Source organism: Oryctolagus cuniculus, chromosome 5, assembly GCF_964237555.1.
Source record: "Oryctolagus cuniculus chromosome 5, mOryCun1.1, whole genome shotgun sequence".
Classification (NCBI taxonomy): Eukaryota; Metazoa; Chordata; class Mammalia; order Lagomorpha; family Leporidae; genus Oryctolagus; species Oryctolagus cuniculus.
Genome location: NC_091436.1, coordinates 126,809,942 through 127,239,393, shown reverse-complemented (window position 1 = coordinate 127,239,393; position 429,452 = coordinate 126,809,942). Strand labels below are relative to the sequence as shown.

Genomic DNA, 429,452 nt, shown 5'->3' with positions numbered 1-429,452 from the left:
TTCTTTTTTTTTTTTTTTTTTTTTTTTTTTTTTTTTTTTTTGACAGGCAGAATTAGACAGTGAGAGCGAGAGACAGAGAGAAAGGTCTTCCTTTCATTGGTTCATTGGTTCACCCCCAAAATGGCTGCTACAGCCGGCACGCTGCGCCCATCCGAAGCCAGGAGCCAGGTGCTTCCTCCTGGTCTCCAGTGCGGGTGCAGGGCCCAAGCACTTGGGCCAACCTCCACTGCACTCCCGGGCCACAGCAGAGAGCTGGACTGGAAGAGGAGCAACCGGGACAGAATCCGGCGCCCCAACCGGGACTAGAACCCGGGGTGCCAGCGCCGCAGGCGGAGGATTAGCCTAGTGAGCCGCGTTGCCAGCTGTCACTCTTCCTTTAAAATAAATAAATACATTTTAAAAAGAGAGGAAGACTAAACTCATAACTTTTCAAAATAATCCAAGGACCATAGCCCTGCAGGAAACGGAATGTGGATGACTGATGCTGTCCCAGAGACCCTGTTGGGAGCACACAGGTGAACAGGAGAAAAGTAACCGGGAGGAGAGGAAGACTTGACGGAGAACCAGCAAGAAACCTAAAAATAGTTCTACAAAGATAACCCTATTAGCGCCTCAGAGCCTTCCCCTCAAATGGCCCTGGGTCTGGGTGTGCCAGGAGGGGCCGAGCTGGGCCGTCTGCTGGCTGTGGGCGCCGCCTGGTGGCCACACACAGAATGACCCTCAGTGAATGGAAAAGGGGGCTTTGACATCGGTTGATTACCCTGCGTGTAAAAGGAAAACGACAAACACGTGAAAAGGAAAACGACAAACACCTGGGACGGGGCCTGGACAAGCCTTTCTAAGGGGAAACGAGGCGGGATGTGGTTATGAAAGTAAAGGAAAGCGGGCTCCGGAGGACGGGGTGGTGAATCTTCGGGAGGATGAGCGGCTGCCTCCCGCTCTGGGCCGATGGATGTGACCTAGGGGCTGTGAATCTGTGAGAGAACGGAATGGGTGCCAGGATCAAGGGCGATCCCTCGGCTGCTGTAGATTCCTGGGGCCGGCGGGTATGGCCGCCGGCTGCACCAGCCTCCCATGTGGACACAGGTTCCAGCTGCTCCACTTCTGATCCAGCTCCCTGCTAATGTTTCTGGGAAAGCAGTGGAAGATGGTGCAAGTGCTTGGGCCCCTGCACCCACATGGGAGACGTGGACGAAGCTCCTGGCTCCTGCCTTCAGATTGGCTCAGGTCCGGCAGTTGTGGCCATCTGGGGAGTGAACCAGCAGATGGAAGACCTCTCTGTCTCTCCCTCTCCCTGTCTGTAACTCTGTCAAATATATAAATAAATCTTTATAAAAAAAAAAAAAAAAAAAAGAAGAAGAAGAAGAAGAACAGAGCATCAGGGACTCAAACTGGTGCTCATATAGGATGCTGATGTCACAGGCAGCAGCTTAACCCACCGTGCCACAACGCCAGCCCCTGCTGTTTTTCTGTTGATCAAACTAGCTGAAGATGTTTGTTTCATTAGCCTTTAAAAAAAAATCAGTTTTGGGGCTGGTATTCGGTCTAGCTTGAGATGCCCATATCCTGTATCAAAGTGCCCGGGCTCAAGTCCGAGCTCTGCTCCTGATTGCAGCTTCCTGTTAATGCAGACCTGGGAAGCAGTGGTGACGGCTCAAGTCGTTGAGTCCCCGCCATCCAGGCAGGAGACCCAGATGGTGCCCTTGGCTCCTGGTTCCAGCCTGGGCAGACTGTTAGACTGTTTCGGACGTTCATGGAATGAGCCAGCAGACAGGAGCAAGCTCTGTACTTTCTTCCTCTCCAGCCCTCTGCCTCTCAAATAGATTTAAGACTTGGTTTTTTATTTTTTAAAAAAGGTTTATTTATTTATTTATTTATTTGAAAGTCAAAGTTACAGACAGGGAGAGACAGAGAGAGGTCTTCCATCTGCTGGTTTACTCCCCAGAGAGCCACAACGGCCAGAGCTGGGCCAACAAGAAACCAGGAGCCAGGAGCTTCTTCCGGGTCTCCCACGGGGGTACAGGAGCCCAAGGACTTGGGCATTCTGCTGCTGCTTTCCCAGGCCACAGCAGGGAGCCAGACTGGAAGTGGAGCAGCCGGGACTCGAACTGGTGACCATATGGGATGCCAGCACTGCAGGCGGAGGCTTAGCCCACTATGCCACAGCGCTGGCCCCGAAAAAAATTTTATTTTTCAATTTAATGTTCTTGGGAAATGTCTGTAAGTATTTCCATCACTCAAGAACTTTGGAAGTCATTCAACATTCCAGTCCTTTTTTTTTTTTAATCTCTCAGATTTACTTATTTATTTGAAAGGCAGAGAAAGGCAGAGAGAGAGAAGACTGAAAAGAGACTCCCCACATGGCTGCAACAGGGTGGGGGGGTGCAGGTGGAAGTCAGGAGCCTGGAACTCTGTCCTGGTCTCCCACATGGGTGGCTGGCACCCAAGTACTTGGGCCACGTTCTGCTGCTATCCCAGGTGCAATAGTGGGAGCTGGATCAGAGTGGAGCAGCAGGGACTCGAACCAGCTTTACAGGCCACTGCTTAACCCACTGTGCCACAGCGCCATTCCCCAGTCCTGTGTCTTGGAAATTTCCATTACAGCTGAGATGTGCGGGGCGCCCCTCCCCCAGATTTCCTTCTTTCTTTCTTTTTTTTTTTTTTTTTTTTTTTTTTTTTTGACAGGCAGAGTGGACAGTGAGAGAGAGAGAGACAGAGAAAGGTCTTCCTTCCATTGGTTCACCCCCAAAATGGTCGCTACGGCTGGCGCGCTGCATCGATCCGAAGCCAGGAGCCAGGTGCTTCCTCCTGGTCTCCAGTGCGGGTGCAGGGCCCAAGCACTTGGGCCATCCTCCACTGCACTCCCGGGCCACAGCAGAGAGCTGGACTGGAAGAGGGACAACCGGGACAGAATCCAGTGCCCCAACCAGGACTAGAACCCGGTGTGCCGGCGCCACAGGCGGAGGATTAGCCTAGTGAGCCGCAGCGCCTGCCCAGCTTATTTTTTCTTAAACATTTCCAAAGCAACAATGACTTTGCTGAAATCATTGCCTGCCTTGGAGGCGTCCTGGATTCTGTCTGATCACACTGCCATGCATTCTGAAGTTTTGCCATCGTGTGAATGTTGACTGCACCGGCACATGCCCTTCACATCCTATTCTTTCCCTCAAAAAATTTTGCCTACCAGAGATTGCAACAACTTGACCCCAGAGATTAGTCCATTCATTTTTCTTTCTTGCTGTTATTGTTTTAAAAAAAAAATCATGCTTCATTTTCAGAGACTGGAGGAAATCCCAGAAGACTTCCCAGAAGGGGTGACATCTGTCAAGCATAACATTTTGGCAAATGCATGTGGACCCAATCTGTGTGGTTCCTGCTTGCAGAGGCCAGGGAGCACGGCAGAGGGTGTTTGCATTGAATGTCTCCCATCGGCTCAGCCAGACCCATTCTGCAACCTCCTCCACCCTGCCCTGTGTCCTGGCAGCTGACGCACATGGACTGCACCCACAGCTTCCTTGTCCTGACGTTTCCGGCTGGGTTCAGCCACTGGAAGGCACGGATGGAAGACAGCGGCATTCTTTAATCCCCCCGGCTGTTCTCTGCCAAGCCAGGATGGACTGACAGCGTCCTGCCACTAGAAGCTGCAACACGAGTGTGTGCGTGTGTGTGTGTGTTGCGGGGAGGGTAAAGGCGGGGGGAGAGGGAGAGAGAGATCAGGGACAGTTCTGTCCCTTCAGCTCTAGGGATGAGGGCAGGTACTGCACCTTCTCTTACTGCTTTTCCTAAACCCTGCCCACAGCTGTGTAAATAGCTCTGCCCTAAGCTCTTCTCAAATGATCCACTTTGAATGTGGCAGCTGCTTCCTGCAGGGTTGATGCGGCGTGTTTGACTAATGGGCTTCAGATGAGACTGGCTGAGGACAGATGGGGGGAGAGGGGGCTTCGGGGCCAGGAAGTCCACCAGAGGATGGGAAACTGGGGTGTCAGGCCGAGAGGGACATCCTTGAAGGGAAGTATCTCGTAGCCACATGCAGAATGGCTTAGAGGCTGGAGACAGGAAGTTAGGAGACACTAATTACTGAGACAGAAAGATAATGTTTTGCAGCTATCAGATTGGCAAACCTCCTGTATTCTACTAGCACACTGTGTGGACAAGGACACGGAGAAGCAGCACCCTCAGACAGGGTGAGTGTGGGTATAGACGGATGAACTTCTGTTGGCCGATGTGACACTCTTTCAATACTGTAAGAGTTCACAACCCACCCACCCCATCATTTCATACCTAGGTACTTAGCCCTTGGACATAATCACATGCATACTAAATAATTTGTGCACAAGGATATTCACTGTAGCCTCTCTCTCTCTTTCTTTCTTTCTTTCTTTTTTTTTTTTTCCTTTTTTTTTTTTTTTTTTTTTTTTACAGTTAAAATTGAAAACAGAACCAGGCGCTGTGGTGTGGCAGGTGAAGTCGCTGCCTGTGATGCCGCTTCCCATATGGGCACCGGTTCCCGTCCTGGCTGCTCCACTTCTGATCCAGCTCCCTGCTAACAGCCTGGGAAAAGCAGCAAAAGATGGTCCAAGTGTTTGGGCCACTGCCACTCCTGTGGGAGACCTGGAGGAAGCTCCTGGCGCCTGGCTTCAGGCTGGCCCAGCCCACGCTGTCGCAGCCATCTCGGGAGTGAACCAGCATATGGAAGATCTGTGTGTGTGTGTGTGTCTCCCTCTAACTCTTTCAAATAAGTAAATAAATCTTTTGTTGTTGTTGTTGTTGTTGTTGTTCGTTATTTAATGAGCTTCCCCTCCGAAATCAGAACACCAGTTTGTGAGGGTAAACTCCGTTCGTTAGAGCAAAGACAGACCGCAGGTATCCCTGGAGCTGCGGCACAGCCTTGATCTTCGGCAGTATTTGCGAATCCACAGCTTTCTGATCAACCTTGCGCTGCTCTGTTATCTCGTATTTCTCCTTCTCGGTGTCGAAGATCTCGCCTTCCTGGTGTCTGGGCTTCCGCAGCTTCTTCTTCTTGAAATAAGCATCGGTGAGATGCTTCGGGATTTTCACACCGCTGATGTCAATTTTTGTGGAGGTGGCGATGACAAATTTCTGGTGTGTTCTACGCAGGGGAACCCGATTCAGGGAAAGAGGCCCAGTCACAAGCAGCAAACCACTGCTCAACTGCTTCAGGAAAACCACCCTCTTGCCCCTGTGGCGCCCCGTGAGGATGATGAGGATGGTCCCAGGGGTGATGCTGGCCCGCAGCTTCCTCACGTGCTGACTGAAGGGCTTTTTGCCGTGGCTCAACAGCTTCCGAGGGACATCTTCGGTGGGATAGTACCGCGGCATTTTGCGAAGCTTGACCACCCTGGTGCCACCATTCTTGTCACCACCAACTGGTTTCGTGACGGTAGCCAGCACCTTCTCCCTCTTCTTCTTCCTTTCAATCCTGGACTTGGGAGCCGCGTACTTCCTCTTGTACAGGGCCTTCCTGGAGTACATGGCGGAGCGGGAGTATCTGCCAATCCCTCTCACCAGGACGGGGTTTCAGCTGCAGTGGGGCTTCCCCTTCTTGGGCTTCTTCTCCGCGAGGGTCTTCTTCTTCGCCTTGCCGCGGGCATGATCGGCTTTCTTGGCTGGAGATTTCTTGGTAGCGTCCGGCTTTGCAGCGGGAGCTTTTTCACCCACCATCTTGCAAGACGGGAAAGAGAACTAAGCAGTAAATAAATCTTAAAAAAAAAAAAAAAAAAAAAAAAAAAAAAAAAAAAGATTGACAGCAACCTTAATGCCCATCAGTTGGAGACTGGTTAGATGGACCAGAACACTAAGTGGCAGGTGAACAGGCTCAGTGATTCTGTATACACACACAGGGAGGTCCCCACGCACAGCGCCACTGACAAAGGCAACACGCGGGACAGGATACGCAGCAAGTGTCTGCAGGCGCGGGGAATAGATGCAGCACACGCGTTTATAAATGCAGAGGCTAAAAGGGGCAGAGTGAGCGCTCCCCAGAGATCTGAAGGGTAGGGGACCAAGGAGGGAGGGAATTTCACTGTTTTCCAATCTGTTTCTACCTTTGTATATGAACTACCTATGTTTATAAAAACAATTACACTGTCATAACCAAATCTCTATATGATGTCAGTTTGAAAAATTGGCTTATGTGTAATTTTTTTTAAGATTTTTTATTTAGGCCGGCGCCTCGGCTCACTAGGCTAATCCTCCGCCTTGCGGCGCCGGCACACCGGGTTCTAGTCCCAGTCGGGGCGCCGGATTCTGTCCTGGTTGCCCCTCTTCCAGGCCAGCTCTCTGCTGTGGCCCGGGAGTGCAGTGGAGGATGGCCCAGGTGCTTGGGCCCTGCACCCCATGGGAGACCAGGAGAAGCACCTGGCTCCTGCCATCGGATCAGCGCGGTGCGCCGGCCACAGCGCGCCGGCCGCGGCGGCCATTGGAGGGTGAACCAACAGCAAAGGAAGACCTTTCTCTCTGTCTCTCTCTCTCACTGTTCACTCTGCCTGTCAAAAAAAAAAAAAAGATTTTTCATTTATTTACTTGAGAGGTAGAGTTATAGACGGTGAGAAGGAGAGAGAGAGAGGTCTTCCATCTGCTGGTTCTCTTCCCAAATGACTGCCACAGCCGGAGCTGCGCCGATCTGAAGCCAGGAGCCAGCAGCTTCTTCCGGGTCTCCCACCTGGTGCGCGGGCCCAAGTGCTTGGGCCATCTGCTGCTGCTTTCTCAGGCCGGAGCAGAGAGCTGGATCGGAAGAGGAGCAGCCGGGACTAGAACTGCTGCCCATATGGGATGCCGGCGCTGCAGGTGGAGGATTAACCTACTGAGCCACAGCGCCAGCCCCTACATGTAATTTTCTCGGTGAGATAAGCACAACCAAGATGTACTCAAATTAAAAAAAATTATTTATTCGCATGCATTTCATAGATGCAACTTTAGGAACATAGTAATTCTTCCCACGGTACTTGCCATCCTACCTACACGCCCACCCCTAAAACAGAAAGTCTTGAAAAAAGGATCTGAGGGGCAGTGGGCTAAGCTGCCATGTGGGATAACTGCATCTCATATGGGAGTGCTGGTTCGAGTCCTGGCTGCTTCCGATGCAGCCTCCTGCTAATGCATCCTGGATCCCCTGTCACTTGGGTGGTGGATCCAGATGGAGCCCCAGGCTCCTGGCTGCCTTGGCCCAGTCCTGGCTCGGGGAGGCATTTGGGAAGTGAACAAGTGAATGGAAAATTTCTCTCTCATTCTCTTTCCCACTCTGTCACTCTACCTTTCAAGTAAATGAAAATAACTTTAAAAATTAAGTATTTGGATCTCTGAAGAGAATGCTCAGCTTGGTTACCGGCTGAATAAATGACCTTGCACTCTCGTGATCAGCACTCTAGCCTGAATATTTGTGTCCCTCCCACACAACATGCTGGGGCTGCGAGGTGGGCCTCTGGTAGACAACTGGTTGTGAGCACAGAGAACCCGTGAACCGGAGGAGTGCCCATATACAAGACTCACGGGGCCCACACTGTGGCCTAGCGGGTAAAGCTGCCACCTGCTATCCCATATGGGCACCAGTTCAAGTCCTGGCTGCTCCACTTCTGATCCAGCTCTCTGCCATAGCCTGGGAAAGCAGTAGAAGATGGCCCAGGTGCTTAGGTGTGGGAGACCTGGAAGCAGCTCCTGGCTCCTGACTTCAGATCAGCCCAGCTCTGGCCATTGTGGCCATTTGGGGAGTCAACCAGCAGATGAAGACCTCTCTCTCTCTCTGCCTCTCTGTAACCCTTTCAAATAAATATATTAAAATCTTTAAAAACAAAAGACTCATCCCATTCCTCACATCAACGACACAGGGAGAACACTGTAGCTTATGAGCCAGAAGCAGGCCCTCACCTGGAACTGAAATCTGTGTTTGGATTTGACTTTGGACTTCACAGCCTCCAGAACAGTGGGAAATAAATCCGCTGCCCTGAGGCAGCACAGTCCATGCAACTATGATAGCAGCCAGAAGAGCCGAAAGCAAACGGTCTTAGAGTTTCTGCGGTGCAGGGCGAGGTCAACATATGACATGAGGGAAGGCAGGCCTTTTAACAGTACCTGCTTCCTTCTGTGGCTGCTGCAGATCTGAGTTGGTTTGGGGTAGAGATTTCATCTACACAGTTCAAACTCTGGCTTGGGGTCGATAGAAATGATCCCGAAATGTTGAAAATGTGTGCCACGGGGTCAGCGCTGTGGCACAGCAGGTTAATGCCCTGGCCTGAAGCGCCAGCATCCCATGTGGGAGCCAGTTCAAGACCCGGCTGCTCCACTTCCAATCCAGCTCTCTGCTATGGCCTGGGAAAGCAGTGGAAGATGGCCCAAGTCCTTGGACCCATGCACCTGCGTGGGAGACCCAGAAGAAGCTCCTGGCTCCTGGCTTCAGATCAGCGCAGCTCCAGCCATTGTGGCCAATTAGGGAGTGAACCAGCGGAGGGAAGACCCCGCTCTCTCTCTGCCTCTCCTCTGTGTAACTCTTTCAAGTAAATAAATCTTTATTTAAAAAAATGTGTGTGGCATGAGCACAAGTCAAGAGGGAGTTTTGTGGAAGAGGAAACAGCTCTCGAAAGGAGCAAGAATGGAACTTTTTTAATTTTTCCAAATATTTTTTAAAGAGTTGATTGACAGAGGGAGAGAAAGGAGGATCTCCCATTCACCAGTTCATTCTCCAGATGGCTGCAATGGCGAGGGTTGGACCAGCCTGAAGCCAGGAGCCAGGACTTTCTTCTGGGTCTCCCATGTGGGTGCAGGGGCCCAAGAAGTTGGGTCACCCTCTGCTGCTTTTCCCAGCCCATTGGCAGAGAGCTGGATTGGAGGTGGAGCAGCTGAGACATGAGCCTGTGCCCATAGAGGATGCTGGCATTGCATGCAGTGGCTCCACCCACAGTGCCACAACACTGGCCCCAATTATCCAAATATGGGGGGGTTAAGGGTGTGCTAGTTGAATGGCTTTTGTTGAGTGAGGCTGGCAGAATTTGGACAGAACATCATAAGCTTCCGTCAAGGGGGAAAGGTCTGGAGTGGGTGGCGTGAAGAACGTGGAGCAAGCATTCCAGAGGTGCAATGGGCTTGCCGGGCAGCACCTAAAGCTCAGCCGAGAGGAGCTGGCGTCGGTTAGGGTTCAAGCTGTCACGATGATGACTGTATTCGCTACTGCAAACCTCAGGTTTGCAAAAGATCTAAGGAATTGTGTTAACTCTCCTACAAAAATGATCAGCCCAGAGGAGCGGCTGATGTGGGCGAGTTAAGCCACTGCTCAGAGGCCTGGGATAAGTCCTGCCTCCACTTCCCACTGCTAATGCATACCCAGGGAAGAGGCAGAGGATGGCCTAAAGTATTTGGGCTCCTGCCACCCATGTGGGGGACCTGGATGGAGTTCCCAGCTCCCAGAGTTGGCTTGGCACAGCCCTGGCTGTTCTGTGCATTTAGGCAACCAGTGGATGGAGGATCACTCCATTTTCTGTTCTCCCTCTTTCAAATTCCTAAAACTTAAAAAGAGTAAGTTAAACTCAGTTCACAAATATGAACTGCAAACCATGAGGACACTGGTCACAGCTGCTCATGTGCAGATTACGTCTGAGAATCGCGTTAGTGTTTGTGTTTTTTTTTTTTTTTTTTTGACAGGCAGAGTGGACAGTGAGAGAGAGAGAGAGAGAAAGGTCTTCCTTTGCCGTCGGTTCACGCCCCAGTGGCCGCTACGGTCTGCCGGTGCACCACACCAATCCGAAGCCAGGAGCGAGGTGCTTCTCCTGGTCTCCCATGGGGTGCAGGGTCCAAGCACTTGGGCCATCCTCCACTGCACTCCCTGGCCACAGCAGAGCTGGCCTGGAAGAGGGGCAACCGGGACAGAATCCGGCGCCCCGACCAGGACTAGAACCTGGTGTGCCGGCACCGCAGGCGGAGGATTGGCCTAGTGAGCTATGGCGGTGCCGGTACATTAGTCTCTTCATTCTCAGGATTTCTTCTCAGCAACTGACTTTTCCTCTTCGTAGATGTTGCAAATTGGAAAACGGTGATGATCCTTTTTCAAGATAGGTAGTAGCTGGGGTTGTAGAGCAGTGCGTTAGGCCGCCACCTGCAACACCAGCATCCCTTATGAGCACCGGTTCGAGTCCCAGCTGCCCCACTTTCAATCTGGACCCCAGTAATCTCCTGGGAAGGCAGGGGAGGACGGTCCACGTGCTTGGGCCCCTGCCACATCGTGGGAGACCCCATGGAGTTCTAGGCTCCTGGCTTCAGCCTGGCCCAGCCCTCGCCTTTGCAGCCATTTGGGGAGGGAATCAGTAGATGGAAGGGCTTGCTCTCTCTCTGGCTTTCAAATAAAAATACGTCATTAAAAAAAGAGGGAGGAATGTGGATTCACTTTCTGCTAAGGAAGAGAGCTTGACCTAACTTCTGCCTCCAATGTGCGACTCTACCCTTGTCATCTGGTTTCATTTTACATCCTAGAAACCACCTGGAATCCTGAGAATAAAACAGTACCAGATAACACACGTAAATATTCAAGGTATGCCATGGAGCGTCACACTTGTAAGGAGAAAGCACGTCTACAGCTACAAAACTGAGACTCAAAAAACTTTTTTTGTTTGTTTTGTTTTGACAGGCAGAGTGGACAGTGAGAGAGAGAGAGACAGAGAGAAAGGTCTTCCTTTATCGTTGGTTCATCCTCCAATGGCTGCTGCGGCCGGCGCACTGCGCTGATCCGATGGCAGGAGCCAGGAGCCAGGTGCTTTTCCTGGTCTCCCATGGGGTGCAGGGCCCAAGCACTTGGGCCATCCTCCACTGCACTCCCGGGCCACAGCAGAGAGCTGGCCTGGAAGAGGGGCAACCGGGACAGAATCCGGCGCCCCGACCGGGACTAGAACCCGGTGTGCCGGCGTCGCTAGGCAGAGGATTAGCCTAGTGAGCCACGGCGTCGGCCTCAAAAAACTTTTCTAAAAAAGTATCTCCCACCTTTCTTTTAGGAAAATCGATTTGTGACAGTAGAGATGACAGCAGCAGGAGTGGAAGAAACACAGCTGCATGTTTGCCTCAAGTTTCTTTTTCTACGGGATAACTGGCAGCATAATTATGCCTGTGAACTTAAGAAAAGCAATTTGCCTTCCCCGTCGTGGAAGCTCTTTTCCTTCCTATCACAGCCAGCACGTGAGCTGTGTGGCCTCCGGCAAGTTACTCACCTGTGTCCTAACTTGAAAAGTGATCCTTGGGTCCACCACCTGTGACAGCTGCCAGCATCCCAGCTACTCCCACCTCCCATCCAGCCCCCTGCTGAAGTGCCCCGGGGAAAGCAGCGGGCAAGATGGCCCAGTGGGACACCCACATGGAGTGCCAGGCTCCTGGCTTCAGCCTGGCCCAGCCCCTGCCATTGCGACCACCTGGGGAGTGAACCAGCAGATGGAAGATCTCTAACTCTTTCAAATAAATCTTAAAAACAGAAAAGCCAGCGCCACGGCTCACTAGGCTAATCCTCCGCCATGCGGCACCGGCACACAGGGTTCTAGTCCCGGTTGCCCCTCTTCCAGGCCAGCTCTCTGCTGTGGCCAGGGAGTGCAGTGGAGGATGGCCCAAGTGCTTGGGCCCTGCACCCCATGGGAGACCAGGATGAGTACCTGGCTCCTGCCATTGGATCAGCGCGGTGCGCCGGCCGCGGCGGCCATGGGAGGGTGAACCAACGGCAAAAGGAAGCCCTTTCTCTCTGTCTCTCTCTCTCTCCCTGTCCACTCTGCCTGTCAAAAAAAAAAAAAAAAAAAAAAAAAAAAACACACCACACAGAAGAAAAAAACATGGTTTTGACAGCACCACCTTTTAAGGTTTTGGGGGTCTAAGTTATACAGATAAAGCCTCCAGGACAGTGTATTTATTTTAAGTGTAAAAAAAAGCTTGGTGGCTGTAACAATTACTTTGGCATCACTGTTGGTAAGATTCAGAATCCGTGCTCCATGCAAAGAAGTCATTGAGTAGCTGGATTCCAGATGTCCACGCTAATACACAGCTCAAGATTAGACAGGAGTCCTATACCGCGCTGCTGGAAAATCCCCAAGTCAAATCTCCCATTCAAAACACTCCTGCGTGGTGCTGATACCACAGGGCCGCATGGACCGGGTCCCACCAGAACCCTCCCCGACGCCTACGTGAAACAAACATCCACTGGAGGCCCACTGCCTCAAGCACTGTGTAGCTACATACCACCCACCACTGAAGTCAACCCAACCACTCTCTCCTCTCTCACTGCTTCGATCTGCCATGGTCCCAGATGGCACCAAAACAGAAAAAAACACGCTGTTCGGTGTTGGCTCTGTCAAGAATTTAATGGGGATGGCCACGTCGGAGCCTGTCACAGCCTCAACCCTTAAACACCGCAAATAGATGACAGCGGCAGCTGAGCCCTGCGGGCCCCAGGAGGAAGTGCTTGGTGACTGCTCAGTCCCACTGGACTTTTCGCTCCCCTTCGGGAAGGATACTCCAGTTTGGGGAGGCCACATCCCGGGCCAGCCAGTTAAAATCGTCAACGTCATTCCAGTGATTTCTGTTCCGGTCCAGCCCAGAACTCTCGAAGTCCGCGTCGATGCCCGCGTAGCTCCAGGTGTACGGGGCGAACTGGATCCCGTGGCAGTACTCCACGATGGCCCTGCTGGTCACATGCAGGAAGACGCGGGTGTCCGTCGTGGTGTGGACGCGCAGCTGCTGGCAGGCCACGGCCAGCAGGCAGTCGCTGCAGTCCTCCAGGAACACCGAGGTGGACACGGGGCCGCAGAGCACCGTGCAGCCGCGGGCCTTGGTCAGCCGCAGCGTGTTGGGATTGCCGTACAGTCTGACCGTGCAGTGGTTCAGCTCGGTCAAAACGACGTCGCGCTGGTGCAGCTCCTCGGCTCTCTTCTCCAAGACTTGCGATTCCAGGTGGGAGAAGCCGCAGACCCAGCTGGAGCCGAGGCCTGGCCCCTCCTCCGCCAGCGGCCGCGGGGACGCCGCCGGGGCTGCAGGGGCCGCGTCTGTCGTGGCGGCGGCGGCGGCGGCGGCAGCAGCACCGCCATCCTCCTTCCTCCGGGTCCGGAAAGCGAAACGCTTCTTGGGCTGCAGCTCCTGGCGCCGCTCGGCCAGGGCCGCCTGCAGCCGCGCCATGGTTTCTTGCCCCTGCCGCAGGTCGTAGGCGGCTAAGAACAAAACCGAGTCGTTGAGAAGCTTCTGCAGCGTCTGCAGCCGTGAGGCCGCCTCCTCCAGCCGCTCGACCGACTCACCGCCTTCCAGCAGCTCTTCCACGGCCGCTCGCTCCCGAGCGAAGGCGGCGGCGAAGAAGTCGCTCTTCTCCCCTTCCACCTCCTGGTCCTGCCGCTTTTGCTTCCGCCTTCCCACCTCCAGCTGCCGCTCTTGCTCGCGTCTGTGGAGCCGCTCAGGCACCGAGCTCAGGTCCCGCTGGGACCCCATGTCCCCGTCGCCCACGGCGCCGGCGGAGCAACTAGCAGACTCCATGTTAACTTCAAGCTTCCTCTCCGGCCTTCCTGCCTCTGGGCGCGCCCTCCGGGAGGCCTCCCACCAACGCGCCCTGTGATTGGCCGGACACGATGGCGTCAATCCCCCGGCCTTATTTCCTTCGCCTATTGGTTCCAGGGAGCCGAAGGGGGGCGGGGACGAGGGGCGGGGCCGCCGGGCGGGGCGGGCGGGGAGACAAAGGTCCTTGTGGATGGGTGGGGTGGGAGGCAGGCGGGGGAAGCTTTTTTTTCTTCTTAAAGGGACAGGCCTTATATCCGGGATTGTGGGGTGAGTTGCAGCAGCGGCAGCTGCACATGTGGGTTTGTTTATAAGAACAAGGTTAGAAACTCGCAGGCCTCCCCCTCCCCCCAGCTCCTCCCTGCTACCCCCTTGCAGACCGGAGATCCGCCGCTGGGGTGGGAGAGGACTGTGTGCGTGTGGTGGGTGGGGGGACAGGTAGTGGTGGGGAAGACGGAGGGGGGGGGGATGTTGCACCGCCCGGCCCGCGCCGGAGGAAGCGGCAGCCGGGGCAGCTGGCTAGGGAGCCGCTTGCATGCCTCTGGTGTCTTCTTTCTCATTCCCGCCGCCCGAGTCCCCTCGCCCTCCGCCCACCCCGCATCCACTGCAGTTCGCGCGGCCTGGGGGCTCCTGGGCCCCCGCGGGCCACCGCGCCGGGAGGGAGCGTGCTCGGAGCTGCGGCCGCGCTCGGTGGGGCCCGGGCGAGTCTGGAAGCGGCTCCCGGGCGGCGGCCGCAGGGCGGGGGAGCGGAGACCCCGCGCCCCCTCCCCGTGCCTCGCTCCGCGCCTCCCGGAGGGGCCGCAGGGTTTTAGGAAGGCGGCGGGGGAATCGGTACATTATTGCTGGAGGCGGTGGGAGGAGGGATTTGTCACCGGAAGTGACCGAGCCTAGCCCGAATTGGGGACCCAGCGGAGGTGCGGGTGGGCAGCCGGGCGGTGCAGTCCCTGGCCGGCGCCCGAGGCGGCGGGCGCCCTGCCAGCCTCGCTCGTCGGGACGTTTGCTCCCGCTGCCCCGGCCTCCGGCGTCTGTAGTTGACATATTTAATTGCCCAAGAAATTGCCCCCTTGAAATTCAGCCGGGGTGGCCACATCTTGATGCAGAGTGAGATGGGAGGACACGAGCCATCTGAATGGAGCCTGGGCTCCAGCTTACACGCCCACTCTTCTCCCTTTCCATTTTAGAGGAATTTTAAAGCAAAACACACGTACACTCCGGGCTGGACAGAGCACCCCTGGCTGAGCCGGCGCGGGGCCGTCGTGCGGCTTGGGGCGCTTGCTCATCATCGCTTCCTCTAGTTTTGTTTCTAGGGCAAGGTAGGGGAGGCTTTTGTTTTCCCCAGAAAGGCAGGTTTATTTCCCCCGGAGGAGTGTTCTGAAGCAGGAGGATGAAATGGAGCGATTACCTTGTCCAAGTCTTGCAGAGCAATGCACTAGCCCTATGTTTTATGAGCTATTGATTGATGTAACCAAAGAAGGAGTAGAAAAGACCCATTTTGCTGGAAGGGAGGGTTGAGGCCCTCATCTGCGTCTCTTGGGTTTCGCAGCTGTGAACCTGCCCCATCGCGCCTGTACCTGGAGGTTCACTGGACTTGGGGTTGCAGCTGGCGTGATATTCTCAGAGTGAGCCCTGATGAATCTGTGTTGGCTGTATCCAAAGTGGAGCTGGAAGTCATTTGGACTTCCCAGGAGCCTCATGTCTGCCCATCAGCAGGTTTTTGTCGGCCCTGGTAGACTTTGGAAGTCTTTTTTAAGCTGGCTAGTTCCAACTTTCAAGAGGAGGAAGCAGTAAGGGTCGAAAGTGGACGGGCCAGCCAGTTGGCCCAGTGTGTTGGGGACAGTTTCAGAGACTGATGAAGAGGCCCGAGTGGGACTGGACAGGGGTCAGCAATGCGGTCAGGGTGGCGGTCAGTTGGCAGTGTGCAGGCTGAGGTCTGTGGGAAGTCCTGGGTACCAGTTCAAAAGCAGTGGGAAGGCTGCGAAACTACTGGGTGGCCAGACTGCATGTGCTTGCTCTTTCTGACATTTAAGGCAGTGGATTCAGCGTGCTTCCTTGAAATGGACCGCAGCCCCTCGGAGGTAAGTGCCTGTTCTGATGGAAGGGAAAGAGGGAGATTCCCCCTCCCGCAGAACTGTGGCAAAAAGCGGGCAGCCGTGAGGGACACGTCCCGCCGTTCAACTGCCCTCCTGTCCACTTCTTGGAAAATGATAGAATTTTAGGTGCCACGGACTTTCACACTTACTATGGTTCTGTTTGTTAGAATGACTTAAAAAAAATTGATTTGGGGCCGGTGCTGTGGCGTAGCAGGTAAAGCCGCCGCCTGCAGTGCCAGCATCCCATATGGGCACTGGTTCTGGTCTCAGCTGCTCCACTTCCCATCCAGCTCTCTGCTATGGCCTGGGAAAGCAGTAGAGGATGGCCCAACTGCTTGGGCCCTTTCACCCAGGTGGGAGACCTGGAAGAAGCTCCTGGCTCCTGGCTTCGGATCGGCGCAGCTCCGGCTGTTGTGGCCATTTAGGGAGTGAACCAGCGGATGGAAGACCTCTCTCTCTCTGTTTAACTCTGACTTTCAAGTAAAATAAATACATCTTAAAAAAAAAAAAAAAGGTTGATTTGCTGCAAAGTCAGAATTGTAGAGAGAGGGAGAAACAGAGAAGCAGAGATCTTCCATCTGCTGCTCTACCCCCTAAATGGCCACAAGGGCCGGGGCTGGGCCAGGATGAAGCCAGGAGCCTGGAGCTCCATCTGGGACTCCCGTGTGGGTGGCAGAGGCCCAAGCACTCAGGCCATCCTCTTCTGCTTTCCCAGGCACATTAGCGGAGAGCTGGATCAGAAGTCGAGCAGCCAAGATTCAAACCTGGAGTCCCAGGTGACAGCTTAATCCAGTGGACCACGATACTGTTCCCTGGACTCACTTTTTTAGCTTTAAAGAACTTTCCCAACATGTGTAAAATAGTGTTGCCAGAACTCGTGTACTCATCATTCAGCTTCTACAGTTACCTGCTGATGATCTCGCTGCTTCTAAAACCCTGGCCCCCACCCCCACCCCCACCCCAGCTTGGGTTACTCACAGCAGATCTCAGCTAGTGTGTCTTTCATATTGGATGGTCTCTAAAGGCTTCTATGTATAGCTCTAAAAGACTAGGACTTCTCTCTTGATTTTTCCCCCAGTTTTACAGTTCATTTGATGGCAATTGGTAAAATCACAAAATTTCTCGACTTAGGACCCCTTTAGACAGAAGTCTGCAAATTAGCACTGATCATTTGCAAAAGCCATTATACTAACTGTACTGTCATTATACTTAAGGTTGATCAAGGGTAACCTAGAATTAGTCATTATGTGATCATACAAAATCATATAATAAATATTTATTATGTAAATGATGTTATATAGCATAATGAATCACACCTGGTATATCACCCCAATTTATAAAATAAGACCTAGAGAAAGAACTAGATTTGGGGACACATATGACTCCTCTTTGGAAAAAAAAAAACAAAAAAAAAAGGCACAAGAAAGTTCTTAATATCATCAGATGTCCAGTCTCATTTCTCTAATTATCCTAAGATTTCTCTCTCTCTCTCTCTCTTAAAGATTCTATTTACTTATTTATTTGAGAGAGTTATAGAGAGAGGGAGAGACAGAGAGAAAGGTCTTCCATCTGCTGATTCACTCCCCAAATGGCCTCAGCTGCTGGAGCTGGGCCCATTGGAAGCCAGGAGCCAGGAGCTTCTTCTGGGTCTCCCATGCAGGTGGCAGGGAGCTGGACCAGCAATTGAGAAGCAAGGACTCAAACCAGTTCCGATTTGGGATGCCGTTGCCACAGGCTAAGGCTTAGCCTACTACACCACAGCGCAGGCCCTATGATTTCTCTTTTTTGAAGAGTTACTTTATTTATTTGAAGGTGGAGTAAAAGAGAAAGAGAAACAGAGAAAGAGATCTTCCATCCACTGGTTCACTCTCCAAAAGGCCACAACAGCCAGGGCTGGACCAGGCCAAAGCCAGGAGCCTGGAACTCCATCCAGGTCTTCCACGTGGGTGGCAGGGACCCAAGTACTTGGGCCATCCTCTGCTGCTTTCCTAGGTGCATTAGCAGAAGCTGGATTGGAAGTGGAGCAGCCAGGACTCGAACCAGTGCTCTGATATGGGATGCCAGCCTTGCAGGCAGCAGCTTAACCCACTGCTCTACAACTCTAGTCCCCGAGTTCTCTTTCTTTAAAAAGTCTTTTTATTTGAAAAAGAATCCAAACAATTCCACATTGTGTCCCTTAAATCACTTTTTTTAAAAAGATTTATTTTATTTATTTGAAAGACAGAGTTACAGAGCAAGAGAGAGAGAGAGAGAAAGAGGTCTTCCATCTGGTGGTTCACTCCCCAAATGACCGCAACGGCCAGAGCTGAGCTAATCCAAAGCCAGGAGCTTCTTCCAAGTCTCCCACACTGGTGCAGGGGCCCAAGTGCTTGGGCCATCTTCTACTGCTTTCTGAGGCCATAGCAGGGAGCTGGACCAGAAGTGGAGCAGCTGGGACTCGAACTGGCGCCCATATGGGATGCCGCTGCTGTAGGCTGTGGCTTTAATCCGCTGCACCACAGCGCCGGCCCCCCACCCTTAAATCACTGTTAATGTGTGGGTCCCCTCCTTTCTCAATTGTTTTGTTGAAGAAAGGATAATTTGTTCAGTAGAGTTTCCTACAGTCTAGATTTTGATGGTTGTTTTCCTATGTGGTGTTTGCCAGATTTTAAATATTTGTGGTATTGATTGGATCGTTTAATTTCATGAAGTGAATCTCATATTTGTAGTTACGTGTGCCAGGAAATAAATAATAAAATAGCAAAAGTGTTTAAGCAAAACAAAGCAGTCATTGGCTTTGGTTACGCTGCAAAGGAACTAAGCTTTCAGGAGTTCTATGCAGTTTCTCAGAGACCCCGTGTAGGTGGAAGATACCACCACACTCGGGCAAGTAAAACAGGTGCAGCCCCCATTTGCTAGGGGTTTGGTGCGGACGGAGGCATCGCCTCTTCGTGGTTCAGCAGGCCTTGGCTGTTCCTGCAGAGCTGTGTGTGTATCAGATGTTACCTTGCCCATCCTGCCTGGAAGGCTGACTTTGCTGGCACAGAGGCAGTGAAGGGCGACAGCTCTGAAGACCTGTGCTGGTGTTGAAACGGCTCCAGATTTGGCTGGGAAGCGGGGCAGGAGCCGCCTCCTCTTTCTGCTTTTGCCCCAGCTCTCTCCTCCCCCTCAGCCCTTTACCTTCTAGAACGTCTCTCACCATTGCACACTCAGTGTGTAGGGCAGGGGCTGTCACCTGTTTGTTTATCTAATATCTGTTTGTTCAGCCCTGACTGTGCCTCACACTAACCCAGGGAGGCCCTAGGGCTGCCAAAATAAAGACAGAGGTAGTCCCTGTCCGCCTTACGGGACCTAATCTGGGCAAATAATCACTCAGGCCTCCAAAGCTGTTAATGGTGACAGCTGACCGGTAGGTAGAAAACAGGAGCGTGGGGTCCCCCAGTCGTGAGGGGCTGACATTGCGGGGAAGGTCAGTACAGGCTTCGGAGGAGTTGGGGCTGAAGGTGGAGGGAGCAGTGGGAATGACAAGTCCCCTAGATGAACAGGCTTGTGGGAGTCCCTGGCAGCTACGGGGAGCTGAGTCCCACAGGAGCTGCAGGCAGAAGGAAGGGGCAGGATTTGGGTGATGAGCTAAGGACAAACACAGGTGACCCTGTTCTTTTTATAAAAAAGTTATTTTCATTTTATTTGAAGAGTGCAGAGAGAGAGAGAGAGAGAGAGAGAGAGAGACAGAGATCTTCCATCCAATGGTTCACGCCCCAAATTCCTGCCACAGCCAGGGTTGGGCCAGGCTGACGCCAGGACCCTGGAACATCACCCAGGTCTTCTACATGGGTGTGAGGGCCCAACTACTTGAGCCAGGAAGCGTTAGCAGGAAGCTGGATTGGGAGTCCAGTAGCTGGAACCTGAAAATGAACTCTACCCTGCTGTGCCGCACACCTGCCCTGCAGGCGACTGTCTGGAGAGGTTTGCCTGGGAAGGGAGAGTGGGAGTACCTGGGAGGTGGGAGGGAGCCAGTGAGGTGTTTCGGTTTTGTTTTTTCACAGTAAGGCTCGGGCACGTCTGAAGGCCCCTGGCTGCCATTGTGAGCAAAGCTTCGAGAGAGGAGAGAGAAGACGTACAGTGCACAATGTAAGTGTCCTGTAGTGGCTGCAGACGTGGGACCCAAAACACGGGCCCAAGGGGAGGGGCAGCTTCTCCACGGCAGTGTTGCTCTTTGAAACTTTTACTGTGAAAGTTTTCGCGTGTACGCAGATCTTTTGATGTCAACCTATAGTAACAGGTTGACATTATTGTCATAATTGGAATAGATGTTTATTTTATTTTATTTTATTTATTTGAAAGAGAGAGAGAGAGATCTTCCATCCGCTGGTTCCCTGCCCAAATGGCTGCAACAGCAGGACTTGAACTGGCACCCATATGAAATGCTGGTGTTGCAAGTGGCAGTTTAACCTGTTACCCTACAGTACTGGCCCCAACATTGTTCTTTTTTTTATTTATTTGAGGGACAGACAGACCTTCCATCTGCTGGTTCACTCCCCAGATGCCTGCAACCACAGGCCTCTCTGTGCTAGACCAGAGGGTTGAAGCTGGGAGTTGGGACTCAATCCAAGTATCCCAGTTACTTGAGCCGCTGCTGCTGCTTGCCAGGGGTCTGCATTGGCAGGAAACTAGAATCAGGAGTGAAACTGGGTATCAAGTCCAGACACTGATGTGGGATGCAGGTGACCCAACCATTAAGTTAAACATCCACTCAGAAAACAGTAGTTTTTGTTTTGTTTTGTTTTTTGATTATACTTTTTTTTAAAAAAGATTTATTTTATTTGAAAGGCAGAGTTATAGAGAGGCAGAGAGAGAGAGAGGTCTTCCATCCACTGGTTCACTCCCCAATTGGCCACAACAGCTGGAGCTGCGCTGATCCAAAGCCAGGAGCCAGGACCTTCTTCCAGGTCTCCCACACAGGTGCAGGGGCCCAAGGACTGCTTTCCCAGGCCATAGCAGAGAGCTGGATCAGAAGTGGAGCATCCGGGACTTGAACCAGCACCCATATGGGATGCCAGCACTGCAGGCGATGGTTTTACCCACTATGCCATAGCACCAGCCCCTGTTGTTTAAGATTTTATTTATTTGAAAAGCAGAGTTAGAGAGAGAAGAGACACAGAGAGACTCATCCATCTGCTGGTTCACTTCCCACATAGCTACAACACCTGGGGCTGGGCCAGGCTGAAGCCAGGAGCCTGGAACTCTATCCAGGTCTCTGACATGGGTGCAGGGGCCCAAGCACTTGGGCCATCTGCTGCTGCTCTCCCAGGTGCATTAGTGGGGAGCTGGATGGGAAGTGGAGCAGCCACAGTTGAAGATGCTCTCATATGGGCCACCGTGCACCACAATGCTGGCCCCAAAGGAAAACTTAAGAAACAGTAAATACTCTTACTCTGTGTGATAGACAATATATCATATTTATTGCATTTTTTAAAATATTTATTTATTTGAGAGACAGAGTTACAGAGAGAGGGAGAGACAGAAAGAGAGGTCTTTCATCCACTGCTTCACTCCCCAAAGGGCTGCAATGGCCAGAGCTGAGCTGATCCAAAGCCAGGAGTGGGGAGCGTCTTCCTGTCTCCTATGCAGGTGCAGGGTATTGTGGTGTAATGGGTTACAATTGCAGGGTACCGCCTGCAATACTGGTATCCCCTATGGACGCCAGTTCGAGTCCCGGCTGCTCTACTTCCAATCCAGCTCCCTGCTATAGCCTGGGAAAAGCACTAGAAGATGGCCCACATGCTTGGGTCCCTGCACTCACGTGGGAGACCTTAGAGGAAGCTCAGATCCTGGCTTTGGCATGGCCCAGCCCTGGCCGTTGCGGTCCTCTGGGGAGTGAACCAGCAGATGGAATATGTCTGTCTGTCTGTCTCTCTGTAACTCTGACTTTCAAATAAATAATCTTTTAAAAAAGAATTCGGCATTCCTTTGTGTCAGGCCGGGTGGGGCAGCTGCAGGGAGGTGACTTTGGGACTGGGCAGAGTGGGACCGGGCCTGTGTTCTCTGTCCAGTAGGCAGTGAGGTCCCTGCTGGGCGTGGGGGGTCTGAGACGTGTGCAGGGGTGCTGGATGGTGTGGATGCTCAGTGAGTGGTTGGAGAATGAGTGAGGGGCTGGATGGGGACCCCAGGGGCAGGCTCAGGAAGGAGAAGGTTTAGGAGAACAGCTCTTCTTGAGAGCCCCTCCCTGGGAGGTGGGGAATCCCCCTGCCACTCCCTGTCAGCCCTGGACCTCACTGCTCTTCACAGGGACCGCTAGGCGGAGCCTCCCTCACCTGTGCAGGCCAGTACTCTCCACCTGCGTGCTCTGTCCCCTCCCTCTCTGTCCCCTGGGACCGGTCCGCCTCTCTGTTCAGGATCTCCATTCTCTCTTTTCTTTGACTTTTTAACAGACTTATTTATTTATTTAAAAGGCAGAGTGACGCACAGAGAGAGACAGAGACAGAGAAACCAAGATCTTCCATCTGTTGATTCACTCCCCAAAGGCCCACAACAGCCGGGGGTTAGGACAGGCTGAAGCCAGGAGCCAGGAGCTCCATCCAGGCCTCCCAGGTGGGTGGCAGGAATCCAAGCCCTCGGGCCGTCATCCACTGCCTCCCAGCATTTAGCAGGATGCTGGGTGGAAAGGTGCAGTAGTCAGCACTCCACCTGGGATGCAGTCATCCTGAGTGGTGGCTCAGTCCTCTGCGCCACAGTGCCAGCCCTCGGCATGCTTGTGGCACCTCCCTCAGTAAGCAAATCCCTTCGTGTTGAACAGATTTCCTTTTGTCCTACGCTCCACCCAGCGAATGCTGCAGCTTTCTTCCTTCTGCCTACAGCAGACTTTTGAAAGCAGTGATCTCTGTTGTCCACCTGTCGTTCCCTCCCTGGCCCCTCCTCATCCAACTCTGCCCTTGCTGCTTTATTTGAAACTGAAATTGCCCTGTCTCCTCCCCTCCCAATCTTCAACTACTCTTTTTTTTTTTTTTTTGACAGATTTTATTTATTTATTTGAGAGGTAGAGATACAGAGAGACAGAGAGAGAGAGAGAGAGGTCTTCTATCTGCTGGTTCACTCCCCAGATGGCTAAAATGGCCAGAGCTGGGCAGATCTGAAGCCAGGAGCTTCCTCTGGGTCTCCCACACAAATGCAGAGGCCTAAGGACTTGGGCCATCTTCCACTGCTTTCCCAGGCCATAGCAGAGAGCTGGATCAGAAGAGGAGCAACTGGGACTGAAACCTGTGTCCATATGGGTTGCCGGTGCCATAGGCGGAAGCTTAGCCCACTACGCCACAGCGCCCACCCCTTCAGCTGCTCATTGTAGCTGTGAATTACATCTGCTCAAAGTAGGGGTTCAGCTCCCTGTTTTTTTTTTTTTTTTTTTTTTTTTTTTTTTTTTAGATTTTATTTATTTGAGAGAGAGAGTTACAGACAGTGAGATGAAGAGACAGAGAGAAAGGTCTTCCTTCCGTTGGTTCACTCCCCAAATGACCGCAACGGCCGGAGCTGCGCCGATCTGAAGCCAGGAGCCAGGAGTCTCTTCCCGGTCTCCCACACAGGTGCAGGGGCCCAAGCACATGGGCCATCTTCTACTGCTTTCCCAGGCCATAGCAGAGATCAGCTCCCTGGTTCTTTGTTGGTTCTTTGTCTCTGATCACTGCTTGTTCTGTCTTTAACAAACTTCTCTGTCTGTCCCTCAGATATCTGTGGGGCCAGATTTTCATCCTGGAACCTATTTTTTCTTTTATTAAATTTTTAAAATTTAGTTTAATTGAAAGCCAGAGAGAGATCTCCCATCTGCCGGTTCACACCTCAAATGCCTACAACAGCTGGCAGTGCCAGGCCAGGACAAACCCAGGAGCTGGGAACTCAATCCGCGTCTCCCACATGGGTGGCAGGGACCCAACTACCTGAGCAGTCTCCTGGCTGCCTCCCAGAGTGTGCGTTAGCAGGGAGCTGGAACTGGGAGTGCAGGCTGGACACGAACCCAGGCACTCCAGTATGGGATGTAGATGTACCGAGTAGGCAACTTAACCTCTGTGTCGTATGCCTGTCCCCGCGCCTTCCTTCCTTCGTCCTCTCACCTTCCTGTCTGGCAACTTCACCATCTCTACGGGTGCCAAGTCCTGTCCATGGCCAGTGACTCTGCAGTCCCTGCCTCCACCCTGTGCGTCTCTCCCGAGCCCTCACCAGGACTTGAGCTGCTTTCCAGGTGCTGCGTGTAACTATCTAACATCTGAAGCCTTCATATTTAAGGTGGCCTGGAAAGTCCTTCCTGCCCCAGTGACCCCCTTTCTCTTCTGCAGAGTCAGCTACTCACTGTTGTATAACAAATCATCCCGAAACTTACAGCTTAACACAGCGATAGTGCTGCTTCCAGATCTTGGGCTCAGCTGGGGCCAGAGCCTCTCGGATGGCTTCACTCACACGCCTGGGGCCTCGGTGCTGGCTCTTGGCTGGGACGCCTGGCACACCTCTCCCGTCTGTCTCTGCATCTCTTATTACGCATTGTCAAGCTCAACCTTCTTTATATGGTGGCTGGCTTCCAGCCCTCCTAAGACTTGGACTGGAATTGCTACAGTGTCATTTCTAGTGCATTCTTTGGGTAGAAGCAAATCACAAAGCCAGCTCAGGTACAAGGGGAGGGAAAACAGACTCTACTGCTCAGTAGGTGGAGCCACAGGCACTCAGTGGGATGGGAGGAATTGTTGACAGGCGTCTTGGCAGATAGCTACCACACAGCAGGCAGTGTGAATAGTTTTCCAACTCTTTTTTTTTTTTTTCGAAGATGGAGTGACAGAGGGTGAGACACAGAAAGATTTTCTGTTCTCCTGTTCATTCTCTGAATGACTTTAAAACCTGGGACTGGGCCAAGCCAAAGCCAGGAGCCAGGAAATCCATGTGGGTCTCCCATTGCTTTTATTCACTAATCTAGCTCAACCTTCCCTTTTTTAATATTTATTTTATTTATTTGAAAGGCATAGTTACTGATAGAGAGAGAGAGAGAATCTTCCAACTGCTGGTTCACTCCCCAAATGGCTACAATGGTCAGGGCTGGGTCAGACTGAAGCCAGGAGCCAGGCGTTTCTTCCAGATCTCCCAAGTGGGTGCAGGGGCCCAAGGGCCTAAGCCGTCCTCCACTGCTCTCATAGGCACATTAACAGGGAGCTGGATTGTAAGTGCAGCAGCCGGGACTCATTGGCACACATGTGGAATGCAGTGTTGCAGGCAGTGGCTTAACCCACAGGCCCCAGTAAATCTTTTAAGACAGGCAGAGTGAACAGTGAGAGAGAGAGAGAGGTCTTCCTTTACCGTTGGTTCACCCTCCAATGGCCACTGCGGCCAGCCCACCATGCTGATCCGAAGCCAGGAGCCAGGTGCTTCTCCTGGTCTCCCATTCGGGTGCAGGGCCCAAGCACTTGGGCCATCCTCCACTGCACTCCCAGGCCACAGCAGAGAGCTGGCCTGGAAGAGGGGCAACCGGGACAGAATCCGGTGCCCTGACTGGGACTAGAATCCGGTGTGCCGGCGCCGCAGGTGGAGGATTAGCCTAGTGAGCCGCGGCGCCGGCTCCCGGTAAATCTTAAACAAAGCTGCTTGCAGCCTAACATTGTTGAGACTCCTTCATGTGGCTCCAGGCCTTTCAGAGTCTGTCTCATCCCCACCTTGTTCGCTCCAGCCATCCCACGCTCTGCTATTGATCAATACACTGTGTCTGTTCACTTCCATGTATTTGTGTTGCGCTTTTTTTTTTTTTTTTAAAGATTTCTTTTATTTATTTGAAAGGCAAAGTTACAGAGAGAGAGGGAGAGACAGAAAGAGACCATCATCTTTGGTTCACTCCTCAAATGACCACTTTGGTAGAGGCTGAGCTGGGCCAAAGCCAGGAATCTGGACCTCCTGGGTCTCCCCATGGGTGCAGGGACCCAAGCACTTGGGCCATCCTCACTGCCTTCCCAGGTGTATTAGCAGGGAGCTGGATGGGAAGCAGAACAGTCAATACTTGAACTGACATCTGATTTAAGATCCACCTCGCTGGTGGTGGCTTAACCCACAGTGACAGCCCCTCATGCTGCACTTCCCAAATCAGCACTGACTGTGCACTGGACAGTGTGGGGTATTGGTGAATGCACTGGACAGTGTGGGGTATTGGTGAATGCACAGACAGCTCCCTTAGAGGCTGTTGACTAAGGGAGAGATACAGTTCAGTGTGACACATGCTACTCTAGTGGGGCAAATCTTGGCTGATAGGATCACATGCAGTGACTGACCTGGGGGTGTCTTTTGGGCAGTGACCTGTTTCATACCTGGGGACTTGGGGGTGTCATGGGAAATCTGAATAGGACTCGTCCTGAAGAATGAGCAGAGTCTAACCAGGTGAAGGGAGAGGCAGAGTCACTGATTCTTTCTTCAGATATTCGCAGAGCACCCACTATATTCAAAGCACTGTTTTAGGAGTTGGGAAGGCTGCACTGAACAGGACGGAAAAAAAAAAATCCCTGGCTGGGGCTGACGTTGTAGCACAGCAGGTTAAGCCACAGCCCAGGACACTGGCATCCCATATCAGAGTGCCCGTTCAAGTCCAGATCCAGCTCCCTGCTAATGAGCCTGGAAAGGCAGCGGAAGATGGCCCAAGTACGTGGGCTCCTGCCACCCATCCGAAAGACCCGGATGGAATTTCTGGCTCCTGACTTCAGCCTGGCCAAGCTCCAGCTGTTGCAGCTATTTGGAGAGTGAATCAGCAGATAGATGATCTCTCTCTGTCTGTCTCTCCTGCTCTCTGTCACTCTGCCTTTCAAATAAATAAATAAATCTTAAAAAAGAAAGCGGGGCGGGGGGGGAGGGGGGATGCTGAGGCTGGCGGCTGCAGGACAGAGCAGTGGTCAGCCGTGTCAGCTGTGTGAACTGCCCCCTGGATGTCGTTTCAGACCCCTCTCCTGTCCAGAGGAACTCAGGCTCTCGAGCCTGTTCTGCCTCCTCCCATCAGTGCCGCGTGGTGACAGGTAGTGAGTGGACAGGTCTAGGTTTAAATTCTGATGAGTGATGTGACACTCGCTATGTGACATGGGGATGATTCTTAACCCTCTGAGCTTAGTTTGCATCCACTATAAAGTACAGGTAAAGAAAGAAATACTGGATGATGTGAACGGAAGCACTGGGCCAGACCTGCCGTACATCCCCAAGGGCTGCCAGTTTGCTTCCCCCTTCCGGTCACTGGGACCTTCACTCCTAGGTACCCCAGCTTTCCAGGTCGGGGGTGGAGCCAGAATTCACTGTGCCTTCTGTGACTTTCTCAGAAAGGATTCTTTAATGATTCCTCTAGGCCAGGTCTCTGGCCTTTCTGCAATGCTGGGGAATATGCAGGCTGTGTTTATAAGTAAATAATGCCTTGGTGCAGTGGGTTAACGCCCTGGCCTAAAGCGCTGGCATCCCATATGGACACCGGTTTGAGACCCTGCTGCTCCACTTCCAGTCCAGCTCTCTGCTATAGCCTGGGAAAGCAGTAGAAGATGGCCCAGGTCCTTGGGCCCCTGTGCCCGCGTGGGAGACCCGACAGAAGCTCCTGGCTCCTGCCTTTGAATTGGCACAGCTTCAGCCATGGCAGCCATCTGGGGAGTGAACCATTGGATGTAAGACCTCTCTCTCTGCCTCTCCTCTCTCCATGTAACTCTGACTTTCAAATAAATAAATAAATCTTTAAAAAAAAATAATAAACAAGTAAATAATGCCCAAAAGAGAACAGAAGAATCCTAGAAAGACAGAGCTAGGCAAACCCTGAGGGGTCTTTTAATACCAGGACAAAATTTACCTGGCTGGTAATAAAAGGGAAAAAAAAGGATATGTAGTGATTTTTTTAATAACAATGCATTTAAAGAGCTGTATTGTGAGGCCATGTCCTTCTTTTTTTTCCCTTTTTTAATGCATCTTTTTGTTTTGTTTAGGATTTCTTATAGGAAAGTTTTGCTGTCCATGAAAATTTCCATTTTAGTAACTATTGATGCACTCTTACCTCCCTTACAGATAAGGGCCTGGGAAATCCTCTTAAGTTGTGAGATAAAACTGTTCCTTTAACCATTTAAAACTATTTATTTATTTGTTTTATTTCTTTGAAAGGCAGAAACAGATAGACACAGAGAGACAAACAGCCATCATTGGCTCTCTCCTAAGATTCCCTTAACAGCCCAGTCTGGACTGGGCTGAAGCGAGGAGGTGGGACTTAAATCCGGGTCTTCCATGTGGCTGGCAGGGACCCAACTACTTGAGCTTCCACTGCTGCCTCCAGAGAGTGCCTTAGCGGGAAGCTGGATTCGGCAGTGGAGCTGGGACTCAAGCCCAGGCCCTGTTCTGTGGGGTGCAGATGCCCTGAGTGGCACCGCAGCTGCTCCATCAAGTGAGTGCCTGACCCAGGTTATGAAACCTTAGTTTCACAGATGCTAAGCTCTCACTTGACTGTGAGCTCTGAGGGCTGTGTGTATGTGTGTGTGTGTTAAAAATTTATTTTATTTATTTGAAAGGCAGAGTTACAGAGAGAGAGGGAAAGACTGACAGAAAAAGATCCTCCATCTGCTGATTTACTTCCCAAATGGCCACAACAGCCAGGACTGGGCCAGGCCAAAGCCAGGAGCCTGGAACTCTATCTGGGTCTCCCACATGGGTGCAGGAGCCTAGACACTTGGGCCGTCTTCCACTGCTTTCCCTGGCACATTAGCAGGGAGCTGGATCAGAAGTGGAGCAGCTGGGACATGTACCGGTGCCCATAAAGAATGCCAGAGTCACAAGGGAGGGCTTAACCCACTGTGCCACAATGCTGGCCCCTTACTTTCTTTTTTAAAGATTTGTTTATTTTAAAGGCCTAGTTACAGAGAAAGAGGGATATACAAATGGCTGCAATGGCTGGGGCTGGCTGGGCCAGGCTGAAGCCAGGAGCCTGGAACTCCATCTGCATCTCCTGTGTGGGTGGCAGGAGCCCAAGCACTTGGGCCATCTTCCACAGCTTTCCCAGGTGCATTAGCAGGGAGCCTGATCAGAAGTGGACGAGCCGAGGACTTGAACCTGGTGCTCATGTGGGATGCTAGCATTACAGACGGCAGCTTAACCTGCTGTGCCACAGTGCTGGCCTCAAGATGTATTTCTTTTTATGGGGTGTAGCAGAAAAGTTTGGGAAACAGTTTGCGAACGATGCCTTGCACAGTATGGCACTCAGAAGTGTTTGTTGAAACGGACAAAGGGGTTTCTGTGTCTCAGCAACATGTACATGGCTGTGGAGCCCTCCTCTGCAGGAACCGTGGGCTGCCAAGACTTCCCCTTTGTGAGACCACTGAGCATTTGCTTTTAAAAAGTGAAGGGTGCTGAGTAGGGTGAGGGCACAGTGGCACCGCAAGGCCGGGGATGCGGATGGGTGAGGGCTGTGCTCCAAGACACCGACGGCCCTAACATCTGTGAGTTCTGCAGTCCTCGTGTCAATGGCACGTGGTAACGTGAAGTCTGCTGATACAGACTCGGTCATCCTAGGGGCCTGTGGGGAGGGGGACAGTCATGTAGCTAGTGAGCAAGCCACACACACACACACACACACAGCCCTACCTCTGTCTGTAAACCTTGCATGCTACTTTCTCTGTCCTTTGTCTTAAGAGCTTGAATCAATTAAAGTACTACAACTCCATTTCTGTCTGAAGAATGACTGCAAAGGGAAAGGTGATGCATGAGTGAACCGTGGGAGGTGAAGAGAAGCTGAGAAGGTGAGCCCCTGAGAAGGGTGTGATGGCCCAGGACGCTGGAGCCCTGCAGGTGCTGCTGTGTCAGACCAGTGGGCACTTCCTGGCATTGGCTTGTAGCTAGCTCTGGAACCTGCACGACTCTGTGTAGTGTTCTTTGCTACTTTTTTTAAATAAATAAATTTTAATAAATAAATATAATAAATATTTATTTATTTGAGAGGTAGAGTTACAGACAGAGGAAGAGACAGAGAGAGAAGTCTTTCATCCCCAAATGGCTGCAATGGCCAGAGCTGAGCTGATCTGAAGCCAGGAGCCAGGAGCTTCTTCTGGATCTCCCATGTGGGTGCAGGGGCCCATGCACTTGGGCCATCTTCCCCTGCTTTCCCAGGCCATCAGCAAGGAGCTGGATCAGAAAAGGAGCAGTCGGGACTCAAACTGGTACCCATACCTGCTACATCATGGGGGCAGACCCCTTTGCAACTCTTTTAAGCATCAGTTTGAGGCAGCATTTGTTTATTATATAAGAGGCTCTGGAAGGGGTGGTGTTGGGCCCACTGGTTAAGCTGCCAGTTGGAACACCTGTGTCCCATGTCGGAGAGCATGGGTTCGAGTCTCAGCTTCTGCTGCTTACTCCAGCTTCTTACTAGTCCAGGTCCTGGAGGCAGCAGTGAGGGTCCACGTAATTGGGCTTCTGCCACCCATGGGAGAGACCATTGAGTTCCCTGCTTCTGGCTTTGAGTCCTGGTCATTATGGGTATTTGGGGAGTGAGTCAAAGCATGGGAGTGCTATTTGTATTTCTCTCTCTCTACTTCTTAATAATAATAATGTAAAAAAGGATCTGGAATATGAAAACTTAGTGTGTAGAAAAAAGAAGAGGAAATGTGTGTTTGGCTTTGGTTTTGCTTATTAATACCAATTTTTTTTTTAAGATTTATTGCTTTGAAAGGTGGAGCTACGGGGGGGGGGGGAGAGTTAGAGAGAGAGAGAGAGAAAGAGAGAGAGGTCTTCCATCCACTGTTTCACTCCCCAAATGGCCATAACAGCTGGGACTGGGCCAGGCTGAAGCCAGGAGCCAGGAGCTTCTTCCCAGTCTCCCACATGGGTGCAGGGGCCCAAGCACTTGGGCCATCTTCTGCTGCTTTTCCCAGGCACATTAGTAGGGAACTGGATTGGAAGTGGAGCAGCTGGGATTGGAACCAGTGCCCATATGGGATGCTGGCATTGCAGGCAGTAGCTTTGCCCACTACGCCACAGTGCCGGCCCCCACAATGCTTCTTGGTCAATTGCTTTAGGAGTGGCTTTGTAAAATCCTCTGATATTATCTGAGTTATCAAGCTCTTCAGGATTCTGTCTCAGGTTGACCTACAGCTAGGGCCATTTCACAACTCTGGGCACTGAGTATGGAGAGGGAAAGAGCGGGGGATAGGGCCTGGACTATTGATGGACAAATCAGGACAGGATTCTGCTTCCACCTCTGCATGTAGACGCCGGCTCTTTGGGAAGAACTACAGTAAAGTCACTTGTGGGTTGAGCCACGTGCCTTTCTTCTAAAACGTAAATGGGATGCCTGGGCGTTGGGGGTCCACCTCCACCATTCTCCTGTGTTTTGTAGCCTAAGCCTAGCACTCTCTATTATGCCTGCAAATCCTGATTGCAACAGACGGGAGGGAAACAGGAGGTAACTCATTCAGCAGGATCTGAGAAATTAAGCCTCATTTTTTTTTTATTAAAAAGAACAAAGGCTGAGATTAATTTATTGCTGCACCATAAATGCTGCCATGAATCTAATTCCGCCCTCTTGGCTCTGCACACACACAGGCTAAGGTGGGCGTCTCCCCTGAACATCCCTGGCACTAGGGAACCCCTGACTGTGCCTCCATAACCAGCACTAATAAATTCAGTGGCTGCTCAGTGTCTGCTACCTCCGCCAGCAGCCAGGTGCCTGGATAAAGCAAAGATTCAATGCAAGTTAGTTTAACATATTGATGCAAGGTGTGTAGTTGGTCCTGGGGGAGGAGAGGTTTGAAAATGAGCAAAGCTTAGGGGAGAGGCACGAAGACAACTCCATCAGTATGCAAGCCAGCTGCTGGGTGCATTCTCAAGGAAGTTCTGTGCAGTACAGATGAGAGAGGGTGAGGGACAAGTGGGCCCGCAGGGGAGGTGCCCAGAGGAAAGGAATGCCAGGCAAGAGGTAAAACGGGAGGTGTGCTGCACTGCGCAGGCGCCGGCTGTAGCTAAGAAGCGGGATAAGGCCCTGTGCATGAATGGTCAGCAGGAGCTAGGAAGAGGTGTGGCTGAAGATGGGGCTGGAGCCTGCAGTCATTCAGAAGCCCCAGGAGACCATCAGAGGGCTCTGAGCAGGGCGTGAGGCGTCAGCACTGTGTTAGGACAGGAGGGTGAAGTGGATGGATTGGAGTAGGGGCAGTGCCATTGGGAAGCTGTTGCCATGGTTCGTTGGATAAATGACAGGGCTTGACCGAGGGCAATGGCAATGAAGTGGAGTTTACTCAAGAATGATTTGTGCTCAAAAACCCATCTGTGAATTTATAATGGGCATGAACTTACCCAACCACTGGAGTGATGAGGTCAGCTGGCCAGAGCACAACTTTTGAAATGAAGTACATTAATAATCAAAGGATTACTCAGTGAAAACGGAGCCCAGGCGGAAGGAGTTGGATGGTCTGAAAGGAAGTTTCAGTGGCCCCTGGCAGTCCCCGCACAGCCGTGATGGTGAGGCTGGGTCCCCGGTGAGTTGTTACCACCTCTGGGAGGTGCGTGCTCTGCAGGGCGCATCAAGGAGTTGCTCCCCGGCCAGTGCTGGAGAGCAGCTGGCCAGAGGATCTTTGGGTTGCAAGGGGGACTCACTCAGAGATGAGCAGGTAGGCCAAGGAGGACTATAAGGGAAAGAACTTCCAACCCCAAAGCTCAAAAGGTGGGCGGGGGTGGGGAGAGAACTTAGACTATCAGGAGTTCTCTTCCTCTCCCCTCCCTCCACCCTGGGTGGAACTCTGCCTTCTCTGACACCTTGACCCTTCTGTTCCCACATACTTGCATAGGTCCTGTTACACCTGTTCCAAAGTCTTCCTCGTGTTCCGAGTCTTTCTCGCCTTAGTCCACGGCCCGCAGCTACGTGTGTCCCACATGCCCAGAAGAGAGGAGCCCATTGGTCCAGGTTGGGGCAGGTGTGCCTTCCCCTAATCTAGGCTGGCTGATGATGTGATGGGACTGACTCTCTGAGAAAAATGGTAGTACATTGTGGTAACTGTAGTCTAGACCTCATGTTTACTCAGTGTACTAGTTGTCTATTGCTCTATAACAAAGTATCGCCCAAGGCGTAGCAGCTGTGGGTCAGGAATCCAAGCGCAGCTCAGCTGGGAGTTCCTGCCTTGAGCTCTCATGAGGATGTGGCGGAGCTGGTCCCTGTGGTGGTGGTCATGTGATGGGGTGGTCTCTTTCCAAGACCACTCATTGTTGATGTCTAGCTGGTGGTGGGAAGCCAGGGCTCCTCACTGGCTGTTGGCTGGAGACCTAGGTCTCTCACCTTGGTGGTCTCACCACAGACTCAGTGTGCTTTCCCCAGAGTGATCCCAAAACAGCACCAGGGATGGCGGCTGGAGGATTTCTTAACCCAGCCTCAGAGGGAATAGAGCCACAGAGGGGGTGAACCAGGGTGGGAATGCCAGGTCTTGATGATTAGTGAGCCTATGCTGCCAGAAATGTTTATGTAGCGCCTGCTGTGCGCCAGGGACAGGGAAGGGCAAGCTGTGTGATGCAGTCTGGGGAAGCCTCCCCCCAGCACAGCAGGGCCCTCCCCCACTGTCCTGTCACCTTTCACACTGCCACCACCTCAGCTGCCCTCACAAATTCAGGTCTGTTAGCAGCTTTCCCTCATCAGATCTTCTTTGTGTGAAAGTGTAGGTCACGGCCACAGTAAGACACTTTGTATCACAGACCAGTATGTACAGGGGTACCATGAGAAGTCCATGGAAGATGACATTGAAAGCCAAGTCTATTTTGGTGCAAAAACAGTTCATGGAAAATGCATATTATGAAAACCCACATGTGGATTAAAAAGGTTTTGTATAAAATGAACTTTTTTAAAGAATACATTTTATTTTATTTATTCTTTCTTATTTGAAAAGCAAGCAGAATGAGAGAGATGGAGGGAGGGAGAGAGAACGAAAGATCTTCCATCAGCTGTTTCACTCCCCAAATTCCTGCAACAGCTAGGGCTGGGCCAGCCCAAAGCCAGGAGCCAGGAGCCAGTAACTGCATCCTGGTCTCCCTCATGGGTGGCAGGGACTTGAACCATCATTTGCTGCCTCCCCAGGATCCCATTAACAGGAAGCTAGATTGGAAGTAGAGAAGCCCAGCACTCTGATATGGAATGCAGGCATCCCAAGCAGTGATTTAACCTACTGGGCCACAATGCCCACTCCTAACTTATTTTAAAAATACTTTTTTAAAAATTAAAAAAAAATTATGTATTAATTTTATTAGAAAACTGAAGAGAAAGAGAGAGAGAGTGTGAGCTGCCATCTTCTGGTCTACTCCCCAAGTATTCAGAATAGCTAGGGCAGGTGGGGACAGGCTGAAGCAGGAGCCTGGCAGAGGCCCAGGTAACTGAGCCATCCCCTGCTGCTTCCCAGGGTGGAAATCGGCAGGAAGCTGGAATCGGATAATGAAGCCAAGACTCAAACCCAGCGCTCTGAATTGGCATACAGGGGTGGCAAGCAGTGTCTTTTTTTTTTTTAAAGATTTATTTAATATTTGAGAGGTGGAGACAGAGAGAGGTCTTCTATCCCCTGGTTCACTCCCCAGATAGCCACAATGGCCAGAGCTGTGCTGATCCGAAGCCAGGAGCCAGGAGCTTCTTCCCAGTCTCCCACGTGGGGGCAGGGGTCCAAAGGCTTGGACCATCTTCTTACTGCTTTCCCAGGCCATAGCAGAAAACTGTTTAGGAAGTGGAGCAGCTGGGACTCAAACTGGCATTCATATAGGATGATGGTGCTGCAGGGGCCGGCTTTTACCCGCTATGCCACAGCACCGGCCCCCAGGCAGTATCTTAACTGGTGTGCCAAGCACCTGCCCCCAAAATGAACTTCTTTTAATTCCTTTTTACACCAAGTTTTTGAAGTACCCAGGAATATTTGTGGACATGTTTATAACTGAAACAAATTTCCCAAGAGTTGACATCTTCACTCCCTCTTGTGTGTTCCGATATTTCCTAAGCTAGACCATTTCTGTGTTTATAAAAGCTGGTCTCGGCCTCAGGCGTCTCCCCGGCCGGCTGTTGCAGTGTGACGTGCCGTGTGGCAAGTGGGTAGCAAAGCATCACCCATTCTGCCCCCAGGACCCACGGAGCCCCTCCCCAGCCACCTGGCAGTGCTTCCCTGTGTGTCTGTCTATAGACTTCCCAGCGTATCCTCTCTTGGCTTCCTCTACTTGGAGCTCTCTTCTTTTTCCCACGTTGTCTGGAGAACCCTTACTCATCCTTTGACACCCAGTTTTAAGGTATTACCTCCTCCTTCCTTCTACCTGGACAGAAATGCCTGCTCTCTCCTCCGACTCCTAGAGTGTCTCACTGACACCTGGGGACAGCCTGGTGCCTCCTGGGAGCCTGTCCTAGGAGCACGCCCCCCAAGGCCACCCTATATTTTCATTGCATCTCTGTAAGAATGTTTACAAGGCCATTGAACAAATTAGCATCGCACAAATGACGGTGCCGCAAATGAGCAGTGTGCAGGGCTGGGGGTGCAGGTTTCCTGTCGGTGGAACCACGTGCACAGCGAGGCTCCCTCCCCCTGCGGGCCGTCGTCTCCCCGAGCGTTCATCCATCACAGGTACCCTCTGCACCGCGAGCTTGCCGCCACGTTCATGACTGCGGTTCGTCTGAGCTGCTCTGGCTTCTTTAGCTTTTTTCCTACTTTTCTGTATTGATGGAGACTGCGTAGGGAGAAATGGAGCCTTAGGCAGCACGGGGGGGGGGGGGGGGGGGGGGCTGTCTGCGCGCCCGCCCGGTGGGGCTTTCCTGTGTGAAGTGGTGCGGAAGGAGGGTTTTGAGGTTTCTGAATATTTGCTTCTAAGTATCTAAGTAAGAGATTTGTTTACCCACGTTTGCACTATCTTGGCAAGCTGGCAGCCTAACAAAATATTTTCTGGTTGGTTTTGCATGTATGTGGTTTTTGTTTTTGATGGGGAGAAGAATTTACACTTTGGTTAAATTGTATTGAAATACAATGGCTGATTTTAAAAATTGCTGTTAACTTAAGGGTTGAAGCTAATATAATTCCCCAGGCTCAGCCTCTTGGGGACTGCTCATAGACTGTGCTGTGAGATGTAATCAGAGAAGAAGAAGAAAAAAAGATGCAAGCAGAAGCAATTAAAGTATTTCTCCAGTATTCTCATTTCTGCATTTGTCAATAGCCAAGTAACTGCCCAAAGGCGTGTGTGCGTATCTGGGGGAGGTGAAGGGCGGTGAAGATGGACTGAACAGATAATGACTGTGGAGTGTAATGAATGGGCTAGAGACAGGCACGCATCAGATGCAAAGAGACAGGAGTCATTCATTCAGTTCAAGCATTGTTTTTCAAATGAGGGTCATCTCCATTAGTGGATCCCAGAATCCTTTTACAAGTGTCTAACAGCATCTTTAAAAAGAGATAGCTGGGAACGGGCCTTCAGCTTCCCAGCTGGGAAATCACAGGGAGGGAGGTTAAAGGGAGGGGGGAGGGAAAGGGAGGGGAAGAGAGAGAGAAAGGGCAGGGAGCGCACTCCCTTCCACAGGCTCACTTCTCAAACGCCTGCCACAGTCTATCTGGGAGCCGGGAGCTCCATCCGGGTCTGCCAAGTGGGCAACTGGGGCGCTATTACTTGAGCCAGCACCTGCTGCCTCCCAGGGTCTGCATCAGCAGAAGGCTTGGTGTCCAGTGCAGGTACTCTTACAGGCATCTTTTTTTTCCCTCTAAAGATGTATTTATTTATTTGAAAGACAGAATTGAGGTGGGAGGGCGGAGTGGTGCAGCAGGTTAACGCCCTGGCCTGTAGCACCGGCATCCCATATGGAGACCTGGCTGCTCCACTTCCCATCCAGCTCTCTGCTGTGCCCTGGGAACGCAGTAGAAGATGGCCCAAGCACTTGGGCCCCTGCACCCACGTGGGAGACTGGGAAGAAGCTCCTGGTTCCTGGGTTTGGACTAGAGCAGCTCTGGCCATTGCAGCCAATTGGGGAGTGAACCAGGGGATGGAAGACCTCTCTCTCTCTCTCTCTCTCTCTCTCTGCCTCTCCTCTCTCGTGTATAACTTTGACTTTCAAAATAATAAAAATTTTTTAAAAATAGGAAAAAAGAGATAACATCTTAGAGAGAGAGAGGTCTTCCATCTGCTGGTTCACTCCCCAAGCCGGAGCTGGGCCAGTCCGAAGCCAGGAGTTTCTTCCACGTCTTCCTCAGAACACAGGCATCTCAACTGGCATCTTATCTATAGCCATTAGGCCAGATGCCTCACACCCCTGAAATACATATTTTTTCTTTTTAAAATAATTTATTTACTTGTGTATGTGTGTGTTTTAAGATTCATTTTTATTGGTTTGGATGACAGAGAGGCAGAGACAGATCTATCCTCTTGTTCACGCCCCAAAATGGCGGCAATGGGGGAGGGAGGCTGGGCCAGGCTGAAGGTGGGAGCCTGGAGTTCCATCCGGGTCTCCCATGTAGGTAGCAGAGTCCCAAAGACTTGGACCGTCCTCTGCTGCTTTCCCAGCCACACTAACAGGGAGCTGGAGTGGAACAGCCAGGACTGGACGGGCTGATACACTGGTATGGGATGCTGGCATCTGGAACACCTTAACCCACTGCCCTGCACAGGGGCCCCAGGAATTGTATTTCTGAAAGCTCCCCCAGGCGGTGAGGTACTGATGAAGCTTTGGCCTTTCAGAGGGCAGTTTTTACAGTCATTTAGACAGGAGATTGTTGGGACGCCAAGCAAGAGATGAGGCCCTGAACTTAGGTGGTGGCAAATGGTGAAGAGGGGCCAGACTGGAAGATCTGGGGGGGCAGGTTCCATGGTTTGAAGGACAGGAGAGAAGGTGGAGGAATCACAGATGATCCTAAAATAAGCTAGGTGAACAGTGGGTGCTACAATCGCAGACACAAGAGAGAAAGGGCAAATTCAGAGGGAGAGACGAGGCCCTGGGTTTTGCTGGGTGCCTGTGGAGGCACAGAAAGAGCTCCTCAAGTTGTCACCAGGCCCAGAGTGAGCTGCCCCGCAGAGCACCGCGGCCCCCGCTCTGATCCGTCTCTGAACGGCCTCTTGATCGATGCATGCTTAGCTTTATGATTTATTTATTTGAAAGGTAGAGTTACAGAGCGAGAGAAGGAGAGACAGAGGGAGAGAGGTCTTCCATCCGCTGGTTTACTCTCCAAATGGCCACAATGGCTAGGGCTGCCTATGCTTGGCTGGAGCCAGGAGCTTCTTCCCAGTCTCCCACATGGGTAACAGGGACTCGGGCCATCCTCTGCTGCTTTCCCAGGCGCATTAGCAGGGAGCTGGGTTGGAAGTGGAGCAGCCAGGACTCCATATGGATGCTGGTACTGCATTGTAACAGGCATTTAAAAGTTAAGCATATTTATGGGGTGCTGTGTGATGTTTCATTCCATAGATACATTGTGTAATATCCAGTCAGGGCAATTATTTTTATCCTTTCAAGCACTGAACACTTTATCCTGAAAGCATCAACAATCTTGTCTTCCAGGCTTTTTAAAAATAAACATACAGGACATTGTCTATGGTCACTCACTCTACTGTACCATAGGATCCCAGAACTTCTCGTATCTGGTTGTACCCAAGTCTGTATCTCTCAGCCTCTCCCTGTCCCTCCCTCCCTCCCCAGTCATCCTATGCTTGACTTCTCTGAGAGACCTATTTTTTGGACTCCGTGTGTGAGTGAGCTCATGTGATGGTTGGCCCGTTTCACTGTTTAGGATCTCCAGGTCCAGCCATGTTGTTGCAGGTGACAAGATCTCAGCCTTTTGGTGGCTGAGTCATAGTCCCTGATTGTTTCAGTTCTGACTCTTTCTAACCTCACTCTTAAGGCACCCATAAATACATCTCACTGTAGATGACTGGTGTGATTTATCACAAGAGGGATATCTAAATGTTTGGGAGTATGGGAGTACTTGTACTTTTGCTGAGGGTGTCATCTTTACAGTATTAAGGTACCAAAAAAATAGAATGAGTATTTTGAAGATTTAGTAAGGAAAGAATTGTACGGTCTGGGGGTATTCTATGCAGTCTGTAAAGATGCCTGAATAACTCTCCTGTGCTCAGATAAGAATGTGGCTTTTTACTTATCAAAGTACTTGTGGTAACCCAGTGTCCCTACTTCAGTTAAAGATTTCTTAAAATATTACTATTGTTATTTTATTTCATCTGGGAGAGAGAGAGAGAGCAAGCACCCATCCTCTGACTCACTGCCCAAATGCCCATGATGGCCAGGGTTGTGGCAAAGCTGGGAGCCAGGAATTCAATTCAGGTCTCCCACATAAGTGCCAGGGACCCAATTACTTGAGCCATCACCTCCTTCCTACTTTGGTCTGCATTGGCGGGAAGCTGGAGTCAGGTATTGACCCCCATACAGGACGCAGACTATCTAACTGCTGGCCCAAATACCTGTCTCCTTTTTAGCATTTTTATTTGAGGGGAAGAGAGGCAAAAAAGAGAAAGAGAGAAAGAGGGAGAGGGAGATAGAGAGAGAGAGCACATGCGAGCAAACTCTCATTCACTGGTTTATTCTCCAAATAAACTGGGGCTGGGCCAGAGCTGAAGCCAAGAGACCGGAACTCAATGCAGGTCACCTACAATTGGCAGAAACCCAATTGTTTGAGCCATCACCTGCTGCCTCCCCAGGTGCACACTAGCAGGAAGCCAGACTAGGAAGCAGGAAGCAGGGGCATAGCCAGGAATTGAACCCAGGCACTCTCATGCGGGACACCCGTGTCTTAACCACTAGACCAAATATTTGCTCCTCTCAGCTTTTTTTCTATGGATTTTTTTGGTTGTTTATAGTTTATCTTGGTACCTGCTGTGTTATATTCTTTTTATTTTCCATCAGAATCCTATCTCTAGTTATTTTCTCGTCTTGAACGTGTGCTTGCAAGTCATTATAGGGGGAGACACCTTCTTTGGGTGTCTCACCTCTTGGTCATTTAATCTGCAGAAGGGACACTGGCGTGTGTAGAGTGCGCAGGTGGCTTCTCTCAGAGGCTGGATTTTCTCACCAAGTTCCAGTGGCGCTTTACCAGTGGCACCCCAAAGCCTCACTGCATGACCTTCACTCCACATCCTCTGCAAGCTGCTATCCCTCTGGGCAGGGTGGACTGGAAGAAATGCTGTGTTTAGGATCTCCGGGACAGTCCCGGAGGGCCTGGGAGCTGGTGAGTGACGGGTCCAAGCCATGACTCCCAGCAGCCTCTGGTGCCCTCACCTGCTGGCTGGCTCTCCTCCCCCTCACTACTCTGGGGAAACAGGCTAACTATGTAAGACCAGTGGGAGTGCTGAGTGCCTTTTTTTTTTTTTTTTTTAACAGCTCTACTATGCTGTATTAACTCCGTATCCTTGAACTAGAAGCTTGTAGGAGTTAAGCTTTTTTTAAAAGTCTTTCAAGGAAAATAACCAGCTTGAAATATCTTGAAATATGTCATGACTAGAATAGCCTTAGTCCCAACAAAGATGATTTAAAGTGTTTATATCCATATATCGAATAAAATAATGTAGGCAAGGTATCGAAAACATTTGTCATCACTCCAGTAAATTGCTTGTTTATTACTGCCTTACAAATGATCCCACATTACTTGTAGTGATAGTAAGAACCACAACTACAGCAGTACTGTTGAATATTTACTATGTATCGGTCACTAAAGCAACAGTTTTGTATATACCTAGTATCATTTAACTCTCCCCACCAACCTGAGACACTTAAGTGCACTTCATTAAGTTCCTGGGAAATGGAATTAAAAAACCAGTTTGGGAGCAGATCTGCAACCCACATAGTAGTACTTGAGTTTGATTCCTGATCTGGCTCCTGACTCCAGCTTCCTCCTAATGCAGACTGTGAGAGGCAGCAGTAATGGCTCAACTAATCAGTTCCTGCCACTCACAGAGGAGACCTGGATTCCATTCATGGCTCTGGCCTCTGCTCCACCCAGCCCACATAGGCATTTGCGGAGTGATCCAGCAGATGGGAGCTCTCCGTCTCTCTGATTCTCAAATAATAAAAGTACTGTTTTAAAAAGGATAAGTTTATTTTGGTGCAAAAAAACTTGAAATCCAAATATAGTTTGTTTTATAATTCGCATTTTCCACAAAATTTTTGAAGACCCCTTGTATGCTTGGATTTCATTTTCTTTTTCAAGAGGCAGAGAGATAGAAAGCTGGTTCATTCCCCGAAGGCCAAGGCTCTGAGTGGGGTGGAAGCCAAAGCCAGGAGCTGCGAACCCAATCACATGGGCAGCAGGTACCTAATTACCGAAGCCATCATGGTACCTCCCCAGAGCCGCATTAGCAAGAGGCTGGAGACAGGAGCCAGAGCAGGTGTCAAACCCAGGTTCTCTGTCATGGGACACACCGGTGTCTTGACTGTTAGGCCAAATACCTGTCCATTCACAAACTTTTCAAATACCTTTTAGGTATTGTTATCTCCATTTTATCGATGAAGAAACTGAGGTAAGAGAAGTTAAGACAAAGTAGGCCAAGATCATATGTCTTTAAAAGTAGCAAAGATAAAAACTAACTGGAGGGAGAACCCTATGCCTTGAGCTGCACTGCCTGTGGTCACCAGCTAGGCAATAGCTGTATGTGGGCTAGGGAGGCTGACTTTACCCCCTCACTATAAAAGTCTCTAGACAGAGAAACTCATTTCTTGCATTTGTACGGGTCTTGTGGACGGGGCTGTCTTCCCTTTATCCCAAAAGTACTAATTGTAAGCTAACTACACGCCAAGTCTTCTGCAAGGCCCTTGGAGAATATAAAGATGGAGGTAGTGATTTGGTGCCCTTGAGGCTGTCTGGGCCCAGGAGGGAAGATGAGAGAGATTCATTGCTCAGTGTATGTGGTTGTCCTTGGGTCTTCAGATGTGGCTCAACCTGACACCTAATTAAAATAAGGCACTTTAATGTTGACCGAATTAGTGACCCGTCATTATGTATCAGTCATCAAGCTAAATATTTTGCAGGCACTAGTTCCTGATTCCTTAAAATAACTCTCAGAGGTGAGTACTATAATTATCTTCATTTCATCAGTGAGGAAGTTGACGCTCTGATGGGTGAAATGACCTGCCCAAAGCCACAGCCCTGTGAATGACAGAGGTGGAATTTGAACCCAGATCAGTCTGAGTCCACAGTCACTACATGAATGTCTTAGAATATAAGTACCTCTGAAAGGCAGAAATACAGATGTGCACCTGACATATGCACACTGAGAATGTAAGCTTCTTTATCTCACCTACACTGTGAGGAGCACTTGCTCACGGATCTGCTGTGTTGGATATTTCTGTACTCTGCACACATCTGGCTGTGCATATCCTCACTTCGTCTCCACCACTTGCCTTCTCCCCTCTGAGAGTCGCTGACCAATCAAGGGGAACATTTGGAAGGAGAAAAAACATTACCACCTTCCCTTTTAATTGTTATGAGGACATTGGGCCTGTTTATTTGCTGGCCTGAGCCCCATACTAGAACATTTCAGTTCTAATTACATTGTCTTTTTTTTTTTAACCTGTGTCCAGTTGCCCTTCTTAGGGGATCAGAGAAATGACCATTTAATTGTTTGTCAATAAATGTTAATATAATTACAATTACTTGCAGAGAGTAAGGCCATTTTAAGAACTTTACTCTTAAAAAATTTCCTTAACTTACATTCAGATACCAAAACCCTGTGTATATGCACTATAATTGTACATTTTACATATGAAGGGACAGCCCTTACTTCATCACATGGGGGAAAAAAGAAGTCTTTTTGCTTTGCCACATTGTGAATGCCCACAACGGTACCTGGAGAATCTTAAATTCTCCCCTCACTGCTCTTAGTATTTTGCAAACCCCTCCCCCAGATTTAAAATTAGATTTGACAACTGGCATTCTCAAAGTAGGTCTTCACTAATTAGAGGGTTGTCCTCTCTGCCTCTGTCACACCACTGAACTCTTAATCTTGCACTGAGAAGGCAGGACTGCTTGTTCCCAAGATCCTTTTCGTGCATGGCTGAGGGTGAGTTTTGGAATCAACCAGACCTGGGTTCTGCTGTCTGCCCTTGTGACACTGGTGGCCCCGGGCAAAATACTTGTATTCACTGGGAGTGTCATTTGCAAAATCAGGATACTGAAACTTTATTCTACAGGTTTAAGTGTGGTTCCCGTGATAACGTATGTGTCTAACATAAGGCTGGGTGGACGTAGCAGTTCCTCAGAGTCAGTGCGGTTCCACTGGAGTGCTCTGTGGAAGGTCTGCGATGCCTTGGGCTCTTCTTGAGGATGTCAATTCAGCTGCTTTGGGTCACCTTTCAGTGACTTCATGGTTCCTTGGCGTTTTGGGCCGACTTGGGAGGCTTTCTTTCTGAAGTCCATTAATGTTTCATTGGAGCTGTGGAGCAACAGCTGTTAAGCTTGCTTGGTGGGCCCTAATTGCAACGAATAATCCATGGGCTCCTCCAAAATGTACTTCTTCAAGATGGGTGTTATTAAATTCCATCCAATCCAAAGACACTTTAAAACATGTTTAAAATTTTCCCGAACCAATCAGAAAACTGGTTGGTTCAGGGAGTAAATGTAGCAAAATATGCTAATTTATGCAAAGACTACTGTTGGAGGAAGGCCCTGGCTGAATTTGAAGTAAAACATCTTCTGAGAAAACACCTTGATGATACTATGTGATACTAAATGACTGAAGGTGTTTTCAAGTCATGTTTAAATACAAAGCAATTGCTAAAACAAGATAAGGTTTATTTTTAAAAAGATCTTCTATGCTGAATATGACAACATTGTATTCTAGCCTTGACATGCTTATTTTGTGCAATATAGTCTAGTTACAGGAGCCTTCTATAAATAGAAGCAAGGTGCACCACCATTAAGATTTTTACGCTAATAGAATATATAAACCACACAATAATTCCATTTAAATAATTTAAGTCTAGGGATAATTTTATTTAGAACTCCCCATAATTTCTAGGTTTGAGCACTTGTGTTTATCAGCAAGACCACTTACTATATGTGTTACAAACTAATTAATTTTGCAACAACTCTGAATTTTCCTTATGTCCTTCCTTAAACCCAATTTACATTCTTGTTCAGTTCATGTTTTATGTTTCTTTGAGTTTATTTGAAAACAAAAGACAACAACAAACCCCCACCCTGTTTTGGGGGCATCCGCTGTTAAACTGGACTACAGAGGAGCCCACTCCTACTCTGTGCTCTCCTAATTGACATTTATTGAAGCGCTTTGGATATTAGATATTAAGGGAGCGGTCCCAATAATTTGAGATTTGAGATTTAAAACAGGTGGCAATTATACTTGGACTAAAGAGTATTAAAAGGTAGCTCCCCTATTTAAAGAGGGGCGTATTTAACGAAAAATCGTAAGCCTAGAGGTCAGAGGAACCTGTCCAGAGAAAGCAGTGGGAATTGAGTGATTTGTTTAGCTCCTCACCTTCCCTTGGTCTCCAGTTTTGTTTTCCTTTTTAATGTTGACATACAAGGTTCACAGCTAAGGCTGCAAGCATTTGGGGAATGGGGAATGGAAAAAGAGGGTGTTGCAAAGTTTAGTACCTTTAAAAGTTAGGGTGAGCCAGTTAGTCACCAGATAACTAAGTTAAAAGTGGTGTTTTCGTTTTTAAAAAGCACATACAAAAAACTTTATTTACAGTGGCTCGCTTTAATAAGGTTTCAAACAAATGCCGTGTTTTTTCTTTAACCTCCCCCCCACCCCGATTCGAGCTAAAACCGGAGTGTGTGTGTGTGTGTCTGGCTGGCTCCATGTGTAATTCGCCTGCAGAGGATTGGCACGCCGTCTGTGGACCTTTATTTTAAAAGCTCCCCCCCCCCCAAAAAAAAAAAACTGTCTAATAAACCCCCAATACATTTCTGAAGTTCAAAAGAATCCCAAAGGAATCAAGAATTAACAATCTTGGAGCTTGATGTAAAAAAAAATTTTTTTTTTAATTAAATAAATCCTAATCTCCACATTTTTCGCCAGGCGAGAACCGAAGTTCGGAGGTAGAGGAGCAGGCGAGCGGTTTGCCCGGGCGCAGAGCATGAAGGCCGGGCGGGCGCGGGGAGCGGGCGCCCGCCGCCCGGCGCGGGGGTGAGCGAGAGAGAGAGCGGAGCGCGTGTGGCCGGCGCCGCTCGGCCGGGAGCTCCCGCGCCCGCGCCCCGCGCCCCGCGCCCCGCGCCCGCCGCCGCCGCCGCCGCCGCCGCCGCCGCCCCTGGTGCGATGGCGCAGAAACCCCGTTGACAAGGCACTGCTTTTTCATGACGGTGAGTTTCCCTTTGAGTGTATTATAATTTTGTGATAAAAATTTCAAGGAGAAAAAAAAAAAACACACAACCTCCTTCCTCTGCCTCTTTCCTTCGGGGAGGGGAAAAGCGAGGGAGGGGGGGCTGGAGATCTATCTCTAGACAGACAGAGAAGAAAGAGGAGCAAATTAAACACCGAGTTGCCAAAACCAGGATATTAGGTTTCAGCCCAGAGAGCTATTGGCTAAGGCTGTGTTTTTTTTTGGGGGGGGGGGTGGGTTTGTGGGTGGGTGATGGTGGTGGTGGGTGGATGTTTAATGGACACGGAGAAAAGGGGAATCGAGTGTTTATGCCTCTCCCAGCGCCGCCGGGGCCCGGGGAAGACCAAGTTCAGTGTCTCGGGCGCGCAGGGGGCGGCGGGGCCGGGCCGGGGGCGCCTCGGCGGGGTGGGGGCCCTGGCGCCTTTCTTTTTTCTTTCCTCTTTTTTTTTTTTTTTCCTTTTCCGCGGATGCAAATTTCTGGAGCGGGGAGAGGGAGAGCCTGGGAAGGGGGGTGGCGTGGCGGTTGGCGGTGGGGAGGGGAGGGGAGGGAAGCCTTTTAATGACTCATTGATTGAGCCGGTTTAAAATTAGTTGTGTGCGCGAGTGTGAGTGTGTTTTCCGCCCCCCGGAGCCACCGGGAGCCGGGAAGGAGGGAGCGGGGCTCGGCGAGGGGAGGACGGCGCGGCGGGGCCGCGAGCAGGGGGCAGGGAGGGCCTGGAGTGACGGCGGCCGAGGAAGAAAAATAAGCTTTTCCAATCTCCTCCCCTCTGTTTTCCCCCCCTCGTTCCTTTTCTCTCTCGGAAGCTCTTGGGTGTGAATCGCATTTTCTTTCTTCTCGGCAAAATGGACCCCGCGTCTGGGGAGGGGGAGGGGACAGGGTGGGGAGGGCGGCGGCGGCGGCGGCGGCTGGGACGGGGTTTATTTTTCATCCTGGCTTCCTCCTTCCCGCCGCTGCGGCAGGCGGCCGCGGCGGCCGGGAGAGCTCGGGGCCTGCGGCCGCTCCGGCCCCGACCCCGGCCCTCGGCGGCGGCGGCGCGCACCTGCTGGCGGGGCTCCCCTTCCCGGTGGCCGCTGCCTGGTTCCGGAGCGCCGCCGAGGACCCGCGGCCCGACCCGGACGAGCCCCGGGAGCCGCGCCGAGGACTCGAGGCCCAGCCTGGAGCCCCCCGCGAGGCCGGCGTCGGCCGGGAAGAAAAGAGAGACTGCGGCGGTGCTTTTCGTGTGCTGGGAGGGCGCGGGCCCGGCGCGGTTCGCGGCCCCCGAGCCGTCCCGAACGCTGGACCTCGGGTGGGGGGTGGGAGGGCGGCTGGAAGGCGCTAAGATGGCGCTGGGCCTGGCCCGTCGCCAGGGCTGGTGGCGCAGTTGCTCGACGGGCGCCATTTTCCCTCGCGGCGCGGGCGGCGCCTTCCGCGGACGCCGCGCCAGCCGAGGCGCCGCGAAGCCTGGGTCGAGGGGGAGCCGCGAGCGGGCGGCTGCGTTCTGTAGATGGAGTTGGGGCTGCGGGGGTCTTCCCCCTTTCTCGCGGCCCCCAGACTCAAAAAGGCGAGGCCGCCGGCTTGGAGAGGTTGGGAGCTGGGGCCGGCGTCTGGGTCCTCCCGCCATGTCCCTGGGGCAGCAGGTGGGCCGGGGTCGGGCCTCGCGGGCCATGGGGGCCCTCCCTGGCGCCGCACCCCCTGCTACCCGATGGCGGTGAGGCCGTCCTGGCGTCTTCTCTCCTACGACCTGAAGCCGGACGGCTCTGTCCTCCCTGGCTGGGCCGGGGACGGAGCCCTGGGTGTTTTCTTCATCCTCTTCCAGTTGTTGAGAACGGAGTCAAACCAGGATAACAAAAATTGCAGGAAAAGAGTCGAGGACAGTGTCTGCTCGCCCTCCAGTGACGTGGTTCTCCGTGGATCCCATATTTCGTTTGGTTGTATTTGTCCTGGGAAACCCTGGAGAGACATTTATCTGGTTGTCAGGTTGTGGGCGATTACAGTGATTGGAAACTGGGTTGCCTAGTAGTAGGTGATAAGGGTTTTTTAGAACTCTGATCTGCAAAAGTAAACTCTCTTTAAAGCACCCCTTCTTTCCCTTTCTAAAAAGCAGCCCTGCACTGTTTGCATAAAAACATTCGTGTAAGTATCTTTCTGCAGAGTGGCAGCTCTTAGAGACCTGGGGGGGGGGGGGTGTTGTTTAACTTTGTTTTAAGTTGTTACAGGAAAGGGAAGGGGAAGTGGCCTAAGGCTTTGATCTCCCTAGGAGTCCACAGAGATGGAAAGTAACTAGTTAATTTCTGGTGGATTAAGGTAATTTAGTGGTGCCAGTAGGGGGGCCCTTGTGTTTATAAGGGATGACTGTATATGGTGCATGTTTTGGACCCTTGAGTGAAACCTACCATGCTTTGAACAATCATTGCATGCCTGGAACTGTGCTTGGTGCTCTGTATAATTCCTGTCTGTCGTACTAGCCCTGCAGTGTTGATTTTATTGTCTTTACGGTGGAAGGAACTAATGTCCGTAGAAATTTGCTAATAGTTCAAGGTCTCGCAGTTTTATCTGATAAGGTTGGCCTTGGAGCCCAGAAGCCCTGTTCTTTTGCTTGACGCTTACGGTTTCCAAATGTGAGCCTCGGAATCAGCAGGGGAAATGTTTTGAACGTTTAAATAGAGATTTGTGACATCCCCTCTTCCTTCATTATTTTCTGGGGCCTTTTGGGTCATTTCCCAGTATGCGAAGCAAGCTCAGTGTTAAACTTTGACTTCCAACATCTTAAGGCCCTGACTTCCATGACTGAAGTTCTGACTTCCAAGGATAACCAAAATCTGACTATCACGGAGTCCATGCTATTCCAGAGCCTTCCAGGTGGTTCCAGTGTGGATATCCTGTCTTGCACTGTGCACTGTGCTGCTGGCTCTTCTATGAATTGCAAAGTGAGAATTAAGGCCCCTGTCATTTTGAAATCCAGCAGTTTGGTTGCTCGTGTCATTCTCAGTTTTATTTTTTTCCCCAATAACTGCCATTTATCAAATTAGCTGAGATTATTTTCTCACTGAAAGGTCTAGGTATCCTAAGACTTTAAAAAAAAAAAAAACTCATACATTTTAAAAATACATTGTCTCATTGGAGCGAGAAGTTCTTTTACAGGCTTCTTGTTCTAGCCCTGCTGACTCGTTTAAAGACAGCAGCTGTACAACAAAAATAGATTTGAATGCAGGCTTGATAGAGAAATCAGGGTGAGGGTAGAAAGGATCCTGAGATAAGAGAGCTAGAGATAAATCATTATAAGAAAGGATCTTTTCCTGAATTTTGAATTATGAACATACCTTCTGGATGTGAGGAGGTAGAATGGGCAAATTGTATTCAACATGAAAGAACAGATGATAAATAAGAACACAGACGGGAACACCTTGAGCAGATGGCTGAGTGGATGACCTGACAAATGAGAACCAAGGCAGTGATGAGATCATTCACATCTCTGGAGCAGGGATCATGTGTTGTAGTTGTTTGCTGTGCCTTCTTCTCAAGTCATCATCCTGTTTAGTGATTGCTAGGGGGAGTGATTAAAAACAGATTTCCGATGCAGATGTTAGTATTATACTGTCTTTGCATATGTCCACATTGCTCTTGCCTCCACATTGGAAATTTTTTGTAAGGAGTTGCTGTTGAATACCTATGAGCAGTCTGTCCCGTCTAGACCGCTGGGTGGGGTGAGGTGGAATAAGTTCCAGCTTTTGCATGTCTCTTGTGGTTTTTCTCCTCTTGTTTTTCATGGTGAATGCCCGTGTAATTATGATCTTTGACCAAAATCCAGTAAACCTTGAATGGAAGGGAAACCTCAAATATACCTTCTTAGAGGGAAAGAGTAGCTTCTTTATTTTAAATTTTATTTATTTTCATTTTGTTCGAAAGGCAGAGAGACACAGAAAGACAGATTGAGAAGTAGGTTTTAATGGAATTCAAAACAATTATCTACACTCAGAATTTATGGTAGATAGAAAATAAATACAATTATCAGGATAATTACGGATTAAGGAACACTCTGATGTGACTATTGGGTCTAGGAGAATGTGTTAGTTCGCTCATTTGGGCTAGGAAGAAGGGTCGGGGAAGAGGTGGTGTTTGAGCTGAGAATTGAAACGTTGAAACGTGAGCTTGTGCTAACCATGTGAAAAGCTGAGATGTTCCAGCCCTGGGAACAAGTGCATGGGCCTGGAAAGGCAGAGTGTGAGAGTGGTGAAAAGGCTCGTGTGAGCAAGGGGAGGATGGAGTGAGCTGGATCTGGAGAGATTCTGCTGGGCCTCTTGTGGTAGGCCACGAGGTGGGGGTGTGAATTGAAGTCTGGTGGCAATGAGAAGCTGTTGAAGGATTTTAAATAGGGAAAGGTCGCTACTACCTGGAGAAAGATGTAGCAGAAAGGGAGGCAGGAGGTGCTTACAATCATCAGCCCAAGACGGATGGCATTTTAGGTAAGTAGAATGGCAGCGCAGGTGGAAAAAAAGCAGCTGTCAAGTTAGAGATGTATTTTGGAGGTGGAATCAGAAAGATTTGAGTAGTAGATTGGCTGCAGAGGGAGAAGGGAGAATCCAGGATGCCTTCAGGCTTCTGGCCTAAGCTTTGGCTGGCTGCTGGTACCGTTTCCTGGGTGGAAAAGATTGGAAAAAAGAACAGGGAAGGGAGGGTAATGGACTTCCACGTGGAACCTGTTGTTTTTTGAAGTACTTGTGTGACATTGAAGTGAAAAATCGAGTAGGCAGTAAATATTCAAGCTAAGCTAGAGGAGTAGTCTAGACTGCACATAAACTGTGGGAGTCGCTGGCATGCAGATGGTGAGGCAAGAAGCTGGCTGAGATCATTTGCCATCAGAGGTCTTAAGGTCAAGTCCTGAGGCATTTTGAATGGCTAAAGCTTGGGTGGGGGAGACAGAAGGCCCGGCCTAATGGCAGTATTTTATCCTCTTCCAGACTGAGGGAGTGATCCCTTCCATCAAATGCTGCTAAGTTAAACAACTGTCTGTCTGGATCTGGCAACAGGGAGTGTGGCAAGTGGGGTAGACACCAGTTTGGAAAGCATTGGGGGAAAAGAATGGGAGAGGAGGTGAATGTTGTGAGGTGAAGAGAGAAACCACTCAGCAGTGGCTGGGGAAAGGGGTGAAGGAAGAGGGCTTAAGTAACAGGAGTTAGGAGAGCATTTGCAATAGGCCAATGAGAATATCGTGGAAGACTAATGCAGAAGAGAGGTCAGACTCAGAGGAGCAGAATTCATGAGACAGTGAGAAGAAATTGAAAACACAGAAGGTTTGCCTTTGATGGGAGCAAGAATGCTTGCTGTGTGGCAGGAGAGAAGGCCGAGAAGGTGGGCGCAGGTGCAAGGAGGTTTCTGAATCAGAGGTGATTTAGCATTGTCTTGGCTTTTGTTTTCTCAGTGATGTCTGAGGCAGGGCCAGCCACTTAAAGGTGGTGCATGGTTTCAGGAGAGGGGGAGTTAATTCGCCTTGGGTAGCAGGACTAGGAACTCAGTGGGAAACAAGGTAGGACTGCCGGGCATTGAGAGTTGGGATTGTGGTTTCACCTTCAGCTAGCCAGCTGGGCTCATGCGGTTTCCTGGCAGGAACATTCAGGGGACGTGAAAGCAGCAGAGATCAGGCAGGTAATCTGTTCAGCCAGGGTTGGAGTTTTGCCCACGAGTGTGACAGGAGCTAGGGAATTGAGGGTGGTTGCAAGGTGGAACTTGAGTGATGAATACTGGAATGCCAGGTCAGCAAGCAAGAGAAGATAATGGTGGTGGGAACCTTGACTTTAACCAGGAAAATAGTTAAAATGAGTTGGAGGGTACAGAGTTTAAATGTAGAACGATAAACTTGTGATGCTGGACTGTGGTGATGGATGCACAACAGTGTGAATGTATGTAATGCCACTGAAGTGCACGTGTAAAAATGGTTGAGATCAGTGTTCTGGTATATTTTACCATGAGTGGTGTTGAACACTTCACATTTGAACATTTGTGGCATGTACAATGTTATTCACATATTCCCTTGTACTGTTTGCATAGTACTGTAATTTCTGTGGAGAAGAGAGGTGCTTTATTTTTGCTTATTTATCTTTTAAGGTCTGATTTCATAAGTACAACTTTAGGAATATAGTTACTATTCTCACTATACCTGCCCTCCCACCCCTCTTCCTCCTCCTTCCTCTCCACTTCCCAGTCCCATTCTTCGTTAAGATTTATTTTCAGTTAACTTTGTACACAGAATGCCAATTCTATACTAAGTAAATATTTTGACAGTTTGCACACACACTAATAAAACAACTAGTTTTACAGTTAACTCTCATAATGCAACTCATTGAGGACAGAGGTCCTGCATGGGAAAGTTAGTGCATGGTGACTCCTGTTAATTTAACAATTAACACTCTTATGTATGACATCAGTGACCACCCACCCCACTCCCCAAGGCTCTTGAAATGAGCTGCCAAGGAAGCCTTTTGAGTCCACAAACTCCATCAGTATTTAGACAAGGCCATAAACAAAGTGGAAGTTCTCTCCTCCCTTTAGAGAAAAGTACATCCTTCTTTGATGGCCACTTTCCTCTGGGATCTCACTCACAGAGATCCTTCACGTAGAGCATTTTTGATCAATGTCTTGGCTTCCCAGCCAGACTAGGAAGCCTTTAAGGGCTGATTCTGAGGTCAGAGTGCTACTTAAAGCAGTTGTCATTCTGAGTCTGCTGTGTGGACTTCCATACGGGGACACAGAGAGGTGCTTTAGAAGTCACATGAAGCCACTTTGAGTAAAGAAAGCATCCTCCTATTGTCCCAAACCTGAGCGTGGTGAATGTGACCTTTAGACGCAGGTTCTGAGAGGGAGCTAAGTCTTAGGTGATGTGTTTCTGTGTTTCAGGATTTACTCTAAGCCTTTATAGTATGCATTTACAAAAGACTGGGCCCTCAGTAAGAATTTTTTGACTAAAAACCTGAAGAACCTAGGTAGAGTCAAGAGCTGGGAACCAAAAGAAGGCTGATTTTGAGATGGATGGAGGTCCGCAGTGTCACTCACTGGCACTCACTGAGAAAAGAAGAACCAGGAAGCCCAGGAGATGTGGCTGTTCTGATCTTGATGTTGGTGTTCTGATCTTCGCAAGGGATGAAAATAAGTCCCATCCCAGTGCAAGGAGGGAAAGGAGTGAGTGTTGGAAAATAATCTTTTAAAGATTTCAAGCAATGCCAAATGAAGGTATAAAGCACTCCCTTAACTTTGTTTCCTTTTTGAATCTGTGGCCATTCACTGTTCTGTTCCCAAATTGGCTACAGGGTAGGTAACAGGAAAGGAAGATCAGAGGCAAGAGAATAAGGTGGTGTTGGGATTCAGAAATGGCTGCCACAGTGTTCGCTGAGAAGGTAGCAAGGGTTTTGAGTTTAAGGAGAGAGTAGCAAATTTGTGAAATGTATCAGATGTGGGAAAAAACAGGTAAAGGGGGGGGGGGCGCAGAGCTGTGATGTGGCAGTTTAAAGCAAGCAGCGCACCAGCTGCTTCTGTGGGCCTCTGGAGAACTGATGTCCTGTATTAGACGTGGGAAGTGTGAGTGAAGGAGCTGGGAATCGGGGAGCAGGTGAATGAGTGTGGAAAAGTGAGAGCTTCCCTAAAAGGCATGGGATGTGGGCTTCACAGGAAAACCTTTTAAGGGGCGCCTGGCTGTGTGGGGGCTTGGGGGCGGTGTGCCCACTCCCAGTGCGATTCAGGAGACTTGGGCTGTCAGGGTGGCTACACGAGAAAGTGACAGAAGGGCGGAGCAGCTGGGGCCCTGGTCTTGGTTCCCCCTTTACCCCATGTGTCTCCCTGCTGGGGCAAACACCCTGAGACTTCACTGTACCAGATCTGCCAATCCCAGCTTCCCCTTATCCCAATCGGCTTTCATTTATGAAGTTGTGGTTGAATTATATACTTCTTTTTTAAATAAAGCTTCTTTTTAATAAAATTAAACATTACTGATTTTGTGGATTCTTTGGTTCTCTATCTTCCAAACACATTAAACACTTACATTACCTGAAATTAAAGCCCTGAACGTGAAGGCATTGTCTTTTTATGCTTTATTTATCTGAATGCAGAGTAATCAAGAGAAAGGGAGAGACAGAGACAGATCTTTCATCCACTGGTTTACTTCCCAAATACCTGCGAAAGCCAGGGCTTGACCAGACCAAAGTTAGGAGCCTCACACTCCATCTGGGCCTCAGGTGGGTGGCAAGGACCCAAGTATTTTTTGCCATCATTTACTTCCTACCAGCAGTAGCAGGAAGCTGGATTGGAAATGGAGGCAGGACTCAATCCCAGGCACTCTGATAGGGATGCAGACATCCAAGCGGTGGCTCAACCTGTGGGAAAGGTATTGCCTTTCTAGGATTGGCAATTTTGAATTCAGTCAAAATCCATGAGGCTTCCTTGTCTCATCATCAGTTAACCTTTGTGCCCTGGCTTGTTATTGAAACATTTTCACAAGGAGGGAGAAAAGAAATAATATTTTGTAAACCTTTACATTGTTTCACATCCTGATGGGTATTCTTTGAGATTTATTTACTCAAAAGGCAGAGTGACGGGGATTTAATCCCCAAACATGTACAAAAGCCTGGACTGGCCCAGGCTGAAGCCAGGAGCCAAGAACTTGATCCCAGTCCCCTATGTGGGTGGCAGGGTCCCAAATACTTGGGCCATCATCCAGGCACATTAGCAGGAAGCAGAATAGCTGGGACTGATATGGGATGTAGATGTCACAAGCCAGAATGACACGTGGTGGCTTAATCTGCTGTGCCACAATGCCACCCCTCCCCCAGCAGTGGCTGATAAGTATCATTAAATCCTCAAAACAACCCTATAGTGTAGGTTTTAGCTCCATTTAATAAGTTACATTATAGGTTACATTACTAATGAATGGAACTGAGATTTGAATCTATAACAGATTTGTGCACCATGCATTTTGCCATTCATGTATAAATTTAATCTACAAGTGACTGCCTAGAAGCTAATCATTTTGAGGTCTTACCAATTAAATTACCTTTATTTCAATAGGAGGGGTAGGGAAAAGTAGTGTTTTTACTGATAAACAGTCATTATGACTGGAAGACTTGCATCTGTTAAGCTGAACGTCAAAAGAAAACCAGGATCCAAACAGTTATCCTGCCCTGAAGTGGATGCTTCAGCTTTTATTTGCATGGTGACTTTGTGTCTGCTGCCTGTCAGGATTGAGTCATATCTTTCCCTTTAAAAATTCTTTTTTTTTTTTTTTTTTTTTTTAATTTTTGACAGTGGACAGTGAGAGAAAGGTCTTCCTTTTTGCACAGTTGGTTCACCCTCCAATGGCTGCTGTGGCCGGCACATCGCGCTGATCCGAAGCCAGGAGCCAGGTACTTCTCCTGGTCTCCCATGCAGGTACAGGGCCCAAGCACTTGGGCCATCCTCCACTGCACTCCCTGGCCACAGAAGAGAGCTGGCCTGGAAGAGGGGCAACCGGGACAGAATCCGGCGCCCCGACTGGGACTAGAACCTGGTGTGCCGGCGCCGCAAGGTGGAGGATTAGCCTATTGAGCCACGGCACCGGCCTAAAAATTCTTAATTTTTAGGAAAACATCTGAAATCTTTTGAATATGATGTCTTCTACTTCAAGTTGTTCTCTTATTGGTGTCAGTACAGAGCAGTTAAAGATTTTTGAAGGAAGATGTTTAAAATATGTAAGGTGTAATTTGCTTTCAAAAAAGATATTTAAAGGGCCATTCTGTAGGATGAATAAAGGCATACTTACCAGGATGTGGTCACTGAATAACATGTCAAAAGGAATTTTTTCCTTTTTGAGTCTACAAGAAGGCACAACAGATAACAGTAGTACAGGATGGTGGAACGTCTCGCCGTGGGTCTGACTGTGGGTGGTGAGCGCCCTGTGCATGGTAGCCATCAAGAACTGCCTTTGAGTTTTCCTTCTCACTACTCAGGAGAAAGAACTCTGATCTGGCTAGATGGAGAGTTTCAAAGTCTGGTGGCAAGTGTAATATGAGAGCAAATTTCCAAATGTGCAGACAGCCAATGTTTGCAGCACAGCCAAGTAGGATAGAGCCTGCTGGTGCATGTGGGAGAGTCTCACGGTTGCCTGCCGTGCACAGGACTCCTCTTACTGTGATTTTGTGAAAAAGGTAAATCAGCCTGATTATGTGGTTTCTTGGTTAGTGTTTTATTTGAGAGTAGGTATTCAGCACGCCTTAACAGGGGTCGGGTACATCCAGCCCACGGGCTGTATGAAGGCCCGTGAAATCATTTGTTTTGGTTTTGCCAAGGCAGCCACAGGCAGGATTCGAAATTCATCATGTCTACAGCAGGCTAACTTTTAAGTTGATAATTTTGTGTGACCAGCAGATGATGTGCTAAATATCCAAACGACCCTTGGCCGAAAGAAGGTCCCCTGTGCTTGTAGTGTTATGCCATCCCTGTCAGTGGATTTTTAGCAAGAGGTTTATGCCCTAAGCATAGCTCCTGAATTTTTTTCTATTTGAAGCCATGGTTGTTAAATTAGTGCAGTATGCTGGGCCGGCGCCGCGGCTCACTAGGCTAATCCTCTGCCTAGCAGCGCCAGCACACCGGGTTCTAGTCCCGGTCGGGGCGCCGGATTCTGTCCCGGTTGCCCCTCTTCCAGGCCAGCTCTCTGCTGTGGCCAGGGAGTGCAGTGGAGGATGGCCCAGGTGCTTGGACTCTGCACCCCATGGGAGACCAGGAAAAGCACCTGGCTCCTGACTCCTGCCATCGGATCAGCGTGGTACGCCGGCTGCAGTGCGCTGGCCGCAGCGCGCCGGCCGCGGCGGCCATTGGAGGGTGAACCAACAGCAAAGGAAGACCTTTCTCTCTCTCTCTCTCTCTCTCACTGTCCACTCTGCCTGTCAAAAAATAATAAAAAAATTAATAAAAAATAAATAAATAAAATTAGTGCAATATGCTTGCAAATTTTGTGAATGTGAAACAACTTAGAGTCATTTCAATTCTTTTTTTAAGATTTATTTTGTTTATTTGAAAGTCAGAGTTACAGAGAAGCAGAGGCAAAGAGAGAGAGAGGTCTTCCATCTGCTGGTTCACTCCCAGATGGCTGCAATGGCCAGAACTGTGCCAACCAAAGCCAGGAGCTTCTTCCAGTCTCCCACATGGGTGTAGGGACCCAAGGACCCAGGCCATCTTCTACTGCCTTCCCAGGCCATAGCAGAGAGCTGGGTTGGAACTAGAGCAGCCAGACTCAAACCAGCACTCATATGGGATGCAGGTGGTGGCTTTACCTGCTACGCCACAACACTGGCCCCAATTCATTTTTGCAGAAATTTCTCAATAAGTAAGAGAATCCTGGATGCCACTTTGAGATTAAATTTAAAATTTGTATTTGTGCTTGGCAAAGAAAAGTATTCTGTTTACTATGAAGTTAGAATTAATGTCAGAGAAAGTTTTCCAGAGCAGATTCTAGTAGTTTAACCTGGGAAGTAATAGATTTTTTTTTCAAATATGGAGAAATCTCTTAAAATTTAGAAGTACTTTTTTTCCATGTATAGACACTGTAATCCACCCACCAAAAACAAAACAAAACATTTTCTTTCATTTGACTACGGAGAGTAAAGTTTGTTTTTAATTGTGTGGTTTCTATTGGAAGTATTTTTCTTGGATTTCAAATGAAGTGAAGGTGTTAGATTTAGATTTCCTAGAGGTGCAAACAGATATATTTAAGAAATAGATTGGTTCATTCTTGCTTCCTGCTTGTCTGATTCTCCAGATCTGTGACAACGTTAAGCTTGGAGAAATCCCTGAGAGCCCGAGTGTGATCACACTTGAGAGATGGGATTCACGGCTGGAAGGTGGCAGAGCTCCCTCTGTCCAGACCTCAAGATGGAGTTTTTTTAATTTTCAAACTTCTTTCTTTCTTTTTTTTTTTTTTAATAAGATTTTCTTTATTTATTTGAGAGGCAGAGTTGCAGAAACTGGAAGAGACAATAGAGAGATGTCTTCCATCCCTGGTTCATTCCCCAAGTGCCTACAACGTCCGGAGCTGTGCCAGTCTGCAGCCAGGAGTCAGGAGCTTCATCCAGGTTTCCCACGTGGGTGCAGGGTCCCAAGCCATCTTGTACTGCTGTCCCAGGCCAGAAGCAGAAAGCATCCCATATGGGCATCGATTCTAGTTCTGGCTGCTCCTCTTCTGATCCAGCTCTCTGCTTTGGCCTGGGAAAGTAGTAGAAGATGGGCCAAGTGTGTAGGCCTCTGCACTCCCGTGGGCATCACCCCCTGAAATTCTTGTTACATTGTCTAGTAGCATATACAAGGGGTCTTCAGAAAATTCATGGAAAATGCAAACTATGAGAAATATGCATATATTTCAAATTTTTTGTGTCAAAGTAAACTTTTGCCTATTTTCCATGAACTTTTTGAAGTACCCTGGTTGCCCTTTTGGAGGTTTCCTGTATAGCATAGAAAAGATGCTAAGAAATTGAGCAGTAGACACTTGAGGTTACTTTAAAATCTGATTTTTTAAGAAAATTATTTAAGTTTCCAAAAATCAATTTCTTGCTAAACACTATTCTGCAGAATACAGATAAAAGAGTGTGGGCTTTGATTTCATTTGAATATAAAGGCATACTTATAAAAGTATGCTAAAGAAAAGAGTCCAAGAGTGAGTTGTGAGGTTATGAACACAGGTTGGAAGGTGGCTTAAACAATAGGAGTTTATTTTCTCAGAATTCTGCAGTCTGGGACATCCAAGGTCAAGGCGCCAGGCATTCGTTGATGCCTGAGCCTCCACCCTGGCCTGAAGACAGCTGTGCCTTCTTCTTTTTAAAGATTCATTTATTTATTCGAAAGGTAGAGTGATGGAGAGGAGAGACGGGGAGCGGGAGAGAGAGATACGTCTTCCATCTGGTGGTTCACCCCCCAAATGGCCGCCAGAGCCAGGAGCCAGAACTCCATCCTGGTCCCCCACATGGGTGGCAGGGGCCCAAGGACCTGGACTGTCTTCTGCTGCTTTCCCAGACTCATTATTAGCAGAAAGCTGGATCACAAGCAGAGCAGCTGAGGTTCAAACTGGCGTTCCAGTATGGGATGCTGGCTGCACCAGCTTTGACTTAGCCCCCGAGCCACAGCGTTGGCTTCACGGCCGCCTTCGTGATGCATCCTCACGTGGCAGAGAAAGGGAGCGCTGGCGTCTTTTCCTCTTGTGGATACACGAGATCTCTTGGCTTCGGCTCTACCCTTGTGACCCCTTTAACTTTGTTGCCTCCTAAAGGCTCTATCTTCAAATACAGGGACATGAGGGGTTAGGGCTTAGGTTTTGGGGAGGACACAGTTCAGTCCACTGCAGACAACCCTAAGCAGTAGAATCATAAGTAATCTTCATTTTCTTCTTTATACCTTTTTAAACTTTCCAACCTTTCTGTGATTGACAATGTTGGGTGAAAACCACTTCTAGACGTCACCTGCTTATATGTTTATAAGATACCCACGGTAGTCAAATGCATGGAGACAGAGGGTAGAATGGGGATTGCCAGGACTTAAGGAGGGTGTACAAGGGAGTTATTGTTTAATGGGCATAAGGTTTCAGTTTTGCAAATGTAGAGAGTTATGGAGACGGATGGTGGTCAGATTATACTCAGTATGAGCGCACGTAATACCCTTGAACTATACACTTAAGTATGTAGGTAAATATAGGTGGTAGGTACATTCCTTTTTTCTCTCTCTCTCTTTTTTTTTTTTTTTTTATTTGAAAACCAGAGTGACAGTAAGAGAGAGAGACAGAGAGAGAGATTGAGTTAGATCTTCCATCTGCTGGTTCACTCCCCAAATGGGCACAATAGCCAGGAATGGGGCAGGCTGAAGTCAGGGACCAGGAGCTGCATCCAGGTCTCCCATGTAGGTGACAGAGACCTAAGAAATCCTTGAGCTGTCACCTGCTACCTCCCAGGGTGTGCATTAGCAGGAAGCCGAAATCAGGAGGGGAGCCAAGACTCAAACCCTGACCCTACAGTATGGGATGTGGAAGTCACAAGCAGCTTGTTAACTGCAGTGCCAAACACCCATCACTGATTATACTTTTAAGTCCATTTTGTTGGCTTCTGGAAAATATAAGCTCACATACGGGGCTCCCACTTGTGACCCATATTCCTGTTGGACAGCAGCACTGCTCTAGACCTCCTGGGAGGTCATCCTTGTAGGGGTGGGGGTGGAGTTGGGGGACGTCTGGGGCCTTTGTGGTGGCGCAGTGGCTTAAGGAACCACTACAATGTTGACATCCTGTTTCAGAGCGCTGGTTCAAGTCCTGGCTGCTCTGCTTCAGATCCAGCTCCCTGCCAGTGTGCCTGGGAAAGCAGTGGAAGATGGCCCAAGTCCTTGGGGCCTTGCCACCCACATGGGAGACCTAGATGGAGTTCCAGGCTCCTGGCTTCAGCCTGGCCCAGCCCCAGCCATTACAGCCATTTGGGGAGTGAACTAGCAAATGGAAGATTCTCTCTCTCTCTCTCTCTTCCCCTGCTTCTCTCCCCCTCCCTCCGCTCTCCTTCTCTCTCCATCATTCTGCCCTGCCTGACACGCATGTGAATTACCGAGGAAGGGTGATGATATGTAGCGTTCCCAGGTTTATCTCGTCATAAGGACTCTTCCCACTGTCCTCCGTGGGCAGGGACCGTGCCGTGCTCCTCTCAGCCTTGGCGCTCCCAGAGCTCCTTTCCACAAGCCCACGTCAGCAGCCGCCAGCCCCTCCTTAGGCAAACCCTTTTAATAAAGTGACAGATTGGAACCACTGCACTTGGCTTTTCTCGGCAAAGGTACCTTATGTATGAGTTGACTTGAAATTCGTAGAATTTTCATTGACAGAGTAGTGAGTTGTGTTTTGTTTTGTTTTGCCACAGGAGAAAGTGTTTTAGGGTTCTCAGTTTACCATCTTTTGGCATGGGAAACGTTGACAGAAATCAAGCCCTTCCTAAAGCCGTGGTGTTTGTGCCAGAGGTGAATGGCAGCATAGACATGGGAGTGTGAGTTCTTGCTGCTTTCAGACTCTGCGGTGTTGAGCGTGTGTCATATTCTCCCTAAAAACGGGAGTAAAAACACAGGCCTGGCAGGACTCTTAGAAGGGTGAGAAGTGTGTGAAGTGCCTGGCAGGAGGAAGATACTTAGTAAATATGAGCGATTATTAAAATGTTTATCACTTTGTGTACTTTAATAGTGAAAGGGCCTTAATTAATGCTACTATAAATATCCACACTAGTATATGTTTATTTTTGTGCACACTGATAATAACTTCAGATCACAAGTCTTGCCTTTCCATTAAGATTAGCTACTTGAGAGCTGCATGTATTATATACTTGTGTTTATTTTGCGTTTCTTTAATCCTTTATTATCATACAAAGGTTAAGGGCCCAGCACTGTGGTTTAGTAGGTTAAGCATCTGCCTGAGGTGCCGGCATCCCACATGGGAGCCGGTTCAAGTCCCAGCTGCTCCACTTCCGATTCAGCTCCCTGCTGATGGTCTGGGAAAGCAACAGAAGATGGCCCACCCACATGGGGGAACTGGAGGAAGCTCCTGGTTCCTTGCTTTGGGTCAGACCAGTTCTGGCTGTTGCGGCCATTTGGGAAGTGAATCAGCAGATGGTTCTCTCTCTATAACTCTACCTCTCAAGTAAATATATAAATCTTTAAAAAAAAATACAAATGTTATGAGAATAGTTAATAAAAGTTACAAGTTGACTTTGTGACACTACAGGTTAAACTGCTGCCTGTGACACCAGCGTCCCATATGAGTGCTAGTTGCAGTCCTGGCTGCTTCACTTCCAGTCCAAGGGCTTTCTGGATGGAGTTCCAGCCTCCTGACTTTGGCCTGGCCCAGCCCTAGCCATTGTGGTCATCTGCAGAGTGGACCAGCGGATAGAAGGTTCTCTCTCTCTTTTTGCCTTTCAAATAAATAAATACTTAAAAAAAAAAAAAGTCAAAGTACCCAATTGTTTAAAAAAAGGAAAAAGTTTACTAATAACAAACTCTCATAGAAAAATAATTTTACTAAGTAAGGAAAAACATCTAAGGATATGACTATTTAGAGAGGAAAAATTAGGCCTTCTTAAGGCAAGGCTATGGAGACATGATGAAGCAAAAGAAAGTTATTCTAATTTGTGAAAAAAAAAAGGTAAAAATAGAACTACAAGTCTATCCTACTGAATTTACTTATTAAAATGTTTAAAATTGTATTTATTTTTTTGAAAGACAGAGACCTCCCATTTGCTGGTCCATTCCTCAAACTCCCATGAGCAGGGACCTAACTACTTGAGCCATCACCTGCTGCCTCCCAAGTTGCACGATAGCAGGAAGCTGGAACTGGGAGCAGCGCCAGGATTTGAACCCAGGCCCTCTGATAAGTGATTTAGAGTTCCCATTTGGTGTCTTAACTGCTGCACCAAATGCTTGACAGACAAAGAAACAAAGAGACAGAGACAAAACTCCTGTACAGGGGTTTATTCCCTAAATGCCCACAATAGATAGGGCTGGGTGAGGGCCAAAGTCAGAAGCCAGGAACTCAATCCAGGTCTCCCACGTGGGTGGCAGGAACCCAAGTACTTGAGCCCTCAGCTGCCTTCCAGGGTCTTCTAGCAGGAAGCTGGACTCAAGAGCTAGAGGCAGGAATCAAACTCAGGTACTGCAACGTGGGGCCTGGGTGGCCTAGCTGGCAGTTTAAGCCTTAGGCTAGCAACTTGTAACCCTTCTATTTTAAGTGATGTAACTGTTAAAGTACAAAGCTGTGGGGCCAGCACTGCGGCGCAGCAGGTTAATGCCCTGGCCAGAAGCGCCGGCATCCCATATGGGCGCTGGTTCGAGACCCAGCTGCTCCACTTCCAATCCAGCTCTCTGCTATGGCCTGGGAAGGCAGTAGAGGATGGCCCAAGTCCTTGGGCCCCTGCATCCATGTGGGAGACCAGGAAGAAGCTCCTGGCTCCTGCTATTGCATCGGCACAGCTCTGGTCGCTGTGGCCAATTGGGGAGTGAACCATCGGATGGAAGACCCCCCCCCCCCCGCCTCTCCTCTCTCTGTGTGACTCTTTCAAATAAATAAATAAATCTTTAAAAAACGCTTAATTAAAAAAAAATACAAAGCTGTTATCTCTTTCCTAAGAGAAAGCTGTGTAGCATAGGGACAGATCTCTCAGAAGTTGACACTGTGTTGAATCAGTTCTACAATTTCCCCTAACACCATCCTATTTTAGTCCATGTGGCTGCCACCATCAGACTGATGTTAAGTTAGTTTGCCTTAAAGGAAGAAATTTAGTATTCTTACACCATGCTATAATTTCATGATTTGCTTCCCCAGCTCATGCGGACTTCTAAACCCCAAAGTCTCGAGTTAACAATTAGTACACTGACGTTAATGGTTGGCAGGTTAAGGGTGGAGGCTTGATCCAGTTATGGCATACAGGAGGGGGACCTAGGGGAGGCCTCTTGGTCTGGAGGGCTTCCCTTTAGAAGGTAGTTCTTTCGAGAGCTGTCTCAGTCACATAAGCCGAGTTCAGCCTAGTCTGTCTGGCTGGCTTTCCGGCTCGCCGTAGGGTCATCCGTCCGCCATCCCCGGCCTCAGCAGTAACTTTGAGCCAGAATAAACCTCCTTTCCTGAGGACCTCCGCTGGGTGTTTTGTTGTGGTGACAAGAAGCTGACTAGCACAGATTACTTGGAGGCTATTTTCAAATTACTTGACTCTCCTAGGAGGGTTCTACGATCTATAGTGCAATAGCCCCGGAGTGAGTGTAGAAAAAGTTTTTAATTTAGATGCATATTCAGTGTCAGACGTTCATATAAAACCCGGAGGCATATGTGACTTAGGTGGTCCTGGGTATTGGGAGAATGAAGAAGTGAACTTCGCCTGCGCTTTCCAGGAAGAGCTGTGAGATGTTTGTCCCGTCAGGTGAAATCTGCCTTTGTGCACGGCTCTGGCCAAAGGCTGGCATTTCAGTAGGCTTTCCACTGCAGGCTTAGTCTGTGGATTATAACATGTGTCCTTATTGCTCTTACCAAGCTTACTGGAAAATAATTTACTGACCCTTGCACAGGCATGGGATTCTTTTGGTAGCTTTCATTGTTATTGAAGAAAGTCCTTTCCATCCTTTCTACACTGTTGCAATTGACAGCGTACGGCTGCCATCGTGGGCAAACTGGCAGTATCTCAGCACCTTTACATTGCGAGAAAGGGACATCAAAGCAGTGTGTGGCAGTGACCATGGTGTGCTTAGCAAGTATACAAATACCTTGTGAATTATGTCGCATTACTCAGTTTTTCATGGCTGCAAAAAAGTTCCTGAGGCAGGCTAACTTTATAGGAGAAGGAGATTGATTTTGGCTCACAGTTCTGGAGGTGCACAGTCCAAGATCGGCAGGCCCCATCCGTCTGGCCTCTGGGGATGGGCTTCCTGCCAGCAGTCTGGGTGGTGTAGAGTATCACCCCTGTTTGGGCCTGGGTGGTTCCCTCCCCCTCCTTATAGAGCCACAAGGATTCAGCCATGGGGACTCCATCCCAGTGACCTAACTAATGTAATCATTTCCCATCAGGCTCCACCTCTAAACACTATCATCGGATTCAGTTTTCACTCTATTAGTACCATTAATGAGAGAATTTGGTGGCTAAACTCCTGTGTAAGTTCATGTATAAGCCATACATTTAAATGTATATATTTTTTAAATATTTATTTAAGTGGTAGATTTATAGACAGAGGGAGAGACAGAGAGAAAGATCTTCCATCTGCTGGTTCACTCCCCAAATGGCCATAATGGCTGGAGCCAAGCCAGTCCAAAGCCAGGAGCCAGGAGCTTCTTCTGGGTCTCCCACGCAGGTGCAGGGGCCCAAGGACTTGGGCCATCTTCTACTGCTTTCTTAGTCCAGAGGATCAGAAGTGGAGCAGCTGGGACTCAAACTGCTACCTATATGGGATGCCGACACTGCAGGCAGAGGATTAACCTACTGTGCCACAGTGCTGGCCCTGGGGCCAGACTCTTTTTTTTTTTTTTTTTTTTTTTTGACAGGCAGAGTGGACAGTGAGAGAGAGAGACAGATAGAAAGGTCTTCCTTTTGCCGTTGTTTCGCCCTCCAATGGCTGCCGCGGCCGGCACGCTGCGGCCGGCGCACCACACTGATCCGAAGCCAGGAGCCAGGTGCTTCTCCTGGTCTCCCATGGGGTGCAGGGCCCAAGTACTTGGGCCATCCTCCACTGCACTCCCGGGCCACAGCAGAGAGCTGGCCTGGAAGAGGGGCAACCGGGACAGAATCCGGCGCCCCGACCAGGACTAGAACCCAGTGTGCCGGCGCCGCAAGGCGGAGGATTAGCCTATTGAGTCGTGGCGCCAGCCCCATTTTTTTTTTAGAAGATTTATTTATTTATTTGAAAGTCAGAGTTACACAGAGAGAGGAGAGGCAGAGAGAGAGAGGTCTTCCATCCACTGGTTCACTCTCCAATTGGCCACAACGGCCAGAGCTGTGCCGATCAGAAGCCAGGAACCAGGAGCTTCTTCCAGGTCTCCCACACGGTTGCAGGGGCCCAAGGACCTGGGCCATCTTCTACTGCTTTCCAAGGCCATAGCAGAGAGCTGGATTGGAAGTGGAGCAGCGGGGACTTGAACTGACACCCACATGGGATGCCGGCACTGCAGGCAGCAGCTTTACCTGCTAGGCCACAGTGCTGTCCCCCAGGAGCCAGACATTTAAACCGTAGCATCTTGCCTCTGGGCCCCTGAACTTCGTATCCATTTTACATACAATCATTCCATGCCTCATGGTTTCAAAGTCTCAGTCCAGCATCAACTCCAAAGTCCAAAGTCTTGTCTAAAGCTCACAGCAAACTCCTCTAGCTGTGAGCCTATAAAACTGCAAATGGCATACTTCCAAGACACAATGATGGGACAAGCACAAGCTATACGAGTGCATTCCCATTCCAGAAGGGGAGAATAGTTAAGTAGAAAGGAGGAATCCGCCCAAAGCAAGACCAAAACTCAGCAGAACAGTCCCTAAACCCCCAAACCCCAAATCTGGCATCCTATGCTTACTTAGATGGGGGAGATGCCCCCAAGACCTTGGGCAGCTCCAGCCCTATGGCTTCCCTTGGCTTACCCCATGCTTGCTTGCTTGCTTGCTTGCTTGCTTGCTTTTTTTTTTTTTTTTTTTAAGATTTATGTATTTATTTGAAAGGCAGAGTTACAGAGAGACAGAGGCAGAGAGAGAGAGAGGTCTTCCATCCGTTGGTTCACTCCCCAGATGGCCACAACAGCCAAAGCTGTGCTGGTCCGAAGCCAGAAGCGAGGAGCTTCCTCTGGGTCTTCCCGTGCAGGTGCAGGGGCCCAAGGACTTGGGCCATCTTCTACTGCTTCCCCAGACCATCGCAGAGAGCTGGATCAGAAGTGGAGCAGCTGGGACTTGAACCAGTGCCCATATGGGATGTCGGCACTGCAGGTGGCTGCTTTACCCACTGCGCCACAATGCCAGCCCCCTCCCATGCTTCCTTTCACACCAGTTGGAGTTTCGTGTCTGTAGCTCTCCCCGGCTTATGCTGCACGCTGGTACCTTCAGTTGTATGGTCTCAGTGTGGTCCCACCCGTAGCGTTGTTGGCACAGGTGGCTGCTCTTATGTGCCGCATGCTGAAGTCAGAGCTTTCCAAGGCTTGCATAGCACAGTGTTTGCAGCTTTCCCTGGTGGGTGTTTCTCTACCTTTCTGGAGTTTCCACTGCGACATAACTCTACAAGGCATGGCTCCATGGGGTACTCTCTTCAGGGGCTCCAGCCCTGAGGCCTTCCTTTGAAATCTCAGTGGAATCCACCACGACCCTTAACTCTTGCATTTTGTGTGCCTGCACAGTCAGCATCACAGGGACATCAAGGTCTGTCCCCAGCACCAGCTGCACCTGAGTCCGTGGGAGCCCCAGCCAGGACAGCCAGGGAGCAGTGCACTGAAATCCAGAGCGCAGAGTCCCAAGGCAGCTGTGGACAGTGAGCCTTTGGCGGTGCCCAGGCCTGTCCCCTAACCCATTCAGCCTTTCTGGAGCCCTGGGCCTCTGATGGGAGGAGCAGCCTGGAGGACCTCTGAGATGCCTTCTGGGTCTTTCTCCCATTGTCTGCATAATCCCTGCTTTTTCCTTAGCAAACCTCGATGGACTACACCGTTTCCTGTCCTGAAAATCCTTCTTCACTCCACCATGTAGCCACACTGAGAACTTTCCAAACCTTTCCACTCTGTTTCCCCTTTAATGATCGGTTCTGTCTTTCAGCCCCTTCTCTCTCATCTCACTGTAAGCAGTTAGGAACAACCACGCAGCAGCCTCGGTGCCTTGTTGCCGAGTCCCTCCTCCAGATCCCCAGTTCTTAGTCGATGTGGTCTGCCTGGCCCGGACATGATGCAGCCCGGTTCTTTGTCACTGTGTCACAAGGGTGACCTGTGGCCACATTCCAGTAGGCCCCTCGCTTGCACCAGCAGTCTGGTCCCAACCAGTAAATCCAATCTCTAGAACATCCCAGTCCTTCCTAGTCTGTTGTTTCCTGAGCCTTCATCAGCATCTGCCTGCAGCCCGCGCCTCCATACTCTTCCTCCTCTTGCTCTTGCCCAATTCCAGGGTGGCAGTCCCAGCCTTCCCACCAGCTTTTCTGCATTCATCAGCTTTTTGTCACAAAAACCCCGATGCCCGAGGAGGACTAACTTTATAACGGAAGGAGGCCTATGTGGGCTCGAGTTCTGGAGGCACACGGTGCAGGACTGGGCAGCCCTGGTCCAGCCTTGCTGATGGCGTTCTTGCTAGCAGCATCACACAGCAGGAGAGGGGGGTGCCTGTGCGGTCTCTCTCCTTAGAGCCACCAGGATTCAGTCACGGCCACTCTGCCCTGATGACCTAATCCAACCTCGTCGTTTCTCAAAGGCCTGGCTTTTGAACACCATCACTGGGTTAAGTTTTCACCCTCTTGTGCCACTAATGTGAAATCTTGGGAACTAAACTCCTGTATGAGTTGCGGGGAGGAAGAGTAGCAAACATATAACCCATCAGAGATGTTTAGAGTCTGTCATGTGTATTGCCGGCCGGCATCTATTCACTTCATGTGTTGAACAAATGCCCAGGACCCCAACAGCGCAGGGGCTTCAAAACTGACGCCTGAGGGACCTCTGGATAGAATTCAGGGAGAGCAGAGGATCTATGACCATAGATTCACAAAAAAAGGATCTTCGTTTTCACCAGTCTCCAGCTGAAATTTTTCATTTCCTGCACCTGTGAATGCTAGGGAAAACCCAGAGTAACCTAGGAATTTCTTGCTGAGTAGAAACACTGTTCTATCACATTAAATTTGCAGATAACTTGAAAGAGTACTATCTCCCAAATTATTATAGTTATTAGACTCACCACTAAATCTTACATTTTTTTCTTTTTGTAAAGAGCTAGCATTTATTTTATTTGAAAGGCAGTTACAGAGAGAGAGAGAGAGGAGAGACACAGAAAAAGATCTTCTATCCACTGGTTCACTCCCCAAATGGCTGCAATGACCAGGCCAAAGCCAGGAGCCAAAAGCTTCATCCAGGTCTTCCACATGGGTGCAGGGACCCAAGCACTTGGGCCATCTTCCACTGCTTTCCCAGGCCACAGCAGAGAACTGGATTGGAAGTGGAGCAGCCGGGACTTGAACTGGCACCCATAAGGGGTGCTGAGGTTGTAGGCTGCAGCTTTAACCTTCTATACTACAATGCTGGCCCCCCTAAGTCTTATATTTTAATGCACTGATGAAAAAAAAAATCACATTTGTAACTAAATCATAGGTTTGTTTTTTTTTTTTGTTTTTTTGTTTTTTTTTTTTGACAGGCAGAGTGGACAGTGAGAGAGAGAGACAGAGAGAGAAAGGTCTTCCTTTGCTGTTGGTTCACCCTCCAATGGCCGCCGCTGCAGCCGGCGCACCGCGCTGATCCGATGACAGGAGCCAGGATCCAGGTGCTTTTCCTGGTCTCCCATGGGGTGCAGGGCCCAAGCACCTGGGCCATCCTCCACTGCACTCCCTGGCCATAGCAGAGAGCTGGCCTGGAAGAGGGGCAACCGGGACAGAATCCGGTGCCCCGACCGGGACTAGAACCCGGTGTGCCGGCGCCGCAAGGTGGAGGATTAGCCTATTGAGCCACGGCACCGGCCTACTAAATCATAGTTTTAAACACTTTTATATGTGTATTTCAGTATTTCCCATGTATATATTATGCAACTTGAAATACTATTCTGAGAAGGGATCCATAGGCTTTACCAGGTAGCAAAAGGCACAGAAAGAGCAGAGAACCCTTCTTGTGGGCAGGTGTTTGGTACACGGCTGAAGACACTACTTGGGACACCTGTATCCCACATCGGAGAGCTGGGGTACAAGTACCAGCTCTTCCACTTCCAATCCAGTTTCCTGCTAATGTGCACCCTGGGAGGCGGCAGGTGATGACACAAGTACTTGGGACTCTGCTGCCCACATGGGAGACCTGGATGAAGTTATAGGCTCCTGGCATCATCCTGGCCCAGCCCTGGCTGTTGGAGGCATTTGAGAGTGAAGCAGAAGATGGGATTGCTCTCTGTGTCTGTCTTGATCTCTGTATCTCTCTCTGCCTTTAAATAAATAAAAAATAAATCTAAAAATAGTTTTGAGAAGGAACCTGTCTCCCTCATCAGAGTGATTTCTAACCACAGCTGCATATTTTGTGTGTTGGCAGATTGTGGGGTGGTGTGCCTCAAGTTCTTTCCCCGTGTTGTTCACTGGGGTTGATTTTAACTTGTGGGCCACGGGTCCCTCATCTTTTCCTCTTTTTTTTTTTTTTTTAATTTTTAAAAAGATTTATTTATTTTAAAGTCAGAGTTACACAGAGAAGGAGAGGCAGAGTGAGAGAGAAAGGTCTTCCAACCACTGGTTCACTCCCCAGTTGGCCACATTGGCCGAAGCTGCGCCAATCCAAATCCAGGAGCTAGGAGCTTCTTCTGGGTCTCCCACGTGGATGCAGGGACCCAAGGACTTGGGCCATCTGCTACTGCCTCCCCAGGCCATAGCAGAGCTGGATTGGAAGTGGAATAGCCGGGACTCAAACCGGCACCCATATGGGATGCTGGCACTGAAGCGGCGGCTTTACCCACTATGCCAAAGTGCCAGCCCCATCTTTTGCTCTTTGAAAGAGAAGAATACTTTCTCAGAAATAGACTTTAAATTTATTTATTTTCATCTTTTTTAAAATTCAAATAAAGAAACAAGAGGCAGACAAATGTAGAGAAATCTTCCATCTGCTTGTCTGTAACAGCCAGGGCTAGGCCAGGTCGAAACTAGGTCTCTCACATGGGTGGCAGGGACCCAGTTTCTTGAGACATCACCTGCTACCTTCCAGGATACGCATTAGCGGGCAACTGGATCGGGAGTGGAGGAGCCAGGACTTGACCCAGACACTCCAGTATGGGATGCGCTCCCAAGCTATGACTTAACTGCTGTGACGAACGCCTGTCCCCAGATACAGATCTTTTAACAAAGATGCATGATCAGTTATGTAGACGAGTTCCTATGGCCTTTTTTATCTTTAACTAGAATATTCTCAGCAGCTTTGTTCTTGTTTTATTGTGGTAAAATGTACCCAACATAAAATTTACCATTTTTAAGTATGCAGTTCTTTTACAGTAAGTCCATTAAGGTTACTGTGCAACCGTCACCCCCATCCCTTCCAGAACATTTTCATCTTCAACTGAAATTCTGTATCTAATGACAGAAATAAATACAGTTAATGAGTTCCCATTCACATAGCGTATCTTAGTGTTTATGAAAGGCTTCATGGGGCCAGTGTTGGCACAGTGGGTTCAGCATCCATATCAGAATGCTGGTTCAAGTCCTGGCAACTCCACTTCACATCCAGCTCCCTGCTATTGCGCGTGGGAAGGCAGCAAGGACGGTCCAAGTGCTTGGGCCCCTGCCACCCACGTGGGAGACCTAGATGGAGTTGTTGGCTCTGGCTTCAGCCCAGCCAGCCCCAGGAGTTACGGCCATTTGGGCAGTGAACCAACAGATGATCTCTCTGTCCCTCTCTTTTTCCCTCTCTGCCACTCTACATTTCAAATATGTAAAATAAATCTTTTTTTAAAAATATTTCACATTAGATAGAAATGTATGTCTCTTAAAGAGAGTTTGGAGAGATGAGCTTTTAAAAAAAAAAAAAAAGATTTATTTATTTATTTGAAAGTCAGAGTTACACAGAGAGAGAAGGAGAGGCAGAGAGAGAGAGAGGTCTTCCATTCTCTGGGTCACCCCCAAGTCGGCTGCAATGCCCAGAGCTGAGCCAGTCTGAAGCCAGGAGCCAGGAGCCTCCTCCAAGTTCCCCATGCAGGTACAGGGGCCCAAGGAACTGGGCCATCCTCCACCACGCTCCCAGGCCACAGCAGAGAGCTTGACCTGAACCAACACCCACATGGGATGCCAGCACCGCAGGCAACAGCTTCACTCACTACGGCATAGCTCCGGCCCTGAGAGATGAGATTCATTCAGCTTCTTTTTTTTTTTTTTTTTTTTTTTTTGACAGGCAGAGTGGACAGTGAGAGAGAGAGACAGAGAGAGAAAGGTCTTCCTTTGCCGCTGGTTCACCCTCCAATGGCCGCCGCTGCAGCCGGCGCACCGCGCTGATCCTGGCAGGAGCCAGGAGCCAGGTGCTTTTTCCTGGTCTCCCCTGGGGTGCAGGGCCCAAGCACCTGGGCCATCCTCCACTGCACTCCCTGGCCATAGCAGAGAGCTGGCCTGGAAGAGGGGCAACCGGGACAGAATCCGGCGCCCCAACCGGGACTAGAACCCGGTGTGCCGGCGCCGCAAGGTGGAGGATTAGCCTATTGAGCCACGGCGCCGGCTTCATTCAGCTTCTTTAAAATCCGTATAGATACTCATTGTGACATCTTGCTTGGAATAACCTGCTGCATCTGTATTTGTCAGTATTCTTAAATTATTGGAATTTTGTTATGTTTTACTTTTTATTTGAAAGGCAGAGAAAGAGAAAGAAAGATCTTCCATCCACTGGTTTACCCCAAAATGCCCACAGCAGCCAGGACTGGGCCAGGCTGAAACCTGCTGCCCAAAACTCCATCTGTGTCTCCCACATGGGTGGCAGGGACCCAAATACTTGAGCCATCACCTGCTGCCTCCTGGGGTGCACATTAGCAAACTGCTGGATCAGAAGCAGAGGAGCTGGGCCCTCAGATATGGGATGTGGGGGTCCCAGGCAGCAACTCAACTGCTGTAGGAAATGTCTACCCCTTAAATAATTTTTAAAATAAGGACTTGTTTATTTGAAAGTTAGAGTGACAGAAAGAGGGGGAAAGACACAAAGAGAGACATATTCCATCCACTGGTTCACTCCCCAAATGGCCACAACAGCCAGGTCTGGGCCAGGCTGGAGCCAGGAGCCAGGAACTCTATCCTGGTTTTCCACGTGGGTGGCGGGGCCCAAATACTTGAGGTCGTCTTCTGCTGCCTTCCCTGGTGCGTCACCAGGAAGCTGCGTTGAGAGTGGAACAGCCAGGCCTCAAAACTGTCATTCCGATGTGGGATGCCGGCGTTGCAAGTGGTGCCTCAACCCACTGCGCCACGGTGCCAGCCCCCTCTTCAGTCATTTTTAAGCTTAACAATGTTTGTGTGTGTCCCCACATCTTCCTTTCCCATCGGCCTTTCCAAAGGGCATCCTCAGCAGCATCTCCCAGAGTAACGTCACTGACTCTGTCACATGGAATTTTGTTTGTTAACGTGGATGGTTGTTTTCACAGGGCTTGTTTTTCTTGGAATGTGCCAGAAAACCAAAATATTTTGAATGTTAGTCATTGAAAGAAAGCAACAAGAGTTGCATAATAACTTTAACCAGATTGCTAATACTAATGCTTAATGAGAGAAAAACATATTTTTTATAATTACTGCCATTCCAAATTTTTTAAGCAGTTACATACACAGGGACAATAATATATACAAGCTATACTAACACTGAACAACATTGTTCTACTAAGTGTTAAGAGAGATTCGTTTTGATTTTAATAATTTAGCTTTTACCATACTGTATTTTGATGAATTTTGTGACTGTTGTATGGGAATGCAACAGCGGTTTCTTCTCATCTTTATTACTTACTACTGGCATCATACAAAAATGTTTGTTGTTCTAAAAGTAGAAAAAGTCAGGATTATTGCCTTTACTTCATTGAAAATGTTCTCTAAAATAAATCCCCTTTATATAAGAAAAAAACATAAATAACTTAGTGAACTTTCCGTTTCACTTAATAGAAGATACATTTTTCTGAAGCGTCAGAGCAGTCTAACGTCCGGCAGTTTGTTTTCGTGGGGATGACACAAGTCAGACGGACTCCCGAGCCTTCTGGCCTTTCATTCCTGTCCCTGGAGTGCTCGCTGCCGTGCCGTTGGTGATCCGGGGCCGGGCTCTGTGGCACTGCCTGCTTCCCATGCTGATACTGCTTCCCTTTGCCGCCCAAGCCAGCTTGTCACGAAGAGCTGATTCTCTGATTATTTTTAGTGGAAGAAAGTAGTAAGGACCGCAGCACCCTGGGAGGGTAATGCCGGTAGCTCGAGTAGCTGGGCCCCTGCCACCCGTGTGGGAGACCTGGGTGAATCTCCTGGCCTGGCTGGGCACATTGGAGAGTGGGCAGAAGCTCGATATTCCCCCCTCCCCTCCCCTCCCCTCCCCTCCCCTCCCCTCCCCTCCCCTCCCCTCTTCTTCTTTCCCTCTCACTCTCTCTCCCCCTCTCCCTCTCTCCCTCTCTCCCTCTCTCTTTCCCTTTGAAGTAAGTCTTTTTTGAAAAACCACACATGACTGTGCCTGAAATGCCTCAGCTTAGATATTTGCTTCTGAGCCTTTTGATGAACACACTATTATTAATACAGCAACTGCTGTGGAGACCTGCAAGGGTTATTTGATAAATAAGCTCAATATGTAAGTCCTTGTTTCGAGGTGACTTACTACTAAATATTAAATGGATTATGGTGGAAGGATTAATGATTTTTGTCCTGTGGGTCTGAGAAAATGGTCTTCGTGGGGCCAGCGCTGTGATGCAGTGGGGTACGCCGCCGCTAGTAAAGCCAGCAGCCCTTGTGAGCGCTGGTTCAAGTCCCAGCTGCCCCACTTCTGATTGCGCTTCCTGCTGATGAGCCTGGAAAAGCAGCGGAAGATGGCTCAAGTGCTTGGGCCCCTGCCGCCCATATGGGAGACCCAGATGGAGTTCTGGGTTCTTGGCATCAGTCTGGCTCAGCTCTGACCACTGAGGCCATTTGAGGTGTGAACCAATAGATGGAAGCTATCTTTGTCTCTTTTTCATCCTGCTTTTCAAATAAATAAATAAATCCTTTTATAAAAACAACTATTCTTCAATTTTTTAAAAGGCATGTTCCTTTTTTCTTTCTTTTTTTAAAGATTTATCTATATATTTGAGAAGCAGAGTTCCAAAGAGAGGGAGAGACACAGAGAGTTCTTTCATTTGCTGGTTCACTCCTCAAATGCCCCAATAGCCAGAGCAAGACCAATCCAAAACCAGGAGCCAGGAGCCTCTTCTGGGTCTCCCATGTGGGTGCAGAGGCCCAAGGACTTGGGCCATCTTCCACTGCTTTCCCAGGCACATTAGCAGAGAGCTGGATTGGAGGTGGAGCAGCCAGGACTTGAACTGGCACCCATATGGGATGCTGGCATAGCAGGCAGTGGCTTTACCTGCTAGGCCACAGCTCCAGCCCCTATTCTTTGATCTTAAAGTGGGTTTTTTAAAACCTTAAAAATGACTGTAGGGCCATTATGGACTAAAAGGGACTGGATTTATCTTCCTATATTATAAATGTTAAAAATAAGACAAAATAGGCCGGCGCTGCGGCTCACTAGGCTAATCCTCCGCCTAGCGGCGCCCGCACACCAGGCTCTAGTCCTGGTCGGGGCGCCGGATTCTGTCCCAGTTGCCCCTCTTCCAGGCCAGCTCTCTGCTGTGGCCCGGGAGTGCAGTGGAGGATGGCCCAAGTGCTTGGGCCCTGCACCCCATGAGAGACCAGGAGGAAGCACCTGGCTCCTGCCATTGGATCAGTGCGGTGCGCCGGCCGCAGCGCACTGGTCGCTGCGGCCATTGGAGGATGAACCAACGGCAAAGGAAGACCTTTCTCTCTGTCTCTCTCTCTCACTGTCCACTCTGCCTGTCCAAAAAAAAAAAAAAAAAGACAAAATATGTGAAACAATTGTTTCCAGATTTTGAACATCAAGCAGACAGAACAGTACTTCTGAGAGTGGAAAATGAGTGAGAGGACCCTGGATCTGCCCCAGGACACTTTCCAGGTGTGACTCTGGGAGGGTGGAACGGGTGGAGGCTGGTTGTCTTCCTGAGCTGAGGTGATGTGGCCGGGAGATGAACAGAGCTAAAGCACAGGCAGAGTACAGAGGGCGGGGAGCTGCTCAGAGAGAAAACTCTAGACCTCTGCAGAGTGTCTCGTTGAAGTCTTCAGCGGACAGTCGGTCAGTCCTAGGTTCTGGGAGGAGCCGAGAGGTTGGAAGAGACAATGGCGGCTGCCCCACAGCACAGAGCACCGTTTGTGTCCCCACTGCAAGAGTGGAGAAATCCTTGTCATTCCTGGAGTCCCCAGGAGGGCGTTTTCTCAGTCTAGGGCCAAATTAACCCTGAGATTAAAGATTGGTGAAACTTGGGCCAGTGCTGGGGCATAGCCCATAAATCCACTGCAGTGAGGAATCCCATATGGGCGTGGGTTCAAGTCCCAGCTGCTCCACTTCCCAGCCAGCTCTCTGCTTTGGCCTGGGAAAGCAGTGGAAATTGCCCAAGTGGTTGGTCCCCTGCACCTGCATGGGAGACACAGAGGAAGCTCCTGGCTCCTGGCTTTGGATCGGCCCAGCTCTGGTCGTTGCAGCCATCTGGGGAGTGAACCAGAGGATGGAAGATCTCTCTCTCTCTCTCTCTCTCTCTCTTTCTCTCTCTCCCTGCATTGGTCTCTTTGTAACTCTTCCTTTCAAATAAATAAATCTTTAAAAAAAAAAAAGATGGGGGGCCAAGGTGTGGCACAGCGGGTTAAAGCCCCAGCCTGCAGTGCCAGCATTCCGTATGGGTGCCGGTTCAAGTCCCAGGTGCTCCTCTTCCGATCCAGCTCTCTGCTATGGCCTGGGAAAGTAGTAGAAGATGGCCCAAGTTCTTGGACCCCTGCACCACGTGGGAGACCCAGAAGAGGCTCCTGGCTTCTGGCTTCAGATCAGCTCAGAGCTGATCTGCGCTCATTTGGGGAGTGAACCAGTGGAATGGAAGACCTCTCTCTCTCTGGCTCGACCTCTCTCTGTAACTCTGTCTTTCAAATAAATAAAATAAGTCTTTTAAAAAATTGGTGAAACTTAAAATCAACCTATTTACAGTAATTTGTGTCCTAGACAAAGCTCAAAAATACCTATATGAATAAAAAAATACCCAGCACCTGATAATGTAAAATTAGTGTTTAATAATTGTCCAGAGCCCAACATTGTGGCTCCATGGGTTAACACACTGCTTGGGATGCCAGCATCCTATATGAGTGCTGGTTGGAGTCCCAGCTGCTGGACTTCCAATCCAGCTCCCTGCTAATGCACTTTGGAAAGCAGTGGAAGATGGCCCAACTCCTTGGGCCCCTACCACTCATTTGGGAGACCCAGATGAAGCTCCTGGCTTTGGCCTGGCTCAGCCTGGCCATTGCAGCCATTTGGAGAGTGAACCAATGGATGAAAGATCTCTCTCTCTCTCTCTCTCCCTCCCTTCCTTCCTCCCCCTCCTTCCTCCCTCCCTCCCTCTATCCCTCCCTCTCTAACTCTGCCTTTCAAATAAATGAATAAAATCTTAAACGCACACATACAAATGTCTAGCATCTAATAAAAAATGGCCAGGGATGCAAAACAGCAGGAAAATGCCACTCATAATAAAGCAAAGAAAAATCAGTCAGTAGATGACAGACGCAGAAATGGGTAGAGTTAGTGTGGAAAGGCATTAAAAGTTACCACTATTTTGCATAAGTCCAAAGAGGTAGAGGAAAGATTGAGCATATGAAATAAAGACATGAAAGATATTTTTTAAAAAACACCCAAATTGAACTTCTAGGGATGAAAACTGCCAAGTGGAAATATACTGGGTAGAATTAATGGCACATTAGACCCTACAGAAGGAAGGATTAAGGAGCTTGAAGACACAGCAGTAGGAAATATCCCAAATGAAAGGCAAAGAAAGAAAAAGACCAAAACAACAGCAGCATCAAGGAGCCATGGGACGGCTGCAGGCAGCCTAATAATGTAATTGTCATCAGGGTCCTTGAAAGAGAAGGAGCACAAAATATGTGGAAACTTAATGGCTGGAATGTTTCTAAATTGGAGGAAAATTATAAACCTGCAAATTCTATCAGTTTACAGACCCTAAGAGGAAGAAGTACGATGAAAACCATATAAAGAACCATCATAATCACACTGCCTAAGACCAGTACTAAAAAGAAAAAAAAATAAAGCATGTAGAGAAACAAGGACACATGATGAAAGAAACAAAGAATGACAACAGACTTCTCCTTGGAAAGAATGCAAATAAGAAACAGTGTGCAATGTATTTAGAGACCTGAAAGAGAAAAAAGCCTGCCAGTCCTGAACTATATGCCCAGTGAAAACGTATTTCAGAAACAAAGGCGAACTGTATACTTTTTATGGAAAGAATTCATCCCCAGCAACAGAGAACTACAAAAACTATGACAGGAAGTCCTATAGGAGAAGGAAAATGATACCAGATGAGATCTGGACTTATTCAAAGGAATGAAAAACACTGGACGTGGTAAATAGTGGGTGAAAATAAAAAGGACTGCAGTTCGTGTACCTTCCGCAGTTCCCGCAGAGGCAGCAGATTTCTGAAGACTGCAGCCATTTCAGAGTCAGGACCCCTGGACAGTCTCCCGTGACCCTCTGCTCACCTCAGCCCCTTTAGAGGTAATTTGTAAATCACTGGGAAAATACAGCACGTACTGATGCTACCCCAAATTAATACAGCTAAAGCAGATGTCAGCCATTTTCCATTTTTGGTAAGATTGACTCCATCTTTTAAAGTTTCAGCTCATTAGTCATCAGCCTCATGAGGTTGTATTTTTGGAAGAAAAAAGAAAACGGAAGCAGATAAGGGAGAAAGCGAACACTTTTTAGGGGGGATCACATACCAAATTTCAGTTTGTGAAGTAACCGAAGTCCTGTTTCTGACTTTCACAGGGCAAGCTTAGTTGTTGTCTCACTGCCACTAGCTTAGAGTATTGGAAACAGGCAAAGCTGATGTGCACAGCCGACTTCCTAAAACACTTCTTCTTGGGGCAGCTGTTTGGTGCAATGATTTAGATGTCACATGGGACACTCACTTCTTCTGTCACAGTGCCTGGTTCTACTCTCAGCTCTGCTTCCAAAGCCAGCTTCCTGCTAACCCACACTCTGGGAGGCAGCAGGTGATGGCTCAAGTCCCTCCACCCATGTAGGGAAACCAGATGGAGTTCCTGGATCCTGGCTTCAGCCTAGTTCAGCCCCAGCTGTTGCAGGCATTTGGGCAGTGACCTAGTAGATAGAAGACGCTCTCCCTCCCTTCCTCCCTCCCTTTTTTCCTCTCCCTCTCTCTCCATCTCTCCTTTTTCCTCTCCCCCTCCCTTTCTCTCACTCTGCCTTTCAAATAGATGAAAAAAAATTTTTTTAAATAAGTTTCTTCTGATGCCAAAATACTTGAGAGGCAAGCATGTGGATCAGCAGTTGGATTGAAGCTTGGGACAGCTGCATCCAATGTTGGAGTACCTGCTTCAAGTCCCAGCTTCTCTGCTTCCAATCCAGCTTCCTGCTGGTGTGCATTCTGGGAAACAGCAGAAGATAACTCAAATACTTGGGTCCCTGCCACTCATGTGGGAGACCCAAAGAGGGTTCCAAACCCCTAGCTTTGTATTTCTCTTACTATAAGTGAGAGTGATAATTTTATGTGTTTAGGAACTATTTGAGCTTCCTTAATTTTTTTTTTTCATTTTATTTGAAAGGCAGAGATAGAGAGATCTTCCATCCATTGGTTCACCCCCAAAATGCCCACAACAGCAGAGCTGGGTCAGAACAAAGCAAGGGGTCCAGACCTCAATCCAAGTCTTCCACCTGGGTGGCAAGGACATCATATTCTGCTTTGTTGGGTGCTCATTAGCAAGAAACTGGAATCAGAAGTGGAGCCAGGGAGCCAGCATTATGGTATAAAGGATAAAGCCTCTGCCTGTGATGCTGGCATCCCATGTGGGTGCTGGCTCATGTCCTGGCTGCTCCATTTCTGATCCAACTCCCTGCCAATGGCCTGGGAGAAGTAGTGGAAGATGGCCCAAGTGTTTGGGCCTCTGCCACCCACATGGGAGACCTGGGTGAAGCTGCCGGCTCTTGGCTTCAGCTTGGCCCAGCACTGGCCATTGCAGCCATCTGGGAAGTGAACCAGGGGATGGAAAATCTCTCCCTCTTTGTCTCTCTCTCTAACTCTGACTTTCAAAATGAATAAATAAATCTTAAGAAGAAGAGGAGGAGGAGGAGAAGCCAGGTTTTGAACTCAGGTTCTACAATATGGGATGTAAGTGTCCTAAGTGGGTTTTTTTTTTTTTTTTTTAATTTTTTGACAGGCAGAGTGGACAGAGAGAGAGAGACAGAGAGAGAAAGGTCTTCCTTTGCTGTTGGTTCACCCTCCAATGGCCACTGCAGCCGGTGCGCTGCAGCCGGAGCACAGCACTGATCCGATGGCAGGAGCCAGGTGCTTCTCCTGGTCTCCCATGGGGTGCAGGGCCCAAGCACTTGGGCCATCCTCCACTGCACTCCCGGGCCACAGCAGAGAGCTGGCCCGGAAGAGGGGCAACCAGGACAGAATCCGGTGCCCTGACTGGGACTAGAACCCGGTGTGCTGGCACCGCAAGGCGGAGGATTAGCCTAGTGAGCCACGGCGCCGGCCACTAAGTGGGGTCTTAACTGCTGTGCCAGACACCTGCCCCTGTCTTTTTTTAAATTTTTTTTAATGAACTGGTTATTCAGACCCTTTGGTTTTCTTCAAGAACCATGGTTAATTTGTTTCTTTATTTAGAAACTCATATCAGAAAGAAAAGCTCTCTGGTATGAATTGGAAATATTTTTCCCAGTTATTTTTGTTTGCTTTCTTTTTTTTTTAAGTTTTTGGCTTTGTTTATGGTGTGTTTTTTTTTTTCCATCATGTAAAATTTTGAAACTTTTGTTCAGAATTAAAATTATCATTTGTTCATTTGCTTTATTTGAAAAAGAGAGAGGCCAGCGCTGCGGCTTACTAGGCTAATCCTCCACCTGCAGCGCCGGCACCCCGGGTTCTAGTCCCGGTTAGGGCGCCGGATTCTGTCCCAGTTGCTCCTCTTCCAGTCCAGCTGTCTGCTGTGGCCCGGGAGTGCAGTGGAGGATGGCCCAAGTGCTTGGGCCCTGCACCCGCATGGGAGACCAGGAGAAGCACCTGGCTCCCGGCTTTGGATCAGCGCGGTGCGCCGGCCACAGCGGCCATTTGGGGGGCTGAACCAACGGAAGGAAGACCTTTCTCTCTGTCTCTCTCTCTCACTGTCTAACTCTGCTTGTCAAAAAAAAAAAAAGAGAGAGACAGAGATTCTCCATCCACTGGCTCACTCCCCAGATGCCTGCAACAGCTGTGGCTGGGCCAGGCTGAAGCCAGGGGTCTTGAACTCAATTTGGATCTCCCACATGGGTGGCAGAGACCCAGGGACTGGAACCCTCATCTGCTGCCTCCCAGGGTGCACATTAGCAGGAGGCTGTATTGGAAGCAGAGTTGGACCGCAAATTCAGAGCCTCTGCTATGGGAGGCGGACATCCCAAGCTATTACTTTACTGCTGGGTCAAACCCCTACCCCAGAAGTTTGAAATTTTATGCTGCAAAATTTGCCGGTGTTTTCCTATGGGTTGTGATATACTTGGAATTTCCACACTCTATGATTATTGTTTAAAAACTACTCTCCCATATTTTCTTGTACTTTAAGATTCTTCTCCCTTCCCCCTTTTAACTCTTAGCTCCACCTGGAGTTTATTTTTGTTTATGATGCGTGTATGGATCGACCTGCTCTTCTCCCATGGCTGCCGTCTTTCTCCCACTGCTTTGAAATGTTGCCTTACACCACATCTCCCTGGCTAGAAGCTGTTACTCGGGGTGTTTGTTGGCTCAGTTAAGAATAATTTGTAATATTGCCTTTAATTTCTTTTTTTTTGACAGAGTTAGACAGTGAGAGAGAGAGAGAGAGACAGAGAGAAAGGTTTTCCTTCCGTTGGTTCACCCCCCAAATGGCTGCTACGGCCGGAGCTGCGCCGATCCGAAGCCAGGAGCCAGGTGCTTCTCCTGGTCTCCCATGCGGGTACAGGGCCCAAGCACTTGGGCCATCCTCCACTGCCTTCCCGGGTCACAGCAGAGAGCTGGACTGGAAGAGGAGCAACCAGGACTAGAACCCAGTGCCCATATGGGATGCTGGTGCCACAGGCGGAGGATTAACCTAGTGAGCCAAGGTGCCAACCCCCAGCCTTTAATTTCTTAAGACAGCAGTCAAGTGCCTGTCAGAGCTCTGTGAGCACAGGGCCCCTCCCCTCCACCCCTGATCCACTGCACCCCGCTGCTGCCAGGCCCATCCATCTCACTCTGAAGTGTTGGGCCGGGAAACGGTTTCTGACCCCTGGCCTGGGAACGTCCCTTAGAGGACGACTCATCTCGCATGCAGCGTCATTCAGCAGCCCTGGTGCCAGCCACCTGTCTACAGATTCCAGGGTTGGTACTCGAATGAGAAAAGAGGCTTAGTAGGACTCCAAAGAAAATGGGGCCTCTCACCAGCATCTAGTCCTCAGGTTGTCCTCCTATCCAGAATCATAGTTACTTTTTACAATTTCAAAAGTTTTTCTTTATTATTTGAGAGGTAGAAAGAGAGAGAGCGAGCTCCCATGGGCTGGTTCACTTTCCAAGTGTCTGTAATGACCGGGGCTGGACCATGCCAAAGCCGGGAGCCTGGAACTCAACCCAGGCCCCCCACATGGGTGGCAGGAATCCAGATTCTTGATGTAAGACGTGGCCGTCTCAACCCCTGTCCCACAGTCTGACTCTGGCAAGCTTACTTGTGTCCTCCTGAAAGAAGTGGCTGGGTCAGACCAGGTTCTGGCAGTACTTAACGCTGGGGATGCGGGGGTAGAGGTCGGCTCTTGTCACCTGAAACTGTGTAAGGTCAGAGAAGAGTGTGGCCTTTTAAAAGAATTCTCTGAAAGGTTCACGGAGTTCCACATGGGGGTTGGGGTTGCTGGAGGCGGCGGCGTGTGTGGGGTTCCTGGTGCTGCACCCAGGGCCAGGTGTTTGCCCAGCCCGCGTGGCTCAGCGTGGCAGGGGCTGCCGGAGGCTTTCCATCTCATCCAGTCTTATAAAAAAAAAATTTTTTTTTTTAATTTGGACTGCTCAGGGAGTAGTTGTCACTTTCCACTTTGGGATAGTAAATGTTCTCGGTGTTTGAAAGAACTGGTGGCAGTGACACCCCAGTGGAGTGGTGGTGTTGACCTTGGGGCACCCAGGACGGAGCGTAAAGAGGGCAGCGAGGCCGGGAGAGTCAGTTTCTTTGTTGTAAGCTGGTTTTCACCTACATTTTTATTAACTGGTTTTTCCAGACAACTAAGTACTTCAAAAACATAGATTTACAAAGGACACAGTAGAATTCCTTTGAAATGGTCACGCTGAAGTAAAGAAATAATACCCACGTAACAGGCTTCCTTATTCCGAACGGTTGTGATGTCTGGCAGAGCGGCACAGGGCAGAACAACAACGCACTGTGGCCGGTGTGCCCCCGCCTCGCTCGGTGACATTCGGGTCGACAGGAAGCCCTTCCCAGAGATGGCAGCGGATCTCGCCCATGAGAGCTCCCCTGATTGCCCTTCCTGTCCCATTTTTTAGGCCCAAAAGTCGGGTTGTTCTAGTACATTCATGCGTGCCCAGAGTTCCCATGGCTGGCTGCTCCTTGTAGGGTCAGCTGAGGATGCTGCCTTTTGGTGAGCTCCCCCCACCCACTCCTCTCCCACCCATCACCCGTCCTCTGCACCGGGGCCCACTTGGGTGGTAGCCTCCCCCTCCCTACTCCCACCCCATCACTCAGTAGCTGAGCAAACTCAACCACCGACAGGAAGGTCCCATGCTGAGGGGTACTTACCCCTTCCAGACTTCCCCGGGAAGAGCAGGTGACCTTCCACATGGCAGGAGCACGTTCTACGTGGGTTTGGCCTTGTGGCTGCCAGAGTGGGGCGTTTCAGGGAGCGGAGGGGAGATGGCAGTTTTAACAGAAAAAACGTTGCGTGGAGATGATCCCGCCTGGCTGCCTCGGGCGTGTCCCTCTTCTGGGCATCTCTTCAAGATTTCATTCCTCCGTCCAACTGCCGCTCACAACTGCCCTTTCCAACCGCTCCAGAACTCTTGGCCCTGGCATTCCGTGATGTAAATTATTCCACGCATGGCTCGAAATGGGTACGAAGCAGTGTTGCCAGGTGTCGGATCACTAGTGTAAGTTGAGTGGTTCTCGGGGGAGAACCGCTCGTGGAGCGCGTCCGCTTGTTGTTTCCCAGCCAGAGTGCAGACGCTGCGCTCCCCGAGCCTGGGCCTGGAGCGGGAGGGAACTTTTGGTTGTGATTTTCTACTTTAAACATTCCGGGGTCGGGATACAGATTATTTGCAACGGGCCAAGGGCAGCGCTGCTGCAGAGGGAAGAACACAGGCCTGGGGTGGGGGGCCGGGGGCCAGAGCCTGCAGCCAGGCTTCCTGGAGCCAAGTGCCTGCTCTCCCGCCTCAGCATGCGGGGAGAAGCCGCGTTGCCGTCCTGTCCTGAAGACGGCCAGCATGCGGCAGGCGGCCTGGATTGCTCCCCACGCTGAGTGCCCTCCGGTCGGTCGCACAGGGAGAAGAGCTCTGGCTCTCTGAGATCTTTTCTAAAACAGAAAATGTTTCTCCCCGCTGACGCTGACGGGGTGTTGGGAGGAAGTTGCGGGTCGTGGCTGCCGGCCTCTCTGGGGAATCTGCATGTCAGGGAGGTGGCTGGTGGCTCGCTTTGATTTGTCTGGATTCTTTCATGACTTGTAAGTTACAGATTTGTTTTCAATAAAGACAATTCAAAGGGAATACTTTGCCTCTCAAAACCTCATTGATAATGAACAAGCCGAGGAAAACGGTGGCCTGCCAGCAGAGCGCCAGCTGTGTCTCGATGTCGCGTCGGCGCTGCCGGCCTCAGTCTGCTCCTCTGACCCACGTTTCCTCTTCTTCCTCTCCGTAGTTGTCATGGATGATGATGATGACTCGTGTCTCCTTGATCTTATTGGGTAAGATGCTCGCTCCACACCCAGGCTCAGTCGAGTGCGGGAGGTTTGCCAAACTGAAACCCAGAACCAGGGTAAACCTGGTGGGGTTTTTACATAGATGAACTAATCAGCATAGGTGTGGTAGGGAGACAGAGGGCTGACTTGGGAGCCACAATTCAATAACCCCTTGGTAATTTACTTTCTGACAAAGGCCAGGAGGCAGGGAGTGATAATAGGAAAGGGAACGGCATCAAAATAAAAACAAAGCCAAGCACTATTACGTGAAACTGTTTTGAAATACAGAGAGGATTTTACCCAGGCTGTTTTCACTGGAGTAAAACAAAATCCTAAATATAGGTGACATTGCTTCCCCTCTTCTCTTTTCTAGAGACCCACAAGCTTTGAACTATTTTCTACATGGACCGAGTAATAAATCTGTAAGTACGACCCCCAACAGCCCAGCCACGCGTGTTTGCTTCTTCTCTCCGGCTGAAGTAACCACTCTCTTGACTTTGTACCTTGCAGAGCAGCGATGACTTGACTAACGCAGGATACTCTGCAGCCAATTCAAATTCAATATTCGCCAACTCTAGTGTGAGTATTGGAAACCGAATGCCATGACCAGGTGTTTCTGTCTTGTGTCCAGTGCCTTGAACTTGAGGCTTTCCTTGCCTTTGTATCACACTGAGACTCCTTGTCTTGTCTTTTGCAATTTACACAAAGCAAAACTCTGTTGAATTATAGTGACATTTTCTGCTTTGAACTTAGTCGTTATGAGCTTTACTTTGTCATTTTCCTGAGTGTTCAGCTTGCTTTCTTATGACACAGAAATGTTATAACCTGAGAAAGTATATTAGAATGTTTTGAGCCTTGATACTATTGAGCTTTAAAGAAAAAAAAAAAATTAAGCCGGCACTGCGGCTCACTAGGCTAATCCTCCGCCTGTGGTACCAGCACATTAGGCTCTAGTCCCAGTCAGGGCGCCGGATTCTGTCCCGGTTGCTCCTCTTCCAGGCCAGCTCTTTGCTGTGGCCCGGGAGTGCAGTGGAGGATGGCCCAAGTGCTTGGGCCCTGCACCCGCATGGGAGACCAGGAGAAGCACCTGGCTCCTGGCTTCGGATCAGCGCGGTGTGCCGGCCGCAGCGGCCATTGGGGGGTGAACTGACAGAAAAAGGAAGACCTTTCTCTCTGTCTCTCTCTCTCACTGTCAAAAAAAAAAAATTTTTTTAATCTTAGTTACTTACAAATCACTTTCATCTTAAATGAGAAAGATAAGAGCTGACATTGATTATTTACTGTGTGCTTAGCACTAAGGACTTAATATTCATTAACCTCATTTAATTCTAAAGTTAAAAAATTCTGTGAAGTTAGTTCTGTTATTATCCAGAGTTTTTGGATAAGGAAACAAACGCACAGAGAGGTTAAACAGGCCCAGGATTATACAGTCATGAGTTGCAGAGGTAGGATTCTAACCTGGGCTCCTAGGCGCTGGAGCCACATATATTTTTTTTGAAAATCAGAGTTACAGGGAGAGAGGGAGAGACAGAGAGAGAGAGAGAGAGAGAGATCTCCCATCTGCTGATTCACTCCTCAGATGGCCGCAAAAGCCAAGACTGGGCCAGGCGGAAGCCAGGAGCCAGGATTGTCACCCAGGTCTCCCACGTAGGTATCAGAGGCCTAGACACATGGGCCATCATCCTCTGCTGCTTTTTCCAGGCCATCAGCAGGGAGCTGGGTCAGAAGTGGAGGAGCTGGGACTCCAACCAGTGCCCCTACAGCATACTGGTGTCACGGGCAGTGGCTTAACCCACATCGCCAACACCAGGCCTCGGAGCCATGCTCTTAAACTCGAGAGCATCTAGAGGAGAAACCTGGCCCAAGGGATAGGCGAGTCCAGCCTGGAGACTGTGTCAAGATTACTGTTAACAAAACAAAACAAAACAAAACAAAACAAAACAAAGGTTAGTAGACCAGTCTGGAAATCACTTGGCACAGCACACAGTAGCTGTTAGCTTGCCATCATCACTGGGGTCTTTGCTTTCTTTATCTGTAAAGTGGAGCAGTATTCAGAAAGTCCTTGGGAATGCACAATTCTTGCAAGTATTTGAGTGTGTATGAAGTGTGCCAGATGGTATCCTGCAAGACGCTATTGCGAAAGTGGCCTTAAAGTCACAGCACTGATTTCTGGTAAGGTTTGTGAGTCGAGAGCGTTTCTGACTTGCACTTTGAACAAGTAGTAACAGCGCGTGATGCCCCTGAGCCCAGAAGCAGGTACTTAGCCCGTCCCTCAGCAGTCACAATTCTTGCTTATCAGCTCTCCTCCTGCCATGGGAGTGTTAATTCCAACTTTTCAGGCTGCTTTTTTCAATGTGCATTTATTGGGAACTTTTATTGCATCATGTCCAATGTAATGAAAACGTTAAAGTTTCTCTGAAGCCCGTGCACGTGTAAACCCGTGGCCTGTTCATTCATACTTAACCATCATCCCAAGGAGAAATCTGTCATCGCCTTGATTGCTCTCTGCAAAAAGCAAAAACAAACAAAAAATCCTCACTTGCTTTTAGTGGCTCTCTGCACTTCCTTTCAAAGAGTCTTCCACCCTTAACCTGACGCCCTCTGATCCCAGCTGCCCTTGTCTTCCCCACCTAGCTCGCCCCAGCATGTAGCCCCGGGCCTTCGTAGCTTAGGGCTGGCAGTCTGTGATTTTGCATGTGGGAGTACTCATTCTTGATTAATCTGTTTTTAATTTTGTTCTCCACCTTTCTTCTTTTTAGTTGTGGTGAACTACACATAACAAAGTCTCCCATCTTAACTCTTTCTAAGTGCCCACTTCAGTGGGGTTAAGTGTGTGCATGTTGTCTCCATCTTGTTTTAAATGGCTGCTGAGTCCATCTCATTCGCTTTTATAATCTCCATGCGCCCCGTGGGTGACTGCGGGCCCGTGAAGTGTCTCTGATGTCTCATCGGCTTGCTCTGGTCTCTTTTTCTGCCTGTGTTCTTGTCTCCAGTAGGAATACCTGTTCCTCAAGACAGAGACTGACGCGCAAGTGGGTGCTTGCTAAGCCTTGGTTGACTTTCAACTTTCGAATAAGACACTTAAATGGTTCTTTTTAAAAAGATGTTTCTTAAGAATATGTTGTTAAATATTGGAGTGGTTTTGGAAGCATGTTAATAAGCTGGTTGTTTCTAGAAGGCAAATGGCCAATCATGCAGGTTTTGTGGGAGCCGTGTTCATCTGGACCGGCCTTGCCTGGGGGTGGGGGGCGGGGTAGAGCGGATGCCTTCTGCACCTCTAGTAGAACAGCCCCCAGAGCTCCCTGGAGTCACACAGACTCCCGGGCAACAGAGAACTGGCCACAGCCCTCCTGCTACACCCTCTGTGGGCTGAGTTCCACACGAGCCTCAGACCAGGAATAATCCCAAAATCAAGTCTGTGCCAGTATCTCAACAAAACGAAGCGAAGCTCTAGGTAGTCCTCCAAATGTTCGTGTTACTGATCTGACAAGCACAGTGAGTGCGTGTACTCACAAACGTAATGTTAAGCTTCACTGCTAAGGAAATAAAATACCAGAGTAAGGTGAGCAGGTTGCAGAGTCGTGCGGGAGAGGCAGACGCATGCTTCCATCGTGCTCCAAAGTGCGATGAACTTGGCAATGCAGCTCTTCCACAGGTTGGCTCTGCTGTGTAACACGCTGCTGCTTTTTTCAGAATGCTGACCCTAAGTCGTCCCTCAAAGGTGTGAGCAACCAGCTCGGAGAAGGGCCCAGTGATGGACTGCCACTGTCAAGTAGCCTTCAGTTTCTCGAAGATGAACTTGAGTCTTCTCCGCTTCCTGATCTCAGTGAGGACCAACCTTTTGACATTCTGCAGAAGTCCCTGCAGGAGGCCAATATCACTGAACAGACGCTGGCGGAAGAGGCATACTTGGATGCCAGTATAGGCGCAAGCCAGCAGTTTGCACAAGCTCAGCTTCATCCTTCTTCATCAGCATCCTTTACTCAGGCTTCTAATGTTTCTAATTACTCAGGTCAGACGCTGCAGCCTATAGGAGTGACTCACGTGCCTGTTGGAGCATCGTTTGCAAGCAATACAGTGGGTGTGCAACATGGCTTTATGCAACACGTGGGGATCAGTGTTCCCAGCCAGCATTTGTCTAATAGCAGTCAGATTAGCGGTTCTGGTCAAATACAGTTAATCGGGTCGTTTGCTAATCAACCTTCCATGATGACTATTAATAACCTAGATGGATCTCAAATCATATTAAAGGGCAGTGGGCAGCAGGCCCCCTCCAATGTGAGTGGTGGGCTTCTGGTTCATAGACAGACTCCTAATGGCAACTCCTTGTTTGGGAACTCGAGTTCCAGTCCAGTAGCACAGCCTGTTACCGTTCCATTTAACAGCACAAATTTTCAAACATCTTTACCTGTGCATAACATCATCATACAAAGGGGTCTTGCACCAAACTCGAATAAAGTCCCAGTTAACATCCAGCCAAAGCCGATCCAGATGGGCCAGCAAAACACATACAACGTGAACAATCTGGGAATTCAGCAGCACCACGTACAACAGGGCATCTCTTTCGCCTCCGCAAGCTCACCGCAGGGCTCGGGGGTCGGTCCCCACATGGCTGTGAACATCGTCAACCAACAGAACACGAGAAAGCCCGTCACCTCACAGGCCGTGAGCAGCGCGGGGGGCAGCATCGTGATCCATTCCCCCATGGGCCAGCCTCATGCACCCCAAAGTCAGTTCCTCATACCTACAAGCCTTTCCGTCAGTTCCAACTCGGTCCACCACGTCCAGACCATAAATGGGCAGCTTCTTCAGACTCAGCCCTCTCAGCTCGTTTCTGGCCAGGTGGCCTCGGAGCATGTCATGTTGAACAGGGGCTCTTCGAACATGCTCAGGACCAACCAGCCGTACTCTGGACACATGCTCAACAGCCAGAGCACGGCGGTCCAGTTAGTGTCCGGGCAGACGTTCGCTGCCTCTGCAAGTCCAGTCGTGGTCAATCATGCCTCTCCTCAGATCGTCGGGGGACAGATGCCCTTGCAGCAGGCGTCGCCGACTGTGTTGCACCTGTCGCCCGGGCAGAGCAGCGTTTCCCAAGGAAGACCCGCCTTCACCACCATGCCCTCGGCGACAAGCCTGTCGGGACCCAGTCGCTTCCCTGCCGTGAGCTCAGCCAGCACCGCCCATCCTAGTCTTGGGTCTGCGGTTCAGTCTGCGGCATCGGGATCGAACTTTGCGGGTGATCAGCTGAGCCAGCCAAACAGGACTCCGGTAGCGGCCAGTGTGTCTCATCGTCTTCCAGTTTCTTCTTCCAAATCTCCCAGCGCCTTGAGTAACACGCCAGGAGCAGGAGCCCAGCAGCAGTTCTTCTGTCAGGTAATGCTCTTCTTCAGATAAATGTTTGACTGATGGCAGAGGGGGAAATGCAGTGTATATTGACTAGAATATCGTTTTCATCCTCGGCTCCCGGTTTATTAACTTGAATATTTCGGTTTGTGATTAATTGCCTTTTTTCCTTAATTAGAATTAAAAAAAAAAAAATAACCAGCACCGTGCTGTGACTTGGAGGAGCCTGGAGTCGCGCTCCTGGGTCTGGGTCTAAGCTTCGTATCGCAGAGCTGCCGACCTGCTGTTCTGCACTTGGCGCTGCTCGTCAGAATGCCGAATGCCGTGGGCTGATGGGGAGGGCCCGGGGAGGCAGTCTGCACGGAGCACTGAGTGCATTCTCTGCCAGGTAGCGAACGTTCCATCCGAGCCAGTATCAATGTGCATACGAGGGCGTCTTCTGGAAGTTCCTGGAAAAATGCAAACTATGTAACTACTTTGCATGGCTTTCGAATTCTTTTGTGTGCCAAAGTAAACTTACCTTTTAATTCCGTTTTTCCTACAAACTTTTTTGGGTGCTCTCATACACACTTACCTACTTGACAAAGTGTGTTATGAGTGGGGAAAATGAAAACTTCTTTTATGGTTATTCGTTGACATCATGTGCAAGCCACTAGGTCATGTGACCATGGACCACATGGCGATGTCGTGGCTGCTGCTTTGGGGGATTCAGTGTGACTCACAGTGGATAACTGGCCCGCACCAGAAGGAGACATACACAAGGGTACTTTAGAAGGGTGTGGATGGGGCAGCTGGTGTGGTATACAGTAGGCTAAGCTGTCACTTGGGACACCGTGTGCCACAGAGGAGTGCCTGGCTGAAGTCTGGCTACTCTGTGATCCCATCAGCTTCCCACTGATGTGCCTGGAAGGACACATATGGGACACATATGGGACACCCAGATGGGAGAGCCAGATGGAGTTCCTGGCTCCTGGCTTCAAGAAGTTAACCAGTGGATGGAAGATCTCTCTCTCTCTCTCTCTCTCTCTCTCTCTCTCTCTCTCTGTGTCACTCTGCCTTTCAATAAAAAATTTAAAAGGTCATGTGAAAATAGAATTAAAAGATATTTCTTTTGATACAAAACATGTTTGAAATTCATGCACAGTTTTTTTCATAACATATGTTTTCAATGAATTTTCTGAAGGTCTCTCACATGCATAGATTTCACACTTTCGGTACTAGAATAAACTTGTCTTTTAATTTCCTTCCCCATGAACTTTGTGATGTTCCCTGGTAGAGGGGGGATTCAGGGCGCTCTATCTGATCAAGTACCCGAGCTTGCTGTCGCCATGCTGTTGTGCAGGTGGATTGCTGGGTGCGTGGCTAAGACCATGGGCAGATTCCGTTTCTGGAAAGGGTCTCCAGTGATCAACGGCTTCGGCCCTTGACTCCTTCCACTCCGTCTCGTCCCTAGCACATGGCACAGTTCAGCTACTCTTCTTCCCACCCAGGAGGACCCATTGCGCTCCCTACCCCCACCCCACTTCTCCCTGTCCACTGCCTCTGCCTTTCTCCTCCACATCAGAAGCTTCACAAACTCCTCTGTTTTGCATGTGTCAGTGTATTTCAATATAAACCTTTTAAGTCTGTCTGTGTCAATCTCACGAAAACTGTATACTTTTGACTAAGTAATTCTACTAAGTATCCTCTGGAAACAGATGATTAAAAATCGTCCTTTGTCTTTGGTGATCCCAACATGTGTGAGGGCACACGCAATGCCTTTGTGCAGGGTGCCTAGGGTTGGGCTTCCCTGATCTTTCCTCCTGATCAGATTGAGGGCGCACATTTTTGGCAGGGGAAGAGCTGTGTCCTCGGGGCTCAGTGATGCAGCTTTGTCCCTCTGGGGATGTCGCACTGGTGTTGACTGGTGACATCAGCTTGGAGCACTTACTGAAGATGGGGTCTGCCAGAGTTCTCCACTCAGCTTCCTCCTGTTGTTAGTGAGAGTCTTCTGGGAGATACTTGGAGGCTTGTGTTGATAATCCAGTTTGTCATCGGACTTGTACACGCTGCTTTAAGCTTCCACTGATAATCCCTGGCTCAATCAGTTATTATGAAGCTATTACTGTGATGATGTGCGAATAGAGACGTTTTAATTCCATCATGTTTTGTGCACTTATTTTTGGTATTCTACTCTGCGGAAGAGCTTTACCTCTGCTCCCTGTACGTATTCATTTACATCAGTACGTACTCTCAGATTCTTATTTTTCCAGTGGGTTACAGACCGTTTCAGTCACTTATTTGGTGCTCAGATTGACCCAGATTTGGCCAGTTGGCACCCCTCCAAATTGGCCGCTGGCCCCTCTGACTTGTTTCTATCATACTTTAAGCATTTCCTTTAATTTCTGGCAAAACAACATGTTCCATGTTCATCTTTCAAGTTCCCCGCCCCTGCCCCAGAAACAAGATTTTTTTCAAGGAGCCCTTTCCCTTCTACTGGAGAACTATGTGTAGTCATTGCTACTGAGGTCATCCCAGCCAAGAAATACGTATATTTACGTGTACCTAATGTTTGTAGCTATTAAGACATCTCTGAGTTCATGTGGATACTTCTAATTCTGACCTACAGCTGCTGGATCCATCCAAGCCTCCCCCTTTCCCATACTTGTAACTGCGTGTTCAATATGTTGACTGACTTTACTCAGTCCTAGAATATGGAGAAAGTAGTTTCAAAATTGCCAACTCGCAACTATGAAAAACAAACCTACTAATTAGACTTCTGCATTGGTTTATAGTTCCATCCCTCGCCTAAAGATTTACAGTCAAAATACAGTATCGAGGGACTTGGGTTTGTTTAAGTGATTAAGTGATTAAGCCACTGCTTGGGACGTCTGCACCCTGTATGGTTGCAGGCCTGGTTGGAGCCCCAGCTGCTCTACTTCCAGTCCGGCTTCCTGCTAACGCAGACCCTGGGATGGAGCAGGTGATGGTTCAAGTACCTGAGTCCCTGCCACCCATGAGGGAGACCTGGATGGAGTTCCTGGCTCCTGGTGCAGCCTGGCCCAGCCCCTGGCTATGCAGGCCTTTGTGGAGTGAACCAGCAGACAGAACATCTCTCTCTTTCTCTCTCTCTCTCCCTCTCTATCTCTCTCTCCCCCTCTCCTCCTTTCTCTTCCCCTCTCTCTCAACCTCACTCCTTTCTTCTGCCTTTCAAATAAATAAACCTTTAAAAAAAGTTACCTCTTTTTTCTTCCCTTGGTATGGTTGTGCTCTTTGTTGAAGGTGTAGTTTTGTTTATTTTTATTTGTGTTTCAGTGCAGGCTTCTCTCCCCGCCTTTCTGACTGATTGTGTCTTTTTATAACTTCTTTGGGACATTGGAACCATTTGCGGAGCCCACAGTCAGGGTGCATGGGAAATAGACCTGGAGCAGGCCTGCTCCTCCCCAGCCTGCTCCTTGTGCCCCCTGCTCCTTGCTTTGCTGCTACTTCACACCCGTCCCCTATGTCCATCCATCTCTTCAGTTCCTAGTTTATTTTTCCTGTGTTTGTTTTCACACAAATGAACACATGCATACATATTTTTTTATTTCCCATCCTTTCTTACTCAAAACGTAGTGTCCTATAGATACTCTTCTTCACCTTGGTTGAAAAAATTTTCTGAAAACCCAAATGTCTTATATTAGCAAAATGATTATTTATGACAAAGTGCTATATAGGCATTTAAAATTTTTTCATGGGCTGGCATAGCAGGTTAGGCTGCCACCTGCAACACCAGCATCCTACGTGGGTGCTGGTTCATGTCTCTGCTGCTCCACTTCTGATCCAACTCCCTACTAATGGCCTGGGAAAAGCAGTGGAAGATGGCCCCAGTATTTGGGGCCTTGCCATCCATGTGGGAGACCTGAATGAAGCTCCTGGTGCCCGGCTTCAACCTGGTCCAGCACTGGCCATTGCAGCCACTCCCTCTGAAACTCTGACTTTCAAAATAAAGAGACCTTTTTTTTTTTTTAAAGATCTATTTATTTATTTGAAAGACAGAGTTACAGAGAGGCAGAGGCAGAGAGAGAGAAGTTTTCCATCTACTATTTCACTCCCCAGATGGCCGCAACGGCTGGAGCTGTGCTGATCCGAAGCCAGGAGCGAGGAGCTTCTTCTGGGTCTCCCATATGGGCCATCTTCTACTGCTTTCCCAGGCCATAGCAGAGAGCGGGATCGGAAGTGGAGCAGCCTGGTCCCATATAGGATGCCGGCACTGCAGGCGGTGGCTTTCTACACCACAGTGCCAGTCCCAGAAATAAATCTTTTTTTAAATTTTTCAAAAATAATTAAAGATTTAGAGAAAGGTTTACAAAATCATTTTCAGTGATTAAGTACAATGGCTTAATTGTTGTACCAAGCACAAGCTCCTTGAATAGTAGCATTTTGACTCTAAGCCTTCAGGCTAATGACAGAAATGTTTAAGAAATGCTAAACTATTTAATAAACAAATGATTTACACTTTCAGAAAAATCATGGGAGAAACAACATGATGTATTAGATACTGAAAACTGGGCCGGTGCCCCGGCTCACTAGGCTAATCCTCCGCCTTGCGGTGCCGGCACACCGGGTTCTAGTCCCGGTTGGGGCGCCGGATTCTGTCCCAGTTGCCCCTCTTCCAGGCCAGCTCTCTGCTGTGGCCAGGGAGTGCAGTGGAGGATGGCCCAAGTCCTTGGGCCCTGTACCCCATGGGAGACCAGGATAAGTACCTGGCTCCTGCCATCGGATCAGTGCGGTGCACTGGCCGCAGTGTGCTGGCCACGGCGGCCATTGGAGGGTGAACCAACGGCAAAGGAAGACCTTTCTCTCTGTCTCTCTCTCTCACTGTCCACTCTGCCTGTAAAAAAAAAAAAAAAAAAAAAAAAAAAAACTGAAAACTGTCTTGCTTAGGAAGCACTCAGAAACTTGATTAGGAGGGAATGCACTATGGTACTACCCCCTTATCTGTAGCTTCGCTTTCTGCTGTTTCCATTTCCTGCAGTCAACAGTAGTCTAGAAATAGTGAATGAAAATTTCTAGAGGGAATTCATAGGTTTTCAGTGGCACACCATTCTGAGCAGCCTGAGGAAACCTCATCCCGTGTGCACATTGCCCAGTGTGTGACTGATCCTTTTGTCCTTTGTATCCAGTCTGTGCGTGCTGTCCACCTGCTAGTCACTTAGTATCCGTCTTGATTATCAGATCAACTGTTGCTGTGTCACAGTGCTTGTGTTCAAGGAACTCTTAACTCTATAATGGCCTCAAAACACAACAGTGGCAATGCTGGCCGCTTATTATGGTGTATGATTGCCATTATTGTGTTTTATTAGCACCTAGGCCGTCGCTGCTGCCTTCCTGGGTCTTCTGGCAGGAAGCTACAGTAAGGAGCTGAAGATGTGCATCAGGCCCAGACACTCTGGTGTGGGATACAATGTTATGTGTTGTTGATAATCTCTTCCAATAGCAGGGCCTGCGCTGTGGCGTAGCAGGTTAAGCCTCCACCTATGATGCTGACATACCATATGGGAGCCAGTTCAAGACCCGGCTGCTCCACTTCCAATCCAGTTCCCTGCTAATGTGCCTCGGAAAGCAGTGGAAGATGGCTCAAGTGGTTGGGCCCCTGCACCCATGTGGGAGACTCGAAGAAGCTCCAGGTTCCTAGCTTCAGCCTGGCCCAGCCCTGGGCATTGAGGCCATTTGGGGAGTGAACCACCAGATGGAAGATATCTTTGCCTCTCCTACTCTCTCTGTAACTCAGCCTTTCCAACAAATAATAATTTTTTTAAATCTTTCCAAAAAATATTTTAGGAAATCTCTTACTATGCCTAATTTATAAATTAAGCTTTAGCATAGATGTGTCTGTACAAGAAAAAATATAGATTATAAGGTTGGGTACTGTCTGGTTTCAGACATCCACAGGGGTCTGGAACATACCCCTGTGGATAAGGGGGTCTAGTGTGTAACTCTGACAGCAGTTCTCTGGGTGGCAGAATTATTACAGGTTATTCACACCTCCTTCTCACCATTCAGACTTGCCCCTCACAGAAGAGGTGATGCCAGGACAGCGTTTATCAAAGCACATTTATGCATTTCTTAGCAGTAAGTAAGACATGCCACAGGCAAAAATATAAAGCAGTTCCAAAATGGATCAGAGGCAAAAGTCTGCCTCCCAGGCCCCGAGTTTCCTCCCAGAGGCCCCACTGCTGCTAAGTCTTTCTGTCGCCCCAGAGATGATCTCTGCATATGCCAGCATGGAGCACGCGTGCACAGGAGGTCTTCCAAAAGTATGTGGAAAATGCGTGATACAATAAAACCGTGTGTGGAATTTTAAATTTTTTGGCACCAAACTCAACTTACCTTTTAATTCTGTTTTTCCACAAACTTATTTAAAAAAAAAAAAGATTATTTTATTTGTTTGAAAGGCAGAATTACAGAGAAAGGGAGAGAGGGAGAGATGGAGAGAGAGAGATCTTCCATCTGCTAGTTTACTTCCCAAGTGGTCACAACGGCCAGGTCTGGGCCAGTGTGAAGCCAGGAGCCAGGAACTTCCTCCAAGTCTCCCACATCAGTGCAGGAACCCAACCACTTGGGCCATCTTCCACTGCATTCCCAGGCACATTAGCAGTGGGACTTGAACCAGCGCCCACATGGGCCTAACCTGCTACACCAGGATGCTGGCTCCATCCACAAACTTTTTGAAGTCCCCCTGTAAACTTACTTCTGCAACGCACAGACACTCACTGAATTTGATAGCCTGAGGATCATTTTATATCTCTATTTATTGATCTACTTTATTTTAATTAATAATGCACAAATCCTCCGCCTTGCAGCACTGGCACACCAGGTTCTACTCCCAGTCGGGGTGCCGGATTCTGTCCCGGTTGCCCCTCTTCCAGGCCAGCTCTCTGCTGTGGCCCGGGAGTGCAATGGAGGATGGCCCAGGTGCTTGGGCCCTGCACCCGCATGGGAGACCAGGATAGCACCTGGCTCCTGCCTTTGGATCAGCGCAGTGCGCCAGCTGCAGCGCGCCAGCCATGGCGGCCATTGGAGGGTGAACCAACGGCAAAGGAAGACCTTTCTCTCTGTCTCTCTCTCTCACTGTCCACTCTGCCTGTCCAAAAAAAAAAAAAAAAAAAAAGAGAGAGAGAGAGAAATTAATAATGCACAGCTTTTTATTTGATTGCTTCTTTTGACTGTATAATAAACAGTGCTGTGATGTGGAAACAAACAACCCTTCCGTCCCTAAGTTCCGGAGATTCCAAAGTAGCAAGAAGCCTACACTGGCAGCATCAAAGTAATTTTTTATGACTTCCCTGCCCCCCAACCCATTTTTTTGAGTGGGAGATAAAAGGTGAGCATACAGACTCCTATCTGCTGGTTCACTCTGCACATTACCGGCACAGCCTGCTGGACTGGACCAGGCCAAAGCCAGGAACTGGACACTCAATCCAGCTTTCCCACATGGGTGACAAAAAAACAGTTACTTTTTTTTCTAATATGGCAGCTTTCTCAACTTTAACATTTATTTACTTATGTATTTATTTATTTGAGAGGTAGCATTACAGAGAGAGATAAGGAGAGACAGAGAGAGAGATCTTCTGTCTGCCGTTTTATTCTCCAAATGGCCACAGTGATCTGGGCTAAACCAGGGCTGGGCCAGGCCAAAGCAGGAACCAGGAGCTTCTTCCAGGTCTCCCACATGTGTGGCAGGGGCCCAAGTGCTTAGGCCATCTTCCACTGCTTCCCCAGGCCAATAGTAGGGAGCTGCATTGGAAGTAGAGGAGCTGGGACTCAAACTAGTGCCCATATGGGAGGTCAGTAATGAACAAAAATACCTTTATCAGAGAGAGGCCCTTGGCATTTGTCTGTTAGAGAAATATGATTCAGCAAGTCTTGATACAATAAAGGGTTAATATCATGGAAGATTTAAGTTTTTAAATGTACATAGTATTTGTTGTCAGTATACATAATGCATTCACTTGGTTCAGAGAGCCAATGGCATAGAAAGGTTGTACCATGGCCCAAGGGCTCCCTGCTGTCCCCCAGCTGCCCCCTTGCTTACCAGCTTCCTGTGGTGGGGACTGAAGCCGCCACCCCGCCTCTTGTACCGGGGAAACTTCCTCCCTGCAGAGAAGCTGAGGAGTACAGGGAGCCTGTTCCCCGACACCACCAGCCGTCTCTGTGCTGCGTCTTTGCTTTATCTGTGCCAAGTGTCCATGTTTGTGTGCACACATGCTTTTCTCTAACGCACCTGTGAGTACTTTGCCAACATTGTGACTCTTCACCCCTAGAACTTCCGTGGGTGTCTCCTAAGAACAAGAACCTTCTTTGTTCTTCTGCACAACCACAGTGTCCCCATCATCCCCGAGAACAGGAACACGACAGAATTGTGTCACATTCCTTCCCGTTGGCCCACTTGTGTCCTTTACAGCAGTTCTTCACGGTCAACTCCAGTCAGAGGGCACAGCTTTTGTTTACCTGTCATGTCTCTAGTCCACAGCAATCCTGAGGGATGGTCTTGTAGAGTGACCCTTGACCCGGAATTGTTTGTTTCCTCATCATTAATATCAGGCTAAACGCTTCGAGCAAAGCACGTACTATCACATGGTCCCGTTATTGAGCGTGAGTGTGAGCGTGAGCACCGGGTCAGCTGGCCTCGCCAAGTTTGTCCCCAGGGTGCTCACACATTCTTCATTTCCTTAGTGGAGAAGAAATGGTCTCCAGGGGTCTGAGAACTCGGGCCTGGCCTGCGTCTCAGCCTGGCGGTGGTTTGAGAGCCTTTGCTGGCCCTCACTTGAACATCTGAAACTGGCAGTTGCAGAATGGCGACTTTCTAATCGGATTATCCTGTGCACATTTATTGGCAGGGATTTTTTTCATAAAAAAAAGTTTTTTCCTTTTTTTCACCCAACATTTTTTAGCCTATGAACTCATCTTTTTAAGGATTTTTGCATTTATTTTTTATTTTTTAAAGATTTATTATTTATTTTAAAGAGTGAAAGAGGGCCGGCACCGCGGCTCACTAGGCTAATCCTCCGCCTTGTGGTGCTGGCACACCGGGTTCTAGTCCCCGTCGGGGCGCCGGATTCTGTCCCGGTTGCCCCTCTTCCAGGCCAGCTCTCTGCTGTGGCCCGGGAGTGCAGTGGAGGATGGCCCAAGTGCTTGGGCCCTGCACCCCATGGGAGACCAGGAGAAGCACCTGGCTGCTGCCATCGGATCAGCGCAGTGCGCCGGCCGCATTGCGCCAGCCGTGGCGGCCATTGGAGGGTGAACCAATGGCAAAAGGAAGACCTTTCTCTCTGTCTCTCTCTCTCTCTCTCTCTCTCTCTCTCTCACTATCCACTCTGCCTGTAAAAAAAAAAAAAAAAAAAAAAAAAAAACCTTTATTATGATGGGGGATTTTAAGCATGAACAAAGGTAACCAATGAGCGCCCACAACGGCAGCTTCAGTACCTCCCGGCTCAGGGCTCCTTTTTCATCAACTCTTGCCCTGCACAGTTATTTTGAAGCTAATCCAGAGCTATCAGCTCATCTGTAATATTTTCGATGCTCCCACTGTTCCATGTTGGGTCAGCAGAGACCTGTCCGAGCCGGCGTCTCCACCTTCCCGGAGCGCACCTCACTTTGTGCCTCAGGGTGGTGTAGGCTTGCCTGCAGATGGCCCTGCCTCAGACCTAAGATCAGCCGTTCTCCAAAGAACCCCCTGAGCACAGATCTCCTAGTGTAGAAGAACTTAGAGGACTTACGCTTTCTAATAAATGGATTTTTTAAAGATACATTATTTATTCAAAAGGCAGAGTTACAGAGAGAGGGAGAGACAGAGAAATCTTCCATCTGCTGGTTCACTCCCCAAAGGGCCGCAATGACCAGAGCAGGGCCAGACCAAAGCCAGGAGCTTCTTCCGGGTCTCCCATGTAGGTGCAGGGGCCCAAGCACTTGGGCCATCTTGCGCTGCATTTCCCAGGCCATAGCAAAGAGCTGGATCCCTAGAGGAGCAGCTGGGACACAAACCAGTGCCCATATGGGATGCCAGTGCTGCAGGCGAGGCTTAACCTACAATACCACAGTGCCAATCCTATAAATGGATTAAAATCCAAAAGCCAGTGATTTTAGCCTGTCAAACAAGAGTGAACAAATTATTTTAGGTCCAGATGTCCTTAGCTCTCAGAAGATTTAGTAGATTTAGAATCCCTTGGTTGCGGCGGAGCCTGTACGTCTGGAGCACCTCCCGTGCTTAGGGTACACACATGAGTGATCGAAACTGAGTCCCCGCTTCCAGCTTCAGCCCCACCCTGAGACCCCCAGGTCTCATCCCCTCCAGCTCAGCCTGTCTGCCTCACTGTAGAACCGTTGTATTTTCAGCCATCCAGGTTTCAAAACCTGCATTCCCTATTTTCTCCTTCTCCTTCTATACCTTTAATGTTACCAAATCCTCTAAAATCTAATTTGAAAATGTCACATGTTGGGGCCAGCGTTGTGGTGCAGTGGGTTAAGCCCCTGCTTATAACCCCATATGAGTGCCAATTTGAGTCCCTGCTGCTCCACTTCCTAGCCAGCTCTCTGCTAATGTGCCCGGGAAGGCAGCAGAAGGTAGCCTAAGTGCTTGGGCCCCTGCCACCCACATGGGAGACCTGGATGAAGCTCCAGGCTCCTGGCCTCAGCCTGGCCTAGCCCTGGCCGTTGCAACCATTTGGGAAGTGAGCCAGCAGATGAAAGATCTCTCTTTCTGTCCTCTCTCTCTCTGTAACTCTGCCTTTCAAATAAATAGTTTTTAAATATCTCATATTTCTAATAATAAAAAATTGTATTATTAACAACAGGGATGGTGCCGTGGGTTGTACACATGTATACTTTAAGATTTGTTTATTTATTTATTTGAAAGGCAGAGCAACAGCAAGGGGAGAGAGAGAGAGAGAAAGAGAGAGAGATGTTCCATCCACTGTGTCACTCCACAGATGGCTGCAAAAGCCAGGAACCCAGAATTCCATCTGTATCTCCCATGTGGGAGGCAGGGGCCCATCCTCTGCGGCTTTCCCAGGCACATTAGCTGAGAGCTGGATCGGAAGTGGAGCAGCCAGGACTTGAACCAGCTCCAATATGGGATGTCAGTGTGCAAGAGCATCTTAACCTGCCATGTCACAATACTGGCCCTGACAACATTTCTAATCCCTGCCTTTGGGCTATAATAGCATTATTATCCCATTTCTCAGAAGAGGAAGTGGAGGTTCAGAGTGTGGACAAATTGCTTGTAAAGGCAACTTTACGTGCCAGCTCTCTCTGTTCTGTTGCTTCCCACATCTCTCCTTTTCTGCATCCGTGCCCTAAAACAGACTTTTAAGACGGACTGAGTTATAATGGAGATACAAGCAGGATCAGCAGGCAGAGCTGTAGGTGCGTGGTTTCATCTAAGCTCTCTGAGCCCTCTTTCTCGTCTTTAGAATGAGGAACTCTAGCTGTGCAATTAGAACCACCCGGGGAGCTTTTAAAAAATATTGATGCCTAGACCTCACCCCCATAAATTCCGATTTAAACGCTCTGGAGAGAGCGCTGTAGACATCAGCGTTTTTCAAAAGCTCCCCAGGTGACGCTAAAGTGCAGCCAGGATGGAGACTCACTGGGGTGGATGATTTCCGCAGCCCATTCCCACGGAGCGCCTCCTAATTACACGACTGGAGCCATCGCCTCAGTGATTAATCTGCCGGCAGCCTCTCTTAAAGGCAGGTTTCCACCACATTAATCCTCCTAAAACATTTGCTCGGCAACCTAAACCAAATCATCTGCTACTTCCCACGCTTACAGGAGAAAGTACAAAGTCCTGCCGGGGCAGTCAGGCTCCCCCAGGGAGAAGCCCACCCTGACGCTGGGGGGTCCCCGTCTGGCCCTGCGTGGGCTGGATGCGTCATGAGTCCGGGCCTTCTCTAGTGGTGGTCAGTGATGTCCTCTCCCATCCTGTCCAAATGCTTCCCCTCCTTCAGGGCCCGCCCAGCAACCCCAGAACAAAACCTGTGCAGCCCCTCCCCGATCCTTCTCTGCCTGTCCACTCGGTACACAAGAGGACTTCAGTAAGCTCATGGGAAAATGGAAGAGATAAGTCTAGGGGTGGGGATTTGGCCTTATGGTTTGAATACAAGTCGGGGTGCCCACACCCCATATCAGAGTGCCTGACTTCAAGTCCCGGCTCTGCTCCTCGGTTCTAGCTTCCCACCCGTGTGCACCCTGGCGGGCAGCGAGTGATGGCTCCAGCAGCTGGGTCCCTGCTACCCAGGTGGGAAACCTGGATTAAGATCCAGGTGCTGGCTTCATCCTGACCCAGCTTGGGTCTTGGGGATATTTGGGAAATGAACCAATAGATGGGAGGTCTCTCTCTCGGCCTTTCAAATAAATAAATGAATTTTAAAAGAATGAAGAAGATAAGCTTATTTTGGTGCAAATTTGAAAGACATGCATACTTTTTTGTAATATGCATTTTTCATGAACTTTTTGAAGACCCTTTGATCACTTCACTGTGCTGAAGGTTTTCTTCATTGATCCACTCATTCAGTAGCATGGGTACCGACCACATGGCAGTCCCAGGGACATGACTGTCTATCCTTGGGTGGAAGCCTGCAGTCACCAAGGAGGTTTTTTTCCCATATTTATTCATTTTTATTTGTGAAACAGAAAGAGAAAGATCCACTGGTTCACTCCCCAATTGCCTGCAACAGCCAGCGTTGGACTAGGCTAAAGCGAGGAGTGATCCTGGAACTCCAACCTGGTCTCCTACATGGGTGTCAGGAACTCAAGTTCTTGGGCCATCATCTGCGGCCTCCCGGGATGCACATTAGCAGGAAGCTGGATCAGAAGCAGAGTGACTGGGACTCAAACCTGGCACTCTGATGTAGGGTGTGAATGTCTCAAGCTATGGCTTAACTCACTGCACCCCAGGGCTTGCCCCACCACGTGGTATTTTATTTTATTTTCAAAGCCAGGAACCTGAGAGGAACCAGGGTGTTTTGAGAGTACCAGACTGGAAGAAGCAGCTTGTAACCCGGATGGGATGGGCTGGGAAGTTCTCACTGAGCCGTGTCTTCCCAGTTGAGATCTGTTGAGGGAGAGGCAATTATCCTGGCAGAGGGGCTCTGGGTGAAGAACATTCCAGGGAGTGGAAAAAGCAGGCGCAAAGCCCCCGGAGAGGAGACGGTGGTGTTGTCGAGGAAGGAAAGAGTGTTCCGGTGGGCGAGGAAGGTGTTCAGATGCCAGGGTGAGCAGGACGGCATGCCGGGAGCCAGTGCGGTGGCCTCGGCAGGAAGCAGTGCAGGCCCACGCTGGCGTGCTGGGAGCGGAGATGGTGACACGTGCAAGCCTTGAGACGACCGGGTTAGGTAGAACCTGTGGTTGACTGGCCACAGAGGAGGAATAAGGAATAAGCCAGGTTCACAGAGATAGAGACGTGGGGAGGGATTTGTCGCTCCCCCTCTTCGTGGAGGAACGACACTAAACCCTGCCTAGGCTTCATATCCGAGTCACGGCACCATTATGTCGCTCCCCCTCTTCGTGGAGGAACGACACAGGACCCTGCGCTGTTCTTTGGTCTGCTCGGCCCTCCCCGGGTTTGCTGCTGGTTCTTCCCGGGTTGGCTACCGACCCTTCCACCTCCGTGGAAGGGCGGTTCCCCCTAGCCACTTTCCCCACTTCCGCGGGGGAGCGGCACACCGCCGGCCGGCTCTCTTGGAGGCTGCACAGGTGTTCCTTCAGATAGATGTTCCCTGGTGCATGTTGTCTCTCTCCTCCTTTATAGTCCTCTTCCACCAATCCCAACTCTGCTACCCACACGCCGAGTACGCTGCTCTCCTCCAATCAGGAGCAGCTCCTGCAGCTTGTCAAGTTGGTGAGAGGCAGCTATGTAGAAGCTGTTTTCTCCTCTCCCAGCGCCATATTGTGGGAGAGCAGATGTATAGAATAAGTCTTAATTCCAGTAACAGTATAGTCCGAGTTGCTCCCCACAGGGATTCCCATGCGAAGAGAAGCGACTGAGTGTAGCAAAGGATACGTTTGTCAAGGCTGAGTTACTTGTAGACCAACCAAGCTGTTGTATGACAAACAGCAGTACAAGCGTGCGTGGGAAAATTAAAAGATAAGTTTATTTTGGTGCAAAACATGTTTTGAAATCCGCGCATATTTTTCTCTTAATTGTCACTTCTTATGAACTTTTTCAAGACCCCCTTACATATACGGAGACTTAGAAGTAGGGGCTGAAGTGGGATCCACGGATGAGCACTTGCGTTGTAACTGACGCAGAGAGGGCGAATGAAGTGGATCCCGGAGAAGGTAGACCGTGTAAATAGAGAAGACCAGGCAGCTGGGAGAGGCCCCGGTGTCTCAGCAGGTAGGTGGTGGGCCAGGCACAGGAGTCCACGGTGGGCATGTGGAATTAGAGAGGAAGAGTAAGGCCTGCAGGACTCCGCGTCTTAGAGGCGGAGAAAGAGAACGTCGCAGACAGGAGGCGACGGACTGTGGAGGGGAGGGCCGCCGGGCAGGTGATGGAGGGGAGGGCCAGGAGGCCCTGGGAGATGTAGCAAGTAGGAGGCTGCTGGTGACCTTGGCAAGACTGGTGTCTGTGGGATGATGGGTGCAGAAGACACATTGCAATAGACGGGGGAGACCGTGGGAAGCACAACAGTGACCACAGACAGCTTCCAGAAACTGACAGTGACTGGTGTGCTGGTAGCTGTGAGGATCTGCGGGGCCAAGGGAGTGACTGAGACCAGCTTTTTTTGCTTTTTTTTTTTTTTTAAGATTTATTTATTGGGGTCAGAGCTGTGGCACAGCAGGTTAACGCCCTGGCCTGAAGTGCCATTATCCCATATGGGTGCCGGTTCGTATCCTGGCTGCTCCACTTCCAATCCAGCTCTCTGCTATGGCCTGGGAAAGCAGTAGAAGATGGCCCAAGTCCTTGGGCCCCTGCACCCATGTGGAAGACCCAGAGGAAGCTCCTGGCTCCTGGCTTCAGATCAGTGCAGCTCTGGCCATTACAGCCAATTGGGGAATGAACCATCAGATGGAAGACCTCTCTCTTTCTGCCTCTCCTCTCTGTGTGTAACTCTGACTTTCAAATAAATAAATAAATCTTTATTTTAAAAAAGATTTATTTATTTATTTATTTATTTATTTGAAAGTCGGAGTTACACAGGGAGAGGCAGAGAGAGAACAGTCTTCCATCCACTGGTTCACTCCCCAACTGGCTGGAGCTGCGCCTATCCAAAGCCAGGAGCCAGGAGCTTCTTCCCGGTCTCCCATGCAAGTACAGGGCCCCAAGGACTTGGGCCATCTTCTACTGCTTTCCCAGGCCATAGCAGAGAGCTGCATCGGAAGTGGAGCAGCCAGGTCTCGAACCGGTGCCATATAGGATGCCAGCACTGCAGGCGGCGCTTTACCCACTATGCCACAGCGCCGGCCCCTGTCATGTTTCTGTAGGCCTGTGTGTTCTCTGGATGTAAACCTCAGATAAGGACTGTGCTGGGTATCTTTCAGCTCCCTTCTCTGTGGTTCCCATGGTGCTGTGGGTGTGGGAGACACCCATGTGTCTTGTCAGAGTACTTCAGGCTGCTGCGGTCAGGAGCACAGCCTGAGCAGGTTTTGTCATGTATTTTGCAAATGAGCCTAAGTCCTTGGGTGGAGGGCAGCCCCTTAGGAAGGTCAGCAGCCAAGCTCCCTGCTGCTCTCTGGCTTCTTTATAACACGACCTCTCACTTCTCCCTTGTTCTCTCTCACTGTTCTCCTGGACCAGAATGACCACCCCAGATCATCTCTGTATGATTCCAAGTCAAGCATGTAACCATGACTAACAAGTGCAGTGGTTTGCAAATGATCAATTCATCTGAATCAGCTGGATAGCTCTCTCAAACCATAGAGGGGCCAGTGTTGCACAGTGGCTTAAACAGCTGCCTGCATTACCACATCCCATCTGAGTGCCGGTTCAAGTCCCTGCTGCTCTGCTTCCAATCCGGTTCCCTGCTAATGCACCTGGGAGAGCAGCAAAGACAGCCCAGGTGTTTGGGCCACTGCCTGCCGCCTCTCAGGATGTGCATTAGCAGGAAGCTGGATTGGAGGCAGAGCAGCAGGGACTCAAGCCAGCAGCCCAATATAGAGTGCTGGCATTGCAAGCAGCAGGTTAACCTGCTGAGCCATAACACTGACCTTTAGCTCTTCAATTCCCTCTGGAAGATAATACACTTTGCGATTTCTTTATTTTTTATTAAAGTTTATATTTTTTGTTTTGTTTTTATCTTTTAATTCCATTTGTCCATGAATTCTTTTTAAAAAGTTTTATTTATTTTTCATTTTTTTGAAAGGCAGAGATCTTCCAACCATTGGTTCACTCCTCAAATTTCTGCAACAGCTAGGGATGGGCTTGGACAAAGCCAGGAGCCCAGAACTCAATCCAGGTCTCCTATATGATTGGCCAGGACGCAAGTACTTGAGCCATCACCTGCTGCTCCTCAGGGTGTGTGTTAACAGGAAGCTGGAGGCCGGCGCCGCGGCTCACTAGGCTAATCCTCCGCCTAGCGGCGCCGGCACACCGGGTTCTAGTCCCGGTCGGGGCGCCGGATTCTGTCCCGGTTGCCCCTCTTCCAGGCCAGCCCTCTGCTGTGGCCAGGGAGTGCAGTGGAGGATGGCCCAGGTGCTTGGGCCCTGCACCCCATGGGAGACCAGGAAAAGCACCTGGCTCCTGGCTCCTGCCATCGGATCAGCGCGGTGCGCCGGCCGCAGCGCGCCAGCCGCGGCGGCCATTGGAGGGTGAACCAACGGCAAAAGGAAGACCTTTCTCTCTGTCTCTCTCTCTCTCACTGTCCACTCTGTCACAAAAAAAAAAAAAAAAAAAAAAAAAAAAAAACAGGAAGCTGGAATAGGAGCTAAGATAACCAGGCTCACTGATATGGGATGCAGGGGTCCCACTGATGTGCGGTGGTGACTGATCTCTTTTCTTACTGCAATAGCTAAGACTATGTAATGTTGAAATGCAGTAGCAAAAGAGGATGTCCTGTCTTGTTCCTAATCTTAATGGGAGAGCTTCAAGTTTCTCCCAGTTAATTATTATGTTAATTGCTTGTGTGTTTTTTTTTTCCAGTGGATACTGTTTATCAAATTCAGCAAATTCCCCTCCATAGTTAGTCTGCTAAAAGCTTTTTTCATGAATGGTTGTTGTATATTGTAAAATACTTTTCTGTGTAATGTGATTTTTCTTTGTTGATCTGTTGATGTGATAGGGTACATTAATTGATTTTTGAGTGTTGTACCAGCCTTGCATACTTGTCATAAAATCACCTGGTCATGGGAAAGTATATAATTCTTTTTATATACTATCAGGTTTGATTTGCCTGTATTTCATTGGGGGTTTTTGCATCTGTGTCAATGGGAGATATTAGGCTATAGTTTCTGGTAATATCCTTGTGTGGTTTGAATATTGGGGTATTGCCAGCCTCACAGAATGAGTTAGGAATATCCTTTTGCTTCTACCTTCTGGAAGAGATTGTAAAGTGATCTGATTTCTTCTAATTTCTTAGTGGAACTTGCCTGAGACCCCGTCTAAGCCTGATGCTTTCAGTTTGGGAAGGTTATTATTGATTCAATTTGTAATGACTGTAAGACCATTCAGATAGTCTATTTCTTCATTGTATAGATTTTGACAGATTGTATTATTCAAGGACTCAGTCCATTTGATCTAGGTCATCAAATTTGTAGGCAGCATTGTTCATAATTTTCTCTTATTGTTCTCTTACTTTTTTAAAGATTTATTTATTTGAAAGGCAGAGAGAGAGAGAGAGATATCTTCCATCCGTTTATTCACTCTCCAAATCTCCAAATGGCCACAATAGCCAGAGCTGGGCTAGGCTGAAACCAGGAGCCAGGAACTCCATCTGGGTCTCTCATACGGGTGGCAGGGACCCAAGCACTTGAGCCATCATCTGCTGCCTCCCAGGTGCATTAGCAGGAAGCTGGATCCGAAATGGAGCAGCCAAGATTCAAGCCAGGCACTCCAACATGGGCTGCAGGTGTCCCAAGCCGTAGCTTAACTCCCTGAGCCATACTGCCCTTCCCCATTTTTCTTTTCTAATACATGAATTGATTGCTATAAATTCTCCCTCAGCACTGCTTTTTTTTATATCTCACAGATTTTGATGTTATATTTTATTTTTATTTATTTATTTTTTTTTTTTGACAGGCAGAGTGGACAGTGAGAGAGAGAGACAGAGAGAAAGGTCTTCCTTTGCCGTTGATTCACCCTCCAATGGCCGCCGCGGCCGGCGCACTGCGGCCGGCGCACCGCGCTGATCCGATGGCAGGAGCCAGGAGCCAGGTGCTTTTCCTGGTCTCCCATGGGGTGCAGGGCCCAAGCACCTGGGCCATCCTCCACTGCGCTCCCTGGCCACAGCAGAGGGCTGGCCTGGAAGAGGGGCAACCGGGACAGAATCCGGCGCCCCGACCGGGACTAGAACCCGGGGTGCCGGTGCCGCAAGGCGGAGGATTAGCCTAGTGAGCCGCGGCGCCGGCCTATTTTTAAAAATTTCTTATTTAGCCGGCGCCGCGGCTCACTAGGCTAATCCTCCGCCTAGCGGCGCCGGCACACCGGGTTCTAGTCCCGGTCGGGGCACCGGATTCTGTCCCGGTTGCCCCTCTTCCAGGCCAGCCCTCTGCTGTGGCCAGGGAGCGCAGTGGAGGATGGCCCAAGTGCTTGGGCCCTGCACCCCATGGGAGACCAGGAGAAGCACCTGGCTACTGCCTTCGGTTTAGTGTGGTGCGCCGGCTGCAGTGCGCTGGCCGCAGTGGCCATTGGAGGGTGAACCAACGGCAAAAGGAAGGCCTTTCTTCTCTCTGTCTCTCTCTCTCCCTGTCCACTCTGCCTGTAAAAAAAAAAAAAAAAAAAAAAAAAAAAAAAAAAAAAAAAAAAAATTCTTATTTAAAAGGCAGAGAGACAGAAAACAGGGAGATGGTCAGAGAGAAATCTCCCATCTGCTGGATCTGCTGGTTCACTCCGAAATGCATACAACAGCCAGGACTGAGCGAGGCCAATGCTAGGAGCCTGGAACCCTATCCAGTTCTCCCACACGGGTGGCAGGAATACAGCTCCCTGAGCCATCACCTGCTATCTACAGGGTGCACATTAGCAGGAATCTGAAATCCAGTGGGGAGCCAGGACTTGAACCCAAGCACTGTGACATGGGAGGCAGGCGTCTCAGGCAGCGTCTTAACCACGGCACCAACTCCCTGCCCCTGTAAGTTGTGTTTTACTTAGATTTCTCTCAAGATTTCTTCTTTGACTCATGTGTCATTTAGAACCGTGTTGCCTAATCTTTCCATGTTTGGGGTTTTTTAGGCTTTGTTATAAATTTCTATTTTAATTCCTTTGCAGTCCGAGAACAGTGCGTGGTTTCTGTTCTTTTAATTGTGTTCATGTGTGCCTGGTGGCCCAGAATGTGGTCTCCTTTGCTGAATGTTCCATAAGAGCTTCCGAAGGCTGAGCGAGCGGCTCTTGCCGGACACAGCAGCCTACAGATGTCCGTTCCTTCAAGCTGAGTCCAGCTCTAGCCCTGTGGTTTTCCAGCTGCGAGCTCTGCCCATCCTGATAGAGGGTGTCACAGCCCCTGACTAGAATAGTGGACCCAGGGGAGGCCACTTGGCAGAGCAGTCAAGATGCCACCTGAGACAGCCCCATGGGAGTGCCTGGGTTCCAGGGCCGTCCACTTCCAGTTCCAGCTTCCTGCGAGTGTGCACCCAGAGAGGCAGCAGACAGGGGCTCGAGTACCTGGGCCATCTTCGGCCTTCAAGATCCTAACAACCAGACCTCGATTTCAGCACAGTTACTCCTGGTCCTCCTTTCTCCGTCTTTGCTGGGGCCCGTTGCTGAAGCCGTAGAAGAAGCCGGAGACACCAGCTGTCTTGAGTGTTCTCAGCTTTGCAGGCATTTGCGTTTGTGTGGGGAAGTGGGCGGGGCAACTTTAAAGGGGATCCCCGGTCAGGCTTTGCCCTGAAAACCTTGTGCTACTGGGGCTAAGCCGGAGCCTCGGCGTCCAAAAGTTCCTAAAAAGTTAACAGGGTGGTTTCTTAGTTGTTTCCCACAAAATGGGAGTGAATTGATAATTCTTCTCTGAAAAATGGACCCTGGAATTTCTAGTTGCTGGTTAGAAAAAGGCCCAATGTGGTAAGAAGGCTGATATTTGACTCGGTAATGTTGCCGAGTTGCCGAATTCACAAAGCACATGAAATAGGAAGAAGGAGACTCTGGCCTGCGACGCTAGGAAGTCAGCACTGTTGAGTTATAATCAGGGGATTGCTGAGGAGTCTTTTCTGTTAGATTCATGTTTCATCTCCCGGTGAATACTCAGATAGTACTTAGGTATCAAATAGTCAACCAAATATTAAACTCTTATCTCTGGGGAATAAAAGTTTGAAAAATGTGTTCAATATCTCTAGTATTGAAATGGAGAGAGATTTAATGTAGAAATAAAAATTTTAAAGCATATTAATTAGCTGATCAACGTCCCCATGGTGAGAAATACTATATTAAATATGGATAAACCCATTATAAGTTGAAAAAGAAAAAAAAATGAAAATTCGCTGTATTACAAAGTGGTAAGAGCTGAGAGGATTAAAAATTGAGGGTCATTTAAAAGCTCTGTGTCATTGTACTTCAAAAGCACTGTGGAGACAGCAGACTTTTTTCCTTAAACCTAAAAGGAATTTGTTGGTGCTTAGATGCCATCTGGTTTGTCGTTGTCTTCTTTTTTTTTTTTTTTTTAAGATTTATTTATTTATTTGAAAGGCAGAGTTACAGAGAGGCAGAGAGAGAGAGAGAAAGAAAGAGAGAGATCTTCATCTGCTGGTTCACTCCCCAAATGGTTGTAATGGCTGGAGCTGGGCGGATCTGAAGCCAGGAGTCAGGAGCTTCTTCCGGGTCTCCCATGTGGGTGCAGCGCCCAAGCACTTGGGTCATCTGCTGCTGCTTTTCCAGGCCATAGCAGAGACCTGGATCAGAAATGGAGCAGCCAGGTCTTGAACCAGCACCAGTGTGGGATGATGGCACTGCAGTCGGCGGCTTTACCCACTACGCCACAGCGCTGGCCCCTGTCTTCCCCTTTTATAGAAAAGCAAAGCACAAGCGTTTAACCATCAGATTAATTTTTCTAATTATATTCACCCTAGCTAAAATCTAATTGGCTTTACATTTGCCGTTTTGTGGCCACCTCATGCTGACATAACACAAACTAGAGACACACCGGCTGGCAGAGAGGAAACCTACTGTGCTGGCTGAGGACCCTGAGCGGGCACGGTCCACCGGGAGCTGGTAGTTAGGATCCTGCTCCCTGAGGTGTGAGATCTAAGAAGTGGGGGTAGCAACAGTTTGGGCTAGAAGCTGAGTCCCCGCCTTGCATCTGAGCAGCATAGACGCAGCTTTCCCAGAGCAAGGGAGGAGTCAGGTGTCACTGCTGCCCCCTAGCAGAGATCACTTGTGATAAGAGAAGCAGGTGTTTTGTAGTCTAGCCTGCAGGGGATGCCAGGTAGGCATTAAGAGGCGTGGTTGGCGTTTTAAGTGTTAACGCATTCGGTAATGACATTAATTTTTCCGTCTTAGTGATATGTTCCACAGGCTCAGAAAAAAAAGTTTGAATCAGAGTCCCCCCATGTCCGCAGACGGCCTGGTGCGGGCGCAGATGCACCACCAGGTCGGCAGCCTTTGTAGTAACTCTCTTCCGTGGGGCCCTGCCCTCCCAGCACCAGAGGAGCCTCCTCTCACCTCCCTCGCCCTACATGGGATCTTTCTGACCTAATCTCACCTCCACCCTGCTCCTTGGCCTTGTCCGTACCCTTTCCACCTGAATAATACGCCATCTTGCAGTGGCGGGACGAGACCATCCGTTGCGAGATGCTACCACGAAAGGAAAAAGTGCTTCTGGTTAAATTTTGTGACAAAAATATGCTTTTCAGAAACAGTGAAATCCAGAATTGCATGGCCCATGTGACCTGTGATCACCTGCTGTGGCTTTATATACGCCCCCCACCTCGCCCCCAGCCCACCCCCAGTGAAAGGGCAGGGTCCGTGTTCCGGTTCTCCTAAGGCTGTTGAGTCGGCCCGAAAGAGAGACAAAGCTCGAACACTCAGGCAGTGCCCTGAAGTTGCATTTTGGGGTCCATCAGTATTGATAGACGACTGGCTTGAGGTCTCATTCTCAGACTAGGGATAATTTGAAACTATGGCCCTTGCAGCTTCTTTTTATTAGCATTTAATTAGTCAGCTCCTTGGTTCTATTTATTACCCAAAGAGGTTTTAATTACCCTCACCTCGGCCTCCAGGGCTTGTGGAGAAATGTGCTCCCCTGCTCACCTTCCTCACAGCCTTCCTGAGAAAGAAGCCCCTTTCAGAGTGTGCAGGGGGCTGCAGACAGAGGGGCCGTGCCCCGGGCCTGGGTCACTGCCTCTGTTGAGCGTGTCGTATGTATTAATTCTAATAGGACAGGATTCTGGACTGCACAACCACGGCAGGAAAAAGTAGTCGGATCAGCTCCTGGCCCGCCGGCTGTGCAGGTAGGAAGCCTTGCCGTCCTCTCCTCCTGTCCGCAGTCATCGGCTCTGTGCTCACCGTGGGGCCTCGGGAGCACCGTGAGCCTGGGCTCTCTGTGCCCGCGGAAGTGCGGTCACTGAAGACTCAGCCAGTGGGCCTCGCCTTGTTTGGTTTATGCTCCTAGGACGCGTGCCCAGGGTATTTCTGACATATTTACAATGCTCCATTAAGCCGTCACTTCCTCACGGTCGGGTGAATACGGTGCCCGCAGCCAGCACTGGCCAGGCCCTCCAAACACACAGTTCCCTGTGGAATGGTATTGCATGTTGTCATTTCAAGGAGGGATTTGTTCTTCCTGGTTGTGCTGAGAGGTTTGTTTTCCTGTGGTAGCAGCCAGGAACATAAGGAGTAGACAGTCCCTAAGGTCTTTTGACCCAGTTTAGCTTCGGAACCTCAAAGCATATCAAACCACTAATGCAAAGAGGAAGGAGAGGCCGTCCTGGCCAGGAGGTTAAGCCGCCACTTACCCTGCTCCCAGTCCGGCTTCCTGCAAGTGCTCCTGGGAGGTAGCAGGTGATGACTCAGGTGCCTGGTTCCCTGCCATCCACATGGGAGACCTGGATGGAGTTCTGGGCTCCTGGCTTCCACCTAGCCCAGCCCCAGCCCCAGCCCCATCTGTTTCAGGCATGTAGGGGACGAACCAGTGGAAGGAAGATCTCGCTGCCCACTTCTCCCTGTTGCTCTGCCTTTCAAATAAGTAAATAAATCTTTTAAAAAAATAAAATAGAAAGGAAGGAAAATTTTTTTTTCAGTTTACTAATGCCTTTATCTCTTCTCCTTCACACCTGCCAATTAATAGTTTAATGAGGCCTTGCACAGTCTAGACTTTCCTGGCAGACATCATAAAGGATCTGTTTAGTTCTCGGGCTCTGCCCTAAGGCACGTGTGTCACCTCAACACCGTGTAAGATATGCCCTATTGGCCGGCGCCGTGGCTCAATAGGCTAATCCTCCGCCTTGCGGCGCCGGCACACCGGGTTCTAGTCCTGGTCGGGCGCCGGATTCTGTCCCGGTTGCCCCTCTTCCAGGCCAGCTCTCTGCTATGGCCCGGGAGTGCAGTGGAGGATGGCCCAGGTCCTTGGGCCCTGCACCAGCATGGGAGACCAGAAGCACCTGGCTCCTGGCTTCCGATCAGCGCGATATGCTGGCCGCAGCGGCCATTGTGGGGTGAACCAACGGCAAAAGGAAGACCTTTCTGTCTGTCTGTCTCTCTCACTCTCCACTCTGCCTGTCAAAAAAAAAAAAAAAAAAAAAAATATGCCCTATTAGACCACACTTGGACTGTTTGTAACAGGTGCTGATCAATGTTCACGCTCTTATTTACCATTAAGAAAATGGATTCAGTAGTATCTACCTAGCATTCAGATGTTTGTGGAGCTGGAACCCACAGATATATTCCTCCAGAAATACAGTGATGCATTTGTAGGAGTTAAGGATTCAGCCTTGGAGCACAAACTGGGGCCGTCCAAGGAACGGGCAGGACAGCTTTCTGTAGTCTTGACGAGCAGTTTGGCTATGTGGAATCTGCATCCTTGCTTGTATTCTTTTTTAGCAGGCACATTTTACAGTCTTAGAATGTGCCTGTGGGGTGGAGGGGCATCGTGGTGCAGTGAGTTAAGCTGCCTCCTGGGACACCCACGCCCTGTAAGAGAGTGCCTGGATCAAGTCAGTCCTGCCTCCACTCCAATCCAACTTCCTGCTAGCACCCTGGGAGGCAGCAGAAGATGGCCCACATACTTGGGTCCGTGCCATCCACATGGGAGACCTGGAGGGAGGTCTAGGTTCCTGGCTGCCGCCTGGCCCAGCTCCGGCTTGCAGGAGTTTGGGGAGTGAACAGTGGATGGAAGATCTGTCTGTGTCCCTCTTGAGTCTCTGCTACTCTGCATTCCAAATAAATCAAGATAAAACATAAACTTTAAAAAAGGAATATTCTGGGCGAGGTGGTTTGGAACATCTGAAATGCGGTGCGACCACAGATGCGCTCGTGTGAGGTCGTGTTCTGCTTTGTCCGTGAGAGGGGTGCTCAGAGGTGTGCTTTGTCTCCAGGTGGACGGACATTCGGGAGGACAGAAAAGGCCCGCTGCCAAGCAGCTAACGAAAGGAGCCTGGTGAGTTCCCACAGTGACACATGGGCTTCGACTGTCGCTCTAGGTCCCCAGACTGCAGGAAATAACACGGCAGAAGTTGGGTCTCAATCATGCATGTATTAGCCTGCTGTAAAGTGCGCCGTGAGCATTTTTCCTAGAGCTCTTTTTCCTTAGAACCCCACGTACCTCCGCTGTGGCTTGAGCCTCCTGTCTGTGTTCTTGTGAAGAACAGCTCCTTGACTTTCTACAGTCCAGGGGTCTCTGATAAACTCCCATGTTTAGAACAGAAATGTTTGCATGAAATTTACATGGCCAGTGGTCAGCCAGCCAAGTCCATGTGAGCGCCTCGTGGAGATGGATAGAGCACACACTCAGCTCACGACGGTACTCCAAATAGGGGAACAGATCTCCTGTGCTGTGAATTAGGACATTCCTGAATGAGTGTGCATGACTTCAAGAGTTTGTACACCAAAACAAACTGATCTTTTGATTCCACTTCCCACAAACTTTTTTGCAGACCCCTTGTATTTCCTAGCTTCTTTGCGTGTAGATGACCGTCATGATTAGATTTGACACCTGCCATGGCTGGACAGTGACGTTGGCCATTTCTCTTTCAAAGCATTCTCCAGCAGTTACAGAGGGACCAAGCCCACGCTGTGACTCCCGACAAAAGTCAGTTCCGATCGTTAAGCGATGCGGTGCAGAGACTGCTCTCCTACCACGTGTGCCAGGGCTCCATGCCCACGGAGGAAGACCTGACGAAAGGTAAACACGGCTCTGACTTCAGGGGACCCTCTAACGCCAGGCGCCCTCCCTCTGCAAGAGCCGGTAGAGGGGCTGCATCACAGACCCAGCCTGTCCCCAGTGTTCCCAGTGTCCCCGTCTGTGTTTAGGATTGTGGCTTATCCTTCTCGTATTCTGGGAAGGGGACACCTAGATATCAGAATGTTTTGTGGACAGATTGGGGGCACAGGATGCAGTGCACCTTGACATTGAACTGTGCTGCCTGTCCCAGGCAGTTCACGTCCCTGTCCCGGCTGCTGCACGTGGGAGGAGGCGGAGATGGCCTCAGCTCTGTCTGCTGATGGTTGCTGCTGGCCTGTTACATGGTTCTATTTTACAGCTGGTGTTAGCGGCATTACGTTGTTGTTCTGCTTTAAAGTTAAAATGGGCTATGTGGATGGTGGGGGGAAAACAGTGAAGAAGCATGATGTATGAGCAAGGAAAAAGGGAGTCTAAGAAGAGAAAATGGCCACAGATCCACAGGCTTGACTAGTGGAGAAGTAGTGCTTCTCGCTGTGAAGAAGTAGAAGCCTGGGCGTGATTTACACTTTCTTACTGCTTTTCTTCCTGTCTCTCTTCAAAGTGGACAATGAATTCGAAACAGTTGCCACGCAGCTCCTAAAAAGGACCCAAGCAATGCTTAACAAGTACAGATTCCTGCTCCTCGAAGATGCCATGGTAAAGAATTGTGCTGCCAAGAGCTCCCCAGGTCACAGCGACTGTCACAGGGGAAGAGTTCAGGGGATGAGGTTATCAGACATAATTTACAGGGCACAGATGGAGGCCGGCATTGTGGTGTAGCGGGTGGAGCTGCCACCTATGGCACTGGCATCCTATATGGGCTCCTGTTCCCTCCTGGTGCCCTGGGGAAAGCAGCGGAAGATGACCCGAGTGTTTGGGCCCCTGCTGCCCGTGTGGAGACCCAGATGAGGCTCCTGGCCCCTGGCTTTGTCCTGGCCCAGTGCTGGCTGTTGCAGCCAACTCAGGAGTGAACCAGCAAATGAAAGATCTCTCTCTCTGTAACTCTGACTTTCACATGAATAAATAAATCTTTTTTTTAAAGGCACAGGTGTTCAGATTATAGAAATATTTAGACTAGCTGCATGTAACGGCAGCCAGCATCTGCTGTGCCTTCCTTGGTAAATCACATTTCATCAGGACTATTATTTTCTCATTTAACGAATGAGGAAACCAGGACTTTGGTTAAATAACTGCCTACTAAGTTTGCAGGGTTGTTGGCAGAGTTGGGACGCAGCCCAGGACCCTGTGGGCCCCACACTGATGCCGCCCCTGCCTTTTATCCACCCAGAGGTGCAGCAGGTGGACTGGAGGCGCCTGCAGTGAGAATCATTCAGCACAACATAGGCAAGACCAGCTGATGGCAATGTTAAAATCTGTTTTAGGGGATCATGAACATACCATAAAATTCACATTTAATTTTAAATGTATTTATTTTCTCTGAAAGACAGAGAGAGATCGCCCATCCACTGGCTTACTCAAAACAGCACTGGCCAGGCTGAAGCAGAAGCCAGGAACACAATCCAGGTCTCCCATGTCGGTGGCAGGGGCCCAAGTACTCGGGCCTCCCAGGGTGCTGCCTCCCAGGGTGAGCATTACCAGGAAGCTGGAGTCAGGAGCAGAGCCAGGACTTGAACCCAAGCACTCTGGCACTCTGAAGTGGCGTGGTGTCTTCTGTTTTTGTTTTTTGCTTTTTTAAGATTTATTTATTTATTTATTTGAAAGGCTGAATTATAGAGAGAGAAGGTGAGACAGAGAGAAAGAGAGCTCTTCTATCTGCTGGTTCACTCCCCAAATGGCCACCACAACCAGGGTAGAGCCAGGCCAAGCCAGGAGCCTGGAACTCCACCTGGGCCTCCCACATGGGTGCAGGAGCCCATGCATCTGGGCCATCTTCTACTGCCCTCCCAGAGACATTGGCAGGGAGCTGGGTCAGAAGGGAAGCAGGGGCCAGCACTGTGGCCTAGCGGGTAAAGCCACCACCTGCTACGCCAGCATCCAGCTCTCTAATGCACCTAGGAGAGCAGAGGAAGATGGCCCAAGTGCTTGGGCCCCTGACACCCTTGTGGGAGACCCAGATGGAGTTCCAGGTTCCTGGCTTTGGTCTGGCCCAGTCCTGGTCATTGTGGCCATTTGGGAAGTGAACCAGTAGACGGAAGAGCTTCCTCTATCTCTCTGTCTCTCCCTCTCTCTGTAATTGTGCCTTTCAAATAAATAAAATAAATCTTAAAAAAAAAAAAAAAAAAAAAGGCAGCCTGACCCCAACTCAGCACTCTTATGGGCTGCTTGCATCACAAGGTTGACTGCTTAATCCACTGTGCCACAACACTGGGCCCCTGAAATGGCGTCTCAAGTGTACATCTCAAATTCAAGTTTAATTTTTTTAAAATATTTATTTATTTTCATTTTATTTGGAAAGCAGTGAGGGAGAGAGACAGAGTCCACAGAGAGAGAGAGACCTTTCATCTGGTAGTTCATTATTCAAATGCCTGCAGCAGTGGGGCTGGGCTGGACTGAAGTCTTCATCCCAGATCTCAGTCCAGGTCTCCTGTGTGGGTAGCAGGGACCCGGCTAGTTGAGCCATCACCTGCTGCCTCATAGGGAACACGTTAGCAGGAAGCTCAATTCAGAAGAGGAGCCAGGACTTGAACATGTGCATGTTTCAAGTTGCATCCTTAACCACTGTGTTTTGTTTTGTTTTGACAGGCAGAGTGGATAGTGAGAGAGAGAGAGAGACAGAGAGAAAGGTCTTCCTTTTGCCGTTGGTTCACCTTCCAATGGCCACCGCGGCAGGCGCGCTGCAGCTGGCGCACCGCGCTGATCTGAAGGCAGGAGCCAGGTACTTATCCTGGTCTCCCATGGGGTGCAGGGCCCAAGCACTTGGGCCATCCTCCACTGCACTCCCTGGCCACAGCAGAGAGCTGGACTGGAAGAGGGGCAACCGGGACAGAATCCGGCGCCCCGACCGGGACTAGAACCCGGTGTGCCAGCGCCTCAAGGCGAAGGATTAGCCTAGTGAGCCGCGGTGCCAGCCCAGATTTAGTTTTAAAGTGTGCAACTGGATGGTTTTTATTAGACTCAACAATAGATTGTCTCTTTCACAACCATCAGCACTGTCTAATTCCAGAACCTATTCATCACCCAAAGTAGAAACTAAAATTAATCTTGAAACATCAATTAGAGAAAGGAGTAAGATATTTCAGGAAATAACGGAAAGACCAACCTATTCTGTTTTGGAAGTAGTTCTAAATTGCATAAACGTTAACCTATAAATTGGTCTGTTACAAGTCATTTTGAAGTTGAGATCAACTTGGAAAGTGTATCTTGGAAGATTGGTTGAATGACGTGACACACTTATACAATATAGTGTCAGAGTGTGTGTGTACTTAAATACCTGTATCTGGGTTGGGGGTTTGTCTGGATGCCACTTGGGATGCCCTCAGTGCCTATCAGAGTACTTGGGTTCCAGTCCCAGCTCCGATTCTTGTTCCAGATTCCTGCTAATGTGCACCCTGGGAGGCAGCAGGTGATGGCTCAGGTAGTTGGATCCCTGCCGGCTACGATGGAGACTTTGACTGAATTCTGAGCTCCAGGGTTTGGCCTGGCCCAGCTCTGACTTCTTGTGGGCATTTGGGGAGTATTGGGGAGTGAACCAGAGGATGGAAGAATATCTCTCAATCTCTCTTTCTCTCTCTTTCTTTCTTTCTTCCTTTCTTGCTTTCTTTCTCTCTCTCTTATTCTCTCTCTCTCTCTTTCTTTGTGTCTGTCCTGCTTTCCCCCTTTCTCTGCCTTTCAAATAAATTTAAAAATAAATTTTAATGTAAGTTTTTAAAGATTTATTTATTTTATCTGAAAGGCAGAGTTACAGAGAGCGAGAGATCTTCCATCTGCTGGTTCACTCCCCAAATGGCCACAACAGCCCGAGCTGGACCAGACCAAAGCTAGGAGCCAGAAGCTTCTTCCGAGTCTCCCACATGGGTGCAGGGGCCCATCCTCCATTGCTTTCCCAGGTGCATTAGCAAAGAGCTGGAGCAGAAGTGGAGCAGCCGGGAATCGAACCGGCACCCACATGGGATGCCGGCGCTGCAGACATCTGGTTAACCCACTATGTCACAGTGCCAGCCCCTAATGTAATATATATATTTAAGATTGTGCCACCGAAGTGTCTAACAGTTCTCATATGTTCAACCATTTCTGAAACAAAACTCTGAGACATCAAAAAACACCAGCTGTGTCACTGGGGAGGAAAGGGCCAGATCATCTTATAGCTGCTCCAGATTTGATTCTGGACGGCAAAGCTTCAATAACAGGGAGAGCCTTTATAAAAATACACCGTAAAGCTTAGCAGAATAGAAAAGGGAGGTCACCCTACTGGGAGGATTTCTAAGGAGGAAAGCAGGTGTATTGAGCAGTCCGTGGAGCTGCCACCATCGTGTGCAAGCCAAGCGGTCTGTGAACGCGTGCGTGTCCTCCAGGGGAGGCGCTGGGTGCTGGCGGTGTCCAAGGCACGCATGGAAGGGAAGCTTGCGTTTTCATGCCCTGTAGTTACCTTGAGAATTGTGTACCAGCGTAAAAATTACCTCTCCCAAAAAACACATTTTTAAATAATGCATCAGATGTAAGCAGATGAGATGGGACTAGGTGGGCACCCAGAACCTAGACAGCAGAGTGGCATTTCTGATGGCCTCATTCATCCAAAGACGCAGAGAGATGTTTGCTCCTAGGCAAAGGCCCTGAAATGACTGCCGCTCTCGCTTGCAGCGGATCAACCCCTCTGCCGAGATGGTGATGATCGACCGAATGTTCAACCAGGAGGAAAGAGCGTCCCTGTCGCGGGACAAGCGGCTGGCCCTCGTGGACCCTGGTAAGGCGCGTCAGTGAGCGTGGGGACAGGGGCTGCACTGTGGGGCCACAGGGCCGTGGGCTCTGTCATGGCTGACTGTTGGCTGAGACTTGCGGGTAGAACAGGAGTTCTGGGGCCGCGGGGCTGGGGAGGGGGCGGCCCAGAGAGAAGAGTGGTGCGCGCGTACTCGGAGGACATCTCTTCTAGGAAATCCAGACTGGAATTTTAGTTCAGCTAGATGATTTTTTTCCCTACTGTAAGCTTACAGTTCTCCCTCCTCCTGTCATTTCTGAGAACAGAAGGCTGCCCAGAAATGAGCACGGTCAGCATGCTAGCGAGTGCCTGGCTGTGTGCAGGTTACAGCTGGGGGAACAGCAGTGAAACCGGGCCGGACCCCAGCCCGCAAACGGGCCGTCCTCCCCCGGCAGCTGCCTGCCAGCCACAAGTGTCCGCATTTGCCCACATTCTTCTGCCTTTTAACAAGGAATTCCTTTTTTTTTTTTTTTTTTAATTAATTTATTTATTTGAAAGTCAGTTATAGAGAGGCAGAGGCAGAGAGAGAGAAGGAGGTCTTTTTCCATCCACTGGTTCACTCCCCGAATGGTCACAGCAGCCAGTCGCTGGGCCCATCAGAAGCCAGGAACCAGCAGCTTCCTCCAGGTCTCTAACAAGGGTGCTGGGGCCCAAGCACTTGGGCCATCTTCCACTGCTTCCCCAGGCCACAGCAGAGATCTGGATTAGAAGTGGAGTAGCCGGGACTCGAACCAGTGTCCACATGGGATGCTTGTACTGGAGGCGGCAGTTTTGTCCGCCATGCCACAGCACCGGCTGCAACAATGAGTTGTAATTTTTCCTAGCCTCTACAATTTCTTAAATCAAATGATGTTGTGGTAATTCAGAGAATAGGAATCTTACCCACCCTTTCACCATCTTATAAAAGGAATGCCTTCCTCTCCACATTTTTTCCAGCTCTAGATAGGATTTTGTAGTCTAATTTTCTTGCATGCCATGTATCTGAAGTTTTTCATCATGTTGCTGTAGTCTTGGAAATAATATTTCCTATATTTTATTATAGTAGCTTGTTAATTTATTTCATCCCCTTACTATTGGACTATTAATTTTCTGTGGCTTCACTCTCATTTCTCTAATGTCTTTTCTGGCACTAAAGTATAAAAGTTCTATCTTGGCCAGCGCCGCGGCTCACTAGGCTAATCCTCCGCCTAGCAGCGCCGGCACACCGGGTTCTAGTCCCGGTCGGGGTGCTGGATCCTGTCCCGGTTGCCCCTCTTCCAGGCCAGCCCTCTGCTGTGGCCAGGGAGCGCAGTGGATGGCCCAGGTGCTTGGGCCCTGCACCCCATGGGAGACCAGGAAAAGCACCTGGCTCCTGGCTCCTGCCATCGGATCGGCGCGGTGCGCCAGCTGCAGCGCGCCGGCCGCGGTGGCCATTGGAGGGTGAACCAACGGCAAAGGAAGACCTTTCTCTCTGTCTCTCTCACTGTCCACTCTGCCTGTCAAAAAAAAAAAAAGTTCTATCTTGTATTTGATGTGGTTCAAGAAATTGACAAATAGAATATGAGGGGACTTCAAAAAGTTTATGGGAAATACATATTATGAAAAAAACTTCATGGTTTCACACATGTTGCCTCAAAATAACTTTTCAATTTCATTTTTCCATGAGCTTTTTAAAAAAAATACATTTATTGATTTGAAAGAGTGACATAGAGATCTTCCATCCACTGTTTATTCCCCAAATGGCCACAGCGGTCAGAGCCAGGCCAGGCTGAAGCCAGGAGCCAGGAACTCTACCCAGGTCTCCCATGTGGGTGCAGGGGCCCAAGCACCTGGGCCATCACCTGCTGTCTCCCAGGGTGCATTAGCAGGGAGCTGGATCAGAAGTGGAGCAGCCAGGAGCTGACCTGGCACTCGGCTATGGAATGCCAGTGTCTCCAGCAGTGGCTGAACCTGCTGTGCCACAATGCCTTCTATGAACTTTCTGACGTCCCCTCAAACCCGCGGGCCTCACACTCGGTCTGCAGGGAGAGGCAGCAGGATCCTCCAATATTCCCAGAAAAGAAGAGAATAACATAGGGTCGGTTTCAGTCCCTTTTTCTCGGGACCTGAACTCTCTCTCCTATTGCCTTTTTTGGTGACTTGGCTTAGACCAGCCCTCCCTCTTCCTTCCCCCTTCCCCCGCCTCTGTGCCCCGTGTACCTACAGAGCCAGTTGGTTGAATGGAGTCATTTTTTAGAGTACAAGCCTGTATTCCCTAGATCTCCTGTTTTGAATTTGGTCAGCAAATTCCCGTCCACTGCATACATACGCGGTGTGGTTTTTTGAAAGCCGTATTTCGCTTCCTTACTCTGAGTGAATACTCTCTCCGCCCTGCGTGACAGCAGCCTGCCTGCCTCCGTCAGTGCCCGCAGCCCCTGTGCCCACCCCGTGCCCACCCTGTGCCCCGAAGCTGCGCAGGCGCTTCTCTGGCCGCCCAGGGCTCAGGCTCCCCACTGTGCTTCCGCAAATAGCGTTTGGTCTGGGCGCAGCGGTGCTGGGTGCCTGGCACACGGCTGCAGGGGTGCAGGTGCCTTCCGCCCTCCCCACGCTTGCCCCTTCCCAGGGTCCCGTGCTGGAGGAGGAGCCAGGCTGCCACCAGCCCCCAATTTGCGTTTTCAGACCTTCTGAAAGCAGCCATTAACAAAAATGGACAGAAAATAACCTGCCCTGCCCTGCCCACCGGGTGTTCCCACTTGTCATCCGGCAGCTTCCTCCTCAAAGCTGCGGCTCTGTAACCTCGGTCACTCCTGCAGGGTGCTCGGGGTGCCGGTCGGCTGGGGGTGGGGCAGGGTGGCCGCTGAGGCTCGGTCGGGCGGTCCTCCCCTTCGCTCCTTAACGTCCTCTCTGTTCCCATCGCCAGAGGGTTTCCAGGCTGACTTCTGTTGCTCCTTCCAACCCGACAAGGCCGCTGCAGAGCCCCAGTTCTGCAGGAGCGACCAGCACGGCAGCAGGACCCCCAGCTCGCTCCATCTGACGGCCAAGGCCCCGGGCAGGGACCGAGCCAAAGCCGGCGTGGCAGAGCCTGCGAACCATGACCAGTTTCCTCTAGTGCCTAATCACATCGTGGTCTCTGCGGAGGGAAGCATTTCTAAAAAAGCAGAAGGCCTCGGCAGAGCACTGAAGTTGGACAAAGCGGGCTTGGTGCAGTACCGGAGCACCTCGGACGAGAAGGGCAGCCGGAGAGAGCCCCTGAAGGCCCGCGAGTGCTCCCCCGGCCCCGAGGGGCCCCGGAAGCCCTCCTGCAGGCCGGAGCCCGGCGCCGAGGGCCCGCTCGCCAGCATCCTGGGGGAGTCCCCCTCGGAGCTGGCGTGTAACAATTCCTTCCAGGACAGAACCTTGAGGAGTTCCCCAAAGAGCGACGTTTTACACACGGACGTCATGAAGGGGTCCGGAGAGCCCCAGCCGGACCTCCAGCTCACCAAGAGCTTGGAAACGACGTTTAAGAACATCTTGGAACTTAAAAAGGCCGGGCGGCCGCCCCAGAGCGAGCCCGCGGTCAGCGGCTCTGTCGAGTTAGATTTCCCCAACTTCTCGCCAATGGCTTCGCAGGAAAACTGCCTGGAAAAGTTCATCCCGGACCACAGCGAAGGCGTCGTCGAAACTGACTCCATTTTAGAAGCAGCTGTAAATAGTATCCTAGAGTGTTAATAGCAGCAGCGCCCCCTGCCGCCCGCCCCGGACACGTTCCCTTCCTCCCTGGCAAAAGCAAACGGAACCGGCCTCCTGTCTCCAGCGCGCTTGACCGTTCATCACAGGTGGTTCTTTCTAATCTCAGTCCTGTTCCTTGTTTAAGAGCAATACTCGTCGTGGTCACAGGGAGACCCCTGGAGCAAAACGAATCCTTGTTAGCAAGCAGTCTGATAGGCCCGACACATTTCAAGTGTTCTCCAAGTGCTTATGGTCATTTTTTAAATTTATTTTATTTTAGTTTATTTTTTTAAACACTGTAATTCAATGAAACCACAGTATGCCTGGCCCTGGGTAAAATTTTGACAATCATAAGTCATTTGAAAAATACAGACTTATTAAAGAAAATCAAACAGCACTGATAGAAGCTACTTTTTAAAAGAATATCCCACTGCATCTCCAAATTTAGCCTTTGGGGTTTTTCAGTTTTGTTCGGTTTGGTCATCTTGACGGTTTTTTTGTTTGTTTTTTGTTGGGGGAAAGACCACGTGACTCTTCTCCCCAACCCCTCACCCCCACAGCTGGCTCTGAGCAGTTAGTTGCTGGCTGCTGGCGGCCCCTGTGGCCCCTCCCGGGAGGAGCCAGGAGCAGGGAATCCGGGCCCCCCCGTGGGTCATTGCAGTGCTCCCCATGCTTTCCAGCATCTCCGCGCTGACCTCGGGCTAGGGAGTGCTCCCTCCTTTGTTGCCACAGCATGCTGTGAGATCCTTCCACCAGGCTAAGGAAAGGCACAAAAAACGAGTTGAGTGGCGCAGTGTTCGGGGAGGCCGGGAGAGAGCCATGAGGATTCCAATATGTATATATGTACAAGCATACATATATGTGAGCTACCGAGAAAAAAACACGAGTTTTGCATTCTCTAATTGGACGTAGCCAACATCCGATGTCTGTTTCTGTTTGTCGCTGGGTTCTGTTTCATCTGACCTCTCTCCGCACCCTCTCCCACAACAAACAGCAGCGCGTGCGTTTGAACACTATGTTGTAATTTTTCAGTTTAAACTTTAAGCGGACTTTGGCCCTGTTTATGCTTCTTCTTGTCTGCGAGCAGCAGCCGCCCCCGGCAGTAATCATTACCAAAACACAGACAAACCAAAGGTTACCAGCCAGCCCACCACTGAGAGGCAAGATCTGAGACACAGGATTCCCCTGAGAGCCAAAGGATGCGCCCTGGCAGGGTTCATGTTCAAGGGCCCTGTTCCCATCCGTGAACATCCCGGAGAGCTCTATTGTTTGTACTTCTTTTAAGGGAGCTTTCCCAGGTTCCTTCCATCCCATTTCCGTTGCTACTTCCATTCTCCATGTTGTTGTCACCATCACTTACCTCCTGTCACTGGGAAGGCTACCTAACAGTATCTCATGTGCTCCCTCCCCCCTCGAGCGTGGGCGCATGTGTCTGAGCTGCGCGGACCCAGAGGCCACTTGGGACAGCGGTACACACTCACTGGCCCTCTCATCTATTCTGCTTCTCCCCTGGCTTTAGAGCTGTACCCACCGGTCTCCACCTTAGCATGTTGCCAGGATCTGCTCTGGCTGTCCCCAGATTGGGGGCACCCCCCATTGTCATCACGTTGGGCGTTTCTTTTCCAGATTGGCCTACGATGGAAAGGAAGGCTTCTGATGATAGAAAACAAACAGCAGCACAGAGCTGCCCCTCCCTGCCCCTCTGTCCCACCACGCAGAGAGGCTCGGTGAGACAGCCGGACTGCATCGTAGCAACGTCCCTTCCTCCCACCCCTGTGCCCGGCTAATAGATATCGGAAAATCTGGGCCATTTTGAGGTTACCATTTTTTCCTTGTTTGTGCCAATGTCCAAGTTGCAGGTTTCCCCTTTACCCTGTATTGTAACATATTAGAAAGATAAGTTGGTATTGCCAGTTGGAATTTTCTGTTTGGGCAGCCCTGGGGTAACACCCCGCCTGAACCCCGTGATTTCATAGGCTCTTCTCTTAGGGTTCATGCTCCCCTAATTCCTAGCAAGACCTAAAGATGGTCCCTCCTGATCAAATGTTTCTCATTGTGGAATTTGATGCCCAGAAGCCTTCTCAATAGGCTGCTTGTGAAATACATGAATTATTGCGAATCAGTGGAATTCTTAAGAGACAAGATAAGATTGATGTACAGTTGTCACTCATCTTTGTTCCCAGCCCTGCCCTGCCCTGCCCTGCCACCCCAACCCTCGCTTTTCTATACGCCATCTTAACAGAGTTTCTAACCACAAACACTTGTCTAGCAAATGGAGAGCCTAACTTACCAAAATGAAACTTGTAAATTTTTGTGTCCTTGTGTGTCAGTTTACTTTTTATGGAGGAAAGACTTTAGATAATGACAAATGAAGATTACAAAATGTACTTTACTCCTGTGATTAGGTTATGCGCACATGGGTCATGGCTCGCATGTGGAGCGCCCTCTGGTGGAGGGTGAGAGAGCTCAGCCTTGGATGGCCAGCATCCAGTTGTTCAGGTTCATTAGTCAAAGTTAAGTTTAAAACTACTTGTACTCAATAACAAAAATCATTTTATTTCTTTCTCTCTCTCTCTTTTTTTTCTGTTGTTGTTGTGGAAAAGTGTGAATTTGTTTTATTAAGCATTTGATTTTCTGTGTCCTTAAGTACTGCCTAAAGATAAAGCAAATTTTAAACTGGCAATTACGAAAAAGAAATATTTTAGCTCTGAAGAATTTAGTAGACTCTGTTAGATTAGGGAGGCCTTACAGACTGACTTGACTTAAATAAGAGGACGCGTCACTCGCTGTCAGTGTGGTGTGGGCTTTATTTGCTTAAATACCTTCATTTGTATAGTATGTCTCACTTGAAATTGCTTTGTATACATTTTGTAAAAATATTTATAAAATGTTTTGTAAAAAAAAGTATAACAAATTGCAGTTTATTTTGTTATGTTGGATAAATACTGTTAAAAGAAACCAGTCAGTAACTATATTGTTAATCCATGGTTAGGAAATGTTTAGTTGGAGATTACAAAATGAAACAACCATTGCAATACAGCCAAAGATTTGGGAAAATGTGCAACTGTGATTGTCTTGATTTTGCAAGTAGGAGTGGCTGCCTGGCCCGGAAGGAGCAGGTAAGTGTAAATGCCATTGCCAAAAGGCAGCACCGTCAGTGAGGGGCAGGGTTTTAATATCAGCCGTTCCAGCCAGTTACAAATGAAAACCAAGCTGCTTGGGGAGGAGACCCCCACCCCTACTCCTGTGGGCTGGGTCCTGGGCTCATCTGAGAACTTCATTGTTTCAACCAGGACGAGCAGAAAGCTAAGGAAGTAGATAAGAAAACTATTTTGTGTGAGGTTTATTGCAGCGTTAATAGGTTTCCCTTCATGTTAGATATTTGACCAAACTGCATGGAGCAGAACCTTTCTAACCATATCTGTAAAATCAATCCCATGAGTGCCTGCTGTGGTCCTGCCCACCCAGGTGGGCACCCAAATCGTTAGGGAATCTTCCAGAAGGTGAAGTATATTTCTGGGGGCAAATTTTTCTTTGGGGGATAGAATTCATGCTTATACTCTGTTATTTTTTTCTTTTTTTTTTTTTTTTTTTTTTTTTTTTTTTTTTTTTTTGACAGGCAGAGTGGACAGTGAGAGAGAGAGACAGAGAGAAAGGTCTTCCTTTGCCGTTGGTTCACCCTCCAATGGCCGCCGCGGCCGGCGCGCTGCGGCCGGCGCAGCGCGCTGATCCGATGGCAGGAGCCAGGAGCCAGGTGCTTTTCCTGGTCTCCCATGGGGTGCAGGGCCCAAGCACCTGGGCCATCCTCCACTGCACTCCCTGGCCACAGCAGAGGGCTGGCCTGGAAGAGGGGCAACCGGGACAGAATCCGGCGCCCCGACCGGGACTAGAACCCGGTGTGCCGGCGCCGCAAGGCGGAGGATTAGCCTAGTGAGCCGCGGCGCCGGCCTCTGTTATTTTTTTCTAAAGATTTATTTTATTTATTTGAAAGAGTTACACAGAGAAGTAGAGACAGAGAGGTCGGTCTTCCATCCAATGGTTCACTCCCCAATTGGCCACAACAGCTGGAACTGCACTGATCCAGAGCCAGGAGCTTCTTCCGGGTCTCCCACTCAGGTGCAGGAGCCCAAGCACCTGGGCCATCTTCTACTGCTTTCCCAGGCCATAGCAGAGAGCTGGATCAGAAGAGGAGCAGCCAGGATGCGAACTGGCGCCCATATGGGATGCCAGCACTGCAGGTCAGGGCGTTAACCTGCTGCACCACAGCGCCGTCCCCCCCCTCCCCCCCCGCCGCCGCCCCATTATGGTTTAATTGCTCCCAGACCCCAGCACTAGCAGCAGCAGGAAATCAAGGTGTGAGTAGGAAGCTGTTCCCATGTATTGAACGGAAGTCAGAACAACGACATCAGGAGATGGGGCCCTCAGTGTCATCTACAGTGTGGCCCCGAGGTCAAGCCTGTCTCCCTGCCAAGGAGACACCTCCAGGCCCCGCGCGATGGGAGTGTCCCCAGGATGAAGAGGTCAAAGGCAGGGTCATCCTGCTGCTCGGTGGGACCCGCATCCTCCCGCGACCCTGGGCTCAGGAGGCCTCTGAGGCAGGGAGAGTGGCCAGCGGGTGCCTGTGGGACTGGTGGAGGGGGGACATCAGGGAACAGGAGGAAACCTCTGCAGCCTCCAGCTGTGCTGTCCTCGGGGGGCTGGGCCCCACTCCAGGGTCTGGCTCTGCTTTAGCCCCGCGGTGCTCTCTCAGACGGGAGTTCAGCCCCCCTGGGTACCCAGTGAAGGTGGACGGCATTCACCAGCAGCATTTCTGGAGCTCTGGGCTGTGCAGCAGCTAGACCCCAGGATAAGCGAGAGTCAGAGTCTACAAGGAACAAGTGCACAAATCCCTGTCACTAGGGGGCAGCCTGGGGCTCAGGACAGCAGTGGGAGCAGACGTCCCACACTGCCCCTTGGCAGCGAGATGCAGTCTGTCCCTGCACGCCCTGACTCTCGGCATGGCTTTCTGCATGAAGTTCGAGAAAAGTGGGATGCTTCGTGCAGGGATGAGGAGCAAGGGTTTTGTAATTAAATGTGAAGTCCGGGGGGAAAGCTGGCTTTGCACACACGCAGACGTGGGAGCCCAGCCCAGGGTCAGGTGCATTCTGCAACGTGGGCCACCTGGCCACTCTCCTCTGTTGAAAGCCTCGGCTGTATTCCTCTGGGCGGCGGGAGTGGGGCCTCTGACAGCACCTGCAAAAGCAAGAACGTTCTCAGGGGAAAATCACCCCTGGGAAGGCCAAGGAAAGCAATGTCTCAGGCGGGCAGGAAGTAGGAGCAGAACCCGGAAGGTGGCCACCCAGCAGCAGATGCATCTCTGCAAGCTGCTCTCTGCCTCAGTGTCTTGGCCTACGAAGCAGGAAGATTGTCCTGGCCCTGTGCTTCCTAGGGTGGGAAACTGAACAAGTGTGGAGAGTGAAAATGCTAGTGCCAGATCACTTCGGAAATAATTCAGAGGGGCCAATTTTTCGGTTTTGCTTTTGGCCTTACCTACTACATACTGTGTCCTTCCTCTGGCTGTCCTGTGTCTGTCCTCAACCCTCAAGGCTGTGCCCGTCACCTGTTCTCTCCCCATTCCTCCCCACTTCGGCTTGTTCTTCGTCAAGATCAAAAGCGGTTGGCCATGTTGTCTTCTCCAAGTCGTCTGCTCAACTCCCCTTCCTGCTGCCTGGTATCCCATTGTCGCTCTCAGAGGATGCACAGGGCAGAACTCAAAACAATGAAGCTACAAGAGTCATAACCCGAGAACAAGGTTGGGATAGATGGGAGATTACAGATGGAGCTCCGTTGCCGTGTGTTGGGTGAGGTGGTTTTGCCTTACTAGGAAGGCTTTGCTCAATTGTCTCTTAGGTAAAAGAGTAGAATCCCAAATAATCTGAAATTGAAGGCAGTACTGAAATAACTAATTCAAGGATATACTGAGAAAGGGATCCTGGAAGCTGGCGTTGTGGCATAGCAGGTTAAGCCGCTGCCTGCAACATTGGTATCCCATACGGATGCTGGTTTAAGACCTGGCTGCTCCACTTCTGATCCAGTTCCCTGCTAATGCACCTGGGAAAAGCAGCAGACGCTGGTCCAAGTGCTTGGGCCTCGGGTACCCACATGGCAGACCTGGAAGAGGTTCCTCGTTCCTGACTTAGGCCTGGCCCAGCCCCAGCCGTGGCTGCCATCTGGGAGTGAACCAGTGGATGGAAGATTCTCTCTCTCTCTAACTCTAACTTTCAAATAACTCAAGCTTTTAAAAATAATAAAAGAAAAGAAAGGGATCCTGGAGTCAATTCAGACAACCGCAAACTGTTGATCCTAGAAAGAGTCTTATTTGCAGGGCAGGCATTGGGTGCAGTGGCTTAAGCCACCACCTGTGTTGCCTGCAGTCCACAGTGGAGTGCTTGGGATCAAGCCCCACCTCCACTCCCAATCCAGCTTCCTGCTAATGTGCCTGTGAGGCAGCAGATGATGGCTCAACTACTTTGGTTCCTGCCACCCATGGGGAGACTCGGATAGAGCTCCGGTTCCTGGCTTCAGCGTGGCTCAGCCCTGGCTGTTGCAGGTATTTGGAGAATGAACCAGATAATGGAAGAACACTCACTCTCTCCCTCTCTGTTACTCTGCCATTCAAATAAATAATTTAAGTCAAATAAATAAGACTTTTAAAATATATGGCAGGTGTTTGGCCAAGCATTTAAGACACCACGTCCCATACCAGAAGGCCTAGGTTCATGCCTGCCACCAGATCCTGACCCCAGCCTTCCTGCTAATACAGAGCCCAGGAGGCAGCAGAAGGTGGCTCAGGGACTTGAGTCCTTGCCACCCATGTGGAAGACCAGGACATTGAGTTCCTGGCTTCTGGTTTTGATCAGGCCCAACCCCAGCCATTATGGACATTTGAAGAATAAATCAGCAGATGAGAATATACATATTCATTCTCTCTCTCTCTCCTTCTGCCTTTCAAGCTGCTGCTAGCAATGCCAGCCTCTGGCCCCTGCTCCTGATGTGGAAGACCTGACAGGAGCTCCAGGCTCCTGGCTTCAGTCTGGCCCAACCCAGACCATTGCAGCCCTTTGGGGAGTGAACCAGCAGATGAAAGATCCACCCCCCTCTTGCTCTCACTCTCTATCATTCTGCCTTTCATATTTTAACTAACCCTACCAACACCTTCTTGTCCATAAAAATACATCTATAGCCAAAAAAAAAACACCCAAAAACAACGATCTGAGACCATTCTTTTTCTCCTTATCTGTATTTTACTTTTTCTTTTTTATTTGAAAAGGAGAGAGAGAGAGAGAGAGAGAGAGAGAGAGAGAGAGACGGATCTGGTTCACTCCCCAAATGGCCAAAACATCCAGGGCTGGGCCAGATTAGGGTCAGGAGCCTAGAACTCCAGCCAGGTCTCCCATGTGGGTGCAGGGGCCCAAGCACTTGTGCCATTTTCTGCTGCTTTTTCCAGGTGCATTAGCAGGGAGCTGGATTGGAAGTGGAGCAGCCAGGACTTGAACTAGCACTCATATAGAATGGCACCAGCACTTACATAGGTTACCAGCCTTGCAGACAGTGGCTTACCCCACTGTGCCACGACACCCACTCTTGTATTTTACTTTTTCAAATGTAACCAGATGTCTAGTAGTATTACAGACAGGAAGAAGGAGACTCCAGGAAGTCTTAGAAGATGGAAGCTGTCTTGCCCCAGATTAGTTTCTTCTATCATCACTCTGTTCAAGATTCAAAATCCCAGAAAAGTTTCAAGTCTCAGGCCCCCTCCCACTGGGGAGGTGAGAAAGGGTTGGAAATGTCTTCCAAATACTACTTAAGTATTGGGAAGGCAAAGGTTTGTGTTTGATATCCCCCACTGCTTCCAAAGTTGTACATGATGAGGGCGAGCCCAGTTCCTAAGAGGAATGAGATGCTGTTAAGAAATGGGAATGGATGGAGGTGGGCAGGCCAAAAACCAAGAAACTTCCACTGCTGAGACTTCAGGACATGAAAACCAGCTCACTGCATACAATGGCCGTCTTCTAAAATGTATTTAACCAATCGCTACTGGTAGACAACTGAAGTGGCCGAGAAGAGAACAGAGCCTGTGAGAAAAGACTTAAAAAGACTATAAGGTTCTTGGGGCTGGCAATATTTATTTATTTATTTATTTGAGAGGGAGAGAGAGAGAGAGAGAGAGAGAGAGAGAGAACGCACTTCCATCTGCTGGTTCACTCCCCAGGTGGCCGCAATGGCTGGAGCTGGGCCGATCCAAAGCCAGGAGCTTCTTCCAGGTCTCCCATACGGGTGCAGGAGCCCAAGCACCTGGGCCATCTTCCACTGCTTTCCCAGGCCATAGCAGAGAGCTGGATTGGAAGTGGAGCAGCTGGAACTCGCACCAGCGCCCATATGGGATGCCAGCACTGCAGGCAGCAGCTTTACCCACTATGCCACAGCGCCGGCCACAGGACTAAGATTCTTGAGGTATGAATAGCTGTGCCACATTCTCATCAATAACCTCACTTTGAAAAGAAATCTCAGGCCAGCGTTATGGTGTAGTTGATAAGCCGCTGCCTACGATGCTGGCAGCCCATATGGGCACCAATTTGTGTTCCGGCTGCTCCACTTCCAATCCAGCTCCCTATTAATGTGCCTAGGAAAAGCAGTGGAAGAGGGCACAGGTGCTTGGGCCCCTGCACCCCATGGATGGAAGATGTCTGTCTCTCCCTCCCTTTTTCCAAAAAATAAATACTAAAAAAAAAAAAAAAAAAAACTTACAGAGCAAGCATTTGGTGCAGTGGTAAGTCACTGCTTAGGACATCTGCATCTCCTACAAGAGTGCCTGCTTTGAGTCTAGGCCATTCCACATCCTGGGAGGAGGCAGGTGAGGGCCCCAGCTGGTGGGTCCCTGCAACCCACATAGAGACCCAGACTGAATTCCAAGTGCTTTGGCCTGGCCCAGCCTTGGCTGTTGTAGATATCTGAGGAGTGAACGAGCAGATGGAAGATCTTTCTCCATCTGTCTCTCTGCTTCCAAAATAAAATGAAAATAAATAAATTTAAATTTAAAAAAGAAAACCTTGGATCTTCCCCAGTGCTAGGGTACATGATCAGTGCTCAGTAAACACAAACTCAGTGAACAATTTTTTTTTTTTTTTTTTGACAGGCAGAGTTAGACAGTGAGAGAGAGACAGAGAGAAAGGTCTTCCTTCCGTTGGTTCACTCCCCAAATGGCCGCCACGGCCGGGGCTATACCGATCCAAAGCCAGGAGCCAGGTGATTCCTCCTGGTCCCCCATGTGAATGCAGGGCCCAAGCACTTGGGCCATCCTCCACTGCCCTCCCAGGCCACAGCAGAGAGCTGGACTGGAAGAGGAGAAACCGGGACTAGAACCTGGGGTGCTGGTGCCGCAGGCGGAGGATTAGGGAAGTGAGCCGCGGCACTGGCCAATTTTCTTCCTTTTTAGAGGGCTCCCTCCCTTGTTCTCTGGGTCAGTCTGGTGGGGCAATGCCTTTGGCACTGAGAATAAGTACTCTCGTAGCACCATCTACTGGCATCAGAAAACCATTTCCCAAATCCTGACATTCAAAGTCCCATTTGAACATAAGTTATGTAGTCAAAAATAGAAGGATTTTGAACTAATGTTGATCCAAGTTGTGTTGTCTTTAATAAAGATGTTTGTCTCCAGCAAAGAAAAAATAAAAGACCCCACTCAGCTGGGAGTATTGTTCATGACCCTGAAATTCCTTCTCCCTTCAGGATTATAGTACCACAGATACCTGTTATCCATTAGACAGGGGAAGTAGCAAAGTACTGCCATTTCTGTCGTTTGTTTCCTGATTTAATGGATGGCCTACACCTCACGGTTCCTCCTGTTCGGCCTGTTTGTGAGACACATGGTGAGGCGCTGTGCGAATGAGCGTCCAGCGACAGTTCTGTGACTCTGAAGACTGTGCCCTTTGACGTTGATCCATCAGGTAGTGAGGAGCTCTGTCCATGGCCCTAACTGCTTGGACTGCTTACTAGCACCTACGGTATGATGTCTTGAGCAGTGAGCTCAGCCACAGTTCACAAGCCCCTGAAGGTGGTACCCACTGTGTTAACAGGTGTTTTATTAGAATTCAATTCCCCACCCTCCAGCAACACCCAATCTGTGGGCATCGGACCTAGCAGTTACTGTCTAGGTCCCATAGGAGGGTGCCTTGTTTTGATACTCCAGCTTTCTGCTAATGCAGACCCTGGGAGCCAGGGGTGATGACTCAAGTTTGGCTCTCTGCTACCCACGTGAGAAACCCAGTTTGAGTCCCTGGCCACTTGGCTTCAGCCTGTCCCCAACTGTTGTGGGAATCTGGGGAGTGAACCAGCAAATGAGGGCTCGCTCTCTCTGCCTCTCAAATAATCAAGGGGAAAAAAATACCAATCTAGTTAGGGGAACAAGTCAATGATATAGGATGGTGTTGACTTTAAGTGCTGTTAAATTACGACATTGCACTAGACCCATAGGATAAATACCCGGAGCCATCTGCAATTGTCACAATAAGAATAGGGGTTCTGCTGGCATTGCTAACAGAAGCCAGGGATGCAGCTACACATTATGCAATGCATAGGCAGTCCCAAGAACAACTACATTTTTGGCCCAAAACGTCAATTATGCAAAGATTGGAAAACTGGCACTAGAGCCTTAGGACCCAGGATGAGCAAGGCAGGTATGGCTCCCGCCCTGCCAGTAGCATGAAGAAATAATGAAAACCGAACACGGATGCGCTGAGGGAACAAACACATCTATAATTCAAAAACGAAAACACAACACCGCCACCTGGGACCACTCTCTTACACCATGAAAAGCATTCCGGGAGAGCAGAGACCACACCAGAGCCCTGCTAATCTGCCCCTCCCCCAACCCCGGAATCAACACCTGCATCTTAACAGGGTCCTGGCCATGGGAACGCCTGAGCAGCGATGCTCTGGCGCCTTCCAGACGACAGACGTGAGTCGTCTCCAAGGACTTGATGTAGACCCGGAACACGAGCAGCGCACATTCCCGGCGGCGGGTGCTACACGGGGGAAGAGTTCGCAGGGGGCAGTGTGGACTGCTAGTTTCAGCTCAGCCGCTCACTGTCAGACACTGTGCTAAGAGCATTGTAAGCTCCTCGGAACGCTGGGAGGTGAACGCCCCATGGCAGCCATTGCACAGGTAAGGAAACCGAGATACAGCGAGGTTAACCATCTCCCTCAAGGGTCCCGACGGAGCTGAGCGCACGGACTCGGGCAGCCTTATTCTTCACCGTAAGCCGCCTACAAACAACCGCTTCCATCCACACCCACACCAAAGCCGCAGCTCCCGGAGCTCCCAGCCCAGCGAAAAGGAGACCTCGCGCCTGCGCAGAGCGCCCGCCGGAAACGCCGCGTTGACGCGACAGCGGAAGCCCCAGGTGCATTGTGGGAAACGTGTTACTGTTCCCAGCTGATCCGCGGAAATGTAGTTTCAGTGAAAGCAGCTGGGTTTAGAAAATTGTGAAGGAAGCTCTGTGTAACTACTGTCAGGAATCAGGGTTGGCAGGCCCTCTTCGCAGCGGTTCCCGGCTGTAAGTAGGCGCCGGCCGTGCTGGTCCTCCAGAGTGCGGGCAAGTACGCATAGACGTCTCTATGGTCAAGTAAACGTAGAGCGGCTCCTCTCGGCAACAACTGGTGCGGTGCGCATGTGCAGTAGCTGCCGCTGAAGAAAGATGGCGGAAGAAGAGTGAGTGTTGGATGTTTTGGGTTTCTGGAGCGGGGCGTTGAGTATCCGATTCCATCCACGTGTTTATGCCTCGTTGGCGCAAACTAAGGTGGACTGTAGAGCAAGGACAGTTTAAAATGTTCTAGGTTACGGAGTGTGGGGGTGATGAGTGAGGCGCTGTAGGGCTGAGACGGGAAGGGGTCGTTTTGATGTTCGGGTTAGCTCCAGGGGCGAGGATTGACTTTCTGCAGCGGTGTAGACAGTGCGAGATTTCGGATCACCCACTCTTTAAGTAGTCACCCTGTATATGGGTCTACACTTGCCCCAGTCCCGTTGAGTTTCACTAGAGTCTTAATCGCTGCCAGAGTCTATGAAAGGCTTCGGTATTTTCTAAATAGATAAAAAGCCTCACTGATGTATACGAATCCAGCGACCTGGGGATTCCTGAGTTTTTAAGGCTTTGGGGAACGAGTGAACGTTACGAACCCGTTTGGAGATCGAAGGGTTCCCAGGAATTTCAGTCCTTGGGGCTTTTTTTATGGACGTGTTCCCCAAAGCCTAGGATATGGTTTTGGTGGGAACAATCCACTGAGTGTTCGTTTCATACATATTATTGCTGCTAATCTCAAATTTCTGTATCAGGCAAAGAAAAAGGATTCCATTGGTTCCAGAAAATCTCCTGAAAAAGAGGAAGGCTTATCAAGCCCTCAAAGCCACACAGGCAAAGCAGGAGCTTTTGGCCAAGAGGGAGGTAATGCCGGGAAGCCGGGAAAAAGGCGTTGGGATCTGTATTTGGTGAATCTTACTCAGCACGCATTGGTCTAGACTCGCCTTGGACAAGCCCCCACCCGCCCCATTGTTTCAGATGCTAAGTGTCTGGAGATAAGTATTTAGAGAACAAGAAACAGATGGTTGTTTTGTATTTCGTGGCACTTAACATAATGTTAGGTTCCATAAATACTTGTTGGTAAACACTGGCTGAAAGCACATTAGACTATTTATTTCTCAGAAATCTTAAGGATTCGCATTTTCTCATCTTTTCTTGGATTTCTCACTTCTCCCGCATGCTAGGATATTGCAATGAATCCGTGGGAAATGAAATTAAAAGATAACATTCTTTTGGTGCAAAAAATTTTGGAAACATACATATATTGGGTCTTCAGAAAGTTCATGGAGGGGTAGGAGTATAGTCTATCAGCGTTCCACATCGGAGTGCCTGGGTTCATTCAGTTCTTGGCTCCAGATCTGAACACCAGCTTCCTGCTCGGCAGACCCTGGGAAGCAGCAGTGAGGGCTCAGGTGATGTGGGCCCTCCCACCTGGGAGTGAAGACCCGCTTGAATTCCTAGCTCCTCTTGGCTGCTGTCTGCCAGGCACCTGGGGAGTTAACCAGCAGTTTGGGATTGGCTCACTCTCTCTCCCTCTGCCTCTCAAAAAAAATTCATAGGAATATGTACCTTATGTAAAAACTAAGCATCAACTTCAAAATTTTGGGCACCATAAGAAAGAAATCTTTTTTTTTTTTTTTTTTTTTTTGACAGGCAGAGTGGACAGTGAGAGAGAGAGACAGAGAGAGAAAGGTCTTCCTTTGCCGTTGGTTCACCCTCCAATGGCCGCCGCTGCAGCCGGCGCACCGCGCTGATCCTGGCAGGAGCCAGGAGCCAGGTGCTTTTCCTGGTCTCCCATGGGGTGCAGGGCCCAAGCACCTGGGCCATCCTCCACTGCACTCCCTGGCCATAGCAGAGAGCTGGCCTGGAAGAGGGGCAACCGGGACAGAATCCGGCGCCCCAACCGGGACTAGAACCCGGTGTGCCGGCGCCGCAAGGTGGAGGATTAGCCTATTGAGCCACGGCGCCGGCAAGAAAGAAATCTTAACTCCATTAAATACCCTCATAAGAATAGAGGAGGCTTGTTTGCTTGTCCTTGTAGAACACAGGGAGAAATACACTCTGTCAGTATCAGGAATGACAGCTGTAGGCATACAGATGACTGTAGGCAGAACATGCTGAAGATGACCGTCTGTCTTCTCTGACAGAGGAAAAGAAAAGAATTCAGGTTTAAGCGACTGGAGTCCTTCGTGCACGATTCCTGGCGGCAGCGACGGGATGCAGTCCGGCTCCGACGACTGAAAGTGAAACCTCGTGCCTTGGAAATGCCAGACAAGCATTCCTTGGCCTTTGTTGTACGGCTCCAAAGGTAGGGAACTGGTTGAGTTTTGGATTCCTTGAGGCTAGGGCAAACTTGATCCAGCGTTAGGCCCCTGTCTGGGAAGATACAGAGATGCTAGACCCCAAGCCCCTAAGGCAAATCGTGCCTGGAATTTAGAGTTGAGCACAGTGCAGAGTTTCTGTCTGCAGGGTTCAAGTAAGTGCCCTCAACGGGAAGGGCAGGGTAGTGGAGGCGGGGTGTTTGAGGATGCCCTCACTAAGGCAGGAACTTGAACCTGGACCTGAAGCACGTGAGGTTTACCAGGCACATGTGCAGAAGTTGGGGGGGTGGGGGCGGTGAGCCCTCCTTGTAGGAACTGAAACAGTGGAGTGGATAGAGCGTAATCAGCACTGGGGGGCACTTTCCACACTTGCTGGTACCGTCTAGCCGCACGTCCAGCTCTGCCACCTGCTGTGAAATATGTGGGTCTGAATATCTGACCCCGTCCTCTTCACCCCACTTATCACTGCTTATGAGCCCTTTCTCACTGGATTCCCCTGCTGTCCCACTCAGATCTGTGCTAGCCACCGCCCTCGGTGACTGTCGGGAAATCTGACTGTGTCTTTGACTTAAAACCTTGAGTAGCTTCCACTGTGTGTAGAAACAAGTCCAGCTTCCTTAGCCAGTCATGGGTAATCCTACATACCTTCTACCCCACAAATTCAGGGATCCCCTCTACGTTCCCATAGCACCCCAGACATTGCTGCACATCACAGGTAAGTGATGTGTTTACTGAGAGTGTCTCCTGAAACTGAGCTTTTACTATCATTTTTTAAGATGTGTTTTATTTATGTGAAAGGCACGGTTAGATCTTTTTGAAAAAAAAAAAAAAAAATTATTTATTTGAGAGGTAGAGTTACAGACAGTGAGAAGGAGAGACAGAAAGGTCTTCCTTCCACTGGTTCACTCCCCAAACAGTCACAATGACCAGAGCTGAGCTGATCTGAAATCAGGAGCTTCTTCCGGGTGCAGGGGTCCAAGTGCCTGGACCATCTTCTGTTGCTTTCCTGGGCTGTAGCAGAGCTGGATCAGAAGAGGGCAGCCAGGACCCGTGTAGGATGCCGACGCTGCAGACGGCGGCTTTACCCACTATGCCACAGTGCTGACCCGAGGCATAGTCAGATCTTTGATTCACTGGTTCACTCCCCAGATGGCCACAATGGCTCAGGCTGGGCAAGGTTGAAGCCAGGAGCCTGAAACTCTCTTTGGGTCTCTGTTGTGGGTGACAGGGGTCCAAGCACTTGGGCCATCTTCTGCTCTTTCCCAGGCGCATTAGCAGGGAGCTGGATCGGAATCTGGCTTGTCACAGGTGACAGTTTAACCTGCCACACCACAACGTTGCCCAAAGTGAGGTTTTCAAGATGTGGTCTGTGTCTTTCTGTGTGGATGCCCAGGGCAGTAGCCCACATTGCCGAGTACTTGTGGAACTGACCTGAGACAGAGCCTGACTGTTGCCGTTCACTTCAGGATTAACGGGGTGAGTTCACTGGTGGAGAGGACCATTGCAAGACTTCGCCTGAAGAAACTGTTCAGTGGCGTCTTTGTCCAGGTCACCCCCCAAAACCTAAAACTGCTGCGGATAGTGGAACCTTACGTGACCTGGGGGTGAGTAGGATTTCCATGTGAATTCACATCAGCTCGCAGGCGAGTGTGTTAAGTGCTCAGGGTTTCCTCCTCCAGGCTCATTCTGCTGTGACCACAGTCATCAGAAATCCAGAACCCTGGGACATGGGAGGGGTCAGCCATGCGGACAATGGTCTGCAGCAGCAGAGCTGGGCTTGTTTGCTGGCAGGCAGAGGCTCAGGTGGGTGAAGGAGGTTAGTTCTTAACTTCCGGAAGCTGAGCTGGGGCAGTGCTTGTGTGACAGCACTGCTCCTCAAGCACTAGACGCAGCAGAGGCACGGGTTTCATTTCCAGCTCCTCCACACCCTAGCAGACATCACCTGAGGCCGGAGTCGCAGACTTTCAGCCGGGTCGTAGTCTCTGTTCTTGCATGCTTGTTTTTTCCCAGAGAAATTTTTTTGCTCGGTGAGTATTTGTATCCAAAAATTTAATTACATAGTCAGGGCCACTCTAGTTTTTTAATCTCCTCCTTCCTGGATTCCCAAGCTCCTCGGCTGGAATGGAGTGGGGGAGAACTTCCCAAACCTTTCCCCTCGGCCAGGCTGCAGGACTAAGTGACCTGTGTGCTACACGGAGCCCACTGAATGTAACGTGACCGCGGTACTGCAGTGGCTAAGGCTCTACTTTATTCTGCCTTCCATAGATTTCCAAATCTGAAGTCTGTCCGGGAACTCATCCTGAAACGTGGGCAAGCAAGGGTCAACGATAAGAGCATCCCTCTGACAGACAACACCGTGATTGAGGAGCACCTGGGTAAGTGCTGTGGTTAGGGGTCAGTTAAGGCAGAAAGCGGGCGTCTTGATGTTGGACCCACGGTCTGTCTTTGGGGTCCCAGGAACCTGCCATAGCGCCCAGCTCTGCATCTAGAGCTGTTATGCTAGACCAATGTCGAATAAAGGAATTTGTGCCCTTGCATTTCTTAGGGAGATTTGGTGTCATCTGCTTGGAAGACCTCATTCATGAAATTGCCTTCCCGGGGAAGTATTTCCAGAATATTGCGAGGTTCCTGCGCCCTTTCCAGCTGTCAGTGGCCCGTCATGCTAGCAAGAACAGAGTGGGCTTCCTCAAGGAGATGGGCTCACCTGGCTATCGGGGTGAACGCATCAATCAGCTCATCCGCCAGCTGAACTAGACCCAGGTGAGGCAGGGCACGGCTGCCCTTGGCGGACTTGTGATGAACCATTCCTTGCCGTGGAATAGTTGTTTTGTTTTTGTTTTTTACAGGTAGAGTGGACAGTGAGAAAAAGAGACAGAGAGCAAGGTCTTCCTTTGCCGTTGGTTCACCCTCCAATGGCCACCACGGCCGGCGCACTGCAGCCGGTGCACCGCGCTGACCCGATGGCAGGAGCCAGGTGCTTTTCCTGGTCTCCCATGGGGTGCAGGGCCCAAGCACTTGGGCCATCCTCCACTACACTCCCTGGCCACAGCAGAGAGCTGGCCTGAAAGAGGGGCAACCGGGACAGAATCCGGTGCCCCGACCAGGACTAGAACCCGGTGTGCTGGCACGCAAGGCGGAGGATTAACCTATTGAGCCACAGCGCCAGCTGGAATAGTTGTTTTTGCATTTACTCTTTGAGAGTATTTCAGAGTAGCCTTGACTCTGGAGGGGAAGAGGAGGCTGGTCTCATGGATGGAGACCTGCTTGGAACAGTGACTGCCCAATCAGATCATGAGGCTGTGCTTATCCTAAGAGTTACAGGCTAAAAAATGTTCACTAACATGGAACCTTCTATATTGCTTTGGTCATTTAGCCGGAAATGGAGAAGAAATATTATTTTAAAAACTAGGGCCAGTATTGTGGCATAGCAGGTTAAGCCTCCACCTGCAGTGCTGGCACCCCATATGGGTGCCAGTTTGGAGTCCCAGCTGCTCCACTTCCAATCCAGCTCCCTGCTAATGTGCCTGGGAAAGCCTGGGAACATGGCCCAAGTGCTTGGGCCCCTGCACCCGCATGGGAGACCTGGATGAAGTTCTTGGCTCCTGGCTTTGGCCTGACCCAGCGCTGGCTGTTATAGCTATCTGGGGAGTGAACCAGCAGATGGAAGATCTCTGTCTCTTCTCTAACTTTTCCTCTCAAATAAATAAAATCTTTAAAAAGTAATAATTTTTTAAGAAAAAAATAAAAAACTAACTTCAGGGCAGATGTTTAGCCTAACCATTAAGACCCCTGCATCCCACATCTAGGTCTCCATACCTGGCTCTGGCTCCCGACTCCAGCTCTCTGCTGATAACAGAGCCTGTGGGGCAGCAGGTGATGGCTCAAGTACTTGGGTTCCTACCACTCAGTGTGGGAGACCTGGATAGCGTTCTCAGCTCCTGGTTTTGGCTGGCCAAGCCCTGGCTGTTGACATTTGGGGCATGAATTAGCAGATTGGAGTTCTCTATGAATCTCTAATAAATTGATTTTCAAAAATAATTTCCGCCGGCGCCGCGGCTGACTAGGCTAATCCTCCGCCTAGCGGCGCCGGCACACCAGGTTCTAGTCCCGGTCGGGGCGCCGGATTCTGTCCCGGTTGCCCCTCTTCCAGGCCAGCCCTCTGCTGTGGCCAGGGAGTGCAGTGGAGGATGGCCCAGGTGCTTGGGCCCTGCACCCCATGGGAGACCAGGAAAAGCACCTGGCTCCTGGCTCCTGCCATCGGATCAGCGCGGTGCGCTGGCCGCAGCGCGCCGGCCACGGCGGCCATTGGAGGGTGAACCAACGGCAAAGGAAGACCTTTCTCTCTGTCTCTCTCTCTCACTGTCCACTCTGCCTGTCAAAAAAAAAAATAATAATAATTTCCAAAAAGTTGAAGAAATCTGAACTCTCTGAAATTGTTTTTTATGCTGCTGTTACTCTCGTAATACTACAGTTGTGTTTTTCTTCCTCAGGATATCTGGAAAGATTTTTTTTGGAATTATTATCAAGTATCTTCAGAGAAGATTTTCTTCCTTATCCCCGGAAATTGGAAAGGACAGATCAAGGGAAAGATAGTTGTGATCATGGCAGGCACCTCATCCCTACCCCGTTCCAAGGAGAGGTTCCACTGTCTTCCATCTTGGGTGCTGCCTCCTCTGGACTCAGCACCGACCATTGAAGAAGGAGTCTTCCTTTGTCACAGCTTCTGTCCTGGCATTTGATTTTGGTGAATGACTGGCCGGAGCATCTGTCAAGATTTCCCAGGACTTGGGGGCTGCCAGGGCCTTGTTTTGAAGAGACTTGAAATACAGTTAGGAAGCAGAGCACCAAAACAGTGCTGTGTCTGCTGTGGATCCATGTTCCAGCTGCTCAGTGACGACTGCAGGCACTCTCACTTGGCTGGCTTCTCAATGTGTCTGATGGCTTTTCTGTTCTAGCTTGGAGCTGCCGTACTCCTTTTCTTAGCTCAGAATTTTTCAAAGGAAGGATCCCTTCACCGGGCAAACACATACCCAAAATTTTACTTGGAATTTCAGGGAGCTCATAGAACCCCTCTCAGGCAGCTGAGCCCCCGGGGCGAAGAAGTCCGGCTCTTAAGGAGGGTTGGTCTCCCAGGCCTTCATCTTGCTAATCTCTGGTTCCGTATCCTACAGAATACCAGAGTTGACCAAGGTGGCTTTTCCCCATCAAGCCAGTTGGGTGTTTTCCGCTAGCACACTGGCAGCTCTTGTGGCTTCTTGTGCCATCTGTAAGTCTGGAAATGCCCACCCTTTCCCCCTCTGGCTTGGGGGTTGAATTTCCTGGTTTCCCTGATGATTAAGCATCAGATCAGGAAGTGGCGAACCATTTTCTCAGTTTGGTTTGAGTGAAATTAGCACTGGCTTTTTAAGGCCCCAAATAAACAGCTTAGTTGGACCTTTTCCTTTCATATTCTAGACCCCAGAAGTCTTGCTCTTTATCCTGTTGATGACATAATAGGCCAGCAACAAGAGTTATGGGGAAATTAATCCTGGGGAGGGAGGGGTCAGTCAGTCAGTACATCTTTGTCTTTCATCAGCGGTCCAGCCCTAAATTGCCTCAGCTTGTGATCTAAGCAGTTGGTGAGGATGTGCCAGGCCTAAGTTAAACAGGAAAACCTGCTTTAGGGCTGTGTTCCTGGGTCCCTTCAAATCAACTTTGCTTTAATTTTGGCTCATGGAGCCCTTAAACATAGCTGTGAAATGAGTTAGCAGTAAAACAATGCATTAAAACATGCCAGGTTGTGAGGTAATTAATTAGGATGGTTGGCTCCAGAGTTCACCTGGCAGAAGATGTCACTCTTATACTGTAAAACATTGTGAAATCGGATTACTTTAAAATGATGTATTACCAAGTCATGGAAAAACAGTCGTGAGTCTGAAAACACAGGCCTTGTACCTCAGACCTGTCATACTAAATACGAGGACAGGCTGGGGTTGTGGCACAGTGGGTTAAGGTGGCTGCTTGCAATGTGGACATCCCATGTAAGGGCACCAGTCGGATCCAGCCTGCTCCACTTCTGATCTGGCTCCCTGCCACCCCTGAGAGAGACCTGGATGGAGAGTGCTGGGCTGCTGGCTTTCGCCTGGCCCAGCCCAGCTGTTGCAGCCATTTAGGAAACAAACCAATGGGTGGAAGACCTCTCTCTCTCCCCCTCTGAAAAATATTTTTTAAAAAAATAAATATGGGAACAATGTCTCTGCTCTTCTGCACAATGAAGCTGATACCCTCTAGCCAGTCTGGTTATTGAATTATGCCAAATAGAAGTAAGTGTATAGTTCTTCGTGAATAAAAAGTTTTCATAAGAATCGTGCTGTTCTTAATGTACCACGACACAGTTTCCTGGACAAATGGGACTAGATTTATTGCTAGGAAAAGCTAGCCTATGACACAGTCCATGAGGGGGTGTTAGTATGTATTGTTTGCAGTAGTCAACCTACACATCGGGTGTCTTGTAGGCTTTGTAGACGGACAATCCAGTTTAAGGAGCAAGAGTAGATGCAGTGGCATCACAAGACAGCGATGGGAATTTACTCTAATTCTCGAGCCCCTTGTCTGATCACCTGGCTCCAAGACCCCAAGTCAACCAAAGTTAGCTTTTTAAAGATGGTTTGGAATTTCAGTGTCTTTGAACACATTCTGAAAAGGTTAAAAAAAAAAAAAACTTTTATTGACTATCTGGAAAGTAGCCATCTAAGATGCAGATGCCACGTGGCTCCTAGCTTTCCATTACTACCAGAATAAACGGACCCCCGAGTAAAGCACTTCCGATCCCCCACATAACCCCTCCCTGTGGATTGGCCTGGGCAGGGTGTTTGAAATGAAAACGCACCGCGGGCAGTAAAGTATAAGCTTTGCTTCAGTTGCATGTAAAGAATCGAAAAAGGATTTTTTTTCTTAACGGATGGTTACGGTTCAGAAATACAAATACAGCACATCCTGATGATGCTTCCAGGATCAACTCCAGCTGAGAGGCCACGGCTGGTTATCCAGGGTCGCGAGTTCCTGCAGGACGCCGCCACGCGCCCCAGGTCTCAGCGGCAAAGTCCCTCGAACCTCAGGAACCACAGTACTCATTTCCGAAGGTGCCGCTGCTGCCTCGGCGGGGCCGGTCCTCTAGCCAAGAGTGGCCGGGGCCTGGGGCCCCGGGCCGAGGGCGGACGCGCGCGGCGGGTCAGTCGGGCCCGCGGCCTCCCAGGGCTTGGGCTTCCGCGGGAGCACGGACGCCGTGGGCTCGCCATGGGTCGCCGTAATGTGCAGTTTCTCCAGGCCCGGGACCTCCTGGCCCTGCTGAACCACCTGCAAGAGCTGCGCCAGGGTCATCGAGGTCGGGGCTGACCCAGCGGGTGCAGAGCCTCCGCCGGAGGAGCTCAGACTGGGAAGGCCCTCCATGTTGGGCCGCGAAGCATGACGGGAAGGCCGAGAAGCAAACACTTCCTGTGATGTGGGCGCAACCATCGTGAGAAGAGATGAAGGGAGGTCGTAGACCATACCAAGCCCAGACGGGGAAGCACTTGACTGGCCGGCTGCGCGCAGAAACGCCGCAGAGGCAGACACGGCGGGGCCCAGCCCAGAGTTCCCAACGTGGAAGGTGCCTGCCTCAGAACAAAAAGGCATAGACTGCCAAGCTGTGAAGGGCAGGACAGAGCGGAACATGCGTGCAGGCGTGCCGCCGCGGGTAGCACGCATACCTGCTTTCGTGCCACGTCCTGCCGTTCCCCGTTCCTGGTGCTCCCGAAGGCGAGGGCGGGCGGCGAAGGCCGGCTGCTGGGCCGGTCCATGCCAATAATCTTAAGGTTTCTCTCGTTGAAAGCGAGCCTGACCCTTTGACCACCACCTTAACCAAATAATCAAGCTTGATTATTATTAGAAGGACGAACTAGCTTCATTTGTCTCCTGCTGTGATGCTTAAGAAGCATACAACTCTAGTAATCCTCTCAAGAAACGTGGGGCCAGCACTGTGGTGCAGCGGGTTAACGCCCTGGCCTGCAGTGCTAGCATCCCACGCGGGTGCTGGTTCGAGTCCCGGCTGCTCCACTTCCGATCCAGCTCTCTGCTGTGGCCTGGGGAAGCAGTAGAAAATAGCCCAAGTCCTTGGGCCCCTGCACCCACGTGGGAGACCCAGAAGAAGCTCCTGGCTTCGGATCAGCTCAGCTCTGGCTATTGTGGTCATTTTGGGGGGTGAACCAGTGAAATGGAAGACCTCTCTCTCTGACTCTACCTCTCTCTGCAACTCTGTCTTTCAAATAAATAAAATAAATCTTTTTTTTTAAATGCAGACATTTAATGTAATGAATGCAAGACACCTACAGTCCATATGGGAGTGCCTGGGTTCCATTTCCAGCTTCAGCTTCCTGCTAATGCAAGCCCTGGGGGCCAGCAGGTGCTGACTCAAGGACTTGTGCCACCCATGTGGGAGACCTGGATTGTGTTTCCATCTCCCATTCCAACCCAATCTCAGCCCCTGGGGGCATTTGGGGAATGAACCACGGGACGGACACTCTCGCTCTGTCTCCCTGTCTCTCTGCCTCTCGAATAAATAAAATGGTAAAGTCAGTGCTGCCGTGCTGCATCAGGTGGCCATGTGGTGGAGCAGACGGGGGCTCGGAGCCACGCAAGAGCAGAGAGAGCAGACTTAACCCCAGCCCGTGGTTTCATCATGCACGCCTGAGTGATGAGACCCTAATCAAAACTCAGGACACAAAGCCCAGTAGAGCTTCCTGGTTGTGGCCCATGTTGAGTGGCTGGAGGGTGACCCAGTGACACAGCCCGAGTCCACAGGCAGAGGCCATGGCAGCTTGGCACCCAGAGCTCCCCCCGCCCCCATACCTCACCCGATGTGGCTCTGCACTTTGCTGGTCGTGCCGCTTTGACGTGCTGTCATCTCAACAACAGCACTTGCCTGCGTGCTCTTAGTTGTCCAGGTGAATTATCAAATGTGAATGCGAAATGGGAATCTCCCCCAACTTTGTCGCCCATCAGTGGGAAGTAGGGGCGGTGTGGAGACCCCGGAGCTTGCAGCTGACATCGGAAGTGAAAGCAGTCTTGTTGGGGGCTGTGCCCTTCATCGGGCGGGCGTTTGTCCCGACTGGGTGGGGGGCACCCAGAGTAATGAAGGGAGGAAGGAGCTGTGCTGCCCTCTATGGCCTGGCTCAGTCCCCCGGGTCGTCTACAGTTCTTGCTCTAATGATTTCCTCCCGACTCCCCAGCTTCACTTGCTTTCTGATGTCCCTGGCCCAAGTTCCACATCCAGCATCCTCACCGGGGGCTCTGGCTTTTGGCTCCACCATTGCTTTCTTTCCTGCCAGCCAAAGCAAGATGGAAGCCTCTGCGTGAAGTCAGAGCCTGCCTGGGGCGTCCTCCCAGGCACAACAAGGACGAGCAAGCTCAGAATCAGGGTGTGGCGTGCTGTGCACATGTTTGCGAGGAGGAGTCGCTGCAGGGTCATCATTCTCCTCTCTCACAGTGTCACTCTGTCCCCAGCACAAGCCTGTAAGATGGGTAGGACGAGCCTTCAAGTTAGGGACGGCCAAGAGGCCCCTCAGACAACCCCGGAGTCTAACCCCTCCATGCACCACAGCTGAGCCCGCGGAGGGAGTAGCAGAGCCGGGACTGAAACTGAGGCCTGCTGACTCCTGACTCAGTGCTCTGTCCCTAGGCTAGCCGCTTTCCTCTTGTGCCCTCGCTGTGCATGCAGAAGGTGGGGAGGAAGGAGTAGGAATGAGCCCACAGACAGAGGCAAAGACGGTTCTCACCCAGACACATCCAGAGCCTCTGCCAGAGTCAGCCAGCTGCTGTGAGGTTATTCCTGCAACAGGTGGCCAGGGTGGGTATCAACCCCGAATCCTGGAGACGGGCTGCAGGTACCCCGAGCTCATTTATAACTCATACATCTTCCATCCATGATTTAACTTAAAAAACATTCTATCTCAGGACTGGCATTGTGGCATAGCAGGTTAAGCCACTGCCTGTGACACTGGCATCCCACAGGGACACTGGTTTGAGTCCTAGCTGCTCCACTTCCAAATCCAGCTCCCTGCTAATGTCCTGGGAAAAGCAGCAGAGGTGGCCCAAGTCCCTGGGCCCCTGCCACCCACACAGGAAACCTAGATGGAGTTTGGCTGTTTGGGGGGTATTTTAAAAAATGGATTTGTTTTATTTATTTAAAAGGCAGAGTGACAGAGAGAGAGAGAACTTCCACCTGCTGTATCTCTCCCCAAATGGCCACAATAGCCTGGACTTGGCCAGGATGAAGCCAGGAGCCAGGAGCTTCTTCCAGGTCTCCCATGTGGATGCAGGGGGCTCAAGCACTTGGGCCACCCTCTGCTGCTTTCCCAACCCATTAGCAGGGAGTTCAAACAGGCGCCCATATAAAATACCGGCATTGCAGGCAGTGGCTTTACCTGCTACATCACAGCGCCAGCCCCTCCAAAATAAATCTTTTAAAAAATGTTAACTAAAGGCCTGGCTGCTTGGTTTGAATGCCTCCCCGCAAGGCTCATGGGTTGGAAACTTGCTACCAGTGCAGCTGTGCTGAGAAGAGGTGACTGGCTCTTGAGGTCTCAGCTCCCGTGAGTGGATCTACATTGTCATCCTGGGAGTGAGTTTGCTATGCAAGAGTGAGTTTATTATCAAATGAGTTCGGTTCTCTCTCGCTGTCTCCCAGACTCTCACCCCTGAGATGGCTGCCACCAGGTTCCGACCCAGCCTCAGCAGATGCCGGCGCCTCGGTTTTGGTCTTCCCAGTCCCCAGAACTGTGAGCGAATCAAGTTTCTTTATAAGTTACCCAGGCTCTGGTGTTGTTATAGCAGCACAAATTAAACCAAGACAATAACGGACTCAGTCTATTCTTTTTTTTTTTTTTTTTTTTTGGACAGGCAGAGTGGACAGTGAGAGAGAGAGAGACAGGTCTTCCTTCCGTTGGTTCACCCCAAAAATGGCTGCTACAGCCGGCACGCTGTGCCCATTCGAAGCCAGGAGCCAGGTGCTTCCTCCTGGTCTCCCATGGGGTGCAGGGCCCAAGTACTTGGGCCATCCTCCACTGCACTCCCTGGCCACAGCGGAGAGCTGGTCTGGAAGAGGGGCAACTGGGACAGAATCCGGCACCCAACCGGGACTAGAACCCGGTGTGCCGGCGCCGCAGGTGGAGGATTAGCCTAGTGAGCCGCGGTGCCAGCCACTCTGCCTTTCAAATAAACAAATAAATCTTAGAAGGAGGAGAAGGTGAAGGAAGGAAGGAGAAGGGGCAGCCAGGACTCAAACTGGCGATGCCATAGGGGATCCCAGCCCTGCAGGTGGCAGCTTCACCCACTGTGCCACGACACCAGTCCCTGAGGTCCCTTCTGAGTGTACAGGGCTGGCCCGAGCCTGGCTCTGGAACCAGACTGAGCACAGGTCCTAATCCTCCCTCTGGCCTTTGGAGCAAAGCGCTTCACTGTCTCCGCTGCAGGCTTCCTGTCGGGGGAGTGAGGGGTGCGCATGCCAGCACCCCAGGACTGCCCGAGAGGTGAACTGTGGTAACGAAGGGTGCTCAGCCAAGCTGGGCCTGCAGAGCCTTCTCAGGCCCTGTCTCCGCCCCCTCCACCCTGCCTCTGGGGATGCGAGTCCCATGATGCCTCTGGGCCCCCTCCCCTCCGGCTTCTAGGTTTGGCCAGCGGAGTTGGGGAGGGGACGCAGAGAGAGAGAGAGAGGGCAGGGGGAGCCCTGCTCACTGTCTTCCTTTCAGCAGCAGCATGGGTGGCAGCTCTGGCTTTGGAGCCTGAGCCCGGCGCCTCTGCTCACGGCCTCGGGCTTGTGACTGGTGCCGGCCACTGCGCTGCCGCTGGGACTTCCCCTTCACCCTGCCCTCGCCTCTGTGGAGAGACACTTCTTAAAAAAATTTATTTATTTGAAAGTCAGTTACAGAGAGAGAGAGAATCTTCTGTCTGCTCATTCACTCCCCAGGTGGCTGCAACAGCCAGCACTGGGCCAGGCTGAAGCCAGGAGCTGGAACCTTCATCCGGGTCTCCCAGGTGGGTGGCAGGTACCCAAGTGCTTTTCCCACGCACATTAGCAGGGACTTGGATGGAAAATGCAGCAGCTGGAACTCTAACTGGTGCCCCCATGGCAGCAGCTTAACCCATCACACCACGACACCAGCCCTTAAATAGACTCTATTTTTTGTTTTTTGTTTTTTGTTTTTTTGACAGGCAGAGTGGACAGTGAGAGAGAGAGAGAGAGAAAGGTCTTCCTTTGCCGTTGGTTCACCCTCCAATGGCCGCCACGGCTGGCGCGCTGCGGCCGGCGCACCGCGCTGATCCGATGGCAGGAGCCAGGAGCCAGGTGCTTTTCCTGGTCTCCCATGGGGTGCAGGGCCCAAGCACCTGGGCCATCCTCCACTGCACTCCCTGGCCACAGCAGAGGGCTGGCCTGGAAGAGGGGCAACCGGGACAGAATCCGTTGCCCCGACCGGGACTAGAACCCGGTGTGCCGGCGCCGCTAGGCGGAGGATTAGCCTAGTGAGCCGCGGCGCCGGCCAAATAGACTCTATTAAATTCTGCTCAAATTACCCAACTATCAGTAGGTCATCTGCTCCCTGCGCCTGCTCACCAGCATGGGAGCTGACTCTCAGAGCAGCCCGCACAGGGTACGAGGATTGAGCTGGTCCGAAATTCAAGGAGTGCAGGGGTGGCCTCCTCCCGGAAGAGGAGAGGCATCTGGGTAGCCCCATGTGGCCATGTCCTCATTGTGTTTCTTTGGGGGACGGGAGAAGTACACTGTGGTTGCTCGATGCGGTGGCTTCTGCAGGAACCTGCTGGGGGGAATGAGGACCCCAGCATGTGGCCGGGAAAGTGAGTGAGCGGCTCAGAAGCAGCCCTCACCCCTGCAGGCCCAGTGCGCGCCGCTGACCATGCCGTGGTGGAAGTTGCCAAGTTTCAGTGCTAGCTAAATGCTCCTCCCTGCTGAGGTCTCTCCTGCTAAGGTAACGAATGGCATTGGTCCATGCCAAAGCTCGCACAGAGACATCTGGGAGACTTGAACCCCACCTTCCCCCGGAAATTCTCTCGACTGTGGGCATACCCTCCTCTCACATCACTCCCCCTCCCGGGACATCAGCTACGGAACCCTCCCCACCCCCACCCATCCTGGACTCCAGGATGGAGCAGCACAAGGCCCACGCGGAGAGGATGCCCAGACCTTGCCCGTCAGCCTTGGCAGGTGTGCTGGGAGCATGTGTGGGAGTGGGTGCTAAGGGAACTGCACCCACGAGGGCGGATTGCAGGCTCAGCTAGGCCAAACCGTTGGCCATGGAGGCTCATCCAGGATTTGGGATTTAATGTGTTGGCTCAAGCACCTGGGCAGGGCAATAATAGCCTGCTAGGGCTGTTAATTAAGCCCTGGACTTAATGGCAGCCTAATTTAATACCAGTTAATAAGCTTGAAATGCCAGAACCTCCCTGGCATACCAGAGAGGAAGGAATCAGAAAGGCCGGGGAGACGGGAACTCTGGGAGAGTTCTGTGCGTCTTGCTCAGCTCTCCCGAGCTGCGGATTGCAGGAGGACCTGGAAGGGCTGGCGTTGTGGCACAATGGGTTGAGCTCCCCACCTGCTGCTTGCAGCACTGGCATCCCCTATTAGAGTCCAAGTTCAAGTCCCAGATGTTCTGCTTCTGGTCCAGCTTCCTGTGAATGCACCAGAGGAAGCTGGCCCAAGTGCTTGGGTTCCTGCCACCTATGGGGGAGACCCAGATGAAGCTCCTGGCTTCAGCCTGGCCCAAGCCCTGGCTTTTGAGGCCTTCTGGGGAGTAAACCAGGGAATGGAAGATCTGTGTGTGTGTGTGTCTGTCTCTCCCTCTCTCTCTGTCACTCTGCCTTTGAAATAAATCAATATTAACTAAAGAGAGGGTCTGGAACCCCCCCTTTCCTCTGGCATTAGTAAATGCACCATGAGTGGCAACAGTACACTTGACCGCCCTGGCGCCTGTCCTCTGTGGGCCAGAAAAGCAGTGGAACCAGATCCCTGATGTCAGTGAGAGCAGTGGCATCCTGGCGTGCCTGGTGGTGTGGCGGCCAGCTGGTGATGCTAAACAGAAGGCAAGGTGGATACAGTAACTGCGATAGGGCAGACAGGACAGAGGAATCACCAGGTGGACAGGTGACAGCCCTGTGGACGAGGGCCAGCCTCTTTTCCTGCAGCCCCTGTGGCTTGTTCGACGGATCCGTGTAGAAACGGCCACTGCAGCAGGCTTGGAGGCCACAGGTCGGCCAAGTCACGCAGGCATCCCCTTGCCAGGGCTGATCTGGCTGTGGCCAATGCTGAGGCTCTGATCGGGCACCATTCTCACCTGGTTGGGATTGACGCAACTGCTCTCCCGCCCTGCCCACTGTACCCGCCCCCCCCCCCCCCCCCCCCGTGGATGGGCTGGACTTTCTCCTCCTTAGGTGCTCTGTCCACAGCCTCGCCATGCCGTGCCTGTCACCAGGGCACTCCACACAGCAGGGTCTCCAACCAGGAAGCACATGTTACAGCCGGGGAATGTCCAAATGGGCTCTTGGCCAGGGGACTCACCGCCCATACTCCTGCCCCACGGCCCAGAGGCAGCTGCCTGGATAGCAGAGGGGAGGATCAGCCTCAGCTGGTGCCCCGCTGGGACGTTACCCCTCCCTGCAGGGTGGGGGCGCTCTTCCACAGAACCAGAACCACAGGAGGGCTTTTCAGAGAGCTCATGGGGGGGGGGGGGCTTGGTGCAGCAGTAGAGACACCACTTGGGACGCCCACAGTCCTTATGGAAGGGCTTGGGTTCGAGTCCTGGCTCTGCTTCCAATTCCAGCTTCCTGCTAATGCTCACCTTGGGAGGCAGCACGTGATGGTCCAAGTGTTTGGGTCCCTGCCACCCACACGAGAGACCCAGATCCCGTTCCCCAGCTGCCAGTTTTGGCCTGGCTGTTTCGGCATTGGGAATTGAACCAGCAGTTGCGAGATCTCTGTGTATCTGGCTGGCTGTATGTGTGTGTATTTAAAACAAACAAACAAACAAACAAACAAACTGGCCAGTGCCGCGGCTCACTAGGCTAGTCCTCCACCTTGCGGTGCCGGCACACCGGGTTCTAGTCCCAGTCGGGGCGCCGGATTCTGTCCCGGTTGCCCCTCTTCCAGGCCAGCTCTCTGATGTGGCCAGGAAGTGCAGTGGAGGATGGCCCAAGTGCTTGGGCCCTGCACCCCATGGGAGACCAGGATAAGTACCTGGCTCCTGGCTTCAGATCAGCGCGGTGCGCCAGCTGCAGCACGCTGGCCACGGCGGCCATTGGAGGGTGAACCAATGGCAAAGGGAGACCTTTCTCTCTCTGTCTCTCTCTCTCACTGTCCACTCTGCCTGTCAAAAATAAATAAATAAATAAATAAAACTTTCATGGGAAACTGGAATTAAAAGATATGTCATGGGGGAGGCGGCACTGTGCATAGTGTATAAAGCCACCACCTGAAGTGCCAGTTTTCCACATGGGTGCTGGTTCAAGTCCCAGCTGCTGCACTTCCAATCCAGCGCTCTACTATGGCCTGGGAAAGCAGTAGAAGATGGCCCAAGTCCTTGGGCCCCTGCACCCTCGTGGGAGACCCTGAAGAATCTCCTGGCTCCTGGCTTCAGATCAGCGCAGCTCTGGCCGTTGTGGCCAACTGGAGAGTGAATCAGCGGATGGAAGACCTCTCTCTCTCTCTCTGCCTCTCCTCTCTCTGTGTAACTTTGACTTTCAAATAAATAAATAAATCTTTAAAAAAAAAGAAAAGATATGTCATAGGGCCAGTGCTGTGGTGTAGTGGGTAAAGCCACCACCTGCAATGCTGGCATCCCATACGAGTGCCAGTTTGTGCCTCAGCTGCTCCACTTCCAATCCAGTTCTCAGCTGATGACCTGAGAAAAAGCAACGGAAGATGGCTCAAGTGTTTGGGCTCCTGCACTGATGTGGGAGACCCAGATGAAGCTCTTGGCTTCTGGTCTCAGCCTGGCACAGCCCTGGCTGTTGCAGCCATATGGGGAGTAAACCAGCAGATGGAAGATCTCTCTCTCTCTCTCTCTCTGTCTTTCCCTGTCTCTCTCTCTCTCTCCCTCTCTCTCTGTATCTTTGACTTTCAAATAAATAAACAAAATCTTTTAAAAAATGAAGACTTGGTTCAAATATCAGTGTACAAGCACTTTTCCTGATTCCCCACACACTCCATCTCAGCATCTGTTACTGTGGGCCCATTTCCTGACTGCCCCCTCACCTTAACCACTGAGATCTGTTTTCCTCTTGCTCTCCCCAGCCCCAATTCCCAGCATAAAACAGAGACCAATAAATGGTTTTGAATGAAAGGATGAGTGGGTGTTTTAAGGCCTGTGTCATGTTACATCATGCAGAGGCACCATCACTTATGTAGCTATTTCCTTATCATTGAGCATGTAGGTGACGTTTGTTTTTCGTTGTCCATCAGGGGGTATTATTTTCGTTTGACAGACAGAACAGGTGCACCTCCCGGTATTGTGGGCCCCTATTCTCTTTCCTGGCTGGATGTGTAAGATTCACTATCTGGGATTATTTGGCAATACCAGTGATCCTCTCTAGTATGCACTTCCACTTTCTCCTACTTTCCTTTTTCACATTCTGGAGGGTTCGTCTCAGCTTACCAAGGACCTTGGTTTTCTGCCTGTACCTATATGGAAAGGGGAGGGAAGGAAGGCACAGTGCACAGTGAGCACCTGCCTTGATCAGGCACTCAGACAGGTATTCATGTATGATTTCATTCTCCCAAGAACCTCATGGAAAGAGCTACAGAAGAGATCTGGGGCAGGCATTGGCTCAGCGGTTAAGACACGGCTTGGGATGTCCATATCCCATACCAGCTGCCTGATGACAGCTTTCTGCTAACATGCCTCCTGGGAGGCAGCAGGTAATGGCTCAAGTGCTTGGGCCCCTGCCACCCTTGTGGGAGACCTGGATGGAGTTCGGGGCTCCTGGCTGTGGCCTGGCCCAGTCCCAGCTGTTGAAAGCATTTGAAAAGTGATAGATTCTCTCTCTCTCTCTCTCTCTCTCTCTCTCTCTCTCTCTCCTCTCTCTCTCTCTCCTCTGTCTGCCAAGGAAAGAAGGAAGGCAGGGAGGGAGGAAGGATGGATGGATGGATGGATGGATGGATGGATGGATAGATGATCTGCAGTGAACCCTCAGCCCTCAGCTGCTGCTTGCTGATAGACTAACTGCAGGATATAACTCAGGTCCCTGTGCCTCAGGTTGATAGCACCTGTTGGGGTAGTTTTGAGAATTAAATGAGCCGTCTAAGCAGCTGGTCATTAAATGGCAGGTGCTAAGAGTAGGGCAAGGGGGGCGTCCTTTTACCACCACACACACACACACACACACACACACCCCATCTTCAGGGCCCCCAGGCCAGGGTCGGAAAGTCCCCAGGCTCACTGCAGGATCCAGCGACTATGAGAGCGGCGCGCCAGGAAAGCTCCCAGCAGGAGGGCGCCCGGGGACACCTGGGGCCGGAGCCGGGCGCGGGTAGCGCGGGAGCCTGCTGCCTTCCTGACTCTGGGAAGCTCCAGAAACCCGACAAGAGGCCGAGGGCGCTTTCTCCGTCTGTCATGTGGTCGCGGGGTGCCTGCGCTCACACCGCCCCAGGCTGGAGGGCAGGAAAGTCGTTAGGACACCTGCCTCCCCTCCCCCTCCGGGCGGGGACCCCTCGGCCGCCGCGCGCACCTGGGCGCTGGCTGCGCCTGGGAACTCGTGGAGCCCGCCGCCTCCAGGCAGCCCTGGGATGCAGGGGGCTCCCTCCGAACAGGCAGCGCAGTGCAATCAACAGGATTATTAAAGTAATTGAGAAGACGGAAAGGGGGTGAGGCTGGCAGCAGAAGAAAGAAGTTGAGGAGCCAGGAAGAAATAAACCTGCTTATATAAAAGACGCAGGACGTTTGGAAAATAGTGGGGTTAGGAAAGATTGTTTATAACCTCGGGATAATTGCTGAGCGCTTTGGGGGAAAAAAATGTCATTTAGATGCACACCTTGTACCACCCGCCAAAGTTCATTCCCGGCAGAGTTTGGGAATAAACTCTAGGCACAGAAAGCCGAGAGAAGTGAGACTGTATCAGCTGTCTCCTGCGGGGATGTTCTCAACTTAATCGGGGTGAGTAAACCCCCAGATGGGTTGTTGGTTCACACAGAAGCAAACCACAAAATTCGAGGAGAGAATGAAAGTGAGCAGTCTTGAGAAATGGCCCCAGGAGCCTTAGTACACAGAGGGCTGGGTTTGTTCAGTGTCTTAGCAAGAGAGCAGGGAACTGCAGTGAAGGAAACTGAACGGGAAACTGACCAGAGAGGAGAGCCCCTCCCTATCACAGCTGGGGCATGCTTGCAGGATCCCCCCCCCCCCTTGTACCTATTTACTTGAAATGTAGAAAGAGAGACAGAGGGAGACAGGGAAGCTACCTCCCATGTGCTGCTTCACTCCCCAAATGCCTACAGCAGCCAGGGCAGGACAAGGCAGAAGCCGGGAGCCAGGAACTCCTTGCAGGTCTCCCAGGTAGGTGGCAGGGGTCCAGGCACTTGAACCACCACCACCTGCTGCCTCCCAGGGTGTGCTTTATCAGGAAGCTGGAATTGGAAGTGGAGCCAGGACTTGAAGCCAGAAAATCCACCTGGGATGTAGCCATCCAAGCAGCAGCTTTACTGCTGCGACAAACACCCCCTGCTTTTATTTTTATTTATTTATATTTTAGGAAACATTCATTTATTATATTTTAATGTATTTGAAAGGCATAGTGACAGAGGGAGAGACAGAGATTTTTTTAAAAAAAAGATTTATTTATTTATTTGAAAGAGTTACACAGAAAGAGAAGGAGAGGCAGAGAGAGAGAGGTATTCCATCCTCTGGTTCACTCCTCAATTGGCTGCAGTGGCCGGAGCTGATCCAAAAGCTAGGAGCCAGGAGCTTTTTTTTTTTTTTTTTTTTTTTTGACAGGCAGAATGGACAGTGAGAGAGACAGAGAGACAGAGAGAAAGGTCCTTCTTTTGCCGTTGGTTCACCCTCCAATGGCCACCACGGCCGGTGCGCTGCGGCCGGCGCACCGCGCTGATCCGATGGCAGGAGCCAGGTGCTTCTCCTGGTCTCCCATGGGGTGCAGGGCCCAAACACTTGGGCCATCCTCCACTGCACTCCCTGGCCACAGCATAGAGCTGGCCTGGAAGAGGGGCAACCGGGACAGAATCCGGCGCCCCGACCGGGACTAGAACCCGGTGTGCTGGCGCCGCAAGGTGGAGGATTAGCCTATTGAGCCGCGGCACCGGCCATCTTCTGGGTCTTGCCACATGAGTGCAGGGGTCCAATGACTTGGGCCATCTTCTACTGTTTTCCCAGGCCTTAGCAGAGAGCTGGATCAGAAGTGGAGCAGCCGGTGCAAACCAGCTCCCATATGGGATGCTGGCACTGCAGGCGGCGGCTTTACCCATCGCGCTAAGCATCGGCCCAAAGAGAGAGAGATCTTCTATCTGTTAGTTCACTCCCCAGATGGCCACAAACAACCAGACTATGCCAGGCTGAAGCCAGGAACCAGTAATTCCATCCAGGTCTCCCACATGGGTAGCAGAGGCCCAAGCACTTAGCAGGAAGCTGAATTCGAAGTGGAGCAGTGGGGACTTGAACCAGCACTCTAAAATGGGATGCCTGCATCACAAGTGGAGGTGACTCAAGAGATTGGGCTCCTGCCACCCATGTAGAAGACCTGAATCGAGGTCCCAGCTCATGGCTTTAGCCCTGACCCAGCCCCAACTCTGGCCATTGCAGGTATTTGAGAAATGAACCAACAGATGGAATCTCTCTCTCTCTCTCTCTCTCTCTCTCTCTCTCTCTCCCTCTCAAATAATTTCCTGAAAAAAAGCAAAATTTCAGCAACATTTTAAAAAAATAATGTCAAAACAGAATCTCCATTTGATCTAGCAATCTTACTTCTAGGTAGATAGGAATTAAAAGCAAGCTGTTTTGTTTTTAAGAAATGAGTAGAAAATTTATTTTTAAGTTTATTTATTTGAGAGGCAGCGAGAGAGAGACAAACTGAGAAAGAACTCCCATCTGCTGGTTCACTGCCCAAATGCCCGAAACAGTCAGACCTGGACCAGGCCAAAGCCATGAGCAGGGCTCTGGGCATAATCCAAGGCCCTCACTTGGATGGCAGGGACCCAGGACTTGGGCCATCAAGTGCGGCCTCCAAAGGTGCCCAGTAGCAGGAAGCCGGAATAAGGAGTGGAGGCAGGACTTGAACCCAGGCTCTCAGATGGAGGATGCTGACATCCCAACTAGTGGCTTAACTGCTAGACCAAATGTCCATCCCTGAAGGCCAGGTCTTCAAGAAATATCTGTCCACTCGTGTTTCTACCTGCATTGTGCCCAATCACTGAAACGTGGAAGCAGCCCAACGCAGAACACACATATGAGGGGCAGTCTCCAGTCTCAAGAAGAAAGGGAATTTGGACTCCTGTTACAACATGGATGAAGCTGGAGGCCCTTTAACTGGAATACGCCAGTCACACACAGACAACTACTGTCTGATTCCACTTTCATGGAGCTGTCAGATGCATGAAGGCAGCAACTAGGAGCGGGGAGTGCTGGGGGCCTTGGGGAAGGGGAGGAAGAGTGTAGGGGTAGAGTTTCATTTTTGCAAGATGAAAAGAATTCTGGAGCTGGATGGGGGTGAAAAGTACTCAGTACTTCTGCGATAAACACTTAAAAACGGTTGAGATGATAAAGATTTTATTTATTTGAGAGGTAGAGTTATAGAGAGAGGGACAGACAGAGAGAAAGGTCTTCCACCCGCTGGTTCACTCCCCAAATGGCCTCAATGCTCAGAACTGAGCCAATCCGAAGCCAGGAGCTTCTTCCAGATCTCCCACGTGTGTGCAGGGGCCCAAGCATGTGGACCATCCTCTACTGCTTTCCCAAGCCATGGCAGAGAGCTGGATCAGAAGAGGAGCAGCCGGGACTCGAACAGGTGCCCATATAAGATGCCGGCAACACAGCCACTATGCCACAGTGCTGGCCCCGAGATGATAAATTTTACATTAGGCGTATTTTCACCACAATTTAAAAATTTTTTAAAGTTGAGCAACAAACAAAAAATGACAAAAGGGTTTAAGACAATAATTGTAAGGAAATAAGTATAAATTTGGAAATGACTTTATAAACAAAGGTATCCATTACCTCAGATGTTTAACAATAATGATTAAATAAACTGTAGTGCATCCATAATTTTTATTGTTATTACTGTTATTATTTGAAAGAGACTGAGTGGCTGTGATTAACCTGCTGTGCTACAATGCTTGCCTCTAGTCTTTGCTTATTAATAATGTTTATTTTCCTGATTTTCAAAATAATACAGATTTGTTACAGAAAATGTGAGAAATAAGCAATTATAAAGATGAGAACCGGAGTGGGTGCTGTGGCGCCCCAGGGTGAGGGCCGCATGGGACTCCTGCAGCCACCTTGGAGTGCTGCTCCAGGTCCCGGCTGCCGCTTCTAGCCCGGCTTCTGCTGGTGCATCCTGGGAGGCAGCAGGTGACTGCACCCCTGCCACCCCTGTCAGGGAGTGATGGAGTTCCAGGCTCCTGGCTTCAGCCTGGCTCAACCCTGGCTGTTTACAGGCATTTGAGGAGTGAACCAGCAAAGGGAAGATCTCTCTCTCTCTCTCTCTCTCTCTCTCCCTCTCTCTCTTTCTCTCTCTGCTCTGCCTTTCAAGCAGATGAAAATAAACACCGATGGGCTGGTGTTGTGGCGTAGCAGGTAAAGCCGCCACCTGCAGTGCAGCATCCTATATGGGCGCTGGTTTGAGTCCTGACTGATCCACTTCCGATTCAGCTCTCTGCTGTGGCCTGAAAAAGCCATGGAAGATGGTCCAAGTGCTTGGGCCCCTGCACCCTTGTAGGAGACCCAAGAGGAAGCTCCTGGCTCCTGGCTTTGGATCAGCTCATCTTGGGGCGTTGAGGCCATCTGGAGAGTGAACCAGTGGATGGAAGACCTTTCTCCCCTCCCCCCTCCCCCGTAGCTCTGCCTTTCAAATAAATAAATAAATCTTAAAAAAGAAAAGAAAAGAAACAGTGAAAAAAGACAGAAATCACCTATTTAAAAAAGATAAAAATAAATTAAAACTATCCAAAATCCGAAAATGCAGGGATAACCATGGTTAATGTCCAGTATTCATCCTTTCAGGAATATTCATGTATTTTTTTGTTCAAAATTGAGCACATATTTTTTATTTAGATTTGTATCCTTTAAACTTTTTATTATAACAATGTACATGTCTATAAAAAGAGTATTTATTGGCGTCGTACTATGTGCAAAAACCCTTCTCATGAGTCACCCTGTTGAACTCTCACAGGCCCCTTTGAGGTGTTACCCTCCCCATTTACAGACGAGGAAATTGAGGCTTGGGGAAGTCATTTGCTAAAAGCCGCATAACTTCTAAACGATGCGGTCAGGAGTAAATCCAGCCGATCTGGTTTCACAGCCCAGGTTCTAAACCACACTCTTACCTGACATCCCACGCCATTAAACTTCTTTGAAAACCTGATTTGAAAAGCCGCTGCCTAGTAGCCACTGAAATACATATAGCACATCTCATCCATGTAACCGTTCTCCTATCACTGTGCGAGTGACTGCTTTCCAATGCCTCACCTTTTCTTTTCTAAGATTGATTTATTTATTTGGCAGGTAGAATGAGAGAGAGAGAGAGGTGTCTTTGATCTGCTGGTTCACTCCCCAAATGACCACAACAGCCAGGGCTGGTCCAGGCCAAGGCTAGGAGACTGGAGCTCCATCTGGGTCTCCTGCATGGTGGCAGGGGCCCAAGAACTTGGGCCATCTTCCTCCGCCCTCCCAGGACATTAGCAGGGAGCTGGATCAGAAGTGGAGCAGCCAGAACACTGATACAGGATGCTGCAATATGGGACGCTGGCGTATTAGTCTCCAGATCTTTTGGCTGAAGCACAATGCTGATCCCTCCAAATATCTTGCTTTTTAATTAAAATACTGAAGAAGAACATCATGGGGGCCAGCGCTGTGGCATAAAAGGTTAAGCTTCCATCTGCAGCACCAGCATCCCATATGGGCACCGGTTCAAGTGAGACCTGGAAGAAGCTCCTGGCTCCTGGCTTTGGCCTGACAGCTCTGGCCATTGCAGCCATTTGGGGAATGAACCAGTGGATGGAAGACTTTCTCTCTCTCTCTCTCTTCCTCCCTCCCTCCCTCTATCTCTGCCTTTCACATAAATAAAGGAAGAAGAAGACCTTTCGGGGGCAAATATTTGTTCTAGCAGTTGAACCGCTGGTCAGGACGCCTGCATCACCTGTTACAGTGCCTGGGTTCAGGTCTCAGCTCCGCCCCGAATTCCAGCTTCCTGCTCATGCGCATGCGCCCTGGGAGGCAGCAGCGATGGCTCCAGTAGCTGGGTACCTGCCACCCACGTGGGAGGCCCAGAAGAAGCTCCTGGCTCCTGGTTTTGGCCTGGCCCAGCCCTGGCCATTGCAGCCATTTGGGGAGTGAACCGGCAGATAGAGGATGTCTCTGTCTCTCCCTCTCTGTCAACTCTGCTGTGCAAATAAATAAATCAATCTTTTTTAAAAAGCAAGCGTCTTTGTTCACAAATCTTTGTCTTGTGAGGCCTATTTTGTAATTTTATTGGGGTATATGTGCACATGTGAAAATTCATGATCCAAGTGACAGCCATAGCTAAAATGTAATAGAGTCACTGAAAATGACAGTTATAAAAGTTTTTTTTTTTTTTAAAGGAGGTCTGTAACAAGATGGCAAGAGGTCTCCTGGGCACCTCTTTGCCTGTAATAAGCAAAGAACCATCAGAAAGCAGCTCACTCCCTGGCTTTGCCAGCTGCCAGCCAGGCGACCTTGGGGGTCACCCCATCTCTCTGAGCCCAGTTGCCTCACCTGTGAAAGGGGCCTCCCTGTGGTTGGGTGGATCAGACCCAGCGCAGTGTGGTGTACGTGCCAGTGCTCTGTGTCCTGGAGGTGGTAGTTGCCCTCCTGGGAGCCAGGGACTGAGCAGAGGCCTGTCAGACAGGAAGGAGGGTGGGCATCCAGTCCCTAGTAGGAGTGGCACTCTCCGTTCCCCGGCCCGTGAGAAAGAACTGGGTTTGGGGGCCGGGGAGGGCGTGGGAGGGGCTCCGTGGCAGAGCAGCTGAGGTGCAGCTGGGCCTGTGGTGGGGAGGCGGTGTTGTGGGCGCCTGCTCCCCCAGCACGCACCTCAGGTCTGCAGCCTGGTCCTGCTCCTTTCCCATGGGTCATGGCTGGGCCGTGGCTGCTGCTTCTCCTGGCCCTGGGGTGTCCAGCTCTGCCCACAGGTGAGCGCCCTCTTTGTATCCCTCTCTGTCCTCTCCCCCCGTCCCTGGTCATCTGCCCAAGGCCAGCTCCTCGCTCTGGCCTCCCTGGATATAATAGGGAGGCAGGGGGCCAGGACAAGGGCTGCTCAGAGCCGCCTAGGCAGAGTCTTGGCAGAAATCCTTTATCCCCTTCCCACTGTACTATACCCCCAGACCCCTGCCCCAGGACCCACATGCTGCCGCCTGGGCTCCGCAGTGCTGGTGGGGAGGGCAGTCCATCTCGGGGTTCAGAGAAAGAAGGCCAACCTCAATGGGTATCCAAGGACGCCTAGGGGTGAGGCTAGCCAAGGCCGTGTTATGTGACATGGAGTGAGGTCCTGTCCTGTCCTGTCTGCCCTCAGGGTGCCCAAGTCCTACAGGACCCAGGGGGTCCCAAACTCACTTCCAGCTCCCTCTATCAGTGAGCTCAGGAGAGGCCCAAGGCCCCTGAGACTTTCCAGACTCTTTGCCCCCAGCCTTCCGCAATCAAGGATGCAGCCAAAGGAATCCCAGTTCCATCTAGACGCACGTGCGTGTCTGGTGTGCACGGCAGGCCAGAGGTCTGGGTCTTGGAGTCAGGGAGTCTCGTTGCTCTAAAGCTGGTCCCCAACATGTCACGGACACTTCCTCCCTGGAGAGATAAACCACACCTCTGTGGGACAGGGAAAGCCCTTGGCAGGAGGCCTGAGCTCTGGGAAGGAAGCAGCCAAGGAGAAGAGGAACAATCCCCAGAGGCTTCATGGAGGAGGCAGAAGCCGAGCTCAACTTAGGTGGTGGGGTGAGAGGTCCTGACCCAGACTGCAGAGTGTGGGGTTCACTCCCATCGCCTTGGTGTGCAATGCCTTGTGAATAATTCACACCACAGCGAGGCTAATGCTCATCGGCCAGGGCATTCTGAACTCACGGTCTTTATTCTTCATGTTGTTTTTGCCAGACTGGTGCTACAAATCCCATTCTATTGACGGGACCCCTGAGCCTCAGTAAATTAAGTGGCTGAGTCAGGAGCCGATCCCAGCTCTGTCTGAGGCCGTGTCCTAGGCTTGGTCCACTGAGCCCTGTTACAAAATCTGACTTGTCATGCTTTCTGGGGAGGCGCTGCACAGGACTTGGGACCACAGGGATCTGAGTTCAAGTACTGGCTGGCTGGTTTCCCATGCAGGTGTTCCTAGGACAAGAGCTCTTTCCTGAGTGCCCTTCCCCCACCTCCTCACAAGACTCCTTCCTTTTGGGGCATTTCTTCAGCTTGGTTATACTTCACGACTCATGTGTGAATTTATTTGTAGGGTTATTTTTTAAAGATTTTTATTTATTTATTTTTAATTTTTATTTGAAAGAGCTATAGAAAGAGAGCGAGAGAGAGAGAGAGAGAGAGAGATCTTCCATCTGCTGGTTCACTCCCCAAATTGCTGCTATAGTCAAAGCTGGGCCGATCCAAAGCCAGGAGCCTGGAGCTTCTTCCAGGTCTCCCATGTGGGTGCAGGGGTCCAAGGACTTGGGTTGTCCTCCACTGTTTCCCAGGCCATTAGCAGGGAGCTGGATCGGAAGTGAAGTGACTGGGTCTTGAACCAGCACCCATGTGGGATGCCGGCATCCCAGGCAGAGGCTTAGCCTACTATGCCACAACGCTGGCCCCATAGGGTTTTTAAAGAAATATTTATTTATTGGAAAGGCAGAGTGCCTGCAGCAAACAGGCGAGGCTGAAGCCAGGGGCCAGGAACTCCTTTCGAGTCTCCTACGTGGGTGGCAAAAACCCAAGTACTTCGGTCACCTTCCACTGCCGTCCCAGGCCATTAGGAGGGACCTGGATTGGAAGTGGAGCAGCCAGGATTCAAACCAGCACTCCTCCATGGGATGCTAGCATCACAAATGGCAGCCTAGTGCAATGGCAGCCTCTGTAGGTTTTAACATTTGATATTTAATTTATATGAAAAAACTCAAATAGCCAAAAATAACATTGTGACATATACCAAATGAGTCATCTTTACTGAAGAGAATATAACTGGGAAATTAGAAATATCCTGGAAAACACAGGACAAATATTTGCAATAATCACATGACTTTTCTTAGAATTACAAAACAATAGGCCTGTTCTTCAAATGGGTGAACCATATGGTACATGGCTTGTAGCTCAATAAAGTGCATTCCTACAGAAAGTAACTGAGAATAATACAAGCGTACTTCAAAAACTGCATGAAGGGGCCGGCATTGTGCTGTGATGGGCTAACCACTGGTTAAATCGCCATCTACAATGCTGGCATTCCACACGGGCACTGGTTTGCATCCCGGCTGCTCCACTTCCTATCAAGCACCTTGCTAATGCACCCGGGGAAAGCAACAGAAGATGGCCCAAATCCTTGGGCCCCTGTACACACATGGGAGATCCGCATGAAGCTCCTGGCTCCTGGCTTCAGCCTGGTCCAGCTCCGTCCATTGTGGTCATCTGGGTAGTGAACCAGCAGATGAAAGATCGCTCTCTCTCTCTCTGTAAGTCTGCCTTTCAAATAAATAAGTCTTTTTTTTTTTAAAAAAGTCATGAAAATGGAATTAAAAAATAAGATTATTTTGGCACAAAAAATGAAATTCTCACAGTTTTTTCATAATAGGCATTTTCCATGAACTTTTAATTTTTATTTATTTTTAAAATATTTATTTATTTGAAAATCAGAGCTACAGAGGGAGAGGACGAGACAGGTCTTCCATCAGCTGATTTACTCCCCAAATGGCCTCAAAGGCCAGGGCGGGGCCAGGCCGAAACCAGGAGCCAGGAGCTTCATACAGGCCTCTCCCGGGGGTGGCAGGGGTCCAAGGACTCAGGCCATCCTCCGCTCCTTTCCCAGGCGCATAGCAGGGCGCAGGACAAGAAGCAGAGTAGCCAGGCACTTGCATATGGGATGCCGGCAATGTAGTGGCAGATTAACCCACTGCCCTATACCACTGGCCCCTAAACTTATCTTTCAGTTCCACTTTCCATGAACTTTTTGAAGTACCCTCTTCTAACAAACACCCACACAGATTAACAAATGGTCAACGTTTTGCCATATTTGAATTGTATATTTTCCCAGAGAAACAAAAAGTGACAGATATATTCAGAGCCCCGTTGGATCTCATTCTGGTCCCTATTCCTTCCCCTCCTCCCCAGAAGTAACCTCTTTCTTGAGACTGGCACCGCATGGTATTATAAATGCTTATGCATCTGCTGCCTCTCCCACAGCACTGAGTTCCCGGAGGCCAGGAACAGTGTCTTACTCAGTGTTACATCCCCAGGGCCTGGCGCAGAAACATGGAGCTTAAATGTGATTGACAGGTGGGAGTGGAGGATGGATGGATGACAAACACATGAGTGATGGGAGGGCATGGGAGTGATGGGAGGATGCATGAGCAGAGGGGGTGACAGAATGGATAGATGGAGGAGAAAAAGGCTGGCTAGATGGGTGAATACAAGCCGGGAGTGATGGTTAGCCGGCTGGTGACAACGGAGGGACAGGTGGAACGATAATACCGCACAAGCCCAGCCTACAAGGAGATGCCGGCCTGGAAGGGTCTGGGCTGGACACCCGTGCTGTTTTGCAGGTGTGGGCCACACGCCCTTCCCCTCTCTGGCCCCACCAATCACGCTGCTGGTGGACGGAAGGCGGCAGACGCTGGTGGTCTGCATGGTCTTGGATGTTGCACCCCCGGACCCAGCCAGCCCCATCTGGTTCTCAGCTGGCAACGGCAGCGCAGTGGACGCCTTCACCTACGGCCCATCCCTTGCGATGGATGGCACCTGGACTAGTGTGGCCCAGCTTTCGCTGCCCTCGGAGGAGCTGGCATCCTGGGAGCCCTTGGTCTGCCACACGGGGCCCAGGACTGGGGGCCGCAGCCGGAGCACACAGCCCCTCCAGCTATCAGGTGCGGATGGTGCCTGGCCTCCTGTGGCTGCTCCCTGTCCCCTCCTGCACACCCAGGAAGCAGGGTATGGTAGGAGGGAGGGATCCAGGCCACCGAGGCATGAAGGAGGTTCAAGTGCAGAGCATCCAGGGAGGCAGTACCTGGGCTCACGGCAGGGCGGCCTCAGCGTCAAGAATCCTAGGATTTGCAATGTCTAGTTCAACTCCAGGTTCTGCTGCAGACCTTCGAAGAAATAGTAATGCCTTCTCCCTCCTAGGGCTGGTTACACACACACTCACCCTGTATATCCACATTCACGTGGGAGTTCACATTATTGCCCCCTGGTGCAGCTACAGGGAAGTAAAGTCGCATGTCCAAAGTCAGCCATCATTATTACTGACCAGACCATTACTTCCTCTTTCTGGATTACCTCGGTCTTCCCATCTTCCAAATGGGCATGTTTGCTGACCAAATGTCCTGCCCTCCAAAGAGTGCTTCTGACAGTCGGTCCTCGCAGCAAAGTGCTGGGCCACCATGGCCTGCCCCCTACCGCAGGGCATAGGACAGGGCGCGGTGGTGAGTGAGGGGGTCTGGGCCCCTCAGAGGACTTGCAGGAAGTGAGCTCAGGATGTCGCTGCTGGCTCAGTTGTCCATCTACGCAATGCACCCTGGGAGCAGCACTGCCCAGGGCCGGGGCACAGTGCTGAGGTGTGGCCCTGTCCTCTGCTGTGCATGGCCCATCCCTGGGGACCCACTCCCTTCTCCTTTGCTGGCAGGTGAGGCCTCCCCAGCCAGGCGCTGCCCCCAGGAGCCTCCTAGGGGTGAGTACTTGGAAGCTGGGGCTGGGCTGGGAATAAGGGCTGGGGACCAGGACTGGGACTGGAGGACGGGACACAGCTCTGACCTGACATGTCCCGCCCAGCCTCCTAGGGGTGGGGGCTGCCTTGCCAGGTTGGGGGCACTGTCTGCCGTTCGATGAGATGGGGCTGGAGCCTCTGACCCCTGCACAGGTGACAGCTGACACCAGGGTCCTTGAACTGTGGCTTGGGGGGTGGCTCAGGCATCAGAGCCAGTGCCCATGGGATCCTGCCTGAGGGGGTGGGGTGGAAAGAGCGCCACGTGGGCAGTCATGAGGTCAGCTCTGGTGCCACTCTGCTTCCTGACCAAACAGGAAGTTGGGGGCTCTCTGTTCTCACGACATGAGATACGAGCTCCTGCCTGGTCCCCACGCCTCCCTACCCTCAATGTTGGGGAACAAAATAAAATGAAGGCCGGGAAGGGGCACCTCCTTGTCAGCAAGGACTGAGGTTAGACATCAGGAAGGACTAACGTTCTCCAGGTGGCACTCTGGCCTCCTAAGCCGACTTCCTCCGCAGGGATGGCAGCCCAGGCCCTGAGGCTGGGGGCGCTGCGCCTGCTGCTCTTCAAGCTGCTGCTGTTGGACGTGCTCCTGACCTGCCACCGCCTCGTGCCCCCAGGGCCCACCTAGCCCTTCCAGCCAGGGCCAGCGGCCGGACTCACAGGACCTGCCCTTAGTACCCACTCCTCTAGCCTGGGAGCATTTTTTTGCATATGACCTGCCTCCCCTTGAAGCCCAAAGCTTCCTGGGGCTGGGCTCTGCCTCCACTCTCAGACTGTCTCTCCCTTCACACGGGAAGCCCTTCCAGGGTGGCGATCCACCCAGGCCCTGCAGTGTCTCTGGTGCAGAGAGCTGAGCACAAAGAACCTGATGAAAAGTCTCCTTCTCTCTCTCTCCCTCTCTCTCTGTAACTCTGCCTTTTAAATAAATAAATCTTCCAAAAAAAAAAAAAACTTAAATGATGCAAGCAAATTACAAATATTCTAACTCATGTCTTTCCTGGGAGGGGGAAATTGGGCAGATTTCAAAGAAGCAAAAATCTGGGAAGGCTCCCTTGAGGAAGAGGAACCGGGAATTGCAGCGTGGGGCGGGGGCTTGGGGAGGATGCTGTCCCATCCCCCTCTCCTTTCCCCACAGCCAGGCACTGGGCAAGGCCCAACCTCTGGGAAGAGTCAAGGCAGGGAGCCCGGGAGCCCAGGAGCCCAGAGGATGGGTGCTGGGCCTGGGGTGAAGTCTTGTACAGACTCGACAGAAGCGCACAGGGCCAGGATTCCGGGGTAACAGGATCACGTCCAATGTTAAGAGCACAAATGGTAAATTCCAGACTTACATGTTGTTAATCAATTAAGGGTTATTATTCATCTGACAAATATTCTCTGAGCATCAACAATGGGCCAGGCACGAAAGAGCTTTGGCGTTTGGGGTTTCGTTTAGTTTCCTAAATAGGACTCTTGGGCGGACAGAACACGAGGCTCCCACGCCAACTGAGACATGGGTGTGTGCTATTTGCACAGTGCTGGTGGGAAGTGCAGCCTTGTCCAGGGGGTCTTCCCTAGTGGTCACCCTGGGAACCCGGGGTGCTCTCCTGTGAGTACAGATGTCCTCTTTCCTCCAAGGAACAGCCCCTCACAACCACCCACAACCCTGGCTTCCCTGAGCCCCCGTGGTCACTCAGCTGTGGCTCCATGAAGACCCTGTGTCCCCCACTGCTCATCTCTCAGCAGCTTGTGAGGGGACCCTCCCTCCTCTCCTTTGGATTCTTCGGGGGGGTCCCACATTTGACACCCCCCCCCAGGACCTGCTTCTTCTCCGAGACACAGACTGAGGGAGGAGGCTGTGCTGGGTTCAGGGAGGGGTCCAGCCATGCTCAGACTCTCGGCCACTGTCCCAGCTCTCTCCCAGAGAGATCAGAGGCCCTCGTGTCCATTCCAGAAGCTTCCCTCGGCTTCAGCTCCTCTCCCCATGCTGCCCCAACTTCCCCACCCTGCCGTGCCCCTGTCTCTAATCTTCAGAGTGACTAATGTAACGTTTTTTTTCCAGGAGGCCTCTGGACCTCGGTAAAGCAAGGGCTGTGGCCGGCCTTGGAGTCTAGATGACACGGGGACTCGGCCTGACCCTGTATTCTGTTGCAGTTCCACGTGCCCCAGTCCCTGCTTGGCCACATACTTGTTACCCACATACTGTTGGAGTAAGAAGCTCGGGCGAAAAAATGACAAAGTCAAGGGCTTGGGCCTCAGTCTGTTCAAATCTTCATTTTTTTTTTAAGATTCATTTTATTTATTTGAATGGCAGAGTCACAGAGCGGGGTGAGGGAGACAAAGAGAGAGGTTCACTCCCCAAGTGATGCAACAGCCAGGGTCAGGCTGAAGCCAGGAGCTTCTTCCGGGTCTCCCACACGGGTGCAGGGGCCCAAGCATTTGGGTCATCCTCTGCTGCTTTCCCAGGCCATTAGCAGGGAGCGGGACCAGAAGTGGAGCAGCTGGGACTCGAACTGGTGCCCATATGGGATGCTGGTGTCCCAGGTAGAGGCTTAGTCTACTACACCACAGTGCCAGCCACCAGTTCAAGTCTTCATAAAACAGCCTAAGTATCTAACCTCTCGGAAAGACACACAAGGTACTGAACAACAGGGCTTAATGATAAAAATGCAACCTTCAGGCAAATTCCAGAAGCAGCCTTGGTCTGTGTGTCCATAAGACATTGAGCTCAGAGGCAGCCTAAAGCAGTCCCCAGAGACCCAGAGTCCTCTTCCTCCTCCTCCTAATGACGCAGCAGATGGGGGTCTCTGCAGAGGACAGACAACTGCTCTTAGCCACATTCCTGCTCAGGCCCACAGAAACCAGCACCAGGGCAGTAAAAGGGACGGAGAATTGCATACTAAAGTAACACAACCTGTTCCATTAGCTTTCACTTCACCTATCTGACCTTCCTAACCACAGGCAAATCTCACACAGCAATGAGGAAGAGCACTCTGCAATCACACAATCAGAAACTGCATGGGGCCAGCGTTCGTCCCGCTTGGGACAACCACACCCCAGACAGATCAGAGTGCCTGGCTCCAGTCCCCGATACTCTGCTTGCGGCCTGGGAGGCAGCAGATAATGGCTCAAGTGTTTGGGTCCCTTGTGGAAGAGCGGGACGAATTTCTGGGCTCTTAGCTTCAGCCTGATTTGTTGCAGGCATTTAGGGAGTGGATTTCTCTCTCTCTTTCTTCCTTCCTTCCTTCCTTCCTTCCTTCCTTCCTTCCTTCCTTCCTTCCTTTCTTTTACAGGTAGAGTTAGAGAGAAAGGTCTTCCTTCCTTTGGTTCACCCCCACACACACAATGGCCGCTACAGCCGGAACTACACCGATCTGAACCAGGAGCCAGGTGCTTCTTCCTGGTCTCCCATGCAGGTGCAGGGCCCAAGCACTTGGGCCATCCTCCACTGCACTCCCAGGCCACAGCAGAGAGCTGGACTGGAAGAGGAGCAACCGGGACTAGAACCTGGGCCTATATGGGATGCCGGCACCACAGGCGGAGGATTAACCTAGTGAGCCACGGTGCCAGCCCCTCCATCTCTTTCAAATAAAATGAAAATAAATAGGGGCCAGCGCTGCGGCATAGAAGGTTAAGCTTCTACCTGCAGTGCCGACATCTACATGGGTGCCAATTTGAGTCCTGGCTGCTCCACTTCCAATCCAGCTCTCTGCTGTGGCTTGAGACAAGCAGTAGAATATGGTCTAAGTCCTTGGACCCCTGCACTCACGTGGGAGACCCAGAAGAAGCTTCTGGCTCCTGGCTTTGGATGGGCCCTGCTCTGGCCATTGCAGCCATTTGGGGAGTGAACCAGCAGACTGAAGACCTTTCTCTCTCTCTCCCCATTTCTCTTTCTATATCTCTGCCTTTCAAATAAATAAGTAAATATTTAAAAAATAAAAATAGAAACTGAGCCTCAGAGAGGAATTATTAGTTTCAGTTCCCCCTCGGCCAAATCTAGTGTTCTTGGACACCCAGAGAGTTTGAAGGCTGAGACTGAGAACTGTCACTCTCACCGGAAGGGTCAACAATAAAATTCAAACACATGTGCTCAGTAAGGGGTTGCGCATCACGACCTCAGGAGGGAAGTGACGTCAGGGAGGCGGAGGAAGCCGCGAAGATGGCCTTCCACACGGATTCCAGAACCCGCCTGCCCAAGCCGACCCAGCTCCTGCGAGCCCTAGGGTCTGGGGCCCGGTCCTCAGCCCCTCCCAGAGTCTCCGTTAGGGGGTGTGAAAAGATGTTGCTATAGGTCGCTGAGGCCACCATCCGCTATCTCATTGGACGAGATCGAAAAAAGACCGTCCTCCCATTCGCTGGAGGCCAAACCCCGAGAAAGCCCATTGGCTGCGTCGTCCGCGGGCCTTCGCCCGCTTCGAAGGCGGGCTGAGGCCGGGCGAGGAGGGCGCCGGCGAGGGGCTCGCTGTTGCCGTGGTTACGCCTAGGCACGTGTGCAGTCCCGGAAGCGGCTCCGGGAAGCCGCTCGCCGCGCGCGCCGGGGGAGGAAGCGCCGGCCGGTCCGCTCGGCTCGGGTCCGGCTGGGCCATGGAGTCGTCGCCTGAGCCCGCGGCCCGCTGCCTTCTGCCTCTCCCCTTGCTGCTGCTGCTGCTGCTCCTGCTGCCGAGCCCAGAGCTCCGCCCGAGCCACGCCAGGGCCGAGGAGACCGACTGGGTTCGCCTGCCCAGCAAATGCGAAGGTGAGGGGCGGGGCCCGCGGGGCGTTTCCTGCCGGAGGGGCGGGGCTCGCGGAGAGGGGTCGTGGGGCGGGGGCTCGGGCTGTGTGCGCCGCGAGGCTCCGGGGTCGGGGCGCCGCTGGGCGCCGGGACGGGCGAGGGGGAGAGCGAGCCGTGATCATCCAGGCCGTGACGAGGGAGGTGCAGGGCATTGGCGCCCCCAGTCCAGGGTGGGGGTGGCAGGTGCGGGAGAAGGGAGTCAGTCATGAGACTACTTAGGAGGTAGCCAGGTAGAACCAAGTGCAAAGAGAGGGGCCCGCTCAGAGGAAACCACAGATGCCGCGGCCTGCAGGCCAAGAAGGGAAAGAGTTTGAGGAACCGAAAAGGCCCACGTGACTCGGGGCGGGGGGCTGGGAGAGCCTGAGCCGTCCCCTCGTGCCCACCCTGCAGCCTCCTCTGTCACCCCCGCTCCCAGCTCCCTGACGACGGGCTTTTGCCCGGATGTCTGTGCCTACAGTAGGGGGTGGGGACCCCGTTAATGTTTTTGGAATAAACATGGCCATGTGGGAGCTGTGGCTGCGTGTGGAGCAAGCAGGAGAGGCTCCAGGGCCCCTTCAGGGAGAGTGTGGAGCCGGGGGGGGGGGCACCTAGGAGAGGAAGGTGGATTTTAGGATGATGGAGAAGGGCTGAAGACCAGGAGCTGCCCAGTGATCGGGGCTGGGAGGTGCCTGCCTTGGTGCCTCCCCTCCACCTCTCTGGTCACCCACCCCTTCCGTCTCACCTCCCCAGCCTCAGGCCCCTCAGGAAGTTGGCTCTAGGATCCCTAAGCCCTGGGATGTGGGGGCGGGGGCGGGGGACACATAATCCTTTCATGTGAGAGATTAAAAGGGGGATGCTGCAGAGATAAGCTGACCTCACTGGAGGGGACCCCAGATGGCTTCTAGCCCCTGCCTCTGCCTCCCTCTGGAACAGGCAGTAGGGGGGTTAGGATGCTTCACTCTCAGCCTCCTGCAGTCCTGACAGATCCTTTGTCGGTTTCACTTCCTCTTCTCTCTGTTTTCTTTTTCTGATACCAAAGAGCCCCTACTGTTTGTCTTTTTATTCCCCTAGCCTCAGAAGCTCACATTAGTTTTCCATAGGAGGCATTCACAGACTCATGGCTGGGTAGAGCTGGAAAGGATCTTAGGAGACCATCCCCACCTAACCTTTGCTAACTGATGAAGATTCATGTAAAAGGGATTTCCAATCACAGGGTGGCTTGACAAGGCTCTCACCCTTAGGCTCCTCCTGATATTGTATTTCTTAAAGGCTGTGTCTGGCCCACAAAGCCTGGCTCCTGGCTCAGAAGCCCAAGTGGAACAGGCCTCAGCACAGAGGAAGGAGAGCCTGCCCAGAAGAGGAGTAGGCGGGTGTCCATGAGGGTCTGGGGTCTGTGCCATGAGTCTCCTCCAAGTGAGGTTCTGGGTGGGATGCCCCCAGGGTCGGGCGTGGGGGTCTTGAAGATGCTTGGAAGGGTTGGGAAGCAAGGTTGTGGTTGATGGGCCTAAGAGAGGGGGTGTTCCAAACACCCCCTTCGACGCTGCTGGAATACTGCGTGTTGAGGGCGTGGGAGAAAGGGGCAGAGGAGCCAGAAAAATGATGAGTTTGCACAGGACGGAAGAGGGGAAGGAGTCCAGATGTCCCTGGCCAGAGAGCAGGGAGCGGGGGCGTCCTCAGTCCATCGCAGGCTCTGAGATCACCAGCTTACAGTTTGTGGAATTTTCGTGTGTTCCAACTTCCCCAAGCCATCGGTTCGTGTATATGTTGTAACATTTCACCAAACAGGCCCCCAGGACGTGTTTTTATTTCTGTGGTGAATTGGTTTTTGACCAAACTCTGCTGTTAGCAGTGCTGACAGCACTTAAGCTACAGACCATAGTCCCGAAGCGGCTCGGCCACACACACAGTCTCTATCTGCAGTAGTTGTCACGCATCCGTCACAATGCAGGGGGACATCAGAAAGCTCACGGGGTGGGCGTTGTGGGGCAGCGGGTTAAGCCGCTGCCGGGGGCACCAGCATTCCGATCAGAGGGCCTGGATTCAGGCCCGTCTGTATGCTTCCAGTCCAGCTCCCTGCCAGTGTGCACCCTGGAAGGCAGCCGGTAGTGGCTGCAGGACTTGGGTCCCTGGCACTCATGTGAGAGGACCAGGTGGAGTCCTGGCTCCTGGCCTCATTCTGTCCCAGCAGGCATCCAGGAGTGAACCAGCAGATGGAAGATCTACCTCCATCTCACTGTCCTTCTACCTTTCAAATAAAAGAATGGACTTTTTGAAAGTTTTTGGGAAATGCGTATTCTGAAAAAACTATGTGGACTTAAAAAATTTTGCACCAAAATGAGCATATCATTTAATTTCATTTTATCATGTACTTTTTTTTTTAACTTTTATTTAATAAATATAAATTTCCAAAGTACAACTTTTGGATTATGGTGGCTTTTCCTCCCACAACCTCCCTCCTACCTACAACCATCCCATCTTCCACTCCCTCTCCCATCCCATTCTTCATCAAGATTCATTTTCAATTATCTTTATATACAGAAGATCAACTTAGTATATACGAAGTATCAACTTAGTATATACGAAGTAAGGATTTCAACAGTTTGCACCCACATAGATACAAAGTATAAAGTACTGTTTGAGTACTAGTTATACTGTTAATTCCATAGTACAACACATTAAGGACAGAGATCCTACATGGGGAGTAAGTGCACAGTGCCTCCCTTTGTTGATTTAACAATTGACACTCTTATTTCTGACTTCAGTAATCACCCAAGGCTCTTGTCATGAGCTTCCCCTATGGAAGCCTCTTGAGTTCGCCAACTCCGACCTTATTTAGACAAGGTCATAGTCAAAGTGGAAGTTCTCTCCTCCCTTCAGAGAAAGGTACCTCCTTCTTTGATGGTCCGTTCTTTCCGCTGGGATCTCACAGAGATCTTTCATTTAGGTCATTTTTTTTTTCCCCACAGTGTCTTGGCTTTCCATGCCTGAGAAACTTTTTAGCCAGATCTGAATGCCTTAAGAGCTGATTTTGAGGCCAGAGTGCTGTTTAGGACATCTGCCATTCTATGAGTCTGCTGTGTATCCCGCTTCCCATGTTGGATCGTTCTCTCCTTTTTAATTCTATCAGTTAGTATTAGCAGACACTAGTCTTGTTTATGTGATCCCTTTGACACTTAATCCTATCTTTTTGATCAATTATGAACTTAAACTGATCACTTTGACTAGTAAGATGGCATTGGTACATGCCACCTTGATGGGACTGAATTGGAATCCCCTGGCATGTTTCTAGCTTTACCATACCATGTACTTTTTTTTTTTTTTTTTTTTTTTTTTTTTTTTTTGACAGGCAGAGTGGACAGTGAAAGAGAAAGACAGAGAGAAAGGTCTTCCTTTGCCGTTGGTTCACCCTCCAATGGCCACCGTGCCGGCGCACCACGCTGATCCGATGGCAGGAGCCAGGTACTTCTCCTGGTCTCCCATGGGGTGCAGGGCCCAAGGACCTGGGCCATCCTCCACTGCACTCCCTGGCCACAGCAGAGAGCTGGCCTGGAAGAGGGGCAACCGCGACAGAATCCGGTGCCCCGACCGGGACTAGAACCTGGTGTGCCGGCGCCACAAGGTGGAGGATTAGCCTAGTGAGCCGCAGCGCCGGCCACATACCATGTACTTTTAAAAGATTACTATTTGGGTCTGGTATAGTGAGTAAAGCTGCCACTTGCAACACCGGCATCCCAAAGGCACCAGTTTGTGTCCTGGCTGCTCCATTTCTGATCCAGCTGCCTATTAATGACCTGGGAAAAAGCAATGGAAGATAGCCTGAGTGTTTAGGCCCCTGCCACCCATGTGGAAGACCCAAATAAAGCTCCTGGTTTTGACCTGGCCCAGCCCTGGCCATTGGCGACCATCTGGGGAGTAAACTGATCCGAAGCCAGGAGCCAAGAGCTTCTTCTGGGTCTCCCACATGGGTGCAGGGCCCAAGGACTTGGGCCATCTTCTACTGTTTTCCAGGCAGTAGCAGAGAGCTGGATAGGAAATGGAGCAGCCAGGATTCAACCAGCACCCATAGGGGTTGCCAGCACTGCAGGTGGTGGCTTTACTTGCTATGCCACAGTGCCAGTGCCAATAAACAAAATCTTTAAAAAAAATTACTATTTCAGAGAGTTGGACAGACAGAAAGAACTCCCACCCACTGTTCAACTCCCAAAATGCTTGCAATAGCTGGGGCTGAGCCAGGCTGAAGCCGGAGCCAGGAACTCAAAGTGAGTCTCCCATATGGGAGGCAGGGACCCAAGTACTTGCAGCATCGCCTACTGCCTCCCAGGGTCCACACTGGTGGGAAGCTGGGATCAGAAACCAGAGCCAGGAATCAAACCCGGTACTCTGACATGGGATGTGGCCATCTTAACCTGTGGACCAGATGCCTGCTCCACTGGGAGTTTTTTGAAGTGCCCTAGTGGTCTCAGACTGGTGAGAAACAGAAAAATCTAGGCCGGGATGCCCCTCCAAGGACCCTTGTTTCAGTAGAGAACACTTGAGACGATCGAAGGCCCTTGGGAGGGCATGGAGCCCGCAGAGGCCCAGAATGCCCCTCCTGACTCAGTTTCTGACCAGTGCAGACCTGAGAGGCAGCCGTGCTGGGTCATGTGATTGAGCTCCTGCCACCTACAGGAGAGACCTGGATCACGTTCTTGGCTCCTAACTTTGAGCCCAGTCCTGTGCTGGCCATTGTGGAAGTTTGGGGAGTGAACCCAAGGTTGGGAGTTCTTATTCTGTCTCTGCCACTTGAAAAAGAACAGGTGAAATGAGCCCAGAACAGCTTCCTGGGAGAGGAGGCTTTGTGTGTGTGTGTGTGTGTGTTTAAAGAGTTATTTATTTATTTGAAAGGCAGTGTTAGGGAAAGGGAGAGATCTTCCACCTGCTGGGTCACTCCTCAAATGGCTGCAAGGGCTGGAGCTGGGCCAGGCTGACACAGGAGCCTGGAACTCTAGGCCAGATGTCTCTGATGGGTGCAGGGGCCCAAGTGCTCAGACCATCTTCCACTTCTTTCCCATGCATGTTAGCAAGCAGCTGGATTGGAAGCAGAGCAGTCAGGACTTGAACTGGCGCTCCTATGGGATGCCAGCATCGCAGGCAGTGGCTTAACCCGCTGCGCCACAGCGCCAGCCCTGGGAGGAGGCTGGGAGAAGGGGCAGAGAAGCCCCAGAAGGCATTAGCCACTTTCCCAGGGCCTCGGGCCTTCATTTCTGCAGTGGTAATGATGTGTTTGTTCCTCTGTCTCCTCCCCTGGGAGGAGCATCTGGAAGGGAGAGCCCTTATTTTCGTAGCCGTATCCCCAGTCAGTGCCTGACGCACAGGAGTTGCTTAATTACTGTTTGAGGAAGGGTGAGAGGAAAGAAGAAAAGGAATGTGTGAAACTGCAAGAACAAGGTCTCTGGAGGGAATGGAGCAAATTAACTCGGTAGCAGTAGAAAGCTGGGTTGATAAAACAGCCATAAAAGACATTTCAGGGACATTGGGGAAATCTGAATATGGATTATTAGATACTTTGGAATTAGTGTTAATTTTCCAGTATGCATTTATGGTTATTAGAAGGTCCTGGGTAAAGTGATAAGTATAAGTACACAACCGATCAAAAAGATAGGGTAAGTGTCGAAGAGATTTTACAAACTAGACCAATGTAAGCAAATAATGAAGGATAGAATTAAAAGGGAGAGAATGATCCTGCGGGGGAAGCAGGACACACAGCAGACTCATAGAATGGCAAACGCCCAAAACAGCACTCCGGCCTCAGAATCAACCCTTGGGATATTCTGATCTGGCTAAAAGGCCCATGAGAGTCTCACAGGCATGGAAAGCCATGACACGGTGGCAAAAACAACCTAAATGAAAGATCCTGGTGAACAAGACCCCAGCAGAAGGATCAGGCCATCAAGGAGAGAGGCGCCTTTCCCTGAAGGGAGGAAGGAACCTCCACTGTGATACGGCCTTGACTAAACAAGTTCAGAGTTGGTGAACTCAAGGGGCTTCCATAGCCTAGACAGCGCATGGCAAGAGTCTCGGGTGATTGCTGACGTCATAAATAAGAGTGCCAATTGTGAAATCAACAACGGGAGTCACTGGGAACATGCTCCCCACATAGGAGCTCTGTCCTTAATGTGTTTTACTATGAAACTTAAAGACAACACTACTAGTCGAACAATACCCTATACCTTGTGCGGTTGTGTATACTAAGTTGATCTTCTGTATATGAAGGTAATTGAAAATGAAACTCTATGAAGGGCAGGATGGGAGAGGGAGTAGGAGAGGGGAGGGTCGCGGGAGGGAGGGAGGTTGGGGGGCGGGAAGCCACAACAATACAAAAGTTGCACTTTGGGCCGGCGCCACAGCTCAACAGGCTAATCCTCCGCCTTGCGGCGCCGGCACACCAGGTTCTAGTCCTGGTTGGGATGCCGGATTCTGTCCCGGTTGCCCCTCTTCCAGGCCAGCTCTCTGCTGTGGCCTGGGAGTGCAGTGGAGGATGGCCCAAGTGCTTGGGCCCTGCACCCCATGGGAGACCAGAAAAAGCACCTGGCTCCTGGCTTCGGATCAGCGTGGTGCACCGGCTGCAGCGCGCCAGCCGTGGCGGCCATTGGAGGGTGAACCAACGGCAAAAAGGAAGACCTTTCTCTCTGTCTCTCTCTCTCACTATCCACTCTGCCTGTCAATAAATAAATAAATTTTAAAAAAAAAGTTGCACTTTGTAAATTCACATTTATTAAATAAAAAAAAAGAAATCTCACATTAAAAAAAAAAAGAAGGTCCTTGTTCTCAGTTGATGGGTGATGACATATTTAGGGGTGAAAGGTCATATTTGCAACTTACTTTCAAGGTGATGTAACAGAAACAATATATATATTTTTGAGACATATTACCACCTTCTTAGGTTATTATATGTTATATATTGGAGAAAGAATAAATCAACAATTATTGGATATAAATAGGAGGTATATAGTTCATTGTATTCTTTCAGCTTTTCTGTATGTATGAAAAAATTTTTTAAGTTTATTTTTTATTTGCAAGGCAGAGGGGCCGATGCTGTGGTGAGGTGTAGCAGATAAAACCACTGCAGTGTTGGCATCCCATATGGGCACCAGTTCGAGTCCTGGCTGCTCCACTTCAAATCCAGCTCTGTGCTAATGTGCCTGGGGAAGCAGTGGAGGATGGCCCAAGTCCTTGCGACTCTGCACCCACGTGGGAGACCCGGAAGAAGTTCCTGGCTTCTGGCTTCGGATCAGCCCAGCTCCAGCCGTTGCAGCCATTTGGGATATAAACTGGCAGATGTAGGATTTCTCTCTGTGTGTCTCTCCCTCCCTCTCTCTCTCTGCAAAAAAAAAAAAAAAGCACAGTAATAGATAGAGAGCTCTTCCATCCTGTACCTGGCTGGGCCAAGCTGAAGCCAGGAGCCTGGAGCTCCATCAGGGTCTTCTTTTTTTTTTTTTTTTTTTTTGACAGGCAGAGTGGACAGTGAGAGAGAGAGACAGAGAGAAAGGTCTTCCTTTGCCGTTGGTTCACCCTCCAATGGCCGCCGCGGCCAGCGCACTGCGGCCGGCGCACCGCGCTGATCCGATGGCAGGAGCCAGGAGCCAGGTGCTTTTCCTTGTCTCCCATGGGGTGCAGGGCCCAAGCACCTGGGCCATCCTCCACTGCACTCCCAGGCCACAGCAGAGGGCTGGCCTGGAAGAGGGGCAACCGGGACAGAATCCGGCGCCCCGACCGGGACTAGAACCCGGTGTGCCGGCGCCGCAAGGCGGAGGATTAGCCTAGTGAGCCGCGGCGCCGGCCTCCATCAGGGTCTTCTATGTAGGTGGCAGGGACCCAGGTTCTTGAGCCAGCATCCACTGCCTCCAAGGATGCACATTACAAGGAAGCTGGATAGAAAACAGGACCCTGTCCCAGGCATTCCTGTATGGATGTCACGTGGGATGTTGGCATTCCAAACTGCAGCTTGACCTGCTATGCCATGACGCCCAACCTATAAGGGATTTTTAAAAGAGAAATGGAGGAGAAATGAAGTCAGTAGAATGAGGGCCAGAACTGGACGTGGGGCAGTGGGTGTTGGGGCTGGTTTCAGGTAATGAACTCCATCTGGTGGCCTGGTACTCACCCCTTCCCTGCCGTGAGCACTGACATGTCCCCATCTGGGAGGGATCCCCCAACCTGGGCCTGCCTTGCTGGAAAGCCGCCTCTGATGGTTGGCTGGTGTGCGCTCAGCGGGCTCTGCCGTGTCTCCCTCCTCCAGTGTGCAAATACGTCGCCGTGGAGCTGAAGTCAGCCTTCGAGGAAACTGGCAAGACCAAGGAGGTGATTGACACGGGCTACGGCATCCTGGACCGCAAGGCCTCCGGGGTCAAGTACACCAAGTCGTGAGTGACTGGGGCCCCGCGGCCGGGCTGCTTTGTTCCGGAGGCTCCGGAAGCCTGGGCTCCCTTCTTCCTTCCAGCTAGACAGGCTCACCATGAGGGAGTTGACTTTTCCCGAGACCCACGTCTGCCCTGTGGTTCTGCCCACAACTGATCATGTGATCTCCATAAATCCCTCACCTGCCGTGGCCTTGCGGACTGCCGGGACCATCACAGTGATGCCCAGGCTCTGCGTTCTTGCGGGCGGTGCCGTTTTGTAAAGTATTAGTCACCTGGGGTTACTGGCTTTTTATTTTGCCAGGCATACATATTAAAAAATAAAACAACTTTCACCCATCCAAAATGAGATTATATTTTACCATTGAAATTTAATACATATTGCTTTATAAAAAAAATCTGAAGTACTGAATCATTTAGTTTTATACAAACCCTTTCCCTTAGAGCTGTTACAATGTTGTCTCTCTGGTCTGTGTTCCAGCATTTCAGAGCCCCCAGACCAGATGACCTATCTTCCTCCCAGCTCTGACTCCCCGTTGGTGAGCTGTGCAGATGTCGGGCGGCAGGGCTGGAGGGGCGGACGCGAACCCCGCCGGGGCTGGGAGGGGGACTCAGTTGCTGTGCTGCTGCTGTCTCGGCAGGGACTTACGGTTAATCGAAGTCACCGAAACCATTTGCAAGAGGCTCCTGGACTATAGCCTGCACAAGGAGAGGACTGGCAGCAACCGGTTTGCCAAGGTTGGGTTTGTGCTTGCCCCTCGGGCCAGCCTGCGTGGGTCTGAGTGTGTGCCTGCTGCTGTGAGAGTGACTGGGAGATAGTGCCTTGCAAGCCGCCCCCCTTGCCTCTTTCCGTTCTTTTTTTTTTTTTTTTTTTTTTTTTTTTTTTTTTTTTTTTTGACAGAGTGGACAGTGAGAGAGAGAGAGAAAGGTCTTCCTTTTGCCGTTGGTCCACCCTCCAATGGCCGCTGCAGTCGGCGCACCGCGCTGATCTGAAGCCAGAAGCCAGGTGCTTCTCCTGGTCTCCCATGGGGTACAGGGCCCAAGGACCTGGGCCATCCTCCACTGCACTCCTGGGCCACAGCAGAGAGCTGGACTGGAAGAGGGGTAACCGGGACAGAATCCAGTGCCCCGACCAGGACTAGAACCCGGTGTGCCGGCGCCGCTAGGTGGAGGATTAGCCTAGTGAGCCGCGGCGCCGGCCTCTTTCTGTTCTTTAATGGCCGTTTGTACGAGTGGCCCAGCTTTCCCGTGGCAGTTGGCATGTTTATGCTGGCCTGGCCCTGCGCGTCAGGCTCCTGCCTGTTTCAGACACAGGCATAGGTGCACCAAGCCCCATGAAGTCCTGAGATATGGATTAGAGAAAACGCTGCCAGGTGCAGGAGATGCAGAACAAGCAGGAGTAGGGTGGGTGTCAGGGGGCACCTGGGGGCAGCGATTGTCCCCCGGCCCCACTCTGCCCACACCGTCCCTCCCGAGACCCGAGCAGCGTGCCTGTGTAACTGCACTCACTTCTCTCCCTGGAGAATGAGCTGCTTCCAGCGAGCCCCATACTTCTTTGTCTTTAACGTCTTGGTTCCCTGTACATGGCAAAATAGTTGCCACCTGCATTTTTCCACCTAAGTTCCCTCCCAGCCAAGGAGACGAGACTGACTGGTCATAAACGTGAGGGTGTTGTCTCAAGCAACACATGTCCTAGGTTTATCTTTGGAATTTGAATCGTGCGCTCTATTTGGTAATTAGTCCATGTCTGTTGTAATTAAAAGTATTTAAAATGATTTGCCATTGCAAAAAACTGAGAAGCAGCCTACTGTCGGTCGGTCGGGAGCAGTAGAGTACAATGTTGTTGAGGGGTCCTTGCATGGGTTGTCGTGCGGCTGTGAGAGCAGGAAGCAGCTCTTTGTGAACCAAACTGAACCAGTCTCCAAGGTGCATTTTTAAGTAAAAAGGGCGAGGGACAGCATGCATAGTGGGCGTGACGCGCGCCTGCTTCTGCGGAGACAGGGATGGGGAGAGGGCGTGTTTTCCTGCCGGGCTGTGTGGATCATCTCTGGGAAGAGAGCGGAATGGAAGGATGCTTTGTCTCTGGGAGAAAGACCCAGGCAGCCGCCAGAGGTGGTTTTTATAGAATAAAGTGTCCTTCCTGCCCAGGCTGTGCCCTCTCCTGCCAAGGACAGCACAAGCCAGGGAGGAACTGGAGAGGAGCATGGCCAGAGGGGAGTGAGCATGGCCAGCCACAGGGCCGGAAAGAGCCAAGACAAACTGGTTTCCTGGGTCAGAGGGTTCAAAGGGCCTGAGGGCAACAGCGGATCTGTTTGAAGGGGTGAGGTGTGGGGAGGCAAGTCAGGGTGTCAGGGTGCGCATGTGGGCCACGGTGGTGCAACACTGGCCTAAGCGAGGGAAGAAGCGCCCCAGAGGGTCTTGACATCTCTGGGCTGGGTCTGCAGACAGCCCCGGGAGAGGTGGGGGTGCCACTTCCCGCATCTGGTTGCCTCTTGCAGGGCATGTCCGAGACGTTTGAGACGCTACACAACCTCGTGCACAAAGGGGTCAAGGTGGTGATGGACATCCCCTATGAGCTGTGGAACGAGACCTCCGCAGAGGTGGCTGACCTCAAGAAGCAGGTATGGGCCCTTCAGGCCTCACAGACTGGCATGCACAGTGGGGCCGGGCGGGGGCCGGGTCTGCCGAGGGAGGCCCTGGAGCTGAGGGACTTGAGCCAAGCTGTTTCACCTCCTCCGGCTTCAGTTTCCAGCGGCGAGTCCCGCCACCTGCCTGTCTTGCGGTGGGTTGTGAGGCTGAGCCGAGCCGAGCTGAAGTGTTGTGCTTGACAGTGCGACGTGCTGGTGGAAGAGTTTGAGGAGGTGATCGAGGACTGGTACAGGAACCACCAGGAGGAGGACCTGACCGAATTCCTCTGCGCCAACCACGTGCTGAAGGGCAAGGACACCAGTGAGTGGGGAGGCGGCGGCGGGCGGGCTGGCCGCCGGGATGTGTCCTATGCTGCCCCCGCAAGGAGGTGGGTAAGAGAGAACAGAAAAGAGCTCACGGGGCCCAGTGAGGGCACAGGCGCCGAAACAACCCGCAGAGAAGTTCGGTGCCCTCCCAGGGGCCTGGTGGCCGCAGTGAGGCAGCAGTAGGGACAGTGACGTCAGGCACCGCTTGTGGTTGCTGTTCCTGGAGACCCCCCAGTTCGTGCCCCCCCCTCCCCCGCCCTCGCCCCCGCCCCGCAGCCTGGCAGCCGGGTGAGGGTGTCTCTCCTCGCCCCAGGTTGCCTGGCAGAGCAGTGGTCCGGCAAGAAGGGGGACACAGCCGCCCTGGCGGGGAAGAAGTCCAAGAAGAAGAACAGCAGAGCCAAGGCCTCGGGCAGCAGGAGCGGCAGCAAGCAGAGGAAGGAGCTGGGAGGCCTGGGGGAAGACTCGAGCCCCGAGGAGGAGGAGGGCGTCCAGAAGGCGTCCCCTCTCCCGCACAGCCCCCCTGATGAGCTTTGAGCCTAGCCCAGCGTGCCCTGTGCCGAGACCCCAGCCTTGACGCTGAGGAGCCAGGGGCGTGGCTCTGGCGAGCAGAGGTGGCCCGGCTTCAGGCTGCGCCTGAGCTTCTGCTGTGCGCGCTGCCTGCCGAGGAAAGACGCAGCCCCGGGAGGAACTGAGCAGCTGTGGTCGGCCCCGGGCCGGCCTTTCCCCCACCTGAGCGTTAGCTGACACGGGCTTCGGGCAGGCCATGCCCGATGTTTTCAGGACTGTGAGGACTGTGGAGGGCACTCGGGAGGGCAGGCAGCAGAGCGGGGTGCTGGGACTGCAGCCCTCCAGAGCCCGTGAGCACCCCACCCTCCACCCCGCCCTGCAGCACCCCCCGCTCCTCCTGGGGACACCTTGCGATCTGCCCAGCCTTCCTCCCTGGGGCTCAGAGTAAAAACCTTTTGGCCTTTGGGTTCCAGTGTCTGAGTCCTCGTCAGCCTTCAGGTGCATCAGCGCCCCCCGACCCCGCTGCCCTGCCTGCCCTTGTCCTCCCAGCCTCGGGGGCAGAGCATGGCCAGGCCGCCCCCATCTTCCCACTGCCGAGGCAATCTGCCAGCTGGAGAGAATGGCAAGTGGAGGGCAGCCCAGGGTGCTGCGGGGTGGGGCGTGAGTGATGCCCAGCACAGGGTGCTGCCCAGTCCCTCAGCTCACCCTCACGGGCAGCCACAGTAGCTGCCCTCATTCTCCCTGCTCACGCCACTGGCTTGTGTCCTGGGCACCTGGCTGCCCTCCCTCCTGCCTCTCCTGGCTCCCCAAAACCATCCCCTCAGTTGTGTAAAGTGTTTACTGGTTATTCCACCAGCCCCCGCCCCACCCTCCCACCTCAGCCGCCCCACATGTTGGTCTTGAACCTTGTTCCCTGATGACCACACTTGATCTCTGTTCCTCCCGGCCGTCGTGCTTGGAGCCTGGAGTGGAGAACACACGTACACACATTTCCAAGTGACACCTGGATGACACCTGGTTTACACAGAGTTCTCCAGTGCCCAAGGAGGAGCGGGCAGGCTGGCCTCTAGGGAGGACAGTGGGCGGTTCAGGCCCCTCCCAGTCTGTCCTGGGGAGGAGCGAGTGACAACAGCTGCTGTTAGGTGTTATCCTTGGAGCACGCCCGTGAGGTGGGCGCTGCAGAGAACAGGCCCTGGTGGTGGGTGTTCCTGAGCTCCTGCTAGTGACTCCCAGGTCCCTGTCTGGTGGCTGCCAGGGCTCCTTCCCCCAGCACCTGGCACTGACACTGTAGATCAGACTGACCCACCACCACCAGGACTTAAACTGGGGGTGGCTGCCACTGCTGCTTGGAGGGAGTGGCAGGCGGTCCCCCCATCCCTGAGAGCAGCCACCTCACACTTTGCTGCGGAGGCCCAGTGGATAGGCGGGAACACGCCACTGAAGGAGCCTTGAGTGTGCAGAGGCTCAGGGCCCTGAATCCCAACTCCTGGGAGGGGCCCAGGTTTTCTTCCCCTCCCCCAGCTAAGGGCATCCAAGGCCCTGAAGAGAAGACAAAAGTGGGAGCATTCCTTCCTCTGGCTGTTGCTCAGAGCAGGTCCGTGGAGGATGGTACCTCTGTGGTCCAGCCCCACTTTCCCATCTCCTGCTGATGTCCTGGTACAGGGATCCGGGCTGGGGTGGGGGTGGGGTCCACTCCTATCCTGGGCTTTGTTCTCATCACAGGAGATACTTGGGTGTGGGATGTGGGGCTGGGCCCGAGGGCTGGAGATCCATTTGCAGCCCTCTAGACTGTCTGGGATTTGGTGGTCTCATTCTGATTCCCCTGTTCAGTCACTAACCCACAGCACTCCCCCGCCTGGCTCACCTCTGCCCAGAGCTTCATTGATTTATCTTGAAAGAAGGATGAGGCAAACCTTCCTGGGGTGTTGACCCAGTGGCCAATCCCAGCCCAGCCCCAGGCCTGAAGGCAGGCACACTGTGTTCTTCGACCTCCGCTGCGCACGGCCCCCTACCTGCCCCCCACCAGCACAGCTCGGGGAGTTCTGAACTTGGTAATTGCCTCCTACTTCCATCTGAAAGTGAGAGGACTGCCTGAATTCAAAGTAACCTGATTTCAGTCTTCCGATCAGAAATCCTATTGGAACCGGGTTTGTTTCTTTCCTTTTTTTTTTTTTTTTTTTTTTTTTTTGGTGAAGATTTACTTATTTATTTGAAAGGCAGAGTTATAGGAGAGAGATCTTCCATCCACTGGTTTACTCTCCAAATGGTCTCAACATCAGGAGCTGGGCCCATCTGGAGCCAGGAGCCAGGAGCTTCTTCTGGGTCTCCCATGTGGATGCAGGGGCCAAAGCACTTGAACCATCTTCTGCTGCTTTCCCAGGCACGTTAGCAGAGAGCTGGATTGGAAGTGAAGCAGCCAGGACACATACCCGCATGGTGCCCATATGGGATAATGGCGCCGCACACAGAGGCTTAACCTGCTAGGCTACAGGACCAGACCCCCACCTATTTTAAATGAAGTCAAATTGTATATTTAAAAAAAAAAAAAGATTTACTTATTTATTTGAAAAGTCAGTTGCACAAAGAAGGAGAGACAGAGAGTCTCATCTGCCATTTCACTCCCCAATTGGCCACAATGGCCAGAACTGCAGACCTGGAGCCAGGATCTTCTTCCAGATCTCCCACACAGGTGCAGGGGCCCAGGGACTTGGGCCATCTTCTACTGCTTTCCCAGGCCATAGCAGAGAGCTGAATCAGAAGTGGAGCAGCCAGCACCATGGCTCAATAGGCTAATCCTCCACCTGTGGCGCCGGCACACCGGGTTCTAGTCCCGGTTGGGGCGCTGGATTCTGTCCCGGTTGCCCCTCTTCCAGTCCAGCTCTCTGCTGCGGCCCGGGAGTGCAGTGGAGGATGGCCCAAGTCCTTGGGCCCTGCACCCCATGGGAGACCAGGAGAAGCACCTGGCTCCTGGCTTCGGATCAGTGTGGTGTGGTGGCCATTGGAGAGTTAACCAACGGTAAAGGAAGACCTTTCTTCTCTCTCTCTCTCTGTCCACTCTGCCTGTCAAAAAAAAAAAAAAAAAAAAAAAAAAAGTGAAGCAGCCGGGTCTCGAACCGGCACCCACATGGGATGCTGGCACTACAGGCTGCGGCTTTACCTGCCACACCACTGCACTGGCCCCTCAAATTGTACATGGATCTGTACTCTGTAACTTTCTTTTCTATGTCCCAGGGCTTCAGATTTGGTTTATTCGAAGTTTACAAAGACTGTGATAGGATAAAAGGCGGCTGTACCATATTTCAGTAGGCAGAGGTTGTGGGAGAACTGTCTAGAGATGCAGGATTGATATTAATTTGGAAATTTTGTTGGCAATGAAAGATGACAAAAATTAGGGACAATTTGGTACTGAATGCAATATCAGTAAGTAACACCTTCATGTAAAGGACAGCTGGGGCCGGTGCCATGGCGTTGCGGGTGGAGCCGCTGCCTGCAGTGCCGGCTTCCCAAATGGGCACCAGTTCAAGACTCGGGTGCTCCACTTCCGATCCAGCTCTCTGCTGTGGCCTGGGAAAGCAGTAGAAGATGGCCCAAGTCCTTGGACCCCTGCACCCACGTGGGAGACCCGGAAGAAGCTCCTGGCTTCTGGCTCCTGGCTTTGGATCGGCGCAGTTCCAGCAGTTGCAGCCAAATGGGGAGTGAACCAGAGGATGGAAGACTCTGTGCCTCTCCTTCTCTCTGTGTAACTCTGGCTTTCAATTAAATAAATAAATCTTTAAAAAAAAGTGGGGATCAAGCTCATACATGGGCCTTCGGGGGACCCCTAAGTAATTACCCAATCGTATGTTACAGGACAAACTCCCAAAACTGGCTGGAGGAACTGCCCCAGAACCCCCAAAGCTGGGTTCACTCACCTGATGCAGGGGAAGGCAATTGCTGAGACCAGGGTGGTAGGAGAAAGTAGCTTATCTGCAGTGCCCAGAGCCAAGGGCGAGGCAGCTGGACGTCAACTCCTGGCCTTCTCAAGGGATTGATGGCCGTGAATTGTGTAGACTGTGTGTTGAGCAGTGAGTGAGCAGCTCCCAGCCTGTTTTAAAAAATTTTTTTAAGATTTATTTATTTATGGGGCCAGTGCTATGGTGCAGTGGGTTAATGCCCTGGCCTGAAGCGCCGGCATCCGATATGGGTGCCAGTTCGAGACCCGGCTGCTCCACTTCTGATCCAGCTCTCTGCTATGGCCTGGGAAAGCAGCGGGGGATGGCCCAAGTCCCTGGGCTCCTGCACCTGTGTGGGAGACCCAGAGGAAGCTTGTGGCTCCTGGCTTCGGATTGGCACAGCTCTGGCCATTGCAGGCAATTGGGGAGTAAACCATCAAATGGAAGACCTCTCCCTTCCTCCCCCCCCCCCCCCCGCCTCTCTTCTCTCTGTGTAACTCTGACTTTCAAATAAAGAAAAATCTTCTTTAAAAAAAAAAAAGATTATTTCAAAGGCAGAGCAATGGAGAGGGAGGGAGAGAGAGAGAGAGAGAGAATCTTTCCAGTCTTCCCAAATGACCACAATAGCTAGGACTGGGCCAAGCCAAGTCAGAAGCCAGGAACTCCATTTGTGTCATCCACATGGATAGCAGGGACCAAAGTACTTAAGCCATCATCAGCTGCCTTCCCAGTGGCACATTGGCAGGGAGTTGGATCAGAAGCGGAGCAGCCAGGACTCGAATAAGTGCACCGATATGGGATGCCAGCATGGCGAACAATGGTTTAACCCATGTGCCAAAACACCAGTCCCTCCTGGATTGCTCAGTGAAAGGGGCCAACGTGCTTTCTTGTGGTGCCAAAGGCAGGCTTGAGTCTGTCTGGGGTGTCTGAGTAGGACTTGCAAGTTCCAAGGAAGCTCTCAAAATAGGGGTTAGCACTGAGGCGTTAACTAGAGGTATACTCAGGTCTGGGCTCCAGTCCACCCTTGTGCTTTAATGAATTCACCTTTAGCAAGGAGGTAGGTGACTGGCAATCATCAAATGCAAGACAGAGGAACCGCAAGCTGAGGGAGAGGTACCCATGAGGTCCACATCTGAGGCATTAGGGGTAGGGGCTTAGCTTCAATAACAGCATGGGTTTTAAACATTTAAAAAAAATTTTATTCATTTTTATTTCTTTGAAAGGCAGAATGACAAAGACAAAAAGAAATGAAGAGAGAGAGAGAGCTTTCATTTGTTGGTTTAATTCCCCAAATGTCCCCTCCCCCCCAGCCACTAGCTAGGGCTGGGCCAGATTAAATCCAGGAGGCAAGAATGCAATCCGAGTCTCTCATGTGAGTGGGCAGGGACCAAAGTACTTGAGCCAAACCCTGCTGCCTCCCAGGGTACCTATTACCAATAAGCTAGAATTGGGAGTGGAGCCAGGACTCAAACCTAGGTACCCAGATATGAGATGTGGGCATCTTGGGGCTGGCCAGCCTGAGGCTGAGGGCAGGGATAGCCAGGAATTCAGTCCACGTGAGTGGCAGGGACCCAGTCATGTGACCATCACCACTGCCTCCCAGGTTCTGCATTAGCAGGAAGCTGGAGTCTGAAGCTATAGCGGGGAACCAAAAACCAGAATTCCACTGTGGGATGCGGACATCCTAAGTAGTGTCTTAACTGCTGGGCCAAATGCCTGCCCTCCTCCCAGAATATTCTGAGGGAAGAATGACTCTGGGTTCACTTAAATTCCCCAGTACCGTGCCCCTGATGCCAGAGACCTGTTGTCAGCAGGAGGGTGAGCACATGGCTTCATTACTTGGACATGGACAGGCACGGTTGACGCTGTCCTTGTGCTGAAAATAGAAAGTTAAGCATGATTACATAATCTCTGGGTTCCTCCAGCTCTGAGATTCCATAGACAATCAAAGGGTTAGGGAGAGGAGGCTCGTTTGTTCTAGATTCCATAGCTGGCTCTTTATAGGCAGAGGAACAGTGCGGGTGGAGGCGGCATCCACATCATGGTCTCAGTGGCACTTTCCTAAATCCACCTTAGTCAGGGTCTTGTCCTTGGGAGAGAAATTTGGAAAACTTACTGCTCCGGGCAGTAAGGGTAGACATGCACTAAGCAAACCAAATGACTAATTTGTTTATTTCATTTGAAAGGCAGAGAGACAAGAGACAGAGAGACATACAGGCTAACAGAGAGAGCCCCATCCACTGGTTCACTCCCCACATCCCCACAACAGCCAGGGCTGGAGCAGGCCGAATCCAGGAGCCTGGAACTCAGTTCCCATCTCCCACATGGTCACCTGCTGCCTCCTTGGGTCAGCACTGTTAAGAAGCTGGAACAGGAAGTGGAGCCAGGACTTGAATCTCGGCACTTCGATATGGGATGTGGGTGTCCCTGAGTGGAGTCTTAACAGCCAGGCCAGATGCCCACTCTCAAATGCCCAACTTACAAAGAGACAGTGTGAGGGTCTCCCGGGCCCCTCGAAGACCCCAGCAACGGGGTCATGGAACATGTCCTGGCCAGCGACAGTCAGCCCAGGTCTGTGTCCCCAGGTTAGGATCCACATTTGCAGCGGTTGTCAGCTTCCAGCTGGCCTGCGTGGCCCTGGCTCCCTCGCAGTGTATTTTAGTAAATCTAACTCTGCTCACTCTCCGCTCTGGTGAATTCTCGCTGCCTGCCACACAGGCCTCAAATGGTCACTTCCCACGACAGATGGGAACAATAAAATAGCAAGGGCACCGAGCATGCTCACTCCTGCCCCTGTATGTGTGACCCTGTGGGCGCCTGGAGGGAAGCAGATGGTCTTTAGTGCCCAGTGGACCAGATGTTAGAAGCGGGTGGGCGGGGGGTAGGAACCACACTCAGCCTTAGCAGGCTCAGGGGGAATCCTGAAGTGTCTGTCGCCTACACAACAGCGACACACCTGCTCCAGGTGGGCAGGGATGCTTCTTCCTCCAGTCAGGGCTCTGTCCCTGACTGTGGGAAACGGAGCGGCACCATCCCCAGGACGCCTCGTGCCCGGGCTTTCCTGGCTGCCGGGCCTTCCTCCTGTACGCCCATCGCCTCGCCGCGCGGTCCAGTCCTGCCGCTCCCCGCCCCCGCCCCTCACCCCGCTCAGCTCGGTGTGGGTTTTGAAGTGCTCTTCCCTTTTTCCCAACCGGAGCAGGCGTGGAGAGGGCCCTGTGCCTCCCGGGGCCGTCCTGCAGGTGCGGGCCGAGTGGGCAGCAGGTTCCTTCCCACGTGGGCTTGTCCAAAGGGCTGGGTGCTGAACTGCCGGGCAGCGCCTTGCCCGAAGTCCCGGCAGCAGCGGGCTCGCGGCCACGAGTCCAGGAGGGGCGTGTCCCCGCGCTCACCTGCCATTGGCCAGGTGAGGCTGCCGGGTCGACCGCCGCGGCCGAGCTATAAGTGCCGAAGCCGAGGTTGCGGGGCCCAGGCGCGGTCAGGATGGTGGACAGCGTGTACCGGACCCGCTCTCTGGGGGTGGCGGCCGAAGGCCTCCCGGACCAGTACGCGGACGGGGAGGCGGCGCGCGTGTGGCAGCTCTACATCGGGGACACCCGCAGCCGTACCTCCGAGTACAAGACGTGGCTGCTCGGGCTGCTGCGGCAGCACGGCTGCCGGCGGGTGCTCGACGTGGCCTGCGGCACCGGGTGAGCCCGAGCGGGGTAGGGGGGCGACCAGGGGTCGGCTTGGCCCGGCCGCCAAACCACATGGCAGGCAGGAGCCAGGGCCCAGGAGCGCCGCCGCCGCCTCCGGGGGAAGAAGGGGTGCGGCGAGTGTCCGGGCGAGGGCGGAGGGAGAGCGGGGGTGAGGGTGCGCGGGCCTGGGCCTGGGCCGCAATGAGAGCGATCAGGGCGCAGAGCAGGAGCCGGACTTTGGGGCCAGCCCTGATCCTGGCTCCCACCTGGCCCCTCCAGCCCTGACCTTGGGCAGCGTTAACAATTGCTCAGCGTGCGTACATGCCAAGCGCTGCACCAGGAACTTGTGTTCCTGCTGTTTTTCAAACCCTCACAAAACCCCATGGGGGTGAGTAGTGCTAATCCGCACTCACTCCTGGGGAAGTGAGGGCTCAAAGTCAGTCAAGGCCCCACCTGGTGCGGAGGAGACACCACCCCAGGTTGGTTAGGGTCGCGCCACTGCGCTGTCCTGCTTCTGGGGCTATAACTTAACTCCAGGAACTGCAAGTTGTCCCTTTCTCAAAGGCAGCTCACACACCTGCCCCAGAGTCCCTGGGAGGATTAATGCAGTTTGCACATTGCCTGGCTCTGCAAAGGTGCTCGTTAAGAGGCGCCCCCTGGTGATCAGCTGCAGATTTGCCAGGTCATCTGAGGGCAGTGAGAAGGCAGAGGAAGCCTGGGCCTCTGGAGTTGGGACAGAGGGGCTCCACTTGCCAGGGGCCTCCTTGTCTTCCCAGGCCCCTGACTGCCCCTCTCCGACCCTGTGCAGGGTGGACTCCATCATGCTGGTGGAGGAGGGCTTCAGTGTGACGAGTGTGGATGCCAGTGACAAGATGCTGAAGTATGCGCTTAAAGAGCGCTGGAACCGGCGGCACGAGCCTGCCTTCGACAAATGGGGTATGCAGTTCCGGCTGGGCGCAGCCCAGAGACGCCGTCCTCTCTGCCCTGGGTGCCAGGGCTGGGCAGGGGGACAGCTGGTTCTCCTCAAGGGGACAGCAAAACGGTCATCTCTCTGAGGAGGAAGGCTTGGGTACCAGAATGGGGCAGTGAGTGTGAGAGCTTTAACTGGCCCTCCCCCCAAATGAACACACACACACAGCCCCCACCTCTCTTGACCCCTCCATGTCCATCAAGACCCCCTCCTAACTGGATAGGATTGCGCACGCATGCAGGTGGGTGTGCATCTTAAAGAACAAACAGGCAGGACTGCACTTGGTGGAGGGGTGCTAGTCATGCCACGAGGTTACCCTGCTTCCTCTTCTCCCGCCTGGCCCCATAGTCATAGAAGAAGCCAACTGGATGACTCTGGATAAAGACGTACCCCAGCCAGCAGGGGGTGGCTTTGATGCGGTCATCTGCCTTGGAAACAGTTTTGCCCACCTGCCAGACTGCAAAGGTGAGAGGTGTGGTCTCGGGCAGGCAGAGCCTTGCCTTGAACCCCACCCCTTTCCACAGACCCCTGGGAGCCTGCCCTCCTGCCAAAGCACACTCTGCTCTCTGCCCTCCTGTGCCGCAGTGCTGGAGCCCCTGGGGAGGAGACGGATGGGGGGAGGCTGGCGCTAGGGGCCCTGAGCTGACCGAGCCTCTGCCTGGAGCTCAGGGGACCAGAGCGAGCACCGGCAGGCGCTGAAGAACATTGCAAGCATGGTGCGCACCGGGGGCCTGCTGGTCATCGACCACCGCAACTACGACCACATCCTCAGCACGGGCTGTGCGCCCCCCGGGAAGAACATCTACTACAAGGTGAGCCCCCCAGGAGGGAGGGGCCGCAGTGCACGGTGTGAGCCTGGGCTCCAGGGCCCCACGGTGGGTGACAGAGGCTCACACAGCCTGTACCACTGCCCAGAGTGACCTGACCAAGGACGTCACGACGTCAGTGCTGACAGTGAACAACAAAGCCCACATGGTGACCCTGGACTACACGGTGCAGGTGCCGGCGGCTGGCCAGGACGGCCCTCCGAGCTTGAGGTAACACTGGGCTTGGCGGAGGTGAGGTGGCCATGAGGGGAGCCGGGGCCAGCAGGCCTCACGGCTGGCTGGGGCTCTGTTGCAGTAAGTTCCGGCTCTCCTACTACCCACACTGTCTGGCACCCTTCACGGAGTTGCTGCGAGCAGCCTTCGAGGGCAAGTGCCAGCACAGCGTCCTGGGCGACTTCAAGCCTTACCAGCCGGGCCAGGCCTACGTTCCCTGCTACTTCATCCACGTGCTCAAGAGGACAGCCTGAGTGCGGCCGCAGCTCCCACAGCCTCCTGCCCGACCTGGGGAGGGGGGCCCGGCAGCCCCACGCCCAGCCCCTCTGTCCCTGCAGGTGCTGGGGGTGTGGGTTCAGGCCAAAGGTAGAGTAAGCAATACAGCCTGTGCCTTGTCGGATCCTGCAGGCTTTGTGTTTCTATGTTGCTCTTCTCCACACCAAACAGTCCTGCCACAACACCAGCAGGGGGCGGCATACACTTTATTTTCAGCCACTGTGAGGGCCCAATCCCCAGCTCTCCTGAGCAGCTGGCCTGGGGCAGGAGATGCCTGGTGAGCTCTTCCTGGGGCTGCCAACACCGCTCCCTACCCAGGGCATCTCCCCGAGGGAGGTGGTCTTCAGGTGCATCGTGGGCAGCAGCCTGAGCAAGGGCCCTTTCCTCTCAGGTCTCTCTGTGGGGCCACCTGGGTACCTTTAGCCATTCTGGACAGAGTCCCGGTCTGCAGGGGGCTCCTAGCAGGCAGCAAACTTGCGCTGGATGCGTTTGTACCGCAGCAGCTCCTGCTCGCTGACCGAGGGCTGCAGCTGGGCGGCGGCCTGCAGCAGGTCCTCCATGGTGAGCAGCAGTGCCGAGCTGGCCGGCTCCAGCCCTGGGGGGAAAGGGGGGTGGCAGGGGGAGACCAGCGGCCCCATCTCCGCTGAAGGCAGAGGCTGTGACCCAGGGGAGGGCCCTTCCTGCTCAGAGTGCCCGGATGGCCCTCTTCTGAAATGCAGCCCCAGGCCTGGCTCGCACTAGTGTTTTTGGTTGATTTCTGGGGCTGGCAATGGGCTCACCTTCCTCCAGGTCACGAACCCTGCGTTTGAGGGCAGCTGTCATGGCGTCCGAGCAGAGAGAGTACAGGTCTGCGCCTGTTAGCTGGGGCGGGCAGCAGTCCAGCACCTTCACCAGGCTCACCGAGGGCTCAAGCTTGAATCTTGTGGGGGTGGGGAACAGTTACAGCAGTCCTCACATCCTCCCTCTGAAGCCATCACTGCCCAACACACCCCGTGGCCACCCCAAGGCCCAGGCCCTCGGGGAGTGTCTCTGGAACAGGGCATACTTGCGTGTGATGGCGCTCAGAACACGCAGCTGGGAGGCCCGGTCCTCACTTGCACCCACAAACACCAGCTTGTCAAATCTTAGGGAGATGGGGGTGTCTGTGAGAGGAAGCCCAGCCAGGAAGGGGGGGAGGAGACGCAGAGCAGGGGTGAGGGATGAGCCCAGATGGGCCTGGTGGGGGGTGAGCAGGCTGGGGTGCCCACCTGCCAGGTCGCAGAAGGGCAGGGTCCAGGAGGTCTGGTCTGTTGGTGGCTCCAATCACAAACACATCCTGAGTGCTGTGAAGCCCGTCCAGCTCGGCCAGGAGCTGTGACACCACCCTGGAGGGGGGGAAGCGGAGCTGGGAGGGCCCTGGGGACCTGCCCCGCCTGTGCTGCCTCTCCCTGCAGGCTGCTCCTCACCGGGGCCTTGCAACCAGCTCTGCCTGTGCCCTCCACACAGGTCCCTGGGCTCCCTGGCACCACTGAACTGGAAGGGCAGGAAATTCTCTCTTTGGCTCCCACCCAGGACCCCAGACTCCACTCTCACTCAGACCCCCACCTGTCCATCACTCCTCCAGAGTCTCCACTTCGCCCCCGGCTTGGGGCCAGGGAGTCCAGCTCATCAAAGAAGATAATGCATGGCGCCGCAGCCCTGGCCCTGGCGAACACTGAGGGGAGAGAGGGGCAGGCAGCGAGGGGGGCTCGGGGGTCTGAGGCTGGGAGAAGACAGGGAGGCCGCACTCCAGGCAGGGACTGCCTCGTGCAAGGGAGGACGAGGCGTGACCACCAGCAGCCTGGGGGAGGGGCTGAAGCCCAGGGCCTCCCCTCTCACCTTCCCGCACGTTCTCCTCACTCTGGCCCACGTACATGTTGATGAGCTCTGGCCCCTTCACACTGAGGGAGGTCATGGGAGGGAGAGACCCATCAGATGCGTGTGCACACACACAGTCACCCCCCTCTCGGGCTGCCCCCCATCCCTCGCCCACCTGAGGAAGGTGAGGCTGCACTCCGTGGCTACCGCCTTGGCCAGGAGGGTCTTGCCTGTCCCAGGGGGCCCGTGGAGCAGAAGGCCTGAGCGCCTCAGGCCCAGGCTCAGCAGCTCAGGGTGCTCCAGGGGGAGCTGAATGGTCTCCAGGATCTCCCTCTTCACCTCCTGCAGCCCGCCTACGTCATGCCAGGACACCGAGGGGATCTGGAAGATGGGGGGTGGGCGTCTGGCATATGCTGGTGGAGGCAGCTCCTGCCCAGCCTCCACTGGCCAGAGTCTGCACCTTGGGGGCTCCCACGGCCCGGGAGTGAGCCGTCTGCAGCTGCTCCAGCGCCTGCCCGAAGTCCTCAGCCAGAAGGGGAAAGCCGGCCGCACACAGCTCCCCCTCATCCTCCTCGCTCCAGCCGCCCGGCAAACTGCGGGAGGAGCAGAGTCCCCAGGAGGACCTGGCACAAGGCCTCCTTCCCGGCCCCTCCCCATCTCCTCTTGCCACCTGTCCCCTCCTGTGCTGAACTCCCCTTACCCTGAGTTCCTGATCCTGGTGCAGGCTGCCCGGCTGCTGTGGGCCACAAGGGCACAGAGATCCCCGGCCACGAAGCCCTAGCAAAGCGCAGGGGGACACATGAACAGGGCGTGGCAGGCGGGAACCATGGGGGACTGGTGCCCGGCAGAGCGGACTTGGGGGTTCCTCCCCTCACTGGCAGGCAGCAGCCAGCACTGAGCTCCTGTGGCCTCCCGGGGAGGCGCAGTGCCCTGCCTTCATACTCACTGCACACCGCCGTGCCAGCTGTGCCAGGTTCACCTCTTGGCCCAGGGGGAGGTGGGCAGTGAGGGCCCGCAGGATGCTGAGCCGCTGCCCCTCTGACAGCACGGGCACCTCCAGCTCGTGTGGAAATGCTGTCTGTATGTCAGCAGGCAGGTCCTGGGCCCGGCTTGTGGTGGCCACAACCATGAGGGGAGGGCGGCTGCAGGAGGAGGGGTGGGCACTGAGGGCGGGAACGTGGCTGGAGCTCCTAGGCCCTGCCCTGTGCTGAGGTGGCTGCAGGGCAGGGACAGTGGTGGGGCCGGGATGGGGCAGAGATCAGCCCCACCCTAAAGTTCCCGGCTGGGCCAAGGGAATACCTCGGGGGATGGGAGCTGTTCTTCCCAGGAGGTCCCGGGACCACATCCTCCTCCCTCCAGACACCCCAGGACCCTCAGCTCAGGGCTGCCAGTGGCAACCCAGGGAGCAGCGGATGGCTGAGAAGCCACAGGGGCTGTGAGGAAGCACTGAATGGCTCCAGGGGGAGCCCAGGCCTCGCGGGACGCCAGGCCCAGCCCTTCATGAATACCTGCTGAGGGGGTCCTCATTGAGGAGGAGGTGATGCAGCACGGCCACCACCCGGGCATCCTCGCCCAGCCCATCACGGTCGCGGCCTAGCAGGTCCAGGGCCGTCAGCAGCAGGACCACAGGCCGGCAGCGGCGGGCCCGGGAGAAGGTGGCCTGCAGTTTTGTCTCCACAGCCCCACTGCTGTCTGCACAAAGGCTGGAGCAGGGCACCTGGTACAGAGGCAGGCAGAGTGGGGAGGAGCAGTCAGAAGCAGGCATGGGCCCCCTTGCTCCTGAGGGCAGGGCTGGGTACAGGGGGCACACTGGCCAGCTCCCACCTCTTAGCCACCCTACCCCAGGCCCTGGACTGTCCACCCTCCTCCTTCTAGAAAGCACCCACAGTGGCCGAGCATCATGGGAATACGCTGACCTGCGGCCCACTGGACCGAGGTACTGGGGAGGAAGAGGGAGAATCTGGGGAGGCCAAGGGGGCTCTGCTGTCCAGAGAGCCTCACCTTCAGTAAGTGGAGCCCAAGGCGACCACAGGCCGCCGTGACCGCTGTGGTCTTCCCACTGCCTGGGGGGCCCCGCAGGAGGACACAGCTAGTTCCTGTCAGCAAGGCCCCTCTGAAACCAGAGAACAGTCACTTGTACCCTCAATTCTGCCCATATTTAAAGTCCCCACTCACACAGGAACCGTGGGATCTCAAAAGCAGACCCGGGTTTCTCTCTCCTGGGCCTCCCTGCCCACAACCCAGTGTTGTCTCCACAGTGAGGCTGCACCTCCCGCACTTCCCACACCGCCTGTGGTATCTGGTGGGGCCTGGAACACATCCCACATTTCCACCATCACTGTGTCCGCGGCAAGGCCTGCACTGTCACATCCGGTCTGCACTGTATGGAGAGGCACAAGGGTGGGCACTGGCTCTGCACTTGGGCAGCTATGCCCTTCAGGGCCAGTGGGCTCTGCATGGGAAGGGGAGCCCCAGAGAAGCAGCCTCTGGGGCTGGTTCTTCGTCCACAGCCGACTTCGGAGGATGGAGGTTATCTCAGGAGAGAGCCTAGGAACTCGCTTATGGAGGATGGGACCAGGCACACAGGCCTGGGGAAGGTCCTCCCACTCCCACTCCAGCCACAGCAGTAGGAACCGGGCAGCCTGGCAGGTTCTAAAGCAGGCTCTCCTCACCCCAGGACAGCAGCCTCACTCACCCCAGCTGGAGGCGAGGCTTCAGGGCAGCACAGATCTCAGCCACCAAGCCCTCCAGGCCCGGAGGAGACAAGGAACTCCACGGAGCGCCTGCTGAAGGGAGACTGGGAACGCAGCTCAGGGTGGAACCCACCTGGGAAAGGCAGGAAGCAGCTTGTGTTCCTAAATCTTGCTTCCAGCCCCCACCTCCCTCCCTGCCAGGTCTACGCACGACCCTGGGGCCTCACCATGTACAAGGAAGTGTGGGTGGTGTCAGCCAAGTAGGTGCTGGCTGGCCCATCTGCAACCTCCCCGATCGTTCTCTTCACTTTAAAGAACAGCTCTCGCCACCTGCGGGAGAGAGGCCCGATGAACCCCAGACCGCAGGCTTGCAGGCTGCCCACCCCAGGACAAGGTGGCTTTGTGCATGACAAGGGGTGCAGGGAGATAGGAAAGATTTTTCCTTTCTCCCCCACACTGCACCCCACAAATGCGAAGGGCAGGAGCTATCCCTGTCCCTTTGCTCCCCAACGACAATCCTCAGAGGGCCTAGGGGCTGTGTTTCTGCAGGTACTCGGGCTGCCGCAGCCAGCAAGGGATTATCTCATCATTTCCGGTGGCTTCACAACACAGCCTCCACCTCAAATGAGGGGACTTCACAAAGTCCACGGCAAAGTGGAATTAAAAGCTAAGTTTATTTGCATGCAAACATTTTTGAGATCTGTGTACAGTTTCTCATTAACATAACAATTTTTTGAAGACCCCTGGCACATACCCACTCAGGCCCTCAAGCCTCAGAAGGAGGGAGACTCCCTGGCTCTCATTCAAGCCACAAAATCTAATGGCAGGCAGACTCCCTGATAACGATATCTACGAGTACTGAGTCTCTCTTTCCTGGCTGCATGTGGGAATGACCTGTGAAGCTTAAAAAAAAATTAAACATTTTTCACTCATTATATGCTCTCATTTAGGAGACTCAAGGTTGCCAGAGGCCGAGGGGCAGGGGAGGATATGGAGTGGCTGGCAGTGAGTTCCGGGCTTTTCCTAGGGTGACGAAAGTGGTCTGGAATTAGACAGCGGTGTTGGCTGCACGACCGTGTGAATGTAATTAAAACCACTGGGTTGAAAGTATGAGTTTTATGGTGTGTGAATTTATCTTGATTTAAAAATTAACAGTCCTCCCTCCTCTGAGGGAAGAAGAGGATTCTGGTCTGATGGGTCTGGACAAGGCTTTGCTTCTGTTTCAAAAGCTCCCCTCGCCATTCTGACAGGGCTGTGCAGACTCTGGCTAGCGTCCCAGTGAGGGCAGTTCAATCTCCTCAAGGGGATGGGCAGCAGGTAGCAGCTACTAACTTCATCTTTCAAATAAAGACAGGAGGCGAACTCCTCCCCTCTTCAACCTGCAGACAGCAAGGCAAAGACAGAGCCAATCACTCGGGCCCCTTGCTCACACAGCACCACAGCTACAAGGCTGCGCCCTCCGTCCTCCAGCAGTGGGTGGAGGCGGGGATGCCTCAGGGTGATCCGGGGAAGTGCAGCAAGTGAGCATTCAAAATGCCTGCGTTCCAGCTGGCAGTGACTGCGGTCAAAGCAAGCACAAGTGGAGCATATGGCCAGCGCCGGGAGCTCCGCACAGGAGTGTGAGGAGGGTCAGCACTGCTGTGTACAGCGAGAGACCACCTTCCCCCGCGGAGGGCTGCTGCAACGCCCTAGTGAGCAAAAGGGCCAGAGCTCGGGAACCTATCAGGACACTGCAGAGGACATGGGGTATGTTCCAGAGAGCCAGATGGACAGCCGTGGAGCTGGCTCCTGCATGGCCTGGTTCTAGGAAGTGGGGCACAGGAAACACACTGAAGAGGCTACACCAGTAACAAAGGAATTCCCTTCCAGGGAGCAGAGGACATTCCTAACCAAGCCTAGGGAAGCCCAAGGCACTCCTCTCTATCTGTCCTTGGGCCCACCTGCCCACGCACCCCAACCCTGCCTGCCTTGGGACTTGCCGGGGTGGGGGAGAGAACCACGTACGTGCTCAGCACCCAGAGGGAAGGCAGGTTTCTACAGGGTTGGGACGGCAGAGATCCAGGGACAGAACTGGCTTGCTGGTCTGTCTTGATTAGTCCTTGCGCCTGTTTTCCTTTGGGAAGCACAAAGGGTGGGTATGCTATAGCTTTCCTCACAGGTGTTTGCTAAATTTCAGATGGGAGACAAAGGAGGGAACTGCCTGGTAAGTGCCAGCGTGGCATTTTCTGTCAGACCCCAGCCGCAGCCTGGGACACCGCAGAGGTGTCATGAAGCCTAAATGGGGTTACACAGGGCACCACCAGGCTCTCCATATGGGCAGCACCACCCTGAGATTAGAGGCACTGAGCCCCGGCCAGAGCCAAGCTTTGGATGTGGACCAGGGAGAATCAGGTTCTCCAGATAAGGCGTCTCTCTTGGCAGAGGCCCCGGGCTGGCGAGGCCGGAGACCTGGGACAGGACAGCTCTTAAAGCTGGGTTAGTGCATCTCTCAGCTGTGATCTCCTTTTAGTTCTCTGCCGCAGGAAGTCGGTCCAGACTGGAGGCTGCCTGTGGTACATTTTCCTCCCTTCACATTTGGCCAAAGCAGTCCTCACATGGAACCTCTGCGCTCAGAGTCAACAGGAGGAGGAGAAAAGCTGGACCCCTGGTTTTGGGTTCTTGGCTCGGTTATGCTGTTTGTTACTCTCCATTGAGGACAGGAAACAGAGGCGTCCTCTCGAGGACAGCAGCAGACTGTCTCTCCTCTGTTTAAGGCTGAGAGACAGAAGTGAGGAGCAGAAAGGTACATACTCCATCAGCTATGGCAGCAACCAGTGCCTGTGTGGCCTTACGCTGAAGTCGTGGCCGAAGTAGCTCTGTGGCTGACAATGGACAGGAAGGAAGGAATCCTGTCTCGGTCTAGGCCATTCACCTACTCTTATTCCTTTACTCCCCCTGAGCCCACCAATCAGTCTGAAGATGAACACCTCCCAAAGCCGGCAGGTTCAGTGGTTCTTAACCTTTTCTCAGTCGTGCACCTGTTTGGGAATGTGAGGGAGGGGCGGACCTTCTCTCCACGCCTGTGCGTGACAGCCAGAGAACATCTCAGGCACACAACTCAGGCGAAGGGGATCAGAGAATTCCTGCACCAGGTTCCGAAGCCCAGCTGTGAAACAGGAGGCTGCTGCATACCTGGGCAGTTTCTCTGGGCTTCCTTCCAGGATCTCTACTTGCCCCACCGTTGGCACACACAGGACATCCCCTTCTTGGACTACCCTGCAACACAGCAGTGGTCCTGGTCAGCTCACAACAGGAGTTAGGAGTATGCGTCTGACATCTCCCACGCTCCTCCCCAACATGCAGACCACATAGTCCTAGGGCTCTACCGTACACCCAGAGAACCCAAGCAGTTCTCCAGGGTACGAGGCAGAGCTAGAATGAACTGACAGAAGTGCCAGAGAGGATGGAAAGATCAGAGACCAGTGGGGGTCACAGCAGCACCCGGCTTTCTTGGAACTCTCTCTGATCAAGAACCTTCTCGGTTTAGAATGCCCACATTCACTTCAAGGTCCAGAGTTCTCTCCTGCTGCCTGCCTGATACACCAAGAGGATTCTAGCCACAATATTGCCTAAAATGTGGCTTTAAAAAAAAAAAGGATTTATTTGAAAAGCAGAAAGAATCTTCCACTTACTGGTTGACTTCCCCAATGTCTGCAACATCCAGGGCCAGGTCAGACCAAAGCCAAGACCCCAGACTCTATTTGGGCCTCCTGTGTAGGTGGCAGGGATCCAAGTACTTGGGCCATCATTAGCTGCCTTCCAGGAACATTAGCAGGAAGTTGGATCAGAAGTGGGGTAGGGGCTGGCGCTGTGGTGTAGCAGGTAAAGCTGCCACCTAAGTGCCAGCATCCCATCCGGGGACCGGTTTGAGTCCTGGCTGCTCTATTTCCCATCCAGCTCTCTGCTGTGGCCTGGGAAAGCAGTAGAAGATGGCCCAAGTCCTTGGGCCCCTGCACCGCGTGAGACCTGAAAGAAGCTCCTGGCTTCAGATTGGCACAGCTCTGGCTGTTGTCGGCCACGTGGGGAGTGAACCAGCGAATGGAAGACCTCTCTCTCTGTGTGCTTCTTCCTCTATGTAACTCTGCCTTTCAAATAAATATTAAAAAGAAAAAAAAAAAAAGTGGGGCAGCCAGGGCTTGAACCAACATTCCAAAATGGGATACAGGCAGCTTAACTTGCTGTACCACAATGCCTGCCCTTTTTAAGTTTATTTATTTTCAAAGATTTGTTTATTTGAAAGGTAGAGTGACAGAGAAAAGAGACACAGAGACAGAGAATCTTCCATTCACTTCGTTCTCTCTCCAAATGTCCGAAACAGCTGGAACAGAGCAAGGCTGAAACCGGCAGCCCAGAACTCCACCTGGGTCTCCCTCATGGGTAGCAGGGACCCAAATACTTGAGCTATCCTCTGTTGCCTTCCCAGGGACATCAGCAGGAAGCTGGTTCAGAAGTGGAGTAACCGGGACTCCAACCAGGTGCTCAATACCCACCAGATGTGGGCATCCCAAGAGCCGGGACTGGAGCCCGGCACTCCAGTTTGGGATACAGGTATCCCTGGCAGCAGCTAAACCGGCTGCATCACAATGTCCACCCCTAAAATTTGGCTCCTTTGAATCAGAGGCCCCGGGACGCCTACCTCTCAGGCACAGGATGGAAGAGTGACGAGGGAGATACTTCCCGCCCTCCATGGAGCAGGCAGCTAACCTGGGTGTCTGAAAGTGCCGGTAAAGCGCGTGGTCATAGTTCCCGTTAGTGCTGTAGTGGGGAGAGGACACAATCTCGATGTGTAACTCTCTGGCAAACGGAGGTCCGCCGAGCAAGGAGCAGCTTCCCTTGCCTTCAGGGGCAGTGCAGCCTTCCAGGTACCTCTGTGGAGAAGCAACCACTGCCTTACAACCATCTCCCGAGGAATCAGGATTGCCCTTTGTCTTAGCAGCCAACAGATCTGCTTCCACCCCCAGCCTTCCACGGCACAAGGCTTGCTGGAGCAGGGCCTGCGGCAGCAAAGCCGGCTACCTCTATCTTCCCTAATGGGCACCAGCAAAAGACGTCACTTCCTTTTCTGACTCTGGCTCCAAACAGTTCCCCAGTAAAGAGAACCTTCCTGTGGCACCTTTAACTTGGCCCTGAGCCAGTGAAGTGGGAAAGACAATGAGTGACCCCAAGCAGTCACTGGGATGATGAAGCAGGCATTAGTGGGGCCCTGAATTCAGGCTGGAGGAAAAGAACAGGACCTCACCAGCCTGGACAAGGCTGATTCAGCTGATACCACTGGAGTACTCCGGCAGCTTTTTTTCCACTACAAAGGGAATCTACTTTCATGCTTGTTCACGTCTATCTTACCTCTCTTCTTGACAACCCATGGTATTAACTGGCTACTCCAGCACTGTCCAATAAAACTTCCTACAATAGAAATGTTCTATATCTAGTGTGGCTCCTGAGCACTTGAAATGGGGGTAAAGCAACTAAAGAATGGTATTTTGCCCTTTATTTCATTTTAATGAAAGAAGCACTAACTGGTTAGCAGCTTCTGTATTGGACAGCTCTGGCCTAAACCATATATCAGACTGTATTAATAAGCTATCATTAATTATTTTAATTAACTAATCATTAATTGGCCATACATGTAGCCATTATTAATTAAACATCAGACTGTATTTGTCCCCTCAAACTCAGCTGCCATCTTGAGGTGAAGGCAGAAACCAAAAACTTTTCGTGGATGTATTTAATAAAATAGTAAATACCAGGTATCAAATATAATAAAAAGCCTCTTCCTTTAAGAATTAATTTAGAATACATGTTGAGTAACCTTTATCTTAAATACTTGAGACCAGTGTTTCAGATTTTGGATTTTTTCCCTCGATTTTGGAATACCAGCATAGACTTTACAGCTTCAACATCTCTACTTTGAAAATCTGAAATCTAAAATCTGGTACGTTCCAATTCTGAATTTCAGATTAGGGATGCTCAGCCAGTACATGACTAGAGATTAGGCAGATTATGTAATCATAACAGGAAAGTACAAAATAAATGCCCTAAGAAAGGTACAAAATGCTCTTGGAGGAAGAAGTCGTGTTAACTGTGTTGGTGAGATTGCGAAAGGCTTTCCGACAAAGGCAGACTCTTTAGATGGGTCTTGAAGGTTAGGGCAGCAGGATTTCAACAGATGAGTCTAGAAAATGGGGAGGTACTTGAAGTCAGGGTGAGCGAGAGACACATCACTGAGCCATCCTCCTCCTCACTACCTTGCACAGCACTGGGCAGGCTGTCCCGTGTTCAGCAAACAGCCGATTAGAGCGAGCAGACTAACATGCAAACCCCTCCCCCAACCTGACTGTGAACCCCGCTTTTCACCTGAACAGATGAGATGCCTTTCCTGCACCACTTCCACCACCAGGGCTTATGGTATTTTGATTACAGACAATGGCTAAGTAAGGCAGAGGCATTCAGCGAAAAACTCCCAAACAGTAAGGAGAAGGGGACCAGGAGTCTACTGCTCTGGTCTTCCAATCCAGCTAAGACAGAGAAGAGGAGGCACTTCTGACCCCAGTCCTGTTTCATACCTGGATGCTGAGTTCTCCCACTTCCAGGGGGTCACAGCCGAGATTAAAAGCCAGAGAGACAGGCACCAACGCCAGACCGTTGGCGAGCGGCTCTCTCACCTGCCCAGAGCCCGGTCCCAGCCTCTCAGAGAGGTCCCAGCGAGGCTCCAGGACCCGCACCGTGGCCAAGTGCGGCTGGGAAGTGCTCGGTGACTCGCCGGCCCGAGCCACCCACACCCATTCGCCCTGGAAGAGCCCGAGGCCGCGGAGACAGCTCCGGCTCACCCCCAGTGACTCTCCAGTCCCTCCCAGAACTCCTTGGAGTCGTCGGACCGTATTGGAAACGGCGAAGGAGGACACGACGGGCGCGGCTGGGGGCCGGCTGCAGTCCCCCGTCTCCGGGCACAGCCTAGCCCGCCCGCGGAGCTCGGTCACGGCCAGCCGCGTCCCCGGGCCCAGCAGCCCTTGCAGCGCCGGCCGCGTCTCCAGGACCCGCGGCCCGGGCACTGGCAGGGTCTCTCCGCGCCTCACCAGCAGCGGCCCGATTCGCGGCCCGAAGCCCGGCCCCGGCGAGGTGCCAAGAAGCGCCCAGCCTAGTGCCGGGGGCCGCCGCACGGGACGAGCCCGCACCCACGCCCCGGAGCCCAGTGCCAGGAGCCGGAGCAGCGCGCGGCTGACCAGCAGCTGCGGGGGCCCAGGGCCCTGCTCTTCCGTCCCCGCGCCCGGCCCCTCGAGGGCCGCCACAAGCAGAGCCGGCCCCGCCGGGCTCTCGCCTGCAGGTCGCAGAGCCAGCACCAGGCCCAGTCCCGCCGCAGGCCACGGGCCCCCGGGCGGGAGCAGCACAGCCAACGGGGGTGTCTCAGTGGGGAAGGGCTCCAGCACTCGCAACACAGCCAGCGCCATGGTGACAGGAGACCAATGAGGAGCCTGAAGGAGCTCGGCTTCCGGAGCCGGCGACCCTAGGACCAGGAGGCGGGAGAGGCGTTTCCGCTTCCGGCCGGGCAGGCGAGAGGGGAGGGGGGAAATGGGCGGGGCGTCGGGCTTCGCGGGTCCGTGCCTCGATGGCAGTTCCCGCGATGACTGCGGTTGCGCGGTCTTCACGCATGCGCCCTTCGAACCTCTGTTCACCAGGGCTTGCTGTTGCGTTTTAGGGGGAGTACCGTCCTCCCGGCCTCATGCCTGTAGCCCTGTATCGTGCACTTAACAGTGTATTGACTCATCAGTGAACAGTTAGCGGGCCCAGGACTGACTCGGGCCAGTGGAATGTCTAGGAAGGAGTCCATTCCTCTGTGGCACTCCTACAGTTTCCCCAGTGAAACTGAGGCTCGGAGGTTTGGGATGGCGGAGGTTGCGAAGGGAGTGGTAGGGTTATAAAAATGTCTCCGACGTGCTCATGGGTATGTGGTGGTTGCTGGCTGAATTACATGTGATTCATGGAGCCCTGCAGTGCTTGGTGCTGCCACACCTGTTCCGACACATCCTACACAAAACCCACGTTCCCGGGCTTCTTGTCCTGCTCATTGTCCTGTTGATGCTACTCCCACCAAGCTTGAATTAAAGACAAAGCTTTCCTCTCTCATTACCCACCCCCAGCCCGCTTGCCCTCCCCCGCCAATCCTTGCACACCATTCACTGTTTCTAATTCTAGTCTGGGTCAAGCAGCAGAGCAGGCAGGAGGGAGGGGTTCAAGGCTTTTGTCGTGAGCACTGAGCCAACAGCTGGTTCTGACCTGATTCTTAGATCCCATCCTTGCCTGCACCTCCACTGCTCTGTGGGAGACACTGAAAGTGACAGGCCACATTTCCAATGACTCTGTCGTTTTCGCTGAGAATCCAGTGGATCGGATGGTGGCAATCTCCTCCTTGTGGACCTCGCATTCTCTTACAGCTTTCTGCTTTCGTCACAGCTGAGCATCCTGAGGCTGTCTTCTATTTTGTACATTTTGCATTCCTGAAAATCTGAAAAATATCTGAAAACTGTGTTATATGTTACAAGATGTTTTAAAAAGATTTTTTTACTTATTTGAGAAAATTACAGAGAGAGAGAGAGATTCCACTCGCTGTTTCACTCCCCAGATGGCTGCTACAGGGCTGGGTCAGGCTGCAGTCATGAGCCCAGAACTCCATCCAGGTCTCTTTCATGGGTGGCAGGGGCCAAGTACCTCAGCCATTATCTGCTGCTCTTCCACGCACATGATCAAGGAACTGGATTTGAAGAGGAGCAGCCAGGACTCAAACTGGCACTCAGATATTAGATGCCAACATCGCAAGTGGAGGTTTAACCCACTGTTCCACAGTGCTGTCCCAGCCCCCATATTTAACAGAACATTCAGGAAGGTACTTGGTACCTGGATTCACATGGATGAAAGTTCCCATTTAGGGTGTGGGCATTCGGCTTAGTGGCTTAGATGCCCGCACCCCGCCTCACTCAGAGTGCCTGAATTTTTTTTTTTTTTTTTAACAGGCAGAGTGGACAGTGAGAGAGAGAGAGACAGAGAGAAAGGTCTTCCTTTTGCCATTGGTTCACCCTCCAATGGCCGCCGGCGCACTGCGCTGATCCGAAGGCAGGAGCCAGGTGCTTCTCCTGGTCTCCCATGGGGTGCAGGGCCCCAGCACCTGGGCCATCCTCCACTGCACTCCCTGGCCACAGCAGAGAGCTGGCCTGGAAGAGGGGCAACCGGGACAGAATCCGGCACCCCAACCGGGACTAGAACCCGGTGTGCCAGCACCGCAAGGCGGAACATTAGCCTAGTGAGCCGCGGCGCCGGCCTAGAGTGCCTAAATTTGATTCCTGGCTCTGGCTCCCAACAATGCAGATCCTGAAAGGTAGCAGTGATAACTCAAATAATTAGGTTCCTGCCACTCAAATGAGAGAGCTGGATTGTGTTCCAGTTTGGCTTAGCCCTGGATCTTGTCTGGCTCAGCACTGGCTGTTGTGAGCATTTGGAGAGTGAACCAGCAGATGGGAGTGTGCATGTACTCTCTCTGCTACTCAAAGAATAATTAAAAAGAAAATTCCAATTTTGTAGTTGTACTATACGTGACTTTGTCCTCTGCCTCCCAGAGGGACCAATGACAGGATGGATGAGGAGAGGGGCATAAAGGATATGCCTGCGGCCGGCGCTGTGGCTCACTTGGCTAATCCTCCGCCTGCGGTGCCCGTACTCCGGGTTATAGACCCTGTTGGGGCGCCGGGTACTAGTCTCGGTTGCTCCTCTTCCAATCCAGCTCTCTGCTTGGCCCGGGAGGGCAGTGGAAGATGGCCCAAGTGCTTGGGCCCCTGCATCCGCATGGGAGACCGTGAGGAAGCACCTGGCTCCTGGCTTCAGATCGGCGCAGCGCCAGCCGTAGCAGCCATTAGGGGAGTGAACCAACGGAAGGAAGACCTTTCTCTGTCTCTCTCTCTCACTGTCTATAACTCTGTGTCTCTCTCTCTCTCTGTCTAACTCTGCCTGTCAAAAATAAATAAATAAATAAATAGGATATGCCTGCTTTACACACTGGCAGGCATGCTGCTGGCCTCAGGACTGTGGCTTCCCTCCAGGCTTGCGGGGGTGGGTAAATACACCTGGCATCCTGCCAGCACCAACACTTACACAGACACAATACTTCCATCCACTTTCCTCCACTTCCCTCGCAGGCTTTGTGCTACCTTGAAACTGGCATTAATCACTGAAGGCCAATCGCTACTTCTGTAAGGTAGCCAGGATCCCACATTTGCTGTCTTTACTTCCTTACCTCCTCTTCACTCTTCAACCCACTATAAACTTCCACTCCTTTGAAACCGCCTTGGCAAAGATAACCTGCAACTTCCTAACTAGAGAATCACGGTGACTGCCATCCAATCTTCTCCTACTCTTCCTCTGGACTATTCATTTTTTTTTTTTTTTTTTTTACTTCCTTTGCCATTGTAACATCAGTTTTCCTCCAACACCTTCTGGCACACATCCTCAACTCCTTCCTGCTACCATAGCCCCACGGTCCAATGAATCACCAAATCCTGTTGATTCTACACATTTCCATGACCACTGTGTTATAACGTCAATGTCCTGACTTCTTCTTATTATTATTATTTAAGATCTATTTACTTGAAAGGCATAGTGAGAGAGAGAGAGAATCTTCCATTTGTTGGTTCACTCCATAAATAATGGTAACAGCCAGGGCTGGACCAAGCCAAGCCAGGATCCTGGAATTTTATCTAGGTCTCCCCCATTGGATGGCAGGGGTTGAAGCACTTGGGCCACCCTCTGCTGCTTTCTCAGGTGCATTAGCAGAGAGCTAGATGGGGAAGCCGAGTAGCCAGGTTTCAAAACTGGCACTCCAACATGGAATACTGGAGTCTGAAATCCTGGGCTTTGTCTTTTTTTTTTTTTTTTTTTAAGATTTATTGACTTATTTCTTTGAAAGGCAGAGTTACAGAGAGGCAGAGGCAGAGAGAGAGAGAGAGAGAAACCGTCTTCTATCTGCTAGTTCACTCTCCAAATGATAGCAATGGCCGGAGCTGTGCCGGTCCAAAGCCAGGAGCCTGGAGCTTCTTCCGGGTCTTCCACCGGGGTGCAGGGGCCCTTGGGCCATCTTCTACTGCTTTCCCAGGCCATAGCAGAGAGCTGGGTCAGAGAGAAGTGGAGCAGCCAGGACTCGAACCAGCGCCCCTGTGGGATGCTGACACTGAAGGAGCCGCTAAGCCACAGTACCGGCGCCTATATTGTTTCTTAATCTCTGTGATGTTCACCAGACTCCCTGGGGCCAGGGGAACTGAGTCGTATGTACTAGAACATTGACTGGGCAGGCTGGTGGGTAAGGGTTCCGGAGGCACTTAGCAATGAAGATGCTTTTCCAACATTCAGATCTGGCTCCTTAATCCCGGGACACTTGTAGTTAGGAACGGGGACCCTCTTCCTAAAGTTGTACGGAACGACGAATTTTCAAGCCATTTCACGCAGGTCCTGACGCTGCCAGACTTCCCCTCTGCTCTATGCAACTCCCATCTAGGGAGGCGTTTGCTCTAGAGGACCCCTGGGAGCGCTCTCCACCCATTTTGCGCCTGAAATTAAGCGCTACTTTACGCCAATGAAGAATGGCACCCTATGCTTTCGGGCTGCTTTCCTGCAATTCCACCTGGACGGGGTAGCAGAGCTGGGAGTGTGCGAGGACCACTTTGGAAGGGCAGAACAGAGCCGCAAGGGCTGCGAGGAATGGCCGAGGCCGACGCACCCCAGACGCCGAAGTGCAGCAATCCACGGCAAGCTTGGGTTTCCCTTTACCCCCGCCTCCTTCGCTAAGCTCAACCCACTTTAGGGCGGGATCTCCCTCCCCAACCAATTCTGGGAGCCGAACCCTGGCGGTTTGTACTCTTTCTTTCCAATGAGAAAAAAAGGAAGCAGCTCGGCTCCAATGGCCAATCCGAGGAGGCGGCGCCTGGTTGTCAGGCAGGTTTGTAAGAGTTCGGGCCAATTGGAGGCTCAGAGACCGCTCGACCCGGGCGCAGCGCGCAGGCGGTGGCGGAGAGACGCCGAGCGGGCCGAGTGCGGCCGAGCAGAGCCGGAGCCGGAGCGGGGCCGCAGGAGCCGGGCCGGGTCCGGACGGGCCGAGATGCCCTATAAACTGAAGAAGGAGAAGGTGAGCGTGGCCCTTTTTCTCGCGCCTCCGCCTTGGGGCCTGCGCGGAGCTCTGGGAGGGGCCTGAGCCAGGCCCGGGACAGCCCAGGACTGACCCTCCCGCCGGCCTCCGCAGGACTCCCGGGGCCAGCCCTCCGCCTCCGCGGCTCGCTGCAACCCCATCCCGTGCCGCAGCTGGGACAGCTCCCCCACCTTGCCCCGTCAGATTCCCCCCGACGTGCACCTCCCTCCCTTCCTCGCTCCTCCCACCCCCGCCTAGGGTAACCTCCTCCCTCCAAATCTGCCCCACTCCGCGGTCACTCCCCTGCTTTCTCCCTTCCCTGACTCCCCCTCCCCGCCCCCTTCCCCATCCGACCTGGGACAGCCCCTCAGCAGAGACTGCACCTCCCTCCTGCACTGCCCCCTCCCCCCGCCCTGCGCAGCCCCTTCTCTGCTCTCACGCGCCCGGGACGGCCTCTCCACTGGCTCCTACAACCCCGTCTCCCTCCACGCCAAGCCCCCTGACCTAGAACAGTGCAGCTCGCTCTCTCCCCCACCCAGATCTGGCCTAGGCCCCTCCCTCTAGTCTTCCTTCCACACACAAACTTGGAAGCTTGTGCTTCTGTTGATGGAACCTCAGAACGTCAGGGCTGGAAGGGGCCCCGGGCGCGTGCAGTGCAACCCTTTAAGGTACAGATGAGGAGACTGAGGCCCGGGCAGGGAAAGGGACTTGTCCAAGGTCACACAGCCTGCCGGAGGCCCAGCTGCAGTATCAAGGCATCTGACCTAAAGGCCTCTTCTGTCCCAAAGCCCTCCTAGCAGGCATCGACTGGTGCCTAGGTTCAGCCTGCAGCAACATCACTCCTAATCTGAGCAGGCTCCTCCCCTTATTCCTAATCCTAGGATAACCTTTACATCTTCTTTTTTTTTTTTAATTTTTTTTTTTTTTTTAATTTTGCACGAGTGCTGGAATCCTGCCCTTTCTGGGCCATGCTACCTTCAAATCAGGAATGTGTCCACATTGTCAGATTTGCTTTCCTCCTTATCCTGCAGGCTAGCTGGCCCAGGACAGCCATGCCTTTGTGGTGCTGTCCTGACACAGGCCGTTCTTTGCCGTTGGCTTCCTTCACCTTCCCCTCCTACCTGCATGCCACCTTCCCCTGTTCCTCATCTCGGCCTCTTCCTCTCCTTGTTTCCTGCGGCTGCTGAGGTCTGACTCAGAGGTGTGGCTCCTTTGAGGTACAGACTCACACAGAGGATGCTAGGATACCAGTTCTAGCCTCCCCCAGCTTCTCCTCCCCTGGGGCTGGCCCCTGGTGCTGGGGACTGGCTCCGGCCACCCTCTTGATGAGCCCAGAGGTGCGTTGCTCTCGGTTGCCCTCTGATTGGCTTGGATTGCCGTGCTGCCATCCTGTGGCCTTATCAATGCAACCCTTTATCCGGGGCTTGTTAGGTATCTTCCAGGCAGCTTTGGCTCTGGGTTGTGCACACAACCTCTCAGCACCTGCTTGAGAGTCTGAGTAGAGGGTTGGTGATGGTGTGCTGGGCGCTGAGGCTCCTGCGGTGCTAAGTGGGACGGGGTTGTGTGCCCCACCCAGGCCCTGTCTGTAGGGAGTGGGCTTGCCAAGATGCTTTGGGTACTTTGGCTGTAGATGCTGCAGACATAGGTCAGGCACATTAGGGGCTAAGGGGCATGGAGTTCAGGGGAAGCCGGTGAGGTCCCCGCCCATCTGTAGTTTCTAGTCTGATGGACCAGATGTTGTCCATCTGCCGAAAGTCTTTGCCTACTAGGAGTTTGAGAAGAAGAAGAAGAAGAAGAGAAGGTCTTAGACTTGCTGGGACCACAGGTGTTAAGTGTGTGGTGGGGAAAGGGTCCAGGAAGGACTGAGGAGCAAGGAGCCAGATGTAACCTTGAGCCCTGTAACTTTCTCCTTTTGAGTATTGGCAGCGTTTGGCCTGCTTTAGTGGCTGACCATTTCTGGGGGTGACTGGGCTGACGATGTGCCTGAGGTTTGCCTGGATCCCGTGGGGCCACAGAGCGAAGGGAGTTGGGTGGAGGATCTCTATTGCTCAGCTGTCGCCTGTTCTCTTTCTCTTATCCCTGCTGGTCGCGATCCTGGGCATTGCCCCTCCTTGGAGCCCCCCTTCAGGAGTGAGCTCTGCTTCCTCCTGTGGATTCACAGAACACTTGGTAAACCACTTACAGCCCTTCTCTGTTCGCTCCTCAACTGGAATTAATTTTCTTCCCCCTTGAGATAATAACCAAGCTTCGTTGTGTTGTGGTGTCTCCTTTGTACACAGTAGGTACTTAGTGGGCTGATGCTGAGTCAGTCTCTTGGGAGGGCTTCATGGTCCTCCTTCTCTCATGTTCTTACCTGGGACTTAGCTCTTTTATGTTTCTGAATGCTACGCCCCTGCTCCCTCCCAATTTCCTTCTTGATTGTAATAAAAGCGATGATACTGGCTAACATTCATGTACCAGGCATTGCGTTAAGGGAAGAGGGTACTGTGACTGTCATCACTTAATAGATGAGGCTCACCCAGGCCAGTTACCTTCCAGTGGTTGTCAGGCTAGTAAGAGTTGGGCCTAAAACACAGGGCTGGCCCCAAACCTCAGTATCCTGCAGCAGCACGGGGACTGCTGGGCGCGTCTGAGGCACGTGTTGTTCACCTGTTCTGCAGGAGCCAGGGAGCAGGGCTGGTGGGCCCGGTTCTCCCTGCCCACTCACACCCCCACAGCAAGGCAGTGGGATCTGTCTCAGGCATACTCCCTGAGAGCGATGTCTGAGGCATTGTGCTGAGTGCCGTAGGGTGGGTGGAGGGGTGCAGAAGAGAACAGCAGCTGACGATGAAGTAGAGCGAGGAGACCTGTGTGAAGATGGCACAGCTTTGTCCCAAGGGCCTGTGGCTGAGGGGTGTGCAGTCCCCGCAGCCTTGTGTCCTGTCTGCAGCCCCCCTCCTTTTTCTGTCCACCTCACGCCCTGAGCCCCAGATGAGGGGCCGAGTGGCCAGCCTTGGCAGCAGGCGGTTGGGAGAGTGCTCAGCCCAAAGAAGCGACTGCTTCCCTGTTGTGCGCTGCGTGGAGCTGCTGTGCGGAGCTGCTGTGCACCCAGCTTCCTCCCCACCCCCATGAAGCCTTCCCCCGACTCCAGCCCACGCAGAGCTCTCTTCTCCCTGAAATCCTTTTGCCCCCATAGTCACAGTCACTTGATGTTAACACTGCTTGCTGAAGGGGCCTGGCTGCCATGGCGGTGCAGAGTCTCAGAGCTGGAAGTGATTTCCAGGTTCCTCCAGGCCAGTCCGTTCTGCAGGCTGGAATCCCTCCGGCCACACGGCGGAGGGGAGGTGACCCGGCCTCTGCCTGATGGCTTCCCTGGGTGGCCACTTTCTTCGGTGCCTCTTGTTGGGAGCCTCAGCCTGTCTTCCAGAAACTTTAACTCGTTGTTCTCGTGCCCCTGGATCTGCACGGACAAGTCTTGTCATTGGTCCACACGGCAGCCCTTGGTTGGTTTGTTGAACTCCATCTTGCTCCCCCACCCCGCAGGACTCCTCCCTCCCTCCCTCCCATTGTTAACTATCCGGGTTCCTGCAGCTGTTGTACTTGGGAGACTCGCGTTTGAATCCACTCCCAGTCCGGATTGCGTTTTGCCTTAAGAAAGCTAGGATTTGTCAGAGCCCCTCCTAAAGGCTGGCATTCGCAGCTGAACCAGATCCACCAGGACAGCCTTGTGAGGGCCACGCACGCCGCGCGGCCCTGTTGAGTGGATGGATGGTCTCGGGAGCTGTGGGAGTTGCCACTGCACGTGGACAGCCTGTGGTCAGACCGAAATCCCCAGGTCTTTTCTTCTTCTTCTTCTTCTTCTTCTTTTTTTTTTTTTTTTTTTTTTTTTTTTGGCCAGAAGCATAGGAAGAGGTGATGGAGCCAGCTGCCAGGCTCCGGAGGGAGGCTTCAGCCGAGTGCTCACTCTTTGTAACCATTCAGCGCTTTGCCCCGTCCCTGTCCCCCATGCTGCCCACTGAGGTGCTCTTCACATCTGGGGTAGAAAACTCCTATTAGCATCCTGGTCCCTACCGCTTGAACATCAGGATCAACCTCTTGTTGGACGCTATTTGCAGCGTCCAAAAAATGCCTCCCAGTCTTTACAGATGGCCCTGAGGCGACTTCCGCCCCTCCAGTGTGAAAGCCTTTGGCATCTCTTAGACCCCCTTAGCCAGAAGCCCACCTGCACAGCCTGACACTTTTCCCTTGAGCCTCCTCACTTTGGTTCTTCCTGCCCAAAGGCCCTCCCAGGCCTAACTCATGCACCAGCCCGGTGAGGTGGCAGATAAAAGGGCGCAGGGATGCTTGCAGTGTTGTGTCAGGGAGGCCTTCCTACCCGGGTTCTAAACTGCTTGGAGGGACTGAAGAGCTACTTTGTGTTCAGCCCTCCCCCCACCCAGGACCAGATGCAAGGTCACTTCTAACCGGGTGGATTCCGCTGAACTGAGGGTATTTGCAATACAGACCTAAGCGGTCCACACCAGGCTTCTCCTTTCCCCCCGGCAGCTGCTCACCCTTTGCCATCTTCTCTCTTCAGGAGCCCCCTAAGCTTGCCAAAGGCAGCGCCAAGCCCAGCAGCTCGGGCAAGGATGGTGGCGGCGAGAACGCCGAGGAGGTAAGGATGGAGGCACAGCCCTCGTTCTGGCGCAGATGCCAGCCGCAACTCCTTGATGTCTGGTGGGCCCATCCCAGGGAGCCCAAAGTGACTGAGACGGAGGGGAAGGTGCCTTCCGTAGCCTGGGAGCATTCCTTCTGGCTGGTGTGTACCGAGGAAGCTGCCCAGGGATGCCAGTGAAAGTCGTTTCTGTGTCTACCAACTTTTTTTAAAGATTTATTTATTTATTTGAAAGTCAGAGTTACACAGAGAGAGAAGGAGAGGCAGAGAGAGAGAGTCTTCCATCTGCTGGTGCACCCCCAAGTTGGCCGCAATGATCAGAACTGCGCCGATCCAAAGCCAGGAGCCAGGCGCCTCCTCCAGGTTTCCCATGTGGGTACAGGGGCCCAAGCACTTGGTCCATCTTCTACTACTTTCCCAGGCCACAGCAAGGAACTGGATCAGAAGTGGAGCAGCCAGGACTCGAACCAGCGCCTAAATGGGATGTGGGCACTGCAGGGGGCGGCTCTACCTGCTACGCCACAGCACTGGTCCCATCTACCAACTTTGAGTGTTAAGGAGTCAGGGGTCTGGGGCCCTAGGGAGAAGGGAGAAAGTCCATGGGCAAGCGATGTGAAGCGTGGCTCTGGGAGTGGCTGGTGTCTCTGAGTTAGGCAGGGCTGGATCCGCTGGACTTGGTCTCAGTGGAGTGGGAGCATGACTGGAGAGTCCTGACCAGAGGTCGGCACAGCTCAGCAGTCTGGGGCCATAAAGCAATAAACAGTAAGCAGAGCGCTCCCGAGAGGGGAGGAACCGCAGGAAGCCCAGAGTATGTCCGCGGAGTTTGTCTGTGACAGTTCGGGCCAGCACTGCGTGGGATGCTCTGGGTGGTGAAAGGTCCTGTGTACCTGTGTGGGGAGGCCCCCATCTGCCTGGAAGTGGGGGTCAGAGCCGTCTCTGCTTCCTCCTGCTCAAAACTGTTCAGAGGGAGGGAGGAGAGCAGCCAACAGAGCCTTCCCCTTGTGGGCAGGTCTGGAGGGCTTGGGGGAGGAAAGGTTGATGAACACGTGGATCTGGATTTTTCTGGCCACTGGGGTCCCTGTCCTCTCAAAAGAAACCCAAGCACCCTTCTGTCCAGTCTTGAGTCATCAGAAGGCGCAGGATAGATTTTCTCCTCCATTTATAGTCATGGAAGCCGAGGACCAGGGCAGCGAAGCGGCTCCTTCCTCTGCACTGACAGTGTAGTGCGAACGTGGCTCTAAACAGTCCTCGCTCGGCCTGTAACCGGCGGCGCCGACAGCGGCTCTCCCACCAGACTGTGAACTCGGAGGGACAGCTGCGTGTCACTCAGCCTCGCTGTTCCCCACACCTGTCTCCTGCTGCCCTTGGCTCCCAGGAAATGCCCCCGGGGACAAACCCACTGGGCTCATTTCTTCCTTCAAACCCACTGGGAAGGTGGTGGCTGACATTCAAAGCAGCATGAGACAAGCAGAATTTAAAGGGAGAGAAAGGAATATTTAGGGGGCTAATTCCCAACTTTTTTTTTTTTTAGGATTTATTTATTTATTTATTTGAAAGACAGTGTTACAGAAAGATACAGATATCTTCCATCTGCTGGTTCACTTCCAAAACGGCCACAATGGCCAGGGCTGGGCCAGGCCAAAGCCAGGAGCATAGAACTCCATCTGGGTTTCCCACATGAGTGGCAGGACCCCAAGCCCATATCCAGGTGCCTAGGCTCCAGTCTTGGCTCTGATATCCATCTCAGCTTCCTGCTAATGTGTACCTGGGATGTAGCAGGTGATGGCTCCAGTAGCTGGGTCCCTGCTACCCACATGGGAGACCCAGATTGAGTTCCTGGCTCCTGGCTTTGGCCTGGCCCAGTCCTGGCTGTTAGCACCTGGGGAGTGAACCAGCGGATTAGAGATCTCTGTCTGTGTGGCTGTCTCTGTCTCTCTGTGCCTCTCTGCCTTTCAAATAAGTAAATTAGTAATAATAAAAGGAAGTATTCCGAGACCAAATGCTGTGATTTCTCCACTGCCTTCTGGACAGATCTGGTGGGGGGAGGAGGGGTGTTGAAGCCCTCTGGGAAGGGGGAGTTGTACTGAGTTCACCCTGGGCTCTGTTCTGAAGCACTGCCCGGGGCTCCCCTGGTTGAGGCGGCTGCAGGACTTCTGCTCCGTGACTCCCTAGCAGTGCACCCACGCCTGGGCTGGCAGGGGGATGCTGGAAACATCAGGGTGCAGGCTAGGCGGTCTTCAAAAGCTGCTTGGCAGAGTCCAGCCCCTGGCCTTGTTCTAGTCCAGACGTTTGCACTCTGCCAGCCAAGTTCACTCTGTGTCCAGCCGATCCTATTCACAGCTATCACAGCAGCTCACACTGATTTTACTGAGCACTTACTTGGTGTTAGTTTGCTAGGGTGGCCCTAACAAATTAGCCAGGACTGAGTGGCTTAAAACTGCCGAAGTCTATTCTCTCACCGTTCTGGAAGCCAGGTGTCTGCAGGACCATGTCGTTCTGAGGTTCTAGGGAAAGATCTGTTCCTCTCCTGGGTTCTGGTGACTCTCTCGACAGCCCTTGGTGTTCCTTGGCTTATCGATGCACCACCCCAGTCTCTGCCTTTGTCATCACACAGCTCCTCCCCTGCGACTGTCTCTGTCCAAACTTCCCCTGCTATAAGGACGTCACTCTGGGTGGATTTAGGGCTCACCCTAATCTAGTATGACCTCATTTTAACATGGTTGCGTCTGCAAAAGCCCTGTTTCCAAATAAGGTCACGCTCACAGATTGTAGGTGGCCGTGAGTTTTGGGGGGACCCCGTGCAACACTGTACGCTGCGTCCCAGGCACCGTGCGAAGGACTTTGCTTGGCGTGTCTCATGTAACCTTCACAGCGCTCCCCTGGGCTGTTCTATTATTGTCATCTCCATTTCTCAGAGATGTTAGATAGCTTTTCCTCAGCCAGGAAGGGACAGGGTGGAATTCAACCCAGGTGTGTGTGACTCAGGAGCTGGTTCTCCTGTGGTCTTGGTGAAGTGATAATGCTGGCTCTCAGACTCTAGACGAGTCCTAGAATGGAAAGGAGCTTTGGGAGTTCAGGTGAGACTCACTGTGACCTGCCTGTGCAGGTAAAGGGGTTTTAAGATATTTTTTTTAAAAAGATTTATTTTATTTATTTGAAAGACAGAGTTACAGAGAGAGGTAGAGACAGAGAGAGAGGTCTTCCATCCGCTGGTTCACTTCCCAGATGGCTGCAATGACTGGAGCTGGACCCATCCAAAGCCAGGAGCCGCTTCCAAGTCTCCTACGTGGATGCAGGGGCCCAAGGTCTTGGGCCATCTTCTACTGCTTTCCCAGGTCACAGCAGAGAGCTGGATTGGAAGTTGAGCAGCTGGGACTCGAACCAGCTCCCATATGGGATGCTGGTGCTGCAGGCTGGGGCTTTAACTCATTTCGCCATAGCACCGGCCCCTATATGTATGTATATGTATATATATATATATATATATATATACACACACATATATATGTATATGTGTGTGTGTATATATATTTATTTGAGAGGCAGAATTACAGAGAGAGGGAGAGATAGAAGGAGAGATCTTCTACCCACTGGTTCACTCCCCAAATGGCTGCAACAGCTAGGGCTGAAGCCAAGAGCTTTTTCTGGGTCTCCTACGTGGGTGCAGAAGACCAAGTACTTGGGCCATCTTCCACTGCTTTCCCAGGCCATTAGCAGGGAGCCACATTGGAAGTGGAGCAACCAGGACTCAAACTGGTGCCTATATGGGATGCCGGCACCATGGGCAGAGGCTTGACCACAGCGCTGGCCCCAGATAAAGAGGTCTTTCCCGGTGTGTCTGAGGAGGAAACAATTCAGTGCCATGGACTCTTTGATGTGTTGCACCCTGTCCTGAGTTTGGAGAGCAAAGACATGTGGGAGGAATTAGCCCAGTCTTCCCCACTTTAGCCAGGCCTCCCTAAGGCCAGAGTTATTACCCCAAAAACCTTTTTGGCCTTTTCAGTCTTTTTTTTTAATTTATTTTTTATTTTTTGACAGGCAGAGTGGACAGTGAGAGAGAGAGAGAGAAAGGTCTTCCTTTTGCCGTTGGTTCACCCTCCAATGGCTGCCACGGCCGGCGTGCTGCAGCTGGCGCATCGCACTGATCCGAAGGCAGGAGCCAGGTACTTATCCTGGTCTCCCATGGGGTGCAGGGCCCAAGCACTTGGGCCATCCTCCACTGCATTCCCTGGCCACAGCAGAGAGCTGGCCTGGAAGAGGTCAACCGGGACAGAATCCGGTGCCCTGACCGGGACTAGAACCCTGTGTGCTGGCGCTGCTAGGTGGAAGATTAGCCTAGTGAGCCGAGGCACCGGCTGGCCTTTTCAGTCTCTCTGGCCGGGTGGACATTTGGTGCAGTGGTTAAGGCATTGCTTGGGACATGCACTTCTTGTCTTGGAGTGCCTAGGTTCAATTCCCAGCTCCGCTTTGGATTCTAATTTCCTGCTGATTTTGCTCCCTGGGAAGCAGCAGGTGATGGCTCAAGTGCTAGGGGCCCTGCCATCCATGTGGGAGGCCCAGCTTGAATCCCTGGCTTCTGGCTTCAGCCTGGCCCAGCCCCAGCTGTTGCAGGCATTTGAGGAGTGAACCAGCAGATGGAAGATCTCTATCTGCCTTTCAAGTACAGAAACATTAAAAATAACAGAACTCACCTCTCTTGGCCTCACATTGCTTACCAGTTAGCATGTAAACTCATTGGTGTGGCAGCGGCCGCCCTTCTGAGCCGGCCCCGCCTTTCCTGGCACCTCCCTGGCTGCTTGTCCCACTGAGCTTGCCGTCCTCGATTCAGCAAGCCCTTTTATGACTCATGTGTGTGGTTTATTGGCCTGGGCTGCTTTATTTCTCTCCTCTCTTTACTTTTTTATTTGTATTTTTTTGGCTACTAACCTGATTCTTCCAGGCAGAGTTGGTGGCTCTGTCCTCTGTGTTTCCATTATCCTTTGTGGCTCTGCCTCTCTTCCTGTGTTTCCCTCACTATGAGCTGTGTTTGTGTCTATCCTGCCTACCAGACGTGAGTGCTTTGAAGGTAATGTCTTAGTCACATTTTATTCACTTACTTGAGAGGCATAGAGACAGACGGGGATCTCCCATCCACTGGTTCACTCCTCATATGCCCACAGCAGCCGGGGCTGGGCCAGGCTGAAGTCAGGAGCCTAGAATTCAACTCAGGTCTCTCTACATGGGTGGCAGGGACCCAAGCACTTGAGCCATTGCTGGCTGTTTCCCAGGTGTGCACTGGCAGGATGTTGTTGTCAGGAGCTGGAGCTGGGTTTTGAACCCAGATGCTCTAGTATGGAACATGGGCATCCTAACCAGCATCTTAAAAGAAAAAAAAAATATATATATATATATTGATTTATTTATTTGAAAGGGAGAGTTATGGAGAGGCAGAGGCAGAGAGAGAGATCAATCTTCTATCCGCTGGTTTATTCCCCAGATGGCCACAATGGCCAGAACTGGGCCAATCCCAAACCAGGAGCCAGGAGCTTCCTCTTGGTCTCCCACTCGGGTGCAGGGGCCCAAGGACTTGGGCCAAATTCTCCTGCTTCCCCAGGCCATAGCAGAGAGCTGGATCGGAAGTGGAGCAGCTGGAGTCGAGCTGGTGCCCACATGGGATGCCGGCACTGCAGGTGGCGGTTTTACCCACTATGCCACAGCACTGGACCCCCTAACCAGCATCTTAACCTCTAGGCCAAACACTCACTCTTTGTCACATTTCAGTCTTTAATGCTTAGCCTGGTGTTTCGTGAGTAAATGAAGGAAGGAAAGAATTCAGCACAGCTAGATAGAACTCTAGGTGTCGCCATGGGAGAGAATGCCTCTGTGATTTTGGGGGTCTTAAACTTCATTTATTAGGCCACTTAATCCATTGTGCAAAAGGCATGACATTAATCTTTGCTTTCTTTTCCTCTTAAGTTTGTTTCATCTTTCTTACATTTTCTGTAGTGCTTAAATTTCTCTATGTTTAAGTATTTGGGTTGAATTGGTAACTGTTAGAATTAGGTTGGGCTGGATTAGGATTAGGTTAGTTCAGAGTAGGCAGGATTATTGAAGTCTCCTGTGGATAAGCATAGTACATAGACTCTGAGTGCCTCACAATTGTTGGAGGCCCAGATCTAGGAAGGCAGGGGCCCAAGCACTTAGGCCGTCTTCTGCTGCTTTCCTCGGCCATAGTAGAGAGCTAGATCAGAAGTGGAGCAGCCAGATCTCAAACCGGCGCCCATATGGGATGCTGGCACTGAAGGTGGCAGCTTTACCCACCATGCCACAGCGCCTGCCCATGAACTTTTTTTTTTTTAAGAATTATTTATTTGTTCATTTTGAAAGGTAGAGTTACAGAGAGAGAGAGAGAAAGAGGTCTTCCATCTACTGGTTCACTCCCCAAATGGCCGCAACAGTTGGTGCTGGGCTGATCTGAAGCCAGGAGCCAGGGGCATCTTACACGTCTCCCACATGGGCGCAGAGGCCCAAGCACTTAAGCCATCCTCTGCTGCTTTCCCAGGTGCATCAGCAGGGAGCTGGGTCAGAAGTGGAGCAGCTGGGACTTGAACCAGCGCCCATACGGGATGCCAGCACTGCAGGCAGCACTTCATCTGTTATGTCCCATCACTGGCCCTGAGCTCTTTTTTTTTTTTAAACTGTATGTTTTCAGCCATGCAACTGTCTGTTCTCCCAAAACCTTACTTAGACAATGGTTGGGAAACCACTGAGCTAAGTTCAATCCCTTCCTTGTTAGCAGAGAAAATTGAGGCCTTGTGTTTCCTGTTCCGGGAAGAATGCTCCTTTCTCTACAGGTTCCCCAGCACAGTTCATGGGAAGGCAGGGTGTCTCCATCTTACCCGGGAAGATGGAGAGAGATGTGTTCATCCTTGGGGTGGTGTTCATGACACTGGCGTTGAAACCTCATCCAGGCAGCAGTACAGCCTCGCCCTCCTGTTGCCATCCGGTGCTCTGATTGGAGGATTCCTCAGAAAGGGGTGGGAGGGAAGGGCCCGTGGGGGAACTGAGAGCCTTGGCTGCTGTTTGACCGAATAGCCACCGGATGCCTGTTAGGTACCAGCGCTGGGAACGCCCTGAGGGCTGCCAACCAGGGTCCTGGCTTTCCAAAAACTGGCCATCTGGAATAACCCATGAACAGCCTGGGAAAGAGATGTCACTGGGGGTGAATGATCACCGAGCCACTGGGAGAGATAAGCAGTGGCAGTGCTGGGAAGATCTGAGAAGGCTTTTGGAAGAAGGTGGGACTTAAGCTGGATCTTTAAAGATGCAGAAATCTTCTGGGTCCGCTATTTGCAAACTAGGAGGATAATGAGCAAAGGAGCATTTGGGGGGCCAGGTGTGTAGCCAAGTGGTGGAGACACCTCTGTCCCGTATAAGAATACTTGGGATTGCAATACCTGACTCTGGATCCTGACTCCAGCTTCCTGCTAGTGCAGACTTTGGGAGGCAGCGGGGATGGCTCTAGTGATTGGATTCCTGCCAGTCACATGGGAGACTTTTCCCTAGTTCCTGGCTCTGGCCTAGCCTAGTCCCAATCATTGTGGGCAATTTGGGGCAGCGGGGGTGTGTGTGTGAACCAATAGATACGAGTGCTCTCTCAATGAGTAAATAATAATAATAAATTAGGAGCATGTGTGACACAGTGGTTAAGATGCTGCTTAGGGTACCCACATCCCATATTGGAGTGCCTGGGTGGGAATCCTGGCTTTGCTTCTGATTCTGATTCCAGCTTCCTGTTAATGCACATCTTGGGAGGCAGCAGGTGATGGTCCGTGCCACCCACGTGGGAGATCCAGATTGAGTTCTGGGTTCTTGGGTTTGATCTGACCTAGCCGTAGCTGTTTCAGGCATTTAGAGAGTGAATCAACAGGTATAACATCTCTCTCTCTGCCTTTCTGTGATTCAGGTAGGGAGGTAGGTAGATAGATAAAAAAAATTTTTTTTAAGATTTATTTATCTATTTCAAAGGCAGAGTTACACAGAGAGAGAAGGAGAGGCAGAGAGAGAGAGGTCTTCCATCCACTGGTTCACTCCCCAATTGGCCACAATGACCAGAGCTGGGCCGATCTGAAGCGAGGGGCCAGGAGCTTCTCTGGGTCATCTCATGTGGGTGTAGGGGCCCAGGGACTTGGGCCATCTTCTGCTGCTTTCCCAGGCCATAGCAGAGCTAGACTGGAAGTAGAGCAGCCGGGTCTTGAACCAGCGCCCATATGGGATGCTGGCACCGCAGGCAGCAGCTTTACCTGCTCTGCCACAGTGCTGGCCCCAGTAAAATTATTTTTAAAAGATAAAGAAGAAGGTGCTGGTATTGTGTGGTGGGTAAAGCTGTTGCCTGTAACTCCGGCATCCCATATGGGTGCCAGTTCGTGTCCTGGTTGCTCCACTTTAGCTCCTTGCTAATGTACCTGGGAAAAGCAGTGGAAGATGGTCCAAATGTTTGGGTCTCTGCCATCCACATGGGAGACCCTGAAGAAGCTCCTGGCTTTGGCTTGGCCCAGTGCTGGCCATTGTAGCCTTTTGGCAAGTAAACCAGCAGATGGAAGATAGGTCGGTCTCTTTCTCTTTCTCTCTCCCCTGTGCCCATTCTCCTCTCTCTCTCTCTCTCTGTAACACTGACTTTCCAAAATAAATAAATCTTTAAAAAAAATTTAAAGAGAAAGAGAACACTTGAGGTGTGCTAGCATAGGAAGGAATTTCCAGGCTGTATTCCTGAAACCTGGGTGTGGAAATAATAATAATAGAAGATATCTCTTATAAAATCTTTTTTTAAAGACTTATTTTATTTATTTGAAAGGCAGAATGGCAGAGAGAGAGATCTTCCATCTGCTGTTTGATTTCCCAAATGATGGCCTGGCTGGGTGAGGCCGAAGCCAGGAGCCTGAAACTCCATCCAGGTCTCACATACTGGTGGCAGGGGCCCAAGGACTTGGGCCATCTTCTGCTCCTTCTCTGTGTTCTGAAATGGGATTGCCAGCTTTGCAAACAGCAGCTTAACCCATTGTGCCACAACGCTGGCCCCTAAAATACTTCTTTTGTGTTTTATATATATATATATATATATATATATATATATATATATATATATATATATATTTGTTATTTCTACCCTTACTACATTTCTGTAACGTAGGTACTATTGTCAGCCCATTTTACAGATGAGGCAATGGAGACAGAGGCTGTGTAACTCTCTGTAGGTTGCTCAGTTACCAAGTGGCCAGGCCAGAATTTGAGCCCAAGCAGTCTTGAGTGTGTTCTTGAGCACCAAGATCCACAGATAAGAGGTTTTTATTGTTGTTGTTGTTTGTTGTTTCTTTTTTTTTTTTTTTTAAGATTTTGTTTGGGGCCAGCGCTGTGGTGTAGCGGGTAAAGTTGCCGCCTGCAGTGCTGGCATCCCATATGGGCGCTGGTTTGAGACTCGGCTGCTCCACTTCCAATCCAGCTTTCTGCCGTGGCCTGGGAAAGCAGTAGAAGATGGCCCAAGTGCTTGGGCCCCTGCACCTGTGTGGGAGACCCGGAAGAAGCTCCTGGCTCCTGGCTTCGGATTGGCGCAGCTCCAGCCATTGCAGCCAATGGGGGAGTGAACCAGAGGATGGAGGACCTCTCTCAGTCTCTCTCTGCCTCTCTTCTCTCTGTGTAACTCTGACTTTCAAATAATTAATCTTAAAAAAAAAAAAAGATTTTATTTATTTATTAGAGAGGTAGAGTTAGAGAGAGAGGGAAAGAGACAGAAAGGACTGCCATCCTCTGGTTCCCTCCCCACATGGCTGCAACGGCCAGAGCTGGGCCGATCTGAAGCCAGGAGCCAGGAGCCTCTTCGGGTCTCCCACGTGGGTACAGGGGCCCAAGAACTGGGGCCATCTTCTACTGCTTTCCCAGGTGCATTAGCCAGGAGCTGGATTGAAGTAGAGCAGCAGGACTTAAACCACTGTCCATGTGGGATAGCGGCTCCGCAGGCAGAGGCTTTACCTATACCACGGCGCTGGCCCCAGGTTCCCCACCACCACCTTCTGCCTTTCTCTCCCCGGTGTGACTCACCTGCCTGGTGTAGGAAAGGAGACCCCAGACTCTATCTAAAGTCCCCCTGGATGAGTGCGGGTCCCTACGTGAGAGGCGTGTGACAGCTGCTCTTGCCCCTCCTTGTGTTCGTGTTTGGGGCAGTGGTTTCCAGCAGAAGGGAGAGCAAGAAGGCCAAAGGCCATGGTGAAAGAGCCAACTGGACCCACAGGCCTGCCTGGGCTGGACCCTGTGTTCCCCTGTCGTTCTCTGAGCCCCAGATAGGTACAAGCTCCACAGAACTGTTTCCATTAAAAGTTCAGGGTATGCAGGCCGGCGCCGCGGCTCACTAGGCTAATCCTCCGCCTAGCGGCGCCGGCACACCGGGTTCTAGTCCCGGTTGGGGCGCCGGATTCTGTCCCGGTTGCCCCTCTTCCAGGCCAGCTCTCTGCTGTGGCCAGGGAGTGCAGTGGAGGATGGCCCAAGTGCTTGGGCCCTGCACCCCATGGGAGACCAGGAAAAGCACCTGGCTCCTGGCTCCTGCCATCGGATCAGCGCGGTGCGCCGGCCATTGGAGGGTGAACCAATGGCAAAGGAAGACCTTTCTCTCTGTCTCTCTCTCTCACTGTCCACTCTGCCTGTCAAAAAAAAAAAAAAAAAAAAAGTTCGGGGTATGCAAAGCATAACATTTCTGTCTTCCTCCCTTCCCCCACCCAGAGTTTTTCAAATCTCCCATTCTTCTGGTGGGGGCTGGAGAAGAGGGGGAAGGCAGGGATGAAGCCAGGAGGTCAGCATTTCCTACTGTGTTGGGGTTCCCACCTGGATATGGCCCCCTGCCCTGGTCCCTGGTTTGAGCAAGAGTTGTCCTGTGGCTGTGTGTCTCTCCTCTCCCGACAGGGAGCTCTGACATCCAGAAATAGCGTTTCAAAATCAGCTGTATTCGGGTGGACATTGTGCTAGAGCAGGTTAAACTGCTGCTCGAGACACCTGCGTTCCGTCGTGGGGCGCCTCGTGCAGAGGGCCAGCGGCTGCTCCTGCTACAGTTCCCTGCTGGTGCACCTGGGAAGGTAGCTCAAGTCCTTGGGCCCCTGCCGCCCGCGTGGAGGCCGGGATGGAGTTCCTGCCTCCTGTTTTTCAGCCTGGCCCCAGCCCAGTGTATTATAGGCATTTGAGGAGTAAACTAATGGATAGATGATCTGTATCTTCCCCTCTCTCTGTTACTCTGCCATCCAAACAAAGTTAAATTTTTTAAGAAAGTTGACTGTATTTCTCCCATTATAGAAGCAGTGCCAGCTGGTAGCAAATTTAGATATATAGGGGAAAAACATCATCTGTAATTCTGCTGCAGGAGCTCTCACGAACACAAGGTGGACTTGCTCTCGTCCCTCCCTTTCTGAACCTGGCTTTTGGTCTGTGCATGTGTCTTACTGTGGGTGAGCCTCTTTTGCATATGGTTTTGTATTGTCCTTATTTAACTTAGCATAGGAAGCAATTTTCCGTCAACATGTGGTTTTTGTTTTAAATTTTTTTTTCCAGTGTGCTAATAATGTGTGTTGTTCAAAAAGTCAGATGGTACTGGGCTTACGATAAGTGCAGCCCCTGCCCCAGGCTGCTCTCTTCCCACCTTCAACTCCTAGCTCTTTCCTCTCTTATCCAGGTTCTTTCACAACTTTTTTGTTTTGTTTTGTTTTCTTAAAAATAAACTTGTTTAAGGTTTAGATACTATCTTTTGACTTTCTGCTGTGGAAAATTACAGTCTCTGCATTCTTTTTATTTTTTTTTAAAGATTTATTTATTTGAAAGGTAGAGTTACAGAGGCGGGGGGGGGGGGGGGGGCTTCCATCCGCTAGTTTACTCCCCAAATGGCCACAATAGCTGGAGCTGCGCTGATCCGAAGCCAGAATCCTGGAGCTTCTTTTAGGTCCCCCACATGGGTACAAGGGCCCAAAGACTTGGGCCATCTTCTACTGCTACTGCTTTCCCAGGCCATAGCGGAGAGCTGGATTGAAGTCCCGGAGCAGCTGGAATTTGAACTGGCACCCATATGGGATGCTGGCACTGCAGGCAGCTGCTTTACCCACTATGCCACAGCGCTGGCCCTAGTCTCTGCATTCTTATGCCTCCATACAGGTATTTTCCCATCTTACCAAATACTTATCTCTAATTTGGGGTAAATTACTATGACAAGATCAGTATCTTTCAAAGCTGAACCATTGGCCGGCACCGTGGGTCACTAGGCTAATCCTCCGCCTTGCGGCGCCGGCACACCGGGTTCTAGTCCCAGTCGGGGTGCCGGATTCTGTCCTGGTTGCCCCTCTTCCAGGCCAGCTCTCTGCTGTGGCCAGGGAGTGCAGTGGAGGATGGCCCAAGTGCTTGGGCCCTGCACCCCATGGGAGACTAGGATAAGTACCTGGCTCCTGCCATCGGATCAGCGCGGTGCGCCGGCCGCAGCGGCCATTGGAGGGTGAACCAACGGCAAAGGAAGACCTTTCTCTCTGTCTCTCTCTCTCACTGTCCACTCTGCCTGTCAAAAAAAAAAAAAAAAAAAAAAAAACCTGAACCATTTGTGATTACATAAATTACAAAGTACTCATAATAAATAAATAAATAGGTGTGTGTGTATATATAATTTTGAGAGGTGGAAAGATGGGGACAGAGAGCTCTCGTCCACTGTTTCAGTCCTCGGATGCCTGCATCCCAAATGAGCACTGGTTGGAGTCCCAGCTGTTTCAGTTCAGATCCAGCTCTCTGCTGGCGCACCTGGGAAAACAGTGGAAGATGATGGCCCAAGTGCTTGGGCCCCTACCATCCACATGGGAGACTCAGATGGAGTTCCAGACCCTTAGCTTCAGCCTGGCCCAGCCCTGCCCATTGTAGCCATTTGGAGAGTGAACCAGCAGATGGAAGACCTCTTTCTATCTCTTTCAAATAATATATATTTTTTAAATGGAAAAGAAAAAAGCTGTGCACAAAACTTTTTTTTAACATATAGGATTTTTATTCAGCTAAATTTGTAGTACACTGTTGAGACACAGGAATGAATTTCTTTCTTTTACGATGTAATTGAAGGATGTCACACACTCAGGAATGTTAGGTGCAGTGCTTCATGAAGTGTCAGTTCCGGGTACACCACGCACCCTGCAGCTTCCCAGAACAGTCAGGACGCAAAAACTCCCATTCCTCTGAGTCTCTTCTCCATCAGTGCCTGCACCCCCTCCTCCACCGCCAGCCTGTCCTGGAAAGATGGCCACTTGTCTGACTTCTACCACTGCTGGTTCCTCAGTGAGCTTTGCCTGCTCCTGAGCTGAACAAACATTCTGAAGACTCCCCACGCACAGGCAGCGGCACCAGCTTGGCAGACACGATTTCTGGACTGCCAGCGTCCAGGGCCACAGCCCAGTCATGTCTGAGACGTTGGCCTTAGCTCCGTCATGACTGGAGACAGCTGCCTGCTGCCCAGGCCCGCACAGGCCTACATCAGACTGGGGGTCGACGGGAGGCCCAGGCCCCCCAGTGGGAGGTGTCTCCTGGGGAGAGGACTCAAACGGATTACTTGTGTGACCAGGCGCAGCCGCAGCCCCAGCCCCAGCCGCAGCCCCAGCCCCAGTCTCAGCCACCGTCATCCAACAAGCGTCCCAGCAACAGCACACCACCCCCCACGCAGCTCAGCAAGATCAAGTACTCAGGGGGGCCCCAGATTGTGAAGAAGGAGCGACGGCAAAGCTCCTCCCGCTTCAACCTCAGCAAGAACCGGGAGCTGCAGAAGCTTCCTGCCCTGAAAGGTACTTGTGGATGGGCAGGGCGCTGGCAGCTGGGCATCGGCCGGATGGGGATGGAGGTGTTGCGGTGTTTGGGGAGAGGAGGGCGTTCTGGAGAATGTGGGGCAGGGGGTGGGGTCAGGGGAGGCCCTGGAAGGCAAGGAGGGTGTGGCAGAGAAGTGCTGGAGAGGAGACTCTGACTGGGGGGGTTCCCCCAGATTCGCCAACCCAGGAGCGGGAGGAGCTGTTTATCCAGAAGCTCCGCCAGTGCTGCGTGCTCTTCGACTTCGTGTCAGACCCACTCAGTGACCTCAAATTCAAGGAAGTGAAGCGGGCAGGTCTTAATGAGATGGTGGAGTACATCACTCACAGCCGCGATGTGGTCACCGAGGCCATTTACCCCGAGGCTGTCACCATGGTGGGTACGGGGAAAGGGCCCAGGGGCGGGTGGCTGCCCCGAGCAGCCCCGCTGAGCTCTAACCCGGGCCCCACCCCTCAGTTTTCAGTGAACCTCTTCCGGACGCTGCCACCTTCATCAAATCCCACAGGGGCTGAGTTCGACCCGGAGGAAGACGAACCCACCCTGGAAGCTGCCTGGCCGCATCTCCAGGTACTGGGGCAAGGGGCCAGGCCGGCCCTGGCCATGGGGAGCAGGGGCACCCTGAGGCCTGCAGCACGCGGGCCACTCCCATTGCTTGAGGAATGCCTGCTCAGTGAGGCCGCTGCTCCATGTCCACAGCTCGTGTACGAGTTCTTCTTGCGCTTCCTCGAGTCTCCTGACTTCCAGCCAAACATAGCCAAGAAGTACATTGACCAGAAGTTTGTCCTCGCTGTGAGTTCCTGAGCGCCCGTCCTGTCCCTCTCCTTCCGTCCCATGAACTCGAGCCCCTGCTAGAGCCCGCCCCTGGGTCACAGCTGCTCTTTGCCCAATGCAGAGCACGTTGGGTTTCAGCTGTGTCTGCTACAGGGCGTCTGTGGGGGTGGCAGGGTGGGGTGGGGTGGAAAACTCGCCCTGCCCTTCAGAACAAAAAAGCACCGCAGGACTCTCAGTGCAGTTAACATCCTGCCATCCGGGCACTTGCCCCCTGCCCTCTCCCCAAGAACCCTGTCCCCACGGCGCCAGCCTCCCCAGCTGCCGCCTCATTAGTGGCGCTTCCTCCTCCTCCTCCTCCTCTCAGCTCCTAGACCTCTTTGACAGTGAGGATCCCCGAGAGCGAGACTTCCTCAAGACCATTCTGCATCGCATCTATGGCAAGTTTTTGGGTCTCCGGGCTTATATTCGTAGGCAGATCAACCACATCTTCTACAGGTGAGACCAGGAGCGCACTCAGGAGCGGAGCCAGCCCCTGCTGAGGTGGGGCGGGAGCAGGGAGGTAGGGGAGACTCTGCCGGCTGATGGGGAGACCTCAGCGGTTGTGAAGAGCGCGCTTTCTCTCAGGTTCATCTATGAGACGGAGCATCACAATGGGATTGCCGAGCTCCTGGAGATCCTGGGCAGGTGAGAGGCGGTGGGGCACGTTCCTAGAAAGGGTGGGAGACTCATGGTGCCGTGAGCTTGGATCTGGCCTTTTGGCCCTAACAAACCTCGTGCAACTCCTAGCATCATCAATGGCTTTGCCCTGCCCCTTAAGGAAGAACACAAGATGTTTCTCATCCGTGTCCTGCTTCCCCTTCACAAGGTCAAGTCACTGAGTGTCTACCACCCTCAGGTGAGCTACCTGCCTCCGGAGGAATTCCCGTGGGATGGGGGTGGCATAGTGAGCAGGTGGGCTAACTCCTTCACACCTCCCTTTGTATGCTGGGACCTTGAGTCTGTCATCGACCCCTCTGAGCCCTGCACCTCACCGCCTTTCTACCTCTTTTGCAGCTGGCATACTGCGTGGTACAATTCCTGGAGAAGGAGAGTAGTCTGACTGAGCCGGTAATTCCCTTTCCAGCTCCGGGGTCCACCTGCTGCCACCAGCTTCACTTACTATTCTGTTCCTACTGGTCAAGTGCCCTAAGCGGGTGCTCAGGAGGCCTGCGGCCTGACAGATGTCATGATGTCCTGTCCAAAGGAGAAGGGAGGCCTGTATACACCCAGGGAACAGACCTAAGCCAGAGAAACATGAGCAGTCAGCTGAAGTCCCCCTTGCTGTGCCCACCAGGGTAGGGGTGTTGGAGGGCAGGAAGGCTTGCCAGAGAACCACACAGGTATTGAGAATGGTCCGCCTCCTCTTCTCACAGGTGATTGTGGGACTTCTCAAGTTTTGGCCCAAGACTCACAGCCCCAAGGAGGTGATGTTCCTGAATGAGCTGGAGGAGATTCTGGACGTCATTGAGCCTTCGGAGTTCAGCAAAGTGATGGAGCCCCTCTTCCGCCAGCTTGCCAAGTGTGTCTCCAGCCCCCATTTCCAGGTGAGCCTCCGACCCAGCCTGTCCCAGCCCCTGCCTCCCAGAAGCTGAGAAGGGCGGGAGCAGGCAAGCAGCACCCCCACCAAGTCCCGCCTCTCCCCACCAGGTGGCAGAGCGCGCTCTCTATTACTGGAACAACGAGTACATCATGAGCCTGATAAGTGACAATGCTGCCCGTGTTCTCCCCATCATGTTCCCTGCACTCTATAGGAATTCCAAGAGCCATTGGAACAAGTAAGACACAGGCGGGATGGGGTAGGTGGCAGGATCTGATTTTGGAACCTTTGAGGGTGTGGAGAACTAGAGTGCCAGGGGCCTCAGCTGGTCACTCAGCAAGTGGGGCTGACGTCCACTGTGTACTGACAGGACCTGAAATCAGCTATCCCCAGGACACCAAACAGCAAAGCAGGGCCTCTCTAACACCACTCCCTGTGGCCAACTGTTGTGTAGGTCACATCACAGCTTTGGGTAACTCCACTTTCTATGAGAAGCCAACACGATCCCCTTAGAGCGTTATGTGTACAGAATCCCAGAGCAAGCAGTACGTGGTACAGATGCAGTTCATTCTGCTGCTGAAAGGCCATCAGTGTGGGTTACAGTGGGAAATGGTAGGCAAGCTTTAAAGCATGGAGGAGGGGAAGGATGGACAGGTGGGTGGGTGTCTCAGGTCACATGCGTTAGAGCTATTTGCTTAAACTGTACAGAGGTTTGAGAAATAAATGGGAGTAACAAATGAGACAGTGCGAGACAGCAAATTGGAGTGGGGTGCTAAGGGCAGGCGCTGTCTCCTGTATCTCACCTTCGTTCCTGGTGGCAGGACAATCCATGGACTGATCTATAATGCCCTGAAGCTGTTCATGGAAATGAATCAGAAGCTGTTTGATGACTGCACACAACAATACAAGGCGGAGAAGCAGAAGTGAGTGCCTCTCTCCCTTTTTCACCTTCTGCCATCACCTCTCTGCTTCTAAGTCCAACTCTAATCCTCTGTTTGCTACCTCAGGGGCCGGTTCCGAATGAAGGAAAGAGAAGAGATGTGGCAGAAGATTGAGGAACTGGCCCGGCTTAATCCCCAGGTGAGGTTTTCTGCCAGTGTAGAGCCGGGAGCCCCACGTGGAGGAGGAGGAATAAGCAGACAGGTCACAGGCCACTGGAGCGGCACTCACTGCTCGTCCACGCCTGCTCTCCCCCTTAGTACCCCATGTTCCGAGCTCCTCCACCACTGCCCCCCGTGTACTCAATGGAGACGGAGACCCCCACGGCAGAGGACATCCAGCTTCTGAAGAGGACAGTGGAGACCGAGGCCGTGCAGGTGGAAGGCGCTGGGGTGGGGCTGGGCAGTTGGAGCAGAAATTACGGACAGACGGGGAGGGCAGAGACAGAGCAGCAGAGGCCACAGATAAGGGAGAGGAGGGGCCGGCATTGTGGTGCACAGGGTTAAGCCACTGCGCGTGAGACCGGGTGGAGTTCTGGGTACCCGGCCTCAGCCCGGCCCAGCCCCAGCCACTGCAGCCATTTGCAGAGTGAACCAGTGGACGGAAGAGCTCTCTCTCTCTCTCTGGCACTATGCCTTTTGAATAAATAAATCTTGAGAAAAAAAGAACTAAGGGGAGGAAACAGGTCACGCAGAAGTGGTCACCGCTGCTCGCCTGTGCCTGTCGTACACAGATGCTGAAGGACATCAAGAAGGAGAAGGTGCTGTTGCGGAGGAAGTCGGAGCTGCCGCAGGACGTGTACACCATCAAGGCGCTGGAGGCGCACAAGCGGGCGGAAGAGTTCCTAACTGCCAGCCAGGAGGCTCTCTGACCCCTCACCTCCCACCACGGGGCCACAGCCCACTCGGCCCTGGGACGCTGCCCCGGCCCTCCACCCTCGCTCCCTACCAGCTGACTTGGGCAAGGCAGTGCCTCTCTAGCTAGAGAAGGAAGCAGGCGCTTGAAGCAGGGACATCCAGAGTGTTCCCGCCTCTCCCCAGAGTGTTCACGCCTCCCTGTGGCTAGCGCAGACAGGGTGAGCACTGATGCTCAGACAACCTGGGGATGCCTGTCCCCCTCCTGCTCCTAACCCCACAGCTACCTGAGGCTGCTCTGAGACATATACAGGAACACGTACGCTCCTCTCCCCGTCCCTCCATCCTCATTTGAACTCCAGGTATCTCTTCCTCTCTCTCCCCTGCAGAGGCTTATAGGGAGCTGCAGGAGATGATTCTCACCAAAGTTACGTCCAGCTCTGTTGGCCCCTGGAGTAGCTGGAGGGGAGCCAACTCCCAGCAGCACAAATGAGCCCCAGCCCCAGCAGTGTGCAGGCTGATGAGGTGGTATTATTTCCTCTTACCCCCTGCCTGACCAAGACAAGGGAGGTCAGAAGGAGAAATGATGAATTTACGGCCCAGATGGACCAAGATGGGGGGATGAACAAACACCCCACCCTGCGCCCTTTCGGTGAGCAGCAGCCCGGGGATCACGAACACGGAAGGGACCACCCTGGGACTGACTGCTTTCCTGTGCGGCTGCTTCCCAAAGCCACAAAGAAGTGGGGAGCAGTGCCCCAAGGCGCCCCAGACACCTATTTATTTCCTTGTTTGTGCTGATGCTGGGCAGGCTCTCACTTGTCCCTTTTAGGCACCTTGGAGGGGCAAGGGGCTGAGGAGGGCTGGACCCAGGTTCCAGGGGCACAGGCAGCGTGGGTTCTGGCTGTGTACATAGGGTGCTTTATTCTCCACAGAGTAATACATGCCAAGGTCGGTGGGGCTTGGGCCGATGTCCCCATATGTACAGAACTGAATAAAGTGGGTCTCTGAGAAGTCTGATTTGCCTTGATGTGGAAAGGGAGACGGGGAGGGTGGACATTATAACCAGAGGTGTTCAGTCCCGTGCTGCTTCTGGCCTGGAATGTCGGGAGGGAAGGCAGCGCTCACTGTGTTCACTTCCAGGCAGGGGAGGCCTGCCGGGCTTGCAGGGCTTTCTGGACCACGTCCTCCCACTGGGCATCTGAGATCTCCTGAGCCCAGGCAGGAACCCCTGGTGCTGGCAGGCTCACTCCAGCCATCGTCCTTTTCACCAGCTCCACGTGTTCTGAAATCACAGGCAGAGGCCAGTCAGGGAGAAGAAACAACAGGACCAGCTCCCTTCCCCAGTCCTATCCGCCCAGAGCCTGTGGGCCGGTGGGACCCAATGTCACTTCTAGGTAAGCCTGCCCATATAGCAGGAAGACACTTCCCCTGGATTCTGAAGTGTGCAGAATCTGAACTATAAGGAAATACAGTGCTCCGCTGTAACTTCCCTCACTGGACTGGGCCAGTCTGTTTCCTTCATAATGATTCCAGAATGATAGAATGATCTTTTTTTACCTGGATCCATGGGAATAGAGCTGTGATTGCCCAATGCTGTGGCTCCCTCCTCCTCTTCATCCTCACTCTCTAATGGGGGGTCTGGTAAATGAAGCCCCAGGGCCTGCAGAGTCGGGGGGTGGGGTGGGAAACAGTTCCAGTCCAACCCAGGGACTCCGGCTTTGCCTACTCAGGGACGATCCCTCCTCGGCCATACCTGGATCCGATCCTGGATGTCAGCAACTATATCCTCCGCGTCCCCCACCGGTGCCAGCTCCACCTCCTCTTGTTCAGGATCTTGGTTCAGGGGCTGGTAGGAGTAGCCAGCTGGGCCTGCCCCCGTTTCCTCCTGCTCCTCCTCGGGCTCCTCGCTGCTCCAGTCCCCAGTGCCTTCTGTAGGGCCCTGATGCGGTCCCAGTTCTTCCGTTTGATTGGGGAAGATACGCTCAGGGCCCATGGTGTCTGCCCCTAGGACTACTGCTGCCATCCGGGAAGGGGCTGAAAGACAGGGGAGGCCAGAGGGTAGGGACGCGATGAAACCAGGCCCACCTTCACGCTCTCACTCAGCTACTTCTGGGCTCCTTTCGCGTCCACAAAACCAGTTCTCTTTCCCCAAGGTTCCTGCATCCTTCTCCGACCTCTCCTTCCCCTAAGTCGGAGCTCCACCACCCTCGCTAAATGAACAGCCCGAAGCCCTGCCACCTCCTAAAATAACCCCTTCCAGAATGCCCCTCACCACGCCCTCCCCTGGAAACCCTGAGACGCCCCCCTAGAAAGGACGTATCCGCCTCCCTTCTCCCCTCTCCCAGGGCTTCCCTTCGGTACCGCTTTGGCAAAAACCTTTCAGGCCCAAGGGGCTTCCCTCGTATCGCCCAGCAGCGACGCCCCCCACCCGCCCCGACCAACTCTCGGCGCTGGGGTCTCCGCGCGCCTCACCCTCTCAGAAGCCCTCGGCCAAGCCCGCACCTTCACTTCCGGCGGGGAAGGACGTGAGGGAGCGCCCAGTTCTGCAGCCCCGCCTTGTGCTCGTGACTGACGCGCGCGGGGCCCAGGAGCCCGCCCCTTGCCCCGCCTCCCCCATCCCCTGACCGGACCATAAGGACTACATTACCCAGTGAGCGCCACGGTCTTGACACAGTCCAGCACATGCGCAAGAGCTCTCCTCGGGCTCCTGCCCTCCCCACAGCCCTCAGGTCCCCTCAAGGAACTTGTGGACTACAAGTCCCGGAAGGCTTAGGGGACCTAGTCCCGACTGCACGTGCGCGCCCAGCTGCCCGCCGGAAGGACCGAGCCTGGCTGTGTTTATCTCGTTGGGGACTGAGGCGTCGGTTGGCGCGCAACGGGTTCTAGGCTGCAGGCAGCGCGAGGACCCGCGGCCCCGCCCCGGCCCGGCCTGGCAGGTAGCCTGGGATGGGTTCAGGGGCAAGGAGGAATTGGGGGGCTGGGGACGCCCATGCCTAGGGCTGGAGTCGTGGGGGAGGGGCCTGAGAGTGATGGGGTGGGGGGTTGGGAGGGACCTAGGGGGATGATGGGAAAGGAGAGAGTTAATGGGGAGAGAAGGCCTGGAGGAGGGTGGTGGGGAGACCAGTGGGAGAGACCTGATGGCTGGAGGGGGCCCTTGGGGAAACTGGGAGGAAGACTGGGTTAGGAGAACGGGGCCGCTGAGCATAATTGGGGCGGGGAGGGGGAGAGGAAGAGGGAGGCTGTCGTGTGGGGGAGGGGAGGCTGGGATGCCTGCAAGAAGACGGAGACAGAGCTTTTCGGAGAGGAATGCCCGTGGCTGAAGGGGATCAAGGAATCTTAGATTTTCTTCCTTTCGTGGAGATGGATGGAGGGATGGCTGTCGGGTGGCGCTTGGAATTGTGGGAGAAGGAGAAAGGCGAAAATGGTAAAGCCTTCCGGAGATGAAGAAGGGCCAGAAATGGGGGATGAGCATTGGCCAGAGACCAAGGAGAGGAAGTCGGTGCCTTAAGGGAATCGAGGAAGCTTGAACGCGCCACAGTGACGATGGGTGGTGACCCAGAGCTGAAAAGAGCCCCCGCCCCGAGCTCGTTCTGGGGTCTGAGTTGTCCTTAGGGAGGATAGCTTAGCTAACCTTTCTCCACCTTTGGCTGCAATTGCTTGCCTCTTTGCTTTTTTTTTTTTTTTTTTTTTTTTAACTTTACCTGCTAGAACTGAAGGTAGATGAAAACCTTCCATCCCGAAGCCCTGCAGCCTCCTAATTATCCCCACAAGCCTCGATCCAAGGTGTTTTGGATTGGGAATGGAGTAATGAATTGAGGGTAGCTTTCCAGTGGGGCTGTTTCAGATGGGCAGGGTGGCTATTTAAAGCGTGGGGTGTGGGATTGGGGGAGGTTGGGGGGGAGGAGGGGTGATGGGCAGGCCAGCTGGAAGTCATTTCTCTTTCCTGCAAGGGGCCTCCCTTCCATGAGCTTTTTCTGTGCCTGAGGTTCTGCCTGGCTCTTCCCTCTGCCAGGAATTCTTGAACAGGGAGACGATCCACCCAGACTCAGCAGGTGCCTGCCAGCAGAGGCACTGCCAGTGGCGAGAGGATTTGCCTGAAAGAGCCCTCAGATGTCCCCATTATCGCTAGGCTGGCAGCTTGCATTTAAGAAACCATGACCTCTCAGGCCTGGGTCTTTGTCTCATCCTGCCCGAGGGCATTTTTGCTTCCCAGTCCCATCCTCCTTTCCGGGGTCCAAGTGGGGGCCGAGCTGCTGGAAATGGGTTGTTCTCCTGTAACACGATCGGAGGTTTGGGACAGTGGCAAGAAGAGAGAAGGCCTCCTCCCCGTCCTCAGCAAACTTAAACTGTTCGGGCTTAAGTTCCTAGTCTTGGCAGCATGCCAGGCACAGCTGTCAAAGGAACTCCTCGTGCCCGTGGGGGGCCCTGGGTGACCCCAGTGACAACAACAGCTCAGCCTGACAAGAGCTCTCTGCGAGGGGCTAACCAACCACAGTGTCACAGAGGTCCCCGGCCTGGGTTGGGGCACTGTCCCATTCTAAAAGCCTAAAAGCTTTTCTGCTTTAAAGCATCCATGCCAGCTTTCAATGGACCGTCTGGGCTGGCTAGACTATTAATAGCTGTGAGTATTTTGAGATCCCTCTCCCCACCTTTAAGAGCACAGGGATTCTTCGAGAGGTGGCAGTAAGCAGAGCGGAGACGAGAACACACCCGGCCTGGGAAGGGAAGGGGGCTTGCAGCTTGCGCCAAGCCAGGCACCAGGGGGTGCCTCCATGAGTAGGAGGCAACCACAAGCCGCAGATTCTGAGCCAGCAGTCAGGTCGAGGCGGCCCCACCCTTTGCTGTTGAAGAACAGAGGAGTAGGGATAGCTCCCTGACCTCGGCAGCTCCTCTGGGGCAGGGCCAGCCACCTGAGCTGTGCCTGGTGTCCCTGCCGTGGGGTGGTGTGGGAGGGCCCCCAGGGTGACACTTGGAGGCAAGGGCTAGTGCTGGGCAGTCGCGAGGAGCTGGTCAGGAGACGCCTTCCCTGAGGAGCCCTTGTCCCTGACTTGCGTGCAGGTAGCAGAGGCAGCAGGCCGTGCCGGGGGGGCATGTTGCTGTGACCAGTGACCCAGGGGATGTTACGGTGGACAGTGCACCTGGAGGGCGGGCCCCGCAGGGTGAACCATGCTGCAGTGGCTGTCGGGCACCGGGTATACTCCTTCGGGGGTTACTGCTCTGGCGAAGACTATGAGACACTGCGTCAGATAGACGTGCACATTTTCAATGCAGGTAAGCCGAGCTTGCACCATCGTTGGGTGCCCATATCGGGGGCCGGGGGGAATGGGTTGGCTGGGTTAGGTTTGGCCATGTCTCTGTGGCCAAGGGGATTAGGGATGAATGTCTGGGTTGGGGAAGAATGGACAGGCTGAAGGAGATTCCCAGGACTGAGCAGAGCTGTGCCCACAGTATCCTTGCGTTGGACAAAGCTGCCCCCAGTGAGGCCCGCCGTCCGTGGGCAGGCTCCCGTGGTACCCTACATGCGATATGGACACTCAACCGTCCTCATCGACGACACAGTCTTCCTTTGGGGCGGGCGAAATGACACCGAAGGGGCCTGCAATGTGCTCTATGCCTTTGACGTCAGTGAGTATGGGTGTCAGAGAGACTGTTCTGCCAAACGGTGCCTCGGGGGACTGGGGAACAGGGCAGCCCAGAGCTAGGAGGGCGTGTTGGAGGGGCTGCTGACCCGAGCCCTTCTCTCACTTCCTTCAGATACTCACAAGTGGTCCACACCCCGAGTGTCGGGAACAGTTCCTGGGGCTCGGGATGGACATTCGGCTTGCGTCTTGGGCAAGATCATGTACATATTTGGGGGCTACGAGCAGCTGGTATGTCTGGGAAGAAAGAGGGTTAGGCTGGGAAGGAGGAAGAAGGGGACTTTTGGGTGGGTGGTGGAATGAGAGGCCCTGGCTTGTTTGCAGGTTTTGACTGGGGAGGAGGGTTGGAGGATCAGAGAGACCATTGGCCCCCTCTTCCTTTCTCTTCCCACTCAGGCGGACTGCTTTTCCAATGACATTCACAAGCTGGATACCAGCACCATGACATGGACCCTTATCTGTACGAAGGTCTGCCCTTTCTTCTCCTGGATCCCTCCTCCATCAAACGAGTAGTCGGACGCTCAGTGAGAGCAGATCCCTTCCAGCCTCTGTGCTGATCCCCTTCCCCGGTTTCTCTGTTCCTGCCAGGGCAACCCTGCGCGCTGGAGGGACTTCCACTCAGCCACAATGCTGGGCAGTCAAATGTACGTCTTTGGTGGCCGTGCTGACCGCTTTGGGCCATTCCATTCCAACAATGAGATTTACTGCAACCGCATCCGCGTCTTCGACACCAGAACCGAGGCCTGGCTGGACTGTCCCCCGACTCCAGTGTTGCCTGAGGGGCGCCGGAGCCACTCGGCCTGTGAGTGTCTGAAGTCTCCCTGCGGAGCCCCCTCCTGCTGCCCCCCTCACTCACGTGCCGCTCTCCTTCCAGTTGGGTACAACGGCGAGCTGTACATCTTTGGTGGCTATAACGCAAGGCTGAACCGGCACTTCCATGACCTCTGGAAGTTTAACCCCGGTAAACAGCACTACCCTTGGGGAGGGACAAGGAGCAGTTGAAGTGGGAGAAAAAGGAAGGGTGAGGGGACGGGGGATGGAGAAGGTACCTGGGCTGGGCAGATACTGAGCCTCCCATGTACACTTCTCTTTAGTGTCCTTTACTTGGAAGAAGATTGAACCGAAAGGGAAAGGGCCATGTCCCCGCCGACGCCAGTGCTGCTGCATTGTTGGTGACAAGATTGTCCTCTTTGGGGGTACCAGGTTAGAAAGGGAGATGGGAGGGCTCAGGGAAGGGCTGAAGTCCATGGAAGTGGGGAGTGTTTGAGGCAGAGGGCCTGATGGGTAGTTTTCCCCCTACCTTCAAGTCTCTCTTGATACCTACAGTCCATCGCCAGAGGAAGGCCTAGGAGATGAATTTGACCTCATCGATCATTCGGACTTACACATTTTGGACTTTAGTAAGTATAGTTTTGCAGTGCTCCTGTCCCCAGGGTCCCTGTCACTGGGTGACGAACCTCAGGACTGGATCCTCTGCTCAGTTCTGACCATCTCCCTCCTCCGACTCCTCTCTCTTAAAGGCCCTAGTCTGAAGACTTTGTGCAAACTGGCAGTGATTCAGTATAACCTGGACCAGTCGTGTTTGCCCCATGACATCAGGTACAGGGAGTGCTGGAAAGACGGGAGTGGATGAGGCTGAGGGAGCAGCTGGTCTCAGTGTGGAGGACACTCTGCTGGAGATGCTGTATAGGTGTGGGGCACGCAGTGGAGGGAGGGGAAGTTACCGCTCGGACTTGGACCCACAGTCGTTAGCACACTGAGAACAACTGAGTCACTCTTAGAACCTGCTGCAGAGTCAACACCTGTGTAGGAGCCTCTGCACCACATCCGCGCCACAGTTAAGGGGGGGCCTGGCTACTTTGAATTCCATTTTCAGATTCAAATCAGTCACCAAAAGTTACCTTGTATATAAGTCATTCTGAGACACTTCGCTCTCCTTATATCAACTCACTTTCCTTAACTCTCAGTTGCCCAGTCTCCCCACTGAGTATCTGATACAGTGTGCAAGGCTGAACTGGTGGAATGGACTGGCCCGTGTGTCACATGTGCAGGAACCCAATGCCAGGCACACTGTTTAGGATCCTGACTTAAGGAGGCCCTTGGTCAGTCTTTGTCGAATGAAAGCATTGTTGAGAAGAGAGATTTAATTTTAATTGGTGAGGTGGGTGGGGAAGCTCGGGGAAGGATAGGAGAGTTGAGTCATGGCTTTAAAAGGATGGGTGTTGACAGCAAAAATAGGTATTTCTGTTGGGGGTAAGGTGGAGGGTGGCGGGTGGACTGGTTGGATCTGAGCAGAGCAAGAAAGGTAGGTTGGGGCCACAGATCCCAGGTGCCTGGACTCAGAGTGTATATGAACAGGAAGTCCACATGAGCTTGCAGGCCGAGGAGTGTTTGGTACTGGACTTGGTAATGGGTGAGTCTGTTAAACCTATTAGGGCTAAATGACAAGGTGCTGTGGGTGGTTAGCTTTAGGAAGATGGAGGGACTGGTGCGGGCACAGCTTGGGGTGAGGGCTCCCCCATCTGTCCCTTCTGCTCGTCATTGCTGGCTTTCCAGGTGGGAGCTGAATGCCATGACCACCAACAGCAATATCAGCCGCCCCATCGTCTCCTCCCACGGGTAGGAGGAAGTTTGCCGCCTCCCCTCCTGAGCCTGCTGTTGTCTTCACTGCCCCTGCCCCTGCCTTTCACCTGCCTGCTCCTTTGGACCCTGGACTCAGTATACCTCCACGTGGACTTGTTGGACTAGAGGTGTTTCTGTGCTGTGAATTCAGTGGGGAGCTGTGGGGGGAGGGTCCGGTTCCGCTCCCTTCCCCCTTGGGCCGAGGGCCCCTTCCCCGTGGTGCTCTGTCCCCGTCCACCTCTTGATTGCTCCTGGGCCTCTGCTCTGCGCCAGGCCAGCCAGGCTCTGCTGGGAAAGGAAGGGAGTGGGAAGAAAGTGAGCAGTGTCCGAGCCTCAGGAGCGCCCCCTCCCTTCCGCCTGCCCCGTCCCCCTGCTTGAGCCGTGAGCATTGGCTGGGAACTGAGAGGAGTCGCAGCTGTTGGCATGAAACCTCCTTCTCCCCGACCTGGGAGGCGGGGACCAGCAGATAATCCTACCCTTTCCGAGCCTTCGCTGCACCGAGGCTCAGCCAGCTCGGATTTTATAAAAAGGAATTAAAATCTCCAAACGTGTGTGTCTTTGTGGAACGCCGCGGGGATGGCGGGGGTCGGCGGGAGCGGAGAGGGGAGGCCTCCGAGGGTCTGGCTTCGCAGCGAAGACTGTTAGGAAACCAAATGCCACCAAGACTTGCCCAGCTTGCGACCCGGCTAGAAGGTCGCAACGTTCCCCCGAGCAGGCTCTCCTTGGGCCGGGCTCCCGGCACCCCGCTGCGCAGTGTTCTGGTCTTTCATCACCTGCTTCCAACGCGGCCTCCGGGGACGCCGGAAGGGGCGGGGCGCGGGCCGCCGCGAGCGGAAGTGACGCCATTCCTCGTGGGAACGCCATGGCAGCGACGCTGAGAGCCGGGGCTGACGCCCGACATGCCCGTAAAACCCAGGATGCCGGGGCCGGGGAGCCCGGGGCAGCGACCCACAGCCTACCGAGGGGTGAGGACCGGAGGCCCGCGGGGCGGGCCGTGGGGGGCGAGCGCTTCCGGGGTTCGGACGCGCCGAGTCGGGTTTCTACAGAACACGCGGAAGGACCGCGGTTCCTGGGGGTTTGGGTCCGGGTCAGCGAGTTCCTCGGATGCTTACTGAGCATCCGTCAGCAGGCACAGCCCTGGCTGCCGGAGATGCCGCAGCGAGGGACAGCCTGGAGTTTTGCTTTCAGAAAGGGCGGTGAACAATAAAAATAAAAAGGCAAGCAACGCCTCACATCAAAAGGCAGACGCCGAGTTGTGTTACTGGGAGGTAGATGTTGTGGCGTGTGGATTATATCAGCTTCCTGAAAAGGCGGCAAGGGCTGTGAAGAGAAATAAGGCAAGGGAGGGGTAGCAGCTTCTCATGAGGTAGTCAGAGAAGGCCGCGCGGCGGAGGGGGCAGCGACACAGATCTGGGGGAAGCCCCCAGGCAGAGGCGGTGGCCAGTGCCAAGGGGCTGAGGCTGGAAGCTGCCTTCCCAGGACCTGCCAGGAGGCCTGATGCTGGGAGGATTAGTGGGGCATGCGATTGGAAACTTTACATGGGGCCAGGTCGTGTGGGGACCTGGGGCATTGAGAGATGGACGGCTTCATGGAAGCCACTGGGGAGCTCAGTTTGTGGCAGTGATAAGATCAGGATTCTTCTTCGTTGCCTCGGGCTAAAGTGAGGAGCAGAACTTTGAGAGCGACTGGAGGTCCAGTGAGGTCCGTGCACTGAGAGACGCTGAGTCCATGGACGGGACGTTGGCCGTAGTGACCAAGCAAGGGAGCCAGAGAGCCTGTGCGGAAATCTGTGAAGAACCAATTTAATTTTTTAAAGATATTATTTATTTATTTGAAGGGTAGAGTTACAGACAGAGAGAGGGAGAGACAGAGAGAGGTCTTCCATCCACTGGTTACTCCCCAGATGACCATGATGGCCAGAGATAGGCCAATCTAAAACCAGGAGCCGGGAGCTTCTTCCAGGTCTCGTATGTGGGTGCAAGGGCCCAAGCACTTGAGCCGTCATCCACTGCTTTCCCAGGAGCATTAGCAGGGAGCTGGGTTGGAAGTGGAGCAGCCGGGACTCAAACCAGTGTCCATATGGTATACCGACACTGCAGGCAGCAGCTTAACCTGCTACACCACAGCACTGGCCCCTAAATAAGTAATTTTTTTTTTTTAAAGGAACATCTCTTGCTCACTTTGGCAGCACATATGCTAAAATTGGGGTGATACAGAGATTAGCACGGCCCCTGCACAAGGATGACACCCAAATTTGTGAAGCATTCCATATTTTTAAAACAAACAAAAAATAAATAAATAAAAAGGAGCAGCCCAGGACTAGGGCTGTGGTGCAGTGGGTTACAGCCTCGGCTACAGGAGCTGAAGCCCTAGAGCCACCTTTCACTGCTTTCCAGGAGCGTCAGCGGGAACCCGGATCCTGCGTAGATCAGGATGAAATCCCAGGCTCTTGGCTTTGATTCGCCAGCCATTGTGGCCAGTCAGAGAGTAAACCAGCAGATGGAAGATCTCTCTCTGTGTGTCTTTGTCTCTAACTCTGCCTTTCAAATAAGTAAAATCTTAAGGTTTATTTAGTAAATAAATAAGTAAGTAAGTAAATCTTTGAGGCCAGTGTTGTGGCGTACATAATAGGCTAAGCCTCTGCCTGCAGCACTGGCATCCCATATGGGCGTCTATTTGAGACCCAGCTGCTATACTTCCTATACAAATCCCTGCTAATGTGCCTGGGAAAGCATTGGAAGATGTGCCACGTCCTTGGGCCACTGCACCCACTTGGGAGACCTGGAAGAAGTTCCTGGCTTCGGACTGGCCCAGCTCCAGCCACTGGGGTATTTGGGAAGTGAACCAGTAGATGGAAGATCTCTCTGTCTCTGCCTCTCCCTCTCTGTAACTCCACCTTTCAAATAAATAAATACATCTTAAAGGAGTGAACCAGCAGATGGAAGATCTCTCCTCTCTTCCTTTCTCTCTAACCTTGTCTTTCAAATAAACAATCTTTTAAAAAAAGAAAGATCTGCCATTTGCTGGTTTATTTTGCAAATGCCAGCAACAGAGATGGGCATTATGACAGCAGGTTAAGCTGTACTTGGGATGCCCTCATCCCATGTCAGGGTGCCAAACCTTGTTTCTGATTGAGCTTTCTGCTAGTAAATGTGAGAGGCAGTAGATGATGGCTCAAGTGCTTGGGTCCCTGCCATGTATGTGGAAGACTGCATGGACTTCCTGGCTCCTGGCTTCCTCCCGGCCCAGCCACAACTGTTACAGGCATTTGGGGTGCAAACCGATGGATGGAAGGTATCTGTGTTTCTGCCACTCTGCCTTTCAAACAGATAAAAAATAAATGCACATTAAGAAATAAAAAAAGAAGGAACTGTGGCTTGATCTGCTTCTGACCTTAGGCATACTCCTTCCTTAGCAAGTTGAGGCCCCAAGTAGATGAACAGCTAGGGAGTCAGGTGGTGGTGTAGCCCCTTCACAGCCTTGCCATCTGGGAGCTCCAGTAGTTATTGGGGTGCTGGTGTCTCTCAGGAGTGGGAATCGCTGAGCTGAACCATGTCCCTCCTCCCCTGCCACTCCCACAGATATGTCTACCTTGTCATTTGAAGAGCTGTTGGAGTTGCAGAGCCGAGTGGGGACTAAGGCATACAAGCAACTGGTAGTCGCAAACAGCACGAAGAAGCAAGGTTCCAGACCACGCGTGCAAAATGCGTGTGTCGCAGATAAGCACAGGTGAGCAGCAGCGTCTGTCCTAGGGGCTGGAGGGTACCTGGTACCTTAATAGGCATCTGCTTTTTTGGAGGGGGCCGGCAGGTGGAAATCTTCTGACCAAGGCAGGAATCCCCTCGAACTGTCCTTCAATTTCACCATAGGCCTCTGGAAATGTCGGCCAAGGTTCGAGTGCCATTTTTACGTCAAGTTGTTCCCGTCAATAAAAAGGTGAGAGGAGGCAGGAAGCAGTTTCTCAGGAAAGGGAGACCAAACGATGTGTTCTAAATTCTCACTGTTCTCTCCAAAGGTGGCCCGGGACCCCCGCTTTGATGATCTGTCAGGGGAATACAATCCTGAGGTGTTTGATAAAACATACGAATTCTTGGATGGCATCCGAGCTAAGGAGAAAGAGGTATGCGTCGTGAGACTCGTCCTGGGCTCAGCTTAGAGCGTTGGGCAGAGGAGAGCAGTGGGCAGGTGTAACTCTTGAATTTGGTTGGAATAGTCAAATCCTGGCTCATCAGTCGGCTGAGCGACTGTGGCCATCAGCACCCGACCTCTTTGCTTTGGTGTTCTGATCACTAAAAGGGTCGTCATAACCCTGTCTCCCAGTGTTACTGAGTTGCTGTATATGAGCCCCCTAGAATAAAGCTGACAGTCGCTGAGTGCTGTCTGTCGTGTTGCCTTGCGGATGTGCAGCTTGTGAGAAAGCAGTTGAAGAAGCACCGTTCTGGGGAGGAGCGGGAGAAGCTGCAGCAGCTGCTTCAGCGGATGGTGAGCGGCGGATGAGGGCCAGTGGCTGGGAGAGCGCTTCAAGGCAGCGGGCGAGGTCCTCCTGCTCACGCGTCCCTGCCCTCTGTCTTCGCTCCTCAGGAGCAGCAAGAAATGGCCCAGCAGGAACGAAAACGGCAGCAGGAGCTGCGCCTGACCCTGAAGCGCGAGCGGCGGGCTCGGGCCCAGCAGGGCCACCGGCCGTACTTCCTGAAGAAGTGTGAGTGTGGCACAGCTCTTGCAGGCTGCTTACAGGGACCATGGGGGCATCCAGCAGATGCCTTCAGGGAACCCATGGTGGCTCCATTCCAGGGTAACGCGGAGAAAGAGAAATAATAGGAGTTGTGTCTGGGCTGGTATACCTAACTAGATGATGGCGGGAATCGTTGCTTTCTCTGTGTTACACACGCCTCTGGCTCCCCCAAGCTGGGTCAGGTGCGTGGGAGGCGCCCTCGTTGGTTGGGTTGAGTAAGACTGGCATCGTATCAAAAGTCAGCTCGCTCACACACCCTCTGAACTCCAGGGGTTGGTGAATGGCGGGCAGCGTGGTGGCCGGGAGGCGCTGACCTGGAGAAAGGGGAAGGAGGTGGACTTCCTCGTTCACCAGCTGGCTTTCTCTGTGTCTGCAGCGGAGCAGCGCCAGTTGGCCCTGGCTGAGAAGTTCAAGGAGCTGAAACGCAGCAAGAAGCTGGAAAGCTTCTTGAGTCGCAAGAGGCGCCGAAATGCAGGCAAGGACAGGAGACATCTGCCTCTGAGCAAAGAGTAGTCGGGAACTGCCGTCTGCCCTGCTGCTGCCCAGGAGAGATGGCTCTGTGGGGCAGCGTTGGGCTCGGCCTGTTCTGGTTCCTTCCCGTGGACACGCGAGGATCACAGCTGCCCTTGAACTCGCTTGGCTCAGAGGAGTCTGGAGGGCTCTCGGACCGTCCCAGGGCTGGACAAGGAGAGCAGCTCAGCCTTCTAGACTACACTGCCTCTGCTTGGATCTGCTCATCATCACGGCCCCCTGTCCTTGCCGATGGTCGCAGTACAAAACCAGAGGGGCTATGGAATCCATTCAGGCCTTCCAGGCCTGAGACTGTGTAGGAGCCGCTTCATAAACATTTTTGTTACTCGCTTTTTTGTTCTTGTCATCATGCTTATTCGTGAGCTGTGTGAGTGGCCTAGGTGTAGTGGCTGTGTGTGGGAGTAGGCAGCAAAGGGCCTCGTAGGCCGGGAAGTCAGGTCAGCCTCTTCTACTTAATCTGCTTCCTCCAAAGATGACTCAGTCGTGTACAGGGGGACAGTCCCAGGCTTGGGTTTGCATGAACCGGGGAGGCAGAAAGTGTAGACAGAGAGCTTCCACTCAGACCTCAGAAATGTCTTTCTGATGAAACGTCGTGGAACACGAGCTCACAGTTAAACACACAGCATGCTGGGAGAGAAACGGCCATGAGCAAGAGTTGTTGGGAACAACAGGCAATAGAATCAGACCAGGAAAGATGACACGGGGTAGATGACAAAATAGAAAATGTAACACTCAGGTTTAAAGGAGAAGTATGACTAATGAATATCAAAAGGGACCAGGCTGGTTTGATTAAAAAGTGAAACTTTTAGGCTGGCACCGCGGCTCACGTGGCTAATCCTCTGTCTGCGGCGCCGGCACACCAGGTTCTAGTCCCGGTTGGGGCACCAGATTCTGTCCTGGTTGCTCCTCTTCCAGCCCAGCTTTCTGCTGAGGCCCAGGAAGGCAGTGGAGGATGGCCCAAGTGCTTGGGCCTTGCACCCGCATGGGAGACCGAGAGGAAGCACCCAGCTCCTGGCTTCAGATCGGCGCAGCATCAGCCGATCTCCGTCAGCGTCAGCGCAGCAGCCATTTTGGGGGTGAACCAACGGAAGGAAGACCTCACTCACTCTCTGTCTAAACTCTGCCTGTCAAAAGATAAGAAAAAAAAGAAAAAAAAACTTTTAAAAGTGAAAATGCACTAGCTGAAGTCAGAAATGTTATTTTAAGCAGCAGATTAGACTTCTCCCTAAAGGGAAAATGAACTGGAAGTAAATCAGAAGAAATTAGAGATGGAGTACAGAAAGACAGAAATGGAGACTAAGGAAAGATGGTTTTGCAAGGAAGGTGCAGTGAGAAGGTTTGACACATACAGTTCCAGAAGGAGAGACTGAAAGATGCTGAGAATTGGGCCCAGCGTTGGAAGAGGGGCTAAGATACTGCTTGGATGCCCATATTCCATATCAGTGCCCAAATTCAAGGCCCAGCTCTGCTTCTCAGCCTGCTTCCTGCTAATGCTCTCTGAAGACAACAGATGATGTCCCCAATGCTTCAGTCCCTGCCACCCACGTGGGAGAATCAAATTGTTGGCTCCTGGTTTTGGCCTTGCCCAGCCCAAGCTATTGTCAGTATTTGGGGAGTGAATCAGCAGCTGGGAGATCTGTCTACCTCTCTCTTTCTGCCTTTCAAATAAACATTTATTTATTTAAAAAAAAATGGGCTGAGGAGTGGGTGTTTGGAATAGTGGTTAAGTCACTGCTTGTGATGGGTCCCGCCTACACTTCTAATCCAACCTCCTGCTAATGTGCACTCTGGAGATGACAGATGATAGCCCTAATGCTTGGGTCCCTGCCACCCACATGGGAGAGACCCAGATGGGGAACCTGGTGCCTGGTTTCAGCCTGGCTTACCCTGGTTGTGAGCACTGGAAAGTGAACCAGTATATAGGAGCTCTGTCTCACTGCCTTTCAAGTAAATTTTTAAAACTGCTTACAAGCTGAGAATTTTCCAGAACTAGTGAAATTTGTAAGCTTTAATCAGGTGGGTGTTAACAGCACAACAGGTCAATAAACTGCCACCTATGATACCGGCATCCCATATAAGTACCAGTTCAAGTCCTGGCTATTCCACTTCCAATCCAGCTCCATGCTAAAGCGCCTTGGAAAGCCGCAGATGGCCCGAGTGTTTAGGCCCCTGGACCATGTTGGGGACCCGGATGGAGTTCCAGGCTCCTGGCTTCAGCCTGGCCCAGCCCCAGCCGTTACAGGCATTTGGGAGGTGAACCAGCAGATGGAAGACTGACCTCTGTCTTCCTTTCTGTAACTCTGCCTTTCAATTCCTTTAATTTTTTTTTTATTTATTTATTTTGACAGAGTGGACAGTGAGAGAGAGACAGAGAGAAAGGTCTTCCTTTGCCATTGGTTCACCCTCCAATGGCCGCCGTGGCCAGCGCGCTGCGGCCGGTGCACCGCGCTGATCCGATGGCAGGAGCCAGGTACTTATCCTGGTCTCCCATGGGGTGAAGGGCCCAAGCACTTGGGCCATCCTCCACTGCACTCCGGGGCCACAGGAGAGAGCTGGCCTGGAAGAGGGGCAACCGGGACAGAATCCGGTGCCCCGACCGGGACTAGAACCCGGTGTGCCGGCACCACAAGGCAGAGGACTAGCCTAGTGAGCCGTGGCACCGGCCTGTAACTCTGCCTTTCAAATAAATCTTTAAAGAAAAAAAGAATCAAGGGGCCGGTCCTGTGGCACAGCAGGTTAACGCCCTGGCCTGAAATGCTGGCATCCCATATGGGCATTGGTTCAAGACCCGGCTGCTCCACTTCTGATTCAGCTCTCTGCTATGGCCTGGGATAGCAGTAGAAGATGGCCCAAGTCCTTGGGCCCCTGCACCCACACAGGAGACCTGGAAGAGGCTCCTGTCTTCGGATCGGCACAGCTCTGGCCATTGCGGCCAATTGGGGAGTGAACTATCGGATGGAAGACCTCTCTCTCTGTGTGACTCTTTCAAATAAATAAATCTTTAAAAAAAGAACAAAAAGAATCAGGAAGTCTAATTAATCCCAAACAGGATTATTTTAAAAGGCTGGATAAATCACAAACTGTAGGACATTAGAAAACCCATCTTTTTTTTTTTTTTTGGCAGGCAGAGTGGACAGTGAGAGAGAGAGACAGAGAGAAAGGTCTTCCTTTTGCCGTTGGTTCACCCTCCAATGGCCGTCGCAGCCGGTGCGCTGCGGCCGACGCACCGCGCTGATCTGATGGCAGGTACTTCTCCTGGTCTCCCATGGGGTGCAGGGCCCAAGGACTTGGGCCATCCTCCACTGCACTCCGTGGCCACAGCAGAGAGCTGGCCTGGAAGAGGGGCAACCGGGACTAGAACCCGGAGTGCCAGCGCCGCAAGGTGGAGGATTAGCCCAGTGAGCCACAGCGCCGGCCAAAACCCATCATTTTAAAAGCTGCTTTAAGAGTAGAATTCATAGCCAGAAGAGCTAAGTTTGCTCTTTTTCAAAAAGACATTTATTTTACTTGAAAGGCAGAGTTACAGGAGAGGGAGAGACTGAAATATTCCACCTACTGGTCCACACTCCAAATAGCCACAACTGCCAGGGCTTAGAAAAGCAGTAGAAGATGGCCCAAGTGCTTGGGCCCTGCACCTGCGTGGGAGACCCTGAAGAGGCTCCTGGCTTTGGATCAGCACAGCTCCGGCTATTGCAGCCAACTGGGGAGTGAACCAGTGGGTGGAAGACCTCTCTCTCTGTCTTTCAAATAAATAAAATAAATCTTTTAAAAAAAATAAAGTCAAAAAACAGATTCTGACAACTATCCAATTCAGAACCACCGAGAAGGCTGAGGGAAGCTCTGAAAGGGGTGGGTCAAAGTGCAAGGTTCAGATGATGGTGGTTGGAAATCAATGTCCACTTCAAGGTGGTACTGGCCAGGGCTGCTGTGGCGGCGCAGTGGGTGAAGCTACCGTCTGTGATGTCGGCATCCTATATGAGCGCCAGTTGGAGTCCCCGGTACTCTGTTTCTGATCCAGCTCCCTGCTATTGTGCCTGGGAAAGCAGCAGTGGATCCCTAAGACCTTGGGCCCCTGCCCCGACCCTTGGGAAACCTGGATGGAGCTCCCGGCTCCTGGCTTCAACCTGACCTCTCTGGCCATTGAACTCATTTGGGGAGTGAACCAGTGTGGCTTCACCTGCTACACCACAGCGCCAGCCCCCAGAATCCCTTTTTTAAAAAAAGTTTGTTTTTAAAAAAGGTAGTGTTGGTTGCTCTAAGCCTTCAAACTGCTACTCTTCCCCTTCAGTGAGGATCCAGAGATGTTGGAAAAAGCTTGGCGCTTCAGTTATGTTGTTTTTATTCTAAGAGTTTTACTGTGATAGAATTCACATTTTCTATAATATACCCAGTTAAAGTGTGCAGGTTTTTTTTTTTAGCATATTCATAGGATTATGTAAACATTCCCACAATTTGGGAACATTTCTGACACTGCAGAAAGAAGCCACACCTCTGAGAGGCGGAGTTACAGAGGGAGAGACAGACAGAAGGGTCTTCCATCCGGTGGTTCACTCCCCAAGTGGCTGCAACTGCCAGAGCTGAGCCAATCTGAACCCAGGAGGCAGGAGCTTCTTCCAGGTCTCGCACGTGGGTGCAGAGGCCCATGGAGTTGGACAATCTCCCACTGCTTTCCCAGGCCATAGCAAAGAGCTGCATCAAAGTGGAGCAGCCAGGACTGGAACCGGCGCCCATATGGGATGCCAACACTGCAGGCAGAAACTTAATCTACACCACAGCACCGGCCCCCAACTCTGCCTTTTGAATAAGTACTTTTTTTTTTTTAAACTAAGCTTGTGTAAAGTATGTATTATGAAAAAACTAGGCTTAGATTTCAAAGTTTTGTGCTCTAACATAAACTTGTCTTTTGATTCCATCTCTGTGAACTTTTGGAAGGATTCTAATGGTGCAAAGCATGAGCGCCAGGTCCTCCGCAGCCCCGTTTTCTTGCCTCATCCTGAGGGCCTTCTCCCAGGCCTGTTCTCTTTCCTTTACAGACTCGGTTCCAACTCCCAGGCTGGGTGGCACACAGTTCCCTCTGGGTGGCCTCTGTGCCACCTGGCTCTGCTTCACCCTGCTCCCTGTCCTTCATGGCTGTCTCCTTGTCACCTCTGGGCTGCAAGAACCATGGATTCCTTCCCTCCTCCTCCAGGGCCCTGCCAAGCCACAGGGCTTCATCTGAGCCCTGAGTGCCCTCACCCGCCTGCCTCAGCACAGGTGGGGCCAGGGAGCCAGTCATGGCAGCAGGGGAAGGCCTGGCTTGCCAAGGAGGTTAGCTGGGGGTGGGAGTTTGAGGCCAGCATGCACAGCTCTGCACAGAGCAGCGAGGCAGGAAGGAAGAGGGGACGATGGGGTGAAGGTTGAGGGGAAGAAGTGACTACAGCTCCTCCCTATAAAGCTGGAGCTGTGGGGGTGGGTGCACTCAGGTTTCTAGGTGCTTGCAGCACCCCCAGGGGTCTCTCCCCTCAGTTTCACCCCACTCGCCTACCCTGGGGAAGGTACCCGTGAACTACCTTCAGTGCCAGGCTTGGTGGCCAAAATAGGGACTCGATGGCCAAGGCTTTGCTGTATCAAATGCTTCTGCACCTGTTACTCATCAGGGTTCCAGTGACTCTGGCCCAGTGCCACCAAAGAGGAAAACAAAGCCCTGCCTGATAACCACCAGCTGGCCAGGGGCCGAAGTGGGGGTTCAGGGCTCGAGCCTGCGGAGTGTACATGCATCAGAACGAGAAGGGGCTGAGTCCCACCTCAGCCCACGCAACCCGCTGCACCATGGAGCGTAGGGGGCAGTCACGCTGGACTGCTCCTTTCTCGCCACTCTGCCATCCTTACCCTAACAAGAATCCCGTGGTGTCAGTGCCAGAGAGCCCCTCCCCAGCCCCAGCAGCCACCACACACACACACACACACAGGCCACAGAATGAAACTCTTGCATTTTATTTCTGTAGAAAGCCCTGGCCTATATTCTTCAGACCCCGTCTCCAGGGCTACCGGAAGGTGGAAAAGCTCTGGGTGCCAGAGCAGGAGGCGTAGGGCACGCCCCGAGAGCGAATCTGCAGGGTGTGGAAGGTGAGCGGTGGGTTGGGGCCTGAGGAGCCCGGGTTCAGGGACTCCGTGTGAGGCTCCATCACAGTCACGGGGACCGCGTAGGCCAGCGTCTGGGGCCGGTCATCGTGGCGTCTCAGTGTGCCCTTGCTCAGCAGGTGCAGGATGCAGGAGAGGACGTCAGTGCTGCTGCAGGCGGAGCCCTTCCCAAGGCTGCTGAGCAAGCCCCGGGGTGGACACGGGCCCTTCTGCCAGGCCTCCAGCACCTGCAGGCAAAGCACGGGAGCACGGTTGGCAGTGCCCGGTGTACTAGCTGCCAGGTTAGCCACGGCCTAGGGAGGAAGCCGTGGGGGCCGTAGGGCTGCTCCCACCTCTCTCACACTCAGGCTGCACAGTGATCCGGAGGCCTCAACAATGGACCCTCCCCCTCCTCCAAAACCCCTCGGCTGCGCACCAGACAGACGAGCTGGTCGATGTGCAGCCCCTCGTCCCCGTGGGCCTTGAGGATGCGGACGATGAGGCAGTTCAGAAGGTTCCGTCTCTTCTCCAAGTTCCGGCCCCCTTCGTCCTCAGCTCTCAGGTAGGTCTGAGGCGGGATGAGCCACACGCTGCCCCTCCTTGGCCTGGGTTCCTCGCTGGTGTCTCGAACCTTAAGCACCCCTGAAATAAACACTGGCCACTTATGGGGGCCCCCGAGGAGGCTGGCCCTGGCTCAGAGTGGAGGCCCTGTGGCCCTGAAAGCATACCTCCTGGTATGTTCTCTTGCTCGTGGAAGTCCAAGGGGCCTCGAGAAGAGGTAAGAGGCCCGATCGCCTGATTCAGCAGGTCCGCAGAGAGCCCGGAGAGCGCCAGCAGGCTGTCCACGCAGACGGCCTCGAGGGGACAGGCGGAAGTATTCAGGGCTCCCCAGACAATGTGGAGGGGGGGTGGGAGGGGAGAACAGCGAGGCAAGGAGTAGGGGAGAAAGATAAAGGGCTGTGGGGAGAAGGGAAGGGTTGGGTCACCTTCAGATCGTTGAAATACAGCAGCAGCCACATCTGCACGGTGGACACGTGCAGGGTCTGGTCCCCAAACTGCAGCTCAGCCTGGCCCAGCCACGTCCACTGCAGTCGCCTCTGCATTCCGCGACCTAGAACAGGGTGGCTGACCTGAGAAGGTGCCAGGAGCGAGGGGACAGCACCAGGCTGCAGGGAGGGAGTGCTGTGGGCAAGCTGTGTCCCTGCTGATCCCTGCAGTGTGTGGGCTAGCACTGGTGCACACTATGGCTCCCCCCCACCCCCCGCTGACAGTCCCTGGAATCTGGAAGCCACCTGAGACTAGCCCACACCAGGCACCCTCTAGTCACCATCTTTGGGGTGGGGTGGCACATTTTTAAGAAAAACTTATTGGGGCCAGTGCTGTGGCGTAGCAAGTAAAGCCGCCATCTGCAGTGCTGGCATCCCATATGGGCGCCGGTTCAAGTCCCTGCTGCTCCACTTCCTATCCAGCTCTCTGCTATGGCCTGGGAAAGCAGTAGAAGATGGTCCAAGACCCGGAAGAAGCTCCTGGCTCCTGGCTTCGGATCAGCACAGCTCTGCCTATTGTGGCCAACTGGGGGATGAACCAGCAGATGGAAGACCTCTCTCTCTCTGCCTCTCCTTCTTTCCCTGTTTAACTCTTTCAAATAAATAAATAAATCTTTTAAAAAAGAAAAATGTATTTTCATTTATTTGAAAGGCAGAGAGAGACAGAGAGGAAGACCTTCCATCCACTGAGTCACTCCCCAGATGCTGCAATGGCCCTGGGGCGGGGCTATGCTGAAGCCAGGAGCCAGGAACTACCCCATCCACATCTCCCACATGGGCGGCAGGGGCCCAAGGACCTGAGCTGTGATCTGCTGCTTCCCAGGTGCGCATGAGCTGAAAGATGAGCAGGAAAGAGCTGGGACTCCAACCCAGGCACCCTCACTTGGGATGCAGATGTCCCACGGTTAGCTGCTGAGTCAAACACACACCCCCGCTGTTTCTAAGGAGATAACATCAAGAGGTGAGGCAGGACTGGGGCACTCATCAAGCTGGAATACTGAGACAGAGGAGACACTGCCCCCACTGGGCCAGGAGCACCCTGGGAAGGGCCTTCTCTGCTGTGTTGCCGCCTGGCCCAAGATCAGCCCCGCTGGGGTGGAGGGCACTCAGGACCACAGCTGACTGGCCAGGAAGGAGCCACATGTCCCAGTCTGAGAGAAGACGCTTTCTGGTGGCCTCAGGTGCCTCCTGCTGCCGTCATCCTCCCCCTAACCCACAAAGAGATGCCTGGGTCATCTTTAAGGACAGAAGCAGCGACCCGGAGACTAGTGTCTGACTGTGCCACCCCCCATGTAGAAACCTACACTCCAGTTCCTTCCTCACTGCCTAAGGAGTTCTTGTCCCTAAAGAACATCTCTTTCCCCATCAAGGCTCCCAACCCCAAGCTCCAATCCCAGCCCAAGGTCTTCTGGCCAGGCACAGGCCCCTCTGCCTGGTTACTTACTCCTGTTGTAGAAGTTGGAATATCGGTTCAGGGTGCCCCGCAGGTAAGCGGGCAGGCAGATTCTGGGGTCCATTGTGTGGCAGATGGAGGCGACAGGCCAGCAGCGGGGGGACAAGACGAGCACAGACACTTCTGGCATCACCCCTTCATAATAAAGGTCCTCATTCTCTTCTTCCTCCCCCAGATCCAAAGCCGCTACTGCTCCAGCAGCCTCCTTCTTCTTGCTCTCACACTCCTGGCTGCTGGCCTCTTGGCCCACCTGCAGGAGCACAGGGTTCCCAAATGCCGTGGCTTCCTCCAGTTTGCTCCACGCCTTTGTTCTCTGCCCATGTGCCCCCACCCCACTGCCCACCCCAGTCCCCAGCACCCACCTGGATTTTCTTCTCCGCGTCCTCCAGCCTCAGCAGCTCCTGGTCAAGCCGCTGGAGCTGGTACACGTGGAACTGGCGCTGCAGCTCCTCGGAGGTGCTCAGGCTCCGCAACATCTGCTGCGGGAGGCGGTTGGGGAAGCAGGAACCAATCTGCTCCAGCACGGCCCCCTCCAGCCAGCTCGAGCCCACGCCGAGGAGACGGTCTGACATATACTGCCTGCAGCAACACAGCCAGGGCCCAGCCTCATCATGGCCCGCCCGGCCCAGCCTGCCCGCCTGGCCCAGCCTGCCCACCACCATCTCCCACTGGCAGGTCCACACTCACTGGTAGTAATGCTCGAAGGTGGTCGCTATCTCCAGGCCAGAGAAAATGAGGACAGACTCTAGGCATCGCTGCAGCTGTGCCAGCATCTCCATCCCCCGCGTCCCACCGATCCGGCTGCCCTGGATCCGCTGGTCAATGTTCCGGGCAAACTGCTCGCTCACCTGGATGTCAGAAGAGCACAGGTGGAGCCTGAAGCTTCTTCCAACTTATTATGTAGGAAGATTACAATGTTTATTTATTTGAAAGGCAGAGTTACAAAACAAGAGACACACAATGGGGCTGGCGCCATGGCGCAGGTTAATCCTCCACCTGTGGTGCCAGCATCCCATATGGGCGCCGGTTCTAGTTCTGGCTGCTCCTCTTCCAGTCCAGCTCTCTGCTATGGCATGGGAAACCAGTAGAGGATGGCCCAAGTCCTTGGGCCCCTGCACCCACATGAGAGACTGGGAAGAGGCACTCAGCTCCTGGCTTTGGATTGGCACAGCTCCAGCCGTTGCAGCCATTTGGGGAGTGGACCAATGGAAGGAAGACCTTTCTGTCTCTCCCTTTCACTGTCTATAACTCTACCTCTCAAATAAAATCTTTAAAAAAAAAAAAAAAGAGACACACACACACACACACACAGAATATCTTCTGTTTGCTGGTTTACTCCCAGGTAGCCCCAACAGCCAGGGCTGGCCAGGCTGAAGCCAGGAGCCAGGAGCTTCTTCTGGGTCTCCCACGTGGATGTAGGGGCCCAAGCATTTGAGACATCGTCTGCTGCTTTCCCAGGCACATCAGCAGGAATCTGGATCAGAAGTAGAGCAGCTGGGCCTCAAACTGGCACCCATATGAGATGCTGGTATCGCAGGTGGGCTACATAGCAACACTTTATAAAATGAGGAAGTCAGTTCCATGCACAGTCGATGGCCGCAATGTGGTGTTCCTGATGAGATAGAGCCGGAGGACCCTCGGGAGCTTGGCCTCACGCTCCTGCTGTGCCGTGCCCTGCTTACCCAGTGTGCATGCACTTCTGTTATCATTTGCTTCACCGTGTGTCTTCCCTGGGAACACTGTACACCCTGAAGGGAGGACTTCCCCCATCTTCTCACTATTCTCTCTCTACTCTTATCCCAGTGCAGAGACAGATTATGTGCTTATTAAATATGTTCTTTAATTTTTTAAGTTAATGTAAAGAAAATAGAGGGGCGCCAGATTCTGTCCCGGTTACTACTCTTCCAGTCCAGCTCTCCGCTGTGGCCCCGGGAAGACACTGGAGGATGGCCCAAGTGACTGGGCCCTGAACCCGCATGGGAGACCAGGAGGAAGCACCTGGCTCCTGGCTTCAGATTGGTGCAGCGCGCCAGCCATAGCAGCCATTTGGGGGGTGAACCAATGGAAGGAAGACCTTTTTCTCTGTCTCTCTTTCTAACTCTGCCTGTGGGGGGGGAAAAATAAAAACAAAACAAAAGAGCAAAACCTAAGGGGGCCAGCGCTGTGGCGCAGTGGGTTAACGCCCTGGCCTGAAGCAACGGCATCCCATATGGGCGCTGGTTTGAGACCTGGCTGCTCCTCTTTCCATCCAGCTCTCTGCTATGGCCTGGGAAAGCAGTAGAAGATGGCCCAAGTCCTTGGCCCCTGCACCCACGTGGGAGACCCAGAAGAAGCTTCTGGCTCCTGGCTGCGGACTGACACAGTTCCGGCCATTGCAGCCAATTGGGGAGTGAACCATCAGATGGAAGACCTCTCTCTCTCTCTCTCTGCCTCTCCTGTCTCTGCATAATTCTGACTTTCAAATAAATAAATCTTTTAAAAATAATTAAAAAATAGGTCGGCGCCATGGCTCACTAGGCTAATCCTCCACCTTGCGGCGCCGGCACACCAGGTTCTAGTCCCGGTTGGGGCGCCGGATTCTGTCCCGGTTGCCCCTCTTCCAGGCCAGCTCTCTGCTGTGGCCCGGGAAGGCAGTGGAGGATGGCCCAAGTGCTTGGGCCCTGCACTCCATGGGAGACCAGGAGAAGCACCTGGCTCTTGCCTTCGGATCAGCGCAGTGCGCCGGCCACAGCGCGCCAGCTGTGGCGGCCATTGGAGGGTGAACCAACGGCAAAAGGAAGACCTTTCTCTCTGTCTCTCCCACTTCCACTCTGTCAAAAAAAAAAAAAAAAAAAAAAAAAAAAATTAAAAAAGAAAATAGATTTCATGTACTTCACAGGTACTGTTCTTATTAAATATTTGTGGACAGAACAGAGATGGTGGGGTAGGCACTACAGCACAGTGGGTTCACCACTTGGGACATCATCATCCCATATTGAGTGCCAGGTTTAAGTTCTGGCTGTTCTACTTACAATCCAGCTTCTTGATAATGTGCCTGGGAAAGCACCAAATGATGGCCCAAGTGCTTGGGTCCCTAACACCATGTGGGAGACCTAGACAGATTTCCAGGCTCTGGCTTTGGTCTGGCCCAGGCCTGACTACTGCAGGCATCTGGAGAATGAACCAGTGGAAGGAAAAGAATATATAAATAAATCTTTAAAATCTTCAAGGCCGGCGCCGCGGCTCACTAGGCTAATCCTCTGCCTAGCGGCGCCGGCACACCGGGTTCTAGTCCCGGTCGGGGCACCGGATTCTGTCCCGGTTGCCCCTCTTCCAGGCCAGCCCTCTGCTGTGGCCAGGGAGTGCAGTGGAGGACGGCCCAGGTGCTTGGGCCCTGCACCCCATGGGAGACCAGGAAAAGCACCTGGCTCCTGGCTCCTGCCATCGGATCAGCGCGGTGTGCCGGCCGCAGCGCGCCGGCCGCGGCGGCCATTGGAGGGTGAACCAATGGCAAAGGAAGACCTTTCTCTCTCTCTCTCTCTCTCTCACTGTCCACTCTGCCTGTCAAAAAAATAAAAAAAAAAAAATCTTCAAAAAATACTGAAGTAAATTACAGTATATCCATTACATGGTGCTTATGCACAAATAAAAAATGAGAACAAATAGGAACACTGAAAAATCTTCTATTTTAACAGTCAATAGAATATACGAGAGGCGAGCCCTGTGGCACAGGTTAAGCCGCCACTTGGGATGCCTGCAGCCCATGTCAGAGTGCCTGGGGTCAAGTCGGGCAGCAGCAGATGGCCTAAGTACCGTGCCACCCACATGGGAGACCCAGACAGTTCCTAGCTTCAGCCTGGCCCAGCCCCAGTTGTTGGGGGCATCTGGGAGCGATAAAGGAGCGATCTCTCTATCTCTCCCTTTTTATCACTCTTTCAAATAAATTAATTAATTTTTAAAGAAAACTAATCCAGGATGGGCAGGCAATTGGCACGGTGGTTAAGATGCCTGCATCCCACATCAGAGGGCCTGGCTTTGAGTCCTCGCTCTGCTCCTCATTCCAGCTTTCTGGTAATACACACCCTGGTAGGCAGCAAGTGATGGCCCAAGTGTTTGGATCACTGCCACCCACATGGGGAGACCTGGATTGCGTTCCAGACTCCTGGCTTCGGCCTGGCCCTGCCTCAGCTGTTGCAAGTGTTTGTGGAGAGAAGCAGTAGATAGAAGATCTTTGTTCCTGTCTCTCTGCCTTTCAAATAAATAGATTAATTAACTAATTAATTAAAATTTAGAGAACACAGGATACAGCAACACAGTTACTTGAGAAAATCATGCATCCTGGGGCTGGCGCTGTGGTGCAGCAGGCTAACACCCTGGCCTGAAGCGCCAGCATCCCATATGGGCGCCAGTTCGAGACCTGGCTGCTGCATTTCCAATCCAGCTCTCTGCCATGGCCTGGGAAAGTAGTAGAAGATGGCCCAAGTCCTTAGGCCCCTACACCCATGTGGGAGACCCGGAAGAAGCTCTTGGCTCCTGGCTTCGGATTGGCACAGCTCCAGCCATTGTGGCCATTTGGGGAGTGAACCATCGGATGGAAGACCTCTCTTTCTCTCCTTTCTCTGTGTAATTCTGACTTTCAAATAAAGAAATAAATCTTAAAAAAAAAAAAAAAAAGAAAATCATGCATCCTAACAGAAAAATACACATCAAGATATGCATGATAGTATGCTACAGGTCACTACTTTTTTTCTTTTTACTACTTTTCGCATTTTTCAACACCATGATTACATACAAATACACTGAACAGGAACGGAGAAGACCACCGTGCGGCAGGGGAAAGGTGAGGGGCAGTGGGAGACTTACGTGGGCAGCTCTGAGAAAAGGGAGCTTCAGCAAGGCCCCAGCACAGCCGTTCTGCAGTGCCAGCAGGAAGGCGGCCCGTGGCCCGAACAGCTCAGAGCTGGACTTCTGCAGGTTATAGAAGTGCTCACAGTAGCGAGGCACAAAATCGTCGTCCCGCCAGTGTGAGGTCAGAAAGCTGTGCACCTGGAAGGAAGGGGCAGGAGTAGGACGTGCCGGCACGCCGCCACCCCAGTGCCCCCATTCCCCGACGCCTGCTCCTGCCCACCTGCTCCTCCACCACGGCTCGCCAACAGCGCGTCAGATTTCTCATGATGCTGCTGGGAAGGCCCCTGGTGGCCAGGGAGCTCCAGTCGTGGCTTCTGTTTCTGCCCTCTGCGGAGACAGAGGAAAAGAAGACTCAGGAAGGGGTAGCCCTTCGGCTCCTGGATCCCTATCCAAGGGAGCACCCTGGGGCCTTTCCTGCCACACTGCCAGCCAAAATGATGTCCCTGGACATCATCCACAGCCCTGCAGGACGGACAGGCTTGGCACACAGGGAAGGGAAGGGAAGGGCCAGATCCTGTGGCGTGCTAGTGGGAGCCCAGGAAACTGATGCTGCCTGCCAGGATCCCCCACACTTACTGGGCCGAGGAGTGGCCACCACCGGAGGAGGCGCCTGGCAGGGCTCCACGTGCACCAGCAGGTGGGTGAGGCGGCGCACCCTTGAGGAGAAAGCTGCCGCACGGCTCTGGGGATTGTGGGCAGCCTCCCGACACTCCAAGTACTGGTCCAACAGCCAGCCCAGGGGGCTGATGCCATCCTCATCTGGAGGCAGAGAAAAACATGAGGTGCAGCATGTCTGCAAGGCAGCGGGAGAACCTGGCTGCACAGCAGTACAGAGAGAGCAGCCAGAGTGACACAGGGGACTGGGCTGCAAGATCCCCGCACACCTATGGTGTCAGTGGGCACCTGGGAGACGTGGGGAAGGGGACAGCCCCTGGGCTGTGACAGAGGGCACTGGGGTGATGACTTCGGGTACCAAAGGGCCAAGAGCATAACCCAGGTGGTTCTAGCGTACAGCCAGGTGCTGGTCAGTGGGGCTAGGCAATGTAAAGGGGGCCGGTTGGGGGGTGGTTACCGGGGGAGGTGATGTTCTGCACCAGGGGGCTGACCAGGGCCTCCCAGCAGGTCTTGCCCAGTGCTTGGGCAGCCTCATCATCAGGGAGGAAGTAATCAGCAAAATTCTGCTCCTGGCGCAAAGCCCCATTGAGTCTGGGGATGAGGACGGAGAAGGAAGGTGTCAGGGGCTTGAGGAGCAGGTCACCTGGTCAGCGTCCACCCAACCTGAAGTTGCTGGCTGACCCTAGCACCCATCCTAGAGCCCACCGGGTACTTTGGGGCTGCTGTGGGCTAACTGGCAGTCCCATTCCCAGCCCACCCATGAAATCTCATCCCTTTATCCTTTCTTCTCCTCTTACACTCCAAGCCCCATTAAAGCCCCATCCCATGGTCCCCATTGAGCCCTGCATGCCAGCCATTTGCAGTGAGCCCGCCTTGCACACAGACCCACGCGCATGCAAACATGCATGCACACACACGCACACACACGCACCGAGAACTCAGGTGCAGGAGGCTCCTACGGTTCTCTGCTATGTCTTGGCTCCAGGCCTGTGCGCGAACCATGTAGAAGAGGCGTGTGTGACGACACAGTTGCTCCCGGAACACTGGCCAGAATGTGGGCTTGGGCCCCAGCACCTCCACACCCCGAATGCGCGTGTCAATGCCACCCTGCAACACATATAGGCCTGTTTTCACTTACCGTCGTGGCATTGCTGGGGTAAGCCATGCTAACAAGCCTCCCCTCTAGGGCAGCCCCAGGCCCCAGCAGACACCCTGGTTTAAGATCAGCCACACTGACAGGGCTCAGAGCCTCACACCTGGGGGCCACACCCCATAGCCTTGGCCTCACCTGCTGGCAGCGCTTGATGCGGATCTGAATGACGGGCCAAGGGTGGGTGAGGTTCTCCAGGAGGATCACGCGGCTGGCACAAGGCATCACATTCACCTGCAGGGCGAAGACAGGGCCATTCCCGCCATATGCGTGGACAGGAGAGCTGAGTGCACCCGAGTGAGTTCATCCAGTTCCAGACCCTGCAGCCTGTCCCTCCCTTCTGTAGCCCAGGGATGGGTGGGGTCCTTGCTCAGGGTCTGAGGCTGTCACATAGGCACAGGGAGAAAGGACTCACTCTGCTTTCTGTGGGGGCACAAGACAGGAAGGAGTTTAGGAGTTTAGGGTATGAGTACGAAAGTGGATCCCGTGGGGGTGGGCTAATGGCACAGGGGTCCCTACTGAGTTGAGTTCCGTGGTAAGAGAGCTTGCATTGTCGCCCCCGCACACCACCACCCGGGCAGGCATGTAGCTTGAGTCCTCGCCAGCCACCAGCAGAATCAGCTGCCTACAGGTAGGAGAGGAGCCAGTGAGCACCAGCACCTGGCATACCCGAGCCTGGGAACTCTTTGGCCAAATTCAGGGAGTGGGAGGAGGCTTTCAGCAAGACACACAGCGCCATCTCAAGAAAGCATAGGTGTGTGGCTGAGCACGTGTGCACCCGTGCGTGTTACCTGATGAGGACGCCCTGGCGCATGTGCAAGGTGATGAAGTGGGAGCCGGCGCTGCCGCTGGACTCCCAGTAGGTCTTGGGGTTGCGGTCCGTCAGCTTGCTGGCCCGGTGCGGGTTGGAGGACACCTCCACCTTCTCCCAGCACTTGTCCTCGTTCTCGCCCATACTGGAGCCTGGGGGTGAGTAGGGAGTGGTGGAGGGCACAGCCTGGAAGGCGCAGGTGTGGGGATGTGAGGCGAGGTGGGGGATGGGCATTAACCTTGGCACAGATATCTGAGGAACACATCAAAGAAGGGGATGTTGATGGGCCGGTGGGTTCGTCTGTGGTCTTCAATCTGGCCTAGCACCATCTGCAGCCGGAAGGTGGGTGAGAAGGGGGAAGGGAGGAAGGAGAAACATCAGAGATGCATGGAAACACGGTGTGGGAGAGGCCAGGCAGTGGTGGGACTTCCTTCATGGCATGGAGGAACAGGCCCAGGCTCCTGGGAGCCACCTAGTCTCAGGCACGCACCCCTCCCAACCACTGCTCACACAGGGCTGAGCCCACGAACTTCCCTCCTGACCTGGATGCAGCCCCCCAGAATGTTGGTAATGAGTTTCCGGTACAGGTGGGCATGCTTCTCGCACTTGAACACCACGTCCCGTAGCTCCTGCGCCAGCTCCAGCTTCCCCAGATGCTTCTCCAGGGCCTTGGAGATGGCATCTCGGGCTCCCAGCTGGTTCAGCACCACGGCGTAGTCCCGGCTCGCTGAGGTCAGGTGGTGCAGGAAAACGATCAGCTCCTGGAGCACCTGGATGGCACATCAAGGGGCAGGTGACCACAGGGGACAGAGCAGAGCCACAAGGGCATCCGCAGTACAGAGCCACTGTGCGCTATGTGCAGGGGGCGCTGTGGTGAAAACAACAACAGTGAGGAACTAAAAAGACAGGGATGGGAGAGGTGAGAGCCAGGTGGGATTAGAGAACCAAAGACAAACTGAAATGAATGGAAAATGCCAAGAGGTGCCCGGCCTCCCGAGGGATATACACTAATGACGTCAGCAAGAGGAGCAGATAGCAGACTTGGGTTTCTTCAGGTCAGGTCCAGTGGACCCAAGCACCAGCTGCAGGACTGTGTGGAGATGTGCAGGCCCCAGGCACAGATGTGCATGGCTCGGGCAGGGGGACCCAAGGAAGGACAAGGTGTGTGTATGGACACTCAAGGAGTCCACCTCAGAAGCCTAAACCTGGCTACCAGCCAAAGGTGCGGCCTGCAGACACCCACTGCACCACAACCCTCGTTCTCTGACCGCGTCTGTGACCAGGCGCTCTCTGTAGCTCTCACAGGAGATTCTGGTTCCTGATGGTCCCCTCTGCTGCCTCCATCCCCTTTCTCCCACGCCCCGGGCCGACAAGAGCATCGTTAAGGCTTTCATGTAGCATATATAGATTCTCTGGTATAAGCAAGGGGCCGCTAAGTGAGACTGCACACTTGGGTTTATTGATATTTGCACAAGGAAACACAGGAAGGGTACCTAAGTTAACACAAGCAGTTAGCAATAAGGATGGCAGGTGTGAGCAAGAACGCTCAATGTATACCTTGTTACATCGTTTTGATTTGTGAACCGTGTGAGTGTGTTACCTATTTAAAAAAATAAAATTCAATTTTAAAAACACAACTCAATGCAAGAGCACAAAGGCTCCGTCGTGTCCCCCACAGCGCTGCCCGGGGTGTCGGGCTCACCAGCGGCAGCCCCGGGCGTTCTCCCTCCCAGCATATCCCACAGCAGGGTGGGGGTACCTCTCGGTCGGTGTTTGGGGACCGCAGGCAAGCCATGCAGGCACTCATAGCCTCATGCCAGGGCAGTAGCAGTGCGTCGGGGAAGTCCACCAGCTGCTTCAGGATTCTGGGGAATTGAGAGGACACGGATGTGCAGGCAGCCACACGCTGACCCCTCTGCCCAGCCCTGCCTCTCACACCCCCTGACCTCAGAGCAGTCAGGTGCAGGGCTCTGTTGGTGGCTGGCGTGCCGAGGCTCTCCATCAGTGCGAGGAAGGGCTGGGGCTGACGCTGGAGCTGCAGCAGTAAGGGTGGGACCGCATGCTGCCGGCTGCTCTCTGAGCTAAGGGCTTGCTCCAGATCCAGGAGGATTTTCCCAGTGGGGCCGCAATCCTCTGCCAGACGCTGCAGAGGAGACTCGGGGCTCTTACAAGGGGCTTCTTTGGCTGCGGGAGAGGAGGAGCCGCAAGGGTTGGCCACTGTTAGTGACAGCGATCACAAAAGGACTGAGTCACAACTCTCAATCATGTTTTCTCATTTCTCCGAAAAATGTTTTTGATTTGTCTCCCTAAAAGTTAGGCTTGAAGATCTCATCTTACAAGATGTCATTAAAACATGTTATATTCTGTATTCTTAAGGTAGCTAAGCAGCTCTCTGCTTACAATCATCAGACCATGTCCTTAGATTTAAAAGCAAACAGTTTTTCTCTGCCACAAAAAGTTGGAGCTAGGGGCCAGCGCTGTGGTGTAGTGGGTAAAGCTGCCACCTGCAGTGCCAGCATCCCATATAGGCATCGGTTTGAGACCAGCTGCTCTGCTTCCAATCCAGCTCTGTGCTATGGGCTGGGAAAGAAGTAGATGGTCCAAGTGCTTGGGCCCCTGCGCCCATGTGGGAAACACGGAAGAAGCTCCTGGCTCCTGGCTTTGGATCAACCCTGCTCCAGCCATTGTGGCCATTTGAGGAGTGAACCAGCAGACAGAAGATTGATCTCTTTGTACTCTTCTAAATAAATAAACTTTTTCTTTTTTTAAAGTCTGTTTTATTTTTGAAAGGTAGAGTTACACAGAGGTCTTCCATTTGCTGGGTCACTCCCCAAATGACTACAACGACTGGGGCTGGGCCAGCCAAAGCCAGGAGCCAGGAGCTTCTTCCAGGTCTCCCACATGGGTGTAGGAGCCCAAGCACTTGGGTCATCCTCTGCTGCTTTACCAGGTGCATAAGCAGGGAGCTGAATCAGAAGTACAGCCGGGACTCAAACCAGTGCCCGCATGGGATGCTGGCACTGCAGGTCAGAGCTTTAACACACTACACCATAGCACCGGCTCAATAAATAAATCTTTTAAGCCCCTGTATTCATGTGGGAAACCCAGATGAGGCTTTTGGCTACTGCTGGATGGAAGATCTCTCTGTCTCTCCCTCTAACTCTGCTTTTCAAATAAATAAATGTTTTTTTAAAAAATGCAAAAGAACAATTAATTTTTTCTTGATTTTTATCTATTTTCATTTTATCTGAAAAGCAGAGAGACAAAGAGAGAGATCTTCCATTGTTGGTTCACTCCCCAAATGCTTGCCAACAGCTAGGGCAGGCTGCAGCCAGGAGCCTGGAACTCAATCCAGTCTCTCCAGAGGGGTAGCAGGCACCCAGGTACTTCAGCCATCCCTTGTTGCCTCCCAGGGTATGCATTACTATGAAGCTGCATCGGAAATGGAGTAGCTGGAATTCGAACCAGGTGCTTCAACAGGAGATGAAGGAATCCTAAACAGTAACCTAACCTCTGCACCAAATATTCCCACCTGAGGGCTTGTTCAAGGTTGCAAACATCTCTTACAATTTTCTAACTTTCCATCCTCCTTCATTCTTTGATGGGAAGACATCTACTTCATTTGTTATGATCTCCAAGTTTCAAATTCTTCCTAAAGTGCCACTTTTTTCAAAAAAATTAGATTCATCCATTTACTTAATTATCTGAAAGGCAGAGTGATAGGCGGGGTGTGGTGGGGAGGGGTGATGTGGAGACAAAGAGTGACAGTAAGCAACAGCCAGAGCAAGAGAGACAGAGATCTCCTGTCACTCGTACACTTCCCAAATGGGCACAACAGAAGTCAGGAGCCAGGAATTCCATCCAGGTCTCCTCTGTTGGTGGCAGGGACTCAAATACTTGGAGGGACTATCTCCTGCTTCCCAAGCACTTTAGCAAGGAACTGGACTGGAAGTGGAGCAGCCAGGACTTGAACTGGCACTCATGGGATGCAGGCTCCCTAAGCAGCAGCTTAACCTGCTGCACCACAATGCCTGCCCTCTAAGAGGCCATCCTGCCCAGACAGCGCTGCGCAACTATTAGCACAGACAGTTCTCCTGCACCAGTGCCCTCCGAAAGCAAATCTGCACAGCTGCTATCTTTGTCTGCATCTACCTTGAGCTCTAGCTGTGTCTTCTGATTCCTGGGGCGGGGCCCGGGCTTCCAGCAGGACATCTCGCTCAGCTTCTACAGAGGATGCGTAGGCCACTTGCCCTAACAGGGCTTCGGGCCCATACTTCCTGTAGATACGGCAGTTGAGCAGGTCCCTAAGGGCGCTGTCATCAAGTTTCTGTGGCAGAGACAGCAGCAGGTCCTGGGCCAACTCTATGGGGACTACCAGCTCGGCCAGGATCTCGTCATCCAGAATATGCTACCGGGGAGAGAAAGCCGTCATTGCAGGCAGCCCTGAGGACTCCCAGGCTTCAGGGCGACCTGGCAGGGCCAGGGGTCTCTGCATACACACCCCTCCCTCACTGTGAACCTCTCATGGCTGGCAGCTGGCTCCTCCCAGAAAGCTAACCCACTCCTTCCACCTCCCAACATTCCAGACCCCACTGCCCACCCTGCGCCTCCCAAATGCTCTATCACAGTGCAGCACTCGCAGTGCAGCCCTCCAGCCTCCAGGGGTCTCTACCTCTCCATCCAGGTTCTCCTGGAGGAGCTGCAGAACATCCTGGTGGTCAGACTCGCCCAACTTCCTGACGAAGAAGAGGAGCTCCCACCACTCAGCCTGGGTCAGGTGCTCCCTCTCCTCAGCATCCTCATCCTCGGGCGGCACATAAGGCGCAGCATGGAGCTCGGTCATGGGCTTCCAGCGCAAGGAGGGCAGGGCTGTGGAAGTGGGCCACGCGCACAGGATGTCACCCAGCCCAGACTGCCTCTCGGCTCCGGGCTGACCCCTGCTTCCTCCCTGAGCTCACCTCGATCCAGAGCTCCACTGATCATCGCCCTCTGGTACTCATCAGCTTCAACCATGTCCTCCATGTCTTCCTCAAAGCCTAAGATCTCCAGCATGTGCCAGTGCACCCAATAGGTGCGGCCTGTCGACTCCCAGAATACCTGCGAGATGGGGGAAAGTGAGAGGGAGAGGGAAGAGGGCTCACGGATGACCGGGTGTGATCCAGCGATGAGGACTTAAGCCCTTAGGGTGACCGCTTGGTCAGGTTTGGAAAAATCTCCATAGAACAAATACATGCACTCAAAGGACGCCTTTTCCTTTGGGGGATGGGTCTCCTTTCACCTGTTCATTGATGGCCTTTGTCCCGACACTTCCTCCTGGCCTCAAGCACCCCATCTCTCTAATCTTGACCTCTTAGGGAGCCTTGCCGTCTCGTCTCCTAAACACAGACACCACATCCTCCCTCTCCAGTGCGGACGCCTGTCACCACCTTGGTCTTCCTGAGGATTCTCTCCCGGGATAGTCCACTGGAGCTCCCTCATCCCGAGAAGGTCCCCAGCAGTGTCCCATCACTGGGCACCGCACACCCACCTGCGCAGGGGGCACACCGCTGTTGCTCTGCTGGAACTCGCCCTCATCGCCAGCACTGATCTCCTCGAAGTTATCCAGCATCCGCACGCGCATCCCCGGCTCCAGCGTGTCCCGCACATACAAGGCGTAGGTATTGCCGCTTGCAAACTGAGAGCGAGGGCGAAACCGCCTTGACCGCCTGAGGGCGGGCTGAGCCTCGGTGGGTGGGAGCTGAGGGTCCCCATCCGCCACCTGAGGCTGGAAGATGGAACAGGGGGACCGTGGAGAGCTCCCTGGTCTGTTCCAGGCCCGGTCCCAGCGCATGGCCTGCACCAGCTCTGAGATCAGGGTACCCATGGCCATGCTGTACTCCAGCTCCAGCCGAGCCCTGTCCCCACTCAAGTCTTCAGGAGCAGAGTTGTTCTGGGCGCCCGATTCTCCAGCATTGTCGTTCAGCTGATCCAGGAGGGAGGTGACATGCAGATAGTGCTTCACCAGGGAGAAGAGCAGCCTTCCCGGGACCTGCGGGATGCAACTCGTGGTCACACCCGCCTCGTCCCGGCTTTAGTGCCCCTCTCGGTAGCATCCTCTGGAGACAGCTACTGAGGCCCAGGCCCCAGATCTTGCCCACAGCTTCCCCACCTGGCCCTCACATGATACCTGTGGCAGCTGAATGCCCTCGAAAGACATGGGATGTTCGGCGAGCGTGGCCTGTGCAAACAGTGCTAGCAGAGCACAGCGGCTGTCAAAATCCAGCTGCTTCTCAATGGCCTCTTGCTGGCTCAGTGACAGAAGAATCTGGGTCCGGGTCCCTGCAACCCACACTTCAATTGGTGACGACTCCCTAACCTCACCTTTCCCAGGCATCTCGCCTGAGCCCTCTGTGCTCCCACTCCAGTCCTCCTGCCACCACATGATGGCAACATGGTAAGCTTCCAAAGCCAGTTTACTCTCTCATCCCGACACACACATGGCAGAGTCTAAACTCTCTGCACAAAAGACCAAGTCATATAAGGTTCTCCAGGATGCAGTCTTTTCTCTTTCTGCAGAGATACCTTGGCTCAATCCTCCCCCACCCCCTGCCACGCCTCCATTCCCTTTCCCTCCAGCATAACTGTTTCCATTCTAACAAGGCCAGGCTCCTGCCACAGCGTCCCGAGTCCCTGAGCTGACCCAGCCTGTCTCCTGCCTCCTCTCCCTCCCCGACACAGCCCCTCACCAGCATCATGGGAGGACAGGGCTTGTATCATCCGGCCTGCGCTCCAGCGGATCTGATAATCGGGACTATTCAACATACGCATGAGCAAGTCCAGGACCCTGGGGTCTTTGAATATGCCAGTGAGGGGCTCGATGCTGGCGTAGGCGCTGAGCACGTGCACCGTGTGAAGCAGAGGCGCAGGAGGGGTGGCGCCCACACACTCCTCCAGCTGCCGGAGGGCCCTCTGGATCAGAGACTTCACGTCCGTCTCCATCTCGCCCAGCACAGACTTGTCCAGGGCCCCAGTCTCCGCCGCGGACTCCTGCGAGGGCCCGACCACCTGGCCGTCCTCGTCCAGCATCTTGTGGCAGTTGGCGTAGATCTCATCGTTGGACATCCACAGCAGGATGTGCTCAGCTTTGCAGTCCACTTGGCCAGAGCCCGCTTCCCCCTCATCCCCACGCCTGAGGATGAGCCAGCGGATCTGGTACTCGGGGTGGCCGTCGTGGCCCACGCGCTGGCGGATCAACTCATCAGGATAGGCGTGCAAGCCGGGCCCCAGGGGGACCCTGAATTCCCTGTAGCGGAGTTCTCCCACCATCTTGGCACCTTGCACACACAAGGAAGAGAAAACAGGCAAGCTGTGGTTGAGAGGGGCGGTCAGGACACCAAGGCCGTGCAGGAGTTGGAAAAGCAAATGTAACAGCAGCTGCTGGGCCCGGGAGTTGCTATCGCTCGCGGGGTGGGGCAGGCCTCAGCGGCGTACACTGGGGTGTTTGTTAGGAGGGAGCATAAAATTCGGGGGCTCTGCGGCCAGGAGGATTGGTTTGGAATTGTGGAAGAGGGATGGTGGGGGCAGGGCGGCCTTGGAGTTGGGACGGGCGGAGAAGGGGGTGTGTTCGGTAGCGAGCTGGGGCGGGAGATCCCGGGCGTGGGGGGGGGGGCAGGCGCGCCAACTCTAGGGGCTCAGCTCGGGAAGCGGGGTGGCAGAGACCCCGAGAACTGGGCGCCGGCGGCACTTCTGTGGCAGCAAGGCTGGCGGGGAGCCGCGAGGCCCGCGAGGCCCGCGCGGCGGACACAGCCCGGGGCTGAGGGGGCGCGAGGCTCGGCACGTCAGGGCAGCGCGGCCGCGCGGGAGAGGGGTCCAGGCCGGAGAGGGGCAGCCCGCGGCACGGCGCGGGGAGGCGGCCACGAGGGCCGGGGAGCTGGGGGCGGCAGCGGGAACAGGCGGGCGGGCGCCAACCCAGGGCAGGGGCAGGGGGCCGCGGCGGGGCTCTGGCCACCTCAGAATTCCACCGGGTCCTGGCGCGACGCCTGTCCTTCGCAGAGCCAGGGACGCCACACGGACGACGGCGGCGACGGCGGCGGCGCTGGCGGAAGTTTGCGCCCGCCCGGGCTCCCCGAGGGGGTCGCGGCGTGGGGCGGGAGGGGGCGTGTCCCCGCCGGGCGCGCAGGGGGCGTGGCGCGCGGGGGGCCGGCGCCCGGGGCAAGTGCCTGGTCTCGCGGCCGCCGGGTGGGGCGGAGCCTGTTCCCCGCCGGCGGCGCCCGAGCCCAGCCCTGGGGCTCCGCTGCCCGCCCGGAGCTAAGAACTGACTTCCGCCGTCCCCAGCGGAAAACCTGGGGCCCTGAGAGGACGCCGGGGCGGAGCCGCGAGTGCCACCTCGGCGGAGCGCCGCACCTCCTGCTCTGCGCCGCCCTTTCCTCTTCCTTTCTGTCCTCCCGCCAGCCGCCGCCGGAAGTGCCTTCCCCGTTTCCCAAAGCGGGGACTGGGAAGAGCCTTGGAGGTCATTCATTCCTCCCACCTCTTGTTACGCGTAAACGGAGTGGGGGCGGCCCCAAACCGTCCTTTCCTTTCTCCCCCTGCCCCACTGGGTTGTAGCTTTTTTTCATGTCCGGTCTGTACCGCCACTACCCCCTCAAAGCAAAACAACAACACAACACCAGGGCAGTAAAGGATAAAAATGGGGAGGCGTTTTATTAGTCAGGGATGTCAGCTTCGGGCAGCAATGGAAGGCAGCTTCACGTAACTCTTCATGGGCGGCAGCGGGCGAATCTTCCGGCCAGCCCAGCCCCCCTTGCGCTGCCACAGCCCGCTGTTAGGCCTCTTGCCCAGCCAGCGGTTGCGACCGGCCTTGCCGATGACCCGTTTGTTGTGATCAACATTGGACACTCGGCCTACCGTTGCTATGCACGTTTCCAGCACCTGCCAAGAGAAAGCAGATGGAGCCAAACGCTCCGTGGAGGGGCAAGAGCCCGGCAGGGTAGAGGGCCCAAGCTTTGGGAGGCTTCTTCCACTCCATGAGAGGAGAGAGCACGCCACGGTGGAACCTAAGTGTGGATTCTACAGCAGGAACTGGGAGTTGAAAAAGACATTGCTTCCTACTCTATGGTGCCAACCCCACAAGGCGTGCTTGGTCATGTGGCAGCAAAGGACAGACCCCGCTCCGGGCAGTTCCTGGCAGCATAAAACACCTGGGAGCTATCCCCAGGCAGGAGAGGTGCATTCCCCAGGTTTCTCCTCTGCTGACCACCCCCCCCAACTTGTGTCCACACACGTACCTGCATCTGCCGCTTGGAGGGCAGCTGGATGATGGCTGTCCCATTCACCTTCCGCAACAGCACGCCGCACGTTCCTGGGGAGGGGATATGCAGCTTTGCCACCCTCCACTGAGGAGGAGGACGTGGGAGAGTGGGGATTGATGAGGGGCTGTGCCCTTTAGGAGCAGATGGAACAAAGGAGGATGGGTGCCATGTTTGAGGTAGAAACACAAGCACCTCTTCTTCCTCCCATTCCTCATTTTTCCCCTACTGTTTTTCTGTCAACGGACCAGACGTGGGCCCACAGGTGCAGAGAACTGTGATGTTAGATACCCCTGGGGCTTCCAAATTGTAGGACCCAGGCAGCTGCCTTCCCCGTACCTGCAGCTCGGATATACTGGGCTCCCCGGCCTGGCTCACTTTCCACGTTGTTGATGAGGGTCCCCACAGGCAGGGCCCCGAGAGGATGTGCATCCCCTTCCTGGGCAGCAACTAAAAGACAGAATTTCTTCAGCACTCGAACCTTCGTAGCCCTCGGTCCTCACACCCGGCAGCCATCTCTCACCTGCCATTCGACCTATATGGTCCGAGTTCAGGATTGTGTCTCCAGGCTGCATGTTTTCTGTGGCAATGATCCAGCGTTTCCGACTGCCCCCAGCAACCAGAGCTATGTCTGCTGACCTGTTCAGGATGATGGACAGGTGAGCAGGCTACTGGCCAGTTCACATCTTCTGAGAAGCTACACAGCAGTCCTTCAGACCACACCATCACCATCCCATGCCCCCAACTTGCCTACAGGGATCGTAGCGGACTGTGACAACCTTCTCCTTAAAGGGTCCTGGCTTGGTCTCCTCCTCGGGCCGGAAACGCAGAAAGTCAATCATGCGATAACGTTGTTTGTGGCCCCCGCCTATACCGTGCACTCGGATGCGGCCTGCGGTCGGGACAGTTTGGAGACATGATCCAGAGCAGACTTGTTCAAGCCCCCAGCACTGGGAACAGGCTCATCCTGGGCCACAGAGCAGTGCTTCCCAGCATTATGACACAGCAGGAAATTGTAAAAACGTGCAGACAAAAACACTGGGGTAAACAGGGGTGCGGCAACACCTATACAGAGCTTGGTAAAAATATAATCATATGATAACTTAAACTACAGATCTTCCAGATAAACTCTGTTCAAATTACTGAATTCAGTAAGTTTATTGAGGGCCATGTCAATTGCACCTAAGAGTTCAACTGCTATAGTTTTTGAAGGGTATGAAGAAAAAGGTCCTGCGGATTGTCTCTGAGCACAGACCAGCTGTCTGTTGTTTCATAGTCCATTCCCCGGCTCCAAGGCACACATTACTTTTTTTTTGACAGGCAGAGTTAGACAGTGAGAAAGAGAGAAAGGTCTTCCTCCTGTTGGTTCACCCCCCAAATGGCCGGCATGGCCGGCACACTGCGCCGATCCAAAGCCAGGAGCCGGGTGCTTCCTCCTGGTATCCCATGCAGGTATAGGGCTCAAGCACTTGGGCCATCCTCCACTGCCTTCCCGGGCCACAGCAGAGAGCTGGACTGGAAAAGGAGCAACCGGGACAGAATCCGGTACCCCAACCAGGTCTAGAACCCAGGGTGCCGGCGCCGCAGGCAGAGGATTAGCCAAGTGAGCTGCAGCCCAGCCACATATTACCTTTTTTTTTTTTTTTTTTTTTGACAGACAGAGTGGATAGTCAGAGAGAGAGAGAGAGAGAGAGAGAGAAAGGTCTTCCTTTTGCTGTTGGTTCACCCTCCAATGGTCGCCGCGGCCAGCACGCTGCGGCCGGCGCACCGCACTGATCCAAAGGCAGGAGCCAGGTGCTTCTCCTGGTCTCCCATGGGGTGCAGGGCCCAAGCACTTGGGCCATCCTCCACTGCACTCCCTGGCCACAGCAGAGAGCTAGCCTGGAAGAGGGGCAACCGGGACAGAATCCAGCGCCCCAACCGGGACTAGAACCCGGTGTGCCGGCGCAGCCAGGTGGAGGATTAGCCTAGTGAGCCGCGGCGCCAGCCACATATTACTTTTTAATGACATTCCTCTGTCTTACAGGGTACAAGTGTGTTAATGCACAGGGCTAGTGTTCTGGCCCATTTTTCCCATTTACTAGTTAAACCCCCTTGCTCTTGCTCCCACCTGTATGGTCCCGGCCCCCAGTCTTCCGCATCTTCACTGGTTTAACGGTGTACTTGGTAACATTCTTCCAGGAAACAAACTTGGCATTAAGGGTTACAGAGGTAACAACCGGGCGACAGGGGAGCAACGTCAAGGCAGAGGGCAGTTGGAGGAGGGCATTGCTTATCACCTAGGGTTAAACAGAAATCTTCTTCACTTGAAAGTGAATTGGAGGAAAAGCACCATAGAAAACCAAGGGAGGGGGCAGGCACTGCGGTCTAACAGGTTAAGCCATTGCTTGGGACACATTTCACATAAGAGTGTCTGGTTACAGTCCTGGCTACTCTACTTCCTGCTAATGCTGTCCTGACCGGCAGCAGGTGATGGCACAGGTGGTTAGTCCCTGCCACCCAAGTGGGAGGCCTGGATGTTGTTCCAGACTCCGAACTGTTGCAGGCATTTGGGAAGTGCACCAGCAGAAAGATCCTCTTTTTCTCTCCCTCTTCCTGTTCCTCTGCCTTTAAAATAAACTTTGTATTTTTTAGCAAGATCTATTTATTTATTTGAAAGACAGAAAGAGACAGAGAGAGATATCTTCCATCATCTGGTTAACCCCCTAAATAGTCACAATGGCAGGACTGAAGCCAGTAGCCAGGACTTCATCCAGATCTCCCATGTGGGTGGCAGGAGCCCAGATATTTGGGCCATCTCCTACTGCCCTCGCAGATGCATAAGCAGGGAGCTGGACTGGAAGCAGACCAGCCTTAACTCAAACCGATGCTCACGTGGGATGCCTGCGTTGCAGGTGATAGTTCAAACTACTGTGTCACAATGCCAGCCCCTCAAATAAACTTTAAAAGCCAAAAATCCCAGGGGAGAGGGCACAGACCAATTTTAGCCTGTAGCTAAAACTCCAAAACCTCCACCTTTCACAGTTTGCCCAGACCAGAGCAGAACATTTTCCCGGGTGTCCATCACCCAGAAAGCACATCCTTCCCTTCTCCTGCGCTGGTAACTTCCACCCGCCCAAGTACCAACGCACCAACGCCTTATGGCCTCTGCATTACATTCACATATGAATGTCTTGTTCCTCACAGTAATCTCAGCTTTTCACAGAGTAAACTGCTTTGCTTTTGAATTTTAAATATGTTTCTGCCAATCTCTCCCCTAAACGGCCTGGGCAAGACTTAAAACTTTTCTGTGACTCCCAATTTGCTTACCAGGAAGGTCAGGATACCCTCACCAGAAGACATTGTTCGTGGTATCCTGCCCTGCATTGTCTAATTTCAGCTATAGCTCATCCTTTTAAGTATCTCAACGGCTAAGAACACAGGCTCTGAAGCCAGACTGCACAGCAGTAACTCTTGGTGTGTGACCTTGGAAGCCTTATCATTTATCATCTGTACAATGGGAATGATAATAATTACCTTATGGAGCGCTTGAAAAGAGTTCATTTATTTGAAACGTCTATTATTGATGCCTGGTTTATGGCAAGCACTCAATAAACATTAGTTATTACTAGAACCAGTACAACTGATGTGCAAAGCATTTTCACCTCCAGTATTTCGTCTGAGGAATTCCGTTTTACGACATAGCAACACTTACAGACAGCTGAGGCTGACATTGCCTTATCCAAGATCACAGGTCTTATTGTGTTTTCTGACCCGATTCACATCCCTAGACTCCCATCGCCGGCTGACCCCTCTCCGGCGGCCCAAACCCAAACAGCCTCCTTCTTGAGTAAAGCGGATTACCTTGGAGGCGGGGAACAGATTCGGGACGGGGCTGACGACGGCTGGGGACCCCAGTCTCAGGGAGCCCAGAGTGCGGGTCAGGGCACACACGGCCATGGAGGTGGCCAAAGTCTGCTGGGCTCCGCACGCCACCTATGCCTTTAGCCAGGCTGCCTGGCGATTACGGATCACGTTGGCTGCTCCTTGCACCGTCGCTCTCCATTGACGTAAGCGGAGGCGGGCAGAGAACGTCAATTCCAAACCGGCCACACATCGCCTTTCCTCGTGGTCAGAGCCAATCCTCGGGCGGCTCTAAGGTCGCGTGACTAGGGAACAGGCCCCGCCCCTTAGAGCCGTCAAAACAATTGCCTCGAGCGGCAGCCATGATGGATTTAAAGGGGCAGTACTGGCAAGGGCGGCAGGCCGACCGACAGACTGCAGGTGAGTCTTTGCGGGTATCTCTGGATCTGAGATTTGAGGTCTCTACCACCTATCATTCCTGGACTCCGTGACAGATGAGCAGCCCTCCTGCGACTAGCCTCACAAAATTCCGAATTCAAAAACCCCGCCCCCCTCGATTCTTCCCCGCCCCTTGGCATGAAGACGGACAGACGGACGGCCTGCCCCGCCCCCTGCGCGACCAACTGACTCAGTGACCTCGGGATTGTCCCGCCGCCGGCCCCTCGCAGGCTCCTTGGACCTAGGTCGTCCAGCACTCTCCCGCCCCTGCCCACCTCAGTGTGTCCCCCACGCAGGGCCCCAGGGCAGGTCAGCAGGCATGGACGCCCCTCGAAGCGCGTTCCCAGGTCTGGGACACCAGCTCCCAGCGCCGCTCAGGAGACCCCCGTTCTTCCCCCGCATCACCAGGCATTTGGGAGACACCGTACGGTGATTCCTCAGAGCCTGTTAGCAGGTGATGGTGACAGGAAAAGCCACGGAAGCGACGGCGCTGGGAGTGAGCAGGTCTTCCTCTTCGCCCTCTCCCAGACACCCTTGTGGCAGGTCTCTGATGAAGTCTGTCTCCAACTCCCTTCTTGGGAGAAGGGAGCTCCCCAGGCCTGGAGCCTGAGGCTGGCTTGGAAAAGGAGGAGGGACGTTGGTCATCTTCCGAGACCTGTGGGCAGAAGGAGGGAGGGTGTTTGTCCTGGGTGGGGCCTGGTGCCAGGTCCTCTGGGTGGCTGTGAAGTGGCCAGAGAAGGGGTGGGAACAAAGAACTTCTGGACTTTGGGCAGGGCAGATCCTTCCGAATCCCTGGCTGCAGGCAGAGTTCCTTCCCGGCCCAGTCCTGATCCCCAGCGCCGCGGGCTCTGCTCGGTGCTCAGGTAAGAGGACTAGGCAGGCCCTTCTGAGGAAGCGGGAAGGCAGCCTGGGTCCTGAGAAGTGGGGAAGAGGCAGGGCTGGCTAGTTTGGGAGATGCTGGGCTGGCTTCTGTGGGTGACGCAGCCTGAGGACCTTGAGCCCTCTCATGTGACCCTGCAAGGAAAGCTCCTGGTTTCACTTTGAAACCTATTTTTCCCGTTTTTTTTTTTTTTAAACCCAACTTTTTTTATGTTTTGCGTATTTCCTGACTTCTTTAACTGTGTTCCCTTTGCAACTCTCCCAAACACCATTTTTTGGATGCTTTTATTTTTTTTTTATTTGAAAGGCAGAGTTACATTGAGAGAGACAGAGAGAGACGTGTGTGTGTGTGTGTGTGTGTGTGTGTGTCTTTGATCCACTGGTTCACTCTCCAAAGGGCTGCAATGGCCAGGGCTGGGCCAGGCTGAAGGCAGGAGCCTGGAATTTGTAGCTCCACTTGGGTCTCCCATGTGGGTGCAGGGGCCCAAGCACTTGGGCCATCTTTTAGTGCTTTCCCAGGTGCATTAGCAGGGAGCTGGATCAGAAGTAGAACAGCCAAGACTTGAAACTCCAGCCAGCACCATGAGATGCAGCATTGCAGGCAGCTTAACTGGCTATATTATGATGCTGGCCCTTCTTTGAGTACTCTAATGTAGTCTCTCTTCTCTTCATTTCTTTTCCTAACCTAAGCTCTCTCCAACGTCTTTTCTGTTCTGTTCGTAAGTCTTAATCCTTGATAGTTCCAGGCACCTTTGTTCCCTCTACAGTCTGGCTTCATTTCAACTCTTCTCTCTCTTTTTTAAAAACAACATATTTAAGCTTTTTTAAAGACTTTTTAAAAGTTTATTTATTTGAGGCCAGCGCCATGCTCACTAGGCTAATCCTCCACCTACGGCGCCGGCACACTGGGTTCTAGTCCCGGTCGGGGCGCTGGATTCTGTCCCGGTTGCTCCTCTTCCTGCCCAGCTCTCTGCTGTGGCCCGGGAGTGCAGTGGAGGATGGCCCAGGTGCTTGGGCCCTGCACCCGCATGGGAGACCAGGAGAAGCACGAGTGCAGTGGAGGATGGCCCAGGTGCTTGGGCCCTGCACCCGCATGGGAGACCAGGAGAAGCACATGGCTCCTGGCTTCAGATCAGCGCGGTGCGCCAGCCGCAGTGGCCATTGTGGGGTGAACCGATGGAAAAGGAAGACCTTTCTCTGTCTCACTGTCCACTCTGCCCGTAAAAAATTAAAAAAAATTTTTTTTTTAAAAAGTTTATTTATTTGAAAGGCAGAGAGAGAGAAAAAGATAGACGGGGCCAGTGTTGTAGGGCAGCAGTAAGCACTGGTTTGAGTCCCAGGTTCCTGTTAATGTGCCTGGGAAAGTAGCAGAAGATGCCCCATGTCTTTGGGTCCCTGCCACCCATGTGGCAGACTTGGATGAAGTTCCAGGCTCTTGGCTTTGGCCTAGCCTAGCCTCAGCCCTAGCTGTTATATCCATTTGGGGAGTAAACCAGCAGATGAAGAGTTCTCTCTCTCCCTTTCTCCCTCCCCCCCCCCCCCGGTAACTCTGCCTTTCAAATAAATATCAGAAGCAGATCCAGGACTCAAACCCCCAGGCACTCATCCCATGTAGCATCCTAACTCTGTGCCAAATGCCTGTTCCCCTCTCCATCTCTGCCTGGAATCTTAGCTTTCTGTTAAGTGTAGCAGTTTTCCTCCAGCTAAGTCACAGGATCACCCATACTCCTGTCCCTTCACTTGGATCCCTATTACCAAGGTCCTCAGCTTCTCTGTCTTGTGTTTACCACAGCTGAATTCTTGTTTCTGTCTAGCCCAGGCGAGGTTCCCCTGGCCAGGATGTCAGGTCTGGTGTTGGGGCAGCGGGATGAACCTGCAGGGCACCGACTCAGCCAAGAGGAGATCCTGGGAAGCACTCGGCTCGTGAGCCAAGGACTGGAGGCCCTGCACAGTGAACACCAGGCTGTGTTGCAAAGCCTATCCCACACCATCGAGTGTCTGCAGCAGGGAGGCCATGAGGAGGGGCTGGTGCATGAGAAGGCCCGGCAGCTGCGCCGATCCATGGAAAACATAGAGTTGGGGCTGAGCGAGGCCCAGGTGAGCTGGTGCTGAATGAGTCAGAGCGGGTGGCGGAGCAGCTGTCTGGTTGGATGTTTGGGTCACTTGGGATCACCTTGTCTTAGATGCATGCATACATTAATTCAGTAAATATGTTTGAAGCCCTTGGTATGGGCCAGAACTCCTTTGAGCAGAGGAGATACGTCACAAAATCTTTGCCACGTTGGTGTTTGCATTCTAGGTGTTGGGGAGTAGGGGTGGGGACAGGACAGGCAATGCACAACAAATGAGTAAATGATGCAGTGTGCCGAGCAATACTTGCTAAAGATAGAAATGAGTCAGGGAGGGGGACTAGGGAGTGTGGGGAGAGGGTACAGTTTTAGATAATGCTGATCCAACAGGGCCTCACTGTAACGGTGATATCGGAGCAAAGATTTAAAAAGGTGATGGAATGAATCATCCAATCAATAAGAGATCAGCCTCCTAAACAGAACAGCCAGTGCAGAGGCCCTGAACTTGAACTTGAGCCTGCCTGCTGAGTTCATTGAACAGCAAAGAGCAGTGTGGCTGTAGTGCACTCAGTGAAGGAAAGCAAAGAAGAAAAGTCTAATGGACTATGGAGTTGGGGAGAAGCAGAGAGATCATGTGCAATTGACTGCTTTTATTTTATGTTAGTGATATGGAAGCTACTGGGATGTTTTGTTTCTTTAGGTTTTTTTTTTTTTTTTTTGAGAGAGGAAGGAGACAGAAAGAAAGATCCCCCACCTGCTGACACACAGCCCCAATGCTTGCAACAGACAGGACTGGTTCAGGATTGAAGTCAGGAGCCACCAGGTCTCTCATGTGGGTGGCAGGAACCCAACGACATGAGCTGTCACCACTGCCTCCAAGTGTCTGCACCAGCAGGAAGCTGGAGTCAGGAGCCAGAGCTGGGGACCAAATCCAGGCACTTCCATGTGGGACACGGGTGTCCAAACCAGCATCTTAAACATCAGGCCAAGCATCTACCTCTATTGGAATGTTTTGATTTTTTTTTTAAAGATTTATTTATTGGGGCTGGCATTGTGGTGTTACGGGTCAAGCTACCACCTGCAAGGCTGGGTGTCCCATATGAGTGCTGGTTTGAGATTGTGCTGATTCAAGACCTGGCTGCTCCACTTCCTGTCTGGGTAAGCAGCAGATGATGACCCAAGTACTTGGGCCCCTGAGCCAATGAGGGAGATGTGGAAGAAGATCCTGGCTCCTGACTTCTGCCTGTCACAGCCCCAGCCGTTGTACCCATTTGGAGAGTGAATCATCAGATAGAAGATCTCTTTTCCTCTCTCTGTAACTCTGCCTTTCAAATAAAAATTATTTATTTCTTTGAAAGGCAAAGTGACAGGGTGGGGGTGGGGTGGAGGAGATATCTTCCATCTACTGGTTCTGTCACCAAATGGCTGCATCAGCTGGCGCTGGGCCAGGCTGAAGCCAGGGACCAGGAACTTCATGTGGTAGGCAGGAGCCCAAGCACTTGGGCTATACTCCACTGCTTTCCCAGGCACATTAGCAGGGAGCTGGATCAGAAGTGGAGCAGCTGGGACTCATACCAGCACTCTGACATGGAATACCACATTGCAGCCACTGCACCACACAACGCAGCCCCCGTCAGAATGTTTTGAAAAGAATGATGTGATCTAATTTGACATCATCTGGCTGCTAGACTGAGAATAGGCTCCGGGGGAGCAAGGGCAGAAACAGGGAGGCCAGTGAGGAGGCTGCTGTGGTCATCCAGGTGGGAATTAGTGGTGGCTTGGCCTTGCGAAATGGCAATGGCAGTGGTGAGATTCAGGGTGTATTTTGAAGATAGCATCATTGCTAGCCAAAATTCCTGCCTCTGGGCTCCTCTGTGTTCCTGCCAGTCTTGCTGCTTCCCAGTAGGCTCCCCTCCTGCCTATAGGCTCCCTTCTGGAGTCTGGAGCTCACAGGATGTGCCCACCTAGGTGATGCTGGCTCTCGCCAACCACTTGAGCACAGTGGAGTCAGAGAAACAGAAGCTGCGGGCTCAGGTACGGCGGCTGTGCCAGGAGAACCAGTGGCTGCGGGACGAGCTGGCGGGCACCCAGCAGCGACTGCAGCGCAGTGAGCAGGCCGTGGCTCAGCTGGAGGAGGAAAAGAAGCACCTGGAGTTCCTGGGGCAGCTGCGGCAGTATGACGAGGACGGGCACGCTGCGGTGAGCACTCGCAGGTGGGGCTGGCCGGGGGATGGGCAGCTGGGAGACACCACCAGTGGGGCCGTTGTCCCCCCATCCTCAGGGCCTAGCAGCTCCCCAACCTACCCCACCTGGCAGGATTGCTTTTTCAGGTGATGGCTGCGGGGAAAACTCTCTGTTCATTCAATGAACGTTTGGTGAAATGCTTACTGTGTCAGGCACTATGCGTTCCCCTAGTGAACAGGCAGACACACTTGCTGCTGTCACAGTCATGGACTCGTGAGGGGAAACAGACAAGCTCCTGGACAATTCCAGTGCAGAACACTAAGTGCTACAGGTAGGGAAACCCAGTTGCACAAGACCCTCTTAACATTTGCTGTGGAAACGTGTGAAATTTCACTCTCACTCAACGGGCATTCATGTATCGCTGTGCCTCAGGCAGTGCAAGATGTGTGTAGGGAGCTATAAAGACCCGTAGAAGAGACACTCTGCCTTCTTGAGTTTATAATGTGTCTGTAGGGGACAGGGCTCACGCTTGAGAACGCAGGTGTGACAACACATGGCAGCAGATGTTCCGTGCTGGGTGAGTATGGCTCAGTAAGTGCAAGAGGAATTCATAGGAGGTAGGCCCCTGAGGCCGGAATGATTAAAGGATTCCCAGAGGGGGCCGGGGACAGAGATGGGTATGCTTTAGGTTGAATTTCTCATTTGACAAGGGTTTGGGATGATTCTTGAAGGATGACAAGGAAGAGAGACAGGGGAGTCAAGCTAAGGCTCCAGGGCTGCACTACTGGTCTACCCCTGAGAGAGTCAGGAGACGCTTTGCATGGGACACACTGGTACAGGGGGCAGAGGGCAGGGGGCAGGGGAAAGGGCTGGAGGTCGCTGCTTAAAGCTGCCGTTCCTGATGGGAAAAGCAGATTCTCCCAGTGTGGAAGTAGGTTGGACAGTGAGGGGTGCTCACTATGTCCGAAGCAGGCAGTGGCAGATGATGGGTGTGAGGCTGAGCGAGACACCTTGGGCATGTGTCAGTAAGGTCAGAGACACTGTCCGGCCTCAGGAGAGACAGAACAGACATATAATCAGAGTAAACACCAGGCATCAGCACAGGGCTATAATTACAAGAGTGGAGCAGGAGAGAGGGAGGCTGGGGAGTGGAGGTAGTAAGGAAGGGAACTTTCTGGATGTGAAGGAAGGGGAAGTCGTGGGAATTTGTGCCAAGCATCTCTGGCTTTTGCCAACAAAAGAGGCCTGAGTGTGGCTGGGCCGGATGCTGGCCTTCCCAGGGCAGAGGCCCCTCTCAGTGACTTTGTGGCTTAGAGGGGCCCTCACACCGGCGCTATCTTGGCCCTCACATGCTACTGCTTCCCTTCCAGGAGGAAAAACAAGGGGATGCCACCAAGGATTCTCTGGATGACCTCTTCCCCAACGAAGAGGAGGAGGACCCTAGCAACGGCTGTGAGTCTGCCTCAGAGCTGGAGGGGAACGAGGGGCAGCAAGAGGCTGCTCTGGGCCCAGCCCTGTGCTCAGGATGTCACCATCCAGAAACAGGTTCTCCCCTCTCTCTGGAGAGGGGGCAGGGCTGGGCTAGTCCTTTAATTTTCTCAGCCTCCTCCTTATCATCAATGTTTATTAAGCGATATGTGCCGAGCACTAGGAATAGCAAGATGAAAATAACACAGGTCTCACTGGTGATGTGTTCACGGTCTATGGGGGAATGAACCTGAGATGGGAAGAGCATGAGTTCTTCAGGGGAAGGAACCAGCTCTTTCTTATCTTTGTGTTCCTGGGATAGCCCCTGGCTCAGGCTTATTATTTTTTTTAAGATTTTTTTATTTATTTGAAAGGCTATGAGAGAGAGAGGTAGGGAGGGAGGGAGAGAGAGAGGGGAATTTTCCATCTGCTAGTTCACTCCCCAAATGACTGCAACTGTCAAGGCTAGGCCAGGTCAAAGCCAAGAGCCTGGACATCTATCTGGATCTCCCAAGTATTTGGGCTATATTCTGCCACTTTCTCAGGAGCTGGATCAGAAGTGGAGCAGCTGGGACTCAAATTGGCACTCATGTGGGATGCCAGGGTCATAAGTGGTGGCTTAACCCTTTATGTCACAACACTGGCCCCGCTCAGTCTTATTGAGTGAATGCATCACTGGGAACAAATAGAACTGTAGTGGGCACAGGTTCCAGGGAGCAGGTAACAGAATAGCAGTGGAGGCTCTGGTGTCAGTAGAGAGAGTCTGGTAGGGGCAGGTGCAGGTATGGAACAAGACATAGAGGGGAGGTCTGGGGTGGGAGAGGAAGAGTCCTCCAGGAAATCTGCTGTTCGTTTTCCGGGCTGGCTCAGTGTCGCGTGGCCAAGGCGCTGCAGCCGCCCAGCAGGGTGGATATGAGATCCCAGCAAGGTTGCGGACGCTACACAACCTGGTGATTCAGTACGCAGCCCAGGGTCGCTATGAGGTGGCTGTGCCGCTCTGCAAGCAGGCGCTGGAGGACCTGGAGCGCACATCTGGCCGTGGCCACCCTGATGTCGCCACCATGCTCAACATCCTCGCCTTGGTGTATCGGTGAGCACCGCCCCCCCGCCCCCCAGACTCCTCTCCCTCTTTGGCACCCATGCCTCCTCTCCACTGGGTGCCTCTTCTCCCTGCTGGGCTTCCAGGATATTCCCCACTGGGTACCATGCCAAGTCCTTGACCTCAGACGATACTCATCTCGCAGGCTGTTTGCTGCTCTGGTCTCTCCTGGAGGGAGCCTCCACACACACACACACATACACACACACCACACACACCCTAGCTTCCTGTGGCCTCCTCGGAGGACAACAGTGCTCTGCATCCTGGTCTGGATGTATCAGTGGAGCCCTCTCACCATCCACACCAGGCCTCTTGTCCCCATGGGTGTCCCCGATCTCTAAATATACCTCAGTCCTCCCCAGGGGAGGGAGAGTGGGAAGGAGATGACTTGGGAGCAGAGGTCAGGGTAACCGTTGTCACCTTTGGCCTCTTCCAGGGACCAGAATAAGTATAAGGAAGCTGCCCACCTGCTGAACGATGCCCTCAGCATCCGGGAGAGCACTCTGGGCCGGGACCATCCTGCTGTCAGTGCTCCTTGCCCTCTGCCCTCTGCCCTCTGCCCTCTGCCGTTGTTCTCTTAGCTTGTCCGCACGCTGCCCTTGGTTCCCTCACTCGGATGCTCAGGAAGGAGGCACAGGACCTCCTTTCTGCCAGCACCATCCGGTATCTCCGTGGCTCTCAATTCTCTGCAGTTCAGTTACTTGCTTTTTATAATTAATATTCTGAAATTTAATTCATAGACAATGTATCCTACTTACAAGAAAGTTAATATGACACACTAGTTAATATGAAAGAGAAGCAAGGGAAGTAATTTATGAGAACAATAAATTTAACGTAGTATGCTAAGATAAAAATACAACACAAGAATAACTGTGTTGAGTACAACAGTGCTAGAAGACATAATAAAGTAGTGTGATATATGAGGAATAACTCTGGATTTAGAAGTAGACCAGTAGGTGCTTCTGTGTAAGAAGTAAGAGAAAAATGAGACAGAAGTGTGAGTACATACCTGATTAGAAGGCAGTGTTATAATAAGTAATCACAGGCCAGACTGATTTGAATATGAGAAGAAAACAGAGATATAGCCTCATAAGTAGGGCCAGTAGGCCAAAACAAATGATAGATTGTTAAAGTGGAAAAAATGGGAAATAAGCTCCTTTTTTAAGGTATGTGACAGCAGGGATGATGGGTCTCAGAATACACGACTCCCATCTTGATATCCCACCAAAAGTCAAAGTCAAAGCTTGCTGTCTATGTTTGAGTGCCAGGCAGGACGTTCAGAAGTTGGCATAGTCGCCCTGCACATGCAGAACATCTGTTGTGTTCTCACCTCCTCAGGGGTAATAGTACCCTCAGTCTTCATGGCAACCCCAAAACAACACTCCAGAAATTTCTAGAAGTCCCCCTAGAGGGCGGTACAACACCCTCAGAGCCCCGGAGCCTTCCTCCCCTCAGCTTCTGAGTGTGTCAGTGAGAGTCCACCTCTCTTGGTGTTGTGCCACGTGGGGCCCTGCTGTGCGGCGGTGGGGAGGGGACCTCAGGTTCTCCTGGGTCCTGCACGTCTGATGGGCCAGGTCTGTCTTCATAGGTGGCTGCCACACTCAACAATCTGGCTGTGCTCTACGGCAAAAGGGGCAAATACAAGGAGGCAGAACCGCTGTGCCAGCGAGCACTGGAGATCCGAGAGAAGGTACCCGAGCCTCTCTCCATTCGTCCCCATCCATCACTGTGACCCTTCCCCCATGTCAGTCTACCCTTGTCCTTCACTTCTTCCCCTTACCCCCACCCCCACGCCCAGCCCTGTTTCCTCTCCCTCATTCCCTTCCCTCTGCTCCCTGTGTGTGTGAACCATCATTATGGCCTTTTGTCTGCCCCTTTGCTCCCCTCCAGGTCCTTGGCACTGACCACCCAGATGTAGCAAAGCAGCTAAACAACCTGGCCCTTCTGTGCCAGAACCAGGGCAAGTATGAGGCCGTAGAGCGCTATTACCTGCGAGCACTGGCCATCTATGAGGGGCAGCTGGGGCCGGACAACCCGAATGTAGCCCGCACCAAGAACAACCTGGTAAGGGATGAAAGGACACGGGGTGGAAGGAGGGGGCGGGGGAGGCCACCTGGCTCCTGGAATTGGCCAGAAGCACTGGAATTGGCATGCCACTCTCATCCACCGTGTGCCCGTCTCTGGGGCTGCCTTTGGGACTGAAGGAGCTGCTTCAAGCCAGCGGCAGAAGTGCCAGAGCCTCTTGGGAGTGGAGTGGGGATACCTTTGACCCTGCTGCTAGAATAGGAGGCCTTCTGGGGAAAGTCAGAGAGACAGCAAGAAGTGGACGCCCCTGAGCCCGGCAAAGACCTTGTCTCCCTCCATCTCTTGCTCCTGTGCTTTGGCCTTCCTGCCTCCCAGGCTTCCTGTTACCTGAAGCAGGGCAAGTATGCTGAGGCCGAGACGCTGTACAAAGAGATCCTGACCCGAGCCCACGTGCAAGAGTTTGGGTCTGTGGATGGTGAGTGGTGTGGGCCTGGGGAGGGGGCTGCAGGGAAGAAAAGAAATGCCCATGGAAGGTGGGGGGTTAAGATCACGGTGGTTCCGGGGTTGGGGGAGGAGACCCCTTTCGCCCAGCAGTGTCAGCCTGTGGGTCCTGGCTCTCACAGACTGTCTGGCTATGTTCTCTAACCTCCCCACTCCATGTGTCACCCCCAGACGACCACAAGCCCATCTGGATGCATGCAGAGGAGCGGGAGGAAATGAGCAAAGTGAGTGGGGGGCAGAAGGCCAGTCTGGAGAACCAGAGGCCTCTAAGGCCTGTGTCTTGCTCTTTCCGTTAGCCCAGCTGCTCCCTTCCCACCCCTGCAGCAGCCCTAGATGCACGGTGCCTTTCCCAACCCAGCCTGCACCCCAGCCCATGCCAGCCTACACCTCAGCATCTCTGTACTTTCATCACTGGCTCCCATTCCCCATCCCATCTGTCCTGCAGATCCGGCACCATGAGGGCGGCACACCCTACGCTGAGTACGGAGGCTGGTACAAGGCCTGCAAAGTAAGCAGGTAAGCTGTGGTGACAGCCAGCCGGGCCTCTGCCGCCCTCCATCCAGGCCATGACCCCAGCCTCCTGGGCCTTCTCTTCCCTTTGAGCTTGCCTCAGCCTTAGCTCCAGTCCCTCCCTCTCCTGTTTCCTGTCCTGAGCCCGTTGTTGTTTGTTTCCTGGGTCTCATGTCCCACAGCCCCACCGTGAACACGACCCTGAGAAACCTAGGAGCTCTGTACAGGCGCCAGGGGAAGCTGGAGGCAGCTGAGACCCTGGAGGAGTGTGCCCTGCGTTCCCGGAAACAGGTCAGAGGCCAGGAGGGGAAGGAGGTCCCGGAAGGAAGGGTCCTAAGACGAGGGGCAACCCAGGCTTCTTGTGGGTCTCCTAAGAATAGGAGTCTCCTCCGATGAGGACAGGAGGGAGAGGAAGGTGAGGCAGTCTTGTGGCTATTTTTAAGGCTGTTCTTAGCCTCTGCCTGCCCTTTGTGGTCAGGACACCAGACTCAAGATTCCCTGCACTGAACGGAGATGATAGAGGGAGCTCTGCTCTTCCACTGGGGCCGTGTAGGTGCTGGGTGAGAAGGTAACACTGAGGAGAGTCCCAAGTCAGAGCGTCTCAGTTTTGAGTCACAACCCATTAGTAGGTGGGGAAATCAACTCGTTGTAGGCGATGGCTAAAGACATGTATGTGGTTCTATAGAGGAACACATTACAGAGAGAGAGAGAGAGGTGAATACTGTACTGTAGGTGTGTACTGGGGCTTCACAAGGAAGAGTGTTGTCCTTGCAGTGGCTGGTGGTGAAAAAAGGGTTGAAAGTCCCATCCTGAGGAGTGGAGGAGTAGGAAGGCCCATTTCCCTTTTCCTTCCAGGGTACTGACCCTATCAGCCAGACCAAGGTGGCAGAGCTGCTTGGGGATGGTGACAGAAGGACCTCCCAGGAAGGCCCGGGGGACACTGTGAAATTTGAGGGAGGTGAAGACGCTTCGGTGGCTGTGGAGTGGTCAGGGGTAAGTCTGCTCAGTGCCCTTGGCCTCTCCTGCCCTTGCTGGTGGCGGGGCGAGGCCCTGAGCTTCCTTTTCCTCCAAGCTCTGGTAGGATATGAGGGCAATCGTCTTCATTCTAGTGAGCTGGCCTCTTCCAACCTGGCTCTGGGAGCCAACTTTTGACAGGGCTCTTCTTCTTCTTCTTCTTCTTTTTTTTTTTAAGATTTTATTTATTTATTTATTCAAAAGTCAGTCAGTCACACAGAGAGAGGAGAGGCAAAGAGAGAGAGAGGTCTTCCATCCGATGGCTCACTCCCTACTTGGCTGCAATGGCCAGAACTGCGCCAATCCGAAGCCAGGAGCCAGGAGCTTCTTCCAGGTCTCCCAGTGGGTGCAGGGGCCTAAGGACTTGGGCCATCTTCCACTGCTTTCCCAGGCCACAGCAGAGAGCTGGATGGGAAGTGGAGCAGCCGGGACTCATATTGGCGCCCATATGGGATGCCAGTGCTTCAGGCCAGGGTGTTAACCTGCTGCGCCACAGCGCTGGCCCCTCTTCTTTTCTTTTTCTTTTTTTTTTTTTTTTGACAGGCAGAGTGGACAGTGAGAGAGAGAGACAGAGAGAAAGGTCTTCCTTTTGCTGTTGGTTCACCCTCCAGTGGCCGCCGCGGCTGGCGCACTGCGGCCGGCGCACCGCGCTGATCCGATGGCAGGAGCCAGGAGCCAGGTGCTTTTCCTGGTCTCCCATGGGGTGCAGGGCCCAAGTACCTGGGCCATCCTCCACTGCACTCCCGGGCCACAGCAGAGAGCTGGCGTGGAAGAGGGGCAACCGGGACAGAATCCGGCGCCCCGACCGGGACTAGAACCTGGTGTGCCGGCGCCGCTAGGCGGAGGATTAGCCTAGTGAGCCGCGGCGCCGGCCTCTTATTTTCTTTTAAATTTTATTTATTTTTATTTTAAAGATGTACACATGTGAGAAACAGAGGCACACATGGACACACACACAGAGATAGATATTCCACCTGCTGGTTCCATTCTGCAAATGTCTACAACAGCTGTGGCTGGGTCAGGCAGAACACAGTCTGGGTCTCCCACATGGGTGGCGGGGACCTAAGTACTTGAGCCATCACCTGCTGCCTCCTAGGATACACATCAGCAGGAAGGTAGAATAGGAAGTTGAGCTGGGACTTGAACCCAGGGCACTCTGGTATGGAAGGCACGTGTTCCAATCAGGGCCTTAACCATGATTCCAAAAGCCCTCCCACCACCCTTCCCCACAGGGCTTTTATTTTCAATCACTGGGCTTTAGGGGTGGAAGATGTGTGCAGAAGAAATCTCAGTAGTGGACTCAGAAGCCAGCTGGCATGGAGTCCCCTTGGCTCCCATTGTTCCACTCTGTCTGCCAGGATGGCAGTGGGACTCTGCAGAGGAGTGGCTCTCTGGGCAAGATCCGGGATGTGCTTCGTAGAAGCAGCGAACTCCTGGTGAGGAAGCTCCAGGGGACGGAGCCTCGGCCCTCCAGGTATTCAGCCAGGTTGGGATATGGCAAACAAGGTGGATCAGCCTTTGCTTTCGCCTCTTCTTGGCCCCTGATCTCTGGAGAAGTGTCTGGGAGAGATTTGTGGGATGGTGTGGCGGAAGGGTTGGGGCGAATGAGTGTCCCAGTGGGAGGATGAAGGATCCTGTGGTGGTGCTGGTTCCTGATGCAGCTGAGAGTGGGGGAAGTGAGGGGGAAGAGGCAGTGATCTGATTTTTGTGCAGTGGTGCCCCAGAGGCCTGTAGCTTCAGGGCTGCTTGAGGAGAACAGGAGGCCTCAATTCTTCTTTTTCCACTGTAGCAGCAACATGAAGCGGGCAGCCTCCTTGAACTATCTGAACCAACCCAGTGCCGCGCCCCTCCAGGTGAGAAAGCAAGGACACAGGCAAGCCCAAGGAGAGTCAGGGAGAGGGAGAGTCACCTGGGAGGAGGACAGGGCCGGGGAACTGGACAGTCCTTGGGGAACCAGGCAGCTTGTTGGGGTGGTGACCACCAAGAGACAGTTCCAGGCCAGAAATAGTAGCAACTAAGCAGGAAGGGACTAGGAATTGATGTTCTCTAAACTGGTCCTTTGGAATTATGAATAATTCAGGAATGACCTGGAGCCCTGCAGCCACCATCCTCCTCACCTTGGAGACTTAGAAGTGCATGAGAAGGAGAAAACAGAAAAGTATTCAGTAATCTGCCTTGGAGAAAACAGGACTGATGCTTTGATGGCAGTGACCTCTGCCATCGACATATTCAGGGCACGTGCCAGGAGTCCACCAGATTGTAGCCAACTGGAAGATTTCTCGCAGAGGCTAACCAAAGACCCCAGGGCTTGGGGTTGAGTTACAGGATCTATATCCTAGGTCCCGGGATGGATGCAGCTGTGGGATGGCTGGACTCCAGGAGGCCAAGGTCCCTGGCTGACAGGGTGGTATTGTTGTTTCAGGTCTCCCGGGGCCTCAGTGCCAGCACCACGGATCTCTCATCAAGCAGCTGACATTCAACCCTCCCCACAGGCCTGTTGGGTCCCCCACAGCCCTCACAGCATTCCCCACTGCTCCAGTCCCTTCCCCATCGCAAGGTGGGGTAGTGAACGGGGAGCAGTGTAACCAGAAGTCTGCTGCTGCCCATAGGGTCTTGGCTCCCTCCTCAGGAATCCCTCTTAGGAAGGACCCTCAGGACACACTCTCCCTCCACCAGGGGGTCCTCGAGAGTAGCTAGCTCTGGGGCCCCCAAGGTGGGCAAGATCAGGTATGCACCTTAGAGATGAAGCCTGCCTCTGGCTTTTCTGTCAGAGGGTTTAGGGCTGGCCGGCCGGCAGAGCCACCTTGCCCGGGCGTCTCTTGTTCCCTCCCCTCTGCTGCCTCACTTCAGGTCCATGTATTTCACGTTTCTTAAATAAAAGAATCAGGTAACCTTTCTGCTACTGAGTCCTGAGTGCAGAGGGCAGGAAGGTCCTTCAGAGAGGGGCGAGGGGCAGTGACAGATGGGGTGACAGGAGGAGGGGCAAATCTTAGACCTCTCCTCTCTTCTTTATTCCCTCTCCAGCAGGCCTGGAGGGAGGCATCTGGGGGATGGGGAAGGAGGGCCCACAACCCGGGGAGAAGGTGCTGTGGACTGGGTTGTCAGGGACATGTGGTGGCCATGTGGCAGGACCCTGGGGTCCTGGCGCCACTTCTCCTGCCTGTGAGGCCCTTTGTGGCTGCCCCTCCTCCTCCCAGCTGCTTGGGGGAAGGGAGGCCTAAGCAGGCCTGGGGGGCCCTCCGGAGCCCGAGGGGGGGGGGGCAAGGCACTATCCTTGTGCTCTCAGCACATCCTGGAGGCCTGAGCAGCAGCTGGGGCCCATCTTCTAAAGCTTGACTCCTCCTGACCCGCCTCCTACACCCCTTGCTGCTTTCACAACAAAGAAAGAATGTGGGGGTGGTGGCGCTGGGGGTTGGGGGGTGCCTGGAACAAGGGCTGTGCTGGGCCTCCCCACAGCTGGAGACTTGGCCATGCCCTGACACAGCCCAGACTGCCTGGAGATGGACTTGGGATGAATTTGTCAGTTTAACAACCTTCAGCCTGGTTTTCAGAGCCCAGTATGTTTCTACCTTTGGGTCCCACTTGGTTCAGAGCCGGATCAGACCCCTGCTGAGCCCCAGTGTCTGACTGAGGACATCAAGGACACCCTGCCATTCTAGATCTCCTTCAGGATTTCCCCATGCTGAAGAGTGGGTCACGGCCTACCCTTTCCCCTCCTACCTGGAGAATTCTAGGGGAGCTGTTGGTGGGAGCCTCCGGGTGGGCCCGCCTGACCAGCCTCCCTAGGGCCCACGGGATCAGAGAAGTCACTTTGGTACCCCCTGGGTCCCTGTAGATTGGGCGGTGGGTACACGGCTCCCTACCTCGCCTGGGTCCCCCGCCCTCCCCGGGCCTTCTTCCCTCTATCCCCCCAACCTCTCTCCAGACCCCTCCCCCAACTGCGAACTCCTCCCCGCCCAGGCTGGGAGGGGGCGCCGAAGGGGCGGGGCGCCGTGCGGAGGCCGGCGGGGAGGGGGCGTCGTGGGGCGGGGCTTGGCGGCGGCGGCGGCGGCGCGCGAGGGCTTGGAGGTACCCGGGAGCGCGCGGCTCTGGCTCCGGACGCCTCGGGCTCGGGCTCCGGCTGCTGCAGTGGCGCCCGTGCTCCGGTGCGCTCCGCCTCCTGGGCCCGCCACGGAGCGCAGCCCGCGCGCCCGCCGTGCGCCCTCCGGCTCCTTTCCCCGAGCCCGCCGCGATGGGAGCTGCGCGGGGTTCCGCGGCCAGCCCCCCTTGGCTGGCTCTGCTCAGCGTCCTGCTGCTGCCGCTGCTGGGCGGTGAGTCCCGGCGAACTGGGGAGCAGGAGTCCCGCGGGCAGAAGGGGGCACCGGGGAGGGTTTGGGCGGCGGGCGCGAGGTCAGGACTCCGGGGTGGTGGAGAGGCTCACTGAGGGGTGCGGGGTCCTGGCGGAAGGGCAAGGGCAGCCGGGAGGCCGGCGCAGCCCCCGCGGACTCGGCCGGGGTCCCTCTCCCACCCCGGCAGCGTTCCAGCCTCCCCAGAGTTGTCCCGGCTCCACTCGAGAGTTCGCTCAACAGAACTGCTGGGAGTTCCCGGCCCCCGATGGGGGAGTTTCTTTTGGGGGAGAAACGGCGACCGCCCCTGCGGGGGGTGCGGCTGGGCGGCTGGCGGTGGAGGAGCCGGAGTCGCCCCGGCGGGCTCCGGCCAGGTGAGGAGCCCGGCCTGGGGCCCTGTGCCGGACCGACCTGCGGCGCGCAAGGCGCGGAGCTTTGTTACCTAGGCCGGCCCGACGCTCCCGGCTTTCCCCTTGCAAGTTCCTGGGCAACGCTGGGACCTCGAATAGTCTTGCTCGCGGGAATGGACGAAGGGAAGAATTAGGGGCCGCCCCGTAGCCTCCAGCTCTTGGGCCCCAGCCCTTGAGCCCACTCGGTGCCAGGGTCGCATCCGGGCGGCCGAGGGTCCCAGGCTGTCGCGGTGACTGTGTGAAGGCCGCTGGCAAAATCGGGCATGGCCTGCCCGCGAAGGTGCGGACGGGGTTGGCCGTGCTCCCTGCTTCCTGGATTTCCATCCTGGCCGTGCTCTCACGGAGGAGAGGAAACCTTTTTCTGCTCTTGGGGCAGAAAGCCCTCCTTCGGACTCTTCCTGGAGGGCCCCAGCATTTTGGCGAGGGTGTGGCCCGCATCTTCGCGGCGGCCGGGACACCCTTCCCCACCCCCCTTCAGCTAGCATTTCGCGGCTTTGTCACACTGGTGTCACCACTTTGAAGTGCTTTATAGGAAAGCGCTGAGCTATCCCAAACAGCCTGGGCTGGAAATAACGCCTCTCCCCCTCCCGCGTGCCCCCAACAACAGGGTCTTGAGTGGTGGTCCTGGAAGCACCCCTCTCTGCCCCGGGGGACCTGTCCTGGCTGAGCGCTTGCCCCCCTCCTTGGCAGAGTGGCCGTAGGGTAGCAGGGCAGGGGATTAGTTCCCTTTTCTGAGGTCTTCTGGCCTGCTGTCGGGGGCTCCCCCAGCCTTAGTTGTAAAAGGAGGGAAATGTAACCCGGGAAGGAGCTAAGACAAACTCCAGTGGTTCGCAGGAGATGTTTCTGGAGTGGCTCTGTGTTCCTTGTGATGTGTACACTGGTTATTGCTCATGGCAGAATCCACATCTGCTCCCAGAGGAAGTGTGCACTTTTTTCTTTTTCTTTTTTTTTTTTTTTTCCCAGCCGGGATGGGGGGTGAGAGGGACAACCATATGGGCGGCCTGCAGAGCGAGCTCACAGGCCTGAGGTCCTCTGGTTGGGTTTGGATGTGTGGATCCGTCCGATATGGCTGCCTTCAGTGCCGCTGTGGAGAGTCCTGGAGTCAAGAGGAGATTGTTCAACAAATGCTAAATTCCTAAATTCCTTCCGAAACTAGATGACTCTGATGTTAATCGATGTTAATCTGGTGGCGGCGGGTGTTTGGTTGGAGGTGGGGGAGTTAGGGTAGGCTGCTGAGGGCTTGGGACAGGAGGTCTGGAATCTCCCCAGGGCTTGGGGGTGGTGGTGGTGTCTTGTGCTCAACAAAGGAACATTTTAATGAGAGCCTTAAATCAATTCCACCAAATGTGCCTTGGTGTGGAACCTGTCCATGCGTTGTAAACAGTTTCAGCCCAGGCTGAGGCGCCTGCTGTCTTCAAGTGAAATCCCAGTTCTCTACCCACCCCCAGATGCGTGACTTCAGGGGGCAACGATTTTTTAATAGATCACAGTCGATTTTTCCATCTCATTGCTTAAATGTGTAATTAACTGGAGTTGTAGTGAGACCCCACTGTTAATAGGGCTGGAGTCAGAGACCTCAGCTGGCTGGGTTTGTGGATTAGACCATTTTGAAGTTTGTGTAATTATGCTGTAAATGGCTGAGTTACTTTCCAAACTTCAAGATCCCCAGTGTGATAAATACGGTGGTGGAGGAGAAGAAGGCTTGGCATTTGAAACCTCGAATTCTTTTTTTTTTTTAAATGTTTGTTTATTTTTATCTGCTTGAAAGGCAGAGCAACAAAGAGAGAAAGAGCGAGCGAGCGAGAAATAGAGATCTTCCATCTGTTGGTTCACTTTCCAGATGCCTGTAACAGCCAGGGCTGGGACAAGCCAAAGCCAGGGGCTGGGAACTCTATCTGGGTCTCCCAAGTGGGTGGTGGGGGCCATCATCTGTAGTCTCCCCCGGATGCAGTAGCAGGAGGCTTTATCAAAAGCAGAGCAGCAGAGACTTGAAATCGTACGTGGATATGGGAGGTAGGTGTCCTAAAGCAACAGCTTAACCCCATGCGCCACGAGCCCACCCTGCAAGCCGAGAATCTTACCCCCGACTGAATGGTCGCTTGCGGTCACTACCCATCCATGGGGTCTCTCTTCCAGGCCCTGTTTCTCTTGGGAAATTGCGTTGGGATAGGCACTCCTGCCGATTCCTCTAGGCTCTGTAGCCTGTATTTCAGGCCCAGGAGTTGCTTGCATCAGTGATTGCTTTTCTCGTCAAAGTCAGTTCAAACTCAGGGGCGAGTTTCTTGACTTCTTCCATTTTCCACCTCTGTAAAGAGCCCTCCTTCCTGGGATGAAATGTAATGAAGGCTAGAAGGGGCTCCTTTCCTGACCTTCGCCTGTGGTGGGTTTCCAGTGTGCCCCTCCAGTGTTACAATGAGCCCCGACAGTAAATATTTTCCACCTGCTGGGACCCTCATCCCGGCACAGGTGGCCTGTTTGCCATCTCCTAAACATACCCGTTTTTCTCCAGCCTTCTTTTCCCCTGGTACCAGTCCCCGGTAGGTGCCTCCCTCTGCCTCTGCCTTGAGCAGCCCCACCTCCCCTTCCTCCCTCAAGCTGTCCTCTCTCCTGCCAGGAAGTGGACGCCTGTCATTCTGAGAACACTTTCCGTAATTTTGCCCTAGTTGGGTCTTAATTTGCTGAAGCCTCCCCCTGTAGAATTCAGGGTGGTGCCTTATTTATCCAGGTTGGGTCTCCCTTTCTGAAATGGTTGGGACCTGAAGTATTTTTCAGATTTTTGAAGTTTTTTTTTTGTTTGTTTGTTTAATGAACATTTGTATACAGTTTATAGGTTCAGCATTCCTCACCTGAAAACCCCAAATCCAGAATGTTCCAAAATTTGAAACTTTTTGAGTGTCATGCTGGCATTCAAAGAGTTTCAGGTTTTGGGTTTTTGGATTAGTGATGCTCACCCTGAAACGACCTTATCTAGGTTTATTTACAAAGTGAATGAACAGGCCAGAGTCATCAAGGGCAAATGGGTTGGATCTCTCGCTCTCTCTTTAAGATTCATTCATTCATTCAGTTATTTGAAAGGCAGATTGACAGAGAGACAGATGGAGGAGAGATCTTGCATCCGCTGGTTCACTCTCCAACTGGCTGCAATGGTCAGGTCTGGGCCAAGAGGAAGCCAAGAACCTGGAACTCCACCCAGGTCTCCCACATAGATAGCAGGACTCAGTACTTGGGCCATCTTCCCGGGCGCATTAGCAGGAAGCTGGATCGGAAGCAGGGTAACCAGGACCTGCACCCGGGTTCTGATGACAGACGCAGGCGTTGCAAGCACAGCCTAACCTGCTGTACCAGCGTTGCCTCTCATTTCTCCTCGTGCTCTTCTGGGACCACACCAAGGCATCAGGCCTTCCTTGCTGTTTCTGGGCTCTCTGTGCTTTGTGGTGGCTTTCCTGAGGTTTGATGTGGTGGGACTTCTGGCATTCTCCAAGAGTTCTAGTGTCAGAGGCTGGTTTGCCTTGCAAGGCTGCAAACGTTGCTGTTGAGGGGCCTTCCTCAGTGAACTGTGTAGAGGCCTTGATCATCCATAGCTTTGCTACTCACAATAAGGTTGAAAGCCACGGGTGAGTCAGAGTCACAGTCTGCATTCTAACAAGAGCCCCAATGACTCTGTACCTCAAAGCTCCGGAAGTCTTGGTCTAGGCATTCCTCCTTATTCAGAGACTCAAGATACACAACTTTTATAGCTATTGCATCAATGTAAATTAGGGGCTAGAGATCTGGCGCAATATCTGGAGATTTGCTTTAAATAACAGCTCATGTGAACACTCTTTGGTGTGATGCCTGCATTTAAAAATTACCCCAGGAGCAGGCGTTTAGCCTGGCGGTTAAAACATCTGCGTCTCACATCTGAGTGCCTGGGTTCTGTTCCTGGCTCTGGCTCCTAACTTGAGCTTCCTGCCAGTGCAGACCCTGGGAGGCAGGAGAGATGGCTCAAGTAATTAGATTCTTGTCACTTGCGTGGGAGGCCTGGCTTGAGATCCTGGCTCCAATTCCAGCACCAGTGGTTGTGGGCATTTGAGGACTGAACAAATGGATGAGAGTGTTTCTCTCTCTTCCTCCTTCCTAAATAAAAAATTAAAAAAATATATCCATATATACACACTGCCTCACTTTGGGTTTCAGTTGAATTAGATTTTGTCCAGGAACTTGCCCATTAAGGGTGTGACCTAGAAAGTCTGCAGCATTCAGTGTGAGGGCTAGTTCTCTCGGGGCCTCGGCATTTCCTAGAGGAGTGCACAGCTCATGTTCTAATTCTAACGAAAGCCAGGGGAGAGATTGGATTTGCTGGGCAGAAATGTGGTCGAGGGAAGACTTTTCAGGAATGCGTTTGCTTTGTCAGGGGAAGCCTGCCCCCATGGGGCGTCGTCAGTCTCGGGGGCATTTTGTAGTTTGGGGTGAGGGGGTTTGTGCAAGTTTGTGTTGAAGCCTGGGCAGCTTCTTTGCTCATCTGGGGAGGAGGCTGGCCAGTTCAGACTCTTAATATTTGAGCCAAGAGCAGCTTGGGGCCAGGGAGTCAGTCTTTGGTGTTTTTGATGGAAGAAAGGGTCATTAAACAGGGTTGGATGTCCTTGGCCAGCGTCCCTCAACCTCCCTGAGCGCTCCCTGTAACCTCAGTAGCTTGCCTCTCTGCTGCTGTGCCCGGGCTGGGGCCGCGGTGGCTGGCACTGGCCCTCGCCTTGCCTTGGAGTTGCCGCCTGCCCCCCACCCGGTCCATGATGGCCGCTGTGGCCCCCCCTCTGCCTGGGCATCTCTTCTGAGCACGTGGAGGTCCTGCCATTATTGTAGCTGGACTTGAGTGCTCTTGTGGGGGTTCCCTGAGTTCACGTCCCTGCTGAGGGCACGTTCGGCCTTGCTGAGCCCCCTGGCGCTTTGGTGGAGCTGGCGCGGGAGCTGCCACAGTAATCAGCGGTTTGAGGAAGCCCTCTGTAGTGTGTCACTTTTTCCATCCTTCTTTCTTCTCTGTGCTTGGGCCAGTTCCCTCCCAGTAATGCCGCACAGTTAGCAGGGGGGCAGGGAGGAAGCTGAGTTGGAAGGGCTGACACGCAGGCACCCCCGCCCGTTGCTCTCCCTCGCTGCGCCCTTGGGTCCCTGTGTGCTGTGTGTGTGTGTGTGTTGAGTGACTGCACAGGTGAGCTAGACATCGCCTGCCAGCTGCCCTGCTCGGTCCAAGCTCAGGCCCTGCACTCGCTGGTGTAGATGCACCTGGAACTTTGGAAAACTGGGTCCTGAGTTGTGGGGTGGGGACGGTGAGTACCTGGTGTAGCTGGGAGTTTCTAAATGTCTAGTGGAGGGCAGGCAACCAGAGGTCTTCGTTAAAATTTCAGTTTCCTGGGGGCCAGCGCTGTGGTGTGGTAGGCTAAGTCTCTGCTGGCGGTGCTAGCATCCCATATGGGCACTGGTTCAAGTCCCAGCTGCTCCTCTTCCGATCCAGCTCTCTGCTATGGCCTGAGAAAGCAGTAGAAGATGCCCAAGTGCTTGTGCTCCTGTCCCCACTTCGGAGACCCAGAAGAAACTCCTGTCTTTGAATCAGCCCAGCTCTGGCCATTGCGGCCATTTGGGGAGCGAACCAGCAGATGGAAGACCTTTCTCTCTTGTCTCTCCCTCTCTGTGTCTATAACTCTACCTCTCAAATAAATAATAAATAAAAAATCTTTTTTAAAAAATTTGAGTTTCCTGAGCCTTCCATCAGGATCCCTGGGGAGAGGCCAAAAAATGTATTTTTTTTTTTTAGTTGCTGGCTTGTATTGTAGTTTTTGAATAGCCAATCCAGTTGCATGGAAGCTGCATCTAGGAAGGGCTTCTCGGGGCTCGGCTTGCTAGCTGGTGGTTAAGGCACGAGAGCACCTACGTGTGCGGGGTGGCTGTGACTCCTGACTCTGGCTTCCTGCTAATCAGAGCGTGGAGGCAGTGGTGATGGCTCAGACTGGGCTCCTGCCACCCACGAGGGAGACCTGGAATGAGTTCCCCATTGTGGACATTGGGGAATGAGCCTCTCTCTCTCTCTGCCTCAAAAAAAAAAAAAAAAAAAAAAAGCTTCATCAGAGGTTGATACCTTCCCTCAAGTTTGAGAACCCGTAGGCAGCCACATGGAGAATGGATCGGGGGGAGGTGGGGGAGAGGGTGGTGTTGACGGTCAGGGGTTAAGGGGGGTCCATTCGAAGTGCTTGAGTATCCCCGTGGGCAGAGCTGTCTGGGGAGAGGGCAGGAAGGAAGCAAGAGAGAGAGAGAGAGAGATGGGAATCAGGTGAAATATAATGAAAGGCACCACTTGGCAAAGGGCCCAAGTAGAATGGGAGAATATTCCAGAACGTGTGGGACAGTAAGTCTGAGACAGAGGAGCAGATGGGGAGCAGGAGGGCTTCGGAGAGGAGAGAGGACCTGGCGTTGCTAGATACATGCCCTCAGCGGTAAATGCCTCAGGAGACGTGCAGGGGTCTGAAAGCTGTGTGGTGTTAAAGCCGGAGGAGAGACACCTGCTTCTCCGTGTCTGGGCTTGTTGCTGCCTCGCCACGTGATCCTGAGCTGCTAATTAGCCTTCCTGAGCCTCAGTTTCCCCATCTGCATAGCATAGATGGTTGTTGCAGATCCCCTTGCCTGCCCCCTGCTCTCAGGCTGTGAGATGGTTGTGTCCGGCCAGGAGCAGCCGCCGCTGGGACCAGCCCTGAAGGCTCCTTCCGGGAGACTGTCCCCAGTCTCCAGAGTGGTCTGTGAGGGCTCAGCAGAGTCCCTCTTGACCGGCAGCGTTAGAAATCATTTGCTCTTTGAAAAGCACAGGCTTTCTAGATGGGTCTCTGTGTTCCCCAGCAGCAGCGTGGACACAGCCACTCTGCGTTCCCTGTGTCCCGGTAGCGGATCCTCCCGAGGCGGGGGCAGTGTGGATTTAGGGCCGCTGTCTGCCTGCATGCTGAGATTCTTGCCGGAAGCAGGCTATAAACTGCACTGCTTTGCAGCCTTGGCAGACTTCTACAGTACTTGGGGGACGAGGGTCTCTGGTCGCCGATGGCTTTGGGGTTCCCGGTCAGCAGCTCTGGGCACAGATGGAGGGAGGGCTGGCCCTGGGGTGGTCATGGAGGCCGGGGTGGGCACTGATTCCTTTCTGCCTCCTTCTTGGGGTGATGTGGTGAGGCAGTGGTGGTGCTGGTCTGCTTTTTCACCTGCCCCGGTCTCGCGACAGCTAGCTCATGTTGCCTTTGTGCCTCCTGGAAACAAGTCCCCCTGTCCTCCACGTGAGTGCCGCCTTCCACAGGGCTCAGACAGAATTTTGGTATTGACACTTTAGCCAGGCATCTTGAGCAGTGCACAACCTGTACAGTTGTATGTGGCTGCACCATTGGAACAAGGGCCTTGCATCTCGAGGCCTTTTGTTTCTCAGCTGATCCGCCAACATGATTTTGGCCACCTCTGTTCTTGTGTTCTGTTTCAGAGGAGTTCTCATTAACATTCTTCTGGCTCTTTTTAAAAATTGTTTTTTAGATTTATTTATTTAATTGAAAGGCAGAGTTACGGGGTGGTGGTGGGGAGAGGTCTTCCATCGCTGTCATTCCCCAAATGGCTGCAACAGCCAGGCCTGGGTCAACTCAAAGACAGGAGCCTGGAATTCCATCTGGGCCTCGCACCTGAGTGCAGGGGCCCAAGCACTTGAGCCATCTTCCATTGCTTTCCTAGGCATATATATTAGCAGGGAGCTGGATTGGAAATAGAACAGCCGGGACATGAACCAGTGCCCATATAGGATGCTGGTGTTGCAGGCAGCAACTTAATTATTTTCTTCTCCTTCTTACTTTTTTTAAAGATTTATTTTATTATTTATTTGAAAGAGTTACATAGAGAGAGGAGAGGCAGAGAGAGAGAGATCAATCAATCTTCCATCCACTGGTTTGCTCCCCAACTGGCCGCAATGGCTGGAGCTGCACCGATATGAAGCCAGGAGCCAGGAGCTTCTTCTGGGTCTCCCGTGTGGGTGCAGGAGCCTAAGGACTTGGGCCATCTTCCACTGCTTTCCCAGGCCATAGCAGAGAGCTTGATTGGAAGTGGAGCAGCTGGGATTAGAACTGGCGCCCATATGGGATGGTGGTGCTGCAGGCGGGCAGTGGCTTTATTCACTACGCCACAGCTCTGGCCCCGCAGGCAGCAACTTAAAACACTGCAGCACAATGCTGGCCCCTCTGCTGGCTCTTGTGGTGGTGGTGGTGGTGGGGGCCCTGCTGCTCATAACATACAACAGAAGCCTGGAAAGCTGTGGCTCCTACTGTGCCCACCCCCACACCTTGTACATCTGTGGGTGTTGATGCCTTGACCTGCTCCTGGGCTCCTCTCCCTGCTGCAAGGTTTTGGTGCCTTGCAGATGCAGGCTTCCAGCCTCGTGTGACGACTGACCAGAAGGCTGGTTGAGCCTCCAGGGAAGAGGGGCTGCATGTTCAGGGGCTTCAGGCACCCCTGTCTGCAGTGTTCTCTCCCTGGGGACACTGGGCCCCCCCAGGACCCCAGGTAAGCTTGTGGGCCTTGCTGATGTAGAGGGGTTCTTCTGCAAGAAAAGCGGTGCCACCTCAGCCTAGGGAGTCCTAGGTCTCCCTGGGCTCCGGCTCTGGTCTCCTGGTTATGTCCATGCCTCTGGGGTCCGAGAAGGCTGTGGGCAGGACCCTGGGTGGGGAGTGGGGAGGTGCAGACCCTGCTGCTACATGTGCTGTACACTGCTTGGGTGACCACAGGCAAATTCTATCCCTTTCTTGGGGCTGCAACTTGACCTTGGGGGCCTTATCACAGTGACCATGGCTGACCCAGTGTGTGGCACCTCAGGGACTCTGCTCCTCCCCCTTGGTTTTGGGCAGAGCACTTTCATCCAACTGCTGTTTTTTTTTTGTTTGTTTGTTTGTTTGTTTTCCCTGAATTTCCAGTGTGGGGATCCAGGCCTGTAGACTTGATGGGCTGTGTGGATGATGGGGCTATGGGGGTGAACTGCCTTGGTTGCCAAGGGGAATGAAAAGGGCTGGGGGAGCTGGGGGAGGTGGAGGAATGACACGGCGAGAGAAAGTGAGGGATTTCTCCCAGGAAGACAGGCTGAAATGCTTTCCTGGTCAGTCCTCTTCTCTTGCATGAAAGGGAGAACAGCTGAGGGAGGCTTAGGCTTGGGAGGCAGGTGCTGGGTGTATTTGGAAGAGGCAGCTCTGCAGTGTGCAGACTTATAGAAAGGTAGGGCAAGAGTAGTGGATCTTTTTTTTTTTTTTTTTTTTTTTTGAGGTGGGGAGGGCATTGTAAAGAAACTGAGGCACAGGGGTAGGGATCTGGCACATCATCTGTTAAGATGCTGCTGAGGACCAGTGGGCTGGCGTTGTGGTGCAGCAGGTTAAGCCCCCACTTGCAGTGTTGGCATCCCGTATTGGAGTGCTTGTTCGAGTCCCGGCTGCTCTGCTTATGATGCAGCTCCCTGCTAATGTGCCAGGGAAAGCAGCGGAGGATGGCCCAGTCCTGATAGCCTCAGAGGTGGGAGTTCCCTCTCTCTCTCTTTGTAAGGAAGGAGTGTTATCTGTAACCTACGGGCCACTGCTTTCTTTTGGGCTTCCGAGCACCAATTTTTCCCTTTTTTTGATTATAGAACAGCCAGGTTGAGATTTCCAGTGGCCTGTTCAGAGATTTGTACAGTTTTTAAGTGTTAGGGTTGCACTGTGTCTAGCACACTGTGGGAACCCACAAGTCCGTAGTCTCCCCTTCCTTAGTGCCTTTGGAAGGTCACGGGCAGATACAGGCCCCGTCTTGTAGGTGTGCTGCCGCATTCCAGGCCCGCACTGCCTGCTGGGAGTTGTACACCCGGCTGTGCTGTGGTGAGGCCACGTGGGTGGTAGTAGTCACCTCTACGTGGTTAGTAGAGTTTGCTGCCCTAACTACGTTTTTTAAAAAAAGATTTATTCCGTGGCTCACTAGGCTAATCCTCCGCCTAGCGGCGCCGGCACACCGGGTTCTAGTCCCGGTCAGGGCGCCGGATTCTGTCCCGGTTGCCCCTCTTCCAGGCCAGCTCTCTGCTGTGGCCAGGGAGTGCAGTGGAGGATGGCCCAGGTGCTTGGGCCCTGCACCCCATGGGAGACCAGGAAAAGCACCTGGCTCCTGGCTCCTGCCATCGGATCAGCGCGGTGCACCGGCCGCAGCGCGCCGGCCGCGGCGGCCATTGGAGTGTCTCTCTGTCTGTCTCTCTCTCACTGTCCACTCTGCCTATCCAAAAAAAAAAAAAAAAAAAAAAAAAAAAAAGATTTATTTATTTGAAAGGCAGAGCAAGAGAGAGATTTTTCTATCTATTGATTCACTCCCCAAGTGGCTGGGACAGCCAGGTATGGGCCAGGCCGTGGGTGCAGGGGCCCAAAGACTTGGGCCATCTTCTGCTGCCTTTTTAGTTACCCTAGAAGGGAGCTGGATCAGAAGCAGAATAGCTGGGACTCAAACTGGCGCTCTGGTGTGGGATGCTGGCACCACGGCGGCAACTTAACTGGCTGTACCACCTCGCTGGCCACTGCTGGCCACTTTGGGACCGATAGATGACGTGCCTGTGCCCGGTGCTTCTGTCCCTGGCACACAGTGGGGCGTGGTGACTGCTGAATGTTCAGAAGAGGTGGGGCCATCGCCTCTGGCCCTCTGGAGGTTGTGAGTTTTCGTCCAGGCGTTCATCCCCTGGCCTGAGCTGCTGACGGCTGAGTTTGTTCTTCCGTGTCCGAGGTTCCCCTGGCCGGCGCGTGGGAACCTGTATCCTGTCCAGGCAGGATGCAGAGTGACAGCTCTGGTGATGAGATTCCATTGCAGCTCCTCTGTTTCCAGAAGACAAAGCCGAGTTGTGTCCTGGCCGGGAGAAGTGGGAGAAGGCCCCTTGTGGGCCGGCAGGTCCTGAGTGAGGTGATGGGCCAGGGTGGCATTTGAGAGCCAAAGTTCATTTCCAGCCTTCTGAAAAAGAAAACAAATCACAAACAAAGAAAACACTGTCTTGCAGCCTTAGGGGGAGAAATAAAGGAAATGTTGTCAGTCTTGTCGCTCTAGCTACAGAGAGCAACTCATTCTATCAGCCTGGTTAATTTAGCAGATTAGACCGCTTGTTAAAGTGGCCGGGTTTACAAAAATGTCCAGCAGGGACCGCACATTCTCTGCCTGTGATCTGGGCTTCTCCTCCACCCCCCAAGCCCCCCACTCCTGGCCTGGGTGTCGTCCTGTGGGAGGAGCCTTGAGGAAAGAGGAGGGTGAGGCTGGGCTCTGGCACAGCCCTGGGGTCCTGGAGGAGGATCCCTCCCCCAACCGTCTCTTTTTGAAGACTTCTTAAAACGCTTGGCATCGCATGCACAGGGTCCCGAGCTGCTCCGGGCTGTGGGGCTGATGCAGTGGGGCGTTTGCCCTTGGTTTCTGGGTTAGGGCGGGGACACTGGGGGTCACTTCCTGGTCTCCTGTGCCCTCCCTTACCTCTTACCTTTGTCTCCAGGGCCCTTTGAAGCTGGGCCGCCCAGCCGGCCTGCCCTGGCTGCAAGCAGCAATTTTAGGCGAGTCTCTACTTGGCCCTTCTGTGGGTCTACCTGTTCTGGGTGCTCACCAGCTGCCACTGGCGACCCAGAAAGGGTGCTGGAGAGCGTGGGCCCGGCCCAGCCCAGGCCTGGGTGGCACCCCTCTCTGCCCCTTCCCACTCAGCCCGGATCAAAGGCGCCTCCCGAGGGAGCAGGGAACTACCTCTCAGTAAACAGCCGTGCCTCTCAGCTTTTGAAGAGCTGAGCCTTGGGCCTGGAGGAATGCAGAACGTTTCATTTTAGGGGTGGACTTGGGTTTCCACTGCTTTCGGAATTTGCAAATTTGAAGCAAATGCCCTCATTTAGCAGCAGGCAGGCTGGGCAGTAAACCGGTGCTGTTTAAGGGCGTTTATGGCAGTCACAGGTATTTGTGGAGAGAGGGACCACAGCAGGTTCGGGAGAAGATAAGAGGGTTTATGGTTAGGTGGGTTGTACAAGGACCCCAGCCAGGTCTCCGGTGCAGGGTTGTTGTTAGGTGGGCTTCATAAAAAGCATTGTCACCTCCTGCCCCCCTCCCCAGGAGGTGTCTCCTTCAGGCAGACAAAGGGGTGTGGGATGGTGTTGATCCCCAGGGGCCTTGCTAAGGGCTGGGGCCTTGCTGGGCTGCCGAGGTATCAGGTTTCCAGTGAACCCTTCCTTCTCCCACTCCCAGCACTTGAAAGGCTCGTTAACTGTGCTTTATATGTAGCAAGTTGGCTGAGAGGTCCCGCTTGCTTCCAGCCAGTTTTGCAAGGAAGGATCTCGGGAAACCTGTTTTCCTTTTGTTGTTATTTCTGGAAGTAGGATCTGTGAAGGTGCAATTGGAGAAAGACGATGATTTCAGGCATCGACTAAACAAGTGCTATTTGCCTTTGATGGGGCAGTTTAGGAGGGACTGCCCGAGGCCTGGCTGCTCTCCTGCCCTGGCTCCTCTGCCCCCAGGGAAACTGAGAAATCTATGCAGGACTGGGAGACTTTAGTTCACATCTCTGAGCCTCTTTTGTCAGATGGAGATAATAGCAATCTCATTAGAGTTCCTGTGAGGCTTAAGCAAGATCTTACTGTTTTCTTCATTCTAAAATGCTCTTTTCACATCTCTGAAATTGGGATGTCGCCTGTGGTCTTAGATAGCATTGTGTCTTAGTGTAACTGGAACCGGTTTTCCTTTTAGTGCACATACATCTTAAACTGAGTGCCAGCTTCCTGTGAATGCACACCCTGGGAGGCAGCAGGCTCAAGCACTTGGGTCCCTGCCACCCACACGGGAGAGTAGGATGGAGTTCTGGGCTCCTAGCTTCGACCTGGCCCAGCCCTGGCTGATGTGGGCATTTGGGGAATGAACCAATGGATGGAAGATCCCTCTCTGTCTCCCTGCCTTTTAAGTTGAATGAAAAGGAATAGATTTTAAAAATTAAAAATCAGTGCCTTCTTCAAAATTCAGTTTATATGAAAGAGATAGTCTGTGATCTAGGATTGCTCGATGAAAGATGGTTGTAATGGTGATGAGAATAATTCACAGGCCTGTTTTTGCTTCAAGTTTTTCAAAAATTTGAAATTGTATTCTTTTTGGAAGTCATCCTGCAGGAACAGTTTAATCCTGACTGTGCTGTTTTCCTGTTAGTGTGGCATATGAAGAACAAATGATGCATAAGGCATAAGGCATCTTGCTAAATATTGCTTGTGGATGGTGGTGGTGGGGATTTCAAGTCCTCAGCAAGCAAGAGATGTCCAGCAGAGGAGGTCCCCAAGAAGACAAACGGTGTATTATAGGAAGAAGAAAAGGACTCTCTGATGGCAGAGTCTCCATTTAAAGAGGCCGAACCAGGGGCTGGCACTGTGGCAGAGCAGGTAAAGCCACTGCCTGCAATTCTGGCTTCCCATATGGGTGCCAGTTCCAGTCCTGGCTGCTCCACTTCTGATCCAGCTCTCTGCTGTGGTCTGGGAAAGCAGTAGAAGATGGCCCAAGTCCTTGGGCCCCTACACCTGTGTGGGAAAACCTGGAGGAAGCTCCTGGCTCCTGGCTTCAGATTGGCACAGCTTCGGCCGTCACGACCAACTAGGGAGTGAACCACAGATGGAAGACCTCTCTCTTGTCTCCCCTGCCTCTCCTTCTCTCTGTGTAACTCGGACTTTGAAATGAATGAATGAATCTTAAAAAAAAAAAAAAAAAAAAAAAGGCCAAACCAGGTGAGAATTTAGCCCAGCAGGTAAGATTCCTGCGTTGCATGTCGAGTCCCTTGGTTTTATACTCGGTCCCTGGGTTTTATACTCCAGCATTCCTGCTAATGCCCTGGGAGGCAGCGGTGGTGTCTCAAGGAGTTGGGTTCCTGGTACACGATGCAAAAGACCTGAACTGGATTCCTGCCTCCTGGCTTTGGCCCAGCCTCAGCCATTCCTGACATTGAATTCTGGGCATTTGGGGAGTGAACCAACGGAAGGAAGACCTTTCTCTCTGTCTGTCTCTCTCCCTAACTCTACCTGTCAAATAAAAAAAAAAGTTTTTTACAAGGCAGAGCTGTTCCTGGGGGAGACAGAGGAGTGGCTTGACTGTTAGGCACGTAGGGAGGGCAGGGGATGGAACCTGAGCCAGCCAGGCGGCACACAGGGGAGGGTGATTTCTCCTGCAGACAGCATAGTTGTGTGGGTTGATATCCTAACTCTGGGGAGATGCTTGGTGCCCCTCACTCTGTTTTGTGGTATTTAGCCATTGCTGAATGGCACCTTTCCTTGCTCAGGACACAGGTAGCCCAAAGGCCAGGGGATTCTTCATCGGGTTGAGCTCTGTCTTGTTTCGTGGTGGGCTGGTTGGCTGTGGGGTTGGGATTTCGATGTGGATGAAAAGATCTGTCCCTTCTTTGTGGTGGAATCGCTTCTGTACCTCATAGGGAATCTGAACACAGGCTTTCAGTGTTGTCACTCAGAATTTTAAACCAGAGCAGGTGCACTCAGGTAGGAAAGGGACAGAGGAATGGATCATCTAAAGGCAAGATCTCAAGGGCTGGCGCCGTGGCTTACTTGGTTAATCCTCCGCCTGCAGTGCCGGCATCCCATATGGGTGCCGGGTTCTAGTCCCAGTTGCTTCTCTTTCAGTCCAGCTCTCTGCTGTGGCCCGGGAGGGCAGTGGAGGATTTCCCGAGTGTTTGGGCCCCTGCACCCGCATGGGAAACCAGGAGGAAGCACCTGGCTCCTGGCTTCAGATCGGAGTAGCTCTGGCCATAGCAACCATTTGTGGGGGGGAACCAATGGAAGGAAGACTTTTCTCTCTGTCTCTCTCTCTCACTAGCTAACTCTGTCAAATAAAAAAAAAAATTAAAAATTAAAAAAAAAAGGCAAGATCTCAAGCATCCCAGGGCCCAGGAGTGGGAGATGCAGGCCCTCTGCGAAGTGGGTGCTTTAGAGAAGAATGAGGCATTGTGGCGGATGTGCCTTGGACAGTTAGGAAGAACTACATTGAGGTGTTGGAAAGGGTGTCTGCTCTTCTCCTGAAAGCCTTTGATAATGCACACTGATAAGGGTGCTTTTGATGATTAACAGCTGGGGAGCTCAGGGACCCTGGGAGGTTTTCTCCTTCTGGGGAAAGTTGTCTCATTGAACAACCGTCTTCCCCCTGGGTTGGTTCCAGGACTCCCCACAGGTACCCAAACCTGAGTCCCCCAAAGGAAAGGATGGCATAGCTTTTGCATAAACCCCTTGTGCGCACACCGTAATCGCTAGATTACTTAGTGTTTAACACAAGCGTTGTGTGAATACTTGTTATACTGTATTGTTTAGGGAAAAATGACAAGAAAAAAGTATGCACATTTTTAGTGTGGATACAATTTTTAAAAATGAGAGAGAGAGGGGGAGAGAGCAATATTCCACCTGCTGGTTCACTCCCCAAATGGCCACAACAGCTGCGGCTGGGACAGGCCAAGCCAGGAGCCTGGAACTCCATCCAAGACTCCCATGTGAATGGCAGGAACCCACCCAAGCACTTGAGCTGTCTTCTACTACTTTCCAGGGGCATTAACAGGGAGCTGGATTTGAAATGGAGCAGCCGGAACTCAAACTGGCTCTCACGGCATGCTGGCATCACAGGCACAACACCAGCCCTAGATACAATTTTTTTTTTAAAAGCACGTTTTTCTCCCCATGATTGGTTGAGTGCATGGATGCACAGCCTGCAGGTATGTAAGCCAACTGTACCGTGCAGCCCCTGTTATATCGAAGGCGCTGGCAGGTAGATGCCCACGGGTCCTCTGTCATCTGAGTTCAGCCAGTCTCCTAGTTGAGGTCTGATGCCCCCTGATTTATTGGCATCTGTGACCAGGAAATCCTAGAAAGAACCTGTGTGGACTTGCTGGCTCTCCTGCCAGCCCTGGGTGAGGTGTTGATCAGGCTGACAGTCCAGCACAGCCCCCTGAGCCCACCCCCATCCCCACTGGAAATCAATTAGTTAAAAGTTGCTCTTAGACTCCGGACAAATTGCTTTAAGTTTTTGCTGCCAAAGAGAACTCTGAAAACAGGGTGCAAATTGGGTTATTTACACTGTCTCTGTTTTTGCTGCTCCCACCAAGTGGGTGAAGGAGGGCCAGGATCCAAGTGAGCTTTTCAGGTTCTCAGTGGCTGAGACCTGCAAGTCTCCGGCCTCAGGTAAGGTGGAGGTGGGGGTGGGCAGGTCGCCCAGGAAGTGCCATTGAGTGCAGGATGCGAGATGACCCACACCAGGCCTTTGAGGTCCCTGAGACCAGCCCTTTCTCGATCAAAGAAATACCTTTTGTGTTTCCGCTCACTTTCTTCTGCCCTGGAGCCAGAGTCATAAAGAGGTGGGGATGGGAGGGCCTGCACCTGGTTGCCAGGGGTGGTGGGCGGAGTGGGGGACAGCAGGGGGTGGGCGCTGTGCACTTCCTGCAGTCAGCTCCTGGTGCCCTGGGCACCTGGGCCTCTGCTGTGCTGCCGCCCTTCAGATCTTGGGCCCTGCCTGAGCTGGGCTGGAAGCTGGTGAAACCGGCCACACAAAGACGGATTTCACTCCAGGCTAAGTGTTTTGTTGCTGAATCATTTGCATTCATTAAAAGTAGTGTGGGGTGAGTGATATTTAAGGCAGCACTAAGGGTTTGCTGGAGACTGCTGGAGGCTGCTGCCTTCGAATCTCATTAAGAATTCTGGGGCCGGGGAGGGGACGGGTGCAGCTCATTCAAGCTTACTTAACTTCTGACTGCTTTGGGCATAGGCCAGCTCCTAAAATATGAAAAATGTTTGCCCAGCAGCCCCCAGAACTTGGCCAGACTGCCCCGGCCAAAGAAAACACACTTACAATTCATTATTTAGCCGCCTCCTGCGCGCTTGCTTGTGTTTCTTCCTCTCCTGGGAACTGGCTGAGTTGGGGGCACCAGGTGGGGGGCAGGAAGGCTCATACAACCTTTTAAAGGGAAGCGACGGCTAAAGCAAGTGCTCTGCTCCCTCCGCCTCCCTCTCCCAGTCTGTTCATCCATTCCCTGCCGCTGCACCCCATTTGCCTCCACCCTGATGCTTGCCCATTTTAAACAGTGCCACCACAGGCACCCTTGTACCTGTCTCTGCCCTTGCGCCTGGATATCTGACATCCCTGGAAGGGGAGTTACTCTGCCGAAGAGAATGAACACATCAAACTCTTGTCCATGGTTCTGTACTGATGCTATTTTAATGGGGAGGGAGTTCAGAGCTTTCATCAGCTCCTTAACAGCTCTATAGCTCAAAAGTTCCCGAACTACTGCTGTGCAGCGGGCCCGTGAAAGTCAGCTGGGATAGCGTGTGAATGCTGGGAAACGCGGGGTGGCCAGGCGAGTCATCATCCGAACACCCCACCCCTGTGACTAATAACGGTGCCAGGGCACCCAGCACCAGCTAAGGCCGTGGGCTCGCCCAGCGCCCGCCAGAGGTCTGATTCTCTGAGCTCTGGGATCAGGCCAGTATCTCTTCCGCATCACTTGAAACTGGGTTTCCTGCTTCTCTCTATTTTCTACTCTCAGGTGTGTTACTTTCGTAGCCGCCAACCGGACGATGCGCCTTGCGGCATGGTGTAGGGGGCTTGTCCTCTGTCTCCCATGACACCTCGCCTGCCCCACATGCTCAGTTAGCTTCTCCCAACTCCGCTTCTTCATCTGGAGGTTGAACGTGATGATTGGCACCCCACCGAGTGATGGCTAAGATGAGGGTCTAGTGGGGTGTTTTGGGGAAGGGGTGTTGGAGCATTGCCATCGTGGGAGGGGAGCCTCAGAAGCAATCACTCTGGGTCCCCCGACTCCTCGGGATCCCTTCAGGCACACTGAGCTCTCTAGAGTGGTTCATTCCAGGCTGCATTTGTTACCGTCCCCTTCCTTGCTCTCAAACCTGTTTCCTCCTCTTCGCTCCTGTTGTCCTAGGCTTTGTTCAACATCTGTCATTTCTTCCTTGGAACCCTGCTGGAAAAAGGAAGTGGCTTTTCCTCCCTTAAACATATAAAGAAAACATGTATTCAGGCCAGCACTGTGGCACAGCAGGTTAAAGCCCTGGCCTGCAGTGCCAGCATCCCATAGGGGCGCTGGTTCGAGTCCCGGCTGCTCCACTTCGATCCAGCTGTCTGCTAATGCACCTGGGAAAGCAGTAGAAGATGGCCCAAGTGCTTGAGCCCCTGCATCTGCGTGGGAGACCTGGAAGAAGCTCCTGGCTCCTGGCTTCGGATCGGCATGGCTCAGCCACTGCAGCTGTCTGGGGGAGTGAACCAGCAGATGGAAGACCTCTTTGTCTCTGCCTCTCTATAACTCTGCCTTTCAAATAAGTAAATAAAAATTTTCAAAAAACCCACAAAATTTTTAAAAAGATTTATTTGAGAGGTAGAGTTACAGACAGAGGGAGAAACAGAGAAGGCTTCCATCTGCTGATTCACTCCCCAAATGGCCACAGCGGACAGAGCTGGGGCCGTGTGAAGTCAGGAGCTTCCTCCGGGTCTCTCACTTGGGTGCAGGGGCCCAGACACTTGGGCCATCCTCTACTGCTTTCTCAGGCCATAGCAGAGATCTGGATCAGAAGAGGAAGAGCCAGGACACGAACCAGTGTCCATATGGGATGCTGGCGCTGCAGCCGGAAGCTTAGCTTACTACTCCATAGTGCTGGCTCCCTATTTTTTTTTTTTTAAAGATGTATTTATTTATTTGAAAGAGAGAGAGAGATCTTCCATTTGCTGGTTTACTCCCCAAATGGCTGCAACAGCCTCGGCTGGGCCAAGCTGAAACCAGCAATCAGGAGCTTCACCTGGGTCTCCACTGTGGGTGGCAGGGGTCCAAGCACTTGGGCCGTCTTCTGCTGCTGTTCCCAAACCATCCCAGGCCATTAGCAGGGAGCTGGGTTGGAAGTGGAGCAACCGGGTCATGAACCAGCACCCATATGGAATGTAGGCATTGCAGATAGCAGCTTTACCTACTATGCCACAAGGCCAACCTCTCAAATTCTTTTTTTAAAAAAAGATTTATTTACTTGAAAGGCAGCGTTGCAGAGAGAGAGAGGGAGAGGGAAAGACACAGAGAGAGAGGTCTTCCATCTATTGGTTCACTCCCTAAAATGCCACAATATCTGTGACTGAGCCATGCCAGAGTCAGGAGCTTCTTCCCCGTCTCCCACATGGTTGCAGAGGCCTAGTGATTTGGCCATCTTCTGGTGCTTTCTCAGGTGCATTAGCAGGGAGCTGAATTGGAAGTGAAGCAGCCAGGACTCGAACTGGCGTCCGTAATGGGATGCCAGCGTTGCAGGCGGTGGCTTTAACCCTGGGCCACAATTCTGGCACTACTGCAAATAGGCTCTTTTTTTGTTGTTGTTGTTAAAGATTTATTTATTTGAAAGGCAGGGTTACAGAGAAGCAGAGAGAGGTCTTCCATCTGCTGGTTCACTCCCCAAATGGCTGCATCAGTTGGAGCTGGGCTGATCCAAAGTCAGGAGGCTGGAGCTTCTTCCAGGTCTTCCACGTGGGTGCAAGGGCCCGAGGGCGTGGGCCATCTTCCGGCTGCTTTCCCAGGCCACAGCAGAGAGCTGGATGGGAAAAGGAATGGCTGGGCCCTGAACTGGCGCCCATATAGGATGCTGGCACTGCAAGTGGTGGCTTCACCCACTATGGCACAGTGCCGGCCCCTGAAAATAAACTTTTAAAAATAAATAATTGGGCCGGCACCGCGGCTCACTAGGCTAATCCTCCGCCTTGCGGCGCTGGCACACCGGGTTCTAGTCCCGGTTGGGGCACTGGATTCTGTCCTGGTTGCCCCTCTTCCAGGCCAGCTCTCTGCTGTGGCCAGGGAATGCAGTGGAGGATGGCCCAAGTACTTGGGCCCTGCACCCCATGGGAGACCAGGAGAAGCACCTGGCTTCTGCCATCGGATCAGCGCAGTGTGCCGGCTGCAGCGCGGTGGCCATTGGAGGGTGAACCAACGGCAAAGGAAGACCTTTCTCTCTGTCTCTCTCTCTCACTGTCCACTCTGCCTGTCAAAAATAAAAAAATTAAAAAAAAATTAAGTAATTAGAAAAATAGACTCAAATTTTCTTTTTTTAAAAAAAATATTTATTTATTTATTTGAAAGGCAGAGTTACAGAGAGGGAGAGACAGAGAAATCTTCTATCTGCTGGTTCACTCCCTAAATGGCTGTAACAGTCAGAGCTAAGCTGATCTAAAGTCAGGAGCCAGGAGTTTTCTTCCAGGTCTCCTATGTGAGTGCAGGGGCCCAATACTTGGTCCATCTTCTGCCGCTTTCCCAGGCCATAAGCAGAGAGCTGGGTTAGAAGAGGAGCAGCCAGGACATGAACCAGCATCCATATAGGATGCCTGCACCATAGACAGAGGCTCAGCCTGCTATGCCACAGCATCAGCCCCAAAACTAATAAATTTAGAGTAAGGAAAATACAGAATTGATGAATCATTTAGAATCCAGTGCTTAAAAAAAAAAAAAGGCATGTAGAAGAAACGAAACTTTGGAAATCTAATCGAGAAGGGGCTGTTGTCCTGTGGTGCCAGCATCCCATATGAGCACCAGTTTGGCTTCTGGCTGTTCCACTTCCGATCCAGCTCCCTGCTAACGCGCATGGGAAGGCAGTGGAAGATGGCCCGAGTGTTTGGGCCCTGCACCCATGTGATGGAGTTCATATTCTTTACAGATAGAATAGGTTTTTAAATGGTAAACATAGCTAGCAACTGGAAAACCACTGCCATCAGTAAGAGAATAGTCATTTAGCCAGATACAAACGTGCACAAAACCTTGAAGGTTTGCCATGTGTTGGCAAGTAACTGTTGAGAAAAATGCTATGGGGTGCTGATGCTGTGACATAGTGGGTAAGGCCGCTGCCTGCAGTGCCAGCATCCCATATGGGTGCTATTTCGAGTCCCGGCTGCTCCAGTTCTGATCCAGCTCTTTGCTATGGCCTGGGAAGGAGCTCCTGGCTCCTGGCTTTGGATCGGCACAGCTCCAGCCTTGCGGCCAACTGGGGAGTGAACCAGCGGATGGAGGACCTCTTTGCCTCTCTGCCTCTCCTTCTCTCTCTAATTATGACTTTCAAGTAAATATTTTATTTTTTAAATTTATTTGAGAGAGTAATAGACAGTGAGAGAGACAGAGAGAAAGATCTTCCTTCCGTTGGTTCACCCCCCAAATGGCCACTACGGCCGGCACTGCGCCAATCCGAAGCCAAGAGCCAGGTGCTTCCTCCTGGTCTCCCATGCAGGTGCAAGGCCCAAGCACTTAGGCCATCCTCCACTGCCTTCCCGGGCCACAGCAGAGAGCTGGACCGGAAGAGGAGCAACCTGGACTAGAACCCGGCGTCCATATGGGATGCCGACGCCGCAGGCGGAGGATTAACCAAGTGAGCCACGGTGCCAGCCCTAAGTAAATAAATCTTAAAAAAAAAAAAAAAAAGAAAAGAAAAGAAAAGAAAAATGCCATGGAAACATTCATCCACTCACACAGAAATGCCTGCACTCGGTGTAAGCCAGGATAATGGAAACCGTAGGCTAACGGAACCAGTGGGTGTGTCTCTGCTCCCTTTTGAGTCTGAAGCCAGTTGAGGGGATTTAGGAGGAGAGAGCAGGAGAAAAGCAGGCGGACAGACACGGGCAGACCAGACCATCACCTGGATGAGTGGTGAAGTCTGCAGAGGACCCATTTGTCCTGTTCCTCCTTGAACTTGGCAGATTTGACCCTCACCATAGCAGTGCTGGGGGGTGTGGGCCACCTGTGTAAAACGTGTCCCATGTGCCTGTGGGGAGGGGACGGGTCACAGCCACTCGTACCCAGTCAAATATCACCTCTCCCTGGGGCTCAGAGAGGGAGGTGAGACCTAAGGCACCCCTGCAATGGGAGGAGTTACTTTTTCTTAAAACTTCCTCCCTTGGCTGTCTGTACTGACAGCCCATAACCTTTGAAGGCCTTGGGGGCGTGGCTCCCCGCCAGGGCAGGGGCTCAGCTGTCAGTCAGCCCCCGCCCCCCTTCACTGCCCACACACTTCCTGTGGTGGGTCCTTCCAGCACACCTGGAGAGCAGAGCAGGTTCTCCCCACAGGCTCTCCTGGAATCAAAGTAGAACAATATTGCAGTTAACTCCCCAGCAACTCTGCACCCAAGTGAAAATTCACTCACATTTTCCAGCCCAAATCATGTTTCTTTTTCTTCTTTTTAAAAAAAAAAGATTTATTTTTATTTGAAAGGAGAGAGAGGGAGAGACAGACAGACAGAAGAGATCTTCCATCTGCTACTTCACTCCACAAATGGCTGCGATAGCTGAGGCTGGGCCAAGTTGAAACCAGGAGCCTGGGACTCCATCCGGGTCTCCTACATGGATGGCAAGGGCCCAAGTAATTGGGCCATCTTCCGCTACTTTCCCAGACATATTAGCAGGGAGCTGGATTGGAAATGTAGCAGCTGGGATTTGAACTGTTGCCCATATGGGATTCAGGCATCATAGGCAAAGGCTTAACCCTGCTGTACCACAGTGCTGGCCCCTTCTTCATTTTCTTCAGAGAAGTTAATAAAGATTGAGAACAGGAACCCTCTTTGTCTCGCTGAGTGCTGTACTCAGCATTGACAAGTTTGTGATGCATAGTAAACATTCAGTAATTTAATGATCATTCTGGGATGATGCAATATGTATAGCAAAAAAGATTTATTTTCCTGATTTTATGGATTACAGATTAATAAGAAAAATGTAATAGTAAAAAATAAACAAGGAAAAAACAGGTGACAAAGTTGGGTAGAAAATAGTAAGAAATTTAGCTAACCAGTAAACATGCACAATAGCTTTGTCTTATTAAGGAAAGACTGGGGCTGGCACTATGGCGTAATGGGTAAAGCCTCTGCCTGCTATGCCGGCATCCCATATGGACACCAGTTCGAAACCTGGCTGCTCCACTTCTGGTCCAGCTCTCTGCTGTGGCCTAGGAAAGCAGTGGATGATGGCCCAAATCCTTGGGCCCTGCACCCACATGGGAGACCGGGAAGAAGCTCCTGGCTCTTGGCTTCAGATTGGTGCAGCTCCGGCTATTGTGGCCAATTGGGGAATGAACCAGTGGATGGAAGACCTCTCTCTCCTCTCTCTGCCTCTCCTCTCTCTCTGTGTAACTCTGACTTTCAAATAAATAAATAAATCTTAAAAACAGACAAAAAAAAGGAGAAACTAAGTGAGGGTCAGTGTTGTCTGTGATGTAGCAGATTAAGCCACCACCTGCGATGCCTGCATTCCATATGAACACTGGTTCGAGTCCATCCCTGGGGACTCTGGGCCCTGTCACCCACTTGGGAGACACGGATGGAGTTTCAGGCTCCTGGCCCAGCTCAGGCTCTTTTGGCCATTTAGGGAGTGAACCCACAGATGAAGATCTCCTTCTGTCCCTCCCTTTTTCTCTGTAACTCTGGCTTTCAAACAAACAAACACATAAATAAAAGGACAAACTAAGTGTCTCAATTAAAATGTAAATTGAAACAAAGCATTTTTTTTAAAGATTTTTTAAAAAAAAATATTTATTTGAAAGGCAGAGTTACAGAGAGGCCGAGTGAGGAGAGAGAGAGAGAGAGGGAGAGAGGGAGGGAGGGAGAGAGAGGTCTTCACCTGCTGTTTTACTCCCAGGTGGTTGCAATGGCCAGAGCTGTGCCAATCTGAAGCCAGGAGCCAGGAGCTTCCTCCGGGTCTCCCACATGGGTGCAGGGGCCAAGCACTTGGGCCATCTTCTACTGCTTTCCTAGGCCATAGCAGAAAGCTGGATTGAAAGTATAGCAGCCAAGACTTAAACTGATACCCATATGGGATGCCGGCACTGCAGGCAGTGGCATAACCCACGATACCACAGTGCCTGCGCCACAAAACATTTTAAATCTCTCAGATTGACAGGGATATTAACCACCAGTGTTGGTAAGGAAGCATACATTGGCACAGCCTTTATGAAGAATGATTTGTTGCTTATCAAAAACTTGAAACTGTATTTTTGGAAGTCATCCTTCAAGAACAGTTTAATCCTGACTGTGCTCAAGTGCCTATACAGACAGGTTCAGTGGGAGTATTCTGTCATGTCAAGGGGCAGGGGGCAGTGCTATGGTGTAGGGGATAAAGCTGCCACCTGCAGTGCTGGCATACCATATGGGCACTGGTTCGAGTCCTGGCTACTCCATTTCCAATTCAGCTCTCTGCTGTGGCCTGGGAAAGCAGTGGAAGATGGCTCAAGTCCTTGGTCCCTGTCTCTACATGGGAGACCCAGAAAAAGCTCCAGGATCCTGGCTTTGGATTGGTGCAGCTCCAGCTCTTGCAACCATTTGGGAGGTGAACCAGTGAATGGAAGACCTCTCTCTGTCTCTCTGTCTCTCTCTACCTTCCTCTGTAACTTCACCTTTCAAATAAATAAATAAATCTTAAAAACACAACAACAAAAAACACCTGAGAACCACCTGAATGCCTACTGGTGGCATATTGGATAAGTGCATTATGAGTAATTGATGTAGCAGGATAATACAGAGTTTTTTGAAGAAAAACGTGAACTGACGTGGAAAGACATTGGTGGTTAACTCTATAGCAAGCAAGTGAGGTGTGGGGCAGCAGGTGTTAGAGGATGAATTGTGTCTCCCACAAGATACCTTGAAGCCCAGAGCCCTGTGAATGTGACTTTATTTTGGAATTAAGGCCTTTGCAGGTGTAATGAAGTTAAGAGGAGGTCAGTAAGGTGAGTAGCTAGCCCACGTGGCAGGTGGTGCCTAACAGGGGAGGAGCAGAGGGACTCAGAGGTTATGATGCCACTTTGGACACCACATCGGTATCTCAGTGCCTGGGTTCAGGTCCCAGCTCCTCATCTGATTCTGTGCTTCCTGGGACACAGCAGGTGATCGCTCAGGTACTTGGATCTCTACCACCTGCTGGGGAGATCCGACTTGAGTTCCCAGCTCCTGGCTTCTGCCTGGCCCAGCACCATCTGTTGCAGGCATTTGGGGAGTGAATCAGCAGATGGAAGATCTCTCTCACAGAGACAGAACACCAGGGGGGATGGCCTTGTGATGACAGGCAGAGATGTGGGTGATGGAGCTGAAAGCCAAAAAATGCCAAGGCTTGCCTGCAGCCCCAGGAGCTGGGAGAAGGGCACGGAACAGAGGCCCCTTCAGCCCACAGCACTTGCATTCACACTGCTGGCCTCCAGAGCTCTGAGAGAACACATTTCTGCTGGTTGAAGCCACCAGTTGTGGTCATTAGTTACGACAGCGCTCGGACACGAAAGGAGCAGGCGGACACGAATGGAGCAGGTGTGGCATTATCCCAGAGGACTTTCAGACTGCACCTGCCACTCTGCATGGCCAAGAGTTGCTTCAGTCCATTCCTGCCCTGCTGGGGGACAGCCTGGGGGGAGATGTTCATGTGTGTTTCACCTTCCTCGCTGCCCTGGCCAGTCTTGTGTCCCTTCCCTTCCTCGTCCTTTGCATTCTGAGCACCCATCCTGAATGACTTGGTGTTCTCCAACCGTGCCTTGTCTTTGTGCTTCTGGCTTGTCCTGTGCACCAAGCCCTGTTCCTTCATAAAACCTTGTGTTGAAGACACCCCTTCCTGCAGGATTCTTCCTTCACCCCGGTCCTCACGTCTTGGGTTGGCACCCACGCTGGCTGGGTGATAATGCTGTAAAGCCCAGTGATGTGGACAGGCCAGAGAGCCTGTGGCGAGGAGGCCCGAGAGTTGAACCCTGCATTTTCCCTGGCTGGGCCTTAGTTTCCCCGTCTGCATAATGGAGACGGCAGCAGCCCCATCACGGGGTGGGTGTCAGCGTTAATAGGACAGAGTGGTTCAAGTGCTTGGCGCGGAGCCGGGCTCCAGCGTAAGCGGCCAGTAGGTGTTAGCTATTACTGTAATTACATGTTTACCCGTCTCACTCCCCCACTAAACGGAGATCCTTAAAGGCAGTAATTGTGTGTTTTTCTGTCTCCATTCCCACTGTCTTAGAGCGGACTTGGCACATGGGAGGCTCTAAATAAATGTTTGTGGAATTAATAATGATAATTAATGTAATTGCCTTCCAGGATCCCATCTTGGGCCTTGACCCTCTGCTAGTTCCACATCGTGTAGGCTTCCTGTGGCCAAATCCCTGGGCTCCATAAAACCACCGTGAGGCAGCTCCCACTTCCTGAGCAGTGCTTGTCCTCAGAGAGCCTAGAATCTAGTGGGGAGGGCAGGATTGTCAGCCCTGGAAGTGTTAAACAATAGCACTGGGTTTGAATCCCCACTGGAGGGGAGAGTGGGGGTTCACAGTTCCTGTAGCACATTGCTATTTCACTTTTTCTTTGTTTTCCAAATTGGTTTGAGAAAGCTGCTTTTTGTTTGGTTTTTACATACTTAGCTTCATCTGCTGGAGAGATTTTCCATCTTCTGGTTCACTCGCCAAATGCCCACAGCAGCCGAGGCTGGGCCAAGCTGAAGCCAGGAACTTGGAGCTCCATCCAGGACTCCCATGTGGGTGCAGGGGCCACTACCTGCTGTCCCTCGGGGTGCAGGATGCATTAGCAGGAAGCTGGAGGAGGAGCAGAGATGCCAGGGCCTGAGCTGGCACTCTGGTCCAGGGTGTTGGCGCCCAGAGCTCTGGCTTCACCTGCGCATGATGCTCACTTTTCCCAGTCTTTTTTTTTTTTTTTTTTTTTTTTTTCCGACAGGCAGATTTAGACAGTGAGAGAGAGAGACAGAGAGAAAGGTCTTCCTTTTCCATTGGGTCACCCCCAAAGTGGCCGCTACGGCCGGCGTGTTGCAGCCTGCGTGCTGCGCTGATCCGAAGGCAGGAGCCAGGTGCTTCTCCTGGTCTCCCATGGGGTGCAGGGCCCAAGCACTTGGGCCATCCTCCACTGCACTCCCTGGCCACAGCAGAGAGCTGGCCTGGAAGAGGGGCAACCGGGACAGAATCCGGTGCCCCGCCCGGGACTAGAACCCGGTGTGCCGGCGCCGCAAGGCGGAGGATTAGCCTAGTGAGCCGTGGCGCCGGCCTCACCTCTCCCAGTCTTAATACTGAAAGTCAGATCTGGAGGCTTCATCAGGTTCAGGTTTTTGTCTTCTTCACATGTATGTGCCTTCGTAGACCCTGACATCAGGTTGTCTCCAAAATTAGCAGGCATCAGTAATCAGCGCTGGAGCCATTATTTCATTAAGGGTTTGTAGAATGCTGCTGTCCACTTATTAGCTGGAAACTTCTGTAAAGACACCCCTCCCCCACTAACTGTTCCATTACCCTGAGCTGTAGCTGCTTTAGAAAGGGAAACCAAGTGCTTGTTTCTTTGCTGGTTTTCAAAATAATCAGTTGGTTTTTAGCATTCTGTAGAGGTGACCGGTAAGCAGCTTGCTTTTTTATTTTTTTAAAGCATCATTGTGAGCTCATAGATTTTAAAAACTTTTAGGGGCCCCTCAAAAACTGTGTGTGGGCAGGGGGAGTGGAGCGGGTTAAGCCTTTGCGTGGGACATCTGTGTTTCGTATCGGAGTGCCTGGTTCGAGTCCGGACGACTCTGTGCGTCCCATGCTGCTTCATACTGATGTGGGAGGTTGTGGATGATGGCCGAGTGCTTGGGTTCCTGTTACCCACGTGGGAGACCTGGATGGCGTTCGTAGCTTCTGGCTTTGGCCTGGCCTAGCTGTTGTCGGCACTTGTAGGGGGAACTGGTATGGGACGTGGACTTCTTGGAGGCTATTTGAATTGCTGTAACATACACCTATGCCTCCAAAATTTTAAAATCTATACAGTTTTCTTTTTTTTTAAGATTTATTTATTTATTTGAAAGCCGGAGTTACACAGAGAGAGGAGAGGCAGAGAGAGTGAAGTCTTCCATCTGCTGGCTCACTCCCCAACTGGCCACAACGGCTGGAGCTGCACTGATCTAAAGCCAGGAGCTTCCTCTGGGTCTCCCACGTGGGTGCAGGGGCCCAAGGACTTGGGCCGTCTTCTACTGCTTTCCCAGGCCATAGCTGAGAGCTGGATGGGAAGAGGAGCAACCGGGGCTCAAACCGGTGCCCATATGGGATGCCGGCGCTTCAGGTTAGGGCATTAACACGCTGCGCCACAGCGCCGGCCCCAACAGTTTTCTTTTATAACATGCGTTTTCGTGAACTTCCTGAAGACCTCTTGGAGTCGATGCACTTACCTTTCATATGCTTCCTTTGGGCAGTGAGAGCCTGTGCTGGCCCCAAACCTTCTGGTGAGACCCTGCTAGCCTTTGCTTGCTTTCTTACCTGATAGTGAAGCTCCATGATTCTCTTGCACGGTTCCTACCTACAGTCAGCTACTGCTCCACAGAAACAGTAAACAATTTAAAAATACATATTGCTCGCTGAGGATAGTAGCTCTGGAGAAAAAATAATAACAAAAAATATGTATTTATTTGAAAGGCATAGTGACAGAGGGAGAAAGAGAGAGACCTATCTGTATCATTTACACACCAGCGAAGGAGGAGGACTGTGGATCTTGGCCTTCATTTGAGGGACAGAAGGGCTCGTTCTGATGTGCGCGTCATAGATAACCAGCGCGGCTTAGATGACCAGCGCATTGGTGAGCTTTCGTGTATGTATGTTGCAAGCTCTTTGTTGTTTTGACCATGAATTTGAATGTTAACTGTCTTAGGATTAATCTGCGACTCGAATTACTGAGGCAGCCACCCCTCTTCCGTCATTTGCTGCAAATGAGTCTCCCAGTTTGTCATTTGCTGTTGCTAGTTGTTTGCAACTCCTGTTTTCTGTCCTCAGCATTTTCCCTCCTGGGGCCCAGCTTGCCAGGCCTCTCTTAGCAGTGTGTGTGTGTGTGTGTGTGGGGGGGGGCTCACAGGATCTGAAGTGAGGTGCTGTGGCTCTCTCCACACGTTTCTGCGTGTGTGAGCGTCGCCGGGCCCTCTGCCCCGACCTGCAGTCTCTGTTCCTTTAGGCCTGACCCCTGCCTCATTCCAGCAGGATCTGGACCCATCTTCACCCGGACAGGCTTGCCATGGTTTGTGTGCATTTTGACCGAGAGAGAGACTGAGCGCCTGCTAATCCACACCTCCGTAGAACACCGGAGTTGGGGGGGTTGGGCAGAGAGGGAGGTGGATCATCGGAGGTTCCTGGGGCACTCAGCAGTTACCCTTTTAACTACAGAGCTTTGTGAACCTGGACCCTGCTGGGCAGCAGAGGGCCAGAGCTAAAGACCTCGGGGTCTGTCCGGTGAGCACTCCTGCACCCAGGTGGCAGAGGCTGGGTGAGCGTGGCTGTGGGTGTGGCTGCACAGGGCCTGTGTGAGAGGTGTGACAGCCAAGGCGTGATGCTGGCTGGGAGGCCCTGGTTATAGAATGCAGTTCCTTAAGGAAAAAATCCTGAACGAAATAATGAGGGTAAATAAAGGCGCCGGGCCCAGATTCACTCTGGTGCCTTTCTCTGGGCCAGGCACCGTTCCAGACGTGCTACCTGCATTAACCTGTGAGTCCACGTTTCCGCATAGGCCTGTGAGGCTGATGACTGTTATTAGCACCATTTCACAGGTACAAAATCTCAGGTGCCAAAAGGGGAAACAAGTTGCCCAAGGTTATTATACTCTTTGGTAAGTGAAAGAATGGAATTTGGGTGTAGGCAGTTTGAGTCCAGTCTCTGAGCCCTGGATTCTGTCCCCACCCTTCCCGCACACCACATGCCTCAGCCCTGAAGGTGTGCAGCTCTTTGTCTCCCAGGAGGTGCAGAGGCCCTGCGGGATACATGACAAGTGCTACCAGCCTGGCTTTTTTTTTTTTTTTTTTTTTTAATTAATTAATATTGAGAGGCAGAGATACAAAAGGGGTAAGAGAGAGAGAGAGAGACCTTCCTTTGCTGCTTTACCCCCCAAATAATTGTAACAGCCAGGGCTGGATTAGGCTGAAGCTAGAGCCAGAAACTCCATCCGGGCCTCCCACGTGGTTGGCAGGAACCAAAGTACTCAGACCAGCATCTGCTGCCTCCCTGGCCCGTTAGCAGGGAGCTGGATCAGAAGCGGGGAGTAGTTTGGGCTTGAACCAATATGGGATGCGGGCATCCCAAACAGTGGCTTAACCCGCTGTGCCAGATGCCTGTCCCTGCTGGCCTGAGAGGTCTACACCCCAGGACGGGACAGTGCTCAGAGCCGAGTCTAGGATGCAGGTCTGAGCGTGGCGGCCAAGCCAGAGTCTGGAGGGCGCCCAGACCTCGGGGTCTGGTGAACACAGGGGTGTTCATCTGGACTTTTCTGGACACAGTCATGTCCTGGTGTTGGCTCCCCAAGACAGGAGCCAGGGTGTGGGCCGACCCCGCGGGTCGCAGCGTCCGAGCCTGGGCCTGGCTTTTCTGGAAGCCGAGTGCCTTGTCCTTGCTTTTGCAGCAGCAGACTGAGTTCCCAGAGCAGCAGCGGCAAGAGTGCCGTGTCAGGGCTTCTGGAAAGGTGGAGTGGAAGTTGCGCTGTTGCCTTCTCGCTCCTGGCCTAATGGCTCGGGCCATTTTTAGATGTCAGGAAGTATAACAATATGGCCCATTTCTCTCGGTGAATAATGGATGAAGCCAGAGAAGGTGCAGTACTCTTCCTGGTGAATTATTTACCAGGAGCCTCTCACTTGAGGGCGTTCCATTATAAATGCTCCGAATCTGGTGTAGACCGTGGACCCTCCCCTCTCCTCCCACCTCGGCTGCTCTCCCACCCAGTGACGCACGCCCTGACCCTGTGGCCATGGACTGAGTCTGGAGGGTGAGGGGTGGGGAGCCGCAGGACAGACCTCCGAGTGAGTGGCCGTCAGTGGGGTGGGGAGGGGAGCCTGTGGGTGCACCTGTGTCTCTGTCTCTAGGACTCTGGTGTGTGTGCTTGTTTCTCTGCCTGTTGACTCCCCCGCCCCCCGGCAGGGTCTAGGTCCCACTGTCTCTCTCTCAGCGTCTCTCTGCCCCTCTCCTCCGCCCGTTCTCCCTGTCGTCGTCTGTCTGTCGCTCGGTCCGTGCGACCCTGCAGCTCCTTGTGAGACATGTGGGGACGGCCAGTTCCAGCTGTAAGTGAAGCCAGATCTCCGTGCCTCCCAGACCCTGCCTTAGAGATGGACGGAGCAGGCACGAAGTAAGCTTCAGGTCTTTGTCACTGTTTTGGCTGTTCAGTCCCGCGATTGCGTCAGCCGGTCAGGAGGGCTTTCTTCCCCAGCTGTCTGTGTGTGCCTCATGTTTTGTAACGTTTGCCCCCAGAGTAGATTAGCCCCAGGCTGGAGGCACCTGGAAATGAGCTGCACATTCAGTGTTGCTTTCAGAAATAACTTACAAGGCACTGCTTCTGACCCTGTTTCATTAGTTGTCTTTTTTTTTTTTTTTCATCTGTTATGGATTTGGAGATTGAAAAACTTTTCTTGCTATCTTTAGCCAGAATGCTTTTTCTAAATAGCTGACTTTTCCAAAAGAATGGCTCTTTTGTGGCTGTTTTCTTGAGAAATAAAGGAACAAATCACTAGTAATGCAGTTAAGAGAGTCAATAAAAGAATGAAATTCGTCTTTGTCTCATGAGAAAGTGTACATTTTAAGCAGTAAAATGAGGTTTGTCCAAGGAGCCCAGGGACTGTCTGGGGAGCGCGGATGGTTTGCCTCTAATCCAGCCGCTGGCCTGCCTTCCCCTTCCGTCACTGTGCACCTACCCCAGGGCCCGACGCCTGTCTCCCTGCTGCCAGGCTGGCCGTGCAGGCCGGGGCTGGGCTCTGTTACCTCCCCGGAGTACTCGAGCGATGAACATGGCTGCAGCTGGTGCCCACTACCAATACCTTCCCCTCCTCTCCTGTGCATCGTGATGGGCAGTGGGGAGCCGTGTCCCAGCTGCCGTGGCATCAGGGGTCCCAGCTGAGGGAGGGCTGATGGCGGGGCTAGGTCTGTCTGCTGACAGCCACAGTGGGCACTGCACAGTCCTGTCTCCCACACGCCTCTCCCATCCTGGAGCTGGGGGTCCGGGAACGTATGCACTTTCGCCTCCTCCAGCCAGTGACCCTCCCAGGCACCCTCCCGCCTCCTCCCTTAGTCTGGATTCCTCTCCTTGTGTTCTGGGTTAGACCTAAAAGCTGGCCTTAGAGACCTGGATGGAGCAGCCCTTTCTGAGACCCGTCCCTAGAGAGAAGGGTCGGTTTGCAGAAGCAGTTGTTGGTGGACAGGTGGAGATTCTGCTCTGGCAGGAGGAGGGGCCTTGGAGAGACGTCGGTGGCCATGGCCTGGGAGGACGGCCCGGCTGCCAGGGGGTGCCCGGGCCTCCTGCACATGTGTTCCGTGTCCCCGCGTGTGCAGCAAATGTTGCCCGCCGCCGCAGGCGAGGGGCTCGTGCCTTCCACATCACGACATAGCAGAGTGATTTCCTCACATTCCCCGCTCTTGGCTGCTCCGGGAAGTGGTTTGCACAGCACTTCTAAATATAAAAGCGTGGGGCAGGCTGTGTGTCTCCTACCCCTCCTGCTACCCAGCCCAAGGCCAGCCTCTCCTTTTGTGCTGGGGTGGGGTGGAGGAAGAACAGGAGAAGCTGGGGTGTGTGTGGGAGTGTGTGTGTGTGTGTGTGTGTGTGTGAGAGAGAGAGAGAGAGAGAGAGAGAGAGAGGGTTTGTGTCAGTGTGTATGGGTGTTGTGTGTGTGTGTGTGCAACTCTGTGAGTGTATCAGTGTATACGAGTGTGAGTGTGTTTATATGTGTGTAAGAGTGTAGGTGGGGGCTGGCGCTGTGGCGCAGTAGGTTAAAGCCCCAGCCTGCAGTGCTGGCATCTTATATGGGTGCTGGTTTGAGTCCTGGCTGCTCCTCTTCCAACCCAGCTCTCTGCTATGGCCTGGGAAAGCAGTGAAAGATGGCCCAAGTCCTTGGGCCCCTGCACCTGTGTGGGAGACCAGGAAGAAGCTCCTGGCTTCAGATAAGCTCAACTCCAGTCATTGTGGCCATTTGGGGAGTCACTGTCTGTGACCCCACTTCTCAAATAAATTAATAAAATCTTTTTTTAAACAAGAGTGTAGGTGTATGTGAAGGTTTGTGTCTGTGTGAGTATGTATATGCACAGCTGTTGTGTGGGTGTGTGAGTATAGGTGGGTGTGAGGGGTTGTGTCTGGGTGTGGGTGAGAGTGTATGTGTGGAGGAGGGGTGGCACCAGGCTCAAGGATTCCCAGAGAGTGGAGGAAGTGTGGTGCTAGGGGCCCCCGGAGAGGAGGGTACAGACTTGGAGACTGCTTTTCAAACTGGACAGCTTGGTCCAAGCCACTTATTTCCTTAAAAAAAAAAAGAATTCCCTTGCTGCCCACCCTACTGCCCAACAGTCCGTTCGTCTTTCTGGAGGATACAGGCAAAGACTGTGGGGGAGGCTCTTCAAAGCACAAAGAAGCCGGGCAGGCGGAGCTACAGCGTGAGACCACGCCCCTGGGTGAAACAGTAAGCAGGATCTCAGAGCGCGCACCAGCAGAGGGATGGACGTTACACCCAGTGGAATGGCTGCGGGGAGAACGGGACAGAGGGCATCAGTAAGTGTCCTGCAAGCGGACACGTGAGCGGAATGCAGACTGAGGAGCCCACAGATCCCGGGCAGCCCCTGCCACTGCCGTCTGCTGAGATATTCTTCACTCTGCTTTCCCTCTCTGTAAACTGAGGCCTCTTTGACCACGAAATATAGCAGTTTCTTCTTTTTTTAAGCAAATATATGTAAAAGTTTTATTTATTTATTCGGAAGTCACAGTTATAGAGAGAGAGGGACAGTTAGAGGGAGAGAGAGGTCTTCCATCCCCTGGTTCACTCCCCAGATGGCTGCAGTAGCTGGGGCTGGACCAGGCTGAAGTTAGGAGCCTGGAACTCCATCTGGGTCTCCCATGTTGGGGGGCAGGGACCCAAGTACTTGTGCCACCTCTGCTGCCTTCCCAGGCGTGTTGAGCAGGGAGCTGGGTCGCAGTGGAGCAGCTGAGACTTGAACTGGCACTCTGATAAGGGATACCGGTGTTGGCCGGCGCCGCGGCTCACTAGGCTAATCCTCCGCCTAGCGGCGCCGGCACACCGGGTTCTAGTCCCGGTCGGGGCGCCGGATTCTGTACCGGTTGCCCCTCTTCCAGGCCAGCTCTCTGCTGTGGCCAGGGAGTGCAGTGGAGGATGGCCCAGGTGCTTGGGCCCTGCACCCCATGGGAGACCAGGAAAAGCACCTGGCTCCTGGCTCCTGCCATCGGATCAGCGCGGTGCGCCGGCTGCAGCGCGCCGGCCGCGGCGGCCATTGGAGGGTGAACCAACGGCAAAAGGAAGACCTTTCTCTCTGTCTCTCTCTCTCACTGTCCACTCTGCCTGTCAAAAAAAAAAAAAAAAAAAAAAAGGGATACCGGTGTTAACCCACTGTGCACAACACCAACCCCAGTGGTTTCCCCCTTATCTGCAAAGGATTGGTTCCAAGACCACTAAACCATGCCTGGAACTGTAGATAGTACTGAACCTGAGGAGAGTGGTTTTTCCTGTGTGTACATATCCATCATAAACTTTTAAAAAGATTTATTTGTTTATTTGAAAGAGAGGGAGAGATGGGGAGGAGAGAGATCTTCCATCTGCTGGTTCACTCCCCAATTGGCTGCAACAGCCGGAGCTGGGCCGATCTGAAGCCAGGAGCTGGGAGCTTCCTCTGGGTCTCCCACCTGGGTGCGGGGGCCCAAGCACTTGGGTCATCTTCCACTGCTTTCCTAGGCCATTTGCAGGGAGCTGGATCAAAAGTGGAGCAGCCAGGACTCAAACTGACGCCCATATGGGATGCCAGCACTACAGGCCAGGGCTTTAACTCACTATGCCACAGTGCCGGCCCCTGTGTGCCTTTAAGTATGGTGGCTCCTGAGCACAACTTTACTCCCTTTAAATTCAGTTATGTTGTCCCATGTGGCTAGTGGCTCTCCTATTAGAGCAGGTCTAAGGGGTATTTTATTTGCATGTTGGTTTTCGTTTGAGAGGAGGAGAGACAGAGTGAGCTCCCATCTGCTGGTTCATTCCCCCAAATGCCCACAACAGCTGAGGCTGGGCCAAGGCCAGGGCTGGGAGCCAGGGCTTCAGAGTGAGTGGCAGGGACCCAGCTACTTGGAGCCATCGTCCCTGTTTTCCAGGGTGTACATTAGCAGGACGCCACGCTCAGGAGTGGATCTGGGGTTGGCTGCAGGCGTCTTAACCGCTACAGTAAATGCCTGCCGCGAGGGACAGTTTCACTTCATTTAAAGCCTGGGATGGTTTTCCTCATTGAGTGGAGTCCGGGCCACCCCCACCCCCTACCCCCAGGAGTTCAGTGTTGCTGGGGCCAGGCCTGGTCAAGGTCAGGGAGTCCCAGTCTGCCTGCCACAGAGCGCCAGGCTGAGCTGTGGGGCGTGGTGGTCAGGTGTGTAGCTGTGCCCATCTGCTGGGTTGGAGCCTCCCAGGAGGGAGACAGGGAGAGGAAGAGAGAGTTCGCAGGTGGGGCTCACGGAGTTTCCTGGGCCTGTCTTCAGCCTAAGGCTTGGTCCAGGTGGTGGTGCCCGGCCTGTCATGTTGTTTGTCCCCTGCCCTGTAGGAGAGACCGCAGGGCACTCCTGGGTTCCACCCTGGCGCTGTCCCGAGTCCCTCCCTGGTCCCTGAGAGCTAGGGAGCACACCTGGGAGTGCCTGCAGCAGCTCCTGTGTCATCTTGAGTGATGAGGGCTGAACTCTTTCTCTCTCTCTCTCTCTTTTTTTTTTAAATTAAAGAAACTTGTTTAAAATATTTAGTTTTTTATTTGAAAGGCAGAGTTTACGTAGAAAAAGGGAGAGACCGAGAGAGAAAGCGAGAGAAAGAGCAAGCTTTTCCATCTGCTGGTTCACTCTAAGTGGCCACAGTGGCCAGGACTGGGCTGGGCTGAAGTCAGGAACCAGGAACTCCATACTGATCTCCCAGGTAGATGGCCAGGGCCCAGACACTTGGGCCATCTTCCGCTGCTTTCCCAGGTGCATTGCAGGGAGCTGGATTGGAAGTGGAGCAGCCGGGACTCCCAACTGATACCTGTATGGGATGCTGGTATCACAAGTGGCCGCTTAACCTGCTGGGTCGCTGTGGCCACTGAGGTCTTTCTGGGGCTGGGCCTGAGGCTCGTCTCCCAGGCTCGCACCCGTCAGCTGACAGGGGTGTTCTTTCTGCAGGCCCCACCCTCAGTGGCATCTCTGGCCAGCAGCTGGCTGCTGCATCTCTCCCTCTGTCTCTTCTGGCAGAGGATGGACACGACCCCAGGTGGGGAGGACACCGTGGTTCCACTGGCAACCCTCTTCCAGCTCCTGCCTGGCACTCGCCCTTGGAAGGGATTGCCTTAGTCCCAGGACATTTCCACCCAGTGTCCATCTTTCCCTGGAATTTGTGTCTTGTTTGTTTTTTAAGCTTCCTGAAAAACAGGTAGACTTCTGTGTATCTGCACGTAACCTGTGCATCATTTGAGTAACAGAGGGGTCTGCAGGCCGAGAGAGTCTCTGACATTGGTTGCCGGGCTGCCCACTTCCAGGTGAGAGGAAAGTTAAGTTGGACGAGGTTTTGGGTCAGATGGACGCTCGTGCGCCTCTGTTCCCCGACACGTGCTTGCGAGAAAGTGTCACTTTGGCACAACTCACCTGTCTGTGCCTTGAACTTGCCGTATAGCTCAGGGGATAAGGCCCAGAGTCACAGCAGAGGCAGGAGTTGCGGGCGCTAAAGGCAGGGAGCTTTCGGCACAAACCTGTACCAAGGCCGCGGGGGCACTCAGAGACAGAGGTGGGTCTGGAGAGACCGCGTGGGCGGGAGCAGTGTCAGAGCCAAGCCGTGTGCCTGTTTGCAGCCCCCACACACCTACCATGCATAGGGGCACTTTTTTTTTTTTTTTTTAAGATCTTATTTATTTGAAAGGCAGAGCGAGAGCTTCCATCTGCTGGTTCCCTCCCCAAATGGCTGCAATGGCCCAAGGCTGGGCTTGGGCCAAAGCCAGGATCCAGGAATTCCATGCAGGTCTCCCACATGGGTCCAGGGGCCCAGAGACTTGGGCCATCCTCCGCTGCTTTCCCAGGTGCATTAGCAGGGAGCTGGGTCAGAAGTGGAGTGGCGGGGACTAGAACCAGCACTCACGTGGGATGCCCCCATCAGGTGACGCTTCACCAGCTGCACTATAGCACTGGCACAAGGGACACCCACTCCTGCCCTGCCCTGGCCCTGCCTCTGGAGGCCGTGCAGGAGCTGTGGGGAGTGGGCCCTTTGTTCTGTAACTCACTGCTGCCGATGCAGTGTTGGCTCTCGGGGACCGGCCACATGTGGGCTCTCATGTCTCTGACTTTCCAGACGTAAAGCTGCGTGGGTGGGGCGGGGATTGGCCCACACCCCCTGCTTGCCAGTGGCTCTGGGAGGCCCAGAACCCCAGTCTCCCTTCCCCATGTCCTTCCCACCCGCTTCACTTGGGTGCCACATGATGTGGACCATGAGGCCCCTGCCCCCATGGTGGGCCCTGCAGAGTCCAGTTGTGGCTTTGGCCTGAGGTGGAGGCGCTGGCCTGTTCCTTTGCTTCTCCCCCCAGTCCCTGGTGATCTCATGTTTCTCTAATCCGGATGTGGGAAGCTCTCCAGATGTGCCGGTTAAATCCCAGGACAGGGAAACTCAGCAGGGCCCTGGCTCTGCTCCCTCCTGCCCTGTATCATCGGCAGAGGGCTCCTGTGTGTGAACCGGGCCCTTTGTAGACCCTTTGAGGACCAGGGTGGGCGTGGTTCTTGGATAGTGACCTCTGAACCCTCACGTGCCCAGCTCACCATCAGACAGCCTGGGGTGCTGGTGGTCTGTGAGACGTGCTTTGCAGAGCCCTGGGCTCGCAGCTACCCCACAGCGTTTCTGCTGACCTGGGTGGACTGGGAGGCGACTGGGCTTGCTGTTCATGCAAATGCCTTGTTCCTGTAGCCACTGGGCTTCGTGCCTTTGAAGCTACAGGTGTGAGCAGCTGCGGGCTGCCGTGGGGGACATGGGGGCTCGAGAGCAGCAGGACATGTGCCCGCTGAAGGCCAAGGATCTGCAGGGCCGGTGTTGTCCCCTGGGGAAGGAGGATGGGGCAGGCCGGGGGAGACTCCGGTTCCTCTCCCATGGTGGTCTTTTGAGTTTGCCGAAGGCAGAGACTTGTTCACAGGGCTGACCTAAGAGCTGGGGAGCTCGGTGGCTGCCGTCGACCCAGGAGCACCTGTGGTTCTCAGGGGTGGGCTGCCGTCCCTGGTGCTGTGATCCTGGGCAGGCCTCTCCTCTGGGGGCTTGTGTGTGGTCCAGCAAGAGTCACCTAGGATTCAGGATGTTCCCCCAACCAGAGACCTGCACCCTGGAATTAGGGATTGAGTCCTCAGTAAGTCCTGGTGTGGGGTGAATTGGCCCAGGGCCGAGGAGAGGTCACGTGACCCCCGCAGCACCATGCAAAATTCCCATCTTTCTGGGGGGCCTTTGGGCTGGCAGTGGCAGGCTCCTCCCCTGCTCCAGAGGCGCCTGTGCCGAGGATGGAGGGAGAAGTCGATAGAATCAGCCAGTTGTTTCGGGCAGGTTCCAGGCCTGTGCAGGTCCTGGGGGTGTTTTTCCTAGAACAAAGGGACCAGCCCCTGGGAGCTCACTGAGCGGCCAAGATAGGTGCCTGAACCAACGTGGCCCAAATGACTTAGAACTGGAATACTTAGGGAAAACTTCCTGCTGCTGTCCACAACAATCGTGTTTATACCTGTGTATGTGTGCGTGCGCGCACACACACACACACATACATGCGTGCATATGCACACATGGTTGGCTGGACCTGGGGCCCAGAGAACAGGAGGGTGGGCACCAGATCAGGCGCGGGCAGGGCTCGGGGATGGGAGCTGGGCTGCTGCCCACACAGCCCTTTCTCTAGGGGCTGGTGCTGGAGGCAGTCAGGGAGAAGGTCTGGGTATAGACGGCTGTTAGGGTGCCGCCGAGGAAATGGCTTGGAAGACCTCCTGACTGGGTTCTTGCAGCTCTGGCCTTGCTGGGGTTGCCCTGGTGTGGGAAGAGGGCCCTGCCCACTTATCGTTGCCGAGGGGCTTCATCGGGAAGCAGACCCTCTGTGAGCTCCTGGCTCCTGTCCAGGACCCACAGCCTGGCTGGTAGGGCTGGCGTCCCCATTTCACAGCCTGGAGAAGGATGCAGCGGCCATGGTAAGGCAGCTTCGCTCCCGAATGTTAGCACAGTTCCCGCGCCAAGAGCTACTCGTGGAGAGGATACGTGCTTGGGGGTGGGGACCATGTGATGGGCAGCACATGAGAGAGGGACTAGTGTGCCTTCCCCACGTGACGGCCCTGGGCCCGGAAAGGGGGCCCCTAAGGAAATGCCGCCCCAGCCCCCCAAAGCCTTCCTCCTGCTCTGTCGCTGCTGCCCGCTGTTTCGTGCCCGTCAAGAGCCCTCCCTCCTCTCCAGTGTCTGGCAGAGCTGCAGGGACTCCCCAGTGTGCCCGAGCCTCCTGCCTGACTCCCGCAAAGCGCGACAGCCCAGTGGCGGCTCCTCCCGGCCGCGGTGCCCAGGGCCCCAGCGAGCATCCTCAGAGCGGCTTCTGAGCCCGTGTGGGTGCCAGGCTCCCCGGGGGCGCAGCCTCACGGCCGGGGCTGGGAACTTGGAAAAGGCCTTTCCAGACATCTCAAGTCTGCCCCAGCCAAGCACTAACCAGGACCTGCTGTGAGCCGACGTCAGGACAGAGGCCCCCGCGGGGCTGGCTTTGATGTTCCCCAGGCCCTGTCGTGGGGGCACAGGGGGCTCTGAGTGGCAGTCTGGGAATGCAGCGTCTTTCACCACAGCTATGAAGCGGCCCAGCCCCCGCGCCAGGAGCGGGTGCTGGAGCCTGGGGCTGGGCTGGGGTCCTTTCCCGCTGCCCCGAGGTATGCTGGCTCTTCCCCCAGCTTGGATTTGGATTGGACCACCTGGGGCAGGTGGTCTGCAGCCCAGGGCCCCTCTCCCTCCATCCCACCCACCACCTGCTAATCCTCTTCAGACCTCTCCTTGCTGCCCGGGGCTGGGAGGAGTCCTGGACCTTGGCCACGCTGGAGCTTCTGAACGTTTGTAGAATTTGAGTCCCTGAGCAGTAAGAGACAATATCCCGCCGTCTCGGCTGCCTTTTACTGCCGGGGAGCATTGCATGCGGCGCTTCACCCATCAGCCACCTCTGCAACGCCTGCCAGCCCGTGAGCGGGCCCAGGAATCTGAGGCCAACAGTCTGCGTTCGTGCCCGAGGCCAGACACCCCTGGGTGTGAGATCAGGATTTGAGCCCGACCTTTGTGATTCCAAACCCTCAACTGCTCCTCTGTGTGGGCGAGACTCCTGGCTCCCTCCCCCAGGGCTGCAGAGGCTGACCTGGGAAACGGGGTGGGACGGGGGTTTGCCCACATTTTGAGGGCAGGCGATCTGTCTTTGGCCTTGACGAGCGTCCTGGACTTGGCTGTTGAGGGTCCCAGGGTTCTGGGGAGTCACAGGTGCAGGTCTGCTGGTCTGTGCCGTGAGCCTTGTGGGGAAGCGTGCCACACGTGGCTGGTCCCGCCCCACACCCGCCTGCTCAGCCGCGTTCCCTGGGTGCCTTTGTGTGCCTGGCGTTGTCTCTCCTTCACTGCCTGGCTGTGGGCAGTGTGACTGCCCGCTGTCAGGTCAGATGCTTCCAGGGCTGTTTCTGGGTCCCTGGGTGGGGCTGGGAGTCGGCTCCTCTGGGCTCTGCTCCTGAACTTGGGCAGGTCCCTTCATACCTGCGGGGGCAAGGCCACGCCCCATGGAACCCTTGGCAGAGTGTCTGGGTGTGTCTGGATTGTCATGTGCCCAGTGCTGCTTTGGTGGCCGCAGCTCAGCGAAGTGGGGAGTCGGCCTGCCCAGAGAACCATCAGTGCCCCTTGCAGAAGTAACGCCAGGAAGTTCCCTGTGTTTTAACTTTTATTTATTTTCACTATCTTTGAAAGGCAGAGAGAGTGATTGATTGATTGATTGATTTTCTCCCCTATCTTCTGTTTCACTTCCCAATTAACCGCAACACCCAGGACTGGGCCGGACTGGGGCCACTTTCCCTCCATTCCACCCACCTGTTCTAGGAAGAACCCAAAACTCAATCCAAGTCTCCCACATGGGTAGCAGGGACCCAAGTATTAGGGCCATGGTGTGCTGCCTCCCAGTGCGCACATTAGCAGGAAGGTGGACAGGAAGTGGAGTTAACCAGGACTTGAGCCAGGCATTATGGTGTGGGATGCGAGTGTCCTAAGTGTCATGTTAACTCTGCACCAAACACCTGACCCTTGGACTGTTTTGTGTTGGGAGACGGATCAACGCTGGGGCAGCCGCTCGTGTGGGTCCAGGCCTAGGGGACCCAAGACTTGTCTTGCCCTTGACTTCATGAGAAGACCAAGCCTAGTGCCCTAAAGATACATACCCCGGGCCGGCACTGTGGCGCAACAGGTAAAAACCTGCCGCCTGCAGCGCCCGCATCCTATATGGGCACTGGTTTGAAACCTGGCTGCTCTACTTCAGATCCTGCTGTCTGCTATGGCCTGAGAAAGCAGTGGAAGATGGTCCAAGTACTTGGGCCTCTGCACCTGCATGGGAGACCTGGATGAAGCTCCTTGGCTCCTTGGATGAAGCAAACCCTAGGCCGGAGCCTGGACAGGGGCTCTTTGGGCTGAAATCAGTCTCGGTGGTTTGGAAGGGGACAGGGAGGACCCGTTAGCCTCTCCTCGCTGCTCTAGCCCAGCCCGCTTGGTCACAGGCAGAGCCTGCTTCTTCAGTCCCAGGTGGCATATTTCTTCTTCTGGGCGGGGAGAGTGTCCCTTTCCACGTTCAAGGCCAAGTGGCTCCAGGCCTCTCTCTGCAAGGTGCCTACATGGGCGGGAAACAAAGCCCAGTGTGTTACTCCCGCTGCCGCTGTAACCCTGCCACCCACCTGCCTGGCCCCACCCTCCGCCTCCCTAACCCATCTGCTCATCAGCACTGGCTTCTCACTCCCCTTGCTTCCCACTCGCTGTAGGCACACCTGTGCTTGCAGGTCCCCCTGGTCTGTTGAGTGTTCCCCTGGCCCAGCCAGGGGTGCAGGAAAAAACCGGGAACTACTTGGTTCACCTCTCGCCTTAGAGAACAGTTGGCCTTGACCATGGATGGGTTCTTTGGACTTGTGGTGGCCCTGGCATGTCTGTGGCCACAGCGTAGGTATGTAGAGAGTGTTGGCTTCCCCAGGGATGGAGTGGAGCCTAACCCTGGGCTGCAGAGCGTCTGAGCTGCAGCTGCCTCTGTTACTGGCACCCTAGGGGTTGTCTTTCCAGGATGTTCTTTGGGTCCTGGACAGTGGGGAGGGTTGCCTGCTAGTTCCCTGCTCCCCAGCCTGGCATCCAGGTCCAGGCTCTGTTCTTGGGGAGCCTCCTTGTACAGCCTACTGCCATGCTGCCCTGGAGTCTCCCATCCCCCTCTGCGCCCACACCCTCCCTCTGGCATTTACGTGACCATAGCCCTGTCTTGGATAAATGTCCTTTGTGCCCCGAAGACTTGAGGCCCCTGAGGTGAGGGCTCAGCAGCTTTGTATCCAACAGAACACTTCATGCCATTGAGAACTTTTTCCATGGACTCTTATCAATGGCTGCATTGTGATCCTTCACACCTGCACTTACTGGATGCCTGCTGTGTACGCAGGCCCTTTCCTCCTCCTGTGCTTGGGATTTTGGCTTCTGTTAGGACAGGAGCTGCAGCCCCTCCTGACCCTGCCTCTTCTGCGTCTCCACTGCAGGTGCCCAGGCAGCCATCGTCTTCATCAAGGAGCCATCCTCCCAAGATGCACTGCAGGGACGCCGGGCACTGCTGCGCTGTGAGGTCGAGGCTCCGGCCCCAGTGCACGTGTACTGGCTGCTCAACGGGGCGCCCGTCCAGGACACCGAGCGGCGTTTCGTCCAGGACACCGAGCGGCGCTTCCCCCAGGTCAGCAGCCTGAGTTTCACTGCTGTGGACCGGCTGCAGGACTCCGGCGCCTTCCAGTGCGTGGCTCGTGATAATGTCACCGGCGAGGAAGCCCGCAGCGCCAACGCCTCCTTCAACATCAAATGTGAGAGCCTCGTCCCCGTCGCACCCTCCGCCGCTGACCCCTGGGGTCCCCTCCTTGGCCTCGGCTTCTCCCAGGTCCAGTCAACGGAGGCAGGCAGGGCGCAGTGGCTGCCAGCTCTTCTGCTTCCATGGATAAACGCAAGTTGGAAAGCCTTGCGTTTTCCAAAATTTGTTTCCCCTTTGAGTCTCGGGCCCATTTCTCTGCTGGATGTTTTTCTCAGGGGGAGGGACAGTGAGGGCCTTGACCACCTATCAGGCTTGATCCTCCAGGGCCCAGGGCCAGCGCCTGGGGTCTGGTTCCTGCAGCCCCCAGCCGCTGATTCAAGAGCACCCCTGTGTCTCTTGGGCCCCAAGCCTCAAGGTTCCACAATTTCCCATGTGTCCTCCTTGCCTTTTGCCTCCCCCCCCCGCCCCGGCTCCACCCCTCACTGTACCTGCGGCCTCTCCTGCAGGGATCGAGGGGGGCCCTGTGGTCCTGAAGCAGCCGGCCTCTGAGGCCGAGATCCAGCCACAGACCCAGGTCACACTCCGCTGTCACGTCGACGGGCACCCTCGGTAAGGGGCCAGGCGGGTGGGGATGGAGAGGGTTCTTTGAGACAGCTGGAGAAATCTGCCCAGATCCTAGGCTGCTTTGTTCTGTAAACACCCCCGCCCACAAACGCTGGTGACCTGGCACCGGCCCGGCCCACAGCAAGTGTGGGGCGATCCCCGACTTCTGTGAGCTGAGTGTTCCAGAATTGTAGTCCCATTTGCCCCGAATTGTTCTGTGCCCTTATGCAAGTCATTCCCTGTCCTCAAGCCTCAGTTTCTCCATTTGTAAATGGGGCTAACTCTGACCCTTGATTCTGTATCCTCTCCTGGCCACCGAGGACTCCCTGCCTCCTGGTGCTGACTCCCTCCCCCACGCAGGCCCACCTACCAGTGGTTCCGAGACGGGACGCCTCTCTCTGACGGTCAGAGCAACCACACGGTCAGCAGCAAGGAGCGGAACCTGACCCTCCGGCCGGCCACTCCTGAGCACAGCGGCGTCTACTCCTGCTGCGCCCACAATGCCTTTGGCCAGGCCTGCAGCAGCCAGAACTTCACCTTGAATATTGCAGGTGAACCTGGGGAGGGGATGGAGGAGGTGAGGCAGGGCTGGGAGGGGTGTCACCACCCTGCCTGCTCACCACGCACCACGCTTCCCTGTGCCCCAGATGAGAGCTTTGCTAGAGTGGTGCTGGCACCCCAGGATCTGGTGGTGGCGAGGAACGAGGAGGCCATGTTCCATTGCCAGTTCTCAGCCCAGCCGGCCCCGAGCCTGCAGTGGGTCTTTGAGGATGACACTCCCATCTCTAACCGCAGCCGGTAAGCATCTGGCTGGGGGCCATCCAGGACTGTGGTACAGGTTGTGTACTGTGCTCAACAGTGTGGAATTATGCATGCAGTGCCTCACATTTCCACCAGATGGCAGTAGACTATTTCCCTGTTCCAAAGTGAGGCCAACAAAGGGAAGCGTCTCCTGGAAGGGCATCTTTTTCCAATTTGCACAAAGCTTAGTGTGTGAGCTGGGGGTGGCTGTGCTGCTCTCCCCACTTCCCTCTGCCCCATGAGGCTTCGGAGAAAGGGGAGGGGATATCCAGGGAAGAGAGGGACACGGGGGGCCTAGGTGGGCACCATCTGGATTGTTCCAGGGTAGCGAAGACGCCTTACACACACACACACACACACACACACACACACACACACACACACAGCTTTTGGAGGAAGCTGGGAGAGTCCAGCCCCGCTCTAGGGCCAGGTCTCCTAGCTTAGGCCCTAGGAGAGCAGTGAGCACCTTCCCCACGCCAGGCACGACCATAGCCCTTTAGTATGTGGTGCCCTGGTCTCGGGCTTGGCTCACCCCTGGCCTTCACCTTGCTGTGGCCAATGAGCTCTGACCCCTGGAGCTGGGTGCCTGATCCGTGGGGAGGTGGCCAGGTTGCACACTGTGGCCCACTGCACTGCTGTCTGCCCCATACCACTAAGGCTGTCTCTCGTTGGAACACACAGCTGCACAGGAACAAGTCACACAAGCAAGAGCACATGCATCCTCACTCGCGTGCACACGCACATGTGCACACACACACGTGCACGTGCACCAGCTTCCTTCTCGCTGCTGCATTCCCGGCTAGTCCCTTCCCAGCTCCAGCCTTTGCAGGAAAGGGTTCCCAGGCATTCCCCCGCAGGGGGTCTGCAGGCCACCTCTTTCCAAATAGCACTCTGTCCTGTCCACAGCCCCCAGCACCTCCGCAGAGCCACGGTGTTTGCCAACGGGTCCCTGCTGCTGACCCAGGTCCGGCCTCGCAACGCAGGGGTCTACCGCTGTATTGGCCAGGGCCAGAGGGGCCCACCTGTCATCCTGAAGGCCACGCTGCACCTGGCTGGTGGGTCCCCGGGTCTGGAGTGGGGTGAGGGGGTTGCCTTCGATGTTGGTGCACAGAGATTTAGGCTCCAGTTCTGTGCACAGGGCAGGGGGAGGAAGCGGGGAGGGTTTGGTGTGGGGAGGGCTTGGGCTGGCTGGGGGAGGATACCACGTTCCCTGAGGCCACAGCGGTCAGCCAGCTCCCCCCTTCACCCCCAGAGATTGAAGACATGCCGCCCTTCGAGCCCCGGGTGTTCACGGCAGGCAGCGAGGAGCGTGTGGCCTGCCTGCCCCCCCATGGTCTGCCGGAGCCCAGTGTGTGGTGGGAGCAGGCGGGGGTCCGGCTGCCCACCCATGGCAGGGTCTACCAGAAGGGCCACGAGCTGGTGTTCGCGGATACTGCCGAGAGCGACGCCGGCGTCTACACCTGCCATGCAGCCAACCTGGCTGGTCAGCGGCGACAGGATGTCAACATCACCGTGGCGAGTGAGCACCTCCGACCTGCGGGCCGAGGGGAGATGGGGGGGACCGCAATCCTGAGTGGTCTTGGCCTCTGGCTGTGACAGACAGAGGCTTCCCTGGTGCTGGCCTGGGGCCCGCGGGCGGGGCGCCCGGTCACCTGCGGGGAGGCACTGTTGGAGTAGCCAGTGGCAGCCAGGCCCAGGGTCAGGAAGGGGGTCAGGCCCTGTGGCAAAGCGGTGCCTGGGCTGCAGAGGACTGAGCACTGGACCTGGGTCCCACTGTGCGCCCAGCCCCTGGAGTGACTGTGGGTGGCACGTCAGCTCCCTGGCCAGGGCCCACACGTACCCTACAAGGTGCTTGCAGGAACCAAGTGAAATCCACGTGTGCTTTTTGGGGCGGAATGGTAGGCGTGTTACTTATAGAAAAGGGGGGTGGGAAAAGCAAAGCGATGACCCGCTGCACCACAGCGCCGGCCCCTGCCTTTCAAATAAATAAACCTCAAGGACAAAAAGAAGGAGAGCAGTGGAGTGTGCATGGTTTCAGGTGAGAGTAGAGCCATGAAGAGCAAACTAGAGTAAACGGCAGAGGGAGGTGGGGGCAGCCTCTGCTGCAGGGGTGCTCACGCGAAGCGGGGGTCCAGCCCTGCAACAGGCCCTGAGACAGAAGGAGGCTTGCATGTTGGAGGGACGCAGTAGCCATGTGGCTTGTGGCTTGAGTAAGGGTGCGAGTAGAGCATGGGTTGTAGGGGCCTTGTGGGAACACAGCAAGGACCCCGGCGTATAATTGCATGTGTCTGTTGTCTCTTGTTGCATAAAAGCCATTCCCAGACGTACTCCTGTGAGACGGCAGCTGTTGATCTGCTCATGGTGCCGTGAGCAGGGTTCCAGTGGGACAGCCCATTAGCTCTGTGTGGTGTTTGCAGTTGGCAGGCAGCTGGCTGGTCCCTCATGGCCTCACTGGCATGTCTGACCACGGGCAGGGACTGTTGACCACGGGGCCTTGGTTCTCCATGTGGCTGATGAACTTGCAAGGCTGAAGTTAGCACGGGGGAGGCCAGGGGTTTTGAGAATCAGCCGTTCTTCTGGACTGGATGGGATCTGCATGCGGCTGAAATAAAGCGGGGATCTGAGGACAGCCTTGGCTCGGTATGGTGTGTGGAGTCCCGCAGGCCAGCATTTGAAGTCCTCTCCCTGTCATGCCTTCATCAGTCACCACTGGCTGTGCCATGGGCATAGGCGTGCCCACCTGCAGGTGTACTGTGACTACATTCAGGCCTTCGCTGGGCAGGACTGCTGTGGGTCTTCCCCGGTTCTGAACTCAACGAGGGGGCGTTCGAGTCCCTCGGGCTGGAGACATAATCAGTCTCCCCGGTTTTTCCAGCGGTGCCCACGTGGCTGGAGAAGCCCCAGGACAGCCAGCTGGAGGAGGGCAGGCCGGGCTATCTGCATTGCCTGACCCAGGCCACACCCAAGCCCACGGTCGTCTGGTACCGGAACCAGATGCTCATCTCCGAGGTGAGATGGGGCAGGGGATGGCTGGCAGTGGCGGGTGGGTGGGCCTGCCCCTGCCGGATTCCCTCCCTGCTGCCCCCTTTCCCCTGTAGCCACCCCCCTCCCGAGAGAAGCCGTAGTAGGGGGTGGCCTGAGGCTCTGACGTCACTTGTGGTGGCCTCTTGTGAGCTGCAGGACTCCCGGTTTGAGGTCTCCAAGAATGGGACCCTGCGCATCAACAGCGTGGAGGTCTATGACGGCACGTGGTACCGCTGTGTGAGCAGCACCCCAGCCGGCAGCATCGAGGCCCAGGCCCGCGTGCAAGTGCTGGGTGAGCCTGCATGGGTGGGGTGCGCCCCCGGCCTGGGTGGGCAGTGGCGCAAAGGGGGAGGAGCAGCGGGCCCAGCTCCGTCCAGCCTCTTTAGCAGCCGCCATTCTTCCTCTGCCGACACAGAGAAGCTCAAGTTCACACCACCACCACAGCCGCAGCAGTGCATGGAGTTTGACAAGGAAGCCACGGTGCCCTGCTCGGCCACTGGCCGGGAGAAGCCTACTATTAAGTGGATACGGGCAGGTGGGTGCTACCTGGGCCTGGGGTGAGGCCAGGCGCGTGTGGCGCCAACCAAGTGCCTGGCACCAGCTGGGAATGGTGGCAATACACGGGAAGATGGAGCCGACTGATAGGAAAAGAAGGGCTGGGTAGGTCAGGGGTCAGAGGTCAGCTGACAGCACTGGACAGCTCAGGCCCCAGTGACCGCGCTGATCTAGGGCGTTGTCCAGGGCTCCTTCACCCTTTTCACCATCTGAGAGCCTTCAGAAGTCTGGGGAACATCTGGCCCGATACAAAGCCAAGAGCCAGGAGCTGCTTCTGGGTCTGCACGTGGGGGCAGGGGCCAAGCACTTGGGCCATCTGCTGCTGCTTTCCCAGGCCATCTAAAGGAGCTGCATCAGAAGTGGAGCAGCCAAGACCCATATGGGATGCTGGCACTGCAGGCGGCGGCTTTACCCACTCCGCCACAGCGCCGGCCCTGTGTGTGTTCTTTTTTAACATAGCAGTTTCACTGTACAGAGTTTTCTTTCACTTATTAAACTTACACGAGATAGACACACGTATTATAGAAACAGAAAATGCAGATAACCGTATGTAGTCTTACGTCCGTTTTAATCTAATGCCATCAAGCGCTTCCCCTGGTGTTAGACATTCTGCATAAACACTGACTGGGTTTGATGATTGCAATAATATTCCAATGATTGGATTCACTGTAATTTATTAAAATATTTCCTAACGGTTAGAGATTAGGGTTATTAGCTATTCCTGCACTTCTATTGCTGTAATAACATCTTTAAGCCAGAGGGTTTTTTTTTTCTCCTTTTTTTGGATTTAGGTTTATTTCCTCTGGGAAACATTCCCAGAAATGGAATAATTATGTATAAGAGGGCATGGGCATTTTTATAGCCATTGACATGATTTGCCACGTTGTTTATTTTAGAAGGGCTGCACTGATCTTTAGCCCCACCAGCAGTGAGAGGGAGAAGGTAGGGTTGTAGGTGCTGCGGAGGTGGGTCCTCTGCTTGGGTCTGGGGGGAAGGGGGCTCCACGTGGATCTGAAGTCTGGGACGGCGGCAGAGAGCAGCCATGAGTTCTGGGGTGAGGAGCGGAGAACAAGGCCATCTTGGGGCCCCGTTGGAAGGCCACTCAGCAGATGAAATGTCACGTAGGGCAGTAGGAGGGGGCGAGACTGAAGATGGGGAGATGGGGTAAATAATGGGGTGGCGGGGAGGGGAAGCGCTCAGCATGGTCTCAGGAATCGGGCTTTGCTGGCCAGTGAGCCGGCAGGAGTGGCCCAGGACACTGCCAGTTTCCAGGGAGACTCTGCTCCGTGGCCTGATCCCTCTTCATTGCCCCTGCAGATGGGAGCAGCCTCCCAGAGTGGGTGACAGACAACGCGGGGACCCTGCACTTCGCCCGCGTGACCCGCGATGACGCCGGCAACTACACTTGCATTGCCTCCAACGGGCCGCAGGGCCAGATCCGTGCGCACGTGCAACTCACAGTGGCAGGTGCGAGTGTGGCGGGGCCCGGGGGGGTGGGGTGGGGGTGGGGGCACGGCCTGGACCCTGCCAGCCCCCATCGCTCACCTCTTGCTCGTCTTCTTCCCGCCCAGTCTTCATCACCTTCAAGGTCGAGCCAGAACGGACGACTGTGTACCAAGGCCACACGGCCCTTCTGCGGTGCGAGGCCCAGGGAGACCCCAAACCACTCATCCAGTGGAAAGGCAAAGACCGCATCCTGGACCCCTCCAAGCTGGGACCCAGGTGAGCCCCCTCCCCCGGCCCGCGCCTGCCGCAGCCCTGGCTCCGGGAGGCGGCCAGGTGGGCAGTGCCGCGGCTTCTCTCCGGGCAGGATGCACATCTTCCAGAACGGCTCCCTGGTGATCCACGACGTGGCCCCCGAGGACTCGGGCCGCTACACCTGCATCGCGGGCAACAGCTGCAACATCAAGCACACGGAGGCCCCCCTCTACGTCGTGGGTATGCCCTGCACCGAGGTGGGCTGGGAGGCTTCTTTCTCGGCCTGCTCTCCTGGGCCCCTCCATTTGTGTGGTGGGGCAGGTGTTCCGCTCTGCCCCCTATGTCACTGCAGTCTTAGATTCCTTGGCGGAGTTGGGCTGGCCGTTATTAACACCCCACGTGGGTGTCTGTGTGTGGGGGGGGGCTTCTCTTCCTGAAGTGCTTCCTCCTGCAGCAGCCACACAGTGGGTGGGTCCCTGGGGGTGGGGAGATCAGGCAGGGAGGCAGCAGGACGAGGCCCCAGGGAGGAGGACCTGTGGGTTAAAGGCCCTGGCCTGGGCCTCCCCTCGGCACTGCGCCCCGGGAGGGTCCCTCTCCCCAGCCTGTCTGTGCATCCGTCTGCACGGGGCTGACTCCTGGGAACCCTCTGCCGCGCTGAGTTGCCGGCCATGACTGGGCTTTTGACCCATAAGTCCGCACCTGCTGCTGGCTCTACAGCAAGGCCAAGGCTGTACAAGAGCTTGTTGGGTGGGCGTTGTTGGTGACCCCACCCCCACCCCAGACTTGAGGCACTTGAGGGAGGAGGGACATGCCCTGGTCAGACACGTCTGTGTGTCTCTCAGACAAGCCAACGCCAGAGGAGTCCGAGGGCCCCGGCAGCCCCCCGCCCTACAAGATGATCCAGACCATCGGGCTGTCGGTGGGCGCAGCTGTGGCCTACATCATTGCTGTGCTAGGCCTCATGTTTTACTGCAAGAAGCGCTGCAAAGCTAAGCGGCTGCAGAAGCAGCCCGAGGGCGAGGAGCCAGAGATGGAGTGCCTCAACGGTGAGTCCCAGAGCCAGCAAGCCAGCGAGCTAGCGGGCGGGTGAGCAGGGCGGGAGGCGTGGCGGCGGCGGGTGCTGAGCGCCCTCCTGCGGCCACGGCGGGGACAGCCGCAGCGCTGCGGGCCACGGGAGGCCCCACCCCTCGCGGGAAGCCGGGAGTTGGCCGATTCCCAGCGCCTGGCCCAAGACTTCCTCGCCAGAGCCTCTTGGAGCAGTTGCCTTTGTTTCCCTGCCTACCCTCCCCGAGGAAGGGGGGACTAGACCACAGATCGAGTAGTGTAACCACCCGTGCATCTGTCCCACGTGGGCTCTCCCCCGTGAGTCTGGGCTTCCCCAAGGGCAGTCTGCCCTGTCTCTACTCCCCACCTGCCCCGAGCAGAGCTCTACCGGGCAGTGCTGGGTTTCCCGCATTCCCCTTGGTGCTCTGGGAAGTCTCCCTCCTCGTCACTTTCATTGTGTGTCTTTGGAGCGCTGTGCACCTGGGGCGCTCCTAGAAGGCAGGCACCCCCTGTAGAAGTGGTGGGGGGTGGGGGATTTGGGGTAGACCCCTGCAGCTTATCCCATCTCAGAGGCAGTGATCCGCTGCACCACCAAGTGGTCACACGGCAAAGGGTGACCTGGCCCTTCCCTGCCCCCAGCTCATCGCTGAGACTGGCCCTGAAGTGAGGTCCCCGTGGAGGCCAGTGTGTCCGTCCCTCACCCCGTGCCCCTTCTTCCCAGGTGGGCCTTTGCAGAACGGGCAGCCCTCAGCAGAGATCCAGGAGGAAGTAGCCCTGAGCAGCCTGGGCTCAGGCCCAGCGGCCACCAACAGGCACCACAGCATGAGTGACAAGATGCACTTCCCGAGGGCCAGCCTGCAGCCCATCACCACGCTAGGTGCGTTGTCCTGAGCCCCACTGCCCCGCTGGGTGACAGGCCGCCGGCTCGGGCTTGAGGCTGGGTTACGGGCACGGGGCTCGGAAGGGCCTGACCCTTTGGCTGCTAGCGATGGACGGGGACAGAGGCAGGGACCCCGTCTGGTGCCCCCAGTGCCCCCTGCAGATTTGGTGTACTACCTGCGGGGTAGCCTCTGGATGTTTTCTTTGACTCCTTCTTTTGTTTAAACTTTGTTCAAGAGGAAAAGTAGGGTGGGTTAGGGGTCTGTGCTAAATTTCTAACTAGCATACGTTGAAACGTGAACTATTAGGACCTGTTGATCCCAAACCCCCAAAATGCTCATGTGGACCATGTGAGAGCTGGGGAAGTGCCCTCTGTTTTTGTAACCCCTGTGTTGTTACCATTGGAGACTGAAGCCCAGGTGGGGGTGAGGGGGGGTGCAGAGGGGGTCCCGGGCAGCAGCGGGGCCCAGCCCGCCTGTGCCCTGTGTCCGCAGGGAAGAGTGAGTTTGGGGAGGTGTTCCTGGCAAAGGCTCAGGGCCTCGAGGAGGGCGTGGCGGAGACCCTGGTGCTCGTGAAGAGCCTGCAGAGCAAGGACGAGCAGCAGCAGCTGGACTTCCGCCGCGAGTTGGAGATGTTCGGGAAGCTGAACCACGCCAACGTGGTGCGGCTGCTGGGGCTGTGCCGGGAGGCCGAGCCCCATTACATGCTGCTGGAGTACGTGGACCTGGTACGCTGTCGGCAGGAGCCCTGGGGTGTCCCCGTGCAGGGTGGGAGCTGGCGGGTGGGTCCCACAGACACCTCCCCTGTTGCCGTCTGGAGGTGCTCCGCTCGCTGGGCCCCCAGACCTCAGACGTCTGCACCCACGTCTGCTGCGTGTGTCCGAGGTGCGCCCTGTGTTCTGCTGGAGCTTCTTGCTCTGCGCGCAGCCTGCAAGCCCGCGGGACCGTCTCCCCTCACTCTGGTTCTGCAAGACCCTGCTGGGGCTGAGGCTTGGGAGCCGGCAGCCGGGCTCTGACCTGACCGAGGGGCTTGGCTTTTCCCACAGGGAGACCTCAAACAGTTTCTGAGGATTTCCAAGAGCAAGGATGAGAAATTGAAGTCCCAGCCGCTGAGCACCAAGCAGAAGGTGAGCACGGGTTGGGAAGGAAGAAGGTCCCCGGGGCAGCCGTGGTCACAGAGGCACCTGGGGGCCGGGCCCTCGGTGAGTCTCTTCCATGTGTTAGCTTCCTGTTTTAATTGTTTACTTGCCTGTTTCCACCTAATTGAGAGAGAGCGAGAGAGAGCGAGAGCTGCTGCTCTACTCCCCAGATGCCCGCAACAGTCAGGGCTGGGCCACGCTGAAGCCAGGAGCAGGGAACTCCATCCAAGGCTCGCGCATGGGTGGCAGCACCGAGCACCTGAGCCGTCCTCTGCTGCCTTCCGGGATGCGTTAACAGGAAGCCTGATGGGAGGCGGGGACAACCAGGACCAGAATCGGCACTCTGACATGGGATGCCATCCCTGATGTGTTATTTAATTACCTCATTAGCTCCCGGAATTAAGTGTGAACTGTACCCCATTTTGTGGGGTACAAATGAAGAAATTGAGGCCGAGCGAGGTTAGGTGACTTGCCCGCAGGTCTCGTCGTGTGACAGTGGCTTTGCACTGCTGTGGCGGCAGCTTCTCATGGATGAGCTACTCAGGCCCTCCCTCTGGGGCAGGAGCCCCCACCCAAGCAGCAGGACCCCCTGCTTGCTTGTGGTGAGCGTGAGCTGGAGGAGCAGCGAGCAGTGCGCGTCCAGGGGCCTGCTGGGCTGGGCTGGGCGGGGCCTGAGCCTCTTCCCCTTGGGCCCCTGCCGCCCTGGGGGGCAGGGCTGAGCTAGAGTGTGGCACGAGGGCCGCAGAGGTGCGGAGAGGCAGCGAGAGACGCTAGGGGACAAAGTCGTCTGCTTTCAAGGACAGGAAGCAGCTAAGTGACAAGGAGGCGGCGGTGTTGAGAGAGCAGTGTGGAGGAGGTGGGTTTTGCTGGCTTGGACAGGGACGTGGGCCGATAGGAAGTCCCTTGCCCCTGTCCTGTGACCTGAGGGCCTTGTCTGACCGATGGTTGTCACCACCTTTGCCGCACACCTCTCCTGTGCTTGTCTGCCATGAGGTCTTCGGTGCGGCGGGCTAGCGGCCGTAGGTTGGGTTCCACGCTCTCCACTGACGATTTTCTGCGTTAGATGGGGGATTGCTTTTAAAGATTCCTTCCTTCCTTTTTTATTTGAAAGGGAGAGAGAGAGAGGGAGGTCTTCCATCTGCTCTTCACTCCCCAGATGGCCACAACAGCCAGTACTGAGCCAAACAAATACCAGGAACTTCATCTGGGTCTCCCACATGGGTGCAGGGACCCAGGGACTTGGGCCATCTTCTACTGCTTTCCCAGGCCATTAGCAGGGAGCTGGATCAGAAGTGGAGCAGCTGGGACTCAAACCAGTGGCTGTATGGGATGTTGGTGTCACAGGTGGTGGCTTTACCCACTGTGCCACAGCACCAGCCCTGAAGTCTGGAAGGGTTTTTTTTTTTTTTGAACAGGTAGAGTTATAGACAGAGAGAGAGAGAGAGACAGAGAGAAAGGTCTTCCTTCTGTTGGTTCACCCCCTAAATGGCTGCTACAGCTGGAACTGCGCCAATCTGAAGCCAGGAGCCAGGAGCCTCCTCCTGGTCTCCCGTGCGGGTGCAGGGGCCCAAGTACTTGGGCCAAACTCCACTGCCTTCCCGGACCACAGCAGAGAGCTGGACTGGAAGAGGAGCAACCGGGACTAGAACCAGCGCCCATATGGGATGCCGGTGCGGAGGATTAACCAAGTGAGCCACGATGCCGGCCCCTGGAGTTTTTAAAATAAGTTTTCCAGCTATTTTAAGTTTATTTATTTTTTATTTATTTGGAAAGCAGAAAGAGAAATACTGTGCATCCACTGGTTCACTCCTTAGATACCTGCAACAGCCGGGATTGGTCCAGGCTGACGCCAGGAACTCCAGCTGGGCTTCCCCCAGGGGAAGGGACCCCAGTGTTTGAGCCATCACCTGCGTGTCCTGGAGTGCATTAGCAGGAAGCAGAGGTGGGAGCCCACCCCAGGCACTCTGATGTGGGGGACAGGCATCCCGGGGGCAGTGTGGTCTGCTGCGCCTTTTAAGGTCAGGGAGGGAGCAAAGGGACACGGAGTGCCCATCTGCTGGTTCACTCCCAGATGCCTGTGGCTCCCAGGGTTGGGGAGGGGAGGAGGATAGAGCTGGGAGGGGGGAACTCAATCCAGGTCTCCCACAAGACTAGTAAGGACCCAACTACTTGAGCCCTCCCCACCACCTCCCAGGGTCTGCAGGAAGCTGGAGTGGGGCCAGGCACTCCACTGTGGGCCACAAATGTCTGTACTGGCCCCTCTGACAGCGTTTCTTGGTTAGGATTCCCGATGGGAGGTGTTTTACTCTGGACTCAGCGGGGGTCCACGTACACACACACACACACACCTAAAATTAAACTTTGATGATCCTGTGTTTATGTACTTAACTTTTCCTGCTCTATTTTTTTTCTTTTTAAACTCACTAAATTAGATTTGAGACCCATATGGGTCTTTTTTTTTTTTTTTTTTTTTGACAGGCAGAGTGGACAGTGAGAGAGACAGAGAGAAAGGTCTTCCTTTGCTGTTGGTTCACCCTCCAATGGCCGCCGCGGCCGGCGCACCGCGCCGATCTGATGGCAGGAGCCAGGTACTTATCCTGGTCTCCCATGGGGTGCAGGGCCCAAGCACTTGGGCCATCCTCCTACACTCCCTGGCCACAGCAGAGAGCTGGCCTGGAAGAGGGGCAACCGGGACAGAATCCGGCGCCCTGACCGGGACTAGAACCCGGTGTGCCGGCGCCGCAAGGTGGAGGATTAGCCTAGTGAGCCGCGGCGCCGGCCATGGGTCTTTTTAAAAAAGTTTTAATTTACTTGTTTAATTTAATTGAAAAGCAGAGAGAGAGGATGAGGGAGATCGATCCCTTCCGCTGGTTCACTTCTCAGATGCTACAGCATCAGAGGTTGGGTTAGGCTGAAGCCAGGAGCCAGGGACTCAGTCCAGGGACTCCACCTACTTGAGCCATCACTGCTGCCTCCCAGGGCTGACATTAGCGGGAAGCTGGAAGCAGGAGCGGAGGCAACCTCAAAAGCTCTCTGACACGGGACGCAGGCCTCTCCAGTGCTGCAACGGACACCCCGGCCCTGTGTGAATCCTGCTGAACAGTTTGTAGAACGTTGCTTTTGGGCATTCCATAGAGATGAAGCTCCTTGGGAAAGGTGCTAAGACTTGTCGATAACTTCCTCGTGCTATGGTGTCGTGAGCTGTGTTGTCCCTTTATAGTCCTAGGGCTTGAGAAAAACGGAAGGAGGAACAGTTTCCTTTGTAAAGGGAGGTGGCATGTTGGGGCCGCTCCCCGGCCAGCTGGAGTTGGAATGAGGGTGCACCCTTGGTGGAGCGGGCAGAGGATTTCGGGAAGCAGTGGGCTGGTGCTAGAGGTGAGAGGCGGGAGCCCTGGGTGTTGGCAGATGCTGGAGGTCTGTTAGAGTGGCCGACAAGATGATGTCATAGCCCTGTGACCTTTGACCTCTCTGCGGGTCACCTCTGAGCTGATGACAGCAGGAGGACCGGGGCCTCAGTAGTGTCACAGGGGTTAGCCAGGACTTGGGCAAGCCCTTGGGGCGGAGAGGGATGGGTCAGCTGGTCTGCACCAGAGGACAGATCTTTAACAGAATTTGGAAAAGGAATCCAGTGGCCTTCCCGCGGTGTCTTGCCCAGCAGTGAGGAAGCGCTCGCTTGGCCTGGGTCTCACAGGGTTCCCTTTCACTGTCCTCACTTAGGCAGTATTTCCAGGAGTGCTGCTCTCGGGAGAGAGAACACGTTAGTGCCCATGCCAAGGCCGGCCTCCTGTGTTTCCTTGACCAGGAGTAGGTTCTGCATGCAAGCCAGATCAGAGAGCAGGCCGCAGGGAGTCCCAGCCCTACCGGGTCACACCATCAAAGCTGCTGCCTGCCACTCACAGACGCTGCCCTGGGGTTCTGAAGCCTGGAGTAGAGTCAGCTCTGTTCATGGTGATCACTTCAAGGGACACCAGCGGCGCTTGGGGCATTCTGAGGATGGCAGCCCAGGGGTTGTTAAGAGTGGCCTCACTTTTCTGCGAGGAGACCCAGTGTGCACCTGTACCCAGCGGGGCCCAATGATCCTGGCAGCTTCACCCATCCCACTTCTTTTTTTTTTTTTAAATAATTATTTTATTTATTTGAAAGAGTTAGAGAGGTAGAGAGGTAGAGTCAGAGAGAGAGAAAGAGAGAGGTCTTGCATCCACTGGTTCACTCCCCAAATAACCGCAATGGCCAGAGCTGAGCTGATCAGAAGCCAAGAGCCAGAGCTTCTTCCAGGTCTCCACGCAAGTGTAGGGGCCCAAGCACTTGGGCCGTCTTCCACTGCTTTCCCAGGCCATAGCAGAGAGCTGGATCAGAAGTGGAGCAGCCGGGACTAGAACTGGCGCCCATCTGGGATGCCGGCACTGCAGGTGGAGGATTAACCCGCTGCGCCACTCGCTGGCCCCACTGCCCAGTTACTTTTCTCTCCGCAGTGGTTATTCTCTGTGCGCCCAGCCCTGTGCTCTCGCTTTACTGAGTGCTTGCCAGTCCAGTCCTCGGGCACCCACCGCCGCCGTCCCGTTTACAGGGAAGGGAACTTGCACGCTCTGCTGTGAGGCCTCCGAGCGGCCTCACCGGCAGCAGGGCAACCCCACCAAGGGGTGTGTTGGGGGTGGTCCTGTTAACCCCTATCCTGGGCTACTGGGACAGGCTGCCTTCTCTCTGCAGGTGGCCTTGTGCACCCAGGTGGCCCTGGGCATGGAGCACTTGTCCAACAACCGCTTTGTGCACAAGGACTTGGCCGCTCGCAACTGCCTGGTCAGCGTCCAAAGACAGGTGAAGGTGTCGGCCCTGGGTCTCAGCAAGGATGTGTACAACAGGTAGGAGCGCACGGGGCTGGGGGTAGGGCCTGGGGGTGGGCACATGCAGTTTGGGGGTGTATGGGAAAGAGGTTAGGACATACTTGGTCCAGCACTGCAGAGCCCAGGAGGGAGTCGAGCCTTCTAGTCCTTTGTCCCAGGCAGGGAGCCGCAGGCCTTGACGGCTGCAAACTTTCCCTAGGGCTCAGAAGCCACCAACGTTTTCTTTTTAACAGCGAGGCAGATTTCACAGCAACAGAACTTAGCTGTTTGTGTGGTTTCTTCTGCAACTCCTTGCATTCGGTGATTATTGTTTTAAAAACTCAGACTGCGCTCAGTGCCTGCCCACGCAGTGGACACGTCCCCCTGAGGCCCGGCTCCGGGTCACCCCAGGTCGTCTGACTGCTGCTTTAGTCATGATACTTTGTCATTAGTAGAGCTCTTTCCATTAAACAGGTTCCCATTTATCAGCTGTTTAAAGCCAGTGTGGAAAGTATGCATGATTATTAATTTTCTGTTAACGTTTAGGCAGAGTTTGCTTCTTAACAGGATTAAACATTTTTTTAATTTATTTTTTATTTGAATGGCAGAGCAACAGAGAGTGAGGGAGGGATCTTCCTTCCATCTGCTGATTCACTTCCCAGTGCCCTATAACATCCAGGAACGGGCCAGGCCCGAGTTAAGAGCCTGGAACTCACTGCGTGTCTCCCCCAGGGGTGGCAGGGACCCTAGTACTCAAGCCATCACCTGCTGACTCTCAGGGTGTGCATTAGCAGGAAGCTGCATTGGAAGCAGAGCCCAGACTTGAACCCTGATATGGGATGCGGGCATCCCGAGATCCCGAGTGGTAACTTAACCACTGTGCAAATGCCCACCCACCCCTCTTTTTTTTTTTTTTTTTTTTTGACAGGCAGAGTGGACAGTGAGAGAGAGACAGAGAGAAAGGTCTTCCTTTGCCATTGGTTCACCCTCCAATGGCCGCCGCGGCCAGCGCACCGCGCTGATCCGAAGCCAGGAGCCAGGTGCTTCTCCTGGTCTCCCATGGGGTGCAGGGCCCAAGTACCTGGGCCATCCTCCACTGCCTTCCCTGGCCACAGCAGAGAGCTGGCCTGGAAGAGGGGCAACCGGGACAGAATCCGGCGCCCCGACCGGGACTAGAACCCCGTGTGCCGGTGCCGCAAGGTGGAGGATTAGCCTAGTGAGCCGCGGCACCGGCCACCCACCCCCTTAATGGAATTTTTAAGCCATCAAACCCACATGGCTGCCTCCAGGTGTCATCCAGTGTTAGCCCTGTGCCCTACATACAAGCAGCCAAGTGCTCTGAATGCCTCGGTGTGGGAAGGCCGGGCCCCGGGCTGTGTGCACCACGCGCCGCCATCCCTTGGTGGCTTCTCTCTTGCAGTGAGTACTGCCACTTCCGCCAGGCCTGGGTGCCACTGCGCTGGATGTCCCCCGAGGCCATCCTGGAGGGCGACTTCTCCACCAAGTCTGACGTCTGGGCCTTCGGCGTGCTTATGTGGGAGGTCTTCACCCATGGAGAAATGCCCCATGGTGGGCAGGCAGATGATGAAGTGCTGGCAGGTAGGCAGCTGCCTTCCCAAGGGGTCATTCCAGACTGGTTCTGTCTCAGGGCTGATGCTTTGTCACTCCTCAGCCGCCACTGCTCCAGCCCTTTGAATAGTGAGCTGTTTTCATACTGGTTGGAAAATAACCCTGGCCCCCAGCACCCACGGCCTGCACTTGGATGCCCCCCACTTTAGCTCCCACAAGGACCTTTGCTGCATGGACCCCACCCCGCCAGCCAGAGGGAGCCAATGCCAGGAGGGTCAGCCCTTTGGGTTGCAAGATCCTCATCACAAGCTTGCTGAGCCAGCGCCTGCCACCCCTGCCCCAGTGTCGCCCTCTTGCGGCTGCTTGCGCCACCTGCAGGCACAGGTTGTCGAGTGTCTTGACTGCACCTCCCTTCTTCCCACAGACTTGCAGGCCGGGAAGGCTCGGCTCCCGCAGCCGGAAGGCTGCCCAACCAAGCTCTACCGGCTGATGCAGCGCTGCTGGGCGCCCAGCCCCAAGGACCGGCCTTCTTTCAGCGAGATCGCCAATGCCCTGGGAGACAGCTCCGCCGACGGCAAGCCGTGAGCAGGGAGCCCGGCAGGCTGTGTCTTGGCGCGGCCTGGGCAGGGGGGTCGCTTCTGGAGGGGAGCCTTCAGCATGGTGGGCCTGGTCCCGTCCTCTTCGGCGCCGGGGCACCCACCCTGGCGCTGCAGGCATTGCGGCATCGGGGCTGGGCCGTGGGCTTTCCTCTTCCTCACCTCCAGCCCCCTGTGGAGGTAGATTTAGCCCCAGGCTGGGTGACCAGGGCCTTGGGCCGGGCAGCCTTCTCTGCCACCCTCTCCCCCCCACCGGGGACAGTGTGGGTGCCTCAGGTAACCCTGGTTTCTGGCCTGCAGGCTTCTCCCCTTGACCAGGTCCAGCTCTGCCACTCACCTGACAACTTTGCCTGGGGGGTCGGGGCGGGGGGCAGCGGGATGGCTGGGGATGAGCTGGGGACAAGCTGGGTTTGGGGGGGGATTCCTTCATGTACTCGAGTCCCAGACTAGTTCTGGGCACACAGGGCATGGGCCCCTCGTGGGGTCTAGGCCAGGACGCTGGAGGACCCAGCCAGTGAGTCCTTCCCGCCGTGGGCTTGTGCACGCTGACCCAGCCCCATGCCTCCCCCAGCCCTTCTCTCCTTTCCTCATCCTAAGTGCCTGGCAGATGAAGGAGTTTTCAGGAGCTTTTGACACTATATAACCCGCCCTTTTTGTATGCACCACGGGCGACTTTTGTATGTAATTGCAGCGTGGGGTGTGGGTGGGCATGGGAGGCAGGGGTGGGCCCTGGAGGAGACGGGGAGGGTGGCCAGCTCTGCCTCCCACTTTTGTTATTGTTGTTGTTTGTTTGTTTGTTTGTTTTTGTTTTTGTTTTTTTTTTTTTTTACACTCGCTGCTCTCAATAAAGAAGCCTTTTTTACAACCTGTTTCTGAGACTGATTCCCTGCTGTGGCCCAAAACCACGGTCCTGCTTCCTTCCCTGGTCCTGGCGTCTGTGCCTGCATGGAGACCCGTGGAGCTCAGACAGGGCTCACGGGCCAATCAATCCTGGCCCTTGGCTCCAGCTCGCAGCTCGGTTGAGACTGAGGGCTCACAGGTGGCGGGATCGCATCTGTCCACCTGGTCTGTCCACCTGGTCTGTGTTGCTGACTGCTGGCTGGCCTCTTCCTCGCCCGGGCTGGAGGAGTTTGAGACAGGCTCAGGTTTCTGAGCCCCTGTCAGATTCTAGGAGCTGGCAGGTGTTTGTCAGTTAAGACATTGGTTAGGACTCTTGCATCTCACATCGAGTGCCTGGGTTCCAGTCCTGCTCTGCTCTGGATTCCAGCTTCCTGCTGATGGGTACTCTTGCAGGGGCAGCGGATGATGGCTCAAGTAGTTGGGTCCCTGCCACCCGTGTGGGAGACCTCGGCTGAACTCCCGGCTCCTGGCTGTGTTCCCCCACCCGAGGCCGCTGTGGGCATTGGGGAAGTGAACTAGCAGATGGGACCTTGCTCTCTCTCTCTCTCTCTCTCTCTCTCTCTCTTTCTTTCACATAAACAAATACATAAACATTTAAGAAGACCCTAGCAGGGAGCTGAAGGAGGTAGAACAGTGGTGGTGGCTTCATGCCTCATGGCTGCAGGCCCTTTAGGCTTCAAATGATTTGATTCCAGCCTGTTCCTCACCTAGACCACAAGAAGTGAGTTCAGCAGTGTTCTGCCTGTTCCTCCCCAAACTTCTCAGTAATGAAGCTAACAGCTAATAGCTTCTGCAGACTAGCTCTGTTGTAAGCATGTTGCTAAGCTCTTAGTATGCATCATCTAACTTAATCTCCGTGGTTGCAGTGGTCCCTCCCCCACCCCGCTCACCGCCCTTACCCACAGCTCCACTGCCCAAGGTTTCAATTACTGATGGCCAGCCATGGTTCAAAAACATTAAGTCGGAAATTCCAGAAATAAACAGTTCATGTTTTAAATTACTTTTATTGCAGTCTGTTATAATTGTTATATTTTGTCATGTTGGTGGTGGTCTCTTACTTTGGCTAATTTATAAATTAAACTTTATCATAGGTGTATGTATTTTGGAAAAAGCTTAGTCTATATGAGGCTGGAGCTTGGTGCTTTTCACAGTTTCAGGAATACACAGAATGCCCTAGAACAAGTCCCCCATGCATAAGGGGCAATGGTGGTCTTGGGTTACATATTACTTAGCTATTGCATGTTGGGATGGCAGTGCTATGTAATATAACCCCCAAATCTTAGTCCCTTACAACAAACATTTTGCTCAGGGATCTTCAGGTTCAGCAAGGTTTGGCTGATCTTGGCTAGACTTAAGCTGAGTTCAGCTGGGCTTGGCTTCAGGCTGTGGGTCTGGTGTGTGGACACCCAGACCGTGTTGTTCTGTAGTGGCAGAAGCACAAGTGGTCCCGCCAAACCATATGAGCACATTCTAAAAAAATCAATTAAGAATGTTTATTTTTTTGAGAGACAGAGATCTCTCATCTGTTAGTTCATTCTCCAGATGCCTGCAATAGCTGGGGCAGGGCCAGGCCGGGCCAGAAGCTAGGAATTTAATCCAAGTCTCTCATGTGAGTTGTAAGAACCCAGTTACTTGGGGCCGACACTGTGGCTCACTTGGTTAATCCTCCGCCTGCCGTGCCAACATCCCATATGGGCTCTGGGTTCTAGTCCCAGTTGCTCCTCTTCCAATCCAGCTCTCTGCTGTGGCCAGGGAAGGCAGTGGAGGATGGCCCAAGTACTTGGGCCCCTGCACCCACATGGGAGACCGGGAGGAGGCACCTGGTTCCTGGCTTTGGATCAGCGCAGTGCACCAGCCATGGCGGCCATTTGGGGGGTGAACCAGCAGAAGAAAGACCTTTGTCTCTTTCTCTCACTAACTTTATCTGTAAAAAAAAAAAAAAAAAAAAACAAAAACAGTTACTTGAGCCACCCCAGCTGTCTCCCAGGGTCTGCGTTAGTAGGAAGCTGGAGCTAGCTATTGAAGCTGCGGCACTCCAATATGGGATGCGGCATCTTCCTCGCGAGGTCAAATGCTCACCCAAGCGTGTTTAAAACCACAAGTTTGGGGCAGGTGCTTAGTGCAGTACTGAAGATGTTGCTCAGGACACCCCCGTGCCTGGATCTCTGCTCCCAGTGCCAGCCTCCTGTAATGCACACCCTGGGGCAGCAGGTAATGGCTCAGGTGGATGGGTGACCCAGGCTGAGTTCTGAGCTCCTGGCTTCCTTCAGCCTGGCCCAACCCTGGCTGCTGTGGGCATTTTCTGTCTGTTTCTCTCTGCCTTTCAAGTTATGTGTATTTCACTATATATTTCAAATACACACACACACACACACACAAGTCCACAAGTCCATTAACATTTTATTGGTCAAAGCAGTCACATGGCAAGACCCAGCATTAACACCAATAGGAGGCACTGCAGAGCCACATGGCAAATATGTGGATGTATGGTTTGTCCCTCTGCATCCACGAGTTACTGGTTTTAGGACAGTCCCCTCATGGACACCAAAGTCCACGGGTGCTCAAGTCTCTTACATAAAAGAACAGTAGTGTTTGCAGATAACCTGTGCACATCCTCCTGTTTGCAGGCATCTCACCATATCTGTGGATTCTGCATCTGTGGATTTAACCAATGGCAAATTGAATACACATGGGAAACATAGTATACCTGTATTGAACACTTAAGACTTTATCATTGTTTTCTAAACAATAGAGTATTAGAACTATTCACATAGCCTTGACATTGCAATAGGTCTCTCTCTTTTTGACAGGCAGAGTGGACAGTGAGAGAGAGACAGAGAGAAAGGTCTTCCTTTGCTGTTGGTTCACCCTCCAATGGCTGCCGCTGGCCGGTGCACCATGCTGATCTGAAGCCAGGAGCCAGGTGCTTCTCCTGGTCTCCCATGGGGTGCATGGCCCAAGCACTTGGGCCATCCTCCACTGCACTCCCTGGCCACAGCAGAGAACTGGCCTGGAAGAGGGGCAACCGGGCAGAATACGGTGCCCCGACCTGGACTAGAACCCAGTGTGCCAGCGCTGCAAGGCGGAGGATTAGCCTAGTGAGCCGCGGCGCCGGCCCTGCAATAGGTCTTAAAAAGCAATCTTGAGGCTGGCGCCGCGGCTCACTAGGCTAATCCTCCGCCTGCAGCGCCGGCACCCCAGGTTCTAGTCCCGGTTGGGGTGCCGGTTCTGTCCCGGTTGCTCCTCTTCCAGTCCAGCTCTCTGCTGTGGCCAGGGAGTACAATGGAGGATGGCCCAAGTCTTTGGGCCCTGTACCCTCATGGGAGACCAGGAGGAAGCACCTGGCTCCTGGCTTCAGATCGGAGTAGCGCGCCGGCTGTAGCAGCCACTTGGGAGGTGAACCAACGGAAAAAGGAAGACCTTTGTCTCTGTCTCTGTCTCTCTCTCACTGTCTAACTCCGCCTGTCCAAAAAAAAAAAAAAAACTTGAGATAATTCGAAGTATACAGGAGGACTGTGCACAGGCTACATGCGAATACTGCTCTGTTTTGTATAAGACCCTTGAGCATTCCTGGATTTTGGTGTCTTTGGGGGTGGGGGAAGCTGTTGTGGAGCCAGTTCCGCACAGAAACCGGGGGACGGCTGTGCTTCGCAACACAGGAAGGCGAATGATGACGGAAAGGAGGAGGGGTGACTGTTCTCTAAACACTGGGACCACTCATGGAAGTAGAGAAGCTGGATGGAGGAAGAGCTTTCCTGTAACAACATCTGATTTTTACGTATCTAAAGGTCCACGCACAACACCTCTGTGAGCCAGGTTTTTTTTTTTTTTTTTTTTTCCCTGTTCTCATCAACACTCTAAGGCCTCTAGGCCTGCAGTACTCCAACATGGAGTGGGTTTAAGTCTCTCCCTGCCTCCCCGTGTGGGCAAAGTGCTGTGAGGATGAAGCCATCCCAGGCAGGCAGAGGAACTGCAGACGCCCAGGGCTTGACTGAAGCTGGAGACACGGCAGCCTATTTGAGGGGAAGCTGGGAGCTGCCTCTTCCCAGACCCCCTCCTTGTGGATGTGGGGGAGAGCGGTGGTCCTCCGGGGTACCCCTGCTGAGAGCCGGGGGCCCTGTGTGTGTAAACTAGGGCAGGAATGAGACCCCAGGGCTGTGATGGTGCTGCTCAGACGAAGTAGAGCCCCCAGCACCGTTCATAGCTCCTGAAACCCTGCTGGAATCTATTTATTTATTTGACCTGTTTTTCCTCTTGAGCTAATACATTCCATATGTTTTAACTACCTGTTGTGTAAATTAGGAAAAGAGGGGGAAAAGAAACCTTGTTTAAGTTGTGGAGCTGGTGTTTGGTGCACAGATGCCTCCTGGGATGCCTGTGTATCAGAGTCCTGGTTCTGCTGCTACCTCCAGCTTCCTGGTGATGTGCACGCTGGGAGACAACAGGTGATGGTTCAAGTACTCAGTTCGTGCCACCCACGTGGGAGACCCAGACCGAGTTGTAGGCTCTTGGCTTTGACCTGGCCCGGCCTCAGCTGTGGCATACATTAGGAGAGTGAACCAGCACGTGAAAGATTTTGCCTGCTTCTGTCTTAAATAAAATGAAAAATGACTTTTAAAAAACTGATTGGGAAGTGGGGAGAAGGGCTCTTAATCCCCATATTTAGGAGTTTGATGGAGAAGCCAGTATTAAATGCGTGTATTTAGAAAAGCAGGTGGGAAGGGACAGTGTTGGGTTCCAGTGGGTTAAGTTCCTGCTTGAGATGCTGACAGCTCATATTGGAGTGCTGCTTGGAGTCCCTGCTGCTTTGCTTCTGATCCAGCTCCCTGCTAATGTGCCTGGGAAGGCAGGGGAAGATGGCCCACATACTTGGGCCCCTGCTACCGGAGTGAGGAGACCGGGATGATTTTCATTTTATTTGAAAGGAAGAGGGACAGAAGGAGAGAGAGGGAGGTCTTGGGTCTGCTGGTTCACTCCCCAAAAGCCAGGAGTCCTGAACTCCCATCTGGGTCTCCCTTGTATGTGGCAGGAACCCAAGGACCTGAGTCATCACTTGCTGTCCGCCAGGGTGTGCGTTAGCAGGAAGCTGGGAAGTGTACCAGTAGCTAGGACTCAACCAGGCACTGGTACGGGCTGTGAGGCTCCCAGGGGGTGACTGAACCAATATGCCCCATATCTGCCCCAATTTTTTTTTTTAAATGCTGGTTGCAGTACACTAATGTCACTACCACTACCCCTGATGGCTCACAACTGTTTTTATTGAATCTTCACAAAGGATTTTTAAGGCAGGAGTCACCAGGATGTTTATGCCTGGGAAGAGGTGACTTACCCCAGGTTGCTCTTAACTCTTCCCTGACCACTTCCTCTGCTCTTGGGTCTTTTTCTCATGGAACCTGTGTTAAGAATCTCGTGGTCTGAGGAGTATGGAGTTTGGAGAGATCGACATCCCTTGTTTCACAGGGCTAGCAAGAGGCAGATTGCAGATTGGACTAACTTCTGTAACAGCGAAGTCCAACCTGATTTCACTGCATTGAGGCAAGGACCCGGACTCAGACCCTTAGCTTGGGCCTCATACCACCCCATCTCTTCACCTTTTCAATCCCCTACCTCCTTGGGCTCCCCGAGCCGACTTGCTTGAACTCAAGCAAGAGCGTGCTTGGCTTAAACTTTCTGCCCCCCACGCTTTCTCCCGCGCCGCCCGCGCCGTGGGCCATCCCCTCCCCCAGCCCAGCGTGCAGCTGGAAGTCTTCACCGCTCTCCATCTCTCCTCCCTGCCCCCATCGGGGACGAGGAGGCCGGCTGTCCGTCTCCCCCGCCTTCTCCAGATGTAAGTACGTCTACCAAAGACCCCCTAAGTGCAGAGGATGATGAATGAGGACCGGGGGCCGGCCTGGTGGGAAAGCGCTGTCCCCTTGAAATGCGAGGGAAAGGGAAGGGGGTTGGGGGCTGGGCTGGAACCCGGAGCGGCTGGACGCGATGTCCAAAACACCTCGGATCCAAGCCCCCGCTGCTCGGCCAGTGACTTTTCCTCCCTCACGAAGGCGTGAGGAAACGCTCCCGTCTCTGTCGTTGCAATCTGGACTGTGATTTCTTCATTTACAGCAAACCCCCCAGTCCACTCGGGGGCTCCCTCAAGTTTGCTTTCAGCTCCCTCTCCGCGGCGCTCCGGTCCTCTGCCAGGCAGCCCCTCCGCAGGTCCCTCCCAATTCTCCACCATTCTCCGGTTGGGGGGTTAGGGGGCGGAGTCTTGCCTCGCGTCCTGTTCCTTTAAGAGGCGTCGGCTCCTCCCCTTTCGGAATCGCGGTCTGACGCGGGATGACAGCAGCGAGTTCGGTATGTCTATGCAAATAAGCGCCTCCTGCGGGCCAATGGGGAGCGGAGGTGCCGGAACCGCGGACCAATAGGGCGGGGGCGCTGGGGCTCACCATATAAGGAGCGGCCTCGCCATAAAAGGAAACATTGTATCTCTTTATATGGGGGGAAGGGTCGGGGGATCCCTCCGCCGCCAGCGCGTGGTCCCGGCCCCCTCCACCCGCCGTCTCGGCCGCGGCCAGCAGCCCCTGCCCCCCGGGGGACGCTGACGGCCGCTGAGCGCGCCGCCCTAGCATACGGACAGGGGGCGCTGCGCGCGGCCTGGGGCAACCCGGGCCACAGGGGCAGGAAAGTGAGGGCCCAGGTCGGCCCGGGCGTGCAGGGGCCCCGGGTTCGCAGCGGCGGCCGCGGCAGGGATAGCGGCACCAGCAGCAGCAGCAGCGGGAGTGCCGGGTTTCGCCGGGAAGCCGATGGCGGCGGCGGCGGCGGCTCCGATCCCTCGTTGACTGTCCGTCCGCCCTCCTGCATTGAGCGCCATGTTACCGAGCCAAGCTGGGGCCGCGGCGGCTCTGGGCCGGGGCTCGGCCCTGGGGGGCAGCCTGAACCGGACCGCGACGGGGCGGCCGGGCGGAGGAGGCGGCGGCGGCGGGACTCGCGGGGCTAACGGGGGCCGGGTCCCCGGGAACGGCGCGGGGCTCGGGTCGGGCCGCCTGGAGCGGGAGGCTGCAGCGGCGGCGGCGACGACCCCGGCGCCCACCGCGGGGGCCCTCTACAGCGGCAGCGAGGGCGACTCGGAGTCGGGCGAGGAGGAGGAGCTGGGCGCGGAGCGGCGCGGCCTGAAGCGGAGCCTGAGCGAGATGGAGATGGTGGTCGGTGGGCCCGAAGCGTCGGCGGCCGCCGCCGGGGGCTACGGACCCGTGAGCGGCGCGGTGAGCGGGGCCAAGCCCGGCAAGAAGACCCGGGGCCGCGTGAAGATCAAGATGGAGTTCATCGACAACAAGCTGCGGCGCTACACGACCTTCAGCAAGAGGAAGACGGGCATCATGAAGAAGGTACGGAGCCGGCAGGCTGCCGGCCGCGGGGAGCCCCGAGGGGTGGGGACGCGCAGGGGGAGCCCTCAGGGAGGCAGCGCCGAGGCGGAGGTGAGAGGCGGCGAGTCTGCAGGAGGTGTGTGGGAGGGGAGGGCGCGAGGGGAGGGGCTGTCGGGGAAAAGTGGGGAGAGGGGAGATGCGCCGACGTCCGGAATTGAGGGAAAGGGCGCCGAGGTGGGAGTGACCGGCGCGAGAGAGGAAGAGGCCCTGGCCGAGTGAAGGGGCCGAGGAGCGGCGGCCCGCGTGTTGGGTGATGAGGCGCGGGAGCCTGTACGGGTCCGGTGCACCCTGGGGTTCCATGGAGGGCGCCAGGAAAGCGGGGAGCAGAAGAGCAGGTATGGAGGTGAGCAGGCTGGAGCCTGCGTGGGACGGCGGTGGGCACCACTGGAATGGTGCTAGCCGGGACGACAGGCGAGCGGAGGGACCAGGTAGGGGAGCGAGGCCGGAGGCTGGCTGCCCGCTGCCCTGTGCCTTGCACTGCATCCACAGGCAGGACTGGCCGCAGACCTGCCTGTCCTGGGGGACCAGTGGGGTTCCCAGCCTTCAGGAGAATCTGTGCGTGGAGTTTTGGGGGGGGGGGAATCTGAGAGGTTTGCACAGGGACCTAGAAATTTGCCAGTTACCCAGTGAAAAGTGGTGAGGAAAGGCGTCATTTTGGGGGGGTTGTGAAAGATATGGGAATGGATAGAAGCAGAGGAACTGGGAAAGAAAAAAAAAAAAACACTAGAACCTTGGGAACAGTGACTGGTGTTTTTGTCTGTCCCATATGGAAATCCAAACTGCTCCTAAGGTGGGTTGTGCAACTTTGTTGGGATGGTTGATAGCATCCCTGGGGGTCCCTTTCCTGGGCTCATGGCAAGGTATTTGTTGCTAATACAGCTCCCACCTGCCATCACCTTACATACTCTCATATTGGTGTCCCTTGTCACTTGATCATCAGTGGGGAGGCTGTGGGGAGGTGGTTCATGAAGGGAAACCCCCCTGCCTCCCTCCCTCCCATCCTTCTTCCTTCCCAAGTCAAAGAAAAGAGTAGCACAGTATGCTTGGGTAGAAAGAGAAGTTAGGGCATGGCAACAGGTTAAGGCCTCTGTGGTTCCTGGGCAGAGCTATGGGCAGTCTTAGGTGAGTGCTTATCACGGATGTCAGGTGTGCAGTCCAGTCTGGTAGGGGTCTCTCCTGCTCCCTGTGACTGTGGGGAAGGGGTGGGGGGTCTGTGAAGCTCCAGGCACCAGGCAGTGTTGGGGGGAGGCTGACTGCCTCTCCCCCTACCCCCTGCCGTGTCCCCTGAGGTTATATATTCCATCACTGGCGAGATGTGACTGTTTGCTGGGGGTGTCTGTGGGTCACTGGGGCTGCTCCTCAAAGGAAGAGGACCTGAGTCCTCTTGCTGCTTCAAGCTCACTTTCAGATATCATGATAGGACCCCCCCACACACACACTGCCAGTCACTCAAACAAAAGGTCGTTATGGGAGTGGGAAGTTGCGCTCACTGAGTAGTTTTCCCCTCTCCTACTTCCCAAGGAAGGTAGAAATCAACAGTTTTGCTGACCTGCCCATCTCCCTCCCCATCCCCCAGGCTTATGAGCTGTCCACGCTGACAGGGACACAGGTGCTGTTGCTGGTGGCCAGTGAGACAGGCCATGTGTATACCTTTGCCACCCGCAAACTGCAGCCCATGATCACCAGTGAGACCGGCAAGGCGCTGATTCAGACCTGCCTCAACTCGCCAGACTCGCCACCCCGCTCAGATCCCACCACGGACCAGAGAATGAGTGCCACTGGCTTTGAAGAGACAGATCTCACCTACCAGGTGTCGGAGTCTGACAGCAGTGGGGAGACCAAGGTGTGTTTGGATCGCCTGTGCGAGGGGAAGGAAGGGTAAGGGGGTCCCACTCCCTCCCCAGTCCAGGACTAGCGCACAGGGGCCCACCGCTGTGCAGAGGAATGGGTTAGTACCCCTCGTTCTAGGAGACAGGTGTCCATCCTCGCTTTCCTGACAGGAGGCCGGCCCCCTAGATAAGCGGGCGGCCTCCGTGCCCATATAAGGCCGGCTCGGGCTCCACGCCGGCCTCCCGCCCTCAGCCCGCCTGCCTGGCAGGGCCTTTGCATTCCTCCCGCCAGCTGTCTCCCCGCTGGGGGCGGGGGTGTAGTTTAGCCCAGCCCTCCTGGCAGGCTGGGTCGCTAGGGAGTAGGAAGGGAGCCCTCCGGGTCCCAGGGTCCTGGGAAGCCGGCCGGCTGGCTGACTAGGCTGGGGGACTACCTTGCTAGTCCCTTCAGGATTCGGCCAGGGCAGTCAGGGAGTGCATTTGCTTGCTGCTGGGGGTGCCGGCCCTGGTTACGCCTCCCCCTTCCTTTTCCCGGTAAGGAGAGGGGGCGGGGCTTCCTCCCTTGCTGTCTGGGGAGCTCCTCCTTCTGGGTGGCCCTTAACTAACTGACTAATGGGAGGAAGCGGCAGTGTTTGCCTTAGCAACGCCTCGGCCAATCAGAGGCTTTGAGCCCAGCTGCTTCGCAAACATCCCGCGCTGACCCACCCCCAGCTTTTGAGCCCCCTGATTGACTCAGTTCTCATGTGGGCTTGGTGGCTTGGTTCTCGGCTCATGTCTTCTTCCTTCCCCTTCTAAGAACAAAGCCTTCCTGAGGGGGGAGTGGACATCCTGGGCTCCCCACCTCTCTTCGTCTATATCACGCCCGTAATCATTTTCAAACCAGTCAAGCAGTAGGGCTCAGCAATTCAGGAAATTTTGCTGGGTAAGTTCCATTGGTAGTTTAAATCATGAGTGTTTGGCTAAGCCCCCAAGGTCTCCCCCAGAATTCTCAGTCCCCATGTCACATGCCTGGCAAATCAGAGCTGGAGGAACCCTTTTAAAGAGTGCAGAGTTGTCCAGGCCCCCTCATGTTTATACAAGAGGAAAACAGGCTTATAAAAAGAAAGCAGTGGTCTCAGGACCACACAGATGGTCAGTGCCGGAGCTGGGTGGGAATGGATGCTGAGTGTCCTGGCCGCTCAGCCAGTGTGAGAACCACTCCATCCGGGCAGAGAGCTCAGAGAATTACGATCATGAGAACAACAGGTACTTATTTTGGTCTCGTTATGTGCCAGGGACTGTTCCGTGTGTGCACTAGGTATGTTAACTAGTTTAATCTCCACAGCAACCTATGGGGTAGGTATTACCTTCCTTTTAGAGTTAGGAAACTCCCTAAGCAGCAGGGAGATGGTGGAGCGGGGATTGAACCCAAGCACTTTTGGTTTCAGTCTGGGCTCTCAGTCCATGCAGAACTTCTGCAGGGGCGGGGTCTGGCAGAGGCTCACGGCTCCATCTTTACTCTGGGTATAGGACACACTGAAGCCGGTGTTCACGGTCACCAACCTGCCGGGCACCACCTCCACCATCCAAACAGCACCCAGCACCTCTACCACCATGCAAGTCAGCAGCGGCCCCTCCTTCCCCATCACCAACTACCTGGCACCAGTGTCTGCTAGCGTCAGCCCCAGTGCTGTCAGCAGTGCCAACGGGACTGTGCTGAAGAGCACGGGCAGCGGCCCTGTCTCCTCTGGGGGCCTTATGCAGCTGCCCACTAGCTTCACCCTCATGCCTGGTGAGTCACAGAGAGAGATTTGTCCTCCCTGGGGTAAATGGAGCATGCTAAGAGCAGGTTCAGGGCTGGCACCGGGAGAACCTCTTTTCCTGTATCAGAAAAAAGGATGAACAGGGGGCCCGAGTCCAAGAGAAGCCTCTGTGACCTGTTGCAGCTATGCTCCTGCCCACCGCGACCCCTGCTGTCCCATCAGCTGAGTACACTCTGGCCTCATCAGGCTAGCCCAGCCCTGGTCATCCACTGCCAGGGGGATGGTAGACATTCCCCCGCTTGCCTACTGTGACTGTAGGGCAGGCCATGTCCTTAATGGGTCAATACCAACCAAAGAAGGTAAAGGCAAGGCCAGGGGTGGGAGGAGTAGGGTAGGGCAAGAGCATAGCATGGAGCCCCTGGAGAGGAGATTCCTCTTGGACTCCTGGGAAAGAAAGCAATGGGAATCGGGGACTAGTGTGCCAGATCCTAGGACTGGGGTGTTTGGGGGTACTTGGTGCAGGTGGCGACTGGGTGGGACAGAGCACACAAGTAAGATTCTGTGTCTCGTAGGTGGGGCAGTGGCCCAGCAGGTCCCAGTGCAGGCCATTCAGGTGCACCAGGCCCCACAGCAAGCGTCTCCCTCTCGCGACAGCAGCACAGACCTCACGCAGACCTCCTCCAGCGGGACAGGTATAGCTCACAACCCCATCACCCTCCCCGCCCTGCCTGCCCCCTGTGAGGCGTAGCAGTAGCTGCCCAGCAGTATCCTGTCAGCGAATGCCTTAGCAGCTGAAACTGAGGCTTTGAGCCCGAGTGTTGTGGGGAAAGTCAGGTGAGGATGGCTGGGGCTGTGGATTGCAGGAGGAAATTAGAGACGGTTGAAGCTGCCTCCTCCTCCTCATTCAGATGAGGGCCTGGTGGCCTAGAAAGGAGAAGTTACTTGTCTAAAGACACAACATTTGTTTAATCGCAAGGAAGGACTTGGGCAGCAGGTGTCTGCCTGTAGGAGGGGCCGAGGGGTTTGAGCAGCCATGAAATCCCCCTCTGGTGTCTAGTCGCTTCAGAAACGGAGACACTCTCCAGGTTATTAAGTTCTTGTTGTTTACAACTTTGTTGCACAAAGAGTGCTCTGTGGACCCTGAGTACCACCACTGCCGGGGCACTTCTTGGACAGGCAGAATCTTAAGCTTCACCCCAAGGCTACTGACTCAGAATCCGCATTTTAACAAGACTCCCAGGTAACTGGATGCCCGTTAGCACTTGAGACGTGCTGCTTTAAAATTTGTGAGCTGCACTTTTAGGAAGAGGGAAGAGGAAGAGAACCAATAAAAAATGGATCCACAGAGTTCCCTAAGACGCCCCATACTTCCTGACAGTAGCTTGGTCATAAGAATACTCTTTGTTGCTGTTGTAAACGTTTCTTTTCAAAAACTTTTTAAAAGTTTATTTCCATTTTTTAGTTGAAAGGTAGAGAGATAGGAAAACTGAGACACAGAGAGATCTGCTGTCTGCAGGTTCAGCTTCCAAATGCCCACAATAGCCGGGGCTTTGTCAAGACCCAGGTCTCCCATGTGGGTGGCAGAGACCCAAGTACTTGAGTTATTATCTGCTACCGCCCAGGATATGCACTGGCAGGAAACTGGGTTGGAAGCGGAGCTGGAACTCAAACCCAGGCGCTCAGCTATGGGATGTAGGCATCTCAAGCAGCGTACTAACTGCTGTGTCAGATGCTTGCCCCGGTCATTGTAATCTGTGTTTTTCCTAAGACCTCAGGTCTTAGAGAATCCAGCAGATAGGCAAATAATGTGATGCAGGAGGATACAATTAAAGGCTGGCGCTGTTGCATTCAAGAAAGAATTGGCTTTTCTTAGTTGATGGAATGGAGAAAAGGAGCGGTCTGGGAGCAGGCAGGAGGACTCTGGAGGCCTGGAATCCCTGGGGTGGGCTGGGGGCAGTCAGTCGAGGAGCGGGCCCTGACGTGTGTCTGTGTTTGCCAGTGACGTTGCCCGCCACCATCATGACACCGTCTGTCCCCACAACCGTGGGCGGCCACATGATGTATCCTAGCCCCCACGCAGTGATGTACGCCCCCACCTCGGGCCTGGCTGACGGCAGCCTCACCGTGCTCAATGCCTTCTCCCAGGCACCATCCACCATGCAGGTGTCCCACAGCCAGGTCCAAGAGCAAGGTGAGTAGAGGCGCAGGGTGAGGCAGGAGGATCATTTCCTCCCTTATACTCCACACCACCCCCTTCTTCCCCTCCCTGCCACTGAGATGCACCCACTCACACACACAGACGTGCACACTCGGATGCTCACACATGTCCTGTGTAAACCATGCTAACTCGGGTGCTCACGCATGTCCTGTGCAAACTACACACACACACGGGTGCTCACGTATATCCTGTGCAAACCACACACACACTCATGTACACACATACATGCACACTCGGGTGCTCACATGTGTCCTGTGCAAACCACACACACACATGCTCACACACACACACACTCAGGTGCTCACACATGTCCTATGCAAATCACACATGTGCATGCACACACACATTTGGTGCTCACGCATGTCCTGTGCAAACCACACACACATGGACACACACACACATACTAGGGTGCTCACGTGTGTCTTGTGCAAACCACACAGACACATGCACACTTGGATGCTCATGGATGCAAACCACACACATGCACACTCGAGTACTCATGCATGTCCTGCAAACCACACATACTCACACACACACACATTTGGGTTCTCACATGTGTCCTGTGCAAGCCATACACATACACACACACATATACATACACTCAGGTGCTCACGAGTGTTCTGTGCAAGCCATAGACACACAGGTGCGCATGCACACACACACACACACACATTGTCCCATCCTTGTCTGTCCACTGGGACACTCACAGCCATACATACCCTGGGACGCACTGGGTCACTCACCCCGGGCAGCTCAGTCTCAGGCTCAGCACCTGTCGTGACTCCTCCAGTATCTGGAGATTCCTTGTGAGCACGCAGTCTGAATGTCCCCTGTGGTTGTCCCATGCAGGTGGTGTGCCCCAGGTGTTCCTGACAGCACCCTCTGGGACAGTGCAGATCCCTGTCTCTGCAGTTCAGCTTCACCAGGTAGGCGGGGGCGCCTCTCTTCTATCCCAGACAACTATTTCATGTCCCCTGGGGGGAGGGGGCAGCGGGGAGGCGGGTGGTTAGCACCTAGGCAAAGCCAGAACCCTTGGGCTGGGACCCCATTTGTTTCTGTCTGGTCAGGCTAAGCAGGGAGAAAGAAGCCTGCGCTGGCTGGTCGGGGCCCTGCCCCCCGGCCTCACACCCCTGTTCCCTCCAGATGGCTGTGATAGGGCAGCAGGCCGGGAGCAGCAGCAACCTCACCGAGCTACAGGTGGTCAACCTGGACGCCACCCACAGCACCAAGAGTGAATGATCCGCCCTGCCGCCCTGGACAGCTGGCCGAGGGACGGCACCACTTATTTATTGTTGCCTTTTCACGTTTTCTTTACACACACGTTGACGGGCCGCGGGAGGGAGGCGGGGAGGAGGCGCGGGCAGCCACAGGACTACGCCCTCTCGCTCCAGCCAAAGAAATGGGCCTGCCTGCCCTCCCCCCCGCCCCGTCCCCCCTCACCCACTCCTCCTCCGGCGCCGCCTCCCGTGTCTGGGGACAGGACGGTGGAGCTGTCCTCCCTCGGCGGTTTCTCCCTCGCCAGCTTGGCTCGGTGTTTGCCATGAGTATTAGCTTCCCCGACGGGACGGGGCCCCACTCCCTGCTCGCAGGCCTTCTGTGGGACTGGGCACCGTGTCTTCCCCGGAGGGCACAGTCGGGGCCCTCTCTCCAGCCTCTCTGCTGACCCCAGGTCAGCGCCGTGTCTGCCACAGGCTGGGTGAAACCCTGCTGCCGCCCCTCAGGGAGCCAGCTGGGGAGACGGGGTGGGGGGCATCTTCCTTCCCGCGTGCGGCCCTCTGCCCCTTGGGATCCTGAGTAGCTGGGCCCACGCACAGGGCAGGATCCTGGGGCCACCTGCCCTACCTGGCCGCTGCCCGTGGATCTCCAGGGCTCCTCCCCTCTCCTCCAGCTGCTTTACTTAAAGTTGATTTTGAACTTTTTATTTGAGGAGACGAAGTGAAAACAAATCTATAAATATATATTTTTAAAATATTTAACTTTTTTTTATGGCGTTTTTCTCGTCCCCCCTCCTTGCCCAAACTCCCCTTCCCTGGGGAGCCCTGGGGCTCCCCAGAACTGGCTGGGCCCCTGGGGACAGAGCCACCCCATGAGCTTGGGGTCTGCCAGTGTTGGGGGGGAGATGCTGGGACTGCCCGGCCCTGGGTTGTTTCCAGGAGAAAGCCGGGGAGGGGCCTTCAGGCCATGCCCCAACGGGGTGGGGAGGGTCACCCACAGCTCTGGGCCTCTTTTTGCCCTTGAGGGCTGTTGCTAGGGAGAGGGAAGAGGGAGACCAAATGTGGGGGTGTGGGTGGGAGGGCGTCAGGCAGAGGCAACTGACTTCATTTGTGCCACACGCATGGGCATTGCAGCCTTGTGCTCCCCCAGGCCTGCAGCTGCCTGGGGCCCAAGTTGCAGTGAGCAGGGTGGGGTCTGGGAGGGGGTGAGAGGCAGGAATGGGGGTCAGGAGAAGTGGGAGCAGCTCTGGGGCTGAGAGCAGCGATAGGGGAGCCAGGAACCGGCAGCTCTCCCAGGGAGTGAGCAGCTACTGTAACTTTTTTAAATTAAGACAAAAAAAAAAAAGCCTTGAAGAAAATGACTTTATTTTTCTAAGTGTAACCTCAGTATTTATGTAATTTGTACAGGGGCCATGCCCCACCCCCCTCTGCCCCCTTTGGGGTGGACCTTAAGGGTGGGCCAGCATAGGGGGAGGGTCCTTTACCCTGTGTCAGAGCCTACCTTCACCACCTGTATCCGAAAGGAAGCTTTTTTCAGACAGGGCAGCAGCTGGGGTGCTGTTCTGGAGCCCCAGGACTGCCTTCAGTAGGAACAAGCCTGCTTCTGTGATTGGGTGAAGGGCTGGGGGAAGATTTTGCGCACAGCCTCGTTGTCAAGGGGATGATTTGCCAATGTGTCGGAGAGCCCCCTAAACCCCTAAACCCCCATTGCTGTCTTGCCCTAATTTGGGGTGCCAAGATGGAAGTCACCTCTCTGGGCTTTCTCCTGGAGATAGCTGGGGCTAATGGGTGGCTTTCTTGGCCGGGGCATGGCAAATCAGGGGCCAGAGAGCTGGGGGAGCTTGGGACTCAGGTCTGTAACTGCCCAGCCCCTTTGCTCTGCTCTTGTTTCACTCCACCGCCACTCACTCACTCCCCACTCCCCCGCCCCGGGGAGGAGAGGCCATGAATGAATTCTTCCTCTCCTTCCCACAAAAGACAGACCCAGTGAGTGAACCAGGCAAAGTGCTTATAATGTGTGTCGTGTGAGCGTGGCCTTGGGAGAACATGCGTGTGTCGGGATGAGGTGGCATTTATACGTGCAACGACCCTTGGTGTGTCCCTTCCTCGGTGGCTCTGGGGTATGTGTGTGTGCGTGCCTGAGTGGATGTGTGTGTGTGTGTGTGTACGTGGGGTGTGTATGTCAGTGGTTTCTACTTCCCCTGGGATGCTGACCCAGGAATAGTGGACGTGGTCACAGTCCTATGTACAGAGCTTTCTTTTGTATTAAAAAAAATACTCTTTCAATAAATGTATCATTTTTGTGCACAGACTGTGGGGTCTTTGGCTGTTTTTCTAAATATGGAGGGAGGGAGGGTAGGGAAGCAAACCCCAACACATTACTGCTACTGGGTGCCTTGGGCTGTTGTGATTGAATGCAAGGAACACTTTGAGGGGCTGGAGGGCTTTCTTCCCACGCTTGGCTTTGCTACGTGCTTAGGTTAGCGGAGCGATTATAACGAATAGGAAAAGTGTCAACAACTAACCTAAAGCATGCCTGAAGGGGCTGGGAAACTCGGGGACCCGCGCCCCACTACAGTCTTGGGGCTGGAGGGCGGGTCGCTCAGGTTTCAGAGTGGAATCTGCGATGGGAGATGGAGGGTCAGGAAAGACATCAGGGACACTTGACAGCTATCTGCAGAGAGAACGAGGAGACCCGATCCCCGGGCTGTGCCCACGCTTTCCACGCAGCCGCCCGCGGCCAGCACGCATGCTCCGCTCGCGCGCCGTTCCGCCGCGCTGGGCGTGGGCCGCCGGGGGACCCGTAGCTGCCCGGCCGCGCGTGCGCTCGCGGCGTGACCCGGAAGGGAGCGGCTGAGGAGGCGGGGCCAGCGCGGCGGGACTGGCTGCTGGGTCCCAGCGAGGGCCGAGCCGGGCGGTGGGAGGTGAGAGGAGAGTTCTGCGCGGACGCGGTCCCTCTCCCGATCCCTCCCCGGTCCCTTAGCCACTCTCCGTGGAGCTGAGGAAAGGAACTGGGCTTTGCCCTCTGAGATTCGCTGGGTCCTGTCAGCCTCCTCGGGCCGCACCTCCCCATCCTCACCTGCCCTCCAGACCCTTTCCCTGGTCCGGTCGGGTCCGTACCGGCCTCCTGCACTGCCTAGCTGGTCTGCAGGCTTGGGCTCCAGGTCTAGACCCCCTTCCCCGCCCCCCTATAGGCCTATAGAATCATTTGACTTCGCCTTCGCTAGTCACGTGCCTGTTGCCACATCCCTGGTTACCTCTCAGCGGAGGGGGCCCCTGCCCCCATGAGGTCCACATCCTTCGTTTCTCCTCCCCCTCACTTAGTAAGTTGAGAGTCACGTTAGGACTGGAGTCTGTACTGTAGCGCCTCACCCCCTGCCTTCAGCCCCATGACCCTAGATCGTTACCATACATAAAGCGTAGGTAGAGGTGGGACCTAGTCTTTTTCTTCTGTAATTTTACCCAGTTCCTGGGCCTCTCCCCTTTTTACAAGGCTGTCACCGTTTTCCCCATCTGGTCATCTGCCCCTCCATCCCAGTCCCTTTTCATCCGTGTTTTCCAAGTCTGCTGTGGCCCACCTCTTTATCCGCATGTTCCCTGGCGTGTGCGCTGCGTGCTTGCCCCCACCTGGTCCCGTGTTTCTGCACATCCTGGCTCCGGCCCCACTGTCCTTCCTGTTCACCCACGTCACCCTTCCAAGCTAGATCTGTGCTCCTCAGCTACCAGGCTCTGCTGTGCAGACCGTCCTGCTCGACTTCCGCTCTGGGTATTGTTACTTACCTGCATTCTCCTTCTCTTTGAGATCTCAGTGTGTTCAGATGCTCACATGTATCCCATCCTGTTTGTCATCTTCCTGGCCCCTGAATTCCTTCGTAAAGCCTGTCTGTCACAGCCCACCCCGTGTTCCAGGAGTCTGCCTCCCTCTCTGTGGTCTTCCCTAGTCCCACACGGCATTATCTTTCTCCTGTTGTATCCTAGGAGGTCACGATGGTGGGGGAACGATGTGCTGAGGACCTCATGGTGCCCTTGGGGCCCCGGCTGCAGGCGTATCCCGAAGAACTCATTCGACAGCGGCCCGGGCATGATGGGCACCCTGAATACCTGATCCGCTGGAATGTCCTCAGGCGTGGGGAGGTGGGCAGAGTGGGTGTGGAGGAAGGCAAGGCGGAGCACATCCTCATGTGGCTGTCAGCTCCTGAGGTCTACGCCAGCTGTCCCAGGCTGTTAGGTGAGCAGGCACGAGCCAAGGGACCCCAGAACGAACCAGCAGGGGGTTCAGGAAGCTTTCCCCGAGATCCAGGAGGCCTGGACGAAGTGGCAATGGGAGAGATGGAGGCTGACGTGAGGGCGCTGGTACGCAGGGCTGCCAGGCAGCTGGCAGAAGGCGGGACCTCAAACCTGCCAGCTGCCGTGCTGCACACCATCCACGTGCTCAGTGCCTATGCCAGCATCGGGCCCCTCACCAAGGTCTTCAGGGAGACGGGAGCCCTGGACCTGCTCATGCACATGTTGTGCAACCCCGAGCCTCAGATCCGGCGGAGCGCGGGCAAGATGCTGCAGGCTCTGGCAGCCCACGATGCCGGTAAGAGACAGTGTTGGAAAGAATGGGGCCACGTGGCATAGGAACAGAAAGAACAGTGGTTTCCCAACTCTGTAAGAACACGTAGCTCTTGGTTAATACCAATTCAGTGCAAAGGAAAAGTAGTACATTAACAGTGTATCATTTCAGGTACTTAAACAGGATAAAATCATTAATACCTGGTTCATGGATCCATTTTTTTTAAATTTCTCAATCCATGTTATTTTTTAAAATTTATTTCAAGATTAATTTATTTACTTAAAAGGTAGAGTTACAAAGAGGAAGAGGCAGAGGCAGAGAGAAAGATCTTCCATCCTCTGGTTCACTCCCCTAATGGCCGTGATGGCTAGAGATGGGACAGTCCAAAGCCAGGAGCTTCTTCTGGGTCTCCCACACGGGTGCAGGGGCCCAAGGACTTGGGTCATCTTCCACGGCTTTCCCAGGCACCTTTCCCAGGGAGCTGGATCAGAAGTGGAGCAGCTGGGACTTGAACTGATGCCCATATGGGATCCTGGCACTGCAGGAGGCAGCTTAACCTGCTACGCCACATCACTGGCTCCTCATGTGTTCATTCTTAGTGCAATCGCAGAGAAAAGAATGGGGTAGATTTTCATTTTTTTAAAAAATTATTTATTTTGAAAGTCAAGAGTTAGAGAAAGAGAAAGAGAGATACTCCATCTGCCGGTTCACACCCCAGATGGCTGCAATGGCCAGCTCTGGGCCAGGCTGAAGCCAGGAGCCAGGATCTTCGTCCAGATTTTCTATGTGTGTGACAAGGCCCTAAACACCTGGGCCATCTTCTGCTGCTTTTCCCAGGTGATTAACAGGGAGCTGGATCTGAAGTGAGGCAGCCAGGTCATAAACTGGCACACTTGTGGGATTCTGGCCTTGTAGGTGGCAGCTTTACCCGCCGTGCCACAAAGCTGGCTCAGGATGTACATTTTTAAAACTGTGAGTTGCGATTGATTAGTTGGTTGTGAAACCCATTTGATGGGTTACAACCAACATTTTTTTTCTTAAAAAAAAAAAAAAAACAACAAAATATCAGTGTACAGGACTTGGTAAGTTTTGTAGCCTGAAATATGTTTCAGTTCTAGATGCATTTGTTTATGCAGAGCTACATGTAAAATGTATCCCTTGCTGTGGGTCTCCTCACAGAGAAGTTGGAAAGCCTCTAGGGAGGGGGATAAAAAGTCTAGGCAAGGCAGGGAGAAAGGGTTTGGGATGGAGAAGGTGCAGATTGGTTGTGGGTTACAGGGAGCCGGGCTCACGTCCTTCTGTCACTGAGCCAGCAAGATGGCATCGAGCAGCACATGGATTTTGACAGCCGCTACACTTTGCTGGAGCTGTTTGCAGAGACCACGTCCTCTGAAGAGCACTGCATGGCCTTCGAGGGCATTCACCTGCCTCAGGTACTCTGCTGGCTGTAGGGGTGCTGAGCACAAAGCCTAAGACGTTATTTCTGAAAAGCTGGTCCAGGCCTGGGCATCAGCCCCAGAGCCCCGGAGAGCTAGTTAAAATGAAGGTCCATGCCCCGTCCCTGACTACTCTATTCAGAATTTTTGAAATTAGAACCCAGGAATCTGTGGTTTATATGTTTCTCACACAAATAGAAGTTTGAGGACTGCAGGCCTATTTCTCTAGAGGAGGGGAAGTGGGAGAGGCTGAAGCCAGGGGGAAGTGAACCTATGCCAAGGATTGTGTCCTGCAGATCCCAGGGAAGCTGCTCTTCTCGCTGGTGAAACGCTACCTTTGTGTCACCTCCCTGCTGGACCAGCTGAACAGTAGTCCAGACCCAGGAGCCGCAGACCAAAGCTCCCTGTGCCCTATGAGGCAGAAAAGCCGGGGACAGCGGGAGCTGGAATTCAGTATGGCTGTGGGCAGCCTCATTTCAGAGCTGGTGCGGAGCATGGGCTGGGCCCGGAACCTCAGTGAACAGGGCACGTTGCCACCCCGGCCGACGCGGTCCATTTTTCAGCCCTGCATTTCAGGGCCTCCCCTGTTACTCCCCACCATCGTCACCACCCCCAGAAGGCAAGAGCAGGCCTTCCGCCAGCGCTCTGAATTCTCTAGCCGCAGTGGCTATGGTGAGTACGTACAGCAGATGCTGCAGCCGGGGATGCGTGTGCGGATGCTGGATGACTATGAGGAGATCAGTGCCGGCGACAAGGGCGAGTTCCGGCAGAGCAACAATGGCGTGCCCCCTGTGCAGGTGGGTGTGTGACGCTTGTGGGTGGGACACTGCTGGAGGTCTGTTCTGGGTGGGGCACAGCCGGAGCTTCCATGAAAGAGGCTCTAGAAGGCCACTCGGGAAAAACCCGAGGGGAATTGGAGTGGTAAAAGAGGGTCAGGAGTTGAGAGGGTGCCCTTGGAGGGTGAGGTCCTGGAGAGGCTACCCCAGGAGCAGACTGATGTATGGAGATGCCCCCCTCGCCAGTGGATAAGGGTGGGAACCGAGGCCCCCCACCCCCCTGCCAGTGGAGAAGGTTGGGAATGGAGGCTCCTACCCCCCCACCAGTGGAGAAGGGTAGGAGCGAAGGCCTGAAGGTTAGGCAAAGAGGCAGGGCCTGTGTGTCAGAAGGCATGGGAGCCTTTTGCTCTGTGGAGATTTTTCCAAGCCTAGTGAGGTGTTTATCTGAGAGTGTGCCCCAGATCTGGGCCTGGGCATGTCCTCTCGAGACTTCATAGTCCGGGGCTCAGAGCACTGAGCCCTCCGTATTCTTTCCTCTCTTCCTCCCTCATGCCAGGTCTTCTGGCAGTCAACAGGCCGCACCTACTGGGTGCACTGGCACATGCTGGAGATCCTGGGCCCTGAGGAAGCCACTGGGGATTCAGCCTCAGCTGTGGAGAAGGGGACAGGAGCCACCCTCTTGGACACAGGTGAGCCTAAGGGACAAGGATAGCATTTGTCTGCACAGAGGAGGAATGGCTGGGCTGAAGCCACTTGTGAGCAGGAGCTGCCCCAGAGGTTCGTAAGTCAACTGTGTTCCTACTCCTGTGCCTGTGGCCTCAGCCTTTCCTGCCTGGGACTGGAAGCCTGTGGATGGGCTCTACTCCCTGCCGTACCTCCAGCCTGAGCCCCAGCAGAGTGAGGAGTTGGGGTACCTGACCCAGGCTGAGTGGTGGGAGCTGCTCTTCTTCATCAAGAAGTTGGACTTAAGCGAGCAGCAGCCAATTTTCCAGAATATTCAGGAGAAACTGGAGAAGGTATTACAGTCCCGAGGCTACATTTGGTGGCGGGGAGGGTGTAGTTGTGAGCTAGAGGTGGGACTCTCTAAAGGGAGTTCTGACTGTGGGATCACCCTGAGGGGAGGCTGGAGCTAGAGCTTGGAGAGTATGAGGGCTCTGTTGGGGAGAGAGGCAAACCTGTGAGGGTGTCGGGTGTAGAAGGTGGGGGCACTCAGCGGGTGGCCACCCTTCCCATCACTGCTTGTCCCTGAAATGCATCCCCCTTCTGTCGGCAGACTCTGGGTGAAAAGGCCCTGGGTGACATCTCTGTGCCTATAGAGATGGCTGAGGGTCTGCTGCGCATCCTCAGTCATCGGTTTGAGGGCAACACCCTCAGTGACTTGCTCAACTCCCAAATCTACACCAAGTATGGGCTCCTACCTGATGAACTGAGCAGCTCCTCGTCTTCACGGAGTCACTCCTGTACCCCAGATCCAGAAGAGGAGCCCAAGCTGGAGGCCAGCGTCTCCCAGGAAGAGGCCAAGCCCCCCCAAGCAAAGGCTGCGCTCCCTAAGGCAGAGGCAGAGCCTTCCCAGGCAAAGGCTGGACCCCCCGAGGCACAGAGTGATTCCCAGCTGTTTAACCAGCTTCTGGTGACCGAGGGCATGGTTCTGCCGCCCGAGGTGAAGGAGGAGGCCAGTGGTGAGTCGGGTTCTGAGAAGGGAGGGCGAAGATGTTGGAACAAGTCCTGGGTGGGCTCAGTAGCCGGAGTACATAGGGTAGGGGGAAAGCCGTGGAGTCAGGTCACTTTTACAGGGAAAAATGCCTTTGAACCATGGTCTGTCTGCCCTCTGACCTTGATTGTGTCTCTTAGCCTTCACTCCTTTTCTTTGGTATCTCTGGAAAAGGAGGGTCCGTTTTCCAGGGTAACTCCATCTTCTCCGATGAGCTCCTTCACTCAGAATTGGAAAGGTTCCAGATGCAAGCCACAGTAATGGATAATGTATTTAAATGTTGGTGGCATGACTGGGCTTGACCTTTAAAGACTTGCAGCTTGGAGGTGCCACAGTTCTTTCAGCCACTGCCTTCTCCCCACCGATTGCAGAAATGGCTCGAGCCTTGCGGGGGCCTGGTCCGCGCAGCTCCCTGGATCAGCATGTGGTAGCGGTCGTGGCCACTGTGCAGATATCCAGTCTGGACACAAACCTGCAGCTCTCAGGGCTCTCAGCCCTCTCCCAGGCTGTGGAGGAGGCCACTGAGCAAGACCACCCCCTGGTTCGTCCTGACCGATCGCTGAGGTTAGCATGTGCAGAGGAGGGGGTAGGGGTGGAGCTGTCTGCAGTGAGTATGGTTGTAGGCGGGAAGGAGCTATGAGGTCCAGAATCAGAGAGGCTGGGGGAAAGGAGGGGTGGGCCCCAGGCAGCCGGGCAGGAGAGCGGGATGTTGTGATGGCTGATGTTCTTAGAGTATGCCTGTGGTGCCAGGCAGTGTGCTGGGATTTCACATGCGTTCTCATCAGTCTGCCCATCATTGGAGCACGCACTGAGTATTGTTATCCCATTTTATGGATGAGAAAATGGAGCCTAGAGAATTCAAGTAACTCGCTGAGAGTTGTACAGATGGCAAATCCAAGATTCAGTCCAACATCCTTTTGGCTCTAGAGCTTGAGATTTTTCTTTCTTTTTCCTTCATGCGTTCTTTCCTTTTATTTTTCAGTTTTCTTTTCTGCTACTTAATTACACAAATAATATGCAAATACATTCTTGTTTTTAAAAGCTCTGAGGAATCTAAAAGAATATTATAGAATGGAAAGCCAAAGTCCCCTTTTGGCACTGTCATCACTGGTGTATCCTTCAGGTCTTCTGTGGATTTGCATTTGTAACTGTGTGTTTGGAAATGGAGCATTTTCCGAGTTTGTATTTTAATAAAAGTAATCACAGTCTACATATCCCGACAGCTGGGTTTTGCCTCACTATGTCTCAGAAGTCTTCCCATGTTAGTCCATGTGGGCTGCCTCCTCATTTGTATTGTTGCACAGAACTGTGGTAAGGTGCAAGTGCAGTGTTCTGATGGATCTGTTTTCCCTTACCTCTGCCAACACTGAGGATTTCCATATTTCTAATCCAAAAATTTCAAGTTGTCAGTAACTACTTTCTTAGTTCTAGTGAAGTTGGGCATTTTTGCCTGCATTTGTTCTATTTCTCCTATAAAAACTCTGTTTCAGTCCATTGCCTACTTTTAAAATTGGGTATGCCTTTTTCCTTGTGGATTTGTAGGGTAAATATTAATTCTGTATTATTTATGTTTCAGATATTTTGCTTGCCTTTGAGAAATCATATCAGCTTTATTTTTTATGATTATAAAATAACTCCTGCTTACTTTAAACAAAATCAGGAAGTTTTAGAGATAAAAATAAAGTGATAGCCCTTTATGCAATCACCGTTAACATCCTTACTTCATATCTACAGTCTGTAGTCATACATGTTACCATGTCTGTTAATTAGTTTGTAATAAATCATGGCTACAGAAGAAGATATGTATTTAAAGTATGCCAAGTTCCCACTGTAGTCTTCATGTGGCTTCTGAGAAAAGGCAGGTAAAAACAGCTTTTCCGGTGCCTTTTACCTTCTTTCCCAGAAGTCCCTCATCCATGTTCTCCCCTCCGTGGTTCCCAGGCCACCCCTCAGGCTGCCTCCAAATCTTTCTTTGGCTCTCATGGCCCCACTGTGACTGAGGGGCTCTGGACGCGCATCTTCTTTTTCCTTCTCATCACCTTTTCCTCTGGGCCTTTCTTCAGCTCATGTTGCTCGTCTTTCAATTTTGTTCACAGTGTCTTTTGTTGAACTGAAGTTTTAGGTATTTAGGTTGCTACATTTTTCAGCTTTTTTCATGGCTTCTAAGACTTTTGTGTCCTCTATTTTTTTAGGGTTTATTTATTTATTTATTTATTTTTACTTGACAGGTAGAGTTATAGACAGTGAGAGAGAGAGACAGAGAGACAGGTCTTCCTTCCGTTGGTTCACTCCCCACATGGCCACTATGGCCAGCGCTGTGCTGATCTGAAGCCAGGAGCCAGGTGCCTCTTCCTGGTCTCCCATGCGGTGCAGGGGCCCAAGCACTTGGGCCATCCTCCACTGCCCTCCCAGGCCACAGCAGAGAGCTGGACTGGAAGAGGAGCAGCCAGGACTAGAACCAGCGCCCATATGGGATGCCGGTGCCGCAGGCGGAAGATTAACCAAGTGAGCCACGGCGCCGGCCTAAGGTTTGTTTGTTTGTTTGTTTGTTTATTTATTTATTTATTTATTTATTTATATTGAGAGGCAGAGTTACAGAGACAGAGCTCTTCCACCCGCTGGTTGACTCCCCAAATGGCCACAATAGCTGGAGCTGGGCTGATCTGAAGCCAGGAGCCAGGAGCTTCTTCTGGGTCTCCCACATGGGTGCAGGGGCCCAAGGACTGAGCCATCTTCCACTGCTCTCCCAGGCCATAAGCAGTGGGAAAGAGGAGCAGCCGGGACTTGAACCAGCGCTCATAGAGGATGCCAGCACTGCAAGGGGAGGCTTAACCTGCTATGCCACAGCACTGGCCCCTTTTGTGTCCTATTAAGAAGGTCTGTCCCATTGAAAGATTATAAAAATACTTCCCTATATTTTCTAAAAATATCTGTGATCTTTGCTTTTTAACATTCATCTTAAAATCCCTTTGCAATTTGTTTGTATAAGTAGTATAAAGCGGATCTCCAACTTTAGTTTTTTTCAAGTGAATAACAAGGTGACTTCACATCACATTTCTTAAAATTTTAATTGATTTTATTTTATTTGAAAGGCAGAAAAGGGCCAGCGCTTGTGGCATAGTGGGTAAAGCCACTGCCTGCAGTGCCAGCATCCCATATGGGCTGGTTCAAGTCCCGGCTGCTCCACTTCTGATCCAGCTTTCTGCTGTGGCCTGGGAAAGCAGTGGAAGATGGCCCAAGTGCTTGGACCCCTGCACCCATGTGGGAGACCCGGAAGAAGCTCCTGGCTCCTGGCTTCGGATCGGCACAGCTCCAGCCATTGCAGCCAACTGGGGGGTGGAACCAGGGAATGGAAGACCTCTCTCTCTCTCTGCCTCTCCTTCTCTCTCTGTGTAACTCTGATTTTCAAATAAATAAGTAAATAAATACTTAAAAAAAAAAAAAGGGTGAGAAAGAGACTGACAGATGGAGAGAGATCATCCATCTGCTGGTGGACTCCCCAAATGCCCACAACAACTGGGGCTGGGCCAGGCTGAACCAGGAGCCTGAAACTCTACCCAAGTCTCCCATGTGGGTGGCAGGGATCCAAGGACTTGGACCATCCCATGCTTTCTCCCAGGAAGCTGGGAATCAGGAGTGGAGCTGAGAGTTGAACCCATGCACACTGATACAGGCATCCCAAGAAATGTTTTAACCACTGTGCCAAACACCCCAACATCAGATTTTATAATTTTTTAAAAGATATTATTGGCCGGCACCGCGGCTCAATAGGCTAATCCTCTGCCTTGTGGCACCGGCATACCAGGTTCTAGTCCCGGTCGGGGCGCCGGATTCTGTCCCAGTTGCCCCTGTTTCAGGCCAGCTCTCTGCTGTGGCCAGGGAGTGCAGTGGAGGATGGCCCAAGTGCTTGGGCCCTGCACCCCATGGGAGACCAGGAGAAGCACCTGGCTCCTGCCTTCGGATCAGCGTGGTGCGCCAGCCGTGGCGGCCATTGGAGGGTGAACCAACAGCAAAGAAGACCTTTCTCTCTGTCTCTCTCTCACTGTCCACTCTGCCTGTCAAAAAAAAAAAGATTTTATTTATTTATTTGACAGGTAGAGTTATAGACAATGAGAGAGACAGACAGAAAGGTCTTCCTTCCATTGGTTCACTCCCCAAATGGCCGCAATGGCTGGAGCTGCGCCCATCCAAAGCCAGGAGCCAGGAGCTTCCTCCAGGTCTCCCATGCAGGTGCAGGGGCCCAAGCACTTGGGCCATCTTCTGCTGCTTTCCCAGGCCATAGCAGAGAACTGGATCGGAAGAGGAGCAGCCGGGACTAGAACCAGTGCCCATATGGGATGCCGGCACCATAGGTGGAGGATTAACCCAGTGTGCCACGGTGCTGGCCCCCAGATTTTATAATTTAAAAAAAAGTTATTTATTTATTTGAAAGGCAAGAGTGACAGAGTGGGGGAGAGGTCAATCTTCCACGTGCTGATTCATTTTCCACATGTCTGCAACAGCTGGGACTGGCCCAGGCTGAAACCAGGAGCCAGGAACTCCTATCTAGGCCTCCCATGTGGGTGGTAGGAACCCAAGTACATGAGCTGTTACCTGCTGCCTCATAGGCACAGTAGCAGGAAGCTGGTTTGGAAGCAGAGGCAGGACTGGATCCCAGGTACCTTGCCATGGGATGCAGATGTTTCAAGCGGTGACTTAACCCATTGTGCCATAACCCCTGCCGCCTGCCAGGAGCCAGGAGCTTCTTATGGGAGGGTCTCCCATGCATGTGCAGGGGCCCAAGGACTTGGGCCATCTTCTACTGCTTTTCTAGGTGATAGCAGAGAGCTTGATTGGAAGTGGAGCAGCTGGGACTTGAACCGGCTCCCATATGGGATGGTGGTGCTGCAGCGCTGGCCCCGATACCACGTTTTAATTGATACATGTTTTTTTCCATCAGTGGCTGAGGTGCTGGCCATCTCTTTCCTGCTGTCTGTTTGGCTATCCTGCATCAATTCCAGTGTTTTGATTTGCATATGTTTATATTTGTATTTTACATGTTTGTAGTTGTATCTGGATGACTGTAGACAAATCCACCATTATTTTTTTCCAAATGTTTCTTAACTGTTCTTGCATATTTTCTCTTCCTGTGTCTGAATCTTCCTGTTGTGGCTTTTAAAAACTTTTTAGGCACTTTGATTAGAATTACATTGAATTTGTGATTTATTTGAAAAGATGAGCCAGGATTTGTGACCATTTTGCTTTTCTGCCCACCTCATAAAGTCAGGATCCAGCACCAGTTAGATTGTAGAGGGAAGGGGATTCAGAAGAAGACTGAGGCAAACAGGTTGGGGGCAGGGGGTAGGCTGGGTCTTGTGGGTGGGATTGGGCAGGAGTCAGCTGGAGTCAAGGCTGGGAAGTTAGGCAAGACTCCTTCGGATGAGGAGCCCCATGTCTCTTCTCTCCGCAGAGAGAAGCTCGTGAAGACCCTAGTGGAGTTGTTAACCAACCAGGTGGGAGAGAAGATGGTGGTGGTGCTGGCCCTGCGCCTCCTCTACCTGCTCATGACCAAGCACGAGTGGCGCCCGCTCTTTGCCAGGGAGGGTGGCATCTATGCTGTGCTGGTTTGCATGCAAGAATATAAGACTTCTGTTTTGGTGCAGCAGGCGGGGCTGGCGGTGAGTGCACAGGACCTGGTGGGAGAGGGCTGGGCAAGAGAGGCAGATTGGGGGATTGCTGGGGATGTACTGTGGAGATTTAGGCCAGTGTGTAGACGTTGGCATGGGGAGGTACCGGTGGATTCAAGAGTGCAGTCAGCGTGGTCTTGGAGATTGTGCACATGTTTGGGGAAAGGAGAAGAGAATTTTTGTGAATGATGCCCAGGTTAAAATGGGGCAACCGGGGACATGAAGTGTCTGTCTGCTCAGTGGAGAATGTTGTAGGAGGTATGAAGAGAAGGTAGGGAGTTGAATTTTTGGGTATATTGACTGTCCCACATCTTTTAGTTTTAGTTAGGTGTCCAGTTAAAGATGAAGTCTCTAGATAGGACAATTAAACTAAAAGTGGTTTTATATATATATAAATTTTTAGTTAATTATTTGAGAGGTAGAGTTACAGACAGAGGGAGAGACAGAAAGGTCTTCCATCTGCTGGTTTACTCCCAAAATGGCCACAATAGCTGGAGCTGCGCCCATCTGAAACCAGGAGCAAGGGACTTCCTCCAGGTCTCCCGCACAGGTGCAGGGGCCCAAACATTTGGGCCATTTTCTGCTGCTTTCCCAGGCTATAGCAGAGAGCTGCATTGAAAGAGGAGCAGCCAGGACAGGAACTGGCATCCATATTGAATGCCAGCGCCACAGGTGGAGGCTTAGACTTCTATGCCACAGTGTTGGTCCCTGAAGGTAGTTTTTTGCTCTTTTATCTGAGTGGTACCCTTAGACAGAAGCAACTCCTTCACCAGATTGGGTAAAACAAAGCCAGCACTCCCATTGCCCTGCCACCTTGCCCAGAGATAGGGAAGGAAGGCTCTTGGCCAGGGGAGCTTACAGAAGAATTGGCGTTCTAACTCTTGCAGACTGAAGTGCTGGCTGGTGGGGTGGTGAGTGATGAGGGCAGAGGACTGCTGTCTAGCCTGAGGTTCCAAAGGGAGACAGGTTGGGCTCAGCTGGAGCAGTTTTGAGAATGGATTGCAGCAGTATAATGGCAGTCGGAGGGAGAGAAGCACCTGTCCTCTTAACAGCAGGTGATCCTGGGAGAGGCTGGGAGGCTCTTTCCTTTATGGGGCCAACTAGGTTCTGTTCCTTCCGAGAATAGCCACGTGTTCACAGTCTAGGCTGTGTGCACTCAAAGAACTCCCCGATCCTCTCAATTATCTAACCAAAATACAGTATTGTACTCACAAATTTAAATTCTTGCCCTGCAGTAAAATTCCATCATACTGTGTATACTTTCAGGTCTACAAAATTCAGCTAATTGAGACAGGCTGGGGTAGCTAAGGAAAGAAAGCTTCCTTAGGTAGCAATTGCTTAGAGGGTCCAGTCCTGGCCAGGGTAATTGTCTTGAGACTCATTCCTGGCTCAGCGTATCCCTAACAGTTTCCTCTGGAGTCAGCCCTGTCATCAGGAGAGACATTCTCCACTCTTGTGGTATAGTGTTTATTTTAACTTGGTTTTTCCCGATAGGACCAGCAAGTGAGTTTCCATATTACAAATATATATATTTATAATTCTGACCAGTCTGCCTTGTTGAGAAAGGTTGATGCTAGCTAAGGCCAGGGCACATAGGCTTGGGAGTGTTGGGATCCAGTGGTAACAGAAGCTTGGGATTAGACAAGAGATTGCCTGGGGAGGGAGCACAGAGTGAGAAGAGAAAGGGAACAGGAACTTCAGTGTGCGAGTACCAGGTGGAGGAGGAGAGACGGAGGAGGAGAGCCAGGAGGATAAGAAGTCCTAGAACTCAGGGGAAAGAAGTTTTAGGAAGGAAGGCGGGGTCGAGAGAGATGGGAACTTTAAGGAAAGCCTCAGAAGATACCTAGGTGCCATGAAAGGGCTTCATCCTGGGGGGAAGACACTGGAGGGAGGGGCTTGGTGCTGAGCACATGGGGCGGAGAGAAAGAGCAGGGGGATTTCACTATCCAGCCTTAGATTTTGTTGTTTGCTTTGTTTTCTTCCTCCTATCCATAACCCTCCCCACCTCCCTAGCATTTGCTGTTATCAGTAACTTTTCCATTTCCGTCTCCTGCTCTACCTATGGGCAAACAGTTCAGCAGCCCCAAAATTTGATGTCTAGAATGATGGCCCTGACCCTCTTCTTCTTTGTGAAGGCTCTGCTCACTCCTAACTCTGCTTCCACACCCCCCTCGCAGGCACTGAAGATGCTGGCTATTGCCAGCTCCTCGGAGGGCCCTGCTTTCATGACTGGCCGTGATCCTGTCCAGCCTTTGTTTGATGCCCAGATGACCAGAGAGATCTTCGCCAGCATCGACTCAGCCACACGCCCAGGCTCTGAGAGCCTGCTCCTCACTGTCCCTGCAGCGGTGGTCCTGATGCTGAACACAGAGGGGTCAGGGCACTCCCCTCCAAACTCCACATTCCTGCCGAGTCCCAGACCCCCGCTGCTGCTCTGCGGAGGCTCACGTGCGCCTCAGAAATTCTCGTGTTGTCACCCCTAGATTAAACATTGATGGCCTGCTCTGACTTTCACTGGAAGAGAGGCCAAGTGGTTGGGGGCAGAGAAATCCCACCGAAAGGGAAGAGAGACCCTGACCCTCTTTCATGGGGTTGGAAGGGGGGGCCAGAGGCCAGGGGGGCCAGATGTGCTGGCTCAGAGGGACCACAAGAGCTTCCCCAATTGCAGGACCCCTGCACTGGCTTCCCTGCTTCCAGTGCATTCACTCTCTGTTAATTTCTTCCTGGGTCGCCTCCCTCCTCCCAGGTGCTCCTCTGCAGTGAGAAATGGCCTGCTGCTGCTCAACCTGCTTTTGTGCAACCACCACACTCTGGGACACCAGATTATAACCCAGGAACTGAGAGACACTTTGTTTAGGCTCTCAGGGATAGCACCGGGGACAGAGCCCATGCCTACCACACGCACCATCCTCATGATGCTTCTCAATCGCTACTCAGAGCCGCCGTGCCGTCCTGAGCACACAGGTACCATCGTGCAGTGGGCGGGTCAGCTGGGGAACCCTACAGTGGCAGCCCGGGGCCAGGAAGGATATGGTGTACGGACCAGCCCCTTCCTGGAAAGACAAGAGGCAAATTCAGGACATGGGTCAAGGTTTTGGTGCTTAAATTAGGCTTATGTAGAACTTCCTGACCCAGGGAAGAAGGAGGTTCTGGCATAGGGGCAAGAAAATTGCCTTCTAAATGGCCTTAAGCATAACATTGGCATAGGCTAGGTTTGGAATAGTTTTATTGGACAAAAGAAAGTTGGTTGAAATGACATCCAGGGAGACCCTCTTGAGAGGAATTGCAATTTATGGTACAGAAAGTTTGTGGCTACAAATGTGAAATACTGATATCATGGGGAAGAAGCCCCTTTGGGTTTAAAAAGCAAGTGACAACCCAGAAGTGTGGAGGGACATCACAGTCAACAATGCGTCTTAGTTCCTCTCAGAAGCCATGCTAATATATTGCATATGGATATAATCATAATAGTTAATATTTATTATAATAGCTAATATTTGGTACAGCTAATGTTTGATTTTATGTAATATAAAAGATAATCTACGACTGTATGAGATTTAAAAATATCTTGTGTGTAATTGACAATGTTTGCTACTAGATTTTTTTCTAAGTTGTGGTTAGGTATATATTTGAGGCCCGAAAAAATCCTTTAAAGTGTGGTAAAAACTACAGGCATCCTCAGACTGGGAGGAAAATTCGGGGGTGGTTTTCTAGACCTTCCCATTTTTCAGTTTGAGCAACTTGTAAGTCTCCTCTTCGTACACGTTTTCCCCCTCCGGTGTTTCTGGGCTGCAGCACTGGAGACCCCCAGCACCCAGAGCCAGGAAGGGTCCCCTGAGCTGCGGATTCAATCCCTGGTTGGGGGCCCATCTGCAGAGCTACTCCTGGACTTGGAGCACGTGCTGTGCCATGAGGGCAGCCCAGGGGATGCCGTGAGACCCCTCCTCAGGCGCCTCCAGCGGGAGACCCAGCCCTTCCTCCTGTTGCTGCGGACACTGGATGCCCCTGGGCCCAACAAATCTCTGCTGCTGACTGTGCTGAGGTGCGGGCCAGAAGGCGTCTGTGCGCCGGGGTGGAGGGAAGCTGGCAGGATGCTGAGACTTCACTGGCTCTGTCCCTCCTCCAGGGCCATGGCCCGACTGCTGGATTTCCCCGAGGCAATGCTCCTCCCCTGGCACGAGGTTTTGGAGCCCTGCCTCAACTGCCTGAGTAGCTCCGGCAGTGACTCTGAGGTACCAGAGCCCTGGCAAGGGGTTGGAGGGGGAGACAGCGTCTGGGTCACCAGCTGCCTTGGGAGGCTCTGGGGGGTTGCACCCCAGCCTTTGTGAATGGGTCTGGGGCACTGGCGTGGGGGTTGGAAGAGGAAGGCTAATGTCCTCTAATAGTTTCTGGAACAGGAGTCTTTGTGTTATAAACCTTTTAGCTGCACCTGGATTTTATAATCTGGGTTTGGAAGAAGCCTTCAGTCACCAAACCATTCTTTGCTGTCCACCCTTCAGGGTTAGTGTGTTGTGGAGGGAGGCTCAGGAACCACGGTTGGCTCTTCAGCTATAACTTGGCCCTGGCAGGAAGAAACCTGGGGAGCTGTGCCTGACCTTTGCATCTGCCAACTCACTCTGGGGTCCCAGCACCCCAAAACATCCTGCCTTTGGTACCCTACTTTCCGTGGGCTTTCAAGTTTCCCCCAAATCCTGGCCAGCTCATTTCCCTTACTGAGCCAGCCGTCAGCCCTTCTGTACCCTGCCTTTAGTTTCCCATAAATTAATCTGTGTGGCTCTGGGTTCAGGTTGTTCAGGAGCTGATTTGCTTCCTGCATCACCTGGCCTTGATGCATAAGGACTACGCGGTGGTGCTCTGCTGCCTGGGAGCCAAAGAGGTCCTCTCCAAAGTCCTGGACAAGCACTCGGCTCAGCTGCTGCTGGGCTGTGAGTTGCGGGACCTGGTGGCGGAGTGCGAGAAGCATGCCCAGCTCTATAGCAACCTCACCTCCAGCATCCTGGCTGGCTGCATTCAGGTGAGGGACCAAAGGCACAGAGCGGAGAGGCCGTAAGCCGCAGGGTAGGGGACCAGCACTTGGTTTGTTTCCCTCGTTGGGATCACTGTTTGGTACAGTTGACCGCAACTCTGGGGCACTTGTTCCCTAACCTGTACTCCATAGGGACCTTCTAGAATTTGAGGAGAAGGGAATTAGTGTTCCGTCACACCTTGACTTTTTCTCTATACCTGTTTCTGTATATTTTTTCATGTTCCTCCCTCACTAATGCAGATGGTGCTGGGCCAGATTGAAGACCACAGACGAACCCACCAACCCATCAACATCCCCTTCTTTGACGTGTTCCTCAGGCATCTCTGCCAGGGTTAGTGCCCTCCTGGCTCCCCCTGCACCTGCTCTTCCCTTCCCTTCCGGCTCCCTGGTCCCTTTCCTTTTTTCTCTCTCAACTCACTGGGCTGTGCCCTCCCCTCTTCCCTGCTTGTCCCCAGGCTCCAGTGTGGAAGTAAAAGAGGACAAGTGCTGGGAGAAGATAGAGGTGTCCTCCAACCCGCACCGGGCCAGCAAGCTGACGGACCGCAACCCCAAGACCTATTGGGAGTCCAACGGCAGCACCGGCTCCCACTTCATCACCTTGCACATGCACCGAGGAGTTCTTATCAGGTGTGAACACACCCGTGTGCATGCATATGCACATACACACACACACACACACGAATGTTCAGATAGCTGCGATACGTATCTCCAGAGCACCCACCTGCACAGCCCCACCCATAACCCCCATGCCTGAGGGACACACTCAAACCCATTTTGTGCATGAACACATAGGCACATGGGCACGCTTTGCTGTGTCTTACATAGAATAGATGTCTTTAGTCTCTGGAGCTGGTGACCTGTATCCCAGTAGGTGCAAACCACCCTGTGCTTAAACTGGCATTTGTTTAATGCCAGGCATTTGTACCTGGAGAAACAAGGACAATGAATTACGGAACCTTTGTTTAGGGAGCTTGCAGTGTAGATGGGGAGCCGGGCTAGAAGATCAGAGCACAGAGTAGGAAAGGCATCACGGCTGACCTGTGCCCTGGATCCTGAGGCCAGTGAGGGGTAAGAGAAGGAGGAGTTGACTGAGCAGTGTTCTCTAGATAGAGGCGACAATGAATACTCCAGACAGATGGCATAGGCACAAAATGGAAGAAACAATGCTTACTGGATGGAGGAGGGCTAAATAATTGTGTGTGGCTGGGAGGAAGGGGGTGTGTGTCAGTGTGGCAGGAGGGGAGGCCATAAGAGTAGGCAGAGGCATGTCACAGAGGGTTTTCTTTCTTTTTTTATTTTTTTTAGATGGATATTTATTTGAAAGGCAGAGTGACAGAGAGACAGGCAGAGGGAACTCTTCTATCCACTGGTTCACTCCCCAAATGGCCACAATGGCCGGAGCTGGACCAATCCGAAGCCAGGATCCTGGAGTTTCTTCTGGGTCTTCCACATGGGTGCCAGGGCCCAAATACTTGAGACATCTTAGGATACTCTCCCAGGCCATAGCAGAGAGCTGGATCAGAAGTAGAGAGCCTTGGAATTGGACCGGCACCCATATAGGATGCTGGTACTGCAGGTGGTGGCTTTACCCACTACGCCACAGTGCCAGCCCCTCACAGTTTTATGAGCTAAGTTCGAACTTGATTCCAAGATGGGAAGAGACAGACTGGGTTTTTATTTAGAAAGCTCACTGTGGCAGGAAGGAGAGTTGGGAGGGGTATGCGGTGGTCTGGTTGGGAAATGCTCAGTGTGGTTAGGTAGGCGCAGCAATGGGGATGCAGGCACAGGAAGACACTGGGAGGAGCCTGCCGGACTTGGATAGGTAAGGGCAGCTGTGGGAGGGGCCAGTCCACAGTGACGGCATTCCACACTGAGTACGGGGTAGATGGCTGTCAGTTTTATTGCCTAAGAGAGAGAAATAGCAAAGGGTGCAGGGGGGTTTGTGTAGACAGGTGATCATTCCACTTGGGCCTGTTAACTTTGAGTTGCCTGTGGGACGAACATGATATGAAATATCTGTTTCGTACTTAATATGAGAGTGCAGGAGCCTGGCCTGGGGTAGAACTGTGGACTTGGGGTCACTTGAGTATTAATTTCCGGTTGAAGCTGTTTAGATGAAGTCATATGAGGGGAATCTAAAGGGAACAGCAGAGGGTCTGGGGAAGGCAGATGTGTCTGTAGCCTGTGAATTAGGACCAGGTTCCTGGTATGACTGACTGCCCTCTCCTCTCTCAGGCAGCTGACTCTGCTGGTGGCCAGTGAGGACTCCAGTTACATGCCAGCCCGGGTGGTGGTGTTTGGGGGCGACAGTGCCAGCTGTATCAGCACTGAACTCAACACAGTGAGGACCCATGTGCCCCTCCCCTTCCCCTTCCTTATGTTTGCCCAGGGCCTGTGGGAAGGACCCAGGCCCTGGGGAGTGGTAACCTCCCTTCCTCCTGTGAAGGCACCACCTCACCTGCTAAGTGGCGAGAGTGGAGCCCCTAGCTCCCTGGGCTCGGTGCAGGGAGAGTGAAGGGCACACACCGTCCCCAGGTGACAGCTGTCCGCAGTCCTTCCTGCCTACTCCTGGAGGTGACAGCTCACTCTCCCTCCTCCTCTTGCCCTGCCAGGTGAATGTGATCCCCTCTGCCAGTCGAGTGATCCTCCTGGAAAACTTGACCCGCTTCTGGCCCATCATCCAGATCCGCATCAAGCGCTGCCAACAGGTGTGGCACGGGAAGAGGCTTGGGGCTGTGGATCAGGAAGTGGCTCAGGGTCTCCAGAGTGGCTATGCTCTCTAGTGTTTGGAGGCCAGGGCTTTAGCCACGGTTCCTTCCTAGTCTGCTTGGGAGGTGGCCCAGGAACGAGTTGAGTTACTGAGTTATGGGGATGTCCTGAGCAGTTCTAAGAAACTTGGGACACGAGGCTTGGCTTTTGTGGTGCTTTGTGGCCAAGATGCCAGATAAGTTTGTGCATGTTACAGGGTGGTATCGACACCCGGGTTCGGGGTGTGGAGGTCCTGGGCCCCAAGCCTACGTTTTGGCCCCTGTTCCGGGAGCAGCTGTGTCGCCGTACGTGTCTCTTCTACACAATCCGGGCACAAGCCTGGAGCAGGGACATAGCAGAGGACCGAAAGCGCCTCCTCCAGCTCTGTCCCAGGTGGGTGGGGCCAGAGGAGGAAGATGGTCAGGGGGAACAGAACAGTATAAGACCTGGGTAGAGGCAGGTTGGCCCCTGTAGGAGTGTGAAGGGGAAAGCTCAGCCAGGACACGAGGGGAAAACTGAACACAGGTGGGAAGTGTGTGCTGGGAGGGGTGCGCTGGGGAAAAGGGCTGAGCATGGGAGATTGGGGCTGACTGCTCCTGAGCCGAGGAGGCCTCGGGGAAGTCTGTGCCTTTGATCCTGACCATACACCATTTGTTCTCAGACTGAACAGGGTTTTGCGCCATGAGCAGAATTTTGCTGATCGTTTCCTCCCTGATGATGAGGCTGCCCAAGCACTGGGCAAGACCTGCTGGGAGGCCCTGGTCAGCCCCCTGGTGCAGAACATCACCTCCCCCGGTAACCACCCCCCAGCTGGTCCCACTAACTGGTGCCTTCTAGTTATCCCCAGGGATCACCTGAGTTCATTCTCTTGGTTCCCGTCTTTATCCCTGAAGGCCTGTCACCTCAGTGTTCCTTTGTCTTTTCCACCCCAGGGACTGCTCCCTGAGACTGGTATTTGAGTCTCCCCACCCCCATCACCCTGTTACCATATCCCCAGACTCCAGCTGCAGCAAACCTCGGTGAGGGGCGGGCTAGGGCCTTTCTGTGTGCTCCTTCACCCTCCTCCCTGGGCTGGCTGTTCCTCCTTCCCGTGGAGACCTGTTCCCTACCTGTCTTCTTGCAGATGCAGAAGGTGTCAGCTCCCTGGGGTGGCTGCTGGGTCAGTACTTGGAGCAGAGAGAGCGCTCTCGGATCCCCCTGAGCCCAGCAGCATCCTTTGCTTCTCGAGTTCGGCGCCTTTGCCACTTGCTGGTGCACGTGGAGCCACCTCCTGGGTCTTCCCCTGAGCCATCTGCTCGGCCCTGTAAGTCCCAGCCACAGCCTGTTGAGCTGAGGGCCCAGGGCTGGGGTGGGGAACCTTTTCTCTGCCAAATGCTATTCGGCTATTTATGACATCATTCACGGGCCAAACTGATCAACTTCAAAAATTAGCCTGCTATAGATTTATTGAATTTTGAGTCCCTCCTGCGGTTGCCTTGGCAGGGCCAGACCACATGATTGCACAGGCCGGACACTCCGCACTGGAGGCAGTGGTGGCATCTGGCATCCTTTTCCTGGAGGATGCTCTTACTGCTCTGCTGTGGGCCTTTCCAGGGGCTTAGTACTCACAGCTCCTGGCTGCAGTCAGAGACTGAGATGAAGCCTCTTCCTCTGCCCTGTGTCTCCGCAGTCAGCAAGAGCAGTAAGGGTCGGGCCCGGAGCCCTGCCCCTTCAGCCATCCTCCCAAGCAGCAGCCTGAAGAACATAGCCCAGTGCTGGCTGAGCGTGGTGCAGGAGCAGGTGGGCTTCTGCAAGCTGAAGCAGTGCTGGCAGGGTGGCTGGCGGCGGGGCGTGGGGTTGGGGGGGGTGAGGGTGGCGCTGCTCCTTTTCTATGTCTTGCCCTTTCTCCTCAGGTCAGCAGATTCCTGGCTGCAGCCTGGAGAGCCCCCGACTTCGTGCCTCGTTACTGTAAACTCTATGAGCACTTGCAGAGAGCAGGCTCAGAACTGTTTGGGTCGCGGGCAGCCTTCACGCTGGCTCTGCGCAACGGCTTCTCTGGCGCCCTGCTGCAGCAGTCCTTCCTCACTGCTGCTCACGTGAGTCCCGCCAGCCTCCCAGCGCATGGGGCTGAAAGCTCGTGTTCTGTGCTCATCTCTCTCTGCTCTCCCCTTTCACCCCCTTCCACTCCCCATTCCCTCATTCGTCGTTTGCCCAGAGCCCTTTCCATTGCCCCCAGATGAGTGAGCAGTTTGCCAGGCACATTGACCAGCAGATCCAGGGTGGCCTGCTCGGTGGAGCCCCTGGAGTGGAAAAGCTGGGGCAACTTCAGCGGCACTTGGAACCCATCATGGTCCTTTCTGGGCTGGAGCTGGCCACTACCTTTGAGCACTTCTACCAGTGAGTCCAGCTTGAGAGGGAAGGGGCGGGAGGCCTAGGCTTCAGAGGGAGGCAAGGCTGGAGTTTGAGGAGGGAGATGAGGGAGTAGGCAGTGGGGAGGAGAGGTTAGGATGTGGAGGTGGTCCTGTACTGGTGGGAAGGGAGTGGGAAAGAGAAAGTGAGGTAGGGCATATGACAGGCTAGGCTGCAACAGAGGGACCTGCATTCAGAAGCGGGAGGCTGGGCCTGGGCCACGCTGGCACTCACCCTGAGACTGGGCTCGGGCTGTGTGTGCTGCAGACACTACATGGCAGACCGTCTCCTGAGCTTGGGCTCCAGCTGGCTGGAGGGGGCCGTGCTGGAGCAGATTGGCCTCTGCTTTCCCAACCGCCTCCCCCAGCTAATGTTGCAGAGCCTGACCACCTCTGAGGAGCTGCAGCGCCAGTTCCACCTCTTCCAGCTCCGGCAGCTTGATAAGCTGCTCTTGGAGCAGGAAGGTGAGGAGGAACAGGGCCTGGAAAAAGAGGAGGTAAGAGCAAAGGGAGAGAGTGGGAGAATAGGAGAGCAAGAGAAGACCGGACCCAAGAAGGGAGCCCTTGGCCCTTGAAACCGTTCTTGTTCTTCAGGAGGAAGAGGAGACTGAGAGAGAACTAGTTACTGAAGACCCAAGCCCACCAGCTTCTGTACTGGTGCTGTCACCACGCTGCTGGCCGGTTTCCCCGCTCTGCTATCTGAACCATCCCAGAAAGTGCTTTCCGGCAGAATTCTGTGACGCGCTTGACCGCTTCTCCAGTTTCTACAGCCAGAGTGAGGATCTAGGGAGAGGGAGTCAAAGACTAGGATGAGCTGTGGGGTGGCAGGAGAGGAGATGGAGAGGACCTCTGGGTAGGAGTGTGTGGTCTCTAGGGAAAGCAGTCTCCTGGAGGAGGATGGAAAGTGTGCCCTCACGACTTCCTTCCACTTCTATACATTTGTCTTCTTTTCTTTTTCTGACTTCAAGTTGCATGCTTACTTAATTTTCAGTCTTTTGAGACTTTTTTCCAAATAAAATATTTAAGGCTATTCATTTCCCTGTGAATACTGGTTTAGCTGGAACCTGTGCAGTTTTTAAGATATTTTTTGTCAGAGTGTAACTAGTATTTAGTGAATTGTGCCCATCTTGATTATAAGATGTAATGATTTATTATACTCGTATACACTCACCCATCCACCTCCCAGATCAAGACGCAGCATGTTCTCAGCACCCCCAAGGCCTTATCCCTCCTGGACCTTTCCCAGTCAGTATCTTCTTCCTAGAGTAACCATTGTTCTTCCCTTTATCACCATATTTTTTGTGTGTGTGTATTTGAACATCACATAATTGAATGTACTTTGCTGTGTCTGATTTCTTTCACATGAGTGTCTGTGGGGGTTACCCATGCTGTCAGTTGTATCATTTATTTGTTCTTTTGGGTTACTGAATCACATTCCATGTGTGAATATCCTTTCTGTTGTCTATGGATGTTTGGACTGTTCCATAAGTTTTTATAATGTAATATTTTTACTGCTTAATTGTAAGAATTTTCCAATTTCCATTTTTATTTCTTGTCTGATCTTTTAGTATTCATGAGTATATTTTTTAAATTCTCAAATATTTCTTTGTTTACCTATCTTTTTCTTTAGATTTCTACCTTTATTCCATTGTGGCCAAAGAACATGGTTTCTATGATTTTGAAGCTTTGCAATTTATTGAGAATTCCTTTGTGGCCTAGTAGGTGGTCAAATTTTGTATTCCGCCGGCGCCGCGGCTCAATAGGCTAATCCTCTGCCTTGCGGCGCCAGCACACCGGGTTCTAGTCCCGGTCGGGGCGCCGGATTCTGTCCCGGTTGCCCCTCTTCCAGGCCAGCCCTCTGCTGTGGCCAGGGAGTGCAGTGGAGGATGGCCCAGGTGCTTGGGCCCTGCACCCCATGGGAGACCAGGAAAAGCACCTGGCTCCTGGCTCCTGCCATCGGATCAGCGCGGTGCGCCGGCCGCAGCACGCTGGCCGCGGCGGCCATTGGAGGGTGAACCAACGGCAAAGGAAGACCTTTCTCTCTGTCTCTCTCTCTCACTGTCCACTCTGCCTGTCAAAAAAAAAAAAAAAAAAAATTTTGTATTCCATGTGTGATAAGGAAGAATATGTATTCTTTAGCTGCTGTATGTTCTTGACCTTATTAATTGTACAAGTATTATTCACATCTTTTGTAATCATACTAACTTTAAAAAAGGATTTATTTATTTTGAAAGGCTAGATGACAGCAAGAACATGAAAGAGATCTTCCATCCGCTGGTTCACTCCCCAAATGGCTATAACAGCCATATGTGGACCAGGTTGAAGCCAGGAGCCAAGAACTCCATCTTGGTCTCTAATGTGGGTGGCCTCTTCTGCCTTCCAAGGCACATAATCAGGAATCTGGATCAGAAATGGAAAAGCCAGGACTCATACCATTATTCCTGTATGGGATGCTGGCATCAGAAGCAGTGATTTAACTTGTTGTACCACGACACTGCCCCACTAATTTTTGTAAATGTTAAAAAGAAAGGTCTTTTAAAATTTGTTTCTAAAAACAGTTTATTATTTATTTTAAAGGAAGAGCGAGAAAGGTAGAAAAATATAGAAATATACAGAAAGACATCTCCCATTTGCTGGTTCACTCCCCAATTGCCTGCAACAGCTGGTAATGCATCCAGCCAAAGCCAGGAGCTGAGAACTCAGTATGTGTCTCTCACATGGGTGGCAAGAACCTACCATTTTAACCTCACTACTTCCCAAGATGTACATTAACAGCAAACTAGAATGGAGAGTGGAGTCAGGTCTTGAACCCACCACTGTGATAGGGGATGTGGACATCCCAAATGGCATTTTTTTAAAAAGATTTTATTTATTTATTTGAGAGGTGGAGTTACAGATAGAGGGGAAGACAGAGAGAAAGGTCTTCCATCCACTGGTTCACTCCCTAAATGGCTGCAACGGCCAGAACTGGGCCCATCCGAAGCCAGGAGCCATGAGCTTCTTCCAGGTCTCCCAAGTGGGTGCAGGAGCCCAAGGACTTGGGCCATCTTCTACTGTTTTCCCAAGCCATAGCAGAGAGCTGGATTAGAAAAGGAGCAGCTGGGACACAAACTGGTGCCCATATGGGATACTGGCACCACAGGCGGAGGCTTACCCACTATGCTACAGCGCCACGCCCACCCAATGGCATCCTAACCCCTACACCAAATGCTTGCTCCATAGAGGTCTTAAAAATTTTTTTTCTTAATCATTTATTTGAGATATAGAGAGACACAGAGCTCTCCCATCTGCTGGATTACCCCTAAATGCTTGCGAGGGGGCAGGGCCTGGGCTAAAGCCAGGAGCCAGGTACTCCATCCAGATCTCACGCAGGTGAGCCACCATTGCTGCTTCCCAGGGTCTGCATTGCCAGGAAGCTGGAGTCAGGAGGCAGAGCTGGGAATCAAATCAGCCACTCCAAAGTAGGATAAAAGCTGTTTAACCACCGGACAAAAAGTCTGCCTCAAAATTACTAATTTTTTTGTTTACTTGATCTATTGAGAGAGGTGTGTGAAAATGTATCATTATGATGATTATTTTAAAAAATTTCTAATGTCAGTTTTGCTCTATTTGCATGTGTATATATTCACATATACATACATATGTGTAAAGTTTATTAGATACAGTTTTTAAAAGATTTATTTGAAAGGCAGAATGACAGAGAAAGAGACTAAGAGAGAGCTTCCATCCTCTGATTCACTCCTCAAATGGCTACAATGGCCATATCTGGGCCAGGCCAAAGCCAGGAGCCAGGAACTCCACGGGGTCTCCCATATGGGTGGCAGGGGCCCAATCTTCCACTGCTTTCCCAAGCACATTAACAGAGAGCTGGATCAGAAGCAGATTAGCAAGAACTTGAACCAGTGCTTCTGACTTCAGCTTGGCTCAGCCCTGGTTGTTGCAGCCATTTGGGGAGTGAACCAGCAGATGGACAATCTCTCTCTGTCTCTCCCTCTCCCTCTGTAGCTCTGCCTTTCAAATAAATAAAAAATAAATCCTTTTTAAAAAGTAAATTTAAAATGATTTTTTAAAGTCACATGCGACTAATGGCTGCTATAATGAACTTCACAGGTTTAGTCTTCATAGGAATTTAAAACCTTATTATGAAGTGACTTTCTAATAAGGCCTTTTTTCTTAAAGTCTGTTTTCTCTGATATTAATAGTATACTAGCTTTCTTTGATTAGTATATTTTTAATATTTCTACCCTCTGCCTTTTAAAAAAATATTTGTTTGTTTATTTGAAAGTAAGAGCAACAGAGAAAGTGAGGCACAGAAATAGATCTTCCATCTGCTGCTTCACTCCCCAAATGGGCACACCAGCTGGGTCTGGTTCAGACCAAAGCCAGGAGCCAGGAACTCCATCCAGGTCTCCCATGTGGGTGGCAGGGGCCCAAGCACTTGGGCCATCTGCTGCTTTCCCAGACCATTATCAGGGAGCTGGATCAGAAGTGGAGTGGGGGCCGGCACTGTGGCACAGTGGGTTGAAGCCCTGGCCTGCAGGGCCAGCATCCCATATGGGCACCAGTTTGAGTCTTGACTGCTCCACTTCCGATCCAACTCTCTGCTATGGCCTGGGAAAGCAGTAGAAGATGGCCCAAGTCCTTGGGCCCCTGCACCAGCGTGGGAGACCTGGAAGAAGCTCCTGGCTCCTGGCTTTGGATCAGCTCAGCTCTGGCTGTTGTGGTTATTTAGGGAGTGAACCAGCAAATAGAAGACCTCTCCCCCAACCTCTCTGGCTCTATCTCTCTCTGTAACTGTCTTTCAAATAAAGAAAATAGATCTAAAAAAAAAAAAAAAAAAAAGGTGGAGCAGCTGGGTCTTTAACTGGGACCCATACGGGATGCCGGCATTGCAGGTGGTAGCTTGACCTGTTACACCACAGTGCCAGCCCCTGAATGATTTTTTAAAATTGGCTTTTTTGTCTCTAACAGCTTTAAAAGTTACACGTTCTGTTTCTATGGCCAAATGCCCTTACATATTTAACTTCTGAGCTTGAGGGTTTTTTTTTTTTTTATATTTATTTATTTAGTTATTTGAAAGAGTTACAGAGAGGCAGAGATAGAGATAGATAGAAAGAGAGAGAGAGAGTGTCTTCTATGTTTTCCATCCAATGGTTCACTCCCCAGATGGCCGCAGTGGCTGGAATTGGATGCATCCAAAGCCAGGAGCCAGGAGCCTGGAGCTTCTTCTGGGTCTCCCACACAGGTGCGGGTGCAGGTGCCCAAGTACTTGGACCATCTTCCACTAGTTTCCCAGACCTTAGCAGAGAGCTGAATCAGAAGTGGAGCAGCCGGGACTCAAACTGGTGCCCATATGGGATGCTAGCTCTGCAGGCAGCGGCTTTACCCACTACGCCATAGCACCTGCCCCTGGGCTTGAGTTCTCAATATCACTTCCCTCCTTTCTGAACAATAAAGGGACATTAAAAAACCTCAATTGCAGCTCTAACTGCTATCTGGCTTCCTATTGTTGTTCAGTACTTTAGAAGTTTTTTTAACCTCCAGCTTAGTCATTATTCCTGTTTCCAGTTTATGTTTGCCCTCATACCAGTTGCTTTAGTCACCATTCCTATTGCATCTTGGTCCTTCTGAGTTCAGATTTCTTCTTCTTAAAGTATATCTGTTGGAAGTTTCTTCATTGAAAGCATATTGGTAGAAAACCTTACCAGTGTTTATATACTGGAATGAATTATTTTTAACTTCATGTAAGGGTGCAACAGCTGCCTACGACCCTGACATCCCCTATCAGAGCACCAGTTCGAGTCCAGCATTCCTGCTAATGTGCCTGGGAAGGCAGTGGACAGTGACCCAAGTTCCTGGGTTCCTGCCATCATGTGGGAAAACAGAATGGAATCCTTGGCTTCTGGCTGCTTCCTAGCCCAGACTTCACTGTTGTAGCTGTTTGCGGAATGAACCAGTATATGAAAGATACCTCTCTTTGTCTCTTCCATTCTCTCTGTCACTCTGCCAAATAAATAAATAAATATTATGGTAGATTTCAAATATATATAAGCAAACTCCGTCAACTCCTGACCAATCTTTTTTTTTTTGACAGGCAGAGTGGACAGTGAGAGAGACAGAGAGAAAGGTCTTCCTTTGCCGTTGGTTCACCCTCCAATGGCCACCGTGGCCGGCGCGCTGCGGCCGGTGCACTGCGCTGATCCGATGGCAGGAGCCAGGTGCTTCTCCTGGTCTCCCATGGGGTGCAGGGCCCAAGCACTTGGGCCATCCTCCACTGCACTCCCTGGCCACAGCAGAGAGCTGGCCTGGAAGAGGGGCAACCGGAACGGAATCTGGCGCCCTGACCGGGACTAGAACCCGGTGTGCCGGCACCGCAAGGCGGAGGATTAGCCTAGTGAGCCATGGCGCCGGCTCCTGACCAATCTTATTTCATATATATTCCCACCTGCTTTTCCCCAGGCCTAAATTTAATAGATAAAGATTCTCTTTTACCGTTGGTTCACCCTTCAATGGCCGCCGCGGCCGGCGCACTGCGCTGATCCGATGGCAGGAGCCAGGAGCCAGGTGCTTTTCCTGGTCTCCCATGGGGTGCAGGGCCCAAGCACCTGGGCCATCCTCCACTGCACTCCCTGGCCACAGCAGAGGGCTGGCCTGGAAGAGGGGCAACCGGGACAGAATCCGGCGCCCCGACCGGGACTAGAACCCAGTGTGCCGGCGCTGCAAGGCGGAGGATTAGCCTAGTGAGCCGCGGCGCCGGCAAGATTCTCTTTTAAAAATAAGGACATCATCATTATGAAACCTTTACAAGTTAATTTCTCTCTATCTCTCTCTCTCTCTCTCTTTTTTTTTTTTTTTTTTTTTGTTAAAGATTTATTTATTTGAAAGGCAGAGTTACAGAGAGGCAGAGGCAGAGAGAAAGGTCTTTCATCCACTGGTTCATTCCCTAAATGGCCATAACGGCTGGAGCTGGGCCAATATGAAGCCAGGAGCCAGGAGCTTCCTCCAGGTCTCCCACGTGGGTGCAGCGGCCCAAGCACTTGGGCTATCTTCTGCTGTTTTCCCAGGCCATAGCAGAGAGCTGGATCGGAAGTGGAGTAGCCGGGTCTTGAACCAGATATGTGGTGGCTTTACCTGCTATGCCACTGTGCTGGCCCCAAATTAATAATTTCTTCTATCAACTATGCAGTCAGTGTTCATGTTTACCTGACTCTCTTGAGGGTTTTCTGATTGTTTAATGAGAATCCAGATGAGGCTCACACACCGTATTTGGTTATCTCTTTTGGTCCCTGCCTTCCATTTTTTTCTACTTTGCAATTATTTGTGGAGGAAGCTGGGTTGTCAAGAAGAGTTGTCCACAGGTTGGATTTAGCTGAGTGCATCCATGTGGTGTTCTCTGGCCTGTTCCTCTCTCCCCTTTATTTCCTGAAAACAGATAATTACATGTAGAGGTTGATTCAGCTTTGGGTTTGAGTTCTGTGTGGGATTGTGACTTCCAGGAGGCATGTAATGGCCAGCTGTCTCTCTGTAATTTGGAGTCAGCCAGCTCATGGAAGGTTCTCTCTCTGTCTCTATGTGTGTGTGTGTGTGTCTCACTCTGCCTTTCATATAAATAAATCTTTAAAAAATTTTATGTATTTCCATCATGTATCACTGGTATTGGTTTTGGGATGCTCACATTGTCCTGTCTTTGGCCAGAGAGCGCCCCTCAGATTGGCTTTGAGCATTTTTGGTTCTCCTCCCTTTGATAACTTCCTCGCTTTCTACTCCGTGAGCACATGTCCCATGTTCACCTTGCCTGAGCTGTGACATAGGGAGGAGAAAGAGACCCGGGCTAGTAGGACTTTTAGGAGCATGGACTCCATCAGGGTGAGACATAGGTCTCCTCTCTGTGTTTCTCTGAAGGAGCCTGCTGGGAGCAGGGCTAGGCACAGACTGGGGTTCTAGATATGAAGGGAGGCAGGCACAGACAAGAGTGGGGTCTGGAAGCTGGGCACGGTACCTCTGTCTATAAATGCCAGGCCTTCTTCCCTACAGGGACTAGTACAAGCAAAGCTCAACACCTCAGCCCTGACCCCAGCCTTCCTGGTAGACTCTTTGTCTCCATTCTTCTCCTCAACACTTCCCTAGGTCAGAGCCACCCAGTCTTGGACGTGGGACCACATCGGCGACTGCAGTGGACATGGCTGGGCCGGGCTGAGCTGCAGTTTGGGGACCAGACCCTGCACGTGTCCACTGTGCAGATGTGGCTGCTGCTGAATTTCAATCACGTGGAGGTGCCTCAGCTTCTTAGCCTCCGTCTGCTTCCACCCGCCTGTCATTGCTCTGCTCCGTCCTTTCCTTTCCCTTGACTCCTGACGAGCCCCAGGTCTCCTCACCAGGAGGTGTCAGTAGAGACCTTGCTGAGGAACTCTGACCTCTCCCCGGAGCTGCTGCTCCAGGCGCTTCTGCCCCTCACCTCTGAGGATGGCCCTTTGATCTTGCATGAAGGTCAGGATTTTCCACAGCGAGGTAGGTCAGTGGGGGCTGGGGTGAGCCTCTGCTAGGGTGGAGGGACTTCCTGGGGGTAGTGTCGCAGACAATGGGAATGGGTCCTCTTAGTCCCCATGCATCTGTTCCTCCCCCTCCTCGGGTACCTGACTGGGAGTGGGTTCCAGGTGTACTGCAGCTTCGTGAGCCCAGGTCCCGGTCCAGTGGGGAGGCCCTGTGGCTGATACCTCCTCAGACGTACCTGAATGTAGAGAAGGACGAGGGTCGAACCCTGGAACAGAAGAGGAACCTGTTGAGCTGTCTTCTTGTCCGTATCCTCAAAGCCCATGGGGAAAAAGGACTCCACATTGATCAGCTGGTTTGTCTGGTAGGCGGTCGGGCAGGGAGAGGAGCCATGAAATTGGGGGAAGAACAGAGAGAGCTACGCTTGACATTGGGGGTTGAGGCTGGATATCATCCTCAGTGGGAGACCTCTGTTGGATGACACTGGGATTCTATTCCTCCCAGGGTCGTTAGAGGTTGAGAGGCAAGACATGGGTGTTTGCCATGTGCCAGGCCCTATTCTGGGGGCCCGATTGCCTGATTAAATCATTTAATCCTCACAACAATCCTGAGATAAGTATTATTGTATTTGACTGATGTGGAAAGTGAGGCCTGAGAAAGTAACGTGTCTACCACAGTCACACAGCTATGAAGTGGCAGAGCTGGGTCCTGTACCCAGGCGAGCTGTCCCCCTTGGTAAGGTGGCCTGCTGTTTCTCTCCTCCCGTCCAGGTACTGGAGGCCTGGAAGAAGGGTCCAAATCCCCCTGGAAGCCTGGGCCGGGCTGTTGCTGGGGGTGTGGCCTGTAGCAGTACGGATGTCCTTTCTTGCATCCTGCACCTCCTGGGCCAGGGTTACGTGGAACGACGTGATGACCGTCCTCAGATCCTGATGTATGCGAGCCCAGAGCCCACAGGACCCTGCCGAGGTCAGGCAGACGTCCCCTTCTGTGGCAGCCAGAGCACTGAGACCTCCAAGCCTAGGTAGCCACCCCCACCTGCCACTTGCAGTGGGATTTTTATAGTGCCAAAGCCAGATTTGCCTGTAGAAGAGAACCCACTCTCTTTGTCTAGTCACATCCTCCCTAACCCTGTTGTCTCCCTGACTTTCTCTCCCAGCACTACTACCCCCTTCTTTGCCAATCGGAAGGCTTGGAGCCCTGACCCTCCCAGAGCAAGGGAGTAGATATCCAGCCTGCACGATCACATGGCCTGGTCCTGCCAAGGCTGCCACAGGCAGGACTCGAAATCCAATACATCTGTAGCAGGCTCATTTTTAAGTTGGTTATTTTGTATGGCCCATGAATGATGTAATAAATATCCAAATGACCCTTGGCAGAAAAAGGTTCCACACCCCTATGAGCCCGGTCTTAAGCAAGAGACCCAGATACTTAGACTCCTTTAGAGATGTCTCATTCTCAGCAGCTGCAAAGCACTCTGCAAATACATGCTGAGTGCTGCCTGTGCTCTCTGCTCGGTGACATGCAGACTTCCCCGAAGCTGGCTCCACCAGCACAGGAATTTGCCATAGGCTTTCCCCTGGGCAGCACCCCTAAAGCCTTCACCATGGTCGTGGCCGCTTCACCAGTGCAGCTGGGGCACTGCTTTTCCTGCGTGCTGTTTGCAGTGCGTGTAAACCAAGTTCTCTAGAGCAGCCTTTCTCCAACCTGAACATGCACGCGCATCGGCTGGGGATCGTGGTGGAGTGCAGGTCCTGACTCAGCAGGGCTCGCTGGGAAACCTGTGCCACAGAGCTACAGGCTACACTTGGAGTAGTAAGGCAATTGGTAAATGGTTGTTAGTTCGGTGCTGCTCATGTTTTTGGTGGAACTACAGTGAGATGTCCCTTCCAGGATAGCTCCCCTAGTGTCCTGATCCCTGTCCGCTAGAAGCCCCCAGTTATTGCAACAGCCAGCCTCACCTTCATGTTTACAAATGTTTCTGTGGTGTTTACCCTCAGGCTGGTAAGGCAGCTGTGAGCAACCAGTGAGGGGCAGGGGCGGGGGGCAAGTGGGATTCATTTAGTGGTTTCAGCAGGGCAAGGTGGTAACTGCTGTCTTTTCTCTTCCCCCAAGCCCCGAAGCTGTGGCTGCTCTGGCATCTCTGCAGCTGCCCACAGGCCGTACCATGAGCCCCCAGGAGGTAGAAGGGTTGATGGAGCAGATGGTGCGGCAGGTGCAGGAGACGCTGAACTTAGAGCCAGATGTGGCACAGCACCTGCTGGCTCATTCCCACTGGGGCGCCGAACAGCTGCTGCAGAGCTACAGTGATGACCCTGAGCCGCTGCTGCTGGCGGCGGGGCTCTGTATACCCCAGGCCCAAGCTGCCTCTACGCGTCCTGACCACTGCCCTGTCTGCGTGAGCCCCCTGGAGCCTGAGGACGACTTGCCCTCTCTCTGCTGCATGCATTACTGCTGTAAGGTGAGGCCCCCCCAGCTCCCCTCCTGCTGCAGGCTCTCCACCCTAATGCAGTCCCTTGGGAACTTAGGTTCTCACAGAGCACTGCCACTCCTAGCCTGGGAAATGTCAGACAAGTCACAGTGCCTCTTGAAGTAGTCTTGTCATCTGTTAGTGGTACCACCTGCCTTGGCACTTCGATGGGTGAATGCTAGGGTCCAGTGAAATACATCAGTGGTTGTCAGACTCTGCTGCAGGTTCTTGTCACTGGGAGCTTTCAAACCCTGCTGGGGGCCAGCACTGTGGGGAAGTGGGTTAAGTCGGTCGCCACTTGCAGCACTAGCATCCCATGTCAGAATGCTGGTTGGAGTCCTGGCTGCTCCACTTCCAATCCAACTCCCTGCTGATGTACCTGGCAAGGCAGCAGAGGATGGCCCAAGTGCTTGGGTCTTTGTCCCCATAGGGGAGACCCAGATGGAGTTCTGGGCTCCTGGCTTCAGTGTGGCCCAGTCCCAGCTGTTGTGGTCATTTGGGGAGTGAACTAGTAGATGGAAGATCTCAGTCTCCCTCTTTCTGTAAGTCTGCCTTTGACCTAAATAAATATTATTTAAAAGATTTATTTATTTATTTTTATTTAAAAGGCAGAGTTAGGCAGTGGGGGAGAGAGAGAGAGCACTTCCATCCACTGGTTCACTCCCCAAATGGCTGTAATGGCTGGATCTGGGCTAATCAGAAGCCAGGAACCAGGAGCTTCCTCCGGGTCTCCCACATGGGTTCAGGGGCCCAAGCACTTGGGCCATCTTCCACTGCTTTCCCAGGCTCATTCGCAGGGAGTTGAGTTGGAAGTAGAGCAGGCAGGACTAAAACCAGTGCGCATATGGGATACTGGCACTGCAGATGGTGGCTTAACCCACTACGCCACAGCACCAGCCCCTTGATATACATAAATCTTTCAGAGAAAATAATGGAGGTCCTGATAGTCAGACTGTACCCCAGACCAATTAAATCATAGTCCGCAGCTGAAACCCAGGCTTCTGGGATTTTAAAAACTCCTCAGGTGATTGCAAAATCAACAAAATATGATATATGTCTAAAATTATGTTAAGGCACTTTGTAAATGAGAAAGTCGTATTAAACTCCTGACCTTTTCAGCATCCGAGAACACTTTCACTGCTTTTATCCTAGACTCTCATTTAATACAAAAATAGAAAGAAATGACATAGGCCAGGAGATATGGAAGGCAGAGGGAATTGTAGGAAGCTGGGCTTGTGGCCATGAAGTAGACCCAGAAGTTGTAGATGAGGGATGAGTTGTCTTCAGAGGTAGGGAGAGGGGCTGGGATGCAGAGAGGCCACACTACAGAGTCTGCCATTCCAGCCTCTCAGCTTTTTAGGACTGGTGCCCCAACCCATCACCAGCTTAACCGGAGGTGCACCCGCGGTGTCGTGGTTCTAGCTGCCTCTCCCCACAGCACCTTCCCAGCGGTGGGCGTCTGAGGCACGTGAACCTGCCTGTGTGTGTGTGTGTGTGCGTGCGTGTGTGAAATCCTGTTCTCACCTTTGGCTCTGCTTCTAGTTACTCCCACTTAACTGCCATGCTCCTTTCTTCCAAGGTTCTTAATTATTTCCTTTACACTTTGACTTTTCATTCAACTAATATTTGTCATGGACCTGCTATGAGCACTGTACTGGATGCTATTTGAGGGACTGAAAAAATCCAAGCACGGAATGACCTGGGAGCCACTAATAGTGGCAGCTGATATTTCCAGGGGGCTCACTGTGGAATGGGCATTGTGGCGTCTACGTGCATTATTTTCCTAATTCTCCTAATAGTGCTGTGAGCTCAGTGTTTTTATCATCCCCATTTTACAGATGACAGATAGAGAAACTTGCAGGGGAAGTAGTTTGCTCAAGGTCAGGATTTGGATTTTGGCAGCCTCACCTCACCTCAGCCCCACCCCATATGCTTTGACGACAAGGGCAGGGAAGAAGACACGATTGGGTGACATCATAGGAAGTAGCTCAGGTTGGAAGAGGGGATGATGGGCTTGTCCCTTCCATTGGGGAGGTCAGGGAAGGCCTGTCTGGGGAGGTGGCTAGGGGAGAGGGGTGCAGAGGAGTCGAGTTTGGTGCCTAACGCTAGTGCCGGGAAGGGAGTAGGTACAGGAGGTGAAAGGGGCCAGGTTGGTTGAATTTCTTTTTAAAGATTTATTTATTTTTATTTGAAAGGCAGAGTTACAGAGAAAGGTCTTCCATCTGCTGCTTCACTCCCCAGATGGCTGCAATGGCTGGAGCTGCACCGATCTGAAGCCAGGAGCCAGGAGCTTCTTCCAGGTTTCCCATGTGGGCACAGGGGCCCAAGGACTTGGGTCATCTTTCACTGCTTTCCCAGGCCATAATAGAGAGCTGGATTGGAAGTGAAGCAGCTGGGACTGGAATCGGTGCCCTTGTGGGATGCCGGCACTGCAGGCGGTGGCTTTACCCACTATGCACAGCACCGTGGATTTTACTTTATTAGAAGCCATGGTGAGTTTTAAGCAGGGGAATGATAGGGTCTCATTTACATTTTTTGAAAAAGATGACTTTGGCTGTTGTGTGTAGAAAAAGTTTGGGGGGAACAAGAATAGAAGCAGACTGTGGTATGAACTAGGGCAGTGGTGACAAGGGAGGTGAAGATACACTCAGAGGTAGAGCTAACAGGGCCTGCCCTGTGGCATAGCACGTTAAAGCCCTGGCCTGCAGCGCCGGGATCCCATCTGGGCACCAATTTGAGTCTCAGCTGCTCCACTTCCGATCCGGCTCCCTGCTAACGTGCCTAGAAAAGCAGCAGAGGATGTCTCAAGTCTTTGGGCCCCTGCACCTGTGTGGGAGACCGGAAGAAGCTCCAGGTTCCTGGCTTCAGATTGGCTCAGCTCTGGTCGTTGCGGCCAATTGGGGAGTGAACCAGTAGATGGAAGACCTTTCTCTCTCTCTCTCTCTCTCTCTCTCTGTAACTCTACTTTTCAAATGAATAAAATAAATCTTTAAAAAAATATGAAATTTAAAAATTGAAAAAAAAAAAAAAAAGAGGCAGAGCTGACAAGTTGTGGTGGGTTAGCTGTGGGGGCTCCAGACCAGAAAGCTGAGGATGAGTCCTGTGTTTTTGACCTGAGCTGCTGGGGGGATGGAATGTGTCCTTTTTCACAGAGTTGGAAATACTGAGACTACTGGATCGGCAGTGGAGAGCCAAGTGGAGTTTAAGCTGCTTGTTGGACACCTGTATGGGACTCACAGGGAGGCAGTGGTTTTTTGAATTTGGGATGAGGTGGAGAGGCCTGGCTGGCATCACTTAGGGAAAGAGAAGCAGGCGCAGGCACTGATTCTGGGACACCTCACCCTGTAAAGACGTAGACAGGGAGGCTGAAAATGTGAACGAGGGAAACAAGCTCCTTGCACAAGTCACAGCCAAAGAGGAGCCTGTGAATAAGTCACAGATGGGGCCACAGGCAGCAGTGCAGAGCTGGGCTGTCCGGGCTGGGGGCATTTGGAGAAGTATGAGTCTACAGAGGGCAGGCGGCAGCCCTGCGTTCCACCTGGCCTGGACAGGCAACAGCGGAAGCCAGGAGCAGCCACCAGCAGCAGGAGGGGCTCCTAGGGGAGGGGGGTAGCTGAGTTACCTGGATTCCGTCCGTCAGCGCCGTGAGGGCCTCTGCAGCACCTGGATTTTGCATTCACCTCCCCAGTTTGTGTTGCTCTCGGCTGGCTTGGGTACTTTCCCAAAGCATCTGTCTGCAGCTCCTGGTCTGTGCGGCCTCCTGGGGGCATGGCCCAGCCTTTTGGAGAGCTCAGCCACGGTATTTTAGGAGGCTCAGGCTGCTGACCCGGCATACCCCAAATGGCCTGCTGGGGGAGAGATGGGAGAGGAGGGCCATTTGTCAGGACAGGCTCTTGCAGCAGCACAGGGGTAATGGCCTGATTTGGGGTGGGGCAGAGATGGGGGAGCGGCAGAGCGTTAAGAACACGTGGAGGTTTTGATGCTGGTGACACGGTGGTGAGTCTGGTTTGTGGGGAGCTGGGTCTGTGCAGATGGGAGCCTCAGGGCAGAGACGCTGGGGAAGAGCCGGCTGTGGGGAGAGGCCAGCACCACGCCCTCAGGCCTCCTTGCTCTCTGACCGCTCTGCTGCTCCCACAACTTTTGTAGAACTTGAAACCTTGTTCTTCTTGAGTCTCCCGCCATGGCCATCCCAACAGTAATTATAATTAGGCTCACACCACAGCCTACACACCCTCAAAGGCAAACCCATGGAAACTGGAAGGTTTGGAGTCAGTTCTGAGGTTGATCTAGAAGCAGGCCTGTCTCTGGCCTTCCGCATGGCCTGGGAGGAGGCAGGGAGGAGTGGGGGTGCTAGGTCAGCGACCAGGACCCCCGCTGCTGTGCTGCTCCCACGCTGTCTCCTAAACACCTCCCCCTGCCTCCCACCCAGTCCTGCTGGAGTGAGTATCTGACGACTCGGATCGAGCAGAACCTCGTGCTGAATTGCACCTGCCCCATTGCTGACTGCCCTGCCCAGCCCACTGGAGCCTTCATTCGTGCCATTGTCTCCACGCCGGAAGTCATCTCCAAGGTATCCCCTCTCATCTGAGAGGCTCCAATGCAGAGGCAAGGGGACAGGCCTCAGGGAATGGCTGAGCTGCAGGGGCTGGGGTCTGGAGGTGTGTCATCTCGGGGGTGGCAGCCTCACCTCGTGGTACTTCTGGCCCCACAGTACGAGAAGGCACTCCTGCGTGGCTACGTGGAGAGCTGCTCCAACTTGACCTGGTGCACCAACCCCCAGGGCTGTGACCGCATCCTGTGCCGCCAGGGCCTGGGCTGTGGGACCACCTGCTCCAAGTGCGGCTGGGCCTCCTGCTTCAACTGTAGCTTCCCTGAGGTGGGCGCCCCTAGACCCTACCCTGAGCAAGAGTCATACTCCTTCCCTGCTCCGTGCTGCTGCTGTCCCACCCCTGCCCCTCGCTGTTCCCCTTCCTCCCTCCAGATGTGACCTGTGTATCTGCTCGCTCCCTCTCTACCTGTACCCCAGCAGTGCCGCCCTCAGAAGGGCTCGGCCGTGTCCTCACCACCCCCTCCCGCTCTAGGCACACTATCCTGCCAGCTGTGGCCACATGTCTCAGTGGGTCGACGATGGCGGCTACTATGATGGCATGAGCACAGAGGCCCAGAGCAAGCACCTGGCGAAGCTCATCTCCAAGCGCTGTCCCAGCTGCCAGGCTCCCATCGAGAAGAATGAAGGGTGCCTGCAGTAAGAAGGGGGGGCTGCATGGGCGGGGGTGGGAGGCCTGGCAGGGAGCAGGGGCAGAGGGGTTGTCACAAGCTCAGCAAAGGAGGCACTTCCCACCCCTCACCTGGCCCGCACCACAGTGACTGAGGAAGGATTCAAAACTCAGCAGGGCTTGGAAAAGACAGCAGGCTGTGGAGCAGGGGCAGAGGCCCAAGGCCCAGGGCCCCGGGCCCCGTCGGTAGTGGTGCCCCTCCTGACCGGCCAGCTTCCTCCACAGCATGACCTGTGCCAAATGCAACCATGGATTCTGCTGGCGTTGCCTCAAGGCCTGGAAGCCAACTCACAAAGACTATTACAACTGCTCTGCCATGGTAAGGGGCTGCACTCCGGAGGAGAGAGGGCTCGTTCCAGGGTTGCAGAACAGCAGTTGGGGCCAAGGTTCAGTGGAGGGGGAGGCCAGGGCCACGTGGACCTGCCAGGTGCTGGGAATTCCGTACTGAGAGCTCTGCCTGCAGGTGCCTTCCACTCCCACAGAGGTCGCCACAGAAAGGCTGGGGGTGGCACCCGGGCAGTGTGGGGCAGAACAAGGAGTCTAGCGTCAGAGCCTGGTTTGCTTGTGAATAGCTTCGGGCTGATCAGTTCACTTCTTTGAGCCCCAACATCCTCACCTGTAAAGGGGTTCATAATACGACACTTAGGAGTTTTAAGTGAAAACAGTCTGAGTGACATGTGGGAAGGCCTCCATGAGCGGTGGCTGATCTGAGTAACTCCCTGCTGGCCAATGAAGCACTCAGTCACCCTGTCCACCTGGCCTTCCCAGGTGAGCAAAGCAGCCCGTCAGGAGAAGCGGTTTCAGGACTACAACGAGCGGTGCACTTTCCATCACCAGGCCCGGGTGAGCAGGGAGGAAGTGGCTGGTGCGCGGGGGAGGGGCCGGCACGGCGCTGGCACTGAACGCCTTCCTCTGCACAGGAGTTTGCAGTGAACCTGCGGAACCAGGTGTCTGCCATCCACGAGGTGCCCCCGCCCAGATCCTTCACCTTCCTCCACGATGCCTGCCGGGGGCTTGAGCAGGCACGAAAGGTGGTTGTAGGGGCTGGGGGGGAGCATTAGTTAGGGAGGTGCCAAGGGGGTCTGGGGGGCTTGGCTGCTTTCCTCCAGCTGGCCTGGTTGGAGGAGATGGGGAGGAGGCAGGGAGAGCTGACTGGGGCTCCCCTAGGTGCTGGCCTACGCCTGCGTGTACAGTTTCTACAGCCAGGACACGGAGTACATGGACGTGGTGGAGCAGCAGACTGAGAACCTGGAGCTGCACACCAACGCCCTGCAGATCCTCCTGGGTGAGCGGGTCCCCACCCAGGCATCCTCGCTGTGCCGCCTCTTCCCATGGTGCCAAGCGGCCCACCCCAGCCCGCACCCCCCCCCACCTGCTGCATAGCCTTCTCACCCCCAGCCATTGACGCTCAGGTCTATAGTTGATGTGGTAAAGGGCTGGGGCACACGTGCTCACCCCACGTGTCGTGGGGTCCTGCTCCACGGGCGTGAGTGTCTAGAGCCCTCCTGCCACTCAGCAGGTGCCCAGTAGGTGTTTGTTGAAGGAAAGCATGGGTGAGAGTGAGAGAAGGGAGGGAGCCCCCTGCCTGCCCCCCTGCAGAGGAGACCCTGCTGCGGTGCCAAGACCTGGCCTCCTCCCTGCGCCTCCTGCGGGCCGAGTGCCTCAGCACGGGCATGGAGCTGCTGCGGCGCATCCAGGAGAGGCTGCTGGCCATCCTGCAGCACTCCGCCCAGGTATGCCCGCCCGCCCCCCACCTCTGCCCTGCACAGCCCTGGCCCAGGCCAGTCCGCGACTAGCAAGTGGCTGCTGGGGGACCTGGGTTCATGTCTCAGCTGGATGCTGCCAGGTCCCGGCCCTCCCTGTCCTGGGCTTTCTCACAAATAAAGGGGCTGGGGCAGGAACCCGTCAGAATCACTCAGGCTGCTTGCAGGCTGCACCTCCTGTGTGTGCACTCACAGTCCCAGGAGGGGTGAGGTTGTGGTTACTGATGGGAGGGGCCAACGGGATCGTTTCCAGCCCTGACTCACTGATGTGGGGTCCAAACTGTGACTCCTGCCTTAGGCTACTTACTACAGCAAGATGTAGACATGCTACAGGCCCCTGGGCATGGGCCGGCACGCGCACAGCCGTGTCCTTATCCCTGGACACCGCCGTGATTTAAATTATGCAAGGGGGTGGCCTGGGAGGTGAGCAGAGGGGAGAGCATTGTGAGCAGGAGCCCAGCCCTCGGGAAACAGCAGTTGAAGGAATGACAGGCACAGAGGCCTGGCTGCCCACACCTGCGACTCCTTGGCAGGATTTCCAGGTTGGCCTCCAGAGTCCATCAGGAGAGGCCCGGGAGGCTAAAGGATCCAACGTGCCCAGCAACCCGTGAGTAGGGCGCCAGGCCAGCGATGGGTGGCGGGTGATGCCAGGCTTCCCTGGGCCTGAGTGTGCTGGCTTGCCCAGGCCCCAGGGCTCCTTGGGGCTGCAGGGGGAAGAGGAGGATGAGGAGGAAGATGAGGAGGACGACGTGCCCGAGTGGCAGCAGGACGAGTTTGACGAGGAACTGGACAATGACAGCTTCTCCTATGACGAGGAGTCTGAGAACCTGGACCGAGACACTTTCTTCTTTGGTGATGAAGAAGATGATGATGAGGCCTATGACTGAGGGGGCGGGACGCAGGAAACACCTGGAGCCGCCCCAGCGTCACCAGGCTGAGGGGACAAGTTCACCCGGTCCCGGTGTCGTGGGGGAGGGAGTCCCAGTGTTGGCAGCATCTTCTTCTGTAGCTGGAATAAACTTCTCCCTACACCCTGGAGGCTGGCTGGACACCCCCGCCTCACCTCCTTCCTCTCCTTAGACTCCCAGACACTTCTCCGCACAGAAGGCCCAGAGCAGATCCCACACTGATACAGGGAAGTGAAGGTTTGTGGGGTGCAGGGCCAGGTACAGGCCCGGCCCAGCTCCAGAGGGGGCAGCAAGGAGAGCTGCAGGCCCCACACCGGCTTCCTCCTCGCTCTTTCAGTGTTCCGGGGCGGGCGGGCGGGGCGGGGCAGGGCAGGGCTGGGTAGGGCTGGGTTTGAGGGCATCAGGAGGGGTCTTCTTCCTGGGGTCTGCAGACCTCTTACGGGACTTTGCATCAGCCAGTTAAGTGGGGTGGGCCTGTCCGCCCCCCCCCCCCCCCATGCAGGTGTAAAGTTAGAATGTCAGCCCTGTTTTCAGCTGCTTGGGGCTAAGAGGAATGGGAGGAGAGCAGCGTCTGGGAGCAGGAGACTTTAATCAGGCGCCATTAAGTCAGGTGGCTGGGTCAGCGGCGGCAGCTGCCTGCTCGAAGTACCGGTCCAGTACGGCTTCCAGCTCTCCCTCTTCGTAGTCCCACACCTGGAACTGCGAGCCGTCGGCTGCTCCGCGGATCATGGCTGAAAGCACTGGAAGGGGAGGAGGAGCTGGAGCTGCCTTCCCTCCCCGGCCCCACTGGGGGCCCGCCGCGCACTCAGCCCTCGGAAGAAGGAGCCGAGGGCCGGGGCCCCAGAAAGCCTGAGTGGTGGGGCGGCCATCCAGGCTTCCGATGCTCACCTCGGCCTGACTGTGGGCGGAACAGGCACAGGATTCGCTTATTGAGGGCCACAGCCCGGCCCAGCTCGTAGCCTACGCCCAAGGATGGCTGTGTCACTTCTGCCACCACCACTGGGAAGAAAGATGAGACCAAGGCTCAATGTGTGGGCACCTGGGGCTTGTGGGAAAGAGGATGGGGCTGTGGTGAGGAGGGAGCCTAGGAGCCTTTCTAGGGGTCAAGGCCAGAGGAGTTGGCATGGAGGGAGCAACTCACCGTCTGCCTGCTGCAGCCAGGCCAAGTCCCGCTCGTGGATGAGCCTGTCGCCCCCAGCAGCCTCTTCCCCTGTGGCAAGGGAAAGCTGGTCAGGGGCCCGCCCCACCCCGGTTCTCCGGGCTCAGCAACCCTCCTGTGCTCTGCTCAGGGAGGGAGGAGGCTTCCGCTAAGTGACCTCCAAGGACCTGGGCAGCCCAAGATCGCGGCAAGAGCAGTGAGAAATGGTGGCCAGGAGGCACAGTCAGCCTGGCACACGGTGGGATGTGGGTGCACAGCAAGGACCAGCTCACTCCAGGGCGATTAGGAAGAGCGCGGGGCCACTTGACCAAAGGTAGGGGGGCATGCTGGGGTCAGTGCATGGGGTCGCAGCCTCCAGCTTGATGGAATGTTCTCCAGGACACTGAGGCACCCAGCTCCCTGCATCAGAGCAGAGCGACTGCAGAGCTAGTTACGAAGACAGATTTGGGGGCCTGCGCTGTGGTGTAGTGGGTTATTGCCCTGGCCGAAGCGCCGGCATCCCATATGGGCACTTCTGATCCAGCTCTCTGCTATGGCCTGGGAAAGCAGTAGAAGATGCCCCAAGTCCTTGGGCCCCTGCACCCACATGGAAGACCCGGAAGAAGCTCCTGGCTCCTGGCTTCAGATCAGCTCAACTCCTGCCATTGCGGCCAATTGGGGAGTGAACCAGTGGATGGAAGACCTCTCTCTCTGTAACTCTGACTTTCAAATAAATAAATAAATCTTAAAAAAATAGATTTGAAGGCCTTAATCCAGATTATCAGAATCTGCATTTTAAACAAGTTTCCTCAGATGATATATTTCTTTTTAAAGGCAGAGAGAGAGCTTTGATCTACTGGTTCATTCCTCAAATGGCTGAAATGGGCCAGCGCCATGGCTCAGCAGGTTAAGCCACTGCCTGCAGTGCTGGCATCCCATAAGAGTGCTGGTTTGCATCCCAGCTTCTCCACTTCCAATCCAGCATTCCTGCTAATGTGCCTGGGAAGGTAGCAGAGGATGGCCCAAGTGCTCGGGTCCCTACACCCACAGAGACCTGGATGAAGCTCCTGGGCCTTGGCCTGCCCAGCCTTGGCTGTTGCTGCCATTTGGGGATTGAACCAGTGGATGGAAGATCTCTCCCCCCACCCCTGTAATCTATTGAAAAATAAGAAAACAAACCATAACTGAAACAGCCAGGAGCCAGAGCTCCATTTAGGTCTCCCACGTGGGTGGCAGGGGCCCAAGTACTTGGGCCATCTGCTGCTGCTGTCCCAGGCCATTAGCAGGGAGCTGGATGGGAAGTGGAGCAGTTGGACTCAATCCAAAACTCACAGGATATGCCACTGTTGTGGGCGGTAGCCTAGCCCCCTGTGCCACAACCCAAGCCCCTCAAATGGCACCTGAGTTGCGCACACTCAGTTCCAACCTGACAGGCAGGGGTGCATCTACTGCAAACTAGAGACCCTTAGGCTTCAAAGTTCTGCCCCTCCCCGACCCCCCTGGGCAATTCTGTGGTTTTTGTCTTTTTAACAAAGTCACCCAGAATTGCATTAGGTCCCACAAATCGTGCACACACTCTTGGTAGGGCAACACAGGAACCACTTAAGGTTTTCTGAGAGGAGGTACAAGAGTCCTAGGCACAACTGTCACAACAGAAGGGTCGGGGAGAGACCAACGAATCCAAGCCAAACTTTACAGAGACGCAGCAGCCGGGAGCAGAATACAGGAGCCGCCTGAGCAGAGCTCGTGAGAGTGCTGGTGGCCAGAAGCGGGCTGCCAGGTCAGAGAAGGCTGACGTCTTCACAGAAAGGCTCAGCTCCGCGCGGGGTGACGTGGGAACCGAGCGCCAGGTAGACGCTGCCCGCGCCTCCGTCCTTCTGCTCCTCCCCGCTGACGCCCCGGCAGGGGCTGCAGAGTTCGCTAAGATGGCAGCGAGGGAGGGCCTGAAGAGCTGAATGCTGAGTTTGGGCAGGGGCGCTGGAGAGAGCACCCGGGCAGGAGGGCGGGCTCCGGGCCGTGGGCGTGCACCGGTCCCAGGGAGAACCGGAACCGAACCCGACCCGACCCTCCCCGCCGCCCGCGCCCCGCGGCCTCACCGCGCGCGCCCAGTTCGGCGGCCGCCACGTGCTCGGTGAGCACCACCCCGAAGCGCCGCAGCCGCGACACGATCCGCCCGTACAGCGCGCGGTCGTCGCGCCCGCCGCGGATGCTCCCGCAGAAGTACAGGGCTCGGCGCCCCGGCTCGCCCGGCCCCACGGGTTCCCCGCGCTCCCGCGTCCCGGCCGCCGCCATCGCCGCCGCCGCCGCCAGCCTCCGCGCGCCAGGGGGCGCCAGCCGCGGCCACGTGACCCGGCCCGGCTCGGGAGCGCCCCTCCCCGGGAAACGGGGACGGCGAGCTGGGGGAGGCCAGGCGGGAACCGACCCCTCCCAGACCTGGCTCGCGGGTGACTCGCCCAGGCGGGACTCGGGGTCTGCCCCCGCCCCCCTTAGGTGAGGACCAAAACCCTGGACCTACTCTGGCCGCTTGCACTTCTCTTGCACCCCGTATCTGCTCCGTCGCTTCGCCTTTCTAGATTATTTCCCTAATCGCACGCGCACTGCCAGGATCCTGGGCCAAGCCTCCCGCCGGGCAGTCCGAGGGAGCCGTGGTCCAGTTGTGGCATCCCGGCCCTGCGCTCCGAGCCCACCCCCGCGGCCCGTCAGGATCTGCTCCCCCCACTGCACTTTCCTTTCTGCAGACTTCGCTCAACCGTGCTGGCCATGCCCTGGCCCCTTGGTCGCCCAGGTGGCCTCCCGCTCCCTCCTCTCCTTCCTGTCAGCCCCCTCCCACATACCCTCCCACCACCACCCAGCCCTGCCCTTGCTTCTCCCCTTCTCACATCCATCCCATAGAATTTGCTAATGGTGTTGTGTCCTTTTACAAGGAGTAGAATGCAGTTTCCCAGGGGAGTAGAGATTGCTGCTATTTGTGTTCGCTGCTGTATTTCCAGCTTCTAGGACTGTGCCTGCCGCATTGGAAACCTCTGTCAGCTATTGGTTGGCTGAATGAGTGGACTTCCAGCACTTTGTAACCTGCTGGGCCCTCTGCTAAGTCGGTGGATAGAAGCACTCTCTCCCTGGTGGTCAAGCTGACTGCCCCCATCTTAGCGACAGTCACACAGGGGTGTGGCCAAAAATCCAGAGTGGAACAAGAGGCTGTGCGCTGGAGAGAAGGTCACGAGAGCCCAGGCCCACGCCCCAGTGGCGGCTGCATCAGGGGGGTCCCCTGCGTCCTTCTGGAAGGAACTGTGAGAACACGGTGTGGGCTCACAGGAAAGCGTAGCAGTTTTATTTAGGGCTGTCTCAAGGCGCAGATTCCAGGCTAGTCCCGCCCGCTGCTGGGCCCTGGACCAGGGAGGCAAACCTGAGCACAGGGCTGTGCCCTGGTGCTGCCCCCTCCCAGGTGGGCACTCACACCCAGGCTCTTGCTGCCACTGGACTGGCTTGGTGAGCAGCCTCCTCCCCCAAGCTTCCAGTCCTCTCTCCCGGCTCTAGGCGCAGAACACACTTGCCCACACACACACATGCATGTCTCAGCACGATGTACATATCAAGGTCCGGTCCCCATTGTCAGCTGGAGAAGAGGCAGGACCAGCCACAGCCCGGCCCCCAGACCACCCAGCTCCCTGCTGAGGGCCTGCTGTTGGGGCTGGGGGCAGGGCTGGGGGTGGGGGGAGAAGTACCCCTCCAGGTGGCTGGAAGGAAAATGGCGTCCTCCTTGGGTTACAAACAAGCTCTGTGACCTTGATGATCCCTTAGTCCCTCCAAGCCTCAGTCTGCCCGTTGTTCAGCAGCAAGGATGGTCACCTGGTCTGCGTGTGCCACGCACAGGGAAGCTTGTCACAAGACATGAAGCGCTCGGAGAATTGTCAGGGCAGTCAAACTCCTCCATGTGCCTCTACTGTGGTAGACAGGTGTCACCACCCACAGAAAGCCAGCAGCAAGAAGGAGCCCTCATGGGAACTGCGGGCTCCTGGAGGCCACGATGTCCTGTGGATGAGTGATGCACCACCTGAGGGGGGATACTGCACGTGGCGGGGGGGGGATAGGGCGGACGTTAAAACTGCTCCAAAACGATAGGCTGGGGGCCGGCGCGGTGGTCCAGCAGCTGAAGCGGAATCCCGGCTGCTCTGCTTCTGATGCAGCTCCCTAGTACTGCTTCTGGGAAAACAGCGGAGGATGGCCCAAGTGCTTGGGTCACTGCCACTTACATGGGAGACCCAGATGGAGCTCCTGGCTCCGGCCTGGCCCAGACTTGGCTGTTGTAGCCATTTGGGGAGTGAACAGTGGATGGAAGGTCTCTCTCTCTCTCTCTCTCTCTCTGTCTTTTTGTCACTTTACCTTTTGAATAAAGAAATAAATCTTGGACCAGTGTTGTGGTACAGTGAGTTAAAGCCACAGCCTGCAGTGCTGGCATCCCATGTGGACACCAGTTTGAGTCTTGGCTATTCCGCTTCCAATCTAGCCCCCCACTGATGTACCTGGGAAGGCAGTGGAAGATGGCCCAGGTGCTTGGGCCCCTGCACCCATGTGGGAGACCTGGAGGAGGCTCTTGGCTTCAGCCTGACCCAGCCCAGTCAGTTTGGCCATTTGGGGAGTAGGCCAGTGGATGCAAAATTTATTCCCTCTCACTCTCTCTCGTTGTAACTCTGCCTTTCAAATGCACAAATAAATCTTTTTTTAAAAGGGAATCTTTAAAAATTTTCTTACAAAAACAAAGTTATACAAAGGTAAGTTATTGCTTGATTCAACCACAACAAACTTTTTTTTTTTTAATTCCAGAGGCAGGGAGAGAGCACGTATGTCCCATTTGCAGGCTCACTCCCCAAACACCTGGAATGGCCAGCGCTGCTCTGCGCTGGGGCCAGGGGCAGGGGCTCCGTCCAGGTCTCCCTCGTGGGGGGCAGGGACCCAGCTATCTAAGCCTTCACTGCTGCCGCCCCATGTCTGCACTTGCAGGAAGCTGGAACCAGAGCCAGGCCGGGTATCAGCCCAGGCACCCTCATGTGGGATGTGGAGTCTTAATTTAAAGGCCAAATGTCCACTCTCCAAAATTGTCTTCATTCTGGAAAATGTCAGACTTGTACCCGAACAGAGAACTGTATGATCCCATCTGAGTGAGAGATTTAGAAAAGAGGCGGAAAGCAGGTTGGAGACCGCGGAGGGCTAGGACGGGGCGGGAGCCGGGGCTCCGTGCTGAGCCCCCCGTGAACCTTTGGGGGCGATGGAAAAGCTCCAGACGAGCACCGCAGTGGTTGTCGCACAACTCTGCATTTATTTTTTAAAAAATCTTAAATTGTGCGCCTGTAGCTGGTGGAGTTTATTGGCATATAAATTATAGCTCAACAGCTTTATTGAGGTATAATTTACATACCAATAAGATATATAAAGACCTGCATAGATGGAACGTGTGTGCTTTGATGAATTTGGATCCTGTGAACACCTGTAGTGCCGTAACCACAGTTAAAGTCACAAACCAAGTCCTTCCAAAGTTTCCTTGTGTCCCTTCATTGTTTTATTTTGTTTTCATGGTGAAAACACTTGAAGTCCACTCGCTTCAATTTTGAAGTGCACAATATCGTTTTGCTAGCTAATGGCACTCTATTGCACAGCACAGCTCCAGAACTTTTTTTTTTTTTTTTTTTAAGATTTATTTTATCTATTTGAAAGGCAGGGTATAGAGAGAGGTAGAGACAGAGAGAGGTCTTCCATCTGCTGGTTCACTCCCCAAATAGCTGCAACAGCCAGAGCTGAGCCAGTCTGAAACCAGAAGCCAGGAGCTTCTTCCCGGTCTCCCACACAGGTGCAGGAGCCCAAGAACTTGAGCCATCCTCCACTGCTTTCCCAGGCACGTTAGCAGAGAGCTGGATCAGAAGTGGAGCAGCCAGGACCCATATGGTATGCCAGCACTGCAGGCTAGGGGTTTAACCCACTGTGCCACAGCCACAGCACCAGCCCCTAGAACTTTAAAAATATATATATTTATTTGTTTATTTTAAAGGTGGAGTTACAGAAAGAGGTGAGGAGGGGGGAGAAAGAGATATCTTCTATCTGCTGGTTAACCCCCAAAATGGCTGCAATGGCTGGGGCAGGCTGGAGCCAGGAACCTGGATCTCCATTAGGTCTCCCACATGGGTGGCAGGAGCCCAAGCACTTGGGCCATCTTCTGTTGCTTTCCCAGGCCATTATCAGAGAGCTGGATCAGAAGTGGAGCAGCCAGGGCTGGGACCAGAGCCCATATGGGATGCTGGTATCAGGAAGCTTAACCCGCTGCACCACAACTCCAGTTCTAGGACTGCTTATCAACATAAGCGATCCTTTCTATCAGTTACACAATCCCCCACTGCCTCCACGCTCCGGCCCCTGGCAACTACTACTGTATTTTCTGCTTCTAGGAATCTGACTGTTATAAATATCTGACATATGCTGATTTCATTTCACGCACTACTTGTGCTTCTGTGATTAGCTTATTTCATTTAGTGCAATGTCCTCCAAGTTCATCCTGTTGTACACTTCCTGCTTTCAAAATACAATGTGGGGCCAGCGCTGTGGCCAGCTCTCTGCTATGGCCTGGGGAAGCCGTGGAAGATGGTCCAAGTCCTTGGACCCCTGCACCCGTGTGGGAGACCTGGAAGAAGCTCCTGGCTCCAGGCTTCTGATCGGTACAGCTCCGGCTGTTGTGGCCATCTAAGGAGTGAACTAGTGGATGGAAGACCTCTCTCTCTGCCTCTCTGTAACACTGCCTTTCAAATAAATACATCTTAAAAAATACAATGCAAATTAGAATAATTAAAATTATATATTGAGTAATTAAAATAGTGTGGTACTGGCATAAAGACAGACCTGTGGCCCAATGGGACAGAACAGAGTCCAGAAATAAGCCTGTGCATGTGCAGCCAACTGATTTTTGACAGAGGTGCTAAGAATACGCAGTAGGGAGACCTCCCATTCATTGGTTCACTCCCCAAATGTGTTTGTTGCAAATGGTGGTGGGAAGATTGGCTAGCTGCAGGGACAATAAGGAGAATGGAGCCCTACCTTCCACCATGCCTCAGAGTCGACTCAGACTAAATGTGAGACCTGACCCCATAAAGCTCATGGAAGGAAACACAGGAGAAAGCTCCTTAACATTGGTCTTGGCAATGACTTTTGACATGACAACAAAAGCAGATACAAGTAGGATAGCATCCAACTAACAAAGCCCTGCCCAGCAAAGGAAGAAGTCAGCAGGGTGGTGGAAAACAACATGCGAAATGGGAGCAAATACTTGCAAAGCAAGCATCCGACAAGGGATTAATATCCCAAATACACAAATGACTCAACAGAAAAAAAATCAAGCAACCTGATTAATAAAAGGGCAAAGTAATCAAACAGATTTCCCAAAATGGTGATATAAAGGGCCAACAGGTATATGAAAAGATGCTCAATATCAGTATCAGAAAATGCAAATCAAAACTGCGCTGAAATACCTCCTACCTGTTATGATGGGTATTATCAAAAATGGAAAAAGTTAAGTGTTAGTAAGAATGTGGAGAAGGTGGAACCCTGTACAACATTGGTGGGAATGTAAAATCAGGTAGCAGCTATGGAAAAAGAGTACAGAGGTTCCTCTGAAAATTGAAAACAGAACTACTATATGATCCATCAACCCTACTTCTGGGGTACATCTCCAAAAGAATGGAAATTGGGATCCTGAAGAGATACCTGCATGATTCACAATAGCCAAGATATGGAAACCACCCAAATATCGACAGGTGAATAAAAGTGATGACAGAGGCTGATGCTGTGGCATAGTGGGTAAAGCCACTGCCTGCAGTGCCGACATCCCATATGGGCGCTGGTTCGAGTCCTGGTTGCTCCACTTCTGATCCAGCTCTCTGCTGTGGCCTGGGAAAGCAGTAGAAGATGGCCCGGGTCCTTGGGCCCCTGCACCTGCGTGGGAGACTCGGACTGAGTTCCAGGCTTTTAGCTTCAGCCCTAGCCCATGGCTGTTTTGGTTATTTGGGGAGTGAATCAATGGATGGAAGCTCTCTCTGTCTCTCTCTCAAATAATTAATTAAAATTCTTACAAACAAAAATAATATGAGTTTCAATAATTCTTGATTATGACCAATCTTGTTTCATCTGGACTTATACTCCTTTTCTTCATTATACTATTTTAATGCAAATCCCAGATCATGCTGTTTCATTAGTACTTTAAAATGTGTATCTAAAAGATAAGGGTTTTTTTTAAAGACTCAATATTGATATCATATTTTCATTTTTAAAAGGATTTATTGGGGGCCGGTACTGAGGCTTAGTGGGTAAAGCCACTGCCTGCAGTGCTGGCATCCCTTATGGGTGCCGGTTTGAGTCCCAGCTGCTCCTCTTCCAGGCCAGCTCTCTGCTGTAGCCCAGGAAGGCAGTGGAGGATGGCCCAAGTGCTTGGATCCCTGCACCCGCATGGGAGACCAGGAGAAGCACCTGGCTCCTGGCTTCAGATCGGTGTAGTTCCAGCTGTTGCAGCCAACTGGAGAGTGAACCAGCTGATGGACAACCTCTCTCTCTCTTTCTACCTCTGCCTCTGCCTCTCTGTAACTCTGCCTTTCAAATGAATAAATAAATCTTTTAAAAAAGAAAAGATTTATTGACTTTAAAGTCAGAGTTACAGAGAGAAGAGGAAAGACAGAGAGAGAAATCTTCCATTTGCTGGTTCACTCCCGAAACGGCCACAATGACCAGGGCTGGGCCAGGCCAAACCCAGGAGCCTGGTGCTTCATCTGGGTCTCTCACAGGGGTGCAGGGGCCCAAACGTTTGGGCCATCTTCTGCTGCTTTTCCAGACCATGGACAGGGAGCTGGATCAGAATTGGAGCAGCCAGGACAAGAGCCAGTGCCCATATGAGATGCCAGTGTCTCAGGTGGTGGCTTTACCTGCTATGCCACAGTGCTGGCCCCACAATTAAGAAGTTTAACAATGTTTTCTTAATATCACCAAATATTCCATCATTGTTCAAATTTCCTATTGTTTTGGGACTGGGTTTATCGTGCATTGTGGGACACCTGTGTCCCTGACCCTGGCTTCCTGCTAACGTAGACCGTGGGAAGCAGCAGTGGTAAACCAAGCAATGGGGTTCCTGCCAGCCAGGACTGCATTCCCTACCCTTGGCCCCAACTCCAGCCCTGCTGTACCCAGTCATTGTGGGTATTGGGGGGATGAACCAGTGCATGGGAGCTGCTCTCTCTCTCTCTGCCTCCCAAATAAATAAATAAATGAATGAATTTTTTTTAATTTTAAAAAAAGTTTATTTGGGGGCTGCTGCTGTGGTGTAGCGAGTTAAGCCACCATCTGCAGTGTCAGCATCCCATATGGACACCTTTGAGTCCCGGCTGCTCCACTTCTGATCCAGCTCCCGGCTAATGTGCCTGAGAAAGTAGTGGAGGATGGCCCAAGTGCTTGGGCCCCTGCACCCATGTGGGAGACCTGGAAGAAGCTCTTGGCTCCTCGATTTGAGCTGGCCCTGCCCTGTACATTGTGGCCATTTAGGGAGTGAACCAAAAGATGGAAGATTATCTCTCTTTCTCTCTCCGTCTCACTCTTTCTCTCCCTCTCCCTCTCTCCTTCTCTCCCTCTCTCCCCTTCTCTGTGTCACTCTGCCTTTAAAATACACAAAATGAATCTTTTCCCAAAAAAGTTTATTTATTTTTACTTGAAAGAAAGAGAGATTTCTTCCTTCCTTCCTTCCTTCCTTCCTTTCTTATTTTTGACAGGCAGGGTGGACAGTGAGAGAGAGAGAGACAGAGAGAAAGGTCTTCCTTTTGTCGTTGATTCACCCCCCAAGTGGCTGCTATGGCTGGCGCGTTGCGGCCGGCGCACTGCGCTGATCCGAAGCCAGGAGCCAGGAGCCAAGTGCTTCCTCCTGGTCTCCCATGCGGGTGCAGGGCCCAAGCACCTGGGCCATCCTCCACTGCACTCCCGGGCCACAGCAGAGAGCTGGCCTGGAAGAGGGGCAACGGGGACAGAATCCGGCACCCCAACTGGGACTAGAACCCCGGGTACCGGCGCCGCAGGCGGAGGATTAGCCTAGTGAGCCACGGAGCCGGCTGAGAGAGAGATCTTTCATCATTTGTTCACTTCCCAAATGGCTGCAACAGCCAGGACTGGGCCAGGCTGAAGTCAGAATCCAGGAACTCCTTCCAGGTCTCCAACATGGTTGGAGGGACCCAGTGTGTGGGTTAGGAGGAAGCTGAATTGGGAGCAGCGCCAGGACTCACACCCAGGCACTCTGATGTGGGATGTAGGCATCCCAAATAGTGACTTAACCCACTATGTCACATCACCAGCCCAGTAAGTAAATATTTTTTAAAAAGATTTATTTATTTATTTCTTTGAAAGTCAGAGTTGCACAGAGAGAAAATGAGAGGCAGAGAGAAGTCTTCCACCCACTGGTTCACCCCCAAAATGGCCGCAACAGCTGGAGCTGTACCAATCCAAAGCCAGGAGCCAGGAGCCTCTTCTGGGTCTCCCACAAGGGTGCAGGGTCCCAAGGACTTGGGCCATCTTCTACTGCTTTCCCAGGCCATAGCAGAGAGCTGGATCGGAAGTGGAGCAGTCAGGACTTGAACCGGTGCCCATATGGGATGCCGGCACTGCAGTCGGTGGCTTTACCTGCTACACCACAGCGCCAGCCCCAGTAAATAAATATTTTTAAAAAATGTTTCCTTGGGGCTGGTGTTGTGGTGCAGTGGGTTAAGTCACCAGTTGCTATACCAGCAGTCCCGTATCAGAGTGATAATTCTAGTTCTGGCTGCTCTGCCTCTGATCTGGCTTCCAGCTCATGCACCTGGGAAGGCAGCAGAAGATAGCTCAAGCCCTCGGGTTCCTGCCTCCTGGCTTCGTCCTGACCCACACCTGGCTATCGCAGTCGTTTGGGGAGTGAACCAACAGACATAAGATTCTCCCTCTCTCTCCTTCTCCCTCTCTCTCTCCTTCTCCCTCTCTCTCTCCTTTTCCCTCTCTCTCTCCTCCCTCTCTCTCTCCTTCTCCCTTTTTCTCTCCCTCTCTCTCTCCTTCTCCCCCCCTCTCCCTCTCTCTCCTTCTCCCTCTCTCTCTCCTTCTCCCTCTCTCTCTCCTTCTCCCTCTCTCTCTCCTTCTCCCTGTTTCTCAATCTGCCTTTCAAATGAATAAATAAATCCTTTTTTTAAAATTGGGGCCAGAGTCATGGTGTAGGATGTTTTATGTTGCTGCCTGTGACGCCAGCACGGCATATGGGCTCCAGTTCATGTCCTGACTGCTCCACTTCTGATCCAGCTCCCTGCTAATGCACCTGGGAAAGCAGTGGAGGATGGCCCAAGTGCTTAGGTTCCGTCACTCACATGGGAGACCTAGAAGAAGCTCCTGGCTCCTGGCTCCTGGCTTCTACCTGGCTCAGCCCTGGCTGATGTGGCCATTTGGGGAATGAACCAACGGATTCTGATCTCTCCCTCTCTCTCTAACTCTGCCTTTCAAATAAATAAATAAATCTTAAAAAAAATTTTTTTTTTTTACTTTCTGGGGGCAGGCATTTTGTTGACACCACTTGTGGATGCCCACATACTGTAGCAGAGTGCCTGGGTTCAAGTCCCGGCTCTGCTTCTGATCCCAGCTTCCTACCAACTGCACCTTGGGAGGTAGCAGCAACACTTGAGTCCCTGCCGCCCACATGGGAGACTCAGACTGGCTGCTGGGCTCCTGGCTTCCCACTGGCCCAGCCCTGGCTTTTGCAGGCATTTGGGAAGTGAACCAGTGGATGGAAGATTTCTGTCTTTGTCTCTTTCTGTCTCTCTGCCTTGCAAATAAATAAAAATTTCCTATAATCTTGCAAATGTTATACATATTTGTTTATAATTTATTTGACTAAAGTCGGGATCCACATAAAATCCACTTATTGTGTTTGGTTGGCATGTCTTTTGCATCTATTTTTAAACATGCACATTTTCCCTGCATATCCTATATCTTTCTCTTCTCTCTCTCCCCTTAAAGTTCCTGCAGTCTGGGGTTTATTGATTATGTCCCTGCGGCATCTCCTAACGTGTTCCTCTGTTGTCCTTATTTCCACTGAGTTGGGTCTGGATCTAAGGCTTGGTCAGAGTCACATTCAACCCGAGACAGGGTTACTTCACAGGTGGGCTGTGCACTTCCAGTGCGAAGCACAAAGGCTGGACGTCTCTTTTACTGATGTTCGAGTTCCAGATCTGCTCACTCACTCATTCAGGGGACATGTCAATGAAAGTATTTTCCTTTTTAAAAAGCTTGATTTATTTATTTGAAAAGCAGAGAGAGAGAGAGAGAGAGAGAGAGAGAGATCTTCCATCTGCTGGTTCCCTCTCCAAGTGGCCACAGCAGCCAGGGCTGGACCAAGCTGAAACCAGGAGCCAGGAGCTCCACCTGGGTCTCCAACATGGGTGGCAGGGGCCCAAGCACTCGGGCCATCCTCTGCTGCTTTCCCAGACCCAATAGCGGGAGCTGGCTCAGAAGTGAGGCAGCCTAGACCAGACGATCTTCCAACATGGGATGCTGGCACTACAGACAGTAACTTAACCCACTGCACCACAGTGCTGGCCTCAGTAAAAGTATTTCCATTGTAAAATAAAAACCCAGCTACAGAAACCACCTAAAATAAATGATTACTCTAATATAAACACTCTAGTAACCATCACCCTCACGTTTCTGTGTGCCCCCTCCCAATCACAGCCCCTTACTCCCTCTAAAAGCAGCCACTACCTCTGCTTTTACAGTAAAGAAAAAAAAAGACATAAATAAACTTTCTTGTATTTCTTTACAGTTTTATCACTCAAATGTGCCTCCCTGGACATTATAGTTTAACTTTACTTATTTTAAAATATTTATGTATTCTGAGAAAGGTAGAGAGAGAGAGAGAGAGAGAGATCTTCTATCTGCTGGTTCACTCCCCAGATGGCTGCAACAGCCAGAGCTGGGCCAGGTTGAAGGCAGGACCCAGGAGTTCCTTCCGTGTCTCCCACACGGGTGACAGGGACCCAAGCCCTTGGACCATCTTCTGCTGCTTTTCCCAGGCCACCAGCAGGGAGCCAGATTGGCAGTGGAGCAGCCAGGACAGGAACTGGCACCCACATGTGATGATGGCACCGCAGATGGCAGCTTTACCCACTACGCCATAATGCTGGCCCTGAGCTTGCTCATTGTTACACATCTTCAAAGTGTCATCTAATCTGTAAGGGGGAGGTAGATTTATTAAGGCATTTATTCTGGCCGGCGCCACGGCTCAATAGGCTAATCCTCCACCTAGCAGCGCTGGCACACCGGGTTCTAGTCCCGGTCGGGGCGCCGGATTCTTTCCCGGTTGCCCCTCTTCCAGGCCAGCTCTCTGCTGTGGTCAGGGAGTGCAGTGGAGGATGGCCCAAATGCTTGGGCCCTGCACCCCACGGGAGACCAGGAGAAGTACCTGGCTCCTGGCTTCAGATCAGCGCACCTCTGGCCGTAGTGGCCATTTGGGGGGTGAACCAACGGAAGGAAGACCTTTCTCTCTGTCTCTCTCACTCACTGTCTATAACTCTGCCTGTCAAAAAAAAAAAAAAAAAAAAAAAAAAAAAAAAGAAAGGAGAGCTCAGATTAGTGCCACGGGGCAGAGTGATTCCAGGAGGGCAGAAATTAGGCATTGGGAGCCCCTGACCCCTGACAGTTCCTCCTCAAACTCGTGCCCTTGAACAGGGTCCAAGGTCAGACTCACCCTCCCTTGCTGGACAACTAGCGCCCAGTGGAGGAGATGGCCCGGTACTGTCTGGACGCTGGACATGTGGCAGCGTAGGGCAGCAACCCTGAAAGACCGAAGACGCAGGTGAGCGTCGTGGGGACCCCGGGGAAGCTAAGGCAGTGGTTTGCAGGGGAGAGCGCCAGAGCTGTTGAGGGTGTTCTCCTTGAGGGGGCGGCTGGGGACTGGCCAGCATCTGCAGAGGAGGAGCCACGGCAGCAGGATGAGAGGATGAGCAGCCTCCGAGCTGCCCCGGTCTGGGGGCTGTGCCTTGGAGGGGAGGGAGGAGAGATGGGAGGGGGAGGGGTGGGCATCAGTCCTAGGCCAGAGGCTGCTCTGGCCTCATCCAACAAAACGTGAAAAGCCTCGGAAGGCTCAAACTTTAAGTAAAAAATTAACCCAGTCGAGAGCAAAGTTCAGGCACATCCAGGACTCAACCAGGTAAAGCTCCTGATTTTTGACATTGGATAAGAAGTTACGAGGTATGGAAGAAAGGCAGGAAAATATGACCAGTGGTCAGAAGAAAGATCAGTCGCAATAGATCCAAAAATTATCCAGATAATAAGATTTGTAGACAAGCACATTAAGGGATCTTTTTTAAAAATTTATTGTTATTTATTTATTTACTTGAAAGGCAAAGCAATAGAGAGGAAGAAAGGCTAGAGAGAGAGAGAGATCTTCCGTCTGCTGGTTCAGTCACATCATAACAGCTGGGGTTGATCCAGGCTGAAGCCAGGAGCTGGGAACTCCGTCTGGGTCTCCCATGTGGGTGCGGGGGCCCAAGCTCTTGGGCCATCTTCTGCTGCTTTCCCAGGCCCATCAGCAGGGAGGTGGATCAGAAGTGAAGCTGCGGGGCTGGTGCTGTGGCGTAACGGGTGGAGATGCCACCTGCAATGCCCTTACAGGAGCTGGTTCAAGACCAGGCTGCTGGACTGGCTCTGTGGAGTAGCAGGTGAGGCCACTGCCTGAAGTGTTAGTAGGTTTGAGTCCTGGCTGCTCCACTTCTGATCCAGCTCTCTGCTAAAGCCTGGGAAAGCAGTAGAAGAAGGCCCAAGTTCTTGGGCCCCTGCACCCACATGAGAGACCCGGAAGAAGCTCCTGGCTCCTGGCTTTGGATCGGCCCAGCTCCAACCATTGTGGCCAATTGGAGAGTGAACCAATGGAAGGAAGATCTTTCTCTCTTTCTCCCTCTCACTGTCTTTAATTCTACCTCTCAAATAAATAAATATTTTTAAAAATTTCATGGAAAATGGCATTGAAAGGTAAGAGTATTTTGGTTCAAAAGCTTGAAATCTATGCATACAGGAGGTTTCCAGAAGTTCAAAAAAATGCATATTATTGAAAAGCTAAAAAAAAAAAAAAAAAGGCCGGCACCGCGGCTCACTAGGCTAATCCTCCGCCTTTCGGTGCCAGCACACCAGGTTCTAGTCCTGGTTGGGGTGCCAGATTCTGTCCCGGTTGCCCCTCTTCCAGGCCAGCTCTCTGCTGTGGCCAGGGAGTGCAGTGGAGGATGGCCCAAGTGCTTGGGCCCTGCACCCCATGGGAGACCAGGAGAAGTACCTGGCTCCTGCCTTCGGATCAGCGCGGTGCGCCGGCCACAGCGCACCGGCCGCGGTGGCCATTGGAGGGTGAACCAACAGCAAAGGAAGACCTTTCTCTCTGTCTCTCTCTCTCTCACTGTCCACTCTGCCTGTCCAAAAAAAAAAAAAAAAAAAAAAAAAAAAAGCTATGCATGCACTTCAATGTTTTGCCACAAAATAAAGTTATAATTTAATCTAATTTTCCACAGGCTTTAAAAAGTACCCTCATAGGTATAAAGTTAGAACAGCGTTTGGCAGACATAAATAGCTGTTGCTGTTATTATCGAAGGTGCCCAGGGTGGGTTTGTTGAAGGCCAGAGGGACGAGAGGGGGGGAGGAGGGAGGGAACTGAGAGAGGCAGAGAGCAGAGTATGTTCAGAGAATATTGAGTAGTCCCATCTGTTGGAGGGGAGTAATGGCCTTATGCACACATGTTGGGGAGAGTTTTTAATGTCACAGTAAAGAGTGTGCGTCTTATTTGGTAAGCAGTAAGAAACAAAGACAGAGTTTGTCAACAGACGGAAGAAAGGGCCAAAGAAAGAAAGGTTAAGCTGGGAAGAAAGGCACAGCTGTGCTGAGGTGAGGACTAGGGAAGAGGAGCAGGTCCAAGCCCGGGGTGGTTGCAGCAGAGGTGAGTGATGGGGAGTGTGTGTGTGTGGGGGGGGGATGGGAACAGGATGGGTACGGGTTAGAGGGAAAACAGTGGGAGATGACCCACATGAACACGTGGAGGATGGAGTGGGGAGTCAGGGAGGCTGGTGGGGTTAGGCCAGGGATGCTAGGGACACGCCCTCAGTGGGGAGATAAAAGGTGACGAACAGGTGAAGATTTTGGGACAGGTAAGGAGTGATGGAGCGCTGAATGGCAGAGACCAGTGAGGGGGCCCCGAGAGTCGGAGGAGAGCTATCAGAGAAAGTCCTCGGGCTGGAGGAGTAGAGAGAGGGGCAGGGTCGAACGTGATGTCAGAGAAAGGGCGGTGATGTCAGAGACAGGGCGGTGGAGCGGTGATGTCAGGGCTGGTGCTGATGCTGGCGGCGCAGTGCATTGTGGGCAGCTCCCCGCTCTGCCGCCGCCGCCGCCGCCGCCCGAAGAGGATCGGGGCCGGGCCGGGCCGGGCCGGGATGGTCCCGGTCGGGAGGCCGCCACCGCCGCCGCCGCCGCCGGAGGGAGCGGGCCGCCCCGTGCCGCGCTGAGCCGCCCCCGCGCCCGCCCCGCCCCGGCCCCGGGGGATGCGCCGCCCCGAGCCGCTGCCTCCGCCGCCGCAGCCGCAGCCGCAGCGGGCACAGAGCAGGTGAGGCGGGGCGGGGCCGGGCGGGCCGGGCCGGGGTCGGGGAGGGGGCACCTTCCGAGGGCTCCTCGGGCCGCTCACGCGGCTCGGCTGCCCTCCTCGCTGCTGTCGCCGGCAGAGACGGTCGCCGGCCTGCACAGCCTGGGCCGCAGCCGGAGGCCTAGGGCCGCTCCCTGCCCCCCGCTCACTTCACCGCGCTCTCCAGCCGGTCCTCGGGGGATTTCGCTCCTCGCTCCTCGCTGGCGTGTTCTCTCCCTTGGCCTCACCCCTGGCTGTCCTGTCGCCCTGGCCAGACCATTCAGCCGGCTCGCTTCCGATCCTCTCTCCCTCCCCCTGTGCCTGCATTCCTCCACTAGGCTCCTTACCTCACCGTGGAGCCCAGGAGCCCATGCACCGCCCTGGCACTTCCTCACCTGTCATTATCACTTACTGTCTCAAGGATTCCCAACTCCCGGCTCTGATCCATCACCCCTCTTCCCTCCCACTCCCCTCTGCCCCTTGCCACACTCCTTTCCACCTGTTCCCAGTACCTCTCACTGGTCTCCCTTACCTCTCCTTACCTGGGCTCCCAGATTCCCACACACACACACACACACACACACACACACGGCACACACCTTGCACAGGTACTCATCCTTACGTTGTCATACCACGATGAGCCCCCAGTTGCTAGCTATGCAGCCCCCGCTGTCCGGCACACATCCACGCACATGTACACACACGCACACACATCAGTGGCCCTGCACGCACGCTCGTGAAAGTGATGAATGGGAACCTCCTCCACATGCCCTCCCCCTGGCTGTGAACCCAGGGGCCTGAGGGGGTTGTTACGGGGCAGCCAGGGCTCTCCTTGTGTGCGCGGTCCTCTGAGGCAGACGGGGGAGGACAGGGAGAGGTAGGTCTCCCTCTCCCCTCGTGCCTGTTCCTTTGAGGTTTACTCATCTCAGCACTGAAGCAGGACACACATTTTCCTCATTGGCGCACAGAGTGTACCATCCCAGGCCTGGGTGGCCCCGCAGAGGTCACCCTGTCTAACTCTTCAGACCCCTCCCCACCAGGGTGATGGTTTCTTCTGGCCAGGGCCTGTCTCCAACGCCCTGGTTCCGGAACCTCCATCCCCACCTCTCCCTTCTTCCTGCCCTCCCAATCCCTGTGGCTGTCCCCTACCATGCTTCTTCAGCAGGAGGAGGGAAGGGCCCGAGTCACTGAAGTTGTGTGACTTGGAAGACACGGCTCAGCTTAGTCATTGTAAGAAAGAGAAGCAGTGTCTCTCCCTGGTGAGATCTCTCACGCATGGCCCCCTGGCACACCAGAACCTTCACACCCCTCGCTGCCCCTGGCTCAGAAGGTCTCCACACAGGAGCCCTGGGAAAGGAGCCCATCCCAAGGAAAGACAGGTGTAGCTTGTTCCCGCCCCATCCATGGATGGCTTTAGTCACTTTGCTCCTCTCCTGCCTCCCTCCCCTCCCCTGCCTCCCTCCCCTCCCCAAGCCCCGGTCCCAAGTCACTTCTGGCTGTGACCCACCAGGGTCGCTGTGCATGTCAAAAATGTTGGGGGAAAGATCCTGGTTCCCAAGCCTGTCTCAGGTTGGCAGAGAGCTCGGAGAGTCATTCCCTCTTGCCTCTGCCCCCCACACGTGCACATCTCAGACCCAGGCACAAAGACACACACTCACCCAGGGAGGCGCAGGCAGAGGTACGCACACTTGCTTTGCCCTGTGTAACAAGTGCCTGGTTTTCCCAACCCTCACAGCTGGGACACTCTCCCTGGTAGCCAACTTCTACCCCTCCTAAGGCAACCAGAGCTGTGCACCCTGTGGGCTCCTGAGCAGACCCGGAGAGGTATGGCCCGAGGCTGTGTCGCCCCGTGTCCACCCTGACCTGAAGCTCCCTGCCTTCTACTGGGCTGCTCCCACTTTCCTGCTCTTGACAGCGCAGCCTGCTTCGGTGGTCATCCAGAATCCGTGTCTTCAGCCCATCACCTTGGGCTCACCCCACTGTGCTTCCTCACTCCCCAAGCTCACGGCTGGCTCGCCCCTCCTCCCTCAGCACGGTCCTGGGGGCTGAGGTGTAGCCTCTCACTTTCTCCCTTGCTCGATGGCCAGGCCACTCCGCTGCAGGTTTCCCCAGGATCAGCCGCTGGTTCCTTTTCTCAGCACCTCTGAAGCGCAGCTCCACGGACATTTCTTGGCAAAGGCAAGGTGTGGAGCCACGGGCCCCAGCTCATTCAGACTGGTCCCTACAGGCCCAGGCCTCCTACACTGAGGCGAGGTCCCTGTGCCAGGATGCCCTCTTGGTCTGCGAGTTCTCCCCACATTAGCTGGCACGTGTCTCTTTGGCAAATGCC

General features: G+C 53.2%; 20 protein-coding genes, 1 long non-coding RNA gene and 1 other non-coding gene across 61 annotated transcripts in view; 13 read left to right on the top strand and 9 right to left on the bottom strand.

Moving 5' to 3' along the window:
• Window positions 1–4,752: 4,752 nt before the first annotated feature.
• Window positions 4,753–5,702, bottom strand: LOC127493194 (large ribosomal subunit protein eL6-like). The gene has a single exon (XM_051855712.2). It carries the CDS (start codon window positions 5,491–5,493, stop codon window positions 4,807–4,809), a length of 687 nt encoding a protein of 228 aa, XP_051711672.2. The 5' UTR covers window positions 5,494–5,702; the 3' UTR covers window positions 4,753–4,806.
• A 6,614-nt stretch (window positions 5,703–12,316) lies between these two features.
• On the bottom strand, window positions 12,317–13,609 carry TBCC (tubulin folding cofactor C). The gene has a single exon (XM_008262923.4). The coding sequence runs from the start codon at window positions 13,492–13,494 to the stop codon at window positions 12,448–12,450; it is 1,047 nt and encodes a 348-aa protein (XP_008261145.2). The 5' UTR covers window positions 13,495–13,609; the 3' UTR covers window positions 12,317–12,447.
• A 155-nt stretch (window positions 13,610–13,764) lies between these two features.
• Window positions 13,765–125,636, top strand: BICRAL (BICRA like chromatin remodeling complex associated protein). Of its 5 annotated transcripts, XM_070074087.1 has the most exons (13): window positions 13,777–13,833; window positions 15,540–15,587; window positions 19,628–19,712; window positions 44,559–44,839; window positions 83,177–83,222; window positions 83,590–83,638; window positions 83,727–83,795; window positions 86,910–88,589; window positions 113,196–113,257; window positions 113,856–114,001; window positions 114,603–114,697; window positions 118,799–118,901; window positions 121,792–125,636. In XM_070074087.1, exons 5-13 carry the CDS (start codon window positions 83,182–83,184, stop codon window positions 122,577–122,579), a joined length of 3,033 nt encoding a protein of 1,010 aa, XP_069930188.1. In that variant the 5' UTR covers window positions 13,777–13,833; window positions 15,540–15,587; window positions 19,628–19,712; window positions 44,559–44,839; window positions 83,177–83,181; the 3' UTR covers window positions 122,580–125,636. The 5 variants fall into 5 exon arrangements, with proteins under 5 accessions (XP_069930189.1, XP_069930188.1, XP_069930187.1 ...); XM_070074088.1 differs by lacking the exon at window positions 15,540–15,587 and having other exon boundaries at window positions 13,765–13,782; XM_070074086.1 differs by lacking the exon at window positions 13,777–13,833 and having other exon boundaries at window positions 13,979–15,587.
• An 8,348-nt stretch (window positions 125,637–133,984) lies between these two features.
• Window positions 133,985–142,859, top strand: RPL7L1 (ribosomal protein L7 like 1). Its single transcript, XM_051855713.2, has 7 exons — window positions 133,985–134,328; window positions 134,950–135,058; window positions 136,342–136,502; window positions 137,982–138,119; window positions 138,781–138,890; window positions 139,061–139,275; window positions 141,006–142,859. The coding sequence occupies exons 1-6, from the start codon at window positions 134,315–134,317 to the stop codon at window positions 139,267–139,269; spliced, it is 741 nt and encodes a 246-aa protein (XP_051711673.1). The 5' UTR covers window positions 133,985–134,314; the 3' UTR covers window positions 139,270–139,275; window positions 141,006–142,859.
• Window positions 142,860–143,387: 528 nt separating this feature from the next.
• Window positions 143,388–144,392, bottom strand: PEX39 (peroxisomal biogenesis factor 39). Its single transcript, XM_051855718.2, has one exon. It carries the CDS (start codon window positions 144,238–144,240, stop codon window positions 143,668–143,670), a length of 573 nt encoding a protein of 190 aa, XP_051711678.1. The 5' UTR covers window positions 144,241–144,392; the 3' UTR covers window positions 143,388–143,667.
• A 16,246-nt stretch (window positions 144,393–160,638) lies between these two features.
• On the top strand, window positions 160,639–166,584 carry PTCRA (pre T cell antigen receptor alpha). Its single transcript, XM_051855930.2, has 4 exons — window positions 160,639–160,903; window positions 164,492–164,812; window positions 165,568–165,612; window positions 166,168–166,584. The coding sequence occupies exons 1-4, from the start codon at window positions 160,846–160,848 to the stop codon at window positions 166,278–166,280; spliced, it is 537 nt and encodes a 178-aa protein (XP_051711890.1). The 5' UTR covers window positions 160,639–160,845; the 3' UTR covers window positions 166,281–166,584.
• Window positions 166,585–169,760: 3,176 nt separating this feature from the next.
• On the top strand, window positions 169,761–182,701 carry CNPY3 (canopy FGF signaling regulator 3). Of its 3 annotated transcripts, none has more exons than XR_011388679.1 (7): window positions 169,761–170,363; window positions 178,657–178,780; window positions 179,256–179,313; window positions 179,416–179,512; window positions 181,273–181,395; window positions 181,606–181,723; window positions 182,042–182,701. XR_011388679.1 is itself a non-coding variant. In XM_017345135.3 (7 exons), the coding sequence occupies exons 1-7, from the start codon at window positions 170,213–170,215 to the stop codon at window positions 182,260–182,262; spliced, it is 963 nt and encodes a 320-aa protein (XP_017200624.1). In that variant the 5' UTR covers window positions 169,761–170,212; the 3' UTR covers window positions 182,263–182,701. The 3 variants fall into 3 exon arrangements, 2 of the variants coding, with proteins under 2 accessions (XP_017200624.1, XP_002714457.1); XM_017345135.3 differs by having other exon boundaries at window positions 179,256–179,309; window positions 179,341–179,512; XM_002714411.5 differs by lacking the exon at window positions 179,256–179,313.
• A 6,906-nt stretch (window positions 182,702–189,607) lies between these two features.
• On the top strand, window positions 189,608–192,248 carry GNMT (glycine N-methyltransferase). Its single transcript, XM_002714413.5, has 6 exons — window positions 189,608–189,850; window positions 190,647–190,774; window positions 191,157–191,273; window positions 191,478–191,620; window positions 191,724–191,845; window positions 191,931–192,248. The coding sequence occupies exons 1-6, from the start codon at window positions 189,645–189,647 to the stop codon at window positions 192,100–192,102; spliced, it is 888 nt and encodes a 295-aa protein (XP_002714459.1). The 5' UTR covers window positions 189,608–189,644; the 3' UTR covers window positions 192,103–192,248.
• A 64-nt stretch (window positions 192,249–192,312) lies between these two features.
• PEX6 (peroxisomal biogenesis factor 6) lies at window positions 192,313–204,204 on the bottom strand. 4 transcript variants are annotated; one of them, XM_051854735.2, is made up of 17 exons: window positions 203,256–204,204; window positions 201,397–201,560; window positions 199,825–199,908; window positions 196,881–196,983; window positions 196,656–196,786; window positions 195,962–196,073; window positions 195,469–195,677; window positions 194,907–195,102; window positions 194,661–194,737; window positions 194,421–194,583; window positions 194,136–194,341; window positions 193,982–194,043; window positions 193,709–193,817; window positions 193,372–193,488; window positions 193,170–193,247; window positions 192,904–193,043; window positions 192,313–192,719 (listed from the first exon to the last, which is right to left on the bottom strand). In XM_051854735.2, exons 1-17 carry the CDS (start codon window positions 204,135–204,137, stop codon window positions 192,583–192,585), a joined length of 2,970 nt encoding a protein of 989 aa, XP_051710695.1. In that variant the 5' UTR covers window positions 204,138–204,204; the 3' UTR covers window positions 192,313–192,582. The 4 variants fall into 4 exon arrangements, with proteins under 4 accessions (XP_051710695.1, XP_051710696.1, XP_051710697.1 ...); XM_051854736.2 differs by having other exon boundaries at window positions 194,421–194,553; XM_051854737.2 differs by having other exon boundaries at window positions 203,520–204,204.
• On the top strand, window positions 203,010–231,693 carry PPP2R5D (protein phosphatase 2 regulatory subunit B'delta; the record flags this gene model as incomplete). Its single annotated transcript, NM_001082754.1, is given in 17 exon segments — window positions 203,010–203,037; window positions 213,425–213,430; window positions 213,432–213,485; window positions 227,083–227,299; window positions 227,494–227,693; window positions 227,775–227,885; window positions 228,015–228,107; window positions 228,454–228,584; window positions 228,714–228,773; window positions 228,876–228,984; window positions 229,143–229,196; window positions 229,502–229,672; window positions 229,776–229,903; window positions 230,487–230,588; window positions 230,673–230,745; window positions 230,865–230,981; window positions 231,338–231,693. Coding segments are annotated over 16 exon segments (1,761 nt in total). The 3' UTR covers window positions 231,476–231,693.
• Window positions 231,694–232,356: 663 nt separating this feature from the next.
• MEA1 (male-enhanced antigen 1) lies at window positions 232,357–234,209 on the bottom strand. 5 transcript variants are annotated; one of them, XM_051854734.2, is made up of 4 exons: window positions 234,109–234,209; window positions 233,215–233,495; window positions 233,019–233,121; window positions 232,357–232,743 (listed from the first exon to the last, which is right to left on the bottom strand). In XM_051854734.2, exons 1-4 carry the CDS (start codon window positions 234,143–234,145, stop codon window positions 232,592–232,594), a joined length of 573 nt encoding a protein of 190 aa, XP_051710694.1. In that variant the 5' UTR covers window positions 234,146–234,209; the 3' UTR covers window positions 232,357–232,591. The 5 variants fall into 5 exon arrangements, with proteins under 5 accessions (XP_051710694.1, XP_002714730.3, XP_008261148.1 ...); XM_002714684.5 differs by lacking the exon at window positions 234,109–234,209 and adding an exon at window positions 233,964–234,092; XM_008262926.3 differs by lacking the exon at window positions 234,109–234,209 and adding an exon at window positions 233,934–234,075.
• Window positions 234,177–245,315, top strand: LOC100344326 (kelch domain-containing protein 3). Of its 6 annotated transcripts, XM_051854733.2 has the most exons (15): window positions 234,185–234,397; window positions 236,520–236,732; window positions 236,910–237,086; window positions 237,216–237,331; window positions 237,497–237,568; window positions 237,689–237,902; window positions 237,975–238,061; window positions 238,195–238,303; window positions 238,427–238,500; window positions 243,304–243,451; window positions 243,592–243,658; window positions 243,738–243,842; window positions 244,130–244,204; window positions 244,304–244,421; window positions 244,831–245,315. In XM_051854733.2, exons 2-15 carry the CDS (start codon window positions 236,579–236,581, stop codon window positions 244,965–244,967), a joined length of 1,653 nt encoding a protein of 550 aa, XP_051710693.1. In that variant the 5' UTR covers window positions 234,185–234,397; window positions 236,520–236,578; the 3' UTR covers window positions 244,968–245,315. The 6 variants fall into 6 exon arrangements, with proteins under 6 accessions (XP_008261152.1, XP_051710693.1, XP_069930184.1 ...); XM_070074083.1 differs by lacking the exons at window positions 243,304–243,451; window positions 243,592–243,658; window positions 243,738–243,842; ... (1 more) ...; window positions 244,304–244,421; window positions 244,831–245,315 and adding exons at window positions 235,474–235,541; window positions 238,621–238,699; window positions 239,657–240,269 and having other exon boundaries at window positions 234,252–234,397; XM_008262930.4 differs by lacking the exons at window positions 243,304–243,451; window positions 243,592–243,658; window positions 243,738–243,842; ... (1 more) ...; window positions 244,304–244,421; window positions 244,831–245,315 and adding exons at window positions 238,621–238,699; window positions 239,657–240,269 and having other exon boundaries at window positions 234,177–234,397.
• Window positions 241,895–241,998, top strand: LOC127493318 (U6 spliceosomal RNA). The gene has a single exon (XR_007923377.1). It is a non-coding gene; the product is annotated as a U6 spliceosomal RNA (small nuclear RNA).
• A 5,627-nt stretch (window positions 245,316–250,942) lies between the features above and the next one.
• Window positions 250,943–269,377, bottom strand: CUL7 (cullin 7). 2 transcript variants are annotated; one of them, XM_051854725.2, is made up of 26 exons: window positions 269,034–269,377; window positions 267,772–268,359; window positions 267,213–267,364; window positions 266,574–267,074; window positions 266,005–266,143; window positions 265,719–265,915; window positions 265,199–265,454; window positions 262,993–263,230; window positions 262,806–262,911; window positions 261,589–261,816; window positions 261,285–261,375; window positions 261,027–261,198; window positions 260,755–260,860; window positions 260,374–260,469; window positions 260,017–260,192; window positions 259,543–259,676; window positions 259,047–259,229; window positions 258,691–258,797; window positions 258,426–258,608; window positions 254,271–254,431; window positions 253,946–254,162; window positions 253,575–253,833; window positions 252,071–252,195; window positions 251,813–251,939; window positions 251,521–251,726; window positions 250,943–251,332 (listed from the first exon to the last, which is right to left on the bottom strand). In XM_051854725.2, exons 2-26 carry the CDS (start codon window positions 268,349–268,351, stop codon window positions 251,009–251,011), a joined length of 5,064 nt encoding a protein of 1,687 aa, XP_051710685.2. In that variant the 5' UTR covers window positions 268,352–268,359; window positions 269,034–269,377; the 3' UTR covers window positions 250,943–251,008. The 2 variants fall into 2 exon arrangements, with proteins under 2 accessions (XP_051710685.2, XP_051710686.2); XM_051854726.2 differs by lacking the exon at window positions 258,426–258,608.
• A 322-nt stretch (window positions 269,378–269,699) lies between these two features.
• MRPL2 (mitochondrial ribosomal protein L2) lies at window positions 269,700–274,406 on the bottom strand. The gene is made up of 7 exons (XM_002714418.5): window positions 274,174–274,406; window positions 272,441–272,609; window positions 271,081–271,222; window positions 270,854–270,969; window positions 270,670–270,780; window positions 270,310–270,383; window positions 269,700–269,953 (listed from the first exon to the last, which is right to left on the bottom strand). The coding sequence occupies exons 1-7, from the start codon at window positions 274,267–274,269 to the stop codon at window positions 269,741–269,743; spliced, it is 921 nt and encodes a 306-aa protein (XP_002714464.1). The 5' UTR covers window positions 274,270–274,406; the 3' UTR covers window positions 269,700–269,740.
• A 90-nt stretch (window positions 274,407–274,496) lies between these two features.
• KLC4 (kinesin light chain 4) lies at window positions 274,497–289,256 on the top strand. Of its 8 annotated transcripts, none has more exons than XM_017345137.3 (18): window positions 274,780–274,920; window positions 275,020–275,115; window positions 275,385–275,474; window positions 277,305–277,587; window positions 279,528–279,758; window positions 281,114–281,195; window positions 282,081–282,300; window positions 282,746–282,833; window positions 283,898–283,999; window positions 284,200–284,373; window positions 284,710–284,809; window positions 285,007–285,059; window positions 285,281–285,351; window positions 285,528–285,636; window positions 286,201–286,338; window positions 287,718–287,833; window positions 288,149–288,212; window positions 288,782–289,256. In XM_017345137.3, the coding sequence occupies exons 2-18, from the start codon at window positions 275,069–275,071 to the stop codon at window positions 288,830–288,832; spliced, it is 2,019 nt and encodes a 672-aa protein (XP_017200626.1). In that variant the 5' UTR covers window positions 274,780–274,920; window positions 275,020–275,068; the 3' UTR covers window positions 288,833–289,256. The 8 variants fall into 8 exon arrangements, with proteins under 8 accessions (XP_008261159.1, XP_008261158.1, XP_008261155.3 ...); XM_008262935.4 differs by having other exon boundaries at window positions 274,789–274,920; window positions 275,390–275,474; XM_008262937.4 differs by lacking the exons at window positions 274,780–274,920; window positions 275,020–275,115 and adding an exon at window positions 274,497–274,593.
• Window positions 289,257–290,402: 1,146 nt separating this feature from the next.
• PTK7 (protein tyrosine kinase 7 (inactive)) lies at window positions 290,403–351,667 on the top strand. The gene is made up of 20 exons (XM_017345138.3): window positions 290,403–290,669; window positions 333,815–334,126; window positions 334,578–334,680; window positions 335,035–335,225; window positions 335,322–335,472; window positions 336,382–336,530; window positions 336,728–336,994; window positions 338,351–338,484; window positions 338,656–338,791; window positions 338,915–339,034; window positions 340,372–340,521; window positions 340,626–340,776; window positions 340,865–340,992; window positions 341,595–341,798; window positions 342,518–342,673; window positions 343,170–343,402; window positions 343,721–343,801; window positions 348,521–348,672; window positions 350,054–350,232; window positions 350,627–351,667. The coding sequence occupies exons 1-20, from the start codon at window positions 290,591–290,593 to the stop codon at window positions 350,785–350,787; spliced, it is 3,237 nt and encodes a 1,078-aa protein (XP_017200627.2). The 5' UTR covers window positions 290,403–290,590; the 3' UTR covers window positions 350,788–351,667.
• A 5,268-nt stretch (window positions 351,668–356,935) lies between these two features.
• Window positions 356,936–358,083, bottom strand: LOC138849661 (uncharacterized). The gene is made up of 2 exons (XR_011388678.1): window positions 357,950–358,083; window positions 356,936–357,160 (listed from the first exon to the last, which is right to left on the bottom strand). It is a non-coding gene; the product is annotated as an uncharacterized lncRNA (long non-coding RNA).
• Window positions 358,084–358,199: 116 nt separating this feature from the next.
• Window positions 358,200–368,413, top strand: SRF (serum response factor). Of its 2 annotated transcripts, none has more exons than XM_051854730.2 (7): window positions 358,200–359,062; window positions 360,678–360,944; window positions 362,437–362,698; window positions 363,242–363,361; window positions 364,669–364,860; window positions 365,737–365,813; window positions 366,031–368,413. In XM_051854730.2, the coding sequence occupies exons 1-7, from the start codon at window positions 358,547–358,549 to the stop codon at window positions 366,124–366,126; spliced, it is 1,530 nt and encodes a 509-aa protein (XP_051710690.1). In that variant the 5' UTR covers window positions 358,200–358,546; the 3' UTR covers window positions 366,127–368,413. The 2 variants fall into 2 exon arrangements, with proteins under 2 accessions (XP_051710690.1, XP_051710691.1); XM_051854731.2 differs by lacking the exon at window positions 358,200–359,062 and adding an exon at window positions 359,260–359,436.
• A 512-nt stretch (window positions 368,414–368,925) lies between these two features.
• CUL9 (cullin 9) lies at window positions 368,926–409,454 on the top strand. 8 transcript variants are annotated; one of them, XM_017345139.3, is made up of 41 exons: window positions 368,926–369,025; window positions 370,080–370,683; window positions 371,938–372,092; window positions 372,392–372,892; window positions 373,428–373,560; window positions 373,694–373,887; window positions 374,145–374,550; window positions 374,954–375,146; window positions 380,032–380,239; window positions 382,426–382,622; window positions 382,995–383,212; window positions 384,044–384,290; window positions 384,375–384,480; window positions 385,035–385,262; window positions 385,515–385,605; window positions 385,730–385,901; window positions 387,510–387,615; window positions 387,887–387,982; window positions 388,240–388,415; window positions 388,684–388,817; window positions 389,146–389,325; window positions 389,692–389,801; window positions 389,915–390,097; window positions 390,238–390,398; window positions 390,678–390,906; window positions 391,004–391,184; window positions 398,537–398,682; window positions 398,788–398,917; window positions 399,064–399,263; window positions 399,670–399,920; window positions 401,012–401,357; window positions 405,796–405,936; window positions 406,078–406,242; window positions 406,448–406,611; window positions 406,868–406,961; window positions 407,411–407,485; window positions 407,563–407,673; window positions 407,810–407,927; window positions 408,242–408,375; window positions 408,939–409,012; window positions 409,091–409,454. In XM_017345139.3, the coding sequence occupies exons 2-41, from the start codon at window positions 370,089–370,091 to the stop codon at window positions 409,290–409,292; spliced, it is 7,551 nt and encodes a 2,516-aa protein (XP_017200628.3). In that variant the 5' UTR covers window positions 368,926–369,025; window positions 370,080–370,088; the 3' UTR covers window positions 409,293–409,454. The 8 variants fall into 8 exon arrangements, with proteins under 8 accessions (XP_017200628.3, XP_069930183.1, XP_051710684.2 ...); XM_051854721.2 differs by lacking the exon at window positions 368,926–369,025 and adding an exon at window positions 369,272–369,424 and having other exon boundaries at window positions 384,125–384,290; XM_070074081.1 differs by lacking the exon at window positions 368,926–369,025 and adding an exon at window positions 369,272–369,424 and having other exon boundaries at window positions 398,788–398,896.
• A 429-nt stretch (window positions 409,455–409,883) lies between these two features.
• On the bottom strand, window positions 409,884–412,782 carry DNPH1 (2'-deoxynucleoside 5'-phosphate N-hydrolase 1). Its single transcript, XM_002714688.5, has 4 exons — window positions 412,548–412,782; window positions 410,455–410,523; window positions 410,202–410,312; window positions 409,884–410,053 (listed from the first exon to the last, which is right to left on the bottom strand). Exons 1-4 carry the CDS (start codon window positions 412,741–412,743, stop codon window positions 409,920–409,922), a joined length of 510 nt encoding a protein of 169 aa, XP_002714734.1. The 5' UTR covers window positions 412,744–412,782; the 3' UTR covers window positions 409,884–409,919.
• Window positions 412,783–426,896: 14,114 nt separating this feature from the next.
• Window positions 426,897–429,452, top strand: part of TTBK1 (tau tubulin kinase 1) — a 37,540-nt gene continuing 34,984 nt past the window's right edge. The window contains exons 1-3 of one of the 6 annotated variants that reach the window (XM_051854718.2): window positions 427,243–428,382; window positions 428,859–428,947; window positions 429,211–429,306. The gene's annotated coding sequence lies outside the window, so the exon portion shown is untranslated. Of the gene's footprint in view, window positions 427,109–427,242; window positions 428,802–428,858; window positions 428,948–429,210; window positions 429,307–429,452 lie in introns of those variants that run through there. The other 5 variants (XM_051854717.2, XM_051854714.2, XM_051854719.2 and 2 more) reach the window with 5 other exon arrangements.

Coding starts and splice junctions, on each gene's coding strand:
- RPL7L1 (XM_051855713.2), top strand. Junction 136,503..137,981: donor TTTGTTGTACGGCTCCAAAG/GTAGGGAACTGG, acceptor CGTTCACTTCAG/GATTAACGGGGTGAGTTCAC. Junction 138,120..138,780: donor GAACCTTACGTGACCTGGGG/GTGAGTAGGATT, acceptor TGCCTTCCATAG/ATTTCCAAATCTGAAGTCTG.
- LOC127493194 (XM_051855712.2), bottom strand. CDS start 5,493: ATGTACTCCAGGAAGGCCCTGTACAAGAGGAAGTACGCGGCTCCCAAG.
- CUL7 (XM_051854725.2), bottom strand. CDS start 268,351: ATGGTGGGAGAACTCCGCTACAGGGAATTCAGGGTCCCCCTGGGGCCC. Junction 263,231..265,198: donor AGACACAGCTAGAGCTCAAG/GTAGATGCAGAC, acceptor CCTCTCCCGCAG/CCAAAGAAGCCCCTTGTAAG. Junction 254,163..254,270: donor ACCTTCGAGCATTACTACCA/GTGAGTGTGGAC, acceptor GTGTTGCTGCAG/GCAGTATATGTCAGACCGTC.
- MEA1 (XM_002714684.5), bottom strand. CDS start 234,078: ATGGGGGAGGCGGGGCAAGGGGCGGGCTCCTGGGCCCCGCGCGCGTCA. Junction 233,496..233,963: donor CTTCCCCGCCGGAAGTGAAG/GTGCGGGCTTGG, acceptor CCTGTCTTTCAG/CCCCTTCCCGGATGGCAGCA. Junction 232,744..233,018: donor CTCTATTCCCATGGATCCAG/GTAAAAAAAGAT, acceptor CTGTGATTTCAG/AACACGTGGAGCTGGTGAAA.
- PEX39 (XM_051855718.2), bottom strand. CDS start 144,240: ATGCGTGCTACCCGCGGCGGCACGCCTGCACGCATGTTCCGCTCTGTC.
- TBCC (XM_008262923.4), bottom strand. CDS start 13,494: ATGGAGTCTGCTAGTTGCTCCGCCGGCGCCGTGGGCGACGGGGACATG.
- MRPL2 (XM_002714418.5), bottom strand. CDS start 274,269: ATGGCCGTGTGTGCCCTGACCCGCACTCTGGGCTCCCTGAGACTGGGG. Junction 272,610..274,173: donor ATCTGTTCCCCGCCTCCAAG/GTAATCCGCTTT, acceptor GTTTAACCCTAG/GTGATAAGCAATGCCCTCCT. Junction 269,954..270,309: donor CCTCCAAGCGGCAGATGCAG/GTACGTGTGTGG, acceptor TTCTCTTGGCAG/GTGCTGGAAACGTGCATAGC.
- GNMT (XM_002714413.5), top strand. CDS start 189,645: ATGGTGGACAGCGTGTACCGGACCCGCTCTCTGGGGGTGGCGGCCGAA. Junction 189,851..190,646: donor GACGTGGCCTGCGGCACCGG/GTGAGCCCGAGC, acceptor GACCCTGTGCAG/GGTGGACTCCATCATGCTGG. Junction 191,621..191,723: donor GGAAGAACATCTACTACAAG/GTGAGCCCCCCA, acceptor ACCACTGCCCAG/AGTGACCTGACCAAGGACGT.
- PTCRA (XM_051855930.2), top strand. CDS start 160,846: ATGGCTGGGCCGTGGCTGCTGCTTCTCCTGGCCCTGGGGTGTCCAGCT. Junction 164,813..165,567: donor ACAGCCCCTCCAGCTATCAG/GTGCGGATGGTG, acceptor CTTTGCTGGCAG/GTGAGGCCTCCCCAGCCAGG. Junction 165,613..166,167: donor CCCCCAGGAGCCTCCTAGGG/GTGAGTACTTGG, acceptor CTTCCTCCGCAG/GGATGGCAGCCCAGGCCCTG.
- CUL9 (XM_051854720.2), top strand. CDS start 369,386: ATGAGGTCCACATCCTTCGTTTCTCCTCCCCCTCACTTA. Junction 390,399..390,677: donor ACCTTTGAGCACTTCTACCA/GTGAGTCCAGCT, acceptor TGTGTGCTGCAG/ACACTACATGGCAGACCGTC. Junction 398,683..398,787: donor TGAATTTCAATCACGTGGAG/GTGCCTCAGCTT, acceptor TCTCCTCACCAG/GAGGTGTCAGTAGAGACCTT.
- CNPY3 (XM_017345135.3), top strand. CDS start 170,213: ATGGAGTCGTCGCCTGAGCCCGCGGCCCGCTGCCTTCTGCCTCTCCCC. Junction 170,364..178,656: donor CCTGCCCAGCAAATGCGAAG/GTGAGGGGCGGG, acceptor TCCCTCCTCCAG/TGTGCAAATACGTCGCCGTG. Junction 179,513..181,272: donor GCAGCAACCGGTTTGCCAAG/GTTGGGTTTGTG, acceptor TGCCTCTTGCAG/GGCATGTCCGAGACGTTTGA.
- SRF (XM_051854730.2), top strand. CDS start 358,547: ATGTTACCGAGCCAAGCTGGGGCCGCGGCGGCTCTGGGCCGGGGCTCG. Junction 360,945..362,436: donor ACAGCAGTGGGGAGACCAAG/GTGTGTTTGGAT, acceptor CTCTGGGTATAG/GACACACTGAAGCCGGTGTT. Junction 364,861..365,736: donor CAGCCAGGTCCAAGAGCAAG/GTGAGTAGAGGC, acceptor TGTCCCATGCAG/GTGGTGTGCCCCAGGTGTTC.
- LOC100344326 (XM_051854733.2), top strand. CDS start 236,579: ATGTTACGGTGGACAGTGCACCTGGAGGGCGGGCCCCGCAGGGTGAAC. Junction 237,087..237,215: donor GCTCTATGCCTTTGACGTCA/GTGAGTATGGGT, acceptor CACTTCCTTCAG/ATACTCACAAGTGGTCCACA. Junction 244,205..244,303: donor AGCAGCTGCTTCAGCGGATG/GTGAGCGGCGGA, acceptor TTCGCTCCTCAG/GAGCAGCAAGAAATGGCCCA.
- KLC4 (XM_008262933.4), top strand. CDS start 274,536: ATGATGGATTTAAAGGGGCAGTACTGGCAAGGGCGGCAGGCCGACCGA. Junction 284,810..285,006: donor AGAGTTTGGGTCTGTGGATG/GTGAGTGGTGTG, acceptor TGTCACCCCCAG/ACGACCACAAGCCCATCTGG. Junction 285,352..285,527: donor AAGGCCTGCAAAGTAAGCAG/GTAAGCTGTGGT, acceptor CATGTCCCACAG/CCCCACCGTGAACACGACCC.
- PEX6 (XM_051854735.2), bottom strand. CDS start 204,137: ATGGCGCTGGCTGTGTTGCGAGTGCTGGAGCCCTTCCCCACTGAGACA. Junction 194,584..194,660: donor ACCAGGATCAGGAACTCAGG/GTAAGGGGAGTT, acceptor GCCTTGTGCCAG/GTCCTCCTGGGGACTCTGCT. Junction 193,489..193,708: donor TCTGGAGGAGTGATGGACAG/GTGGGGGTCTGA, acceptor CCCCCCCTCCAG/GGTGGTGTCACAGCTCCTGG.
- PTK7 (XM_017345138.3), top strand. CDS start 290,591: ATGGGAGCTGCGCGGGGTTCCGCGGCCAGCCCCCCTTGGCTGGCTCTG. Junction 336,995..338,350: donor TGTCAACATCACCGTGGCGA/GTGAGCACCTCC, acceptor CGGTTTTTCCAG/CGGTGCCCACGTGGCTGGAG. Junction 343,802..348,520: donor CGCTGAGCACCAAGCAGAAG/GTGAGCACGGGT, acceptor TTCTCTCTGCAG/GTGGCCTTGTGCACCCAGGT.
- BICRAL (XM_070074088.1), top strand. CDS start 83,182: ATGGATGATGATGATGACTCGTGTCTCCTTGATCTTATTGG. Junction 83,223..83,589: donor TGTCTCCTTGATCTTATTGG/GTAAGATGCTCG, acceptor TCTCTTTTCTAG/AGACCCACAAGCTTTGAACT. Junction 118,902..121,791: donor GCTGGCCCTCGTGGACCCTG/GTAAGGCGCGTC, acceptor TCCCATCGCCAG/AGGGTTTCCAGGCTGACTTC.
- DNPH1 (XM_002714688.5), bottom strand. CDS start 412,743: ATGGCGGCGGCCGGGACGCGGGAGCGCGGGGAACCCGTGGGGCCGGGC. Junction 410,313..410,454: donor CTGGCTGCAGCAGGCAGACG/GTGAGTTGCTCC, acceptor CTTTCTTCCCAG/TGGTGGTGGCAGAAGTGACA. Junction 410,054..410,201: donor CCGCCCACAGTCAGGCCGAG/GTGAGCATCGGA, acceptor CTCCCCTTCCAG/TGCTTTCAGCCATGATCCGC.